Consider the following 530,243-nt stretch of genomic DNA (forward strand, 5'->3'; position numbering starts at 1 on the left):
GGTCGGTCAAAACTATCCCAAGTGGAGCGAAGACGCAGGATGTCTGAGCGGCTGTGTCTTTACTGCTCAGAGGGGGCTCATAGAGTACGTAATTGCCCTAACAAGCCGGGAAACGCTATCGCTTAGGAGTTGTAGGGGGTAGCACCCTAGGCACGCAGCTTTTACCCCTAGAAGATAAACGGTTACTCCTTCCCTGTACAGTCACATGGGAAGATAAAACTGAGATTTCTGAGGCTTTTATTGATTCTGGCTCTGCAGCTAATTTTATGGATTTTGAATTTGCAAAGAGATTGGGTATTCCGTTCACCCCAGTAAAACCACCCATTCAGGTTACGGCAGTAGATGATTCCCCCCTGCAAAGTGATCATCCGCAGTCCCAGACACCAGAGGTGGAAGTCACTATAGGGGTGTTACATAAGGAGAGACTACAGTTTTTTGTGTTACACATGACCACCTCCACAGTCATCCATGGCATGCCATGGCTACACTTACACTCTCCACAGATTAATTGGGCTACCGGTCAGCTAACTAGTTGGTCAGCTCACTGTTTTCAGCAGTGTTTAGGGAGAGTGACACTGGGCCAGACCAGGATCCAGTTGGAGGGGATACCAGTACAATATTCCGAGTATTCTGATGTGTACTGTCCCAAGGCTGCAGACAAATTACCTCCACATTGCCCCTTTGATTGCCTCATCGATCTCCGATCGGGTTGTATGCCCCCTAGGGGCCATCTTTACAATTTGTCTGGTCCAGAGAAGGTGGCCATGCAGGAATACATTAGTGAAAATTTAGCCATGGGGTTCATTCGCCCTTCCCGGTCACCTGCTGGCGCAGGTTTCTTTTTTGTTAAGAAAAAAGACGGAGGTCTGCGGCCTTGCATTGATTACCGGGCCTGAATAAAATCACAGTAAAGAATCGCTACCCTTTTCCCTTGATAGATGACTTGTTTGCACAGATAACCGACGCTAAGATCTTTTCAAAGTTGGATTTACGGGGTGCATACAACCTGGTGCGAATCAGAAAGGGCGATGAATGGAAGTCGGCCTTTAACACGCCCGACGGGCATTACGAGTACCTGGTGATGCCCTTCGGGCTGTGTAACGCCCCGACCGTCTTTCAGGAACTGATCAATGAGGTATTCAGGGAGGTATTGGGCAAGTTTGTGTTGGTATACCTAGATGATATACTTATCTTTTCTAACAACCTCTCTGAGCACAGGGCACATGTCAAGTTTGTATTGGATAAACTGAGACAAAACATGCTTTACGCCAAATTGGAGAAATGTATTTTCGAAGTAACATCTGTCACCTTTTTAGGGTACATTATTTCCACCTCGGGCCTGTCTATGGATCCTGCCAAGGTTTCTGCTGTGTTGGAATGGCCTCAACCAGTGGGGTTAAAATCTCTTCAGAGATTTCTAGGCTTTGCCAATTACTATAGAAAGTTCATAAAGGGGTACTCCACTGTTATTACACCCCTCACCTGTCTCACTAAGAAAGGGGCAGATACTACCCACTGGTCCCCAGAGGCTCTGCATGCATTCTCCACTTTGAAAGATTTGTTTTGCTCTGCACCCATCCTGAGACACGTTGATACTTCCTATCCCTTTATTGTTGAGGTGGACGCCTCAGAGGTCGGGGTAGCGGCTGTGCTGTCCCAGCGGTCAGGGTTGCAGGGCAGATTACACCCATGTGCCTACTTTTCTCGTAGGTTCTCTCTGGCAGAGAGAAACTACGATATAGGTAACAGGGAGCTTCTGGCCATCAAATTGGCCTTTGAAGAATGGCGTCATTGGTTGGAAGGAGCAGAACATACGATTACAGTTTACACTGACCACAAAAATTTGGAATACATCGAGGGAGCCAAAAGATTAAGCCCCCGTCAGGCTCGATGGTCATTGTTCTTCTCGAGATTCAGATTTATAATTACGTACACCCCAGGGAGCAAAAACATTAAGGCAGATGCCCTGTCTAGATGCTTTGAGCCAGAAACAGCACAGCCCTCCCCCCCCCCCCCCCCCCCAGAGACCATTGTCCCCCAGAAACTGGTACTAGCTACAACTGAGACTTGGGAAGATTGGACAGAGACTTTAGGTCCTTTTCAGCAGGACATCCCGGAAGGGAAGCCCAAAGGGGTTATGTTCATCCCACTGCCATTTCGCCTTCAGATTTTGCAGATGTTCCATTCACACAGGAATGCGGGACACCCTGGGGCCTCCAGAACACAGGACCATGTAGCCAGATGCGCTTGGTGGCCATCTCTAGCAGCCGATTGCAAAGAGTTTGTTAGAGAGTGTGCGGTATGTGCGAGGAGTAAGCCCTCCCGACTGGCATCTGTGGGAAGATTGCAGCCCTTGCCCACCCCGAGTGAGCCATGGACCCACTTGTCCATGGATTTTGTGGGTGAGCTCCCCAAGTCTGAGGGCATGTCGGTCATTTGGGTGGTAGTCGACCGTTTTAGTAAAATGGCCCATTTTGTGCCCTTGAAAGGACTCCCCTCGGCCCAGGAATTGGCCGATTTGTTCATCATCCACATTTTCCGATTGCATGGCATTCCGGAAAACATCGTGTCAGATAGGGGAGTCCAATTTGTTTCCAGATTTTGGAGGGCATTCTGTCACCAAATGGGCATGGAACTGTCATTTTCGTCGGGCTACCGCCCACAGACCAATGGTCAGACGGAAAGAGTCAACCAATCATTGGAACAGTTTTTAAGGTGTTACGTTGCAGAAGCGCAAAATGATTGGGTCAAGTTTTTACCCTTCGCAGAATTTGTGCACAATAATTTAAAAAGTTCCTCTTCAGGATTTTGTCCATTCCAGGTAGTGACCGGGAAATTGCCTAAATTCTCCCCATTGCCAGTCCCCTCCCCTCCATTTCCAGCTCTGGAGGCCTGGCAAAGGTCATTTGAAGATATATGGTGGATTGTGAAAAATAATTTGGAGAAGGCGTTTCAAAGTCAAAAAGGTCAAGCTGACAAGAGACGTTCATTGGAGTGGAGGTTTTTGCCAGGAGATTTAGTCTGGGTGTCCACACGTCACTTGACCTTGAAACAGCCCTCGGCTAAGTTGGGGCCCAGGTATGTGGGTCCATTCCCAGTGGCTAGAAAGATCAACGATGTCACTTATGCCATTGACCTCCCTGCCAGTATGCGCGGCGTGAGATCTTTTCACGTGTCCCTGCTTAAGCCAGCAGTTCATGTAGGTCCCACTCCTCCTCCTCCGGTGATGATAGATGACCAACCTGAGTACGAAGTAGAGAAGATTTTAGACTCTCGAAAAGTTCAGAACTCAGTATAATATCTGGTTCATTGGAAAGGGTATGGTGTTGAGGAGAGATCATGTGTACCTGAGTGTCGCATGCATGCTGACAAATTGAGAAGGGAGTTCCATGCGTTGCATCCTGAGAAGCCTGGTAGGAGCTGTCCGGAGTCCACTCCTCGGGGGGGGGGGGGTACTGTGAGGAAACGTGGAAAAGCCGCCGCAAGGGCTCAGAGTGAGGCGGCTGTTTCCGCGTCTAACATGGCGGCACAACGCAGAGAAACCGCCGCATGCCGCATGGACAGAGCGGTGGAGTCCGCGTTGGAGGCGGCAGATTGCACGCATGGCAGAGCAGCTGACAGTGCGGCCGGACGCGGGGAAACCGCTGCTCGCTTAGAGAGCGGGGCGGCGGTCCCCGCGCTTGAATCAAGGCTTACATTGCAAGACATGTCTGGTTTGGCTGGGACTGCTAGTCCACACAGATTCAGAAGGACGCGCGCGCTGAGAGGCAGAGCTTATATGACAGCCAGAAAAGGGTCAGCTGACATTTTCACCACTTGCCATTGGTCCAGCACTTCAGGGAGGCGCTGGAGAGCGCTTTACTATATATACTGGGTGCTGGGCATTCTCTGGTTGTCTGCCGTTGCGATCACAACATGGTAGTACTCAGACCTTGTCTGTATCTGTGTTCTAGCATAGTTTCCAAAGGTGTTGACATCAAGGCGTTCACACCATAGCATTAGGAACATTGTATTGCATTATTTGTTATGACCTTCTGCCTGCCTGACTATTTCTCTGAACTCTGATCTTGTACCTTGCTATTTCTGATATCCTGTTGCCAAACTTTGCTCGTTCCTGGACTCTGTATTTGCATCCTGATTCTGTACCTTATCTGTCTGTGTGTTTACGACCTGGCTTGCCGACCTCGAGAACTGGCCTTACTGTTAGAGGCAGTTCCCAGACCTGTTAGTGACACCCTCCCTCTCGGGTGTCACTCACGCTCTGACCTTCCTACCCTCAGGCTAGCTCCTCCCTCCTGGAGAGTCTAGGCCATAGGAAGGAACATACTTCTGGAGAAGTACTCAAAGTATACTGTTGCATCTAAACACTCACTTGTTCTCTCTGGTGTCCAGAGGTTAGTAGATATATCTGATTATCGGTGATACTGCAGATCACCAATAATCGGGTATATTCTGTATTCCTGGTGAGACTGCAGTTCACCAGTAATCAGATCCTCTCTGTGTTACACCGATCGTTACAGCGACACAATAATCTCAAATATATAACGTAATTTTATTGAAGCTCAAACCAATCATAAAAACAATTAAAACTTATAAAATACTCCCAGATATATCCAATTGTAATTGAATCACTCCCCCTCTAGTAGAAATTAATATTATCTTGCATATAGAACAAATGCCCGAGTATAAGTAAATACAATCACTTTTATCACCAGAAATAAGGAAGACACAAATTGAATTGTGTGCCAAACAGACTGCGTCTCTGTCCCATCATAAAGTGCCCTGTGCTATACTAGGTTTGTGTGCATGCCAACGCCCCCACCAGCCAAGGGAGCGGGCGTGTGCATGCACACGAGTGTGCAAAACGTGCAACAAACAATCAAAAAACGATCAAAAAAACAGCTGAAAATACAACTCCTGAAAATCAATAAATGCAGCGATCCGAAGTGTGCATGCCCAAGCCCACCGATAAAACCGTGGGCATGCCCATGCACACTTACAGCCACCGAACAAACTGCGTCCTCCTAGGCTCCCCACTCCTCACATCCCAGAGGTAAGCGGACATAATTTCTTTATAGGTCTGGAGTATATTGCGGGCTACACTCACAAGGGCACGTCGCTTTTTGTATATCAATTTTAGTGTTCATTCATCTCATTAGTGCACTTTATATGTGTGATTTAATTCATGTGTAGGTTGTTTACTCACAGTTTGTTTGGCGGCTGTATGTGTGCATGGGCATGCCCACGGTTTTATCGGTGGGCTTGGGCATGCACACTTCGGATCGCTGCATTTATTGATTTTCAGGAGTTGTATTTTCAGCTGTTTTTGATCGTTTTTTGATTGTTTTTTGCACGTTTTGCACACTCGTGTGCATGCACACGCCCGCTCCCTTGGCTGGTGGGGGCGTTGGCATGCACACGAACCTAGTATAGCACAGGGCACTTTATGATGGGACAGAGACACAGTCTGTTTGGCACACAATTCACTTTGTGTCTTCCTTATTTCTGGTGATAAAAGTGATTGTATTTACTTATACTCGGGCATTTGTTCTATATGCAAGATAATATTAATTTCTACTAGAGGGGGAGTGATTCAATTACAATTGGATATATCTGGGAGTATTTTATAAGTTTTAATTGTTTTTATGATTGGTTTGAGCTTCAATAAAATTACGTTATATATTTGAGATTATTGTGTCGCTATGCATTTACTCTATTCATAGAGTTTTTTAAACAAGATGTGGCTTTTGTTCTTTTCTTTGGGGTTTATGGTCATAACAACAATAGCCATAGGATCTTTCAAAGATGCACTTAGGTGCATAAATTCTATAGTGCTCAGTTGTTTGGTGGTATTGCTCACAATCACCAATCCAGTAAAGCATCACCGGTGGGAGTAATATGTAGCACTTCAGAGAAATGCAACTCCAATCAATAAATGATGTTACCTTACGTAGCTTCTGCACCAGCCCATTTCAAATTTCAACAGCTACTTTATCAAGCATGTAATATATGAGGGAGCGGCAATAAAATAAATATATATCAACAAGGAGTCAAAGAAAAAAAGAACCAATGTAATTACTATGATGTCCAATTCTATAGTTTGTACCAATGTCTATATATCGTGTATACCACTCAGGCCCAGATTTACATCGCTGGAGCCTATAGGCACAGCTGTCCTGGCACCCTAGATTTCGCCTTCCATGAAATTACAAACCCCCACCAAACCGCACCGCAAGTGTGCTGGCTGTCCCAGCTGTCACTTCTGTCTTACTTTCCTTACCCATCATTGCTACAGGTGTCCCTTAGCATTAGATAGCCAGAGGTACCCTCAGTATTAAATAGCTAGTGGTGTCCCCAACTGAAGGGAAATCTTGTCAGTGTAATGCTGAGAGGTGGGTTACCTCTCGTTTACACTCTGCTCAGGACTCTGCATAGGGAAGGAAGGAGAGAGGCACTAGGGGAGAGGAGTGAGACACCTTTCCATCATCAGGCGCCTGTAGGCACGTGCCTACAGTGCCTTATGGTAAATCCGGCCCTGATACCACTGTCTGTATTACCATGTACACTGTGTTTGTTTCTTACTCTGTGCCACACCACAGAATATGTTGGCACTTTATAAAATAAAAAATGTCAGCAAGAACAGCAAGAAGAAGTAATAATCACCGAAAAGGTGAAAAAAACATAGCCAGAAAAAAGAAAGAAAAGATTCTGGTAAAAGACAAAGTAAGGATGTGGAACTATGAAAGTAGAGCATAAAACTAAATCTTACATATTATTGTGGGAATACAATATGAATTAAAGTGGCTGCAAGAAAAAAATGTGCATAAGGCATAGCCAAGCATTTCTATCTAGACTCCACATATTGTCATAACTTATAAGAAACTTGTCATAACTTATAGGAACACTCATATTACATCTACTTAACATGGGGAGGTGAAATTAGTCATAAAAGTACATAGATTGCACAACCATATAAAAAGCAAACTGTTGGCTAACCCAGCCTATTAATTATAATTGCAGTAGACCACTGTAAAGGATGCTAGCAAAAATCCCATTGATATAGAGCCACCCACCATTAAAATAATTATGAAAACAGTATCAAAGCCAATATTGCAATAGAATGTGGTGCACATGATGTCAGAGATAGGGAGCAGTAAGGACAGTGTATAAATATATGCTAGTCAGACACACACAGATGGGAAGCATGTGCATATATACAGAAATGGTGCCAGAATAGCATCATAATGTAACGCAGCGTGCAAGGGCAGGACCACTGCGGGTCCTGTAATCTACTTTTACATAGCATTTGTAGAGACGTCCAAGAACTTGTGGCCTTGGAAATGATACTCAGGAGAAGCCAAGGCAATGAGCATGAGGTGAGAAGCATGTCATCAAAACAGAGGAACATACATTGATAGGTATAATTTGGGGGCGGTAATTAACCAATAAATATTTGGAACCATTGCAATGGGAAATGCTTGTACAGGGGACATACACTCAAAGTAGAGAAACATGCAAAGGGGAATGTAATGCTAAGGACTGAGTGCTTAATAGAATGTGGAGCCATGGTAAAGGGAAGCATTGGAGTCATGGCCAGTGAGCTCAAAACGTCAAAAGGACAGACACTACTAAGAAAAGTTGTGTGCTTTAAAGACCATAACAAAACGTAAATGAGAGGCCAGTAGTGGGAGAGTATGTGCACACCATCGAATGGTGTATGGACCATCTGTGTATACTAACAATCAGAGATCACCAATGATAGACAATAGTATGACAAACAGGTAGGCAGAAATTAACAAACCATGGCCCATAGGCTTACCAATCAATACTGGATCTTTGGGGACAATCAGAATTACCAAACCCTGTTGGCCCCAAGATCTCCCAAGACATACAATTGCCAGTTGTAAACGGTTACAGGAGCCAACCACGATAGCAAGTCTCAGGATCCCCCAGATTGCACAGAAACTCCATGACATCAAAAAAAAAAAGAAGTGGCATTACATAAATAAACACTGGATAGTGTAAAGGCTAACGGTGGCCACACACGATACAATAAAATGATCCGATTTTACAGTAATTCAATAAAAATGATCATATCTCTCTAAAAAATCAAAAGCTTTTTTTCATTCAACTGAAAAATCCGATCCAATTTCCCGTTTTTTTCGATTTAAATCGATCCGGAATGCCAGATATTTCTCTTCAATTTCTACTAAAGATTATATGGTGTGTGTTGGATTGTTAATTTATTAATATACACACCCTAGCAATTTTCTCTGAGTTTCCAATCATTTTTATCATAATTGAGGCAAAAATTTAACATAGGTGTGTGGTACATTGGTCATATTTTTGAAATGTTACAATCGGTCAGAAAAATTGATTGCAATTCTTAAATTGAACAGATATTTAAAAAATTGTATGGTGTGTGGCCACCTTAAGGGCTCTGACTCTGACATAGGAGACCCGGGTTCAAATCTCAGCTCTTCCTAATTCAGTAAGCCAGCACCTATTCAGTAGGAAGCTGTATGACCACACACCATACAATTTTTTAAATATCTGTTCAATCTTAAGGTGGCCACACACCATACAATTTTTTAAATATCTGTTCAATTTAAGAATTGCAATCAATTTTTCTGACTGATTGTAACATTTCAAAAATATGACCAATGTACCACACACGTATGTTCAATTTTTCCCCAATTATGATAAAAATGATTGGAAACTCTGACAAAATTGCTAGGTTGTGTATATTAATAAATTCACAATCTAACACACACCATACAATCTTTAGAAAGATTGAAAAAAAAATCTGGCATTCCGGATCGATTAAAATCGAAGAAAACAGGAAATCCGATCGGATTTCTCAGTCGAATGAAAAAAAAGTTTTTGATTTTTTCGGGAGATCGGATCATTTGTATCGAATTTCCATAAAATCGGATCGTTTTATTGTATCGTGTGTGGCCACCTTAACACTGCTGCTGTCTACTGAGTGCACTCTAGTGGCTGCCTCGCTAACGTTTGGAGTCCAAAAGGAGAAAAACACTATTCAAATACTGGAATTATTATTATTGCCTAAAAAAAATATATCTGGCTTTCCGGATCGATAAAAATCGAAGAAACTGTGAAATCTGATCCGATTTTTCAGTCGAATGAAAAAAAAAAAGCTTTAGATTTTTTCGGGAGATCCGATCATTTTTATCGAATTACTGTAAAATTTTATTGTATCGTGTGTGGCCACCTTAAGAATTGCAATCAATTTTTCTGATTGTAACATTTCAAAAATATGACCAATGTACCACACACGTATGTTTTAATTTTCCCCCAATTATGATAAAAATTATTGGAAACTCTGAGAAAATTGCTAGGGTGTGTATATTAATAAACTGACAATCTAACACACACCATACAATCTTTAGAAAGATAGAAGAAAAATATCTGGCATTCCGGATCGATTAAAATAGAAGAAAACGGGAAATCCGATCGGATTTCTCAGTCGAATGAAAAAAAGTTTTCGATTTTTTTGGGAGATCCAATCATTTTTATTGAATTTTCGTAAAATCGGATCGTTTTATTGTATCGTGTGTGGCCACCGTAACACTGCTGCTGTCTACTGAGTGCACTCTAGTGGCTGCCTCGCTAACGTTTTGAGTCCAAAAGGAGAAAAACACTATTCAAATACTGGAATTATTATTATTGCCTATGGCTTACAAACCACTGACATTTTCTTTGTTCATACTTACTGGTAATTGGCATACACGTTGAAGGAATTGTACCCAGTATGCCTCATGTCTGTATCTTTTGAGGAGAACCTTTTTATTGCCCCTCTACCTTCTTATCTAAGTGTGTTCACTACATCCAATCCTAAAAACTTGAGGTGTTATGGGGCATGTCCAACTTCTCTGTAGTGGGAAGCCACTTGTGAATCCTCATATGGGGTTTATATAAAATATTTACGGTATGTTCTAATATGCCTTCTTTAACTTTTCTAGTGGTGTCCACCCTCCATAAAATTTGTCACAAGGACATTTGATGGAGTGCACCACAAGCGAGAATCAACAAGTGGCCCCTACCTTCAATGGGATTGGAGTGCCCTTCACTAGTTGGTGGCTAAAAGATGATCACCATACTAAAATCTTGAATGTGGAATTTGTTTTTAGGCTCTACTTTCGTTGTTTCAAATCCTAGATTTGTTTTTTTCTAGAGGCTTTCCTTTTTCTTTTATGTTTATGTTTTACTTCACCTTATTGGTGATTACTCATTCTTTTTACTGGCTTTTCTTATACACATTGGTGGTTCTTTTTTCTTGACTCCTTTTTGATATTCATTTATTTACTTTTATTTTAACAGTGGTGCCGTTGCTACATAACCTAACACTGCCCTTTAGGATTAAACTTGAAGGAAGATTTAAGAATCAGGGCAATAGAAACACTTTAGTCTACTCAAGACCCCAGACTACAATGACTACAATATAAAATATTAAAGGGATGGCACATTATACCTGCCTCCCAATTTTCTGCAAATAAAATATGTTGTAGATGGTGGGTTCTTTTGTGCACATCTGGTGCTCATGCCTTAGAATTGCTAGCTTTTGGCAGAGGCTGCAAACCGTCTTGAAAGTAAAACTTGAACCTAGCACCGGCATCCTTGGGGTTTCCAAGAATAGAAACAACAAAGGTATGGAATAATAATATATATTGGTACACTTATGGCAAAATCCTTGATAGCAAAAAGATGGCAAATATGGTGATACCCGCATTTACAGATTGGATAGCTGCTATGAATTATTGTTCTAATAGCAAGGTTGTATGACTAATTATGATGCAAGAACAGAGCTCTGGTTCCAAATAATGGCTAACACCTAAGGCTTTAAATGCATATAAAGCAAATCTGAAGTAAAAATAAAAAAACAGATACTCCCCTAACAAGAGGGAAGGCTCTGGGTCCTATAGAGCCTTCCTGTTCTCCTGTTCTCCTCATCTCCTCAAAGTCTCCCGCCGCGGGAGACTTTGGAAGTCTTCAGAAGCACTCGAGCTCTTGAAGAACGGCGCCTCTGTATTGAGCAATCGTGAGTGCTAGAGAGAGGGTGCTCACACGTGCACAGTACGGTGCGGCCAGTGTTCCGAAGCCCGAGTGCTTCTGAAGGCTCCTGAAGATCACCCAACATGGAAGAGAGAAGTCAACGACCCATGGGACGTAGACTGCTAACAGGGAGCCTGCGGGGGAGTGTGGGGACCTTGAGGAGACTGGGAAGGCTCTATAAGACCCAGTGTCTTCCCTCTCCTTAGGTGAATATCTGTATTTTTTTTTTTTTTACTTCAGTCTCAATATCTACACTCACCCTCTTTTTTTATTCTGGATTTCCTCTACCTTCTCTTCCCTACTTTACTTTTTTTCTCCCTACTTTTGGTATATTTATCTCCACCTTCTTTCTACAACAATACTACTCAATCCACTCTGTAGTTGCTTAACTATTCAGTGAATTTAATAAATTAGTAGCAAAAAATGTTTTTCATCAGAAGAATGGGGTATATTATCACAAGTCTTACCGCATGATGAGTAGTGTAATGCAATACATGACATGCAAAGCATTATGCTCTACTCATCGTGCATTAGACTTTACACACATTATGCTTAATGCAGTTTAGTGAATATATACCCCAATGTGTCTTATTTGGATATTCTATTAAAGACAGGAATTTGGTTTGGAGACTTAGTCCCTGTTCAACAGTCTTGCCAATCCATCTCTGTAAAAAAAACCTGTTGTGCTCCTTTTCACTCTATTCCACATTTCTTGCCCCCATATTTTACTGTAGGTCTTTTCCCCTATTCTAAAGTCCACAGTCACCCGCTTCCCCAGAATCATCCTCCATATTGTTTGCCTACTTCCCTATTCCATAATATCCACTGAATGTCTGCTCTGCCCTTCTCCACCGTCAGACAGGTGTTGTACTTAGTGAGCTCACTTATGCTAGTCATTTTAAAGAGGAGCTGTCAGACATACTATCTCAGAAAAAAAAACACACACACATATATATATATATATATATATATATATATAGATAGATAGATAGATAGATAGATAGATAGATAGATAGATAGATAGATAGATAGATAGATAGATAAATACTTGCTCTACTTACATAACATACAGGGGCGTAGAAATAGGGGATGCAGAAGTTGCGAGCACATCAGGGCCCTTGGGCCAGAGGGGCCCCGAGGGGCCCTCCCTCAACTGCAGCATAAGCTCTTTATTGGCCCTGGGCTCATAATAATCACTTCTATAGATGCCCTGAATAGTAGCAATCATTAACAAACTGTTCCCCATCCCCTTCTTGCACCTCTGACACTGTGGTTGTCCCTTGCAAGTTTTGGTGCGCCATATCAATTGTTATGTATTGAGTGCTTGGGGGGCCCAATGTAAAACTTGCATCGGGCCCACAGCTCCTTAGCTACGCCACTGATAACATATGTATTGCACTGTCCACATTTTGATTAGAGTGATTTTTCTATAGTAAAAAAAGAGAAAATCCTTCTTCCATTTTATAATCTTCCAAAATCTCCTTCCATTTTAACTGTGTCCATCTTGAAGCCAATCCAGATGTCATTTCCTGCCTTACTCTCCTCTGCCTGATTGTGTATGCATTGCCTGCCCTGCTACCAGTCTTCAGGCACTCCCACCTAGCTCTGCAATAGAAAGTGCATTGTCTCAGCATGAGAAATATTGGCCAATCAGAGAGGAACAGAGATGTAGGAGGGGAAAACAGGAGGGAAAGAGGCTGCAGCCTGAAATGAAAGGAGGGAAAATATTTTTACTTTCTTGGGGCTTCCTCCAGCACCCTGTAGTCCTTCTGTTCCCCTGTTTTAATTCTGATCCCCTCCATTTTGGCGCTCTGAGGCCCACGATCCAGCTGGGTTGTAGGCCACTGTGCATGTGCAGTCCCAGTCACGCACCCAATCTAACTGCGCACCTGTGCCTAGGAGTTACAAGCGCAGTTACAGTCTTAACACATTGCGCATGCATAGAATGCTCCCGGCTATGGGAGCATGACTGGGTGGTGCGCAGTAGTTCAAGACTTTACAGGAGATAGGGCCCGTTCACACTTAAAACCGCAGAACGCCGGCGATTACTGCCGGCGTTCTGCGGGAGTGATTTTCCCGCGATCAGCGCGGAAAAATCACTGGACACTGCGGCGGGTTTGGAGCGATCGCGATTAGCATGCTATGCACGCTAATCACAATCGCAAATCGCGGAACGCTCGTCGCCGGCAAACCGCTGCATGCAGCGCGGTTGCGGTTATCGCTAACCGCAACCGCGGCAGTGAGAACACTGCCACTCGCTACATTGTGTAGCGGTTCTTGCAGAACCGCTAGCGGTTTGCCGTGAGCGGGAATCGTGCGATTCCCGCTCAGGTGTGAATGGGCCCTTAGGGCTGGTTCAGACGGACGCTTGCGGAGCTTTTACCGCAAGCGTTCGGAACGTCGCGGTAAATGCTCCCATTCAAGTGAATGGGAGCGTTTACACTGAGCTTTTGCGCGCGTTTACAAAATCGTGGCGTTCAGGTCACGATTTTCGCTAGCCCTCGAGCTGCCCCTGGAAGAAACATGTAGCTTCCAGGGGGCGGCCAACCGCAACAGCTAATGTAGGGAAAGAAAAAACGCGACCGCAGCGAAATGCGCCGCGAAGGCTACTGAAAGCCTGACCGCCGCAATGCTCCCAAATGTGACGCCACGCAGACGTCCGTCTGAACCAACCCTTACAGTGGTGCATCCAAGTGGACCGGGAGGATGGTGACAGTGCAGATGGGCTGCTGGGGACTGGAAGAAGCCCCAGGTAAGTAGAAAACTTCTAATGTTTTCTTCACAGGTATATTCTAACCTGCTGTATGTTCATCAATGGAAAAACTCCCCACTTCTTCTTTTTGGTCAGTAGATGGCGTAAATTAATGTGAGTCTATGCTACATCTCCTTGAAAATAAACTATGTTTGCTGGCTGTGATATCTGTTCATTCTTCGGTCACTTCCAGCATGGGATCCATTATTCAAGCTAAGTACATAAAAAACGTATGCTAGCGAATATAGTTTGGGTACATTTATCTTCACTTGGGATATAGAAAGTTTTCTTTCCCCACTTTAGTCATCTTGGCAGCTACATGACTCTGCAGGCAGAGAAGCAGAGATTTAGGTGTAACCAATTAGGCGTGGTGTGCTGGGAAAGTTGCTACGCATGCCCAGACTTTTCTCTTAGTCAGTAGACAAGTTGTCTTTCTCTGTGATTTTAAGTTCCAGGCCTGATCTGTTTAATGCTGGGTACACACTATGAGATTTTTTTAGCCGATTTACTGTCAGATCGTTTATTTCCAACATGTTCAATTTGCTTTCCGATCCATTTCCTAGCATTTTCTGATTTATTTCCTACTAAAGTTAACGGAAATCGATCAGAAAGCAAATCGAACATGTTGGAAATAATCGATCTGACAGTAAATCGACCATACAATCTCATAGTGTGTACCCTGGATTAGGCAAGCAAATGTGAAAGAGAACCCGAGGTGGGATTTAATTATGTTAGTGCGGCACAGAGGCTGGTTGTGCACGCTAAGACCAGCCTCTGTTGCCCCATGGTGTGCCTCCAGGACCCCCCTACGCGCCGCCATACCCCCGCAGTGCTAGCGACACACAGCGTGTTGCCAGCACAATGTTTACCTCTGCCTGTCTGTTAGCGCCACTCCCCCGCCTCCTCCGCATCGGCGCTACCCGCCCGTGTCCCTTCCCTCCCGCTGATGGGAGGGAAGTGACGCGGGCGGGTAGCACCGATGCGGAAGCGGGGGAGCGGCGCTGACAGACAGCGCATAGGTAAACATTGTGCTGGTGACGCGCTGCGTGTCGCCAGCACTGCGGGGGGTATAGCGGCACACAGGGGGGACATGGAGGCACACCATGGGGCAAGAGAGGCTGGTGTTAGTGTGCACAACCAGCCTCTGTGCCCCAGTAACATAAGTAAATCCCACCTCGAGTTCTCTTTAAGGCATTTTGAGCATCAGTCAAGCATAGCTTGAGGAGATGAATAGAGTCCTGAGCTGTGTGAACTTCATGTACCAGCCTATAATAACAAGCAAAATCAGAGCTCATGTTTCCTATTAGTATCCGGGCTTTCAATTAGAAAGACAATTAGGTAATCCTGAGCATAGTAATTAGTTTATATGCAGCAAGCTATGTTGGCACTGTGTTAAATAACATGTAATAGGCGCTGTATTTTTCAATAGAACAAAAGAACATATGGTCTGCAGAAAGGATTTTTTTGAAGTCTTGTTCAGTTGCAGATTTCGCACAGGGCTGGCCTGTGACCTGCACCTGCAGGATGCACCCTGAGTGCTGCCCCCATGCACTCCCCTTCCCGCCACACTGAGATGTTACTCGGCTTACAGCCACCAGCTGCTCGCCCAGTCTCCATCTCAGTGTCCTGCTCACCCAGGTGTAACTTCTCATGTGACCTGGTGACACATATGGCATGCCACATAAGGAGCAACGATGCTGTGGCGATATAGGGGACGTTGGACGTGCGGCTGATAAAAAGCCTACACTGTTGGACACTGAGAGGTTAGTAACCTCTAATGCTCTGCCTTTGCTTGTGACTCTGCATGGGTGGAGGACGGGGGCTGGTTGATCTGTCATCTATACTTGGGCATCAATTTAATGAAGGCTATCTATCCTGAGGGGGCTACCTAATTCTGGGGTATAGGGGGCACATCTGCTATCTATACTGAGGGGGCTACCTCATACTGTGGTACTGGGGCACATCTGGCTACTAGTACTGGGTGGCTACATAATTATGCTGGCACATCTGACTACCTATACCAGGAGGGACTACCTAATGCGGAGGGCACATCTGACTACCTAAGACTGTTGGGGGCACAATTGACTAACACTTATATCTAGGAGCATATTTGGCTATAACACCTGGCACTACCAAGAACACAGTGTTCTCAGTGCTTAGTGGCAGCAGTGTAATCTTTAGCAGCAATGGCGGTTGAAACCTGTGTGTGTGTCTGGGGGGCGGGAGGGGGAGAGGGGCACCAAATGTAGTTTCGCTTAGGGCCCTGATTTCAACCAATATTATCTTGCTCTCCCTGTACAATTCAGTACAACGAACATTAAATTCTGTATCAGCATGGTACCATGCAAAATACATTAAAGGGACACTATAGCAAATATTTTAAAATGTAAAATACCGTACTTATCTACACATATTTAAAAGAAATACATTTAGTAATTTATCATGCATGATACATATTTTAATTATAATTCCAATATTTATATAGCACTTGCGAAGAAGCCCCTAGAGCTCACTCAGTAGGCAGTAGCAGTGTTAGGGAGACTTGTCCAAGAACTCCTTACCGAATAGGTGCTGGCTTACTATGTCAAAGACAGAGCTCTTGACCATTACATTACCCAGCCACTTTACTTCTTGTGTAGCTGTGTCACCTACAGTAGGCATTATAATCCACCAACTCTGAACCTCTTACTAACAGGTTTTTGACTAGTACTACTACTATCTACTCATGGGGATTCTTTGTATTTTTTTTCTCCTAGAATGAGAGTGGTACAGTCCGAATGCCAGAACAGTGTGCATGTGAGTTGGCATCTTTGTGTAGATCCTTCACTCCTCCCTTCCTTGCGGAAGTAGTTCAGCTCTCTGGGATCTTCTTCCATCTTCTTCCTCCTTGGCGACCATATCATTGGTAACAGCGTCACCTGTGATGACATAAGAGCATGCCATCACAGGGGGCGCTGTACCAATGCAACAGACAGAAGGAGGAAGAAGTTATGCAGCGTGTGGATCTCGGAGAGGTGAGCTACTGCTCCCTGCATCTGCCTGTGCCTCCCTTCCACCCCGCTGCTGCACCTCCCCCTGCTTCTGCACCCCAAGTGGGAACCTACTCCACCCGTCCCTAAAAATGGTGCTGTGTATACATCTGTATGGTAAACTGTTCCAGTGTGGCAGACTAGTTTGTGTACCAGATTGTAAACAGCTGAGAAGTGTGCTCTGAATCCTAGCCTACCAATCCATGTAGTAAATTCCTGTCTGAACTTCATCAGCTCCTGTGCTTTAGTGCAGATACTACTGTGAGTGGTGGTGTTGGATTTAAGTGCTGTACATACTTGCCCAAAGCATGTCTGGAACACAGAAAATGAGGCAGCTTACTGACATTCAAACAGGGTCCTTTTCAATGGAAGCAGAAGAGCTTGTGTTTTGTTTTTTTATCCTATCGCCTATTAGGGAGCAACAACAAGGCTACAGTACAGACAGACAGGTTTCTTACACACTTCAAATTAAATATATTGCACAGGCTGTCATAATTATAGTAAAGGATCACTGTCACCTTTCACACAGGGACCATGATTCACACCTTTCTATAAAATATATTGCATCTCCCAGCAGTCAAAGAGGTACACAAAACAAGTTGCCACGCATTCACTAAAACATAACAATATTTTTATTAACTATTTTTTAGTATTCTTGTACTTGTAGGAACTGTAGGTATTTCATGGATAAGGCATGAAAACAATTTCTGGGAGAAATATATAAAAAAGGAAAGAGAGAAAGCCCACAACGACAGCACCACTCAAAAATAATGAGCAATATTTATTGATTAATAATTTCAAAATATAGTACATAGGACATTTAATGAATATTCAAATAATTAAAAACACTAAAAACAGACCACATGATCCCATACTTAACAGCTGCTATCAATCCTGCCCAAAACGAACCTATACAATTGGATGCATACATATATATATATATATATATATATATATGTGTGTGTACAATACTCAATCACATTAATGTATAGGTCAAACTGGATGAAATAAATAAATTAATACACCTTGATGGGCATCAAGAAGAGCCCATCAATGGTTGAACCCGGGTTCAGTAAAGTGCAATAGTGAAAAACATACATCAGATAAAAATGAGAACCACAAAACCTACATATATCTCACAAAAGTGCAATGCAAAGGTAATTGAGTGATACAATAAAGTAATTGCAAAGGACTGCTAAATAATAACCGACTAGGAGCAGCCTATATCTAAAGTGCATAAGAGGAGTGTGCAAAGGAAGATACTTAGCCCAGGGAGCAATGGAGAAAGACCAGGCAACGCAGCTGAAGAAAGGAAGAGGTTCCCCTCAGAACATTCCCAGCAGCTTCGCGGGCGTCACCCCGCTTTAGAAGGAGGAGAGGACCTGTGACAGCGGGGGAGAGGAATCAGTGATTGGGCTCCATAGCCCGATATACATTGATTCCTGGGCTACCGAATCCGCGGCCGGGAGTGCGCGTGCACGCGCGCGATCGGCCGCGGTAGCGCGCATGTCCTCCTTGACGTTTTTATACGTCAAGGAGGACAAAGTGGTTAAAGAGGCAGAGTGAAAACCATATGTTTGCCAATATATTGTTGCATGCACCGGACTGGCGTCCGCAAGCACGGTGTCCTTTCCTCCTTTCAAAGCGGGGTGACGCCCGCGAACCTGGTGGAACGTCTGAGGGGACCCCAGTCTTCTCCAGCTGTTTGATTTATCTTCATCCTGGGCTAAGTATCTTCATATTTTTTTCGCTCTCACTCTGAGCCTCTTTATGCACTTCACTCAATAGGCTGCTCCTATTAATTGTTCAGGTTTGTGCAGTCTAGAGTATTAATTGTATATCACTATTAGCACTTAGCACTTTATTTTGGTTTTCATATTTGTATTTGGTCATATAGTTTTTGCACAAATATAGGTACAGAACCCGGGTTCGACCGCTGGTGGGCTCTTATTTGATGCCCACCAAGCTGGCATAGATTATCATTGAATTTATTATATCTATTTATTTATGCCTGAGTAATACATGAATTATCGCAGCTGGATGTTCTAGGACTATGGTGTCTTTTTAATTGTTTTTATGTACGTATAGAACTCCTATATGTGTCATTTATTATCATATGTGAATAAAACTTCTTGTATCATTATTTATGCATCTGAGTGGTGCTATTATATGGGCTTTCTTTTTCTATGCATTTATAAACCAATTCAATAATGATATTCAAATTGGTTGGTCAATTGGCCACCAAAGTCACCTGATGTATGCACACCTTAACACAGACAGTTTGTCAACTATGACACAAGTAACACCGGAAGGTTAGCTAAAAGGCTGTCACAAAGCATATGGTAATACAGAATGAGATAACTTATGCTCAATTTTTTGTATAGTCATTAACTTATCAACATTATTAGGCCTATAATTAACAAAAAGTTTCTTCTGGATGCCTAATGTTAGTGAACTCAACAATGTATTAAATACGAGATAAAACAGATATTACCCACTTCCTGCAAAATGGACATTTATAAACGTGCTATTTGTGCAGCTTTAGTGCAAATAGGACATTTATGTTTATATAAATGTCCGTTCTGCTGAAGTGCATGCACTCCATGGGAGCATACATGGCTTTTCGCCGCCCGTCATTTTGGCGCAAGGTGAGCAGGGCCGGATTTGAACTCTTTACCGCCCAAGGCCACCAGCTGCCCCCCTTCAGTATAGGTAACCAGATGACCCCTCCCCCTTTCCCTCTAGTATAGGTAGCCTGATGGCACCTCCCCCTCACATATAGGTAGCTCGATGATACCTTTAATCCCTCCCTTTCCCGGCCACAATGTCAACGTGCACAGAGAGCAGGACGGCTGCTGCACAGGTGCTGGCCGCAGAGTACCGCGGTGAGGCACTCGTCTGTTCCCCCTGCACTGCAGCATTTGCAAGCTTGCAAATGCTGCACCAGTCTAGCCTGCTACTTTGGTACCCTTGCTCCTGTGGTGCCCTAGGCCATGGCGAGTCATAGCGACTTGGAGAGAGAAGTAATTCATGATCTGGCGATCGCGGTCACCCGAATTACAGTATTGCGCAGCCATATTCATAACAACATTAGTTCTGTCGTGGTGCCCAGATCAGACGCAGCACAGGGAAGAGCGCGCTGCAAAATGACCTGCTTCGTCCGCGGGAGCAAGTCTGCACATGTGCACACATTTTTACCCTTCAGCCCATGCCGTGAAGTGGTTAAAGGCCGAATAGATAGTCTAATAAACAACCCCATAATGAGTTATGTACCCACCTGGCGATTTTCCTGACGATTTTCACGATGACCAGCGATATCTACATGACGTGGCCAGGTGGGTACAGAACCATGAACGTCACTTAGCGTCGCCCTGAGGACTACAGACAGACATGGCGAATTGAACCTTTAAGATCCCTGAGGACACCTCGCAAAGTACTGCGACCACTGGAAGTCTCGCTCGCGCCACCGTGTACGTCGCATGACCTCGCGCTTAACCCGCTGACAGGAAGAAGCGTCGCTGAAGACCGTCATCAAAGGGACGTCCCCGGAGACGTCGGGCGGTGAGTATGCAGCTTTAATGTATGAAAAAAGTTTTGCACAGCTAGTGTGTGAAAGAGCCATTTAAAAACCAAAGTGTTACAAAGAAGAGACAATAAGGAAGCAGAACACCACTGTCCATATACACATTTCATCATTCTGGCTCACAATTCTGATTTTTCATACAAAAATGTCAAAATGACATCAGTGCCTGCTGTAGATAAGCGGCAGCTGCAGGGGAACAGGATTTCTACTATGGAACTCTAGGTTCATTATTCAGCTGAGTAGGGTCAGACAGTCACATCACACCCTAGCAAATTATGCTGAATATTTAAAACATTCAAGCAGCAGTATGAAAACTGCAATAATGGTAGAGTTCAAAAGGAAGCCACTTACAATTACCATGACATACTTGTACCATCAGTCATACATTCATTTTATTGTATAAATATCTTCTAGTAATAATCACGGGAACTATCAGGGCTGTCTTCCACTACAAATTGCAAAGCGCAATCATGATTTTGATGCAATTTTGTTGCGATTTTACAATGCAATTTTGATATGATCCCCCCCCCCCCAATTTTTGCTGGATGCTAGGAACACAAGGAGAAAATGCTGTGATTTATGCTGCAGTAACCTTATTCAGAGCCTTTCACACCTGCTTTATCTTATATGTTTTGTCTTTGTGGACTTAACTTTCTCCTTAGATTCCCTAATGTTAATGTTAAATGAGAAATAAACATTGCATAATCTGTGCCTAATTAGCCCCATAAATGATGACATATGTACATAATTGCCTATAAATGACCTCTTCCTGCCACAAAAAAGAAGAGATGATTCGTTAAGCAAGATGAGGAGACTTCTCAAGGAAGATGACATGAGGTGATTCTTCGAGCAAGATGCCAGAAGATTTCAAGCAACGCTAGATAGAGTGCAGCTATTATCAGGCTCAGGAGAGGCTTCAGTCAAGATGACAAAAAAAGAAGTTGGATACAGGGGTAAACAAATAAGTTAACAAATACTACAATATTTAATAATCGCCTTCCTCTGGATTAACAGGGATACGTGAGGGAGCAGGCTGGTGTTGTACTTTGTTTTCCGGTTGAACTCGATGGACGGATGTCTTTTATCAACCCAAATAACTATGGAACTATGTGTATTAGATATATCTACAGTAAATAAAGATAAGTCCGGCACCATCCAGTAATATGCTCTTTTAGTTTTATTGAAGCATAACTGACATATAACGACGTTTTGGAGGGCTAACCTCCTTTATCAAGCTCAGTCAGCATCTACAAACATATCCAGCATGTTGCTACTTATATAGTACATACATCACATCATAGCCAATCAGCTCTGCAGTGTCGCATCTTAGCGACCAATCCCCTTCCGTCCACCACACGGACCTAATGGGGAACTACTTCTTACTATGCAGCGAGCTGCCGCTCCAATCAGAGAGCTATGGGAGCGGCTATCAACACGTCACCAGGGAGGCGGATCCCACAACGTTACCCGCAGCGGCGCCGACCAATTGGGAGCCAGCCTCCTGATGTCAATCCGTCAGGTCACGCCCCAAGCTTGGAGCGGGCCTGACGGGAGACTGCATCCCGTAAGGCGGAAAGTTCCGCCTATGGACAGCGTCATATGACAGCAAAGGAGGGGGCAAACCACGTCATGGCATGCCCCCACCACCGTCGCTAGGCAACGAGTAGGACGCCTACTCCCAGTGCGTGCAGTGCCGCATATCAAACACAGGAACCTGCAGCGGAGAAACAAGAAAAAAACCATAAAATAAATAAATAAATAAGCTCCTAATTGTAATGGAGTGCGGAGATTCCGCCGCACGGTCTGACAGCGAGGCGGCTGGTGCCGCGTTCAGATCGGCGGTTTCTCTGCAGCAACATGCGCTTGGGTTGTCTGAGTCTAGTAGTGCACACAGATGGAGAGCTACGCGCGCACGCACTAACAGGCAAGCCCTTCATGCCAATAGAAGAGGGATTGTAACGGAGTCCAGAGACACCGCCGCGCGGTCTGACAATGAGGCGGCTGGTGCCGCGTTCAGACCGGCGGTTTCTCCGCAACAACATGCGCCTGGTTTGTCTAAACCTAGTAGTGCACACAGATGGAGAGCTACGCGCACGCGCGCTAACAGGCAAGCCCTTTATGCCAATAGGAGAAGGATCAGCGGGTGATTGGCTGACTGGGACTGGGTGGTGCTGAGGAGCACCTTGCTATATATACTTCCTTCCTGTCAGTTGCCAGTTGTCTGCCGTTGCGAATGCTTATGTGTTAGCACTCAGACCTTAATCAGAGATCCTCCAGTGTGGTGGAACCAGGTGGACCTGGGAATCCACACTTAGCCAGAATTCTGTGTTATTATTGTGTTATACTTAAGACAAGTTCCAGGGTGTTGAGACCACGGACCTCACACCCAAGACTAGGGATACTGTATCATCATTGTGTATATCTTAGACCAGTCCCTGGGAGTTGAGACCACGGACCTCACACTCTAGACTAGGCATCTGTTTGATATCTGTTATGACCTATTGCTCTCCTGACCTTCCTTCTGCTCTCTGATTCGGTACCTACGCCTATCTGATTACTTGTTGCCAACCCTGTCTGTCCCTGGTTACCGAATCAGCCTTCTGTCTCTGTACCTAATCTGCTCGTGTGTTGCCGACCCGGCCTGGCCGACCTCTCTAACTGATACCCCCTCCTGGGGTGTCCAGTAGCTGCAGAGACTCCCTATCTCCCAAAGGGACCTCTCTGCAATGCAGTCAGGGACTCTATCTCAAAGGAGTCCTTTGACTGCAGTAGAGTCTGATTCCCAACAGTCAGGGAATCACTGGCTCATTTACTGTCGCAGCAAACACTTACACTTGTCAGGAGTTCAGAGGTTAGTTATACTTGTATTATTGGTGATTCTGCAGATCATTAATAATCGGATATATATCTGTATTCTTGGTGATACTGCAGATCACCAATAATCAGATTCTCTCTGTGTGTTGACACCGATCGTTACACTAATGACCATACATCAAGGGCATCATACGCAGCAATGGAAACACTATCACATAGTCAGATTAATGGCAACATATCATACTCCCTATTCATACCCCTCGGTTCCAATGTATCTAGCCTATGCATCCAAACTGCCTCTCTATATAACAATCTTTTAACCCTATCTCCCCCACGTCTAAGGGGTAGTATCTGCTCTAAGATCTGAAAACGCAATTGGCTCACACTGTGACCAGCATTAGCAAAATGTGAGGAGACTGCCAACTCCGTGGCATTATTTCTGATCGTGCTCTTATGCGATGACAATCTGAATTTCATAGGCTGTGTGGTCTGTCCTATATAGAGCAGACCACACGGACATTTGAGCGCATATATGACATAACGGGAATTACAATCAAACTGTCCCCTGATTCTAAACTTTGTACCTAAATGAGGATGAAAAACACTATCTCCCTTAATAACACTGTGACAGTGTACACAATTTAAACATGGATAGGTGCCGTTGGGACAAGCAGACTGGACCCCCCCAAATTTCCGGGTGCCCATGTCGGCTCGCACCAATTTATCTCGCAACGTTGGTGTGCGTTTATAGGACATAAGGGGGGAATTTTGAAATTCCTCAATATGAGGGAAAGCTGTCTTTAACATGTTCCAGTTGCTGCGTATGATGCCCGCTATGGCCCCACTGTATACATTGAACTGACTCACAAATGGTATTCTTTTATGACTAGTGGATCTATGATGTATCTGTTTTCCCTTATATGTTCTTGCATTGATCCTAGCCTTATTCAGCAATTCTTGGGGGTACTGCCTTTGACTGAATTTATCCTGCATTTCATTTGAACGAAGCTCTCTAAGCTGTACATCTTCAACTATTCTAGTCACTCTTTGGAACTGTCTTGCTGGAATACAACGTTTTGTGGATATCGAGTGGAAGCTGTCATAACACAACGTCGAGTTGGTGTCTGTAGTCTTAATATAAAGGCCTGTGAACAGCCTACCCCCAGACACCCTTACCATTGTGTCAAGAAAGCTCACCGCCCGACAATCACTATGAATGGTAAGGCGTATTGCAGGACATTGGATATATAAAGTATCCACAAATTGTTGTAGGCTTGAAAGAGTGACTAGAATAGTTGAAGATGAACAGCTTAGAGAGCTTTGTTTAAATGAAATGCAGGATAAATTCAGTCAAAGGCAGTACCCCCAAGAATTGCTGAATAAGGCTAGGATCAATGCTAGAACATATAAGGGAAACCGGATACATCATAGACCCACTAGTCATAAAAGAATACCATTTGTGAGTCAGTTCAATGTATACAGAGGGGCCATAGCGGGCATCATACGCAGCAATTGGAACATGTTAAAGACAGCTTTCCCTCATATTGAGGAATTTCAAACCCCCCCTCCCTTATGTCCTATAAACGCACACCAACGTTGCGAGATAAATTGGTGCGAGCCGACATGGGCACCCGGAAATTTGGGGGGGGTCCAGTCGGCTCGTCCCAATGGCACCTATCCATGTTTAAATTGTGTACACTGTCTTAGTGTTATTAAAGATAGTGTTTTTCATCCTCATTTAGGTACAAAGTTTAGAATCAGGGGACAGTTTGATTGTAATTCCTGTTATGTCATATATGCGCTCAAATGTCTGTGTGGTCTGCTCTATATAGGACAGACCACACAGCCTATGAAAGTCAGATTGTCATCGCATAAGAGCACGATTAGAAATCATGCCACGGAGTTGGCAGTTTCCTCACATTTTGCTAATGCTGGTCACAGTGTGAGCCAATTGCGTTTTCAGATCCTAGAGCAGATACCACCCCTTAGACGTGGGGGAGATAGGGTTAAAAGATTGTTATATAGAGAGGCAGTTTGGATGCATAGGCTAGATACATTGGAACCGAGGGGTATGAATAGGGAGTATGATATGTTGCCATTAATCTGACTATGTGATAGTGTTTCCATTGCTGCGTATGATGCCCTTGATGTATGGTCATTAGGAGCTTATTTATTTATTTCTTTTATGTTTTTTTTCTTGTTTCTCCGCTGTAGGTTCCTGTGTTTGATATGCGGCACTGCACGCACTGGGAGTAGGCGTCCTACTCGTTGCCTAGCGACGCTGGTGGGGGCATGCCATGACGTGGTTTGCCCCCTCCTTTGCTGTCATATGACGCTGTCCATAGGCGGAACTTTCTGCCTTACGGGATGCAGTCTCCCGTCAGGTCCGCTTCAAGCTTGGGGCGTGACCTGACGGATTGACATCAGGAGGCTGGCTCCCAATTGGTCGGCGCCGCTGCGGGTAACGTTGTGGGATTCACCTCCCTGGTGATGTGTTGATAGCCGCTCCCATAGCTCTCTGATTGGAGCGGCAGCTCGCTGCATAGTAAGAAGTAGTTCCCCATTAGGTCCGTGTGGTGGACGGAAGGGGATTGGTCGCTAAGATGCGACATTGCAGAGCTGTTTGGCTATGATGTGATGTATGTACTATATAAGTAGCAACATGCTGGATATGTTTGTAGATGCTGACCGAACTTGATAAAGGAGGTTAGCCCTCCGAAACGTCGTTATATGTCAGTTATGCTTCAATAAAACTAAAAGAGCATATTACTGGATGGTGCCGGACTTATCTCAAGCTGTCAGTTCCTGGATCCTGGCACATCCCTACCCTGTTTGGAGCTGGTGGTGCGAACAATATCTACTCTACAAATTAGATATACTGTATCTACAGTTGTGGCCAATGGGTAGAGGGTCTACAAAAAGGCTTACTTTTCTTGTCCAAGCCAGGGGTGAGTACTTGATCGCCATTATTGGATCACTTAGACAGCACTGGAAACTTTAAACCTCTATTAAATTGTTATCCTTACTGGGCCAGGGGCTCTGCAAGGGGAGGATATGCAACTGTCCCCTCTCTCCACCCCCTTGCAGAACAGCCAAGCCTCTGTTGACAGACCCAGGGCAGCTAGTAATAAAGTAAGAAGACCTGCATGCTCTCTGAGTTTCCCCCGTTCATAACCAGCCCAGATGTCTGGGGATTAGAAGCGGAGAGTTAAAATGACTCCCAACATTTTTTATATGCTTTCTTCAGTGCAGAAGACATTAATTTCCTCGGAAAGCTTCTGTTCTGGAACACTTTTCTTACTTTTGAAGGTTTTTGGCATGTGCTGACTGAGCCAAGAAACTCAGATGGCTCCATCAGGTAATGAGCAGTACAGAGTGTGATAACCCTGGCTCACACGTCCAGTATGATGTGATAGTGGGAATTAATGTGCAGATTACAGCATTCTAACTGAACATCAGCGCATCCAGCTGACACTGAGCATGGCTTTTGCCAGCACTACTGCACAGAAAAAAATTATATCTTATTAACTTTTTTATAGCAAATAGAGGGATGTCTGCTTGAAGTACTGTTTAGTACAGGGCCATTGTAATGTACAGTATTTCTTTTGCACTGGCTGAGTGCACGTGACTGATACTTGTATCCGCCAGCTAAGTGACATATGTAAATGCATTATATCCAAATGAATGCTAACAGGGATTTGTTTTTATAGTTAAAGTCAGAAAAGATTATCCATAGACAGTAATTACAACATTGACATCTGCAGGGAGGAAGAAGGTACTACATAAAGTGATTAGTTGCAAATATAAAACAAGTGTTAGTAGTGATCACTTAGCAGCCTTTTTGAATTAAAGGACAACTGTAGTGAACAGAATATGGAGGCTGCCATATTTATTTCCTTTTAAACAATACTAGTTACCTGGCAGCCCTGCTGATCTATTTGGCTGCAGCAGTGTCTGATTAAAACCAGGAACAAGCATGCAGCTAATTTTATCATATCTGACAATAATGTCAGAAACAACTTAACAACTTAAAAAGAATAAGAGGCAGGGCATGAGCAGGATAGCCAGTCAACTGGTATTGTTTAAATAGAAATAAGTATGGCAACCTCCATATCCCTCTCGCTCAGTTGTCCTTTTAGTTTAAATTTAAGTAAAAATGTAATAATTGCAGATGTATAGGGCTTGATTCACTAAGACAAATAGCACGTCTTATCAAAGTTAACACTCCTTATCAAAGTTAACACGCCTTATCAGAGTAGCATAGCGGGCGCTATGAACCCGCAGGGGCTCAGGGCAGGACGAGTGGAGCTCTCATCATTGCCAATTAGCAGGCATAAGTTTGCTATGTTACTCTGATAAGGCATGTTAACTCTGATAAGGCGTGCTAACTTTGATAAAGCATGCTATTTGTCTTAATGAATCAAGTTCATAGACTGAAAAACTATAGGCACATTGCAAGAATTAAAAAAAAAAAAGTTTCTACAAAAAAAGGAAAACTATAGTTTATAAAAAGCGTACCCCAAGTTAAATCAATTATTGCAATTTATCTTTTCAATATAATTTTCTCTTGCTTTTACAGTTTGCTGAGAACAGCATTTCTGCTACTCAAACAATATGTACGAAGTGAATGGATAGAATTTGCATTTGCAGCTCCTGCTCTGTTATGAATGAGAACTAGTCTCAGACAGGATCCAGTCATTTGCATTAGCTTTGAAGATAACTCAATTGTCCTTGTAGCTTTCAAATAATTTGTTTCTCCATATATCCAGACTCACTTAAATGAGTGCCCATACATTACTCAATTTGCAGCATTAATATCTGGAAGATTCAATCATAATGATCAAATCAGCCAGGGAATGATGCCAAACGTGGCCACCTAATTATAATTTAGATCGCTTTTTCCCCGAAATTGATTAAAACAATTGACCCAGCATGCTGGAAAGATATCTCTTGAAAGGACTTGGTTGCATGCATGGCAGTTGCGGTGTTCGATTTCCCAATGAGTGACGGAACCCCTGCCATTCTCCCATGTGTGCTCCCCGGGCTTGTGGTGAGTGTGGAAGCGGTGCTTAGCTCACCTGTCCACTGATGCCTCCTCCAGTGTTCCACGTCTTTTCTACTTTGTTGCCGGACACTTGTACCAGGTGGCTTGACGGCATGTAGGTGGTAACGCATGTGCTGTCGGGTCAAGATAGAGAGAAGGCATGGAACAGGGACACTGAAGGAGGTGTGCCAGCGGACAGGTGACCACACTCACCATGGGCCCAAGGGGCACACAACACATGGAGGAGACCTGGGGGGGGGGCACAACTTGAGGTAGTTGCTCAGATTTATAATAGATTTTATGCTGAAATCTGCTGGAAATCTGTATGCACTACACTGGCAGCAATAGATTCCTCTCTGATCAGGTAGGGATCTATCTGATGGTTACATCTGCTGGACATCTGCCAGTGTATGGGTACCTCTAGAGAGTTGGCTTGAATGGCAGAGCCCAGCCAGTGGCCTACAAACGGGGGAGAGCCCATGTAATAAATAACCCTGTACCTGCTTGACATCCTTTAAAATGTTAGTGAAATCTCTTTTTAAACCTATTAAAGCTGTACAGTATTATACTATATGAGACTTTTTATTTGAGCAAGGACAGCTCATTTTATATTGTGACACTGGAGACATCTATGGAGGAAGGCTGTAGAAGTTAATCCTGCATGTGTGGGGGGAATGTGGAGGAAGCCAGGGAGGTGGGGGACGACCCTTGAACAGTCCCAATGTCCTATTAGACCTCTGCAGGTCTAAGAGGACGATGACTCTCACACAACGGGTGTGGAGGCAGCTGTCCTATCAGTAGCAAAGTGACAGGATTTTAATCAATATTCCTTGCTGACAAGTTTCGACTGCATACTGAATATTGGACAATTTGAAGTGATTGTGTGGCGCCACCCTCTTCTCTCTTTGTATATCATTTTTGTATAAGAACCAACAGCAGTAAGTAATTGGATACAATGCAGTGCATGCTTGTGTTTGTTAATTTACCTACAGATTATCTAGTAAAATAAGCGGCCATTAAAGAGGGTTCTGCACCTCCAAACCTTAACTTACAGAACAATGCAGATAATGTGTACAGGAAAATAAATGAATGCAACACGGGAGTCAAAACTGGCTCATACTTCCAAAATTGTACTAAAAAGGTGTTGCAAATCTCGACCTCTTAGTCTTTTGCGTCTTCACAGACTTGATTATATTTATATTTATTTATTAAAATACAATAAAATGACAACCTGATACTAGGACTGTTTGCCCAGGCGGGTGTCTTTGCCTATCCCCCCCACAGTTCACTCACAAGTGTGGCAGTAGACGTACAGACAGCTATGTGTCTGGCCGCACACTCCGTGTTGCAGACTTCCTTAACTGGTGTCCTGTTTTTTGGTCTGTCAATGGATATTTGTTTTGTTTAGCCATGCTCAAATTCATACTACGGTCTGTTGTTCCATAGGCACCGTATTGTCTTTTGAGTGTTACCTTTACTTGTTGCCTATACTATTTGTATTTGTATATTGGCTATACACTATTGTAGTTTACAGTGGGTACATACTGTATATATATATATATATGTGTATATATATATATATATATATATATATATATATATATGTAATATTGCATTACTATCAAACTTCGCAGCCCTATGTTTTATTTATTCATTTTCTTTTTTGACTTCTAGGCTTTGCTTTTTTATTTATGCTTTTTGTATCCACACATTTTCTTTCTGTGTAGCATCATTTGCCTGCATTGGCTTGGTTCCCGCTCATTACTGTATATTATTCTGCATTTTTGTAAGATATATATTGCCGTATAGCGTTAGATTCTCATTGTGGAGAATGGTTTTGCGGTTGTATATTTGCTAAGACTTTAGACAAGGTGAATACCGCTCATCCCACCACTCCTCTGACAGTGCTCGACCTGGCCCGCAAAACCAAGAAATCAAAGTGAAGGAAGAAGGGTCCGCACTTGTCACGAGAAGCGAACTTTATTGAAGGACGTATCCATGAACAGCCAAGGCAACATCTATGCAGCTAACATGTTTCGGACAACGTGTCCTTAATCATAGCTAACATGATTATGGCTAAGTGGCAAGATAAGTAGGAGTCCCAATGCATTGTAGACGCCCATCACTCCGCCTAAAAGAAAGAGGGAGGAGTGAAACAATGAAGATGGGCAAGTGCACTGGGATAACCAACAGTCATGCCAGATCAGCATATGTAAAAATATACAAATATACAAAAAATACAAAATTATTTTACATAAAATATATAAAATATGTAAGATCACAAAATACATAAGGAACACATGTAATCCCATGAGCATAGACAGAAGTAACACTGTACCTGATTGACAACAAAGAATGGTGGCTCTCAAAATAAGTGACATCGCACGGAGATGGGACATGATAAGAGAATGGACGAGGGGGGGGGGGGGGGAGAAAGAGATGGGAGAGGGGGGGAATGGGGGGGTTGGGAAAGACAGAAGGGGGGGGGGGAGGGGGGGGAAGAGGAGGGGAAGGAAGGCAAAAGGAGGGGAAAGGGAGTGCAAGGGAGAAAGGGAAAGGGGGGGGGGGAAAGAAGGAGAAGAAAAGTAACCAAGGAATGAATATCCTACTTATATAATAGCTGCCAAGTCCCATCTAGCATTCATGCCATGTGGGGCCCTGGTGTTCATTTGAAAAATCCATAGAGCTTCCTTCCGTAGCAACTTTTTATATAAGTCACCCCCCCCTTTTTGTAATAACCACCCTCTCAATCCCACAAAATGAAAAACTCGTCATGTCCCCCTTGTGAACCTCTCGAAAATGTTTAGCCACATTCGTAATGTTAGAAGTGTGCCAGGCAGCGCCCAGGTAGTGTTCAGCTATTCTCTGTCTCAAAGGCCGGGTCGTGCACCCCACATACTGTAACGAACAAGCTCCACAAGTAATGAGGTACACAACATAGCAAGTACCACAATTGATAAATTGTCTGATTTTGAACCCCCGGCCATTTGAGACAGAGACAGCGGTTTTGGAAGTCCTATGGGCATGACAATATCTACAAGTGGAAATGCCACATTTGTAGGAACCCACTGTGGACAACCAAGTTTTCCTCGGAGACCCTGAGCAAAATAAGCTAGGAGATAGCAGTCGCCCTAAGGTACGGGCACGTCTACTAGCAAACTTGACACCACCCCCCAAAACTTGTGAGAGGTCACCGTCTACCTGTAAAATCGGAAGATATTTTTTCATGATATCGGTTACTTGTTTATATTCCATGGAATATGAGGTAACAAATGTGAGTCTAGAAGACTCCTGTAGGTCTGAGTGAGGGGAAGAATTGATTAGCTCTGATCTAGATTTTCTAGCAACTCTTGACCTGCCTTGTTTAACACACCATCCGGGATATCCCCTAGCTTTCAATCGATTTTCTACGATATTCAGTTCTTGAGGCAAACTACTCCTGTCAGAACAATTACGTTTGGCTCGTGTGAATTCGCCCAGAGGAATACCACGGATGGTGTGTGCTGGATGACAGCTGTCTGCTCTCAAGACAGTATTTCCACTACAGGGTTTTCTATACGTGGATGTAAGGATGTTCCCTTGGCTATCATCCCCCCTCAACACAAGATCCAAATAGCTAATCGAATCCTGGCCAACCTGATAAGTGAACTGGAGGTTCAAGTTGTTGCTGTTGAAATAATCCAACAACAAGTCAACCTCATGAACGCCACCCCTCCAAATCAATAACAGGTCGTCGATGTACCTCCCGTACCACACGATATTCCCTAACAGACGGCAGCCTCCCCAAAAAATATAGCGCTCCTCCCACCACCCCATGTAGAGATTAGCCAGGGATGGTGAGAATTTGGCACCCATAGAGGCACCTCGCCTCTGAAGGAAGAAGCTGCCGTCAAACATAAAATAATTGTGGGTCAGGAGGTACTCGACGGCCATCAGGATAAATGTACGAACATCCACCGGGTAGTCAGAATAATTTGCGAGATGAAAATCCAGGGCCTCTAAAGCCTGTGCATGAGGGATGCAAGAATACAATGACTTGACATCTATAGTGACCCATAGATAATCACCCCGCCAATGAAAATCCTCCAGACTAGCCAGAAGGTGCTTGGTGTCCCTCAAATAACCCGGCAGCCGTCTTACCAGAGGCTGTAGGAGGGAATCAACCCAACACCCCAGGCGCTCCCCCAGAGAACCAATGCCGGCCACAATGGGCCTGCCCTCTGGGGGAGAGCCCGGTTTGTGGATTTTAGGCAGATGGTGAAAAATGGGCACCACAGGGGCTTTTACCTCCAAATAAGCTGCCATTTTATGGTCAAAAATGCCTATACTTACTCCACAAGACAAAAGACTTGACAATTTCCCCAAAAATGCTTGTGTGGGATCTGCCTTTAAAGCTAGATAAGTGTCCCTATCCTTGAGTTGTCGTAAAGCTTCCTCCCTATAGGCCTCCCTATCCATCACCACAACCGATCCACCCTTATCGGCATTTTTAATAACAATTTTGTCATTTGATTGTAAATTCTTAATGGCGGCACGCTCGGGTGCGGTGATGTTAGGTATACCCGCCTGGATCGGACTCCCAGCCAATTTAATCAGCTCTTTTTCCACCAACTCCTGAAAATTCTCAATATGAGACGTTCTTTCGGAGAATAGGTAGAAGTCGGGGTTCTTCACCTGAATCTGCTTGGCGTCCTCTAAGGTCACCAAACCTGTATTGGCAGACATCAACTTATCTAAAGTCCACCTAGCATGAGTATCAGCAAAATTACCAATATTATGTATGTTAAAGCCATGTGAAGAACCCTCTAGCTGTTGGGCCTTCTGTTCACGATCAAAGTGCTTCCTAAGTAATAAAGTTCGAACAAATCGATTAACATCAAGAATGGTGTCAAAAAGATTGAAATGACAGGTGGGTGCAAACGACAAACCCTTTGAAAGAATCTTTATTTCTGTTTCACTTAAAACATATTTGGACAGGTTCACAACATTATTATTGTGGTCACCCACGTCTCCATTCGGCTGACAGGTTTTACGGTTTTTTACACCTGCTCGTCGTGTTTTCTTGCCCTGCCCCCTTTCTTTTTGAAATGTTTCTGTCTTTTGTAATAAGCTGGCTGGTGTTGTGAGTTTTTTTCAACAACAGCTTGCCCTATATGCACCCCTTGAGCCTGTGATCTGTTCTGTGACTGATCACGGCCACCACTAACCTGTTTTGGAATGACAGCAGTGCCAGATGGTGCACGGCTGTCAATAATCTCTGGTGAACTGAAACTGACCCTGCGTCCTCGTTTGTCTCTCGATCGTGATCTGTTCCGATATGGCCTGGGCGATCTATGGGTGCTCTCCCAACGACCCCACTCATATACAACATTCTTAGAATAATCCTCAGTATCTCTAATGTACTTGGTACGTTTTATATCGGTGATCATGATCTCTAGTTTCATAATATTGTCTAACATTTTCTAACATTTTCTGATTCAAATCATTGTACATTTCTACATTATGAGATTTACAAATAGTGCTTTTGATTTCATCAACTTTCAATTTCAAATCAACAAGCTTATTTTCCTCATAAGAGATGATAAGACGCATCAACCGTAACGAACAGTCTGTAAGTATCTCATTCCATTCTACCACAAATTGGTCCGAATAAATAGTGGTAGGGACTTTTTTAATCCGCAAGCCCCGGTGAACAATTTTCTCAGCCACATATTGTTTTAGGCTTGACAAATCCCACCACACTTTAGTCTCTTTGGCTAAAACGTCCTAAAAAACGCTGGAAAGTCTGTTAGGGAATATCGTGTGGTACGGGAGGTACATCGACGACCTGTTATTGATTTGGAGGGGTGGCGTTCATGAGGTTGACTTGTTGTTGGATTATTTCAACAGCAACAACTTGAACCTCCAGTTCACTTATCAGGTTGGCCAGGATTCGATTAGCTATTTGGATCTTGTGTTGAGGGGGGATGATAGCCAAGGGAACATCCTTACATCCACGTATAGAAAACCCTGTAGTGGAAATACTGTCTTGAAAGCAGACAGCTGTCATCCAGCACACACCATCCGTGGTATTCCTCTGGGCGAATTCACACGAGCCAAACGTAATTGTTCTGACAGGAGTAGTTTGCCTCAAGAACTGAATATCGTAGAAAATCGATTGAAAGCTAGGGGATATCCCGGATGGTGTGTTAAACAAGGCAGGTCAAGAGTTGCTAGAAAATCTAGATCAGAGCTAATCAATTCTTCCCCTCACTCAGACCTACAGGAGTCTTCTAGACTCACATTTGTTACCTCATATTCCATGGAATATAAACAAGTAACCGATATCATGAAAAAATATCTTCCGATTTTACAGGTAGACGGTGACCTCTCACAAGTTTTGGGGGGTGGTGTCAAGTTTGCTAGTAGACGTGCCCCTACCTTAGGGCGACTATGTTGTGTACCTCATCACTTGTGGAGCTTGTTCGTTACAGTATGTGGGGTGCACGACCCGGCCTTTGAGACAGAGAATAGCTGAACACTACCTGGGCGCTGCCTGGCACACTTCTAACATTACGAATGTGGCTAAACATTTTCGAGAGGTTCACAAGGGGGACATGACGAGTTTTTCATTTTGTGGGATTGAGAGGGTGGTTATTACAAAAAGGGGGGGTGACTTATATAAAAAGTTGCTACGGAAGGAAGCTCTATGGATTTTTCAAATGAACACCAGGGCCCCACATGGCATGAATGCTAGATGGGACTTGGCAGCTATTATATAAGTAGGATATTCATTCCTTGGTTACTTTTCTTCTCCTTCTTCCCCCCCCCCTTTCCCTTTCTCCCTTGCACTCCCTTTCCCCTCCTTTTGCCTTCCTTCCCCTCCTCTTCCCCCCCCTCCCCCCCCTCCCCCCCCTTCTGTCTTTCCCAACCCCCCCATCCCCCCCTCCCCCTCTCCCATCTCTTTCTCCCCCCCCCCCCTCGTCCATTCTCTTATCATGTCCCATCTCCGTGCGATGTCACTTATTTTGAGAGCCACCATTCTTTGTTGTCAATCAGGTACAGTGTTACTTCTGTCTATGCTCATGGGATTACATGTGTTCCTTATGTATTTTGTGATCTTACATATTTTATATATTTTATGTAAAATAATTTTGTATTTTTTGTATATTTGTATATTTTTACATATGCTGATCTGGCATGACTGTTGGTTATCCCAGTGCACTTGCCCATCTTCATTGTTTCACTCCTCCCTCTTTCTTTTAGGCGGACCCTTCTTCCTTCACTTTGTATATTTGCTAATAAGAAATATTTTGTGTAATGTAATTGGTGTGTGCGGTCTATATTATATGTTTGATTTGGATACAGACTGACACAGTTATGTTAATACACCAAAATAAACGTACATGGCGTGCAGGGTGTCTCATGTCCACTAATTTTGCAAAAGATGTAGCCCATATTTTTTGGAGCAAGCATGCAATAGTGATTTAGTAGCTGGCATACTCTGAGGCACTCCAGGCCGTAGAGGGGGAATCGGTGCAGACAGCACTCCATCTGCTCTCACCATCTGGGAGCACCACCTGCAACTGCACCCTAATAAGTCAGGTGCTGCTTGGTTGCAATTATCTTCTCCCCATAAAATTTGCATAAATCAACTTACCTGATACTACAATTTGGAGTATGGGAGGGTGTTCCACTATTTCTTCCATTGTAAATTAAAGAAGACCTTTAACCCAGGGTTAACTTCATCCCAATCAGTAGCTGATACCCCCATTCTCACAAACAAAATCTTTACATTTTCTTAAATAGATCATCAGGAACATCTGTATGGCTGATATTATGGTGAAACCCCTCCTACAGTGTGATGTCATGACCATGGTCCTGACAGTTTGCTGTCTGTGAACCTCATTGCATTGTGGGAAATAACAAATGTTACCAAATGCCAAACAAATAATATCTCCCTCTGTGTATAGAACTCTTGGTAACAAACACCCCGGCAGAACTAAAGATGTCACCACAAGTGATAAATTTCCAAATGTAAATCAGGCAGAGGAAAGATTTTACAATGGGCAAACAATGACTAAATAATTTATAAATATTGTAAAATAAATAAGCAATTGTATTAAATACGTTATTTTAACTACAGTTACTCTTTAATTTGTCTTAAGGCTGCCTAAAGTGCTCATTAAATATGCATTCATATTTTCATCATGTGATTTTGAATTTTTGAAATGCGCTTGTGTGCGTTTTAAAGTGAACCAGAGACGAAGCACCCTCATGTATTTTACCATATATATCAGTGGGAACATTAGAGAAAACACCTACCCTGCTCTCTGTTTCATTCTTCACTGTTTATCTTGCTTCTTATGAGCCCTGATATAATCCCCGACTGAGCATTCAGTCTGGCTTTACTCAGGAATCATTATAGCTGAGTCATTATAGCAGAGCCACAAGGGGGCAGGCTTGGGCTGGAAAAGACATCAGAGAAGGCAGATTCAGCTATAATGATTCCTGAGCAAAGTCAGACTGAATGCTCAGTCGGGGATTTTATCAGGGCTGATAAGAAGCAAGCTGAACAGTGAAGAATAAAACAGAAGGCAGGTAGGTGTTTTCTCTAATGTTCCCACTGATATATATGGTAAAATACATGCGGGTGCTTCCTCTTTGGTTCACTTTAAGGCACAGCATACATTGATTTCAAAAATCTTACTGCATGTTGAAAAATAGAAATTCAAACATACGCAAAATAATTTCTAAATTGTGGGCCCATAGCAATACATTAATTCTTCTTGATAGCAGGAAATTTGTTACACATTTATAATTGTGCCTTATGTATTCCTACATTTTTGGCCTTAGGACTTTTTTTTATTGTTATACCACTTTTTCTTCATTTTGAAAATCTCTGGAGTTATTGATCATTTGGAGGTGGAGCTTCCTCTGTATTTTTTTTTTCTTTTCTCATCAAAGGCCTTGATTCATAAAGCATTACCGCATGCGCTAATGCTGAAAACAGCTGACTTAACTGAGCACTTGAGAAAATGTCAATTCATAAAAGCTATTACCGCATGAAAACCTGAAATTCCCGAACAGCGTTAATTACCTCAACACATATCAGTAAATGTCAATTCATAAAGATTAGAACACTCAGTAATGGCACGGAACAATACCGCCTGCTTTGAAACGGTGATAACAGAGCAATAAGGGCGTGGGACTGTGTGACTTACAAGCAGAAGCAGTGAGATCTCCCCCCAGGCAGCAGCAGTTAGAGCGGAACAAACAAGGCTTCGCCTGAATACCTTAGGCTGTGTGTTTAACTTCCTGGGTTCCTGTTTTTCAGAGGTGCATTTGCTTGAGGCGAACATCACAAAGCCTGGCATGTGTAAAGTTTCTTGAAGTTCTTCTAAACTTTGGCAATTCGATTGTTTAGAAAGACTAATAGACTCAGAGCAGATTCAGGGCAAGCAGAGGCAGTATAACAAAATATGCACATCTAAATTGAAGTTGGGATGCCTCTTTTATTGTAATGCTGACTCTGCACGGAGAACAGCAAATGTAACAACTCAGCCAGCTACTCTTCTCATGTTACCGCATTTCTATCACAGCTGTGAAAATGTTCATGAATTAGCACACAAAAGTCTAAAATACCGAATGCGGTATTTTCCCGAACCACATTTTTTTTTACCACACAGCCGTTTATGAATTGACCCCATAGTCTCAGTTTTTATTGCCTAGTTTTGTAAGAACTGTGCCTAATTAACATTATCGTAAAAAAATAATAATGCCTTGCTTAATTTTAGTAGGCTAGGCATCAAAAAGAAAGATGTGTCATTAGACAGCAAAATGTGGCATTCAAAAACTAACACTGATGTCAGTGATAAAATAATTCAGATAAATTCAGATATCTATTCTGTAAGGAGACGTGTGTGACACTTTTTTCACTATTGCATTTGTACATTGCTGCTTCTAGAACCATCACTATGGATAAAAGCTCATCCACATTGCAACTCACAAGCTTGGATGCGATCGCGATTTTCACTAGTTTACTAGCGCGTATTTGGCCACAACTACAAAAGTCGTGGGAAATTTTTCAAATGGTAGATCACAAAGCAAATTGCATAGCACTGTGATGCACAGAAAAAGGCAGCAGGCACTGCATTTGCGATTGGGTGTAAAACAGATCAGGCTTCTTTGTACAGGGCACCGCAATTACTATGTTATTCACAGAACCCTTGTGATTGGCAAAGCACATGCGCCTGAAACATCAGATCCCGTGTGGAAGGGCCCTACTAACCTAACACCCTGGACTGACTTCAAAAGTATTAGTGAGGAAGAGATCTCAGACATCCTCCGTCGCCTCCGCCAGACAACCTGCGACCTGGACCCTGGACCAACTAAACATATGCTGAAATGCCCTGACCTGCTTGGTCCAGCATTTCACAAAATAGTATATTGCTCTCTACAAGCAGGGAGGTTTCCTACCTCTCTAAAAGAAGGAATCATCAAGCCCCTTCTTAAAAAACCTTCCATGGATCCAGATGCTATGAGCAGCTACAGACCTGTCTCCAACCTCCCCTTCTTAGGTAAAGTTATAGAAAAGGCTGTCTATCTGCAACTTGAAACCTGGCTGTCAGTAAACAACATCCTGGACCCTCTACAATCTGGCTTTAAGAAACACCACAGCTGTGAAACAGCCCTCATCCAAGTCTGCAACGATCTGCTCATGGCAAGGGACAGAGGGGAATGCTCCATCCTAATCCTGTTGGATCTCTCAGCGGCTTTTGATACAGTTGACCATGAAATCCTGCTTAACAGACTGCAGGAGTACTGTGGCATCAGTGGATCAGTCCTCCAGTGGTTCAGATCATTCCTGACTGACAGAACACAGAGAGTATCCCTAGGACCCATAATGTCCAAACCTGCACCTCTACAATTCGGAGTGCCACAAGGATCAATCCTATCCCCTCTGCTGTTTGCAATCTACATGTTGCCACTCGGCACACTTATCCAACGACATGGCCTGACGTACCACTGCTACGCCGATGACACACAGCTATACCTGTCCTTCAAACCTGGTGGAACAGATCCTACCCCAAAAATAAACTCTTGCTTAGCTGAGCTACAGGCATGGATGAATGATAACTGGTTGAAACTGAATGCTGACAAAACTGAGGTCCTGTTTGTCCAAAGCCAGTGCCCGCCATCAAAACAGCTCTATCCTAAAGCAACACCAATCAGGATTGGGAATTCAGACATAAACAGCTCCAACTTTGTGCGCAGCCTTGGCGTACTAATCGATGGGGAATTAAGTTTCAGAAACCAAATTTCATCTGTAGTTAAATCCTCCTTCTTTCATCTGAAGAACATTGCAAAGATTAAACATCTGATTCCCCCAGAGGATCTTCCAACCCTAGTCCACGCCTTCATCACATCACGTCTGGACTACTGCAATGCCCTTTATGTTGGCCTCCCCAAAAAGGACCTGCGTCGCCTGCAATTAGTGCAGAATTCTGCTGCCAGATTGCTAACAAACCAGCCTCGTCACTGTCATATTACACCGATCCTTCGCTCACTGCACTGGCTACCAGTAGAATGGAGAATACTCTTCAAGATTGGACTGCTGACATTCAAATCCCTGCACAGTCTAGGCCCTGGATACATGAAGGATTTGCTGAAGCTGCACCACACCTCTCACAACCTCAGATCAGCAAGTTCTGTAAACTTGGTCACTCCCAGAGTACACCTCAAAAAATCTGGAGATAGAGCCTTCTGCCATGCTGCCCCTACTCTCTGGAACTCCCTACCACACCCAGTAAAGACAGCACCATCCCTGGAGCCAGGGCCGGGCCGAGGCAGAGGCTGGAGAGGCTCCAGCCTCAGGGCGCAGTGTAGGAGGGGGCACACAATTCATTCAGTTGTCATTCCCAATTGTGTTTGAAGCAGAAAGAAATAGGAAAAGGGGATACATGGCAGTGACTGCAAGTCAGATAACTAGAGATTAAGGTATTGGGGAGGTTGGGGGCCCTGGGGCGCCTCTTAGTCTAGTAGCAATCAGTGTGTGACGGCTGGGGCGGAGGGATGGAGGGGCGCACTTTGGTGTCTCAGCCTTGGGTGCTGAAGGACCTTGTCCCAGCTCTGCCTGGAGCTATTCAAATCCAGACTGAAAAGCCACCTGTTTAGCCTGGCATTTCCAGATTTATAAAATGTCTTCCTCTGTACTACGATGGTCTGAGCCATGCTTATGCGCTTTGAGTCCCACGGGAGAAAAGCGCTTTACAAATGTTATTTGTTGTTGTTGTTGTTGTTGTACTAACCACTTTCTGGAGTTAAAATAGCTGTCAGAAGGCACCCCATACAAATGTAGACAGCTGGGAAGCAGTGTGAAATAAAAAACTTACGGTACCTCAGAAGAGGAAGGGTAGTAAAATAGGCCTTAGATGCTTCTTCAGGTCAAAAGATAGTGACTGTAACTCAAGCACCTCAGACGTGGAGCATCTTCTTCTTGAGTCATGCAGTTTATCCCAGCTGATAGGCTCTGTTCGGGTCATATGGGGTGATCAGTATAGGAGAGTCGACAGTTCCCTGAACAGTGATATTGGAAAGACAGGATAAATACCTGTTACAGTAAACAACTAATAGTGACAATTTTGTGATGACGTTTTTTAATTAATTCAAATACGCGTTCATTCTTCTGGGAGAGAGACACACACACACACACACACACACACACACACACACACACACACACACACACACACACACACACACACACACACACACACACACACACACACACACACACACACACACACACACACACACACACACACACACACACACACACACACACACACATATATATCTACAGTATAATTGCATGTTAACTAATATGAACTTGAGATTAGCCTACTGCTCTAGGGAATATCCCTGTTATAATTACTAACTTTGACCACATCACTTTGCCATTGATGTAAATCGCTTGGGGCTGTCAGCTTATTTAATCACTGACTATAAACAAAACACACTTCCCTGTTTCCTGTGAGGAGGTTAGGTTTCAGACCTTTTCATGTACTGCGCAGTCACAGCTTGGTGGTATCTGACAGTATTATATGAAGGATCATCATAAGCTGCAAAGGGAAAAACAATCTATAGGATCTTCTACAACTACTTTTATGCTTATGACTTTGCCCTGAGCATGTATGCACTATACTAATGTGTCCAATTCACTCTGCAAACGAACCTTACATTATAAAAGAAAGGAATTTACTACACTAAATAAGGAAAATAATTAAAGGAATCCAAGCAGCTTTTTTTCCTGCAGTTTGCTCTGGTGTCTAATACCTGTAGGATCTGCCACCCCCCACCCTTCAATCTGCCCTTATTTATCCAGGGGAAGATGTGAATGTGACTCTTTAAACTGTTTGAAGTACAGTGTGCTATCACCACCCTCCCCTGCTGATGAAAGCTTTTGTTTGCTCATTGCTACTGCTAACTACAGCAGTCCATATGTGCCTGCTCTTTCTGTGGACGGCAGGCTGCAGGATTAGAGCAATAGAAGCCTCTAACAAACATTTAAATGTAAAATGAAGAGGTAAGATGGCATTGAGATGCCCTCGGTGCTAAAAATGGTTCTTGGTTTAAGTGGAGAGCTAAATAAAAATTAGAAAGTATCTCAGCATATACCAAGATAACTGCGAGAGTAACTTTTAAAAGGAAATTCTGTTTTTGTACGAAAATTGCTACATTTACAACATGGGACACTGCTACAGAAGTATTGTAGTAATTTAATGTTAATCAAAAAAATTCCATTTACATTTTCAGCCAGCAATAAATGTGCTAAAATGAGAGTAAATATAAATTGCCCTGCTTTTCAAGTATAGAAACAGTATTGCTGTTTCATTATGACTATTGTTAATTTATAACCCACCATCAACATATTATACAGGGCTGTAAAATACATACGGTTGCAAATGAAAACCCCCAAAACAAAACTACAAACTACTATTTACAAAATATGACACAGGAGGAGAAGTGGACTCTACCCAACCTAGCTTACAATCTAAGCGGGGGGAACATAGTATATTATTATTGTATATAGTGCCAACATCTTTACATCTGGACCGTTACATTAACAAACACATTTTCAAGCATTTATTTTAACAATACGTAAAACTTTATTTCAATTTAATTTTGAAGATCCACATGTGGCTGCAGATTGAAATAAAACAATAGTTTTAATTGCATTAAAGGACACTTGAAGTGAGAGGAATATGGAGGCTGTCATTTTTATTTCCTTTTAAACAATACCAATTGCTTGGAGTCCTGCTAACCTTTCTAACATCAGTAGTGTGTGGATCACACACCTGAAACAAGCATATAGCTAATCCAGTCAAACATCTGATCTGCATGCTTATTCAGGGGCTGTGGCTAAAAAGTATTAAAGGCAGATGATAAGCAGGACAACTAGGCAACTGGCATTGCTGAAAAGGAAATAAAAATGGCAGCCTCCATAATCTTCATAGTTCAGGTGTCCTTAAAATTGCAGAAAGACTTGTGCAGCACCGATTTATGTTTGTAGAAATTATCTAGTTATTTAAATGAAATTGGAATTTAAATTTCATGGTGTTTTAAGTTAACACCCGTCTGAACAGTATTAAGGGCCCATTAGCAGGTACATTTTTAGAAAGTTCTCATTTAACCACTTTTTTGTTTTTTCACCTTATGCATCCAAGCAATTTACACATTTTAGCGCTCCTCCTATTCATTTGCCAATAACTGTATCACTACTCCTCACATCTAAATGATCTATATCTTGTTTTTTTCACCCCCAACTAGACTTTTTGGGGGTGGTATTTGTTTTCCGTAATTACTTTATTTTCTACGCATTTTAAAAGGAAAAATGAGGGGAAAAAATACACTATTTCTCAATTTCCATCCACTATGGATGCAAAATAAACAACACTACCGTACATAAAACCCACACATTTTATTTGCACATTTGTCCTGGAAATCCCAACATTTAAATAATATCTCTAGTGCAATGTATGGGGATAATATATTATTTGGAAGTAAAGGTGTATTTCTTTCTGTGTTGTTTCTTGTTTTCACATTGCACCCTAGCAATAACTACAAGCCCTCATTGGCAAAAATAACAGTAATATACCCTCATGGCACACATATTAAAAAAGCTTAGTTCTTAAGGTGACATTTTATGCATTCTGTTTTAATTTCAACAAACTTGTATTGGGCACTGGAGTGCCAAGGATGCAAGGATAGAAAAACATAGTAACAGTGTACAAAAAGTCTGTATCAGCCCAACATGGGCTACAGACATCTGAAGATACATAAAGTTTAGAAAACAATTACGCTCTCAATATGATAACAGATCAAGCATATGTGACAATATAAGATAGAGACACAGAGCATAATTGTGAGGGGAATCACGGCCGGGTCCACCGGGAGGTTACAGATGGTTATATCTAGCATTTTGAAGTCTTTTAATGCGGTTATTATGGGTTTGGGGATGTTAACAGAAGAGGAATAATGGGAGTGAGCTGGTCAGTTTATGGCTATATTATAAGAGCCTATTCAAGTAGGGGAATTAAGGCCTAGGTGTGTTTGAGTCCCTTTAGATAACTTGCAAGATGCCCAAGGTTCCCACACCTTCTGGAACTGCGGTAATCTATCGTTAATGATGGTGTTAATACGCTCACAAGTCATTATATGGTTTATTCTCTCAAGTATTTGTAGGTATGCAAGGTGGGGTGAATTCCAGTTGGCAGCAACATGCGTCTTTGTTGCAGAGATTATGAATTGGGCTAATTTGTGCTGGGCATGCTTCAGTGATTTTGGTTTATAGCCTAGAAGGAAAATTCTCGGATCAAGTGTGATAGGCTTAGAAATTATTTTGCTAAGAAGATGACGGATCCTTCCCCAGAGGTGGGAGACCCTTGGGCATGAAAACCATATATGATACATAGTACCCGTGACTTTACAGCCTCTAAAACAAAGAGGGCTCTTTGTAGGGTCAATTTGGTGTAATCTATGAGGTACTAGATACGTGCGGTGAAGCAGGCGTAAGGAGACTTCCATGTTTGTGGCTTGCAGGCTTCCCCTGGATAGGGTCTCCAGGCATTGGGACCATTCATCATCATCGAGTTGGGTGTGAAGATCAGACTCCCATTGTTTTTGATACTGGTGCGTATAATTAGATGGTGGGGCATTAAGCATAGAGTAAAGGTATGAAAGCACACTTTTCTGCATCGGGTCGTGCATACATACAGTATGCTTTCAAAACGCGTAGGTTGGATGAAAGAGCCCGGCTTAGCTAACTTCGAAAGGAAGTGGTATAATTGTCGTACATTGAGCCAGGCTGAAGTCCTAGGCTTCGTGATGTCTATCAATTGGTTCCATGTGGGGATCATTCCCCTAGCTAAGTAGGCCCTAATTGTGGGGTTAGATTCTGTAGACCACCACGAAAATGACGATGCCTGGAGGCCTTCAGGGAAGTCAGGGTTAGATTTAATTTCAGTTAATATGGAAGGGGTAGATTGGATAGGGATCTGGAGTCTAATTGATCTCCATGGTTTCAGTGTGTTATAGGTTATAATGGAATTATCTCGCACTGAATTTATATCTTTAGTATAGGACTATAGTAGGCCTTTCCATGTGAAGGGGGTGATAAGGAGGTTTTCTAAGAAAACCCATCTGGAGGCGTGGTCTTCATTATAAATGGTTGGGAGGATTGCGAGTTCAGCTGCTTTGTAGTATAATTGGAGGTTAGGTACAGATAGGCCTCCTTCCCTCTTATGCCAGCAAAGTATCTTACGAGAAATTCGAGGCTTTTTATCAGCCCATATGAATTTGACTATCTCTTTCTGGAGTAGCAATAGGTCAGGTTTTTGATTGGGGTTGGGAGGACCCTAAAGTAGTATAAGATTTTGGGAAGGAGGGTCATTTTCACACTCGCAATCCTTCCTGACCATGAGATGTTAAACTTATTCCATGACCTGAGCAAGGCGACCAGATCCCTATATAGGGGCACATAGTTCTTAGTGTATAGCTGAGTATAGTCATTAGTGAGTTTAATTCCTAAATATTGTGTATAATGTTCGCGATGTTGAAAGTTGTGCTGATTGGAGATAGCTAGGGCCTGGGCTTTTGTGTAGTTACAGTACATTGCCTCTGATTTTTCGTAATTAAGTTTTAAACCAGAGAACCCTTTGAAGAATTTTAATGCTTTCATTAGGTTGGGGATTGAAATATGGGGGTTAGTGATTGTAAGAAGTACGTCATCCGCAAACAGACTAAGTTTAAATTCTTCACCTGAAATTTTATAGCCCTGGATTGAAGTATTTTGTCTAAGATAGGATGCTAGGGGTTCTATGATAATTGCAAAGATGGCTGGAGATAAGGGGCACCCTTGCCTTGTCCCTCTTTGTATTGAGATTGGGGCGTTGGGGGATCCGGGTAATTTGAGGGTTGCGTGTGGGGAGGAGTATATTTGAGTGAGCCAATGTTTATAGGGGTCTGGTAGGCCTAAATATGATAGTACATCAAACATGTAGGGCCAAGAGATCGTATCGAAGGCTTTTTCGATGTCTAACGTCAAAGTCATAAGCGGTCTTTTAGTTCTATTTTCGTGAGTGATTAAAACGAAATTTTTCCTGATGCTGTCTGTGGCTTGTCTAAAAGGGATGAAGCCAACTTGGTCATTTTTGACAACGGAGGGTAGGATACTGTTTATTCTACGGGCCAAAATAGCGGTGAAAATTTTATAATCTATATTAAGAAGAGAAATGAGTCTGTAATTCTTGGGTTGAAGGGGGTCTCTGTTGGGCTTCGGGATTAAGGTGATGAAGGCGTCCAAGAACTCTGGGTGAGTTAGCTCTGATTCCCTCATAGCATTTAAAAAGGCTTGTAGGTGTGGGCAGAGTAGACCTTGAAACTTTTTATAGTAGATAGCCGCTAGGCTGTCAGGGCCTGGGGCTTTTCGACTTTTGAGTTTTCCAATAACAGCGTATATTTCTTCAGAGGTTATAGGGGCACTCAGTATGCTCCTGGGGGCCTCCGCCAGCCTAGGGAAATGTATTTGGTGCAGAAAGTTGGAAACTTTCTGATGTTGGGGTGGGGTGGTATCGGAGTATAGGGATTTATAGAAGTGACGGAAGGTCTGCACAATTTTGTTTGGGTTGCTAGTGACTTGGCCTTGATTAGTTCTAAGCTTGTAGATTGTGTTGGTCTTGTGGGAGTTTCTTAATTTTGCTGCTAGCCAACTTTCAGGTTTGTTCGCATATTTGTAATAACTGGCTTTTGTCCAGACTAGAGCCTTTTCAACTTTATCTGATAGGAGGATGTGCATCTGTAACTCAACATCTTTTATTTGTTTCAATATAAAGTTAGAGTGCTCTATTTGATGCAGGGATCTAAAACGCTGTAATTTGTATGAGAGGTTTGCTATATCCTCAGACCTTTTCCTTTTCTTTTGAGCCCCTATTTGGATAAATTTGCCCCTTATGACGGCTTTGTGTGCCATCCAAAGCGTGGCTGGGGAGGTATCAGGCTGGTCATTTTCAGAGAAATATTGTTGAAGACAAGATATTATTTCTGACCGTGATTTAGCATTAGTGAGTAAAGATTCATTTAGGCGCCATGCTCGAGGTTTGGCAACATCATCGTGTAGATCAAAACAAGCTAGGAGTATATCATGATCGGAGAGAGGGGTGGTTATGTGCCTAAGGTAGGTTAGATGTGGGACCGTTGATGTAGTCACCAGAAAGTGATCAATTTTGGCGTAGGTGCAATGAGCTGCAGAGAAGTGAGTGTAGCCCTTTTTGTCGCCATGAAGTTCCCTCCAGGCGTCTACTAGGAAGTTATTTTCCATAAGGGTTTGAAGGCGTTTCCTTTGTGTTTTAGATTGTTTGTCTGGGGATGGTTTGGACTTGTCCAACTTTTCATTTAGTGTGAGGTTAAAATCGCCACACCAGATGAAGAGCGTGTTAGGTTGGATAGAAATTTTCTTTCGAATGAGTTGGAAGGTCTTAAGAGCCTGGTCGGGAGGTGCATAAGAACTGATGAGGTGAATGCGCCAGGATAACAGCATACCAGTCAAAATTACGTATCTACCTGCGGTATCAGTTTCTATGTTAGCTATTTCTAGAGGAAGGTTTTTGTGTATTCGGATCATTACTCCTCTGTGTTTTTTAGGAGCATTAGCTATGAATTTAGCTGTGTAATTTTTGTGAAAATAAGTTGGGCATGAGGTTGTGGAAAAGTGTGTTTCCTGTATACAGTACATACTATGTCAGGGTGGTGCCTGCTCAGGTCGTGGAACAGCTTCCTCCTCTTTTGCGGGGAGTTAAGGCCCCGTGCGTTAAACGATAATACCTTTAGAAAAACTTTGTTAGTCGAAGGTATCGGTATAATAAAAGAACAATGCTAAACAGTGAATACATGTTATGTTAGTTACAAGTTGTGGGGCCGGCCGTGTGTGGGGAATGGAGTACGAAAACGTAATCTCTAGGATTGATGGTACAATCCTATTGGGGTCAGGATGAGAGAGGATAGGCTTATTAGTGCCTTCCTCTGACATACCACAGAGTGAGGGTTGTTTTTTATTGCTGCAAGTAGGGCTATTAGAACTGTAGGACTCTAAAACTAGTAAACATTCTTAACACTTTGTTGTCTAACTCGGAGTGTGGGTTCCACCTTCTTTTGTCCCGTGAGAGCCCCAGGGCTCGTCCATGTGCGGGGAAACGAGAAGCAGTAGGAGAGAAATATATATATATATAACAGTTGAGGGTTAAGTTCTTCAGTATAGTTGCTCATAGGGGGCAAACCACCCTCCCAGGAGGCCCCTGTGCAAGTTTCCTCAGCTCGAGAGGCACACCTGGGCCACCACCCCCCGTAGAAAAGGGTGGGGAGGTAAATAAGTGGCCCAGGTGGGCCCCCCGGGCCTCAACCTAAAGGCACAGGTGACCAAGCCAGTCAGGAGATCCGCCCCAAAATATGTTAAGTTATTTAGAAGGTAGTGAGAATAACAGTTTAAGCAAATGAAAGTGCATTATGCGCATATCCTCCGGACTTTTAACCAGTGCACTTAGTACTCAGTTGCGTTGTCTGCAGGAGCTCCTGCCTAGAGCATTATTGGGGGCAAAAAACAAAGGCTGAGGTGTGATGAGAACACTCTGGCAGTATAACGGCCCAAAACTCGGGGGCCTGTGAGTGCCGAGTACCAGGTATAAAAATAAGAAAAGGCAAGGGGAAGAAAAAAGGGCTGTTCTCAGGTTCAAGCAGTGTCAAAGATGGCCTCTAACTGGGCATTACGAGCAACCTGGGGCTCAGACGGGGATAGTCATTATAGAATATGTTTCTGGGAACTCACGGACTTCGAACGGAGGAGTCCTGGGAGGACGAAGGGCCCGCTCCTGCAGGTCTTCTTCTGTGTATTGTGTTCCATTCTCTCTCCGGTCTTGAGAGACTTTGAGGGGGAGGCTGAAGATGTTGTTGCAGTGTGAGATCCGGGGTCTCCACCCTTATGTCCGCTTTTTCTAATATCAGCCTTCCTTCCTCTAGGGATTTTGCATGATGAGAGATGCCATTTATTTGAAATTGCAAACCGAACGGAAAAGTCCATCTATATCTGATGTTCTCTCTGGTAAGGGACTGTGCAATCAGTCGCATGGTTTTCCACTTTTGCAGGGTGAGTGAAGACAGGTCCGCATAAAGGCGCACTGATTGCGGAACTCCTGGTGGGTTAGTGAGGTTCCGTGCGGCATTCATAACTCTTTCCTTGACATCAAAGTAATGGAATTTCAGGATAACATCCCTAGGGAGGTCAGGATTGCGCGGCCTACCAAGCGCCCTATGGATTCTGTCGAGCGGGATCAGTTTGTGGAAGAAGAGTTGTAAAGAGAATTAGGGCTGCTTCCTTGATGTCCACTACACTCTCCGGCAGGCCTCGGATACAGATATTTGAGCGCCTCGCTCTGTTTTCATAGTCTTCAAGGCGTGCTTCTAAGAGGGCTATTTTGGCATCCTGGTTGTCGAGCCTGGTGTTATCAGACTTTAGAGCGTCAGCACAGGCATCCACCCTTTGTTCCAGGTCATTTACTCGGCCCCCGATCTCGTGTATCTGGGTTGAGACTCCAGCATTAGCCGTTGCCAGTTCATTGCGCAGTATGATTTGGAACTCAGCGAGGAGCTCCGCATTAGATCCCCGTACGATTTGGGGTGTTGTCATATGTTCCTGTGGCTGGATGGGGGGTGTAGTAAGTCTCTGGGGTACTGCTGCGGGCGGGTGCTTGCAGGCGGAGACGCCGGTGCCTGGTTGCGGTCTGACGGGGATGCCGACTGGGGTTGTTGCTCCAGTGTGAGAGCGAGGGGAGACCTCCGTACGAAGTTGGAGATTGGTGGGGACCCTTGCGAGGGGGGAGAGGCGGTGGGTGACTCACGTGGTGCCGGTGAGCTACGGTCTGAGGCCTGGCTGGAGGCGGGTGACGCGGCCATCTTGTCTCTTTCCTTCCGCTGCTTCTTATTAAGAAGCTCAGCAATGGATGGTTGTGCGGTGGATTCTCCGGCTTTCTCCGCTTTCTTTGCCCTCCTGGACATGACGGTAAGTGGTCCTCAGCAATGTAGCGGCTTGTGGGGCCCTTTGGATAATGATTTATTGCCCTTTTCTGCTGTTCAGGCACGGAGCTCACACGGAGTACATCTACTTCCGTTGGCGCCGCGCATGCGCCCATGCATTCTGTTTTAAATTCTGTCACTGTGTTTTATTTTTACAAGCTTTTTATTTTGGTACTAAATATATGAAAACAAAAAAAAATATTGCCTTTGATTCAGTTTGTTACTAAAAGTAATTCACAAGACACAGGCCTCAACCTAAAAACCCCTAAAATCTATTCTACAACTTGTCAGGATTAAAAGGATACCCCATATTTGTCATCTGATAACTATCTGGGCATCTAGCATGCCATTAACTACAAAGTGTCCGTGTGGCTTTGTACAGGCCAATTTTTTCCACCAAGTATTTTAGGACCATACTTTGTTTGCATAGCCCCAGAAGAGTGGGGAAAGCAGAAAAAGTCCACAAATGTCATCATTATGGAAAGCTAACAACCAGGGCTATTCAAAAGTGGGTGTTTTGTAAGTTACCGACTCGTGTAATTTTGCTGAAACTTTCCCAAGTTTGATCATAACTTTAAAAAATGACGTTTTTTTCTCATAATGGATTGAGTTTGTTGCTACCTATTTTCTATATGACAGGGGGTCAAGCTATAAGACACATCAAAATGTATTCTACCACTCATTATGATTGAAATGAGTTCACATATACATCATATGATAACAAACTGGATGCACAGCAATCCATTATTCTCAAGGTGTGCATATCGCTTTATTGCAAGCCATTTTTTTTTGCACTTTGTTACAGGTCATTCTCTATTTGCATTGCAAGGACATCAAAAAAAAGGCCACAAATGTCACTATTATGGAAAGCTAACAACCAGGGCTATTCAAAATATGGGTATTTTGTAAGCAACTGACTTGTGCAGTTTTGCTGAAACTTTCCCAAGTTTGATCATTATTTTGAAAATTATATATTATTTTTCATGACGAATTGAGTTTGTCCCTATCTATTTTTTATGTGACATTGGCCCAAGCTATAAAACACATCAAAATGTATTCTACAACTCATTAGGATTAAAAGGAGGTCACATATAGGTCATTTGATAACAAACTGGATGAACAGCAATTCATTATTCTCAAGGTGCACCCACGGCTTTTTTTTGCAGTTCTTTTAGATAGGGACTGGTTAGTGTTAGGAATAGGTGGTGGGTGGTTAGGGTTAGGAGTAATTAAGGGGTGGTTAGGGCAGTGCTGGGCCGAAATTACGCATTAGCGTAATTACGCATCGTAATTCACTACAAATGCACCGTAAGCGTTACGTGTAATGTTACGGTATTACACGTAATTAATTACGCGTAGACCATAGGTTACGTTTTTACGCGTAACAAATTACGGGTAAGACAGTAAACTCCTATTGAAATTACACAGTCTGCCGTAATCGCGTAATATTACGCTCCCGTATAATATAAAAAAGCCGCCGACTGTAAGGGTTAATAGCAAAGCCCCCTTAAGTGCTAAGAGCCTCAAATTTGGAGAATATATTAAGGAGATCAGAAGGAATAAGAGGAAACAAATTTTTTCAAAAAGACCTTATAGTTTTTGAGAAAATCGATGTTGAAGTTTCAAAGGAAAAATATATACATTTAAAAACCCGCCGACTTTAACGGTTAATAGCAAAGCCTGCTAAAAAATTTAGGAACACCAAATTCCCAGGGTATATTAAGGGGATCAGTGGGAATAAGAGGAAACATTTTTTTTTCAAAAAGACCTTATAGTTTTTGAGAAAATCGATTTTTAAGTTTCAAGGGCAAAATGTCTTTTAAATGCGGAAAATGTCCGTTTTTTTTGCACAGGTAACAATAGTGTTTTATTTTCATAGATTCCCCCAAGTGGGAAGAGTTTTACTTACTTCGTTCTGAGTGTGGGAAATATAAAAAAAAACGACGTGGGGTCCCCCCTCCCAGACCTCTTTAACTCCTTGTCCCCCATGCAGGCTGGGATAGCCAGAATGCGGAGCACCGGCCGTGTGGGGCTCCGCACCCTGACTATACCAGCCCGCATGGTCCATGGATTGGGGGGTCTCAGAAGGGGAGGGGCAGCCAAGCTTTCCCCTCCCCCTCCGAGCCCTTGTCCAATCCAAGGACAAGGGGCTCTTCTCCACCTCCGATGGGCGGTGGAGGTGGAGGCCGCGATTTCCTGGGGGGGGGGGGGGTTCATGGTGGCATCTGGGAGTCCCCTTTAAAAAGGGGTCCCCCAGATGCCCACCCCCCCTCCCAGGAGAAATGAGTATAGGGGTACTTGTACCCCTTACCCATTTCCTTTAAGAGTTAAAAGTAAATAAACACACAAACACTTAGAAAAAGTATTTTAATTGAACAAAAAACATAACCACGAAAAAAGTCCTTTAATATTCTTAATTAACCATTAATACTTACCTGTCCCTTTAAAAGCCAGTTCCCACGCAATATCCTCGGAAATGTTCTATCAGTTACAATGTAACAAAGTTATTACAATGTAACAACTTTGTTACATTGTAACTACGCCGCACCCGACGTCACTCGCCGCTCAGCCGCCCCAACACTTACGCGTCCTTGCAGGACGCTAAGTCCCCGCCGGCTCCCGCTGTCCACCCCGCCCACATCTGTCACCCACATGTGGGTGACACGTGGGAGAGGCAGGGAGGGCAGCGAGAGCCGGCGGGACTTAGCGTCCTGCACGGACCCGACAGAGCTCTGAGCTATATAGCTCAGAGCTCTCTAAGCATCTTTGAATTTGGGCTCCAAGGAGCCCCATTGGTCCTTAGCAGACCAATGGGGTTCCTTCTGATTTGAAGGAACCCCATTGGTCTGCTAAGGACCAATGGGGCTCCTTGGAGCCCAAATTCAAAGATGCTTAGAGAGCTCTGAGCTATATAGCTCAGAGCTCTGTCGTGTCCGTGCAGGGCGCTAAGTCCCGCCGGCTCTCGCTGCCCTCCCCGCCTCTCCTACATGTCACCTATATACATGCTGGCACCCATGGGTGCCAGCATGTATATGGGTGACAGGTGTGGGCGGAGTGGACGGCGGGAGCCGGCAGGGACTTAGTGTAAGTGTATGCGGCGGCCGGCGGGTGAGCGGCGAGAGACGTCGGGTGCGGTGGAGTTACAAAGTAACAAAGTTGTTACATTGTAATAACTTTGTTACATTGTAACTGATTAGCCAATTTCCGAGGATATTGCGTGGGAACTGGCTTTTAAAGGGACAGGTAAGTATTAATGGTTAATTAAGAATATTAAAGGACTTTTTTCGTGGTTATGTTTTTTGTTCAATTAAAATACTTTTTCCAAGTGTTTGTGTGTTTATTTACCTTTAACTCTTAAAGGAAATGGGTAAGGGGTACAAGTACCCCTATACTCATTTCTCCTGGGGGGGGGGGTGGGCATCTGGGGGACCCCTTTTTAAAGGGGACTCCCAGATGCCACCATGAACCCCCCCCCCAGGAAATCGCGGCCTCCACCTCCACCGCCCATCGGAGGTGGAGAAGAGCCCCTTATCCTTGGATTGGACAAGGGCTCGGAGGGGGAGGGGAAAGCTTGGCTGCCCCTCCCCTTCCGAGACCCCCCAATCCATGGACCATGCGGGCTGGTATAGTCAGGGTGCGGAGCCCAACGCGGCCGGTGCTCCGCATTCTGGCTATCCCAGCCTGCATGGGGGACAAGCGGTTAAAGAGGTCTGGGAGGGGGGACCCCACGTCGTTTTTTTTTATATTTCCCACACTCAGAACGAAGTAAGTAAAACTCTTCGCACTTGGGGGAATCTATGAAAATAAAACACTATTGTTACCTGTGCAAAAAAAACTGACATTTTCCGCATTTAAAAGACATTTTTGCCCTTGAAACTTAAAAATCGATTTTCTCAAAAACTATAAGGTCTTTTTGAAAAAAAATGTTTTCCTCTTATTCCCACTGATCCCCTTAATATACCCTGGGAATTTGGTGTTCCTAAATTTTAAGCAGGCTTTGCTATTAACCGTTAAAGTCGGCGGGTTTTTAAATGTATATATTTTTCCTTTGAAACTTTAACATCGATTTTCTCAAAAACTATAACGTCTTTTTGAAAAAAAAAATTTTCCTCTTATTCCTTTTGATCTCCTTAATATATTCTCCAAATTTGAGGCTCTCAGCAATTAAGGGGGCTTTGCTATTAACCCTTAAAGTCGGCGGCTACCTAACATTGATCCATGCATCAACTTTTCCGCTTGGGAGCATTGCCTTACGCATTAATTGCTAGTAGGAAATTATGCGTAAGGCAATAACGTAACAACCTGCATTACGGTATTCTTACGCGTAATTGCGTAAGGGCTATGCGTAATTACAGACATGAACCGTAGATAAATATCTACGCCGTAAGCATAATTCCGTAATGCGTAATAGCGTAAAATTACGCGTAATGATCCGTAAGCGTGTTTTTTTCCATTACGCCCAGCACTGGGTTAGGGTAAGGCTTAGTTAGCAGAGGGTTCAGGTGAGAGTTAGGGTACAATGGGTGATAGCATAATATCGGTTAAATTATCGATATTCTACTATAGTGGATAATAGAATATCCAACTGGGATACAGTTGGGGACATCAAACTTGGAGAAGGACTTAGTAGTACTCATCGACAACAAGTTAAATAATCGTACTCAATGCCAAGCCGCTGCAGCTAAAGCGAACAAAATTTTGGGATGCATTAAAAGGGAAATAAAAACTCGAGATGCTAGCATAATATTGCCCCTGTTTAACTCTCTAGTAAGGCCACATCTGGAATATGGAATTCAGTTCTGGGCACCACATTACAAAAAAGATATTGCAGTTTTAGAGCAGGTGCAGAGACGAGCTACAAAATTGATACGTGGGATGGAAGGTCTCGCTTACCAAGAAAGGTTAGATAAACTGGGCTTATTTAGTCTAGAGAAAAGACGCCTTAGAGGAGATCTAATTAACATGTATAAATACATCAGAGGGCACTATAATAGCTTGGCGGATGAGCTTTTTGTCCCTAGGCCTTCTCAAAGGACTAGAGGACATGATCTGCGCATGGAGGAAAAACGTTTTAGCCATTTATTTAGGAAAGGGTTCTTTACAGTAAGAGTAATTAAGATGTGGAATGCATTGCCACAGGAAGTCGTTATGGCAAACTCTATACCTGCATTTAAAGGGGGCTTAGATGCTTTCCTTGCGTTGAAAGACATCCATGGCTACAATTACTAGGTTATGCCTAATGATGTTGATCCAGGGATTTTATCTGATTGCCATCTGGAGTCAGGAAGGAATTTTTCCCTTTTGGGGCTAATTGGACCATGCCTTGTGGGGGTTTTTACGCCTTCCTCTGGACCAACAGGGATATGTGAGGGAGCAGGCTGGAGTTGTACTTTGTACTGGTTGAACTCAATGGACGTATGTCTTTTTCAACCAAAATAACTATGTAACTATGTAACTATGCCCATTACGTAATTATTGCGCCGATTTTTCCACAGTGTGCAATTATAGATATGTCTTGTTTAAGCTTAACACATGGCGGCACCCAAATTTATCAGTGCGGACTGCACCCAAATTTAGGGGACCCCTCACAGCAGTTCCTGCCACCTCAGAACACAGATGTGAGGTAACAGATAACTGCTGTGAGAGAGATACAGTAAAGGGGCCCATACACCTAACGATTTTCCCGCCGATATACGGCCGATTGGATCACAGTGATTGAATCGGCTGTGAAATTGCCGCGCACACTGCTGACAGAATGATCGCTTTCCGTCCGAAATCAATCGTACCCGTCGATTCCCGACGATCCGTCCGTGCGGAAGATTTTTCTCGATCGCCGGTGGGTCGATAGCGGCGTTCGAATGCGCGACGACCGACGCAATACAGCGGGTATACATTACCTGTTCCGGCCGGCGCACGTCCCCGCTGTCACTGCTGTCTTCTCCGCTCTGGTCTGGTCTCCAGGATGCTTCACTTCTTCCTGCCCGGCAGGAAGATTAAACAGTAGAGGGTGCTCTCTACTGTTTAAACTTCCTGCCGGGCAGGAAGAAGTAAAGCATGCCGAAGACCAGACCAGAGCGGAGAAGAAGACAGCAGAGACCTGGGGAGTCGCGCCGGCGGAGCAGGTGTATGCGGGGGGGGGGGGGGGCGGAAGCACCACCACCACAGATTGTGAACGGTTTCAGGCTGAAATCACTTCACAATCTGTTTGCAGTAAAGGTGGCCATACGATCCCTCTCTGATCAGATTCGATCAGAGAAGGATCTATTTGTTGGTCGAATCTGATGGCAAATCGACCAGTGTATGGCCACCTTAAGAAAGAGGCCACACTTGTGCCTGCTGAAAACACTGTCATTTTCCTGCGGTCATTTTTTTACGTCCTTTTCACGATGTTGCGCATGCGTCATCCACCATAGACTGTCGGCACCTGCTAGCAGTCCATGGGAAATGAACGTACGTTTCGATTTCATGCGGCCGGGAATCACTTTTTTTACTTGTGCGAATTGCAGCCCCGAAAACAAACGTGCGCGCGCGTAGCCATTTAAAAGCATTATGTGCGATTTTGCATTGTGCAAAATCGCACGTGTTTTTCAACAAATCTTTACTATTTACCTAACATTGTTATTTGTTTTTATGAATGATGACTGTTATTACTGACTGTAACAGTCGTCATTCAAATATAAGCTAACTATCAATGTGAAGATGGATCAGGGGTCAGCGGTGAACAGCGATCGTTAAAGGGGTTCTGTGGTATTGTAAAAATCAAACAAGCTGACACTTACCTGAGGCTTCTATGGGCCCCCCTGCAGCTGTCAAGTCCCACGCCGTCCTCCTCCGATCACCCGTTCCCTGCCGGTCCCTGTCTAATATTCGTCTAAACAGACGAATAATGCTCAATCCCGCTTGCGTCATCGGAAGCTTACTGCGCAGATGCAGTACAATGTTTTCTTGTACTGCGCCTGCGCAGTAAGCTCCCGATGACGCGCGCGGGAGCGAGCACGCGTGCAGCCACAGTGTAATCACTCGCGTGATTACACCGGGACCGGTGGCAGGGAACAGCACATCGGAATAGGATGGCGTGAGACATTACCGCTGCAGGGGGCTCATAGAAGCCGTAGGTAAGTGTCAGCTCGTTTGATTTTTACAATACCACAGAACCCCTTTAACCAATCCATCTTCACTACCATGGTAACAAAGGTGCAAACGATCGTTTAATTGCAATAAAATTATTACGCCAGGCAACGGGGATCTAAACGATCAGTGGATCAGTGATCCGTCATGGCGGTCGCAAATGCCGCACATCGCTAAACATCATTTAATTTTTGTTAAAACGATATTATGCGATATCGCGAAAACAATCGTTTGTGAAAAAGTTGCCCGTCGCAAAAAAAGTCACGGGAAACATTGCATCATGGGTACGGACCTTCAGGCACACTGATTGGTTCATGGGCCACATGATCCCTTGCACCAATCATTGCCTTGGGGGACATGAACACTTTTTTTATTTTAATTATTATTTTTGAAACACTTTATTTTATTTATTTTTTTGTACCACTTTAAAAAAAATGTTTTACTTTTTTTTTTTTTAATCAATGAACACTCACTCTAGCAGAGACAGTGTTTATTGAGGGCTGAGAGGACACTGATTGGCCAAGGAATCACATGATTCCTTGGACCAATTACTGCAGACACAAGGATCAAGGGATCACATGATCCCTTTAACTAATCAGTGGTGCAGGTCTACGGTCATGTGCACGCGGCTTCATTGCGGCTTTAGGGGGAGGCGATCGGGTAGAGGGACCACCTGGTTCCTTGCCCCGATCGGTAGTGTGGCGGACATGCGCGTGCACATGTGCGTACACAAGCGCCATCGAGAAGGACGTAGCTCCTACGTCGTGTCGTCCCTAGCAACAGCCATTTATGACCTAGGAGCTACGTCTTTTCTTCATAAGTGGTTAAGATATCTACAAATGTCTAGACCTTCAGTAACATGATTTGCTTATTTGACCTACGGTATACAGCTTGTGTGTTATGATTTCATATCTTTAGTCTCCCTCTTGCCTGTTTTCTAACCTCTAATGTTTTAGTGCGGTTTTCATTGTGCTACTAAATCTGTACATAATTTTTGGTCAAAGCATGGGTTCGTATGGATTTTTTTAGCGCTTTAGTTAATACTAAGAAAATCTATCTTTTTGTTTTTTTTATAGTTTCTGGGAATACAGTAGTTCATTGACATGATTGCTTATTTCTATACTTCTTAGCATCAGATTTGGGTCTACTTTGGTCAATGGGTGGTACTAACCCCTTATTTCTTGTAAAAACCTAAAACCTATCTTAATGTTAAATAGCAATTTATAATAACTACAAAAAAATAATTTTAAATATACACATCACAGTTAACATGAACTTGTAAGTTTAAAAATTACTATTTTAATTTTTAAAATTACAAGTTCAAGTTAACAGTAGTTGTAATCAAAATTATTCAACCCCCAATGCTGTAAAGGGTTTTAGGGAATTTAGTGTACATTTGTAATTGTGTTCAGATTTGAAATCTTACAAGGACTTTTTAACGAACCAAATGCAACTAAAATGACATCAATTGTTTTTGTAATCCAGTATTAAATGTGTTTTTTTTTGTAATTTCTTCATTGACAAAATTATTCAACCCCTTAAAGACTACCACTCTTAACAGAGGTTCATTCAAGTGTATTGAAAACACCTGTGGATGTTAATGAGCAGCAATCAAGCAAATATAAGCACTAATTAGACAGATTTAAAATGACTGTGACACTCAGCTCCTTCTAGACATTTACTGGTGTTTTTACAAACATGGTGAAGTCAAGAGAATCAGCAAAAGCTCGGTGTACAGAGGCGCCAGAGTAGAGTAAAACGTTTTAAAAACTGTTTAAAAACAGAGGGGAATGTTAGGGTGGACTTACCTCCCTCTTACAAAAAAGAAAACTCACTTGAGTCTCGATAAAACAGAATTGACAAATAATTTATTCAACTCCACAAATGCAACGCGTTTCGCACAACTCAGTGGGTCAAGCAGTAGGTTTGAGCGCCTACTGCTTGACCCACTGAGTTGTGCTCCCATTTTTGCCAGAGGAAGCGGAGTCACGCCCGCGAAACGCGTTGCATTTGTCGAGTTGAATAAATTATTTGTCAATTCTATTTTATCGAGACTCAAGTTAGTTTTCTTTTTTGTAAGAGGGAGGTAAATCCACCCTAACATCCCCCTCTGTTTTTAAAACGTTTTACTCTACTCTGGCGCCCTGTACACCGAGATTTTGCTAATCTTCTAGTCCACCCTGGGTGGAGGGGTGCATCCCAATCTACTATCTACAGAGAGCGACTTCTTAACCTGAGTGGGGTCAGGTCCTAATGCTCCCCACCTGCATTTAAAGTGGTTGCCTATGGGTAACCCGTGTTTGTGAGTATATACACATAAAATTGTATTGAACTCTTCATTTTACCTGACAATACTGCACCATATTGGGCTCTCGATTCTTTTCTTGTTTTTAAGCAAGTCAAGAGAATGGTCCAGGAAGACAAGAGAAGAGGTGATTTCTCTGCACAGGAAGGGCAACACTACCTGGTCGTGGCAGAAAGAAGATGCTGACTTCAACTGCTGTGCGCTACCTGAAGCACAAAGTGGAGAAAAGTCTCCGTGTGACTGCTGAGGAACTGAAAAAAGATTTGTCAGATGCGGGTACTGAAGTTTTAGCTCAGACAATAAGGCACACACTGCATAATGAAGGCCTCCATGCAAGAACTCCCAGGCGCACACCCTTGCTGTCTCCAAAGAATAAGAAGAGTCGACTGAAGTATGCCAAAAGTCATGTAGACAAACCACAAAAGTTTGGGGATAGTGTTCTGTGGACTGATGAAACAAAATTAGAACTGTTTGGGCCCATGGATCAACGCTATGTTTGGAGGAGGAAGATCAAGGCCTATGAAGAAAATAACACCTTGCCTACTGTGAAGCATGGCGGGGGGTCAATCATGCTTTGGGGCAGTTTTGCTTCTGCAGGTACAGGGAAGCTTCAGCATGTGCAAGGTACCATGAATTATCTTCAGTACCAGGAGATATTGGATGAAAATGTGATGCAGTCTGTCACAAACCTGAGGCTTGGGAGATGTTCGACCTTTCAACAGGACAATGATCCCAAGTATATCTCCAAGTCCACTAAAGCATGGTTGCAGATTAAAGGCTGGAATATTTTGGAGAGGCCATCGCAGTCACTAGATTTAAATCCGATTGAGAACCTCTGGTGGGAAAGCAGTTGCATCGCGCAAGCCTATGAATGTGACTGAACTGGAGGCTTTTGCCCATGAAGGATGGGCTAAGATACCCGTAGATCGCTGCAAGACACTTGTGTCAAGCTATGCTTCACGTTTAAAAGCTGTTATACTGTAACTGGAAAATGATGTTGTACTAAGTACTAAGAATGAATGTCACTTGGGGGTTGAATAAAACTGATAATGATGTGAGCACAAAAAAGACATTTGTGGTTATTTCATTATAAATGTTATATTTTTCTGACTTACAAGTGCCTCTTTGATTTAATTGTAAACAAGATGACTGCAATGATCAAAATCAATGTCAAACTGGCCAAAACACTCAATTTCAGTGGGGGTTGAATAATTTTGAACACAACTGTAAATACCTATATAGAGGAAAGCTTCTGGATGGCCCATGTCCTCCTCGACCCCACTGCAGGAAGCTGGGACCAGGGTTGTAACTATAGTTGGTTGGGCCCTCCCATATATGTCGGCGGGCCAGGAGCTAGGGTTGCTTGGTCTTGTAACTAATATCATTATGTAGCATGCGAAGCAGCAGCCTAATTATACATTGCCCGCTCTCGGCAATCGCCACGTCTCCTCCACTTCCTGGTTATTAAGCAAGTACCGTGCACCAAGCCAGTCACCATGTGGGAACTGAAGCTTTGTGGTGATTGGTTGGCTGCATGGCACTTGCTAACTAACCAAGAAGTGGAGGAGACGTGGCGATCACCAGGAGTGGACAATTCTGCATATTATGTACAGGACCACCCCCAGGACTGCCTCCAGGCCCCCCAGCTATAGCTACGCCACTGGCTAGAACCCTCTTCTTCTTCATGGCTGCACTCCCCTCCATGAACGAGTGGCTTTGGCTTACTGCACAGTCATGGCCGTACCACGCATGCACAGTACAGCCACATCCAAACACAGAGGTATGTGCGGCCATGGGACATATCCAATAAGGACCATACAGAGGCTTCCCTCTTCAGTAAGTATCTAACTTCTTTCTTTAACTACTTAAGGACCTTAATTATTGAAATCTACGCCCTGTTTTGATGGCTACCTGGCTGCCAGGGTGTAGATTTCAATCCACCGACGCTGCGCGATCTCAATGCTTTCGCTCCCGACGATCTCGCCGCTGTCTCCCCACCGCAGCTCACTCGCTCTGCCTCCTCTATAATGGCAGAGCCCTGTGAACGGGTCAGGAGCCAATTTCATTGGTTCCTGACCCTGTCTATCAACGTAAGTGGCTCCCATTGGCTTACATTGATAAGCAGGGTCAGGAGCCAATGAAAGCGGCTTACAGGAGCTATGCAGTCATAGAGACAGCAGAGTGGGTGGCTGAGGTTCCCGAAGTGCGGCGGTGACGGTGATTGCGGCGAGTATGTGCGGCAATTGATCGGTATTCGTTGCTATTCCGCCGATTCTTGTACCAGCAGTCTCCGGTCTTAAGGGGGCAGAGACCGCTGGTACTTAAGTGGTTACAACTTGTAGGTTACCTTAAAAAAACAAAAATTACAGGTTCTCAGTGATGTTTAGCCTAGGCTGTTTAACTATGCAGAATTCAGCAGAGCTGCACCTAACAATCTTGACACCTGTGATGAATTTCAAAATGTAAATTAGGGTGAGGAAAGGGTGATGAACGTTTTTACAATAGGCAAACACTGACTAAATACATTTATAAATGATAGCAATTTTATCCATTACATTATTTTCACTATAGTTCCTCTTTAAAGTTTATTTTTGATAATAATAATAATAAAGTTTGTTTTTTATAATAATTAAGGCACATCCAACTCAGCACCAATCTTTATAAAACAGCAGAAATAAAAGTATTTTGGTGCTTAAGACAAAATTATTATTGTGTGAAGGACACAATTCTTTATTCATAACACTCCTAAATTCCCAACAGAATGAACAGTTTATTTTTTGCACAGCGTAATGCATATAATCAAGGTCATGCTTTTCATGTTGCAATGTATTATGATTTGAAAAGAAAGGACAGCCCATATGAATATGAGCTGTCTAAGGAATGTAGGTTCATTTATAACTGATGTCAACACAAGCAGATTCCTTTTTAAATTGAAATATTAAGAAAAATTAGGTCAAATTTACAGACATTTCTGTCTCCCGGCAAACAAGAATTTCTAGACATGAACTTACTTGCTGACTGATGCAGACACACAGTTTTGAATCCTTAATGTAAAGCTGTTATGATAATAGCAAGACATCTGGAGTTAACAGTCTAAATAAAGCTAAACTCTCTTTGGTCAAACTGTCTTGAGATTATTTCACTTCCAACCACCATGAATAGGGTTATTGTTACAGGAAGTGAGAAGTAATGTAATCAGTGGGGATGCCTTAAGGTTCGTACACACGTGCAACTATTCCACCCACCCAACTATCGTCTAAACTTGGTGTGGTGGAAGATAGTTGGGTGTGTGTACCTTGGCAAACAACAAGACGTGCAACTGATAACAGGCGGTTTGCCCGATCCAACCGGCAGATTAACCTGCCCTACTATCTTGCAGGTTGGCCACATGTGTACAAGTCGTTTGAACAACTTGTTGTTTTTGAATGCGGACATGTTAGTGCACGAGCAGTATTTAAAGAAGTTGGTTGTGTAATTGATCAGCGTGTGTGTATGTATTTGTTGTGTAAGAAACAAGTCGTGCGGCTGATCATGTGTGGTTGGTTATGCATTAGGTTACACATGTGTATGAGCCTTTAAACCAGAGGTGATGGTTTTATTGTAGGGTGGAGAGATAGGTTACTTTTTTGGCTTCTATTGCCATCTGAGTCCACATTAAAGAGAACCCAAAGCAGATTTAAACACAAAAACAAGATCCTTATCTAAGAAGAGGTAAGTCTCTGAATCTTCCAGAGGCTTCCCACATCCTCCTGGAAACCAGTAGTATCAAATCATTACTGCAAACACATGAGTTCACTGAATGTAGGGGCTTAGCCACACACTATGTCCACAGCAATGCAACTACACAAAGGTAGAGCCAAAAAGTCAATAAAGCTGCAATGTATAATAAAAACAATAAAAATAGAGATAAAAATCCATATAGCACATAAGTACCTCACTCGCAAGTAGAAATGAACAAAATACAGTTTATTTGAGATCAATTCAAAACAATAAAACCTATCAAAACAAATTGGTTAATTGGGTTTATTGTTTTGAATTGAACTCATAAACTCAAACTTTATTTTGTAAATTTCTACTTGGGAGGGGGGTACATTATGTGCTATATGGATTCGTTTTTTTTCTGTATTTTCACAGCAATGCAACCAACAGAAGGGTCCGGACACTGTCTTGAGGAGGGTGTGCAAATTCCACGCAAAAAGTGACATTAACAAGGGTTATTTGTGTATCAACTATATGAGAGGTGCAAATCATGCACAGAGACTGAGCCATGAAGTTGGTCCATAGCATCTTCATGTACCTATTGTCAGAGATGGATTAAGGTAAAATGGGGCCCAAGGAAAGTAACAATTTTGGGCCTTAGGCCCACCCTTTGTGGCTACCTGGCTTTTTTGGTATGATTTGGTTGGAGCTCCCGTCAACCAGATGCCTAGTTTCTCCCCAGGCCCTAGGCAACGGCTAAGTTGGCTTGTGGATGATCATGTTCTGCCTGTTTTATGTATGTTTCACTCTACATAGGTTTAGATTATAAGGAATGAAGTGTGATTGTATTTTCCATTTTTGTATTTTAGCTACAAATATAAAAGCTGTTTTGCTGAAGCCTGCATTAAGGGTTTTTATGATAGTAATGTGAGCTTTTTCTCGTGTACAGACAAGTGCTTTATGACAAAGCACTATTTATTATGTGTAGTGACCGGTGGAATTTTCCTGTTCAGTAACTACAGCATGAGAAGCTTCCCATGGTGCTTAATGTGTCCAGTTCCTTTGCAAAAGGGCTTGGCACCCGTACTGATGCAATCCAATTCCAATTGTATCCAAATCCTATTCCATTGCACAGCTATGGGGATTCAAATGCAATGCCCAAAGAAATGCTACAGGCATTTTTTCTCCGCATGCAAATCGGAAGCAGCCTATTGATTTCAATAGGCCGCAATTCTGCTTCCAAATTTGAGTGCGGTGAAACATTGCAAATCGGAGTAAGTGGAAACATAGCCTTAATGTAAACTGCAGGGCTGAAAACGGCATGTGGCCGCACACCCCTCCCTCGGCAGCTAGTAAATGGAGGGTGTGTGAATAAACCTATTATTTAGAAGAGTTTCAGTCATGAGATGTTCAGGAGGTGCAAAGGGTAAGGGCCCATTCACAATAGAGTGTTTTGCTGGTGATTTCGGCAAAACGTTCAAGCGCTAGCGCTATGATACCCTATGAACCCATTCTTACTTGGGCGATTTGCGTTAATTGCTGGCGATTAACGCAAATCGCCAAATGCAAATGTGTAGTCTGCATCATTTTCAGGCGATTTCCCAGCGATCGCTTTTCAGTGCCATAGAAGCGCTAAACGCGATCGCAGAAAAATCGCTGCAGTGTCCAGTGATTTTTCCACGTGTAATCGCGGAAAAATCACTCCCGCAAAATGCCGGCAATAATCGCCGGCGTTTTTGCGCTTTTAAGTGTGAATGGGGCCTAAGGGCATTGCAATAATCTGTGGAGCGTTAGAGTATTGCACAATACTGGCTATCAGTTGAGGCAGAAAGTTTAGAATTAGGATTATACCATTTTATTGGCTGACTTTAAAAGATTCAAAGAGATCTTTCTACATCTTAACAACATTGATTGATATTAGCAAAAAAAAAAAAAAAAAAATCTATGTGTTTCCATAGTACTCTACTGCTTTTTCCATAGTACATAAGTTTTTCCACATGTACATAAATTGTTCTTCCTAAGATTTTGTTCAGTACACAGGATGAGAGTCTGAAGAAGATATTACTATATACTGAAGGTTTACACTTTGAACTTTTTCAAGTTAGACAATGAATGATATCATCCCGATCCAAAATACATTGTGGAGATGGGCTTTAACTTGTTGCTAGGAGGTGCTATTCAAGGAAGTAGTACAAGACATTCCTGAGGCATCACTAAATTACGTTTCTATAAGCAAGTATGATTCTTCTTCCAGGTCGACTTTGAACTTCTAGGGAAAAAAAACAACAGAATTCCAGTAGTAAGTTATTTTACTGCCTGAGGCAATCAGTTATACAAAGACCTCTGTATTCACTAGAAGCAGCAAACCTGAAGGAGTTCTATACTGGTGTATTCACAGCATTCATTGAACAGACTGCATAGAAAGAGCAGCTACAAATCTGGCCTACCTTGGTGGGCTGGGAAAGAAACATTAATTTAATGTTTCCTGTTAAGCACAGAAATCAACTTAGCTCATTTGCAACAGTTCAAAGGGAAGGCAAGGCCATGAATTATGATTATGATGTGTGTGCTCACCTTTTTAACCTGAGGCGGAAAGAAAATAAAAAAGATATATATAGCACTACCTGAACCAGGTCTTCTCCCTGAGTTCAGCGATCTACTACTCGCCGCCCTGCATTGCTTCGTGGGGTCTCAGGGAAGTTTCCCTCTGTTTCAAGATGGCCGAAACCCCAGAGGTCTCACGAAGAGCCGTGCTGTGGCACATGGAGGTGGGGAAGGGGTGGAGAGGCAGGGCAGGGCTCAGAGAAGGGGAGGAGAGAGGCAGGAAAGGGGCAGAGAAATGCAGAAAAAGGGGCAATACTAACGCCAGAGTGGGCATTCTGAAGGACTGCCCTTCCTGCAAAGGATGCCCCTCCCCATTAGGATGCCAACAAGCTGCTTGTCAGCAATTTCAGGGGGGCACCGCAGAGGGAAGGGGAACAGAAAGCAGCACATGGAGGACACAGAGGCATGTCACTGAGCAAGTAAAATGCCTCTGTGTACATTTGTAATATAACATGCACCTCAGGCAGGGGCACCCTAGCCCCAAAGATCAGTGGCACGTGACCCAGATCTATTCTGGGGTGCCCCAGATGTCCCCCAGGCAGATTCAGCTGTGCTGCCTCAATGGCAGGCATGCTGGGAACTGTGGTGCACCAATCGGGGGTATGCTGGTTGCTGTAGTGCCTCCATGTGGGCATACTGGGTGCTGTGGTGCCATGCTGGCCACTGTGATGCTTTTATTGGGGGGCATGCAGGGAGCTGTAGTTCTTCTATAAGGACATGCTGGGAGTTGTGGTGCCTCAACGGGAATCCTCTGGGAGCATGGGAGGGGTCCATTACAAGTGTCAGGAAATGATATGGGGGGACAGCCAGACAACCTATCAGCAGGCCAGCCCACCCAGCAGTAAGCCAGGCCAGTCAACATAGAAGCCAGGTAACTCTGGCTAGTTATGTTTAAAGAGACACTGAAGCGAAAAAAATATATATGATATAATGAATTGGTTGTGTACTATGAATAATTACTAGAAGATTAGCAGCAAAGAAAATATCCTCATATTTTTATTTTCAGGTATATAGTGTTTTTTTCTAACATTGCATCATTCTCTAATATGTGCAGATTACACAACACTCAGCATTCAAAATGATTCTTTCAGAGCAGTCTGTGAACTAATGACCTCTCATCTGGCAGAGAAAAGGTAAATAGTTAAAGAACAGTTGAGATAATAAAAGTCAGAAAACAGCCCTCTCCACGACTTTGAAAGTCGTAGAGATTAATGGCTTTTTTGTATAGAGATAACAACTGGAGTTTCTTAACTCTTCCTGTACTGGAAACAATTAGACTGATGTATCTGATCTTAATGTTTTATTTCTTAGCTGTACTATACATACAAATCAGAATATCATAATTTTTTTTTCGCTTCAGTGTCTCTTTAAGCGACATGGCTGACTTATGTGATATGCTGCATTTTTTTTTTGTATTAATGCAGAGGGGGCTTCATCCAACATTTTGCACGGCAAGCCTACTTAGATCGCTGTTAAGTTCATGTAAATTTGGCTCCACTCATGACCACACCCGCATTCTGGATGCCTGGTCCCCCCCATTTTCCGTCTGGAATGCCCAAAAGTGCCCCGGATCTCTTAGCATCCTACCAACGCCCCTGACCTCGGGTACACTTTAAGTCTTTATTGCTGAAAAGAATGCCACTTTTGGTGCAGGCAAAATATAAAAATAATAACTTGGGGTGGGTGAGGGTGAGGAATATGAAAAAGAGGGTGTCCTTAGGTTCTTTTCTATGATAACACCACAGAAAATAAGGAAACCTCTCCAACTGGGACACCAAAAGCAACAACATAGGATTGGCAGCGGTTGATCTTTTCACAATCCACTGAAAAAGCTGTGTACCAGCTGGAGATATATCGCCCTTTCTTGTCATCACTGAAAAGCAACCTTGCCATAAGTGATTGAGACCATTCCAAAGGTGGCCAGACATGATACAATAAAAAGATCAGTTTTTACATCCATTCGATAAAAATGATTGGTTGTACAGAAAAGTCAAAAGCTTTTTTTTTTTCATTTGAAAGAGAAATCTGATTTGATCAGATACCGTAATACTTGTTCAGGAGTGGTGACATTTTCTGTACAATTTTTCAGAAGATTGAATGGTATAGGATAGATTGTCAATTTTTTAATGTACAGACTCGAGCATTTTTTTCAGATTTTTCATAATAGGGGAAAAATGTAACACAGGTGTGTAATACATTAAGGAGTATTTTCAAATGTTACAATCATTCAGAAAAATTGTTAGTAGTTCTCAGATTGAATATATATATATATATATATATATATATATATATATATATATATATATATATATATACCAGGGGATGAGCAGCACAAACCAAATTTTATGTAATACTATGCAAAGCATGCTCGCAGCACTGGAGAACCCCAATCTCCATAAGAAATATATAAATACAGAGGGTGCTGCAGCACACAACAGGAAAACAGTGACAGGGGCTCTTGGTTACGCTTTAACGCATTTAAGCTCACCAACTGCACCAAAGTGTCCCCAATCTGGCGAGTCCTACTCTAACCAGGCAAAAATGCTAGTTTTTATCAGCGTTCTAGTGTGAACCATGCCAAAAGCCCAGGGGTCAGCTAAATGGGAGAAAGGAAATTAAAAACACCTCACCTTCTACTAGCTACTGACTGAACTATGAGCTCCGCTCATTTATATGCTTAACTTTGCTAGAGGTGGGCGTGGTTATGCACGCTCACAGGGGAAAAATAAAATATACCAGGGGATGAGCAGCGCAAACCTAATTTTATGCAATACTATGCAAAGCATGCACGCAGCACTGGAGATCCCCAGTCCCCATAAGAAATATATAAATACAGAGGGGCTGCAGCACACAACAGGAAAACAGTGACAGGGGCTCTTGGTTACGCTTTAATGCAGAGCTCATAGTTTAGTCATTAGCTAGTAGAAGGTGAGGTGTTTTTAATTTCCTTTCTCCCATTTAGTTGACCATTGGGCTTTTGGCATGGTTCCCACTAGAACGCTGATAAAAACTAGCATTTTTGCCTGGTTAGAGTAGGACTCACCAGATTGGGGACACTTTGGCATAGTTGGTGAGCGTTAAAGCGTACCCAAGAGCCCCTGTCGGCTGTCGCTGTTTTCCTGTTGTGTGCTGCAGCCTCTCTGTATGTATGTATGTATGTATGTATGTATATATATATATATATATATATATATATATATATATATACACACACACACACACACACACACACACACACACACACACACACACACACTACAAAAAATTGCATTGTGTGTGTGGCCACCTGTATGCGCTTACACTTCCGCTCAGGTACATATTTATAGTGTGAAGAATTTATTTGGACTTGCATTGGTCTGGACAAATGGCAACTGCAACATACCATGCTGCTCCTTTTGATAGTATTCTAGGTATTTTATCTGATAAACATAAATAGGATGCAGTATGTGGGCAGGGCTTACAACTCAAATACAGATTTAGTTATTATTGTTTAGGCCCCTTTCACATTTGCCAAGTTTTCTTGCGTCGTGGTACTCTCCCCTGTCACAGTTCGTCAGGAGAGCCATGTAAGTCTATGGGGACGTACATATTATGATGATGGGGTGCGACGGAAGTAGCAAAAGTGACGCAAGGCCGATGCAAACTTTGCAGTGCGTTGCCACATGATCTATGCCTATTGCACAGATTATGCAGCAATGCAAGTCTATGCAACGCAGTAAGTGTGAATGCATGATCATGGTTGCAGCGTGCAGGCGCAGATCGATGATGCTTCAAGGATGTAGTTCCTGTCCAGGAGGGAGCAGTCACTGTCTGAGGGCAGAGATATGCATTTAACTCTGTCAGCGCTGTCTGAAGTGGTGTGGTGCGATTGTCCTGCCCAGGGCTCTCCTTCCGCAGGACAATCGCACCGCACCATGTGTAAAAACAGCCTTAATTAGGGCCCTTTTCCACTAGCAATTGCGATCACACATCAAACGCCAGCGATTGCGATTTTTCAATTATTCTGTTATGCGATTGCGATTTTTCATTTGCATTGCATCATCACTCTAAAAATCGTTCCAGAAAGCGAGTGTGATTGGCGATTTCCAAATTGAATCACTATAGTGGAAAATACTTCTCATGATTTCTATGATAAAGTAACAACCATAGCGATTTAAAAATCACTAGCGATTTGCGATTTTGCGATTCAGCTGTGTAGTGGAAAAAGGCCCTTAAAGCGAAGATCCAAGAATGCTCCAGACCACATGAGGGATCAGGAGCGGCGTTCGTGCAGTCGCAGAAGATGCCGACCTGACAAGGTTTGGTGACGGATGCCACCGGAGCTGCGGCGAGACAGATAGGCTGCCAGGCGCTGGAGGAAGCCCTGGGTAAGTAGAACTTCATATTTTTTTCTCGGATCTTCCCTTTAAAGAGGAACTGTCGGGTATAAAATTCAACAATCAATTCTTTCTTTTTATCTGGTAAACAAGTAATAAGGATGCTAGCCAAGCAATCCAAAAGTTAAAAATCACGCTTACTTTTTTTCTCCATAATACATAATTCCCCAGTTTCCCTGGCTCTTATTTGGTACATCTGCCGCACAAAGGAAGTTGCAGGGCATGCTGGGTTTTCTTTTTTTCTGGATAGAAGTAGAGAATAATATTTTCCAGTGCTGATGCTGTATAAACGGCTTTTTTGGAGTAAGCAAACTCTCCAACTGGGTGGTTTCAGGAAAATCTATAAAAAGTAAAAAGGAGAGGGAACGATCCAATAGTGCATTAAAACTAAGGATAAGAATGCGTGTAGTAGGCCGCCCACAGCTCATGTCTCTATCCAAAGGTCTGGCCAGGACCCGGGATTTCTCCTGTGGGTAGATCTGTCTCCTTAAATCTACAGTTAGTCATTAAAGGTACTACCTAAACAACTTCTGTTGTTATGGCTTTGGATTTTTTCCATGACTAACACTGGACCACATACAACTGAATTTGAAGAAAATGTTTTAAATTTTTTTGTATAGTTTGAGTAAGAGACATAAACAGACAACAGTGTTAAAGGTTTAAGGAGGAGAGGTAAACATAGGTACATATAACAATAACAACAATAACAATAACAATAATATTTATATAGCGCTTTTCTCCCTGGGGACTCAAAGCGCTGCGACCCTGCATTATGCAGTCTCAAAGGCTCGGGAAAAGAGGTGAGTTTTTAGCCTTTTTTTAAAGCTGTCCAGAGAAGTAGCCTCTCGTACTGATTGTGGAAGTGAGTTCCATAGAGTAGGGGCTGCGTAGGAAAAGGCCCGAGCACCAAATGTTAAGTGTATCCTGGGAATAACCAGCTTCATCTTGTTGGCAGAGCGGAGGGTGCGTGAAGGGGCATAAAGTTCCAATAGATCCGCTATGTATTTGGGTCCCATGTGGTGTAGAGCCTTGAATGTCAGCAGGCAGATCTTAAAATTGATTCTCCATTTTACTGGCAACCAGTGAAGAGTTTGCAGTACTGGGGTGATGTGTGAGCTGCGGGGGGCATTGGCTAGGAGTCTGGCTGCAGCATTCTGTACTAGCTGTAAGGGCCTTATCTGTAGATCCGATGAACAGGGCGTTGCAGTAGTCTAGGCGGGAGGATACAAATGCATGAACCAGGGCAGGTAGGTCTTCAGCTGGGATAAGGTGTTTGATTTTCGCTATATTTCTTAGATGGAAGAAGGAAGACTTGACGACAGCTGATACCTGCTGTCTGAGTTTTAGATTTCCATCCAGGATCACCCCAAGGTTTCGCACAGAGTCTTTATACTGTACAGTATCTCCCCCAATTGCTAGTTTGAGGTGGTGAGCGTTTTGAACTTTATCCATCATGTGTGGACCACCTACCACCAACACCTCTGTTTTGTCAGAGTTCAGCCTCAGCCAGCTGGTGTTCATCCAATTTTGTAAATCCACTAGACACGCATTTATGGATGCTGATGGGTCTTGGGTGCCAGGCTTGAAGGACAGATACAGTTGTGTGTCATCTGCATAACAATGGTATCCTAGGCCATAGTTCTGGATTATTTTGCCCAGTGGGAGCATGTAGGCTGCAAAGAGTAATGGTGATAGTACAGAACCCTGTGGAACTCCATAGGCAAGTGGCACTGGATTAGAGTAGTGTGTGCCCAGACATACTTGCTGTGTCCTGCCAGATAGGAAGGTCTGAAACCATCTAAGAACAGTACCCCTTAGGCCACAGTAATTCTTCAGTCGCTGGATAAGAATTTCATGATCCACAGTATCAAATGCTGCTGACAAGTCAAGAAGAATCAGAACTGAGCAATCACCCTTGTCCCTTGCAGTAAGTAGATCATTCATTACTCGGACTAATGCTGTTTCAGTGCTGTGCCTTTTCCTGAATCCTGACTGAAAAGTATCAAAGATGTTATCTGTAAGCCTGGCTTCTAGCTGGTTGGCGACTGCTTTCTCGATAACTTTTGATAGGAATGGTAAGTTCGCCACAGGTCTGTAGTTGGTTACAGAATCAGGATCTAGTGATGGTTTCTTCAGGAGGGGTTTTATGATTGCTTTCTTTAGTTCTTCTGGGAAAAGACCACTTTGCAAGGAGCACTGAGTGATTTTGTGAAGTGCTGGCCTGATCAGCTCTGGGCACTGCATTAAGGATCCAGTTGGGCCAGGATCCAGGTCGCAGGTAGTGGGGCGGAGACTTTGAATGAGAATTCCAAAATCTTCTACACTCAGAGTGTCAAAGACTTGCCATGGTGGTACGGTAGTAGGCATATGCAACGTCCAGTGGTCAATTGATGTAGTTGGTGTAATGCTGGCACGGATGGTAGACACCTTGTTTGTGAAGAAGGCAGAGAATTCTTCACACCTTTCCCTGGAGTATGTGGTTGGGGCTTTTAGGCAGGAAGGATTGCAGAGTGATTCCACTGTGTGGAAGAGTTGAGCAGCTCTGTTGTTGGCTGTAGATATTTTGTGCGAGATAAAGTCTGATTTTTTTCTTGGTTATTGCTTGTTGGTATTGTCTGAGGTGTTGAACTAGGCTAGATTTGTGCTCCTCAGACCCTGATTTACGCCACTGTCTTTCTAGTCTGCGCCCTTTCTTTTTTAGATCCATGATGGTTTTGTCAAACCAATTAGCTTTCTGCTTTTTGGTTGCTGATTTGGTGCGCCATGGGGCAATACTGTCAAGTGTTTCATATATTGTGGTGTTGTACTGGGTTACTAGAGTGTTTGGGTCCATTTGACTGTGGAGCAGATTTGTAAAATCCAGGTTGGCAGTTATCCTCTCCGGTGTTAATTTACTCAGGGGACGGGTTTTGATTGTTTCTTTAGGGAGCTGCTTGATAGGGTGATGTTCAATAGTAAACTGTATTATGTGATGGTCTGACCACACCACTGGGGTTACTGTTATGTTACTAATGTCCATTCCAAGGTGGAACAGTAAGTCTAGCGTATGCCCTCCTCTGTGGGTAGCTGATTTTACAACTTGTGTGAAGCCTAGTCCACCCATGAGATTTATTAGTTCATTTGCATCTTGTGATTGAGTGTTATCAGCCCGGACGTTGAAGTCACCAAGGATGATCCATCTCGGATAAGACAGAGTCAGCATGGCCAGAAGTTCTGGGAATTCCTGTAGGAAAGGGTCAGCATCTCCGGGGGGACGATAAACCACTAAAATTTTGAAGCCTTTACCAGCTGAGATCTGGGCACCTATACATTCAAAGGACTTTGTTGAGCCAACATTCAGGGCTCTGAGCTGCAGAGTTGTTTTGCCACAAATTGCTACACCCCCTCCTCTGCGGTCTCGTCTTCCCTCACTTAGGACTGAGTAATTGTATGGGATGGTTGCTTCCAATGTGGGGCCCGCATTGGCATCAATCCAGGTTTCTGTGATGCATGAAAAATCGCATGTCTGAATAAGGTCCGCAATAATGGCTGTCTTATTGTTTATAGAGCGGGCATTGCAGAGCAATGCAGTGACTGCATGGGGCTTAGCAATGGCGACTGGGTTCACTGCCGGGGTGTTACTGCATCTCTGACTAGGGACATGGTAACTTCTGCTACTTTCAGCCTCTGATTTCCAGTAAACATCACTGGAGATCGCTGGAAAGATCTTTCCCTTGAATGGACCTGGGTCCCTGAAGTTGGACTGAGTCTGAGTGTGGCACTTTTTATGGGCCTGGCCGCCTTTTTTACCTCTGTGCGTTTTATTTAAAATCCCTAGAGATTGCAGCAAATTAGCTTGTTTTTTCCTAATGCGAGATGCAGCTCTCAATGGCCTGAGAGATAGTAAGAAGCTGGCTGTATAGATTAACATTGCTCTTTGTGAAGGAATGGGTTAAGTAAGCTCTTCCTTTGATTGTTGTTGTTTATCAGTGGGGGGTAGACAAAAGCAAATGCTGGCCTTGTGAATCTAATAGGAGAGGTGTGAAAAGTCCATTGATATGCGGAAGCATGGGGCCTACTAAGGTTTACTTAGAAAGGCAATGGAGTCAATATAATTTCAGCCTCTGAATGCATTTCAAGTATTTGTACAGTCTGCAAAAACGGATTGCCAGCTGAAGGATATTACTGCTGTTTGAGGAAGGAGGATGAATTCCGTTACCTTGGGAAGAGGACTTGGGAAGGTAGGAGATCTGCTTGCTGTGTTGCATGGACATGCTTTTTGATGTGTTTGCTTGTTTGAAGCTGCTGACGTCATGAGTATCCAGGTGGAGAAATCCTATTCCATTGTGTGTCCTTGTAGGAGTAGAGAAGGCTTTTGTTTGTTTGTGTGGATTGTCAGCTTCCCAATCCCATGCAGGACTCCAAAACCAAGGTCAGCTACACATGACTTTCATGGTGAGTACAATCCAGCTTGTAACTTAGTACTTAGTACTAAGTCCTACTTAGTACTAGTCCTACATAGAAATTATCATTTTTTTCTATTTTCCTGAACTACAAGTGTTTAAAAAAACTAGTGCTGTTATCTATGTCAAATGCAGCACACTATCCTAAAAAAAAGTAAACAGAAGGTAAAACACTTCAATTTGGCTAAGGAAACACTGCTGATAACATTTTAAAACTGTAAAGTTCATTACTTCTGCTTGTTTTTCAGTTAAATGGACCAGATTTTACATTAAACCGTCATGGCTCTGGTCTTAAAAAAATGAGACTTGTTCTATTTATTATTAGTACTACACATACAATTAATTATCTCATAGGACTTTTTTTTTCAATTCAAGTTTTCTTTAACTTCTAGCAGACTTGATATAATTATTGATTTGCTATTCTAATAATGTATTTCTTTTACTTGAACAAAAGTAAAAGACTTATGAAGAAAGACTGTGCTGCCTCTGGATTTAGTTTGCTCCGTAGACACATAACCTCTGTTATGTAGTTAGAGCAGTGCTGGACAAACTACAGCGTGCAGGCCATACCAGGCTCATTCGAGCTTTGAATATGGCCCGCTGCTGGAAGAGTCTCCTCCCTCCGTGAGGAGTTGTAAGCATTGCGGTAATCAAAGGGTTCACTAACCTAATGGCAGTTCCCAGCACCGATCTCCATGGAAACAGCGGTGTCATATGACCTGCCATCAGTACATGCCAGCATGTCACATGATGCCGCTCTGGCCATGGAGATTGCTGGAAGCTGTGCTTGGGTACATTTACCCTGTCATTACAACATTGCTCACAACTCTTAGGGTGAGGGGGTGGTAGGAAGAGAGGAGAGTAGAGGAATGTGTAATCTCCCTTGACATACACTAACTATATTTTAGCTGGTGCACAACTCTGCAGGCAATGAGGCACATCAAAATAATATCCTCTTTTCAGGAAGCCCATTTACGTAATCAACTTTTAGCCCATTACCAATCTGTAATTACGGATTTAGAAATCAGCAACATATTCCGTGGAGCTGTACAGAGTAACTAACAGTGGTACATAATAATACGGGTATAATGGTATGTACAAAATATCAACATTGGTACATAATACAGAATTGGTAAGCATATTAATCACAGTGACAAATGTAAGATGATGATAAAAATGCATAGCAAATTCCAAGACACAAATGGGTGAGAGAGCTCTGTCCTTGTGAGCATACAATCTAAATTTAACATTAACATGCAGTTTCCCCACTTGTGCTCATTGCACTGGGAGCCTACGTACGTGTTTGGTTCCCCATAGACCTTTCTCAGGCTCCACCCCCACCCCCACATTTCCCTTTTACTGGGAAGCCTGGCCTGAAGAAAGAGTGTGAGCACAACCCCCTGGCCTACCTACAGCTCTTATTCACGGACGTGGTTGTTAAAAAGATAGTGGAGGATACTAACCGTTATGCCACCCAACAACTGGCTGCTCCACAAAGGCGCTTTTTTCAAAGGAGCAGGACATGGGAGCCGGTGTGACGCTCACACAGTTTCCAAGAAAACCACGTGTGTGCCATTTAAGTCACAAACGCAAATTTCATTGCAAGTAACCAAAATGACATTTTTTTAAATCAACTTTTTTCCCTACTCCCTGGCTCTGCCAGCAATCACTGATAGCTTTCAATTATGGAACCTTTCACGTAGGTGTGAAAGCTGTTCCCAAGCCTTCCTGGAAAGTTTATATGGCCCATCCATCAGATAAAGTCAGATATGTGCTTGACATAAATTGTAAAACCCAAGCTTCTGGGAGAATGGGGTCTGCATTTTCGACACCTTCGTCCAGAGCAGCCAAACAGCACTACCTCAGAGTTCCGTACATGAAAAGAGCAGCAAAACGCTAACCACAGGGGGTCCTGCTAGCATCCTGCAGAAGCCACTTAGAGAAAACAGCTGGCCTTTTCACTGACCTAGGAAACCTTCCCGTGACCTCACAAATATGAAATCAATCTTTTGTCATAAATATGACTTTCCAAATGGGCATCGGCCTTTAGAACCCGTTTATTATTAAATTCGGAACAAACTACACGATTGGATGTTTTCGAATTCACTGTAAGCCCTGCCAAAGCAGAGATATGCATTTTGGGGTCACAATTCACCCCTGACCCCTCATGTTTAGTATCAGGAGATTCATAAAATGAAGCGGATTGTGAATACTCATTCTTTTTCTTGATGTGACTTATGGGCACGGAGAAAGCGGGCAAAACAGGAATTGGGCCAAAATCTCTCCCTGTCCAACAAGGCACTGCCCCTATTCAAATTTCACAAGGCAGGACTTGAACATGTCATAACCCCTCCCATCTACAGCGAGGATTAAAACCACAATGACACTGGGCCCAGCTGTCCAAAGTCCTTCATCCTAAATCTGTGTCGAGTTGCCGTCAACCAACAGCCAGCTGGACACCGGCAAAATCACTTGGATTATTTCCTACAACGGCCTCTGGCCGCATGGCAATCGCCATCTTGGACTTTCCACCAAAGACTTGTGATTGCCGCATGGACTACCAATAACGGTATTTGAACTGTACATTAAGACATTCTGTTTCTTTTCCTCTGTACCCTTTTTCTATTAACTCAATCTGTTCTGCCGGACAGGTATATTTATCTGTGGGTTAAAGTATACTGTGTGTATGTAGTTTTAGAATAAAACTAACGATTTTATCGTTCAGTTTTGTGCCTGTTCTGGTCATCTGATTGTTGCTACAGTGAACTTGCCCTCTGAAAATTCATTCTATCGTATTGTTTTATTATGTGGTTATAAATTGTCGTTTTGCTAGTTAGGTTGTAAATAATCGTTTTCTTCCTTTTAGGAATAGCTAGCAGGAGTCTCTCTCCTCCCTACCACGAGAGAGTGGTGGCAGTGAAATTACCCGATTTCCAGCGTGAAATCGATATTTTTAGTTTACGGATTGTACATGTATGGACACCTCCAACCATTCTTAACCGTTTACTACGCACACAGTGAATCTGCCTCCAGAAGTCTCTAGTGCATGAGACCTGCATGGCAACAGTGGCCTAGTAACACGGTGAGAGGTTGTCAAATTACATTTTGTTGGCAGTTTTGCGACCAATCTATCTTTATTGTCAGTCTGCCAACCGTACTTCCTGTGATCGGGTGCGACTATTCCCCAAATGCTAACGGGAGCAGAGTACACGGAATTGGCACGCTCTGTCACATTACTACCTTCTGACGATCCAGCAACCAGTCTTTTAACGTCATTTAGATGAGAACGCGGGCTGGATTGTCACAGCTGGTCACCATACAGGACATTTGGTAGTTTTGGGGCCTAATTATTCTGCAGGGAGTGGTGGGGAAGCCCCTGCAGAAATGGTACTGAACCACCAATAAGATCATAGCAACCCCTTTCTTTGGAACGGTGATGTCCGAATAATAACGCTTCAGTTTGATTATGAAGTGTTTACATTTCTTCAACAACGACACCTTCGAGGCATCCACCCACCCTGCGCCAAAGCTAAAAAAAATCTGGGAAGTCTCTCAGATGGTGGTTGAGAACTTCTGGACCACTTATGTACCCCACAGAGGGACATAAGCGTGGATGAGAGTCTGATGGCCTATAAGGGGAGGCTGAGTTGGCTCCAATACATAGCATTCAAGCGGGCCCGCTTTGGCATAAAGTCATACATGCTATGTGAGTTGGCAACCGGATACATTTGGAACACTATTTTGCATACCAAGTTTAGCCCCAGGTTCAGCAACTACTGAGTGGTGACATCCTTTTGTTGAGCCTTTACTGGACAAAGGCTATTGTGTCACCATGGAGAATTTCTACAGCTCCCCTGAACTGTCTGAGTTTCTGATCAAGCATAAGACTGATGCCTACGGCACCGTTAGGCCTAACAGGCGGGAGATGCCACCAGCATTTGCCAAGCAGAAGCTGAAAACTGGGGACATAGTTGCTTGGCAAAAGGGGAAATGTTAGCTCTCCACTGGCGGGACAAAAAAGATGTGTGTCTCCTCAGCACATTCCACGACACCTCAACTGTCACCGCCAGAACAAGAGGAGGAAAAGTAATTTAAAAACCTCATGTCATGGTGGACTACAACAGCACCATAGGTGGTGTGGGCAGAGTTGACCAGGCGGTGACTTTTTATCCTGCAGTAAGAAAGTAAAAAAAAAAAGAATTATAAAAAGATTTTCCGCCATCTCCTGGAGCAAAGCATCTGGAACGCCTACATCCTCTGAAAGCAGCGAAGTGACAGGCCAGTAACGCACGCTGACTTCATCTGGAAGCTGTGCAAATGCATCTGCCTGAAGTACCAGACTGCAGCAGATGCCAGAGTTTGGCGCCATGCCTCCTATGTAGTAAACCCATAGCGCCTCACTGGCCGTCACTTCAAAGAATACATTCCAGCAATAGAGTGGGGCCGAACCTCCGATTTTACTTCCGCGTAAGGTTCGGTTAGCGTAAAAGTTCGCGAACCACAATAGACTTCAATGGGGATGCGTACTTTGGAGAAAAAAAAATTATGCTGGCCACAAAAGCGATGGAAAAGATTTTCAAGGGGTCTAACACCTGGACCTCCACGTGGAGGAGTGGGATACATGCCAAAAGTCCCCGGAAAAAATCTGGATTTGACGCAAAGCAGCGTTTTAAGGGCAGAAATCACATTGAATGCTAAATGACAGGCCTAAAGTGCTTTAAAACATCTTGCATGTGTATACATCAATCAGGTAGTGTAATTAAGGTACTGCTTCACACTGACACACCAAACTCACCGTGTAACGCACCGCAAACAGCTGTTTGTGTAGTGACGGCCGTGCTGGACTGGTGCGCACCATGGCGAGAGTGCAGGTTTTGGTGACTTTACAGCCCATATGGTCGCCTGGCTGATGTAGCTGAATGACAGAACAGTGACTGTCCAGCTGATCAAATTTGGTCTGACCACAATGAGGCAACGACCTTATTATCGTGGGTGTGCCCCCCGAGACACTCATCTAGGCGCCAGTCATTGCTTCATTGTGATACGCAAGCCCCTTCACCACGGCGGGTTCACTGAACACAACAGGTATGCAGTGGCGGGTTCACTGAACAAGAATACAGTGGCGGGTTCACTGAACAGAACAGGTATACAGTGGCGGGTTCACAGAACAGGTATGCAGTGGCAGGTTCACTGAACAGGTATACAGTGGCGGGTTCACTGAACAGAACAGGTATACAGTGGTGGGTTCACTGAACAGAACAGGTATACAGTGGCGGGTTCACTGAACAGAACAGTTATGCAGTGGCAGGTTCACTGAACAGGTATGCAGTGGTGGGTTCACTGAACAGGTATGCAGTGGTGGGTTCACTGAACAGGTATGCAGTGGTGGGTTCACAGAACAGGTATGCAGTGGCGGGTTCACAGAACAGGTATGCAGTGGCAGGTTCACTGAACAGGTATGCAGTGGCAGGTTCACTGAACAGGTATGCAGTGGTGGGTTCACAGTACAGGTATACAGTGGTGGGTTCACTGAACAGGTATGTAGTGGTGGGTTCACTGAACAGGTATGCAGTGGTGGGTTCACAGAACAGGTATGCAGTGGTGGGTTCACAGAACAGGTATGCAGTGGCAGGTTCACTGAACAGGTATGCAGTGGTGGGTTCACAGTACAGGTATGCAGTGGTGGGTTCCCTGAACAGGTATGCAGTGGTGGGTTCACAGAACAGGTATGCAGTGGTGGGTTCACAGAACAGGTATGCAGTGGCAGGTTCACTGAACAGGTATGCAGTGGTGGGTTCACAGTACAGGTATGCAGTGGTGGGTTCACTGAACAGGTATGCAGTGGTGGGTTCACTGAACAGGTATGCAGTGGTGGGTTCGCAGAACAGGTATGCAGTGGCAGGTTCACTGAACAGGTATGCAGTGGTGGGTTCACTGAACAGGTATGCAGTGGTGGGTTCACAGTACAGGTATGCAGTGGTGGGTTCACAGAACAGGTATGCAGTGGCAGGTTCACTGAACAGGTATGCAGGTATCCAGTGGGCTCACGGAACAGAACAGGTATGCAGCCAGGAACAAGCTAAGCCTAACTAATCTTTCCCTATGAAAGACAGTCTGCAGCAGCTCGCCCTACTCTCACTAACGCAGGCACACGAGTGAGCGTAATGGCCGCCGCTGCCTGCCTTTTATTAGGGGGGAATGGCTCCAGGGGCTAGTGTAGCCTAATTGGCTACACTGGGCCTGCTGACTGTGATGTAGAGGGTCAAAGTTGACCCTCATGGTGCATTATGGGGCGAACCGAACTTCCCATATGGTCGCCTGGCTGATGTAGCTGAATGACAGAACAGTGACTGTCCAGCTGATCAAATTTGGTCTGACCACAATGAGGCAACGACCTTATTATCGTGGGTGTGCCCCCCGAGACACTCATCTAGGCGCCAGTCATTGCTTCATTGTGATACGCAAGCCCCTTCACCACGGCGGGTTCACTGAACACAACAGGTATGCAGTGGCGGGTTCACTGAACAAGAATACAGTGGCGGGTTCACTGAACAGAACAGGTATACAGTGGCGGGTTCACAGAACAGGTATGCAGTGGCAGGTTCACTGAACAGGTATACAGTGGCGGGTTCACTGAACAGAACAGGTATACAGTGGTGGGTTCACTGAACAGAACAGGTATACAGTGGCGGGTTCACTGAACAGAACAGTTATGCAGTGGCAGGTTCACTGAACAGGTATGCAGTGGTGGGTTCACTGAACAGGTATGCAGTGGTGGGTTCACTGAACAGGTATGCAGTGGTGGGTTCACAGAACAGGTATGCAGTGGCGGGTTCACAGAACAGGTATGCAGTGGCAGGTTCACTGAACAGGTATGCAGTGGCAGGTTCACTGAACAGGTATGCAGTGGTGGGTTCACAGTACAGGTATACAGTGGTGGGTTCACTGAACAGGTATGTAGTGGTGGGTTCACTGAACAGGTATGCAGTGGTGGGTTCACAGAACAGGTATGCAGTGGTGGGTTCACAGAACAGGTATGCAGTGGCAGGTTCACTGAACAGGTATGCAGTGGTGGGTTCACAGTACAGGTATGCAGTGGTGGGTTCCCTGAACAGGTATGCAGTGGTGGGTTCACAGAACAGGTATGCAGTGGTGGGTTCACAGAACAGGTATGCAGTGGCAGGTTCACTGAACAGGTATGCAGTGGTGGGTTCACAGTACAGGTATGCAGTGGTGGGTTCACTGAACAGGTATGCAGTGGTGGGTTCACTGAACAGGTATGCAGTGGTGGGTTCGCAGAACAGGTATGCAGTGGCAGGTTCACTGAACAGGTATGCAGTGGTGGGTTCACTGAACAGGTATGCAGTGGTGGGTTCACAGTACAGGTATGCAGTGGTGGGTTCACAGAACAGGTATGCAGTGGCAGGTTCACTGAACAGGTATGCAGGTATCCAGTGGGCTCACTGAACAGAACAGGTATGCAGCCAGGAACAAGCTAAGCCTAACTAATCTTTCCCTATGAGAGACAGTCTGCAGCAGCTCGCCCTACTCTCACTAACGCAGGCACACGAGTGAGCGTAATGGCCGCCGCTGCCTGCCTTTTATTAGGGGGGAATGGCTCCAGGGGCTAGTGTAGCCTAATTGGCTACACTGGGCCTGCTGACTGTGATGTAGAGGGTCAAAGTTGACCCTCATGGTGCATTATGGGGCGAACCGAACTTCCGCAAAAGTTCGCCTGCGGGACGCGAACGCGAACCACTGAAGTTCGCATGGAACCGTTCGCAGGCGAACCGTTCGGCCCAACTCTATCCAGCAACTCTCTAAAACATGCCCCAACCAGGACCTGCTGTGTGCTGCAGCAAGACTGATGAGAAGGGGGAAAAAAAATCAGAAAAGAATTCCTATTCTACTGCACCGATTGTGATGCCACCCTGTATGCCATTCCCTGTTTTAAAATATACCACACACGGTAGGTGTATTAGGTGTATATATGTACATACTGCATAATCTGCTGCCTTATTTGTACAGTTTTGCTATTCTTTCAGTTTATTGATACATTTAACTATTTCAACAATTTTGTGTTCCAGTCTTTTATTTATATGCAGAATGTCTACCAGGCCTTTATTCTGATATATTTTGGTTAGTTAAGACTTAAGAATTGGAGGCCTAAAATTCATGAAAAAATGTACCGCTTTTGACTCATAATTCCAAACAGAAATGCACCACCAGGGAGGTTAATTTATCATCAATCAGTACACCCAAGCAGCACACAAAGTCAGTGCTATTCAGGTCTGAGCTACCTACCTAACCCTGATAACAAGAAACTCAGTTTTGTAATTATTTAGTTTAAGCCATTTGCCATTCTTTCACTCCTGAAACTCGGTTAAGTATGCATATATTTTTGGAGAGTTTGTCATGCCAGATTTTAATGATAAACATAGCTGGGTGTCATCAGCATATCAGTGATTGGTAACATTGTCTTTTCGGATGATTTTTCCAAGTGGCAGAGTGTATATGGTAAACAGCAAATGAGAAAGTATTAAGCCCTGGGCACATCATATTTTAGTGGTACAGGTTTGGATAAGAAAGGCCCCAAGGAAACCTTTTGTTTTCTGTCTGCCAGGAAGGAGTTGAGGCACTGAAGAAATAGACCATCAATGCCATAGTATTCTTGTAGCCTTTTAAACAAAATTTCATGTCATAAACAACTATATCAAAAGCTGCTGAGAGTTCAAATAGAATCAGCCTCTGTTTCTTGCCAAGATCAGATCTTTGCAGATCTGGATGAGGGCTGTTTAGTAGCTGTGGAGTTTCTTGAAGCCACGTTGTAGAGGGTCAACGATCTAATTTCCCAAAAGCCTGTCTTCAAGATAGACAACCTTTTCAATAACTTTCCCCAGAAAGATGAAGTTGGAGACAGGTCTGTAGCTGCTCATAGCATCTGGATCTGAGGATGGTTTCTTAAATAGCAGTCTGATGATAGCTTCCTTCAGACATATGGAAAACTTCCCTGCATGTAAGGAACAATTGACTGTTTTGTGAAATGGTGGTCTAAACAGGTCAGGGCATTTTAACCACTTCAGCCCTCAGTCGTTTTCACTTTATGCATCCGAGCAATGTTCACCTCCCATTCATTAGCCTATAACTTTATCACTACTTATCACAATGAACTGATCTACATCTTGGTTTTTCAGCCACCAATTAGGCTTTCTTTGGGTGGTACATTTTGCTAAGAGCTACCTTACGGTAAATGCATTTTAACAGTAAGAATAAGAAAAAAACTGAAAAAAGTCATTATTTCTCAGTTTTCTGTCATTATAGTTTTAAAAGAATACATGCCTCCATAATTAAAACTCATGTATTGTATTTGCCCATTTGTCCTGGTTATTACACCGTTTAAATGATGTCCCTATCACAATGTATGGCGACAATATTTTATTTGGAAATGAAAGTGCATTCTTTCCGTTTTGCATCCATCACTATTTACAAGCTTATAATAAAAAAAAATTGAAATATTTCATCCTTACATAGATATTTGAAAAGTTTAGACCCTTAGGTAAATATTTATGTGTTTTTTTTTTATTGTAATTTTTTTTAATTATTATTAAACATTTTATTTGGGTATTTTTGGGAGGGTGGTATGTAAATAGTATTTTTTTTAATGTAAATATATGTTTAGTTTTTTTTATGTAGATGTAGTTTCACTTTTTGGCCACAAGATGGCAACCTTAGGTTTGTTTACATGACGTCACCCTAAGCGTAACATGTACGCTTAGAGGGACGTAGGAGGCAGAAAAAGCAAGGCTTCCGAGAGAAGCTGTCACTTTTTCTGCGGGGGAGAGGAATCAGTGATCGGCACCATGGCCCGATTCATTGATTCCTGGGCTAAGGATCCACGGCCGGGAGCGTGCGTGCACACATGCAATCGGCCGCGGGAGCGCGTGGGAGCACGCATGGCCTCCTGGACGTAGAGCTACGTCCAGGAGGCCATGCGTGCTCCCGTGTGCTCTCTCAGGAGAGAGTGGTTAAGAGAAGAGAAGGGAAATAGTGTGATAGGGAAACAGCCTCTGTCTTGCAAAAGTAAGAGTGTTTATTCTAAATTCTTCATAGGGCATATACTGTATATTTGAGCTCCCTGCCATTTAACCATTTCAGCCCGCAGGTATTTGTCACCTTATGCATCAGAGCAATTTTCAGCTCCCATTCATTCGCCAATAACTTTATCACAATGAATTGATCTACAGTATATTTTGTTTTTTCCGCCACCAATTAGGCTTTCTTTGGGTGGTACATTTTGCTAAGAATTTTTTTTTTCTAAATGCATTTTCACAGGAATATTAAGAAAAAATTGAAAAATGCATTATTTCTCAGTTTTCATCCATTATAGCTTTAACCCTCCTGGCGGTTTATCAAAATCCGCCAGGGGGCAGCAGAGCCGTTTAAAAAAAAAAAATTTCATGTAGCGAGACAAGGTCTCGCTACATGATAGCCGCTGCTCAGTGGCTTCCCCCCAGCCCCTCCTATCGCCTCCGGCGATCGGAGATCATGGCGACGGGCGGGATGACGTCATCGACGTCGTGACGTCAAAGGGGACTCCGATCCACCCCACAGCGCTGCCTGGCACTGATTGGCCAGGCAGCGCACGGGGTCTGGGTGGGGGGGCTGCGGCACGACGGATAGCGGCGGCGATCGTCATGCACACGCAGCTAGCAAAGTGCTAGCTGCGTGTAGCAAAGAGAAAATTATGCAAATCGGCCCAGCGGGGCCTGAGCGGTGCCTTCCGGCGGCATAGCCCGTGCTCAGCACGGGCTTACCGCCAGGGAGGTTAAAATAATATATGCTATTATAATAAAAACCCACGTATTGTATTTGCCCATTTGTCCCGGTTATTACACCATTTAAAATTATGTCCCTATCACAATGTATGGCACCAATATTTTATTTGGAAATAAAGCTGCATTTTGCAGTTTTGCATCCATCACTATTTACAAGCTTATAATTTAAAAAAATGTTCGTAATATACCATCTTCACATGCGTATTAAAAACGTTCCGTTTTTTTCCATTAAAAATGTTATTTAGGGGTTGGAGGTAAACCGTTAATGTTAAATGTAATAATGTGAGTTTCACATTATTTCATTGAAAAATGTATGTAGATGTAGTTTTACTATTTGGCCACAGTCAAAACATTTTTTTTTTGGCCTGGAAGCGAACGCTCTCACTTCCAGGGAGCATTAGGAGGACGGGAAACATTTTTTTTCATGAGAAAGATGGCGGTTTCTGATAAGAAGCCGTCTGTCTTTCTACCGGGGACTTAGATCAATGAATGGGAACTATGTTCCCATTCATTGATCTCTGGGATAATGGGGGAGAAAACGTGCATGTGCGGGCGGGAGCGCGCAGGAGCCTGCAGCAGTGCTACAGCAGCCGCCTGGGCGTGACAATCACATGCATGCGGCATAAATGGTTAATGTACATACAAAATAAAAATTCAAAGATTTTCAATAATGCCTAATTTGACTTACCTTATTTGACCATCCCAGTCCATCACAAACGAAAAATCAAGCCCATATTTTGTTGCAGGTTCAGGTGGTTCCATTTCCCTGTTTACAGCACGAATAAAAATAAAATGATTAAAACCAGTTTAAAAAAAAGGAGGCAAGTGTTCTAGATAGAGGAGCTCATGGGCACTGTATTGTCACCCGCAGGGACTAAAGGTACATACATGTCTGATTTTTTCGAATGACTTGTCGTTCAAACCGGTTGTTTGAACGACAGTTGGACATGTGTATGTTCGATCGCTACACTGATTGCAGCAGCTTTGACTGATCCACTTGGCGGATCCGTTGGACTAACTGTCATTCAAGCGACAGTTAGGTCAGTACGTGTGTAGAAACGACTGGGAGTCGTTTGTACATGTAATGACCATTCAAACATAAAGTCTTTAGATCAGTCGTTTGATCTGGTCCATTGTTCTATCCAGTCCATTGACCAGTCAAACGATATGTAAATTAGCTGACATTAGCATAACAGCCGTTTTGTCAGTCTGTGTGTACAAGACGTTTGAACGACTTGTTGTTTGAATGACAAGTCATTCAAACATCCGGTTTGAACAGCAATTGGGCGTAAAATCAGACGTGTGTACGCACCTTATGACTCAATGCTGCAGGTGACAATTTAGGGCAGAGTGCCATACAGACCTTTTGCGAGGGAACGGCGTGGCAGATAATGAAGGGGCTTCTGGCGGGCAGGATAAGAAAGGGAATAATGCACTCATTTAAGACAATTCGGTACCATGGATCTTATGCCAACACATCAGAGCAGCTGTACACATGCTAGACTCTCAGCGGAGGGGGCCCCAACTGCTTGGACTCTATAGCGCGTGTCCTGGACTTAAGTGTATTTACCCAGCTTTAGTCTTTAGGGAACTAACGATACATAGAAAGGGTGATTTCTCAAGAATGCTGCAGGTCTCCTTTGCAGTTACTATGCTGACTTGTGACATTCACCGATACCTAAATGTCTTTTAACCCAGTGCAGCAACACCTGTCTGCTTCATTAAGGCCCCTTTCACACTGTCAACTGACAGACGGTGAATTCACACACGTTGAGTTCCTCCATTGCCCTGTAACACCACTGCATGTTAACACTTGACATGCGTGGTGTTACTTCCACTGCATTTAAATTGCACCAGAATTGTACTGGAGGGCGGCAGACCAGAGACTGAAGTGCTCGGCAAGCGGACAGTTCAGCCTCCAGTCTGAAAGAGGCCTATGAAGCAGGGAAGCATTGCAGCAGCTCTGGAATGCAACATACTGTGGCTGGAACTACACTACTTCTCACTTCACCTCTACTCTGTGAGATAGGCTGGCTCAGTGGCACAGGTAGAAGTAGAGTACTCTTCAGGACACACTATGTGGCACCTCTCACCCACAGATGACTCAATCTCTGAGCAGTCTTTGCAATGGCAGAAAACTGCCATAGCAGTTTTTTATAAAGGGGATGTGGTTAACCACCCAAACCTGGATTTTATAGCACAAGTGATCAGTTTTTCAGACATTTTTCCTGCCACTCTGCTGCCTCTATGTGGGTTTAATTTATAAATCGGAGGTCCGCTTTAAGGAAATGATACAGGCTTGTTTCACGCTGGCAGCTAAAGTTGGTGAATTCCCACCCAGTCAGCTGCTCCCGTGCTTTGGCTGGGTGCTTTCTACTTCTTGGCACAGACAGTGGAGTGCATTCAGTTGCATTCTGTCATGTCTGAGTGCAACAGGGGTACACTCAGACACCACACAAGGTAGTTTATTTTTGCCAGGTTGCAAATGCTGCCATTCATTTGCATTAAATTGCAAATGGAAAGCTATTGTTGGTAAGCAGATGAGAGGTTACAAGCTCAACAAGTGCGGAGTTCTGTGAAAATGGCCTCATAGTTAGCTACAGATGTTTACTAGCATGCTCAAATTAGATGTATCACTTGCATATAACAAATGACATCTGGTAGCAACATCTACTGTATGATTATCACAAACAAATTTAGATCCTGGCTGGCTATTGTAGTAATTGCTACAGGCAGTAAACACATTTTGTTTTAGTGTATCTCATTTTACATAATTTCTTTTATGTTTTGCATATGCAAAGTTTATGTTTTGCATATACAAAGTTCTATAAAAATGTATGGAACCACAGTATAATTAGACAGCATCCCTAAACACGCCTCATAATACACTGAGGTATTTTATTACAATTATTGAGTATCAATATAGAGCTCACATCTTCTGCAGCACTTTAAAAGAGGTATACAGTCATATCACTAGCTGTCCCTCAGAGGAGTTTACAATCTAATCCCTACCATAGTTATTCCTTGTCTTACGTTCTTATTATAGTCTAAGGAGATTTTTTTTTTCTAATAAACTTTTCAGTAGACATTGCAATGACTCGCCTTTAAAGGGAACCTCATTGATTTCCTTTTAAACAATACCAGTTGCCTGGGAGTACTTCGCTTTGGCTGCAGTAGTGTCCGAATCACACACCTGAAACAAGCATGCAGCTAATCCAGTCAGACTTCAGTCAAGCTCGGGCCCCCTGGAGCATTTTTGGACACAATTTGCGCTTTCAACAAATCACTGGTGATTCCCAAAGAGCTAATGAAAGGTTATGGCTGTTATTCCACTACTGCGATTGTGACTGATCTTCTCCTCACTCAAATGCTGGGCTCCAGGGACTGGACAGTCATGTCTGAACTGTTTTCCAGCATAATGGTCATGCTCCTGTAGCACCATATGTATCAAGCTGGAAAAAAGATCAGACACAGAGTTAAGGAGCCAGAGTGCGTGGGAAAGGGCATTTAATTACAATGCTTATAAGCTCTGTCAGTCAGTCACTGCAAGGGGAGAGGGCAGGACTCCTGGGGTCACTGTGCTATAATAATGGGCACCATAACTGGAGGTACACAAAATGGGAAGTACTTTAAACTGGATAAAATATAATGGAAGGCTCTATATAAGATAAGACACAGAACATTTATATTGCGCTTTTCTCCTGGCAGACTCAAAGTGCCAGAGCTGCAGCCACTACGGTGCACTCTACAAGCCTGGGGCCCCCAAACATTTTCGGTCAAGGGCCGGGTCAACATACTTCAAACTAATGGGGGGCCGGAAAATACATAATATGATGTAGAAAACATTACATTGAACCTAGGTAGTGTAAACTGTACCTGCTAAGACGTGCAGTTCTTTTGTCTCCCATTTAAAGGAGTCATCAAGCAAGTAATGCTTGTACTACTTATCTGGGGCTTTCTCCAGCCCCTGGCAGCCGATTTGTTCCTCGCCGCAGCTCCTCTCTTAGCTGCTGGTCCCTGGCGGTGCAGACCTCGCCAGGTCGTCCTCTACTGCACGAGCACTAATGTCAATCACCTCCACGTGATCCTGAGTGTACTGCGCAATCGCAGTAGTTCTGAGCCTGCGCAGTACGTTCCGGACCATGTGGAAGTGACTGACAGCTGCGCTCGCACAGGCGGAGTAGAGGACACCTAACAAGGCATTGTCGGAGACCGGGAGCCAGTGGCGGAGAGTGGACCTGTGGCGAGAGACACTGCGGCTGTCAGGGGCTGGAGAAAGCCCCAGGTAAGTAGTACTCTGGGTAGCATTACTTGCTTGATGACTCCTTTAACCAAACCAAATATTATGCCCCCAACACAGCATGTGCAAATATTATGCTCCCAACACAGCATGTGCAAATATTATGCTCCCAACACAGCATGTGCAGATAGTAGAAAACCTCTTTGCACCAGACAGTGAAGCATACCCGGGGACAACCTGTCATCCAATTGGACAGCAGTGTCACCTGATGCACAATTGGATTGGAAGCCAGCGAATGACTGCTCGTCGGCTTCCCTGTGGATTGGTGGTGCCAGCACTGCTATTCTATATGTGATTTAGTAAAGGAATAGGAGTAGTGTGGCACTTCCCCTTTAAATGTGACTGAGTATTACAGAAGGTATCACTAGTGGCCTAACAATCCTCTGCAGTGCCTCCCTGGGCCTGATGCAATGTCTTAGGCGTGTGCATCCGCAAATATTGGTAGAAGGAAGGATGAAAATCTTTGATGGGGAGAACAGAGAAAGCGTGCACCATCCGTTTGTTATTGGTATTTAATTCCAAAAAGCATCATACAAAGGCAACCAGTATATAACATCAAGTATTGGCATACCTATGTTGTGTGTGGCATTGTTGCAGGTGGTGGAGGTGGGAGTAGGGAAGACGGTGGGCCTAGCCTAGCCACCTCCACCACCTGCAACGATACACACACAGCATAGGTATGCCAAATACTTGATGTTATATACTGGTTGCCTTTGTATGATGCTTTTTGGAATTAAATACCAATAACGGACGGATGGTGCACGTATTCTATATGTGAGCCACCGATATTTTAAGATACAGTGGACCGAATCTATAAGTATAACATGTTGTGAGTGGAGGGCCGGTGAAAAAGCCTCAGGGGGCGGCATTCGGCCTGTGTGCCTTAGTTTGAGGACCACTGCTATAGGCAGTAGCAGTGTTAGGGAGTCTTGCCCAAGGTCTTCTCACTGAATAGGTGTTGGCTTACTGAACAGGAAGATCTGAGATTTGAACCCAGGTCTCCTGTGTCAGAGGCAGAGCCCTTAACCAATACATAATACAGTACACATGGGAAGTGTTATAATAGGGGGCCAAACAACTATGGGTAATAGTATAATGGAGAGCACCATAACAAGGGGCACTATAATAGAGGGCACTATAGCTGGGGCACTGTAATAGGAGTACTATAACAGATGGCCTTATATCAAAGACACTGTAACAGAGGCACATTCATGGAGGACAGTGTTACTGGAGGTACTGGAATTGTGGCACTATAATGGAGAATACTGTAATGAAGGACCCTATAGCAGAGGGCACTATAAGGGTGGGCACTACAATGAATAGAGCTATAATGGTGGACACTTTAACGGGGGACACTGTGATAGAGGGCACAAAAACTGGGGGCACTAAAATGGATAAACTATAACCAGGGAGACTGTAATGGATGGGATAATAACTGGGGACATTACAATGGATACAACTACAATGATGGGCACTTTAACTGGGGAGTCTGTATTGGATAGTATATTACATGGGGATATAATGGAAATAATTGTAATGGAGGGAACCATAAAATGTATTCTTGGAGTCGGATTTTACATTTCTTGAAGCCAACGTATTTACAAACAGAAAGTCTACATTAATTACTAATGACTATATAAAAAAAGAGTCATTATTCCATTTCTTGTTCTGCATTATGGGTGAATAGCTCAATGGCATGTTTTATTGAAACAGACAAAGCCTTCATTTAAGACTGTAACGAGTCAAAAGCTGCAACATCGTAACACAATGTTCTACCGGGAAAGATCCCAACACTTTTCTTTTGTTTCCTTGCAACAAAGCATTTTCTAAATTCCATATGATGACTCTTTCAAATGACATTACTTTCTGCAAAGTCAAGAATTTACAAACATTAAGTGTTCATTTTTTTTCTTAAGCTGTTTGTGACATTTCCAAAGAAAAAAGTCCAGTGTTTCTGTCCACATTGCCCACTATTTGTCACCATGGGTGTAGTGAGAATCTCTCGCCAACATTTTAGAGAGCTTATACTTGATAAAGGAATGCAGAATGCAGACCTGATCACCCTCCAGGCTTTGGACTTGTGTGGCAAATGATCAGGAGGGAGGTGTTTGTCGCTGCTTACAAGAGCAGGTTGAGTGGGCGCGTGCACACACACACACACGTGTCTAGAGGTCCTCCTCCCTCCCCTAAACAGTTCGCACATGTCTAATGCCACCTCCCTCCCCATATTGTTCTCTGGTGTTTAGTGGTCATCCCTCCTTCCCCTATACAGTTTAATGATGTTTAGTGGACCCACTTCCTCCCCATTACAACTCCCTGGTGTCTAGTTGCCCCCCTCCCTCCCCTATACAGTTCCCTGGTGTCTAGTGCTTCCCCCTCCCCCCTTATGGCTTCCCTGGTGATCTAGGGCTTATTCTCCAATATAGCTTCCCTGGTGGTCTAGAGTGGGCCAAACATAATGAAAAGTGGGGAAACCACTTGTGGACCAAATTTGATTGACAGCCAGAGGGATTCAGATGGGTCCCTGCATAACAAGTGCCGGCATTGAGTCTCAGAATCATGCCGACACAAGTGGACACTAAGGCCTTGTTCACAGTATACGTGTTGCTGACTATGCGCATTTCAGCAACTTTGTATGGTGTGCTGACACGCAGGACCATCAGAAATGCACAGTCTGCACGGTCTAATGTTCACACTATGGGCTTGATTCACTACAACAAATAGCATGCCTTATCTGAGTTAACATTCCTTATCAGAGATAACATGCCTTATCAAAGTTAATGCGCCTTATCAGAGTAGCATAGCGAGTGCTACGAACCCGCAGGGGCTCAGGGCAGGACGAGTGGATTGCCACTTAGCAGGCATAAGTTCATAGAGCTCGATATGCTACTCTGATAAGGCGTGTTATTTCTGATAAGGCGTGTTAACTTGGATAAGGCATGCTATTTGTCTTAGTGAATCAAGCCCTATATGCGCTGCGCACCAGTGAGATGTGCTATCGCATTGCTGCACACATTTTCCTACAAAGCGCTGCACTGATCCATTTACTGTAGTGAATGGGATCAGCAGCGCAGTTGCCATGTGATCGCACGTGTTGCGTTCCGATTACATGGCTATCTGGGCTTCACAAGGTGACAAAGTCCTTAAAGAGAGCCTGAGGTGCGCTCATAAAATTAAAAAAAAAGTAAGCTACCTGATCCGGGGGGGGGGGGGGGGGTCCTCAGCAGATCAGGTAGCCGAAAAAACCGCCAAGACTGTCTCTTGTTCACAGCGTGCAGGGAGGCGGGGAGCAGCAGGGGGCGCAGCCAGGGAGAGAGAGCTGCCCAATGGCAGCTCTGGAAACCCTGCAGGAACGCCCCTGGCGGGCATTTTGAACAGGGAATCTCTCTCCCCTGTGTTTACCTCCGAGATGGTGACATATTATGTCGCCAATCTCGGGGTGCTATAGTGGTGGTGAGGGGGGGGGGGGGGCGACAGAGAGCGGTGGGTGTGGGGACACAGAGGCATTTCAGGAGGCAGAGAACATGCCTCTGTGTCCCATCTGCCCCCCAAAACCCACCTCGGGTTCTCTTTAAAGGATATCTTAGTCCTGAAGATATTAAAAAAATGATGCCCTGCGTGTGTATGGGGAGAAGTGCAGAAGCTTACCGCACCTCCCTTTCCCCGGCGTCAGCCTCCGTTTAGCTGTAAAATGGCCGTTCCCAAAGTCCTGGTCAGCGGGGTTGGCGCATGCGCAGTGTATCTGCACAGTACGCACGACACTCCTGCAGGAAGATGTACCCGGCGGGTGTCACTTTACAGCTAAACAGAGGCAGACGCCGGAGCTAGGGAGGTACACTAAGCTTCTGTACTACTTCCCCTATACATACACAGGGCGTCATTTTTGCAATATTTTAAGGACTTGGGTATTTTTAAACACACACAATATTTATCTGCAGATGACTGGCCAATTTTACCATTTCCATGAAGTAGGAGAGCATACCTACACAGTCTATTCATAGTTTTCAAAATCGGTTGGTCCTCATACTACATGGCAGTGGTAAAATTGGCCAGTCATCTGCAGATTAAAATTAGATGTTTATACAGAGCCTAAGCCTCAATGAAAATTTAAGGACCTTTCACACTTATGTGCAGTTATCACGCACTGCGCAAAATAGCAGAATGGGGTGCATTTTATTTAACCACTTAATTACCACTGGTCTCTGCCTCCTTAAGGAGGCATAGACCAGTGGTAGCATAGACCAGTGGTACTTAAGTGGTTACATTTTAAGATTTTGGCGATGGTTCCTCTTTAAGGACCAGAGACTACTGGTACAAGAAACCGCTGAATTGCCGCACATACCCACCGCAACTGCTGTCCACGTCGCACGCTGGGAACCACAGGCCACCAACTCTGCCGTCTCTATGATGGCAGAGTCCTGTAAACGGGTCAGGAGCTGCTTTCATTGGCTTATGACTGTGTCTATCAATGTAAGCCAATGAGAGTTACTTACGTTGATAAACAGGGTCAGGAGCCAATGATTTCAGCTCCTAAAATCGGCTCCTGACCCGCTCACAGGGCTCTGCCGTTAAAGAGATGGCAGAGCGAGTGAGCTGCAGCGGGGAGTTGAGAACACACGGCGTCGGTGAGTTGAAATCTATGCCATGGCAGCCCCATCAGCATCAAAACAGAGTATATATTTTAATTAGCGTTGTCCTAAAAGAGACAATGAAACGGAAAAAAAATTATGATATAATGAATTGGTTGTGTAGTACGGATAATTACTAGAACATTAGTAGCAAAAAAAATTCTCATATTTTTATTTTCAGTTATACAGCTTTTTTTTATAACAATGCATCATTCTCTAATATTTGCAGTTTACACACTACTCAGCAGTGAACTTTTGACCTGTCCTGAACTGTTCTCTGCAAAAGAAAAAACAATAGTTAAGATAACAGCCTTCAGAACACAGCTCTCTACCACTTTGAAAGTCGAAGAGCTCAATGGCAATTTGCATAGATAACTGGAGTTTAACTCTTCCTGTACTGGAGATAAATATTAGACTTATGTCTCTGCTGCTAATGCTTTATTTCATAGCTGTACTAGACATACAAATCATTATAGCATTTTTTTTTCGCTTCAGTGTCTTTAAATGGTTAACTCTAAAACTTCCTCCAATCCATGCAGAATGTGTGTTTGGGTTCTGAATCATGTGCTGCTAAATTCAAATACCAACACTATTGCTGTTTACTTCCTGAGGGCTCGTTTCCACTGTTGCGGTGCGGAATCGCCTGGATTCCACCGCGGACGAAATCGCATGCGGATGCGTTTCCGCATGCGGATTTCCCCGCGATTTCGCATGGCAAGGAGCCAGGCGAATTTAACCATGTCACTGCCTGTGCAAAGTTCCATTGCATTTCATGCGAAATTGCATGCGAAATCGCTGGGAAATCCGCATGACAAAGCCGCGATTTCCCTATTAAAAGCATTGCGGGCGATTCGCCCGCATTCCTGCCACATGCGAAATCTGACGGCTCTGCTGTGCAGATTTCCCCCGCACGCCAAAACGCACCCGCACGACGCACAAGTGATAACTATCCCATCCACTTGTATTGACTATGCGAATCTGCATGCGGTGCCTGCATGCGGATTCGCTATAGTGGAAACGAGCCCTAAATCTAGAATACCAGCAAAAGAACTCTGCTGGGAGTGGAGGGGGGCTGGGGAGACAGAAGCATTGTGCTGCTTTTATTCTGACCTGGACTAAGGGCTGACTGGCTATACAGCTTATATCTTCCTGTTCTGATCTCCCTCTCATTCCAGGCCATGCACAGCCATGGGAAGGAGGGGGGAGGGCTGCTCTCACACACAGAAGTGCACAGAAGCTGCTGTCAGCTTTCTCCATTCTTCTAATAATCGCTGACAGAGGGGAAACTCGTGCAAAATAAACCTGACGATCTCATATACATACAGTACTATAATTCTCCTCCTACACTCTGCACTCAGCACAGAGCAGAGCACAGACTCTGAATGCAGAAGACTTCCTGAGAGTGAGGAGAGGCGTGGAACGCACGGATCCCGGAAGTGTTTTGGATCACACGCTGTCATGGCTGATATACCAGAAAATGCTCCACAACGTCAGTAATATATAAGAAAGAGCTAGTTCTATACTGTTATTAATTCTGTATTTATCTGATGACATTAATGAGCTGTTATCTGTTGTGTTTGCAGACTGTCCCGGCACAGGCAGCAGCGAGGCTGGGAAGAGCTCCTCTTGTCAGGGATGTCCCAATCAGTCACTATGTGCCTCTGGGGCAGCGGCAGGACCAGACCCTGGTAATATACATCATCCCGTCCAGCGCACAACACACTGGCTGCTGTAGGAAATGCTAGTACTACATACGTTACATTTTCTCTAGCAATATACTTCCTTCAACTTTTCATTTTGTTACACTAATGTTACCTGCTTGGAAAGATGACTTGAGGGTGGTTCAGCTTTATTTTAAAAGAAGGATTTGGCAATGATAATAATAAGGGCAATTCACAGGGCCGGCCCTAGACTTTTTGCCGCCTGAGGCAAAAAATTTTTTTCCACCGCCACCCCCCGGGGGGGCGCTACGGGGGGCCGCCGAGCTGGAGGGGTAGCTGGCAGGACGGGGGTATTGGGCCTGGCGGCGGGGAGGGGGTCGTACCCCCCCCTCCCTCGCCTGGGTCCCCCGAACTGCGCTCCCCTCCAGCCTTACATAGAAGAAGCAGCCGCTATTTGTAAGACGCACGGGCGGGGAGGACTCACCTCTTCCCAGCGTGCGCTCCACTGACATCACTTCCTGCAGCGTTGCAGGAAGTGACGTCAGTGGAGCGCACGCTGGATCGAGGAAGAGGCGAGTCCTCCCCGCCCGTGCCTCTTACAAATAGCGGCTGCTTCTATGTAAGGCTGGAGGGGAGAGGAGGACAGGGGACCCAGGCGAGGGAGGGGGGGGGGTCCGATCCCCCCTCCCCGCCGCTAGGCCCAATACCCCCGTCCTGCCAGCTATCCCTCCAGCTCGGCGGCCGGCTCCCCGCACGGACGGGCGGATGCCGCCCCTGGAAATTTGCCGCCTGAGGCAAAAGTTTCACCCCGCCTCATGAGCGGGCCGGCCCTGGCAATTCAGCACTTAAAACAGGCATGGTAAAGGCGCCTGGAAATTTGGGCACCTAGTAATGCCGATAGTAAAATATTGGTATTAAATATCGATATTCTACTATAAAAGTGTAAAATATTGATATTAATTACTGATATGTTACTATGGTCAAACCTAACCTTACTCTCATACAGAAACCTAACCCATAACCCTCCCTCCCCCGCACAACACACACACACCCTCCCTAATGCCTAAACCCCCCCCTGCACACATTACCTACCTATCCCCACCCCCAATAACCGCATTGCATCCGAAGGTGCCTGATATATTTACCAGGCACCAAAATTTCCACTCCGGCGCCTTAATGCCTCTATTTTCAATTGGTGCCTATGGCGGCGCTTTATTCGTCCACTTGCTGCATGCACTGTTTTGTACTGCTTCGCTTAAAACTATTAGGCCCGGTTCACATTAGCGTTCCAGGTCTGGCTTCCCCGGACCCGGAACGCTCCGTACACAGCGGATGGTGAATGGATACATTGTTAATTAATGTATCCATTCACACTCGTGCGACCGGATCCGATCCGGGAACGCAGCTCCGGGACGATCCGGCTTTTTTCCAACATGCTCCATCTTTGCCGTCCGGCCCGGTTCGGCTGCGGACCCGGGCCGGATCCTGACCCGAACATGCGGCCATGCTGTGCAATGAGAAACGGATGTTCTCATCACACTGGCAATAGGACTGGATGCTTCCAGCACCGGTCCTATGCCACTTGGGGGGCCCGGACTACACGCCGGTATCCCCCATGCTTGCGGTGCCTTTCTGCAATGTATCTAGTTCTGGCTACTTTATTGTAGCCGGAACTGATACATTCCGGATCCGCAACTTGTGGCCACCGCAGAGACCCGTACGGTCTCTTTGCGGCCCCCGGACCCCTGGACACTTGCGGACTCGAACCGCAAGTGTGAACGGGGCCTTAGCAGTAATCTTGACATGGAACTGCAAATCATGGGGCATAATATCAGGATTATGCTGGAGACTCCATCTCTAGGCACACTTTAGCAACAGCAGCACCCTCCCCCATGGATATGAGTGGATGTGAGTGCGAAAAGTGTATGGAAGCAGATAGTTGCCCCTAACGATAGCAGAACCTGAAGGAAAACTGTCAGCGTGTCTCCCAGTGTGTGACCAGTGTCTACTCCTAGAAGGGAATAGCTTCATATTATTTCATTCCGGCTGGGAAGCACTAGAGTGATTTTGGCCCTTTTCAAAAACACTTTGCCAGTGAAAGTGAATGGTGGTGACCCCATTAGAGCGATTGTGATTAGAGCTAATCACAATTACAGAAATTAATGCATTTTGGGTGCATTTGCACTCTAATGCAAATAATGGGCTGTAAAAAGCATTTAGTGCCCCTGAAGTAGCTCTGCGCACAATAATGGCCACACAGAGCTACTGCATTCACAGCCCCGCTCAGTGCGCGTACACTGCTGTGCGCCTGTATTTGTGTGCGGTGCGATGATAACGTCGCACCCGCTGCCCCTTAAATGTAGCATCCGTTGCAACAATAACGGCACATCGGGTGCCCCCAAAGCAGCGCATTGATGCAACGTTTAAGTGGCAGTGGGTGCGCACAAATACAAGCGCACCCGCGCTGCACGCAGTGAGCGGGTCTGAGAGTGATGTGTGGGCGCAAACTACTTAGTGCCGTGGTTTGCGCCCACTTATTGAATCGGTTAGTGAATCAAGCCCAATGAGTGCTGCTAAATTGCTTTTGAATCACTTTTCAAAGCAATTTGGGGGTTTGATTTTTTTTTTTTTAAATAAAGTTTAATATACTCATTGGGTGTCCCAATGTCCGGCAACCATCCGTAGCCCTGCCCCCTAGCAGAAGAGGTCAAAGGCGCATCTCTGATTGGAGCTATAACAGCACCAATGACCTCTTCTGCTAAAAGGCGGGGCTACGGGCGGAAGCCAGACAGCATGACTTCTGGTAATTATAATAAAATGTACTTATACACAACAACAACAAAAAACGTGGATTGAAAGCCCTGTACAGTTTACTTTCGCTTAAAAATGCTGGGAATCGCAGTCGGTATTGCTCTAGGAATTGCTGCACAAAGCACTGGCATGATTTCAAAGCACTGTAGTGATTCCTAGTGGGTCCCTGCCCTAAGAGTGTGTAGGAGATATGCTGGAAGTTTTGAATCAGGATACCATTTATTGCAACAAAAGAAAATCAGCACCAATGGTGTGATATGAAGACCACAGCTAGAAGAGAAGGTGTATATTCCAACACCAATTAAAGGAAAAAGGCTTAGCAGCTGCAACCCACATTATAAGGTTGTATGAAAGGTTCCAGATCCAAGGAAAGCTGCATAGGTCCTCCAGACTCAGAATTATGGTGTCATCATCTGGTCAGTAACAATGAAGTACAGGAGGTGTACCATAAAGAAAAACAGTAAGCTGCAATACTCAGTGTAGACTGCTTTATTCCAAATCAAGTAAAATATCTAAAAGCCATATACAGGGCCAAGACCATGGGTACCCCGAAATAAGAATGTGCATGTGTGCTGGCCTGCAATAGGTTAAAAAGATTAGAGGTGTCGTCCATCTCTTTCCCAACTGGTTTTGCAAACTTGTGTCATCGGGGATAACTAGTGATGTAGTCTTTGTCTAACTAGGGAGAGACAGTGCTCTATCCCCCTAAATACATTGTGCCTTGACTCCTCACAGTTATTGCAGTTTTGAGCTGGATGATCACTCTGATTGCTTCTCCATACATCCTGATAGCACACTGCCACAGCATTCTCCCGCTTTACATGTCTCACTGACTTTTCTCCATGCAGGGATATAGATAGATAGATAGATAGACAGACAGACAGACAGACAGACAGACATAGTGTGTTAGACCAGTGTTTCTTAACATTTTATCGGTATGTACCCCTTTTAAAATACTGTACTCCCCTAGTACCCCCTAGCAAAGAAAACATTGACACAAGTACCCCTTGACAAATATACAGTATATTTAATCGTAGTACAATTTCCAAGCATTTACTATTGCTTTTAGTTAGCTAAAATACTAATTTGGTGTTTAAATAAGATTCATCAATTCCTAAAACTCTGAATTTGTTATTCCTGGTTAAGTATAACAATCCCGAGTACCCCCTGAAACCATCAGAAGTATCGCCTGGGGTGTGCGTACCACACGTTGAGAAACCTAGGTGTTAGGCTTCTCCCACCTATGCATTACACCCACTTGGATGGGCTTCATTATGGTGTGGCTCTACTTATGTGATTACCTACTGATATCCACAATGCACACCTCCCTTACCCCCTGCCTGGACCATGCTCCTGAGTTAAAGTACAAGTGACTGCTGTTCGTAGGATGACAAAGGGCAGGTTAGGGAGAAACTGTGCCCTCACTTTCTCCTGATTTCCCATCTATTTGTTCAGTTTGTGTCATTGAATCAAAAATCATTTTGCTGTGCAATTTTTGCTAGAGGTAGTCTCTGATCATGTACTTCATCTTTACGCTCTCCATTTCTTTTGCTCTAAATTATCTCAGAGTGATGTTACGTATACCTGTAGGGGGGAAAAGTGCCCCAAACGGGTACTTGCCTAAATACGATTGAAGTTCTGGATAATCCAGAGGATTCCTCCGTCCTCCTCCACTGACCCATTCTAGCTCTGTCCCCTCCGCAAAACCGTTGATAAGCCCTTTTTGACAACTCGCGCACGGGCAGTAGCACGGACCTGATCGGGCTACACGGACCTGATGGGGCTCAGCTTTTTCTGCTGAAACCTGAGTGGTCCGTGGTACTGCGAGAGCCTGTGCAGCAGCATGGACCCGATCAGGCTCGGCTTTTTCTGATGAAGCCTGAGCAGGTCTGTGCTGCTTCACAGGTGCAGTGCAGCAAGCTTCAGGAGGACAGAGCGCTGGAGGGAGCAGGGAGAAGCCTCTGGAGGATCCATCGGTTTCCCTCTCCAACGGTAGGTATCTGTCTCATTCATTTTCAAACCTCACATAAACTTTAAAGCAAAAAGGATACCTACCTCCTCCTCCAGAGGCTTCCTCCATCCCTCTCCACCTCATCATTCCAGCACTGGGACACCCAAACTCGCGATAGCACTGCGCAGGCCCAGGCGGCTCGCACTTGGGCAATAGCAAGGAGCCACTTTCATAGGAAAAAGCAGAGCCCTTTTGGCTCTGTGCTACTGTGCAGATGCGAAATGCCTCCGCAATGTAGCCGAGCTTTGTCAACGGACTTTGGTAGATCCAAGCGCTGGAGCCTATCGAGCCTCTGCCTCGACCTGTTCTGCGCGTTGGTCTGACCTAAACTACATCTTGTGCGCATTGGCTGGTCTGTAATTCAAACAGCAAAGCTATCTGGTACCATGGGACCTACAGGCCAAGGTGGGATTTTCTGGAAGAGGCACTGTACAATGGACTTTCTGAGGAACTGTGTATTTATCATATTGTTTTGAGTACTTAGAATCACCAACTACTACAATACTAACTTTTGTAAGGGAATATTCTCCCTGGGGCGATTGCCCAGCAAGCTCATGGTGAACCAGAACACTCCACATGCTCACTCCAACCTGAATAGTCACCAATGCCTTCTGTTTTGAGAAGAAAAAATTCTGTTTTGCATTAAGGTTTCCTTTAACCCATTAGCATCCACATATAGCAAACATAGCCACATATGGTTCCTGATCGTGGTACGGAACTTAGCTATTGACAGCTGAGTTTAGTGCCGGCGGGGATGCGTAACCATTTCCTGTGCAAGGGAACCATTGTAGTAAGCTATAGAACACATCAGGCGTAAGCAGCCAAAAGTGCAACATAAGGTTTTGCTATGGGCAATCCCAAAGTGGTTAAGGGTTATTAATGCAGAAATTCAGATCATTCATCATAATAATAATAATTTTTGTGCAACTGGTTTTCTGTTTCCAAACTGGCATATTTTTATCTAGACAGTATATAATGTTTGCAGTAATTGCCAATTTCACGTAGACTTTGCTGCTGCTGCTTCTTATCTCTGTGTTATTGATATTCTAGCAATAGAAGAGATCAAAGAAAAGCTGTCTACAGTGAAGCACAAGATATTGGTACTTTCGGGAAAGGGAGGAGTGGGAAAGAGCACATTTAGCGCTCACTTAGCACATAGTCTGGCTGAAGAAGAAGACAGACAGGTAAGTCTGGTATTACGCTTTTCACTTAAAGGACCACTATAGTGAAATTTGTGTTGTGAGACTCCATTGGAAAAATGTTACAGCAGGGTAGTAAAGCCTTTAACCTTTCTGGCGGTAAGCCCGAGCTGAGCTTGGGCTATGCCGCGCAGGAAGATAACTCAGCCCCTGGTGGAGCGATTTTGCCCATTTAAAGTGCTGTGCGCGCGGCTAGCACTTGGCTAGCCGCGCCCACAGCTTGATCTGCACGCAGCGGCGGAACAGGCCCCCCCGCCAGAGCCCTGCGCTGCCCGGACCAATTAGTTCCCGGCAGCGCTATGGCCTGGATCGGAGGCGTCTGACGTCCATGACGTCATTCCGATCGTCGCCATGGCTACAGGAGAAGCCAAACTGGGGAACGCGTTATGTACGCGTTCCCCTGTTTGCTATTGATGCTGGTGACGATCGCACTAGAGGGACACATGCGCCCTCTAGTGGTGTAGCTTTACATGAAACAAAAAAAAAAAATTTAAAAAATGGATTTCTGCCTATTTGGAAGAAAAAATAAACCGCCAGGAAGGTTAATATACTTTGGTTTATATGCAATTCACTTTATCTCCTGAGTTATCTCCTAGGTGATATTTTCACACCTTGCCATAAAATGCGTTTTAAAGGATCTATCCGGCAATCTAAAAAATACGTTTCTCTCGGCTCTCGTGATCGCACGCCTATTGCCGAGAGCGCTCTGAGTTTGCTCGGCTCAATTCTCTCTGAACTGCGCAGAGCAATGACGGGAGCGCAATCACGAGAGACGTGCCCGCACATGCCCAGAAGATCCCGACCCAGCTGCGGGTTGCGATCTTGCAGTGGGGAGAGCGGAGGCCTGGCTCAGAACGGAGTTGCGCCGTGGGACCTAATAGACTTCTAGGTGAGTGAAACGGTTAATTTTTAGATTGCCGGATGTATTCTTTAAACCACCAGCAAGAAAAAAAATCCTCAAAGTAATTTTGGTAGTACTTTTTCACTGACATTTGGGTACTCTTTCAAGTGTAAAATGCTTAAAAGTTATTTTAACCACTTAAGCCTAACTGGACGAAAATTTTCGTCCAGTTAGGCTGCGCGCACTCCCGCGGGACCCCCCCCCCCCCCCCCCCCCCCCGTGCGCGCCCCCCGCTGCAGGCCGCTAGCCCACCGATCAGTGAAAGGGATTATAAATCCCTTTCGCTGATCGAACCCCCCCGGAGAAAAGCCGACTGCGTCTCTTCAGACGCTGCAGCTTTTCTGAGCTCTGGTCTCCTTTCTTCTGCCTGGGAGCGAGATCGATCGCTCCCAGGACTTTTTGATTGTGGCCATCTTGTGGCCAAATAGCTAACTACACCAAAAACGCTTAACACTGAATAAAATACATTTACAAACATTTACAATTCCCTGTTCCTCCCACACCAAAAAATACCCACATACAAGTTTAAATAAAAAAAAAAATAAAAAAATTACAATAATAAAAAAAAAAAAAACATAAATAGTTACCGTACCTAAGGGTCTGAACTTTTTAAATATGCATGTCAAAGGAGTATATCAATATGATTTAATAAATTATGGGCTTCTAAATAGTGATGGACGCAAATTGAAAAAATGCACCTTTATTTCCAAATAAAATATTGTCGCCATACATTGTGATAGGGACATAATTTTAACGGTGTAATACCCGGGGCATATGGGCAAATACAATACGTGAGTTTTAATTATGGAGGCATGTATTATTTTAAAACTATAATGGCTGTAAACTGAGAAATAATGATTTTTACCCGTTTTTTTTTCTTATTCTTCCTGTTAAAATGCATTTACAGTAAAGTGGCTCTTAGCAAAATGTACCACCCACAGAAAGCCTAATTGGTGGCGGAAAAAACAAGATATAGATCAATTCATTGTGATGAGTAGTGATAAAGTTATTGGCAAATGAATGGGAGGTGAAAGTTGCTCGGATGTAAAAAAATTTCAACCCTGTGGGCTTAAGTGGTTAAACATATGAAAATCATCCTCTAAGAGATAACTGCAGCAGTCACGTGCTGTACCACGCACAGTTGGGCGGGAGAGGCTGCACATAGATTTATCCACTCTGGTCTTCCCTTACTGGTGTACCCTGGGATGATGGACCTTTTCACAGGGCGACACCATCAGTGTCTTCTCGGGATGCTGTTCTGCATGTACATTTCACAAATCGCACACAGCACGGTAATCTTATGTGTTGTGTCCTGTACTACACTTGTTACATGATTCATTTATGGTGTTCACCAAAATACAATTAGTTTGAGGGCTCGTTTCCACTGTTGCGGTGCGGAATCGCCTGGATTCCACTGCGGACGAAATCGCATGCGGATGGCTAAGAAGCAGGCGAATTTAACCATGTCACTGCCTGTGTAAATTTCCATAACATTACATGTGAAATCGCGGGGAAATCCGCATGACAAAGCGGCATGCAATTTCCCTATCAAAAGCATTGCGGGTGATTCGCCCGCATTCCAGCCGCACGCGAAATCTGACGGCTCTGCCGTGCAGATTTCCCCCGCACACCAAAACGCACCCGCACGACGCACAAGTGAAAACAATCCCATCCACTTGTATTGTCCGCATGCGGATTCGCTATAGTGGAAACGAGCCCTGATAGTTGTCCTTTAATTTGGACTGTTGCAGACATAACTCAAGAAAGAGAACACACTTCGCGCTGACCACAAATGTTGTGCACTGGATCGCCCCTCTGGAGATCAAAGATAAACTATAGCAATGCCAGAGGTAGGCGCTCACAGTGCCAGCAAAGTGTCTGGCTTTCGCCTGCCCAATTCTAAGGTGCGGATGGAAATTAATCTATATGTCTAGGCATAGTCATCAACAGCATGAATAAACAAACAAATGTTCCAGGTTGCGGGGACAATGCTCCCAAATTGCACACAGTTCCAATCCAGGAGTCAAGGATCTATACACATAGCATCACTCGCTCCACGATATTTTCAAGCATGTATGCTATCAGCAGCACAGTGAGTTCAAGTCCTTTAAGTGGCTATAAGTCTCCTCTCAGGAACAGATGAAAAGCCGTCACCACACCCCTGTGAGATACTTCATGGAAATTGTAAGTGCAACTGATTTTTAAAGGTTTTATTAAAGTAACAGTATTACGCTATGTGGAGTTTTTCTTATTGAGGTTTTAAGGCTGAGGAAGATTAAAGTACATTAAGGCCGTTTGGACTTGGACTAAGGTTTTCCGATGTGGTGAGGGACGACCCGGTGACTGTCCCAAGGCTTCCTATGACCTATGAGTAGGTCCTTATATCTGGTGAGTGTATCTCACAGGGGTGTGGTGACGGCTTTTCATCTGTTCCTGAGAGGAGACTTATAGCCACTTAAAGGACTTGAACTCACTGTGCTGCTGATAGCATACATGCTTGAAAATATCGTGGAGCGAGTGATCCTATGTGTATAGATCCTTGACTCCTGGATTGGAACTGTGTGCAATTTGGGAGCATTGTCCCCGCAACCTGGAACATTTGTTTGTTTATACATGCTGTTGATGACTATGCCTAGACATATAGATTAATTTCCATCCGCACCTTAGAATTGGGCAGGCGAAAGCCAGACACTTTGCTGGCACTGTGAGCGCCTACCTCTGGCATTGCTATTGCAGACATAACTCAGGCCAGATTATTTCAGTGCTAATGATCTTGACTATCAGTTCTCTACGCAGAGTGAATGCTTTTGTCGCCAGCACTTTGTCTATCAGTAAGATAAGTAAGGGTGCGTACACAAACTTGTGGCCATTCACTGACCAATTTAATCACCTCCATGTAGCATGAGGGCCAACAGATTTTGAATACTATGAGCAAATTGTGTAGGTAAACCTTTATACTTTATACTAAGTGGTAAAATTGGCCAACTATTGGCCATTCAAAATTGCATGTGTGTACCTAACTTAAAGTACAACGGAAACGAGAGGGATAGGGAGGCTGCCATATTTATTTCCTTTTAAGCAATACCAGTTGCCTGGTGTACTGCTGATCCTCTGCCTCTAATACCTTTACCCATAGACCCCGAACAAGCATGCAGCAGATCGGGTGTTTGTGACATTATTAGCTGCATGATTGTTTCTGGTGCTATTCAGACACTACTGCAGCCAAATAGATCAGCAGGGCTACCAGGCAACTGGTATTGTTTAAAGGGAAATATGGCAACCTCCATGTTCTTCAAACTTCAGTTGTCCTTTAAGGCTTTTCAAAGGTTAAGGCTGCATTTCCACTTGTGCGGTGCGAATCGCCTCGGTAAAAATTTGCATGCAGATGCGAATTTCGCATGCGGGTCTATGCGAATTTTCATGCGAATTCGCATGGATGACAATGTATGCGAATTTAACCATGGCAGTGCTGGTGTGCTTTTTCCATTGTTTCTATGCGAATTCGCATACCCAAACCTCATGCAAATTTCCTATTAAATACATTATATGCGATTCGCATAGCGGTATGCGAATTCTGATGGCTCTGCCATGCGAATTTTTTCTGCACAGAAAAACGCAAAGGAATCCTGACAAGTGGAAACAGTCCCATTCACTTGTATTGCTATGCGCATTTGCATGCGAAAAACGCATGCGAATTCGCGATAGTGGAAATGGGCCCTTAGCCTGGTCCAAATTTCCAATTTGAGCGGCCAATAACTGACCATTTTTTTTACCTCCATGTAGTATGTGGGTCAACAGATAATTAAAACTATGAGCAGATTGTGTAGGTCAACTCTCATACTACATGGAAGTGGTCAAATTGGTCTGTGAGGGGCCAATCATAATTGAAAGTGTGTACCAGGCTTTAGTGCTAATATAGTTATGACAACTGAGTACCTCCTGTGTTTCAGAGGGAGGTTTTTTTTACACCTGTAAAGCAGCTGTTAATTACCAAGTCCTAAATTAAAGAATATTACAGAATCCACATTCCAATGTCTTTTTTCTTGTTCCAGTTTATTGCTGAAGGTGAATATGTCTGAAATAAGCTTACATATCAGTTATTGTTGGAATGAATAGGAAAGTTTTTGATTTATTTCAGTGACATGGAAATTCTGGTCCGTTAATTGAACTATGAGTAGCACAGTATTGCCAGTGTGTCATTGTGGAGACACATAACCCTTTCTGTCAGGATTTACTGTGCAGCTGAAAGACATTTTTGAACCCAGACATGTAGACGTATTGGCCCAGTCTCAGCTGGTTCACACTTTACCATATAAGCTAGTTTTATTCTTGCGTCCTTCCGTCTGCTCACATCTAACTTGGTCTCTTTTTTTGTGTGTCTGGAAAGTTTTGAGGCCCCCGTCCAGGTTATGAGTTTAGCATTTTCCTAAGTCGTGAACAAAAGATTAGTGGGTGACATTGGGAGCATGTTTCAGACGGTATCCTGTTTCCTGACACTATGAAATGCTTCTCTGATATTTGTCTGTTTGTAAAACAATTCTGAAGTCAAATTCTGAGAATCTGAAGAATAGGACATAACATACATAGTGGCTAGTCTGCGTCACTATGGCGCACATTATCTTTCCACTTCTCTGGAAAGCCAAAATGGCTGCCAAATTGCAGTCATGTGGGATTACAATGAAGATAGCTAGCACTTCCTGTGATAAATACTCAGGAAATTTCAAGAACTATCATTATAAATAAGCTACGTGTTTCATGCGCTCTCAAAATAGTGTTTTCTCTAAGGCCCCATTTACACTTGCGGTTCGAGCCTGCAAGTGTCCGGGGGCCGGGTCCGGGGGCCGCAAAGAGACCGTACAGGTCTCTGTGGTGGCCACAAGTTGCCACCAGTTGCAGATCCGGAATATATCAGTTCCGGCTACAATAAAGTAGCCGGAACTAGATGCATTGCAGTGCCAGAAAGGCACCGCAAGCATGGGGGATACCGGCGTGTAGTCCGGTCCCCCCAAGTGGCATTGGACCGGTGCTGGGAGCATACGGTCCTATTGCCAGTGTGATGAGAAACATCCGTTTCTCATTGCACAGCATGGCCGCATGTTCGGGTCAGGATCCGGCCCGGGTCCGCAGCCGCACCGGGACAGACTGAAAGATAGAGCATGTTGGAAAAAAAGCCGGATCGTCCCGGAGCTGCGTTCCCGGATCGGCCCCGGACGGTCACACGAGTGTGAATGAATACATTGATTAACAATGTATCCATTCACTATCCGCTGTGTACGGAGCGTTCCAGGTCCGGGGAAGCCGGACCTGGAACGCTAATGTGAACCGGGCCTAAATGGCAACGTTTTCTTCATCCAGCGTATAGTTGTTTGTCAGGGCAGTTTCCTTATGTAAAAAGTCATACATTTCTCATATCTGTAAATAGTACTTGAGATGTAGGTATGTATGTGTGTGTGTGTGTGTGTGTGTGTGTGTGTGTGTGTGTGTGTGTATATATATATATATATATATATATATATATATATATATATATATATATATATATATATATATATATATATATATATATATATATATATATATATATATATATATATATATATATATTATACCACACAAGCCCGCTGCCTGGGTGTCACCCTGGACTCTGCCCTCTCCTTCACCTCCCACATCCAAACCGTAGTTAGGGCCTGCTATTTCCACCTACGCAACATCTCCAAGATCCGGCCTTTCCTGACCCCAGACACTGCCAAACTCCTTGTCCATGCCCTCATCATCTCCCGCCTGGACTACTGCAACTCACTCCTGTCCGGCCTCCCTTTAAAACCGCATAGCCTGCCTCTACAATCCATCATAAACGCAGCAGCCAGACTCATCTACTCCTCCCACCGCTCTGTCTCCACAACTCCCCTACGCAAATCCCTTCATTGGCTTCCAATTCACTTCAGAATTAGCTTCAAGGTCCCATGTTTGGCCTACAAATCCTTACAGTCCTGCCCAAGCTACATCTCTGACCTGGTCAGCAGATATACACCTGGCTGCCCACTTCGCTCCTCCAACAACCTCCTCTTAACCACCCCACGCATCTCGCACTCCCATGCACGACTGTAGGACTTCACTAGAGCTGCCCCCATCTTGTGGAACTCTCTCCCACTGCCCATCAGGCTCGCTCCCACCTTCAACACCTTCAAAAAAGCACTCAAAACTCACTTCTTCAAGGAGGCCTACATCAAATCAGCACTGCCCTAATCCTTTCTGCCAATAACTTCTTGCTGCACCCCCTCCTTTTGTGTCACCAACCCCTCCCTCTAGATTGTAAGCCTTTGGCAGGGCCCTCTCCCCTTGTGTCTCATACATGACTGTGTGCACTTTACCCAGAATTTGGAACTTGTTACCACTACCACTCCAGTTTATGATCTGGCATTGTACTACTGTCTGCATTGTGTTGTGTATCTTTTTTCTATTACCTGTAATGTCCTAATGCGTCATTTGGAGCACAAATGAATAGAAGACCCTGTCTTATTTTCGGGGGAAACACAGTGTGCGTTTTGTGACTTGGCCTAATATCAGTTTTATTCAAAAGAGAATTAGAAGAAGAAGCCGCAGCCCACTTCCTGCAAAGTACTGTTCTGTTCATTTATTTTAGGGCTGACTTATAATGAGGGGGAAACGCAGTCAGCACTGTACAGTGGAACCTTGGCTTGTAAGCATAATTCATTCTGGAAACATGTTTGTAATTCAAAGTACTCTTATATAAAAGCAAATTTCCCCATAAGGATTAACGGAAACCCAGTTTATTCGTTCCACAATAAAAAAACAGTTATAATAATAATGGCAGTATTTGTATAGCGCCTTTCTCCTGTCGGACTCAAAGCGCTTGCGAGGCAGCCACTAGAGCGCACTCAGTAGGCAGTAGCAGTGTTAGGGAGACTTGCCCAAGAAACTCCTTACTGAATAGGTACTGGCTTACTGAACAGGCAGAGCCGAGATTTGAACCCAGGTCTCCTGCGTCAGAGGCAGAGCCCTTAACCATTACACTATCCAGCCACTGTCGTTATAATAAAATATTATAGAAACAAAATGTAAACAAGATTTTCACCGCTCGCCCCAACCCTTTTTTTTTTTTTCTTTTCCTGTTGCTTTAACAAGGGACTCGTCCAATGACCGCTGCTTTTGAGGATTTCATGGAAATGTGACTTTGCACAGTCCCTACACTCAGATTAAGTACAATTAAGCACAATCCTGCAGTGCCAAAGGGAGAAGAACCGTTGGCTCAGTTGTGATGACATGACGCACATATATGTATTTTGCTTGTATATCAAGATATTGCTTGTACATCAAGTCAAAATTTCACAACATTTTTTGCTTGTGTTGCAAAGTGCTCTTAAACCAAGCTACTCTCAATCCAAGATTTTACTGTACTTTCTTCTTTGTCGGGAGCTGAGCCCACTTAAAGAGACTCTGTAACAAAAATGTCTTCCTTTTTTCTACCATCCTACAAGTTCCTAAACCTATTCTAATGTGCTCTGGCTTACTGCAGCACTTCCTACTATCACCCTCTCTGTAATAAATCAATGTATCTTTCCCCTGTCTGACTTGTCGCCCTGTGTCTGGAAGGCTGCCAACTCTTCCGTGCTGATCTGTTATGCACACCTCTCTCCAGGCCCCTCTATGCACACTCCAGTGTGTGTGTTATTTACATAAGCCAGCAGCGTTTTTGCTCTCTTATCAGTGAAAGAGAGCTGGATAAAAATCCTCCTCTGTTAGGCTGTGAAAGGAGCTGGTTGACACATACTGAGGAATTACAGGCACAGGCAGAGCTGTCTGCAGGAAGCCTGTCACTCTTCAGTGCATGAGGGCTGCAGAGGACAGAAGGTAAACACACAAATGATCTCTTGAGATTCAAAAGGAAGGCTGTATACAGCCTGCTTGTGTATGAATGTATTTTCTATGTGTGGACATACTGTACATCAACCTACTTCCTGTTTTGGTGGCCATTTTGTTTGTTTATAAACAAACTTTTTAAGGTCCTGTACACACTGCTGCGCTTGCTTTGCGCTTTTCAAATTGCATGCGCTTTTTTATTTGCAAGGTCTTTTGAAAAATAATGAAAATCGTGGCATCATCATCAGTACACACTGGTGCGATGCGCTTTTCTCATGAAGGCTTGCGATTTAAAAATCGCATGCGATTTTAAAAGCGCAGCAGTGTGTACAGGCCCTAAAACTGTTTTTGACTACTTTTAATGCGGTGGGGAGCGGCGAAATTGTGACAGAGGGTAATAGGAGATGTCCCCTAATGCACTGGTATGTTTACTTTTGTGCGATTTTTAACAATACAGATTCTCTTTAAAGAGAGTCCAAAGCCTTTTTTTAAATCTTTTTATTGCACAGTTAGCTTCAGCATTAAGATCCAAGCTAATTTGTCGCACCAGAATTGTTCTTTATTAAGGGTATTTATCCCCTTGAAATCCTGGGGAAAAATTCTGTGATTGTAGAATTTTGCTTCCTGGTAGAGGCAGAGCTGTGCGCAGTAGCTCTGCCTCTTCTCCAGTTAATCTCCGCTGATCTCCGCCTCTCCCTGCCCCTCTCAGTCTACTCACTCCGGGAGAGGCTGAGATCAGCGGAGACTGACTGGATTAGAGGCAGAGCTACTGCACACAGCTCTGCCTCTCCTGGGCAGCAAAACCTGGGACTTTAAAAGTTGTGGAATTTTGCCCTCGGATTTCAGGGGTGAAGATACCTCATTCTGCCACAGGGATCTGCGAATCAGTTTGGATCTTAATGCTGAAGCTAACTGCACAATAAAAAGAGATTAAAATAAGGCTTCAGACTCTCTTTAAAGAATAACTAAAGTGAGAAGAATATGGAGGCTGCCATATTTATTTCCTGTTAAACAATACCAGTTGCCTGGCAGACCAATTGATAGTCAGCCCAGCCCCTCTATTTATAGAGGAGGTGTTTTTATGTCCATAGCTCTTTGGGCTTCTGCACTCATATTTTCTCTGGAGTGCGACCGGTAGATTGAAGATTTCAAGAATCTGAGTGAGGAAAGGTCTTCCTCATCCGCTTTCCCATAGCTCCCAAGGGTCCCTGTTATGGAGGGACTGGCCCTCTTTGGGAACCCTGTCCCTCTGTCCCTCTTTCCTCCTCATTTGTCCATCTTTCTATGTAAATGTTGGCATTTCTCTACTGAAAAATGTCTTTGAGTGACTCTAAACTTTATTCCCATCCTTTAAATTGATATATTTCTCATTTTCAAAAGTTAATATGAAGGAAAATGAACCAGGATAGAAAGCACCAGAAAGCACCAGTGTCGTTTGAGTTATAAAACCACACATTTTTCTTATGAAATCTTCATGGTATGCGTGACTAGAGGTGTGTTGGGATTGTGATCAGGGGTTTGGCAGGGGCATGGCTTATGTGTCCCCCTTTCTCATCTCAAAATGTTGGGAGGTATGGCTTTTATACTGTGGTTGCTGGCTTTGCAACCCACCTTTGTGAGTACCTATCCACATTTTGTTTCATTTTGTCTGGTTTCCCTGACATACTACACTATAAGGGGTGTCTGGTGTCCATGGCTCCCCTTTTTGTTTCCTTTGGAAGGTATTCAGATCCCTTTGGTTACCACACCCCTTTGAATCTTTTGTACTGATTCTCTAGTAAAAAAAACAAACATCAAAATAACAAAAAACAATGCATTTAACATGCATGCAGTACACTCCTATAACGTCTGTGAACTAGTGTATGCTGCAGTACACATAAGGCAGCTTGCAGAAGCAGACGTTTGTGCGTGCATGCAGTACACTCCTATAACTTCTGTGAACTAGTGTATGCTGCAGCACACATAAGGCAGCTTTCAGAAGCAGACGTTTGTGTGTGCATGCAGTACACTCCTATAACGTCTGTGAACTAGTGTATGCTGCAGCACACATAAGGCAGCTTGCCGAAGCAGATGTTTGTGTGTGCATGCAGTACATTCCTATAACGTCTGTGAACTAGTGTATGCTGCAGTACACATAAGGCAGCTTGCAGAAGCAGACGTTTGTGCGTGCATGCAGTACACTCCTATAACTTCTGTGAACTAGTGTATGCTGCAGCACACATAAGGCAGCTTTCAGAAGCAGACGTTTGTGCGTGCATGCAGTACACTCCTATAACGTCTGTGAACTAGTGTATGCTGCAGCACACATAAGGCAGCTTGCCGAAGCAGATGTTTGTGTGTGCATGCAGTACATTCCTATAACGTCTGTGAACTAGTGTATGCTGCAGTACACATAAGGCAGCTTGCAGAAGCAGACGTTTGTGCGTGCATGCAGTACACTCCTATAACTTCTGTGAACTAGTGTATGCTGCAGTACACTTAAGACAGCTTGCCGTAGCAGACGTTTGTGCGTGCATGCAGTACACTCCTATAACGTCTGTGAACTAGTGTATGCTGCAGTACACATAAGGCAGCTTGCAGAAGCAGATGTTTGTGGAGCCAGGGCCACCTTCAGAAATTTCAGGGCCCCATACTGGGAAAACCTACCGGGCCCCCCTCATGCCAGATCACAATCTGCAGAAAAGCGCTCTTTAAATGCCTGAACACACGGGCGCTCTTGTGCCCGCCTTATTATCTTTCATCTGTAAGGTCTGGGGAACACTAGAGCGATTTTTTTTTTTTTTTTGTTTTAACAATTTTGGAGTTTTGATAATCGCCGGCGCTTGTAAAACAGCTTTACTAATGCCAAGCTATGGTGTTGAGCCCACTCGAGTGATTGCGATTTTGGAAATCGTAATCGCAGGACATGCAGCATTTTGTGAGTGTTTGTACTCATATACATAGTATATGACTTAGCTTAATCGCCCGAAAATGCAGCTGCAATCATCTACAAAGTGCTTACACAAGCGCTAACGATTCGCAATCTCTAGTGTGTCCCAGGACTTATATTGACGTATGTGTGTGTGTGTATATGCATATATATATGCATATAGATAGATAGATAGATAGATAGATAGATAGATAGATAGATAGATATAGATATAGAGATATGTAGAGATATGTTTTTCTTTTGTTTTTCTTCAGCCATTCAGAGGTGTATTTGCTGGTGTGTTTTGGGTCATTGTCCTGCTGCAGCACCCAAGATCGCCTCAGCTTGAGTTGACTAACAGATGGCCGGACATTCTCCTTCAGGATTTTTTGGTAGACAGTAGAATTCATGGTTCCATCTATCACAGCAAGCCTTCCAGGTCCTGAAGCAGCAAAACAACCCCAGACCATCACACTACCACCACCATATTTTACTGTTGATATGATGTTCTTTTGCTGAAATGCTGTGTTACTTCTACGCCAGATGTAACGGGACACGCACCTTCCAAAAAGTTCAACTTTTGTCTTGTCAGTCCACAAGGTATTTTCCCAAAAGTCTTGGCAATCATTGAGATGTTTTTTAGCAAAATTGAGACGAGCCTTAATGTTCTTTTTGCTTAAAAGTGGTTTGCGCCTTGGATATTTGCCATGCAGGTCGTTTTTGCCCAGTCTCTTTCTTATGGTGGAGTCGTGAACACTGACCTTAATTGAGGCAAGTGAGGCCTGCAGTTCTTTAGATGTTGTCCTGGAGTCTTTTGTGGCCTCTCGGATGAGTTTTCTCTGCGCTCTTGGGGTAATTTTAGTCGGCCGGCCACTCCTGGGAAGGTTCATCACTGTTCCATATTTTTGCCATTTGTGGATAATGGCTCTCACTGTGGTTCGCTGGAGTCCCAAAGCTTTAGAAATGGCTTTATAACCTTTACCAGACTGATAGATCTGAATTACAGTACTTTTGTTCTCATTTGTTCCTGAATTTCTTTTGATCTTGGCATGATGTCTAGCTTTTGAGGTGCTTTTGGTTTACTTCTCTGTGTCAGATAGCTCCTATTTAAGCAATTTCTTGATTGAAACAGGTGTGGCAGTAATCAGGCCTGGGGGTGACTACAGAAATTTAACTCAGGTGTGATAAACCACAATTAAGTTATTTTTTTAACAAGGGGGGCAATCACTTTTTCACACAGGGCCATGTAGATTTGGAGTTTTTTTTTCTCACTAAATAATAAAAACCATCATTTAAAACTGCATTTTGTGTTCAATTATGTTATCTTTGACTAATAGTTAATGTTTTTTGATGAGCAGAAACATTTAAGTGTGACAAACATGCAAAAGAATAAGAAATCAGGAAGGGGGCAAATAGTTTTTCACACCACTGTATATATAATTACATTTTTTTTTTTTTTTTTACGATAAAAAATGTCAGTTAAATATATCATATAGGAGACACACACAGTGATCTTTGAGAAGTGTAATTAAGGTTATTGGATTTACAGAAAGTGTGCAATAATTGTTTAACTACTTTGGCCTCCTGGACGTACTAGCTACGCCCAGGAGGCCATGTGCGCGTCCGCGCGCTCCCGGCCGCGGATCGTTAGCCCACGAATCAGTGAATCGGGCTATGGTGCCCGATCACTGATTCCTCTCCCCCGCAGAAAAAGTGACAGCTTCTCTCAGAAGCTTCGCTTTTTCTTGCTGTTGCGTCCCCCATGCGTCCCTCTAAGCGTATGTTCCGCTTAGAGTGATGTCATGTAAACAAACTCATGGCCGCCATCTTGTGGCCAAAAAGTAAAACTACAACTAAAAGTAAAGAAAATGAAACTCAACACACATTTACATTATAAAAGTACTGTTTACATCCCACCCTCCCAAAAAATACTCAAATAAAATGTTTAATATATAAAAAAAAAAAATTACAATAATAAAAAAAAAAACCTGTAAATATTTACCTAAGGGTCTAAACTTTTTAAATATTGTAAAGATGAAATATCTCTATATTTTTTTTTTTTATTTTAAACTTGTGAATCGTGATGGATGCAAAACAGAAAAAATGCACCTTTATTTCCAAATAAAATATTGTTGCCATACATTGTTATAGGGACTTAATTTTAACGGTGTAATAACTGGGACATATGGGCAAATACAATACGTGAGTTTTAATTATGGAGGCATGTATTATTTTTAAACTATAATGGCTGAAAAGTGAGAAAAAATGATTTTTTCTTCCTGTTAAAATGCATTTACAGTAAAGTGGCTCTTAGCAAAATGTACCCCCCAAAGAAAGCCTAATTGGTGGTGGAAAAAACAAGATATAGATCAGTTCATTGTGATAAAGTTATAGGCTAATGAATGGGAGGTGAACATTGCTCGGATGCACAAAGTGAAAACGACTGAAGGCTGAAGTGGTTAAACAAAATTAGGCAGGTGCATAAATTTGGGCACCACAAAAAAAATTGAAATCAATATTTAGTGGATCCTCCTTTTGCAGAATTTACAGCCTCTAAACGCTTCCTGTAGGTTCCAATTCTGATGAAGGTAACTCACACCACAGATTTTCAATTATATTCAGGTCTGGGGACTGAGATGGCCATTCCAGAACGTTGTACTTGTTCCTCTGCATGAATGCCTTTGTGGATTTTGAGCAGTGTTTAAGGTCGCTGTCTTGTTGAAAGATCCAGCCCCGGTGTAGCTTAAGCTTTGTCACTGATTCCTGGATATTGGTCTCCAGAATCTGCTGATACGGAGTGGAATCCATGCGTCCCTCAACTTTGACAAGATTCCCAGTCCCTGCACTAGCCTCACAGCATGATGGAACCACCACCATATTTTACTGTAGGGAGCAGGTGTTTTTCTTGGAATGCTGTGAAGTTTTTCCTCCATGCATAATGCCCCTTTTTATGCCCAAATAACTCCGTTAGTTTCATCAGTCCACAGCACCTTATTCCAAAATGAAGCTGGCTTGTCCAAATGGGCTTTAGCATACCTCAAGCGGTTCAGTTTGTGCTGTGGGCGGAGAAAAGGATTTCTCTATATCACTCTCGCATACAGCATCTCCTTGTGTAAAAAGCGCTGAATGGTTGAACTATGCACTGTGACTCCATCTGCAGCAAGATGATGTTGTAAGTCATTGGTGCTGGTCTGTGGGTTGACTCTGACTGTTCTCAACATTCGTCACTTCTGTCTATCCGAGATATTTTCTTGGTCTGCCACTTCGAGCCTTAACTTGAACTGAGCCTGTGGTCTTCCATTTCCTCAATATGGTCCTAACTGTGGAAACAGACAGCTGAAATCTTTGAGACAGCTTTCTGTATCCTTCCCCTAAACCGTGATGGTGAACAGTCTTTGTCTTCAGGTCATTTGAGAGTTGTTTTGAGACCCCCATGTTGGTACTCTTCAAAGAAAATTAAAAGAGGGAAACTTACAATTGACCCCCTTAAATACTGTTTCTCATAATTTGATTCACCTGTGTGTGTAGGGTATGTAGGTCAGGGGTCACTGAGCTTACCAAGGCAATTTGAGTTCCAATAATTAGTTCTAAATATTTTGGAATCAATAAAATGACAACAGTGCCCAAATTTATGCACCTGCCTAATTTTATTTAAACCATTATTGCACACTTTCTGTAAATCAAATAAACTTTATTTCACTTCTCAAATATGAGTGTGTGTGTCTCCTATATTATATATTTAACTGACATTTTTTATCGTAACAACCAACGATTTATACAGGAAAATCATGACCATTAACAAGGTTGCCCAAACTTTTGCATCCCACTGTACACACGCGCGCGCTAACTTTCATGTACTTCACATGCTCTGTGATGTGCATGGACATATGAAGCTTTCATATAAACAAGCATTTCTATCCTCTGCATTACCATACGACAGGATGCATTTTTACAGATGACATGCTAATCTCGTGTTTCTGGGCTGAGGAGCTGGGACAGTGCCAAAACACCTGAGGAACAATCACTGGCGTAACAATAGGGGAAGCAGGGGGGGGGGGGGAGGGGGGTTTATCGGGACACGCTCATGGCCTTTTTGAAGGGGCAGGAGGGGTCGCAGGATGAGGGGAGAGCTTTGCACATCAGCTTTGCACATCTCCCTCACCTCGGGCTCTCCTCTTTGGGTTTTCCCCTCTGCGCTCCCCCTCCTGCATCTATCTGTCAGCAGCGGTGGCGGCAGCAGCTATGATTACCTCCATTCACCACGGAGGTTGCCGATCTGCAAGGACTTCACATTACTTCCTGTTAAAACATGAAGTAATATGAAGCCCTTGCAGATCGGAGACCTCCGGTGGTGAATGGAGGTAATTATAGCTGCTGCTGCCGCTGCTGACACTTAGATATATGCAGGAGGGGAGCGCAGAGGGGAGAGCCTGAGGTGAGGGGGGGGGCTGTCCCCCCTCCCCGCTGACGTGCAAAGCTCTCCCCTCATGCTGCGACCCCTCCTGCCCCCCCCCAAAAAAACGTCCATGACCGGGCCCCAGGTTGGGGGCCCTCTCAAATTCTTGCAGAGGGGCCCGGGGACTTCTAGTTACGCTCCTGGGAACAAAGCATTCACATGGGCATAAGTGTGCATGAGCTCTCAGATCCAAAACAAACACAACCATCTGTACATACTGTCTAGGCTAGAGCACACTAAATACAAAGACATACTACATGCATACCTCACACACAGGCAGTATTCCTCACTGTCTCTCTGTCCTGACAATTCTTTGTAGCATAACCCTGGTTTACTGTAAACAGATAGCAAGGAGATCAGTTGCAGCTTTCTCTGCTCTGGTTAGCTTGGTCTCCATTATCAATACATACACAATAGTAGAATCCCATGTACAAATGTTACAGATTGCCCAGCAAGGTTGTGGTTAACCAGAACTCTTAGGAGTGTATAAGGGGCTGAAAGAGACCAAAAAAAACTCCATACAAAGATATTCAAGTTTCCTGACAATAAACTGCCTGTCCAGTATAAAAAACAGGACAAACAGAAGTGGCAAATCAGCTTCGTCTCATACTAGAGTTTTACATCACCAGCCAATACTACTCTGCAGCATCAGTTCTATTCTATTCTATCTAATGTTTATCAGTCTAGATAGAGTTTGGCAGCATCTTTGTGTAAATATGGGATTTCTGGCAGTTTTTTTTTTTTTAAATAAAATTTGGACCTTATTATAATTTTACAAATTGAAGACTCCTTTCGGAATGTACTGCAGAAAATGTATTTTCATTGTGTGTGTATATGTGGAAAATTCTCTTCAGTTAGACGCTCACCACACAATGTAAACCACCTCCCTTCCAAGCAGCAGCTATTGTTTCTCTTGTGTTATTGCCGAGAGCACATGAGAAGTCTTGGACGTGGGAATGAAGAAAGCAGTCTGGAAAAAAGTAACCTTAGTGAAGCTAAACTCAGAACTTCCTCTCTACTCTAAAAGATTAGCCTCAGCATGATGACCTTTGTGGGGGAAAATAATCTTCATTACATTTATGGAAATCCAAAAAAAGTTTCACTTTTGCCAAAGGCACTTAAAGGGACCCTTTAGCAGTAAAAAAAAAAAAAAAAAAATTAAACTGGTACTTACCTGGGGCTTTCTCCAGCCCATCGTAGGCTGCGAGGTCCTCCGGAGTCCTCCCGGCTCCTCTCAAGGTCCCGCTGGCGGCTCTGTTACCGGCAACTTTTGGGCTGAAGGTTGGCACGTCGTCGCACTGGCTGGCGTGACAGTCCTTGGCATGCACGATTTTCTATCTCTCAACCACGCAAGCGCCCATGGAGGCACACCTGAGCACGGCTGCAGCATTGTTGCTGTTTTCTGCTGTGCAGTAACATGACCGCATATCAAGCGCTGAGATACTTGTTATAAACTTTGCCATTCAGCTGCATTTAAATTACAATGGCGCTAATGGGCTCAACAAGTGCGCAGTTCAGCCGTCTGCCTGAAAAAGGTGTAGATGGAATTGTGAACTGGCACTTCAGGGTAATGATGGTTGGCGATCCAACCATTAAGCGTATTTTGGTGAATCCAACTGGTAAAAAGTAAAACCTTTTGAGCAGTATGATTTCAAGCCCACCCACCACGTCACGGTAGACTCTTTTCGGACAGGTCTTACTATACACTACGCTAGCCTACTCTAATTGGTGCTAGTCACCCTAATAATAATAATAGTCACCCTACGCTACTGTTGGATTCATGTTTGCGGTATGTGTGCCCTACTCAAACCCTGCATCTCCTGCTCTGAGTGGTGCCGACCACCAATGTGCCCTGTTCTAAAGTTGTGTGTTTGCAAGCACGGGGATAGGCCTAATCTAATCATAATCTCATATATGTGGTTAGCCCTACGCTACAGTCAGTCTATGGGGTGGGGTGTTTAAAGTGCTTATACACCTATGGATTTTATGTTGCCTGTTGGGATCGGGACCCGATCCCCTTGGGCGACATCGCTGTACAGACGCATGTCAGCTATGTAGCTGACAACGTGTTCTGTTTCTATGTGTGGGGGGTGGGTGGAGGGAGGATGGAGCATCGCATGCGTGATGCCACGCGGTGGGTGGGGGAGCGGCACAAATAATGCAATTGGCTGTCACAGGGGTGAGTTGATCCAACTGGCGGATCGCTTGGGGGTCTGCGGGTGCTGTTCACACGCCTGACTATTGACTCATGCAGTCGCTGGCTGTCTTAGTAAAGCGGGTACTTATCATTGAAGGTGACATTCATTGCAGGGGATGACAATCACTGCAGGAGATTAGTTGAAGGAGGCGTACACTGCAGGGGATGATAGTCACTGCAGAGGATGACAAACACGAGAAGACAGGACCTGCAGGGGTTATCAGCTGGAGGAGATGGTAGGAGCTGGAGATGGTGATTGCAGGAGTTGCAGATGGTGATCAGAGCTGCTTGAAATGAACCACAATGGATGGGAAGGAGGAGGAGCTAGGAGCTGCATGAGAGGGCTGGAGCTGCTGTAGATGATACAAGCTGGAACACGTGAGAGGATGCAGGAGGTAACAGTCACTGCAGATATTTACAGTCAGTAGAGAATATGGCAGGAGCCAGGGCTGGCCTTAGGTTTCACAATGCCCTGAGCGAAGGTAGACTTTGGCTGCCTCCACCCCTCCCTTGCCCCTAAAGATCGCAACGCCAATACCAAGAACATCTATAGCCGCGATTTTTCTAACGGCTGGCCCCAGCACCTGATATTTTATTTCTTTTAATAGCCTGCTATTAACATGAGTGCCTACGGTACAAAACTCAATTTACCTTCTACTTTTGGCAGAATTCGCCCAGACTATGGAGCAACTAAGCATCCGCTCCGATGTGAAACAGCTGCTGTTTGCTCCTTCTAGCCGAACTCGGGTGCCTTTTTTGCCTCTCTTGTAGCGCCTATCCTGACAATCTTTAGCACCCAACTAGAACTGTCGATGTTCTGAAGCAGGATAACCTGATTCTGCATTTACAGTGTAATATTAGGGAAAAAAACAATTAAACATTCCTAACCTGCAGTGTGAAGTATGTGCTGCCAGGTTAACTGTTTCAGAGTCACTTCCACCTATACTGTCTCTTTTATACAAAGACCCAGTTTACAGTGAACTTTCTTTTGCCTGTGAAGTAGTTTACACTAGGTGGGAAGGTGGGGTCCCCTTCCTGAAGAAGAATTGGCAATAACATTCTAGGAAGTTCAAGGGAACGTTGCCAGAGTTATAGAGAAAAATGACGAGGATATCCTAAAGCTGCTTGCATCTAGCTTGGAAATGTAGAGCTAGAACATAAACAGAAACAAACTTGTCTTCTCACGTGTAAATCACCATTAGAATAACAGTCTTGCTGCCAAAGTGCACTTATAACGTATTGCTTTAAGTATTGGAACAGCAATAAAGTACAAGAAAACTGCTAAATCACTGGCAGCATTATTATCGAAATATGCAGTGTTTTCACGAGGCTGACCGAAAACTCAGGACCACAGTTTCTGTGATTTAGAGGCTGCTTCTCACTGGTGCCGATTTTATGAAATTAGGAGAAAAGACGAGAGCTGTTGCCCTTGAAATTTGCTAGCTTTCATCTTTCAAATGAACACTAAAACTAATTCTTTTTGGGGCATCATCTGAGTTTTACTGTATGCATATGCGTATTTTTTCCTCTCTGTTGGTAAGTTATATGATTTATATTTTATTGACCTGTAAGACATGTTGGAAATAACTCTATTACTGACATTAACATGAGAAAATCTAAACTTCTAAAAAATATTATGTGAGTTTCTCAACAGAAGTTTGTCTTTTCCTTAGGCATACTGTCAGGGCTTTGTTGATCTTGGCACCGATGACTGGTGCGTGGAGTCTAAGTGATCATGGGTCTTCACCAGAGCACCCTGCAAGGAATAATGGGCTGTCACCCCTATTGGACAATGTACTACTTTGCTGCCTAGTGCCCACCAGGTCACAACACCTAAGACTGCCCCAGAGGCGATGAGAAGAACAGGAGGGGTGAACACAGCAGTGAGGGGAGAAAGATGACAGGGCTGATGGGACTGGTGGGACAGAATAAACTGACTGGCATGACTGGACCGGTATGACAGGATAGACTGACTGGACTGGTGTGACAGGACAGACTGATATGACAGGACAGACTGGCTAACTAATATGACAGGACAGACTGGCAGAACTGATATGACAGGACAAACTGGCTAGACTGATATGAGAGGATGAATTGGCGAGACTGACATGACAGGACAGTCTGGCGGGACTGATAGTCACAGAAGAATGGCATGCATACACACTGCGGCTGCACAAATACTTTAAAGAGGAGCTGTTAGCCATACTATCTCCGAAAAAACAAAAACCACATACAGTGCTGCCCATAATTATTCATACCCCTAGAAAATGTAACTTAAAGTTACTTTTATTCTACCAGCCGGTCATTTTTTGCCAGGAAATGACATGTCTCCCAAAAGATAATGAGACAATGTACCAGAGGCATTATTGTGGGGAAAACAAATTCTCTGCTTTTATTTACATTTGAGCAAAAAGTGTCCAGTCCAAAATCAATAGAAAAACCTTTATTGGCGATTACTGCTATCAAACGCTTCCTATAATTGCAGACTAGCTTTTTGCATGTCTCCACAGGTATTTTTGCCCATTCATCTTTAGCAATAAGCTCCAAATCCATCACCCTGATCTTTAGCTCCCTCCACAGATTCTCAATTGGATTCAAGTCAAAACTCTGGCTGGGCCACTCCTAAACGTTAATGCTGTTGTCTGCTAACCATTTCTTCACCACTTTTGCTGTGTACTTTGGGTCATTGTCATGCTGAAATGTCCACTGGTGCCCAAGGCCAAGCTTCTCTGCACGAGCACGCTGAATCCAGTGCTGGAGATTTGGGCGCAGCAGCGCAGGAGATTTGGGCGCAGCCGGCGCCACCATAGGCCATAATAGGAACTACGGCTATAGCAGCCACAGGGAGTAACTTCAGCGCCGTCAGAAGACTGTGCTGAAGTTGCTTTTAACCTGCCTGGCGTTCTATTAAGATCGCCAGGCAGGCTGCGGGAGGGTTTTTTTTTAATAAAAAAAAAACTATTTCATGCAGCCAACTGAAAGTTGGCTGCATGAAAGCCCACTAGAGGGCGCTCCGGAGGCGATCTTCCGATCGCCTCCGGCGCCCAGAATAAACAAGGAAGGCCGCAATGAGCGGCCTTCCTTGTTTTGCTTATATCGTCGCCATAGCGACGAGCGGAGTGACGTCATCGACGTCAGCCGACGTCGTGACGTCAGCCGCCTCCGATCCAGCCCTTAGCGCTGGCCGGAACTTTTTGTTCCGGCTGCGCAGGGCTCAGGCGGCTAGGGGGGCCCTCTTTCGCCGCTGCTCGCGGCGAATCGCCGCAGAGCGGCGGCGATCAGGCAGCACACGCGGCTGGCAAAGTGCCGGCTGCGTGTGCTGCTTTTTATTTCAGCCAAATCGGCCCAGCAGGGCCTGAACGGCAGCCTCCGGCGGTACTGGACGAGCTGTGCTCGTCCAGACCGCCCAGCAGGTTAAAACAATAATTCGGCTTCCAGCAATTGCAATTTTTTTCATGGTGCTGTTTACTGTGATTAGGTTCCCTGGTCCATTGGCTGAAAAACACCCCCAAAGCATTAGGTTCCCACCACGTTTGACAGTGTGAATGGTGTTCTTTGGGTTGACTGCTTCTCCTTTTTTATACCAAATGAAGGAAACCTCATTGTGACCAAACAATTCAATTTTTGTTTCATCTGACCAGAAGTCTTCTTCTTTGTCCAGATGAACATTTGCAAAGGTCAAGCAAGCTTTTGTGTGCCTTATCTGGTGAAGTGGCGTCCTCCTTCTCTGTAACCGTGGAACTCAGCAGTGTGCAGTGTCTGTTGGATTGTCTGCCTTGAGACATTGCCATCAGTAGAGCCCAGATTCACCTGGATGGCCTTGGTGGTGATCCTTGGATTCTTTTTCATCTTTCTCACTATCCTCCTGGACAGCACAGGTGTCACTTTTGGCTTCCGAACACCACTTCCTCTGAGATTTTCCACAGTGCTGAACATCTTGTAATTTTTTAATAATACTTTGCACTGTTGCCACTGGAACTTGAAAACATTTAGAAATGGCCTTGTAGCCCTTTCCTGACTAGTGAGCAGCCACAATGCGCAGCCGCAGGTCCTCACTGAGCTCCTTTTTCTTAGCCATGACTGTCCACAAACCAACTGCAGACAGCTGCTGGGTTTCACCTGTTCAGTTGATTAAAACAACTCTTCCCAATTAATCAGGGTAATTGGGATGCTTTAGAACAGCTTGAACTATTTGGAATGGTATAGAACTTTGGATTTTCCCAAAGACTTTGACAGTTTGTGAAGGGTATGAATAATTTTGCACTTGACACTTTTTTTTCTCAAATGTAAATAAAAGCTGAGAAATGTTTTTTTTCCCTCAATAATGCCTCTTATACATCGTCTTATTATCTTTTGGGAGACACCTATGTCATTTCCCGTCAAGACATTACTTGCTGGTTGAATAAAATAAACTTTAAGTCAAAATTTGCCAGAGGTATGAATAATTATGGGCAGCACTGTATATAAGTAGATAAATACTTGCTCTACTTACATAACATATGTATTGCACGTATTGATTTTAGTGATTTTTCTATAGTTAAAAAAAAAAAAAAAGAGAAAATCCTTCTTTGGATTCTCCATTTTAACTGTGTCTATCTTGAAGCCAATCCTGATGTAATTTCCTCTCTAATGCTGGGCATACACTGCACGTTTTATATTATCAATCGAGCCGCTGATGGCTCCATTGATAATATTCAACCTGTCCGATACCCCGCTGGATCGATACTGCGCTCGATACTGGCGGGGAGAACAATGGGAAGAAACGAGCGGCTGATTAGCAGTGCCTGCGGGGATGAGCGGCAATCGATCTGCGCGCATGCGCTGACGTGCCGGCATCGAGCCGCTGGCTCGATACTGGCGCACTATCTGTTAGATAGTATGCCGTGTATGCCCAGCATTACTCTCCTCTGCCTGATTGTGTATGCATTGCCTGCCCTTCTACCAGTCTTCAGGCACTCCCACCCAGCTCTGCAATAGAAAGTGCATTATCTCAGCATGAGAAATATTGGCCAATCAGAGAGGAACAGAGGTGTGGCAGGGGAAAACTTATTTGATGTCCTAACTAGAGGCGATGTGCCTGGAGATATGTTTTTCTTTTCTTCATACTTTGTATTAGGGACATAATTAAAATCTTGTGATAACCAGATTTTAACCAAGACTAAATAAATTAAAAATAGACAAGGCACCTGGCCCGGATGGCATGCATCCTCGGGTCCTAAGGGAATTAAGTTCAGTTATAGATAAACCCCTTTATCTTATCTTTTGTGACTCTCTTTCAACTGGCAGAGTCCCAGTGGATTGGCGTACAGCCCACGTTTTCCCATTATTTAAGAAGGGCAAAAAATCAGATCCAGGAAATTATAGACCTGTAAGCTTAACATCAGTTGTATGCAAACTATTTGAGGGGTTACTAAGAGATACTATACATGACTTTATAGTAGAAAATAATCTTATTTCTCAGCATCAACATGGGTTTACTAAAGACAGGTCATGTTTGACTAACATGCTCAGCTTTTATGAGGTAGTGAATGCTAATATGGATATTGGGAATGCTGTAGATGATACTTGGACTTTGCTAAGGCCTTCGACACTGTTCCCCACAAAAGTCTGGTGCAAAAGTTGAGGATGCAAGGACTGGGGAAGAGTCTGTGTGCTTGGATAGGGAACTGGCTAATGGACAGAAAACAAAGAGTTGTGGTCAATGGATCATACTCAAAATGGGAGACTGTTAGCAGTGGGGTCCCACAGGGGTCTGTACTGGGTCCAGTGCTCTTCAATTTATTTATTAATGACCTAGTGGATGCAGTAGTGAGCAATGTTGCTATTTTTGCAGATGATACAAAATTGTGCAGAATCATCAACTCTCAGGAAGATAGTGTCATATTGCAACAGGATCTGGATAGGATGGCTATATGGGCACATACATGGCAGATGAAATTCAATGTTGAAAAATGTAAAGTCATGCATTTTGGTCGTACCAATGGTCTAGCGCCATACAAAATAAATGGGAGACAGTTGGGGACATCAAACTTGGAGAAGGACTTAGGAGTACTCATCGACAACAAGTTAAATAATCGTACTCAATGCCAAGCCGCTGCAGCTAAAGCTAACAAAATTTTGGGATGCATTAAAAGGGAAATAAAAACTCGAGATGCGAGTATAATATTGCCCCTGTTTAACTCTCTAGTAAGGCCACATCTGGAATATGGAATTCAGTTCTGGGCACCACATTACAAAAAAGATATTGCAGTTTTAGAGCAGGTGCAGAGACGAGCAACAAAATTGATACATGGGATGGAAGGTCTCACTTACCAAGAAAGGTTAGATAAACTGGGTTTATTTAGTCTAGAGAAAAGACGCCTTAGAGGAGATCTAATTAACATGTATAAATACATCAGAGGGCAATATAATAGCTTGGCGGATGAGCTTTTTGTCCCTAGGCCTTCTCAAAGGACTAGAGGACATGATCTGCGCATGGAGGAAAAAACGTTTTAGCGACTTATTTAGGAAAGGGTTCTTTACAGTAAGAGTAATTAAGATGTGGAATGCATTGCCACAGGAAGTCGTTATGGCAAACTCTATACCTGCATTTAAAGGGGGCTTAGATGCTTTCCTTGGGTTGAATGACATCCATGGCTACAATTACTAGGTAAGGCCTAATGATGTTGATCCAGGGATTTTATCTGATTGCCATCTGGAGTCGGGAAGGAATTTTTCCCTTTTGGGGCCAATTGGACCATGCCTTGTAAGGGTTTTTTCGCCTTCCTCTGGATCAACAGGGATATGTGAGGGAGCAGGCTGGAGTTGTACTTTGTACTGGTTGAACTCGATGGACGTATGTCTTTTTTTCAACCAAAATAACTATGTAACTATGTAATAACCAGTACAAATGGGCTGATACAATGTGTGGGTTTTATGTACAGTAGTAGTGTTTATATTAAAACTATAGGGGATGAAATTGGAGATATGGTGTATTTTTTCATTTTTTCCTTGTTTTTCCCTTTTAAAATGCATAGAAATCAAAGTAATTACTGAAAACAAATATCAACCCCCAAAAGCCTAATTGGTGGTGAAAAAAACAAGATATAGATCATTTCAGTGTGATTAGTAGTGGTTAAGCTATTGGCAAATTACAGGGATGAGCACTGAAAAGTGAAAATTGCTCTTGTTGGTTAGGGTAAAAACCCCTTTGGGGTGAAGTGGATAAACTCAATTCAAAATTATACAGCAAAACAAATGTAACTTCAAAAGAAAGCAAACAGATATAAATGTGAGCAAGGTACATGTTCACGGCACATAATAATAATAATAATAATTGCAGTATTTGTATAGGGCTTTTCTCCTGTCGGACTCAAATCGCTTGCGAGGCAGCCACTAGAGCACAGTAGGCAGCAGCAGTGTTAGGGAATCTCGCCCAAAGAACTCCTTACTGAATAGGTGCTGGCTTACTGAACAGGCAGAGCCGAGATTCGAACCCAGGTCTCCTAGTGGGATTTTGCATTTTGATATGTTAACAGTATGTTTTGCTCAATTGAAAGCTTTGCTGTTTTCTGAGTATTTGTCCAGGAGCATTATGGGGAAGTGATGTCGTGAGGTAACATGTAAACTGTGTATAGTTTCAGGAAGCATAGACACATGCATGGCGCATATCACCAGCTGAAGGAAGATAATGCAAGCCCTATGGGTATGACTGCCCCCATGCTTGAGAGTTACCAAATGGAATTTTGGTGTTTAAAAGCAGCGTTGGGAACTTTTTGATGGACAGTTTATAGTTTTTGTAAGTGTGGTGGTTTTTTTTCCCCTTTTTTTTTTGTAAATTGTTTTTTAATAGGTCCTCTTAAAGTTTTTTTTTTTTTTTTTTTTTTTTTTTCCCCCATCAATATGTGTTCTTGGCTAGGATTTTCCCTTGTTAGAATTCTGGTATTTGTAGTGAAACAATCTAGACATTACGTAGCTGCAGGAGGTGACATTTGTGGCTACTTTGATGTCATTTGATGCTGTGGAAGGCAATTAGAATACTTTTTAATGTAACTTTTTGTATACCTTTTGATGCTGAATACTGCAGAGGATTTGGTAGAACTATTAAAGTCAATAACATTGCTGAATAGCGCAGACATTATCAATGAAGTCATTCCTGTCAGTTAAAAGATACATTTTACATTCTATAGTGAAGACACTGCAGTGATTGCCTTTGATCTCTTTCCTTCTGTCAGCTAATCCATCTTTTTTTTTTTTTCTCTCTAAACCCTTAAAAATTTCCAGGAACAGTTTCCTCAAGCAAGGCATAATATAATCTTTCATAACTCACTGATTCAAACCGGTTTCATTTAGAAAATCTGAAATAAAGTAGAAGAAACAGAATCAGGTGCCAAAGATGCAAGATACTTTAAGCCCTTTTACATTATAGTGTTGCGGTAAGCAATTTAACCGCAAGAGGCTGCTAAGTCACAAAGTCTATGGAGACTTTCATACTTGACGTGCTGCGATGGAAGTAGTTGCCGCATACCCACTGCAAAATTATCCATGCATTACCGCATGATCTGTGCTTCTGCACTCATTATGCAATAATGCAAGTCTATGGGGACACAGTAAGTGTAAGCAACCGGGAACACCTTGGGCATGCACACAACGTAGTGGTGATGTCAGGAGCATGCGCAGAGTGCTCCTGGCTGTGGGCAAGCGATCAAGGATGCTCACAGCCAGGTCATCGCCTGCGCACTAATGCCTAACCTAGCCGACCAGGAAATGGCTGCAGGGGGCATTTGCACAGGAAAGAAGGGGGACGGAGGAGAACAGGGGCAGCGATGGGCATGAGGACTACATCCTATACATGCCTGCTCCCCATTGTTACTTTTTATTTCAGCTCTGGTATTCTTTAAGCGGGCGGGCCCTGGTCTGGACAATGTGAGTACTCACGAAACGGAACCTCCGCCGCACGCCGTGGATCTTCTGGGGACTCCTTACGCGGTGCACCAGCTTCAAGCTGCGGGGTGACGGAGACGTCGGGCAATTGGATGTGCCCTGAGCGATGCTCCCCCGCGAAGACGAGCAGAGAATCCTGGCGGCAGTAGCGTAAGTGAGAGCACGAATTCCCCATACAATCACACACTCCACAGGCTGCATACCTGGTTGCCGCTTTGCCGGTGGCGGTGGACCTGAACTTCCAAACTGCGCAAGTTAAAGTTGAAATATCCAGCATGAAGTAACACTGGTGAAGAGCTACTGGAATTACACACATTGTGGAAAGCTGGGACATTATTGGGATAGCACGGGCCCACGGACACATGGGAGCTGAGGAACTGCAGATACCAGCGGGGCGGCAGGATGCAGGGTAGATGGCCATTTAGGAGAGTGTGAGAGGAGGCCTCATGGTGTGCCTCGGTGGTGGGCCCACAATTGTCAGACTGTGATCGGTGGACCATATTGATCTGCATAGGCTGTGCTGGGCGATCGATATTGGGCAGTTACCGTCACGGCGACAGTGGGGGTATAAACAATATGAGTACCGCAATTGTCATTTTATAGACCAGAGGTGGTTTTATAGGTTTTTAACAGGAGGGTTCAGAACCACCCCTGCTGAGTATTTTTGTATGCAGCTAATAAAGTATTTTTGTACAAGCACATGAAGAGATTAAGGTTCCTTTTTTGTGGTTACTAGAGTCTGATGTTTTACCTTGATCTCTCCTCAGTTTGAGTGGTGCTACAATCAATCGTTGGCCACCCGATTATATATTCTTTAAGAATGATCAGTTAGTTGCATTTGAGTAATGTGATCATTTTATAAAATGGCAGAGCTGAAACATTGTGATCGTGTGGGCTTTGAGCTCTGTGCATAGTTAAAGGAGGAGTGGGAACTGGGGGTAGTGTAAGGCATCCTATGAGTGGAGGTTAGGCTCATCTAGTTGCAGAAGATACTAGGCACACAAAAAAACAGTAACTGTGTTAGTTGGTGCCAATGCTGTTCACAAACCATGCCAAAAACTTACTGTCTATATGCAAAAACTGATACATGACTGACTCACTATTTGTCTCCTTGGTTGCTTGTCTGTCTTTTACTCCTTGACCCATCACTTACTGCGCCAATTAACTATGATAGATTCGCATTTGTTTTCATGCACCCATAATGGATTTTTTCCATCCTAAACCCACACATGGGCCCTTATTTAATTTTTCTCCAAGGAGATAATTTTTCATCTTCTGTTTAGTTTCAAACTTTTTTTATTAGGTAGCTAAAAGGTCAGTACAAAAAATGCAACATAGTAGGCCCAGGAGGCCAGGCAAAAATGTTTCAGGTGACAGAGAATGCTTTGCAAGATCCATAAATAGATAGTGTGCAATTACAACAACAGAAATAACACTACTGTTGCGACTTTAAAAAAGGTTTAAACTACCATATGTCATAACGGAAAGTTGGAGAACAGCTGAAATCATAAGAATCTAGTAATAGAACAAAACAATATCATGACAATGATCACCTGTGCTGCACTAAATAAGTGAAAAAAAAAAGTAGAAGGGTTTGTCCACAACAACAACACAAGGGCATGTTAAAAAAAGGAAAGATCAAGGAGTAGCTCAGACGTTTTCTAGGGCATCTTGTACACCTAACGAAGTGGTCTGCTCTCAGGCGAGCCACACTTTCTCAAAATGATCTGCTCTCTCCACCAGATTTGCTTTTATTTTTTCGTTGAGCATAGTGGTGTGTACTCGAGAGAACACATTGGTATGCTAGAGCTGGGCGGAGCCATTGGGAAGCTATGTAAGTTTTGGCGGCATTCATGGTAAATTGGATAAGCTTGTGTTTTGCGTATGGTAATTTCTCAGGTTGAAAACCAAGTACCATGCGCAGCACGGTGGCGTAGTGGTTAGTGCTCTTGCCTTGCAAGCGCTGGGTTCGAATCCCAGCCAGGTCAACATCTGCAAGGAGTTTGTATGTTCTCCCCGTGTCTGTGTGGGTTTTCTCAAGGTACTCCGGTTTCCTCCCACATCCCCAAAAACATACAGATAGGTTAATTGGCTTCCCCCAAAATTGGCCCTAGACTACGGTACATACACGACACTAGACATATGACTATGGTAGGGATTAGCTTGTGAGCCCCTCTGAGAGACAGTTAGTGACAAGACAATATACTCTGTACAGCACTGCGGAAGATGTCGGCGCTAAATAAATACTGAATAATAATAAAGTAAAGGGTGGGCCATTTATATGGATACACCTTAATAACATGGGAATGGGTGGTGATATTAACTTCCTGTTTGTGGCACATTAGTATTTGTGAGGGGGGAAACTTTTCAAGATGGGGAGTGACAATGGCGGCCATTTTGAAGTTGGCCATTTTGAATCCAACTTTTTTTTTTTCAGTAGGAAAAGGGTCATGTGACACATCAAACTTATTGGGAATTTTACAAGAAAAACAATGGTGTGTTTAGATGGAGGACAAGTATTTAATTCACTTTATGGATTACGTTGCTCCACATTTTTTGCTACAACAGGGCAAGACCACCATATATGATACAAGGATCCGTAGTGGGGCATCCCCTGAAGCAGAGTTCAGACTTATCTGGATAACATCAGTGAATTTTTTCAGGAACCGTGTAAGATCTTTGCAGAAGTCGCAGAGACACTTCAGTATCTGTCACATATAAGCTACCTTTGGAGAGCGTATTGAAACATTGCATCCATATCAGGGATCTGATATGCAGGTTATTTTCAAAGTGGGAGACCTAACTTCCTGTCCTACTTTAGCAAGTGATAATATATAATGATAAAGTTGATGGACCTGAAATAATTCAGATATTGGAACATTCATCTTCTGTTTAAAATAACTTTTCAGCACTTGGCAACTGAAAATGTACTAAAAAGCATGATAAAAGTACTGAGAGTAGAGTATTGTCTTGCTTGCTGGTGGCGTAAAATACATTTTATTTATAAGGTATAAAAATATCACTAGGCAGAAGACTTAGGAGAAAAAGTACGGTAAATTGAATAAGGACCATGTTCTTCAGTGGACTACACCTTGGGGAGCCTTGGAACACCAGTTCCATTGTGTCTTTATACCCAGGGATGGGTTTGGAAATCCTTATACAAAAGTGAAAAAGAACTCTTAAATGTGGATATTTGACACTGTTTGTTCTTCTTCTATAACACAAGCAGAGTAATGAAAGACCAAACCTCAGCACTCTCCCAGCATCCTCTCTGCTTGTTTTCTAGTGAGAGAAAGGCAAGTTGAGGCCAAGCTAATTACTGCAGTAATGACATTCACTTAGGGCTCCTTCGGAAATGAACTGCTGTAATTCACAGTTGATGAAGTATGACAACAGGTGTTTCACTGTGTTGGACTAAAGCAATTATGTAAGCGATTTACCTTTTACAAAAGGCGGAATTTTGGCAAATGGTAAAAGTTCATCCGGAATCAATTTTAACTAATGAGATTTCAGTATGGAAAGTCTTTTATTTGCTTCCCTTCTGTCCCTCGCTGCGTGTATTGAGCAGTATAAAGCAGCTGTCACATGGACAGGGGACTTTCAGCCAACACTGGGATGAAACAGGCAGATAAGGCTTTATATATGCACAGGAATGGCTTATGAGGGTTTTTGTATACAGTGTAAATTCCTTCAGCTTACAATAAAAATCTGCATTCTGTTCTATTCATGGTGTTGCAACATCTCCACCACCCACACGCAAACTGTTCCGATTGTTCTTTTAGGAAAATAAATGAGGCAGATGAGTAATCTGTTTATTTGAAGATTACTTGATGCCATAAGATCTTTTATGGGTTGCAAACTGCAGTGCCAGCTTATCTGTAAAAGCATAAATGATTGAAAAAAACATAAAAACCTCTTATGGCTATAAAATGGCTCATCTAGTGTAGTTAAAGAGGCACTGTAGTGACATTCAGCTTGATGCATGAACCTGCACTAAATATAAAGCGCAATCACATTGTGAGTTAATATTATACTGCGTGCGATTACACACACATAAGTGCCGTGCGATGTGCTTGTAGGTCGACCACAGTACTCCGTAGTAGCAGCCACGCTAGTGGAGTACTGTGGTTGTGCTATGAGAGCATTGTGTGGCACTTACTTATGCACATGCTACGCTAATATAACTGCGTGCTGTGTGCCCGCGGTAATATTAAGAATAATTGCCATTTCCTCCCTGCCCATATTCAACATTCTAGTCAGTCGAAGATTTGGCTGATTAGAATGGGAACCCCTGGGGGCACTGAAATGAGAGAACGGTGCTGTGACATAAGTCACAGCACCATTCAAACAAGGGCATCTATATCAAACAAAGCCCCTCTCGGTTCAGGGGTGCTTAAAAGAGATACTTAAGGACCCGTTTCCACTACATGTGGTGCAATGTGGCTACATATTAACAAGCAAACTGCGCCTGCCCCAAGTTCAAGTTCAATTATCCACACTAATCCCAGTCAGAGTGTTCACTATCAAAAAAGTCCAGGCAAGTTCATATATAAATGATGAATGACAGCGCTCCTCTTCTCTAGCTCTTTCACTATCTGCAAAAAGTAAACATACTACACATAGTGCATTATTGTATTAAACACATCTCCACTCTCCCCCAGAAAAAAAAGTGCTGCACATGTGATTAAACCAGTGTAGAAACACCCATCCGGAACTCCAGTATCATTAACCGATCACCGGATAGTTTCCACCTCACATCCAGGTGGATCTAGCGTTTATGGTCAACCAATGACTAGGCACCAAACCGTTCCATCTCAAGTAATAAAAGTTTTTAATCCAGATTCCATGTAAAAGCATAAGGAATAAAATTATTGATAGCGTAACTTGATAAAAAACTGGTATGCAGCCTGCGCTATACAGCGCACTTACTCCATATGGCGCATATATGCGCATATGCGCATATATGGCGCATATCGGGCTGATCAGCCCAGCGGTTATCACCCCCTCGTGTGGCGTCGGCGTCCCGTTCCTCCACCGCAGTGTGCCCGCTAAGTTCAATGCAGTTCCCAGGGGCTGATGAGTCCATAGGGCGAAATGCGTAGGGCGGAGTCAGGTGCAACTGACGTCACCAGGTTGCGGAAGCGCTCGCCGGCCGGCTGGAAACTGCATTGAACTTAGCGGGCACACCGCGGTGGAGGAACGGGACGCCTCCATTCACTTCCAGATCAGAAAATGCGGAAGTGATGTGAATGAGAGTGGAAGTGATGCGATGCAGCTAGTTAGCCGCACTCGCATAACTTTGCAAATGGAAAAGGGCCCCAAGTCAGGAAAAAAAATACAGTTTCACTTACATGGGGCTTCTACCGGCCGCCTGCAGTCGGCCTGTGCCCACGCCAGTACTCTAGGATCCTCCAGTCCCCCGCCATGATCCTAGAGTACTGGCTTGGGCTAAGGCCAACTGCAGGGGGCCGGTACAAGCCCCAGGTAAGTAAAACTGCATTTTTAAAAAAAAAAATTTTAACCTAACTTAAGATTCCCTTTAATATATCAATAATGCAGAGAAAAGAAATGAATAATTTTATCCCTAAATGGTGGTGTGGGAAAACTATAGAGTTCCTTTGCTTGCACATAGCTGCAGGACATGATCTTGTCTACACTCTGTCGGTTCAAAGTAAACTCACACCCCTGGAACCTATCCATAGATTATTATTTATTTATTTGGTTTTAGATAGTAGAGTACACATGGCTCACAACCCTTGACAATTTGTTATTCTATTTGTGCTCCTGATGAGGAGAAATCCATTTGCTTCCAGTCTCTGTGATACAGAGGGCTGACATTTGAGCTCATGGTGTTGCAAAGGAAGGAAATGAGCATCAGCCAAAAAGAAAGAAACGTAACAAATCCTATCTCTTCCCCACTCCACCAAAAACCTTTTCTTCAGTGCTGTCCATCTCCATTGATGAGATTTACCTGTCTGGAAAGGAAGTGATAGCAAGTGAGGATATTTCTCCCCACTGGAGACCTTGGCCTAAAGCTAAACTACATTTTGGAAGCAACTGGGTTTTAACAATTTATTTTTGTGTAATATTAAGGGATTGTCACTATGCATTGTGTGCTCATATGTTTTTTTTTCTTTCCAGGTTGCTTTACTTGATATTGATATCTGTGGACCATCTATTCCAAGGATTATGGGTCTAGAAGGAGAACAGGCAAGTCATGCATTTCTTGAGATGTGTTCTTATTGACTGTTGCATATTCATTTGTATACCTTGATTGTATTCTTGATAACTATTTTTGCCTTCACCATTATGTAGCATGTTTCTTTATTATGTAATTTGTTATACCTGAACACATATAATGGAGGTGTGTGGGAAAACATGTGGACTTCCTCTAATTTAAAAGCAAAATATAGTGGGAAGTGGTAACCTTCCCTGACGTGCTGATAATAATCTAAACCACAGTGTCCAAACTTTTTAGGCCAAAGGACATATTGCCATTCTTGAGTGCTAGGGGGCCAAACTAGTGAAATGAAACGCAGGTTTTGCTGATTGCCATTAGGTACACTGTGCCTGTAGCGTATTGTCAAATAAAACATTTCCACAGGTAATAACCCACATATTGTGTGTAGTTAGCACAGTGGCAGCTGCTAAAGAATGGCTCAGCCACACTATAAGCACTTTTCTGAGCGCTTGTGATTGATTAGTGCTTTCTAAACGCTTTTTAAAAATCGCTCCCATTTACTTTCATTAAAATCACGGTAAAAATCGCATATGCGATTGCAGCGATTTTTACATGATTTTTATCCAAATTTTAATGAAAGTGAATGGGAGCGATTTTTAAAAAGCGCTCAGAAAGCGCTAATCAATCACAAGCGCTCAGAAAAGTGCTTCTAGAGTGGCTGAGCCCTTACTGCTGCTGGAACAGTGGTGGCTTTTTATTAGTGGCTGCTACTGCTAGAGTGGTGGCTGATAACCTACAGGCGAACAAAGGGGGAGGCGACACAGGGTGATCCCTGCAGATCACATGAGATGAACAACTGTAGAGAATTTTGGGTGCCACCAGAAAAGGTGCGGTGGGCTGCATTTAGCCCCCGGGCCAGACTTTGGACATGCCTGATCAAAGGAATTAGGACTAGAAATAAGAACTAAAAACATTTCATTTAGCACTGTGTTTTTAGGATATGGGAGGAAACTCCACCCCCTGAGGAAACCAACATAGTTATGTGGAGAACATTAATTCTTATTGCAGATAGTGTCCTGGTTGCGAAACGACTTGCAATTAGTACTATATGGTGAATGGTAAGAAAGTACAGCACAGCCTTATTTTTAGTCAGCTCTGTGCCATGTTTGACACGTGGTCAGTGTGAGGAAGTAAACTTGCACAGACAGCAACTCTATGATTAGGTTCTCACAGTGCCAGTCATTTCTTCTGTGCTTTGGAGTTAGTATTTGGCAGAGGATATGGTTACTTCTATGACGGCTTAATCATGCATTCTGCTGAGCAGGCAGTGCTCCTGGTAATGGGAATGGTGCATTGGTGAGCTGAATCGCACAATAAAACCTAGGCAGAATGCTGGATTACTCTCCCTCATTATTCAAAGGTATAACTACCCCAGCAAGCTCATGGTGAACCAGAACTCCTTGGAGTGGGTAAGGGGCTGAAAAGGACTAACAAGCCCTCTAACTAGAACGCTTTGCAAAACAGAAATTTGCCTTCTTCAGACAGAAGGTATTTGTAATTATTCAGGTTGGAGTGAGCATATGATGTCTCCCACAAAGCATCACTGCTGAATATGCAAATCATCTCCTATTGTCCCTGATAGCTAAATACACCTACAGAACCACTGGAATGCAATGATGTGTCAGCTTGTTATTTGTACAGAGCCACAATAATCCAACATGCATACAGACTGTTTCAGACTGGTTGGTCCTTATCGGTACATGGCATGGATTAACCTCCCTAGCGTTCAGTTTCCCCTGGATTTCTGTGCAAAAGTGATCCAATTAATTTTCATAACCCTTTTTTTCCTGTAACTTGCCAAAAGTAAGGGTCTAGCATACAGTGCAGGAGAGTATTGACGTGTATGCACATCAATACTGTTCACAGCATGTTTTGTATGGACGTGTATAACCGCCAATACCGCTAGGTAGGTTAATGCGGTGTGTTTCAAGTCCTACCACAGAGACCCACATTAATCCATGCCATGTACTGATGAGGACCAACCAGTCTGAAACAGTCTGTATGCATGTTGGATAATTGTGGCTCTGTACAATTAACAAGCTGACACATCATTGCATTCCGTGATTCTGGAGGTGTGTTTAGCTTTCAAAGGACACTAAAAGGGTTAAACCCAGAGGCGTATCTAGAGGGGTGCAGGCATGTCCCGTGCCATGGGCGCCACAGCAACTTGGGCGCTACACCCGCTCCTGTGCTGCACCCCCTGCCTGTCCCGTGCTTCCCTGTCACTCAGACCTCAGATCAGGTTAATTCTGTTATCTAGGAAACATGGCTACTTAATTTATATATGTAGGGCGCACTTGACTTAGTGTTAGAAAAGAGGACAGAGAGGAAATAAGAAGAGATATTTCCAAAAAAGTAACTTAAGCAATATCCTGAGCCAAAAATGCAGGCAACCACATGTATGCGAGAAACAATGCTGTTGTTAGAGGGGAAGGGGGCTCTGAATGGGATGGGGGGCGCAATTTCAGTGTTTGCCATAGGCTCTATAGTACCCAGATACGCCCCTGGTTAAGCCTCAGCGTTTATGTATGAGGAGACAGTTATCAGAGATCCCGGCAGAGCTCCTGCTTTGTATTCACAGCTACTGATAAGAATTTTGATCTGGCTGAGTACTGTGGCTAAGTTGTGCTTCATTGCACATGCATGGCCTGGCCGAGCACACTCCCCCATTGTTCTCCCATGGCCGGGAGTGTTCTGGGCCTGTGCAGTAGTCACTGTACAGGCACAAAATGCTCCCGGCCGTGGGAGTGCAATGGGGGAGCGCACGCTGCCAGGCCATGCATGTACAATGAAGCACAACTCGGCCACAGTACTGGTCTGTCCAGTGGGAGACAGGGGCGGCCCAGGAAGACGGTGAAGGACCGAGCCGTCTCAAGTGAGCTGGCGGAAGGGCCAGGTAAATATAAAGCCTGACACCTATGCGTCAGCTGGCTGCCTTGGCAGAGCAGCTAAATTGTAAACACAGGATGTTAACCCTATGTCTGCTTCCATGAAAGCAGGAAGTAGACCCACTGCAGATTTATAGAAGGATTTGTATCAGCTACTACAAAGAAATGTTTTCTTTGAAGGTTATTATGCTGTTGCTTATCTTTTAGAGCAGAGGAGAAGTTCTGAGTTAAGATCCGCTTTAAACCTTTATAAATTGTTCAATGCCGAGAAGGGTCTTCCACTCTGGCTTACTTCTCAGATGTCTTTTTTCAGGTTCATCAAAGCGGCTCTGGCTGGTCCCCAGTTGTAAGTTCTGAATTCTTTTTTTTTTTTATTTATTTATTTATTTTTGCGGTTGCTGTTTGTGGCCTCAATTCACGGAGCATTATCAAACGTTTATCAAACACTTTATCAAACGTTTGATAATTTACCTCATGGGTAAAATCTCACTAAGGTGTTATATATTTGTTGAACGTTTTATCGTTAAAACAATCGATAAATATATAACACCTTAGTGAATTCAAAATTAGATTTTACCCATGAGGTAATTTATCAAACGTTTATCAAACGTTTGATAAAGTGTTTGATAAAACTCCGTGAATTGAGGCCTGTGTATTTTAATTATGAACAGAGCGTTTTCCGTGCTTCCTTTTCAGTACGTAGAAGACAATCTTGCTGTGATGTCTGTTGGGTTCTTGCTTGCCAGTCCAGATGATGCAGTTATATGGAGGGGTCCTAAAAAGAATGGTTTGTATCATTCCACTATGTTTTTCTAAATTCGTTTCAATATAAATATATCATGACATGAGTTTACATTTTACAGTTTGTTTTGTAGTTGTGTTGCTCAGGCCACTCTTGATTGATGAAGTGAATACTAGTAATAGTGCATGCAAAAAAGTCTCAGACTGCTCCCCATAACCTTAAATATTATAACAGTTTATTGATCCCACTAAATACATTAATAATTTCTAACCCTGGAACACCCTAAAACAACATCTCCGCACACCACCAAACACACCTTCACTCACAAAACCACACTCCCTCTTCCCTGGGAGTAATTCTGTGTTGATGGACAGGTGAGCTCAGTATAGTGCTTTTTGAAGTCCATGGGTTATTTGTCATTTTTTTGAAATGCAAGATCTCCAAAACAACAACACTTATGCCACCATTGCTGTCAATAACCATATCTAGCGTATCGCAGCACTGACCTGCAGAATAGCATATAGTACATCTGGAAAGTATTCACTTCGCATCACTTTTTCCACATTTTGTTATGTTACATCCTTATTCCAAAATGGATTTGATTGATTTTTTCCTCTCTGAGTTCTACACACAACACCCATAATGACATGGTGAAAAAACTTTCATTGAGATTTTTGCAAATGTATTAAATATATTGAGAAAGCACATGTACATAAGTATTCACAGCCTTTGCAATGAAGCTCAAATTTGAGCTCAGATGTGTCCTGTTACCCCTGGTCAGGGGCGGCGCCAGTGGGGTGCTGAAGCACCGCCTAAATGTGTCCAAGCACCCTATTAGCACCCCCTAAAAAAACAGGTGCTGATTTTAATTTAAAATTTTTTTTTTTTCATAGCAACAGCTGGCGCCGCTCTGTTGCTTTAATTTGACCCAGCCCTGCTGCCAGTCACTAGCCCTGTAGCCCAGCCCCGTCTCCATGGCACTCACGCGCTGTCCCCCTTGCTGTGTTCGGCCGACATCAGACATTCCGTGCACAGCGCACGCTGATGTGACCTCACTTGGCCAGGCAGCATAAAACTGCGCACGCCGCGTGTGTTGGAGCCGTGAGGGCCGAGCCGAGAGGAGGAGACGAGACGGAGTGTGAGTCAATCTCAGTCCTCCCAGCCAGGTCAGTGTGGGCATCGGGGAAGGGGGGGGGGCTTGGGACTGGGCTGGGCCTGGGGTCTTTCATTGCCTGCCGCCCGGCTGCCGCTACATGGGCCAGCCAGACAGTGCCTGCCTCTGATTACTGTGGGGCCGCTGTGGGAATCGGGATGGGCCGGGTGTGTGTGTAGGCTCTGGCCTGGCCGCTGGCACCATTTTGATTGCACAGACAGATCTGACTGTGCAGTGAAAATGGCGCCAGCGGCGAGGCCAGAGCCTAACACAACACCACCCGACCCGGCCAGAGAGAGACACACAGACTGCCTGGACTGCAGTGCCTGAATTTATAGTGGTGCAGCACTGAGACTGAGTGAGTCTGTGATGGTGGGGGGGCAGGGGGAGCGATTTGTCTGGCGCCATTTTGTGAGTCTGTAGGTGGGGGGCAGGGAGCCGGGAAGAGGGGTGTGGTGGTGGTGTACTACTGTTGTAGGCTGTGTGATGCCATTTTGACAGCCCTTGGCTAAACTGGCCCTACTTTTCACCTGCTGGCTGGTCCTGCTGTCTGTTTCAGCAGCTGAGCAGCAGCACTGCACTGCCCGCCTGACTGACTGTATGTGAGGAGGAGTGTGTGGAATGTGGATTGTCTCTGGCCTGGACTCTGTCTGTGGCTGGGTGAGCACTGAGCTGGGAGCCTGGGGCCTTATCTGAGACTGTGACTGACTGTGGGGGCTGGGGGCACACAGTATGCTGTGTGTTCACTGCCCAGGAAATAGGCATTAATGCATTTTCTTTTTTTTTAATAGGGGGGGGGGGGGGGGGTTGGGTTGCAGTTGAGTTTGGCCTGCTCATCTTTCCTCATTTTTTGTTTTCACTGTGCTCTGCCGGCATTCTCTAGTGGATGGTGTTGATTGTGAATAATGCCAGTCAGACAGGCCACATTTAAATCATGTTGTGTTTGATATGAAGAAAAGTTTTATACATGATACAGGGTCTTCCTCCAACCCCAATGTTTCTTAATTAGATTGCAGAGATTGTAGGCGGCGATGATAGAGCCACCTACTGTGTCTCTGCAATCTTATTTGGCCAGTATACATACATACCTGGTGTTTCCTCCTCCTGTCTCCCATGTAGGCTTTTTGCTTTCTCGCTGTCCTCCTGAGCAGCCTAGATATTCTGCTTGCTGGCTGGTAATTCCTCTAGTTGGGGGGGGGGGGGGGGAGTATGGACGTATACGCAGTCCACTGCATGCTCACCCTCATCATCATACAGCATGCCCTAACTGAAGGACTTAATGGACAGGCTAGTGGAGGATCTAGGCAGCCTGGGGGGGGGGGGGGGGCAGAGAGGGAGCAAACAGCCTAAAGAGGGGCTGGAGGATGCCTGAGGTATGTAAAGTTTTTTTTCTTGCTTTTAGTCTCAGGTTTCCTTAAAGTGATGATGAACTTCACTGCATGGGATTGGATGAGTTACTCTGTGCTGCCTGTATCTGTTTGACAGACCTCTTTTGATGGCCTAGTCGCCTAGCCCCCCCTGCAAAATGATCCAGCACCTGCGAAAAACGAGTGAACAGACATGTCCCTCTGCTACAGCTGAGCTACATGTACTTTTGCTATGGGAGACAACGGCATGCCGCTTAATGACCACTTTGATGATTATAATGAAGAACAGGGTTAAAGAATTTTAACCAGTATGTTTGCTCCTTGCTGTAAAGGTGCGTGCAAATGCACAATTACGGTCGTCCATGAGGATTGGGACTCTGTGGGCAACAGTTTGAAGCCGAGTTCTTTACAAATGCAACGCTAGCCTACAGGCTGGAGATGTGTTCTGTTACTATGGAGGGGGGAAGTAGTGATGATGGACAGTGCATGATGGAGCAAGAGGGGTAAGAAGGAGGACAGTACCCTCAGCCGACACTTAGACAAGATAATCTTTAAACGGCAAATTGTGTGATACTTCTAGACACAGTGGATTCTTGGCTGAGATGGCGACAAATGGCCACCTCTTCCTGAGTTCATTCTACTCTGTGTACGAGGCTTCAGCATGGTGTCAAAATTATGCTTAGAGTGTAAATATTTTGTGGTCCACCATTATTTTGCAGCACTGCCTTAACCCTCTTAGGCATAGAGTTCTCCTCTTCCACTCCTCCATGATGACATTACGAGACTGGTGGATGTTATCCTGCACTCCTCCACCTTCAGTTTGAGGATGCCCCATTCTGGGCATGTGCACTTTAGAAGTGCCGCTTATCTCAGATATGTTGCAAGTTTGAAAAATTGGGAGCTAATATGAGCATTCGGATACATAGCTATTTGGACAGATTCCCTGACCACATTGGCAAAGAACAGTGAGAAAGGGTTCACCAGGATATCAGCATAGTGGCAGAAATATACCAAGGACAGTGGAACATCTGATGGTTGACTACTGTTGGGCCTTGCAAAGGGATTATTCTAAATAGAAACAAGTGTTTTTTTACTTTATTTAATATTTTTTGTACTTTTTTGTCATTGTCAGTAAATTTACCTTATCTCAAAAACTAGAGCAAGTCCAGCAAATATCATAGAAATATCCTCAGCGCTTGCTATAGAAGGGAGCCTACCCAGATGTCTGCTTCTTTGTACCAACAGACCTGCAGTCACCCACTGCTCAGAGATGTGACAACGATGACAGTCACCACACATAGTCAGTAGTGTTTCATACTATTAAAAAATGTTTTTTGCTGAAAAGACAGTAGCCAGTTTAACAAAGTTGACAAAGCAGATATAGTGCATATATAGTGTAAATATAGGATTTCAGCAGAGACAATGCCCAATCTCCAATACCGTCTAGTTTCGTCCTTGCGTTGTCGTCTGCTGATGGGATGGGATTAGCGTCTTTCTATAGCAAAAGCCAAGGATATTTCTGTGATTCTGCATTACCAATGTGGAGTAGGAGCCTCTGGCAGCTGCATTGACTACAAAGAGTTAACCGTGCTAGAAAGCCCTTGTATGATCCAGCACTTCCAATACAGCAAATATGAGATTATTATCGTATTCAACAGACTGAAATGATTCTAAATTAGTTCTGACACCCCGTGCTGCAGAATCACGGTCTCCCTGTGTAATTAATCCTTATAGCTGCTTTGTTACAATTGAAATGTGTCACAGTAAATTAGGGAAGTTGTTAATTGACTTAGGCTTTAAAGTTACTGTGTAATAAGGGAGGCTTCTACCTCTACCACCTGTATATGAACTATATTGATAGTAGTACTTTTATTGAATACATATGATTGGATTAACAGGTGTTTTTTATGCTTTCCAGGAGGTAATCTTAAGTGTGGTGGTGTGAGAATAGGCTCTGGCCGCAGGTCTCCTTATATTGCTAGACCTCTGCTGTTTGGCGGAGGAAGTGCAGTACTCAGTCTGGAGGCTCTGATTCTTTCCTACAGACCTTGGCATATTATACAATGGAGTTCAGCACCAGAAATCTGCTGCATAGCAGCTCTCATGATCATTATGCTGGACTGCCAACACTGTCATTCTGTCCAAGTGGTCTGGCAGGAACATTGATGGCTGTCTGTGGTTATGAAGAGTTGGCATTTTTCTTTGCTTTGTCGGGCGTTTTGTCAATGTTTGTATAACTTGTTTAAAAATAAATATAAAATCAAAAATGTAAATGTAATGCTCCTGGGAAAATAGGAGGAGCTAAAATACAAACATACGCCTAACTGTGTGAGCTTGTTTTCCGAGGTTTTACAGTACTGGTTTAAACATGCAAATAAATGTGGACCAATTTATAAAAATATCAATTTAATATCGAATAAATATTACAATATCAAAACAATATAATATTGCGCTTTTGATATAAAACAAAACTCATAAGGTCATTCTTATAATAAGCAATGAGCTGGATAATAATTTCAGTAAAACATCAAAATGTTATTATACTTATTCACCAATACAAAAGGCTTAAACCAATTAGCAGTCAACTCAAATACAGTGCAGAGTTATGACTCATCAAATATGGCCGTCGGCCCTGTTACTCAATTTACCACAGGGTCTCTGGAGACAAAATGGATGAATTGAACGACAACAAAATGGCTGTTATCAAAATCAAAATGGCTGCTATCAAAAACAAAATGGTGGCTATCAAAAACAAAATGGTGGCTATCAAAAACAAAATGGTGGCTATCAAAAATCAAAATTGCGCAGTCCAAAATCAAAAATGCGCTATCCAAAATAAACTGGCTGATGTCAGCTATACCATTCAATATAACAAATTTAGGATGACTCAGTGGATCTGACGACTGGGCGTTGCCCCACAATCGCTATGCAATCAACTATAAATGACAGGAATTTTCCCACTGTCTATACTTTAACCTCCGCTGGCCTGTGATACTACACAGAGCAAGCGGGTAAAATACATATAATTTTGGAATAAGATATCTATTGAGTCGTCCTAAATTTGGCTAGGTGTGGCTTGCACATGCTGCGGCAAAGTATCAAAATATCTAGAGGAGGTAGCTTGAAAGGTCTAGCTTTTATCCAAAAAGAAAAATAAGTTATGGATTTCACAGTCAGCGATTCTTGAACGATTGATTGTGTCAATCTAAAGAAAAATATACCCACTGAATGGGTTTTATCAAATATGCGGAATGAGTAATTCCTGTGCACTGGAAGAACGCACTCCCTTTGGCTATAAATGACTATAAACTTAAGAAAGACAATCGTCAATAAATCAAAAGTTCAGATATTCGTGCTGTGATAAGCCATATGACTAAAAAGAAAAATCAGAACTGGGTTCAAGTATAGTCACCAAGATGGCCTCTGGGCGTGTTCCTCTTAGGCGTGGCTGTGTTCAGATGGCATGAATCCTCTATGTCCTGGTCTGCTCAGATCTCCTGATGGTCTGATCCTCCTCATTGAATGACCCCTCTCATCTTATTCCCCTCACTACCTATGGTCCTGCCCAGGAGATTAAGTCTTCTAGCCTATCACTGGGCAGTGGGAGTGACCAATGGGAGCTTTCTGTGACTAATCTTTAACCCAAGTGTAATACTGGCTTTCACCCTTTGTAGGTGCTGTTGGCTAACTAATCAGACTTACTGGGATATTTGGCAAACTAAAAACAAAAATCATGTTTTATTATAACCCAACAGTGAATAAATCAATGTTATAAAAATTCATATCTTATGGATAGCTGATCTGGATGGGATCATTGGTTATTATTTATTATACAGTGACCTTTTCTACCATATTTAAGATAGATTGGATTTGATCCAAAAATCATTGGCATGCTTAAAACCACCATGGATCTCTCATTATAACACATTGTGCTGTCTGCAGAGTTTTATATCTCTAACATTATTGTTTAACATACAACACTGGTAACCATATAACATTTCTATACCATTCTGGATATATTCATTCAGGGAATCTTTATATTAACACGTATACATTTTCAATAACATTTTCATATTGTTACTGGTTTGCCCAGCTATAAGAAAAATAAAGGTATTTCCTAAGCCTTGTGTTTGTGTCTGGACTTTGGAAACACAAATATTGCATAGAAACCTTGCATGGGTTTTGGTTTCACATTCAATGTAGCCAGGTTTGAGCCATTGTATACAGATATTAGTCCATTTTTAAACACACTATTGTCACTCAGACTCCTCTTGTTTGCTATCTTGTCAAGTGTTTTGACCTAAAACAAAGAATGGTCTGATATCATTGTTCCCAGTAAGGTGAATGGGATTACCCATTGCAAATAGCACATCAGCTGACTGCCTGTTGTTCAACATCTGACCTTCCTTTAGAGACACATACAAGTCAGCCTTGCATGGCAATATTACATCGCCATATTAAAATATGCTCTGCCTTTCTCAATGATCAATGTATATGTTAACCTATAATCACCCTACATTAAGAAGTCTTTGTCTTCTGTAACCTAAGGAAAGGAAATTATTAGGTCTATGTGTATCTGATCATACACAGTTCAGTTTATTGGAAAAATGATATCCCGCCATATGGAAATCTCGACACATCCCCCTTTTCTTTTGGAATGTTCCAGGGTGTGACCATTTCAAAAGAACAACAAGGATTATTAAACGTTTTTTCGTTTGCTTCATTCCCGTGGGAACGCGTTGTGAATAAACTTTATGTTTTGTATTGGTAATCCAAGTATGAAAGGGAAAAATGGACTTTAAAACATTGTCTTCATCACATTGAAGTTCATGTTTCACGCTTCAAGAAAAATAAACTTGGCAAATGATACTCCGGATGTAAACAAACAGGTTTCCTCTTGTTGCAAAGGTAGCAAACAGCGATTGTAAAAGCGATGAACTGCTTTGGTCTTCGGCTTAAACAAAAGGATTTTCCGGATCTGCTTCAAGATTTGAACAACTCACTCCTGTGAGTATCTGGCGTGCAACAGGTATCAGACTTGCATCTCCATCAAATGGACCTCGGATACATCAGCTCGTCATTCAACGACACATCGCGGGTTTAGGCTCATCTGGACCCTCTAGGATAGGAACATCTATCTGGTCATGATGAACTCCGCTGTATCCGGTAACATCACGGATGCTGGATCTGGCACCACACTTGGCTCGGCACTCTTCCCCAAGATTAGGACTGCGTAAAGGATGGCAATCGTCAGGTGGGGCATCTTTGCGCCGGATTGGAATCTTTGTGTCTAGTGAAGATTAAATATATCATTAGGTATACCTGTCAGGAGAAAAATTATCTGTTAACACACATTTCCAGATTGTTCAATTCTCCGTAGCTGTGAGCTAGGGTGACATATACGCAACTGATTAATATGCACCCATTTTTCAACAAAATCATCCCCCTTAGGGATTTTAACCTTGTAAACCACAGGAGACAATTTATCGGTGATTGGATATGGACCTTTCCATGAAGGGAGGAACTTCTTTTCCTTTACCTGGTCTCTGGCAAAATTATACAGATAAACCTTATCGTCAACCTGATACTCCTTTTGCGTAGTTTTGAGGTCATAGTACGTTTTCGTACTGACTGCGGCTTTTTCGATGTTTCTTTGAGCAAATGCAAAGGCATGCTGGAGGTGTTTGCGTAAGTTCTCCACGTATTGATGTGCGGTAGTTGCATTCATCAAGTTATGATCTGTGGTTTTGTAAAGCAAATGCTGGGGTAACACCATCTTTCTACCAGTGAGCATCTCAAATGGGGAAAGTTTGGTTGCTGCGCTTGGAGTAGCTCTAATAGCCATAAGAACTAGTGGCAGCTTGACATCCCAGTCTTTACCTGATTCGCTAACAAATTTTTTCAGGATATTTACAATAGATTGATTGTAACGCTCCACTCCACCACTAGAGGCTGGTCGGTAAGCTATGTGTAGCTTCCGTTTTACCCCTAGGATTTCCCACATTTTGGTCATTACTTCACTGGTGAAGTGACTTCCGCGATCGGATTCGATGCGCTGGGGAAGACCAAATCGGGAAAATATGTGGTTAATGAGCAGTGATGCGCACACACTGGAACTGCATGTTTTACTTGGTAGACATTCTACCCATTTAGTGAACAGGCATGTTACGGTTAACATATACCGGTTTCCTTTTGAGGACGTTGTTACTGGACCAATAAAATCGATCTGGATGTCTGGCCATGGCATAGCTATGCCTCTTTTCATCAGCGGTGCCCTGTGAGTGGGACCTTGTGGCTGGAATTGAGGGCATATCAAGCACCCTTGACAATATGTCCTGACATCCTGTAACATGTGTGGCCAGTAAGCGTAGTCTCTTAATAACTCATACGTTATTTTCTCTCCTCGATGACCAGCTGTCGGGGCATCATGAGCATGTTGCAACATCAAACCCCGATATGCTGCGGGTACTACCCACTGCGTAATACCATTTTTCGAGGTTCGTATCAGCAATCCATCCTGTAATGAAAATTGTGACACACCTTTCATCAGAATACGTAATTCTTCGTTGTCACTGCAGTCTTCCACGGTGATGGGATAATCATGTGGACTTCCAATATGTTTATAAAACAAACCAATAACGGGATCCCCCTTTTGGCTCGCAATGAGATCCTCATTAGGAGAATCTTGACACCACATTGCCACACTGGGTTAAGACTCCTTTTGGGCCTGCCCCCTAGTGGTGACATTTACTTCGATAGTTCCCATGAGGTCATTGATATCGAAGATTTCACCATCAATGGCTGCTTTCTTAGCGAGGGAATCTGCTAGATCGTTCCCATCTTTATCAGCGCCAGGGTGTTTTGAATGACCCCTTACCTTTTTCCAATAAATGGTAAGACCGTGGGTATTAACAAGCTCATCGATTTTACAGAACAGTTTACCATGTTTGACTGGCTTTTTGTTACTCCTTGTCATGCTAGTTCTTTTCCAACTGGGAAAATATTCCACAAAACTGTTCCGAACATACTCAGAATCTGTTATCAAAACAAACTCCTTAAGGTCATGTTCGATAGCCATTTGTATAGCTTTATACACAGCAGCAAGTTCTGCGACCTGGCTACTTTTGGGACCAATTTTGTATCCCGCAGATATCTCTGGAAATATATTATTCCATACGATACCGATACCTGCAACCAGCATCTTTTCATCACCTTCTGTGTGAAAAGAACAGCCATCAACATATGCACATGGTAGTGACTTGCAGTACTCCTCTTCATAGGATTTATATGGAGATAAAGATTGCTCTTCCAGAAAATCGTTTTCTGGTGGCTCATCTTTATGTTCCACATGAGAGCAATCATGGAGTTCAGCTAATCCTTGAGCAACTGGATTTTTAGTATCCTGTTTATATTTGATTTCCAGTGGCCATCCCATAAGGGACATTGTCCATGCCGTTATCCTACTGTTTGACAGGTTACCTTCTTTTATTTGGTTACTTTGCAAATATTGTAGTGATTGGTGTGCAGTTTCTACAATGATCTTTTCCCCTTGAATAAAACTTCTGAAATATTGCAAAGCCCACACAGTTGCTAATAATGCCTTCTCACAATTATTAAATTTGATTTCAACTGGTGATAGTGATTTACTGGCATAAGCAATTATTTTATTCAGTCTTTCTTGTTTTTGGAAAAGAACTGCACTTACACTCTTGTCGGTAAAACCTGTTTCAACATAGAAGGGTTTACCACCTTCTGGATAAGCAAGGCATGGGGCCTGTATGAGTTTTGTTTTAAGCTCAGATACAGCTTGTTCATGGCACTCATTCCATTCCCATTGTACTCCTTTCTTTAGCAGCTGCAATAGCGGCTTTGTAATCTCAGCATAGTTATCTATGAACTTGCGAGAATAATTCATCATCCCCAGGAATGATCTCAGTTCCTTGAGATTTGTGGGGGACTTCGTATTTTTGATTGCTTCCACTTTCTTTTTCTGTGGATTAATTCCTTCTGCAGTAATTTCATGTCCTAGGAAATTTACCTTAGATCGGCACCATTGAGCTTTCTGTAAGGAAAGTTTAACACCTGCTTCTCTTAGTTGATTCAATACATATCTCAACTCTGAAATATGTTCCTCAAAGATTGTACTTTTGATAAGGACATCATCGACATAAGTTAGGGTACCTCGTTCAGCTGCATCAGGCATTGCTTTGTGCATGAACACAGCAAATTCGTGGCCTGCGTTGATGTATCCGAAAGGCGTACGGGTCCACGCAAATTGTCTATTACCGAATGTGAAGGCTAGTTTGTATTGATCCCTTTCATCCACTTTAATTGTCCAATATCCTTGTGCGCAGTCAAGGGCTGTGAATATTTTAGACCCTTGGATTTGCGCCAAGCATTGGTCAATGTATGGTACGGGCCAACCAGACATGTAGACACGTTTGTTTAGTTGTCTCAAGTCTGAGCATAAACGGAACTGACCATTCGGTTTGAGGACTCCGAGTACTGGATGATTGAAGGAACTGTGTACTGGTCGGATAATACCTTTCTTTTCCAGGTTCTTAACAATTTCCGATAATGACTCATAGGCTGCTAGCGGGAGCCGATATTGTTTGATAAACACAGGGGGTGCATCTGGATCAGTCAGGATTCTCGTAACATGCAGGTTAGTTTCCCCACAGTCATAAGAGTCCTTGGCAAACATGTCCTGGAAATCCCAGAATAGTTGCCTTAGCTGCTGTCGTTCTGATTCATTAGAACATCCATCAGCTATAGAGAGCTGTTCTTCCACCCGTTCCTGAAATTCTGGGAAAATCTCAGGTTGACCTACCTCATAAGCTTCTTCAAGCCTATTAGTTAAGTCATTTGGGGTGTAACATGCTTGATCCTTACCCTGCTGGAGTGTTTGATACTCACTTTCATTGATCTCATGGTTAAAAATCAATGATGTTTCCTCGACATGACATGTACCTTCCTCAGGACTGAAAGGATAAACAGAGTGTATGCTGAATAATCCTTCAGGTGATGAGAAATATTGTTGGTCCACTATTTGTTCTTCTGTCAAATATTCATCAGGTATTAATCCAATGACTTCATTTTGGAATCCAAAAGTGTAATATTCTGAGTCAATGGCTAAGCCAATCATTGTATCCTCCTGTAACGTGATACTATGAGGGCTCATGTTTTGTGTGACCATGTATAATGGTTCCTGATGAATATTTATTAGGGGAATTGGTTTTACCTTCAACCCTAATTGTTGCATCCGATTGGATAAACAAATCAATGCATCTGCATTTCTCATCTTTTGACCCTTCTTTACTCGAATGGGTAAAAGAAATGATTTGCAACCTTCAGGGATTTTTACTTTTTCAGCGACAGTGATATCCACTGCATATGGTATTCGCTGTCCCCATCTCAAGGCTTGTTCTCTATCCTGGAATTCCTCTGGGTTTCCGGATAATTTGGACCACAGAACATTATTAACCAGATCAACCTGTATGGCAAATCGGTGAATAATGTCGTTTCCTAAGTACATTTGGTACTGTGGTTCCTTTAACACACTGAAGACATGTTTTGTAGATTTGTTTCCCAGAGACACAGATAAGATGCATTTTGCAATTACATTATGACTCTGGTTATCGTTATCCAGATCGTGGATCCATTCCTGAGTGGAGATAAATTTGATTACCTGAGAGTCGGTAACCTGCTTCAGCAGTCCTAGGCTTATGTAGCTGGCCTCAGATTTGAGGTCCAACTTGGCATATTTTACCCGAGCAATATCATCTACCTGCACGGGAACCAGCACAGTATCATTGATTTTCTCGATTTCAACCAATGCCTGTGTATGCTTGGTTATGCCTGCCACTTCCTGGTTTCCCCCTTTAAAGGAAATAGTTAACACATCCTCTTCAAGGACTATCTTTTCAATCTTATCCTTTCGGATATTTATGATGTGAAAAGCAGTGTTAGCATTTTCCTCGGGTTTACCGTTTTTCAGGATCGTGACTTCTGGTATCTGACTGTTCCGGAAATGGATTTCAACAGAGTTAGGCCTTTCCTCAATCATATGGCAGCTGCGTTGCGACTGTGCATTGCTGGAGCGCTCAAAATCAATTGGAGTATTGACTTGAGCCCATATTGCTTCATTAATGAAGTCAATTATGGAATTTAGTCGCTTGAGCAGATCAATTCCAATGATCAATCTATCATATGGAAGATCAACAATCAAAGTTGGATGTTTAATGACCTTTTTACCGATCTTATATGTCAGCCAGGATGTGCCTTTTACTTGTAAACTATTACCACCAACGCTTATCAGCGCACCGTCAAAGGCTTTTAATCTTGGCTTCCTTTGTGATGAATTCAAGATCTGCTGGTAATAGTTAAAAGACAGAATAGTAACCTGGGAACCGGTATCCAGTAAACCTGGGATCGGTCCGATACATCCATCTTGTAGATGGGTATCGATAAAATACCGGCCATCTACCTGTTCAAGATTGCAAAGAAAATTGGAATGTTTTTCCATTTGTTGCTTCAGAGAATGATCTCTCTGCAGCGTCAGGGTATTAGGAACTTGTTCCTCCTGATTCTGCCTGCAAGGCATTTGGGTTCCCATGGATTCTACCAATGGGACAATCTGAACAGAGGGTACTTCACGCTCTGGCTCAAATGACATAATATCACCCATTTGTGGTGAAATATCAAGAACATTAGACTTCCCTTCCTCGACCTGGGGTAGGTCGGTACATTGCACATCATTTTCATTACTCGTATTTAGTATTGCCATATCCATTTCCGTATAGTGATTTGTCTCGGTTTCCTTTAATTGGCAGAGCTGGGCCCTGCCTCCCCAGCTAAAAAATCCTCATGCTGTCTTCCTGCAGATCCCTGAGCCAACTTACCCATCATGTCACTCAATTTGTTCACTTGATCAACAAGCTGATCAAACCTATTAGGTCGGCGAGGGTTCTGGTTCCTGGGATCATATCTGTTCCCTGCGGGTGATCCACTCCTAGGTGAGTTAGGTGGTGATCTACCCCTAGGTGAATTAGGTGGGTGCTGTCTCCTTTTCCACTGCTGCCTGGGTCGGTTATCCCATTGTCTATATCTTTGGGGTCGTCTGTACCCCTGGGGTTCTCTATATCCCTGGTAACCTCTATACCTTTTACTACCCTGGTTTCCTTGGTAACCCTGGTATCCTTGATACCTGCGATTGAACCGAGGACGGTAGACCTGGTTCTCAGAACCTGAGCTATCCCTATCTGACCCTTTAGGATTTTGTGGTCTGTTTTGATTAGGGTTTTGTTGCTGTCTTTGGCCCTGCTGGATAGGTACTTTTGCAGGAGGTATTTTCTTCTGTTGGGATTCAAGGTTTAGGTTCGCTTTCACTTTGGTTTCTTCTACTCTGTGCTCTGGGTACTTTCTGGTGTTCCTCCCGCTTACGTTGGAACTCCCACTGATGTTGAACAGCAGTGTCGCTGAGGTAACCATTTTCTCTAGGGAGTTTCCGAAGTCTAACTCATTGGCCATGCTTAACTTTATTTGGGTAGGCAATGCATCATAATATGCCTGTTTAAAATCAAGAGACTCCCAGTTAGGATTCCGATATGCCAAACTGTAAGAGTTTTTTAGCACAGAAAGGAATTCTCGGGGGCTCTGATCGGGTCGACAAGTAAGTCGATACACATCTCGTTTTGCTTCTGAGATAGTGCGATACGGCCCAAACTCCAGCTTCACTTCGTGTGAAACTGCTTGCCATCTAATGATACCTCGCTCCTTAAATGAGGTGAAATAGTGGCGGTATCTGTCATCAAAAACCCATGGGAGAAATCTGATTTTGTCTGCTTCAGACAGATTTAAAGAGTCCATAGTGGATTCATACAACTCCATGTGGGATGCTATTTGCGCTGAACCCTTTTTAGTGAACTTTGGCACAGCGGTGTTTAAGAATTTTATGATGCTGGCCGAGCTCTGTTTTTCTTGGGGGTACTGATTATTTCCCCTATTTGACTCCCCCCTATACGTACCTTTCCCCCTTCTTGGGATAGGGCTGGATTCTCGCTTTCTCTCATCAGCCTCCAATTCATCTGAATCAATATCAGCAAGGGAGTCGTGACCTTTATGGGAATCATCATACCTAGGGGCCCTCATTTGCATATCTCTCTCTGGAGAGGAATCCAAATGTTGATCTTTAGGGACCCTTGTACTGTCATCGATTATGGTATTCATAGTCTTACATACCGTCTCCATACGATCCAACATGCCTTGCCATTTTAGGTCATATGGAGTGAGTACTGGCGGGCAAGGGCTGGATGATCTATCGAGTCTACCTGCCTGTTGGATTTTGAAGTACTGCTGTTGTAGTTCTTCAAAATCCTGTTTAAGTCTGCGATGCGCTTCACGATTCCGTTCGGCGTCTCTTTCCAGACTTTTGATCGCTACCTCCCTGTCTGAAATATCAATCATTAATTGGTCTCTATCAGCCCTTATAATTTGAAGATCTGATTCCACATCCCGTAACTGGGAGTTCAATGATTGGACGTTTCCCTCTGTTCCTTGCAATTGGGATCTCAACTGTACAATCTCTTTTTTTCTAGACTGTGCAAGGATATCTACCTCTAATAACCCATATAGAACAGAGGGTAGGGCGCCTAACAACCTCTTCTTCAGTTCGGAATCCGAGGTTATTGTGGTCATACATGAAAGATAATGATCCACCAGACCCTTAGATTGAAATATATGATCAGCTTCCTGTTTTATACTTTTCCTCATTCTGCTTATCCATTCATCTACTTCCTCATTATATTTCAGTTGTATAAATATAAATTCCACAATTTTTCGGAACGTCTGTTCCAAATGCAGTTCTGAATCACTACCTGTAGCACTCATGATTCAATAGCCAATGCAATAAAACCAGCTCAATAAAACGTTTTTACACTGTTTAAACCAGTAATGGAAAGTAAACGGATCTCACTAGGGCCTCCAATCTTATGTCGGGCGTTTTGTCAATGTTTGTATAACTTGTTTAAAAATAAATATAAAATCAAAAATGTAAATGTAATGCTCCTGGGAAAATAGGAGGAGCTAAAATACAAACATACGCCTAACTGTGTGAGCTTGTTTTCCGAGGTTTTACAGTACTGGTTTAAACATGCAAATAAATGTGGACCAATTTATAAAAATATCAATTTAATATCGAATAAATATTACAATATCAAAACAATATAATATTGCGCTTTTGATATAAAACAAAACTCATAAGGTCATTCTTATAATAAGCAATGAGCTGGATAATAATTTCAGTAAAACATCAAAATGTTATTATACTTATTCACCAATACAAAAGGCTTAAACCAATTAGCAGTCAACTCAAATACAGTGCAGAGTTATGACTCATCAAATATGGCCGTCGGCCCTGTTACTCAATTTACCACAGGGTCTCTGGAGACAAAATGGATGAATTGAACGACAACAAAATGGCTGTTATCAAAATCAAAATGGCTGCTATCAAAAACAAAATGGTGGCTATCAAAAACAAAATGGTGGCTATCAAAAACAAAATGGTGGCTATCAAAAATCAAAATTGCGCAGTCCAAAATCAAAAATGCGCTATCCAAAATAAACTGGCTGATGTCAGCTATACCATTCAATATAACAAATTTAGGATGACTCAGTGGATCTGACGACTGGGCGTTGCCCCACAATCGCTATGCAATCAACTATAAATGACAGGAATTTTCCCACTGTCTATACTTTAACCTCCGCTGGCCTGTGATACTACACAGAGCAAGCGGGTAAAATACATATAATTTTGGAATAAGATATCTATTGAGTCGTCCTAAATTTGGCTAGGTGTGGCTTGCACATGCTGCGGCAAAGTATCAAAATATCTAGAGGAGGTAGCTTGAAAGGTCTAGCTTTTATCCAAAAAGAAAAATAAGTTATGGATTTCACAGTCAGCGATTCTTGAACGATTGATTGTGTCAATCTAAAGAAAAATATACCCACTGAATGGGTTTTATCAAATATGCGGAATGAGTAATTCCTGTGCACTGGAAGAACGCACTCCCTTTGGCTATAAATGACTATAAACTTAAGAAAGACAATCGTCAATAAATCAAAAGTTCAGATATTCGTGCTGTGATAAGCCATATGACTAAAAAGAAAAATCAGAACTGGGTTCAAGTATAGTCACCAAGATGGCCTCTGGGCGTGTTCCTCTTAGGCGTGGCTGTGTTCAGATGGCATGAATCCTCTATGTCCTGGTCTGCTCAGATCTCCTGATGGTCTGATCCTCCTCATTGAATGACCCCTCTCATCTTATTCCCCTCACTACCTATGGTCCTGCCCAGGAGATTAAGTCTTCTAGCCTATCACTGGGCAGTGGGAGTGACCAATGGGAGCTTTCTGTGACTAATCTTTAACCCAAGTGTAATACTGGCTTTCACCCTTTGTAGGTGCTGTTGGCTAACTAATCAGACTTACTGGGATATTTGGCAAACTAAAAACAAAAATCATGTTTTATTATAACCCAACAGTGAATAAATCAATGTTATAAAAATTCATATCTTATGGATAGCTGATCTGGATGGGATCATTGGTTATTATTTATTATACAGTGACCTTTTCTACCATATTTAAGATAGATTGGATTTGATCCAAAAATCATTGGCATGCTTAAAACCACCATGGATCTCTCATTATAACACATTGTGCTGTCTGCAGAGTTTTATATCTCTAACATTATTGTTTAACATACAACACTGGTAACCATATAACATTTCTATACCATTCTGGATATATTCATTCAGGGAATCTTTATATTAACACGTATACATTTTCAATAACATTTTCATATTGTTACTGGTTTGCCCAGCTATAAGAAAAATAAAGGTATTTCCTAAGCCTTGTGTTTGTGTCTGGACTTTGGAAACACAAATATTGCATAGAAACCTTGCATGGGTTTTGGTTTCACATTCAATGTAGCCAGGTTTGAGCCATTGTATACAGATATTAGTCCATTTTTAAACACACTATTGTCACTCAGACTCCTCTTGTTTGCTATCTTGTCAAGTGTTTTGACCTAAAACAAAGAATGGTCTGATATCATTGTTCCCAGTAAGGTGAATGGGATTACCCATTGCAAATAGCACATCAGCTGACTGCCTGTTGTTCAACATCTGACCTTCCTTTAGAGACACATACAAGTCAGCCTTGCATGGCAATATTACATCGCCATATTAAAATATGCTCTGCCTTTCTCAATGATCAATGTATATGTTAACCTATAATCACCCTACATTAAGAAGTCTTTGTCTTCTGTAACCTAAGGAAAGGAAATTATTAGGTCTATGTGTATCTGATCATACACAGTTCAGTTTATTGGAAAAATGATATCCCGCCATATGGAAATCTCGACAGCTTTGAGCTTTACTTGTTGCTGTGAGTGGAACCACATGCATACAGTATATATACTACATTCAGGGCAGTTTCTAGGTGAAATTGTTCACAGGGCGAGGGTTTAAAAATTGGCCCTTAATATTAGGTAGCCAGCACGTATCCCCTTAGTATAAGCCCCCTCCCCTTAGGATTTGTGGTCCGATGTGCCCCAGTATAGGTAGCCAGGGACAGGCTGGAATTACAGTGCAGGAGGGGAGAGCAATGGGCACACTGACACAGCCGCGAGGAGGGGGCCGACTCCTCCCACGTACATGTAAAAAGGGTGCAGGAAAAGAAGTTTGTGTTATTGTTTGTTACTTCATATATCTGTATCTTCCTATTTTCTACATCTTCTTTATTCATATCATAAATTACCATTTGAAACAAAACAATTTGGAGCTGCCAAGCAATTATCGCTATAACTTTTAACCCATTAGCAGCCATGAATGAGTTCTCTTGTGTACAATAACTTGGGACTGGGCTGCTGCAGCAGTCTATACCAGGCTAATAGTAGAGCCAATCCTGCGTCCAGATCAGGTAAATATTAAGCACCCCCCTCGCCACTCTGCATTAGGCTGCGGGCTGCATACTGGCAGGCTGGGGAGGCACAAAATAACGTGGTGCCGCACCGCATGTAAAAAAGAAAATGGCTGGCAAAAGGTAAAAGTGTTTAGTTGTGGCAACGGCAAGCCCACAGAACTGTATAGCTTAGAGGAAGGTGAATTGCATTATTGGACAGGACTATGTTATGGAAATTTGGGCGCTGCACATAATGGCAAACCAACGTAACTCTATTGCTAATGGAGGGACAGGCCTATTATGGAACTGGGCAGGACTCTAGTGAAAACAAAAAATTTTCCACAATGCTGCACAACTCTTGCTAATGGGGGACAGGTATATAGTGGCATTGGACAGGATTCTTATGGAAACTTGAGCGCTGAACATAATGGCAAGCTCACACCACTCTATTGCTAATGGGGGTCAGGTGAATTGCGGCATTGGACAGGACTTTTATGGTAACTTGGATGCTGGACAAACAGTAACAGGATGGGGACAGGTCAGTTGCGAAATTAATTAGGACTCTTATGGGGAAAAAAAGTTCCCAAAAGACCACACCACTCTATTGCTAATGGGGGGGGGGGGGTGTCACGTGAATTGTGGCATTGGACAGGACTCTAAGGCTAGGTCCACACTTGTCCCCTGCAAAACCGATCCGTTTTGTAAACCTTTTTTTGTTCCTCTCCATTTTGAGATAAATTGCTTTTTTTGGACGACTCCAGCCCTGGCCGTGGGTTGGGGGGCCGCCATGCTGACGGGGAGAGCAGGCAGGAAGGGGGTAGCCCCTCCCACTTGGGTACCCCCTTCCCTGCTCCCCCTCCAGCTAGTTTCAACAATTTAAAATCAATATAATGTAGCAGGCGGCGAGCGGGGAACTTGCTTCCTTGAACGTCACCGCTGCCACGTCACTTCCTGTAATGCCATCTAATGAACATCAGAAGACAGCATTACAGGAAGTGACCCGGCAGCGGTGGGACGCAAGGAAGTAAGTTCCCCGCTCGCCGCCTGCTACATTATATTGATTATAAATTATTTTTAAATGTGAAACTAGCTGGAGGGGTAGCGGGAATGGGGGACTCAGGTGAGGGGGAGGGGCAACCCCGCTGCCCACTGCCAACCCTAGTCCTGCCAGCTATACCCCTCCAGCATGGCGGCCCCCTCTTTCCCCACAGGCTGTGACACAGAAACAGATCCGTTTTTGTGTCCAAAACGGCCTGTGTAAAGGGGGGTCCGTTTTCCCATTGCTTGCCATTACCCCTCCTTGTATCTGTGGTCCGTGAAAATGCAGCAAATCCAGACCATCCGTTCAGGTTTTGAAAACGGGTCCCCGCAAATGCAGGCGGATCTGTTTTTTTTCTTGGGTGAAGACGGCTGCTATTTTTAACATTGCTATCCGCGGCTCCGGTATTGATCCGGGCTGAAAAACTGAGCCACAGATACGTTTCCGGACCTAGTGTGAACTAGGCCTTATGGAAAATGTGGGTGCTGAACATAACTGCAAGCTTACACAACTCTATTGCTAATGGGAGACAGGACTCTTATGGAAACATGGGCGCTGGACATAATGGCAAGCCCACAAAACTTTATTGCTAAAGGAGGACAGGTCTATTGCGGTATTTGACAGGACTCAAAGGGAAACTTCTCTTGGGCACTGCACATGACAGCAAGCCCATAGAGTTCCATAATTCCATAAGAGTCCCAATTTCACAAGACTTGTCCCCCACTAGCAATAGAGTCCAGTGAGCTTGCTTTTATGTCCAGTGCCCATGTTTCCATAAGTGTCTTGTCCGATTCCGCAATTCACTTGACCCCCATTAGCAATAGAGTTGTGTGGACTTGAGGAAAAATTGTTTCCATAAGAGTCCTGTCCAATTCCACAATCAACCAGTCCCCCATTAACAAGAGTCCAGTGGGCTTGCTGTTATGTTCAGCATCCAAGTTTCCATTAGAGTCCTGTCCAATGCCGCCGTTTTCCTGACCCCCATTAGCAATGGAGTTTTCTGTTTTTTTGGGAAGATTTTTGTTTTCATTGAGATAAAAATTGCATTGCCTAAGAGATAAAAATAGAAATTCATAATTAATAACATAGCGGACTCCCAAATTTCTTTTTTGTCGCTATTTACATTGTAAGTGATGAGGTGCCTTTTTTTCCAAGGTAGCATATGCACCCAAATTACCTGCTTCGCTCCTCCATCCCTCCCTTCACCTCAGGCCCCCCATTCTGTGCTTCCCTTTCTATTGCAGAGCTTCATCGCAGCGGGCAGCTCTTCTGGGCTCCATGTGATAGAGGTCCATGTGCATTCGGCCTTCTCTGTCTCCAATGCTGTTACTCCACTTCTGCTAAGCAGGAAGTAGAGTGAGGGCCCAAGGAGAGGGAGGAGTCTGGCCCCCCTCCCCACAGCTGTATAACAGTGTGCCCCCTGATACACTCCCTTCACCCCCCCCCCTCCCCACACACACTGTGCCCTGGGCAGGCACCCAACACGCCCACCTCTAGAAAAAGGACTGGCTACAGTCTTATGTTTTTCCAATCGCTTATAGTTAAGAAAAATATTATTTCAACCATCTAGGCATGATCAAACAATTCCTGCGAGACGTGGACTGGGGGGATGTGGACTTCCTAATTGTGGATACACCTCCAGGGACTTCTGATGAACACCTCTCTGTGGTGCAGTATCTTAATGCAGCTGGCATTGATGGTGCAGTGATCATCACTACTCCTCAGGTAAGCACCCTATAGTTACTATGCCCCTTATATCACTAGCACCTAAATGGTTACACATTGCCTTTTTCCTTTTAAAGAGAACCCGAGGTGTGTTTAAAGAATGTTATCTGCATACAGCGGCTGGGTCTGCTTATATTGCCCAGCCTCTGTTGCTATCCCAAACCCCCCTAAGGCCCCCCTGCACTCTGCAATCCCTCATAAATCACAGCCGCGCTGTGCGGGCTGTGTTTACATCTGTAGTGTCAGTCTGCTGCTCTCCCCGCCTTCTGCATAGCTCCAGTCCCTGCCCCCGTCCCTTCCCTCCAATCAGCGGGGAGGGAAGGGATGCAGGCGGGGACTGGAGTTCTGCAGGAGGCGGGGAGAGCAGCAGACTGACACTATAGAGATAAACACAGCCAGCTCTGACAAGCTGTTTGTCAGCAGCGTGGCTGTGATTTATGAGGGATTGCAGAGTGCAGGGGACCTTAGGGGGGTTTGGGATAGCAACAGAGGCTGGGCTGTATAGGCAGATCCAGCCTCTGTAGGCAGATAACATTCTTCAAACCCACCTCGGGTTCTCTTTAATATTATGTTACATAGCTCCACCATCTTTTGTCACTGTACAGATAAATACTATACAAACGAATTACATGGACAAAAAGAAAGACAACACACAGTTGCATAGCACACCTTGGGGTTGATTCATTACTGGTAACGCTGGGAAATAGCGCGAGTAAACTCCATTAATTATCGTAGTAGCAGCCGCGCTAGTGAAGTATCGTGGTATCAATACACCGCTACCGCGTGGCAAGATAAAGCACCGGCCGTTGCTGAGTAACGCACATTACGCTGCCACTAGCTTGCGCAGCATGCACAGAGATCAGTAAGTCGCGCTTATTTATTAGTGCAAGGAACAAGAGATTACTCACACTATTTCCTAGCATTACCAATAATGAATCAACCCCCTTGTGCCGGATGCACTTGTGGTAATATTGTTGTGCACAGACAGTATTACCCTTACTTCTGGCAGCGTGTACCACGAGTTACGATATTAGCGCGGCCTGTGATACTCAAGTAGCGCGACTGTTGATACGCTAACGCGCATTACCAAATAAGTGCTACGGTTAATAACGCGCATTGCGTTGCAGTTGCGCTATTTGAGTTCTGCAGGTCATGCTATTAGCGTAACTTGCAGTACACGATACCAAAAGTAAGGGTAATATTGCTATGCGCTGTCTGTGCATGGCAATACTACCGCAAATTAGTACATCAGGCCCCTTGTGCTAAGTATACAGAGATAGAACATTTTTAAGCTACATTTATATGAAAGCTGGAGTGCAGTTTATGAAAGCTAATAATTCTCTCATTACAAGCATTGCTTCTTTTTTTCCTTGTCTCTTCAACAGGAGGTGTCTCTGCAGGATGTAAGGAAAGAAATCAACTTCTGCCGCAAAGTGAAATTGCCAATAATAGGAGTGGTGGAGAATATGAGTGGTTTTATTTGTCCAAAATGCAAGGTTAGCTTCCTGGGAACTCACACTTCCAATGTTAAAATGAAAGGATACATGAGCTGACAGCTACATGTACAAATGTTCTCACCTTGGGCTCCTTCCAGCCCCTAGAAGTCTCTGTGTCCTTCTCCACAGTTCCAATGTGCTTCACTCTCCAGCTGTCCTCTCCATAATGATGGGTGACCTGGCTGTGTCAGCATCTGCGGTCGTGCTCCCTCTTCCGGGACTGCACCGTGCGGGGAGCCCAGATCGGCAGCAGAGAGCGCAGTGGTCAGCGTGGGACAGTCAGCTGCAAGGGGCTGGAGCAAGCCCCAGGTGAGTAACGCTGATTTTTTATTTTTTGCCTGATGATTCCTTTAAGGTGGCCGTACACTCATCGATTTTATAAATGTCAGATCAATCAATTTTTGATCCATTTTAAACAAAAATCGATTGAAAGAATCGATCGGGCAGGATAAAAAATTACAACAATTGGAGGCATGGCAAGAGCATTGGCTGATCGATGGCCTATAGCTTTGCACTGCATTGGACAGTGCAACTCTGCAGTTCGATTGATTTTCAATCGATTCCCTGCTGGAATCTATTGGAAATTGATGTGCAGTGTATGGTAGGAATCGATTATTTTTGAATCGATTCTTTTCAGAAAGGAATAGATCGTTTTGGAACATTGGGTAGTAATCTATGCATGTATGGCCAGCTTTATAGTAAACTCCAAGGGACCGGGAAAATTGGTTTACTATAACAGAAATTGTCATACTCAAGCACATAAACGAGTACTGGATCTTAATTTAGTCAATAATTGGGAGTCTTTTTTTTTTCTTTTCAATGCTTCAGCAAGCAAAGCACAGCACAGTGTCTAAGCTAGATAAAAATACTCAAAGTGCTCAACACGCAGGTATTTACATGCGATAGTAATAGCTTGCACAGGAAGTCTAGATCTCACTAGTTAATGTAGGTACAGTACTGATGGTGTGGTCCTCTATCCACATTTCTGTGAAGCCTGGATGATACTGTAGCGTTGCAGCCATGCACAAGCAAGTCACAAATGACAGGCCATTCCCTCAGTAATCAGGCAGCAGCTTACACAGGAAGCATAGGTCTCACCAGCGGGTGCTTTTGGAGTAATCCATGCAGGCCCAGAGTAGTGTGCAGATAGCGAGCAGGCTACAGTGGCCGTCAGCCCAACTCGGCTCATAGGTCTCTGACTGGCATATGAAGCATGCACACGCCACTTTCCACTATAGCTGATAGATAAAGAATACCAGAGGGGCCAAAAAACAAGTTTATTATAACAGAAGTTTTATTATATCAGATTTTACTATACCAGACGTTACTCCCATATTTATTTATTGTATTTATAAAGCGCCAACATATTACGCAGCGCTGGACAATAAATAGGGGAGCTGGACAATATATATATATATATTTATTGTCCCATATACTTTTAATGGTGCTTGGCCAGGACCTTAACACAGTTTACTATACCAGAATGTTTATTATAATAAGATTATACTGTATTGTAAAAATAAGCTATTTTATTAATTACTTGTGTTGGTGCTTGAATCCGGCATAGCGAATCCGTAATACCCAGATACACCCGATAGATGCTGCTCAGCACTGAACAAGCAGACTGGGTCAGGAGGAGTTGACCGATTGCGTTTCACTTGACTCCGATTCTTCCGGTTTGGTGACACGCAATGAGACCGGCAAGTCAGTGAACTCCTCCTGAACCTGTTTGCTTGTTCAGTGCTGAACAGCGGTAATCAGGAGTATCCGGCAAGGATGGGGTTACCGGGGGTGAGGGATCTCGGTAGTTATCTCTGTGGTCACTCCGGCAGCAGAGCAGCTTTGGCGGCAACTTGGTTCCTGGGTCTCTGACAGCAACACAGCTGCAGCATTGGCAGCAGCTTAGTGTTCAGCTGGGTCTATGGCTCTGTCTCTGGCAGCAGCTATGGTGGCAGCATGCAGGCACCTTGTGAGGCTCAAGCAGCAACAGGTCTATTGCTCTGGCAGCTCAGTCTATCTTGTGAAGAGAAGGTTGCTCTCGTGAGGTGCAGGGACTCTGTCGCAGGGTCAGAATTCATTTGATTTGCATTGCGTAAATGACACAAAGATTTCAATCCACGAATCTCGAGTCTTTATCAAGATTCGAGGGGTTTGTGGATTTGTCATGCTACCTTTTAATATACAGTATATAGATAAGGAAACAAGTGCCCATGCTTCACTTTTTCATTTTAGCTATATTATGCAGATGATCACAGAGGTTCCAGATAGTCTCATGGTTAGTTGGATCTCTTTTCACCATCGCCATTAGTGAGACATCAACCACCACAAAATTGTGAGGTAGACAGAGAAGTTGATTGTAACAAAATAGCTTTAGATCGGTGAATGTGAAAAGTTAAGTTATAATTTATTTTTGTACCCTTTCTTTAGAATGAATCACAGATATTCCCACCAACGACGGGTGGAGCAGAAAAAATGTGCAACGACCTTAACATTCCCCTGCTCGGAAAGGTGCCTTTAGACCCAAGTATAGGTAAGTCATATGCTGTCTACCTTGACTGCTACAGGACAGGAGAAACACTGTATTGTAGATTAGCAGACATGCTGATCTTTCACTGTTTGTTTATTGCTACACTTTATATATATATGTATATATATATATATATATATATATATATATATATATATATATATATATATATATATATATATATATATATATATTTTAGATTATAGAACACTGACTTTTTTCAAGGGGGGGGGGGGGCTTATTTATGTGATTTAATGCTATAAAAAAAAGTCCAGTCCACAGAGTCATAATGTAAGCTTTTTAAAGCAAATAAAGTGGGTACCTGTATCAAATTCAAAGCACAAACGCAACCTCAAAAAGGCAAAAAGCCTAAAACACAAATGCAACCTGCAAAACAAAAATAGATTCTGGGAGAGCTGCACTTGCAATCTTTGAACCAGGAGAGCTGTGGTGGTAGATAGATGAGGGAGAGAGGCTAATATAATTAGACCAGGGGTGTTACTCAAATACTAATTAAGCTGAAATTGAACACTGGGGTCAAGTTTTCAGGCCAACCTCAATGTTTAGTAGCCACATGCCTCCCTTATAAAGTTATCTGGTGTCTCAATGGCCCCATCCCTCCCTTATACAGCTTCCTGGTGTCTAGTGTCTCACCCCCCCCCCCCCTCTTTATACAGTTCTCTGGTGTCTGGTGCCCATATCCTCCCTCCCCTAAAAAGTTCCCTGGTGTGTAATACCTCCTCCCTTCCCTATTCAGTTTTGATATGAATGTATTAGAGGGTGATAGGAGAGGGAGAAGGAACATAAAACAATTGGGGGGGCCATGACTATTTAATATATGTGAGAAGATCATTAGTGATGACCCCATATTTTATCTCTGATCCAATTTAAAGCTGCGTTTTGGTCCCTCAGAATCCAGGCAGTTTCAGAGTGAAAGGAGACAAATTTAAAGCATTACAATTTATGTTACACAGATTCCCTTTTCAAATGGGTGTTATAGATGTTCCCTATTACGCCAGAATAGCAGATAAGGCTGGCTGTCATAACTGCCAGAGCAGTGCTGTGTTATTCCTCCTCCTCATCCACACATATCTGATTACCACAGACTGCTTCATCACCCCATAGTGAACTGTTTACAGGTGGAATATGGTGAGGGAATGAGAAAATCTACTGCACAGCTTACATGTGAATGTAATGTAAGACTGCTTATACAATTCACCCAGCTTTATTTGATATCTATACATTAAAACATAGCTATTACCAGTAATATCCTCGACATGTAAATTAGTCCCTACATGTAAAATAGCACCTTATTGCAATAATAAAGATACAGTGGGATGCGAAAGTTTGGGCAACCTTGTTCATTTTCATGATTTTCCTGTATAAATCTTTGAATACAATACAATAACATTTGTAAAGCACTTTTCTCCCATAGGACTCAAAGCGCATAGTTGTGTCTCAGATCAATACAGGGTTGCAGGCTGGACTGTGTTACAGAGGAGATAGTCAGGTGTTCATAAATGCCAGACTGAAGAGGTGGGTTTTCAGTTTAGACTTAAAGGGAACCTGAACTGAGTAAAATTATTTAATATAAACACATAATGTAGCTGCAAATTAATATTACATATACTTACCTTACCATCAGGTCCTCTCAGAAGCTCACCATTTTCTTCTTACAGTGATCCCTTCCACTTCTGACAAGATTTTGTCAGAACTGAAATATACCAGTTGCTGTCAGTTATATATCAGCTGCTGTCAGTTACAACTGAATGTGCAAGGTAATGTCCATGTTTCCCTATGGCTCAAGTGGGCGATATAACAGTTTAACAGTGTGCTGACCAGGAAGCTATTATGAGGTAATGGCCATTTTCAAAATGGAGGACAGAGAATTCCATCAATCACAGTGGACAAACAGGACGCAGGAGAGGAGAAAGAGATTGATGAGCAGACTACATGGGAGGTAAGTATCACCTGTGTATGTTTATTTTGACTTTTTATTTTCAGTTCAGGTTCTCTTTAAATGCCTCCAGGAATGGTGCTATCCTGATTGCGTGTGGCAGGGAGTTCCAAAGTCTAGGGGCAGCATGACAGAAGGCTCTGTCTCCAAAGGTTTTGAGGTGGACTCTGGGGGTGACCAAGGTGTTACATCCTTTTGATCTAAGATTGTGAGGGGTGTGATGCAGTTTCAGCAAGTCCTTCAAGTATCCAGGGCCCAGATTGTGCAAGGATTTGAATGTCCATAAGCCAATCTTAAACAAAATTCTCCATTTTATCGGTAGCCAGTGGAGTAAACACAGGGTTGGTGTTATGTGGTAATGGCGGGGTTGGCTCGTTAACAGCCTTGCGGCAGCATTCTGTGCAAATTGCAAGCGGCGTAGGTCTTTCTTTCAAAGGCCTATGTAGAGAACATTGCAGTAGTCCAACCTTGATGTGATGAAGACATGAACTAGGGTTGGAAGATCCTCTGAAGGAATGAGGTGTTTAATCCTTGCAATATTCCTTAGGTGAAAGAAGGAATGTTTCACAACAGCTGAGATTTGATTCCTGAAGCTTAATTTCCCATCAATCAGTATTCCCAGGCTGTGCACGCAGTCTGAGTTGTTCAGGTATGAGCTCCCTATCCTTAGGTGTTGGTTGAGACTGGGGCTGCTTTGCTGTTGAGCCCTGACCTTCGATAACAAGAACCTCAGTTTTGTCAGCATTAAGTTTTAGCCAGTTATTATTCATCGACGCCTGAAGCTCAGCTAAACATAGCGTTTATTTGTGAAGTAGGGTTTGTGACGCCAGGTTTGAATGACAAATATAGCTGGGTGTCATCAGTGTAGCAATGATATGTTAGGCCATGTTTTTGTATGATTTCTCCAAGTGGCAGCATATATATGGTGAAAAGTAAGGGGATAATATCGCGATAAACGATACAAAAATGTCAGTTAAATATATCATATAGGAGACACACACAGTGATATTTGAGAAGTGAAATGAAGTTTATTGGATTTACAGAAAGTGTACAATAATTGTTTAAATGAAATTAGGCAGGTGCATAAATTTGGGCACTGTTGTCATTTTATTGATTCCAAAACCTTTAGAACTAATTATTGGAACTCAAATTGGCTTGGTTAGCTCAGTGACCCCTGACCTACATACACAGATGAATCCAATTATGAGAAAGAGTATTTAAGGGGGTCAATTGTAAGTTTCCCTTCTCTTTTAATTTTCTCTGAAGAGTAGCAACATGGGGGTCTCAAAACAACTCTCAAATGACCTGAAGACAAAGATTGTTCGCCATCATGGTTTAGGGGAAGGGTACAGAAAGCTGTCTCAGAGATTTCAGCTGTCTGTTTCCACAGTTAGGAACATATTGAGGAAATGGAAGACCACAGGCTCAGTTCAAGTTAAGGCTCAAGGTGGCAGACCAAGAAAAATCTCAGATAGACATAAGCGACGAATGGTGAGAACAGTCGGTCAACCCACAGACCAGCACCAAAGACCTACAACATCATCTTGCTTCAAATGGGAGTCACTGTGCATCGTTCAACCACACACTTTACACAAGGAGATGCTGTATGCAAGAGTGATGCAGAGGAAGCCTCTTCTTCACCCATAGCACAAACAGAGCTGCTTGAGGTACGCTAAAGCACATTTGGACAAGCCAGCTTCATTTTGGAATAAGGTGTTGTGGACTGATTAAACTAAAATTTAGTTATTTTAGCATAACAAGGGGTGTTATGCATGGAGGAAAAAGAACACAGCATTCCAAGAAAAACACCTGCTACCTACAGTAAAATATGGTGGGGTTTCCATCATGCTGTGGGGCTGTGTGGCCAGTGCAGAGACTGGGAATCATGTCAAAGTTGAGGGACGCATGGTTCCACCCAGTATCAGCAGACTCTGGAGTCCAATGTCCAGGAATCCGTGACAAAGCTGAAACTGTGCCGGGGCTGCATCTTTCAACAAGACAACGACACTAAACACTGCTCAAAATCCACTAAGGCATTCATGCAGAGGAACAAGTACAGCGTTCTGGAATGGCCATCTCCGTCCCCAGACCGCAATATAATTTAAAATCTGTGGTGTGATTTAAAGAGAGCTGTCCATGCTCGGATGCCATCAAACCTGAATGTACTAGAGATGTTTAGTAAAGAGGAATGGTCCAAAATACCTTCAACCAGGATCCAGACTCTCATTAGAACCTACAGGAACCGTTTAGAGGCAGTAATTTCTGCAAAAGGAGGATCTACTAAATATTGATTTCATTTCTTTTTTGTGGTGCCCAAATTTATGCACCTGCCTAATTTTGTTTAAACAATTATTGCACACTTTCTGTAAATTCAATAAACTTCATTTCACTTCTCAAATATTGTGTTCACTTCTCAAATATCCTATGGATCTGAATGAGCTCGACTGGCCTAATCTCCATAAGGTGTTGTGGACTGATGAAACTAAAATTTAGTTATTTGAGCATAACAAGGGGTGTTATGCATGGAGGAAAAAGAACACAGCATTCCAAGAAAAACACCTGCTACCTACAGTAAAATATGGTAGCGTTTCCATCATGCTGTGGGGCTGTGTGGCCAGTGCAGAGACTGGGAATCATGTCAAAGTTGAGGGACGCATGGTTCCACCCAGTATCAGCAGACTCTGGAGACCAATGTCCAGGAATCAGTGACAAAGCTGAAGCTGTGCCGAGGCTGCATCTTTCAACAAGACAACAACACTAAACACTGCTCAAAATCCACTAAGGCATTCATGCAGAGGAACAAGTACAACATTCTGGAATGGCCATCTCAGTCCCCAGACCTGAATATAATTGAAAATCTGTGGTGTGATTAAAAGAGAGCTGTCCATGCTTGGAAGCCATCAAACCTGAATGAACTAGAGATGTTTTGTAAAGAGGAATGGTCCAAAATACCTTCAACCAGGATCCAGACTCTCATTGGAACCTACAAGAACCGTTTAGAGGCAGTCATTTCTGCAAAAGGAGGATCTACTAAATATAGATTTTTCTTTTTTGTGGTGCCCAAATTTATGTACCTATCTAATTTTGTTTAAACAATTATTGCACACTTTCTGTAAATTCAATAAACTTCATTTCACTTCTCAAATATCACTGTGTGTGTCTCCTGTATGATATATTTACCTGACATTTTTTTATCCTAACAACCAACGATTTATACAGGAAAATCATGACGATTAACAAGGTTGCCCAATCTTCCGCATCCCACTGTATAAACCACTTAGTTTACTATGTATTCATACATGTTTGGAAAGGTCTGTTTCCATGATTTCTGCAATGACAAGACAAGACACAATGCTTTTCTCTTGACGGACTCAAAGCCCCAGGGCTGCAGCCATTAGGGCACCCTCTAGAGGCAGTAGCAGTGTTAGGAAGTCTAGCCCAAAGTTCAGCTTACTGAATAGGTGCTGGCTTACAGAACAGGAAGAGCCAAGATTCAAACCCTGCTCTCCTGTCTCACACTTTTCATATGTAAACCTCACTGTTATCATATTCACAGGTAACAGCAGTAAGCTTTTTTTGTTGTAATTTTGAAAAAATAATTAAGTGTAAGAGGACCACATGCACACAGATATGCAAATATTTTGTTCTCTGTTATTTATACAGTATTGACTTGGGAGGGCAAACTCTGCAAACTGGTTATATTTGTGCCCAATGTAGTCATGTTTGTCTATTTAGTTTACTGTGTTACTCACACATGTATGGATGCAGTGCATTTGTGAGATGCAAAACTGTGTCATTAACCAGGTCACCACTGAGGGTTTTTTTCCCTTATGGACAAGAGCAATTTTCATCTTTCATTGGCCAATAACTTTATAGCTACTTATCACAACAAAATGCCAATTTTTCGCCACCAATTAGGCTTTCTTTTGGTGGTACGTATTGCTAAAGGTGGCCACTAACGGTCCAATTTCTAGCGAAAAATCGTTTGAGCAATCAGAAATTCTGATCGGACGAAAAATCGTTCACTACACCATCAACTAACCAATCATTGCTTCCCATCGATCACGACCACCAAGAAAATCCAAATTTTCGTTGGACGAAAATTCATTCGGGCGACATTTTTTTCACTCGTTCATAATGGATTGTGTCCACCAATGGAGATTATTTACAACCAATCCGATCAGACTTTCTGATCGCTCGAACGATTTTTCGCTAGAAATTGGACCGTTAGTGGCCAGCTTAAGAATTATTTTATGTTAAATGCATTTTAACGGGAATAATAGGAATAAAAAAAAAACTTAATTATTTTTCAGTGTTTGGCCATTAGTTTTAAAATAATACATGCTACCATAATTAAAACCCACATATTTTATTTGCCCATTTGTTCAGTTTATTACACCATTTAAATATGTCCCTATCACAATGTATGGAGACAATATTTTATTTGGAAAAAAGGTGTATTTTTTTTTTAGTTTTACATCCACCACTAATTATAAGCCTTCTTTTTTAATTGCAAAACTAACAGTAATATACCCTTATGACATACATATTAGAAAAGCTGAGTCCCTAAAGTAACTATTTATGCAATTTTTTTTAATGTAATTTTTTTTTTAAATTGAAGTGTTTTATTTTGGTAACTATTGGAGGGGAGGTAAGGGGTTAATTATTGGGTGTTTTATTTCATGGGATGTGTATGTAGGTGTAATTTTACTATTTGGCTACTAGATGTCCCCCCAGTTTATTTTGATCGTGTGTGTTTTACTGCATACACGTGTTACCATAAGTAACACGTGTATGCTTTCACTTACTGTTCTAGTCAATGAAAACGGAATGTCCTTGATGCTGGTTTTATTGATTACGGGCAGTTAGATCAATGGATGGGAACCGCATTCCCATTCACTGATCTACGGGCTAATGGGTGGCGATATGAACAACCGAGCAGGAGCGCCCGCAGCGTCTATACATATATCTATGCCCCTGGAGCTAAGATGACGTCTCTGGGGGCGTATATATATTGTACATAATACGGTAACTGGTTAAACCTACAACTGCCACAACTTAAAATCATTACTCAAAAGAAGCTATGTTTTACAGTATTTTTCTTGCTTTCCACCTAGTTTTCTAACCTAGTTGACCTTTGCTATGAAGTTGGCTGCATGTTTTATCATTTCCCATTAAATGGATTGGTACCACCTCTGGTGCCATTGATGATCCCCCTAGCCTCTGAGACGCAAGCCCTGGTTCTTGGATCACACTGTGTAGCGCTGATGTCCTTAGCATGAACATGTGGTTGATGTTGTCAGCCAATAAAGCCCTTTGCCCTTACTAAAAGAGTGGTACACAGTTAGCAAGCAGCTCATACTCAAAGGGCAGAAAACTTCTAAAAAGTGTCTCTGGCTGTCTATAGTGGACAACTGTGTTCACCAGACTGGCGTGATCCCTGCATCCAGTTTCTGTGTCTGTATGCGATCACTATGCGCATAGTTTGGGGACCCCAGTGCTGTACAGATACATTGCTAGGGAACAGCCTAGTGATGCATCTGTACAGCAGTGGGTCCCTGAACCGTCACCCAAGATGGTTAAGCAGCAATCATTCACTTTATAACTGTTGAACACACGTGCCGTAACGACAGGGGCGTGCATGTGTGTGTGTGTGGGGGGGGGGGGGGGGGGGCGCAGCATGTGTGGGGACTCTAGTATGTGAGAGTCCCCACACATGTGAGAGTCTTGACTGAGACAAATTAGGACAAGAGTCATGTCAAATAATCTGAAGTGATTAAAACTACCGATATCATACCAACGACTACCGCTCGCACCAAACTCATTAGCGTGAAAAGTAAATGTACGCCAGATGGCTACTTTACACTACTAAAAACCATGTGTAGGAATGAGTATTGGCTCACTAGTGATACCCACTTCTGGTTTATCGTAATTGTATCCTCTTCTCAAGTGAAGCCACATCCTCGAATTCACTGCTGAACTTAGGAATGAACGTTGTTCCGGTATGTACAGATCTGATGTACATCACACTGTTCATAAATGTTTGTTGGGAATCATTCACACTCACAGCTTTTATCTAGCATAAAGACATAGCTTTACACATTTCGAAACTGGGATCCAGCTGAAATTGTTATGCATGTACAATAATCAGACATGACTGTATATCTGTAGAGTACCTGTTATGTCTGCTGCATTAAATGACCATTGCATTTGCAAGAATATATTTATTTGTGCTTCACTTTTATAGGAAAGAGCTGTGACAGTGGCAAGTCATTTTTCACTGAGATTCCAGATTCACCGGCAGCCGTGTCCTATAGAACAATAGTACAGAGTAAGTACCATGAAATTGGTCATGGATCATTCATATCTGTAGTTGTATTGCTAACACGTTAGACCAGATGAGCAAGATGTAGAACTAGTTACTGTTCTAGAATAACCTTTTTAGTGTGGTGTTCTCATTGTCAGTGTGTTTATCTCATATAAAATTAGCCTTTTTTTCATGGGTAATTTGTAACTCTGGGTGCTTCAAGTCCTACCTCATTTCACTCTGGCCTACCCCCCTCACAGCTCTAAACCTGCAGCTCCACTCGTGTCCCCTACCTTTCGTGTCCCTACCTCTCCCTCTAGATTGTAAGCCTTCAGGAAGGATCCTCCACTTTGTGTCTCCTATCCGTTCATGCACCTCCATTACTGTACACCTATCCTATGGATCTGAGTGAACTCGACTGGCCTAATCTCCATGCCTTCCTCCAGTGACTGACTAAGCATTACCTTGTACTCATACTGTGCTGCGTGATCTGGTTTCATGTATACCTGTATTGTCATATTGCTGTATGTCACCCCTAAATATTGTCTGTAACCTTAACTAATGTCCAGCGCTGCGTAATATGTTGGCGATTTATAAATACTTTTTGTTGGACAGCGAGGAGAGGGCCAGCGCATACCACAAAGGCTGCATCTGAAATGACAACCAGCTCATGTGTGCAGCACCTCTAATAGGCTTTCTGCACACTTTGCATTCAATTCACATGCAAATCATATGCAAAACTGCTACTACTTATCATGCAAACAGGAAACTCAGGAGGAGGGGCTGGGAGCAGCTAACCTGATAGTTATATACTTACAGAGTTAAGAAAAAGTGGGGGGAAGGCTGCGCATCCCTAAACACATTCTGCAATTGAATGGTTAATCGCATAGGCATAAACCGCCTCTATTAGACTGAAAAATGCATGCCCTGAAGGGTGTGTTTAGGGATGCGCAGCCTCTCCCCCCCCCCCCCCCCCCCCCCCCCCACACACACACACACACTTTCTCTTAACTCTGCAGATTTATAAATACTGTACAATAAATAAATAAAATAGAGCCACATTAATCCATCCCACGCACTGATGAGGATCAACCAATCTGAAACAGTCTCTATGCATGTTGGATTATTGTGGCTCTGTACAATTAACAAGTTGACACATCATTCCAGCCGTTCTGGAGGTGTGGTTAGCTATCAGGGACAACAAAGGATGATTTGCATATTCAGCAGTGATGCATCATGGGAGACATCATATGCTCACTTTAATCTGAATTATCACAAATACCATCTGTTTTAAGAAGGCAAACTTTTGTTCTGTTTTTTTTTCACGTATTTTTCTCAGCTCTGATTTTCTAAGCTATCCTTTTTATACATAGCTGGTGTTACTGGCCGTAATGAGACACATGATCTGCAGTAGTTATGCTGATGGTGCAGAGAAGCTGAAATGAGAAGGAACAATCCAGAAAAGGCCCCATTAACTCTGAGACCTGCACATACCTGGTTGTAAAGAAAACGCATAGCTTAAAACATTTTGCCAATTAAAATACCAAGTAGGAAATATATTTACAAAAAAATGCTTTTCAGCTAAGAATGGATATGATTTAATACATTATTTCTACGTGCAGACAATTGGCGCTGTCCTGCAGTAGCTTAACGTCACTGCAAAATGATGTATGAAATGTAACCTTAAAAATGAATAACACCTTAAAGGGGAACTTCAGCCTAAACAAACATACTGTCATCAAGTTACATTAGTTATGTTAATTAGAATAGATAGGTAATATAATCTCTTACCCAACCTGTTTTAAAAGAACAGGCAAATGTTTGTGATTCATGGGGGCTGCCATCTTTGTCATGGGGGCACCCATCTTTTTGGTTGAAAGGAGATGACAGGGAGCATGAGACAGTTCCAACTGTCCTGTGTCCTGATTACCCCTCCCAGCTGCGCATGCTAGGCTTCAAATGTCAAATTCAAAATGTAAAAAAAAAAAAAATTGCACTAAAACAGCAGAACGAGAACAACAACATCAGAAATCCCATCATGCTTTGCACAGCATCAGGGGAAAAAAGCCCGGGCAGTTTTCTTCTGTGCAGCTAAAAATGAGGCTTGTATAAGAGAAACAAAGTTCTGATGCTGTTAAACTGTTAAAGAAACACCAGGCCTTTTCAGTGCTGCCGAGTCGATTTTTAGTCCGGAGGTTCACCTTAATGTCTATTTTGGAATTAATTTTGCAGGAAAGCTTTTATGAGGCCTGAACTGCTTTTTGTCTTATTTATTCTCTCTGGCAGTATGATTTCTTCCGGATTTCAGGGTCTAAAAGTGGTGCAATTTTTTCACAAGCTTTAAGACCCTAAAAGCAGGAAAAAATCATACCGCTGGATAGATCTGTGGCAGCTCCTGTACTTACTCATCTTGCCTGGATCCAGCGCAGCAATTCTCCCTTCGTCCACCAGGTCTACTGTCTCTCTGTCCACCTCTATAGTGAGATCGCCAGGACCAGAAGAAGAATGGCTGCCAGCACCTGGATCCAGTGGGGAGGCGAGCTGCAAATGCCAGCTGCACACAGACTCTGCATATGCCTCCCGCCGGCTACCACGAGTTAGGCTTAGGGTTGCTCTGAGCTGCGGCTTTCTGTCCCCAGCCTGACTCGGGATTACCGCTAAGAAGGTTAAAGCAAACCTGGGAAGAGTGCATTGCCAGAATACAGATACTTAACTCCGTAAGTAAAAGTATCTGGATTCTGGAGAGGCTTTTTCCCTGTGCACCATCTCAATCCAGCGCTGAAACCACCGAAGTTCGGCCACACTGCACTTGCGTAGTAGCACTGACCAACTTGGGCTCCAGTGGAAAAAGCAGAGCCTGATCAAGTCAGTGCTACTGTGCAGGAGCAGACAACTTGTGCATGTCCAGTAGCACGGACCCGATCGGGCTTTGCTTTTTCCACAGGAGTCCGAGCAGGCCTCTGCTAGTGTGCATGTGTGATCTGTCGATAAGTAATCTTTCAGTGGTTCCAGAGCTGGAAAGGGCTGGTGGAGGAGGATGGGGTAGCCTCTCTAGGATCCAGAGGCTTCCCCATCCCGAGGTGAGTACCCCATAGGGCAGGCATGGGCAAACTTGGCCCTCCAGCTGTTAAGGAACTACAAATTCCACAATGCATTTGCCTTTATGAGTCATGACTGTGGCTGTCAGACTCCTGCAATGCATTGTGGGACTTGTAGTTCCTCAACAGCTGGAGAGCCAAGTTTGCCCATACCTGCCATAGGGGCACTTTTTCCTCTCTAGGTACACTTTAAATTAACCTTTGTCCAAATGCTAATGGAGTGAGATTCTAGCCTCGTATATTTAGGTCCACTGCTCCCACTGGCTGTCTGGCAACAATACTGGTGATAGGAATAGTGGACAGTAATCTAGTGAAAGTTGGCTAATGGGAGCATATTAGTGAAAAAGGAAGGGGCGAGCACAATTTACAACTGAATAAATAATTGCACACAGGTTCACTTCAACTTTTTTTTCTCTATTCAGCTTCTTTTCAGACTTAAAGGAAACCACTGAAAGCTATATGAATGTAACAAGAATTTAATTTAAAGAGACACTGAAGCGAAAAAAAAATTGTGATATTATGATTTGTATGTGTAGCACAGCTAAGAAATAAAACATTAAGATCAGATACATTAGTCGAATTGTTTCCAGTACAGGAAGAGTTAAGAAACTCCAGTTGTTATCTCTATGCAAAAAAAGCCATTAAGCTCTACGACTTTCAAAGTCGTGGAGAGGGCTGTTATCTGACTTTTATTATCTCAACTATAAGTGAACAGTTTTCTTTTTCTCTGCCAGAGAAGAGGTCATTAGTTCAGACTGCTCTGAAAGAATCATTTTGAATGCTGAGTGTTGTGTAATCTGCACATATTAGAGAATGATGCAATGTTAGAAAAAACACTATATACCTGAAAATAAAAATATGAGAATATTTTCTTTGCTGCTAATCTTCTAGTAATTATTCATAGTACACAACCAATTCATTATATCATGGTTTTTTTTTCGCTTAAGTGTCTCTTTAATGCTAAACAATTAACATACTGGAGTTAACATATGTTCAAATTTTAGACAAACCTTATGGTGCCCATACATGGTACAATTTTTTCTTTTTTTTTTCGATTAGATAAATTCGATCGAAAAAATTGCATAGTTGTTTTCGAGGTACCATACACGAACGTTCGATTAGGCTGAAACTCCGGGGGAAATGATTGAATATGCCGAAAAATCAAATTGAGAAAAAAGATAGAGATAAAAAATAAAGTATTCGATTGAATGGTTTATTCGAAGTGAATCGAGTTTATCGGAAGTGACTTTTTTTTCAACTGAAATCTCTTCTTTTTTTTTTTTTTTTTTTTTAGCTCAAGCTGTATTTTACCTCAGATACTTAACACAGATGGCAGTTGTAGCTCAAAGCGTCTATTGAGCTGTATTTTTCCTCTGAGTGGTTCAATTTATTTATTGTGAAGTTAATATTACCCCAGAGCAACTATATAGGTGTGTTTTACCTCACCGGGGTTTTTTTTTTTCGTGCTGAGGGAATTTTTACCACAAATGGCTCAATTAACTTGATGAGGGCAAACTTACTTTACTTTAGTAAAATAAAATATGATTACAATAAAATGATAATCACACACATACTTAAATATTTAATCTTTAAACTTCTTATGAAGACAATGGAAATAAAGATTACAGTCTTTGAAACAATTCTTACAATTAGGATCTAAAAGATCTTTTCATTCTATTCAACATACATGATACAATTACAACACACAATCATCAACATTTTTCCAACATGTCCGATCAGATTTTTCTCAAAAAAACGGGATAATCGTTAACATTTCTGGATCAAAAAATATATATGTTTTCGACTTTAACCACTTAAAGGACTTACAAGGCCAATTTTAGACAAAAAAAAAAAAGTTAGTTACCTGCATCAGTTTGTAAGGCACAGAGGACGCCGTCCGCGCCCTCCGCGCCGTTTCGCCGGGTCCCCGCCGCTCAATAGCCCCCCGTACGGCCCGGGTCGGGCTCTCCAGCCTGCACAAAGATGGCCGCCGAAGCTGGCCACGGCTGCGCAGTCCGCATAGCCGCGAGTGCGGCTGTGCAGTCCGCATAGCCGCGAGTGCGGCTGCGCAGTCTGCATGGCCGCGAGTGTGGCTGCACAGCTATAGGGCCAACCCCCCCCGATCCACGTAACAGGCTGTTTCCTGTAGACTTTCCTGTTTCCAGACTGCGCAGCCGCACTCGCAGCTATGTGGACCGCGCAGCCGCGGCCAGCTCCAGCGGCCATCTTTGTGCAGGCTGGAGTGCCCGACCCGGGCCGTTCGGGGGGCTATTGAGTGGTGGGGACTCGGCGGAACGGCGTGGACGGCGTCCTCCGTGCCTTACAAACTGATGCAGGTATCTAACTTTTTTTTCTTTCTAAAATTGGCCTCGTAAGTCCTTTAAGGACCAGGCTATGCTGCGCGGATCTGTGCTGCGTGGGCTCTCCAGCCCACAGCACAGATCGTGTAATAGCCAGGGCGACCAGACGACTTCCCCCCTTTTTTCCCCACTAGGGGGATGTCCTGCTGGGCGGGTCTGATCGCCGCCGGCTATTTGCGTGTTGCAGGGGCTCCTCAAAACCCCCCTCCGCAGCGATATTGGGCCTCCCTCTCTTTCCCTCCCTCCCCTCCTTCCCCTGGGCGGCACAGGACGGCGATGCGTCCTGCGCCGCCTCTGATAGGCTTCAGCCTATCAGATGCCGGCGATCCCCGGCCAAGCAGAGGCCGGGGATCGCCGATCTCCTTTACGGCGCTGCTGCGCAGAAGCGCTGTATGATGTAAACAGCGGGGATGTCTTCCGCGATTGGAGGCTCGCAGGCTGTTCACGGAGACACCCTCCGTGAACTGACATGGAAAGTTTGCATGGGAAACCCCTTGCGACCTGCAGACGCCTATCGGCGTTAGGCGGTCGTTAAGTAGTTAATTCGGTTCGATCGTTTAGATCGAATGAATAGGAAATTCGAATGTTTTTATTGTACCATGTATGGGCACCATTATTCCTTTTTTGTAGTAATGTGCCTTTACATTTTCAGAAAATGGCCATATGTAGACTCTGTACTGATTCAGTCATCTCTAATTAATCTTAACAAACTTTTACAGGGAGTGACTGCTTTAATAACAATTTAGCTGACAGGTTACGGTTTAGTACAGAGGGTTTAATGCACACAAGTCCCAGTATTGTTACACAACAAAGTGGCTCCTTTGCACTCTGTGCATCAACAGTCATTTGAAAAAAAAAAAGTGCAGTCAATTAAGCATTAGAATTTTGTATCCAGTCTTCATAAAATATCCAGTATTGGATAAAAAATTTAATTAATGCACTCAAAATGTACCCAAGATAGATCTAAAAGATTCCACTTCTTCGATAAGTACGGTATGTGTGTCTTCACCCGAGCTTTGGCTCGAGTTTGCTTTAATCAGTCACTAAACAGATACTGTGAGGTACAATGAGATGTACAAGATGTTTCACACTGTTTATCATCAATATCTGCCATCATGTTTAGTAAGTAATAAAGCTAATGAGGTTACTTTTGCACCTTCTATCCAACACTAGATAGTTTTAATGAAGGCTGAATGAAAAGTGAATGTGCTTCTCTTTTTTTCTGGAACACTCCCAAGGGGTTATGCTGGGCATACATGGGTCGATCCGGCGGCCGATTAGCTGCCGGATCGACCCTCGCCGCGTCTCCGCGCGTGCGCAAGGATCGATTCCCGCTTGTCCCCGCCGGCGCTCCTTATCAGCCGCTCGATTCCCCGCTATTGTCCGGCGGCGGGGATCGAGCGGCTAATCTATCCGGCAGGTCATCGGACCTGTCGGATATTATCAATCGAGCCATCAGCGGCTCGATTGATAAGAGGAATCTGGGCCGTGTATGCCCAGCATTCGCCTGTGCTAATCTAAGGAACGGTCAGCTTACAACCTTAGCCAATAAAGCTAGCTTTTAGCTTTAGTCAGTCATATGGAGCCAACTGCATTCAGGACTGAGAGGATTTCAGAAGGTAATGTATTTTGAGGATAGCGCCATGCTGATCAGGGATAAATTATAACTTATTATACAATTATGATACTGCCTTCCCTTGGAGGAGTTCCTTAAAGTGTACCAGAAGTAATAAAGAAAGTTTTGATACTTAACCGGGACCTCCTCCAGCCCCATAAGCACCGCTGAGTCCTCTGCCGTTTTCCCGAGTGCCTCTGTTCAGCTGCAATAAGCCCCAGTAACTGGCTCAGTCATGTCAGTCGGTGCCTTCTGCGCATGCGTGGGAGGTCCGTGCATGCGCCGAAGACCCGACTTTTGCGACTTGGCCAGTTATCCGGGCTGACTGCGGCTGAACGGAGGCACACGGGAGGACGGCAAGGGACTCAGCTCTGCTTATGGGGCAGGAGGAAGCCCCAGGTAAGTATCGATTCTTTCTTTATTAACATTTCTAGTTTTCTTTCAAGTACTCTTGTTGTTAGAGAGCTATGGAAGCTGCTATCTTCAGCTCTTAAAGTAAACAGAGCACCATTTTTAGCATCCAGGGCATCTCAATAGCACATTAAAAATGCATGCCAACAAAATGTCTTATTATTTAAAAAAACAACAACTTCAATTTAACCATTTTATTAGCCTACTTCAGCAGGCCTGCCCGTCCGACCCGTCTGCAGATTTCAGGCATCTAATGACTCAAGTACTGTATATTCTGGTGTATAAGGTGACTGGGCGTATAAGACGACCCCTCAACTATTCCAGTTAAAATATACATTTTGTGATATACTCGCCGTATAAGACTACCCCTCTTGACTGTTGGACATTTGTATACTGTACTGTATGTACTGGTGCTATACTGTATTAACAGGTACAGATACTGGTGCTGTACTGTATGTGGTACCCAGTATACAACAACCAACCAATCACGGCAAGCGATGTACCTTACCGGCGATCAGCTGGTTGTTGAATACAAAGCCTTCCCAGTGAGGTGCCCCCTCATCTCGTCATCGGGGGACTGCTTTAAGTCACTTCTTTCCAGGAAGCCTGATGAGTGGATTTTCTTCTACCATACTTGTTGTTTGCTTGCTGCTTAGAAACGGTGGCACATAGGGTGGGGATGCATGCAGCGGACGTTTTTGAGATTTCCCCCACCGTATGCAGCAACCACAGATTCTCCAGTCCGGCTCAGAAGTTTCAGCACCCGCCCTATAAGATGTCCCCCAGCGTATAACACGACCCCCGATTAAACAGTAGTCTTATACACCAGAATATACTGTAATTGTTTTATTAAACTTATTACCAAAAAGTCAACAATACCTTTTCATTAACAGAGGGGGTGGGTAATTAGGACAACTGCTTTAAAGAGGTTATCCAGAGGGAATGTGTTAAGGTAGCATTTTTGACTTCTATAAATAAGGACAGTGAGAAGGGGAGGGGGGGGGACATGGCAGCTCCTATAGCCATTAAAATTCCCGGGAAAGAAAGGGTGCTTAGTTCCCTTTAAAATGTTGTTTTTTTGGCTGTAATACTGATCCTCTGGCAATAGTAATTCCTAAAACACAAACTTGCAGCCAGTATACAGATCCTGTTCGTTGGATGGGATTCGAAGGATGAACTCCAGGAGCCAGAAAGAAAAAAGAACAGAGAACACCAGGAGTGCCAATATAGTGCAGTACTTCCAGGCAAAGAGATACAAGGTCACAAAAATGATTACTTACAAAGCTTGGTTGCTAACAGGCAACCACAGTAATAGGGATATGGAGAATTATGTCTCCATGCGGATAGGGAACCACCTTCACGATTTGGTAGGTTGTACTCTGAGAAATGCACACAAAAAAAGTGGAAGAATATATGCTAGTAGCGTGATCGTTACAATGGTAACATGCACATTAACCGTAAGTAGAAGTCACACTATTATCGTATCTCGTGGTACTCCACGCATAACTGCAGGTAACATTGCTGTGCGTGCACAGTAATATTACCACGCAATGATGAATCAACCTCATGGCAATTAAGGCAGCATGAACTTGCGCATTGAGAACATTTTTTACTATACTTTTAGTTGTGGGTTTCTTGAAAATCTCCATCTATCTCTGCTTATAAGGACCAAAATATTTTTATTCAAGCCAGCTAATCAGTGTCCCATACCTTTCAATTGTACTGCTGTGCGCTCCACTCCTGTAATAGAAAACACACTCCACATAGGGCAGTATTGTTCAAACTCCGTGATCCCAAGTGTCACCAGTGTCTTGTGCTCCCCCGGTGTCACACAAATATATCCCTCGTCCCCTCTCACTAGATGCTCACCAGATTAATACCACCTCAGCTCTCAGGTGGGTCTTAAGCATGTCATTATATTCACTTGTTCCTATAAAACAGAAATAGCTCCACATAGAGTAGTACAGTTCAAATGAGGCAATTCAAGTACTGCAAATACTCCAGCTGTGTAACACCACCCGTTCACCGTGCCACTGCACCACATTACATGCCACACTGCTCACCAGATGTATCCCATTGACTGTTGATTGTGAAAAGACTGGTAATCACTGTATGAACTTTGGCGCGGTATTTTATAATCTGATGAGTGTCCCATACCTCCCAACATTTTGAGGTAAGAAAGAGGGACATTTAGGCCACACCCCTAATCATGCCTCCGACACACCCCTAGTCAGCCATACCATAAAGATTTTATAGGAAAAATATGTTTTTATAATTCAAACCATATTGGTCCTTTCCATCATGGTTCATTTTCCTTCATAGTAACATTTAAAAATAAGAAATATATCAATTTAAAGGATGGGAAAAATGAAGGAGAAAGAGGGATTGGGTTCCCAAAGAGGGACAGTTCCTCCAAAAGAGGGACAGTTGGGAACTATGGACTGTCCGCCTATTTATGAAGCTGTAGAGGAAGGTTAATAGCAGCACCTTCTCTTCTTATTTTCCTGTGCACAGTAGGTGGTGTCAATGTTAGGTTCCTGTCTTATTTGCTAATATAGTTTATAGACATGGCCTGCAGCATTCATGTTTATCAGTACATGTCTGGCAGGAAGCTGCAGTCACTGTGCCTGTTAATGTGCAGATAAAAAGATAACCAGGTGTCATTCTGGCTAATATACTCAGGGACACTTGCAGGCTATTTTGTTTAATAAGCTAGTGCTAGTGCAAACATTAATATAAATCTGACAAGTCTGGCAACCAGGAACAGCCTGCCAGTTACTCTAAATGGGCTATTCCATCCAGTAACAGGCACACAGAAAGCCAGCAGGTAAATGAGCCCATTCTATAAAAAAAAAAAAAAAAAGACTGGGAAATCAATGTTTTTTACTGCGACAGTAACATAGGAGAATAGAAATTTATAGTGCATTTTAATCTGAGAGAAATGTACTTATAAATATTTGTATGCATGTATTTTAATTTTTTTGCGATAGTCCTTTCAAGTAAGCCTTTGAGGATTTAAAAGCAAAAAATCTGATAATTACTTTGGGAGAGGGAAGCATCTGGGTCCTCCATAGGCATCCCCATCCTCCTTCGTTAGGCCATTCCAGTGCTGACACCCACAATGCTCATGGGCGTGCGACAGCACTGCGTCTGCGCAGTATCACGGACTGATTGGGCTTTGGCAGAAAAGCCAGGCCGGGCTACTGTGTATGTGTGAGCCATCAACAGGGGCTTAGTGATGGTCCTTTGGGGGATGCAGCATTGGACCGGCTCGGTGGGGGAGGACAGGGAAAGCCTCTGGATTTTCCAGCACCTCCCCTCCATTGAGGCGAGTACTCCTTTTGGGGCATTTTTTTCCTTACAGGTAAACCTTAAAGCTAAATTCTAGGAATTCAGCATATCCACTTGATCTACCATTCCTCTTCGATTGTGCTCTTCTCTGACCTGTCATGTTCTGTAGTGAACCAGAGCCTTATGGGAGGTGATGGCAAAGCTGTGGTCACATGACCACATGGATGGGGATCCTGAATTTCTGGAAGGTAGCTTTATCAGTACACCATAACAAACTTCTTACAAGGAAGTGGCTAAACTTCTTACAAGGGGTTTTGTTTGCCTCTGAAAGCCCTTTCAGAGAGTATACAAAAAGTCAAATGTATCTGATATGGCTGACGACAAAATGCCATCCACGTAGGGGTTATAACGTGCAAATATACTGGATAAGTGGAAATAGACTAGCCTTAGTGAAAATATAACCTTTTCTGTTTTGTCTTTCAGAAATTCAAGAGTTTTGTACAGGAAGACACTGAGTGACGATCTGATTTGTTACACAGAGTGCTGCATTAGCATGTTGGGGCTCATGTCGGTACAGCCATCTCTGGACTATACAGCTGCAGAATTACCCTCATTCAGTAATATGAGAGGAACACTGAATACGTCTCCGGAGATTCTGCAAAGTTAAATTCAAAAATTAAAAAAAAAAAAATGACCACTTATTATTCGTTTAACTTTGTGATATTTAACATTTTCTGATGAACTGAATGCACCACAAGCTTTATTTCTTCATCACTTGGGTACAAATACATCAGGAGCATCCACTTACTCCTGCTCTGCTCTCTAGAATATGGGATTTTCAAGGACCTGACCAGACTCTCTGCTCCTACTTCCATATCTTTGGACAGAAGATCATTGAGCAGCACAGGTGGTCCTGCAAGACTGGCCTGAGTTCTGAGGCCCAGTCAGGCTGGATGTTCTTACAAATACATACAGCTGAAACTCCAAAAATTAGACTATAGTGCAAAAATATAGTGAAAAATTTGAATATCGTGCAAAAGTCTATTTATCTCAGTAATGCACCTTAAAAGGTGAAACTAATATATGAAATAGGAACCCTTTGCACGTGTTTTTTTGATGAAATAGCTGATTGGAGTGCGTCACTTTGGGCCTGGAATATTGAACATTTTCACAATATTCTAATGCACTGAGATTTTGATTTTGGGGTTCTAAGCTGTCAGCCATAATCATCAAACTTATAACAAATAAAGGCCTGAAAGATCTTGCTGTGTATGTAATTAGTCTATTTCATATGTTAATGTCACCCTATAAGTTGATTTGTGGTGTGATGCAGCTTGAAAAAGGGTTACTAACAGGGCTGGATTTAGGCCAAGGTCGCTTAGGCCATGGCCTAGGGCACCACAGGAGCAAGGGCACCAAAGCAGCAGGCTGAACTTATGCAGCATTTGCAAACGCTGCAATGCAGGGAGATGAGCTGAGAAATGAGTGACACTGATGGCTGCTGTGGTGTGAAGGCAAGCTGGCTACCTATACTGAAAGGGGGGAGTGGAAAAAGGAGGGATTAAGGCAGTCATCTGGCTACCTATACTAGAGGGAAAGGGGGGAGGAGTCATCTGGCTACCTATACTGGAGGGGGGGGGGGGGTCAGCAGGTTACCTATACTAGAGGGAAGAGGGGAGGACTCTTTTGGCTACCTATACTGAAGGGGGGCGGCTGGTGACAGCGGCCTTGGGCGGTAAAGAGTACAAATCCGGCCCTGGTTACTAACCATTGTAATTCTTTTTTTCTTTTTTTTTTACTGGGGTAGCCACTAGGGCATTTTTACTTTTTAGGCTTATAATATAGATGTTACTGTTAATCTGTTATTAGGCATAATAAACTGATATTTTGAAAAATAACCAATATGAGTGGGGTTAACCTTCCTGGCCGTAACCCCGAACGTAGTAGGTTTTCTCAGGCCCTGCTGGGCCAATTTGCATAATTTTGTTTTGCTATGCATACCGATCGCCGCCGCTCCACGCCGATTAGCCGCCCCGCGCCGCCCAACCCCCTGCCCCCAAGCACTTCCTGGCCAATCAGTGCCAGGCAGCACTGAGGGGTGGATCGGTACTCCCAGTGACGCCATGGCGACGGGGGAAGCCCTCCAGGAAATCCCGTTCTGATTGCAGATCGCCGGAGGCGATCGAAGCGGGTGGGAGGATGCCGCTGCACAGCGGCTATCATGTAGCGAGCCCTAGGCTTGCTACATGATTTTAAAAAAAAAATACAAAAAAACTGCTGCGCTGCACCCTGGCGGATTTTAATAGACCGCCAGGAGGGTTAATGTGATAAGATATGAAATTCATTATTTAACCGGTAATTTTACATAACAATTAATACTTCTTGGCTGAAGTGATCAATTATATATTTTTTTAACTTATCACTGCACTATTTTACATCTTATTCTTAAAAGCATTCATTTTAAATGAGCCTCTGTGGTAAAATGACAAGTGTGCATATCAGGATGACACAACACATCTGCACAAACACTGGGCCTGGACTGTAGCATGAGCTTGCGGTCAGATGCCATTTGTCTGTGTCCCCCGATAGCCTCTTTTGTTGATAATTATTAGTATTAAGTGTTCAGCTCCTTATTTATAAAGCAACAATCAGCTGCTTTGAAAGTTGGGAATGCTATTTACTTCTGTGAGGCAGAGTGATGAACAGGGCGTTGAAAAGTTAGTGCAGTACTGTGCTTGCAGTTAGTTGTGGACTCATGGTGAGAGTTTTGTAACCCAAAACAGCCAGGATTTATTTAACATAGTTCTCACCAATAGAGATCTGATACAGATCTACCAATAACTGCATGGTTTTTATTAACACAGATGCCAGTATGTAACTTCTGCTAATCCTTCCTGGGGTAGTCTAAGTCTTCTTCACATACATAACACACCATGTCCTGAATTGCATATCTGGTGTTAACAAAAGCTTGTTTACCTGAGTATGTATAATGGCAACACCACGTGAGTTGGGCGCTGGGTGGTTCCACTACTAAAAAATATTGGCATTTTACAATAACAATATTTTACTATTCACTACACGGCACCCATTCTCACTTAAAGAGAGACTCTGAAGCGAGAATAAATCTCGCTTCAGAGCTCATAGTTAGCAGGGGCATGTGTGCCCCTGCTAAACCGCCGCTATTGCGCCGCTAAACGGGGGTCCCCCCACTGCAACACTTGGTCGCAGACTTGGTCGCTCCTGGAGGCAGGGCTAACGGCTGCAGCCCTGCCTCCAGTCGCGTCTATCAGCGGCGCATCGCCGCCTCTCCTTCCCCCCTCTCTCAGTGAAGGAAGATTGAGAGGGGCGGGGGGAGAGGCGGAGATACTCGCTGACAGACGCGCGTGGGGCAGGGCTGCGGCAGTTAGCCCTGCCCCAACCAGGAAGCGCTCCCCGGCTGTACGGAGGAGATTTGGGGGATCAGGGACCCCCGTTAAGCCGCGGGATAGCGGCGTTTTAGCAGGGGCACACATACCCCTGCTATCTGAGGTCTGAAGCGAAATTTATTCTCGCTTCAGACTCTCTTTAAATCCTCTCCTCCTAGTGCCTGAAACAAATCCCACCCCACCTAATGCCTAACCCCCCTCTAAGTACCCCACCTAACAGCCTAAAACAAACCTCCACCCAACAGCTAATGCCTAATCCCCCCTGTAAGTGCCTAAAACAAACCTCCTAACCCCAGTGCCCAAACCACTGCAAGTTGTCTACCACTATTAATTCCTATGCCGTAGCCTATTGGCCACATTGGGCACCCATCTCACCACTTGGGTAGCCTGAATACTGATTATTGACACAGACATCCTCATACCCAAATGACCTACTCTGGTTTGCCTTATCAGTCTAAAATTAATTCATCATCATCAGGCTTGTGTCCATTGAGTTTTTTTTTTTTTTTTTTTATCACCACAGTAATGTAGTCTTTGTTTTTTGGTTTTGTTTTTGTTTCTTTTTTTTGCAAAAGCTTATGCACTCTTAGCAATATCTGCTAGTTCTGAGATATATTTATTTCTCAATAAATGATTCTGCCTTACTTCATAGTTATCAACCATTTTCCTTGACATCAGCTTTCACAACAGACCCGTAGTTGTTTGGTATCTGAAGGACTGGAAGACCACCACTTTCGAGTGTTATTAAACATGTCCAACCAATGGTTTGAAAAAAAACCTTCCTACAATAACCTCTTATGCCAACTCGGCTGTGGGTTACTACCTGTTCCAAAGCACATTCACCTTCCTGGTGCTCAGTAGCCAGCACAGAAAGACACATCTAGGGTCACCACCGAGCCAGGGGCCCCTATTCAGTTAGCTTTTTCTCCTGAGTTTTCTCCTTGGTTATATTTGCACAACTTGCCAATAAGATGCCCTTCAAACTACCAGCAGGCAAGAAAATACTCTAAAATAATTTTGATAGTACTTCTTCACATACTTTTTGTTACTTTTTCAATTGCAACTTGCTGAAAGTTATTTTAATGAGAAAAATGATGTCCTAGGAGGAAACTCAGAAGAAACAGGGCTCGTTTCCATGCAGTGCAGAGCTCCATGGCTCTGCACAGCATGTCACTCGTGGGGGCTGGGGGGGGTCTTGCAATCCCATTCATTATACTGAATGGGATCATGGGCTGAAGCAACCCAAAATGCAGGGAACCATGCGTGCCGATTCAGTGGAGAATTGCAGCGCATGAATGAAAATGGCGGACAGTGCAGTCTATGCACTGTCTGCTGTCCCTGCGATCGCATTTTGAGATACAAAAGTGACATGAATGTCTGATTGATAAGAGATTACTGTTTACGGTATATATGTTAGCTTCTTTTAGTACTGGATGTTCTATGATAGTTCATTACAACACTGGTGGTTATTTTAATTCAAAATAACATTTTTTTTTTCATTCTCATGGCCAACTGACCATGAGAATGTTGCCATCTACAACACTATTCAAAATATGAGATGCTGTGCAAAGTTCTCACATAAGCAACAATAGTCAGATGTGTTCTGTGACGTTTCTAAAGTATGTTGTGATCACACAGTCATGTGTCTTGTCTGCACAGGCGCACTGATACAAGCACATTGTGATCACACACCCTTGTCTGCACAGGCACATTGATGAAACATGTTCTACGCCTGCGCAGTTATTGAATTCTGTCTATATAAAAGAGGGAAAATACTTTCGAGTTGGGACTCTCGAAGGACAAGCAGACATGCCGTCGCCACGTATTTCCCCTCCGAGGTCGCTGAGGTCCCCTGATCTTCTCTGGGTGATGCTGCAATACTGGGTAAGAAATAATATTGATGCTCACTAATTACTCAAATACAATGTAACTATGATTCTGCAAGCCTAGATAATTATTATAACAGGATTGTAGCTCAATAAATATTACTACGGAACCTTTCCTCATGTTTTGCTGTTATTCATTTTACCCACTACGGTGGTGAGCGTAGTGAGAGGGTTTAAAAACCCTTCCCGTGAGGCAAAACACATTTCCATAAACTATAGGGAAACGAGCTTTTGACTGAATAATGGTCCTAGGCCCATATGCAATTCACTTTTTATCCTCCGTTTTCTCCTAAGTGATATTCTCATACTGTGTCATAAAATGCCTTTTAAACCTCCAGCAAGCAGAAAAATACTCAAAATAATTTTGATAGTACTTTTTCACCTACTTTTAGGTAATTTTCAATTGTAAAATGATGAAACGTTATTTTAAAAGAGAGATTGAAAATTATCACCTAGGACATAACTCAGAAAAATGTAATTGCATACGGGCCCTAGATTCTTAGGGTGCATTCACACTGCATTTGTTTTATTGCAGAATAATTCTGCATGTCAACGCACTGTCCGTACAATTTTATGGATCTGTTTACTTCTCTGTTGTAACGGATCGTGTTATTCTAAATCGCTGCATGCTGGCTTTGAATTTACAATGTATGTACAACACACCATGTCCATTGCAATTCACACACATATAATGCATGTGTTATGAAACAAGCACAGTATGAATCAACCAGTCCCATTGATCTTTCTGATCAGTAGTGTCTGAATGACACACCTGAACCAAGCATGTAGCTAATCTTGTCAAAAACATCTGATCTGCAGGGTCTATAGTATTGGAGCCAGTGGAGCAGCAGCACAGCCATACAATGTGCATTGCTTAAAAGGAAATATGTAAGCCTCACCTTGGGTTCTTTTTAAGGTGAAGGACCTCAACTCAGGATCGAGTGTCTTTTGGTTATTGATATGCCATAACTTGGATCATAAAGCTGAAATATGGCCATGGTAATGAAATGGACTGAAATGGGGGGGGGGGGGGATACATTACTATATGTGCAAAATGGGGGAGCTTATGCTTAATGATGACCCCATCTATGTATACCTTGATTATTCAACAAAAGTCTGGGAACAACCACCTTCCTTCTTCTCAAAAAGCAAACTGGGTCACTTGACACCAAACAGTACAACCCACAAGGATAGAGTATGACAAATTCATTTCTAAATTGGACTGGTTGATGTGTCAAGGGGGTTATGTGCCACATGGAAGGAGATAAACTAGAGTAGATGTTCTCCTCATTGGCTATGTTAGGCAGTCAGGATCCTGAAATGTTCCTTTACTGCCTTTTATACCTTAGCATTTCTTGCTCTTATACACAAATATGCTTCACTTTGAGCTTGGCTAAATTTAGTACTCAGCTTACCAAAACAATCCTTATGAAATGATGTAGTTTTAATAGAATGAGGCACATATTGATATAATCTATCTACCTAAATAGATCACATTTGCCTGTAAGGAAAAAAACATGCAGTACATACAGTATATAGTATTGTTTTTTGGAGTCTGTTTTGCTGTTTAACCACAAGAGGTCACTCTTGTAATATGATTGCATATTTATACAAGGTAATCATACTGTTTGTGTTTGCATAGAGTTTTTCAGTGTATATACAGTAGTTTACAATCACTTCTGTGGATACAAAAGGAGCAAGTTATTATTCTGGACTTCACAACTGATTAATGGATGTCTGATGATCACATTTTTGTGTCTCTCGAGTTTGTGAGTTCCCTATTCCACAAGAAAGTGCAGTATTTATAATCATTTTCAGCAAGTTTCGACTATGAATTAAACTATTAGTATATGAAACGTTTGCCTGCACTTTAAGCCTACCTGAGGCAATGTGACATGATGAGATAAACATCCACTCCAGAATCAGATTCAAGCAACTGTGTCTGACCTACAAATCCGTCCACAAAACCTGTCCAATCTACATTTACGATCATAGGCCTAGTGCACACCAGAGCGGTTCTGCTGCGGTTTGCGATCCGCTTGCGGGTGCGGATCCGCTAGGGTAATGTATTTCAATGGGCTGGTGCACACCAGAGCGGGAGGCGTTTTGCAGAAACGCATACTCCCGGACTGCTGCAGATTTTGGATTGCGGATGCGTTTCTGCCTCAAAGTATAGGAAAAACGCAAACCGCTCTGAAAAACGGCACTTCAGAGCGGTTTGCCAGGCGGTTTTTGTTACAGTAGCTGTTCAGTAACAGCTTTACTGTAACAATACATGAAATCTACTACACCAAAAATGCTTCACAAAACCGCAAAATGCTAGCTGAAACGCTACAAAAAAAAGAAAAAGCGTTTAAAAATCTGCTAGCATTTTGCGGATCTGCTAGTGGTTTTTGGTGTGCACCAGGCCTTACTCAGGTACACACCTAGACGCTCACTCCGCTCCTCTAATGAACTTCGCCTGACCGCCCCCTGCATCACCCAGTCCCATGCACGCCTCCAGGACTTCTCAAGAGCTGCTCCAACACTATGGAACTCCCTACCAACAACCATTAGGGCAGCCCCCTCCAACATCTTCAAGAAGGCCCTCAAAACTCACCTTTTCACTCTGGCCTACCACCCCTCACAAGTGCTCCAAAACCACAGCTGAACTCTGGACCCCTAACTTTCGTGTCCAACCTCTCCCTCTACATTGTAAGCCTTTGGGCAGGGTCCTCCTCCTTTGGTGTTCTATCTGATTATGCACCTCCATTACTGTGCACCCATGCTATTCATTTGAGTGAACCAAACTTGCCTAATCTCCATGCTCCTATCCCATGACTGACTAAGCATTACCTTGTACTCATACTGTGCTGCTTGATCTGGTTTTTCTTGTATTCCTGTATTGTCATATTGCTGTATGTCACCCCTGAATATTGTCTGTAACCTAAACTAATGTCCAGCGCTGCGTAATATGTTGGCGCTTTATAAATACAATACATAAAATAAATACATTTGTAAGGTAAAGGAGGAGGAGCATAATGGGATACCCAACAATGCTGGCTCAATAGCTCAAGGGGGGGGGGGGGGGGGGGCATTGCTAGGGGGACCCCCAAGTTACATTTGCCCTGGGCCCCCATGCTCCCTCCCACCAGGGGTCTACTTTTTATGGAGAGCAACCATCAGGGTCGACTGACTATCTCCCACTCTAGAAGGTCTCAACAAGGTGTGCCTGCCAAAAGCTGGAAATGGTGTAGATAGTCACACCTGATGAAACATAGAGCGTAATGATATTGCATTTCATTGAACTCAAGTTTGAGCCAGTGGTGTGCCTTCTTCTTTTATAAAGTCAGTAGATAGCAGGGATGGGCTCACATTCGAATTCTGGTGAATCCGGATAGTTGCTATCCGGATTTCACCCAGTTACCTGTGCGGGATGGGCAGGGGGGTCAAGCTTACCTATCTGACGTCTTCTTCGGTCCGTCCCTCGGCGCCTCCCACTATGCAGTCCACGCGGCGGTCTTATGATTACAGATACTTCCTCCTTCCGGGTTGAAGGAGGAAGTGTTTGTACTCACGTGACGCGCGTGGACCGCATCGTGGGAGGCGCCGAGGGACGGACCGAAGAAGACGTCAGATAGGTAAGCTTGACCCCCTGCCCATCCCGCACAGGTAACTGGGTGAAATCCGGATAGCAACAATCCGGATTCACCAGAATTCGATTTTGAGCCCATCCCTGGTAGATAGTGTTGGGCAGGAGTGGTGTACCTGCTTGGAGGAGTGCAATGGCAGCAGCTCTACTGCACAGAATTGACCTTTATTGAGGTCCATGGAGAACACGTTGCAGTTGACTATCAAGCTACACAAATGGACAACGAACAGTTTACAAACAAATTTGGCCCTCACTGTTCTTGGGACCCTTGCAGTTGCTATTAGTACCCCACCTTTGATCAGGTTCGTAACTACATAGAAGCCCTTGCGATCGCAGGTGGATCCAGAGCTGTAGGAGGCCCAAACTACTACTTCCCTCCCCCCAATAAAGGGGTGCATCCTTCAGATCAGGTGTTTTTGTGGCTGCACTTGTCATGTGTGTTCAGATCATGATGTCCACCATTTTTTTTACCCTTGCAAGATGGGCCCCCAGGCTGTAAGGGGCACCAGTGATAGGCAGGGGAAAGGTTGGCAACTTTGGGGGGGCTCCATCAAAGCTTTTTAGGGGGGCCCCCTTGATTTTTAGTTATGCCCTTGCCTCCGCACCTGTAAATTATGACTGATTCCCCAATTACAGCAACCTTCTCATCTGATATAGCATATGTGAGATTCTGGACATCCGCTACCGCACCGCACAGGTACATTGTTTTATTAACACCAACCAAACAGAAGTATATTTGTGAATGGTTGCATTTTTGATGCTCCTGCGAGCTCCGAACGCTCCCGCTTGTCAAAGAAATGAGCAGCAATCCAGCAAGCCTTTTTCTCAGGAGTATGCACACTCTGCTGACATATGGACAAATAGCAGCATAGGGGGCGATATACAGGCTGGGAACGCGAACAATCACTCGCGTTCCCATGCCTATCGGCCGGTGACGGCGAAACCGGAAGTCGTCGCCGGCGGGTCCAGAAGCATCGGACCGGAGCTGCGAGGGGGCTGAGGGAAGCCCCAGGTGAGTTAATCTCTTTTTTTTTTTTGCTTTAGGTTATCTTTAAAAGTTCAAAGAAAAAAAAACGATACATTTAAAGGGACTCCGAGCTCATCTAAAAAATAAAAGTTGTACTCACCCGGGGCTTTTTCCAGCCCAGTGCTGGTCGGGAGGTCCCACGACGGCGTCCTGGCTCCTCTCCTACTCCCCGCTCCGGAATGGCTGACAGGCCGCAGCCCGGGCGACACTCGGCTTAGTGTCGGGCTGCTCCTTCCGCGTATGAGGCGGCTGATGTCACACGCCGGCCGCCTCGCGTCATCACGGCGGCCGGCGTGAAAGTACCGCGCATGCGCGATTAAAGCGGAAGGAGCAGCCCGACACTCAGCCGAGTGTCGCCCGGGCTGCGGCCTGTCAGCCATTCCGGAGCGGGGAGTAGGAGAGGAGCCAGGACGCCGTCGTGGGACCTCCCGACCAGCACTGGGCTGGAAAAAGCCCCGGGTGAGTACAACTTTTATTTTTTAGATGAGCTCGGAGTCCTTTTAAATGCCGGTCAATGACAGATCGTAGGAAATATTTTCCAGCAGTTAATAGCAAAGGTCCCTTACATACTAGCAACACCAAATTTGCAGGATATCTTAAAAAGATAGTGGGAAACAATATTTAAAAAAGAAATTATTTTTTTATTTTTGGGGAATGTTCTGAGTGAGGGAAATCTGAAAAAAAAAATGGAGTGGGGTCCCCCCTCCCGAGCCTCTGTAATCCCTTGTCCCCCATGCAGGCTGGGATAGCCAGAATGCGGAGCCCCGGGCGACTGGGGCTTCGCACCCTGAGCTATACCAGCCCGCATGGTCCATGGTATGGGGGGGGGGGGGCAAGGGGCAGCCAAGCCTTCCCCCCCCCCCTCCCCCAGAGCCCTTGTCCAATCCATGGACAAGGGGCTCTTCCCCACCTCCGGAAGAGCCTCTTGTCTTTGGATTGGACAAGGGCTCCGGGGGGGGGGGCACCCCTCCCCCCAGGGCCCCACATACCATGGACCATGCGGGCTGGTATAGCTCAGGGTGCGAAGCTCAGAACATTACCCAAAAATACAAATTTTATTTTATTTTTTTAAATATTGTTTCCCACTATCTTTTTAACATATCCTGCAAATTTGGTGTTGCTAGCATGTAAGGGGCCTGTGCTATTAACTGCTAAAGTCGGTGGGTGATAAATCAACCAGAGTTACGGGGGTGCAAACCTGCTGAATTTTGCCATTGGCTTTCATTGGGCTTCCTATTTCACTTTCCAAAATCTCACATGGCTCAGCAGTGGCAAATTTTCTAGCATTGTAGGGGCTCAGGACTGGTGAGTTTGGGGCCCCTAGGCCAAAGAGGTCATAGCCTAGGGTCACAAATGTTTATTTTTGCAATGGTACTGGTGGCGATTCTGACGAACATAAATCGCAGCCATGGCCGTTAGCAAAGTCTGAATCTCACAACATATCTCGTGCAGGTAGAAGGCATATTGTAGTACTTGCACTCCAATTTTGGGTTCCCTTCATCTCTGCAAACCAAAGTTACGGGGGTGCAAAAGTGCTAGAATCCCCCATAGGCTTTCATTGGGGCCTAGGTTTTGAGGGTACAAAAGCGCAGGTTTCTGCCGAACGTTAAGGTAAGGGCCCAAAGCTCACCAGCCCTGAGCCCCCTTAAACTCCCTACAAAGCCTGAAAATTTGGGGCTGCTCAACCGTACCATTCGGAAGAAACCTGCGCTTTTGTACCCTCAAAACCTAGGCCCCAATGAAAGCCTATGGGGGATTTTAGCATTTTTGGTACTGGGAGTGGTGACAAACATAAATCGCAGCCATGGCCGTTAGCAAAGTCTGAATCTCACGACATGTCTCATGCAGGTAGAAGGCATATTGTTGTACTTGCACTCCAATTTTGGGTTCCCTACATCTCTGCAAACTAAAGTTAAGGGAGTGCAAAAGTGCTAAAATCCCATATAGGCTTTCATTGGGCCTCCTACTTCGCTTTCCAAAATCTCACATTTTTTCAAATGACGATGGCTCAGCAGTGGCACATTTTCTAGCATTGTAGGGACTCTTAGGGGGCTCATGACTGGTGAGTTTCGGGTCCCTAGGCCATTGAGGTCATAATGGTGGCGATTCTGACGAACATAAATCGCAGCCATGGCCATTAGCAAAGTCTGAATCTCACCACATGTCTCATGCAGGTAGAAGGCATATTGTTGTACTTGCACTCCAATTTTGGGTTCCCTACATCTCTGCAAACCAAAGTTATGGGGTGCAAAAGTGTTAAAATCCCCCATAGGCTTTCATTGGGGCCTAGGTTTTGAGGGTACAACAGCGCAGGTTTCTTCAGAATGGTATGGCTGAGCAGCCCCACATTTTCAGGCTTTGTAGGCAGTTCGGCAGAAACCTGCGCTTTCGTACCTTCAAAACCTAGGCGCCAATGAAAGCCTATGGGGGATTTTAGCACTTTTGCACCCCTGTAACTTTGGTTTGCAGAGATGTAGGGAACCCAAAATTGGAGTGCAAGTACAACAATATGGCTTCTACAAGTATGCCAAATGTCGTGAGCTTTAGACTTTGCTAACGGCCCTGGTGGTGATTTACGTTCGTCACCAGCATCAGTGCCAAAAAACAAGCTTTTGTGACCCTACGCTATGACCTCTTTGGCCTAGGGTCCCGAAACTCACCAGTCATGAGCCCCCTAAGAGTCCCTACAATGCTTGAAAATTTGCCTCTGCTGAGCCATCGCCCATTGAAAAAATTTGAGATTTTGGAAAGTGAAATAGGAGGCCCAATGAAAGCCTAAGGGGGATTTTAGCACCTCCGTAACTTTAGTTTGCAGAGATGAAGGGAACCCAAAATTGGAGTGCAAGTACTACAATATGCCTTCTACCTGCATGAGACATGTCGTGAGATTCCGATTTTGCTAACGGCCATGGCTGCGATTTATGTTCATCAGAATCGCCACCAGTACCATTGCAAAAATAAACAGGTTTTTGTGACCATAGGCTATGATCTATTTGGGTTAGGAGCCCAAAACTCACCAGTCCTGAGCCCCCTGAGAGTCCCTACAATGCTAGAAAATTTGCCACTGCTGAGCCATCGTCCTTTGAAAAAAATGTGAGATTTTGGAGAGTGAAATAGGATGCTGTCAACGAGAAGTATTCTTCACTGTACCTGTTAAGGCACACATTTAGTGGTACAGCAACGCTACTGCCGCACTGTAAACGTTGCATAGGTGGTGCATTGCTGTGCAACGTGACCATTATGCAACACACCACTGTGAATGAGGGCAAAGCTCATACTTCAACATCCTGCAATGATTTTATGTTGATGTAGCTGGATAGAGCAGGACAAGAAGCTTTTCTAGAAGATTAATAAAGTAAAAACACAAACCTTGGCATAGAAACCAAGCTATTTAATGATTATGTATAAATAAAAGGCTCTTGGGTTAAGAAAAAACAATAAGGCACAATATTTTACACATCTGCCAGAAATAAGTCTTTCCTTGTTAAGGTAATGATGACGCAGCCATGATGGCGTACTGCAGATCAGAGCGTCTGAAAAATAAAAAATATATACATTAAAGTTCACATCTTCAAATGAAGCTCAAGTCTTTCAGTAAACCAGTACTGCAAATACAAAAACACTTGGGCCCATATGCAATTAACTTTTTCTCTTGAGTTTTCTTCTAGGAGATAACCTTTCATCTTTGATTTAGATAACTTTTTAGCACTTTGCAATGGAAAAAATACCAAAAATAAGGTGAAAAAGTACTACCAAAATAATTTTGAGTATTTGTTTGCTTGCTGATGGTGTAAAGGGCATTTTATTAGCAAGTTGTGAAATCATCACCTGGGAGAAAACCGAGGTGAAAAAGTGAATTGCATATGGCCCTTGGTGTGAAAAGATTTAAAAGTGCGTGTGTGTGTGTGTTCGTGTGTGTGTGTGTTCTTCATTCATGTCAAAGGTCTCTTGAATTTAGGCTGTGCATTGTTCATTTGGTTTTCACCATGAAAATCCTCAAACTTCAAACACAGAGGGCTCAAACCCACTGAGCGTTTAGGGAGCGATTTAAAACGCTAGCGATTTCCCTAAATGCTCAGCTAATGTTAATGGATGAGCTAAATTCCACTGGAGAGATTGCGATTACCAAAATCGCAAATGCAGGACATGCGACATTTTTAGTGTTTAGCGATTAGCGTTTCTGCAATGTAAAGTATATAAACGTTGGCATAATCGCTCGTCAAAATCTACACAGAGCGATTTTGCTAGCGTTTTTACATTACTGCACCAGTGTTCTCCCCAGGCTTTTTTAGCCGGGTCCTCCACCCGGCTAGTTTTGGTGACCACCCGGCTGTCATCTGCTCACCTCCTCCTATGCTGTAAGCAGAGTTGCTCACAGAAGCATCGGCCCTGCATTCTCTCATCAGGTCCCACCCGGCTGGAAAAAAAAATCTGGGGAGAACACTGCTGCACACTGTAAAAAAATTAAAATTGAAAGGACCAATCAGATATAAAAATGCTAATCGCTAAACAATCGCTGGCAAAATGACACTTTTTAACAACACTACCAAAATCGCCAGCAATTGCTCATGAAATCGCTTACAAACCGCTCGATTAGCTTACAACACTCGATTAGCGGTAGCGTTTTGTAGTGGGTTCCAGGCCAAATACACATTTTGCACAGAGATGATCAATGAGATGCAATTTGTTACATAATTATGCAAATTTTAATGCAAATGTATGCAGTTTGAAAATGGACCAATCAATTTAAACCCAGGTTTAAACTGATAGGTCCTTTAGCTGCATATATTTGCATAAAAATGTGCATATCTGTGATCATCCCCAATTTTGCATCCTGGGAGCCCATAAACTGTGGTGTTATATGTTAAGGCCCCTTTCACATGAGAAGCTGGACAGCTGACACCAAGCGCCTTCCTGCTGCAATATAATGCATCCAAATGTAGAGTTTTTAACCCCATACATGTCAGTATATGAACAGATGGTACAATTACCAGGCTGCAAAGAACAATCTCATGTTACGGCTGTAGCTGCACTCAGATGCAAGACCGTGCAACAGGCACTTCCCCACTCCCCATGCCAAATGCTGGCAAATGTTCAAATGATGCATGGGAGCAGCTGACAGGCAGTGAATGCAGCACCTTCAGCTGCTAGTGTAAGAGAGGCCTAAAGTAGCCATTCTAAAGCTACGCTATGTCATGCCCTGCTCTAAGCCTGCAGTCAGTGAGGCTGCACTTCACAGGGCCCTTTCCCAAGAAAAATCAGGCCACATTTAGACTATGATGTACACATGACTATGGTAACCTGACAAAGAGGTGGAGCCTTGAAATGCGTACTAGGTGGCCCAGCTGCACAGAGAGTCAGTGAACTATGAGAACCATCCCATCTTCCCTGGAACTTTTCGGTCATTCTAACAGCTTTTTGAGCAATGATCTGCTTTGTCCAGTACACAGGTTACATCTGTTTTCTGCTGGAGATTTAGATACAGCAATGTTTAGCAGCAGCGATCTCTGAAACAACAAACTCACCCGCTGGAAAAGCTGCTGAGAGAGAAACCTGGAAGCTGCCCTTCCTACATTTTGTTGGCCTCCCGTCTTACAATGGATATAGCCGTAGAGGTTTGCAGATTGGAGAGAGATGCCAGCAATAACAAGTGCCTGTATTTACAGAACGCAGCCAAAAGAAGAAATTCATTTTAACAAATTGCAAAAAGGAAACAGAATATTACAATTTAAAATAGAACTAGCTTAAAATGGCTTAGGATCTTTTCACAATTAATTCATTGTTTTCCGTCGTAACAGACAATATCATCACATCCCAACTAATATTTCAATGGCACGTCCACTCCAGGTGCGGAAGGTCACGTCTAAGTAATGCACAGCATGCTGTGCATTTAACAGACAACGTCCACATTTACAGGGGCAGTAAAGCATACTTTCATTGTACAGTATGCTTCACCATGTACAGTGGTTTGCAAAAGTATTTGGCCCCCTTGACGGTTTCCACATTTTGTCATATTACTGCCACAAACATGAATCAATTTTATTAGAATTCCATGTGAAAGACCAATACAAAGTGTTAAAAACAAGAAACACCAAGAGCCCCAATAGTGTAATATGTACTGGTAAATGGTTACTAGATAGAGTAAATATTAATACTCACAAACCAGGGTTACCATTAGGCAACCACTGTAAAGGCAGGTGGGGAGATTTTCCTGACCTCACTCAGGAATAAGAAGTCGCTCTCTGTAGATGAGAAAAAGGGGGTTCAACCCTCCACCCAGGGTGGACTCAATATTATGCAGGAGAACAGAGGCGCCAAAAGGATAAAAGGAAGCTAAATAACAATAACAATAACAACGGAGCAATAGCATATGTGGTCAGTAGACAGAGGTGCCTGGCTCTTCTACTGACCACATATGCTATTGCTCCGTTGTTATTGCCTGATGAAGCGGGATCAAACCTGCGAAACGCATTGCATATTTGGAGTTCATAAATAAAATATATTGACTGTGTTTACTATAGTCGTTGTGTGTCTACTTGGAGGTAAGTCCACCACTACCTCCTATTTACCAAGAATTTGGTTTTTAAGCTCATTTAGCTTCCTTTTATCCTTTTGGCGCCTCTGTTCTCCTGCACAATACAAAGTGTTGTACATGTGAGAAGTTGAATGATTCCAAACATTTTTTTTTACAAATAAATAACTGCAAAGTGGGGTGTGTGAGTAATTATTCAGCCCCCTTTGGTCTGAGTGCAGTCAGTTGCCCATAGACATTGCCTGATGAGTGCTAATGACTAAATAGAGTGCACCTGTGTGTAATCTAATGTCAGTACAAATACAGCTGCTCTGTGACGGCCTCAGAGGTTGTCTAAGAGAATATTGGGAGCAACAACACCATGAAGTCCAAAGAACACACCAGACAGGTCAGGGATAAAGTTATTGAGAAATTTAAAGCAGGCTTAGGCTGCAAAAAGATTTCCAAAGCCTTGAACATCCCACGGAGCACTGTTCAAGCGATCATTCAGAAGTGGAAGGAGTATGGCACAGCTGTAAACCTACCAAGACAAGGCCGTCCACCTAAACTCACAGGCCGAACAAGGAGAGCGATGATCAGAAATGCAGTCAAGAGGCCCATGGTGACTCTGGACGAGCTGCAGAGATCTACAGGTCAGGTGGGGAAATCTGTCCATAGGACAACTATTAGTCGTGCACTGCACAAAGTTGGCCTTTATGGAAGAGTGGCAAAAAGAAAGCCATTGTTAACAGAAAAGCATAAGAAGTCCCATTTTCAGTTTGCCACAAGCCATGTGGAGGACACAGCAAACATGTGGAAGAAGGTGCTCTGGTCAGATGAGACCAAAATTGAACTTTTTGTCCAAAATGCAAAACACTATGTGTGGTGACAAACTAACACTGCACATCACTCTGAACACACCATCCCCACTGTCAAATATGGTGGTGGCAGCATCATGCTCTGGTGGTGCTTTCGCTTCAGCAGGGACAGGGAAGCTGCTCAGAGTTGATGGGAAGATGGATGGAGCCAAATACAGGTCAATCTTGGAAGAAAACCTCTTGGAGTCTGCAAAAGACTTGAGACTGGGGCGGAGGTTCACCTTCCAGCAGGACAATGACCCTAAACATAAAGCCAGGGCAACAATGGAATGGTTTAAAACAAAACATATCCATGTGTTAGAATGGCCCAGTCAAAGCCCAGATCTAAATCCAATCGAGAATCTGTGGCAAGATTTGAAAACTGATGTTCACAAACGCTGTCCATCTAATCTGACTGAGCTGGAGTGGTTTTGCAAAGAAGAATGGGCAAGGATTTCAGTCTCTAGATGTGCAAAGCTGGTAGAGACATACCCTAAAAGACTGGCAGCTGTAATTGCAGCAAAAGGTGGTTCTACAAAGTATTGACTCAGGGGGCTGAATAATTACGCACACCCCACTTTGCAGTTATTTATTTGTAAAAAATGTTTGGAATCATGTATGATTTTCAGTCCACTTCTCACATGTACACCACTTTGTGTTGGTCTTTCACGTGGAATTCCAATAAAATTGATTCATGTTTGTGGCAGTAATGTGACAAAATGTGGAAAACTTCAAGGGGGCCGAATACTTTTGCAAACCACTGTAGTTGCACCGCATCTTAACGCGTGATGTGACTTTTTAGCACTGTTGCAGGCACTGTGTACATTGTGGAAACCCTTACTCTTACTTATTACAATTGTTAGGGCTGTTTTATACTAGACAAGACTTTGCTGCACTTTCCAATCACATGAAAACCACAGGAGCCCTTTTACACTAGTGCAATGCGATTGCAATGCGGTTTTGCCTGATCGCAATAGAAGAGGACTATTGAGTGAAAAATGGAGCAGGTAATTTAGGTGCGAGGTTCAGCAGGTGTCTAATAGACACCTGTGTTAATTATCAGGAATTAGGTGGTGGTGGTGGTGGGTTCGGTTTAGGCACTTGTGAAGGGGGGGGGGTGTCAGTTTAAGTACTTGCGAAAGGGGGATTAATAAAGTTAATAGGGAGGGGTTGATTTAGGCATTTACAGGGGGAAGACGTGTCTAACAACCACCCTTACCCTGTTACGTTTAGGGAGGGTTCAAGTGAGAATGGGTGCTGGGTAGTGAATTTAAAATATTGGCAAACTAAATTACCTATACTTTACTACTAGCTACACCACCTGGTACCCAACTGAAGCAGTGCAGCCGCAATACAAACTAGGAAAAAGAAAAAAAAATGTGGCTATTAGTGAATCCAACTGGCACTGAAAGATACTGGCTGCACTTGTCAGTTACCCAATCTAAGGCTAGGTTTCCACTTGTGTGTCGGTGATGCCGGCACAAAGAGCTTGCCTCTCGCAGCCGAATCCCTCTAGCCGCGCTATGCACGGCTATGGGATTCAGACAGTCCCGCACAGAATTATGCTGCAAGGCCTCAGATTTTTCCTCGGCCATGAATTCAGATGGCTTACATAGACTTCTATAGGCTGCTAAAAATCGAACCGGATTCGCAGCAATGGAAACCTAGCCGAATACTTTTCACTGCAGCCACAGGTCCCGTCTCTGTTCTGCCTCAAACTAATGGAATTAAGGTGGCCATACATCAGGCGACTTGGCAGCAGATCGACTATCCAATTCGATTATTATAATCAAATTGGATGAAAATTGTTTCTGCCAAGCGCATGCCCGACCAACAAAGCGACCAATTTTGGGACAGCAATTGGTCGCTTTGTCCATTGCGCATGCTGCAACATGTCGTCCCGAAGTTGCTTGGTCGGGTGCGTGGCGGTTCATCGGCGACTTCAGAAACGAGCGGCGATATCTCCGCTACAGTGTATGAATGTGCCCCCCTTGTGCATTTATACGTTAACTGTCCTGTTGCAGCCTCCGCGCAGTGTCCCGTAACCTCCGGGAGGCTATCCGTACACGTTACTGGCGCCTAGCGTCTGACGTTATGCTCCGACGTCAGACACTATGCACCAGTAGCGTGTACGGATAGACGCCCGGAGGTTATGGGACACCGTGCGGAGGCTACAACAGGACAGGTAACTGTAAATGCACACTTCGGGGGTAGTATATTTATACATTTGGGGCCAGCGGCGGTGCGGACGCGGTAGGCTCAGACAATTCCCTGAAGATTTCATGCTGAAATCAGACGGGAATCAGCCTGTAGTATATGGGCAGAATCCACAAGAGACAAATTTATCTCTAATCAGATTCAATTAGAGATTAATTTGTCTCTTTGTCGATTCTGCCCATAATCGTCAGGTGTATGGCTACCTTTACAATACTGTTCCCACAGCAGCAATTATACCTGGTGTTTGGTTGCGCACAGATATACTGTAGCAGAAGGTCAGAGCGGAGGCAGCAAAGAGGGGCATTGCATTTACAAATGGCCACCTTATTTGTTCTTATTCAGATCAGGTTCAATGTAAGTGCTTAGGCAAGAATATCAGACAAAAATAATCCTACAGTTTACACTTTTATATCACTATAAATTACTTACCAGCCATTTTAGCTTCAAAGAAAACAATGTGCTGAAAAAGAAGATTGTCCAGATCAAAGGGCAAATAATTAAGCCTAACCAGAAGATCCGGGCTTCAACTTCTGTTGCTGTAGAGTTATTGGGTGAAACCTGAAAATATAAAATGTTATTTACTTCAAGTAACTTAAAGAAACCCTCCAATCAAAAAGTAGTTTTACTCTGTCCATGTCTTTCTGTACACACGGTCTACATGTTATTATTATTTATTGTATTTATAAAGCGCCAACATATTACGCAGCGCTGAGATGTTCAGATTATGTATCTGTGCTGTCCATGGTGACATTATGGGCCTAATGCAATTAAAAGTGATAAGTAGCTTGCAGATGGGAGCCAATGATCACCTTGACACCACACAAGGATTACCGATAAATCCCATTGTTTCATTTGCGCAATGGCCAATTGATAGAGCATTAAGGCTCGTACACACGCTTGATAGGCTGGAACGACGGGTCTGTCACACCCTCCCGCTGGGCGGGCGTTCCTGCGACAAAACAGCGTGTGTAGTCTGTCTGCAGACTGATAAGGCTGTTTCTGAACGCTCCGCTGCGCGGATCGGGGGGGGGGGGGGGGGGAGAAGGGGGCGCGTGGGTGGACCACGCGCCCCCTTCTCCTTAGGTGGGTGGACCAACGTGAAATTCTGGGAGATATCTTTATAAAACTAAGTTCAAAATGCAGCGACGGTAGATGTGCATGGAGCGTTAGCTTAGCCCTGCAAAAAGCAGGTCTAAGCTAACGCTCATGCCTGAAAAGCATTGCCTCCCAGCAACATGAAAAGTGCAATAGGATAGGGCAGGCTTTCTCAACCAGGGTTCCTTGAGCACTCTGCAGGGGTTCCTTGGCATTTTCCCCTATCGTGGGGGAAGTATAATAGAGCACATTATAATAGGTGGTACTGTAACAAGAAGCACTAAATTGGGGGCTCAGGAGACAGTATGAGTGGCAGTGTAATGGGAGTAGTGAAATAAACAGCCACACATACTTTTAAAGACCATGCCTCCTCCAAAATAAATGCAGGGGTTCCTCGAGATCAAAAAATTGTTTACAGGGGTGACAATTGCACCAGACTCTATGGCCCGTATTCAATTCACTTTTTCTCCAAACATTTTCTCCTAGGAGATAATTTTTCATCTGGTTTAAAAAAAAAAAAAAAAAAAAAAAAAAAATTTTCAGCACTTTGCAATTGAAAAAGCACCAAAAAGTAAGTGGAAAAGGCATTTTATTGAGAAGGTGTGAAAATATGGCCTAAGAGAAAAACCATATTGAATAAGGGCCTATGGGCTTGATTCACAAAGGGCCCGTTTTCACTAGTGCACTGAGCGGGTGGGCGCGATCGCAGGCAAATCCCATGAGCGAATTCTGCGGGAGGTTCCGGACGAATCGCTCCGGCAAGCGATTCTGCCACGGCCCCGTCATCCCCTATGGCAGAGTTTCCCCGTGCAAATCATGTGCGGGGAAACTCTGCAGAATCACCGGCGAAATCGCCGTAGTGGAAACGGGCTCAAAGCCGTGAAAAGCCTTTAGTGCTCCTTAAGTAGCGTGCAGAGCTACTTCGCGCAAAGCCCTGCTTAGTGCGCACAGCGTGGGTGCGCCTGTATTAGTGCGCGGTGAGACGATAATGTTGCACCTTAAAACGATAACGGCGCATCGGGTGCCCCTGAAGCGGCGCATCAAAGCGCTGCTGAACGGGCACCTAATGCGCCATTTTCGTTTAAGGGGCAGCGGGTGCGACGTTATCGTCGCACTGCGCATTATTACCCGCGATGCGTGCGCACTGAGCGAGGCTGTATCCAATGTGTGGGCGCAAACCACCTAACTCCGTGGTTTGCGCACACTAAGTCTTAAGGCACACTAACCGGCTTAGCGCCGGTTAGTGAATCAAGCCCTATATCTCTTGCAGTCACTGGCCTCGATTCACTAACCGGCGCTAAGCCGGTTAGGAGGCCTTAAGAGCTAGTGGGCGCAAACCACAGCATTAGGTGGTTTGCGCGCACAGGACCACCCATATCACGCGCAGCGTGGCGGGACAGTACTAGTGCGCGGTGCAACATTATCGTCACACCCGCTGCACAAACGACGTATCGGGTGCCCTCGAAACGGCGCAGCAATGCGCCTTTTCAAGGGCACCCAAAGCACCATTTTCGTTGCACCGGGTGCGCCATTTACAGGGCAACGGGTGCGACGATAACGCGCACTATTACTGTCCCGTCGCGATGCGCGATATGGGTGGTCCTGTGCGCGAAGTAGCTCTGCGCAGCCGTTAGTGCGCGCAGAGCTACTTAAGGGGCACTAAAGGCATTTCACAGCAGTGCTAACACTTAGCGCCGCTTTGTGAATCAAGCCCACTGTGATCAAATCTGCTAGGAAATCATAGTACAACATCCCACATTGACTGTAAATGCAATCAATTTTTGCAGAAAATCGATAGAATTTATCGATCAGGAGGAGAATCTCGATTGATCGGTGGTGACAGTAGATTGATGGCCTGTAGTGGTGCATTCCATCTAACAATGCAGTGCTGCATTTCAATGGATTTTCAAGTGAATTCATTCTGAAATGTATTGAAAATCTAGGTGCAGTGTGTGGAAGGATTCAATTCTCTCTCTGATCAGATCAGAGAAGGATTGATCTGTTTGCCACATTGGGTAGAAATCTATGTGTGTATGGTCACCTTTACCCTCCCATCAAACTACTTCCTATCTCCTGTCAAAAAACACTTGCCCTCCAATAACAGGGGTTGTATTGTCACCATGTATCTGCAGCAAGAACACTTAGGCTTTGTTCACATCTAAAATCGAAATCGCTGCCGCCAGCAATTTTCATTTTTTTTGCACATTTTCCCCCCCTCCCGGTGCTCCACTGCGCACTACGCTTTTGTACAAAGCGCCTCTGTAAGCTCTTTTGCAGAGCGATTCCGTTTTTTCACTTTCTGACGTCAGTCAGGAAGTGAACTCTCTCACACGGAAATTAAAAAATACAATGCATTTATTCATGAAAGCGCAAACGCAATCACCCCATAAAGCGATTTTGGAAGCATTTAGCACTCTTCCTATACTTTCCATTAGAGCAAAATAGCCCCAAAAATGGTACAGAAACAGACAAAATACTCTGATATGAGCCTTCTCATAGAGAATCATTGCACAAGCGTTTTGAGGGCGACTGCGCTTGAAAAAAGGCCAAAAACACCCTTAGTGTGAACAAGCCCTTAGTGTCTGTCAAGTAATCCTTTTTCTTTTCAAACCAAAAGCTTATTTTTTCTCTTAAATTGTATCCAGACAAATTATCAAATATAGTTATCCAATCTGCCTTCGACCCCACAGTAATGTAGTCTGCATAAAAATCTTAATTTCCCCCGGTCACATTCAGCTAGAGTGACAGCTGCCATATTACATAACAGTTCATCATCAGGGAGCAATAAATTAAACCACTCACACCATTATACAGTATAAATGTGAGCCCCTCTGAGGGACAGTTAGTGACAAGACAAATACTCTGTACAGTACTGCGTAATATGCTGGCGCTAGATGAATACTTAAATAAATAAAATAAATAAATGAGCTGTACCCATGGTAAAAGTGTGTAGAAAGCTTGAATGAATGATATAATGGAACCATGCAATGGCATTTTCCAGTACTGCTGTACTCTGAGCTGTGGGGACTTGTTATTTTCATACAGATAGCTTTACTGTGGGAGAAAATCAAATAGAATATCTGTGAAGGCAATAAAAAGTGAGCAAATATGTTGTTTACTGTAGGTCATGTCAGATTGTAATTCCACTACTAAAGTAATATGTGAAGTTTGCCTTTTCATGTAAGAGTCAAGTTTGGCCCCTGTGTTGTACGGCTCTGTCTCTCATACAGGTTCCTTGACTAAAGTGAAATTCGGGGGCTCAAATAACACCACTGTATTCCTTTATTTTAGCAAAGTAACCTCTAAATATTTGATTTTTATCACATGCCCACACTCTTGCCCTTGCTTGTGAGCTTCTACTAAACAAAATGATTCTAATTCCTATATAAGTTCATTGGTACAGGGCTCACCTGTACCTATAACATTCTTTATACTACGTTATTGCTCTTATAGAAGACAAGATTCTGGGCTATATGCAATTCACTTTTTCTCCTAAGTTTTCTCCTAAATGAAAATGTAACACCTTAGTCAGAAAAGGGCTTTTATGCCACCAGCAAGCAAGAAAATGGTCTGAATAATTCTCACTATACGTTTTCAATCAACCTTTACTACTTTTTCAATAGCAGATAGATGAAAAGTAAGTTCAAACAGAAGATGAGAAATTTTCCTTCAGGAGAAAACTTTGGAGATAAGTGAATTGCATATAGCCCTCTGTTTGTTAAATGATATACCTTTTTGGCTTCAAAAATCCAGTGACTTTTCCCATCTTCATCGATGTGATTCCACCAACGTAAGCCAACCAAAAGTCTGCCAGTCACATTCTAACAGTAAGAAGTATTGGATCAGTATATGTTATACAAGTCATATTATCAAACAATGTAGAGCTCTATTGCACAAATGTACAGAAGCTATAGAAGAATGAGTAAGAAACATGTCGTTTGGTACTTTTTTTTTTTAATTAGTCAATAGCAAATAATGGAAGACTAGAAATTCTAATGGCCCATACTCACGGGCAACCAAAACTGCATGTCGCTAGCACACGGGAGCGTGTGTGTGACAGTTCGGCGACAGCTTGTCACCATGTCCCTCCGCATACACACTGCGGAAGAGGGACTAGTGGCGCAACGGAAGCTGTTGCCGACGTTCCTCCTCCCCGCCGGAAACTCAGTGCGCCGGTTATGGGGTTGCTGTCGCTAGTCCGCATACACACGCGGACTAGCGACAGTTGCGGCGAAGTTGACCGGTTCAATCGCCTGGCGACATCAGCGACGAGCGATGGTTCGGGGTGCGCGCCCGTGCAACGCCTCATACTCACGGGCGACCTGAATTGTAGCCCGTGAGTATGGGCCATAACTGCTTCTGTTTTCCTGCAACACAATGGCAATCTGTAGTTTATATTTCAATGTTTCCAGATATCCAAGACTTCCTCAGGATGTGCTAAAAATATTTTATAAGCCTGACTGCAATGGAGAAATACACTACACTCGTGTATTAGATAATGGTGTAATCTATACAGGACACTCCAAGCACTTGTTGAAAATTTCCTTTAAGTTTCATTCATCCAATTATTTTTAACTGACACACAATGTCCTATGTGATTTATTTGCAAGAGTTTACATCTTAATCACTTGACGACCATAGGCTTACACCCCCCTAAAGACCAGGCTACAGGGCTGTGCAGCTTGGTCTGAAACAAGCACAAACAAACATGATTTTTTCCTCCTTTTAGTGTCTTTAATTGGAGGTCTCTGATCGCTGCTGCTATTTTTTTTTAATAAGAAAGGGGAGGCTTTTTCCTCTCTCCTTCCTCCCTTCCCCGTGTCATCCTAATCGCCATAGGGAGGCGATCGGCAATTATCCCCGCCTCTTATAAGCATCAGCCTATGAGAGGGCTCCATCCATTAGCCAATCCGGGGGACAGCAGAGTGTCAGCCATACAGCGCTGCAGGAGATCGCAGCACTGTACAAAGGTAAAAAAAAAAGGGGGAATTACTTCCCCTTTCAGCGAAAAACGGCCTGCTAGCCGCAATCGTGTTCCCTGCCAAACTGCAGCTCCAGGACTTGACACCAATCGGCGTTAGGGGGGTGGTCCTGGGGCTGCCATCTCAGTCACGTCCATTGGCCTGATGCGGTCGTTAGCTAGATAAAGAGGCACTGCAGTGAAAATAACAATGAAAAAAGTACTTAACTTTTACCATAATTATTTATAAATTATTTAGTCAGTGTTTGCCCATTGTATAATCTTTCCTCTCCCTGATTTACATTCTGACATTTATCACAGGAGACATCTTTATTCCTGGCAGATGAGGTCTGTGGAAGGAGATGCTGCTTTTTTAGCTGTTAGAAACAGCTGTTATTTCCCACAATGCAACAAGGCTCCCACAGTGTGGTGTCAGTACCTAGGTGCTGACATCGCACTGTGGGCGGGGTTTCAATGCAATATCAGTCATACAAAGTCCCCTGATAATCCGTCTAATGGTGGCCATACATGGTACAATTTTTTCATCCAATCTTACCATTTCTATGTAATATAAGGGAACTGCCTAAATTATCCTCTCAGTATATTCACTTAATTTACCCTTATACTAAATAGAAATAGTAAGATTGGATGAAAAAATTGTACCATGTATGGTCACCATAAGAAAAGGTAAATATTTCTCATGGGAAAGGGAGTATCAGCTACTGATTGGGATGAAGTTCAATCCTTGGTTACAGTTCCTCTTTAATCTATTAAGGAGGTTTGTGTAAATAATAGGAAGTCCATTGTAACATATCATTCACTTGCAAGCCAGTATGACGGCTGTATGCTTAGTTTTCTCTTGTCCTGTAGTCATAGTGATTATCCATATTCTATGGGTTTGCCACACAGAGCCATTATGAGGTCTACAGTGATGAAACAGGAACCATCATGAGTAATGCAACATTTGCACAACACCATGAACTCTACTTATATTTAGAGTGAAATTCTTATATTTTAGTGAAGTTCTTTTCAGATGTTTTCTATTTTATTACGATGTTGAAAAATTGTAAAAATGTCAAGCCCCTCAGTTTTGCTGGCCTCCTCTTTGTCATGCTGGCGTCTCACCTCTTTAAAAAGCTGTGACTGGGGTCAGTCCCAGCCACAGTGTCTGCTCTGCCCCTTCCAGGCCTTCCCACAGTGTCTGCACTGCCCACTCAAGGCCTTCCCGCACTGTCTGCTCTGCCCCCTCCAGGCCTTCCCACACTGTCTGCTCTTCCCTGTCCAGGCCTCCCAAAAATGTCTGCTCTGCCCTATTTGGGCCTCCCCACAGTGTCTGCTCTGCCCTGTCCAGGCCTTCCCACTGTGTCTTCTCTACCCTGTCCGGGCCTTCTTACACTGTCTGCTCTGCTCCCTCCAGGCCTTCCCACAGTGTCTTCTCTGCCCTGTCCAGGCCTTCCCACTGTGTCTGCTCTGCCCTGTCCGGGCCTTCCCACTGTGTCTTCTCTGCCCTGTCCAGGCCTCCCCATAGTGTCTGCTCTGCCCTGTCTGGGCCTTCCCACTGTGTCTTCTCTGCCCTGTCCAGGCCTCCCCATAGTGTCTGCTCTGCCCTGTCCGGTCCTTCCCACATTGTCTGCTCTGCCCCCTCCGGGCCTTCCCACAGTGTCTGCTTTGCCCTGTCAAGGTCTTCCCACAGTGGCTGCTCTGCCGTCTGAGCCTCCCCACAGTGTCTGTTCTGCCAAGGCCTTCCCACAGTGTCTGCTCTGCCCTGTCCGGGCCTCCCCATAGTATCTGCTCTGCCCTGCCTGGGCCTCCCCATAGTGTCTGCTCTGCCCTGTCTATGCCTCCCCACAGTGCCTGCACTGCCCGGGCCTTCTCACAGTGTCTGCTCTGCCCTGTCTGGCCCTCCTCAAAGTGTCTGCTCTGCCAGTGCCTTCTCACAGTGTAGTGTCTGCTCTGCCAGTGCCTTCTCACAGTGTCTGCTCTGCCCTATCTGGGCATTCTCACAGTGTCTGCTCTGCCAGAGCATTCTCATAGTGTCTGCTTTGCCAGGGCCTTCTCACAGTGTCTGCTCTGCCAGGGCCTTCTCACAGTGTCCGCTCTGCCCTGTCTGGGCCTCCCCTTTGATCACGCTCCCAATTGGCTGTGCACAACAGTTGTGGGTTGGGAGCATTCTGCACATATGCAGTAACAATTGTTTCCAAATAACACATGCAAAGAATAGAGATGGGAAGTTCGGATCTTTTCAATGATTCGGATGAGTCAAATCGGATCATTGAAAAGATCCGGATCTTTGATCCGAATCTCGGATCATTTTACTAGGGAAGCATTTGGGGGTGAAATGACTAGCAGGACAGGATTTTCCCTTCGGTGGACAGAGATTTTTGAAATGGGCAAACTTGCCACACGGAGGAGAATCTTTAAGTAGTTGTTTCCGTTTGTTTTTTTAATATATTGATTTATTTTTACCCGGGTTGAATATACCCCTCATGTAATGAAAAAAAAAAAGCAGCCACCACAAGACAAGTTCTTGTCGTCTTTCAAGAGTCGTTTGTGTGAAGGATTCTTTACCAGATGCAGTGCACACGTTATACCACATCCCCCACCTATTCTGCTATTATCCTGCACAGATCTCAGGTAATTGTATTACAATTACATCAAAACTATAAAAGGACAAACAGAGAAGGGGAGAAGATGGTCAGAGACGGGCAGGGAGTGGACAGAGAAGGGAGGAGGGACGAGCAGAGAGCAGAAATCCATCTCTGCTCTGCTTCCAGGACCCCGCTGCCAGCTGAGAGAGGGGCGTGCCGCTCCTGGCCCCGCCCCCTTTGCGAACCGAATCACTCATTTTGATGATTCGGATGATTTGACTCACAAAAGAGATTCGGATCAAAGATTCGAATCGTTCATGATCCGGACAACACTAGCAAAGAACACTCCTGACTACGGGTGCTGTTCACAGTCATTTTGGAGCACTATCAAAAAAAAGCGCACAGGCAGGTCAGAGAGTAGCACAACGGAAGGGAAGCCAGAGAAACTGAGGAGCCATGAAGACAGGTATGGTCACTCCATTTTATTTTCAGTTCAGGAGTGCTTCAAAATTACCCGTTTAAACATACATATACAAATGTAATTTTTTTTCCAGAATAAGATGCTCTAAAAATGTATAATTAGTATTAGTCTGAGAACTCTGAAATATTTTGGACAAGTCCAGCTCCCCATGGGGATTCTAAGGATTGCCTTTATATTCAAAAGCCTTCCCTGGACAGCAGTGGCAGTCCATAGCCAGAACAGTACACAGGAAGTAGACAGGCTGGCCGGCATTTTTGTATAGATCCTTTCCAGGGAGTGCTTTTGAAAAGAATCAAGGAAACTTTGACAAACCCCCATTAAGGCCCATTTCACACTGGCGCGTCGTGTTACCCAGTTTTGCTGCAGGGTAGCGCTACACCAATATGTGGCATTTCATACCTGGCGCAGTGCGATGCGCCGTAAGTCTGAAATTTGACACACCGCAACAGCGCATTAGGCGCTAGCATGCGCGGTGACCGGAAGTCATGCAAGTCTATGACGATGCAGCTTTTTAAAATTGTTTGGCACTTGTGTTGCGGCGAAATTCTAATTTCGGCAACAGGAAGTGAGCGCTAGAGAGCCTCACTTCCTGCTTGGCCTACAGCCAGAAGGGAGATTATCGCGCATTGCCACAGTAGTCTCTGAAGGCTATTTTTAGCATTGCGATCATCAGACCACAGCGCAGCTATAATACCTGTTAGTAGTCTGAAACCGGTCCTAGAGAAGTACTAGACCAAAACCTGGGGCAGCTACAATAATGGCAATCACTGACCTGCTAGTCTATAACAAAACAATCACTGGTCTTTGTTCACAGGGGTCACGCTGTCACGCTAGAGCCTGATGTGATCAGACTTAAAATAAATAAATAAATTAAATAAAAATAAAAAATAAAAAAAGCAATGGTTGATCTTAAGATTTCTAGAGCTCTGGGGGCATGAAAGCATTTGTGAACTTTACTGTAAATGAACACTATACAGTCTTAAATAACAACTAAAGTGAGTGGGATGTGATGGCTGCCATATTTACCGTATATTCCAGCGTATAAGACGACTGGGCGTATAAGACGACCCCCCAACTTTTCCAGTTAAAATATAGCATTTGAGATATACTCGCCGTATAAGACTACCCCTCTTCCAAAACACACCAAATAAAAATAAAAAAATCATGTACTGGTGCTATGTATGAACAGATACTGGTGCTGTACTGTATGTGTTACCCAGTATAGAACAGTATATAGTCAATTGACTTGTTGCATTGGTCAACTCTCCTTAAGTAGACTGGTCAGCTCTCCTTGTCTACCTGTTTATCAAAGCGGTATGGAAGAATAGATTGCGCTCCCTTAGCAGGGAGATCTGAGAGGCGGTAACCGGATAGGGCGTGTCACCCGGCATCAATGACACCCGGCGTATGAGACGACCCCCAACTTTTCGGAAGATTTTCAAGGGTTAAAAAGTAGTCTTATACGCAGGAATATACAGTATTTCCTTTTAAACAATATCAGTTGCCTGACAGCCTTGCTGATCTTTCACTCATCAGTAGCATCTAAATCAAACAAGCCTGCGCCAAACACAGTCAACAAGAGGAACTCCAGTGAAAATAATGTAATAAAAAAAGTGCTTCATTTTTACAATAATGATGTATAAATGATTTAGTCAGTGTTTGCCCATTGTAAAATATTTTAAATCCCTGATTTATATTCTGACATTTATCACATGGCGACATTTTTACTGCTGGCAAGTGATGTAGCTGCTGATTGCTGTTTTGGCAGTTGGAAACAGCTGTAAACAGCTATTTCCCACAATGCAACAGGGTTCACAGACAGGAAACTGCCAAGAGTACGTACTGAGAATTTCTTTGTGGGAGGGGTTTCACCACAATATCAGCCATACAGCGCCCCCTGATTGTCTGTTTGTGAAAAGGAATAGATTTCTCATGTAAAAGGGCGTATCAGCTACTGATTGGGATAAAGTTCAAGTCTTGGTCGGAGTTTCTCTTTAAGTCAACATCTGCTCTGCATGCTTTTTCAGGGTCTTATTAGTAACAGAGGATCAGCAGAAGAGCCAGGCAATTGGCATTGTTTAAAAGGAAATAAATATGGCAGCCTTCATATTCCTCTCGCTTCAGTTCCCCTTTAACGTGACCTGATGGATCCTTATTTCTACCAGAGCAGTGATGACCAAGGCAGATCAGGACAGCCATGGAGAGAAGAGTTTGTTTAGAGAAAAGCAATGTACATTATGCCTACACCATACATAGCTGAAGTCTATAAGTTTCTATCGTTGTGCAGTAACATCTCACACTATAACTGCTTTATTTGGATAGGGCAAAAAACAAAATATCACATGCAAAAGTCACACATGATTTATGATAAGTAGAAAGGTGAAACAGAAGCTACAGAGCTGAATTAGGAACACATCACTATATGTGCAGTGAGGCAGGGGTGTGTGACTCACAAGAAACAAAAGTATGACAGATCTGGAGGTAAAACACTTCACATATACATTTTACAAATGTTCATCCCCCAATGTTCTTAAAGAGAACCAGAGATGAAGCACCCTCTTGTATTTTACCTTATAAATCAGTGGGAACATGACAGTAAACACCTAATCTGCCCTTTGTTTCATTGTTCTCTGTGTAATCTGACTGTTATTACCTCTGATAAGAATCCCCGACTGAACAGTCAGGCTGCTCCGTCTAGCTTTGCTACAGAAAGATTATAGCTAAGTCTGTCTTCTGTAGTGTTATTTCAAGCCCAAGCCTGCCCCCTTGTGGCTTTGCTATAATGACTCAGCAATAATCATTCCCAGCAAAGCCAGATTTAATTGCTCAGTCTGGGATTCTTGTGACTGCTGTTAACAGACACTTTTAGCAGTGAGGGTGAAACAGACAGCATGGTAAGTGTTTTCTCTAATGTTCTTACTGATATACATGGTAAAATACACAAGGGTGCTTCGTCTCTGGTTCCCTTTAAAGAATAAAAATGTATTCAGCAGGGTTAGAAAGTGTGACTGAAAGAATTGTAATTCGTTAAGTGACAGGGCCTTACCTTGACAGACCAAAAGTCAAAAGACAGAAGGAGCAGGATAGTGACAAAACATGTGACAAAGCTTTTGCTGAACCAGTCACAGAACAAATAAGCAACAATAGCACCAATTCGAAAAAACAGATGAAAGAACGTAGCCAAAGGATGCCTATGGAAAGAACCAAGGACATTAAGAAACACATGAGGTAATTATGGCACACTGATAATATCTTCTAGCCCCCCCCCCATATTATAGCTGCTTCTAAAATATCTGTCTGCAAGGGTGTGTCCACCAAGTGCTTCTGGGATTAGATCACTTCCTAAGATGAGGCAGAGAATTTGACAAAGACCTACACAGAAGTACATACAGATGTTAAATGACTATCGTTCATTCTGTTGTTTGGGACTCCCAGGAGATTGAATGGTTTGTCGTTTATCGTATAGGTTGGATTTTTTGTTCAGATGACAGCCTGTTTTCCCCCAAAGGCAGCAATAGCTGTGGGGATAGTTGCTACACACATGGAACAAAACGGAACTGACATGCCCATTTGTCTCTGTTTGAATAGAAAGATCAATTGGAATGCTCATCTTTTGCCCCGGGAACAAGAACGTAGCCCTCCACCCTTGCAAAGTTTTATTTAATGCCTTCTTACCCATGCAGGCTGGTATAGCCAGGTTGGCTAAGTCAACCTGCGCAGAGCTCTGCTATAATAAGCCATACCCACATATGATACGGGAGCTCTGTAAAGGAGGTGAGATAAAGCCTCCCCCTCTCCTATAGATCCATCCTCTATACCATGCATAAGGGGCTCATCTCTGCCTCCAGTGCCCAGAAGGAGGAAAGAGGATCCTCATAAAATCCCAAATGCTCCCAGAACGATCCTTCCAGGTAACAGCTATTTGACGTGTGATGGACCTTTACAGTGTCATAGAAGCACCACTTGCAAGATAAGCCCTGCCTCTAGCCTACTAGTAACCTTACTTAGATTATGGGGGCTATTACGTTTTCGCATTTGGAAATATCGGTGTCAGATACTATTGTTCCTCAGTTAAATAATGGCAGTGTATCAGTTAGGTCTCTTTTGGTGCACCATTAACGGTACAATTTGTCACTAAATGCGATCTTTCTATGTGATTAGAACAATCGCAACTAATTGAAAGGCAATTATTGATTGTTCACATTTACTGAAAGATCCCTTTTACAGTGCGATCATAAAATCGATTTTATCCTATTTAGCAATCGACCAAAGAATCGTTCCTTATTGATCACCCTCATAAACAGCGAATTTTCTATACAATTCGATCATAAAAATCGCATGGAAGTATCGCATTTGGTGAAAAAATCGTACCGTTAATGGGCACCTTTAGGGCCCTTTTCCACCAGCGCGTTTGCGCTGGCTGAATCGCAAAACCGCAAACCGCTAGCGATTTTACAATCGCTACGGTTTGCTTTTTAACATAGGAATCGCGGTAGGTCATTTCCACTACTGCGATTCGCTTTTGTCGGGAACGCGAACGCGCGGCGGAGCGATAATTGCCGCGATTTTGCTATGCAGTGCATAGCATAGCAAAATCGCGGCCGCAAACGTCGGGGGAATCGCCGGTTTTGCGATTCAGCAATCGCTAGCGTTCAGCGTGAACGCTAGCGATTGCAGGTGGAAAAGGGCCCTTACACAGTATGCTGAAAATGGATGCCTTTTAACTGATCAGTTGTTCCATAGCAGTCAAAGCATTGTGAAAAAGCTTCAGGTTTTCAGCATGCAGTATGACAGAGGCCATAGGGAAACATAGACATTACCTCATAAGTTGTCCTTTCAGTTATAACTGAAAACAATTGTTCTATAGAACTAAGTTGTAGTTATGCAGGGTGTGGACATACTGAGGCCAGTTGACAGTTAAACAGTTGACAGTTAAACTGCAGTTAGCCAGAAGCAACTATTCATTTAAAGTGAACCTGAACTGAGGAAAAGTATCCTATATAATAATCCCTAAGTGTCCCTGCGTCATCCTGTCCCTGTGTGCTACTACGCATGTGAAGCTCAGACAGCCATTGGGACAGGAGGGGGCCAGGGAGTCGGGTGTGTGCGCGGCAGAGGGGTGCGCGCATGCGCACTGACATGCGGCAGTGGCGGCGGTGTGACAGAGACCTAGAGCCCGTTTTTAAACAGGCTTAGGTCTACTAGTTTAAAATAAACGCACGATGTACTTGCAAATGAATATTACATACTTACCTCGCTGTCAGTTCCTCTCAGAAGCTCACCATTTTCTTCTTGTATTGATTCTTTCCAGTTCTGAGAAGATTTTGTCAGAGCTGAAATATATCTGTAGATGACAGTTATATATCAGATGCTATCAGTTATAACTGACAACTGATGAGCAAGGTAATGTCCATGTTTCCCTATGGCCTGAGTGGGCAATACTACAGTTTAACAGTGTGCTGACCAGGAAGCGGTTATGGGGTAATGGCCATTTTCAAAATGGAGGACGGAAAATTCCATTGATCACGGTGGACAAACAGGATGCAGGAAAGGAGAAAGAGATAGGTAGACTACACAGGAGGTGACTTTTAATTTTCAGTTCAGGTTTGCCAGGAATCCTATATACTAAATGAAGGTTGTAAGTATGCATGAACTGTGGGCGGTGGCTCAGTGTGGGCAGCACAGTTGTGGGCGGAGGCTAAGTGTAGGTGGCAGCTTAGTGCAGCAGTTGTGGTTTACGAGCACAGGCTTCAGGTGGTGGTGGTGGCGGGCGCTTAGTTAAGAGCGGTCTGCAGAAGAATCAGATACTTACTGGTTCAGTAAAAAAGTACCCTTAGAGCCCGTTTTCACAGGGTTTCCCCTCATGTGATTCGAACGAGGTAGCACAGTCTATTGAACTCAATAATGCATAGAGTGGGAGATATGGTTACTCCCCTTGGTGCGATTTGGCCACCGTAATTGTCACTCAGCCTGCCCTCGCCAATAAACAAAAAGAAGGGCATTCTAAGGAACTGCAGAAAGATCGGAGACCGCTGCAGTCACAGGAGGAAGTGACGTCTTCAGTGTATACTCGCTACCATAGAGACCAGGACCCAGCTTAGATTATGTGCGGAGTGCGCCCAGGAACGGCGCTAAATGAAAATATTAAAATGCCACTACGGTGGCTGGGGTGCTAATAAAATGCACAGGGGGTAAGGAAATATAACATTTATTTAAAAAAACAGACAACGCGTTTCACTGAGGTCCGTCCTCCATTTTTTTAAGCCTATAATCACTTCCTCCTGTGACGCCGACGCTCCCAAGTGACTGCAGCGGTCTTCCGGAGAGCTCGGTCCCCGGCTCTGCTAAGAGGGACGCAGGCGATATAGTGTGGATTTGAACAGATTTGAACTGGACTCCCAGTTCAAATCTACCACCACGGGAGTCTTCGGGAGCCCGAGTGCTCCCAAAGATGGGCAGCTCCGTACTACGCATGTGCGAGATGGCCATTTTTTTTGTTTCAATACAGCCTGCCAGCTCCGATCACGGCTGGCAGGCTGTTAAAGGATCCCCGCTCTGCTTACAGCCAGGGACGCGTGCTCGAGCAAGCGTGCGTTCCCAGCTAATCCCCGCCCACCACACTTGACGCCAATCGGCGTTAGGCGGTCCCAGGAGAGCCACTCTGCGGCCGCCAATCGGGGTTAGGCGGTTGCATAGTGGTTAAACGCAACATTTTTAACTGTAGGGTGAACAAGCCCTAAGCTAGAAATTTGCTTTAGGCTATTCAGATTCCAGGACTGAATGACTGATTAACTGACAGTCTGAGTTTATGAAGTTGCCAGTTATTCAATTATGTACTACCTGAACCTGATTAGCTCCATACAAAGCTCCGGATTAGCCTTATATTATTTCAGTAACTGTAGAGAAAAAAAACTGACGTCAGATTTTACTTCACATCTCTGCAGCTTTGTGGCCAGGAGCTCAGATGCTTGGTTTCTGTGTGCAGCTTTTCTGTAGCTAAAATTGAGTCTTGAATGGTACCGGAGATGGCAAAATCAAAAGATGTTATACTCACCCAGAGCTTCCTCCAGCCCCCTGAGCACCAATGCATCCTTGCCATATTCCAGGGTGCCTCCATTTGGCTGCAAAAAGGCCCGATAATCTGGCTCAGTAACGCTAGTTGGCTCTTCTGCCCATGCGCGGCCCCTTCGCCCATGCGTGGAAGAGCCGACTGGCACAGCTGAGACAGATTGCTGGGGTTGATTGCAGCCGAACGGAGGCAGCCAGGAAGATGGCGAGGGGAGGAAGCCCTGGGTGAGTATAACATCTTTTAATTTTGCCATCACAGGTTTACTTTAAAGTAAGTCCGAGATGGGCAAAAAGTTAAAATATATACGTACCTGGAGCTTCCTCCAGCCTTCTCCAGGCTCATCGCTCCCTCGCCGTCCTTCAAATGCCGCCTAGATCGTTCGCAATTGGCCCCGTAAAGTCCTCCAGTCTGGGGTGTTCTGTGCATGTGTGGCCCGGCCGCCCGCAAGCCCCAGTCATTGTGAGCATTCAAGCACAGAATGTTCCCAGTAATGGGAGCGCACGCAGGTGGAATGCGCCTACAGCGGCTGGAGGACTTTCCGGGGCCAACTGTGGAGGATGCAGGCGGCAGCGGAGAACAGCAAGGGAGCGATCAGGCTGAAGGAAGCCTCAGGTATGTATATATGATTTCTTTTTGCCCATCTCAGGTACGCTTTAAAAACTGATCACATGACCAAAAGCAGCAGCTGACTAGAGGGACTTAAAGAGAACCCAAGGCGGATTAAAATAAAAAAAAACCAGATACTCACCTAAGAAGAGGGAAGCCACTGGATCCTCCTGGAGACTGCCACTGTCCCCCACCCTCTTTAAGATCGCAACTGTGCTCCCCTTTGTGTAGGAGTGCAGCTATGGCGCATGTGTGAGTACAACTGCACCTGCACAGCAGCACGGAGCCGCTTCTGTACTAGTGATCTCAGCTCTGCTGTCCCGGGCCGGGCCATTACTTGGCATTCCTGCTGTCACAGAGAATGCAACCCAACCACCTCTGTGAACGTGGCTTCAAATATTGGGCAGCATTGCCCTGTGTGATATCTTGAGTTTTATAAAATGTTATTAATCATTTTAAGGATCACTACTTCTTGTGTAAAATGCTATAAGATCTGATTGTGCACAATGAATGAGACTGTATTATGCATCTATATCATATACATCATATTTACACCTTATTTTTGCTTTTCTTAACGCCAATTCTTCCTCATTCCCCAAATCAAGGGATACATCCTCAGTGTCATCCACAGGCACCTGAAATACATAACATCCACATGGCCTTTATTATACATGTAATAGTAGTAGTGTGATCGCTGTGAACACAGTCAGCAGAGTCCTGCATTGTACCTGCTTCATCTTCCAGCTGCATCCAGTCACGGTCAGCCACCTGCTCCTCGCTCTGTTGCTATGTGGGATCCTGCCTGGGCGGGACGATGTTGCTATGAAGCGCGTCCTGTGATAGGCTGTGGTAGTAAAAACTAGGCAAGCAATTTGTGAAGGTTTGCCATGCTTACAAGCCAGTTGAGAAGCTGCCGCCGCCATATTTGAAAAGGGCAAGCACTTGAATTTCGCTGTTGAATATGTTATTTATCGACAAAAGGCGTAGACATGCCTATATTCGTAAAATGAAGCCAGGCTACGTGTAGCTAAAATATTCTAGTCTACATATTTAAGCTGGCATTGTCAAATACGTGTAAGTTGTGTATATAGTGCTAATCTGCAGCACACATTTGACTGTATAAACAAATTATCCGTAACAAAATTTCTGATGACATTATGACAAGCGCATTAGGAAACCGATCATAACAATAATCAGACGCATTTAGGCTCTAGTCTAGGGCATTTTCATTCGTTTGTATACAAAGTGTTTTAGCTCCCTCTGCTGGTAAAAAGTGGAAAAGCTTCAAGGAAGGCATCACCAGTATCCTTATTCTACATATTCTAGTGTATCCGAAAGATAAAGGAGAGTACAAACGTTATCAGGTGACAGTTTAGGGGCCTCACTCTACTAAAGCTGCAGCAGAGTAAGGGGAAGAGAGTTGGGATAATTCACTTTGCATGATGGTGTGGCGAGCTTGGAGTTGCTATAATTAAATGTGGACCTGAACTCAGAACTTTCTGCTCTAAAAGATATGCAACAGTATAATAACGTCGAGTCCGTTTTCACACTGCAAAGTGCTGGTGGGTGGTAGCTGCACGCCACAAACGCATTGCACTGCCAAAAACACACCGTGTTAGTACACGGTGTTCCCTGTCTGCCACCAGCCAAGCAGGAAGTGATGCGTGTTTGCGGTCACTTCCTGCTTTAGGTATGCGAAAGCGTATTGTAAAAATACGCTTCCACGCATGCGCGCTGGGACGCCAACTTTTTTTAAAACCCTGCATCGCCATAGACTAACATGACCTCTGGGCCGACGCAGATCGCCGAACTTTAAATAAATATCAATTGGCTATACCTGGGGATTCTTCAATGCCCCCTTAACCTCCTTAGCGGTAACCCCGTGCTGGACACGGGGTAAGCCACCGGAGGGTGCCGTTCAGGCCCTGCTGGGCAGATTTACATATTTTTTTTTCAAACACGCAGCTAGCACTTTGCTAGCTGCGTGTTTGGTCTGATCGCCGCTGCCCGCCGCCGATTCACCGCTATCTGCCGCGCCGCGTCGCCTTTCCCCCCCCCCCCCAGACCCCTTGCGCTGCCTGGCTAATCAGTGCCAGGCAGCGCTGAGGGGTGGATCGGAGCACCCGCCGACGTCGGTGACGTCATCGCGATCGTCGCCATGGCGACGGGGAAGCCCATACAGGGAATCCCATTCAGAACAGGATTCCCTGCAGGGCAAAAGCGCCGGCGGCGATCGGAGGGGTGGGAGGGATAGCGAAGGGAGGGGGGAAGCATGTAGCTAGCGCTAGGCTAGCTACATGCTTTTAAAGGACTTACGAGGCGAAAAAGACCTAAAAAGTTAAATACCTGCATGTAATAGCAATGCACGGAGGGCGCCGTCCGCGCCCTCCGTGCCGTTCCGCCTGGTCCCCGCAGCTCAATGTGCCCCCCGGCCGGTCCCGACCCCCCAGCCCGGGTCGGGCTCTTCCTCCTCCACAAAGATGGCCGCCGGAGCTGGCCGCCGCTGCGCAGTCCGCATATGCGCGAGTGCGGCTGCGCAGCTCTAGGGCCTCCCCCCGATCCACGCTACTGTTGCGTGGATCAGGGGGGGAGGCCCTAGAGCTGCGCAGCTGCACTCGCGCATATGCGGACTGCGCAGCGGCGGCCAGCTCCGGCGGCCATCTTTGTGGAGGAGGAAGGGCACATTGAGCTGCGGGGACCCGGCGGAACAGCACGGAGGGCGCGGACGGCGCCCTCCGTGCATTGCTATTACATGCAGGTATTTAACTTTTTAGGTCTTTTTCGACTCGTAAGTCCTTTAAAAAAAAAAATTTTAAAAAAAGGTGCTGCGCTGCCCCCTGGCGGATTTTTTGTACCGCCATGGAGGTTAAGCTTGTTGTCCCCTCGCTCTGACTTACATGAAGGACGCATTATCCCACGCTTGTTAAAAGACAACTGTGAGTGAGAGGGATATGGAGGCTGCCATGTTTATTTCCTTTTAACCACTTAAAGACAAGTAGGCGTATTAAAACGTCCTGCTGGAGCCTCTTAACGGTTCCAGGACGTTTTTATAAGTTAAGCTGTGCGTGCGAGTGCACAATAGAGTTGGGCCGAACCTCCGATTTTAGGTTCGCGAACCGGGTTCGCGAACTTTCGCGAAAGGTTCGGTTCGTGTTAAAGTTCGCGAACCGCAATAGACTTCAATGGGGATGCGAACTTTAAAAAAAAAATAATTATGCTGGCCACAAAAGTGATGGAAAAGATGTTTCAAGGGGTCTAACACCTGGAGGGGGGCATGGCGGAGTGGGATACACGCCAAAAGTCCCCGGGAAAAATCTGGATTTGACGCAAAGCAGCGTTTTAAGGGCAGAAATCACATTGAATGCTAAATGACAGGCCTAAAGTGCTTTAAAACATCTTGCATGTGTATACATCAATCAGGTAGTGTAATTAAGGTACTGCTTCACACTGACACACCAAACTCACCGTGTAACGCACCGCAAACAGCTGTTTGTGTAGTAACGGCCGTGCTGGACTGGTGCGCACCATGGCGAGAGTGCAGGTTTTGGTGGCTTTACAGCCCATATGGTCGCCTGGCTGATGAACAGAACAGGTATGCAGTGGCGGGTTCACTGAACAGAACAGGTATGCAGTGGTGGGTTCACTGAACAGTACAGGTATACAGTGGCGGGTTCACAGAACAGGTATGCAGTGGCAGGTTCACTGAACACAACAGGTATGCAGTGGCGGGTTCACTAAACAGGTATACAGTGGCGGGTCCACTGAACAGAACAGGTATGGCGGGTTCACTGAACACAACAGGTATGCAGTGGTGGGTTCACTGAACAGGTATGCAGTGGTGGGTTCACAGAACAGTACAGGTATACAGTGGCAGGTTCACTGAACAGAACAGGTATGCAGTGGCGGGTTCACTGAACAGAACAGGTATGCAGTGGCGGGTTCACTGAACAGTACAGGTATACAGTGGCGGGTTCACTGAACACAACAGGTATGCAGTGGCGGGTTCACTGAACACAACAGGTATGCAGTGGCGGGTTCACTGAACACAACAGGTATGCAGTGGCGGGTTCACTGAACAGGTATGCAGTGGTGGGTTCACTGAACAGGTATGCAGTGGTGGGTTCACAGCACAGGTATGCAGTGGCAGGTTCACAGAACAGGTATGCAGTGATGGGTTCACAGCACAGGTATGCAGTGGCAGGTTCACTGAACAGGTATGCAGTGATGGGTTCACAGCACAGGTATGCAGTGGTGGGTTCACAGAACAGGTATGCAGTGGTGGGTTCACAGCACAGGTATGCAGTGGCGGGTTCACAGAACAGGTATGCAGTGATGGGTTCACAGCACAGGTATGCAGTGGCAGGTTCACTGAACAGGTATGCAGTGATGGGTTCACAGAACAGGTATGCAGTGGTGGGTTCACAGCACAGGTATGCAGTGGCAGGTTCACTGAACAGGTATGCAGTGATGGGTTCACAGAACAGGTATGCAGTGGTGGGTTCACAGTACAGGTATGCAGTGGTGGGTTCACAGAACAGGTATGCAGTGGTGGGTTCACTGAACAGGTATGCAGTGGTGGGTTCACAGCACAGGTATGCAGTGGTGGGTTCACAGAACAGGTATGCAGCCAGCCAGGAACAAGTTAAGCCTAACTAATCTTTCCCTGAGAGACAGTCTGCAGCAGCTCGCCCTACTCTCACTAACGCAGGCAGCACACGAGTGACCGTAATGGCCGCCACTGCCTGCCTTATATAAGGGGGGGTGGGGCTCCAGGGGCTAGTGTAGCCTAATTGGCTACACTGTGCCAGCTGACTGTGATGTAGAGGGTCAAAGTTGACCCTCAAGGTGCATTATGGGGCGAACCGAACTTCCGCAAAGGTTCGCCAGCGGGACGCGAACGCGAACCACCGAAGTTCGCGTGGAACCATTCGCCGGCGAACCGTTCGGCCCATCTCTAGTGCACAACACAACATAGACAAAATACACCTTTATTTCCAAATAATATATTGTCACCATACTTTGTACTAGGAACACAATTCAAATCTTGTGATAACCAGGACAAATAGGCTGATACAATGTTTGGGTTTTATGTACAGTAGCAGTGTTTATATTAAAACTATAGGGGATAAAATCGGAGAAATCGTGTATTTTTTCATTCTTTTCCATGTTTTTCCCTTTAAAATGCATAGAAAATAAAGTAATTACTGAAAACAAATATCAACCCCAAAACGCCTAATTGGTGGTGAAAAAAACAAGTTATAGATCATTTTATTGTGATTAGTAGTGATTAAGCTATTGGCAATGAAAGGCATGAGCACTGAAAGGTGAAAATCACTCTTGTCCGTTAGGGTAAAATCCCCTTTGGGGTGAAGTGGTTAAGCTAGAGTGACCAGACGCAGGGCCGGCCTTAGGTTTCACAGCGCCCTGAGCGAAACCTGATTTTTGTGCCCCCCTTCATCCTCTTCCCGTGTGCGCACACACGCATGCGCACACACACACAGGCCCATATGCAATTCATCTTCCCTCCTGAGATATCTCCTAGGACAGTGGTTCCCAACCTTTTTGATGTTGTGACACATCACACCAAAAGCTCAGATCTCTGTTACACGTCACATATGTATAATAGAAAAATACTATTAACCACTTCACCACTGAGGGGTTTTACCCCCTGACCACCAGAGCAATTTTCACCTTTCAGCGCTCCTTCCATTCATTCGTCTATAACTTTATTATCACTTATCCCAATGAAATGAACTATATCTTGTTTTTTTCGCCACCAATTAAGCTTTCTTTAGGTGGGACATTATGCCAAGAATTATTTTATTCTAAATGTGTTTTAATGGGGAAATAGGAAAAAATGTGGGGAAAAATTATTATTTTTCAGTTTTCGGCCATTATAGTTTTTAAATAAAGCATGCTACTGTAATTAAAACCCATGAAATGTATTAACCCATTTGTCCCGGTTATAAAACCATTTAAATTATGTCCCTATCACAATGTTTGGCGACAATATTTTATTTGGAAATAAAGGTGCATTTTTTTCAGTTTTGCATCCATCCCTAATTACAAGCCCGCAGTTTATAAAGTAACAGTGTTATACCCTCTTGACATAAATATTTAAGTTCAGTCCCTAAGGTAACTGGTTATGTTTTTTTTTTTTATTGTATTTTTTTTTTTTTTTAATTACAAAAAAAAAATAAAAATTGGGGAGTGTGGGAGGTAATGAGTTAATTTATTGTGTAAATGTAATGTTTGTATATGTAAAATGCTTTTAGGGTGTAGTTTACTATTTGGCCACAAGATGGCCACAGAGTGTTTGTTTACATGCGACCTGTAAGCGTCCGGAAGGACGCTTACAGGAAGCAGTAGGAGGCTGGGAGACTCACAATGATCTCGCTGTTTCTGAAAGAAGCAGCAGATCATTGCGGGGGCTAGATCAACGAATGGGAATGGATTTTCCCGTTCATTGATCTCCGGGCGAGCGGGCGGCGGCGTGCACGAGCGGCGGGTGCGCGCGCACGAGCGGCGGGAGCGCAGACAGCGGCGGTAGTGCGGAAGGTACGGATTTCTCCGTCCCTGGTTTTTTAGGGGGGAAAAAAGGGACGGAGAAATTCGTACCGCCGGGGGTAAAGTGGTTAATACCCACGAATGGATGGAAAGAGTGCATTATCCTGAATACACTTAAAAATGAAGGCTAGAACCTTTCAGGAATATTACTAAAAACAATCAGTGGGACAGTTAGCCGCCCTCCCCCCCTCCCCCTATTTAGAATGCACAGCAACGACAATTTGCACCACGCGTTATAGCCGCAGTGCGCCCCCCCCCCCCCCCCCAAAAAAAAGCCTTCAGACTCAGTATAGGTAGGTAGCCAGGTATAGGTGCCCCCAGTATAGGATCTCATGTGTAGGTGCCCTCCATATAGGTTACCAAGCATAGGTGCCCCAAGTATAGGAAGTCAGTTGAAGGTCTCCATCCCCCCCCCATAGGTAGCCAGGCGTAGGTGCCTCCAGTATAGGTAGCCAGATGTTGGTGCCCTCATTAAAGGTAGCCAGATGTTGGTGCCCTTAGTAAAGGTAGGCAGATATAGGTGCCTCCAGTATAGGAAGTCATGTGTTGGTGCCCTCAGTATAGGCAACCAGCTATAGGCGCCCCCTTGGAAGCTGCCGCCCTGAGCGACCGCTCTGGTCGCTCAGGGCAAAGGCTGGCTATGACCAGACGTCCCGGATTGCCCGGGACGTGTCCCGGATTCGGGGTCCGCTGTCCCAGGCTGCATGAGGTCCCGGGAAACGTCCCGCTTTCAGCAGCGGGACGTCCCGAGACTCTGGCCACTCTATCCTCATGAACTGGCAGCGGCGTCTATAGACACCGTGCCAGTTCATTGCCTCGCTCCAGCCTCCTTCTTCCGGTGTCAGTTCCGACACCGGCAGGCGAGCAGGGCTACGGCAAGATGGCTGCCGAAGCCCTGTACTGGAGACTATTTGTGTCTCCAGTACAGGGCTTTGGGCGCCATCTTGCCGTAGCCCTGTCAGCGCTGGAGATGAGCAGGAGGAAGGTGGTCCCGGGAGCAGCGCGCCAGAGGCCGGAGACTTCTGCCAGGTGAGTAAATGCTTTCTTTTCCAGGTGAAATGTCTGCCCGCATTGCGTTTATTTTCTGGTGAAATGTTTGCCCGCATTGCGTTTCTTTTCTGGTGAAATGTTTGCCCGCATTGCGTTTCTTTTCTGGGGAAATGTTTGCCCGCATTGCGTTTCTTTTCTGGTGAAAGGTTTGCCCGCATTGCTTTTCTTTTCTGGGGAAATGTTTGCCCGCATTGCGTTTCTTTTCTGGGGAAATGTTTGCCTGCATTGCGTTTCTTTTCTGGGGAAATGTTTGCCCGCATTGCGTTTCTTTTCTGGTGAAATGTTTGCCCGCATTGCGTTTCTTTTCTGGTGAAATGTTTGCCCGCATTGCGTTTCTTTTCTGGTGTAATGTTTGCCCGCATTGCGTTTATTTTCTGGTGAAATGTTTGCCCGCATTGCATTTACTTTCTAGTGAAATGTTTGCCCGCATTTCGTTTCTTTTCTGGTGAAATGTTTGCCCGCATTGCGTTTACTTTCTAGTGAAATGTTTGCCCGCATTGCGTTTCTTTTCTGGGGAAATGTTTGCCCGCATTGCGTTTCTTTTCTGGGGAAATGTTTGCCCGCATTGCGTTAATTTTCTGGGGAAATGTTTGCCCGCATTGCAGTAATTTTCTGGTGAAATGTTTGCCTGCATTGCATTAATTTTCTGGTGAAAGGTTTGCCCGCATTGCGTTTATTTTGTACTGACATGTTGCCCGCATTGCGTTTATTTTGTACTGACATGTTGCCCGCATTGCGTTTATTTTGTACTGACATGTTTGCCCGCATTGCATTTATTTTGTACTGACATGTTGCCCGCATTGCGTTTATTTTGTACTGACATGTTGCCCGTATTGCGTTTATTTTGTACTGACATGTTGCCCACATTGCGTTTATTTTGTACTGACATGTTTGCCCGCATTGCGTTTATTTTGTACTGACATGTTGCCCGCATTGCATTTATTTTATACTGACATGTTGCCGCATTGCGTTTATTTTGTGCTGACATGTTGCCCATTGCGTTTATTTTCTGGTGTCCGGGGTAACTGCTGATCCTCTGCCTCTAATACTTTTAGCCATAGCCCCTGAAGAAGCTGCATGCTCAGATCAGATGTTTCTGACATTATTGTCAGATCTGACAAGATTAGCTGCATGCTTGTTTCTGGTGTGATTCAGACACTACTGTAGCCAAATAGACCAACACGGCTGCCAGGGAACTAGTATTGGTTAAAAGGAAATACATATGGCAGCTTCAATATTCCTTTAACTTTAGTTCCCCTTTAACTGGAGCCTCAGCCAGGAGCATCCTGCGCATGCACGGTTCCAAATGTGTCTGAACCACATATACCCAGAATGCTCCTATTGAGCACAGCTATTCAAGAGGGTGATTGAACGGGGCAGGTGGAGAAGACAGGGCATGTGCCCTTGCTTCACCAGGGTTCAGTAAGAGCTTTGAACGGGGGGCGGGCAAGAAGACAGAGTGTAGGCCAGATAAGCTGAGGGGACACCAATGATTTGGGGAGACTGAAGAAACCCCGGGTATGGCCAGCTCTGATATTTATTTTTAGTTCAGTTGTGCTTTTATGCTAACCATGTCAGAAAACACAGCATGCTATGTACAGGGTTGTGTAGCCGCAGTTAGTGTGTCCATGCTGGCCATGTCCATCACCAAATGGGAATATGAGAGTCAGAATTAGATGATGGGAGCCAGCAGGAAAGTATCCTGGCGTGTTGAATCACTGTTTTATTTTGGCTCCCAAGTTCTCTAGCTCACTGCCCAGCAGAAGTCACATGCACACATTCCAATACAAGTGAATAGGGAGTAGGTCTCTGACTGAGCCACGTGGAAACCGTTGTCGGTGAGTGTCTCTGAAGAGTATTCCACCGCACTGTGCTCTGCATTCAAAGAGGTTTTTTTTTTTAAACAAGGAAAACACTTTAGGGTACATATTTTATGGGTGAGAAACTGTGATAGCGATGTTGCTGTTGGGATTTATTAGGCTTTAGAAGGGTCTAGATAAGCATTACCAAGAACTCAGTCCAAAGCAAGGCTTTACGTAGAATAATGCAGGTCATGCAGTAGGGGAGAGGGTGCCTATGCACCAATCTGTGCATCCCAATTCAGGATATACCGGTAGTGAAAATAAATAATAGGATGTTGGATTTTAATTTAGCTACGTATAGCAAAACTGTCCTATTTCTGGAACCAAATATACACATTGAGTTCAGCCATGGGAAAGTTGTTTAAAAGCTTGTTTGTCAATACAGTGATCTCAGGGCAGCAACAGGAAATGAGTCATGAGTCTTCTTAGTAAAGGAAATAAAGGGAAAAGAACAGGGGTGAGTGGACTCATCCCAAAAACCTGTGTGGTGCGCCAAAAAATGGGCGTGGTCAAGCATAACATTGGCATGGTCATGGGTGGGGCCAAATATACATGACCTTAGCAGTGATGTAAAAGGTCTGCCGAGGAAGTTTGAGCTCTGCCGTAGTGTAGCCCCCAAACATAGATGTAATCTGACAGCATTTCACCAAAAAGACACGTAATCTGGTAGAAGTTCCTCCAAAATACAGATAATATGGCAGTGGTTCCCCCAAAATAGACAATGTGGCAGCAGCAGGTCCTCCAACATACACATAATCTGGAAGCAGTTCCCCAAAATACATGAAACCTGGCAGCGGATCACCCAAAATAAACGTAACACCCAAAATATATGTAATCTGGCAGCAGTGGTCCCCCAAACATACACAATCTGGCAGCAGTTCCTCAAAATACACGTAATCTGGCAGCAGCCGTTCACCTAACATACACATAGGGCTTGATTCACAAAGCGGTGATAACCCAGTTATCACGCCTAAAAGACTTTAGGCGTGATAACCATTGCACCACGCTGGTAAAAAGCCCCTTATCACGCCTAAACTCAGTTTAGGCGTGATAAGTTTAGGTGTGATAAGTTTAGGCGTGATAAGTTTAGATAAGTTTAGATCGCACGCAAAGTCCTGCGCGCAAAGCAGCGCCATTAAACTCTATGCGACGTTTCGCGCGCACCAGACTTTGCTAGCGCAAAACTTTTGATCAGCTGTGCACTGCGGTGCTAACCCAGTTGGTGCTATAGTTATCACGCCTAAACTTATAACACCTAAACTTATCACGCCTAAACTGAGTTTAGGCGTGATAAGGGGCTTTTCACCAGCGTGCTAACTGTTAGCACGCTTTTGTGAATCAAGCCCATCATCTGGCAGCTGTTCCCCAAAATACACTTAGGCTCGGTTCACATTGGAGCGCACAGAATAGGTGGCCAGGTGTATATGTTCCATAAGTAGCCAGGTGTATAGTAGTCCCCAGTATATGTAGCCAGGTGTATAGCTGTCCCCAGTATATGTAGTCAGGGGTATTTTAGTCCCCAGTATATTTAGCCAGAGGTATATGTCCCCAGTATATGTAGCCAGGGGTATATGTCTCCAGGTTATGTAGTCAGGGGTATAGTAGTCCCCAGAATATGTAGCCAGAGGTATATGTCCCCAGTATATGTAGTCAGGGGTATAGTAGTCCCCAGTATATGTAGCCAGAGGTATATGTCCCCAGTATATGTAGTCAGGGGTATATGTCCCCAGTATATGTAGTCAGGGGTATATGTGCCCAGTATATGTAGCCAGGTGTATAGTAGTCCCCAGTATATGTAGTCAGGGGTATATGTCCCTAGTATATGTAGTCAGGGGTATATGTGCCCAGTACATGTAGCCAGGGGTATATGTGCCCAGTATATGTAGCCACTAGCCAGGGTTATATGTCCCCAATATATGTACTCAGGGGTATATGTCCCCAGTATATATAGCCAGGGTTATATGTCCCCAGTATATGTAGGCAGGGGTATAGTTGTTTCCAGTATATGTAGCCAGGGGTATATGTGCCCAGTATATGTAGTCAGGGGTATATGTGCCCAGTATATGTAGTCGGGTATATGTCCCCAGTATATGTAGCCAGGGGTATATGTGCCCATTATATGTAGCCAGAGGTATATGTCCCCAGAATATGTAGTCAGGGGTATATGTTCCCAGTATATGTAGTCAGGGGTATATGTCCCCAGTATATGTAGTCAGGGGTATATGTCCCCAGTTTATGTAGGCAGGGGTATATGTCCCCAGAATAGGTAGCCAGGTGTCCCCAGTATATGTAGTCAGGGGTATATGTCCCCAGTATATATAGCCGGAGGTATATGTCCCCAGTATCTGTAGTCAGGGGTATATGTCCCCAGTATATGTAGTCAGGGGTATATGTGCCCAGTATATGTAGCCAGGTGTATAGTAGTCCCCAGTATATGTAGTCAGGGGTATATGTCCCCAGTATATGTAGTCAGGGGTATATGTCCCCAGTATATGTAGTCAGGGGTATATGTCCCCAGTATATGTAGTTAGGGGTATATGTCCCCAGTATATGTAGTCAGGGGTATATGTGCCCAGTATGTGTAGCCAGGTGTATAGTAGTCCCCAGTATATGTAGTCAGGGGTATATGTCCCCAGTATATGTAGTCAGCGGTATATGTGCCCAGTATATGTAGCCAGGGGTATATGTGCCCAGTATATGTAGCCACTAGCCAGGGTTATATGTCCCCAGTATATGTAGTCAGGGGTATATGTCCCCAGTATATATAGCCAGGGTTATAGGTCCCCAGTATATGTAGGCAGGGTTATATGTCCCCAGAATAGGTAGCCAGGGGTATAGGTGTTCCCAGTATATGTAGCCAGGGGTATATGTGCCCAGTATATGTAGTCAGGGTATATGTGCGCAGTATATGTAGTCGGGTATATGTGCCCAGTATATGTAGTCAAGGGTATATGTCCCCAGTATATGTAGCCAGGGGTATATGTGCCCATTACATGTAGCCAGATGAATATGTCCCCAGTATATGTAGTCAGGGGTATATGTCCCCAGTATATGTAGTCAGGGGTATATGTCCCCAGTTTATGTAGGCAGGGGGGTATATGTCCCCAGAATATGTAGCCAGGTGTCCCCAGTATATGTAGTCAGGGGTATATGTCCCCAGTATATGTAGCCAGAGGTTTATGTCCCCAGTATATGTAGTCAGGGGTATATGTCCCCAATATATGTAGTCAGGGATATATGTCCCCAATATATGTAGTCAGGGGTATATGTGCCCAGTATATGTAGCCAGGTGTATATGTCCCCAGAATATGTAGCCAGGTGTCCCCAGTATATGTAGTCAGGGGTATATGTCCCCAGTATATGTAGCCAGAGGTTTATGTCCCCAGTATATGTAGTCAGGGGTATATGTCCCCAATATATGTAGTCAGGGATATATGTCCCCAGTATATGTAGTCAGGGGTAATTGTCCCCAGTATATGTAGTCAGGGGTATATGTGCCCAGTATATGTAGCCAGGGGTATATGTGCCCAGTAGGTGTCACTTCCCCCCAGTTTCAGGGGTGGTAGGACATTCCATGTTTCCCTTTTGAAGCCTGCCGTTCATGTAGATGCTACTCCTCCTCCCCCTGTGGTGATTAACGGAGAACCAGAGTATGAAATAGAGAAGATTTTGGATTCTCGAAGAGTACGTAGGCCTTTACAGTATCTGGTCCACTGGCGAAGGTATGGTCCTGAGGAGAGATCCTGGGTACCACTCTCTCGCATGCATGCAGAAGAACTCAGGATGGAGTTCCATAGATTGCATCCAAATAGGCCGGGTGGTGCGTGTCCGGAGTCCACGCCTAGAGGGGGGGGGGTACTGTGAGAAACGAGGCAGCTGCGGCGAACAGCACCGCCGCCGCAGCTGCCTCCATGTGGCCATCCGTACGCTCGGCGTCCAGGACGACGAGGACGTAACGCTTCTCTGGGCAGGGGGTCACCGTAGCGCGCGGGCGCGTGCACAGACGGGACCTTTATGCGTGGAGGAAGCCCGTCAGCTGACCGCTTGGTCGGCTGACGTCAGAGGAGTCCCACGGCGCCCAGGATTGGCTGAATCGGAGGGGCGTGCCAGTGGGGTCTCCTCTGCTTCATAAGCCTCCGGGCTTCAGTTAGGATTGTCTGTTGTCGTGAATACTTGCGTGTTAGCGCTCAGACCTTAGGCTAGTTCCCTAGTGTTGAGGCTACGGATTTCACACCAAGACTAGGATATTGTTATCTGTTATTGTTATTTGTTAGACTAGTTCCCTGGTGTTGATGCTACGGATTTCACACCCAGACTAGGATATTGCTTACTGTTTGATCTCCTGTGTATGACTCTTAGCTATTTCCTCTTACTCTGATCCTGCCTTCTGATCCTGTACTTTCGCCTATCTGCCTACCTGTTGCTGAACCTCTGCCTGATTACCGTTTGCTCTCTTGTCTCACGATTCTGTACCGATACTTACCTCCCTGTTGCAGAACCTTGCCTGTCTGACCCTTCTACTCGCCAGTGGGCCCTCGCCACTGGTGAGGTGTTACTGTGCCAGCTCTGCTGGTTTAGCAGCTCTGCTAGGCTATAGTTTAGCCTTAATTACCTGCTCATTAGGTACCTGACATTTTAGTATTACTGTGTCTCGTAGGCTGCAGTACAGTCTGACTCACCCGCACCTCGGGTAGTCATTTATCTGCAGTATAGTCTGAATCACCTGCCCCTCCGGAGATTAAGCCTCTTCAGTATTGTCTCTCCAGCTTGCTGGAGGTTGTCCGTTAGTACACACTCTGTGTACTGTTTATACCTCACCAGCCCCTCTGGTGAGGCCTCATTAAAGCTTTGAAGTACGGTTGCACCCAAACACTTACACTTTATTAGGTGTCCAGAGGTTAGCCATACTTGTATTATTGGTGATTCTGCAGATCACTAATAATCAGGTATACATCTGTATTGTTGGTGATACTGCAGATCATCAATAATCAGATACTCTCTGTGTGCTGACACCGACCGTTACAATGATCTAATCTTCTCTCTTCTGTCGGCTCTGGCTGGAATGTGTGGAATGTGCTGCACTGCTTGTCATTGGCAGAAGCTATACACACCCTCTCCAGGCCCCCTGCACACTCTCTATGACTCACACACTAAGCTACTCTCAGCATATCAAATTTCTATGCCTTTTGTTTGTAAACACTGCATAAAAATGGCAATTACAAGCCAAGATTGCAGCAGGTAGAGGCAGAAACAGCACAGAGGGGCCCAGGAGAACATAATGAATAGAATGGTATACTTTTTATTGTAAGAATTTTACAGTACAGATTCTCTTTAATGGAGAACTCTGCTCACACCATCACCTGGCCTTAATATTATCCAAAACCCCCTCCATCCTAACTCATGAGAGTAACCAAGCAGCTCAGGGTGACCCAAACTACTAGTGTTGTCCGGATCATGAACGATTCGGATCTTTGATCCGAATCTATTTTGTGAGTCGAATCATCCGAATCATCAAAATGAGTGATTCGGATCGAAAAAGGGGCGGGGCAAGGAGCGACACGCCCCCCTCTCAGCGGGCAGCGGGGTCCTGGAAGCAGAGCAGGGATGGATCGCTGAGTTGGAGGGGAGCCAGCCTTGCAGGGAAACAGGTAAATGAGAGAGGGGACATCGGTGCCACTGCCAGATATGTGTAGAGCACACATACTGGCTGAAATGTGCTGCCCATTATAGGCTGTCTGTTCCGTAGTTGTGCACAGTGATCACATTGGAAACTTTTGGCTCAGCACAGCTCAGTAACTTTGCAGGCACTGTGACTGCTGTGCAATATGATCCTCCTGCACTCGGCACTAAACAGCTGCACTTCACTTCGGGGAATGCTTTCTTTCACTGCGACGTTTGCTTTCAAAGTACACAGATGAACATGTAGGTGAAATACATGTAAAGCATATGATTGCAGCATGTGGATATTGTGTGCAAACAAACATTTCTGCTCTCTGCTCGTCCCTCCTCCCATCTCTGTCCACTCCCTGCCCTCTGTCCATCTTCTCCCCTTCTCTGTGTGTCCACCCCCTCCCCTTCTCCTGTCCACAGCAGGGAAAGACCTGTCCTGCTATTCATTTCACCCCTGAATGCTTCGGTAGTAAAATGATCCGAGATTCGGATCAAAGATCCGGATCTCTTCAATGATCCGATTCAAATCATCCGGATCATTGAAAAGATCCGAACTTCCCATCTCTACAAACTACTAGGAATGTATAGGGGGATAAAAGGAACCAAAAAGCCCTCCTACTAAAAAAGCAAAGCTTGGTGTAATTTGCCTTCTTAAAACAGAAGGAAATTTGCAATAATTCAGTTATAAGTGAACATTTGTGGTTACCCACAATGCTCTACTGAATATGCAAATTATCCCTTTTCGCCCTTGTTAAGCCAAGCAAGCATCCAGAACCGCTGGTGTATAGCAAGCTTATAGCTTTAAGTTTTACACAGCCTTATCAAACCCACATGTAGACAGCCTGTTTCGGACTTTTGGCCCACATCAGTACATGGCAGGGATTGATAAAGCCAGGGGCGTCGCTAGCCCTGTTTTAGGGGGGCACGTGCCCCCAATCTTTCCTGGGGTGCCACGGATCTCCCGGCCGCCGCTGCCCCCTCTGTCAGCGGCTCCCTCCAGCCGCCGCCGCCGCGTCTCAGACCTCAGGATCAGGCGGCGAGCCGGCGACCAATCGTGCGGGCGCTAGGACCCAGCGCCCGCACTGATATGCGGAAGTGACATCACTTCCGCATATCGAGCGGGTGCGTCCAGCGCCCGCTCATACATCTGGTCGGGTCGCCGCTGATCCTGAGGTCTGCTGAGAGGTAGGGGGGGAGCGGCGGCGGCTAGAGACGGGCCTCCCTGTCACTCACTCACTCACTCACTCACTAAAGGGGCTCCCTGGCACTCACTCACTCCCTAAAGGGGCTCCCTGGCACTCACTCACTCCCTAAAGGGGCTCCCTGGCACTCACTCACTCCCTAAAGGGGCTCCCTGGCACTCACTCACTCCCTAAAGGGGCTCCCTGTCACTCACTCACTCCCTAAAGGGGCTACCTGTCACTCACTCACTCCCTAAAGGGGCTACCTGTCACTCACTCACTCCCTAAAGGGGCTCCCTGTCACTCACTCACTCCCTAAAGGGGCTCCCTGTCACTCACTCACTCACTCCCTAAAGGGGCTCCCTGTCACTCACTCACTCCCTAAAGGGGCTCCCTGGCACGCACTCACTCCCTAAAGGGGCTCCCTCGCACTCACTCACTCCCTAAAGGGGCTCCCTGTCACTCACTCACTCCCTAAAGGGGCTCCCTGTCACTCACTCACTCCCTAAAGGGGCTCCCTGTCACTCACTCACTCCCTAAAGGGGCTCCCTGGCACGCACTCACTCCCTAAAGGGGCTCCCTGGCACTCACTCACTCCCTAAAGGGGCTCCCTGGCACTCACTCACTCCCTAAAGGGGCTCCCTGGCACTCACTCACTCCCTAAAGGGGCTCCCTGTCACTCACTCACTCCCTAAAGGGGCTCCCTGTCACTCACTCACTCCCTAAAGGGGCTCCCTGGCACTCACTCACTCCCTAAAGGGGCTCCCCTGGCACTCACTCACTCCCTAAAGGGGCTCCCCTGGCACTCACTCACTCCCTAAAGGGGCTCCCCTGGCACTCACTCACTCCCTAAAGGGGCTCCCCTGGCACTCACTCACTCCCTACAGGGGCTCCCCTGGCACGCACCCACTCCCTAAAGGGGCTCCCTGGCACGCACCCACTCCCTAAAGGGGCTCCCTGGCACGCTCCCACTCCCTAAAGGGGCTCCCTGGCACGCTCCCACTCCCTAAAGGGGCTCCCTGTCACTCACTCACTCCCTAAAGGGGCTCCCTGTCACTCACTCACTCCCTAAAGGGGCTCCCTGTCACTCACTCACTCCCTAAAGGGGCTCCCCTGGCACTCACTCACTCCCTAAAGGGGCTCCCCTGGCACTCACTCACTCCCTAAAGGGGCTCCCCTGGCACGCACCCACTCCCTAAAGGGGCTCCCTGGCACGCACCCACTCCCTAAAGGGGCTCCCTGGCACGCACTCACTAAAGGGGCTCCCTGGCACGCACTCACTCACTAAAGGGGCTCCCTGGCACGCACTAACTCACTAAAGGGGCTCCCTGGCACGCACTCACTCCCTAAAGGGGCTCCCTGTCACTCACTCACTCCCTAAAGGGGCTCCCTGTCACTCACTCACTCCCTAAAGGGGCTCCCCTGGCACTCACTCACTCCCTAAAGGGCCTCCCTGGCACTCACTCACTCCCTAAAGGGGCTACCTGTCACTCACTCACTCCCTAAAGGGGCTCCCTGTCACTCACTCACTCCCTAAAGGGGCTCCCCTGGCACTCACTCACTCCCTAAAGGGGCTCCCCTGGCACTCACTCACTCCCTAAAGGGGCTCCCCTGGCACTCACTCACTCCCTAAAGGGGCTCCCCTGGCACGCACCCACTCCCTAAAGGGGCTCTCTGGCACGCACTCACTAAAGGGGCTCCCTGGCACGCACTCACTCACTAAAGGGGCTCCCTGGCACGCACTCACTCACTAAAGGGGCTCCCTGGCACGCACTCACTCACTAAAGGGGCTCCCTGTCACTCACTCACTCCCTAAAGGGCCTCCCTGTCACTCACTCACTCCCTAAAGGGGCTCCCTGTCACTCACTCACTCCCTAAAGGGGCTCCCTGTCACTCACTCACTGCCTAAAGGGGCTCCCTGTCACTCACTCACTGCCTAAAGGGGCTCCCTGTCACTCACTCACTGCCTAAAGGGGCTCCCTGTCACTCACTCACTGCCTAAAGGGGCTTCCTGTCACTCACTCACTGCCTAAAGGGGCTTCCTGTCACTCACTCACTGCCTAAAGGGGCTCCCTGGCACTCACTCACTGCCTAAAGGGGCTTCCTGGCACTCACTCACTGCCTAAAGGGGCTTCCTGGCACTCACTCACTGCCTAAAGGGGCTTCCTGGCACTCACTCACTGCCTAAAGGGGCTCCCTGGCACTCACTCACTACCTAAAGGTGCTCCCTGTCACTCACTATCGGGGTCCCTGTCACTCACTACCTAACTGGAGGCGCCTGTCACTCACTAGCTAACCTGGGGGTCCCTGTCACTCACTACCTAACTTGGGGGGGCTACCATATTAAGGGGGCATTCTGCCTATTTATGTGAAATGCTGTCTATTTATGTGCCTCATGACTGCTGAATGTGTCTTGTTGGGAGCCTTATGATTTGTTGGGGGCCTCATGATTGCTGAATTTGTCTTGTTGGGGGCCTCATGATTTGTTCGAGGCCTCATGATTGCTGAATTTGTCTTGTTGGGGGCCTCATGATTGCTGAATTTGTCTTGTTGGGGGCCTCATGATTTGTTGGAGGCCTCATGATTGCTGAATTTGTCTTGTTGGGGGCCTCCTGATTTGTTGGGGGCCTCATGATTGCTGAATATGTCTTGTTGGGGGTCACATGATTGCTAACTGCGAGACTATGGGAAAAGCTGAATCCTTATCATATGAGACAATAGCATTAAACCTACTTTTTTAGCGTTTTAAAACAGAAAATAAAACTGGGAGGTTCTAAAAAATTGAATACATTTTTCAGGAGTAGGATGGATGAAATTGTTTATCTTCACAGTTTATTTTCAACTTGGATTTTCCATAATGTTCATGTATGAGTTAAAACGTTTGTACAGTATTTAGTTTAAATTGCTGTTGCCACTTTGCGATAGATACCGGTAAGTGACTTTTGGGTTGCAGTTTGGGCACTCGGCCTCCAAAAGGTTCGCCACCACTGTCCTAATCTGATGTCCCACCATTGCTAGGTTCATGTAAATTTGTCTCCACCCGTTACCACACCTATATTCTGGTCCATGGCCCACCCATTTTTTGGTGCGGCGCGATAAGCACGCCACACAACGTGATCGTCATATTTTTGGCACGCTAGCTGCAGTGTGCTGAATTCTGCTGCCTACAGTATGTACAGTATACGCTGTTCTCTAGTGCTTGCACTGTGTGCTGATTTACCTCCAGTGTGTACAGTGTAAGGTGTTACTCTGTGCCTTTATTGATTGTAAACCAGCTGTATTGTATGCTGATCCCTGCTACTTTCAGTATGTACAGTATTAGCTGTAAAGCCTGGTACACACATACAATTTTGATTAGCCAATTTTAGCTCTGTTCATAAAATTCATTGTCTGTTGGCCCACTTACTGCACGGGGGTGGGAAATTGGGGGTCAGTGATTGACCAATCAAAATTGTATGTGCGTATACATCTTTGATCTATGCCTATACTGATTGTAAATGATCGAAATAAAGGACAGGGGGCTCCGTCCAATATTTCGATGGGCAGGCCCGTTATCCGTAGCTTACACCGCTGCTAAGTTCATGTACATTTGGCCCCACCCATGGCCACGCCCACTCACCGCATGGCCACGCCCATTTACCTCCCCTCCTGGTGCCCACAGGTGCCACTGATCTCCAGGGACCCTAGAAACGCCCCTGGATAAAGCTGTATGAAATAGGGAAATAGTAACCAAGCAGCTCAGGGTGACCCAAACTACTAGGAATGTATAGGGGGATAAAATGAACCAAATGTATAGGGGGATAAAAGGAACCAAAAAGCCCTCCTAACTCATGGGGGTACTTAACGTCATAGGAGGTATTCCAGCACACCCCATCGCTGCATTTCACCTCCCATCTATAGGGGAGAATAGGATAAAGGCTGAGTAAACAACATTTAGTTTAATGACCACAGCATTATACAGAACAGATTTTGGGCCCAATTTTCTCAAATACTCTACACACAAAATAACCAACACCATTCAGGGGCATAACTAGAAATCAATGGGCCCCCCTGCGAAACCTTGGATGGGCCTCCCCCCCCCCTCCCCCCGCCCTCTCGCTTTCTGCACAGGTAAACTGAGAAGCAATGTTATTCAGTTGGCTAGTACACACTTGAATGTGTTTTCCCCATGAGGATAAAAATAGACAGCAGTGAACCACTGCAGTGCAGGCATTTTCTCTATCAGTTACATTGTCTTCTGTGATAAAACATGCATGTTTTCACACACATAGACACACATGGTATGCAGAAAACATATACAGAAAACATAGACGTGTGTGCTCCCAGCCTCAGCTTATTACACTCACTCTGTCCATCTCTGATGGAGCAGAACTGGCTCTGCAGACTCCTCCAGCATCGCTATAGAACACAGTTGGGGAGGGCTGCAGAGGTTGGGGGCTGGGCTCTGTACACAAGAGCCTGCTGCACACTCAATATAGACTGTCTACAAATCTTTGTCTACAAAACTTTGTACGATTCCTTATCAGTGGCTGAGCAGATGCAGTCATTAGCAAAATTGTGCAGAAAGCAGAAAGCTTTTTCTCTTCACACCCTTATTTGTCAGTCTCTCAGGACAGAGAAAATAACCTTCTCCCCCTACGGGCCCCCATGCGGCTTCTGGGCCCCCTTGCGGCTGCATCCCTTGCAGGGTCTATTGTTACGCCCCTGACACCATTATATATACAAAAAACACAACCTCTACATATTTTGGAAGACGCTGTATTGACTAATAGGGATGGTTGAAAATGCAGATCTCCCGATTCTGCAGAAATTCAGATTTCTGTAAGTACTAATAACCGATTTTGCGGATTTCCAATTTCTGAGGAATCTTTTTTTGGTCATTCTTTGCTATCTTTGATTGCCCAAATACTTCTGAGTTGACTTTGTATTCTCTGATTTGTCTAATGCTCAGTGGCGTAGCTAAGGAGCTGTGGGCCCCGATGCAAGTTTTACAATGGGCCCCCCAAGCACTCCATACATAACAATTGGTACAGCGCACCAAAACCTGCCAAAGGCAACTACAATGTCAGAGGTGTAAGAAGGGGATGGGGAGAAGTTTGTTAATGATTAGCACTATTCAAAGTATCTATAGAAGTGATTATTATGAGGACAGGACCAATAGAGAGCTAATACTGTAATTGAGGGAGGGCCCTTCGGGGCCCCTTCGGCCCAAGGGCCCCGATGCGGTGGCTACCTCTGCACCCCCTATTGCTACGCCTCTGCTAATTCTTCTGAGTGAATGGAATAAAATAACCAAGTTGCAGTAATGCGGTATTTCCACAGAAATCCAATTTCTGTGGAAATACTAACCAAATGGTTGTCATGGCAGCCGAGTGGTCACCATGTCAATGGAATGGTTGCCGTTGTACCAAGTGGTTGCCATGGCAACCGAGTGGTCACCAGGCAGCTGAATATATTTACCATAGCAACCAAGTGGTCACCATGGGAACAGTCACCATGGTAACCTAGTGGTCACCGTAACAACCAAGTGGTCGCCACGGCAACTAAGTGGCTGCTAGGGCAAGTCGCCATGCACCATGGCAACCAAATGGCCACCATGGCAATCAAGTGGTTGTAATGGCAACAGTCACCATGGAAAATAAGTGCTTGTCATGGCAACCGTCGCCATAGCAATCGAGTGCTCGCCATGGCAACAGTCGCCTCGGCAACCAAGTGGTCATTATGGCAACCAAGTGGTAGTCATGACAACGGTCGCCTATGGCAATCTAGTGCTTTTTATGGGAACCATTGATTAGCAAGAGAACGGTCACCATGGCAACTGAGTGTCATCATAGAAACAAAACTGTTGCCATGGCAACCTAGTGGTCGCTAATGCAATGAAATGATTGCCATGGCAACCTCATTGTCATCATAGCAATGCAATGGTCTCCATGACAACCAAGTGATTGATTGCAATGGCAATGTTTAGTTTCCAAAGCAACCAAGGGGTCACCATGGCAATGAGAGGTTGTCATGGTAACCGACTGATCACTAATATGTCAACTTAATGTTCGCATAAAAGGAACAAGGATAATAGCGACAAAATGTACTGTATATATATCATGTTCATGGAGAAGCTTTAAGCCAGGTGTTGAAAACAGAAATGAGTACCAGTACGCATCAACAGCAGCAGCTACTGCCCAACATACAACAAGATGGACTTTGCAAATGGATGGCAGCAGGAGACCATCAAGATTGCCTTTAGTATCACAGAAAAATATGAAAAGATGCCTGTTGTGATCCCTTGCCACCGTGCTTCATCGGTATCAAATTGTTTGAGGAACATCAATTTAGAGTATAACCTGCTTCCATGGCTAGCTCAGTCCCCTGACCTCTATTGTACTGAGCATTTGTGGGACAAAGTTGAAATATCATTTCAAAGCTTGGAAACGCCACCATCCAATCTGACTAGGTGGCCACACACCATACAATTAAAAGATCCAATTTTTCACCAATTCGATCATTTTGATTTGTTGTCCCAAAAAATTGAGAGCTTTTCTTTATTTTCGATTGACGAATTTGATCGAATTTCCTGTTCTTTTCAATATTTGGAGATTGAACATGTTGGAAATTTCAGACCATTTTTTATCAAGCATTGTATGGTGTGTGATGGATTGTCAATTACTTGATGTACAGTTCCAATCATTTTTTTCTGAGCTTTCAATTATTTTATTCATGATTAGGGAAACATTGAACATAGGTGGGTGGTGCATTGAACAGATTTTTGAATTGCTACAATCAATCAGAAAAATTGATTGCTATTCTTGAATTGAACAGATATTTAAAAATTGTACGGTGTGTGGCCACCTAAGCTTACAGCCACCATTGTGTCAGCATGGGTCATTCCTCAGCAAGGGTATCATCATGTTATTGACTCCATGCTAAGAAGAATATTGGCTGTGATCACAGCTAAAGGTGCATCAGCTAGTTATTAGAGGGTGTTTCTAATATTTAGGCCACTTCGTGTATACTATATATATATATATATATATATATATATATATATATATATATATATATATATATATATATATATATATATATATATATATATATATATATATATATATATACATATATATATATATATACATATATATATATATATATATATATATATATATATATATATATATATATACATACAGAGAGAGAGAGAGAGAGAGAGAGAGAGAACTACCAGAAGCCTGACATTTGCTTTCATTTTCTACTTTGGAATACTGCTTGATAAGCATGGAGACGGGGATTTTTCTGTCATATTAAATTATATATTACAGAGCATCAAAACCATCTTCAGTTCCAGTTTGTGAAGATTTAACTCAGAAACAAACGGACAGAGAATTCTTACGAGATATACTTCAGGCATCTGAAAAGACAGGAATACGAATTAAGCTTTCTCACTGAAGTGAAAAGGTATGTATGCTTAGGTTTAATACTGCAGAATTGTTATATCACAGTTGTATAATAATAACAATAACAATGATAATAATACATGCCATAACATTATCAACTTACAAAGCTTTGAATTCAAAGGGAAAAGGAAGATAATTTATATTGTTATAAAAAAATAATGATTCAGGCTAGGTTCCCAGAGAGACATTGCTTTGTGATGCGATGTTAAAGTCGCAATGCAAAATTACAGCACAACAAAAAAGTCGCAATGCACCTTAACGCTGCATTATCGTTGCATACAGTAGATACAGGGAAGCATACAGGCAATGAAAAGTATGCTTCCCTGTATCTGTTACCTTCTGTGTTTAGAGGTAACGCACTGCAGCAGTGTGTTACCACAACCCAACATTTACAATGGTAACATCGCACTGTGAATGTCGCATAGGCTTAACATTCCAGTGCAGTAATCTATATTATAAAACTTATATTAACGCAGGACAATAACGTCTCACTGTGAATGTAGCCTCAAACAAAAAGTACTGTGTACATGAATGTATAAGGTTCTATGTATGTGCAATAACACATACTGGCGTTCATAGACGGGCTATTTCATTACCACTGCTGAATGAGTTACTATCCAGTTATTCAGTGGAATGAAAAACAAAAGTTTGCTTTCCTAAAACAGAAAGAATTTGCGATAAATTAGGTTGGAGTGAGCTTGAGATGTCTCCCAGAGCAACACTGCTGAATATATGCAAATTAACCATTGTACCCTTAGAAGCTAAACACACCTCCAGAACCGCTGGAATGCATATCAGTGGAATGATTATTATAATAATATTGTTTAAACAATCAAAAAATTAAGTGTTTGATATAGTGATATTAAATGAACTGTACTCAGATTGATCCTCTTCATTGTATCAACACGATACAGGTAGAAAATTACAACCACTTGATCAGATTGTTCTGTTATTGTCAAGTTGGTTGTGATTTAATTAATACTGGTCAAATTGGTAAGGCTAGATTCACAGTAGGACGTTGCGTTTTGATGTGACGTTAAAGTCACAACGCAACATTACAATGCAACGCATCAAAACATTTGCAATGCACCTTAAAGCTTATTTACCACCGCATACAGTAGATACGGTAGAGTATACAGGCAATGAAAAGTATGCTTCCCTATATCTGTTAACATCTGTGTTTAGTGTCTGTAACACTGCAGCAATGCGTCACAATAAACGCAACATTTACAACGCGAATTTAATGTCGCACTGTAAACATCACATAGGGTTAACATTGCAGTGCGGTAACCTGCGTTATGCGAATTTATAAATGCAGGACAATAACGTCCCACTGTGAATCTAGCCTCAAGCAAACCTGACTTGTAAATAAACTTATAATAAATGTAGATAATACATTTTATGTGTAGAAGTATTAGTAAATAGAATTATCCTGGAGTCTCATATTTTTGACTTTCTGTTTAAAGTCATTGGGAACCGCTTGATAAAAAAATAAACCAGATACTTACCATTGGAGAGGGAAAGCTCCGGGTCCTAATGAGCCTTCCCTCTCCTCTCCCGGTGGCCTCGGTGCAGCGCTGTCCCCGGGAGCAGTATTTGACTAAATTGGTCAAATACTGCTCCTTCCGCCGGCGAAGGTGATTTCGAAAAATCTTCGGGAGCCTGAGTACTCCCATACTGTGCATGCGCGAGCGCCCTCTATCGCGCAATCGCGCATGCACAGTAAGGAGCCGCTTGTCTTCAGGAGAACTCGGCTATTGAAGACTTCCGAAGTCCCCCGCGGCGAGGGATTTGAATGGGGGAGCCAGCACTGCACCGAGGGCACTGGCAGAGGAGAGGGAAGGCTCATTAGGACCCAGAACCTTTTCTCTCCTTAGGTAAGTATCTGGTTTCGTTCTTTATTACGCAGATCCCAATGACTTTAAGGGCTACATTTCTAAGACTGAATTCTAAACTGCAGCCATGACAGCCTGATGTAAAAGCTGCTTCATTTAGCTGCAAAACTAAAGAAATATCGGTTGTTCGAACTTTACAGCCCTGTCTTGCTATAAGTAGTGTTGAGCTTGAATTTCGCATAATTGTAATTTCCCATTCAAATTCGCAATCAGGAAGGTAAAATGTAATGCAAAATTTATGGCAAATTCTTAACTAACTTAGTGCATGACTATAATTACGTTCTGTAATTTTGCAATTACTCAAAAATGTGACATTTGATTCTGTGGGAACAAGTCAAAATATTTTTTTTCAAAAACAACTTGTAGTTTTTGAGAAAATCCATTTAAACAAATTCAAAGAAAAATATATATATATATTTTTTTAAACTCGTTAAAATAACATTTTGCTACAGTATACTCTACTATATACTGAGTTCCGAGTTCTGCATACACATTTTATAAATTTTAAAGCTAACCTGTGATCTAGTGCTGGCACTCTATGGAAGTTCGCAGCCACGCTCCCATCTGTGAACGAGCGGGGCCACACTGCTTTTTCTGCTGAACCCAAGCAGCTCCCTACCACCGCACAGGCACAAGGCAGCATGCGCCTGTGCAGTGCAGCCAGGCTTGTTCATGAATGGGAGTGTGGTAGCAAACGTCCAGAGGGTCCCAGTGCTGGATTGGTAGTCTCGAGGAATACATGGGATGCCTGGAGAATCCAGAGACTTTCCTCTACGGAGGTAAGTATGTGACTTTCTCTCTTTTATAGTTACAGGTTTGCTTTAACATTTATAAAATTTGTATGCAAACCTCGATATATATTAAATTGTACCACAGCAAAACGTCATTTGTCCAAGTTTAAAAAACATTTTTTCCTTGACTTTTTTTTAAATACGATTTTCTCAAAAACCACAAGGTCTTTTGGACATTTTTGGGGGGCTTGTTCTCACTTGTTTCTGGTTTGCAATAACATGTTTTTGAAATTTCTGCATAAAAAGAATTTACAACGGCCGCATTTGTAATTTTGCAAAAACATGCAAAATTTACAAATGAATTACCCAAACTCAGTTCAGGCTAGGTTCACAGTAGGACGTTATTTTCCTGCGTTAACAAAGTTATATAACACAGGTTACTGCACTGCAATGTTAAACCTATGCAACATTCACAGTGCAATGTTAAAGTCGCGTTGTAAATGTTGTGTTTATTGTAACGCACTGCTGCAGTGTGTTACCTCTCAATGTTATGTTAACAGATACAGGGAAGCATACTTTTCATTGCCTGTATGTGTAGGCATATTGTGACTTTTTGGTGCGTTGCGTTTTAATGTTGTGTTATGACTTTAAAGTGTACCAGAGCTGATGCAAGGTAAAAGTTTTATACATACCTGGGGCTTCCTCCAGCCCCATAAGCTTGGATCGTCACCGTCCTCCGCTGTCTGCAGCTCCAGTACTGGGTCCCGTCACTTACGTCAGTCGCGGCCAGTCTGCGCAAGAGAAGTGCACCCTCTATGTATCACTCTAGTGGCTGCTGGAGAGATACGTAAAGCGCGCACTTCTCTAACATCAGACTGGCCACGACTAGCTGAAGCTATGGGACCCGGTACCGGAGCTGCAGACAGCAGAGGACGGTGGCGTGGGAGCGTTCCAAGCTTATGGGGCTGGAGGAAGCCCCAGGTATGGATAAAACGTTTACTTTGCATCAGCTCTGATTTCCTTTAATGTCGCATTGCAATGCAATGTCCTACTGTGAATTTAGCCTCAATTTTGAAATTGTAATTATTTAAAATTGAATTTGTGAAATTTTACGTTAAATTTGGCGTAAGTAGTTATAAGCAGTATTTCCTCAGCCCAAAAAATTGTGGATTTTCTGTATATCTGGTATTTTTCATGCAATAGGAATATAGATTTTATACAAGCTGACAGTCTTTACCAGTAAACTGTACTTTCACTTGTTGATTGGATTGTACAGATTGTATTAGATTGTATCCAGATTAGATTGTATCCAGATTAGATTGTATCCTACAAATGATAGAGGATATAAGGCACTATTTGGAGCTAGGTAACATTCTCAAGTGGTGTGTGCTAAAGTTGTGTTGGTGTAGTTGCTATTAGGTTTCCTGCACTCTGTGGTTGGGCATTTAAGACTTTGCAGTGAACTTCACTCTGTACTGTTGTGCCTCAAATTTACCTACATTTTCTACAATGTGTTAATATTAAAACAGTGTTGAACTTATTTTATAGCAGTTTGCCATGGAGTAAATGGCATGTAGAATGTTAATACTCAGGGGGGTGGCTAGGCTCCTAAGAGATGCGGGGAACTCCAGCCAGAATATGGGTGTGGCCATGCACAAAAATGTGGATGTGGTTATGGGTGGAGCCACATTTAAAAGAACTTGATAGCGTTCTAAGTAGACCTGCCCAGTAAAATGTTGGATGAAGCCCCATCTCCATTAAGGCCTCTTTCACACCAGGACGTTGCGTTTTAGGGGACGTTAAGGTCGCATAACGTGCCCCTAACGCAACGCGTGGTGGTGTTGAAGTTGGACATCAGATTGAGCCGCGTTATGCGGCTCTCAAAGCAGCCGCTCCAGGATAGTGATGGGAAGTCCAGATCTTTTTAAGGATTCGGATCATTCGAATTGGATCATTGAAAAGATCCGGATCTTTGAAACGAATCATTTCAATCATTTTACTAGGGAAGCAGACTGGGGGTGAAATGACTAGCAGGACAGGACTTTCCCTGCAGTGTACATTCTGTATGTTCCTGTTTCTTCCAGACAGACATCCACTGTGAACCGAATCTTTCATTGCGATGATCCGGATGATTCGACTCACAAAAAAGATCTGGATCAAATTAACGATTCGTTCATGATCCGGACAACACTAGGAGTCCCACCAGTAATTAGCCATGTGGCTAGTCACTGAGCATGTGCATGTGTGCTAGTCACTGAGCATCTAACGCAGTTCTATTGGGGTATAACATACAGCATGCTGCACTTTCATTTAACGTGCAGCGTTATACCCTAACGTAACATGTGCACTGTGAACAGCACATTGATTTTACAGTGCTGTGAGTTAGGCTGCGTTACTGGCTGCTGTAACGTTGGACTTTAACGTCCCACTGTGAAACCAGCCTAATACAAAAAAACAAAATTGCAGCATATCACATAAATAGGCAGAGTCACTTAAACATAACTAGGCAGAGTGAGGGCTGATGCATACCAGAGCGATTCATTTTTCCCCCAAACGCAAACTCAGGTCCTGCAGCATTTTTGCTGATTTCTGAGGCGATTCTGCCTCAATGTAAAGTATAGGAAAATGGAAAATTGCTCTGAAAAGCGATAGATCAGAGCGATTTTCCAAGCATTATTGTTACAGTAGCTGTTCAGTTACAGCTCTACTGTAACAAAATATAAACAACGCTACGCAAACACGTTTCGAAAAATGCTAGGCATGTTTAGAGATTGGCCTTGCATATGTCTAAAATCGCTCTGTAAAGCCGCTTTAAAAAAACGCTAAGCGTTTGCGGTTCCGCTAGCGGTTTTTGGTGTGCACTGACCCTTACCTGGCTTTTGCGCTGGCTGGTCTAGCTTTCTGCTGGGCTGGCTTACCTGCTTCTCATTGAGGCACCACAACTCTCAGCATGCCTCCACAGAAGAACCACAACTCCCTGCATGCCCCTATAAAGGCACCACAGCACTCATTATGGCCACATTGATACACCACAGCTCCCAGCATGCCCACCATTGTGGCAGTACAGCTGACCCGGCCTGGGGGACATCTGGGGCACCCCAGAATAGATCCGGGGCACGTGCCACTGATCTTTGGGGCTAGCAATGCCCCTGTTAATACTGATACAGAGTGTTTAGCTATGGAATTGTACTCAATTTTGCTTTTGAGAAATTGCCTTATATTTGTTACAGAGTGTTTAACCCTTTATACAGGTACTGTACCTCAATTATGCTTCAGTGCCTAAATTGCGTTTATGTTGCTATAGAGTGATTAGATTACAGGTACTTTTCCCGTTGAGTTCCGTTGCAACAATTGCAGTTTGCATTTGTATGCGTCAAGGTAACGTGCAGCATGCTGTGTGTTTACTGGACGACATGCACAATTACAGTTGCAGTAAAACATACTTCTATGAACTTTACTGTATGTGTTGCATCGCACTTCGTTGTGATCCTATTTTCAAGCTTGTGCAACGCAATGGGCTTGATTCACAAAGCCGTGCAAACTGTTTAACACAGGTGTGCAAAACAGTTAACATGTGAAGTGCCGTTCGCGAACTTTTGCGTGCGCAAAGTGCCGCGATTCGCGCGATCGTGGACTTTTGCGCGGCGACCGGAGGGGTTGGAGGGAGGCCGCAGGGAGGGCTAGGCTAGCTACATAATAAACAAAAAATAGGCTTAAAAAACCTCCCGTGACCGCGCAGCCACAGAACAATTGACCGCCAGGAGGGTTAAAGAGACACTGTAACATCAAAAACATCCCCTGGGGGGTACTCACCTCGGGTGGGGGAAGCCTCGGGATCCTAATGAGGCTTCCCACGCCGTCCTCTGTCCCACGGGGGTCTCGCTGCAGCCCTCCGAACAGCCTGCGACAGACCCGACTGTCAATTCAATATTTACCTTTGCTGGCACCAGCGGGGGCGCTGTGGCTGCTTTCGGCTCCGAAGTAGACAGAAATACCCGATCTCAGTCGGGTCTGCTCTACTGCGCAGGCGCCGGAGACTTGCGCCTGTGCAGTAGAGCAGACCCGACAGCGATTGGGTATTTCCGCCTACTTCGGAGCCAACAGCCGTCAGAGCGCCTGCGCAAGAGCCGGGAAGGTAAATATTGACGTCACTGCTGTACGGAGGGCTGCAGTGAGACCCCTGAGGGACGGAGGACGGCGTGGGAAGCCTCATTAGGATCCTGAGGCTTCCCCCACACGAGGTGAGTACCCCCCAGGAGACGTTTTGACGTTACAGATTCTCTTTAAAGGATAACTGAAGCAAGAGGGGTGTGGAGGCTGCCATATTTATTTCATAGTTACATAGTTACATAGTTATTTTGGTTGAAAAAAGACATACGTCCATCGAGTTCAACCAGTATAAAGTACAACACCAGCCTGCTCCCTCACATATCCCTGTTGATCCAGAGGAAGGCGAAAAAACCCTTACAAGGCATGGTCCAATTAGCCCCTAAAGGGAAAAATTCCTTCCCGACTCCAGATGGCAATCAGATAAAATCCCTGGATCAACATCATTAGGCATTACCTAGTAATTGTAGCCATGAATGTCTTTCAACGCAAGGAAAGCATCTAAGCCCCCTTTAAATGCAGGTATAGAGTTTGCCATAACGACTTCCTGTGGCAATGCATTCCACATCTTAATCACTCTAACTGTAAAGAACCCTTTCCTAAATAAATGGCTAAAACGTTTTTCCTCCATGCGCAGATCATGTCCTCTAGTCCTTTGAGAAGGCCTAGGGACAAAAAGATCATCCGCCAAGGTATTATATTGCCCTCTGATGTATTTATACATGTTAATTAGATCCCCTCTAAGGCGTCTTTTCTCTAGACTAAATAAACCCAGTTTATCTAACCTTTCTCGATAAGTGAGACCTTCCATCCCACGCATCAATTTTGTTGCTCGTCTCTGCACCTGCTCTAAAACTGCAATATCTTTTTTGTAATGTGGTGCCCAGAACTGAATTCCATATTCCAGATGTGGCCTTACTAGAGAGTTGAACAGGGGCAATATTATGCTAGCATCTCGACTTTTTATTTCCCTTTTAATGCATCCCAAAATTTTGTTAGCTTTAGCTGCAGCTGCTTGGCATTGAGTACGATTATTTAACTTGTTGTCAATGAGTACTCCTAAGTCCTTCTCCAAGTGTGATGTCCCCAACTGTATCCCATTTATTTTGTATGGTGCTAGACCATTAGTACGTCCAAAATGCATGACCTTACATTTGTCAACATTGAATTTCATCTGCCATGTATTTGCCCATATAGCCATCCTATCCAGATCCTGTTGCAATATGACACTATCTTCCTGAGAGTTGATGATTATGCACAATTTTGTATCATCTGCAAAAATAGCAACATTGCTCACTACTGCATCTACTAGGTCATTAATAAATAAATTGAAGAGCACTGGACCCAGAACAGACCCCTGTGGGACCCCACTGCTAACAGTCTCCCATTTTGAGTACGATCCATTGACCACAACTCTTTGTTTTCTGTCCATTAGCCAGTTCCCTATCCATGAACACAGACTCTTCCCCAGTCCTTGCATCCTCAACTTTTGCACCAGACTTTTGTGGGGAACAGTGTCGAAGGCCTTTGCAAAGTCCAAGTATATCACATCTACAGCATTCCCAATATCCATATTAGCATTCACTACCTCATAAAAGCTGAGCATGTTAGTCAAACAGGACCTGTCTTTAGTAAACCCATGTTGATGCTGAGAAAAAAGATTATTTTCTACTATGAAGTCATGTATAGTATCTCTTAGTAACCCCTCAAATAGTTTGCATACAACTGATGTTAAACTTACAGGTCTATAATTTCCTGGATCAGATTTTTTGCCCTTCTTAAATAATGTGAAAACGTGGGCTGTACGCCAATCCACTGGGACTCTGCCAGTTGCAAGAGAGTCACAAAAGATAAGATAACGGAAAATTGTTACTTACCTATCCGTAATTTTCCTTTCCCGATGCCTTAATGTCATCACACACTAATGGGTAGAAGCCCCGCCCGCTCTACCTCATAGGACGTTTGATAGATAAATTAACCACAGTTCCGCCCATGCCCCAGTCTCGTCAACCTCGGAAACACCGAAGCCAACAAGAAGGGTGGGCATTGTGTGATGACATTAAGGCATCGGGAAAGGAAAATTACGGATAGGTAAGTAACTATTTTCCGTTTTCCCAATGCCTATGTCATCACACACTAATGGGATTTAACTAGGAAATGAAGGGAGGGTCATTATGCTGTCACACAAAGTAATTTTTAATTGTATATTCACACAGTAACAGAATTTAGTACTGATCTACCAAATGTCACAGTGGATTGAGCGGCCAGGTCAAGGCGGTAGTGTCTCATGAATGTATTTATGCTTGACCAGTTAGCAGCTTGGCAGACTTTATCTGCCGGCACTCTGTTCATGGCTGCCCATGAGGTTGACACACTACGGGTAGAGTGTGCTTTGATTTGTTCAGGTGGCTTTAGTCCCATCTTTCTGTAAGTCGCTTGGATAGTTTTTACTATCCATGATGCTACTGTTCTGGTTGAGGCTGGTTGGCCTCTTCTGTAGCCTGATGGGATTACCCATAGTCTTTCAGACGTACGAAAGTCTTTCGTGGCTTCCAGATAATATTTTAAGGAACTTGCAATGTCCAGTGGATGTATGGACTGGGAGTCTTCCTGTAGGAAAACTGGAAGCGTCCAATCCTGGTTCAGATGGTAAACAGTCGTTACTTTTGGGATGAATCTTTGAATTGGTCTCAACAGAACTCTATCAGGAAAGAATATAAGATACGGCTCCTCATGACCTAGTGCTTGGATCTCGGACACCCTACGGGCTGATGATATGGCTACGAGAAATATTGTTCTCAGTGTCAAATTCCAAAGTGAACATTTTTCTAATGGAAAAAACGGTTCCTTTGTCAAAGCTTGTAGCACTAAAGGTAAATCCCACTTGGGGAATAAGTTCTTCCTGGGAGGTTTCAGTTTCAATACTCCTTTTACGAATTGTTTAAGTAACGAATGGTTTGCCCATGATGTTCCTGTTAGAGCTGAAATTGCAGAGATGTGACTTTTGATAGTGTAATATCCTAGACCTTTATCTAATCCTTTCTGGAGGAAGGCTAGTAGTTGGTGTGGCTGTGGTACTAGTGGGTCGAATTGCTCCTCTTGTGCAAAGACCACGAATCTGTCCCAGACCCTCTTATATGTTGAGTTTGTTGTGGCTTTTCTGGCTTTTAACATGGTGTCTATTACTGAGGGATTGCATCCCAAAGATTCTAGCCTCTTCCCCTCAATACCCAAGCCATTAGGTTCAATCTGTCGGGATTCGGGTGATTGATTACTCCCTGTTGCAGTAGGTCGTTCCTGATCGGAAGGGGCAGAGGAGATCGTAATTTCAGCTCCCAGAGGAGAGGGAACCAAGGACGGTTCGGCCAGTTGGGTATGATCGCAATTAGGGTTACCCTCTCTCTCAGTAGTCTCGTGAGAAGATGGGGAATCATCGGAGTCGGAGGGAAGACGTAACCGATGCTGAATTTCCATGGGGCCGTAATAGCATCTATTGCAATGGCTTGGCTGCATGGGTGTCTGGCCATGAAGGTCTTGCATTTTGCGTTGGCTTGAGAGGCCATAAGATCTATCTGGGGATAACCAAGCTGGCTGCACACCCAGAGGAAGACTGTCTCGCACAGGCTCCATTCGCAATTGTCCAATGTGTGTCGACTGAGATAGTCTGCTGTCACATTCTCTGACCCTGGGATGTAAAGTGCTTTGATATTCCAGAGGTTTGCTTCTGAAAATTGGAAGATCTCCTCCGTTTCTAATAGCAATTTTCGACTCCTCGTCCCTCCTTGCCGTCTGATGTAGGATACCGCTGTACGATTGTCCATTCTGATCAGAACTATTTTCCCTTGTATCAAGTCTTGAAAGGCTAGTAGTGACTGGTATGCTGCCCTCAGTTCGAGGATATTTGCCGGTGTCGATGTTTGAGGTGTAGTCCATAACCCCTGAGCTGTGCGTTGCTGACAAAACGCTCCCCATCCTTTCATGCTGGCATCGGATGTAATCATGATCTGCTGGTTGCACTGGATGAGATGGCCCCTCCTTAGATTGGAGTCTATCAACCACCACTGTAGACCTTGCTTCATTGTGATTGTTATCGAAATTAGTTGATTCATGCTCTCCTTGTTCCACTGTTTGAGGAATCCAAACTGAAATGATCGGATGTGCCATTGAGCCCATCTGACCATAGGTATGGTCGAGGTTAAGTATCCGATTAGGCTCAGACACTGTCTTGCTGGAATCGAGTCTGCCCGTTGTACTTGATGTATCCTTGCTTTCAATAAGGTTACTTTGCTGTCGGGTAACATTATGATGTTCTCCTGAGTCTTGATTAAGGCTCCGAGAAAAATCATCTGCTGTGTTGGTTCCATCTGACTTTTGGTGAGATTGATTTTCCAACCAAAGTTCTGGAGTGTATCCAATAATATTTGTTTGTGTCGCAGTAGAGTGGGAACGTCCTGTGACAATAGGAGTAGGTCGTCCAGGTATTGATAAAGCCGTAGGTCTCTCAATCTCAACAGTGCGACCACGGTCAGTAGTATCTTCGAGAACGTGCGTGGTGCTGTGCAGATCCCGAATGGGAGGCACGTGAATTGGTAGTGTGCCTGGCCTACCGCGAAACGGAGGAATTTCTGGTATTTTGTATGGATGGGCACGTGTAAATACGCATCCTCTAAGTCCACTGATAACATCCAGTCCGACTTCATTACTGACGCCATTATCGTCTGCAGTTTCTCCATCTTGAATCTTCCTAACGAGATCCGTTCGTTCAATTTCCTTAAGTCGAGCACCGGTCGCCAATCCCCAGTCTTTTTGAGGACGAGAAATAATGGGGAATAAAATCCTCTGCCTCTCGATTCTTTGGGGACATGTATTATTGCTTTCTTTAATACCAGGGTCTCTATGTATTGTGTCAGCACTGACCGTTTTTCCATAGATGACGGGATCTTGGTTGGAGTGAAAGTATCTCTTGGTGGACCCTTTGAGAATTTCCATTTGTGGCCTTGAGTGATAGTCTTTATCACCCAAGGGTTTGATATGTTGTCCGCCCATACTTGTCCAAACAGACAAAGTCTTCCTCCCACCGGACAAGTCTGGGCGGAGACACCATCAAAAAGACTTCTGTGTCTGATTAGTGGACGTAGTGCGTAGTCTATTTGTTTTTGGTACGGACGTCTGGGGGTTTTGCCAGTTTCTACGGTATTCTCTACCAGGTCTGTATGTACGATTGATTCTGTACTTAGCCTGCTGGAATCTACTTTGTTGGGGAGCCTGTTTTCTTGGTTTACGGTCCTGTGGGATTAATCCTGATCTGCCTCCGGTTACTCTCTGAATTGCAGTGTCCATCTCTTTACCAAAAAGGTTCTCCCCATCATAGGGAATTTTGCACCAATCCTGGCGTGAGGCAGGGTCGGCTGACCAGGCCTTCAACCAGAGTGCTCTCTTCGCCACTACTGAATGTACCATTGATCTTGCGGAACATCTTATGACATCCACCGCGGCTTCTCCCATGAAGTCCGCGGTGAGTTTTAGTTCATCCAGAGTTGCTATTATTGTTTCCTTATCTACGTCATTCCTTAGATCTTCCTCTATATTAAGAATCCAGGTTTTTAATGCCTTTGCGATGGACGTCAGCGCTACTGCTGGCTTGGTTGCTCCTCCTGAGGAAACGTATATCTTTTTTAGTTCTGAATCCATTTTACGTTCCAAAGCGTCTCTAAATGAAGCAGCATTCTCTCTGGGTAATGTCGTCGGTTTTGCCAATCTTATAACCGAAGCATCTACTATCGGGGGGTTATCCAGCTGTTTAGCTTGATCCTCCTTCATCGGGTACAACTTAACTAGGCGATTCGCTAATGGCGCTTTCTTCTCTATTTTTTCCCATTCTTCTTTTATCAATTCTGCGATCTCGTCCATAAGCGGAAACGGGGTCACCTTCTTCTTTAGATGGGAGTAATATTCCCTCTGTTTCTTCGGTTTCTCTGTACCTTCATCCTCTTCAATATCTTCCCACTGTATGGCCTCTCTAACAGAACATACGAAAGGTTCCACTAATGCAAAATCGAAGCCTGCGGCAGTGAGATCATCTTCGACCGTTAAGGGCTGTTGTGGAGGCTCAGCAGAGGTTGAAGGTTGTGCCGGAAGAGCTTCTATGTACTCCTTCATTGAATCTTGAACAGCCTGTTTAATTAGTTCTGAAACGTCCATCTGTGGCTGTTGAGGTTCCGTAGCCATTTCCGTAAAGCATTGACTGCACACGGTTTTCCCAGGCATAACCGGTCTATTACAAGCCCAGCATCCTCTTCTCTCTCTGCTGCGTGATCTTCTATGTCTCCTAGGAGATCTACTCCTTTCACGGTAATGATGATGATGGGAAGGGCTCCGTCTACGTGATCTCGATCGACTTCTTGACTTCTTGCTTTTATGTTGTCTCCTAGGACTGACAAAATATACTGTTGTCAGTAAAGCACTCAGCGTTGTGGGCTGTAACTTACCTAAGAAGAGGTTCCCCTACCTTTTAGCCCGTGGCTGGTTTGATTGGTGCGCAGAGTTTTCCCTAGTTGCAGCAGAAGAAGCTGCAGAAAAAGAGAGAGAGAGTGTAAAAATATGGGTAGCCTATGGAGAATCATCGTAGAGAACATACAAGGTTACAGTGTACCTGTGAATGAGTGAGGTGCACTCATAGAAGGCTGCTCCGAAATCGCTCTCCGACGCTCCATAGTGTAGCCAGCGTGATGTACGCTGACATCTCCATTTAAATTTTGTTCCCCCATGGCAACTCCGCCTATGCTCCGCAATGAGCCAATGCGGAATGCGGAATCGTACGGCGTCATGTTACTCCGCCTACAATCCAGTCCGGGCCAATGCGTAACGCGGATTTACACGCGACGTCACCTCCGGCGGAAGTGACGTCGCCGGCCCCCGGAGCTGAGACGCAGATGCGGAAGAGGAAGGAAAGAGGACTCGTGGAGCGCAGCCGGCGCGTTTAGAAGGTATAATCTCTTCCCGCCATATGAATCTTCAGCCCCAGTCCCAGACTATTAGTCTGTTAAGGACGTAGCCAGCCTGAGCAAACCAGCAAACCAACAGGCGCCCCCAAACTATGTTATAGTATACAGGGGAAGCTGGCCGAGGCCACCAGCAATAGCTGTAATTAACAGCAGGTAGGGGAACAGAATAACATATCTTCCAATTCATAACATTAAAAAGAAAACCTGTTGTCCTGAGGTGAGCTTCCGAGGAAAAAAGACTGGGGCATGGGCGGAACTGTGGTTAATTTATCTATCAAACGTCCTATGAGGTAGAGCGGGCGGGGCTTCTACCCATTAGTGTGTGATGACATAGGCATTGGGAAAAAGGGGTTTATCTATAACTGAACTTAATTCCCTTAGGACCCGAGGATGCATGCCATCCGGGCCAGGTGCCTTGTCTATTTTTAATTTATTTAGTCTTGCCTTCACTTCTTCCTGCGTTAAGTATTTAATATTACAGTTAGAAGATTGAGACTCTTCCGCCTCTGTAGTTTGCAACAGTGCTGTTTCTTTTGTGAAGACAGAAGCAAAGAAAGCATTTAATAACTCTGCCTTACCTTGGTCATCCACCATTGAGTTCCCATCCTCATCCTTTAGGAGTCCTATACAGTCAACCTTTCTTTTTTTAGAGTTAATGTACTTGTAAAACTTTTTTGGGTTAGATTTGATATCCTTAGCGATTTGTTTTTCAGCTTCAATCTTTGCCTGCCTAATTTCTTTTTTACAATTTTTATTGCACTCCTTATAATTGCTTAGTGCAGCCTCGGTCCCCTCCTGTTTTAAGACCTTATAGGCATTCTTTTTCCTCTTCATTTTATCTTTAACCTTTCTATTCATCCATAGAGGCCTTTTTTTATTCCTAGACATTTTGTTTCCATATGGGATATACATACTACAGTATTGATTGAGTATAAGTTTAAAAGCTTGCCATTTCCCTTCAGTGTCTTCCCCTTGTAGTACATTATCCCAGTTCACCAAACTTAGTGCCTGCCTAATTTGAGTGAACTTTGCTTTTCTAAAATTCATAGTTTTAGTGGTCCCGCTGCCCCGTGGCCTATCAGTCACCAGCTCAAACGTTATCATGTTGTGATCACTATTTCCCAAATGTTCTTGAACCTGCACATTTGATACATTATCTGGTCTATTAGAAATGATCAGATCCAGTAACGCATTCCCCCTAGTTGGTTCAGTTACCATTTGTGTCAAGTAATTGTCCTGTAGTGCTGCCAGAAATCTGCTGCTTTTACCAGAATGGGTAGCCTCAATAATTTCCTTTTGAGCAATACCAGTTGCCTGGCTGCCAATCCTACCAATCCTTTGCCTCTAATACTTTTAGCCATAGACCCTGAACAAGCATATGCTGATCAGGTGTTTCTGACATTATTGGCAGATCTGACAAAATTAACTGCATGCTTGTTTCTGGTGTGATTCAGACACTTCAGCATCCAAACAGATCAGCAGGGATGCCGGGTGACTGGTTTTGTTTAGAAGGAAATAAATATGGCAGCCTCCATATCCCTCTCATTACTAAAGACAATAATATCTGCGCCAAATACAGTCAAATACTATACTTTTTATTTTCTAGTTAAAACCGATAAATTAAAATCAATTGGTTAATTATAACAACCTCCGCCTGATAGACAATAAAGGAAGAATGACACCCTTGTGCGAATTAATATCATAACCCCACCACCCTAAACCTCCTTTATGATTCCGCACTCTGGCGTTTTCTATCCACCTAAACTAAATCTATCAGGGCAATCGCTTGATTAGTTCTTATCAGGGACAAAAACTTCCTGTTGGTGTATCCAAATGTATACTTCGCCAGATAATATACCCAGCTTTCAAAGTCATTAATAGACGTTTTCCACTTTATTCCATGGAAGTTGCAGTAAATGTTCTCAGCAATAATTGCAGAGGTGCACCTCGTTTCAACTCACTTTTGATGTATCGATCCAAAAAGGAAAGGGGAGGGTCTCAGATACCTCGTAATTTAGAGATAGTATAGTTCCTTTTTACTCTTCTCAGCAGTGGGTCCGTCGCTTCTTATACTCTCTCCTTCTCTCCACCTCTAGATGAAGAGGGACCCAGCGAAGGAGAGAGTATAAGAAGCGACGGACCCAATGAAGAGTAGCCCTGAGGAAGGTAGGCGTGCCTACTGAAACATGTCGGCTTATTGGCCTTGAGAGTGGTGACGTCACCCGAATATCCGGTAGAGTACGCCGGAGGTTCTGCCAATTTGTTGGGTCCGGAACACGGAATACAGCGAGAGCGTTTGTTTGAACGACGCGTGGGTGAGCCTTCGGCCGAGACACCCCACTGCTGAGAAGAGTAAAAAGGAACTATACTATCTCTAAATTACGAGGTATCTGAGACCCTCCCCTTTCCTTTTTGGATCGATACATCAAAAGTGAGTTGAAACGAGGTGCACCTCTGCAATTATTGCTGATAACATTTACTGCAACTTCCATGGAATAAAGTGGAAAACGTCTATTAATGACTTTGAAAGCTGGGTATATTATCTGGCGAAGTATACATTTGGATACACCAACAGGAAGTTTTTGTCCCTGATAAGAACTAATCAAGCGATTGCCCTGATAGATTTAGTTTAGGTGGATAGAAAACGCCAGAGTGCGGAATCATAAAGGAGGTTTATGGTGGTGGGGTTATGATATTAATTCGCACAAGGGTGTCATTCTTCCTTTATTGTCTATCAGGCGGAGGTTGTTATAATTAACCAATTGATTTTAATTTATCGGTTTTAACTAGAAAATAAAAAGTATAGTATTTGACTGTATTTGGCGCAGATATTATTGTCTTTTGTATTTTTTAAACGTAGGGGTGGAGAGCTCAACCCCTTTTATATCTTGCAGCCTGACTAGGTAATTCATTTTGAAGCGCTGCAACTGTCATTTTGTTCTTCCCTCTCATTACTGTTGTCCTTTAAAGCACACCTGAACTGTAAAAAAAATAAATTCTCTTAGATGAGGCTTCTTCCAGCCCCTGTAGACTTCATGGTCCGTTAGTGTTCTCAGGGTTCCCTCCATTGTGCTGCTGTCCCCCAGTCAGATTTTACACTTCAATTGAGGTGACAGCGGCACAACGAAAAAGACATTGAGGGACCTCAAAGACTACGGAGGGCTGGAAGACGTCCCAGCTATGTAAAAATCAACCTTTGCACAATTCACGTTTGCTGTCCAAAGTTAACGCTTATTTTACTTTATCTACCTGTGTAAATCTGTCAGCAGCTTTGGATAAAGGTCAGCTAAGGGTTGTCATTGTTCATTTGGACTTCTTGTTCATTTGGTGTTATAAATACTGTATGGGAAAGAGTGAACTCATCATAGCGTTGTATCGGCCATTATTTGGGAGAGAAAGGACTCTACATTTCTGTATCTGTCAGAGGCTAGAGCTAAATACTTACCACCCGATGTCCCCCAGATTACAAGTGTACCACGATCCATCTTCCGTGCCAGCGGGTACGTGCGATGTCACACGACAGGCGCGAACGGGAAGTCAATTGATCACTATATCTTGCACCACTTACCTACTCCTTCTACTTCCTCCTTTGGTCCATGATCTGGTTCTTTTTAATGAATCGATTCAAATGAATCGATTCATTGAAAAGAGCCAAACTTCCCATCACTATGCATCACTAGGCCTACATATACCTCAGAGGGCGACATTGCAGGCAGTGGCTCATAGTGATGGGAAGTTTGGCTCTTTTCAATGAATCGATTCATTCGAATCGATTCATTGAAAAAAACGGATCGTGAACTGAAGGAGTAGGTAAGCTCCCCGCTCCCTGCTGTACATTGTAACAAGTTTTGCAGAAACTAGCTGGAGGGGTAGCGGGGACGGGGACCTAGCTGAGGGAGGGGAGGGGACGTTCCCCCTCCCCACTGACCGCTGCCACGCCCGTCCTTCCTGCTATCACCCTCCAGCATGCGGCCCCCTCTCCCACCCCCCAGGCTGTGACACAGAAACGGATCCGTTTCTGTGTCAAAATTTGCCCATGTAGAGGGAAATTCGTTTTCCCATTGCCTGCCACTACCCCTGCGTGTATCAGGGACCAGATCCGTTGCATGAAAATGCAGCAGATCCGGGCCTTCCATTTAGGTTTTGAAAACGGGTCCCTGCAAACGCAGACAGATCTGTTTTTTTCTTGGGTGAAGATGGCTGCTATTTTTAACATTGCTATCCGCGGCTCCGTTTTTAATCAGGGCTGAAAAACTGAGCCTCGGATACGTTTCCAGACCTAGTGTTAACCAGCTCGAAAACTAATGTGGTCGCAGCTGTCGCAGTGGACTATTTATTTGTTCTTATTGTTCATTCGTATACCAAATTTCTCATTTATTGAGAAATCCGTAGCTTCACAAATAAAAGGGGAATCCCTAAACTCACTTTTCCACTGAAATAAACATTGAGAAAAACACTGCAGAGAATTTCACTGTTTGTTGTGAAATGATTGGAAATCCCCGGTGAAATCATATTCCATAATCATTGTCTCTTTACAACATTACCACTGAAACGGGCACACGCCTATAAACAGAAACAGTGTTATATCATAGGCACGTCTTATGACCTATGATTGTGTACTGTTTATTACAATATGCTTATCAACATATGAGATAATGTTTTGCCTAAAGTGAGAAGAGGGAGACTGAGTTAAAGGGACAGTAAGATTAAGTTATAAATATATTGTTTTGAAAACAGATATATGAAGAATCCGCTCTGTGTAAAACTCCTACTATATACTGTAGTTTTAATTTTATAATGTCACATAAGAAGAGCTCAGTACCAGAGCTTTATGATTCCAGAAGATCAAGTAACCCTGGATATCAAGGAAAAAAAATGTGCAGTACAATATCTGAAAAATATGGGCGCGGTCATAACAATTTATGGCCGGCCATATGTACATGAACCTAGGTTGATGTACATGAACCTACATGAACATGATACAAGGCTGTATCCCAAAGTTAGCAGGCCTGTGTAATGAAATTGAAAATTTGGATGAAATAAAATATACAGATAATATGCTGATTATATTTACCACAGCAACTTCTTCATAAATTATAACTAAGCAGGCATACAACAATTAGGCAGAATGTTCTCCAAAAGCATAAGATATTTTTCATACTATATGCACTTTTTGTGGGGGAGAAAGTCAGTGCGTCTTATAGTCTGAATGTACTTTTTTTTTTTACTTTTCCCCAATGACTGAAGTGGCACCCTTTGTCCCATGTCTCCTTCCTGTGTCCCCCTCAGCCGCTGCTGTGTCCCCCTGGATGAAGGCAGTCTCCTTTTGAAATTACTCACACGGCAGCTCTGGGGAATTGGCTGAAGGCAGCCTCCTTACAGCTCCCGGACTGAGGGTGAGTGATCCCGGTCAGCACAGGGGGACACATTTTAAAGGGGGAGCAGAAAGGACACAGCAGGGACTGAGGGGGACACTAGGACTGAGGTGGACACAGCAAGGACATAGGAGGACACAAGGGGACAAGGGTGGTCACATGGGGACACAGTAAGGACAAAGGAGGACACAAGGGGACAGAGGTGGACAAAGGAGGACACAAGAGAACAGAGGTGGACAAGGGGACACAGCAAGGACATATGAGGACACAAGGGAAACGAGGTGGACTCGGGGACACAGCAAGGACAAAGGAGGACACATGGGAACAGAGGAGGACACAGGAAGTATAATGGGACATAAAAGGGGCACATAATAATTAAGGGGGGGATCCACAAGATGCCCCTGCACCATGGATGCACCAGGATTAGTATATATTTTTTCAGGTTGTTGTCCTCATAACCTAGGTGCATTTTATGGTCCTAGTCCTGCGCCTTAGGGTCTTATGGTCTGAAAAATACGGTAATTTATCAGCGTGTTCCCAAAACAATATAATTAGCGGTGTGCCCCCGTAAGAACGTAATTAGATGGAGTGTCAACCCCAAAACAACATCATTAGGCAACTTGTCACATGAAACAACAAAATCATGCATCGTGTCCCTCAATTAAATACTCAAATAAATGCTCACTCTGGAATCCAACTTTGTAAATATTTTATCAGGCACATGTCTGGGAACGTGCCATAGTATATAAAGGATTTTGGAGAAAAGTATCATTTAAAACATGCACACCCCTCTGTATTAATCGGGAGACTAGCCCAGGAACACACCTTGACCTGAACCTCCTGCACAAGAGGGGTAAAATTCAGAACTAAATACTCAGAAGAAATTGTAAACACTTGTATTATTATTATTATATATATAGCGCCAACATATTACACAGCGCTGTACAGAGTACATATTTGTCGTGTCACTTAATTGTCCCTCAGAGGGGCTCACAATCTAATCCCTACCATAGTAATATGTCTATGTATATATCGCAGTGTGTACACCTAGATATGTAATCCTATCTGTCCACTATAAGGGGGAAGAAGCTTCTTCACAAGAGAAAAGTGGATAGTCTTTAACATGTGCTGTGTGATAAGGGGAAGGGTCGGTTAGCCATTTCCCATAAAAGTCAAGGTCACAAAGAGATACCGCTACTCAATGGAGTCAATGGATTTGGCAGTGTCCCTACACCATCAATGCTTAGCTTTCAAATTTATATACAGCCTTCTAAGGTTAGGGTCTTACATGTCTCAGGGATACAGACAAGATAAATAACATTTATATCACTCTTTTCTCCTGGCGGACTCAAAGCACTGGAGCTGCAGCCACTAGGAAGCGCTTTATAGGCAGTAGCAGTGTTAGGGAGTCTTCTTGCTACGAGTATGGAGACTGTTGAGTATGTAGCTCCTGATAAAAAGATTAGAAGCAGCGGAGTATATACATAGGATAGATAACGTGCACCTGAGGAGGTTGTAACTTCAGAGATAACCTGCAGGGGGCGAGATTCCCAAGACCAGTGGAGATGAAGAAGTTGAAAATAGTTGTTAAAGCAGTAAAGTAGAAAAAGGAATAAGAGAAATGCCAAAGTATTGCAGAGAAATGCCAAAGTATTGCAAAATGCATGCAAACAGAAGAAATGGCATGCTATCAGACAATACTTCCCATTTTTTCAATTATGTTGATTACACAGAACTAATATATATCCTCTTTTATGTAGAGGAAAGGCAAATCTCTGCACACAATCAAGAATCCGCAATAAAAAAAAAAAAAAAACAAGAGAAACTCATAAGCATAAGCAGGTGAAACAAGGTTCAAAGAAAAAGTCCTCAAGATATGCTATATGCAGAAAGATGAGCCAAGCACACCTATATTAATTCTTCACTTTTGTTCAAAGATTGCTTCCATAAAATCCCAAACTACAGAACTACAGTAGTGTAGTTCCAATCCACTCTGGCATCATAGAGCAAGTGCAAACAATTGTATACAATGAGTACATATCGAATAGTCAGGACTCGTGATAATCTCTACAGAAAATATACAATGTTTATGAAATCCACCCACAAGGTACAAATGAGGCTTTGTAGGTACAGGAAAGATACAAGCATCCTGTACGCAGTGTAAGGTATCTGGCTATTCATTTTTCTGAAGAGGGCAAAGTGGAAGTGCAAGAAGATTGTTTATAAATAAAACAGTTAATTGTTTCCCTGGCATTACAATGCCATCTTGCTAATGCTGCCCATACACAGTACAATAAAAATATTCGATTTTCCCATTTACCAAAACGATCAAATTGAATGAAAGTCAAAAAGAATCTTTTTTTTTTTTTTTTTTGGATCAAGATAAACTAACAATTATCCTGTTTTTCGATAAAAATCAAATCGAACAAGTTGGAAAAATCTTTATATTCTATCTAACGGAATAATCGAACCCAATTATCTGATCAAAGAAAATGAATAAATTGTACCATGTATGGGCACCATAACAGATTTTTAGGTGTACACCTAAGCAACACATTGGTGAAGCATTTTGAAAGATGTATGGAAAAACATGCATGAACTCAAATGAATAAATGCATTTTAATTCTAATGTAATGTGCTTCAACCACATTGCACAAGGACATGCACAGAAATTCTACCGATAAAGTCCTGAAAGATCACAAACACATATTCATGAATGCAGAAAATACTAAGTCAAGTGTTCCGAAACCTCTAAGTCTTTACCAGCTAAATTCCTGCCTGCCATTTTATTTGCAATCCTTTCCTGAAAATCAGCTCAGATACAAAATGTATGCTTTTTAAGTGTTTTTGTGATGATCCGCTCAGCTGGCTGCACAGGCAGACAGCTGTTTGTCCATTCCTCTAGTCTGTGGGCTGCAGGTCTCTGGAACAGAGACCTGTCTTTTCATTGCAAGTTTCTGTTCTGTTCTCTTGCTGGGGAATTTGCATACATTCGTTATGCAAATCCCCTACCTGCCTTCTTTGATGACTGGCACTATAAGAGCTTTATGTTTCCCAGAATGCTTGGCTGGTCATTTCCCTTCCATGCTCAGTTCCTGATGGACACTGCTGGAGTGTCAGCCATTGCTATCTAGTATAAGGGAAAATTGTATACTTACCTACCGGTAATTTTCCTTTCCCCGTGCATCCATGGCAACACAGCGGGTATTAGCCCCGCCCCCCTAATACCCCATAGGACGTATAGATTATAAGTGTTTTGTGAGTCCACCCACCCGCTGTCCAGTAACTAGTGCATCACCGAACAGTGGGAGGGCCGCTGTGTTGCCATGGATGCACGGGGAAAGGAAAATTACCGGTAGGTAAGTATACAATTTTCCCTTTTCCCCATGCCTCCATGGCAACACACCGGGAACTAACTAGCTACCACAAATTTACGGGAGGGAAACTGTTGCAGGTGTGACACAAATCAAACATTTATTTTTAACAATGTACAGCTGATGAACCAGATACTAATACCGCTTTCCCGAATTCTAGGGAAGTAGCGGTTGCAGTGTCCACTTTATAATGGTTAACAAACGTGCTTATATTAGTCCAATTTGCCGCTTGGCATATTTTCTGAGGTGTAACCTTTGCTTGTGAGGCCCATGAAGCGGCTACCCCTCTAGTCGAGTGGGCTCTCAGTTCTTTCGGTGGTTCCTTCCCGGTCGCTTTATAAGCGTTCTGAATGACTTTGACCAACCAAGAAGCAATGGTTCTGCTCGAGGCTGCCTGACCTTTCCTGTAACCGACATTTATGACAAACAGTCTGTCTGTCTTTCTAATGTCCTTAGTATTCTGTATATACGCCTTTAGTGTTCTAGAGACATCCAATGAATGAAGAGTGGATGAGTCCTGCTGAGTGAAATTCGGAAGTGACCACTCCTGGCTGAGATGATAGCTCGATGTTACCTTCGGAAGAAAACCTTGTACTGGTTTGAGCTGCACTCTATCAGGGTAGAATGTGAGGTAGGGCTCTAGACAGCTTAGAGCTTGTAATTCCGAAACTCTGCGGGCCGAGGAGATGGCCACTAAAAAGATTGCTTTTAGAGTCAAATTTGGCAAAGAACATTGTTCTATAGGCTCAAAGGGTGAGTTAGTGAGGTAGTCCAACACCAGTGGTAAATCCCAGGAGGCAAAAGTTGGCTTTGTAGGCGGTCGAATCTTCATTACTGCTGCTACAAATTGTCTTATTAGCGGGTTGTCGGCCCATTTTTGGCTGGTTAAAGCCGATAAGGCAGAAATTTGCATTTTGATAGTGTGGAAACTCAATCCCTTTTCTACCCCTGTCTGAAGAAATGCTAATATTTCATTGACCAATGGTTTGAGTGGGTCACAGTTGTGAGCCTTTGAGAACTCTATGAAGATTTTCCAAACCCTTTGATAGGAGGTGTTCGTGGAAAGCTTTCTAGCTTTCTGTAGGGTTGAGATTACCGATTCCGAACATCCGAGGTTCCTTAATTTCCTCCTCTCAACTTCCAGGCCGTCAGTTTCAACCGAGCTGGATCTGGATGATAGATTGGGCCTTGAGACAGTAACTCTTTGCTGACAGGAAGCTGAAGAGGTTGTGATACTGTCATCTGAAGAGCTATAGGAAACCAAGGCCTTTTGGGCCAATATGGAAGAATCGCTATTAATGTTACCGACTCGGACCTGAGTTTTCTTAGCAGATGCATGATTAGAGGAACTGGTGGGAATACATATGCCAACTGGAACGTCCAAGGTGCCGACAGTGCATCCACTCCCTCTGCATAAGGGTCCGGATAACGACTGAAGAACCTCCTGCACTTGCTGTTGGTCCTGGTGGCCATTAGGTCTAGCTCCGGGTTGCCCATTTGTGAACATATCCAGTGAAACACTGTACTCTGCAGCTCCCACTCGTTGTTGGAAAACTCCACTCTGCTGAGGTAGTCTGGGATAACGTTCAGAATGCCAGGAACATGCGTCGCTGTCAGAGAGACTAGATGAGTAATTGCATAATCGAATATCCGTCTCGTCTCCTCCAAAAGCGTCAGACTCCGAGTACCGCCTTGATTCCTGATATACGCCACTGCTGTCGTATTGTCCATCCTTAGTATCACTGGCCTGTGCCTTATCAGGTGGTGAAAAGCTTTCAGGGCACAATAAGCTGCTCTTAATTCCAGTCTGTTTGCCGGCCAACTGTTCATGGTCTGAGGCCAAAGTCCTTGCGCTATCTCCATTGCGCAGGTTGCTCCCCATCCTGATGTACTCGCATCCGTCTGCACTATGACTGATGTTTCTTGTCTCAGCCGTACTCTGTTCAGCAGATTGCTGTCCGTCAACCACCAGTGTAGATCTGTCTTCATGAACTTTGTTATTAGGATATATTGTTTCAGGTCCAGACCATTCCATTGTTGCAGAAAACCCTGCTGAAAGCTCCTCAGGTGCCAGTGCGCCCACGGTACCATGGGTAAGGTTGAGGACATCGTCCCTAAGACTCTTAGACACTGATCTGCTCGAGTGTGGCTTGACAGAAGGACCTGTAGCACCCTTTGCTTGATAATCGGTACCTTCTGGTGTGGCAAACCTACCGCGTTCTCTGCCGTTAGAAATCTTGCTCCGAGATATATGAGGTCTTTCGTTGGTGACAGTTGACTTTTTTGGAAGTTTATCAACCACCCGAACTTCATGAGTGTTTCGATCAGTCGTTCTTTGTGAGTATTTATTTCTGTTTCTGAATCCGCTAGCAGCAGTATGTCGTCGAGGTAGTGATGACAACGTAATCCCTCCAGTCTTAGAAGCGCAATTATCTCTACGAGGACTTTTGAAAATGTCCGTGGTGCGGTGCAAATCCCGAATGGGAGGCAAGCAAACTGAAAATGTTGGCTTCCTACTGCAAAACGGAGGTATTTTTGAAAAGATTCCTGTATTGGCACATGCAAGTAGGCATCTTCTAGATCCACCGACAGTAAGTAGTCGTCCGGCTTCACTGCCGCTATTATTGTATTCAATGACTCCATCTTGAATCTTTCTAGATGAATATATGAATTTAGGTGTTTGAGGTCTAGCACTGGCCTCCAATCTCCCGACTTTTTTTGCACAAAGAATAGGGTCGAGTAAAACCCCCGCCTCCTTTGCTGATCTGGGACTGGTACTATTGCCTGTTTTTGAACCAGGCCTTGTAGGTAAGTATCTAATATCAGCCTCTTGTCTGACGAGGTAGGAATCCTTGTTTCTTTGAAATGATCGAGTGGCGGAGCTTTTGTGAATTTCCAGAAATGTCCTGATGTTACGGTTCTCAGTACCCAAGGGGAGTGTATATGATGCTTCCAAACCTGAGCGTAATACTTTAGCCTTGCTCCTACTGGACATTCCTGGATTTGTTGATTGTCAAAAGGACTTCTTTGGTGCCCCCGTAGGTGTCGCCTTTTGTTTATTCGCTCTGCCATAACTGGTCTGGGTCACCTGCCAGCTCCTTCTATAATTTTTCCCCGGCTTATAATTTCTTGCGTTTCTGTATCTTGAGGTTTGTTGTTGCGTCTGTGTAGCTGAAAACTGCCTCATAGGCCTTCTGTCCTGCGGTATAAGACCCGATTTACCCCCCGTTACCCTGGTGATGGCTGAGTCCATCTTATCTCCAAATAAGGACTTGCCATCAAAAGGTATTTTGCACCAGAGCAACCGGGAAGCCGGATCCGCTACCCAGGACCTAAGCCAGAGGGCTCTCTTTGCCGTCACCGAGACTAGCATAGATCTGGCAGACGAACGGATCACGTCGATAGCCGCTTCTCCCACAAAGTCTCCCGTGACTTTAAGGTCTTCTAGCGCCGCTATCAACTCTTCTTTGTCTGCGTCCTCTTTAATTCTTTGTTCAAGGTTGTCCGTCCATGCTCTAATGGCTTTGGCCACCGATGTAAGGGCAATTGCAGGCTTGCATGCCCCACCGCAACCTGTATAGATTTTTTTGAGGTCTAGATCCAGTTTCTTGTCCAAGGGGTCCTTGAATGCGATGGAATCCTCTATTGGTAGCGTGACGTGCTTTGCAAGCCGGACAACCGATGCGTCAACTGTGGGTGCGTTTTCTAAGGATTTTATCTCTTCTTCCGGTAGAGGGTACAATTTCGATAGCCTATTGGCTAATGGCGTTTTCTTTTCAATCTTTTGCCATTCTTCATGAATCAATTCCTGGATTTCCTCCATGATCGGAAAAGTAGTTCTAGTTTTATTCAAATGTGTATAATATTTTTTCGGTTTTTTTGAGCCTTCTTCCTCCGTCTCTGGATCCACCCAGCCAATTGCTTCCCGCACTGCTTTCGCATATGGTTCCACAAGGGCAAAGTCAAATCCTATCTCTAATTCACTTTCTGCGGTAGCCATAGATTATGTTGAAGGTTGGTCTGAAGGATAAGCCAGTTGTACAGTCTGTGCCGGTAATTTTGCTATGTAATCCTGCATTGATTCTTGCACCGCTTTTTGTATTACTTCTGTCACATCCACAGGTTCCGTTGTGCTGTCCTTTGCCATTTCGCGGAAACAATCCGCGCAAACCACCTTCCCGGGAACAACCGGCTGTGTACAAGCCCAGCATTGCTTGTCTTGTTCTTGGTAAATCGGCGATCTTGATCTTGACTTGGATTTTCTATGCGACTTTTTTGACTTTCTGTGATGCGATCTTTCTCTAGACCTTGATCTTTCTTTTTGCCTGTTCCGCGGTGGTGATTTTGATGAACGTCTCTTGTTGCGAGACCTTGCACTGCAGAAAAAAAAACATTGCAGTCATGAGCACTCCTATCCTCTTCAAAGATCCATTCATAAGCTTACCTTGTAACCCCCTTACCTCTGATTGCGGTGCTGGTCTGTGTGAGGCCTGTAGGCATCCATGGATAGGCAGCAAATGCAGCTGCAAAGAGGAAAGATAGAACACAGAATGAGTGGACTGTTCAGATAACAGCTCCAATCATGAAAGAGCAATCTTCCCCTCTGCATTACCTGATAAGGGTCCAGAGCGCTGTATACAGCAATTGCTGAATGTTATACTTCGGCAGCTTCCACTGCTTCTTCCTGAAATTGCGCGCACAGTCTCCAGACACTTTTCCCAGCCTGCCACTGCTTTAAATAGACTGTGCGCGCTAAATTCCGCATCACTTCCGGTTTCCGCGTTCCAGCGCTTAATCCACCAATCCGGATGCGGCGGAAATGACGCTACGCGACCTGGGTATCCGGATTCCGACTCGTGCGCTCCACTCTTTCACCCGGAAGTTATAAGACAGTGGAGCGCACGCCGCCCATGCCACGCACAAGGCTCTGAATGCGACCCGCAGAGGGAAAGAGGAAAGGATGCCGGCCAGACCACCCATTTAGAGCGGTAAATAAATAAATAAGGAGCATACCAGCTTTACTGTAAGACACTATTAGTGTCTATTATACTGGCCAGACTACTGACCCCCAAGACCAGCAGAACGGGGTCACCATATATAAGCCCATTTAGAGCTTGTTACAATGGTTAAGTCACAGGGGAGGCAGCCTGTGCTAAGGTCACATGATGCGACCGGTAAGGGGGAAAAAATAAAAATGTTTTGCAGGAACAACCTGCCGTCCTGTGAGGTGAGGGACCAGGAAAAAAGACAGCGGGTGGGTGGACTCACAAAACACTTATAATCTATACGTCCTATGGGGTATTAGGGGGGCGGGGCTAATACCCGGTGTGTTGCCATGGAGGCATGGGGAAAGTTAATTCCTGGGGGTTGCTTTAGGCTCCCCTTCTAGCCCAGTCAGGTTGTATTATCTGTATTGCCTGTTCTGTCTTGTCTTGCCTGTTTGCCATTGTCCTGTCCCTATGGTGGTTGACAGGAAATGGTTCCGATCTATGTTCTTGGAGTATAGGTGGTGCAGCGGTTGCTACCAGCTATCTCTTCTGTTCTGTCTTCTGGGATCGCGCTAGCTACTTTGTGCTAGCGCTGGGGATCCTTCTGTTCTGTTTCCTGGGATCGCGCTAGCTACTTTGTGCGAGCGCTGGGGATCCTTCTGTTCTGTCTTGTCGGTCGCGATTGCGCTGTCACCAACGGCGGTTGATAGCGAATCGTTCTGTCTTGCTGAGATCGCACTAGCCGCTAGCGTTAGCGGCTGTGGATCTTTCTGATCTGTGTTCCTGCTTGGATCACACTTGCTCTGGCGGAAGAGCGGTGGATCCTTCCTGCCTAGTTCTTGTTTTTCGTGTGTCTGTCTTGTCCGCTGCGCTTGCTACAGGCTCGGTGAGGTAACCGTTAAGCAAGCGCTCGCATCCCCTGTTTCATGTTTGTCTGTTTATGGTTAGTTAGGCGTGCTTGTCTCTATTGTGCTTATCACGTGGAGATCGCGCATAACCGCGTGCACTGTTGCGAATGAGTGCGGTGTTCGCGGTTAGCTAGCGGTTGTTATTTTCCGTATCTCCTTATTGTATTTGCTGTGCCTTTGCTACCCTCGTATTCTATTCTGTTCTGCCTTGTGTCACGTCTGGCGATCGCACCTCTCGCGATCGTGTTCCTATTTCGTATCTGCTGTTGTGTGTGCGCGGTCGCGGAGTGGCGACTGGATTGGCGCACACACATACAACCTATCCCTTTTGCTCCATCTCATTCGCAATCGCCTCTCTTGCGATTGCGTTCTGCGCTTCGTACAATTCCTGTCTGGCACTTGTGGAGGTACAGAGGATTGGTTCCTCTGCACTCCCCAGCGCCATCTGCCGACAGGAATTTCCCTCTACAGGTGCATAGCACCTTTTGTTGGGTTCCTGCAAATTATACGCTTGTGGAGGATCTCCGCCGTGTCAGCGCACGCGTTGTGCGCTGATCACGGGGAAAGTTCCACAATCGTGACAGTTTTACTTGCATTTAAAGCTAAAGGTGTGATTATAAGGTGTGATTTTATTGTGTTTATTCTTCTGATGTATCCTTGGATCAACTGGTAAGTCAAACCTGTTTGTCAAGGAAACGCTTCATAAAAAAATGGATTAAATAGGCTGCCTGGCTGCATATAAAATTCCATATCTAGAAAAACCATTTACTTGTAGACTGCAGGAAACATGTTTAACATGACACCAAACTATATATTAAAGAGTGAATTATTAGATTGCAGTGCTATAAGGTCCATGGTCGTAAATTATAGGAAAAATATTAGACTGACTAATAATACTAAATAAATGATACAAGCAGACTTATCCACCATTGTGTTGCAGACTGACAGCAATTAAAAAAACTGGAACTCCATCCACTTATTATACCGGTAGTTAGGGGAAATGTACATGAAAAATGAAGGTGATTCTACCCTGTATATTGTACTATTCTACAGTACTCATATGATTTCCTCCAGATACAAAAGTAATATTTCACTTTATTTGAATTAGATCAGAACAACAATAAACATAATATACTGTATATAATACACTGGTTGTTACAATAAATGTAGAAGCTCTATACAGAATTATTCCTGACAAAGATGGAATTGCAACATGTAGTGCTACAGGAGTCTAAATCAGCTTCTGTAAAGACTCCTGTATTCCTTCCAAGTCATTCAAAGTACAGTATATCCGAACAACAAACCATGGTTTTCCAACAAGCTGCAACAACTGTGAAAGTGTAAAGAACTGACATGGGAACTAAAAGCCACCAAAAGGGAGTACGCTAATAGGATGAGACACAACCTCTGTCACAATGACCCCTGGGCTGTCTGATAAAGGCTTAAAGTGTACCAGAGACCAGAGAACAGAAAGAATCAATGCTTACCCAGGGCTTCGTCCAGCCCCATAAGCACGTCTGCGTCCCTCGCTGTCCTCCCGCGGTCTGCCGCTCAGCCGCAATTTGGCCCGGTAACTTGTTCAGTCACATCAGTCGGGGTCTTCTGCGCATGCGCGGACCTCCTGCACATGCGCAGAAGACCCCGAATGACGCGACTGAACCAGTTACCGGGGCTGATTGTGGCTGAACGGCAGACCACGGGAGGACAGCAAGGGACGCAGACGTGCTTATGGGGCTGGAGGAAGCCCCGGGTAAGTATCAATTATTTCTAGTTTCCCTTGATGCCTTCGACGTGGTAAATTGGGATTTTTTATGGGGAACCATGCATAAGTTTGGCATTGGTGCTAAATTTGTACAATGGATCAGAGTGCTTTACACCACGCCGAGGGCCTTAGTACGTACTGGGCTAAATATCTTTTCCCCTTTTGTGCTTTCAAGGGGAACGAGACAGGGCTGCCCGTTATCACCAACACTGTTCGCTATTGCAATTGAACCGCTAGCTATTATGATTAGGGCCAACACGCAAATTCGGGGGTTACAATATGGGTCTTGCTCAGAAAAAATTTCTCTTTACGCAGACGATATACTACTATATTTAACGGATTCCGGCCCCTCTTTAGCAGCCGCACTCTCCTCCATAAAAACATACGGATCCTACTCTGGCTTTAAAGTCAATTGGGACAAATCGGTGATACTGCCACTAGACACACAAGTCATACCTCCTCTTCCCGTAAACCCTCTTAGATGGGTGTCGGAGATTACCTATTTAGGGATCAAAATTACGAGAACCCCACAAGACTACACCTGCTTAAACCTCCACCCTGCTCTGACCAAACTCAAACAGAAATGCCAAGCCTGGAAATCCCTACCCCTGACACTACTAGGACGGGCAAACGCCATAAAAATGAACATGCTACCTAAATTTCTTTACTACTTTAGAAACTGTCCAGTGTTGCTTCCCAAAAAGTTCTTCATAGAAATAAATAAAAATATCTCCGCCCTACTGTGGTACCCCAAAAAACCCCGTATCGCACTTTCAGCTCTGCAGCTCAATCAAACCCAGGGAGGCATTGGCCTTCCTGACTTTGAATACTATTATTGGGCCTCCAGCTTAGTTAGCATACGTTGGTGGTTTGCTCAATCCCCACTAAACCCTGCTACTGTTCTGGAGGCTTAAATCATGGGCTCATTTAACGCCCTTACCAGTCTCCCATTCAGAGGCAGTAAACAAATTCCGCGCGCAACCACAAACATGCTTAATACAGTACGAGTATGGGAGACAATAAATAGTCTCATGTCCTGCCCTGGGCAAATTTCTCCGTTCACACCGCTCTGGGCTAACCATACCCTACCCCACTTCTTAACGGTTCCAGACCCTAAAATCTGGGCGGACCACGGCATTACCAAGCTAGCGGACATTACAGACAATAGCTCCCTCAAATCGTTTACAACACTGAAACGGGAGTTTAGCATACCCCCCTTTATGTACTTTCGATACATACAGCTAAGGCATGCATTTAAAGCACAATTTCACCCCACAGACGGCCCTCTGCTGATACAGTCACACCCTATTGAGGCAGAAATTATCAAGGAACATCTTGAACATGTCGTATCCACCTTTTACAAATTATTTCCTCCAAGGGGTAGAGGAATCGCTGTGGATCTCCTCAAAAAATGGCAATCTGATATCCCGGACCTAACCACAGAGAGATTGGAGACTATCCTCAGCTACTTCTTTACGACCACTATTGCATCCAGAGACAGGTTAGTTGCCCTCAAATTCATCCACAGATGCTATCTATCTCCAGCAAGACTACTTAGAATCTATCCAAATTCAATGGGAGCATGCAATAGATGCGCGCAGGCCAAAGCAGACTCTTTCCACGTTTTCTGGCAATGCACTCACATAGCACCATATTGGAAACATATCCACGCAGAACTTCAGAGAATATTTAGCATCCTTATACCATTTACCCCCGAGGCTTTATTGCTGGGTAGTATTGAGGATAGCCTTTTATCCACTCACAAGCTGACAGCATACAGGACACTGGTAGCTTATGCACGAAAGATGATAGTGTTAAAATGGAACCAAGAAACCCCCCCACGTATGAAGCACTGGAAAGCGTATGTCCACAAGGACTTAATATATATTAAACGAGTATATACTAAGAGGAAATGTCCTAAGAAATTCGCTAAAACATGGAACAAGTGGCTTTCGTATTATGATTTAGAGTTAATTGATTAATATCTAGTTTACTAACCTAACTGCTGATATTACGGTACTCTGGAGAGGCATGCGACCGGACCAGACCCCCCCCCCCCCCTCTTCTGAGATTACAGAACACCATCATACCGAGCAATATTCTCCCCCTTTCCCTTCTGGACTGTATTGTACCAATGTTACAATGTTGAATTTGTTATGCTGTAGTGGCGCTGTTGCCACTTAAAACTCAATAAAAGTATTCGTTCAAAAAAAAAAAAAACAATTCTTTCTATTCCTTGATCTCTCGTTTACTTTAAGGCTGCCACCAGGAAATGTATTTTAATTTCCCTGGGCGCCTCTTTTCCCTTATCAGAACCCTGCACACAGTAAACCCCAAACCCTGTCTAAACTAATCTGACTAATTAAAATATAGGCAGACTTGAGAGAAGGTAGGTAGGCACTCAGTGCAACTGCAGATGGAAAAGGTCTCGCTGAAAGGCAGTGTGTAGAACTTCAGCAGAAGCTACGTGCTCACGACAAAAAGGATTCAAACATAGTGACCATTTCATGTAAAAAAGAAAACAGAAGATGTCTGGCACTGCAGCTTTAATGCATGACAGCAGGTGTACAGTGAAAATGGCATACAGTATACACAAGGACAATGTCCGTGGAGGTGGTAGTACTTATCGTGCTCTGCTGCAGGTGGAGAGGCGACTGTGGGCGCCAGTGGGTGCACGGCCTTACAGCCGTTTCGCAATGGGGTGAGCCTTGCTTCTTCGGAGGCTTCTCGTGCGCAAAGTGCTGGAGGGAAGCGGCCATTAAATCGCCTACTTCCGTGTAGGTCCCGCCTATCTGTAGGAAATGACATGGGGCTGTGCCATTGGCCAGTAAGGGCGCGTCATCATGAGCGGCGCGCAAGCGTCACACAGGACGGGGGCGCAAGCGCGTCACCGCGTGCAGATGAAGCGTACATGTAGGGCTTGGGCTTACTGCCCCGGCAACCTGAACCGCCCTGACCCGCAAAGATGGGCGGCAACCGACACTGCCAGCCAATGAGCGGGGGGGGGGGGCGGGTGCGAGGACGCACAACAGCGCTGCCCGGTAGCAAACAGTAAACAACCCGATGTTCCGTCCACAATAGGGATAGGATATATTATCCATATTCCTGGGCTTAATTAGCTAGATCTAGTGGAAGGGGCTTGACAATGCTTCAAGATGCCACATACTGGATACAACCATGAACAGCCCAATGCCAAGGGTGGACAGGGGGGGGGGGGGGGGGGGGGGAAAGAACGGGGGAGTGAGGAAAGTGTGGGTGAGGATAAGTGAGGATAGAAGGGCAGTGAGGCGAGGCACAAGTCCTAGGTAACGAGGCCCCTAGGGAAGAGAGAGGTGGGAGGAAGCACAGAACGGAAAGACCACTCCATACAGGTGAGAGCCTGAAATAAGTGTATAAACACCCATTCGCCACATAGACCGGCTACAATATATAAATATATATAATAAATATTGTGGAATTACAAATTTGGAAAAGGACAGGCTATAGATTAAATATAAAATATAAAAAACGGTCAAAATGTGGCGATAAGAGAATGGGGAACAAGGGGAAGAGGAGAGGGCATGCATCAGAGGATAAAGAGAAGAGCCATCCTACGGAGAGGAGATCTCAAGGGTCAAGAAAACAGGCTAAGTCCAAGTGGTCATTGAGACCAAGGGGGCCCATAGCGTCCGTCATAATTCTCTTATCGCCACATTTTGACCGTTTTTTATATTTTATATTTAATCTATAGCCTGTCCTTTTCCAAATTTGTAATTCCACAATATTTATTATATATATTTATATATTGTAGCCGGTCTATGTGGCGAATGGGTGTTTATACACTTATTTCAGGCTCTCACCTGTATGGAGTGGTCTTTCCGTTCTGTGCTTCCTCCCACCTCTCTCTTCCCTAGGGGCCTCGTTACCTAGGACTTGTGCCTCGCCTCACTGCCCTTCTATCCTCACTTATCCTCACCCACACTTTCCTCACTCCCCCGTTCTTTCCCCCCCCCCCCCCCCCCCCCTGTCCACCCTTGGCATTGGGCTGTTCATGGTTGTATCCAGTATGTGGCATCTTGAAGCATTGTCAAGCCCCTTCCACTAGATCTAGCTAATTAAGCCCAGGAATATGGATAATATATCCTATCCCTATTGTGGACGGAACATCGGGTTGTTTACTGTTTGCTACCGGGCAGCGCTGTTGTGCGTCCTCGCACCCGCCCCTCCCCCCGCTCATTGGCTGGCAGTGTCGGTTGCCGCCCATCTTTGCGGGTCAGGGCGGTTCAGGTTGCCGGGGCAGTAAGCCCAAGCCCTACATGAACGCTTCATCTGCACGCGGTGACGCTCTTGCGCCCCCGTCCTGTGTGACGCTTGCGCGCCGCTCATGATGACGCGCCCTTACTGGCCAATGGCACAGCCCCATGTCATTTCCTACAGATAGGCGGGACCTACACGGAAGTAGGCGATTTAATGGCCGCTTCCCTCCAGCACTTTGCGCACGAGAAGCCTCCGAAGAAGCAAGGCTCACCCCATTGCGAAACGGCTGTAAGGCCGTGCACCCACTGGCGCCCACAGTCGCCTCTCCACCTGCAGCAGAGCACGATAAGTACTACCACCTCCACGGACATTGTCCTTGTGTATACTGTATGCCATTTTCACTGTACACCTGCTGTCATGCATTAAAGCTGCAGTGCCAGACATCTTCTGTTTTCTTTTTTACATGAAATGGTCACTATGTTTGAATCCTTTTTGTCGTGAGCACGTAGCTTCTGCTGAAGTTCTACACACTGCCTTTCAGCGAGACCTTTTCCATCTGCAGTTGCACTGAGTGCCTACCTACCTTCTCTCAAGTCTGCCTATTGAACTGTTTTTTCTTTTGGTATTGAGCACCAGTAGTGTTGGGCGAACAGTGTTCGCCACTGTTCGGGTTCTGCAGAACATCACCCTGTTCGGGTGATGTTCGAGTTCGGCCGAACACCTGACGGTGCTCGGCCAAACCGTTCGGCCATATGGCCGAACTAAGAGCGCATGGCCGAACGTTCCCCGAACGTTCGGCTAGCGCTGTGATTGGCCGAACGGGTCACGTGGTTCGGACCCGAACGCGCTCTGATTGGCCGAACGGTCACGTGGTTCGGGTAAATAAATACCCGAACCACGTCATATCTCCGCCATTTGTCTGTGGGTTTAGCTTTGGGTAGGCAGGCAGGGTAGTTCGCGCTCCAGCCACGCTAGCCAGGGTCCCCCCTGTCATTGTGTCACTGCTGGGAACAGTAGTACACCGCTTGCTCAGCCACACTATATAGCATTCTGTTTACTGCCACTCTGTGTACCTCGCTCAGCCACACTATATAGCATTCTGTTTACTGCCACTCTGTGTCTGCTGGGAATAGTAGTACACCGCTTGCTCAGCCACACTATATAGCATTCTGTTTACTGCCACTCTGTGTACCTCGCTCAGCCACACTATATAGCATTCTGTTTACTGCCACTCTGTGTCTGCTGGGAATAGTGGTACACCGCTCGCTCAGCCACACTATATAGCATTCTGTTCACTGTTCTGTGTCTGCTTGGAATAGTGGTACACCGCTCGCTCAGCCACACTATATAGCATTCTGTTTACTGTTCTGTGTCTGCTGGGAATAGTGGTACACCGCTCGCTCAGCCACACTATATAGCATTCTGTTTACTGTTCTGTGTCTGCTGGGAATAGTGGTACACCGCTCGCTCAGCCACACTATATAGCATTCTGTTCACTGTTCTGTGTCTGCTGGGAATAGTGGTACACCGCTCGCTCAGCCACACTATATAGCATTCTGTTCACTGTTCTGTGTCTGCTGGGAATAGTGGTACACCGCTCGCTCAGCCACACTATATAGCATTCTGTTTACTGTTCTGTGTCTGCTGGGAATAGTGGTACACCGCTCGCTCATCCACACTATATAGCATTCTGTTCACTGTTCTGTGTCTGCTGGGAATAGTGGTACACCGCTCGCTCAGCCACACTATATAGCATTCTGTTCACTGTTCTGTGTCTGCTGGGAATAGTGGTACACCGCTCGCTCAGCCACACTATATAGCATTCTGTTCACTGTTCTGTGTCTGCTGGGAATAGTGGTACACCGCTCGCTCAGCCACACTATATAGCATTCTGTTTACTGTTCTGTGTCTGCTGGGAATAGTGGTACACCGCTCGCTCAGCCACACTATATAGCATTCTGTTTACTGTTCTGTGTCTGCTGGGAATAGTGGTACACCGCTCGCTCAGCCACACTATATAGCATTCTGTTTACTGTTCTGTGTCTGCTGGGAACAGTAGTACACCGCTCGCTCAGCCAGAGTATATAGCATTGTGTTTACTGCCACTCTGTGTACACCGCTCAGCCAGACTATATACCATTGTTTACTGACACTCTGTGTACACCGCTCAGCCAGACTATATACCATTGTTTACTGACACTCTGTGTACACCGCTCAGCCAGACTATATACCATTGTTTACTGCCACTCTGATTCTGCTGGGAACAGTAGTACACCGCTCGCTCAGCCAGACTATATAGCATTGTGTTTACTGCCACTCTGTGTACACCGCTCAGCCAGACTATATACCATTGTTTACTGACACTCTGTGTACACCGCTCAGCCAGACTATATACCATTGTTTACTGAAACTCTGTGTACACCGCTCAGCCAGACTATATACCATTGTTTACTGCCACTCTGATTCTGCTGGGAACAGTAGTACACCGCTCGCTCAGCCAGACTATATACCATTGTTTACTGACACTATATAGCAGACTATATAGCATTGTGTGTACACCGCTCAGCCAGACTATATACCATTGTTTACTGACACTCTGTGTACACTGCTCAGCCAGACTATATACCATTGTTTACTGCCACTCTGATTCTGCTGGGAACAGTAGTACACCGCTCGCTCAGCCAGACTATATACCATTGTTTACTGACACTCTGTGTACACCGCTCAGCCAGACTATATACCATTGTTTACTGCCACTCTGATTCTGCTGGGAACAGTAGTACACCGCTCGCTCAGCCAGACTATATACCATTGTTTACTGACACTATATAGCAGACTATATAGCATTGTGTGTACACCGCTCAGCCAGACTATATACCATTGTTTACTGACACTCTGTGTACACCGCTCAGCCAGACTATATACCATTGTTTACTGCCACTCTGATTCTGCTGGGAACAGTAGTACACCGCTCGCTCAGCCAGACTATATACCATTGTTTACTGACACTCTGTGTACACCGCTCAGCCAGACTATATACCATTGTTTACTGCCACTCTGATTCTGCTGGGAACAGTAGTACACCGCTCGCTCAGCCAGACTATATACCATTGTTTACTGACACTATATAGCAGACTATATAGCATTGTGTGTACACCGCTCAGCCAGACTATATACCATTGTTTACTGACACTCTGTGTACACCGCTCAGCCAGACTATATACCATTGTTTACTGCCACTCTGATTCTGCTGGGAACAGTAGTACACCGCTCGCTCAGCCAGACTATATACCATTGTTTACTGACACTCTGTGTACACCGCTCAGCCAGACTATATACCATTGTTTACTGCCACTCTGATTCTGCTGGGAACAGTAGTACACCGCTCGCTCAGCCAGACTATATAGCATTGTGTTTACTGCCACTCTGTGTACACCGCTCAGCCACACTATATAGCATTGCGTACTCTGCCAGTCAGTGTGTATATTGCTGGGATCAGTAATACTCCACTCACCGTCAACCACTATATGAGCTCAACATGAGTTCCCCAGAGACCTCCGCTGTGAGCAGCACTCCCAACAACAGCAACAGCCAACGCCCCACGCAAGCTATAACATCCACCCCAGCAGCCAGTGGTCAGCAGCAGCCCTCCCCGGAGGAGAACGTTGTGTCCATCAGTCCGTCGCCAGAGCGATTAATGAGGGCTGCCATTGAGGAGATGATGGGGCCTGATGTGGAGGAGGAGGTCTGGCTCAGGCCAGCATCCCAAGTTAATGTTGAGGACGATGAGGGGTCTGTGTCTGGGGATGTTGGGGTGGCAGAGGTGGTGGGTGGGTCAGACTCAGGAGAAGAGTTGTATGATGAGGATGATGATCGGGACCATCTGTATGTGCCTCAGAGTCCGACCCCGGAAAACATGTTGTATCGTGTGTTTAGGTACTAAAATCTGCGTTCCCTCCCAGTAGTGTTGGGCGAACAGTGTTTGCCACTGTTCGGGTTCTGCAGAACATCACCCTGTTCGGGGTGACTATATAGCAGACTATATAGCATTGTGTTTAATGCCACTCTGTGTACACGGCTCAGCCACACTATATAGCATTGTGTTTACTTCCACTCTGTGTCTGCTGGGAACAGTAGTACACCGCTCACCCGCCACTGTATAGCATTGTGCTCTGTGTCACTGCTGACAATAGTGGTACACCGCTCACCCACCACTGTATAGCATTTCTGTACTGCCACTGTACTGCTGCCAGTCAGCGTGTACTTTAAGGATAAGTGAAATGAGGAAGAAATCCGGTGAAAGAGGGAGGGGCAAGGGAAGAGGTGTTTCCCCTGATGGTTCACGTACAGGCCACAGGGGAGCACCCAAGAAAACCCACTCAATACTGCCCATGTTGTCCAGGACAACAACCCTCACAGATCCAAAAGAACAGGACCAGATAATTACTTGGATGACCTCTCAAGCGTCCAGCAGTGGGTTAAGCAGCACCAGCACATCACGCACGAGGTCCGAGTCCTCAGCCAGTTAAAGTCTGGGCTTTCTTTGAAGACTGCACTGAGGATGTTACCATGGCGATTTGCAAGGTGTGCAAGACCCGCCTGAGCAGGGGGAAAAGTATTAACAACCTCTCCACCACCAGCATGAGCCGCCACATTCTATCCAAACATCCCACTCTGTGGGCAAACGCGGCAGGACAGGGTACCACCAGCAACACTGCCTCCCTTGGGTTCACCAGACTCACCACCAGACCCGCCTCAGCAGCAGCAGTAGCCCAGCCATTGCGTGGTTCACAACATTCACAAACATCAGACGATGCTGACACTGTCACTTTCCGGACTAGTGCTCTTGAGGTCTCCCAGTGTTCATCAAACACAACAACCAACAGCCCTTCGGTGTGCAGAGCTACGGTTGAGTTGTCTGTCTCTGAGATGTTTGAGCACAAGAGGAAATTGCCAGCAAATGACCCCCGGGCCGTGGCAGTAACAGCCAGCCAGCATAGCCAAGCTTCTGGCCTGCGAAATGCTGCCATATCGAGTGGTGGAGACAAACAGCTTCAAGGGCATGATGTCAGTGGCCATCCCACGTTACGTGGTTCCCAGCCGCTACCACTTTGCGCGCTCTGCAGTGCCTGAGTTGCATGAGCACGTGGTCAGCTAAATAACCCGAAGCTTGAAGAATGCCGTTGCCTGCAAGGTTCACCTCACCACTGACACCTGGACGAGTGCGTTCGGCCAGGGTCGATACATCTCCCTTACCGCGCACTGGGTGAACCTTGTGGAGCCTGGCAGCGATTCCTCACCTGCTACGGCGCGGGTGTTGCCCACGCCGCAAACAGCTGGATAACAACAGCAGCACCTACCTCTCTGACTCCTTCTCCTCCAACGCATCTCAAAGCTGTACCTCATCCGGAAATGCTAACCCAGCACCAGCAGCAGTAGGATCGTGGAAGCAGTGCAGCACAGCTGTTGGCATGCGTCAGCAAGCGTTGCTGAAGCTGATCTGCCTTGGGGATAAGCAGCACACAGGGGAGGAAATTTGGAGGGGAATAAAGGAACAGACGGATTTGTGGCTGGCACCGCTGGACCTGAAACCGGGCATGAAGCTAGACACCTGGCACGAACTGGCAATGTACGCAATAGAGGTGCTGGCTTGCCTGGCAGCCAGCGTTATGTCGGAACGCTGTTTCAGTGCTGCCGGAGGCATCATCACAGATCGGCGTATCCGCCTCTCCACAGAAAATGCAGACCGTCTGACTCAAATTAAAATGAATCAATCCTGGATTGGAAACGACTACGCAACACTCCTGGACCCCAACCAAGTAACATGACCGATGAACATCTGGGATGGTTTAGCGTTTCCGGTCCCTGTTTATTGAACCTCTCATCTGTATTACATTTATGACTGCATGGCGGCAAAAAGCATTGCTGCTATATCCGCACGCTTTTTGTCCTCATGCAAGGCCTGGGTTGTTGTGTCTCACAAAGCGTGGCCTTCTCCTCCTGCGCCTCCTCCTGTTCCATCACGTGTGCTGCTGCTGCTGCTGCTGGGTTACCGTTGCCGGTCCCTGTTTATGGAACCTCTTATCTTTATTACATTTATGACTACATGGCGGTACAAAGCATGCTATCCGCACGCTTTTTGTCCTCATGCAAGGCCTGGGTTGTTGTGTCTCACAAAGCGTGGCCTTCTCCTCCTGCGCCTCCTCCTGTTCCATCACGTGTGCTGCTGCTGCTGCTGCTGGGTTACCGTTGCCGGTCCCTGTTTATGGAACCTCTTATCTTTATTACATTTATGACTACATGGCGGTACAAAGCATGCTATCCGCACGCTTTTTGTCCTCATGCAAGGCCTGGGTTGTTGTGTCTCACAAAGCGTGGCCTTCTCCTCCTGCGCCTCCTCCTGTTCCATCACGTGTGCTGCTGCTGCTGCTGCTGGGTTACCGTTGCCGGTCCCTGTTTATGGAACCTCTTATCTTTATTACATTTATGACTACATGGCGGTACAAAGCATGCTATCCGCACGCTTTTTGTCCTCATGCAAGGCCTGGGTTGTTGTGTCTCACAAAGCGTGGCCTTCTCCTCCTGCGCCTCCTCCTGTTCCATCACGTGTGCTGCTGCTGCTGCTGCTGCTGGGTTAGCGTTGCCGCGTGGTCCCTGTTTATTGAACCTCTTATCTTTATTACATTTATGACTACATGGCGGTACAAAGCATGCTATCCGCACGCTTTTTGTCCTCATGCAAGGCCTGGGTTGTTGTGTCTCACAAAGCGTGGCCTTCTCCTCCTGCGCCTCCTCCTGTTCCATCACGTGTGCTGCTGCTGGGTTAGCGTTGCTGCGTGGTCCCTGTTTATTGAACCACTTATCTTTATTACATTTATGACTGCATGGTGGTACAAAGCATGCTATCCGCACGCTTCTTGTCCTCATGCAAGGCCTGGGTTGTTGTGTCTCAAAGCGTGGCCTTCTCCTCCTGCGCCACCCTCCTCCTGTTCCATCACGTGTGCTGCTGCTGGGTTAGCATTACCGGTCCCTTTTCCTGGAACCTCTTATATGTATTACATTTATGACTGCATGCCGACAAAAAGCATGTTACCTGTGCAAAGAAAACAGACATTTCCCGCATTTAAAAGACAGTTTTCCCTTTGAAACTTTAAAATCGATTTTCTCAAAAACTATAAGCTCTTTTTGCTAAATTTTTTTTCCTCTTGTACCCACTCCCAAGGTGCACATACCCTGTAAATTTGGGGTATGTAGCATGTAAGGAGGCTTTACAAACCACAAAAGTTCGGGTCCCCATTGACTTCCATTATGTTCGGAGTTCGGGTCGAACACCCGAACATCGCGGCCATGTTCGGCCTGTTCGGCCCGAACCCGAACATCTAGATGTTCGCCCAACACTAAGCACCAGTAATGTCTAATTTAGACGAAGATCTTTCTCTAGAAGAGTCAGATTCAGCAGATGAGGCTGAAAAAGTGCAAGGTGATAACGTCACCGCGGGGAGGTCGGACCTGTCTGGTTTCTTCACTTATACCAGTGGTCCCAATTGTTCAAATTCTACTGTGGGCGCCAAGGTGCTGGAGCAAAACCTAGAGAGGCTCTGTGAGAGAGAGGTGGGAGTATTCTGGACGGTAACCACCCTTGAGAAGTACAAGGGAGAGGATTTAGTGGCCAGAGGCTTCAGGAGATATCAAGAGCCTTCTGAGTATAGACAGGACCCCAAATTCCTGGAGACTTGGAAGCAGGAGTACTTGGAACACTCTGCACGCCTGCAAAACATAGTACTGGAGAGGAGCAAAGTGGAGTTGGGCTTAATTACATCTGCCATCTCTGAGAGCAAGCTGGAGTATAAAAAACTGGTATCCGAAAGTTCCTACAAAGCTACGCTTGATAAAATTGATAAAAAATTAGTACCATTGCAAGATAGTATCAAGGGACGGAAGTTGAAGAAGTATTTGCGTGATAGGGAGGACTACAAATTTGGCAGAATTTTCACCTGGGGGACCTTTGTGCACCCAGGGCCGAGAGGAAAACCCCGTCCTCCTAGGAAGCCCAAGGGCTACTGGACAACAGAATCCGAGTCCAGCGGAGAGGATCTCCCCAATACGACGCCAAGATCAAAACCACGCAAGCCTCAGAAACCATCCAAACCATACAACCCAAAAAAATCCCCGACAGAAGAACGACAGGTCCCTTTAGGAAAAGGATCCGGCGAGGAAGAGGAAAGAGCAGAAGGAAAACAGGTTTCTTGGGAGGACAAAAAGAGAAGGAGCAAAAAGAGGAAGACGAGACAGTAACTATGCCCACCAATAATAAAACGAACTTGGTCAATTTGACCTCTGAGTTGCTACCAGAGGGAGTGGAGGACCTCCTGAATAAGGGCCTGAACTTTTCCCTGTCCGCACAATTCGATTATCCCAACTTTAAAGCAGATCTTTATAGAGGAGTTAGGAAGTTGAATATTAGACACCACTTTGAGAAAAAGAGACTGGAAGATCCTAACGTAGATAGTATTGTTCAGCCGGCAGGAAAGCCAACAATAGGAACCCTGGGTTTCAGCGTATCAAAAGGCTGGGATGACAGGGACTTGGAAGCTATCTCAACCCTGAACGAACTGCTTAATGAGTCAGTTCCGGCTGAAGTGCCGTTACATGACGCTGGGAAGTTTCAACCTTGTAGGTCTACTATGCCTTTTCCTACACAGGCTGGGTCTGTTATTGATGTCTTTGAACAACAAGTGGACAGGGAGGTGAAGGCCCTGCTCTACCCCAAGTCGCAACCAAATCTCACCTCCACTGAATCTAGAGCCCTTCATTGGCTCAAAAACCGCCCTGATCTAACGATCAGGAAAGCAGATAAAGGGGGTGCGGTGGTCATACTGACCACTGCAGCCTATAAAAAAGAAGCATTACGACAACTTTCTGATGCTTCCACTTACAAACCTTTGAAAAGCGATCCTACTGTAGGATATTTATCTGCCTTGAGATCTTTGTTGCGACAGGGGGTGGAGTTGGGCTTCCTTACTCCCAGATTGGCTAAGGACCTCTTACCTGACTTTCCGGTTAAACCGGTATGGTACCACCTGCCTAAGATACACAAATCCCTGACCGACCCCCCTGTCCACCCTTGGCATTGGGCTGTTCATGGTTGTATCCAGTATGTGGCATCTTGAAGCATTGTCAAGCCCCTTCCACTAGATCTAGCTAATTAAGCCCAGGAATATGGATAATATATCCTATCCCTATTGTGGACGGAACATCGGGTTGTTTACTGTTTGCTACCGGGCAGCGCTGTTGTGCGTCCTCGCACCCGCCCCTCCCCCCGCTCATTGGCTGGCAGTGTCGGTTGCCGCCCATCTTTGCGGGTCAGGGCGGTTCAGGTTGCCGGGGCAGTAAGCCCAAGCCCTACATGTACGCTTCATCTGCACGCGGTGACGCGCTTGCGCCCCCGTCCTGTGTGACGCTTGCGCGCCGCTCATGATGACGCGCCCTTACTGGCCAATGGCACAGACCCATGTCATTTCCTACAGATAGGCGGGACCTACACGGAAGTAGGCGATTTAATGGCCGCTTCCCTCCAGCACTTTGCGCACGAGAAGCCTCCGAAGAAGCAAGGCTCACCCCATTGCGAAACGGCTGTAAGGCCGTGCACCCACTGGCGCCCACAGTCGCCTCTCCACCTGCAGCAGAGCACGATAAGTACTACCACCTCCACGGACATTGTCCTTGTGTATACTGTATGCCATTTTCACTGTACACCTGCTGTCATGCATTAAAGCTGCAGTGCCAGACATCTTCTGTTTTCTTTTTTACATGAAATAATTAAAATATAGACAGGATAATATACAATCAGGCACATTACATAAGGCAGCAGGCAATTGGATAGTCATACAACCCGAGATCAGATACCAGGATGTCAGGCAATACAATCGATAAGCAGAGAATGGTCAGGCAATGAGAATGTCATACACCAAGGAGTCAAGCAATCGGGAATCAGGTAACAGGTTACAGGTAACAGGTTACAGGTAGCAGGTAACAGATATCAGGTAGCAGGTAACAGATATCAGGTAGCAGGTAATAGGTATCAAGGAACAATGACCAGAACACAGGCTCTAGGGCTATCTTCACCAATGAACTAGCAAGGATGTACTGCTGGAGCTGAACTTATATACTGTGCTGGATGGTCATGTGACATCTTCCAAGGCTGCAGACACACCGTTATTGAATACAGAGACCGCTACTGGAGGGCAGAGAGAACTTCATTATGACTGCAAAATGTTCTTGTAGACAGAGGGGACATCTACTGGTGGACAGAGGAAGTCCATGTAAGTACTTCACAAATGTCACCAGCAGGAACAGATCGTGACATCGGCACTGCGTGGGTGGACCGACAGGGAGCACTGGGGGTCTCTTTAATAATGAAGTCTCTCAGATGCATCGGTGGAAGACGTGTGTTAGCGTGTTTAGACCTGCTTTTTGCAGACCTAAGTGTCAGAAAGCGCGGAAGAGCCGCCGCCATGAGTCAGCGGCAGGCGGCTCTTTCCGCGCATAGAGTACCTACACACGGAGAGGCAGCCGCCTCCTCTCAGTATGAGGCGGCTGTCTCCGTGCAGGATATTGCGGAGCGCGGAGAAACCGCCGCGTTGGACGCGGCGGTTAGCGCGCATGTCCCCGCTGCGGAGACACCGCAGAGCGGGGCTGCTGTGGCTGGGACTCGTAGTCCCTCGAGACTTAGAGTGACGCGCGCGCGCGCACTCAGGAAGTAATATATGACAGACTAAGGAAGTCAGCTGACCTGGCTGGTCAGCTGACTCTGGCTCCACTTCCCATTGGTCCAGCGCTTGGGGTGGAGCTGGAGAGTGGTCTGTGTATATATACTGCTGGCTGATCATTCCTCCGGTGTCTGGCGTTGCGATCACACATGTGGGAGCACCCAGATCCGTAGTCAGATCCTTAAGTGTGTCGGGACCAGCTGGAGCTGTAATCCTACACTTAGCTAGATTCTGTTGATAGCTAAAGTACAAATTTGATTGTGATTATCTGTTATGACTCCTTGCCTGCCTGACTATCCTCCTGAACTCTGACCTTGTACCTCGATATTTCTGATACTCTGTTGCCGAACCTCGGCTCGTCCTTAGACTCTGTTTCTGCCTCCTGATCTTGTACCTCGATATTTCTGATACCCTGTTGCCGAACCCTGCCTGTACTTTAGACTCCGCCTCCGCCTACTGATATTGTACCTTATCTGTCCGTGTGTTAACGACTGGGCTTGTCCGACCTCGAGAGCCAACCTCACTGTTGGAGGCGGTTCCCCATCCTGTTAGTGACACTTCCTCCAGTGTGTCACTTTCAGACTATCCTTCCTACTGTCAGCCTTGGAGAGGTCAGGTCTTCGGAAGATTTCCGTGCAGTACTCCTCACTGCACTGAGGCCTAGTCCTCTAAGTGTTACTGTTACACCAAACACTACTCTCTACTCAGGTGAACAGAGGTTAGCTGGTATATCGGATTATCGGTGATACTGCAGATCACTTATAATCTGGTATACATCTGTATTCCCCGTGATACTGCAGATCACCGGTAATCAGATCCTCTCTGTGCTTCACCGATCGTTACACTAAGCTAATGCTCATGTCTGACAGGAAGCATTGCTTCCTAGCAGCAGGAACAGTACAATAGGATAGGGTGTAAAGAATTTTATGGTTGATAAGATCACCCAAGCTAGTTTTCTACCAGCCTGCCTAGGGCTAAGTGCAATTGAATCAGGTGGCGTTATCATTGCCTGATTATTGGCCTCACCAGTGTTTAATGCTGGCGAGTCTGACAATTGCATCAATCCCAATGTCTTTAATTTACGGATTGATTGCTAATGTTAAGGTTTCAATGCCTAAATTAAGAAGTTTTGAATCAGGATATAATTTATTGGCTAACTTAAAAGAGTAAGAGGAAACGTTTCGGCTTCTAAGACAGGATGTTAATTAACAGAGAGGAATGTAAGTGATAACAACTCTAAAGAGTTATCATATGACCTCAGCTCTCAAGTGGAGTGTTACTGGACACTACAATGTACAGTGGAATATTCTTTCTGAGCTGTCTGTCTACTTTATTTTTTAGTATTTTATGCAGAAAGGGACTCTGTATAGAGAAAAATATACACACATAGAAGAAGGAAGATAGAGACATCAAGTGAAAAATATACACACAGAGAAGAAGGAAGATGTATGTATGTATATACACCCAAACCCACACAAAGAGATACACACACACAGCCACACAAAGATACAGCCACGCACAGCCACAGCCACATACAGTCACAGCCTCTCTCTCTCTCTCTTTCTCTCCTTCCCTGGCTGCCATACACAGGATTGGTGCAGGATAGCTGTATTCTTCCTGCCAGGGGCAGCAGGAGGTGTGGAGCTACATTCTGCCTGTGAGTGCTTCTCCCCTCCCTCTATACTGTATCCTACCTAATAAAAGACTCATAATCTATGTCTATGGGCTGCATCTATGTCATGTGAGGAGTACGCTGTGACTGTGGCCAGGCACGCTGGTGGCTGTGGGCAAGTGGGTGGATTTGGGCCTGTGGAGGGTGTGGGAGAGCAGGCAGACTCAGGCGCATGTACGAAGGCAGGTGGCTATGGTCATTCTTTTGCACGTGCGTACATGTGCACGCCGCTGACTGTCAATCTAACCCCAATTTTTTAAACGTGCCTAATTGACTAGTATTAGAATAACTACAGAAGTGATAACTTAAGGACTGTTATCATAAAATTTAAAAAAAAGTAGGTTACCTGATCAGGTAGTGGATCAGGTAGCCACAAAAAACGCTGCATCCCGCTGCTTCTGTGGCCCACTTTCACTTTTGTGACCTCTGGGTCAGGACGCTGGAATGAGAGACTATCTCTCATTCCCAGCGTGCAGGGAGGCGAGGGAGCGGCAGGGGAAGTGGCCAGGGAGAGAGAAACCCTGCAGGAATTCCCCTGGCGGACATTTTAAACAGGGAATCCCTCTCCCCTATGTTTACCTCCGAGATAGTGACAAATATTGTCACTAATCTTGGGGGGCTATAGCGCCGTGGATGTGGGGACACAGAGGCATGTCATGAGGCAGAGAACATGCCTCTGTGTCCCATCTGCCTCCCATGGAACCGCCTTGGGTTCTCTTTAAGCCACTAGAATGCAAAAAATTATTTGGCAATCCCTTTTCACTAACTTTTTGATACTTTTTCAATGTCAAAAAGCTTGAAAGGTATTATCAAAAGAAGATTAAAAATGTTTGCCAAGGAGAAAACTCAGGAGAAAAAGTTAATTGCATATGGGCCTCACCTTCTAAGGCAAGCTTCTTTAGTGAATTAACACTTAAAATACCAATCAATATGTGTGGTGATAAGTTTTTACTTACCTTATTATCACTAGCATGATTTTAGTGAATTGTGGCCAATGTTTCTCAAAATTCTTATAAGTGTACCTCTTTATTAAATACCCCATTTGTCAAATCCCCCTATTGTGGGTTATATCATCTTAAGTAGTCTTTGATTAATAACACTTGTTAGGTATATTTCATAATTGGATTAAAATGGTTTAAAAACATTCCATTATGCTTTTTAATAACTAAAATACCTATTCAAGTTTGTTTATATATTGTTTATCCTTTATTTTATCTCAAAACGTACATTAATGGATTTTGCCATGTCCCCAACTGAAGTATTCCCTTGGGGTATGCATAAAACAGGTTGAGAACCTAGGATGTCCACAGAACCTAGGAGTCCACAGCCTCTTTCGTAATCCTCAAGCAGAAATAGTCTGGCACTGCTTAGAGTCTTAGGGCTGCTAAAGTTGACCAGTCCTTGGTTTGTTGCTGTTAATGAGAGACCATGGATAGGTACTGGGATTGCAAAGTAACATGGTAAGATGCAATTCTACAGGAAGAAGACGTTTTTCTCTTTGAAAAAACAAAACAAAAAAATAACCCACCATTTTCCATTAAAGTATTACATGGCAAAGTGAACAACAGTTTTTGCAAATGTTCACATACTTGCAAAATTGAAACCTATTTTGTTTTTCATGATCATCCCTATCTGTATTGCTTCAGTAAGGGGGCTCTTAGGCCCGGTTCACATTAGCGTTCCAGGTCCGGCTTCCCCGGACCCGGAACGCTCCATACACAGCGGATGGTGAATGGATACATTGGTAATCAATGTATCCATTCACACTCGTGCGTGCGACTGTCCGGATCTGAATCCGATCCGGGAACGCAGCTCCGGGACGATCCGGATTTTTTCCAACATGCTCTATTTTTCAGTCCGTCCCGGTGCGGCTGCGGACCTGGGCCGGATCCTGACCCGAACATGCAGCCATGCTATGCAATGAGAAACGGATGTTTCTCATCACACTGGCAATAGGACCGGATGCTTCCAGCACCGGTCCTATGCCACTTGGAGGGCCCAGACTACACGCCGGTATTACCCATGCTTGCGGTGCCTTTCTGGCACTGCAATGTATCTAGTTCCGGCTACTTTATTGTAGCCGGAACTGATACATTCTGGATCCGCAACTGGTGGCAACTTGTGGCCACCACAGAGACCCGTACGGTCTCTTTGCGGCCCCCGGACCCCCGGACACTTGCGGACTCGAACCGCAAGTGTGAACGGGGCCTTAGTTACCTTTGACTCCCTTACAAATAAAAAGCAAATTGCACTTCCTGTTAGAACTTGTCTGCATGTACAATACAATTCAGATTTCTCTTTATAAGTTTCACTGCAATTAAGCATTGAGGGATGTATACATCATTGAATTATGTTCTATTTTAATACAGCTTCACATGGGTTTATTTCCCCGGGAAATAGGCAGCATAATTACTGAGACTCTGACCCACAAATAACAATAGGTAGGGGATCTCACTGATAAAGTTACAGTCCTTGATAACAAGGTTGACAGCAATGGTATGCAGCAATCTCTAGCAGTAACCGTACAGTAGGGCAAGCTCAAAACAAAACTGGTGGTTTTGCTAAAGATTATTGCTGTTTTCGAAGTGAGATTACTAAAAGATGCATTTGCTGATAGGAAGTTACTGCACCAGTTTACTGTGTGTTATGTTCACTACAGAGCAATGCAGGAGTCTGGCTTATGTTGTCTTAAATCTTTGCAAGGTTTCAAGACATGAGCAGGACTGATTTGTATCAACAAAACAAAAGTTTCACTTTGAAGAGAAAAATCTTCCACTTCATTCTACACTATTTCCTTTAACATGTTGCAATTTACTTTTTCTTCTAAGTTTTCTCCTAGGAGATAATTTTTCATCTTTAACTAACTATTCAGCACTCTGCAATTAAAAAGTACAAAACAGTAGATGAAAAAGTACTTTTAAAATAATATTGTTGTTTGCTGGTGGCTTGAAAGACATTCTTTTAATAAGGTGTTAAAATATCACCTAGGAGAAAACTTAGGTGAAAAGGTTAATTGAATGTAGTTAGTGAATGTTATTGAAATGACCGGTCTCTTTTGGACTGCAGTCAGCTATATCTTTCTAAATCTGCCAAATCTTTTACATTATAGTGTCCTGTAACCGCGGTAACAGCCCACTGCTGGGCGGACAGGTCTTTCCAAGATTCTCATTTCTCTGTTTAGAAGTGGCTTCGTAGTTTTGGAAAAGTCAGCACAAAGTATGAAGTAACATTTCAGAGAACTTGGTGCGGGCCCGTGAGCTATGCAGCAATGATTCTTATATTATCATAGGCAATAGAAGTATTCTTCTAAAAGGATATCGGAGATAGGTTAGTATATGAGATAAGTGTATGTATTTATACTCACAAGTGTAGGTTGAAACCTGCAACCACCGCCTGAGCCTGCAGGAAAATAAACCGGTATCCTAGGTCTGTTGCTCAGATGCTGGTTGGTCTCTCTACCTGGATAGTTTAGAGGCTAAAAAGGTCCTCGTGACTTGAACCCCAAAGCGTATAAACTATACTTGTGGAGGTGCCCTTGATGAATAATAACAACTATATGCTGAGGTATAAATGAGAAGTGTATGTTTTACTTACGGACAAGGACCAGTGAAACATGTTGTCTTTAATGTGCATGAAACAAATGTTTGTTTCAATTTTACTGAAAAGTTAAGACATACACTTCTCATTTATACCTCAGCATATAGTTGTTATTATTCATCAAGGGCACCTCCACCACTGCCACTAATTACTCCCTTTTAGAGGCATAAGAAAACTCCATAGAGGTGGTTTTTAGAGGTGCTTGGTTCTTCTACTGACCCTATGTGCTATTACTCTATTGTTATTGCCTGATGAAGTGGGATTAAACCTACAAAACTTATTTCACTTTTGGAGTATTGTGAATAAATTGTTGTTTACTATAAACCAACAATTTTCGGCAGGCTTGGACTGACCCACCGAACTGCCGATAATTCCATCAGTGGGCCCCGCCTCCTGGGGGCCCCAGGGGGCCCCAGAGCCGGCACAGCGCAGGAAGGGGGGAAACTGGGCACACAGAGCGGCGGGGAGGGGGGAAGCTTCCCCCCTCTCTCACCTAGGGGCCCCCCCTGCCGCACTCCGCCTTCCGCACTCCCCCTCCCTCCAAAATTTCAGCCAGCGGCAGCAAGCGGGGAATAGCTTTACTGGCATGATGACATCAGTCATCAGAGGAGGTCCACCGCTCTGCGTGCCGCTGGCTGGTCTCCGTCTCTCCTGCAATGCACTGACCAATCACGCTCTCACAGGAAGTACTGTGAGAGCGTGATTGGTCAGTGCATTGCAGGAGAGACGGAGACCAGCCAGCGGCACGCAGAGCGATGGATCTCCCCTGATGACTGATGTCATCATGCCGGTAAAGCTATTCCCCGCTCGCTGCCGCTGGCTGCAATTTTGGAGGGAGGGGGAGTGGGGAAGGGGGAGCGCGGAAGGGGGGGCCCCTAGGAGAGCGAGGGGGGGGGAATCTTCCCCCCTCCCCGCAGCTCTGTGTGCCCACTGCTCCCCTTCCTGCGCTGTGGGACACCTGTGACCTGCGCCTGTGGCCTGCCTACCTAAACTGGGGGGGGGGGCTCCAGGTGAGGGAGGGGGGGAAGCTTCCCCCCCTCCCCGCCGCTCTCTGTGCCCACTGCCCCCCCACCAAGCTGGGGGGGAACTTAGACCTACCTAACTGGGGACACCTGTGACCTGCCTACCTGAACTGGGGGGGGGGCCTCCAGGTGAGGGAGGGGGGAGGCTTCCCCCCCTCCCCGCCGCTCTGTGCCCACTGCACCCCCTTCCAGCATGGGGGCCCCCACTAACAGGGGACCTGTCTTTGTGGGGATAGCTGCCGCCAATCTAATTGTATTTTGTGGGGATATCTGCTGCCAATCTAATTGTATTTTGTGGGGATATCTGCTGCCAATCTAATTGCATTTTGTGGGGATATCTGCTGCCAATTTGATTGCATTTTGTGGGGATATCTGACGCCAATCTGTTTGCATTTTGTGTGGATATCTGCCGCCAATCTGTTTGCATTTTGTGGGGATATCTCCCGCCAATTTGATTGCATTTTGTGGGGATATCTGCCGCCAATTTGATTGCATTTTGTGGGGATATCTGCCGTCAATCTATTTGCATTTTGTGGCAATATCTGCTGCCAATTTGATTGCATTTTGTGGGGATATCTGCCACCAATCTGATTGTATTTTGTTGGGAAATCTGCCGCCAATTTGATTGCATTTTGTGGGGATATCTGCCGCCAATATATTTGCATTTTGTGGGGATATCTGCTGCCAATCTGATTGCATTTTGCCAGAAAATCTGCTGCCATTTGACTACTTGATGAATTATCATGAGGCATGTAACTACTTGATTATTTTATCTAAAATGTATCTGGTCAGACCTAATCTCTGTGAATAACACCGCTACTTATTTTGTGTGTTTTATTTTTTTTTTAAGTCTGCCCATGACCCATCATGACCACGCCCATATTCCAGTGCGTGGCGACACTCATTAATTCTTGCTGCATGTGGACATATCCCTATTGGACACTGTCCTCAGAAGTGTTTATAATCTATTCCCTACCATAAAATTATGCAAAATTTCTAGAGTACATGTATATGTGAGCTCAAAATGGGATGGGGAGGGGGGGGGGGGGGGGGCAGGGGCGGGGGGCCCAGGCTGAAACTTCCTCGGTGGGCCCTTAGTGTCCCAGTCCGACCCTGATTTTCGGTGTCCTCTTGGAGGAGATAAGTCCACCACTACCTCCTCTTTTTAAACAGTTTTTAAATGTTTTTATACTACGTTGGTGCCTCTATTATACATCCTAGTACACTCTCTTTTCGTGCTTCCTTTCATGAGAATGTGCCGATAACGGTTTTCTTCTCAGTGAAAGAGGAGTTCCACTAAAGCTTTAAAAAGCTGTCTTGTTTAGGATTTACACCTAAAGCAGTTATTTCATCATCATCTAAAAACTCAAGTGGTTGCCTTGTATACAGTTCTGCAAACCCCAACAAATTCTCAGGATACATACTAATACTGAAAGGAGAAGTTTTTTTTTTTGTTTTTTTTTAATAAAACCATAAAAGGAAGCTGTTGCTTCTTATTTATCTGTCTCGCAGTGCAGCATAGCAGATGGTTCATACAGTATGTCTGCCTTCACCACCATCCCTATTAATACACACTAATAAGTCTGATGTACTATAGTTCTGTGAACACTGGAGATAGATGAAGAATATATGTGATCTTGCAAACATTGCAACTCTTGCTCAAATCATTTTGGAGCATGGTGAGAGCTGTAGAAAGGTGGGGCAAATAGCGCTTGCACTATTGCAGTCATGTGCTTGCAGCTGCAACAACACCTTTTTAAAGATAAATAAATCCAACTTAATTCAAAAAGTTCTTGCGGTTGGTGTCTGCAGCAGCATAAACGCTCCTAACCTATCACTATGGACCGTTATGCTGACACACATTGTAGCTACAGTTAGCAAATGCAAATCATCAATGCCTTCAGTTAACTGTTGTAAATACATCTACATCAATATAATCTTACCTAATCTAAGCTACAGTTTTAAAGGACCACTATCGCGAAAAAAGTAGGCAGTTAAAAAATGTGACAGATGACAGGTTTTGGGCCAGTCCATCTTTTTAAGGGGGATTCTCAGGGCTTTTTTTGTTTTCAACAGCATTTCCTGAACAACAGTTGCAAAATCTAACTGACATAATAGTGTGTAAGTGATTAGGGAGGCCGGCTGGTATCTTGCTATTTTGGCAGTTAAACTGCTGTTCAGTAAACGCTGTTGAAAACAAAGAAAGCCCTGAGAATCCCCCTTAAAAAGATGGACTGGCCCAAAACCTGTCATCTGTCACATTGTTTCGCGATAGTGGTCCTTTAATGCACTGAACTCAAACCCGTTTTTCTCTTGGTTTTATAGAGATAACCAGTCTTGTCTCTGCGCAGGTGTAATTAAACCTGAGGTGAAAATAAACTTTTGAGAAAATAGATTGTGGCCCATATGCAATTCACTTTTTCACCTGGGTTTTCTCCAAGGTGATATTTTCAAACTTGTCAATAAAATGCCCTTTAAAACACCAGCAAAAAAAAAAAAAATACTCAAAATAATTTTGATAGTACTTTGTTGTTTACTTTTTTGGTACTTTTTCCATTGTAATGTCCTGAAAAATTAATCTAAATTAGCTGATGGCCCGGCATTGCCCGTGTATGTATTTGGCTGGTGCTGGCTTCTCCCACTTTTTCTAACCCTAAGGCCCCGTACAGACTATGTGCATTCCTAAGCGTTTTTACAGAACGCATACAGGCAGACTTTGCATATAGAAATGGCTACTAATGTTTTCTAATAGCCTCGTTCACATGTATGTGTATGAAACGCATACGTTTCTCATCCGCATTGCTGCACGCCGTTCTGTGCGTTACGCACAGAAACGGACGCAATGAAAGTCTATAGATGCATATAAAAAATGTGTACTACTGCGTTTTTAGCGTACATTTCCCTCTGCATTTCCTATAATTCTTTTCTGTTTCCTGTGTGACGTGTGTGTGCAAAACGCAATAGAAAATGCATTTGAACGCAAGAAAAACGCATACAAACGCATGCGTTTTTCAACATGCGTTTCTTTTAATTTCTATGCGTTCTGTAAACGCTGACAGTATGAACAGGGCCTAACACATGATTACTCAATTACTCAATGAGCTTTGTGAGCTTTGCGGTCTTTAGCATCAATAATTTGCATTGAAATGAAACAAATCAGATTGGCTGTGGCTCCACCCCTTTTTCTGAATTTGAACCCCAGTCACCCAATGACCAACTGTACTAGGTTTGAGGCTTGTGCCATTAACAGTGCAAGAATGGCAGCAATTAACCACTTTACCCCCGCGCGTACGTATTTCTCCGCCCCTTTTTCCATCCTTTAACAACCAGGGACGGAGAAATACGTACTTTCCGCGTTCCCGACGCTGTCCGCGCTCCCGCTCGTAAACACGCCGCCCGCCGCTAGTAAACACGCCGCCGCCCGCTCGCCCAGAGATCAATGAACGGGAAAATCCATTCCCGTTCGTTGATCTAAGCCCCGCAATGATCCGCTGCTCTCCTATGGGCAGCGCGATCATTGTGAGAAAAAACTCACGTGTCCAGCCTCCTTATACTTCCTCCAAGCTTCCGGAAGGAAGCTTGGAGGTCGCATTAAAACAAAAAGTTACTGTGGCCATCTTGTGGCCAAATAGTAAACTACACCCTACACATTTTTCACATACAAATAAATGACTTTTACACATAAAATTAACTCATTACCTCCCACACTCCCCATTTTTTTTTTTTTGTAATTAAAAAAAAATTAAAAAATTTACAATTAAAAAAAATACATAAATAGTTACCTTAGGGACTGAACTTTTTAAATATTTATGTCAAGAGGGTATAACACTGTTACTTTATAAACTATGGGCTTGTAATTAGGGATGGACGCAAAAATGAAAAAAATGCACCTTTATTTCCAAATAAAATATTGGCGCCAAACATTGTGATAGGGACATAATTTAAATGGTTTTATAACCGGGACAAAAGGGCAAATACATTTCATGGGTTTTAATTACAGTAGCATGCATTATTTAAAAACTATAATGGCCGAAAACTGAAAAATAATTATTTTTTTCCCCACATTTTTCCTATTTTCCCATTAAAACACATTTAGAAAAAAATAATTCTTGGCATAATGTCCCACCTAAAGAAAGCCTAATTGGTGGCGGAAAAAACAAGATATAGTTCATTTCATTGCGATAAGTAATGATAAAGTTATAGACGAATGAATGGAAGGAGCGCTGAAAGGTGAAAATTGCTCTGGTGCTCAGGGGGTAAAACCCCTAAGTGGTGAAGTGGTTAAATATTCCCCTTGAAAATCAATAGGTGAATTTTGATTGGCTTTTGTAGGCTCTTATCTGAATATTAATCCCAGTCACCCAGTGACCAACTGTGCAAAGTTTGAGAACCCTACCATTAACAGTGTAAGAAAGGCAACTGATTACATTTTCCCAGTGAAGTTATTCCAGGTAATATACTGTGTGTGTGACAAATTTCATTCAAATCCGTTCTGCCATTGTTGCGTGATGAGTAACAAACATCCAAAATTTCGCATTTATATTAGTGAGATTGAAGATGAAAAATTATGTCATAGAGGAAACCTCAGGAGAAAAAGTTGTACAACTCTTTATGTAAATTATGGATGATAAATAGAACATTAGCAGTATAAAAAAACTGTACTTTTATTTTCAGTTTTATAGCCTTATTTTTAAAATTGCATCGGACTGTGATAGTTAAAGTGCGTACACACGCACTATTGTAACAAATGACGGGTCTGTCAGACCCTCCCGCAGCGTGGTCGTTCTGTTGACAGTAGTACATGAGTACAGGCTGTCGGCAGGCTGATAAGACTGCTTTTGACTGATCCGCCTGGCTACTGTCAGCAGAACGACTGCGCCGCGGCCAGGTCTGATGGACTCGTCGTTTGTTTCAATAGTGCGTGTGCACACAGACACCTTTACCGCTTAGAATCTGCCTTGTAAGATCAAGAAAAAGCAGACCCTTTGCACATTAAGTAAAATCTTCTTATTTGTCAACAGATATCAGCCTTTTAGCTTCTCTTTAACTTTTCATGAAACTGGACTGAGTTTGACAAGCTCTTTGACAAGCTTAGACAGGCTCGTTTGCATAGATAACAACTGAAGGTTTGCATGCTTATTCAGGATATATGGCTAAAGTATTATGCCTAGTATACACCATACAATTTTCTGTTAGATAATTTCCAACATGTTGGAAATGATCTATCTAACCATCTTCTGCCTAGCAATTAGGCATTGTTCTACTCAGCAGGAGATGACCAGAAGACAATGCACCAGAGATAATGACCAATCTCTACCAGTACTTAATAGAAAATAATCTAACAGAAAATTGTATGGTGTGTTCTAGGCATAATTCCTGGGAATACACAGTTCGTTTCTGGCAATCGATTCTCTGCTTGATAGTTTTTGCCGCTCGATTCTGCAGTCGATTCTCTTATCTTCCGCTCGTTTTTCTTATCTTTTTCCATTCACTTCTATTAGAAATTGAGCAGCAAACGATCGAACAAGAGATTGGACATGTCAGAAATTATCTATCGGGCCATCTAAATGACTCAAAAAGTGTATTCCCAGCATTAGAGGTAGAGGATTAGCAGGACAGCCAGGTAATGTTTATTGTTTAAAGGGACTCCGAGCTAAAAAAAAAGAATGAAAATGGAACTCACCGTGGGCTTTCTGCAGCCCAGTGTAGGTCGGGAGGTCCCACGACAGCTCTTCTCCCAGAGATGGCTGCCCAGCGGCTTCCGGGCGGCTCTAGACGACACTGGCCCGAGTGTCGGGCTCTCTCTTCCGCATATGTCACAGCTGACTTCATCACGCCGGCCGCCGTGAAGACGCGAGGCGGCCAGCGTGATGAAGTCAGCCGTGACATATGCGGAAGAGAGAGCCCGACACTCGTGCCAGTGTCGTCTGGTGCTGCCCGGAAACCGCCGGGCAGCCATCCCCAGAGAAGACCTGGGAGAAGAGCCAGGACGCCGTCGTGGGACCTCCCGACCTACACTGGGCTGCAGAATGCCCCAGGTGAGTACCATTTTCATTTTTTTTTAGCTCGGAGTTCCTTTAAAGGGGAACTGAAGAGAGAGGTATATGGAGGCTGTCATGTTTATTTCCTTTTAATCAATACCAGTTGCCTGGCAGCCCTGCTGGTCTATTTCTCTGCAGTAGTATCTGATTAAAACCAGAAACAAGCATGCAGCTAGTCTTGTCAGATCAGACTTATAAGTCTGAACCACTGAAACACCTGATCTGCTGCATGCTTGTTCAGGGGCTATGGCTAATAGTATTAGAGGCAGAGGATCAGCAGGGCTGCCAGGCAACTGGTATGGTCTAAAAGGAAATAAACATGACAGCCTCCATATACCTCTCTCTTCAGTTCCCCTTTAAAGGGAAATAAACATGGCAGCCTCCATATACATTTTACTTCAAGTGTACTTTAAAGCAAAGTTACTATCAAATGCAATAAAATGTGAGGCTGCTTTGAAGCATTATGTCATTTTTTAAACCTCATATGTTTTACATACATCGAACATATGCTGAAATGCTAGGCATCACATTCACTTACATATCCTTAGCAGATTGTTCTGTGCTCCCTTCCAAACCAATTATTATTTAATGAGCCACTGTGATAGGGATAGATCAGCAGGTTAATCGTGGATTGTCTCCAAGTTAAATATGCTGTTTACCCAAGAGGTTACTTTGCTCCAGGAAATACAGTAAAATAAAATAGTTCAGTGTGCAGCAGGCTGTTGTCACTAAGGTAAAGTTAAGTTATTGATTGTTTACATGCTTACTGCAGACTTTTTCCATCACAAGGCAATATATGCAGACAGGGCCGGGACAAGGTCTATCACCAACAGAGGCTGAGCTGCCCAAGTGCGCCCCCCCCCCTTTCATCGGCCACATCTCAGTTATTGTTCCTCTTTACAGGCTGGTGTATATAGTGATCTGCTCCACAGGACTGCATTTGGCACGCATACAGTAATCATCACAGTACTGGAGATCACTTGAAGTCTTTTTTTGCTATGAGTTTTAGGTAGCCAGGTATAGGTGCCCCATGGTTAGATAGCCAGGTACAGGTATAGGGGCCCCCCAGTATTACTCCAGGTATAGGTTCCCCCAATATAAGAAGCCAGGTATAAGTGCCCCCAGATTTCATTCAGATACTTGATATTCTTCTACATCTTCAAAATATACTGGTACAAAAACATACAAGTCAACTGGTTTCCCCCAAACAATCCTATAGTGAAAATATTAGTATGTGACTATGGGATTAGATTGTGAGCTCCTCTGAGGACAGTCAGTGACATGACTATGTACTCTCTACAGTGCTGCAGAAGATGTCAGTGCTATATACTGTAAATACATAATAGAAATATTGTAGGGTATTAGACTAGGACTATGGTAGGGATTAGATTGTGAGCTCCTCTGAGGACAGTTAGTGACAGGACTATGTACTCTGTAAAGTGCTGCAGAAGATGCCAGTGCTATAAAAATACATAATATTAATATGGTAGGACATTAGACTATAAGTATGGTAGGATTAGATAGTGAGCTTATCAGAGGACAGTCAGTGACACGACTATGTACTTTGTAAAGTGGTGCGAGTGATGGATGCGACAAAACCCCTGGTGCTGTTCCCCCAAATGTACCCCCATGTGTGCATTTATACATTACCTGTCCTGTGTCGTTTACCACACGGTGCCCATCTGTCTTCAGCTTCTTCCTGTTCCATTTGTGGCTCACATGCCACCAGCATATAGTATGTAACGCATGTGTGATGTCACGTGTGCTAAATGCCAGCGGTGTGTGAAGCGCAAATGTAGGAGCAGAAGACGTATGGGCACAGCACGGTGGGCAACACAGGACAGGTTATGTATAAATACACACTGGGGTCACATTTATACACTAGGGGGTGGCGGCGGATGCAGCAGAAGCAGGGGACTCGTCTGATTCCCAAGAGATGTCATGTTAAAATCGATGGTGAATCGGTCTGAGGTATGTGGGCACCTGACAGATCTCTCTTTAATCAAATTGGATAAGAGAGAGATTTGTCTCTTAGTGAAATCTGCTTATCATCGCTAGATGTATGGCTGCCTTTACTGTAGCATGGCAGCATTAGGACACTGCAGTGTCATTTCTGTAAGTTCAGGTCCTTTTCAGTACTAGTAGGAGTGAAGGGGGGTAGGGAGAAGCACAGAAGCCTTTACAGCCTACAGTCTCCCATACTTCCAGAGTACAGGTTCAGGAAGGGCTTCTCTCTCACATACAGGGGCGTAACTAGAAATCACTGGGCCCCCCTGCGAATATTTGGATGGGGCCCCCCCCATAGGTGCCAAATAATCGTAATGGGGCAGCGTTTCACTGTAAATTAATTGTAAAGTGGGCAGCATTTTACCAGACAATCGTAATGTGGGCCAGAAAATCGTAATGTGGGCAGAGTTCACCAGAAAATCGTAATGTGGGCCTTTAGAAAATCATAATGTGGGCAGAGTTCACCAGAAAATCGTAATGTGGGCACCAGTCACCAGAAAATAGTAACGTGAGCAGCAGTCACCAGAAAATTGTAACGTGGGCAGCATTTACCAGACAATCGTAATGTGGGCAGCGTTCACCAGAATATCGTAATGTGGGACAGAAAATCGTAATGTGGGCAGAGTTCACCAGAAAATTGTAACATGGACAGCATTCACCAGACAATCGTAACTTGGGCAGTGTTCACCAGAAAATCGTAATGTGGGCCAGAAAATCGTAATGTGGGCAGCGTTCACCAGAAAATCGTAACGTGGACAGCATTCACCAGACAATCGTAACGTGGGCAGTGTTCACCAGAAAATCGTAATGTGGGCCAGAAAATCGCAATGTGGGCAGCAGTCACCAGAAAATCGCCATGTGGGCAGCAAGCACCAGAAAATTGCAATGTGGGCATCAGTCACCAGAAAATCCTAATGTGGGCAGCAGTCACCAGAATATCGTAATGTGGGCAGCAGTCACCAGAAAATCCTAATGTGGGCAGCAGTCAGTCACCAGAATGTCGTAATGTGGGCAGCAGACACCAGAAAATCCTAATGTGGGCAGCAGTCACCAGAAAATCGCAATGTGGGCAGCAGTCACCAGAAAATCGCAATGTGGGCAGCAGTCACCAGAAAATTGCAATGTGGGCAGCAGTCACCAGAAAATCGTAATGTGGGCAGCATACACCAGAAAATCGTAATGTGGGCAGCAGACACCAGAAAATCGCAATGTGGGCAGCAGACACCTGAAAATCGCAATGTGGGCAGCAGACACCTGAAAATCGCAATGTGGGCAGCAGACACCTGAAAATCGTAATGTGGGCAGCAGACACCTGAAAATCGTAATGTGGGCAGCAGACACCTGAAAATCGTAATGAGGGCAGCAGACACCTGAAAATCGTAATGAGGGCAGCAGACATCTGAAAATCGTAATGTGGGCAGCAGACATCTGAAAATCGTAATGTGGGCAGCAGACACCTGAAAATCGTAATGTGGGCAGCAGACACCAGAAAATCATGATGTGGGCAGCAGACACCAGAAAATCGCAATGTGGGCAGCAGTGACCAGAAAATCGCAATGTGGGCAGCAGTGACCAGAAAATCGTAATGTGGGCAGCAGACACCAGAAAATCGCAATGTGGGCAGCAGTGACCAGAAAATCGTAATGTGGGCAGCAGACAGAAAATCATAATGTGGGCAGCAGACACCTGAAAATCACAATGTGGGCAGCAGTGACCAGAAAATCGCAATGTGGGCAGCAGACACCAGAAAATCGTAATGTGGGCAGCAGACACCTGAAAATCACAATGTGGGCAGCAGACACCTGAAAATCGTAATATGCCCCCCCCCCCCCTGGGGCCCGCTCGGAGTTTTGTGGGTGCTGGAGGGGTGGCAGCATGAGGGGAAAGCCTTGCCCACAGTCGGCGGGGAGAGGGGTAGTTCCCCCCTCTCCCTCACCTCGGGGCTCTCCCCTCTGTGCTCCCCTCCAGCTCGTAAGTGTCTGTGGGGCTGTGGTGGGCAGCGAGCGGCGGGCAGATACATACCTGCTTCCGTGCGTTCCATCGGAGACTTCTCCCTCTAGCGGCTGACGTCACTTCCAATCTTACTGTCTAAACTATGTATGACTCCTTATTAGGTGCACTCTTTCAGAACAACTGTGCAAAGAACTTTTTATCTCCACTCCATTAGCTGTGTCTCGCAGGACAGTGGAAAAAAAACTTTTTTTTCCTTAACTGTCTGAGGATTGGAATGTCTTTGAAAGCGCCCCATTCTGACCTGATGACCTGCCGCTCAGAGGCTCCAGCCTCTCCGGCCAGGGGCGTAACTAGAAATCACTGGGCCCCCCTGCAAAACTTTGGATGGGGCCCCTAACATCTCCAACCCCCCCCCCCCCCCCCCCCCCCCCCACACACACACTTTCAGCACAGGTAAACTGAAAACCAATGCAGGGTTAAACTGAGATGTAGTCATTAGAACAATTGTGCAGAGAACAGAAACCTTTTTCTCTCTGTGCCCAGACTCCTCAAGCATCACTATAGGACACAGCACTTGGGGAGGGGTAGAAAGGCTCGGGGTAGAACCGTGCTATATACAAGACCCTGCTGAACACTGAATAGGGACTGTCCACAAATCTTTGTCTGCAAAACTTTGTATGATTCCTTGTCAGTGGCTGAGCAGATGCAGTCATTAGAACAATTGCAGAAAGTTTTTTCTCTCCCGGCCTTTAGTTGTCAGTCTCTCAGGATGGGGCCCCCTGTGGCTTCTGGGCCCCCCTGCGGCTGCATCCCTTGCAGGGTCTATTGTTACGCCCCTGTCTCCGGCCTCTGTGTTGTCCGGGCCCTGTATGCAGATACCAATGCTGTATACTGCTCCCCACTGGCATATCAATTACAAATTGTTGTGTGTCTAAAACCCCGCTCCCACTTGCTTCCGCATCATGTGTGGCCAGCAGTAACAGACAGTGTAGTGTGTGCTCCAATGGTCCGCTGTGGTCTGGCTGGAGCCCGGGGTAGATGCCATGTCCATTCTCCGCTCTAGTGGGAACTGAGCCTCAGTCTGGATACTCACTGGAAGTTGTTTATAAAGCACCTGGATCAGTTCTCATATTATGCAGCTGCCAAATGATTAATAAAGCAGTTTGGCAATTCTCCCAGTTACAGGAAGGAAAGGGGAGAACTGCATTACTAACTGCTCTGAAACTGCTTTTGAACCACTGAGCTCTACATTCCCATTTACTTTAATGGGTTACGTTGATTTGTGGCAGATTAGTTGCTGTTTGTAAAACATTGCATGCAGTGTGTGAGCAGAGCCTCAGCACTGAGCCATTTCTTTGTATAGTTCAGCTGCTTATCAGCCATAGCCATCAGTGCGCAACAAATCTTGAAATGTCACTGGAACTAATTTCAGAACTGATATTGTGGAAAGCATTCCATAGAGAGGAAAAATAGCTGTAATAGCCACTGTTTTCACTGATGCTGCCTCTCACCATTTCTGAGATGTAGAAGTGCTTCAGTAAATAGGACTTTCTCCAACCCAGGGTAGGAGAGTTCAGAGAAGTTCTTTTGCATAAACTAAGCTGTAGGGAAGCTCCCGGTCGTCTCCTGTGGCCGACCCGACCTGGCCAGGCCCGGCTGCCAGGTCGGGCTCTTCTGCGCTCCAATCTGCGCCTCACGAAGGCGCGCTGACGTCATCGGACGTCCTCCGGGCTGTACTGCGCAGGCTCAGTAGTTCTGCGCCTGCGCAGTACAGCCCAGAGGACGTCCGATGACGTCAGCGCGCCTGCGTGGAACGCAGAAGAGCCCGTCGTTGGAGAGCAGAAGAGCCTGAACTGGCAGCCGGCCTGGCCAGGTCGAGTCGGCCACCGGAGATAACCGGGAGCCTGCGGAGAGTCGGCGAAGGCACCTCCTGCCTGCCACGGGCTGGAGGAAGCCCCAGGTAAGTGGATATGGATTTTTATTTTTTTTCCCACTCCCTGAGCCTTCCCTTTAATAAATATCCATTGTGTTCACAAAGTTCTCGTTATTGAGGTAAGCGACCTCACATTTTTCCATTATATTTGTTTGCAAAAGTTTAATATATACCAGGGCTCATTTCCCAATTGTATTGTAATGTGGCAGTTATGCCACAGTGCAACGCACCTCTGTAAACATAGCATTACAAGCACGGTTTGCTCTTTACTCTATGATCACAATCACTTTAACTCCACAGTTCTGGTATAAGTATTTTTCTTATACAACAAGTTCTGTAAATAATATCCTTGACTTACCTTGTTTAAGATCGTTCAATTACACAGTAAAATAAAAAATGATGATGTGAAAATAGCAAGTTAAGGGACTACAGCGAAAAAAAATTGTGATAATTTTTTTTTTAATAAGCTAACAAATAAATGTATCTTTCTCACTGAGTAAAATACACTATAAATTACCTTTTTCCTATGTCGCTGTCACTTACAGTAGATACTGAAAATCTGACAGATCTGACTAGTCCATCTGAACTGCAGTTGCTCAGCCTAACCATCAAAATACAATGCAAACAAGTAGGGAAGCTGGCATCTTTGTGTAGATCCTTTTTCAGGGAGTCCTTTTATAAAGAATAGAGGTGATACTGAGAATTGCTCATGGGGAGATGGACTGGTCCAAAATGTGTTGACTTTATAACTACTATAACTGATAGAAATACAGGGGAAGAAAGTAATTTCTAGTGCATTTTACTCTGGGAGAAATGTACATTTTATTTGTACTGTATTTTAAATTTTACATTTTTTTTGTGTGATAGTGTTTCTTTAAAGGGGTTCTGAAGGGGAACCTGAGGATAAAAACCGCCACTTACCTGTGGCTTCTATCTGCCCCATGTAGCATTAATGTCCCACGCCGTCCTTCTCGGATCCGCTGTTCCCCGCCGCCGGCATCGTGCATTATTCGTCTGGCATAGCCGATGTGCGCTGCCGTTCGTGTCGCGGGCGGGAGCAAGCAGGCCACAGCTACGGCCGCACAGCCGCAGTTGGACAGCGGGACACGCTAGACCGGGGCCGGCGGCGGGGAACGGCGGATCAGAGGAGGACGGCGTGGGACATTACTGCTACATGGGGCAGATAGAAGCCCCAGGTAAGTGGCGGTTTTTATCCCTAGGTTCCCCCACAGAACCCCTTTAAGAACCAATCACATTTCACTGCAGACAATTTTACTAAAAACTTTATTCCTGAGAATAACATCATTTTGCACATTCATTTTTTCTGCATGAGAAAAGTTTTAACAAAATATTAATTACCATCGATATCATATACTGTGATAGCTGTAAGTCATAGACATTTTATCAGTAGTATATTTTTTATATTTTTATTGCCCTTATAACAGAACATAGTACAATAACATGTCACAGCCAGTACATACCACAAGCTTTACTGTAGCATAGGGGAATTCCATCAAATAACTTTATGACCCACATATTTTCAAGGTTAAATATGCTTGCGCTGTAGAATTAAATGATCAATGCATATATGTATTTCTGAAAACTCCTATTGTACAGTAAAGGTGCCAATACATTGCTCGATTTCCCATAAATACATTAACCATTTCAGCCCACGGGGATTTTTCACCTTATGCATCAGAGCAATTTTCACCTCCCATTCATTCTCTAATAACTTTATCACTACTTATCACAATTTATTGATCTATATCTTGTTTTTTCCGCCACTAATTAGGCTTTCTTTCGGTGGAACATTTTGCTAAGAATTATTTTTTTTATAAATGCATTTTAACAGGATTAATAAGAAAAAAATGGAAAAAATTCATTATTTCTCAGTTTTCTGCCATTATAGCTTTAAAATAATCCATGCTACCATAATTAAAACCTATGTATTTTATTTGCCCATTTGTCTCGGGTTATGACACCATTTAAATTTTGTCCCTATCACAATGTATGGCGCCAATATTTTATTTGGAAATAAAGGTGCATTTTTTCCATTTTGCGTCCATCACTATTTACAAGCTTATAATTTAAAAAATGTTCGTGGTATACCCCTTCAAATGCATATTTAAAAAGTTCAGACCCTTAAATAACTATTTATGTCTTTTTTTTTATTGTTATTTTTTTTTGCCATTAAAAATTTTATTTGGGTAATATTGTGGTGTGGGAAATAAACAGTTAATTTTAATGTTATTATATGTGTAAATTGTAATGTAAAAAATATGTAGATGTAGTTTTACTATTTGTCCACAAGATGGCCACCTTGAGTTCTTTTTTCCCTCCTTGTGCTTTTCGCAAGCACAAGGGGATGCGGAAATTTTTACCTGCAGAAAGACTGAACCCTCTTGAAAGAGCGCTTTGGTTTTTCTGCAGGAGCACGCGAAGCGCGGCACCGCAGCAGAGCAGCCACCAGGACGTGAGCTTCACGTCCGGGCGGCAGAAATGGTTAAGCGAATGACTATTGGGTAAGGGAGATCCTATGAGATTAATCAAGCTGAACTATGTTGTGCCTCCATGCTCTGAAACTAAATATCGAGTCTGTATCGCTAAAAAACATTTGAACAGTAGCCGATTCCTTTGCAAGCCGATTCCTTTGCACCATTGTTTGCGCATGGTTGTGGCGCAAACAATGGTGCACTTTCAATGTGGCACTGGGGATCATCTAGTGATGCAGTTATTCAACTCAAAACCACACTCAAGTCGGATATCTGTTTCTATGCGTGATCATGATCATGAGTCAATTCGTAAGTGGGCGAAGTCAAATTCGTGATCACTCAAATTCGTGATTGGGGGTATCCGAGTATCACTGCTGATGATTTTCAAAAAGACAGACAGTAGGACAACCGAGAGTCATTCTAGTGTAGTATGTAGTAAATCAGAACTGTAGAAGAGAACATGCAAAAAGTGGTTACTCACAAATACAGGTGGCCAACAAGACAACCATTGAGAATATTGACCTTTTCCTTACTTGAATACATGTGGTCTCGCTCTCACAATATTACGGTAAGCCTCATACACGTGTACAAGGAAGGACTGTTGCTTGCCGGGGAAGCTGGGCCCGATGCTGTACAGAAGTGACACTATGTGAAGTGCAAGACAGAAGGGTTTTTTAAGGGTGAAGTGAGTGGTCTACCAAAGGTTTGGCATGCCAGATTTGTAGGTGACATCAAGTAGCTGCTGTATACACAGTAGTTTTAACCAGTATCTAGCATTGTGTTTATGAGCCACCCCAGCCAAGTTTAATCTAATGTGTTTACATAGCTTTGCAATCCAACATAAGATTATGTAATTGTAAAATATTAACCTCACTACAATGGTAATAATCTGGATCAGGGGTGTCAAACTGAAATACTAAGTGGGCCAAAAATGAACACTGGGACAAATTTGCAGGTCAACCTGAATGTCTAATGATCACCTCCCTCCCTTATAAAGTTCCCTGGTTTCTACTGGCTCCTGTCCCTTCCCTTTACAGTTCCCTAGGGTCTAGTGGTACCCTTCCCTCCCCCATACAGTTGCCTGGTGTCTAGTGGTCCTCCCTGCCTCTCCTATACAGTTTCCTGTTGTCTATTGGTCCTACCTCCCTCCCCTATACAACCTGGTGTCTATTGGCCTCCACCCTGCCCTATACGGTTCCCTGGCTAGTTTTGGACTAAACGGTGTCTCCTACTCCACTTGTTTTTTCACCAAAGTAATTACTTGCTATGCTCATAACATTCTGCTGTTTACATTATATGCAGAATACAGTCAGACAAAATGACATGACAGCACTTACACAGATCCAATTTTGTATACAGAAGTATCTCATTCCCTGTAAACAGTGATTACAAAAGGGGTCTGTAGGTAACTTTCTTTTTTGGTATTAGATAATTCAGTGCCGTGGATGTCGTATACGCTGTCACCATCAATGTGATGCAAAACATGTTCACATGTCTGTTGCATCTGAAATGGCATAGTAGCAATAGCAGGGGTCTAGTCCTGGAAAGAGAAGTGTAGGCGTAGCGCGGCGCACCGAAAAATGGGCTTGATTAAGCATAGCGTGGGCGTGGTCATGGGTGGGGCCAAATATACATGGCCTTAGCAGTGGTATAAAAGGTCTGCCAGGGGAAGTTTGAGCTCTGTCGTAGTGTATCCCCAAAAAGTAGATGTAATCTGACAGCATTTCACCAAAAATACACATAATCTGGCAGAGGTTCCTCCAAAATACAGATAATATGGCAGTGGTTCCCCCAAAATAGACAATCTGGCAGCAGCAGTTCCCCTAACATACACATAATCTGGAAGCAGTTCCCCAAAATACGTGAAACCTGGTAGTGGATCACCCAAAATACACGTAAAATACATGTAATCTGGCAGCAGTGGTCCCCCAACATACACAACCTGGCAGCGGTTCTCCAAAATACACGTAATCTGGCATCAGCGGTTCCCCAAAAATACATATCTGACAGCAGTTCTCCCAAAATAGGTACCCCCAGTATAGCTAGCCAGGTCTATAGGTGTCCCCAGTATAAGTAGCCATGTGTATAGTTGTCCCCAGAATAGGTGGCCAAGTGTATAGATGTCCCCAGAATAGGTAGCCAGGTCTATAGGTGTCCCCAGTATAGCCAGGTGTCCCCAGTATATGTAACCAGGTGTATAGGTGTCCCCAGTATAGCCAGGTGTATAAGTGTCCCCAGTATATGTAGCCAGGTGTATAATGGCCCCAGTATATGTAGCCAGGTGTATAGTGGCCCCAGTATATGTAGCCAGGTGTATAGTGGCCCCAGTATATGTAGCCAGGTGTATAGTGGCCCCAGTATATATAGCCAGGTGTATAGTGGCCCCAGTATATGTAGCCAGGTGTATAGTGGCCCCAGTATATGTAGCCAGGTGTATAGTGGCCCCAGTATATGTAGCCAGGTGTATAGTGGCCCCAGTATATGTAGCCAGGTGTATAGTGGCCCCAGTATATGTAGCCAGGTGTATAGGTGCCCCCCAGTATATGTAGCCACTTGTATAGGTGCCCCCCCAGCTGGAGGGGTGCAGCGCAGCAGAGAGGAGCATTGGGCAGAGCAGCGGGGAAGGGCAGACGTTCCCTCCCCCCCCTCCCTCACCTTAGGGCTCCTCTCCCTGGCTCTCCCTTCCATAACATTGAGGCTGTGGCTGGCGGCGGTGGCTGGAAGCGGCGGCGGTGGGTGGGACTTACCTTCTCCAGTGCTCCGGCGAGTGGACACTGTGCCTATCATGACCAATTCCGATTACAGAGATATGTGTATGGATCTCTTGGGGGATGGGCGATGTTACATGAGGGTACCCATGTCGAGGGCCACCAGATGCCAGGGTGACCTTGAGGCCCTTATTGACGATGCAGTACATCGCAATGTGATCAATGAGGAGACTAGTCAATTCTTAAAGGTATCGAGACCTATTACCCCTACATTTTATGCCTTACCTAAGGTACATAAACGGTTGATCAAACCCCCTGGACGCCCAATAGTATCGGGTAGGGGCTCACTCACGGAAAAAATCAGCATTTATCTGGACAGGCATCTGCAACCGCATGTACAAACTTTGCCATCATATGTTAGAGACACTTTACATCTATTCCAAATTGTTAACGGTCTGCAGGTCCCTGCTGGTACACTACTGGTGGCCCTCGACGTGGAGGCCCTCTATTCGAGCATCCCCCATGATCGAGGCATTAATGCCGCCGGCACTTTTCTTAGTGAATTGAGCATCTCGCGTGCGGCTCACAACGGTTTTTTGTTATCATTGTTGGAATTTTTGCTTTCTAACAACATCTTCGTCTTTGAGGGGACCCACTACCTCCAGGTGCAGGGTGCGGCGATGGGGACCACTTGTGCCCCGTCGTACGCTAACCTATACCTGGGGGTGTGGGAGCGGGAGATCTTCTCTGATGAGTCCATGTCGATGTACGTGTGCCACATTGAGTCGTGGCACAGGTACATCGACGACATCTTGCTTTTCTGGACAGGTGGGCGCGATCTGCTGGTCGAATTTGTATGTCGTCTCAACAATAATGATTACAATCTACGATTTACGTTCCAGGATGATACCATGTCTATCCCCTTCCTTGATCTGAGGATCTCCATCGATGCCAATGGCTACGTCTCCACTTCCCTTTATAGGAAGGAGACGGCCACCAATTCATTGTTGAGAGCTGATAGCTTCCACCCCTCGCATACTGTCAGGGGGGTTCCCACCGGACAGTATCTGAGGGTGCGTAGGAATTGTTCAGAGGAAGCAACATTTGAAACTGAGGCCAGGGATCTACGCTGTAGATTTAGGGAAAGGGGATATCGTGATGTCCACCTGAGACGAGCATATCAGCGTGCAGCGCACGCCGACCGCGATGCCCTAATAGGGGCACAACAACATTCTAAACGCTCTAATAACGAGGTACGTTTTTGTACCAGATTCACCGTCCAGCATGGCTTGATAATAGATGCTTTGAAGCGTCATTGGTACATCTTAAAGAATGATCCCAAATTAGGTCCCCTGGTCCCGGACTCTCCGTTGGTCTCCTGTAGGAGGGCTCCGTCCTTGAGAGACCTACTTGTTAATAGCCACTTCTCAGGCATCACGGAGACCGCCAGACACTGTAAGGTTACTGGAACCTACAGATGTGGAGGGTGCACTATCTGTCAGTTCATGCAGGTTGGAAGAGTGGTACAACTGCCTGATGGCAGGTCCTGGACCCTTTCCCACTTTGTGAATTGTGATACTATCCTGGTTGTTTACCTCTTGGTCTGCCCGTGTGGGGCGTTCTACGTGGGCAAGACCAAGAGGGAACTTAGGAGACGTATCAATGAGCATATCACTAAAATTAAAAGTAAAAAACTAGAAGCTCTTACACCAGTGGCATCCCACTTTAAGACTGTCCATGGGGGTAGATATAAAGACCTGAGAGTAATCGGTCTGGATCGGATTCACACCAACATACGTGGTGGGGATTTTGACCGATTGGCCCTCCAGCGTGAGGCACGCTGGATATTTGATTTAAAGGCTACTGTTCCTCCGGGACTGAATGACTCACAGAGCTATGCCTCCTTCCTGCCTCAGTAATTTGCTGTTTTGGTCCCTTGCGCTCTGCGTCATGTGGCATTCCCCTCCGTTAAGTCGGCGGGGTGCCACCTTTGAGCTGTGCCCTTTTCCCCCTGTGGGACTGCAGCTTGACCCCTTCCTTCCCCCCCCTCCTTTTCATCTTTGGCATTGTGGCCCCACATGCATCATTTGGCCTCTGTTTTTATATATTGAGTGTTCATTTACATAGTTGCAGGGTATTTTCCCTGGAGGTGACATGAACGCTTGTCTTTATGTCGCCCTTACTTTTCTTTTGAATAAACACTTTCCCCATTCTCCTGTACTTGGGTTTAATGGAATTTTGTAGGCCCTATCCACCTTTTCATTATTGACACTTTGTTTATTTATATGATGTGCCGCCCAGTGCTGTTGGCCGCCCACCCATTCCTGCTTGCACGGCATTTGCTGTTTGCGGGCGTATGGGCGGGATGACCGATAGAAGCTGATTGGCCAAATACTTGTATAAATGGGAAGTGTGCACCCATGGATGTGTATGACTGACACGCCCCCTTGAGAAAGCCGGAAGTCTACCGGCGAAACATGTCGGGTTCTTGGCGTTTTGGTACGGCCTGCCTGGAGTAGCTGTCTTCTGCCACCGCAGCCGCCTGACACCTTCACCGCATCCTCTCTCATACCCCGCAGTGCGGATTCCTGACTCCATCTCCCGCACGGCGTGCACCCCCCACCGTGCATACTCGGATCTGCACTGGTCGGACTCATACAGCTTTCAAGCCATAGCACGGCGAATCCCGGTCCCAGCACCATCAGCCAGGAGGCATTTCACTGGCAGTTTCACAGCGGCTCTACTTGGCTCGTCTGGAGTATACACGCTTGTGCTAAGCTGGAACATTTTCATGACGCTGACACCGAGGAGCCGGTAGAGTATGTTTACAACCTCTATGCATGCATCATGCCGCTTATGCTGTTATCTTGAACTGGCTTGCGAGTGGAGCCTGCTTCCTTTCTCCTTCTTCTGCTACATCGCTTGGATTGCCATTGCTTGATTAACCATTGCTGGGGCCATGCTTACCTATGAGGAACATCATTTGATTTTTGTTGAGAGGAACTGAAGGTGTAGTGAGTTTTTACACAGGAATTCCTGTTTTTTCAACTGAGTGATCACTCTAACTCATTACCCCCTGGGCGCGTGAATGGATGTGTGGTGTGTGCGGTGGGTTTGAAGGTCGGCCGACCTCATTGCAGGCATTGTACCTTTTAGTGGAATTCATTTCCTTTTAAACTGTGAAATGTAACAATAAAATTTATATGTTTATAATTTAGTTAGCACACTTGCTTTCTTTGGAGTGTACTCCTCCTCCAGTTTATCCTTAATGATCCTTTGATTCTTATCTTTGGAGGAGACACCCCAATATGTGATTACCTGTGACCAGCGCTTTGTCCCCGCTAGGATATATACCCAGCTGTTTAGGGTTAAACTGGACACACAGTCCTGGGGACCAATAGCCTGTCCTTTTAGTGGAGTGGTGCATTTATATTGGATCAGGCTACAATGCTACGGTGGGATGCTCTGGTCTCGCAGGTGGAGAGGGACTGTTCTAAGACGCAGAGCTCAAGGGATGGACAGCAATTAATAAACAGTGGTTTTCGTAAACTCACCAAACTGTACGAGAAAAAGTCCAGGATTTGGTGGAATATCCGTTATAATAAACTCTATCTAAGTGATCATTTTGCACCTTTGTGGCTTAGGTTCCAGGTGTTCCCCCATAGAAAAAATTTAAACGACGAGTTTAAAAAGAGGTGGGAACAAAATTTTGAGGCCTGTGCCGAAACCTGCCTAACGCTCATGAATGAGCTTGACGAATCAGATCTGGAATCTACGGAAAGTGAAATAGTGCGCATTTCCGAGTCCCTCAAGGATCTAAGTGCAGATCCGTTGTACAAAAAACGTAGCTCTGATTTGGAGAGCCATATTAGCAAGTTTAACAAGGAGTAAGTTGTCGCTCGCGATCAAAAAGTTTTGAGGGACAGGACGGCGTACAAAATTGGGACTGCTTACAGGTGGGGGATCAAACGCCCTTTTCCTGGTAGACCTAAGCCATCGGGTGCTAAAGATCCAGTACAACCACCAGCGGTAGAGGAATCTGATTCCTCGGTGAGTGGGTCAAGCAGGGCGGAGTCACAAAGTTCAGGCTCGGCCAAAAATAGTGCAGGGCGATATAATACTAGATCTAGATCGAAAGAAAGGAAAGAGAAGAAAAAGAAGCCTGTACAACAGGCTAGCAGGAGGAGACATAGTCAGTCATGCACTTCACCGGAGGAAGAGGAGCCGGGTGTTTCGGGGGGTTCCCGAAGATCTGGCGCTGGTTGTGGGGACTCTGCATCGTCCTCTGTTATTCCTTTTTTAGGACAGACTCACCCGGGGATATGAAAACGGATTATGATTTAAATGATGTTTCTGCCCAGGAATTGAATCCTTTACAGGTTATCAATCTAACAGGTACCCAACTACCTACGACGGTGGTCGCACTTCTGTCCAGGGGGTTGGGCTTTTGCCCGACCCATAATATGGACAGATTTGAGGTTATCACCGATTTTCACATCTTTGGCAGAAAGATCCTTCTACAGTCCTTGTTTGCTAACAAGGAAATGAATCGCACAGTGGTTCCCCCGGGTGAGGTCTGGACGGACGACGATTTACGAGCCCTCGCCATCCTCGAGGAATTGGAGATGAATCCTGAAAGTCGCACGTTACCTGGTGTGGAAACGATGGAGGGGGCACGTTTGGCTCCTCCCGTCTATTTGCCACACTTGGCGGACGTGGGTCTGAGGAATAGATCTGCCAAGTTTCCCCCCTTCTCATTAAATCCAAGTCTGAAGACATTTATGCAGGTTGTTGAGGAGGATCTGTTGAAGATCAGAGTGGGGACACCCCTTAAGACGAATCTGTCTGAACAGGAAGCTGCGGCACTTGATATGCTTAGAGAGCAAAAGGAGTGGATAATCAAACCCTCCGATAAGGGGGGGAATGTGGTTATCATGACCAATTCCGATTACAGAGATATGTGTATGGATCTCTTGGGGGATGGGCGATGTTACATGAGGGTACCCATGTCGAGGGCCACCAGATGCCAGGGTGACCTTGAGGCCCTTATTGACGATGCAGTACATCGCAATGTGATCAATGAGGAGACTAGTCAATTCTTAAAGGTATCGAGACCTATTACCCCTACATTTTATGCCTTACCTAAGGTACATAAACGGTTGATCAAACCCCCTGGACGCCCAATAGTATCGGGTAGGGGCTCACTCACGGAAAAAATCAGCATTTATCTGGACAGGCATCTGCAACCGCATGTACAAACTTTGCCATCATATGTTAGAGACACTTTACATCTACTCCAAATTGTTAACGGTCTGCAGGTCCCTGCTGGTACACTACTGGTGGCCCTCGACGTGGAGGCCCTCTATTCGAGCATCCCCCATGATCGAGGCATTAATGCCGCCGGCACTTTTCTTAGTGAATTGAGCATCTCGCGTGCGGCTCACAACGGTTTTTTGTTATCATTGTTGGAATTTTTGCTTTCTAACAACATCTTCGTCTTTGAGGGGACCCACTACCTCCAGGTGCAGGGTGCGGCGATGGGGACCACTTGTGCCCCGTCGTACGCTAACCTATACCTGGGGGTGTGGGAGCGGGAGATCTTCTCTGATGAGTCCATGTCGATGTACGTGTGCCACATTGAGTCGTGGCACAGGTACATCGACGACATCTTGCTTTTCTGGACAGGTGGGCGCGATCTGCTGGTCGAATTTGTATGTCGTCTCAACAATAATGATTACAATCTACGATTTACGTTCCAGGATGATACCATGTCTATCCCCTTCCTTGATCTGAGGATCTCCATCGATGCCAATGGCTACGTCTCCACTTCCCTTTATAGGAAGGAGACGGCCACCAATTCATTGTTGAGAGCTGATAGCTTCCACCCCTCGCATACTGTCAGGGGGGTTCCCACCGGACAGTATCTGAGGGTGCATAGGAATTGTTCAGAGGAAGCAACATTTGAAACTGAGGCCAGGGATCTACGCTGTAGATTTAGGGAAAGGGGATATCGTGATGTCCACCTGAGACGAGCATATCAGCGTGCAGCGCACGCCGACCGCGATGCCCTAATAGGGGCACAACAACATTCTAAACGCTCTAATAACGAGGTACGTTTTTGTACCAGATTCACCGTCCAGCATGGCTTGATAATAGATGCTTTGAAGCGTCATTGGTACATCTTAAAGAATGATCCCAAATTAGGTCCCCTGGTCCCGGACTCTCCGTTGGTCTCCTGTAGGAGGGCTCCGTCCTTGAGAGACCTACTTGTTAATAGCCACTTCTCAGGCATCACGGAGACCGCCAGACACTGTAAGGTTACTGGAACCTACAGATGTGGAGGGTGCACTATCTGTCAGTTCATGCAGGTTGGAAGAGTGGTACAACTGCCTGATGGCAGGTCCTGGACCCTTTCCCACTTTGTGAATTGTGATACTATCCTGGTTGTTTACCTCTTGGTCTGCCCGTGTGGGGCGTTCTACGTGGGCAAGACCAAGAGGGAACTTAGGAGACGTATCAATGAGCATGTCACTAAAATTAAAAGTAAAAAACTAGAAGCTCTTACACCAGTGGCATCCCACTTTAAGACCGTCCATGGGGGTAGATATAAAGACCTGAGAGTAATCGGTCTGGATCGGATTCACACCAACATACGTGGTGGGGATTTTGACCGATTGGCCCTCCAGCGTGAGGCACGCTGGATATTTGATTTAAAGGCTACTGTTCCTCCGGGACTGAATGACTCACAGAGCTATGCCTCCTTCCTGCCTCAGTAATTTGCTGTTTTGGTCCCTTGCGCTCTGCGTCATGTGGCATTCCCCTCCGTTAAGTCGGCGGGGTGCCACCTTTGAGCTGTGCCCTTTTCCCCCTGTGGGACTGCAGCTTGACCCCTTCCTTCCCCCCCCTCCTTTTCATCTTTGGCATTGTGGCCCCACATGCATCATTTGGCCTCTGTTTTTATATATTGAGTGTTCATTTACATAGTTGCAGGGTATTTTCCCTGGAGGTGACATGAACGCTTGTCTTTATGTCGCCCTTACTTTTCTTTTGAATAAACACTTTCCCCATTCTCCTGTACTTGGGTTTAATGGAATTTTGTAGGCCCTATCCACCTTTTCATTATTGACACTTTGTTTATTTATATGATGTGCCGCCCAGTGCTGTTGGCCGCCCACCCATTCCTGCTTGCACGGCATTTGCTGTTTGCGGGCGTATGGGCGGGATGACCGATAGAAGCTGATTGGCCGAATACTTGTATAAATGGGAAGTGTGCACCCATGGATGTGTATGACTGACACGCCCCCTTGAGAAAGCCGGAAGTCTACCGGCGAAACATGTCGGGTTCTTGGCGTTTTGGTACGGCCTGCCTGGAGTAGCTGTCTTCTGCCACCGCAGCCGCCTGACACCTTCACCGCATCCTCTCTCATACCCCGCAGTGCGGATTCCTGACTCCATCTCCCGCACGGCGTGCACCCCCCACCGTGCATACTCGGATCTGCACTGGTCGGACTCATACAGCTTTCAAGCCATAGCACGGCGAATCCCGGTCTCAGCACCATCAGCCAGGAGGCATTTCACTGGCAGTTTCACAGCGGCTCTACTTGGCTCGTCTGGAGTATACACGCTTGTGCTAAGCTGGAACATTTTCATGACGCTGACACCGAGGAGCCGGTAGAGTATGTTTACAACCTCTATGCATGCATCATGCCGCTTATGCTGTTATCTTGAACTGGCTTGCGAGTGGAGCCTGCTTCCTTTCTCCTTCTTCTGCTACATCGTTTGGATTGCCATTGCTTGATTAACCATTGCTGGGGCCATGCTTACCTATGAGGAACATCATTTGATTTTTGTTGAGAGGAACTGAAGGTGTAGTGAGTTTTTACACAGGAATTCCTGTTTTTTCAACTGAGTGATCACTCTAACTCATTACCCCCTGGGCGCGTGAATGGATGTGTGGTGTGTGCGGTGGGTTTGAAGGTCGGCCGACCTCATTGCAGGCATTGTACCTTTTAGTGGAATTCATTTCCTTTTAAACTGTGGAATGTAACAATAAAATTTATATGTTTATAATTTAGTTAGCACACTTGCTTTCTTTGGAGTGTACTCCTCCTCCAGTTTATCCTTAATGATCCTATGCGTGCAGCTAGTCTGGTCTAGTGAAGACCAGACTAGCTGCACGCACGCACGCACAGCGTCCACTCGCCGGAACACTGGAGGAGGTAACTCCCGCCCACCGCCGCCGCTGCCAGCCACCGCCGCCAGTCACAGCCTCAATGTTATGGAGGGGAGAGCCAGGGAGAGGAGCCCTAAGGTGAGGGAGGGGGGGGGGGAACGTCCGCCCTTCCCCGCTGCTCTGCCCAATGCTCCTCTCTGCTGCGCTGCTCCCCTCCAGGGTGCTAGGGGGGACTGCGTCCACTCTGCAATAATAGTAAGTGGACGTCATCCCCCCGCGTTCACGCAGGACTCGACCCCTGCTATTATGACATGACTGACTTTTATCCGTTGTCTGAAAAAGTCATCACAAGGGACACAACAGGACACAAGGGGCATGTGTGAATGGATCCAATAGTTACCATAGAATCTTTTTAGATGTATATTGTGTTCTGGTGCAGAAAACTGACCGTTTTTGCTCATATTGGGCCTGATGCACATAACTGCCCTGCTATTAGCACAGCCCGCAGTACTCGAGTAGAGCAACCATTGCTATGGAAACGTGCCTTACTAACAAGCATTACCGTTAGTAATGTGCATTTCCGTAGCAGCAGTTGCACTACTTGAGTACTGCAGGTGGCGCTTATAGCGTAACTCCTGATACTGCTGGCAGAAATAATGGTATTATTGCCATTGAGTCGTGGCACAGGTACATCGACGACATCTTGCTTTTCTGGACAGGTGGGCGCGATCTGCTGGTCGAATTTGTATGTCGTCTCAACAATAATGATTACAATCTACGATTTACGTTCCAGGATGATACCATGTCTATCCCCTTCCTTGATCTGAGGATCTCCATCGATGCCAATGGCTACGTCTCCACTTCCCTTTATAGGAAGGAGACGGCCACCAATTCATTGTTGAGAGCTGATAGCTTCCACCCCTCGCATACTGTCAGGGGGGTTCCCACCGGACAGTATCTGAGGGTGCATAGGAATTGTTCAGAGGAAGCAACATTTGAAACTGAGGCCAGGGATCTACGCTGTAGATTTAGGGAAAGGGGATATCGTGATGTCCACCTGAGACGAGCATATCAGCGTGCAGCGCACGCCGACCGCGATGCCCTAATAGGGGCACAACAACATTCTAAACGCTCTAATAACGAGGTACGTTTTTGTACCAGATTCACCGTCCAGCATGGCTTGATAATAGATGCTTTGAAGCGTCATTGGTACATCTTAAAGAATGATCCCAAATTAGGTCCCCTGGTCCCGGACTCTCCGTTGGTCTCCTGTAGGAGGGCTCCGTCCTTGAGAGACCTACTTGTTAATAGCCACTTCTCAGGCATCACGGAGACCGCCAGACACTGTAAGGTTACTGGAACCTACAGATGTGGAGGGTGCACTATCTGTCAGTTCATGCAGGTTGGAAGAGTGGTACAACTGCCTGATGGCAGGTCCTGGACCCTTTCCCACTTTGTGAATTGTGATACTATCCTGGTTGTTTACCTCTTGGTCTGCCCGTGTGGGGCGTTCTACGTGGGCAAGACCAAGAGGGAACTTAGGAGACGTATCAATGAGCATGTCACTAAAATTAAAAGTAAAAAACTAGAAGCTCTTACACCAGTGGCATCCCACTTTAAGACCGTCCATGGGGGTAGATATAAAGACCTGAGAGTAATCGGTCTGGATCGGATTCACACCAACATACGTGGTGGGGATTTTGACCGATTGGCCCTCCAGCGTGAGGCACGCTGGATATTTGATTTAAAGGCTACTGTTCCTCCGGGACTGAATGACTCACAGAGCTATGCCTCCTTCCTGCCTCAGTAATTTGCTGTTTTGGTCCCTTGCGCTCTGCGTCATGTGGCATTCCCCTCCGTTAAGTCGGCGGGGTGCCACCTTTGAGCTGTGCCCTTTTCCCCCTGTGGGACTGCAGCTTGACCCCTTCCTTCCCCCCCCTCCTTTTCATCTTTGGCATTGTGGCCCCACATGCATCATTTGGCCTCTGTTTTTATATATTGAGTGTTCATTTACATAGTTGCAGGGTATTTTCCCTGGAGGTGACATGAACGCTTGTCTTTATGTCGCCCTTACTTTTCTTTTGAATAAACACTTTCCCCATTCTCCTGTACTTGGGTTTAATGGAATTTTGTAGGCCCTATCCACCTTTTCATTATTGACACTTTGTTTATTTATATGATGTGCCGCCCAGTGCTGTTGGCCGCCCACCCATTCCTGCTTGCACGGCATTTGCTGTTTGCGGGCGTATGGGCGGGATGACCGATAGAAGCTGATTGGCCGAATACTTGTATAAATGGGAAGTGTGCACCCATGGATGTGTATGACTGACACGCCCCCTTGAGAAAGCCGGAAGTCTACCGGCGAAACATGTCGGGTTCTTGGCGTTTTGGTACGGCCTGCCTGGAGTAGCTGTCTTCTGCCACCGCAGCCGCCTGACACCTTCACCGCATCCTCTCTCATACCCCGCAGTGCGGATTCCTGACTCCATCTCCCGCACGGCGTGCACCCCCCACCGTGCATACTCGGATCTGCACTGGTCGGACTCATACAGCTTTCAAGCCATAGCACGGCGAATCCCGGTCTCAGCACCATCAGCCAGGAGGCATTTCACTGGCAGTTTCACAGCGGCTCTACTTGGCTCGTCTGGAGTATACACGCTTGTGCTAAGCTGGAACATTTTCATGACGCTGACACCGAGGAGCCGGTAGAGTATGTTTACAACCTCTATGCATGCATCATGCCGCTTATGCTGTTATCTTGAACTGGCTTGCGAGTGGAGCCTGCTTCCTTTCTCCTTCTTCTGCTACATCGTTTGGATTGCCATTGCTTGATTAACCATTGCTGGGGCCATGCTTACCTATGAGGAACATCATTTGATTTTTGTTGAGAGGAACTGAAGGTGTAGTGAGTTTTTACACAGGAATTCCTGTTTTTTCAACTGAGTGATCACTCTAACTCATTACCCCCTGGGCGCGTGAATGGATGTGTGGTGTGTGCGGTGGGTTTGAAGGTCGGCCGACCTCATTGCAGGCATTGTACCTTTTAGTGGAATTCATTTCCTTTTAAACTGTGGAATGTAACAATAAAATTTATATGTTTATAATTTAGTTAGCACACTTGCTTTCTTTGGAGTGTACTCCTCCTCCAGTTTATCCTTAATGATCCTATGCGTGCAGCTAGTCTGGTCTAGTGAAGACCAGACTAGCTGCACGCACGCACGCACAGCGTCCACTCGCCGGAACACTGGAGGAGGTAACTCCCGCCCACCGCCGCCGCTGCCAGCCACCGCCGCCAGTCACAGCCTCAATGTTATGGAGGGGAGAGCCAGGGAGAGGAGCCCTAAGGTGAGGGAGGGGGGGGGGAACGTCCGCCCTTCCCCGCTGCTCTGCCCAATGCTCCTCTCTGCTGCGCTGCTCCCCTCCAGGGTGCTAGGGGGGACTGCGTCCACTCTGCAATAATAGTAAGTGGACGTCATCCCCCCGCGTTCACGCAGGACTCGACCCCTGCTATTATGACATGACTGACTTTTATCCGTTGTCTGAAAAAGTCATCACAAGGGACACAACAGGACACAAGGGGCATGTGTGAATGGATCCAATAGTTACCATAGAATCTTTTTAGATGTATATTGTGTTCTGGTGCAGAAAACTGACCGTTTTTGCTCATATTGGGCCTGATGCACATAACTGCCCTGCTATTAGCACAGCCCGCAGTACTCGAGTAGAGCAACCATTGCTATGGAAACGTGCCTTACTAACAAGCATTACCGTTAGTAATGTGCATTTCCGTAGCAGCAGTTGCACTACTTGAGTACTGCAGGTGGCGCTTATAGCGTAACTCCTGATACTGCTGGCAGAAATAATGGTATTATTGCCATGTGCTGTCTGTGCATGCAATATTACTGCAGCTACATGCGTCAGGACCATTGTGAGCCAAGCCTTAATCCGATGGGAATTTGTTTTTACATGCTTAATGAAAAACAGATCACTATTTATAATTATGAATATAATTTTGCATTCTTAAAACAGAAGGTCTTTGCAATAATTCAGCTTGAGGTGTGTAAGTATGGTTTCCCATGATGCATCACTCCCAACTATGCAGATCATCTCTTTATGCCATTAGAAAGCAAGGCTGCTCATCCAGAACCTCTGCTGTATAGTGAGCCTATAGCTTAAACATTTTGCAGACATACATATCACTGTTTTGGACTTTCTGGTTCTCATCAGTGCATGGCAGCGATTGATATAGCTCTGTGGGATAGGGCTTGAACTAAGGAATACCCAGATAGCTTTTTATTTTAATAATTTTTTAAGCCATAATTGTCAGCAATAAATATATGAATTTTGTGAGGGAAATTCACCTTAACCACACCCAGGACCAAGATTGAAGAACAATGTTTAATTTTTCATACAAGGAGACACACAAAATACAAGTGGTTATTGATTGTCTCACGTCTATATGCAAAGCTTAAGCTTATATACATTTCCTCAAATACAGATAGCCCCGCACAAGTGATGGGCTAATCTCCTTTATTGTGTCCGAGGTAATAACCATCTGTTCTTCACTATCTACTTTTTCACTAGAAGTGGAATAACGTACATTTTGTTTGTCTGGTACAGGATATGTGTGGGGTCAACAAACTGAAAAATGAGACATGCTGATTACACTGTATGAAAATGAAGCATTAACATATATTTCCTTACATATAGGCATTAAATGATTATAACACAAGTCAATTTCTCTGACATACTCCTCCCTGCCTTATACTCAGTGGCGTAGCTACAAACCTCTGGGCCCTGATGCGGAATCTGGATGTGGGCCCCCCTCCCAGCAACACTCGACGCACACAAATCCCTATAGCCAGCTATAGGTCCCTTCAGTATAGGTAGCCAGGCATAGGTAAGCCAGTATAGTTGCCCCCGGTATAGGTTAGCCAGGTAGGTGCCTCCAGCATAGGTAGCCAGTATAGTTGCCCCCAGTATAGGTAAGATAGGCAGGCACCCCCGGTATAAGTTAGATTGGTAGGTGCCCCCAGTACAGGTTAGCTAGGTGGGTGCCTCTAATATAGGTAGCCAGAATAGTTGCCCCCATCATAGGTTAGATAGGTAGATGCCCCCAGTATAGATTAGTTAGGTAGGTGCCTCCAATATAGGTAGCCAGTATAGTTGCCACCTGTATAGGCTAACTAGGTAGGTAGGTGCCCCCAATACAGGTTAGATAAGTAAGTGCCCCCAGTATAGGTTAGATAGGTAGCTGCCCCCCAGTATAGGTTAGATAGGTAGCTGCCCTCCAGTATAGGTTAGATAGGTAGGTGCCCCCCAGTATAGGTTAGATAGGTAGGTGCCCCCCAGTATAGGTTAGATTAGGTAGCTGCCCTCCAGTAAAGGTTAGATTAGATAGCTGCCCCCCAGTATAGGTTAGATTAGGTAGCTGCCCCCCAGTATAGGTTAGATTAGGTAGCTGCCCCCAGTATATAGTTAGATTAGGTAGCTGCCCCCAGTATATAGTTAGATTAGGTAGCTGCCCCCCAGTATTGGTTAGATTAGGTAGCTGCCCCCCAGTATAGGTTAGATTAGGTAGCTGCCCCCAGTATAGGTTAGATTAGGTAGCTGCCCCCAGTATAGGTTAGATAAGGTAGCTGCCCCCAGTATAGGTTAGATAAGGTAGCTGCCCCCCAGGATAGGTTAGATTAGGTAGCTGCCCCCCAGGATAGGTTAGATTAGGTAGCTGCCCCCCAGGATAGATTAGATTAGGTAGCTGCCCCCCAGGATAGGTTAGATTAGGTAGCTGCCCCCCAGGATAGGTTAGATAGCTGCCCCCCAGGATAGGATAGGTAGGTGCCCCCCAGGATAGGATAGGTAGGTGCCCCTTAGGATAGGTTAGATTAGGTAGCTGCCCCCCAGTATAGGTTAGATTAGGTAGCTGCCTCCCAGTATAGGTTAGATTAGGTAGCTACCCCCCAGGATAGGTTAGGTAGCTGCCCCCCAGGATAGGTTAGGTAGCTGCCACCCAGGATAGGTTAGGAAGCTGCCCCCCAGGATAGGTTAGGTAGATGCCCCCCACGATAGGTTAGGTAGCTGCCCCCCCACGATAGGTTAGGTAGCTGCCCCCCACGATAGGTTAGGTAGCTGCCCCCCAGGATAGGTTAGGTAGCTGCCCCCCAGGATAGAATAGGTAGGTGCCCCCCAGGATAGGTAGCTGCCCGCCAGGTTAGGTCAGGTTAGGTAGGTGCCCCCACCCCAATAATGGAGGGGGGAGCCGGAGCCGCGGGGAGGGAAGCCCGACCTCTCCCTCCCTTCCTCTCCCCGGGCTCCCCCCTCGAAATTCTGAGTGAGCGTGCAGGGTAGCGGCGCTATACTAAACTACTCACCTCCGTCCCAGGTTCCAATCGTCGCTGACTCGCTGGTCTCCTCACGCTCCGCATAGATGCTGATACACACGCTGCTGCGTCAGCGTGTACGCAGCGTGTGTATCAGCATCTATGTGGACTGGAGCGGGAGGAGACCAGCGACGATTGGAACCTGGGACGGAGGTGAGTAGTTTAGTATAGCGCCGCTACCCTGCACGCTCACTCAGAATTTCGAGGGGGGAGCCCGGGGAGAGGAAGGGAGTGAGAGGTCGGGCTTCCCTCCCCGCGGCTTCGGCTCCCCCCTCCAATACAGCGCACACCAACAGGGCAGCGAGCGGCACAGGCAGCACGGGTATGGGCCCCCCGGGCCCCTCCCCCGCCTCTTCAGGAGCCGGGCCCGGTCGCGAAGGCGACTGCTGCGACCCCAGGCCCTACGCCCATGCTTATACTCATTTTATGTCAGCCTATGACAGTTTTTTCCAGTTTCCATGGGCTTCTCTTTTTCCAGTTTCCCTGGGCTTCTCTTTTTCCAGTTTCCCTGGGCTTCTCTTTTTCCAGTTTCCCTGGGCTTCTCTTTTTCCAGTTTTCCTGGGCTTTTCTTTTTCCAGTTTCCCTGGGCTTCTCTTTTTCCCAGAGACCATCATTCGGTCACACTTGATCATCTTCTACGTTATCCAAGTTTAAACTCAGTTCACCAATGTCCTTTTGAACCAGCATTGTTTTAGTCAGTGCAGTGTTGAATAGCCATTGGAGGAGTCCTCGGACACAAGGTATACAACAACATCTGAACAAGGTAAGGAGACCTGTTGCGGCTACAAAGGTAAAAAATAAATCATGCTAGGTCACCACACTTACCGAACCATTGTTCAAACAGTCCAGCTAGGGGATTCTCGATATCAGAGTTCTCAGCCAATTCCTCTCACAGCATCTGCAGTCCTTGCAGGGCCCACGTAATGCTGCTGTCTGGAGCTGTGTTGTTAGGGATAAAAGTGCAACAAAAGGTTCCAAACATCTTGTACACCCCACCCTTTTCTGCCAACAACATGTCCAAAGCTATACGATTCTGCCAAGCTGTCAAAGAGGTGGCGTCTAGCTGTTCAACAATACCCTTTAAGGAATCTCTGGTAGAGTTCACAAACCTTTGTGGGTTGTATTAGATGTAATTAATCCAGTCCACATTCTTGTTAGTTTGAACCCAAATGAAGATCAAAGCATAGCCAGCAGCTATTTGGTCTTGTGCTTTGTATTCATCCGGGACTCCTCGTGGAACTTTAATGGCATCTAAGTAGATTCTCTTGTCGAATTATTGCAGCAGGGCATCCCTTGTCCTTGCATAGTGAGGTCTCCCAGGCTGGGGAATCTGGAAACCTGTGGAAACTGGGATGACGTAGAAAGGGAGAAGTAAGTGTGCTAGGGCACAACTGCCCTTCCATCTGGCTGGTAACCTACTTCACAGCTTAAGGTCACCGCACAGTCACCAGACATTAGTTATTTTTTTGTCTTGCTTTTTTTTGGGGGGGGGGGGGGGCGGGTTCTGAAACCACTGTTTCTGATATGGGGGTGAGATGTCTGGATAGTCACTGAACAGTAATTTTCCCCAATTCTTGCACATCCAACATCCACCCCATCACTATCACTAAGTTTGTAGCATGTACAATTTCCTGGAAGGGCAGAAACTGATGGGGGAATGCTTTGCATCTTAGTTTCAGGGCAAGCCTTTCTCTCATTCTTACATTCAGACCTTGGGGTACTGTTTGTGAATAGAATTACCATACAGGTCAGATTAGTTTCTTCTTTAAAAAAAGGGAACTGTTGCTAGATATGGTTGGGGATTAGCACAGAAGATACAATCACCTTTACCTTTACTTTTAGTTGTGTACCTGACCCATGTTTTTGTAAAGTATCCTTGGTCTAACAGCTGTCTTTCCCTAGGCTTATTTATCTCCCCTATAAGCCCATATTTTGCCATTTATTTTAGGCTAATCTTTTTCAATTCTCCTAAGCAAAACTTTCCACTGTATGTTCCTCTTTTTCCTAGACACAGCTTTTAGAACATACAACCTTAAAGAGAATCTGTATTGTTAAAATCGCACAAAAGTAAACATACCAGTGTGTTAGGGGACATCTCCTATTACCCTCTGACACAATTTCGCCGCTCCTCGCCGCATTAAAAGTGGTTAAAAACAGTTTTAAAAAGTTTGTTTATAAACAAACAAAATGGCCACCAAAACAGGAAGTAGGTTGATGTACGGTATGTCCACACATAGAAAATACATCCATACACAAGCAGGCTGTATACAGCCTTCCTTTTGAATCTCAAGAGATCATTTGTGTGTTTCTTTCCCCCTGCAGCTCTCATCCACTGAAGTTTCAGGCTGCTTGTTTCTTCCTGCAAACCGCTTTGCCCTTGTCTGTAATTCTTCAGTATGTGAAAGCCCAGCCAGCTCAGAGGACGATTTATCCAGCTTGTAAAAGATAAGAGAGAAGAGAGAAGCTGCTCTAATCCTAAATAACACACAGGCAGTGTGCATAGAGGGGCCTGGAAGGGGGAGTTCATAGCAGAACCACAACACTGAAGAACTTGGCAGCCTTCCAGACACAGGCCGATAAGTCTGACAGGGGAAAGATACATTGATTTATTACAGAGACAGTGATAGTATAAAGTGCTGCAGTAAGCCAGAACACATTAGAATAGCTTTTTGACCTTGTAGGATGATAAAAAACAGGATGCAATTTTTGTTATGGAGTCTCTTTAAGGTACTTGTTGAGTTTTAGTAACAAATAACTGTTAGTACATTTAAAGCTTAGTTACTCAAACTCCTGCTATATCTCCTTCTCTCTGTTTGTTAGGTGAAATACAAGAACGCTTCCCCTAACTCAAATGTACCGGTCCGTAAACTCAATATAGTGCGCTGTGGAACTGCTCTTGCCTTAGAGAGACGTCTGACTTGTTTCTGGTTATCTTAAGCTACTTCTGGACCAGAGTGATTGTGACCTGTAAGGCCTGCTAGATCCCTACCTTCGAATCAGTCTCTATGCCCCAATGTAACGCCACAGTCTTCACCTACCTTAGGTGGCGCGTCCCCGCTTGAACAGGAGACAAAGTAGCATCTACCTGACTTCACTTACACCCAGGCCTTAATGCACAGGGTATAGAGACTGACAAATGAAGGCTGAGAAACCAACAGAGCCCACAACGAATTTAGCACTGTCACTCTGGAGGCTTTAGCGTTCATCCCACCCAACTGTCCTGAACCCTTTCTATTCTAGCCAGGGACGTGATGGATATAACTATCTTTTAAAATATTGTGGGTTTTGCACTAAAGGAATCTCAGTAACTGTTCCTTTATATGACCCTAATCCTTTTAACAGTGTGAGGTCTATCCAAGATATTATTCCTGCTAATTTTACCTGGTACGGACCTTCCCACCTGGGGTCAGATACATATAAGAGAACATTTTTAATTTTTGAGTAATTTGTAAATCCATATGTCGTAAACACTCTATTATTTGGACCATCCCCCTTTTGAGACATGGCTTTGCCCATGGCTCAATAATGTAGCATATCCAAATAATGAGGTGGGCAGTATAGGTTTCTCTTCTGTGGGTGTGTGTAGTTTTTTTTTTTTTTTTTTAATGTGCAGTACATTTACATAAACCTTGGCTGGTAGTTGTACACAGTCCCGCAACTTTAGGATAGTATCTCTATGGAAATTGGTTTGGGAAATTGTGGTGGTTACCACTCTTCAGTTTTTTTAATTGTTGCTTAAAAATATGTATTGTAAAAAAACACATCGACTATCTGCATAGATGGTGATCATTTTGCCTTTTTCCTGGGTGCATGCACTGCCCAACGCTATCAGTTCTGCTTGTTGGGCAGAGCAGAAGCCTGGCAATGATTTTTCTTCTGTTACCTCATCCTGTGTGATTAAAGAATAACCATAGAGGTTGCCCCCCCCCCCCATCCTTTCTGTATGACCCATCCACATAATAAGTAATGTCTGCATAATGGGACATCTGTCAGGTACTTTCTTGGGAAGACCTTCTTTTCTATGTCAGATAGGCAGGTGCAGGTTTCCCCTTAATTTCAGGGGGTGGAACAACACTACATGGACTGAGGAGTTTATGGCCAGTGCAGCACCCACTACTACTTGTACACCATGTGGGAGGCTTCTGGCTATTGAGTCTAGTAGAAAAAGAGAGAAAAACTTGCGCACAGACAATTTTAACACTGGCCCTTTAAAATGCACTCGGTGCTGCTCTCATAGACTGGATGGTGCCAGTGACTGAAAAACACAAAGGGTGGGGAGACAAGAGAGCGCTCCGTAGTGCATTAAATGGGGTTTACTGGATTAATAAAAAATAAATCATCACACTCACATTTGGTAAAATCATGCGTGTCTGTGCCTTTTGCTCGTCCTGCGGGTCACCTCGTACCATAAGTAGCCTGGCCTGGGCCAATGGTGTAGATGGAATATCAGAGGAGCGTCCGACTGGGGCAAGCGGCGCACAGACTCTGCCGTCTGACGTCACTACCGGTCTCGGCGTAAGTCCACGCCTTCCTCAGGTCTGAGTCTGTGCGCCGCTTGCCCCAGTCGGACGCTCCTCTGATATTCCATCTACACCATTGGCCCTGGCCAGGCTACTTATGGTACGAGGCGACCCGCAGGACGAGCAAAAGGCACAGACACGCATGATTTTACCAAATGTGAGTGTGATGATTTATTTTTTATTAATCCAGTAAACCTCATTTAATGCACTACGGAGCGCTCTCTTGTCTCCCCACCCTTTGGGCTATTGAATCTAGTCTGGTAAAGTAAGAAGCTATAGGCGTATGCTTATCAGCATATACCTGTGTCAGCACCGATGTCATATACTGTAAACTTGTTTGCAATCAACAGTCTGGAAAAACCTTTCCTTAAAATTTGGTTGGCCCAACACTGTAGATTGTACAATGAACTGTTTAACCCTGCAAATATCATCCTCAATTTCTGGAGTCCAGGTCAGCTTATCTAAAGCTGACAAGGGTGCCCCATAGATGAGTGAGGTCAGTGCTCCCACTTATGTTCTGTTATTAATGGTTCAACCCCTGCCTCGGTTTCCTTTTTTAGCGCATATAGTTTCTAATGGGGCCTCACGGTACTCTTTGGGTTCGATTTGTACTTCACTGGCAGTCTTTTCCTTTTGACCATAGTTAGGAAGGAATTTCTGCAAGGGCTTCCTCCTCCTCCTTGGGTATAAGGATTTATTTCAACCTCAGGCCTCCAGAGAAGACCCTACAACTAGGGTACACTGTGTAACCCAGTTCAGTACCTGTCTCTGGATCCCTTGTTTTCTTAGTTGGTTCAGAGACATTTCCACCCATAACACCATCAAGTCACACAATTCATATCATACTACTTTTAGGGTTACAAGTGACTGACACATGCAGGATTACTTGCGATCTGTACACTCAAATACATCACCACTAAGGATACACACTGTTCCCAATACAGATTTTCCAAGTAATCTTATCCCCTCTATATCCCCTCTATATCTCATCCACTTCATTTTATAATAGGTATCTGGCCCCAGTGAATGTTTGAAAAATCAAAAGATCACATAAAAATACATCAATTATTATTGCTTATACAACCATCTTGTAAAGTATAAAACTTTTGACTTTAGACTGGGAATTTCTGATTATATTCTTATACTTCTATAATAAAAAGGTCATCAAATCAAATTGTTCTTACCTTGACCTGAAGTGACCTGAAGTGTAGTCGTTCGCCAATTCGGAATCCGTTACCTGGGGTAGTCCAGTTGGTGAACGGCCTCTTTTTTTTACACCAATTCAGGAGGAGTACTTTGGATTTTAAGAGTCCTATGTGGTTTAGGACTCCCCCTATATACGATAACGGTCACCTGTGGGTCTGGCCTTTCCTTAGGATCTTGGATTCTGGCTCGAAGGACCAGTTTTGTGAGGGAAATTCACCTTAACCACACCCAGGACCAAGACTGAAGAACAATGTTTAATTTCTCGTATGAGGAGACAAACAAAATGCAAGTGGTTATTGATTGTCTCACGTCTATATGCAAAGCTTAAGCTTATATACATTTCCTCAAATACAGGTAGCCCCGTACTCTGACAAGTGATGGGCTAATCTCCTTTATTGTGTCAGAGATAAGAACCATCTTTACTTCACATTCTACTTTTTCACTAGAAGTGGAACAACGTACATTTTGTATATACAGTTCATTAGAAGAAACAGTTCGGCACTCGCATTAACGTGTCTTAGTAAAGCTTTAATGGATCCGGCTTGCCAATAAAATCACAGTGCATACAACATGATCGGATCCTACCCGATCCTTGTCTGGCTGTGGGGTGAAGTGGGAGCGGTGTTAAGCCTGGCGACAGTTTTGTTCCGTTGAGCGTCCTCGGAGGCTTAGAGCACACATCATAGACGTGGCTATACCCAATCCAACTCTCCAGACATCTATGGAAATCACTCCACCCTGAATGCACTAGCGATTGTAGTGCCTGTTGCTGTTTCTCACTACACCACAACGTACATTTTGCGGTTTGTCTGGTAGAGGTCAGCAAACTGAAAAATGAGACATGCTAATTATACTTCTGAAAATGAAGCATTAACATATATTTCCTTACATATTGGCAGTCAATGATTATAACACAAATACATTTCTCTGACAAATTTCTTTTTTTTGTAAAAGATGTCACAGTTTTAAAAAATCATCATTTTCTTCCTTTTTTTAACTTCCAGATTCATTACATTTCCCCTCTTTTCTGGTGCAGATTGCATGCATGATTTTGCTGTAAAGTGCAGTTCCTGTTTCACATCTCTGCATTGAAATCTTTCAATATCATTATAGAAAATGCACTAGTGAGCTTGCAATACTGTTACTGACCCCTAACGGACTCTCCAAGACAGTACCTGGAAAATGCACTTTAGCAAGCAGAGTCAGGAAACTGAACAAATATGGCATGATGAAATAAACATCTGTATGTACAATATAATTCCTGCATATGACTAGGCCATGTCCATTTTTTTATTTTCCTCGCTGAAAGGGTTAAACATTCAGGTATGTAAATAAATAGCAGTTACCTAGTAAACTTCACTGATAACTGATTCCAACCATAAAATGTTGTCTGGCAGAGAGCAGCTTCTGAGTGCAGGAAATAGATAAAAAAGGTCAATAATTCATAGATTGTATCCCTTGGACACTTGTACATTGTGTCATTCAGCTGAAACAATAAAACATTAAGGGCTCGTTTCCACTGTAGCGGTGCGGAATCGCCTGGATTCCACCGCTGAAGAAATCGCATGCGGCTGCGTTTCCCCATGCGGATTTACCCGCGATTTCGCATGCGATTTTGCATGGCAAGGAGCCAGGCGAATTTAACCATGTCACTGCCTGTGTAAAGTTCCATTGCCTTTCATGCAAAATCGCCTGCGAAATCGCGGGGAAATCCGCATGACAAAGCCGCATGCGATTTCCCTATTGAATGCATTAGCGGCGATTCGCCCGCATTCCTGCCGCACGCGAAATCTGACGACCCTGTCGTGCAGATTTTTCCCGCACCGAAAAACGCCGCTGCCGCCGCACACGTGGAAAAAGCCCCGTCCACTAACATTGAGTATGCGAATCCGCATGCAGTGCCCGCATGCGGATTCGCTATAGTGGAAACGAGCCCTAAACCTATTTTTTTAGCTTCCAAACAGAGAATAAAACTGGTATTCTAAAAACGTATCTTTTATTAGTTGGAGGATAGATGCTTATCTCAAACACATTTAGTATATCTTTGCTTATCTCAAACACATTTAGAGCAAAAATATCCATTGAACTAGTAACTAGGATGGGGCAGTGCTGGCACTGCATGCACAGGTGGGATTACACTAGAGGCCAGAGTAAGTGACCAATGATCATTTATAAGGGCAGGGGCGTCTCACCCACCAGGCAAGTATAGGCGGTTGCCTGGGGCGCCATGAGGTGGTGAGGCGCCATGAGGTGGTGAGGCGCATTCCCCCGCCGCTGCTACCGTGACCATGTTTTTTTAATATTATATTACCTCCCGACTCAGTCCCCGGTGTTCGGCACGCTACCATGTGCTCAGCAGTGCCTCCACCTCCACTTCTCCCCAGCCAATAGAGCAATCAATACTGCTCTTCTCTGCCAGGCTCCTTCTTTAAAGCCGTGCCCCTTCTTCTCAGTAGCCACACAGGTAAAGTGTTTACCTCGTGTGGCCTAGCCTTTAACTCCGCCCCACGCCAGTCAAACCAGGAGCCAGCGGCCAGCCAGCTTATGCCCCCGACAGTCTGACCCCCCACCCGTGTCACTGGCTGCACACAGACACTGGAGCGAGACAGCCAGGGGACAGATGCAGTCACAGAGAGAAGAATGTGATGTGTCCGTGTTGGAGCCTCGCCCCCGCACAAGACAGCAACACAGCCCGGGAGAAGGGAAGTTTCTGCTCCAGAGTAGTGATGGGAATTCCGTCTCTTTTTAGAGAATCGGCTCTTCTGAATCGGCTCCCATTAAAGAGCCGGCTCTTACGGCTCTGAATCGGCTCTTCATTAAATATCACTAAACACCACTCAGAATCGGAGTAAAAGCCCCGCCCCGTCTCCATGACAATTCCAGACTGCTTCTCTGACTGGGGCAATGCCTCCTGCTACTGCTCTGCTCTGCCCCATACACTCCTACAAGCTGCAAGAGGAGGACTACATCTCCCAACATGCCTCAGCGGCCTTTATTGCAGAGCAAAGCAGAGCTCTGTGGGGCGGCTGAGGCATCGGCTTTTTCAAAACTGAGAACCGGCTCTTGTCGTTTGCAGCAAAGAGCCGGCTCGTTCGCGAACGACCCATCACTACTCCAGAGATGATAAGCTGCATGCACAGGCAGAAGAGAATGTATGCAGGCAGGCTGCTAAGAACACTTCCTGTCCTGTGTGCAGACTCCCAGTACTGTTATAACTGCTAGAATGTGCCCTGCTCTTTTGATACTAGAGTTTTCTTTGAAAGCTGGTTAGGCTGTAGGCTGGTAAAGCTGTAAACCTGTGCTTTAGTGCTGTGCTGTCTCTCCCTCTCCCCTCTCTGTTCCTCTGCCCCCTCTTCCATCTTATGCTGTCTCTACCCCTCTCTGTTCCTCTGCAGTCTCTTCCATTTTATGCTCGGCTTTATGTTTGTTTACGTGTACTTTTTGGTGAAACGCTTCCACATTACGATTATTTTCTGACAACGCTGCCCCATTACGATTATTTTCTGGTGAAACGCTGCTGCCCTATGATTAATTTCTGGTGAAATGCTGCTGCAATAAGTGTATTTTCTGGTGAAATGCTGCCACCTTACGAATATTTTCCGGTGAACTGCTGCTGCAATAAGTGTATTTTCTGGTGAAACACTGCCACATTACGATTATTTTCTGGTGAATTACGATTCTGAATTACGATAATTACTATTATTTTCTGATGAAACACTGCCGCATTATGATTATTTTCTGGTGAAACGATGCTGCATTATGATTATTTTCCTGGGGGGGAGAGGCTTGGGGGGGGGGGGGGCGCCACAGGTTTTCTCGCCTGGAGTGACAAAATGACTAGAGGCACCCCTGTATAAGGGAATCCCGGTGAAAGAGTTTCAGCGTCATTTGGCTGGCTTATTTGATGCTACTTGCCTGCCCAGATTTATTTATATGTACCTAATAACGATCCTGCCTTGTGAAAATACCAATGAAAAGTATTATTTTTGACTGCATGATATATTATTATCTACTTTGAGATGCTGCTAATTGTGTCATAATGAACCTTCCCTTTGGATATTTTTCATTGTAGTGGCTGAATAATGTACTGGTTAACTGCTGGGAATACACGGCTCGATTCTGAGCCATTTAGATGGCTCGATAGATAATTTCCGACATGTCTGATCTCCCGCCCGATCGTTTCCGTGCTCGATTCTGCATGGAGGACAATGGTAAAAGATAAGAAAAACGAGTGGAAGATAAGAGAATCGCCTGCAGAATCGAGCGCGGGAAAACAATCGGGTGCGGAATCGAGCGGCAAGATGGAGCCATGTATGCCCAGCATTAGGCATGGGAGACCAGAGATTGAATCCTGGCTAGGGTCACAGTACCTATTCAGTAAGAAGTATTTGGACAAGACTTTCTAACAGTGCAGGGTGGCCTCTTGAGCGCGTCCCAGTGGCTGCAGCTCTGGAGCGCTTTCAGTCCAACAGGAGAAAAGCGCTATACAAATGTTAGGACTAGCATTGTTATTATGTTTTTAAAAGGATTTCAGACTTCTACCGGTATCTTCAATTAAGTATTTATATGACAGTTTAAGCTAGTGTCATCAATTACCCTAAGAGTAATCACTTTCCTTTTTGAGTAATATAAAAATTGTTTATCACATCAGTTTATTTTAATTTCAGGTTTGCTTTAAAGTGGATCTGAGATAAACTTTTACACATTTCACAATTGTGCCCCTTACATATATTTTATAGGGCATTCCTCAAGCCAAATACTATTTTTTTTAATTCCCTATAAACTAAAAAAGCTGCACCCACAGCTCCTCCAGCGCCTAGGCATTCTGAGTCCCATATAGCAAGTGCTCATGGGAGCTCAGTCTGGGGAGGAGGAGGCTTTTCCAGAAGGAGGAGGCTTTTCCCGAAGGAGGAGGCGTTACCATCCGGGAGCTTCTGAGATTTCAGAGGCAAGGGGGACGGAAAGGAGGGGAGGTGAGGGGAGTGGAGTTTTCACAGGCTGAGGGGTGGAGATGCAGAGCAGCTTGCCTGTGTAATGATCACAAGCAGAATATGGCTGCTTTCATTTGATTATAGAAAGAAATACTCATATATTGTTGAATATATTGTTGAAGCTGTTTGCAGCTAGATTTACTCTGTAAATCATCTAAACTTTAGATAAGATATATAGACAAGTTACTTGCTATAGTTAGTTTTTCATCTCAGATCCGCTTTAAGCAATTGTACTGACATCTACTCCTACTTGCATGGATCTCGCCATTTCAACTTTAATTAAACTCTACCAGCACAGCTGCAATGTTCCTATTCATAGTTTGTTTTCTGCTTTAGCAAAGAACTACACCCTAAATTGAAGAATCTGTTTTAAGGAGAGGAAGTGGAGCTTTATTCCAAGTAAAACACTTCTCTTAAATTAAAACTGAGATGTCAGCGCCACACTTTAGAGAACACTTGAAGATCTACTTTTCTGATAACTTAAAGCATAAGGACTTCTATTAACCTTTGAACTTAGATTGCCTGAAATGATCATACATAATCATTTCAGACACCATTTCAAAGTTTGCACATGTGTCTCCTGATGCCTTTTATTTATTTGGTGCCTTTTTATTATTTAACGGATTGTGTCATAGCTTCCTCTTTCTGAAGAAAAACCCCTGAATTATAATTATCCTCAGGCCAAGGGCCGGTTCTAGACTTTTTGCTGCCTGAGGCAAACTTTTGAGGCTGCTCCCCTACCCTCCGATTTGGCATGGTCGCACAGCACTCAACAATTGACCCTGCTCTGCAGCTCAACACAATAGCACACTGTCCAGTCCACAAAAGAAGTTGCGATCACAATCCTGACCTCCCAGTAGAAGTATAGAATTTCCCAGATTCTTTCTTGTGCTTTATACATATAAGCCCTCCATCCCGGGCAGCAACAGTTAAAAACCTTCAGATATAAAACGGAACTCGCATAGTGTAAAAAACTTTTAAGATTTATTGCTAAAATGCATAAAAGATCTGCATACCAGATTTCCAATCATAAGCGTTTCTCTATGTGTGCCAGGACCGACGCGGTTGGATCTCCGCTGCACGCCACAGTCCCCGCTCTGATTACTTCCTCCTTCCGTCCTACGTGACTCCTTAGCTCCGCCCTACGTGTTTCGTCATTTGACTCATCAGGGGCATCTTGACTCTGATGAGTCAAATGACGAAACGCGTAGGGCGGAGCTAAGTAGTCACGTTGGACAGAAGGAGGAAGTAATCAGAGCGGGGACTGTGGCGTGCAGCGGAGATCCAACCGCGTCGGTGCTGGCACACATAGAGAAACGCTTATGATTGGAAATCTGGTACGCAGATCTTTTATGCATTTTAGCAATAAATCTTAAAAGTTTTTTACACTATGCGAGTTCCGTTTTATATCTGAAGGTTTTTAACTGTTGCTGCCCGGGATGGAGGGCTTATATGCATAAAGCACAAGAAAGAATCTGGGAAATTCTATACTCCTACTGGGAGGTCAGGATTGTGATCGCAACTTCTTTTGTGGACTGGATCGTTGCTGGAGGGTGTGTGTACTCGAGTGAAGTCTGCAGATCCCCAATATAAACTGGTGACATTGGTGTTAGATTTATATAGTACTTAAGTGCTGTGGAGCGCAGTCCTTTCTCCTCTTTGGAGCGATATTGGTTTTTTGACAATAGCAAACTGGCTGGCTGTGAGACTTCTCACCCTCAGCCACTCTATTCCTCCTCGAGAAGGTGCAAACAGTACAAAAATGCTGCCCCTGAAATCACTTCGCCTGATGCAAATGTTTCACCTTGCTTCATGAGAGAATCGGCCCTGCTCAGGCCTTTTGAGATGTACTCATTTCAGGCCTTCCTTGAGATGAGTACTATAATCAGGGGATTTGCACTGATGATCCACAACCACAGGTGGGACTACAACAATCACATACTCCCTAATCTACCATTAATGCATAATCTAGGCCTATACCAATCATACAAACAGCTTAGTATGTAAAGAATAGAAATCTGTGACGTAGGAAGGCATCACATTAGTTTATGATAAAGCAGTTTATGGCATTTTACTGAGATTCTACTGGATTAGGTGCCTATGTGGAAAAAAATGATTTCCGACACTGTGTATGTTTCAGGAACTTCTGCACCATTAATCAGGATGTCCTCAAATCTAGAAGCATGTGAGTGTTACTTAGGACACCAATGTTCTTGCTACAATTGTTGCGACCACTTGGCTATGGTAAGGGACATCTATCTGATGGTTTACTTATGGATAGTCAGCAGCATCTCATTTGTTGTGGGGTTCTTCCCTCCAGCCTTATTAAAGAGGAGCTGTTAGGTATAAGGTCTCAGAGAAAATAAACACATATATCAGTAGCTAAAGATTGGCTGTACTTACATTACATATGCATTTCACTGTCCACGTTTGTACTTCACTGAATTTTTATATAGTATTTGCAGAGATTGATGCTCCTGACAGCTCATAGCAGGTTCCATGTTTTTCTGTCAAATGTGTCGTCATGTCCTGCCTGCTTCCTGATCACAGAAAAGCTCCTACTGAATAACACAGTGTGCAGTGAATATTAATGAGCCATGTGGCTAGGAACAATAGCTGACTCCTGCAGTGTACCCGGCCCGGAGATTTATCAGTGCTATGCGCTGGACTGATTACAAGCTGCTGTAACGTCTCATTAGCAGCCGAGGGGAGGGCCCCAGAATGCTTTGCAGTATAGTATGCGGCTTGCGTCCTCTTAGGTCTAACAGCTTTTCTGATAAGCACACATCAAAGGTAAGAGAGATTTTTATCTTCACTAATGGCTTTTTGGCTTCCTTCTAAACTGTTTAACACAGGAGAATAGAGGTTTAAATTAGCTTCTGCAGCCTGACAGTTACTCTTTAAAGGAGAACTGTAGTGATATATGGTTGCCTATAGTAAATGATTCGGTATACCCACTTTTACGTAAATTTTCCTAGTTTTAGCATCAGAAACATTTCCTATAACTATATATTCTGTAAACTGGTATGTAGCCCCATCCTTCCAGTGATGTTTGGCCTAGGCTGTTTAGTTATTTGGAAACCTCCTCCCAGAGCATTCTGGGAGACCATCTGACTTTGAAATAAACAAAGTAAACAAACATTCCGCATTGATGCACTTACCAGCAGTAAAGATTTTGAGGGATCCAGTAGGCCCATAAACTTTACCACTTATTACCTGGCACTTGACCAAGCCAAGTGTGTACAAAGAGATCTGTCCTCATTGGCACACGGCTTTTTAGAAGGAGGAGGCTATGATGTCCCTCTTGCCAAGATGCTTGAATAAGTAAAAATGGTCTTTAACTGATCCTATGTATAGAATGAGTAGAAAAAACCCACAATGACACAAAGAAGAAGTTTTTCATAAAACGCACAAAGCTGTTTGTAAAAAAAGTAATTTATTAAAGACTAACAACATAACTCATGTCTTATCTGATTTTCAAATACTTTATGTTCTCTCCTTTATTTGTGTTTTTTTCTTTATCTGTTATACTGTATTCTACATCCATTAAAGAAAAAGTGAACCAATGACTACTGTCGACCTATTCCCCATTGCAACTTACTAGGAACCAGCATATTTAAATTTCCTTACAAGCTTCATAGATGACAATGTCATGTCAAATATACTGGTTCCTTGTTAGTTTGAATTGCAAAGAGTGTAGATGATAGCTCAGTGGTTTTTCAATTCATAAACAATGTTACAAAAGAACACAAGAAAACATATGAATACAAATTGATTAATAGTTTGAAAAATAGACGGATGGATTACATTACTGGATTTTATTTTTTTACAGGTTTATCTATTAACTTTATAGTAAACTAGTTTCCATGATGTAACATGAAGGGTGCACTAAGTGCCAGAATGGGTGAGGGTGATAGGTGTGGGGGGGACAGCGGGAGCTGGCGGCAAAGCATCCACATAGGACGCGTTCTCAGCTATACTTAATATAGCTGAGAGCAAAAGCATCTTTAAATTTCCCTCCAAGGCTCCACATTGGTTGCTTACCCGACCAATGGGGATTCTCCTGATGAACCCCCCCCCCCTCCCCAGGGATTATGCAAAGGCTGAACAGATAACACCATCTTCTCTAAACTAGAAGGAGACCTTCAGTTTCACATAATAATACAATTACGTGGTAGCAGGGGCTTCCAGTCTTCAAGAAAACTCATACCCCGCAGTGTCGCCAGCAGGATCAAGCTCAATCTTGACTGACAACTTTTTATTAAATAGCTGTCAGGTACTATATTAATTAGTTCCAAAATCTATACAAAGACTTTTGCCCAACAAAAATCACCTGTCAAGTCGAATGTCAGGCTCATCTGTAGACAAAACCCACCTGACAGCTCTAATCTGAACTCAAGTTTTCTCTTTACACTGTCAAAACCTTAATCCTTCCCCTTCCCACCCTGCACTGTGTTTTTGTCATATTTCTCTTTCAGTGGTCTTGCTGCCACTTGCTCTCTGCGCCCCTCTCCTATTTCAGTAACCTGAAAATCAATATTTAAATATTCCATTTGTCCCCAAACAGTTATATTATGCCAGTTATTATTATTATGCTTTTGTGTGTTTTCTGCTCTAGCTGTGGCTATTTTAAGCAACAAGAAATGTATATTACACTTTGTATTCCACTTCCCAGATACTTGAAAGCTTGGAACATTTTTCAGCCATTCAGACCCTGTAACATTTCCAGCAGGATGCGCTCCACAGGCACATGTTTGCTCTCAGTAAAAGACAGTTCACATGGGGGGCTAAACTATTCAGGCTACCTAGCAGTCGTTGTTCTATTTTCTCAGTTGGTGAACGTGCAACCTGAGTTACTGGTTGCTGGGCACAGTATGCAGGTTGAAAACCTCCACAGGCTACCTCTGTCAGTGGTTGCCATCGTCATAGACAGGGCTACACTGGTACAGTGCTGAGGTAACAGTTCTGTTAAGTGGTATACCATTGCCACCTCCAGCAATTCACACATGTCACAAACCACCTGTGACCCTAGCCTAAGCGTTACCACTTCCTTTTTTGTTATGACAGACAGTGTAACTTTAAGTCTTATTTCTATATTTAAACAAGTATGCATTTTGTGCTATTTTAGGTATATGGTAAATACTTTTGCTTTATTTAGATGTCTGAGGAAAATGTGGACCATTTTGGAAAAGGCAGTCCTAAAGTCATGGCCTTCAAAGAGGTAGATCTGACTAGATGAAACTGATCTACTGTTCTGTACATTAGGTCCTCATTGCCTATGTCTATATTATTATTATTATTCATTTATAAAGCATTAACATATTAAACAGCACTGGTATGCCTCTCAGATCAAAAAAACTACAGCATGACCATGCACAGGTAAAACAGGCCATCAGACAAGACAATTCTGTTCCTTACAAGACCAGTCTTTGCTGGATCAATTCACTTAAATTCCAATTTCTGTATTCTATTTGTAAGAGTTGAAAAGAAAGGGCGGGATTAGAGGCTTTGGCGGAGAGGTGGGAGGAGCTGTCTGTATACCATTTCCCTTTTCCCAGGCCCTCCATAAAGTTTTGTAGCTTTAATATAAAGCTGTTGTTCCCAACGACAGGAAATTAGGGACAGCAATAAAAACTAGTCACGTATTCTAACTCTTCCCCCTGCAACAAACCACTGGGAGAGACGTTTCCACCTCCTGTGTGGATGGGAATTGATAAAAAATTATTATAGATGGGGATATTAAATGTCCAAAAGACATGGTAACTCTAACTGTGCTATTTAAAACTAAAACAGAATATGAACATGTGCAAATACCGTATAGATATTATTATAAAACGGTGCACATTTGCAGATTCTGACTATTTCCGTTTTTATGGCCGGGGGCATACACAGAATCTGTATGTTTCTTGTGCATGTGGTTCACTGAGCAAATATACTGCAAGCTATAATATATGTCTGTTATGGTGCACCAAATACTTAAAGAGAAACTCCAACCAAGATTTGAACTTTATCCCAATCAGTAGCTGATACCCCCTTTTACATGAGAAATCTATTCCTTTTTGCAAACAGACCATCAGGGGGCGCAGTATGGCTGATATTGTGGTGAAACCCCTCCCACAAGAAACAAGAAAAGTACATACTCTTGGCAGTTTCCTGTCTGTGAACCTTGCTGCATTGTGGGAAATAGCTGTTTACAGCTGTTTCCAACTGCCAAAAAAACATGCAGCAGCTACATCACCTGCCAACAGTAAAAATGTCACCATATAATAAATGTCACAATGTAAATCAGGGATTTACAAGATTTTACAATGGGCAAACACTGACTAAATCATTTATACATAATTATTTTAAACATGAAGCACTTTTTTATTACATTATTTTCACTGGAGTTCTCCTAATGTGTTTGTTGTAATTGTGATCAACAGAAACTGGGCATATAACAAAAAAATAATAAAAAAGTAAAGTGTGGTCAAAGGTAAAGCAAAAGTAAGGAGAAATGAGCCTTTTTGTCTCTCTGTTGGTCAGGAAGACTAAGCGACTTCTGCTGGAAAGGTATGAATTATGCAGGCTACTTTTCTCTACCAGTAATGACCATTTAGACATGCATTTTTCTCTATAAGTAGAGTCTTATTAACCATATTTGTGGAAGGTGTAATTTTAGGCACTATGGGGCAAATTTATCAAAACCAGTGCAAGGAGAATTGGAGCAGATCTGGAGCAAAACAGGGGCAGAGGTGTAGCATCTGATCAAAGCAGCCAATCAGAATTCTTGCTCTGGACATCTGTCACCAGAGGTATATAATAGCCATAGCAGGCATAGCATATTCTATGTGGATCTAGAGCAGAGGGAGCCCAGGTGGTCAGCTAATGGGAATTTAAAAAAAAAAAATCAACCAGATTTTTACTTAAGGAGAGGGAAGGCTCCGGGTCTTATAGAGCCTTGCCGCTCCTCTCACAGTCCCATTCGTTAAGAGCTGGCTCCCCCATTTGAATCCTCTGCCATGGGAGGCTTTGGAAGTCTTCAGGAACCCGAATGCTCGTCTTCGGAAGCACTCCTCCGAAGCCTTTTTCGGTGGCAGAGAGAGCAGTCTTTGAGCAACTTGGAGCCAGCGCTGGAATGCAGGGACTGTGAAAGGAGCTGGAAGGCTCTATAGGACTCAGAGCCTTCACTCTTTTTCGGTAAGTATCTGGTTGATTTTTTTTTTTTTTAGGTTCCCACTCACTATAATTGTTCACTATCCTTTTATTGTTCTGTATTACTCCACTGTTTGTGTGTTTTTTTTTTCCTTTTTGGGAGTGGGGGGGGGGGGGGGTGTGTTATGTACAGTACTTTGTTTTCCATGTCCACTCATATCTGTGGGGTTAGTATCATTGCTTAAATGTGCTTAGGTGGTCTTGGGGTACTGTAAAGATTTTACTATGAGGCTACCTGATTTCTAGTTATGCCACTGACTGTCACCATTTGTAGTCATGTAATTTTGGTGACATATTCAATTAACCCTGGTCTTCAATTAAAGCCCCACTGAACCCAAAACTAAATAAAACAGCAGGCAAGTCCATATTATCTTTCACTGGGCCTGATCCAATTCACTTTTCTGCTATATTTCCTCTTAGGAGATAATTTTTCACCTTTTGCAATTGAAAACGTACCAAAATGTTGGTGTAAACGACTTGTCAAAAATGATGGTGTGGTATGTCCTCCTTGCCCTGTTGGGAACTAACAGATTATGTAAAATCCTATTTTTGATACAGGTTTGCTGTAAAAGGATGCAAGGCGGTTAAGATGCCCCCAGCAAACAGTATTGCTTAATTGTGTTAGAGCAGTAGCATGTACACCTTTATCAATGACTGAACTGGCAAAGTACCCCTTGTGGCAACCATGATTTCAGATACCCCTTGACACACAGTATATTTCTAAGAAATACTCCACAATTGTGCATAAATGCTTTACAAACATTGCTTTATCTTTTACTTAAAGCGGGACTATAGTGACATATAGTAGAACGCAGTCAATTATTCAGTATACCTACTTGTATGTTAATTTTCCTGCTTTCATCATCAGAAACACTTCCTATCTCTATATATTGCTGTTTGTTGGTATGTTACGCCACCCTGCCAGTGATGTTTAGCCTAGAATGTTTAACTATGCAGAATTCTCCTCCCAGAGCGTTCTAAGAGACTAGGGGCTTGATTCACAAAGCGGTGCTAACTGTTAGCACGCCTGTGAAAACCCCCTTAGCACGTCTAAACGAGCTTTTCGCGCGCACTGCACAGAGCGCAGGGCGCTCCGCGCGAAGTGCCCATTAAAGCCTATGGGACTTAGCGCGCATAGGACTTTGCGCGCGCAAAGTTGATGTGTGATCTGATTGAGAAATCCGGTGCTAACCTACTTAGCACCCTGGTTAGCACGTCTAAAGACTTTAGACGTGCTAAGTAGGTTAGAGACGCTTTGTGAATCAAGCCCTAGGTATATTTTGTACTGGCTTCGGAACTCTCCAGAAACAAATATTACACAGAGCTGTTGTACCTGACAGGACTAAATATGTCGCCATCTGTGATAAATTTTAGAATGATCATCAGAGACAGTAAGGATTTTACATTGGGCAAACACTGACTAAATAATTTATTATGTTTATTTATTCATTTTATTAATTACAGTACCTTATTTTCCCTATCGTTCATCTTTATCTATAAATATTTATTCAGGTGTATTTCTGTATGAGCTATAATCTTTTTTTATCTTAAAACTTACGGTAAAGGATTGACTGCTATCAGTTCAAGTACCCTGAGACTAACAAAAGTATCCCCAGGGGTTCGTGTACCATGCAAAAAAAAATTAAGAAGAAATAGGGCACTAGGCAAGGTAGCAGTTTTTGCCAGCCACTGATGATCACCTGGCATTTTTAATAAGATTTGGTGGGGATAGCCTCCACCAGGCCCCCAGACTCTCTCCAGGCACTAGACAACTGCCTAGGTTTGACTTGTTGATGATCTGGCTCTGGTACCAGAGTATGACTAACAAAAGACATAACTAAAGGGCATCCAAATTTATTTTGAGAAAACATTTAAACTAAAAGCAATATTGTTAGAAGGATTCCTTAGAGACACTTTAACCACTTAACCCCCCCAGTGCTAACTTTCTCCGTCCCTCTGGGCACCGTTTCACCCCCAGGGACGGAGAAAGGCGCACTTGTTTGTTTACTGGCTGGGAGTGGGCGGGGACCTCGCGAGCACACTCCAGCCAGCCCGCACAGCAGGTGACTAATTGGACTTTAGGAACAAGCGTTCCTAAATCCAATTAGACTCGCCAATTGCGAATAAAATGAAATCGGCTTCTGTTTGAAGCCGTCTTCATTCATAACAAAGTAACGTAAACAAAAGTGCAGCGCGCCCGGGCTCTGCAGTTCAATGATTGGTTATGGGGACCCCAGTCCCCAATAACCAATCACATTACAGTAATAAGGAAATGGAAGCAGCGCTGAAAGGTAAACATCGCGCTGGTGTTTCAGGGGTAAAACCCCTCAGTTGTGAAGTGGTTAAGAAGGTGTTGTTCTTCCTGATCTGTATTGTCCCATAACACATTTTTATTCATTTGCATGTTCTAAAAATTCAGATGGGTTTTTAAGGAAGCTGTTGCCAGAGTAGTTTTCCCCTTACACAAATGTAATAATAGCCTTACAGTGCAAGCAGTATTTACCTGTAAGCAACGTTGTTACTTCTGACTTTATATCTAGAGCAAGGTACATCGTAAACTATATTTTCCCAAGTACTATATTAGGTAGGTCTTCTACATACTTGGATTTGAGTCCTATTGGCTTCTGTTCAGATTTTTCAAAGACCCTTTTCCAAATCACAGCCAATGGAGGCTTTGCAACGAGCTTGTGGCCATCTGCTTATATCTACTTATACTGCAAGAATCTGCTAAACATCTGAATTGTATCTCCAGACTAACTGTATCTAATATGGCTCTACATATGGAAATTAGATGAAAGTCTGTCATTTATATACTGTCAAAAAGCTGGGCAAGTCAAAGTGATCCCATTGCCAACGGGCGGAAGTCTGATAGCAAAGGCACAGATACAACAGGTATGCTCTAAGGAGATGTTGCTAAAATGTAGAGGGTTGGTGCCATGAACAGACAGATAGCTTTACGGTCACTCTAAAAGTGGCCAATAACGGTCCAATTTCTAGCAAAAAATCGTTTGAGCGATCAGAAATTCTGATCGGATTGATTGAAAATAATCTCAGTTGATGGGCACAATTGATTATGAACGATTATAAAAAATAGTCGTCTGCTTGGATTTTTTTCAAACCAAAATTTGGATTTTCTTGATTGGTTGTGATAGATAGGAAGCGAAGATTGGTTCGTTGATGGTGAAGTGAATGATTTTTCTTCCAATCAGAATTTCTGATCGCTCGAAAGATCTTTCGCTAGAAATTGGACCATTAGTGGCCACCTTCATAGTGATGTCATCTTTGAAAGCTTCTGAACCAACAATCTTATGGCAGCAAATCACTCTTCCCCATTCTCCTACAATGGTTGGAACCCTGCCACACTCTAACCACTTAAAGAGACTCTGAAGCGAGAATAAATCTCGCTTCAGAGCTCATAGTTAGAAGGGGCACGTGTGCCCCTGCTAAACCGCCGCAATAGCGCCGCTAAACGGGGGTCCCTTGACCCCCAAACCCCCCACTGCGACACTTGGTCGCAGACTTGGTCGCTCCTGGAGGCAGGGCTAACGGCTGCAGCCCTGCCTCCAGTCGCGTCTGTCAGCGGCGCATCGCCGCCTCTCCCCTGCCCCTCTCAGTGAAGGAAGACTGAGAGGGGCGGGTAGAGGCGGAGATACGCGCTGACAGACGCGCGTGGGGCAGGGCTGCGGTGGTTAGCCCTGCCCCAACCAGGAAGCGCTCCCCCGCATTATGGAGAGGATTTGGGGGATCAGGGACCCCCGTTAAGCCGCGGGATAGCGGCGGTTTAGCAGGGGCACACATGCCCCTGCTAACTCTGAGGTCTGAAGCGAGATTTATTCTCGCTTCAGACTCTCTTTAAAGAGCAATTGTAGTGAAAATAACTTAATAAATACATTTACTTTACAATAATAATTTATTATTTAGTCAGTGTTTGCCCATTGTTATATCTTTCCTCTCCCTGATTTACGTTCTGGTATTTATCACAGGAGACATCTTTAGCCATGTAAGGTAAACTCTGCAAATTGTTTGTTTACTGAGTGTTCTAAAGCCAGAGAGACAGAAAAGAAAGAACTACTTACTTCAAATTCATGAAAATCCCCATCTAAGTGTACCCGAGGAAACATGTGACATTATGAGATAAACAAGTGTATGTACAGTGCAAAACATATTAATAACCAGGCTGTTTTATTTGCGTTATTTTGCTGCCTCAAAGAGTTAATTTATATGCATGGAAGTGACAGCTTCTGCCTTCTCGGTACCTTGTCGGGAATATAGTAAACATCACTGATAAACAGATTAGAGCCATAAAAGTTTTCCTGGCAGAAACTTCTACCACCTTTGGAATCACCTTAACCCTTAGATTTTATATAACCAAAAATGATGCTCTCTCCTTACAGAAGCATGAAGATAGGACCAGTTACATATTCCCATGCCAGGAGGATGGTATAAAATTACTCTGCAGGTATAACATCACAACATCACACAAGTTAGATAACCGTGCTCTAGTGGCTAATCTATAACGTAACGCAAATGTAGTTTTTGTTAAATAAAGATGTTTACTATCGTGATCTGTGTTTCACGGTCCGTCATTATTATTTGGTTGCTTTGACCTTCAACAAATAAACCACACTTTTACTTTAAATCTGACTATATATAACCTATGCATCTCTAACTGAAAACAAACGTTCCCGTAATGTATATTAAATATTGGATACAGTCCAATAACCGGTTTTACCTGTGCTGTAGGAATGCACCTATTACCAAATGGGTTGTGGCGGCAGCAAGTTGTCAAGAAAAATAAAACCTGCGTCTTGTGTGGTAATAAAGCCACAGGAGAAATATGTGACCAGATAAACAGATAGGCCTATGAGGCATTGTACAGCACAATAGTACGTCTTATCTGCAGAATAAACGGTTACCCAACCAGCTGTTGCTGCTTGTGGGGTGAAAAAGAGTGTTGTGGAACACTCATCTCTCCATGTTCCCAGCTATGGTCAAATCTGAAATGGAGTTAGTGTTCCCCAACCCTGTCCTCAAGGCCCACCAACAGTGCATGGTTTGTGGAAATCCACAGAGGTAGTTAATCAATTCTGCTGAGATGCTAATTACCCCACCTGTGCATGTTTGTGGTTTTCTGCAAAACATGTTCTGTTGGTGGGCCTTGAGGGCAGGGTTGGGGAACTCTGCCCTACAGAATAACTAAATATGTTGCAAGATTTCAGAGAGTGTAATTCCAGCATTGTGTTGTAGAGAGTGAAAGATATAATACAATAAAATACAATAACATTTGTAAAGCGCTGTTCTCCCAAAGGACTCAACACGCATAGATATGTCTCAGTTCAATACAAGGTTGCAGGTTGAACTGTGTTACAGAGGAACTAGTCAGGTGTTCATAAATGCCAGACTAAACAGGTGGCTTTTCAGTTTGGACCTGGTGCTCGTTTCTATGTTTTCCAGTCCATGCACTGTCTGCTGCCCTGCGATCGTGTTTCCATAAGCGCGCATGAAAGTGCACTATAACAAGCCCTTAAATGTGTCCAGGGATGGAGATGTCCTGATTGGATGTGGCAGGGAGCTCCAAAGTGTAGGTGCAGCATAAGAGAAGGCTCTGTCTCCAAAGATTTTGAGGCGGACTCTGGGGGTGACCAAGTTATTAGACCCTTGTGATCTAAGATGGGGGGGGGGTAAGTGTGATGGAGTTACAACAAGTCCTTGAGGTATCCAGGGCCCAGATTGTGCAAGTATTTGAATGTCAATAAGCCAATCTTAAACAGAATTCTCCATTTTATCGGTAACCAGTGGAGTGAGCGATGGGTTGGTGTTATGTGGCAATGGCGAGGTTGGCTAGGCCTTTGTTTGGAAGACCTGTATAGAGAGCATTGCAAATCAGGCGTGTGTACAGACTATCGTTCGCTTGATAAGAGTGAGTTTGAGCGATCCGCCCGGCGGACGATAGTCCGTACACACGCCCGATTTAGCGGGCGAACGACGGGACATTCAAACGACCCGTCGTTCGCGGAAATCCGACGTGTGTATGGGCCTTTAGGTGAAGTAAGGAATGTTTCACAAAAGCTGAAATCCCAGTAGTCCCAGGCTGCGCACAAAGTCTGAGTTGTTCAGGTCTAAGCTTCCTATCCTTAGTGGTGCTGGTTAAGACTGGAGCTGCTTTGCTGTCGAGCACTGACCTCCAATAACAAGGACTAACAGTTTTGGCAGCATTTAGTTTTAGCCAGTTAGCCTAACTTAGCCTAACTTGATTCAGATGAATGTAGTCAGCTACTGAGAGGAAGAGGTTATTGGGTGTACATATTCCCTACCCGTATACATTATTGCAGAAAACCAGGGAATGGAAAAAGTTTATTTCTCATTTCCTTAGACAATCATTCAATATTCAATCCGCTCACTTAATGGTGAACTGTTGGCGAGATTGCAAAAAAAAGCATCATTCGGCATGTTAAAGGGGAACTTCAGCCTAAACAAACATACTGTCATTAAGTTACATTAGTTATGTTAATTAGAATAGATAGGTAATATAATTTTTTACCCACCCTGTTTTAAAAGAACAGGCAAATGTTTGTGATTCATGGGGGCTGCCATCTTTGTCATGGGGGCAGCCATCTTTTTGGTTGAAAGCAGGTGACAAGGAGCAGGAAACACAGTTCCAAATGTCCTGTGTCCTGATTACCCCTCCCAGCTGCACACGCTAGGCTTTAAATGTCAAATTCAAAATGTAAAAAAAGAAAAATTTGCACCAAAACAGCAGAATGAGAGCAACAACATCAGAAATCCCATCATGCTTTGCACAGCATCAGGGGAAAAAAGCCCGGGCAGTTTTCTTCTATGCAGCTAAAAATGAGGCTTGGATAAGAGAAACAAAGTTCTGATGCTGTGAAACTGTTAAAGAAACACCAGGCCTTTTCAGTGCTGCTGAGTCGATTTTTAGTCCGGACGTTCACTTTAAGAAAAACAAACCTGGCTTCAGACCAAAAGGAATGGTAATTTTTCTGTAATACAAAAAAATACATTTATGAGATGTGCTATATTATTTCGTTTCAAGAATGTGAATTATGCTTTAAAGGGATACTGTAGGGGGGTCGGGGGAAAATGAGTTGAACTTACCCGGGGCTTCTAACGGTCCCCCGCAGACATCCTGTACCCGCGCAGCACTCACCGATGCTCCGACCCGCCTCCGGTTCACTTCTGGAATTTCAGACTTTAAAGTCTGAAAACCACTGCGCCTGCGTTGCCATGTCCTCAATCCTGCTGATAGCACCAGGAGCGTACTGACACAGACCATACTGGGCCTGCGCAGTATGCTCCTGGGGACATCAGCAGTGGCTGCGCGGGCACAGGATATCTGCGGGGGACCATCAAAAGCCCCGGGTAAGTTCAACTCATTTTCCCCCAACCCCCCTACAGTGTCTCTTTAAAGCAGATCATTTTATATATATATATATATATATATATATATATATATATATATATATATATATATATATATATCATACAAATCATAGGATACTATGGTCATGAAGTTAGCGCTTTGAGTCCACCAGGAGAAAAGCGCAATATAGTTTATATTTAACTTGTCTTAAAGCACTAAAGTAAGGTAATGCTGCTGTGTGCAAGAAGCTCACCGCAATTTTACCATTACTAGCGCAGGGGGAATACCGACTGTTAACCCATTAGCGACATGCATGTTACCGGGTTAAGGTGCACATTGCTATCCTAATGTGAAGGATAACACATGTTACCGCAGCAACATACGTGTTACCGTGGTAAACTGATGAGTTAATTCCTCCCCTCTGCGCTAGTAATAGTAAAATTGTTGTGTGTTCCCTACACTTGGCAACTTTACCTTAATTTTGTTGCATCAGGCCCTAAATCCCATCCTAACATTTGTTTAGGCCACGTTCACAGTGGTGCATTACGATGTGGCATAAGGTCCGCTTTCTAACGTGGTTTGCCGCATGGTAATGCACTACCTATGCAACATTTACAGTGCCGCGGTGTTTTATATTGGCGTGCAGCATCGTGCATTACCGCAAAACATGCGTATTACCATACTTTTAATTGATTTATGCTTCACTGTATTCAACGCAATGCGTGGGTAACATTAATTAGGCTACATTTCCTCTAGGTTGTGGCATCCATTTCCCAAACAGACATTGCACAATTGCATCAGAATCCAATAGTGATAGTTTCAGATTCGATATCTGAAAAAAAGGCTGCAGGAATTATCTCTCCCCCCCATGTAATTTCAATTGGCTGTAGTTTCACATCTGAATTTGTGTGTGAGGAAACTGATGGAATTTTCCTAAATGGAAACTTAGTCTAACTTGTATTTAATGATTAAACTGCACATACGTAACCGCTGCTGGATCTTTCTTTGCTAGTCCCAGATTCACACAAGTTCCAGAATGCTGGTAGCATGGAACATGCCGCCTCCTTCCAGGCACTGTGGAGGGCTTATGCTGTGCTGCATCATTAACTTCATACCAGGTGTGTGTGTGTGTGTGTGTGTGTGTGTGTGTGTGTGTGTGTGTATGTGTGTGTGTGTCTGTGTGTGTTGTGTGTGTGTGTGTGTGTGTGTGTGTGTGTGTGTGTGTGTGTGTGTGTGTGTGTGTGTGTGTGTCTGTGTGTGTGTGTGTGTGTGTGTGTGTGTGTCTGTGTGTGTGTGTCTGTGTGTGTGTGTGTCTGTGTGTGTGTGTGTGTCTGTGTCTGTGTGTGTGTGTGTGTGTGTGTGTGTGTGTGTGTGTGTGTGTGTCTGTGTGTGTGTGTGTGTGTGTGTGTGTGTGTGTCTGTGTCTGTGTGTGTCTGTGTCTGTGTCTGTGTGTGTGTCTCTGTGTGTGTGTGTCTGTGTGTGTGTGTGTGTGTGTGTTGTGCCTGTGTGTGTGTCTGTGTGTGTGTGTGTGTCTGTGTCTGTGTGTGTGTGTGTGTGTGTGTGTCTGTGTCTGTGTGTGTGTGTGTGTGTGTGTGTGTCTGTGTGTGTGTGTGTGTGTGTCTGTGTGTGTGTGTGTGTGTGTGTGTGTGTGTGTGTGTGTGTGTGTGTGTTCAATAGTGCTTATGTAAAAACAACAACAATACAAGAAAGGAATTTAATAGCAAAGCCCTATTCTTAGTTTAATGCTTGTGGATAGGGGCAGTAGACCAGATTTGGTACGGGCCTGGAATTTTGATTTACTGCAAGTTATAACACAATAGCTTGTGTTTTTGAAACTTACAGGACACCCAAGGCGAAAATAAACTAATGAAATAAACGATTGTATCTATCTTTCGTCTCCTAAAAACGACTTTCTTCTCCTAAAAATGTTTAAAATATTCCACAGGTTTTTTTTGTTCAAATCTACTTTTTAAGATTTAACTGTTTTATTGTTTTTGCTCAGTGACACATTCATTGAAGTAGGCCAGAGCTAAAATTTATGAACTCTTTTTATCTCTTTCCTGCTCTCAGAAGCAATTTCTGCTAGGTAAGTGTGTTATAGTTGGAATTTCTTATCAGTGAGGGTCACATTGTAGTCACCTCCTGTCTGAGTCAGGACTGAGTCAGCCACTTACAGGATCTTCTCAAAAAATTAGCATATTGTGATAAAGTTCATTATTTTCTGTAATGTACTGATAAACATTAGACTTTCATATATTTTAGATTTAAATACACACAACTGAAGTAGTCCAAGCCTTTTACTGTTTTAATATTGATGATTTTGGCATACAGCTCATGAAAACCCAAATTTCCTATCTCAAAAAATTAGCATATTTCATCCGACCAATAAAAGAAAAGTGTTTTTAACTACTTCCCGACCGCCGTATAGACAAATGGCGGCCGGGAAGTAGACGCCGCAAGGACCGCCGTATTGACAAAATGCGGCGGTCCTTGTTTGGGCATGGGCGGAGCGATCGCGTCATCCGTGACGCGATCCCCCGCCTCCGCCTGTCGCCGCTCACTCGCCGCAACATCCCGCCGGCCATACGGAAGCGCCGGCGGGATGTTAACCCGACGATCGCCGCATACAAAGTGTATAATACACTTTGTAATGTTTACAAAGTGTATTATACAGGCTGCCTCCTGCCCTGGTGGTCCCAGTGTCCGAGGGACCACCAGGGCAGGCTGCAGCCACCCTAGTCTGCACCAAGCACACTGATTTTCTCCCCCCCCCTGCCCCAGATCGCTCACAGCACCCATCAGACCCCCCCCCTGCCCACCCCCCAGACCCCTGTTTGCACCCAATCACCCCCCTAATCACCCATCAATCACTCCCTGTCACTATCTGTCAACGCTATTTTTTTTTTATACCCTCCCCCCTGCCCCCTGCTCCCTCCTGATCACCCCCCCACCCCTTAGATTCTCCCCAGACCCCCCCTCCCCAGACACCCCCCCCCCCCCATGTACTGTATGCATCTATCCCCCCTGATCACCTGTCGATCACCTGTCAATCACCTGTCAATCACCCATCAATCACCCCCTGTCACTGCCACCCATCAATCAGCCCCTAACCTGCCCCTTGCGGGCAATCTGATCACCCCCCCCCCACACCAATAGATCGCCCGCAGATCCGACATCAGATCACCTCCCAAATCCATTGTTTACATCTATTCTCTCCTCTAAACACCCACTAATTACCCATCAATCACCCATCAATCACCCCCTATCACCACCTGTCACTTTTACCTATCAGATCAGACCCTAATCTGCCCCTTGCGGGCACCCAATCACCCGCCCACACGCTCAGATTGCCCTCAGACCCCCCCCCTATCAATTCACCAGTGCATTCATTACATCTGTTCTTTCCTGTAATAACCCACTGATCACCTGTCAATCACCTGCCAATCACCTATCAAACATCAATCACCCCCTGTCACCCCCTGTCACTGCCACCCATCAATCAGCCCCTAACCTGCCCCTTGCGGGCAATCTGATCACCCACCCACACCATTAGATCGCCCGCAAACCCGCCGTCAGATTACCTCCCAAATGTATTGTTTACATCTGTTATCTTCTCTAAACACCCACTAATTACCCATCAATCACCCATCAATCACCCCCTATCACTGTTACCTATCAGATCAGACCCTAATCTGCCCCTTGCGGGCACCCAATCACCCGCCTACACGCTCAGATTACCCTCAGACCCCCCCCCTTATCAATTCGCCAGGGCATTATTTACATCTATCCTTCCCTGTAATAACCCACTTATCACCTGTCAATCACCTGCCAATCACCTATCACCCATCAATCACCCCCTGTCACTGCCACCCAACAATCAGCCCCTAACCTGCCCCTTGCGGGCAATCTGATTACCCACCCACACCAATAGATCGCCCGCAGATCCGACATCAGATCACCACCCAAGCGCAGCGTTTACATCTATTCTCTCCTCTAAACACCCACTAATTACCCATCAATCACCCATCAATCACCCCCTATCACCACCTGTCACTGTTACCCATCAGATCAGACCCTAATCTGCCCCTTGCGGGCACCCAATCACCCGCCTACACGCTCAGATTGCCCTCAGACCCCTCCTTATCAATTCGCCAGTGCAATATTTACATCTGTTCTCCCCTGTAATAACCCACTGATTACCTGTCAATCACCTGTCAATCACCTATCAATCACCCATCAATCACCCCCTGTCACTGCCACCCATCAATCACCCCCTGTCACTGCCACCCATCAATCACCCGCTGTCACTGCCACCCATTAATCAGCCCCTAACCTGCCCCTTGCGGGCAATCTGATCACCCACCCACACCAATAGATCGCCCGCAGATCCGACGTCCGATCACCTCCCAAGTGCAGTGTTTACATCTGTACTCTACCCTAAACACCCACTAATTACCCATCAATCACCCCCTGTCACTGCTACCTATCAGATTAGACCCCTATCTGCCCCTAGGGCACTCAATCACCCGCCCACACCCTCAGAATGCCCTCAGACCCCAGCCCTGATCACCTCGCCAGTGCATTGCTTGCATCTATTCCCCCCTCTAATCACACCTTGAGACACCCATCAATCACTTCCTGTCACCCCCTAGCACACCTACCCATCAGATCAGGCCCTAATTTGCCCCGTGTGGGCTCCTGATCACTCGGCCAAACCCTCAGATACCCCTCAGACCCCCTTCCGATCACCTCCCCAGTGCATTGATTGCATCTATTTTCCCCTCTAACCACCCCCTGAGACACCCATCAATCACCTCCTGTCACCCCCCTAGCACTCCTATCCATCAGATCAGGCCCAATACAACCTGTCATCTAAAAGGCCACCCTGCTTATGACCGGTTCCACAAAATTCGCCCCCTCATAGACCACCTGTCATCAAAATTTGCAGATGCTTATACCCCTGAACAGTCATTTTGAGACATTTGGTTTCCAGACTACTCACGGTTTTGGGCCCGTAAAATGCCAGGGCGGTATAGGAACCCCACAAGTGTCCCCATTTTAGAAAAAAAGACACCCCAAGGTATTCTGTTAGGTGTATGACGAGTTCATAGAAGATTTTATTTTTTGTCAAAAGTTAGCGGAAATTGATTTTTATTGGTTTTTTTCCACAAAGTGTCACTTTCCGCTAACTTTTGACAAAAAATAAAACCTTCTATGAACTCGTCATACACCTAACAGAATACCTTGGGGTGTCTTCTTTCTAAAATGGGGTCACTTGTGGGGTTCCTATACTGCCCTGGCATTTTAGGGGCCCTAAACCGCGAGGAGTAGTCTAGAAAACAAATGCCTCAAAATGACCTGTGAATAGGACGTTGGGCCCCTTAGCGCACCTAGGCTGCAAAAAAGTGTCACACATGTGGTATCGCCGTACTCAGGAGAAGTAGTATAATGTGTTTTGGGGTGTATTTTTACACATACCCATGCTGGGTGGGAGAAATCTCTCTGTAAATGGACAATTGTGTGTAAAAAAAATCAAAAGATTGTCATTTACAGAGATATTTCTTCCACCCAGCATGGGTATGTGTAAAAATACACCCCAAAACACATTATACTACTTCTCCTGAGTACGGCGGTACCACATGTGTGGCACTTTTTTACACCCTAAGTGCGCTAAGGGGCCCAAAGTCCAATGAGTACCTTTAGGATTTCACAGGTCATTTTGCGACATTTGCTTTCAAGACTACTCCTCACGGTTTTTGGGCCCCTAAAATGCCAGGGCAGTATAGGAACCCCACAAATGACCCCATTTTAGAAAGAAGACACCCCAAGGTATTCTGTTAGGACTATGGTGAGTTCATAGAAGATTTTATTTTTTGTCACAAGTTAGCGGAAAATGACACTTTGTGAAAAAAAACAATACAAATCAATTTCCGCTAACTTGTGACAAAAAATAAAATCTTCTATGAACTCACCATACTCCTAACGGAATACCTTGGGGTGTCTTCTTTCTAAAATGGGGTCATTTGTGGGGTTCCTATACTGCCCTGGCATTTTAGGGGCCCTAAACCGTGAGGAGTCGTCTTGAAAGCAAATGTCGCAAAATGACCTGTGAGATCCTAAAGGTACTCATTGGACTTTGGGCCCCTTAGCGCGGTTAGGGTGCAAAAAAGTGCCACACATGTGGTATCGCCGTACTCAGAAGAAATAGTATAATGTGTTTTGGGGTGTATTTTTACACATACCCATGCTGAGTGGGAGAAATCTCTCTGTAAATGGACAATTGTGTGTAAAAAAAATTAACAAATTGTCATTTACAGAGATATTTCTCCCACCCAGCATGGGTATGTGTAAAAATACACCCCCAAAACACATTATACTACTTCTCCTGAGTACGGCAATACCACATGTGTGGCACTTTTTTGCAGCCTAACTGCGCTAAGGGGTCCAAAGTCCAATGAGCACCTTTAGGCTTTACAGGGGTGCTTACAATTTAGCACCCCCCAAAATGTCAGGACAGTAAACACACCCCACAAATGACCCCATTTTGGAAAGTAGACACTTCAAGGTATTCAGAGAGGGGCATGGTGAGTCCGTGGCAGATTTCATTTTTTTTTGTCGCAAGATAGAATAAATGGAAACTTTTTTTTTGTTGTTGTCACAAAGTGTCATTTTCCGCTTACTTGTGACAAAAAATAATATCTTCTATGAACTCACTATGCCTCTCAGTGAATACTTTGGGATGTCTTCTTTCCAAAATGGGTTCATTTGGGGGGTATTTATACTATCCTGGAATTCTAGCCCCTCATGAAACATGACAGGGGGGTCAGAAAAGTCATAGATGCTTAAAAATGGGAAAATTCACTTTTTGCACCATAGTTTGTAAACGCTATAACTTTTACCCAAACCAATAAATATACACTGAATGGGTTTTTTTTTATCCAAAACATGTTTGTCCACATTTTTCGCGCTGCATGTATACATAAATTTTACTTTATTTGAAAAATGTCAGCACAGAAAGTTAAAAAAATCATTTTTTTGCCAAAATTCATGTCTTTTTTGATGAATATAATAAAAAGTAAAAATCGCAGGAGCAATCAAATAGCACCAAAAGAAAGCTTTATTAGTGACAAGAAAAGGAGCCAAAATTCATTTAGGTGGTAGGTTGTATGAGCGAGCAATAAACCGTGAAAGCTGCAGTGGTCTGAATGGAAAAAAAGTGGCCGGTCCTTAAGGGGTAGAAAGCCCTAGGTCCTCAAGTGGTTAAAACAAAAAAAGTCAACCTTCAAATAATTATGTTCAGTTATGCACTCAATACTTGGTCGGGAATCCTTTTGCAGAAATGACTACTTCAATGCGGCGTGGCATGGAGGCAATCAGCTTGTGGCACTGCTCAGGTGTTATGGAGGCCCAGGATGCTTCAATAGCGGCCTTAAGCTCATCCAGAGTGTTGGGTCTTGCGTCTCTCAACTTTCTCTTCACAAAATCCAACAGATTCTCTATAGGGTTCAGGTCAGGAAAGTTGGCAGGCCAATTGAGCACAGTAATGCCATGGTCAGTAAACCATTTACCAGTGGTTTTGGCACTGTGAGCAGGTGCCAGGTCGTGCTGAAAAATGAAATCTTCATCTCCATAAAGCTTTTCAGCAGATGGAAGCATGAACCCACTTTTGAACCAGAAACAGCGGCAGAAGCACCTGACCTGGGCTACAGAGAAGCAGCACTGTACTGGTGCTCAGTGGTCCAAAGTACTTTTTTCTGATGAAAGCAACTTTTACATGTCATTCGGAAATCAAGGTACCAGAGCCTGGAGGAAGACTTCGGAGAGGGAAATGCCAAAATGCCTGAAGTCCAGTGTCAAGTACCCACAGTCAGTGATGGTCTGGGGTGCCATGTCAGCTGCTGGTGTTGGTCCATTGTGTTTTATCAAGGGCAGGGTCAATGCAGCTAGCTATCAGGAGATTTTGGAGCACTACATGCTTCCATCTGCTGAAAAGCTTTATGGAGATGAAGATTTCATTTTTCAGCATGACCTGGCACCTGCTCCCAGTGCCAAAACCACTGGTAAATGGTTTATTATTACTGTGCTCAATAGGCCTGCCAACTCTCCTGACCTGAACCCCATAGATAATCTGTGGGATATTGTGAAGAGAAAGTTGAGAGACGCAAGACCCAACACTGTGGATGAGCTTAAGGCCGCTATTGAAGCATCCTGGGCCTCCATACCACCTGAGCAGTGCCACAGGCTGATTGCCTCCATGCCACGCCGCATTGAAGCAGTCATTTCTGCAAAAGGATTCCCGACCAAGTATTGAGTGCATAACGAAACATAATTATTTGAAGGTTGACTTTTTTTGTTTTAGAAACACTTTTCTTTTATTGGTCGGATGAAATATGCTAATTTTTTGAGATAGGAAATTTGGGTTTTCATGAGCTGTATGCCAAAATCATCAATATTAAACCAATAAAAGACTTGAACTACTTCAGTTGTGTGTATTTGAATCTAAAATATATGAAAGTCTAATGTTTATCAGTACATAACAGAAAATAATGAACTTTATCACAATATGCTAATTTTTTGAGAAGATCCTGTACATCCCTGATATTTAACTCTTCCACAATTCACATAACCTGATTAATATTTAGAAAACACAAGAATAATTCCTATCTGGAGTGTGTACATTATAAAATATAACTTTTATTAATATAATTAAAATAAATTCATATGCCTAATTGACCTAACTGAGGTAGGTTACAAAATCAATGATCAGATATTAATCATTTGTAAACATACATCTGATCAACCTATTCCTCACTAAGATTGCTAAAGTGCTATAAAGAAACCCCCCACCACCAATCCGACATGTTTCAGCTCCCCATTTGGAGCCGTCGTCAGGGAATAAAGTGCTAAGTGCTAGGGTGCAAGGTGCATATCTTATAAATTAACAATCATGACATATAGAAAACAATAAATGAGAGCTGTGCTCTCTAGCTCAGTCAGGCAATGCACAGCTCTCATTTATTGCTGAAACATGGCGGATTGGTGGTGGGGGGTTTCTTTATAGCACTTTAGCAATCTTAGTGAGGAATAGGTTGATCAGATGTATGTTTACAAATGATTAATATCTGATTATTGATTTTGTAGGCATATGAATTTATTTTAATTATATTAATAAAAGTTATATTTTATAATGTACACACTCCAGATAGGAATTATTCTTGTGTTTTTTATTTAACTCTTTCAGGCAGAGAAATAAAAAAGGAACACAGCATAGATATTTGTGTGCTTGGCACTGTATATACCCATGTCGTCACATGTCACCTTGAGTATCCTTTAAAGTGTACCTGAACTGACTTGTAACAAGGGGCCTGATGCATCAAAGTCAATTTGCCCAGGTATTCTTTACTTTGCCTTGGCATTCTATACCATACCTAAAGGGGAACCAGACAAAGTTATATAATAAGAAAAAGTGAACTGTTTATTAATTTAATAATTGATTGTAATAGTACTGTTTATGCTGCATTGAATGCTTATTCCCTGCTCAAGCATTAAAAATGTTTTCCCTGGCAAAACATTAAAATCAGGTTTCTTAAAAAATACATGTTCCCAGAAGTGGCCCTGATAAACCTAGCAAAGTTGGTGACAAGCGTATGTAGGGGGGGGAAGTTGCAATAAGCCCCCAAAAGTCAGCAAAAGCCAAAAGTCAAACCAAAACCTGGAAGTCAGCCCGGAACAGAATTCCACCCCCAATTTCTATGATTCTGCACATCTCCAAAGGTTAAATGCTTAGTGCCTGTTTCCACTAAGTACGAAATCGCAATGCGATTATTCACATTGTAACCAATGCATGTCAATGAAGTCATTTCCACTGAATGTGAATTTTCAAATGTGCGATGCAGAAAAAAATATGGACTGCAGGCTGAAGATTTCTGCACCACGCGTCTGTTTCCCATGTAATGATTTCTAGACGCATAAGACAATTCACAATTAAAATTCACATTAAGAATGAGAAAATTTGCATACGGAAAAACGTGTGCGAAATGTAATAGCCCAGAGGAAATGGGCCCTTAAAGATTATCTGTGAGGGAAAAAAACCCTCTGGGGGATACTTACTTTGGGAGTGGGAAGCCTCTGGATCCTAATGAGGCTTCCCCCATCCTCCTAAGACTCAGGGATCCAGCGCTGGAAGACCCCAAACCACAGCCCACATGGATGTGGGCTTCAGGACTGGGCTGAGGCAGAGGCGAGAGAGACTCCAGCCTCAGGGATCAGTGTAGAAGGGGCGCACAACTCACTCAGCTATCATTCCCCTATTGTGTTTGAAGCAGAGAGAAATAAGAAAAGGGGATACATGGCAGTGACTGCAAGCCAGATAACTAGAGATTAAGGTGTTGGGGGGGGGGGGGGGTTAGGGGCCGGGGAGTGTGTGACGGCCGGGGAGGGAGGGATGGAGGGGCGCATTTTGGTGTCTCAGCCTTGGGTGCTGGAGGACCTTGTCCCAGTTCTGGTGGGCTGTAGCAATATTTACCCTCCCCAGCTTCAGCACAAGCGCAGTAGCGGCTTTCCAATCGGGCCCAGGCGGAAATAGCTGAGCCGGATCGGGTCTGCTCCGCTGGGCAGGCGGGAGTCTAAATATTTGCTTCCCCGGTGTTCGGGGGCTTCTAGCGCTGGATCGCCGAGGCTTAGAAGAACGGGGGAAGCCTCATTAGGATCCAGAGGCTCCCTCCTCCCAAGGTTAGTATGCCCCAGAGGGTTTCTTTCTTACAAATTTTCTTCATTCATTCTCACATACAGTAATAAATTACATTATCGCAAACACATTTGTAAAATTTAAAGTACATGTGTAAGCTTTCATATAAGATGTACATTTGTCCGAGCAAAATTAACCACAAATTACTTTTCTCCTATATTGCTGCCACATACAGTAAGTAGTACAAATCTGACAGCTCTCTAACAGGTTTTGGACTAATCTATCTCCTCATGGGGGACTCCATTAGAAATACCTTTATTTTCAAATGTACCCCCTGGACAGCACAGACCTAGTCCTGCCATCAGAATAGTGAGCATGATAGACCACTATTGAACAATAGCCAACAAATATATAATATCACCATGATAAGTGCCCTCATGGATGAAAATATAACAATATAACATGATTCTATAGAGAAAAGACATCCATCTTGTAAATAATCAACTTTGAATACCACCATCACTTGCAATTATAACAAATCTTTATTGAGAAAACCAAAACAATAAAAGCAGTTAAAAAAGCTGTGAAGGCTGACAAAGAAAAAGTAAGGCGGGCAATAATCACAATAATGTACACTTCATAGGTACATGCTATGATAAGCAAAACACCGCATACCCCCTATATATCCAATTAGCCAGAGCCATAAACGTATAGATTTGCAGCAGATTCGACCATCAGATAGATTCCTGTCAGATGCCTGTCAAGTTGAATCTAACAGGAATCTGATGTGTGCCACACACTAGGAACAGATTTCCCATAGATTTCAGATTGAAATCTATTGAAAATCGATCAAAATGCATTATTGCACCATTCGATCAAATGCAACTCTACGGGCCAACTCTGCCAGCAGCCGATCGACCTAGATTTTCCATCCGGAAGCAAATTGATCGAAATTGACCGGAAATTGATCGATCGGCTGATCGATCATGCTTCCTGCTGCATCGATTTCTAGCCGATTCGATCAGAGCGGTCGTATCAGCTGTCGATCGTTAGTTGAAATCGACTAGTGTATGGGCCCCAATTACATATGAGCTGACAAGCCTCTGATTGTGTTAACAAATCCTTAAAGCGGACCTGAACTCAGAACTTCCTCTCTGCTCTAAAAGATACACAACAGCATAACAACCTTTAAAGAGAAACATTTTTTTTATACAGCTGATACAAATCCTGCAATACATCTGCAGTATTTCTACTTCCTACTTTCATGGAAGCAGACATATTGTTTACATCATTTGTATATAAATTAGCAGTTCTGCCATGGCAGAGAAGATTCCTCAGCTGACATGGCTTAGAGATCAAATTGCATTGGTGATTAGTGACAGATGAGGGGGGATTAAACAGGCTTAACTCTCCAAATTCATACAGGATTTCTCTCTGTTTTCCTTCTGTCCAGTGCAAGAGTTCAGGTCCACTTCAATCTAGCATTCACGCTACTGAAATAAAGTGCACAGATCAGATAAAGTAGTTACCTGGATCCTCCAAACAGCCGCACAGCCGCTCTAACGCACTCCGTCACACGTACCGCGGCAACACTGCTTCTCCAGGTATTCTGCTTATCCAGAACATTTTAAACATGTATTTTAAATTTTACTTTTTTTGTGATAGTGGTCCTTTAGGGTAAACAACAACAACAACAAATAACATTTGTAAAGCGCTTTTCTCCTGTGGGACTCAAAGTATGTATTTTGCTCGCCACTCACGCCAGCAATAAAAAATTACCAAACTATTCAGTGCAGTCTTGGAGCAGAAGTTATTGTTAGTAAACAGTTTCACTTCTCTTTGGCAGCATTCTTTGGTTCTGTGCAAGTTTCTGTTTTCAACCTCTTGTAGTAATAAAGAAAACATGCACAATCTCTTTATCCTAGATTTAGATATGAATGAATGTCTTCTAACACAAGCTCAAAAATATCATATCATTAATAGCATGAAGAATACATTAAGTGTAATAAAGTAGGCCTGCATTTACTTCACCACCTCAGTACCGACATTCTAAACTCCTTTCTTACCAGAACAGTTTGCTCAATCCAAACAAATCTGTATGATTTTTTTTTTTGTCCGAGACAAATTGGGCTTTCTTGTGGTACCAAATAATTCTATAGATTGTAGGATGTTTCCTGTGTTTTTAATACAAAATATGCTTAAAATATATATACAATGTATATACAATATACATATACTGTATATATATATGTATATATGTGGATTTTTTTTAAACTAAATTATAGAGATGTCAAAAACATTTACTGTATTTTTTGGACTATAAGACTAACTTTTTCTCCCCTAAAAGTGGGTGAAAAAAGTCACTGCGTCTTATAGTCCAAGTGCAGGGAGTTCCTGACTTGTGAACGCCTGCCAATATAAACCTCCAACCTGCTGCAATGTGGGGGACTCCCTGTACTGTGCCCATGCAGAGGAGGACACAGGGGGACAAACGGAGGACACAGAGGTACACAAAAGGGCATAGAGGAAGACACAAGGTAGAAACAAAGGGGCATAGAGGAGGACACAAGGAGGACAGAGGCGGACACAGGAGGACACAAGGGGGACAGTGGAGGACACAGGGAGACACAAGAGGTACAAGGGGCATGAGGTACAATGGGGGCATAATCCACAAGATGCCCCTTCACCATGGATGCACCAGGTTTAGTATATATCTTTTCCCCTGGTTTTTGTCCTCTAAATCTAGGTGCATCTTATGGTCAGGAGCATCTTATAGTCCGAAAAATATGTTAATTTTTTTTGTTAAGTGCATTGCAGGGACCATGAAATGACCTAAAACACAACTGGCAGTGCTACATTTTTGAACTGTTAAAACTTCTACTGAAGTTCTGACATACTAAAAGTAAAAATCCTGCATAAAGACCCCATAAGATATTTAACAAATGGTTTATGGAATATTTTGGTTGCATGGATTTTTAATGGAGTTTGATGAAACATGACAAAAAAGATTTTTTTCCCCTCAGCTTGATCAGTTCTTCAGTCATTTCTCAGACTTGGGGGGTTGATTCACAATATTGTGCTCACACGTCAATTTTACCGACACTTATGCACGCCACATAACATGCGCTGCACACATAGCACAGCTCAGGTTATGTACACAACTCATGGGTTGTTATTGGTATTTTATACTTTACACAAATAGTGCATGTAAAGTTACTTGTGTAAGGCCCTGTGAAATTGATGTGAGCATGTCTGTTTTACCAGCACTTCATGAATTAAACCCAAGGTGTGGAGTATTGTAGAAAATGACTCCTCAAAAATGATTCTGTTTCTTTTAAATAAAGCAATATTTAAATAAAGCAATATATAAACCCATATTTGTGGGTAGTTTGTTTGTATGAAACAGCAGGGACTGCAGAGGAAGTATGTTACCTATGGGGTCTGGCCAGTCCATGGTGGCCACTAATGATCCAATCTTTTTTGTCCAGTCTTACCAAATCTATGTAGTAAAAGGGTAAACTGAGTGCACGTATTGAATGGATACTTTAGGCAGTCCCTTATAGTACATAGAAATGGTACAATGGGACAAAAAAGATTGGATCATTAGTGGGCACCAATGCAGCTGCTCAATTTCCTTTGCCTCGGTTCTGGTTTTCTGCATATTGCATGATGAATGACTTGAAACAGTATGATGAATGACAGTGTTTGGTAAAAGGAGGAGAGATGCTTGAGTAGGTAAGACAATAACCTCTCTTCTGCCCTACTCTGCATTAAGGGGATCACATGGTTAACAAAATAGTTGTGGGGAGGGAAGGTTGTGGGGGAAGGTAAGGGGGAGACTGAGGTCCACATATTATGTTGAGGAATGAATGTTGGCTGCCCGTGTTGGGGGAATGGGATGAATACACTGTATCATTTAATGGGGGAACATTATATTATTGCCTTTAAAAAATGACATTTCGGATTTGGCCCCCAAACCACAGTATTTTTCCACTATTACAGCTTTCTCAAAGCTGATTACTGTTGCCTGTGTTAACCTGACATGTATACCTGACATTTTGTGTATATTTTATGTGTGTATCGACAACATGTCATTTGGTTTTATATTGGTTTAGTAAGGAACGTTTATATTGTTTGGTTTTAGACACTGTTCTCTTAATCTGAATAAGTGGACCGGGTTCCGTGAAATGCGTTATCCTACTTGTGTCTGAGTTCTAATGAATATTTTTACCTCAAACAGCTTAGTCCATTTTTAGAGGTAGAGGTAGGGTTTTTATGCCAATAATTTTGGATCACCTCCTCCTCCTCCTGTTATAGCAACTTACAGCCCCCAGCTCATGCGGGTTGTTTTTGTTTTAGTTCTTTGAACTACAGCAATATCAATTTTCTTGGAGTGCGACCTTGCTGACCCACAACTGGCCAACCCGAGTGAGGACGGGACTTCGTCACATGCCTTCATACTGTGGTTGCTGATCTCGCAACCCTCATTTGTGACTTTTATTCTACTGCTCTTATTCTTCTCTCTTTCCTTTGCCTGTCTCCTAGGAAGGTCTTAGGATCCCTGAAGAGCACAACAATGCAATTAACCTGACATGAGTGCTGCCATCTTGCTTTTTCTCTGTGCAGTAATCCTGTATTGTAATCTGCAATGTTGTCTAGTGACAGAGAAATTAATTCTTAACACTTCAGTGTTTGCAGAAGTGAAGTGACATGAAGCATGAGGAGATAAAATCTATCTATCTATCTATCTATCTATCTATCTATTACTACCCTACATAGAACATTCTTGTTTTCGCTTTTTTCTTATTTGTGAACTAAGTGATAATAATTTAGTGCTACTAATCCCAGTCTCTTTGCTGCTGGATGATATTCTTGAAAAAAGGATGGGACATTATAAATAGAAAGTTGCTGTATAAGAGGCAAAAAAAGTTTTAGAAACAGGTTAGCAATCAAAAGTGAATCAAGCAATGTATTGCTTTCACTCAAAGTTTTTTAAAGAAGCAAAGACCGCAACTGGGTTTGTGCACAGCACATTCATACCATTTAAGGATCAACATTTCAGTATTTAATGAACTTTGTTTAATAACAATAGGCTACGAGATTCCTCCCTAGTTACATGTAAATCAATACTGACTTATTTATGTGTGCAGAAGTACAATTTACCTCCCTCTACCTCGCCTGGCCAGCGTGACCCGATCAATTTGATGGGCACACATTTTCTTATACTTATTTGCCAGCAACAGTCAAATGTGTAGCATAAAAGTGACTAATTGTGTACTGTGTTCACTCTATATAAGAAACTCTACTATGTACAGTATTGTTGGCATGTAATTGCCCGTTTAGCATAATCATTATGAACAGGATAAACCCAACAACACTTTGTGCATAAAAAAAAACAAAAAAGGAGACACATAATTTATCATACTAAGCACTGGATTTGTATTACTTTCTCTAACATTTAAATTGCAGATCATAATAGACTACAGTGGGCAGAGGAGGGACAAGGTCCTCCAGCACCCAAGGCTGAGACACCAAAGTGCGCCCCTCCATCCCTCCCACCCCAGCCGTCACACACTGATTGCTATTAGACTAATAGGTGCCCCAGGGCCCCCAACCTCCACAACACCTTAATCTCTAGTTATCTGGCTTGCAGTCACTGCTATGTATCCCCTTTTCTTATTTCTTTCTGCTTCAAACACAATTAGGAATGATAGCTGAATGAATTGTGCGCCCCCTCCTACACTGCGCCCCGAGGCTGGAGCCTCTCTCACCTCTGCCTCGGCCCGGCCCTGACAGTGGGTGATTGAAGTGGCTTCTGTTGTTGAAACAACATCCTGCTTTTGATTGCTGCTTTCACAGACCACACACAAAATTGAGAAGCAGCACTTTTATTTTAGATTTATGTTCCCTATGTTTTGGGAGTTTTGTTCCCCACAGTAGAGTTGTGACTATTGGCTGCTTAAAAAGGAAGTTCATTATGGAGAAATCGTCTTGCTCTGCTGTCCCTCTCTATAAAATATTAACTTGACTAAGCTCAGATAAATATTTACTGTTTCTGAACAGGTATGAATTCATTCAAGGAGATCTTGCCTTTTGTAAGGCATGCTGTTCTGGGCAACATGAACTCCAACTACAATTACCATCTCAGATGCTTGTTTGACATGGGAGTAATATCCTTGGAGTATTATCAAAGCTTGCTTGGTGAAAATGACACTGAAGACCTGTGTAGGAAAATTGCTTTATCCATTGTGGGAAAGCCTGAAGCATTCCACATGCTTATCTCATCTCACTGTGAAAAGCCAGATGAAGAAACATGTAAGTTCATCATCAAGTATATCACATGATATTGTATATGTACCTGGTGGCCAACACATTTTTATTGTGTATGTTTTTCTGAGTTCTCTCTGCATGGTCTTTTTCCCTCATGCAAGTCCACCACTCACCACATTTATGCAAAGTAGTAAACAGTTGTCTGCGAATGGTCTGCTGTTGTTAGTCTTGAAAGACACCTGAAACATGCAAAGTGCAGTAAGGGCTAGTTCACACTTGCTTTAAAAACGTATCCGTAGCTACGTTTTTGTCCCTGACAAAAAACTGAGCCACGGATACCAATGTTAAAAACAGGAACAGTACACACTCAAGTTAAAAACGTATCCGCGTGCGATCCGCGGAATACGTTTTTAAACCCGGAACGCAGAGTCCGGACTTGCAGCATTTTTCACGGACCCGTATACACATACGGGTAGAGAAAATCAATGGAGAAACGGGCCTCCCTCTTCACTGACATTTTGGGACACTGGAAACGGATCAGTTTCCAGTGTCCCTTGGTGAAGGATGGGGCCGCCATGCTGGAGGGGGTAGCAGCCAGGACGGGGGTCTGCGGGGAAAGCGGCAGCCAGGGGGGTCACACCCCCCCTTGCTCACCTGGGTGCCCCCCGCTCCCCCTCGCACATAATGTAATAAATTGTACCTAAGGAGGTTCGGCGAGCCGGGCACTTCCGCCCACACCGCTCGAGTCACTTCCTGCGATGCCGCCCACTGAAATACAGAGGGCGGCATTGCAGGAAGTGACGGCGAGCGGTGTGGGCGGAAGTGCCTGGCTCGCCGAACCTCCTTAGGTACAATTTATTACATTATGTGCGAGGGGGAGCGGGGACGGAGGGCACCCAGGTGAGCAAGGGGGGGTGTGACCCCCCTGGCAGCCGCTTTGCCCGTAGCCCCCTATTGTGGCTACTACCCCCTCTAGCAAAAAAACCCCAAAAAAACACGCAAACGGTTCCAGAACGTGTGCTGCAAAAAAAGGCAGCACGGATCCGTTTGCGTTCCGGTTTTTGACAATTGGAGCCCGGACCGCGGATGCGTCCCGCACCCGGAGCTAGTGTGGCCCTAGCCTAACTGTGAAATAACTGGAACTGCATAATCACTAAACCACACACATGTCCATCAACCACATTACAAGCACATTCACAAGCTATTTCTATGTAAGCTTATTGTGGCAGTCTAGCCAAAGAACTGCTTGTCAGTCTCTGCTTATTGCATTTCATCAGCCAGCATAGTTGATTATAGGACAAATGAACTGAGAGGTACAGGGTCGGCCGAGGCAGAGGCGAGAGAGGCTCCAGCCTCAGGGAGCAGTGTAGGAGGGGACATACAACTCACTCAGCTAACATTCCCCTATTGTGCTAAAAGCAGAGAGAAATAAGAAAAATTGATACATGGCAGTGACTGCAAGCCAAATAACAAGAGATTAGGTGTTTGGGGGGGGGGGGGGTTGGGGGCCCTGAGGCACCTCCTATTTTAATAGCAATCAGTGTGTGACGGCTGGGTGGGAGGGATAGAGGGGCACACTTTGGTGTTTTATGCTGGGTACACACGATGAGATTTCCCGTTCGATTCCCGGATCAATTCGATTAAATCAAACACGTTCGATTGGATTTCGATCGTTTTTTCCGTCGATTTTGCATACCTATCATGAAAAAATCGATCGAAATCCAATCGAACATGTTTGATTTAATCGAATCGATCCGGGAATCGAACGGGAAATCTCATCGTGTGTACCCAGCATTAGCCTTGGGTGCTGGAGGACCTTGTCCTAGTTCTGGAGAAGTATATGGATGCTGTCATATTTATTTCCTTCTAAGGAATACCAGTTCCCTTGCAGTAGCACTCTGCAGATCTCCCTTTCAGGTAGATCTCTTGCAGGTATCCCTTTCAGGTCAGTTGTCCTTTCACCAGTTCACCACTAAGTGGTTTTTACCCTTATGGACCAGAGCAATTTTTATCTGTCAATGCTCCTCCCTTATATTCACCAATAACTTAATCACAACTTATCACACCAAAATTATCTATACTTTTTTTTTTTCGCTACAAACTAGGCTTTTGGGTGGTGATATTTGTTTTAAGTAATTACTCTACTTTCTATCTTGTATCTGGTCAATAATTACAAGTCTTTATTTGCAAAAAATCCAGTAATATACCCTCATGACTTATATAGTAAAAAAAAGCCAAGTCCTTAACGTAACTATTTATGTATTTTTTTTTAAATGCTGTGACTTTTTTTTCTTTTGTAAGTATTTTATATTGGTAAATATGGGGGGCTAGGGAGGGGGAAGGATGGTTTGATTTATTTAATTATTATAGTGTAAAATGTAATGTAAAATGTGTATTTTTTTACCACTAGATGCCCCCAAACACACTATTCTGTGTGCTCTGGACAGAGTACAAAGCTCATAGGCAGTGTTGTTACAGTAAAGATCATTGGCTTCTTGTTGAAGCCATGATCTTTCCCTTACAGATGGTTTGATTGGCTCAGAGAACACATGTTCCTGTTCACCAATCAAAGATGTGTCAGTCTCAGCAGGAGCGCGCACATGCACGGGGGCAACGTGTTAAACTGTCCATTTGCCATTAACAGGGGCAAACAGGCCATTTTAATACTAACAGCAGTCCTGTAGTGGATATTTCCTCTTTATAACAACCATTTAAATGCCCTCAGTTGCTTACATGTATGGTATAGGTGGTATCTGTGGATCCAGAGCCGGTTCTAGACAGGCACATAATAGGCAGTCAGAAATGTAAAGGGAGCGTCATGTTTGAGCACATTTTTTCTAGATACGGGCGAAAAAATGGTAAGTAAATGCACATAATGGCAGACAGCCTTTCACCAGTAAATTCATGTAATGAGAGACAGTGTTTCACCAGTAAATGCACATAAGAGACGGCGTTTCACCAGTAAATGCATATAATGACAGACAGCCTTTCACCAGTAAATGCACATAATGACAGACAGCCAGTGTCCCCAGTATATGTAGCCAGATCTACAGGTGTCCTCAGTATATGTAGCCAGGTGTATAGCTGTCCCCAGTATATGTAGCTATGTAGCTGGGTGTATAGATGTCCCCAGTATATGTAGCCAGGTGTATAGCTGTCCCCAATATACATATACTGGGGACAGCTATACACCTGGCTATAGATGTCCCCAGTATAGGTAGCCAGGACTTAACGTGTTCACCAGTATAGCTGGGTGTATAGATATACCCAGTATATGTAGCCAGGTGGATAGCTGCCCCAGTATATGTAGCCAGGACTTACCATATCCCCAGTATAGCCAGGTGTATAGATGTCCCCAGGAGGGGTGGCAGTGCAGAGAAGAGGGAGCGGGGGGGAGGGGGGCGTCTCCCCCCCTTCCCTCACCTTGGGCTCCCCCTTCCTCCCTCCCTCCTCCAGATTTGAGCGGCTGGCAGTGGGTGGCGGCAGAACACTTCCTATTCCCGGCGTGAAGGAGATCTGTGCGCCGCTACTCTGATCTAGATGACGTGCCGTCTCCTCGCCTCGCTGGCTCTGCGTTTCAGAACCAGGAAACAGGCGGAGGCGGCAGGCGGAGGCAGCCAGGCTAATTCCCTTTGAGCGCCTCAAAGTTTGAGAGAGCAAAGTATTTATTTGAGGGGGTGATGCCCCCTTTTGCCCCAGCGTATAGCTGGCTCTGTGTGGATCAATGGTTGCTGGGCACTCAAATACTTGGTATCAGCATGGTGCAATCATGCAAAAATTGTTTAAAGAGAATCTGTATTGTTAAAATCGCACAAAAGTAAACATACCAGTGCGTTAGGGGACATCTCCTATTACCCTCTGTCACAATTTCGCTGCTCCTCGCCGCATTGAAAGTGGTTAAAAACAGTTTTAAAAAGTTTGTTTACAAACAAACAAAATGGCCACCAAAACAGGAAGTAGGTTGATGTACAGTATGTCCACACATAGAAAATACATCCATACACAAGCAGGCTGTATACAGCCTTCCTTTTTAATCTCAAGAGATCATTTGTGTGTTTCTTTCCCCCTGCAGCTATCTTCCACTGGAGTGTCAGGCTGTTTCTTCCTGCAGAGTGCAGACAGCTCTGCCTGTATGTAATTCCTCAGTATGTGAAAGCCCAGCCAGCTCAGAGGAGGATTTATCCAGCTTGTAAAAGATAAGAGAGAAGAGAAGCTGCCCTAATCTAAATAATACACAGGCAGTGTGCAGAGAGGGGCCTGGAGGGGGGAGATGCATCACAGAACCACAACATTGAAGAACTTGGCAGCCTTCCAGACACAGGCTGACAAGTCTGACAAGAGAGAGATAAGTTGATTTATTACAGAGATGGTGATAGTAGAACATGCTGCAGTAAGCCAGAACACATTAGAATAGCTTTTGGAACTTGTAGGATGATAAAAAACAGGATGCAATTTTTGTTACGGAGTCTCTTTAAAGCAATGAAGTATGTTGGAAAACCATTTAGTGTGATAGCTAACGCCCGTTCTCTGTTACTTACCAACCTTGCCAGTCAAGCCAACATTTGAAGCTCTAAACAAACATTACATTTTAATTTGCAATGTTTAATCATATTCCTGATGAAACTTTTTCTTTATACTAAGCATAACAAATAAATAAAACAAAGCCTGGAAAATCCGTCTATGTTCTCTATGTTTGTATCTAATTAAAATCTTCTACGCACTAATGTACCTGCAATCATTAATTGACCATTAACCATTTCTAAGCATGTTGGCTTTGTTTCAAACCTTGGGACTAGAGTTGGTAAGTGGGGACAGTGTTGAGAACCCCTGGCCTAATCTATCCTTGGACTAATCTGGTCCCTCTTTAGAGGTATTGGTATGGATTGCTAACTATTTAGCAGGATGCTACTGACATCTGATACTTAACTTATTTATAGCAACAACTGTGCCACCATGAATTCATTATCTGCAGGAGGATCAAATAGATGTAAAGGAGAAGGGTGAACATCAGGAGACTCAGGGCCAATTCAAATATATACATTATGCTAATCCAACTTAAACATGTTTTGCGGTGTCCAATCAGGTTAGGCTGTAGAGGTGTACCATTAATGAACTGAGTAGCAACTCACCCATTGTCTGGAATAATCTACCTGGGTTGCTATGCACCACAGAGCATAGAACTGCAATGGACATGTACAAAAGGATCCATGAGAATGCATAGATCTATTGCACCTGCCCAGTGGTGGCTGAGATACAATGCAACACAATGGGTGCAAGTAAATTTGAGGTTGCTATGGGGAAAGTTTATAATGTGCAAGATTATGTTACGTTTCACAAATCAATTGTAACTTACAGTAGGGTCACGGTTATCTGGAACTAATCAGCGGTCTCAAACAACTGGCACAAATCGCTGGCAGTACTCGCGGTGGTGAACGTCAATTATAGGCCTTATTCAGATCAATTAGCGCAGATGGATGTGTGATTGGAACGCCATCTGCGCTTCTATGCGCTGTTGATCCCATGCACTACAGTGAATGGGATCAGCGCCGTGATTTTTGAAAAATGCATGCAGTAGTGCAATAGCACATCTCACTGCTGCACAGCGCATATGATGGGAACGGTAGAAGTGCTGTCTATACCGTTCTTGCATGTTGCACACTATACGGACTGCCGAAATGCGCATGGCAGCATGTATAGTGGGAATGAGGCCTAAGGCTGTTTTTGGGCTCTGCTGTGCTTAAAGTTAAACCCGGAGCCGAAGCTTGGGATCAAAACCTATGATACCTTAAAAGAGGTCTCTACTTTAATAGATACCTTAAAAGAGGAAAGCCTCAAAATCCTATTGAGGCTTCCCTCGCTCCTGTAAAGACCCCCGTTGCAGAGTGCGGCCCCCTTCACATTGGGGTGCCACACAACGTCCATGCAATAGCCACGTGAGTCTGGGGCTCCAGCTTACTGCAATTGCACAGGCAGGCTGGGTTGGCTATTGCGTGGCCACCCTGGAGCAGGAAGATCTGCGCTGCCCCATCAGGATTAGCATCAATGCATTGTCACTAATTTTCGAGGAGGGGGCCTCGCTCAGCAACGGGGGACAACACAGCAGGGAGGAAAGCCTCAATAGGATCCTGAAATCCTGAAGCTTCCCTCTCTTTAGGTAAGTATCTAATTCTGTGTACTCGAGCTTCGGCTCGGGTACTCTTTAAAATGGTATTGTCTCCATAAAAATCCAATTTCAACAGCAACTGGTCTGGGTGTATTACCCACTTCCCAACTGAGGGGTTTTACCCCTTGACCACCAGAGCAATTTTCACCTTTAAACGCTCCTTCCATTCATTCGTCTATAACTTTATCATTACTTATCACAATGAAATGAACTATATCTTGTTTTTTTCGCCACCAATTAGGCTTTCTTTAGGTGGGACATTATGCCAAGAATTATTTTATTCTAAATGTGTTTTAATGGGAAAATAGGAAAAAGTGTGGGAAAAAAATTATTATTTTTCAGTTTTCGGCCTTTATAGTTTTTAAATAATGCATGCTACTGTAATTAAAACCCATGAAATGTATTTGCCCATTTGTCCCGGTTATAAAACTGTTTAAATTATGTCCCTATCACAATGTTTGGCGCCAATATTTTAATTGGAAATAAAGGTGCATTTTTTTCAGTTTTGCGTCTATCCCTAATTACAAGCCCATAGTTTATAAAGTAACAGTGTTATACCCTCTTGACATAAATATTTAAAAAGTTCAGTCCCTAAGGTAACAATGTATGTATTTTTTTTAATTGTAATTTTTTTTTTAATTAAAAAATAAATAAATTGGGGAGTGTGGGAGGTAAGGAGTTAGTTTTTTGTGTAAAACTAATTTATTTGTATGTGAAAAATGCTTTAGGGTGTAGTTTTACTATTTGGCCACAAGATGGCAACAGTAACTTTTTGTTTAATGCGACCTGCAAGCGTCCTTCCGGACGCTTGCAGGAAGTACTAGGAGGCTGTGAAAGTTTTTTTTTTCACAATGATCGCGCTGCTTATCGGAGAAGCAGCGGATCATTGCAGGGCTTAGATCAACGAACGGGAATGGATTTTCCCGTTCATTGATCTCCGGGTGAGCGGCCGGCGGCGTGTTTACAAGCGGGAGTGCACGCTAGAGCGAGCGGGAGCACAGGCAGCGGCGGGAGCGCGGAAAGTACGGATTTCTCCGTCCCTGGTGGTGAAAGGATGGAAAAAGGGACGGAGAAATTCGTACGCGTGGGGGTAAAGTGGTTAAGGGATAATGATGCTAATCCTGCATTCAAAACGTTTTCTGCTGTTATGGTTTGGAGTTATCACATACCTTAGGAGCACTAGCCCTTTAATAGCCATTGCCATTCAATTGCATGCTGAGGGTTCTTTTTATCTATAATATATTCCTCCTCTTCCCTTTATTTCCCTGCCTAGCTGCACCATGATATTTTCCTCACTTGTGTGTACAAGCAAGGCTGAGGTGACTCAGTGATTGGAGGAGAAAAGAAAAAATATTTAAGGGAAGAAATGACATCAGTATTTAGCCTCAAACTGTGGGCAAAAGACATGGTTCCCACCAGGAACATAATTATTTTCATTTAATATATGAAATTCACTGAAATCAAAACGTGGACAGTACAATACATGTGTTATGTAAGAAGATCAAGTATTTATCTACTTATATATATGTGTGTTCTTTTTCCCTGGCATAGTATGGCTAAGGCCCCGTTCACACTTGCGTTTTGGCATGCGAACGGACTGGATCCGGATCGTATCAGGACCTGATCCGGATTGGAACCGTACGGTTCCGATCCGGATCCGATCCGGATCCGGTCCGTTTGCATCAGGACTGCTTCAGGCTGCCATCCGGATCCGTGGGGGAGAAAAAAAATAACAAAATACCTTAAAATTTGTTGGGGTCTGCAGAAGGTGCACCTGGTGCACCTGTAGAATCAGGTCCTCCGCTGTAGGCCTCACCTCCAGCTCCAGCACGTGTGTCACTGCTGCTCCACTCCAGATATGCTGGGCCCATGTGTCCCCATCCGAAATGGTCGCTATGATACGCATAGGAAGTGGGGTAGAACGTCAGGTGTTTGTCACCAGTGTGTTCTGTGCTTTCCGTTCCCCATAGGTTTCTATATCCGGATGGTGCAGTCAGGATCCGGTCCGGGTGCGTGGGCCGGATGATCCAGACCCAAAAAATAGCGCATGTTCGAAAAGCCTCCGGAGTCCGGATCCGATCCGGCTCCGTTCTGTACGGAACGTACGCGTGTGAACATCCGCATAGACTTTGCATTGCTATGCGGAACGTACGTTCCGTTTGCACAGTATACGGTCCGGATCCGATCAGGCGGATTCGGACAGGGAACGCTAATGTGAACCAGGCCTAATCCTACTGCTTTAAAGACTGGGTTCCACAGCTCCCCCAAGGTTAATATATTTCAATCACTGTGTTTTTACATTTGATAGAGAGTACATGGTATTTATAAAGAGTAGAGTGTAGTGCTGTATTAGATGGGCCTATTTTTAACATTGAGTCTCAAGCAATCAGAAAGAACACTTACCGTGCATCAGACGATTCCCGTTGGTGCTGGATAACCGTTACTCTACTGTATTTAGCCTCATTTCAAATTGAGGGATGTAAAACATGCACCCCGACTTATGTAAGAATTGTCTTATTCTATACATGAAGTAGCCTCAATATCTGGGCTTTTTTATTATTTAGATGTGTTAAATTAAAAAAAAGTTTTCAAGTGTTTCATGATGGGAACACAAAATAATTGCTATTTACCTATTAGGCATTTTGGATATCCTTTTAGGCCATTTAAAAGGCAACTGAAATGAGAGGGATATGGAGGCTGCCATATTTATTTCCTTTTAAGGAATACCAATTGCCTGACTATCCTGCTGATCCTCTTCCTTGAACAAGCATGCAGCAGATCAGGTGTTTCTGACATTATTGTCAGATCTGACAAGATTAGCTGCATGCTTGTTTCTAGTGTGATTCAGACACTACTGCAGTAAAATAGACCAGCAGGACTGCCAGGCAACTGGTACAGTTTAACCAGCTAACCACTAAGGGGTTTTTCCCCTTAAAGGACTTACGAGGCCAAAATATTAAAAAAAAAGTTAAAAAAAGTTAAGTACCTGCATCTCTTTAAAAGACACGGAGGGCGCCATCTGCGCCCTCCGTGTCGTTCCGCCGGGTCCCCACCACTCCATAGCCCCCCCGGCCGCACGGCCCGGGTCGGGCTCCCCTGCCTCTGCCAATATGGCCGCCGGAGCTGGCCGCGGCTGCGCAGTTCGCACAGCCGTGAGTGTGGCTGCGCAGCTCTAGGGCCAACCCCACGATCCACGCTAGTGTAGCATGGATCGGGGGGTTTGCTCTAGAGCTGCACAGCCGCTGCCAGCTCCGGCGGCCATATTGGCAGAGGCAGGAGAGCCCGACCCGGGCCATGCGGCCGTGACCGGCCGGGGGGCTATGGAGCGGCGGGGACCCGGCGGAAAAACACGGAGGGCGCGGATGGTGTCCTCCGTGTCTTTTAAAGAGATGCAGGTACTTAACTTTTTTTACTTTTTTTTATGTTTTGGCCTCGTAACTCCTTTAACCGCTTCTATACCATGAAATTTTGTGCTGATCTGTGCTGCGTGGGCTCTCCAGCCCACAGCACAGATCAGGTTGCAGCCAGGCCGATCAGACTTCCCCCCTTTTTCCCCACTAGGGGGATGTCCTGCTGGGGGGGTCTGATCGCCGCCGGCTGCTTGCGCTTGCGGGGGGGGGGCTCTTCAAAGCCCCCCTCCGCAGCGCTTCCTGGCCTCCTTCCCCTTCCCTCCCTCCCCCTGTGAGCGGCGCAGGACGGATTTCCGTCCTGCGCCTGATGGGATAGGCTTTAGCCTATCAGATGCCGGCGATCCCCGGCCAATCAGAGGCCGGGGATCACCGATCTCCTCTACGGCGCTGCTGCGCAGCAGCGCCGTATACATGTAAACACCGGGGAAGATCTTCCCCGTGTGTTTACATCGGCGGCTCGCAGGGTGTTCACGGAGACACCCTCCGTGAACTGACATGGAACGGCCGCTCATATGAACGGCCGTTTCCATGGAATACACTTCAGGATTCAGGGGCGTACATATACGCACCGAGAATCCGGAAGTGGTTAAAGGGAACCTAAACTGAGAAGGATATGAATTTTTCCTTTTAAAATAATACCAGTTGCCTGACTCTCCTGCTGATCCTGTGTCTCTAATACTTTTAGCCACAGCCCCTCAACAAGCATGCAGATCAGGTACTTTGCCTGAAGTCAGACTGGATTACCTGCATGCTTGTTTCACGTCTGTGATTCAGCCACTACTGCTGCCAAAGAGATCAGCAGGACTGACATGCAACTGGTATTGTTTGAAAGGAAACATCCATATTCTTCTCAGCTAAGGTTCCCTTTAAGGACCAGAGCAATTTTCACATTTTGGCGCTCCTCCCTTTCATTTTCCAATAACTTCATCACTACTTATCACAACTAAATTATCTATATTGTATTTGTTTGTTTTTTTTCCACCAATTAGGCTTTCTTTGGGTGGTACATTTTGCTAAAAATGATTTTATTATTTTATTCTAAATGCATTTTATTGGGGATAATAAGAAAAAAATTGAATAAGATTCAGCCATTATAGTTTTAAAATACTACATGCCACTGTGTTTAAAACCCACATATTTTATTTGCCCATTTGTCCTGGTTATTACAATGCTTAAATTATGTCCCTATTACAATGTATGTTGACAATATTTTATTTGGAAATAAAGGTGTATTTTTTACGTTCCGTCGCTAATTACAAGTCCTTATTAGTAAAAATCACAGTGAGGGCTAGTGCACACCGAGCGGCTTTTTGGGCGTTTTCAGATCCGCTTGCGGCTGCGGATCTGCTTGGTCAATGTATCTCAATGGGGTGGTGCACACCAGAGCGGCAGGCGTTTTGCAGAAACGAAAAATGCCTGGGTGAGGCATTTTTTGGATTTCGGATGCGTTTCTGCCCCAATGTTAAGTATAGGAAAAACGCAAACCGCTCTGAAAAACGCCTGTTTAGAGCGGTTTTGCAGGCGTTTTTGTTACAGAAGCTGTTCAGTAACAGCTTTACTGTAACAATATATGAAATCTACTATACTGAAAACCGCAGCAGCAATCCGCAAAACGCTAGCAAAACGCCTCATAAAAATAAAAAAAAGCGTTTAAAAATCTGCTAGCGTTTTGCGGATCTGCTAGCGGGTTTTGGTGTGCACCAGCCCTAACAGAACGTCTTAAAGGGAACCTTAACTGAGAGGGATATGGATGTTTCCTTATAAACAATACTAGTTGCTTGGCAGTCGTGCTGATCTCATTGATCAAAGTAGTGGCTGAATCACAGACCTTAAACAAGCATGCAGTTAATCCAGTCTGACTTCAGTCAGAGCACCTGATCTGCATGCTTGTTGAGGGGCTATGGCTGAAAGTATCTGAGACACAGGATCAGCAGGAGAGTCAGGCAACTGGTATTATTTTAAGAGGAAAAATCCATATGCTTCTCAGTTTAGGTTCCCTTTAACATACATATTAAAACAAGCCCCTAAGGTAACTATTTATTTATTTTTAAATGTCACCTTTTTTTATAAAAGTGTTTTATTTTGGTAACTATGGGATGCATCGGCGTGCGTGAACTCCTGCAATACACGCCCCCCCCAGGACTTCACGCCAATTGGCATTGAGCGGTCCTGGGGGAGTCGCAGTGTTCACGCCAATTGGTAAAATAGTTAAAGCATTAAATAAATTAAGTTAAAGCATTAAATCCTTACTGATCTCTTTTGGTGGGATTTTTGGATTCATGACAATGTTATATCTAATGTCATCAGTATTTTTATGCTATAACTAATCTAACTTCTTTTTTCCACTGGACTACATTTTGTTTTCAATTACGATTAGTACTTTTCTATTTGTATTTTTACTAATAAGGATTGGAAAAATGTTTTTACAACTTACCCTTTGCACCCTGTCTCAGAGAGCTTATAGCATCCATTTCTCCAGTTTTGATTTTATTATCTACTGAACGTTTATAATCTACCCAGCACAGAATACATTTTTTCAACAACTTCCTTGTTCCAACTTCAGAGATATTAATTATTTGGAGAACATGGCTCCTGGCCATTCTCAATGTTCTTCTACCTTTAGATGCGTTATTATGCACTGAGTGTGATGATCTCCCCTGTGGTGTTCGTTCTGCTTTCAGACACTACTGCAGCTAGGCAATGCTGACTGCTGTTTGCATGGCTTTTCTGGCATTCACAGTGAGTGTTCAGTCCATTTGCAATTACTCCGCATTCCATTATAGTTTGGCCTGCTATTCTGAATCCAAATGTTATGCTGTTTGCATAATTATGCATGAGTTTATGAGATGCAGTTCTTGCTCTCAGTCTGCAGTCAGCGGGCTGAGTGAATGCAGATTGCTTCTTTGGCTTTTTGCATGTTTGTTTCTGATTGTTGCTTGCATGTATAAATGTCACTTCCTAATGCTACGTACACACATGCGACAACGATCGTTCGTTGTCAACGACGAACGATCTTTTAATTGACGAAAGAACGACCGAAGTAAAGTTAGTTGTAAAAAGTATGTAACGATCACATCGTTAGAACGAACGTTACACCACGTAAAAGCACTTAATGCGCCTGCGCATAAAATTGTAAAGTTCCTTGGAGAATAAGTGAAATGCGCATGTCCAGCCTGGTACGAACGATCGTTTCCAACGATGTGCCACTTTTGCTAACGATCGTCGGTGGTAAAAATCCGCCAAGACAGAACTTTGTTTTGTAGCGATTTGCCTCGTTCGTCGTTTGCCTTAATAGTCGTTGGTTCGTTTTTTGTAACGATCGTCGTTGGTAAAGATCGGGGAACGATCGTTACAAACGACTATAGTCGCATGTGTGTACGCACCTTGAGTCTGCTTCGTTGCCCGACATACTGTCAGTCCAGCTTGGATTGTAGTCCCGGGTCCTTGACACCCACAATACTTATATATTGGTAAGGCCAATATATAAGTACTGGAGAATATTGTATTGTGATTTATATTTCTTTGTCTTGTCTTGTACTCTACGATTGCACTGGTCTCCTGCATTGTGTGACAGTGAATCTTCTAGTCTAGTTCCTTGTGGATCGCATTCGCCCTAGCGTTAGAGGCGGTGGATCCTGCTGGCCTGTGTTCTTGGAGTGTAATCCATAGCAGCGGTTGATACTGGTTACCTCACCTGTCTGTCTTGTCTTGTATGGACACTAGCTGTCGCTGTGGTAAAGCGTTCCGTCCGTCCGTCAGTCTATGTTTATCTTAGTTAGTTTTCTTTGTACGCTCGAAGTGGCAGGACCCCAGGGACTCGTACACAATAGTTAGGACCTACAGCACACATTTGTTGTTTTGCTGGTACTTCCGTCATATATTGGTTCTACATCGATATATGTGTATTCTAGCGCCTTTTGTTATTTTCTTGTATTCGAATTGTGGCGATATATCAATACGTTGGTATACGCTCATTCGGACTGTTGTATTTCTGTGTATCTTCTTACTCACTCCTGCTCTGCCAGTTTTGTCTATTGGATGTCAACCTCCCAGCGCTGGGCAGGCGAATCCATATTGTCTTGCTTTGCGAAGTGAGCATCACTGCGGTTGTGATTTGCTACATCGCTCTATCTGCTGTGTATGTGAATGTCTGTCCTTGCAAGGCCTACGATCAGATTGACAGACATTCATTTAATCTGTTTCCATTCTACTCTGTTTCTATGCTGCTTTAGTATCGCTCATTGCTGCACTCGCACTGAGCGATTTCTGTCTCACTTCTGTGGGACATTCAGAGGAATTGACCCTCTGTGCTCCACAGCTCCTCCTGCTGGTTGGTCTGTGCCTGCACAGGTGCATTTGCACCATAACTGGGGTCCTCTGTCTGAGCGCTTGTGGGAGATTTCCTCAGTGTCAGCGTACATGTTGTGTGCTGACCGTGGAGATTATCCCCCAATCGTTACACTGAGCAGGGAGCAGCAGAACAGTTGTGCTGCAGTGGGAGAAGGATTGCCAAATCAAGCCTTTAATTACTGGCAAGTCTAAACAATGCAGGTTCTGGGGCTACTTAATAAACTTAATGAATCGGTTGGTCGATCGGCTGCAAAATCGCTAGATGTACGGCCACCTTAAGGCTAACATTACACTGCTAATAGTGACAGTGTCAAGAATGAAAATAATAATGCTAAAAAAGAATACCGTATATACATTACTGTGTTACTATGCACTTAGCTGTAACTTTTTTTTTTTTTGCATGGTATTTCCAACAGAACAGCAAAAAAATTAAATAAATAAATATATATATATATATATATATATATATATATATACATCAAGCATGAATGTTGGTGTAAATTACATGATAGAGACCCGTGTCTTAATTCTCAATGGCATTGGCATCATCAGCAATGGACGTTATGGGAAAACGCTGGTATCTAACACAAGCGAGAACCAAGCCTAATAGTTCACTTGAGGTCCACATATATTAGACGATGTACGGGCAGATCAACCAAGAGACAGATCTCTCTTTGATTGAATCTGATTGGTTCCCAGTCAATTTCAGCATGGAATCTTTTGAGAGTCTGCCTAGTGACGCCACCTCGTCACTTGGTGCTGTCCCCCCTAGTGTATAATGTACCCTCGGTGCCCGTGCATCAATGCTTTACCTAAAGCAATACTGTACAAATAGAATGCTAAACATATCTTTATCCATGTCTCTGGACAAAACGCACATGATCAACAACAAGAAAAAGCGTCCATGACACTACAAATCATTAGATAACCAACTCCATAGCAGTCATATGAAATGCTTTATTGAGGGTAACAAAAGTAAAATCAATTAAAATCAATCAGCGGTGGGTCTATACGTAAGGGGTACTCACAATAAAATAAATAAATAAAGACCTGTGTCACAATAATACATCATAAGGCAAGCAGCCGTATTGCAACAATTTAGGTAGCAGAAATGCAATCAATCACCTAGCAGCACTGTATAACAAGTAATAACACAAATACAATGGCCATGCTGCCTGCACCTATAATTATATATGTGATGCACATGTATAGTCGGCCATGCACTTACCCACTGAGAGAGTCCCCAAACGACAAGACCCCAACGCTATGCGCAATCTCACGCGTTCCGGACCCCTGTCCTTCGTTGGAGATAGCTGCGCATTGATTCAAAAACCCCTTATAACTCCCGAGAGCCGCCGAGTTCCGGTAGGCGTGGCCACACCCACCCACTTACGTAAAGACCCGCCGTTGATTGATTTTAATTGATTTTACTTTTGTTAGCCTCAATAAAGCATTTCAAATAACCGCTATGGAGTTGGTTATCTAATGATTTGTAGTGTCATGGACGCTTTTTCTTGTTGCTGTTGATCAATGCTTTACCTGTCCGTTCTCTTCCTCACACACACGCACCTCAAGTGGTTACCGGCATATATATGGGCTTGTGTGTGTCATCACACACGCATCCACTTTATGCAGGCAATCACCTGGGGCGCGCGTGTGTGAGGAAGAGGACAGACAGTGGTGGACACCAACAGGTAAAGTATTCATGCACAGGGCACCAGGAAGGTGGGAGGGGTTGGGTTGTACATTTTACACTAGGGGGGACAGGGCTGGGACTTCTGTCATGTTTGCCGCTCATCCCAATATCGCACGCCATTACAGCCGCGCATGCAATCGAGCATGTCGGTCCAACATCTTACATTATGTCCGATGGGTACTTGCAACCAAATTTGGGGCAAAACTGGTCACATCGTTGATCATGCATGTTCTTGGAAGCACTGATTTTCATCCAATTCAATCATATTAACCACTTCCCGACCGCCGTATATACAATTGGCGGCCGGGAAGTGGACCCCGCAGGGACCGCCGTATTGACAAATGGCGGCGGTCCTTGTAGGGGCATGGGCGGAGCGATCGCGTCATCAGTGACGCGATCCTCCGCCTGGCGCCACTCACCCGCCGCAACATCGCAAACTCCAACATCGCAAAAACATCCGCCTGGCGCCGCTCACCCGCCGCAACCCCACAAATGACTCTATTTCTAAAATGGAGTCATTTGTGGGGTTCCTATACTGTCCTGGCATTTTAGGGGCCCTAAACCGTGAGGAGTAGTCTTGAAACAAAATTTCTCAAAATGACCTGTGAAATCCTAAAGGTACTCATTGGACTTTGGGCCCCTTAGCGCAGTTAGGGTGCAAAAAAGTGCCACACATGTGGTATCGCCGTACTCAGGAGAAGTAGTATAATGTGTTTTGGGATGTATTTTTACACATACCCATGCTGAGTGGGAGAAAGATCTCTGTAAATGGACAATTGTGTGTAAAAAAAATTAAAAAATTGTCATTTACAGAGATATTTCTCCCACCCAGCATCGGTATGTGTAAAAATACACCCCAAAACACATTATACTACTTCTCCTGAGTACGGCAATACCACATGTGTGGCACTTTTTTGCAGCCTAACTGCTCTAAGGGGCCCAAAGTCCAATGAGCACCTTTAGGCTTTACAGGGGTGCTTACAAATTAGCACCCCCCAAAATGCGAGGACAGTAAACACACCCCACAAATGACCCCATTTTGGAAAGTAGACACTTCAAGGTATTCAGAGAGGGGCATGGTGAGTCCGTGGCAGATTTCATTTTTTTTGTCGCAAGTTAGAAGAAATGGAAACTTTTTTTTTTTTTTTGTCACAAAGTGTCATTTTCCGCTTACTTGTGACAAAAATTAATATCTTCTATGAACTCACTATGCCTCTCAGTGAATACTTTGGGATGTCTTCTTTCCAAAATGGTGTCATTTGGTCAGTATTTATACTATCCTGGAATTCTAGCCCCTCATGAAACATGTCAGGTGGTCAGAAAAGTCAGAGATGCTTGAAAATGGGAAAATTCACTTTTTGCACCAGAGTTTGTAAACGCTATAACTTTTACCCAAACCAATAAATATACACTGAATGTTTTTGTTTTTTTTATCAAAAACATGTTTGTCCACATTTTTCGCGCTGCATGTATACAGAAATTTTACTTTATTTGAAAAATGTCAGCACAGAAAGTTAAAAAAATCATTTTTTTGCCAAAATTCATGTCTTTTTTGATGAATATAATAAAAAGTAAAAATCGCAGGAGTAATCAAATAGCACCAAAAGAAAGCTTTATTAGTGACAAGAAAAGGAGCCAAAATTCATTTAGGTGGTAGGTTGTATGAGCGAGCAATAAACCGTGAAGGCTGCAGTGGTCTGAATGGAAAAAAAGTGGCCGGTCCTTAAGGGGGGTAAAGCCCTAGGTCCTCAAGTGGTTAAACAAATTGGATGGTTGATTGGCCGTCAAGTCACCTGATGTCTGGCCACCATTCAAATGACAAGGTTAAAATATTGGAGACCAAACTTTGCATTGGAAGTTATGACAACAGTCTATGATAACTATAAAAACTAAGGCGGCTACATTGTATACAAGGAAGTACTGTATTTGCATACTGATAGCTACCTACCACAAATAGAGAACCTTATTATGTACTTAGCATATATAAATAAACATTCTGCTCATCATTCGGTTGCTATTAGTATTGTTTCTTGAAAAAAGACTAAGTCAACACAACACTTTTGGTTACACAAGGGTTTATTTACTAAAACAGAAATGCAGTTTAGAGCAGTCATGATTTACTCTGTTGACTTCAAACAGACATTTTTACATTAGCTTTGAACAGTGTAGACAGGTGGGTTAATATTTAGAGGTTATTATTGTTGTGTGTATTCCTACTGTAGGGATTTCCTTATTTTTTGGGACATCTATAGAACTTCAGTAGGCATCGGCAGGGTTCTGGTCTTTTTCCACTAGTTCTGCATCAGTTTTTCTGGATCCAGATGTCCGGATGTGGCGATGTGGATATTAAAGCATCCACTGTTGTCAGTTTTTCTGCATCCAGAATCTGTGTGTAGAGGACAGGCAAGGGTTAGATATAGCATCGGCCGGGAGGGAGGTGGGTTAGGGTAAGTCATTGGCGGGGGTTGTTGTTAGGGTTAGGCTTTGAATGGGGTAAGGTTCTGTGTGAGAGTAGGGTAAGGTTTATCTGTGGTTAAATATGGGTAACATTTACCAATATTTTGCTATCCGAAATTACCACTGTAAAATAGTAGGATATTGATAAATGTTACCAATATTCTACTATTGGCTATTTACCAGCACCCCCAAGTTCCTGGTGCCTTTATTTAGCGATCTGGCATTGTTAGTTTTCGCAGCAGTGAAAATTTGCTGCAGCTTTTAACTTTTCCTCACTCTGCAAAAATGTTTTCTTTTTTTGCCCCAAAAAATTGTAACTCTTATGGTGCTCTTATAGTTTTTTTCATTTTTTTTCCGATTAGATAATTAGATAATTTCGTTCGATTATTCCGTTAGATCGAATATAAAGATTTTTCCAACATGTCCGATTGGATTTTTATACAAAAAAAATTGGATAATCATTCCTTTTTCTTGATCTAAAAAAATTATATTTTTTAGTTTCATTCGGTTCGATCGGTTTGGTCAAATAAATGGGAAAATCAAAAGTTTTTATTGTACCGTTTATGGCCACCATTAGAGAGGTATTCCATTTCCTGATTGCACATATTTAGGAGTAAAGGGCAGCAATAAAAATACATGTAAAGGTCTAGCCCAGGCATGGGCAAACTTGGCCCTCCAGCTGTTACCTAACTACAAGTCCCACAATGCATTTGCCTTTATGAGTCATGACTGTGGGTGTCAGACTCCTGCAATGCATTGTGGGACTTGTAGTTCCGTAACAGCTGGAGGGACAAGTTTGCCAATGCCTGGTCTAGCCCCTTTCCAGACTATACAGAATTAATACTTTTCTCCCAGGAGTTGAGCTTTTACTCCCAGGAGGTGGGTTTGGGCCACAGCCCTGGTCCTCCTCGTTGTCCTGCTGGCCGCTCGTAATGACAGCGACTTCGCCGGCGGGTCAGCTTTCCTGCAGTATGCGCCAGATGATGTGGATGCGCTGGCACACGGCTCTTCTGGGTACTCTTCTGGGCACCGCAGAAGAGCCGTCATGATCATTACAAGTGGCTAGCGGGACACCGTGGAGGACCGGGGCTGCGGAGAGGGACTGAGATGGCTGCTAGGGGCTAGACGAGCCCCAGGTGAGTCAAATCTGTTTAATCCCCTTCGCATCGGAAGTCCTTTAAAGGACATAGAAAATTCTATTGCAAACACTTGAGTCCTGTTGAAAGTACTGCTCTGGGTGATATCAGCCCAGAAACACAACAATGCCACATTGTTTCCCTTTCCCAAGCTGCTAGGGAAAGAAATACATTCTGTGATGATGTATCCGCTTAACTATTGTATATACTAGGATTCTTAAAGTGGTATGAAACTCAGCATTTCTTTTTTGCACTTAAAGATTATTCACAGCATACTGTATAATATACTACCACAACATTTTTTACAAGCAGAACAGAATTCAAACAGTTAAACACAGGACTTACTTTTTCACTGGAAAGCTCTTTCAGCTTGTGATCTCATCGGAAGAGCGGATAACATTATCTTTTGTTTACATTCCTCTCTTGCTACAATTCAAGGTGGCCATTCACTCATTAGATTTGCAGCAGATTCGACCATAAGATAGATTTCTGTAAGATGCCTATCAAGTCGAATCTGACAGGAATCTATCTGATGTGTGCTACACACTAGGAACAGATTTCCTATAGATTTCAGAATGAAATCTATTTGAAATCTATTGGAAATTCAATCTAAATGCATTATTGGACCATTAGATCCAATGCAACTCTATGGGCCATCGATTTTCAATCCAATCAGATTGATCAAATAGATCAAAATTGATCGAATGCACCGCAAATCGATCGATCGGCTGAATCGATAGAAACAACTTCCAATCAATTCAATAAAATTGAGCGATTGATCAATGGCTGAAATCGACCAGTGTATGGGCCCCTTAAGTATACATTCCTGGCAGTTCGGAAACTCCTTCTATGTGCAGATAAGAGAGAGCTCAGAAGAAATCGCTGGGTACATTACTATAATATACATACAGCAGCTATGAATAACATGCAATGGCAGCTTTCAGAGTAAATAAACTGTACATTGGGAACTTGTTATTTGTAAATGATTAATAATACTTGTGCACAAAAGCAAATATATCTGTATGGACTATGAAATGAAGGCGAACACATTTTATTGAGTATTATGTCAGAGTTTATTATCACTTTAAATTGGTCATCAAAGTCCAGAGAAAGCTTTGCCAGTTCTGAAAACATAGTGCAGAATGGGGATCTCTTTATTTTCTACTCAAGCAAGTAGAGAAGGTTTGTGATAATATTTTAAGCTCAGTGTTTTCTGAGCTCTGTGATTACTGAGCAATCAAATAAAAATGTAAGGCATTACCTGTTGCTAGTGCATTGGAGTTCTCTTGCTTTGATCTCTTTGCTTTGCAGTGTCTCAGACACTGTACAATTGATAATCTCTGCCCTGAATTTTGAAAAACGGGACTCAAAATGGACAGGTTAATGGCTGCAAATAATTATATGGGGCAGTTCACATTTATTTGTTCCATTTTTAGTCCACTGGGGAAAAGTCCTACTTTTTCCAGCAGTGGAACAGAATCAGATATACCATAAAGTCAATAACTTGAGGATGTGCCTTTGGGTTCATTTTAAAGCGGTATTGTCACCATAAAAATCAAATTTCAACAGCAACTGGTCTGAGTGTATTAAGTGATAAAGATGCTAATCCTGCATTCAAAACTTGCAAAACTTTTTCTGCTGTTATGGTTTGTAATTATCACATACTTTAGGAGCACTGGCCCTAGTGCCAAACAGTGCCAAAGAGTTAAATGCTGGAAGTTCTTTTTATCTATAATATATTCATCCTCTTCCATTTATTTCCCTGCCTAGCTGCTTATCAGAAACACCCTCTGATTACTTGTGTTTACAAGCAAGGCTGAGGTGACTCAGTGATTGGAAATGTAAATGAATAAAAAAGACAGTGCAGTTGTTAGTATACACCTCAGTGGGAGTGTCTGAAGACTCTGGGAGGAGGGCAGCTAATGAATACACAACGAGCAAGAGAAGGGAGGGGGGAAAACAAGAGTCAGGGAGGATATGATGTCAGCATTAGCTTGGCAAGATGGCCACTGCCTAGAATAGGATTTTCTGCTTTTCCTTTATAAAATTCACAGGAATCATTACGTGGATAGCACAATACATCTGTTATGTAAGTAGAAGTAGTATTTATCTACTTATATATGTGTTTTTTATATCTAGGTTAGCATGGGTGTCGCTTGTTCTTTAACCAGTTTACCCCCGCCCGTACGAATTTCTCCGTCCCTTTTTCCATCCTTTAACCCCCAGGGACGGAGAAATCCGTATTTTCCACGCTCCCGTCGCTGCCTGCGCTCCCGCTCGCTCTAGCGCGCACTCCCGCGGGTAAACACGCCGCCCGCCGCTCGCCCGGAGATCAATGAACGGGAAAATCCATTCCCGTTCGCTGATCTAAGCCCCGCAATGATCCGCTGCTTCTCCGCTAAGCAGCGCGATCATTGTGAAAAAAAAAAACCTACCCAGCCTCCTAGTACTTCCTCCAAGCGTCCGTAAGGACGCTTGGAGGTCGCATTAAACAAAAAGTTTAAAAAGTCTTGTGGCCAAATAGTAAAACTACACCCTAAACATTTTTCACATACAAATGAATTACTTATACACAAAAAAATTAACTCATTACCTCCCACACTCCCTCAATTTTTTTTTTTTGTAATTAAAATTTTTTTTAAAAAAAATATACAATTAAAAAAAATACATAAATAGTTACCTTAGGGACTGTACTTTTTAAATATTTATGTCAGGAGGGTACAACACTGTTACTTTATAAACTATGGGCTTGTAATTAGGGATGGACGCAAAACTGAAAAAATGCACCTTTATTTCCAAATAAAATATTGGCGCCAAACATTGTGATAGGGACATAATATAAGCGGTTTTATAACCGGGACAAAAGAGCAAATAAATTTCATGGGTTTTAATTACAGTAGCATGCATTATTTAAAAACTATAATGGCCGAAAACTGAAAAATTATTAATTTTTTCCCACATTTTTCCTATCTTCCCATTAAAACATATTTAGAATAAAATAATTCTTGGCATAATGTCCCACCTAAAGAAAGCCCAATTGGTGGCGGAAAAAACAAGATATAGTTCATTTCATTGTGATAAGTAATGATAAAGTTATAGACGAATGAATGGAAGGAGCACTGAAAGGTGAAAATTGCTCTGGTGCTCAGGGGGTAAAACCCCTCAGTGGTGAAGTGGTTAAAGAGCAGCAGATGGTGAAGTTTCTCTCAGAAACGTCCTATATATCACAGATGCCGTTCAATTATTTACAGTATTTATTTATTTTAGTATATATATATATATATATAGCGCCGACATATTACGCAGCGCTGTACAGAGTATATTGTCTCGTCACTAACTGTCCCTCAGAGAGGCTCATAATCTAGTCCCTACCATAGCCATATGAATGTCTATATATGTATTGTGTAGTGCATGTATCAAAGTCTACGAACAATTTAGGGGGAAGCCAATTAACTTATTTGTATGTTTTTGGGATGTGGGAGGAAACCAGAATGCCCGGAGAAAAAGCACACAGACACAGGGAGAACATACAAACTCCTTGCTAATGTTGAACTGGCTGAGATTCAAACCAGGGACCCAGCGCTGCAAAGCGAGATTGCTAACCACTACACCAGTGATCTTGCTAACTTGGCTCTCCAGCTGTTAAGGAACTACAAGTCCCACAATGCATTGCATGAGTCTGACAGCAACAGTCATGATTCATAAAGGCAAATGCATTGTGGGACTTGTTGTTCCTTAACAGCTGGAGGGCCAAGTTTGCAGATCACTGCACTACACCACAAGGAGGAGAGACAGAGAGAAGCATGCCATGCAGCACTGCTGTATCATACCAGGCTGCATTTCTCAAAAATGTCCACCAGGAAGTTATTTTATGTGGAAGACTTAAAGACTGCAGACATTCTCAGAGTTGTGTGACAAAGCTGAACCAAACTATAAAAACACCACCCACACATGCCAAAATGCTCACAAAAACCACCTGATCCAACAACACACTACTGTACATACTGATTTTTAAAGCCCATAAGGAGACTGTCACGATTGTGGAACTTTCCCCGTGATCAGCGCACAACGCGTGCGCTGACACGGCGGAGATCCTCCACAAGCGTATAATTTGCAGGAACCCAGCAAAAGGTGCTACGCACCTGTAGAGGGAAATTCCTGTCGGCAGATGGCGCTGGGGAGTGCAGAGGAACCAATCCTCTGTACCTCCACAAGTGCCAGACAGGAATTGTACGAAGCGCAGAACGCAATCGCAAGAGAGGCGATTGCGAATGAGATTGAGCAAAAGGGATAGGTTGTATGTGTGTGCGCCAATCCAGTCGCCACTCCGCGACCGCGCACACACAACAGCAGATACGAAATAGGAACGCGATCGCGAGAGGTGCGATCGCGAGACGTGACACAAGGCAGAACAGAATAGAATACGAGGGTAGCAAAGGCACAGCAAATACAATAAGGAGATATGGAAAATAACAACGCTAGCTAACCGCGAACACCGCACTCATTCGCAACAGTGCACGAGGTTATGCGCGATCTCCACGTGATAAGCACAATAGAGACAAGCACGCCTAACTAACCATAAACAGACAAACATGAAACAGGGGACGCGAGCGTTTGCTTAACGGTTACCTCACCGAGCCTGTAGCAAGCGCAGCGGACAAGACAGACACACGAAAAACAAGAACTAGGCAGGAAGGATCCACCGCTCTTCCGCCAGAGCAAGTGTGATCCAAGCAGGAACACAGATCAGAAAGATCCACAGCCGCTAACGCTAGCGGCTAGTGCGATCTCAGCAAGACAGAACGATTCGCTATCAACCGCCGCTGGTGACAGCGCAATCGCGACCGACAAGACAGAACAAAAGGATCCCCAGCGCTCGCACAAAGTAGCTAGCGCGATCCCAGAAGACAGAACAGAAGAGATAGCTGGTAGCAACCGCTGCACCAGCTATACTCCAAGAACATAGATCAGAACCATTTCCTGTCAACCACCATAGGGACAGGACAATGGCAAACAGGCAAGACAAGACAGAACAGGCAATACAGATAATACAACCTGACTGGGCTAGAAGGGGAGCCTAAAGCAACCCCCAGGAATTAACTATACTAGATAGCAATGGCTGACACTCCAGCAGTGTCCATCAGGAACTGAGCATGGAAGGGAAATGACCAGCGAAGCATTCTGGGAAACATAAAGCTCTTATAGTGCCAGTCATCAAAGAAGGCAGGTAGGGGATTTGCATAACGAATGTATGCAAATTCCCCAGCAAGAGAACAGAACAGAAACTTGCAATGGAAAGACAGGTCTCTGTTCCAGAGACCTGCAGCCCACAGACTAGAGGAATGGACAAACAGCTGTCTGCCTGTGCAGCCAGCTGAGCGGATCATCACAGTACCCCCCCTTCTAGGGATGGATTCCAGACATCCCTCAAGACTGGTAACATCACAAAACTCTAACTGAAGACTCATGAAGGTCAGGACAGCCCGACAAGGCCCAATTCCAGAGTCAGTCCATCCGAAACCGACCTCATCAGAAGCAGAAGCCACCGAAACATGCCCATCAGCACTGCAAGTCTCAGCGTAACACCCATCAGGACTGTGGACACCAGAGAAGAAGCCATCGGCACCCTCCAGACAATACCCACCACCTTCCAAGGAGCGTCCAAGAATACCAAACCTGCCGCAATACCTGTTCGAAGTGTCCCTTACAACACCAAAGCCATTGCTGATCGCATTCAAGGCACCAAGCAAAACCTTTCCCGGAATCTCCCAGAACGCCTTGAAGCTCCGCAGAGATCCCAAGAAGCCAGAACGCTCACCAGGCTCACATGGAGAACCACCAAGAACCCCTATGGAACCTATGATCATTCCAGACTCAAAATTAGCAGGACACCCATCAAGATAAGGACTTTCAGGGACCACTTCTGGGCATGCAAGCAGGCAGGCTATATCAGAACATGTCTCCACTGAGGAAGCATCTGAGTACGCTGGTAACCGAGGCACACTTGGGCTTTCTGGGTCACAGAGCACATCGGGGTACACTAGTACAGGAGAAACCTCAGGACATGTCGGGGAACTGCCAACCTCAGAGTCCGACACGACAAGACCAAAACCAGTACCGGGCAGAAAATCATCACGAGTAAAGATCACAGGTACTGGTCTTTCAAAAGAAGACTCGGACTCAAATTCAGAATTTTCTGTAACTGTAATATCATCATTGACTACACATGAATGAAGCTCCACAAGAGCTGCAAAAGTAGTCAGCAAGGCAGCAATGCCTACTGAAGTGGGCAACACCTCAGAAGGACCTGGGGGGCAGGAGACATCTCCTACAAGTTCTGCACCCTTTGGGAGGAACTCGGAGACCTTTAGATCATCAAACAAGACCTCAGGAACATCATTTTTCAAGTTGTCTAAGAAGGATTCTGTACTATCCATGTTACAGGGCAAAACTGGAACTTTATTTTGAGAACAGGGCAGATGTCCCAGGGAAGGTTCCACCATAAACTGAGACTGAATTTCATCATCATGAGTGGAACGTACAGGAATATTCACTGGACCACACACTGACTCCCTAACTTTAATCTCGCTGCACCCAGAACTCTGCGTAGTAGTCAAACTAGCTTGCAATTCCAAAACTGCAGAAAGACAGGTAAAAATAGCAGCAATACCTAGACGAGCCTCTAGGGGCAGAGCAGGAGATATAGTACAAGGCAATATTGACTCATCCAGAGTACTGGGTGGAGAGTCAATACTTTCTTCAGAATCAGACTCGCAAATGTCAATGCAAGTGGACATCATGCCTTCATTCATGGTACAGGGCAGGTTCAGAGAAAGCTTCTCTGGACAAGGCAAAGAAGCTTCAGCATCAGATTCGCAAAACCGAAGCGCTGTCTCACTCTTAGATTCGGCTAACAATGTCGAATCCGAGGAGTCAGAACGCAAAATTTGCGGATCCAAGATCGCTTTAGGTTGCGAAACTGACGCTTCCATATCGCAAACTTCCGCGATCTGCGGAGCAGACTGCAAGGCATCTAGGACAGAAACACTGGAGCAACTGTCATCAGGCAACAGGCCTGCACAGGTGTGAACAGGGTGAGACAGAGACTCATTTGCAGAAGAAATGGCTACATCAACAGGATAAACTTTATTAGGCATAATAATTTTACTTTTGACGCTGCATAGTCGAGAAATTTTCCCCATAGCAGGGTCACAGACGGAAGATCTCAAAGATCTGTTTCTAAATGACAAAGGATCCCACACATCCTTGAGGAAACCGGCAGACTCATGCCGATCACAATCTGCAGGAACATCCGAGAAACAGGCATCAGATCGCACAGATTCAAACTGCACACTGTCAGGAGCGAATCCTTCAGGATTCGCACAGGAATCAACCACAGCGGCACACTCATTCATTTCAGATTGCACAAAGTCAAGACTCACATGCTTTACCCCAGAAAGGCAGGAACAATCATCCAACAACGATGTCTCTTTATTGGAATCAATTGGTTGGTGTGTGTGCAACTCATCCAAAATAGTTTGCCATACATAGATCACCAGATCCACATCATCCTTGTCACATTCATCGGAATCAATCAGAAGGTACATAGAGTCAAGACAAGCACTCAAGACATCTTCGCTTTTTGCGATGTAAAAATCGCAAAAGGCTTTCCAATCCAAATCGAATTCCTCCAGCAAGGCCCCAACATCCCAGGAAGCAAATGGGGGTTCAAACAGGCCAGTATCCAAATAATCTCCATAGGGGTGGAGTTCAGGAACAAGAACAGATTTTTTAACTGCTTTAATGTAGTGTGCGATCCTACCTATAGCAGGATCCACATAAGCTTTGGATTGGGGCAAAAAACCTGGAAACTGATCAACAGATGCATTATAAACATCATTATCATACTGCATGGTTTTGCCCATTTCAGACTTGACAGAAATAACCTCTTTATTTGTGGTTGCTAGGGGCAACGGATCTTTCCGCTGGGAAGCCTTCCTAGATCTTTTACGTTTAGACTTAGAGGCTTTGGATGGCTGCTTTGTGGATGAAAGAGTAGATGGAACAGCTGATTGAGCTGCTGACAACAACTCATTAAGGGGGTATGGTAATTGAGGTAATCTCAGCCAATTGTGAATTAAAAAGGCCAAGAATTACAGGGGTCTTTGACTCAGGGTGGTATGATTTAACACATCATAACCCCACATTGACATTTCGCCCCCCAACAGAATGTAGACCATTTGGGGGGCCCAGGTAGACACTGGGGTGCATTGGAATTCAGGGTTCGCTAACAGTTTCGTACACTCAGACAAAAATTCGTCTGCTGATTCAGGTTCAAGTTTTTTAAATCTCTTAAAGGTACAAGAGCCATATTCGACAAAATCGTACAAATCGGAAATTCCGTCTACACTGGGGTTTTGGGTTGGGCTGGTCATTCTGTCACGATTGTGGAACTTTCCCCGTGATCAGCGCACAACGCGTGCGCTGACACGGCGGAGATCCTCCACAAGCGTATAATTTGCAGGAACCCAGCAAAAGGTGCTACGCACCTGTAGAGGGAAATTCCTGTCGGCAGATGGTGCTGGGGAGTGCAGAGGAACCAATCCTCTGTACCTCCACAAGTGCCAGACAGGAATTGTACGAAGCGCAGAACGCAATCGCAAGAGAGGCGAATACATTTATAGTGCATTTTACTCTGCAATTTTTTGCAATAGTGGTCCTTTAACCACTTCAGCATTCAGTGTCTTGTTTTTTTTCTCCTTAAAGGACTTACGAGGGCAACATATACATTTTTTTTTTTAAAAAGTTAAGTACCTGCATCTCTTTAAAAGACACGGAGGACGCCATCCGCACCCTCCGTGTCATTCCACCGGGTCCCCGCCGCTCAATAGCACTCCGTCGGTCACGACCGCACGGCCCGGGTCGGGCTCTCCTGCCTCTGCCAATATGGCCGCCGGAGCTGGCCGCTGCTGCGTAGTCCGCACAGCTGCGAGTGCGGCTGCGCAGCTCTAGGGCCAACCCCCCGATTCACGCTACAGGAGCGTGGATCGGGGGGTTGGCCCTAGAGCTGTGCAGCCGCACTCGTGGCTGTGCGGACTGTGCAGCCGCGGCCAACTCCAGCAGCCATATTGACAGAGGCAGGAGAGCCCGACCCGGGCCGTGCGGTCGTGACCTGCCGGGGGGGCTATTGAGCGGCAGGGACCCGGCGCAGCGACACGGAGGGCGGCTGTGCGGACTGTGCAGTCGCGGCCAGCTCCGGCGGCCATATTGGCAGAGGCAGGAGAGCCCGACCCGGGCCGTGCGGTCGTGACCGGCCGGGGGAGCTATTGAGCGGTGGGGACCCGGCGGAACGACACGGAGGGTGCGGATGGCGTCCTCCGTGTCTTTTAAAGAGATGCAGGTACTTAACTTTTTAAACTTTTTTTTTATATGTTAGCCTCGTAAGTCCTTTAAAGAAAACCAGAGATGTTGCATTACAAAGATGTTTTACTTACCCGGGGCTTCCTCCAGCCACATAAGCATGGAGACGTCCCTCGCCGTCCTCCCGTTGTCCTCCGTTCGTCCCCCATCAGCCCTGGTAACTGGCTCAGTTGGCTCCAGTCTGGATCAGCCAGGGTCAACTGCGCATGTGCAGACCTCCTGGGCATGCGCAGAAGACCCAGGCTGATGTCACTGAGCCAGATACCAGTGCTGAGTGCCGCTAATCGGAGGACTGCGGGAGGACGGTGATGGACGCAAGTGTACCAGAGATGTTGCATTACAAAGTTTTTTTTACTTACCAGGGGCTTCCTCCAGCCCCATTAACACGGATGCGTCCCTCGCGGTCTTTCCGCAATCCTCCGTTTAGCGGCAATCAGCCCCAGTATCTGGCTCAGTGACGTCAGCTGGGTTCTTCTGCCCATGCGCAGGAGTTCCGGGCATGTGCAGAAGACCCTGGCTGACCCAGACTGGAGCCGACTGAGCCAGTTACCGGGACTGATGGTGGACGAACGGAGAACAATGGGAGGACGGCGAGGGACACCTCCATGCTTATGGGCTGGAGGAAGCCCTAGGTAATTCATTGGCCAATAACTTTACCACTATTTGTCACACCTAAATGATCTATATCTTGTTTGTTTGTTTTTTTGAGCACATTAAGCTTTTTGGAGGTGATTTTTTTTTAGTAATTATTGTATCCTCTATCCATTTTACAAGAGAGGAAGAAAAAATATACTATTTCTCCATTTCCATCCACTATAGTTTTAAAATAAACATACTTTTTTTTGCATAGCCTCAGAAGAGTCAGGAGATCAGAAAAAAAGCCACAAATGTCACCATTATGGAAAGCTAACAACCAGGGCTATTAAAATGTGAGGGTTTTGTATTCTACCGACTCGTGTAGTTTTGCTAAAATTTTCCTAAGTTTAATCATCATTTTAAACATGACATTTTTAATGATGTATTGAGTTTATACTTACCTAATTTTTTTGTGACTGTGTCCAAGCTATAAGACATATTACAAAGTATTCTTCAACTCATTATAATTAAAATGAGGTCACATATATGTCATTTGATAGAATGCACAGCAATCCATTATTCTCAATATGCTCCTATGCCTTTTTTTTTGCAGTTCATTGAGATAGGGGCTGTGATGGAGCAGAGTGGTCTGTACACACAGATAGGCACCCTGTATAACAAGTTATAACTCTTTACTGAAGAGAAACGTGAAGAGATAAAACATACACCACCATCAGAAAGTGCAGCGTATTTAGAACAGAGAGGAACACACAGAATGTATACAAGAAAACACAATACCATAGAGATCATCACTTCACTTTACAGACATTGACATCTTTATAAGGGAGGAAGGTGGCCAAGTAGACATTGAGGTTGGCCCGCGACTAGGTCCCAGTGTACAATTTCAGCCCACTTTGCATTTGAGTTTGACACCTGTGGCCTAGTTAGTGGAGGGTTCAAATTAGAGTTAGGGTACAGTGGGTGATAGAAGAATATCAGTTAACCACTTCACCACTGAGGGGTTTTACCCCCTGACCACCAGAGCAATTTTCACCTTTCAGCGCTCCTTCCATTCATTCGTCTATAACTTTATTATTACTTATCCCAATGAAATGAACTATATCTTGTTTTTTTCGCCACCAATTAGGCTTTCTTTAGGTAGGACATTATGCCAAGAATTATTTTATTCTAAATGTGTTTTAATGGGGAAATAGGAAAAAATGTGGGAAAAAATTATTATTTTTCAGTTTTCGGCCATTATAGTTTTTAAATAAAGCATGCTACTGTAATTAAAACCCATGAAATGTATTAACCCATTTGTCCCGGTTATAAAACCATTTAAATTATGTCCCTATCACAATGTTTGGCGACAATATTTTATTTGGAAATAAAGGTGCATTTTTTTCAGTTTTGCATCCATCCCTAATTACAAGCCCATAGTTTATAAAGTAACAGTGTTATACCCTCTTGACATAAATATTTAAAAAGTTCAGTCCCTAAGCTAACTATTTATGTTTTTTTTTTTTATTGTATGTTTTTTTTTTTTTAATTACAAAAAAAAAAAAAAAAATTGGGGAGTGTGGGAGGTTATAAGTTAATTTATTGTGTAAATGTAATGTTTGAATATGTAAAATGCTTTTAGGGTGTAGTTTACTATTTGGCCACAAGATGGCCACAGAGTGTTTGTTTACATGCGACCTGTAAGCGTCCGGAAGGACGCTTACAGGAAGCAGTAGGAGGCTGGGAGACTCACAATGATCTCGCTGTTTCTGAAAGAAGCAGCAGATCATTGCGGGGGCTAGATCAACGAACGGGAATGGATTTTCCCGTTCATTGATCTCCGGGCGAGCGGGCGGCGGCGTGCACGAGTGGCGGGTGCGCGCGCACGAGCGGCGGGAGCGCGGACAGCGGCGGTAGCGCGGAAGGTACGGATTTCTCCGTCCCTGGTTTTTTAGGGGGGAAAAAAGGGGCAGAGAAATTCGTACCGCTGGGGGTAAAGTGGTTAAGCTACCCATATTCGACTATACTAAGTTATTGGGGAATGAATGGGAAGGGAATGAATGGGAATGGGAAATGGGAAAATTCCTCTGTTCCATAAGGTGAAAACAACCTGCAGTGGTTAAAATGTGTATTCAAAACTCAGAACTCACTATATAATATAGTGTACCACAGCAAAATGTCATTTTACTGATTTATTTATTTTTTGTAAATAGTTTTTATCAAAAACTACAAGGTATTTTTGACTTTTTTTAACTTGTTCCCATTTTCATGCTGTTCATATCGGCAGGTTGTTTGTAAGTCAGGCGTCTGTAAGTCGGGGACTACCTGTATATTGCAACTGCCCTGGAATTTCTGTGAAGTTGCTGGTGGGGACCTCAAGCCTCTAGTCAGACCTTCAGACTTAAAGGATACCTGAAGTGACATGTGACATGATGAGATAGACATGGGTATGAACAATGCCTAGCACACAAATAACTAGGCTGTGTTCCTTTTTTTCTTTCTCTGCCTAAAAAAGTTAAATATCAAGTATGTTAGTGGCTGACTCAGTCCTGACTCTGACAGGAAGTGACTACAGTGTGACCCTCACTGATAAGAAATTCCTACTATTAAACACTTTCCTAGCAGAAAATGGCTTCTGAGAGCAAGAAAGAGATAAAAAGGGGATTTTTTTTAATTAGTGAGGGTCACACTGTAGTCACTTCCTGTCTGAGTCAGGACTGAGTCAGCCACTTACATACCTGATATTTAACTCTTTCAGGCAGAGAAAGAAAAAAAGGAATACAGCATAGTTATTTGTGTGCTAGGCACTGTACATACCCATGTCTCATCATGTCACATGTATCCTTTAATCCTTTCAGGTATCCTTTAATGCAGAGAAAAGTCCAATTTGTTTTTTTGCTGCTGTTCCAAGATCCAGTCTTAAAAGGGTAAGAGGCAAGCCTCTTTTAAGGAAAAAGTGGTACAGCATGCTTGTTACTTATTGCAGCCTACAATCCGCTGGCCACCAAGCACCTTCCAGCTGCAATTTAATGCAGCCAAATGGTAGCATGTGTCTCCCCATAATTGTTAGTGGTTGACAAGTGGTGAAGTTCCTGAGAAGCAATAAATTGCCTTATGTCCATCCTGAATGCGGCTGTAGCTCTGCTCAGATGTGACTCCAAGTGCCAAGTGCTGGCAAGTGTCCATCCGGCACGGAGCAGCTGAAAGGATGTGTATGCAGTACCTTAAAGGAGTTGTCAGGCAATTTTAAATAAAATAAACGCTACTTACCGGAGGCTTCCTCTAGCCCCAAGCTCCCAGGACCTCCCTCGCCGCATCTCTGCAAGCAGCCGTTTCCCGGAGCTCCGACCCGGTCCCCGGCGATGACGTCAGAGTGACCTGGAGGTCGCTCTGTACTGCGCCTGCGCGATCGGCGCTGTCAATCACCGCCACGTGGGCCGGAGCGGACTGCGCAGGTCGCTCTGACGTCATCGCCGGGAACCGGGTCGGAGCTCCGGCAAACGGCTGCTTGCAGAGATGCGGCGAGGGAGGTCCTGGGAGCTTGGGGCTGGAGGAAGACCCCGGTAAGTAGCGTTTATTTTATTTAAAATTGCCTGACAACTCCTTTAAGGTGCACATTAATAATACAATCTTGAGTGTACAATCTTACAAAGTCTATGTAGTAGAAGGGTAAACTGAGTAAATACACATTGAATAAATATTTCGGTAGTCCCTCATATTACATAGAAGTGGTAAAATTATACAATCAAGATTGTATTATGAATGGGCATGTTTAGGGCTAGTTCACAAGGCCAGCTGCCGGTGTCTCATTTAGCCAATGCAAAAGCTTTTCTGTATTCAATAAGGGCTTGTCAAATATGTTCACGCAGTCACGCTCCTGTCCATGTGCAAGTGCGACTGCAATGTACAGATGCAAGTATGGCCTGTGCCTGTCCAGTAGCACGGACCGCTCATGCCCAGAGGAAACAGGCTGGCGGGTACTGCGCCGCCGTGGGCCATACTTGCACCTGCGCACTGCAGTTGTGCCTGTACACAGATGGGAGCACAGCCACTAAGAAATAGAGGGTCCCAGCGAGCAGTGGTGGGGTGGAGGGTCAAGGAAGCTTCTGAATCATCCAGAGGCTTCCATCTTATGAGAAAAGTAACTTTACATTCATTCCCCCACAGGTTTGCATTAAAGAGAATGTAAAAAAAAAAAAGAAGTCCCTGAGGGTACTTACCTCAGGAGGGGGAAGCCTCTGGATCCTAAGGAGGCTTCCCCTGTCCTCTTCATCCTCCGGGATCCAACGTGGGCAGCCAGGGCCGGGCCGAGGCAGAGGTGAGAGAGGCTCCAGCCTCAGGGCGCAGTGTAGGAGGAGGCACAAAACTCACTCAGCTATCATTCCCCTATTGTGTTTGAAGCAGAGAGGAATAAGAAAAGGGGATACATGGCAGTGACTGCAAGCCAGATAAATAGAGGCTAAGGTGTTGGGGGCCCTGGGGTGCCTCTTAGTCTAATAGCAATCAGTGTGTGTCGGCTGGGGTGGGAGGTACGGAGGGGCGCACTTTGGTGTCTCAGCCTTGGGTGCTGGAGGACCTTGTCCCGGCTCTGTGGGCAGCCACGAACAGCAGCAATGTAAATATTTCCCTTCCCCGCTCCAGCGCAGTCCCGGCTCTCCAATAAGCTCCGGCAGAAATATCCCTAGCAGGATTGGATCCACTCTACTACTTAGGCGACTCGCAGGTTATTTCCGCCAGAGCCCATTGGAAACCCACTACTGGAAAGCCACTACTGCGCCTGCGCTGGAGCCAGGAACTAGTCATCAGACTTGTTGGCTGTACTTTCAGAGGCTGCCAGCATTGGATCCCAGAGGGGGAAGAAAGCGGGAAGCCTCATTAGCATCTAGAGGCTTCCCCCTCTGTAGGTGAGTATCCCCCAAGGGGTGTTTTTTGTTGTTGCAGATTCTCTTTAAAATAAGTGATGGTTTATACTTGCCACAGAGAGAGCAAGGTGGGAAATAGGGTGGGAAACAATATGATCTTCTACTTGTCACACAGGAGAGCATGCATTGGGTAGAGATGGCCGAACGGTTCGCCGGCGAACAGGAACCGGCGAACTTCCGTGGTTCGCCATCGTGGAGAACCGCAAACTTTTCCGGAAGTTCAGTTCGCCCCCATAGTGCATCATGAGGGTCAACTTTGACCCTCTATATCACAGTCAGCAGGCACATTGTAGCAAATTAGGCTACACTCCCTCCTGGAGCCCCCCCCCCCCCCCCCCTCCCCTTATAAAAGGCAGGCAGCATCAGGCATTGGACTCATTTGTGTGCCAACAGTAATTAGAGAAGGGATAGCTGCTGCAGACTCTCATAGGGAAAGCTTAGTTAGGCTCTTGTAGGCTTGTTAGCTTGCTCCTGGCTGATTGTTATTGCTAAAAAAGCATCCCTCAACACCTCTTTTGAGAGCTAATCTTGTTCTTGTGATCTATTTTTTGTTTGTTTGTGTGTGTCCCACTGACCTTGTGTTGCATCGACAGCCTTGGTAATTCCTACTGTGTGTGCCACTGCCAGGCCCAGCACATTCAGTGACTACCTGTGTGTGTGACAGGTGCACATTGTAATACCCATCACTGCATATACCTTCTACCTGTTTTTCACTTCAGTGCACCCACCTACCTACGTGAGCGCACGCAGTGTCACTGAGCCTGTCAGGTACCTGTCTGTGTGTGACAGGTGCACATTGTAATACCCATCACTGCATATACCTACTACCTGTTGTTCACTTCAGTGCACCCACCTACCTACGTGAGCGCACGCAGTGTCACTGTGCCTGTTCGGTACCTGTCTGTGTGTGACAGGTGCACATTATAATACCCATCACTGCATATACCTACTACCTGTTGTTCACTTCAGTGCACCCACCTACCTACGTGAGCGCACGCAGTGTCACTGTGCCTGTTCGGTACCTGTCTGTGTGTGACAGGTGCACATTATAATACCCATCACTGCATATACCTACGTGACAGTCTCTGTTGTTCTTTCATTGAGCTACCATAGCCCGGCGACCATATGGGCTTGAAAACCGCCTCGGCCTGCACTCTGGCCATGGTGCGCACCAGTCCAGCACAGCTGTTACTACACAAGCAGTTGTTTGTGGTGCGTTACACAGCGAGTTTGGTGTGTCAGTGTGAAGCAGTACTCTTATTACACTTCCTGATTGATGTATACACATGCAAGATGTTTTAAAGCACTGGGCTTGAAAACCACGGTCTGCACTCTGGCCATGGTGCGCACCAGTCCAGCACGACCGTCACTACACAAACAGCTGTTTGCGGTGCGTTACACAGGGAGTTTGGTGTGTCATTGTGAAGCAGTACTCTAATTACACTCACTGATTGATGTATACATATGCAAGATGTTTTAAAGCACTTTAGGCCTGTAATTTAGCATTCAATGTGATTTCTGCCCTTAAAACGCTGCTTTGTGTCAAATCCAGTTTTTTCCCCCGGAAGTTTTGGCATCTATCCCACTCCGCCATGCCCCCCTCCAGGTGTTAGACCCCGTGAAACATCTTTTCCATCACTTTTCTGGCCAGCATAACTGTTTCTAGTTTTCAAAGTTCGCCACTCCATTGAAGTCAATTGCGGTTCGCGAAAGTTCGCGCGAACCGAACTTTTCGCGAACCGAAAATCGGAGGTTTGGGCCATCTCTAGCATTGGGCTCATAGGGGGAACAGTAATATATTCTACTTGTCACACAGCAGAGCATGCATTAGGCTCATAGGGGGGACGGTACTGTTTTCTACTTGCCATAGAGCAAAGCGCCCAGTGGAGGTCTCCGCTCTGTGTACTGTGCAGCGCGCACGTGTGGCATAACCCGGCCCCCTATGCGCGGTGCTTTCCCGAGATGTGACTCTATCCCCTGTGCTGAGCGGGGCGCGGTGCTGAGATACATGCGCTGCTCAACTATGAAAGGTGAGTGAAGAGAATGTGCGCTTCACAGGCTGATGACTCCGTGCATGTTGTGTATTGCAAGAACAGCTGTGTGTTACTGTACGTCTGCAAAGCATGAGACAGGGCTGCAGACTGTACAGAGAACACTAGTATTCGGGACTGTCCTGCTCGTCCACCTGAGCTCAGCGCAGGTAAGGTCTTTTCCGCTCGTCTGCTAAAATGTAGAATCAGTCTGTGTATTGTGATCAGAAGGAATCTGTGTATTGTGATCAGAAGGAATCCGTGTATTGTGATCAGAAGGAATCTGTGTATTGTGATCAGAAGGAATCTGTGTATTGTGATCAGTAGGAATCTGTGTATTGTGATCAGAAGGAATCTGTGTATTGTGATCAGAAGGAATCTGTGTATTGTGATCAGAAGGAATCTGTGTCTGTGTATTGTGATTAGAAGGAATCTGTGTATTGTGATTAGAAGGAATCTGTGTATTGTGATCAGAAGGAATCTGTGTATTGTGATCAGTAGGAATCTGTGTATTGTGATCAGAAGGAATAGGATGGACGATATGCATATGAATCAGTCCTGTGGCTGAGTTGTTGGTTTCACTTCACTTCACTGTTTTATCTGAAAGTCACATTGTGTAGGTTTTGTGACCACGGCAAAAAGGTTGTGTAGTTGGATGGATTTAATTTTAAGACTAGAGGAATAGGACTAATGGAAATACTCAGTTCACACTACAGTACAATCTCGTTATAGTAAACTCTGATATAGTAAGGCCCTGTTCACAGTGGTCAGTTGCGTTGCAGAAAAATTCTGCATGTTAAAGGTGGCCATACACTGGTCGATTTACCATCAGATCGACCAACAGATAGATCCCTCTCTGATCGAATCTGATCAGAGAGGGATCGTATGGCTGCCTCAGCATGAAATCGATTCACCGTCTGTGAAGCTGCAAAACTCCTGCCCTCCCCCCCCCCCCCCTACCTGCATACATTACCTGATCCGGCCGGTGCGAGTCCCCCGGTCTCCGCTGTCTTCTCCGCTCTGGGCTCTAGGGCTCCAGCTTCACTTTACTTCCTGTCCGGGGAAGTTTAAACAGTAGAGGGCGCTCGGAGCCCTGCTGAGAAGGAGCAGCAGGGACAGAGGGGATACGCGCCGGCCAGATCAGGTAATGTATTGCCGCTAGCGTTGGTCGTCGGACGTTCGAATGCCGCTATCGATGCACTCCTGACCCGCCGGTGATCGAGCGAAATTTTCCACCTGGATAGATTGACGGGCCCGATCGATTTCGGACGGAAATTGAACGTTCGGTCAGCGTTTGCGCAACGATTTCACAGCAGATTCGATCACAGTGATCGAATCTGCTGTATATCGGCAGGAAATAGTATAAGTGTATGGGACTTTCTGAAGTCTTTAGACATTTGCCACATCCGCTATATCAACAAGAATCCACGCTTTGTTAAAACTAAGTATGTGTTCATAGATCTGTACACATAGACACAATGCAATTTTTACATCAGATCGATGAGACATTTCCTGTTGGTTGATCATTTCCAACTTGTCCGATCCGCCTGCGATTGAGAACAGGCTCAATTTTGTGCAGTACTGATCTCAAAACCAATTCCTTTCTCAAACGGAAACAGATCGGACGTGTTGGAAATGATGGAACAACAGGAAATTTCCCATTGATCTGATGGGAAAATTGCATAGTGTGTACTAGGTGACAGTCTGATGGCGTGTTTCCTTGTGCATGTACATCAGTGAGCCTTGGAGTTCCTCTGTTAGACGTCTGTATATACAGTATTTGGTTTGTTGTCATAGGCTACTGCACAACACATTGCACTGAAGGAGTGCTTTGTAGTTCTGTGCTTTTTGTTTTATTAATTGTGCTGTTTCTATTTGCCCTAGCAGATGAATGCAGGAAGCTGAAATCATTCTATACATTTCCTCCAGTGGTTTTATGCAGCATTTATAACATTTTGTATATACAGTGTATCAAAAGATTGCTTTCTGTTACAAATACACTAGCAAACCCTTTGTGCCCATGTGGTTTCCTGACGACCTTCAGTTTCTTGCAGTTAGTACTTTATACCTTTGCATTCACTTTATATACATCTCTGTGTAGCAGATAAAGAATATGAATAGGCTTTGTGGGCTTGGCACTTTGTGTGAAGGTCTACTATCTATGATTTGCTTTGTGCTTCTGTATCTTTGGCATGTGGCCATGTGAAAGTGAAAGTAGCATGCTAGACGCAGCAGTCTGGGCTGCTGTCCAAGGAGACTTGCATAGGGAGTTTCCAAAGACTTGGCGCTGTTGTTTAGTTTCCCAGAAATGGCCTGACTTACAGTTGTGTGCAGGCAGGTATACTGTATATTCCAGGGTGTGATGTTTTGTATACAGTTATGTCTTTATCAATATAATTAAAGTACAATTCCAGGTTTTTGTTTCAGCTTTTGGATTATATTGTAAGGGGTTAGAATCTTTTTTCATTAGTTCTGTTATTTGTTTCCCCACTGATAAGATTCCAACCTCCAAGTCCCAAAGGGGACCCATGTCGATTTTGCCAGGGACGCATTGGAGCTAGAACCATCCCTGACTGCAGGACTGCACTGATTAATCTGGAGGTGGGCTAAAATATGAATATCCTCCCACAAGCCTTTTTTACACTGCCGAAATAGGGGCACTGACATTTTAGCATGTAAGAAAAGGAGTATAATTATAGAGAGTAATTATAGTGGCATGACCTGGGCATAACTAAGCCAATAAGGATGTTAGCTGGATGCAATTAAACGGTTCCTTAGGCCTGGTTCACACTGGCAATAAAAAGCGGTCGGGTCAAGGATCATAACAGAACGGATCGTAACAAATGCATACGTATCCAATGTTAACCTATGGATTCGTCACATTGGTCTGTTTGAAAAGATCTGTTCCACACACTCTGCTGGAACGGACCGCAAGTTTGGAGCTGCATTGATTTTTCCGGACAACGGGGCCCAGGGGAACAGGAACAGACACTGAAGTACTGCATTGGGGCAATGAGAAATGGATTGTGGCTAAAAACGGACTGTTCTAGCCAGCAATCTACTTTGGTGACGGGGTCAGGGGGGGGGGGGGGGGGGGGGAGAGATATGGGAAAACGGAACTGAACCAACTGAACGGAATGGAAGTGGATTCCTTCAAAGCTAAATCGGATCAGTTTTCAGAGATCCATCTACCAGGTAAGTGCCAGTGTGAACCGGCCCTTAGTCACATGATTGTATCCTCAGTTTATCCTCAGTTTATAGCAGAATTGCTGCACCAAAACAGCTAACTAGGTCAGGAAACTGATACTTCACAATTCCACTTTTACTTTATGTTAAAAAAAGTATTTTCGGACTATAAGACGCTCCTGACTATAAGACCTGGATTTAGAGGACAAAACCAGGAGAAAAAAATAAATACTTAACATGGTGCATCCATGATGAAGGGGCATCTTGTGGATTATGCCCCCTTTGTACCTCATGCCCCCTTGTACCTCTTGTGTCTCCCTTTATTTTCCTCTGTCCCCCTTGTGTTCGCCTCTGTGCTCCTTATGTCCTCCTCTATGCCCCTTTGTGTCCCTATTTGTTCTCCGTTTTCCCCCCTGTGTCCTCCTCTGCATGGCCACAGTACAGGGAGTGTCCGACATTGCAGCAGGTTGGAGGTTCGTATTGGCAGGCGTTCACAAGTCAGGAACTCCCTGCATTTGGACTATAAGACGTAGTGACTTTTCCCCCCACTTTTGGGAGAGAGAAAGTGAGTTTTTATAGTCCAAAAAATACAGTAAACAGAATAGCAATCTAGGGCATTAAAATTGCCAATAAAACAATGGCCAAATGCAATTTATTCCAAATACTCAGAAATGCACACTTTATAAATGTGTGACATGAACAGTTAGGCTACTTTCCCACCAAGACGTTGCGTTTTAGGGGACGTTATGGTTGTATAACGTGCCCCTAACGCAACGCATGGTGGTGTTGATGTTATACGTCAGATTGAGCTGCGTTATGCAGCTCTCAAAGCAGCCGATCCAGGATAGTGATAGGAAGTCCGGATCTTTTTAAGGATTCAGATCATTTGAATCAGATCATTGAAAAGATCCGGATCTTTGAACCAAATCATTTGAATCATTTTACGAGGGAAGCAGACTGGCTGAAATGATTAGCAGGACAGGACTTTCCCTGCACTGTACATTCTGTATGTTCCTGTTTCTTCCAGACAGACATCCACTGTGAACCAAATCTTTCATTGTAATGATCCGGATGATTCGACTCAGAAAAAAGATCCGGATCAAATGAACGATTGGTTCATGATCCGGGCAACACTACAGTCCTACCATGAGTCACCACAGTGCAGTGAATATTAATTAGCCATGTGGCTGGCCGCGGAGGAGGAGGGGAGACCTCCTCCTCCAACATTACTGAGCATGTGCAAGCAGTCTAACGCTGCTTAGCCCAGTATATCGTACAGCATGCAGCACTTTGTTTAAACGTGCTGCGTTACTATGTAACGCAACGTGGGCACTGTGAACAGCCCATTGATTAATCCTTGCTGTGAGTTAGGCTGCGTTACAGGCTGCTGTAACGTGGGACTTTAACGTCCCACTGTGAAACCAGCCTTAAGGGTGCCTAAAACAAGAGGTATATGGAAGCTGCCATATTTATTTCCTTTTAAACGTTACCAGTTGCCTGCCTGTCCTGCTGATCATGCTGACATCAGTGTCTGAAACCTACACCTGAAACAAGCATGTAGCTAATCTTGTCAGATTTTTGTCAGAAACGTGATCTGCATGCTTTTTCAGGGTCTATGGAAAAAGTATAGGCTATGTTCACAGTGTCTGTTGCATTCCCTGTAACAGCAGGAATTCAATGCAACGGAACAGGAAAGTGGCAGCTCTGGATGCACAACTCATACTGGGCCCAATCCAATTCACTATTTCTCCTGAGTTTTCTCCTACGTGATATTTTCACATTATATATAAAATGCCTTATAAGCCACCAACAAGCAAGAAAATACTCAGAATAATTTTTATATTCCTTTTTACCTACTTCTTGGTACTTTTTCACTTGCGATGCAAATTCATTTATACTTACCCGGGGCTTCCTCCAACCCCATAAGCATGTCCCTCACCGTCCTCCTGCGTGCCTCCGTTCAGCCGCAATCAGCCCCGGTAACTGGCTAAGTCGCGTCAGTCGGGGTCTTCTGCGCATGCGCGGGGGTCTACACATGTGCAGAGGACCCCGACCGATGCAACTTAGCCAGTTACCGGGGCTGAATGGAGGCACACGGGAGGCTGGCGAGGGACTCAGTGGACCTTATGGAACTGGAGGAAGCCCCGGGAAAGTATAAAATCTTTACTTTTTAACGTCTCTGGTACACTTTAAATGTATTAGGAGTCAGAATCTGAGCATTTTTTTTACCACTTTGATTCCATGTACCCAAAAATTACTCTGACTTCTCGACTCCCACTCCATTGTCCTGACCACAGCAATGCAAATTCATAATACTAACACCACAGGACAGCAATGCAAATTCACACCACTAACACCACAGCAATGCAAATTCACACCACTAACACCACAGCAATGCAAATTCACACCATTAACACCACAGCAATGCCACTTCACACCACTAAAACCGCAGCAATGCAAATTCACACCACCACGACTATTTTTAAACAAGACATTTTATACTGTTTTTAGCTTTGGTAAAGTTTATCTATACTGTAATATTTACTTGTCATATCTGGATTTTTCTTTTGCTGTTTATCACTTAAAATTGGTGGTAAATTCCCATTGTTATTTAAAAATAATAATGTATACAAATTCGCTCCACGGCAATACAAATTCACATCAAAGCAATACACATTCACACCACAGAAAATGCCAATTCACTGTATAGACAGGGGCTAGTCTAATTTAAGGGATCCAGGAGGAAACCTCATAGGGAACAGCGCTCCAATCACTGCACCCTCTTCCAGCACAAAGCGTTTGGCGAAATAGTGTGGGCGTAGTTTACTTCAACCTATTGGAAACCTAGCAGTTTGAGAGGATGCCATCCAACCAATCACGTTAGCTGAATTTCCCTATGAGGTTTCTTGCTGAGTCCCCTGAAGTAGTCTAACGCCCAAATTTACACCACAGCCTTGTAAATTCACACCACAGCTTTGCAAATTCACCCCACAGCAATGTTGCTACAAAATGGCCGATGCCAACTTTAAAAAATCAGAATAGATACCGCGACTCAAGAATTACATGGAAAAAACCCCTGTAGCTGTAACATCTCTTGAATGGTTTGCATGTGTATTGTGCTTATTTCATGAGCAGGAAAGAATGGTGTTTTCCAAGACAAAGAAGCTGTAAAGCAGTGAAACAAATACTAGAGATCACATGCTAAACCAGCTTTTCATATCAAGTTCTCTTGAACCATGACTATGTTTATAGAAAAAATTCAAATCAGATGCATCTGAGACACACCGTTGTAACGTTATTTCCTCTTAAAGGTTATTTAAAAACCAGTACCACCCTTGAAACCAGTACCACCCCTGCATCTCAGGGTCTCCAGAGAGTTGCTGCAGCGTGTAAACATTCAGTGAGACCAGACAGAGTAGGAAGTTGTTGTTTTATTTTTTTTTTTGTGGGGAGGGGTGAATTATACGTTTACTTACTAGTTGCAGGTGTCAGGTTTAGTAAGCTAAGGTGCCGGAAAATGTGGGCGCAGGGTAAAGCCGAAAAACGGCTCACCCTGCTCCTGCAATAGCCCTGGCTAATTACTGTTCCCTCTCCAGGTCGCCGCCCAGCTATTCCTGGAGGTCGAATTACACTGTTTTTATAGTAATTTGGGCTTTTTACAAATTATAAAGCAGGTGGTTACGGCGCCAAAATCACGCGTCCCATAGCAGAAATGTTATGCCACGCGGGCCGCATAATGGTAATTGGGGGCTCAGGTGGTTGCTGGACCTCCGAGTTGCGGCAACTCATAAGGGGAATAGTATTCAATGCCACCAAGGAGTTTTGACTCACCGGTGAGTGCCATTACTTTACTGCAATAAGCCTATAAAATCTTGTATACATACAAATAGTATATAAAAGTACTAATGTCTGGACAGCACATGACAAATTAGAATTTTTGAAACTTGCAATTTCTTCTTGTTGACCCACTTCAGCTGACATTGTAATACAGGGACTTGGAGCTCCAGGTAAACAACTAAATGCACAACCACATACATATACTGTAGGTGAACTATTTTACCTGCCGAAAGAGTAACTTTTGTAAATTCCTTTTAGTTTTCTAGTTTTCTTACTGCTAGTTCATGGTCTGGTGAGAAGGAAGGTCACGCCAAAAGCTACAAGACTGAAATATGAAACAATGTTATCACCTGGCCATCTATACAATATAATCTGGTTATGTGAAGGGTCAGAAGAGAAGGGGGTTAAAATACACAAAGCATACTTAGGGCCTTTTTCCACTAGCCTGCGATTTGCTTCTGATCGCAAATCGCAAGGTACATTGAACTAATGGAAACTGCAGCAGCAATTTCCATTAGTGCGATCCGATTGCGATGCGATTTTGGTCAAAGCGCAATCGTCGTCCTGCCGCGTTTTGTATGCGATTGAGCTGGACTATAATGAGTATAGTAGCTCAATCGCAATCGCATGGTGGAAATTGAAATGCGATTGCGATCGCGATCGGAATCGCGATTGCAATCGCGATCGCATTTCATAGTGGAAAAGAGCCCTAAACAAGTTTGTTCTTTTCTAGGGTCCTTTCACATTGCATCAATTGCATTTCTTTACAACGGACAACATAATTGCCTCCAGAGATGGTAAAGATTCCCCAGCTCCAGAGGCAGAAATTCCAAAGCGCCCCCCATAGCTGAATCCTGCCTGACCCAGAATAGGTAGCAGACATGGCTGCTATGTGTGACAACTGCTGATCAAAACAGTATTATGCTATGTCCTGTTTACTGTCATTGCAAGTCCTAACGAGGTGAATGAAAAGAGAGTGGTGACCCCTAATCAAGGCTCTTTTGCTGGTCTGTGGCTGGCTCGGCCATACTGTCTAGTGAGCGCAATCTATTATTGGCCTAATAGAGGTGTTGGTCATGGCACGTTTGAAGGTGGTGGAGATTGTATTGTTTTACAGAACTTCACTATTTTTGCGTTTTATATTTTCTCTTCCGAGGTACTGATTATGTATAAAGATTGGAAGGAACCCTTTGGGATGAAGATCTGCATACAGGACACCCCTAAAGACTGTGTAGTGGACTTGTATGGTGATCTGCTATGATTGACTGTTTAATGTAATCTACCTGTCTGTAGAGCGCTTCTACTTGTTATTCATGTTGAAAGAATCTGTCAAGAGGCTTACCAAATCCTTCTCCAGCCTACTGTTGCAGCAGTGGGTTCCTTTAAACATTTTTGATCCTATGGCTTAAATATGGTTCTTTGGGAGTGCAGCCTTGAATACGGTAAGCGCGCTCACACTGGGCTTGTGCATGTACGATCTGTGACTAATAGAATTAAGTGTTTGTGCACGGAGTAAAAAAATCTGTGCACGGACGGACACATGGATTACAGCGCAGGAGATTTGGGCGCAGCCGGTGACACCATAGGTCATAATAGGAATTACGGCTATAGCGGCGCACAGTAAGTAACTTCGGCGCCGTCAGAAGATGGAGCTAAAGTTTCTTTTTAAAGCACTGTAATTCGGCCGCCAGCATCGGCTGGCAGCTGAATTACATCATTCTCCACCATCCACGTGGACCTGGAGGGGGAATAGTAATTAACGCTGCTGGGACTTGTGCAGGACCAGGGTAAGCCCTATATCGGCTGTATCCTGCGCCTAAGTCTCCCGGCGGCAATTACATTCGTACGCGTGCACAGGTGGCTTTGTTCTACGTGGCATGTGTGGAGCATTCTGGTGCATGCCTAGTGTGGGTGCTCTTGACAACAGCTGCCCTCCCAGACAGAAGGTAAAGAGGGACCCTGTGCTGGAATTGTGAGCTGGAGAAGGATATTTTTTGTGAGTTCAAGATTGCTTCAGGGGCATTGCTAGGGTCCCGGGAGATCCAGGCACCATGTCAGTAATGAGATGCTGTGTTGCAGAGGAGAGAGAAGGTGGGCATAGCTGGCAGAGGAGAGGGACACACACACACATAGGTGCCGGCTCTGCCCCAGCCCTTGGATGTGCCCTGGATGACCCCGGACCCCCCGGCATAGTAGAACAGCGGGCGACAGATTATTCACCTCCTCCGTCCACTTGAGGCATCTTCACTTCCGGACATCTCCCCCTAGCGTCAGACGCTAGGAGCTGTAGCATCTAATTCATTCTCAAACATTAGGGGGAGAAGCCCGTGAAATAAAAATGAACTCGGACACCAAGCACCAGAGGTGAGTACTGTGCTGCCTGCTGCATGATTCTGTCAGGGGGAGTTCGGGGCACCCGAGAATAGATCCGTGGCACATGCTGCGAATCTATGGGGCTAGCGACGCACCTGAGTGCTGGTGAGTGGTAAAATTAGGCTATATCCCTGGCAACACCCCTCCTCGCCACTGCAGGGCTGACAGCTTCTGGACCTTCGCTGCTCTCTGCCAGGACTCTCCTGCACAGGGAGCCCTGGCAAAAGCATCTTTATATTTCCTGCTGGGGCTCCCCACTGGTCCACTAATTAGACTAATAGGACTTTACTGGGTTCCTTGTAGTGCTTCTCTAGTATTAAATTGATGTATATTTATTTCTTCTTCAACTTCATTTTCTTCAATCTTGATTGCAGGGTCACTGCCACTTGCTGCTGTTACCCACCTCTCCATTGTCAGGCTCCCCTGTCACTGCTACCACCTGCCACAGCACTGTAGCTCCATGCCAGGTTCTCTCAGCACCGCTTCTACCCACAGCAGCACTGTCGCCGCTCTGCAGGACTTCATTGGCACTGCCACTACCCAACACAGCACCGCTGCTCATCTGCCAGGCTCTCCCACACTGCCAACACCTCCACCACTCACTGACACCCTAAAGCTGCAATAGTAGAAGGGAACTCCAGCAAAAGCATCTTTGAGTATTTCACTGTGGTTCCCCAAATGTCCAGGCGATGGGGAAATGTCAGATAATTTAAATTCAGACCTTTGGCATTGGCACTGGAAAGCAACAGTACACCACCCACTTCACATAACCTAGCTGTTTATGCTTCAAGTGATTTGACACTCATTTACTTCACCAGTGTTCAGTTGGGCACTGTTAACAACAGGATTTATAAGTTTTAAAAACATTTTTTTCAGGTGGGGATCCTGACTAGTTTTCTGGGCATTAAGCCTCGTACACATGTATCAGAAGTGTCGCTAGCAGGGATTGGCACCAGATCCATGAGGCGACATTGTGGCACAGACACTGTACAGATGCATCACTAACCTGCAGGCTAGCAATGTGTTTAGGGATGATGGAGTGGCATGGAAGTGACGACATGCGGCAAGCAGGTGAGTGGGGAGAACAATGTTCTCGGCTGGCCAAATCGATCCGCCAGGCTGACCACTGGCAGGGGCCGCTGTGCACATGCTAGACTCGTGGCAGAGGCGAATAGAATAGAGATAATAGAATGGACAAGTTATCCAAGGTCCAGTGGCGTAGCTTAGGAGCTGTGGGCCCCGATGCAAGTTTTACATGGGGCCCCCCCAAGCACTCTATTCATATCAATTGATGCGGCGCACCAAAACCTGCCAATGGCAACTACAGTGTCAGAGGTGCAAGAAGGGGATGGGGAACAGGTTGTTAATGATTACCACTATTCAAAGTATCTATAGAAGTGATTATTATGAGCACAGGACCAATAGAGAGCTAATACTGCAGTTCAGGGAGGGCCCTACGGGGCCCCTCTGGCCCAAGGGCCCCGATGCGGTCGCAACCTCTGCACCCCCTATTGCTACTCCCCTGCCAAGGACAATAGAATGGACGGGTTATACAGGGACAATAGAATGGGTAGTTTATGCCTAGAAGGCTTTGTAAACACAGTTGGGTGTGTTGCAATAATTTTGCCAAACCAAGCAGGCTGTTTGCACAATCTTGAAAGTGCATTAGAAGCGAGGGGGAAGTGAATCTTAATAATTGGTATTTGTTTCTGGATAAAGCTGGAACAGTTTGAGCATCAGTCTAGTTTTTATTAAGTTGCTGAAGATACTCATTGTGCCAAGTGCCAAAAGAGTCCTGTGATAATACTAAGATTAAATATCACTGCACTAAATGTAATAACAGTCTTACCAAACTCTCCCTGCTCAAACAAACAGTACTCCAGCAATACTTGCATGCAGAAAGCCTCTTCAGCATCCCTGACATCTAGCAATAGCACTAGAAGCCTCATGTTCTGGTTGTCTATAGTCTGGTGAGGTAGATGTGTAATAAATGACCGCTGTACTTCTCTGGGAACACACTAGGCAGAAGCGCTAGCTTTTTTGCTGCTAACGCAAGTCTATGGGCCACATGTAAAAATGCATATAAGTGCGTTTTACATAGTGTTTTTTTATAACGCACAACTTGCTGTATAATTTTCTAACGTGCAAGTAAAACGCACATAATGTATGTCAATGGAGACGCAGGGGAATGCGTTTTTACATGTTTTTTTTATGCATTTTTTTTTATGACATTGATTATTGAAAATAAAAATGCAAATGCAACAAAAATGCTTAAAAGGCATAAAAACTGCACATGGGGAACGCAAATGCTGATGCATACAAAAACGCATCAAAAAGTGAAAAGCGCACAGCGCAGTAAACGCATAGCTTTCTGCACTGTCTAGTGTGCTCCCAGCCTCACTCTTCTCCATACAGAGGAAATGAAATAGTTGTGCAGACACTTGATGGAGTACTATTGTTGAAGGATTATCTTGCTGCGAGTGATGTGTTTTACCCACTGGAGTTTTTTCTATTTTTCTGTCATAATACCTGCAAGAGAACATTAATTAGCAAGGAGTATCTTCTCACTGGCAATTAATTGATAGAGGCAGAAAGAAAGTTTTTACTCTGGGCTTGTCTAACACATGGTTTGAGGGCCACTAACAGACCCCTGCCCCATTTTTGTTTGCCAGTCTCTGCTCCCTGCTCCTTATTCCACTCACCTTACTCATACAGCACTGGCAGACTGGGAAAGAAGGCATCTGCAAACATGCAGGATCTTTTTGAGATGGGTTGCTAATCTACCAACTTGTAGCTGGGATGCTGGTTAGTCTGCACAGGAAAGTGGGTGGTTCACTTAGGACCTAGGATCTCAACATACGGTATGCATACCCCAGATGGTACATATGTTAGGCTCAGGGTGTACTTGTCATAGTCTATCCATTATCGTGAGTTGTGAGTTGACAAAAAGATAGTTCATGAATGGAAAGAACTCAAACACCTATACTGTATTTTGTTACTTAAAAGCATAAGTGAATGTTTGAAAAATATTGACATTAAAATTTGAAGTACACCTAACAAATATTGCATAAAGGGGTACTTGAGATTATTTTAGCCAATATATGTTTTTTTTTGGCAAGCACCATTTTTCATAAAGGGATACCTGCAGTAATAATGTTGAGTAACACTAAACTTCTGACCGATTGTGAATTTTGTGGCAGCACTTTTGCCATGTGATATACAGTAAGTATCTTTATCTGCCTCCTGTATAATGTCAGAGGTCTCTGCCTCTCCAAGAAGTTTCAAACGCGGGTTGTACATTGTTGTTGTTCACTATTTAGTCAAGTCTTAGGGAGCCCATGGACCAAAGCATGCCAGAACCCTCTATCCTCTACTGCCTCTCGAAGTTGTTGCACATTATAGGACTATAATCGGGTAGAATTCTACAGAAACAGAGATGACCAGTCCTCATAAGGTTATGCTATACCACAAGGCTGGACATCTCGTTTCTGTACTCTTTCCAAAGCAAAAAGAATTTTGGACCAGAGGTCCACTGAAAACTGCTGTAATTGTCTTACAATATCAGGTCTTCCTCAGAACAACTGTAACCCGATTTAAACGTTAGCACCAGGCCCCGTCTGAGGGGAATCCAGCAGACACTGACTCAGATGAAAGTATCAAAGATTTATTTGCGACCTAACGATGGTCACTGTCAGCTTGAATCAACCTGTAACACTTCAACAACCCAGTACACCTCTCTTGCACATCACAGGTCAAAATACACAATCCCCAAGTCTTAACAGCCGGTGCACCGGTAAATGCTCCGAATAAAAAGGTTAAGTTAAATACAAATTATATAAGAAATGTAAGCTACAAAGTTCTCCTTGTACAACAAGCAATCACTTTACAGCATGTTTACATCACAGTACCACTGTTGGGGCGTGGGCTGGGGAAAGGGGATGGTCTACTGAGCAATTTCAGTTCCTAAACAGTTCTCAGTCCCTTGCAACCAAGTCCAAGCTATATTGCTCAGCAAAACCTTAGGGGAACTCGTGACAGTTCATAAGATGGTACTGTATAGTTGCACAGTTCATTGGTTGATCCCAAAAGGATGTTCACCTTGCTCAAAGATATCTTAGACTCTTGACCCTTGATAAGACCTCACTTCAAACCCACTTTACACTTAACACACCTGTCCTGTCTGGATAGGGCCTCCAAAAATAACAAACAAAATAAATCAAATAAACAAAAAGGTTAGGAAAATAAAAGTAAACAAAATAAAATATAAAGTGACCAATGCACCCAGCTATGCCACCCAAATCACTCTCCCACAATATAACTCTCTTTTAGTGCACTTTGACTTTTAGGCTGAATAAACTCTAATTTAGAGTTGATGCAAAACTTGTAATCCAAGTAAGTTAACTCTGTATCTTGGTCAGATGACAGTTCACTTTCCACTGTAGCACACTTTAGTATCACAAGACACAATGCAACTCCTCCTCTTTCACTTATCTTCTTTTAACACTGAAAGGTTGTCTTTACAATCACAGACTCAGTAATTTCCGGTTTCTTTAGGACCGTGTACTTAAGTAATATGCATAAATCACACTTTGGTTCACTTCTTAGATCACTCTTTTTGTCACACTTCAGAACATAACACAGAAGAATACTTGAACTTTAACTCTTGACTTCAAATGGACTTGACAGGTACACTGTCTCTGAATCAGGCCTTAAGCAAGCGGTGGCTGTGTCAGCTCAGCGGGGTACTTAATAGAGGCTGATAATGTCTCTTGTAACAGCAAAGACTTCACACTCAATACACTTCACTTAGTCAGAAGCAGTTTACTTCACTTTAGATGGCAGCAACAACTGTATCATCAACACAATGTCTCGGTATATTAAATGCCTTTTGCACACAGACAGTCTCTGGTAACAGCAATATGAACAGGCCTGGCCTCTCCAGGTTCTGGGTTGCTATATTTCTATCTCAGCAAGCCTCCGCTGGACACTGGCTGCTAACTGAACACACACTGTAACTTGTAGTTGGCTCTAGGGCCCATACTCATCTGACTGACGGATTTTCTTTCTTTCCGGGCTAGCTTGGATTGGCACTGTGTACACTGCCTCTAGTCTCCGGTCACTGTCTGGCCTGGTTGCCGCTGTCTCTCTGCTCTGCTTAGGTAGCTGCGTGGCCGCCAGGTCCCCTCTTACGCTCTGGGGTGACCGCTGCAGACACCCGCCTCGTGGCCTCTTCCCCACTCTCTCCGCTGCCTGCCGACTTCTCTAAGTTCCGCTCTCTTCCCCTCTCTGGCGCGCTCTGGCTAGTCTCAGCCAGTTCCCTCCGGCTACACCCTTCTAGGTCTGCCCCTTCGTGCCTCTGCTGTAGCTTCTGACAGGCCGTGCGGGGCTTCTGGAAAGTTCCACTGCTCTGTGTGCTTTGGTCGCTTAGCAACAGTCTATGCGACCAGTACAGCGCCTCCTCTCCTCCATGCGCCGTTTTGGTTCCACAGGCGAGCATCTAAGGCGAAATTTAGCCTTAGATGCTAAAATTACCTAACACACAGAAATACATTAGCAAAATCTTTGGGACCCTCTTTTAGAGGGTTACACAACATTAGACAGTAACTGAAAAAGGAAGTAAAGGCAGACATGCTTGTTCCCATGTCACATGCTATATCCTTTCTATATGCTTGTTCCCATGTCACATGCTATATACTTTCTATATGCTTGTTCCCATGTCACATGCTATATCCTTTCTATATGCTTGCTCCCATGTCATATGCTATATATTTTGTATCCCTCTGCACGGTTATAACACTTGTTCCAACATGTAACATTTTTTTTTCATTCATTTTATTGTGTCTTTATCTTTATTCAGTGGTTAAAAAATAGCTAGAATGTAGAACATCTGTTGGATCTTGTACGTGTTTGTACTAGTTAATAGAAAGTAGATATTAACAAATTTGCCCCATATGGGCTGCTTCTTATTTTTTTCTCATTTCATTTGTTTTTAGAAATAAAGTGTGCTATTTATAAGTCTGCCTAGTTCTGCATGCATGGAAGCTGAGTTGCGGACTATCTGAATTTTTACATACCTATTTGACACAAAGCAAAAAAAAGGAGAGACTGCCTGCCACCCTTGCTTATTCACACTATGGTCTTTTCGTTTTTTGATAAGTGCTGGCAAATTAAGAAATCGCCCTAAAAGCACTTGTGTAATGATTTTCTATAAGAGTGTGCGCAAAGCGCTGGGAAAAGTGCTTTAAAAAAGCTCAATAATACACTCAGCACTTGTAATAGCGCTGGCGATTTATTATGTGAACAAGGCTTCAATGCGTCTTTTAGGGCTGGTTCACAGCAGACATGAATGGTGCTTTGCATTTTGATGCTTTGCTCATGTCTTTGTTTGAGTCTCTGATACAAGTTCAAAGCATGAATTGGATGGCCACACAGTCTGCTGCCCAGGATAATGCATGCAGCAGGACTTTATGAACTGGCCTATAGAAAATCATTACAGTATTCCACACATCCATTTTCAGTCTCTTCTGCGGCCTGTCAAAATATAGGGCAGTGGACATAGTGTGGCTGATGGCTAGTGTGGTCGACAGCATCCGATCTTTCATGCAAGCGTGTGCAAAGCTTACCAGCACTCTAATGTCTCTGATGTTACAAAAGCAAGATTCTTCCACCTAATTTGTGGCAGTGTCTTAATGATCCTTAAGATGCCCTGAATTGCATAATGCAGCAACTACAGAGGTCTGGGTACTTATTGCAGAATGTGCAGATGTGAAAAATTGACACTGTGCAGTGCTAAGTACCGGTAATGCAATTTATCTATCATTTCTATCATAGAATTTCAAAGAAGGCAATTTTTGTCATATTGCCCAGGATCCAAAGGGTAACATATTTAAAACTGAAATAAGCTGTGTGGCATTATAATTAAGGTGGTGGTGTGTGTGTGTGTGTGTGTGTGTGTGTGGGGGGGGGGTCCTGAAAGGTCTCCCTCAGCCATGCACAGTACAGTATAATATGGCAGGACATCATGATGTAATTTCCGGTCCGACCAACCAAACAACGGGATGGATCAGGATCAGTTTAATTACAGATAATAATGAGGACAGCCGACATTAGTAATGAAGGGGAAAGTGACACCAGGGCACAGAGCTGTGCTCATACCCCACTCTTTTAAGTTCCCCAGAGCTGCTCCATGCTCTGTACACATGCTGCTGCTCCATCCAAAGTCAACTGTAGCAGGGAAAGAAAGGGGGCGGGGCTGTGAGCTGCAGGATACCTGCATATATTCTGGTGTCTCAACTTGTGCCTGTCCCCAGACACTGCACCGGCCCTGGTCTGAGGGGGGATTCTGGGCAGCTGTAATCCCCCCCTGCATTTGCCTATGGATATACAGCCCTTGGTATATTACTAAGTGTATAATATTGAAGTATAATTGATAGTTTATAACAAAATGGCCACCTGTAAGCCATATTGCACACTTCATTTATAATATACATTTATCCTCAGAAATAACAGGTTCTCTTATTCGCAGTTTCAGACAGGCTGATGACATATGAATGTGCAGATGTGGGATTTCGGGTTGGTATCTTGCAGATAAGAGACAACGCAGTGTTTCCCACAAGCTATAACCTTGAGCTACACAGATCTATTGCTGGGAATACACGGTTCGTTTCTGGCGCTCGATTCTCCTCTCGATCGTTTTTGGCGCCCGATTCTGCAGTCGATTCTCTTATCTTCCGCTCATTTTTTTTTATCTTTTTCACTTCTATCAGAAATCGAGCAGTGAAAGGATCAAAAGGGAGATCGGACATGTGGGAAATTATCTATCGAACCATCTAATCACCTCAAAAAGGCACCGTGTATTCCCAGCATATTGTCTACTAAACTATCTATGAGCCAATTCAATGTTTAACAAACGTACCTACTTATATATTCATTAAAACTATATTTAGCTGAAGTGTCCTAGCAATTTGTAATGCATTTCTATGGCTAAGAGCTGAGTTGTTTACAGTTTCTTACATTGTATTAAACCTGAAAAAGTGATTTGACCTCCCAGACCATATTTTCTTAGGATCTAGTGGGGATGCTTATCTTTGTGTCTTAAACACTTATAAAATTAGACTTGAGAAGTTAAATTAAAAATAGAGAAGTCTGTTGCACAAATTAGGAAGTAACATTGTTATTTTTCTTTTGTTATTCTTCCTGCCATCTATTCTAGACGATCCAGCATTGCAGTGGCAAATGTATACGGCATTCTTTATTGGCTCGCTCAATAGCTTTGTAAACAAAGGGAGGATGCTATACCACATAAATCATAAAAAATGTTTTAATCAAGTGCAGTTATGCAAGCAGGCCCCAATACAAATAATTTTTCATAAGTATTTTTCATTTTTATCAGCAGGAAAGCAGGAAGCCAACTTTGTAACCTGCCACCTCCATATATTCAGCCTCCTTTGGGCAAATCCTGCTTGTGACTGTGGAGACCAGACTTGTCACAAACAGGGCTGTGCTCTTCCTACAAGAACAGCAACTCACTGGCCCAGTGAGAAGATTTTCTTCCATAGGAATAACCAGGTGTTCTATAACTATGGAAGCAAAACATCTGTTATTACATGTAAAGGGCCCATATAAGCCCCTAATATTTCATGACATGTCAAAAACTATTCACTAACATGCTGTGAAGGAGTACCAGGAAATCAGTGAAGAAGGTGTACATTTATAAATCCCAAATGTTTATTTTTCAGAGTGACAGTCCCCAGTAGCATACCTAGAGCATTTGACACCAGGGCCCATATGCAATTAAGTTATCCTGCTGAGTTATCTCCTAGGAGGTAATTTTCATCTTCCCTTTAAAATAACTTTTAAGCATTTTACAATTGAAAACGTACCTACTAGTTAGTGAAAAAGTACTATTAACATTATTTTAAATATTTTCTTACTTGCTGGTGGTTTAAAAAGGACATTATAGCAAGGTGTGAAAGTATCACCTAGGAGAAGGCGCAGGTAAAAAAGTGATTTGCATATGCCCCCTCCCCCCTTCCCCGAGTCAAACATATTATTTGGAGGGGTGATGATGTGGCAGACTAAGCATGTTGCGGCAAATGTTGGGGTAAAAAGAAGTGAATTTGGCACACTAAGTGCCCTAAGGCAAAAATAGGCATAGCTATGACAGGATGTGGGCAGAGCTAACCTGTACAATGCAATTCATACAATGGAGCATACAGTCCATAGACTAATGCTTACACTGCAATCATTACAGTGTGCATCAGCCAGTACGGCATCACAAATGCTCCAGTCAGAAAGTGCACTTGAAATATAATTGCTTCAAATTGCAATGTAATTATATTGTCCATTGCACCGTAAAGCAACAGCTATATTGTGAAAGGATTGATCCTGTCCAAATCATTGTCCTGAAAAAGTATACAGATAGGATTTTTATTTTTTATTTAACTGCACTTTGAATGTTTTTACCGCTGTATGTGTTTTATGTGAGTGGCACAAGGAGTATTATAGCCAGAGAATCTTTAGTGCTTTCACTTTTAAGCAATGGATATATCTATTTTTCAAGACTGTCTATGATAACATTATTACCACAACTTTTCTTTGCATTGCTTGGGCTGTATGTATTCATCTAATATTGATACTGCAAGCATATTGCATTGTGCACCTCTGCTACTGAATAAAAAAGAAGAAAAACATTTAATTCCTGTATTTTACCATTGCAGGTGATGATTTACCAACAATGAATTTCAGCGAGCTACTGAACAGTGATTTGGACCAGGCTGATTGCGATGTCAAGGGTATGTAGTTGTTTGCATTATTTGTATAAGGCCCCTTTTATACTTAAAGAGAAAACGTGACCAAGAATTGAACTTCATCCCAATCAGTAGCTGATACCCCCTTTTACATGAGAAGTCTTTTCACAAACGGATCATCAGGGGGCTCTGTATGGCTGATATTGTGGTGAAACCCCTCTCACAGGAAACTGTGAGGACCATGGACCTGGCAGTTTCCTGTCTGTGAACCTGTCTGCATTGTGGGAAATAGCTGTTTACAGCTGTTTCCAGCTGCCAAAAAGGCAAGCAGCAGCTACTTCCACTGACATCACCTGCCAGCATTAAAAATGTCACCATGGGATAAATGTCAGAATATAAATAAGGGAGGAGAAAGATTTTACAATAGGCAAACACTGACTATATCATTTATATATAATTATTGTAAAAATGATGCACGTTTTTATTACATTATTTTCACTGGAGTTCCTCTTTATTCAGTTGCTCTCAGTAATAACTGAGAGGACAACTGAATTTCAAAGTAATGCCCATGTTTTCCTATGGTACAGTTCACACTTAACGCATTTTAATTAAAATCTTTTTCACAATGAGTAGAACGGACCAGAGGCGCCAACAGAATAAAAACAAGCAATAAAATGTTTAAAAATGCTTTGGAGGCAGCGGTGGACTTACCGCCTTCAAGCAGGCACATGAAACTGTCTAGTCAAACAAAAATACATTTATTGGCATACTCCAGGTGGATTGCAATGCGTTTCACAGGATTAGACCTGCTTCTTCAGGCAATAAAATAGGAGCACACAACAGTATATGGTCCGGATAACACCTGGTGCCTCAGTAGAAAGAGCCTCCAAAGCATTTTTAAACATTTTATTGCTTGTTTTTATGCTGTTGGCGCCTCTGGTCCGTTCTACACAGTAATTAATATCCAGCCTTGGTGTACAGAGAGCGACTTCTTAATCCTGGGTGAAGACAGGTTAATCTCCTCACCTGCCTATACAGTGGTTGCCTGGAGGTAACCCTGGTTTGTGAGTATATTTTATACTCTCCTTTATAACCTCATCTTGTTCAAACTTACTACAATTTATTGGGCTCTCGGTTTCTCTTTTTACATACTTTTTCACAATGCACTGCTATGGAAAATAAAAAAAAACTGCATACCAACTGATTAAGTGTAAACTTTAAAGTACCCCTGACCTGGTTCCCTCTCCCCCCTCTTACTTTAATATTGTTTAATTACAGGTACTGTGACTAGCACACAGCACCATCCTCCCCCTCCTGTGCCCCCTGTAGTCCCCGTTCTACTCAGTCTTAATCTTCGACTGAGGCAGACCGTCAGTTATGTGTAGGGGAGGAAGTGACAGTTCTTCCTCCCCACTGTGCGTCCTCCCCGCTGTGTGTTCCCCTTATGATTTACTGCACACAGCGCGCAGGGGAGCTGCGTGCGATCATGTGATATTTGAGGTCGGATATCCTAAATCAAGAGGGGAACAATAGCGGCGGGTGGAGGGGAATGAATTATAGACAAGCAGAGGGGAGGAAGAACTGTCACTTCCTCCCCGCACATATTTTATGTCTGAAAGATGAAAAATTATCTTGTAGAAGGAACTTAGAAGAAAAAGTGAATTGGATCAGGCCCAATGTCTGTTGCATCGTGGTGCAACAGACAGCATAATCGCATTGAAATGTGATGGATTTGTATTTCTCTGGCGCTTACACAATGGCATGGTTTAAGTGCGGTGCGACGCATACCGTCGTGATAATGTATGTAGTGCGCTACCAGGTGCCTATTTGTACCTACTAAATCACAGACTTTCGCATAACTACAGTACATTCTTTAACGCCATGCGCTGCACTTGATTATTATTGGTTTATTAATATTATATATATTTTATTGTACTATATTCATCATATTCATGTAATATATTTATATATTTAGAGATCCAAATTCCTGAGGACTTTGAGCTTCCCTGTGAAATTAAAGGTGAGTTTTTATGAATCTTTCAGTACTTTCTTTTTCCATACCCTGTTGTTATTATTTTGCTGTACAATTTGGGATGTTTTCTGATACATGTAGAGTGAAAGGAACATTCTGTTATATTTTCTCTGGGTAGTAGTAAGCAGATTGCAGAAGCCTTTGCCTTGAAAGGAAATCTTGTAGTCACTAGGTCTGGCACCCACTAGAGACCATTTTTGAGCGTTTAGGGCGCACTAGCGATTTCCCTAAACGCTCTGCCAATGTAAATAAGTGTAACAAACTCCACAGTAGCGATTGCGATTAGCAAAATTGCAATCACAGGACATGCAGCATTTTGGGAGCTTTTGCACTTCAATGTAAAGTATTGAAGCGCTGGCAAATCCCTCATAAAACGCTACACATAGCGATTTGTGTGCGATTTTAAATAACTGCAAACTGTAATAATAATAATAATTTGAAAGGACCAATCAGCATTGCGCAGGCCTAAGCCTGGTACACACTTTAATTACTCATCATCTATGCAAAACATGAAGGTCACCGTGGTGCCAATGGTGTAATGGGTGCTGCTTACCCGACGTTAGTACCGGTATAATTGCCTTGCGCAATCTGCCTTTACCTTTCAGGCATCAGGTCCATTATGTAAGATGGGGATTCACATGTACATGCTTCGTTAAGAAGTATGTGTTTATTTCTGTGGGGAATGATTGCTGAATGATTGCTGTTTTGCTGAATAAGGTTGATCCAGAAGCAAGGCAAGGTTACTGCAGCTATAGAATAATTTTCCAACTGACCACCAGTGTTCAGATCACTTAACTGTTATCTACTGTTTATACATGGTTTTATTCTCGAGGCAGGGCTTCTCGGCACGCAGCACATGCCGCATAACACCTGAGTTTACCGCGGCTATAGAAGCAATACTGTAGGCCTCATCCCGCGTAACGGTAATACAGGGATCCGGCATTTGTCAGGCTCCACATTACTTCTCCCTCCAAGTTGCTACAACTCCGAGGGGAAATTACTATTGGCGTTACTAACGCCACCCAGAATTTCACCCGACTCACCCTGCGCCATTGTGACCTAGCGGCAAACTGCCGTGTACACTTTATCATTGCTGAGGTTGCTCTACCCATTATGTTAAAAGTATGATTCTTTGGTCCCTTTTCCACGGATGGCTGATCTGCACTATTATCAGGCAGTTTTGCCTCCCGACTGCAAGCCACGAACATGCTGAATGACAGCATTTGTAACATCACGTATTTCAACATTTAATATTTTCTTTACTGTCTGGTTGTTGTGCTGATTTTTGCCTTTAGTAGTGTAGAGTAATACACTAGCAGCCAGGCAGCATTTGCTTTGTGTCAGTGACTCAATGCATAAGGCCTATAGGCACGTTGAATTGATGTCGCTCAACGGGAATCAGGACCCGATCCCTCATGCAACATTAATAGGCTGAGGCTGTACAGATGTGGAGTGAGCTGTACTGCTGACAACGCGTTCTGATGTAATGCGAGGAGGGCAAAGGGAGTGACGCAGACGTGACATCACAGTGGGCGGGGCAAGCGGCCTGAACAAAGGTATCAGCCATCGCTCGGCCAAGTTGATCCATCTGGCAGATTGCTTGTCTCGTGACTGCTGTACACACACTGGCTGAACTCTTCTTTTGTTTCTCTTTACATTTTGGTCAGAATAACTAAGGCAAAAAAATAGCTGTAGTTTTTTATACAGATTTATTTTGTACAGATGTGGCTTTTTAAGATATTACAGCATTTTACACCAACTTAATATGCTTAAGTTCAGCTAAAAGAATCGTGAAGGAGTGATGACTGGAAGTGGGTAAGGCAAGGAAGCTGTTCCTTTTTGAACAATTAAAAAAAAATCATGCTAATTAGGGGATGGAGCATACAGCAACAAGTGTCTATGTCTCAGCCTAGTGCGAGACATAGACACTTGCTGCTGTATGCTCCCCTATTGCCTGATGAAGCAGGGCCACACCTGCGAAACACGTTGCCATGACCCTTTGGAGTGTATATATAAATAAATTTGCTTTGATATAATATCAACCTGTTTTTGTGTCTGCTTGGAGGGGGTAAGTCTACCACTGCCTCCCCGTTTTTTTTAAAATGTTTTAGCTACTTTTATCCTTTTGGCGCCTCTGTTCATTTCCACATTGTTCGAGTCCACCAATGGGGGAAGGGTGTTAACCCCTTGTTTCCAGATCTACAGAGAGCGACTTCTTAATCCTGAGTGGGGACAGGTTTAATCTCCCCACCTGCATTTACAGTGCTTGCCTTAGTGGTAACCCATGTTTGTGAGTATAACTTTACATACTTGCCTCTCATCACCCACATCAATCCAGTACATACTGCACTAGATTGGGCTCTCGTGTTCTCTCTTGTTTTCTCATTAGCAGATTTTGTTTGCTTATCATTGGTCTTACAAGAGGTAATTATACTGTTCCTGCAATACAATATTGATCACAGTCTGTACAACTTACATACTTCTTTACAGATTTTGAAGAACTTTTGAATTTTGTGATTGATGAGGAAATTTGTGAAGAAAATGAAGTGGAAAATGTACTGAGTAAGTGAAGATATGAGCGGAACAGTATAACATGGTACTATTACCACTGGATGCAAATTGCAAAGTAGAGATTGCCCCCATATGCAATTACGTTTTTCTCCTGAGTTATCTCCTAGGAGATAATTTTCATCTTCTCTTTAAAATAACGTTTTAACATTTTACAATTGAAAAAGTACCTAAAAGTTGGTCAGAAAGGACCATTAAAGTTATTCTGTGTATTTTCTTGCTTCCTGGTAGTTGAAAAGGTATTTTATGACAAGGGGCTATATGCAGTTACCTTTTTCTCCTGCGTTTTCTCCTAGATGATATTTTCAAACTTGTCAATAAAATGCGTTTTAAACCCCCAGCAAACAAACAAATACTCAAAATAATTTTGATAGCAATTTTTCTCCTAATTTTGGGTACTTTTTCCTTTGCAAATTGCTGAAAACTTATTCTAAATTGAAGATTAAAAATTATCTCTTAGGAGAAAAGTCAGGTGAAAATGTGAATTGCATATGGGCCAAGATGTGAAAATAACACTTAGGGCTCGTTTCCATTAGTGCGTCCATTAGTCTATGAGACGCACGCCGGCACTGTGCGGGATCGCAGGCGAATCCCATGAGCCGTGCCATGCACGGCTATGGGAATCGCAGCCTCCGCCGCAAATTCTGTAGGGGGTTCTGGCCGAATTGCTACTGCAAGCGATTCGGCCGGCGGCGCAGTTATCCCCTATGGCAGAGTTTCCCCGCGCGATTTGCCTGCGGGGAAACTGCGGATTCGCAGCCGTTTCCGCGACAGTGTAAACGGGCCCTTAGGAGAAAAATCAGGAGGAAAAGTGAATTGCATATGGGCCAGTGTGTTTATTTACAAGCATTATGAAGCATTTTGAAAAATGTCAGCTGGGTGAAAAAGGCTATAGCAAAAAGTAGAAGTATTATAAAAAAAAAAAAATAATGAAAAAAAGCTCTAGAATGGCTGTAAAGCAGTAGGAGGTGTTTTAAAGTATTTTCTCAATGTCTGAGTGTGTTCAAGGCCTTAGCTGTCTGTTATTAATATGTATGAATATGTATTATGACTTTTAAATACGTATTGTGGAGGGGGTGGGAAGGGTTAAATGCTTTTTCACACATGCTTGATTACTCTGCTCTGTGTCCCATTAGCAGTAGCAGTACTGTATCGATTGAGCTCCTGGAAGCAGGAAAGTGCAGCTGTTCACAATCACAAAATAGGGTTCAAATTAGAGAGATATTCTGTGAATACAGGGCCAGCCCAATTCTATGTAAAATGGGACCCCTGTGCACAATTAACACTCCCCCCCCCCCCCAGCAGCATTAAAGAGAGTCTGAAGCGAGAATAAATCTCGCTTCAGACCTCATAGATAGCAGGGGCATGTGTGCCCCTGCTAAAACGCCGCTATCCCGCGGCTAAACGGGGGTCCCTGATCCCCCAAATCACCTCCGTGCAGCGGGGGATCTCTTCCGCATTGAGGCAGGGCTAACCGCCGCAGCCCTGCCTCACGCGCGTCTATCAGACGCGTATCTACGCCTCTCCCCCGCCCCTCTCAGTCTTCCTTCACTGAGAGGGGCGGGGGAGAGGCGGCAATGTGCCGCTGATAGACACGACTGGAGGCAGGGCTGCGGCCGTTAACTCTGCCTCCAGGAGGAGCAAAATCCACGACCAAGTTGGTTGTGGATTTTGCAAGGGGGGATTTGGGGGTGAAGGGACCCCCGTTTAGCTGCGGGATAGCGGCGTTTTAGCAGGGGCACACATGCCCCTGTTGAATATGAGCTCTGAAGCAAGATTCATTCTCGCTTCAGAGTCTCTTTAAGGGCCCCCTTTGTTGCTGCCAAATTCACCCGACTACCACCAGATCTCCCGTCCAACTTTATTTTGGTCCCCAGTGTCTCTGCAGTGTAGCTTCTCACCTGATCCGGCCAATGTGTGCTTCTCCATGCTGCTTGGAGTCATGGACATATGGAATAGGTGAGTCGCCACCCTGCAAGGGCCCGAGGGACCACAATAAAGTTGGGGGAGACCTGTGACAATATGCTATCAGGCATCATCATCATTAGATGTATGAAAGAAGAGATATTTAGATCTATTAATAGCATTGCTACAGTCTTGGTAACCAATGATGGAGGCTATGAATAATAAAAATATATTGCACTATTAATTGGCAAGGAAGAATGTAGTGCAGAAAGTAACCTATGTATAAGTGGTTTATGGGTATTTAATAGTTATGTGTTTGGCTAATTATCAATTAAATAAATCAGTTTTTAGGGTGTAAACAGGGCACAATTTCTGTGTGTCAGAAGAACTAGAGTTGTGATGATTGAGGGCCCTTTTAAACTTAATGCGTTGAGTTTTGGCAAAAGGGACGTGACGCTACTCAATGTATCACATTAAGTGCAAAAGGGCCCTAAAGGGTGGAATACAACTACATCTAACTACATGTGTGCTTTTATACAGTGGAAACCAATGGAGAGGTGCAAGAGCCAACAAGAAAATGTGCAAGAAAGAGAAGTGAGAACTTAACTTTTATTTATTATAGCAGTAAGCATAATATTACTATTGTAACTGTGTTTGTTGGTATTAAAGTCATTAACCCTGCAGTGTATGATTGGAGCACAGAGATACCCTCTACAATGTAAGCTTGCAGCCCCCCCAGGGTTTCTTGTCTTTGCAGTACTTGCACTACCAAATGAACTTGTGTCTGTATGGGTGGCTGCTATCATACCATCTTCTCATACCATGCATGCACTATGCATATATTTTGCACTTGTGTTGCCAGATCCTCCATTGCACTGTGTGTGAGATATGTATGTATTATTGAACACAACTATTGTTTGCCTTGTTCTCTGTTCAGAGGGGGAATGCACTTTTTAAATAAAAAATAATGGTTACAATCAAATTTTGCTACTGAATGTAAACTGTAAAAGTCCTAACTGACCTTCACTGCCCTGCCCTAAAACTGACCCCTAAATTTGGCCTTATTGTCTAGCTTTTTAGGCATGATTCATATTTTCATGTTTTACATATCTACTTTCAGGTATATCAAGAAATTTGTCTCACTGTCAAGGCACGCCACCAAAGCGCAGGAAAAGAGGTACATGTTTTCACAGACAACACATCCAGCACAATAAACTTATTCATACTGTATTATGAAATATGCTTACAACTAGTTTTTTCAAGCTAACCATATATTGCTTGCCTGAACATACTTTATGAAAGCAGAACTCTGTGCAAAACTCTGTGAAAAGGTCCTCAGGTGTTGCAGCACTTGTATTAAAGAAATGCTATGGCAAATGAACACAACATCGTCGTTTTTTTTTTTTTTTACAAAAGAATCAGCACTTCCTGTCATGCTGCTTGGCAGATGAAGTATTATGAGAGGTGTCACCTGCAGTTCCTCCACCTTTACTAACATCTTGGGCAGAGTTATTTTTGGAGAAATCTCACCTCAGTCCTTCTCATCTAATGCTAGGTACACACAATGAGATTTTCTGGCAGATTTACTGCCAGATTGATTCTTTCCAACAGGTCCAATCTGATTTCCTGATTGATTTTTCATAAAAGTGAATGGAAAATTGATTGGAAATCAGATCGGACCTGTTGGAAATAATCGATCTGGCAGTAAATGTTCCAGAAAATCTCATTGTGTGTACCAGGCATTAGGCTTGCAGATTTTTGATTAAATAGCATATACAGTTGCTAGAGTGCTTATAAAGAAAACAGAGCTGCATTAACTTTACCTTTGTTAAAGAGACTCCGTAACAAAAATTGCATCCTGTTTTTTATCATCCTACAAGTTCCAAAAGCTATTCTAATGTGTTCTGGCTTACTGCAGCACGTTCTACTATCACCATCTCTGTAATAAATCAACTTATCTCTCTCTTGTCAGACTTGTCAGACTTGTCAGCCTGTGTCTGGAAGGCTGCCAAGTTCTTCAGTGTTGTGGTTCTGTGATGCATCTCCCCCCTCCAGGCCCCTCTCTGCACACTGCCTGTGTATTATTTAGATTAGGGCAGCTTCTCTCTTCTCTCTTATCTTTTACAAGCTGGATAAATTCTCCTCTGAGCTGGCTGGGCTTTCACATACTGATGAATTACACACTGGCAGAGCTGTCTGCACTCTGCAGTAAGAAACAGCCTGACACTTCAGTGGAAGATAGCTGCAGGGGGAAAGAAACACACAAATGATCTCTTGAGATTCAAAAGGAAGGATGTATACAGCCTGCTTGTGTATTAATGTATTTTCTATGTGTGGACATACTGTACATCAACCTACTTCCTGTTTTGGTGGCCATTTTGTTTGTTTATAAACAAACTTTTTAAAACTGTTTTTAACCACTTTTAATGCGGCGAGGAGCGGCGAAATTGTGACAGAGGGTAAAAGGAGATGTCCCCTAACGCACTGGTATGTTTACTTTTGTGCGATTTTAACAATACAGATTCTCTTTAAGTGTTTGATTCATGCTCGTGGCCCTGTGCGGGCATTTTGTTTCTAGCTGGGGACCAGTGGCGTAGCTAAGGAGCTATGGGCCCCGGTGCAAGTTTTACATGGGGCCCCCCAAGCACTCTATACATAATAATTGATATGGCGCACCAAAACCTGCCAAGGATAACTACAGTGTCAGAGATGCAAGAAGGGGATGGGGAACAGTGTGCTAATTATTATTACTATTGAAAGTATCTAAAGAAGTGATTATTATCAGCACAGGACCAATAGAGAGCTAATACTGTTGTTGAGGGAGGGCCCTACGGGGCCCCTCTGGCCCAAGGGCCCTGATGCGGCCGCTACCTCTGCAACCCCTATTGCTACGCCCCTGCTGGGGACCTGTAGCTATAGTTGGACACATTCACACTTGTGGATGTGCATGTAAGTGTTTGAGTATTTATCTCAGGCCTAGATAGGTAGCTAAGACCCCCTGCCCAGAACAGAACATGTGTCTGTCCTCCATGCTAGAATTCTGTTTGATCTACAGTTCTTAGGGCTCTTTTCCACTATGAATCGCGATTGCGATCGCAATCGCGTTTCAATTTCCATCTTGCGATTGAGCTACTATACTCATTATAGTCTAGCTCAATCGCATACAAAACGCAGCAGGACGACGATTGCGCTTTGTCCAAAATCGCATCGCAATCGGATCGCACTAATGGAAATTGCTGCTGATTAGTTGAATGTACCTTGCGATTTGCGATCAGAAGCAAATCGCAAATCGCAGGCTAGTGGAAAAAGGCCCTTAGCTTGATTTGTACTGACCTTCTGCTTGTTTGGATTTATGTTCTCTGCTCATTAGCTAGCTACTGCTCTGCTGACTGCCATGCCCCCTGCTTTGTTAAACTATGGCTGTTGTCTGTCTGCTACCTGACATGACCTCTGCTTGATAACCTATGCCTGCTGCTTGCCACAACCTCTGGTTAGTAAGTTATGTCTCCCGCCTACCATGACCTCAACTTGTTAAACTATGTCTGTTTGCTGCCTGCCACTACCATTGCTTGTTACATTATGTCTGTCTGCGTGCCATGACCTCCTCTTGTTAACCTCTTGAGAACCACAGGCTTACACCCCCCTAGTAACCAGACGATTTTTACAATTCAGCACTGCGCAACTTTAACAGTTTATTGCGTGGCCATGCAACTTATCACCCAAATTAATCTTACCTCCTTTTCTGTTGGTGGGATCTGATTGCTGCTGCAATGTGTCTTTTTTAATCAATTGTAATGATATTTGATCTTGATAAAAAACACAATTACCTTCCTCCCTCTCTCCTTCTGAGATCCACCACTAAAATCACCTATCATAGGCATCAGCCTATGAGAGGGATAAAATTGTGAGCCTCTCCTAGGGACAGCTCAGTGACAGAGCCGTCCCCCGTACAGCCCTGCAGTAGATCGCAGCACTGTAAAAATAATTTCACCCATTTTTTTCTTCAATTTACAGCCTGCCAGTCCCGATTGCGGCTGGCAGGCTGTTCGCGGCCATCTCCTCCGTCCTCCTGCAGGGAACGCACACCCGTGCGAGCGCTCGTTCCCTGATAATTTATTCTAGAGCATCGAGAGATCATACACCAGTGCATGGTGGAGGAACAAGGAAACCATCCTGTGTTAGGCGGTTGCAGAGTGGTTAAACAGCCTCTGTGGTTAAACAGCCTCAGCCCAAATGAGCTCCTGTAATATTTAAATTATGTGGTGCAGCAGCAGCACAATCAGTGTTGGAATTTGATCCCTAGCGGCCGCCATGTTTTTCTGTGTCAGACTATGCCCAACATTGGACCGGAACTGAAAAATGCCAGTCTGACACAGGATGGAAAGGGTGAAAGCATACCTGCCTATTTCAACTATGTCCAGCTGACCCAACATCACCCAGTTGCCTTAAAGTGAACCTCCAGACTAAAAATCTACTCAGCAGCACTGAAAAGGCTTGGTGTTTCTTTAACCGTTTCACAGCATCAGAACTTTGTTTTTCTTACATATGCCTCATTTTTAGCTTTACAAAAGCTAAGCTCCGCCCTATCAAAGAAAACTGCCTGGGCTTTGCTGTGCAAAGCATGATGGGATTTCCTATGTTGTTATTCACGTTTCCTAGCAACTGGGAGAGGTGATCAGCACACAGGACAGTTAGAACTGTGTCTCATGCTCCCTGTCACCTCCTTTCAACCAAAAAGATGGCTGCCATCATGAAGTCAAACATTTGCCTGCTCTTTTAAAACAGTGTGGGTAAGAGATTATATTACCTATCTATTTTAATTAACATAACTAATGTAGCTTAATGACAGTATGTTTGTTTAGGCTGGAGTTCCTCTTTAACCACTTACCGACCGACCGCCCACTGCACAGGGGCGGCCGGAAAGTGGATCCTGCAAGGACCGCCGCATGTACAATCATCCGTGACACGATCCTCCGCCGGGGATCGATGGCCGGGGATTTAGCCTCCAGCTTGCCGGCCACTTAGCAGCGCCGGCGGGCGGAGGAATACAAATCTCCGCCGATCCATGTGTATAATAGGCTTTGTAATGTATACAAAGCCTATTATACAGGCTGCCTCCTGCCCTGGTGGTCCCAGTGTCCGAGGGACCACCAGGGCAGGCTGCAGCCACCCTATGTCGCACCCAAGCACACTGATTCCCCCCCCCACCCCCTGATCGCCCACAGCACCCCTCAGACCCCCCCCTGCCCACCCTCCAGACCCCTGTTTGCACCCAATCACCCCCCTAATCACCCATCAATCACTCCCTGTCACTATCTGTCGACACTATTTTTTTTTTATTCCCTAAACTGCCCCCTGCTCCCTCCTGATCACCCCCACCCCTCAGATTCTCCCCAGACCCCCCCCCCCCTTGTGTACTGTATGCCTCTATCCCCCCTGTAATAACCCACTGATCACCTGTCAATCACCCATCAATCACCCCCTGTCACTGCCACCCATCAATCAGCCCCTAACCTGCCCCTTGCGGGCAATCTGATCACCCACCCACACCAATAGATCACCCGCAGATCCAACGTCAGATCACCTCCCAAGTGCATTGTTTACATCTGTTCTCTACCCTAAACACCCACTAATTACCCATCAATCACCCCCTATCACCACCTGTCACTGTTACCCATCAGATCAGACCCTAATCTGCCCCTTGCGGGCACCCAATCAACCGCCTACACGCTCAGATTGCCCTCAGACCCCACCTTATCAATTCGCCAGTGCATTATTTACATCTGTTCTTCCCTGTAATAACCCACTGATCACCTATCAATCATCTGTCAATCACCCATCAATCACCCCCTGTCACTGCCACCCATCAATCACCCCCTGTCACTGCCACCCATCAATCAGCCCCTAACCTGCCCCTTGCGGGCAATCTGATCACCCACCCACACCAATAGATCGCCCGCAGATCTGACGTCAGATCACTTCCCAAGTGCATTGTTTACATCTGTTCTCTACCCTAAACACCCACTAATTACCCATCAATCACCCCCTGTCACTGCTACCCATCAGATTAGACCCCTATCTGCCCCTAGGGCACTCAATCACCCGCCCACACCCTCAGAACACCCTCAGACCCCAGCCCTGATCACCTCGCCAGTGCATTGCTTGCATCTATTTCCCCCCTCTAATCACACCTTGAGACACCCATCAATCACCTCCTGTCACCCCCTAGCACACCTACCCATCAGATCAGGCCCTAATTTGCCCCGTCCTGATCACTCGGCCAAACCCTCAGATCCCTCTCAGACCTACTTCCGATCACCTCCCCAGTGCATTGATTGCATCTATTTTCCCCTCTAACCACCCCCTGAGACACCCATCAATCACCTCCTGTCACCCTCCTAGCACTCCTATCCATCAGATCAGGCCCAATACAACCTGTCATCTAAAAGGCCACCCTGCTTATGACCGGTTCCACAAAATTCGCCCCCTCATAGACAACCTGTCATCAAAATTTGCAGATGCTTATACCCCTGAACAGTCATTTTGAGACATTTGGTTTCCAGACTACTCACGGTTTTGGGCCCGTAAAATGCCAGGGCGGTATAGGAACCCCACAAGTGACACCATTTTAGAAAAAAGACACCCCAAGGTATTCTGTTAGGTGTATGACGAGTTCATAGAAGATTTTATTTTTTTTCAAAAGTTAGCGGAAATTGATTTTTATTGTTTTTTTTTTCACAAAGTGTCATTTTTCACTAACTTGTGACAAAAAATAAAATCTTCTATGAACTCTCCATACACCTAACGGAATACCTTGGGGTGTCTTCTTTCTAAAATGGGGTCACTTGTGGGGTTCTTATACTGCCCTGGCATTTTAGGGGCCCTAAACCGTGAGGAGTAGTCTCGAAACAAAAATGACCTGTGAAATCCTAAAGGTACTCATTGGACTTTGGGCCCCTTAGCGCAGTTAGGGTGCAAAAAAGTGCCACACATGTGGTATCGCCGTACTCAAAGAAGTAGTATAATGTGTTTTGGGGTGTATTTTTACACATACCCATGCTGAGTGGGAGAAATATCTCTGTAAATGGACAATTGTGTGTAAAAAAAAATCAAACAATTGTGATTTACAGAGATATTTCTCCCACCCAGCATGGATATGTGTAAAAATACACCCCAAAACACATTATACTACTTCTCCTGAGTACGGCAATACCACATGTGTGGCACTTTTTTTCAGCCTAACTGCGCTAAGGGGCCCAAAGTCCAATGAGCACCTTTAGGCTTTACAGGGGTGCTTACAAATTAGCACCCCCAAAATGCGAGGACAGTAAACACACCCCACAAATGACCCCATTTTGGAAAGTAGACACTTCAAGGTATTCAGAGAGGGGCATGGCGAGTCTGTGGCAGATTTCATTTTTTTTTGTCACAAGTTAGCAGAAATGGAAACTTTTTTTTTTTCTTGTCACAAACTGTCATTTTCCGCTAACTTGTGACAAAAAATAATATCTTCTATGAACTCACTATGCCTCTTAGTGAATAATTTGGGATGTCTTATTTCCAAAATGGGGTCATTTGGGGGGTATTTATACTATCCTGGAATTCTAGCCCCTCATGAAACATGACAGGTGCTCAGAAAAATCAGAGATGCTTCAAAATGGGAAAATTCACCTTTTTGCACCATAGTTTGTAAACGCTATAACTTTTACCCAAACTAATAAATATAGGCTGAATGTTGTTTTTTTTAATCAAAAACATGTTTGTCCACATTTTTCGTGCTGCATGTATACAAAAATTTTACTTTATTTGAAAAATGTCTTTTTTGATGAATATAATAAAAAGTAAAAATCGCAGCAGCAATCAAATAGCACCAAAAGAAAGCTTTATTAGTGACAAGAAAAGGAGCCAAAATTCATTTAGGTGGTAGGTTGTATGAGCGAGCAATAAACCGTGAAAGCTGCAGTGGTCTGAATGGAAAAAAAGGGTCTGGTCCTTAAGGGGGGTAAAGCCTACGGTCCTCAAGTGGTTAAGCAGAGGTCGCTCTTGTGTGAATCCCCAGCGTTTTGCCGCAGACAAAAATGCATGCGGAATAGCATAGCATTAAGGGAGGAATCACACTTTTTTACTATAGCCATTGATTTTATGGAAAACCTTATGTGTTGTGTGGGAAAGTAATGCAGGTTGTATCTTTTTTTTAACGCTATAAGGAATCGCATATACCTCTGGAAAACACAGCAGCACCATACACTATCATCATATGCGATTCTGCATACTCAAGTTTCACTCCTGCCTAAAAAAAAAGATACAACCTGCACTACTTTCACAAGGCATGCAGTTTTCAATTTAAATCAATGGCTACTGTAAACTGTTACTGGGAAGCTATATGTGCTCTTAGGGTGCCCATACATGGTACAATTTTTCTTTTTTTTTTTTGATAATTTAGTTTGATTATTCCGTTAGATCGAATATAAAGATTTTTCCAACATGTCTGATTGGATTTTTATAGAAAAAACGGGATAATCCCTCCTTTTTCTTGATAAAAAAAAATCTTTTCAACTTTCATTCGATTCGATCGTTTTGGTTGAAAAAACTGGAAAATCTAATGTTTTTATTATACCATGTATGGGTACCATTAGAATGATTTCTGCAAATTGATGATTCTTGTTCTCTGTTTTGATTTTACCCACATAATAAAGATTGCTGAGGCATTGGCCTTAATTCACTAAGCATTACCGCATTCGGTAATGCAGAAAACAGCTGATTTTACCGATCACTTTGCCAAATGAAATGCCAATTTACTAAACCTTTTACCATACTGAAAAGTAAAATTACCGACTAGTGAGGTAAATTACCGACTTGTGTGGTAAATACCTCAAGAAATGTCTAGAAATTGCAATTCACAAAGATTAAAGCATTCAGTAAATCGAACAAAAGTGTACGGTATTTACTTCCAGCTCTGATCAGACGATAATTACTCTCGCCATGTGGTACCATATTGACAGATATAGCATACAGCCAATAGGGAGAGCTAGGCAGGCAATAGGGGGATCAACACAGCCCTGCTTCTCAACTGATTTGGTCTGATACCCTGGAAGGTGGGACTTCGGCAGAGCAGAGGAAAGAGACATTTTATAAATCTTTTCTGCATCCCTTTAGATGTGAATATCTGTATAATCGTATACAGAAGAGCACCCCCCTAGTGGCTGCAGCACATCTAAAGGGAAGTTGGGGATGCAATGGACATAAATACCCGACTCATACACACAGCTTCCTTTCTGATTGCTGACCTGCTCCACAACTGGTAAGTGAGATTTACCGAGCAGGGCTTAGCGAATTGAAGCTTGTTTGTCAGGTAAATTACCAAACTTCTACCTCATTCATGAAATCTTAGTGAATTTGGAAAAAAAAAAGTGTAAAATACTGTATGCAGTATTTTACCGACCTAAATTATTTTACCAAACTGCCCTTAGTAAATTGAGGCCATTGTTATCTAAATTATTTGATTATTATGACAAATATGAGGTTCCAATAAATGTTTACAGGCATAAATACAGGAATAAATGTTTACAGGCCTTAAAAGGAAGTCATTTTATCATGTTGTTGTAACTAACAAATTATAATTACCGGTATGTTAAGAAAATCATTCATTTCAAGCCAACAAAATACTATAAAAGTTTAGTTGTATTCAATGTTCGCCCCATTGTTAAACAAACTACAATTCTGGCTGTAAGATTGTAAAGGGATCTTTTCTTGTTTTTTTTTTTTTTTTCTTCTACTTGGTATAGTACTATCAATTTTTTTTTGAAGTTTTTAAATAAAGCGTTATTTACGTAGGTTATGATTTTACCATTTTTACCAGGTGCTTTGCAGTCTAGTGGTTTCTCTGATGGAAAAGATAACCCTCTAAATCTTCAATACATACCCTATTTACCAGCCCCTGCAGGATCACTTATACCAGGTATGAACAGCTCCTAGCACTTGGCCAGTTATATGTGATGGAAAAGTGCTGATGATGGTGTTGTTTTTGTTTTTCAGACATGCCAATATTCCACTCTGGCACTATGCCAGTGGCAGTTATACATCCTATCAACTTTCCTATATTATCCATTATCTGCACAGGTAAACATGAGCATAAATATAAAAAAGGCACCTGGAAAAAAGGTCGTGGGGGATTGCCGCTAGTAGAATATCGGTAAAAATACCGATATTCTACCACTTAATTCCAATAGTACAATATTGGTAATCTTTACCGATATTTTACTATGTTTTAACCTAACCCTACTCTCACACTAAAACCCTCCCTCTACCGATGCCTAACCCTAAGACCTCCCTCTACTGATGCACAACCCTAAGACCTCCCTATGCCGATGCCTAACCCTAAGACCTCCCTCTACTGATGCACAACCCTAAGACCTCCTTCTACCGATGCCTAACCGTAACACCTCACTCTACCGATGCCTAACCCTAAGCCCTCCCTCTACCGATGCATAGCACAATGCCTAATCTGCCCCTCTGCCTGAAGTTAGGAACAGGTTGCTCCTGGATCAGCATTAATAGCTTTTAATGTTAGGCCTTTAGTGTGCAGGGACATGATGCCTAACAATCTATGGGAGTGTATCTAGCTAGATGTAGCCAATAGTGACACGGTTCTAGGTCCCGCCAGAGAATAGGGAGAGCAACAGGCAACACACCACCACTACCACAGAGAATCTATGTGTTTGCACATAGGACATCTAGGGCAATGTTCTACTAACCTAGCTGATTTTTTTATTTTTTATTTTTTTTTTACCATGGATGGACTTTAAAAATGATTGATTAATATGTTCATTTTATTGAATAGGAGAATCTCAAAATTTTGATAACATCGGATGTAGTGAGTCATTTTAAAACAATCAAACAATTATTTAATATATTTTGTGAGTGTTTTAAAATGCTGAGTGTATTGAAAGAAAGCTATGCGTGGCCAGCATTAGCGCTAGCTTAGGCAGTGAACAGAAGCAGGGAGACTCAGCTTCCATATGATTGTTCAACAAAATGATCATGGTTTGAGTTGCTTGCTCATCCTGCGTGCGCTGTACAACCACTCAGGTGTCATGTTTTTTTCTCTTTCAGCCTTGCTGCTCCTTATGTCAGCTTACTGCTGATTGGACAGTGACAAGGCTTCATCACTATCCAGTGACCTAGTAGGTGACTAAACCAGTGGGAAGATGTTAGGAGGAGAGGGAAAAAAATGGATGTCTCTGTCATGAAGGAGTCACAGAACTAAACATATTGTTTTGGTGTCTACAGACCCAATAATGTTAGGCCTCGTTTAGTTGGGCTTTCTTAACAAATGTGGTTTATTTTTAAAAAGTTTGTCTGATACAGTATAGTACCACTTTAACTTGAGAAGAGGTCTACATAGAATACATTTCTGCCTATTCTATTCTTCCCTTTTACTTGATGGCTATAGAAAGACCATATGCACCCAATTAGATATTAGGTATGACACATGTAAAAGATTGGATCAGATTGTATAGCTAGAGTTTGTATTATTCCTATAACATTTTGTTTTTCAGGACCTCCAGTTGAAGTGGCTGAGCCGTGTGCAGCAACTACATCTCCCACACCTGGTAAGATTATTTCTATTCAGTATTTAACCTTCTGTGGTTACATAGCAGTATATCAGCAATAAGTAAGTCACAGTGCTGCTGTGCTAGGGAACAACAGCATATATGTCACTAGGAAAGGTGGTCACCAGCAGATACCTTATTAATAATGTATGATTGTTTACATTTTAAAATATATAGCAGATGTGCATTTTTATTTCAAAGCTTTCCATGCTTGATAATTCAAGTCATGTTGAATAAACTAAAAAATGAAATTAACACAAATATTGAAAATGTAATAATAGAATAGATTGTAAAATAAAGGTACATATCTCATACATCTGATTGTTCTGATTTTGGGGCATTTGGATAGTACCATAAATCCCCCCTCCCCTTATTAGTGGGCACCTCACTGGGCCAGATGATATTTAAAAATGGCTTCTTAAATAACCCGAACCCCCCCCCCCCCCCCCCCCCCTCTTTGGTAATGATCTTTAGCTGGTAATGAGAGTAAGGGAAAAATTCCTCTTCCTGTTATCAGCCAGGGGATGGGTCATGCTGTTTTTTTCTCACTTTCCACAGGGCCGGTTCAAGTAACAATTGGGCCCTAGGGCAAAATTAGCTTGGGGGCCCCCCAACAGACACCCTCCAACCAAAAAGCATCATTAGAGGCCCTTTGTTGCAGCCAAATTTCCCTCCTAGGCCCCTGAGCTGGCTGCTGACCCTCCCCCAATCACTTCCCAACTTACCAGACTCTGCAGACTCCCTGGGGAGCAACAGTTAAGATGAGGGAGGGACACCTTGGGGGCCCCTACAGGCTCTGGGGCCTTGGGGCAATTGCCCATTTTTTCCTATGGTAGCTCCGACCCTGACTTTCCACTGAGTTGAATACATTCAGCCCCAGATAGAGATTCCGTGGCTGCGGTAATTGTGTAATTACCAGTACATTTAGCTGACTGTAATATGTAATGAATGGTGCCTAATCATAGCACACCTGCTTGTGTATAAGCCAAAGGTCCCTTTGTCTCATTGAACTAGGAGGGCAGTAATCTATACTACCTGGCAGTAATATATGCAGAGTATCAGATTTTACAATCTTTTTGAATCGATCCCTTTGTAACCTGAAATATTTCTAGTAGGAAAGGCATTATAGAGGTGGACAGGGAGTCTTTTCCTGAAATTCTTAGTATAGCAAATGGTAAAGTCAAAAATACGGTGTATGATTAGTGTACCTTACTGAAATTTTAAATTTACTTTGATGAAAACAGCAAAATTGTGAATATTAGTCTATTATTCAGATGTCACATTTTCCCACAGGTACTTGTACAGTTTCTACAAATACAAGCATCCCGCCATCCCCAGACAGGAAGTGTTCCTCCAGCCCTTTTGCTCCCTCAGAAGTTGATTTGCCGAGTTTGCCAGAACCAGCTTCAATGTTCTCATACCCAGCATCAGGTATTCTCTTTTATTCTGTGTGTGGCTGTTGTTTGTGACGAGAGTTAAAGAGTAACTGTCAGGCTACAAAAGCTAATTTAAACCTCTATTCTCCTGTGTTAAACAGTTTAGAAGGAAGCCAAAAAGGCATTACTGAAGATAAAAATCTCTCTTACATTTGATGTGTGCTTATCAGCAAAGCTGTTATTCCCAAGCTCTAAAGCCCCGTCTACACGGGGAGCTGTTGGGGAGATGTTGTGGCGATCGGCGGCCTCTTGCGCGTCCCCGAGCGTGCCCGCCGCGTCCCCGCTCGCCGCGCGTGCGCCGCATTCGATTCCCCGCTCGTGCCCGCTCGTCCCCACCGGCGCCGCTTATCTCCCGCACGATTCCCTGCCATTGTCCCCTCGTGGGGATCGAGCAGGGAATCGGCGGTGCGGAGATCCGTCCTGTCGGATTTTATCAATCGAGCCGCATGTAGATGCGGCTTTAAGAAGACGCAAGCCGCATGCCATACTGCAAAGTATTCTGGGGCTCTCCCCTCGGCTGCTAATGAGAAGTTACAGGGTCAAGTAACAATAGCATGTAACTCAGTCCAGCGCACAGCACTGATAAATCTCCAGGTAGAGTACACTGCAGGAGTCCGCTATTGTTCCTAGCCACATGGCTCATTAATATTCACTGCACACTAGTGTTATTCAGTATGAGCTTTTCTGTGATCAGGAAGCAGGGAGGACATGACGACACATTTGGCTTCATAGGAGACAGACAAACATGGAACCTGCCATGAGCTGTCAGGAGCATCATTCTCTGCAAATACTATATAAAAATTCTGTGAAATCCAAACGTGGACAGTGAAATGCATATGTAATGTAAGTACAGCCTATATTTAGCTACTGATATATGTGTTTATTTTCTCTGAGACCTTATACCTAACAGCTCCTCTTTAAAGAAAATATTAAATAGGCAAGAAGTAGCTCTGAGATGTCTGTCCCCTTTATCTATAATGTTGTCTACGTGGTGCAAAATAATTGATTCTAGCTTAGTATCTTGCAAACGTATTTTTGTGAATAGGAATAGGCACTTTCATCTTATATGGTAGAGATGGAAACATAGATGAGGGGGTTGGAATTAAGTTGCCTTATATATGCCTTGGAGTTATTTGGCAAAATATCTCTTTTGTAAATTGGCAAAGCAGTTTGTTTCTGTAATGTCCTTTTTATTAACGGCTCAATAAACGTTATTTGTTGAAAAGAAGAAAATATTAAAGATCTGCCTTCTCATGATACTTACTGTATGTGCACAATGCTGTGTTTATAAAGTATTATATTATATACTTACTGTATGTGCACAATGCTGTGTTTATAAAGTATTATATTATATAGGCAGACATTACATGATGTCTCCTCAGTACTAATGAAGTGGGGAATCTCTCGGCCAGTAACAATAAGGCCAACCAAGTGATGGTCACCTGAAAGTGTGAGGAACCCTCACTCTGACAGACTTCTACAGACTTCTTTCTGCAGTGGTAAAATTGTGAATCAGTAAAAAGTCCTCTGGATCATGGCACTAGTTCACCACTATACCAAATCTTTTTAGTAGAATTAAAGTTTCTGCTTTGGAAAAGTGCAGTGATTAGAAATGGAAGTGGATATAGCTGTCCAGAAGAAACCGGATTTCTGCTCCAAGTTAAGGGTCTTAAAAAGATGAAAGTAGCAGTGACTGACAGACAACTACACGTGGTCACAAAGAGTCGGACTCAACTAAACAAATTGGGAAGAGTTAAAGAGATTTAAGATCCACTTTTTTTGTAACAATGGTATTGTCCATAGAATACAGTGCATTGAATCCCATGACACTGGCATGGTCAATGAAAAGTATAACAGTGTGGCAGAAGTAGCCAGGTAGATGATAATAAAGATGAAAAACACAGATAGAGCGTATTAAAATAATCATTCAAACATAAGGCGTAAAGAAACCAATGTACCCTGGGGGAGGGATGGGGGGTCTGGGGGGGGGGGGGGGGGTCCCTAGTGATAAGCACCATCAGGGCGGTTTTAGGGTTAGCTACCATCAGGGGGCATCGGTTAGTGTTAGGCCAGTGTTTCTCAAACCTGTCCTTGTGACTCCCCAACGGTGCATGTTTTGTAGGCAGCCTCACCTAAGCACAGGTGGGGTAATTGATTTCTCAGCTAGGTAGATTCCATGTAGCTGAGACACTAATTACCCCACCTGTGCATAGGGGAGGCTGCCTGCAAAACATGCACCATTGGGAAGTCACGAGTCACGAGGACACTGTGTTAGGCATTGAAAAGGAGGGATAGTGTTAGGATAGGTTAGGTGAAAGTAAATTATCAATTAAGATTACTGATATTTTACTATCGGAATTACCTAGTAAAATATTAGTAATTTTACTGATATTCTACCAGGGGCTATCTCCGGCGCCCTTTTTACCATGGGCCCTTTGTACATATACACCATCAGCACCCATTTTTATTAACTCTAGCATTATGATTTTTACTTTGTGTTAGCTACTAGTCAACTAGCTGCTAGTTACTGCAGCGTATTTGGCATATTTTGCCATTTTTTTTAAATTGCTATTTTCTTTCTAGAAATGGACAGCAGCACTGTGGACAGAAGCACAATATGTGTAACAACAGAGAAGATACAGAACGGTAAGGAAGCAGATTATTTTTTTTTTTAAACCACACACATTCTAATGTAGGTATCGATTGAGCCGCTTATAAATTAATCCTAAACCATTAATTATATACATGAAAAGTCTATATAACTACACTTTATGCCAGTAATAGAGGAGGTCCAATAGTGTAATTATACCATGGACACAGTTATGTTGTTGTGGCAACAGACAATAATTTCAACATTGTACAATTTTTCAAATAGATAGATCACTGTTTTTCTGGTACAAAAGTTTTCATTATTAAAGTGACCCTGTAGTAGTGGATCCTTGCTTATGATTCCGATGTTTTATTCTGTGCGTTTAATAACGGCACAGATTATGTTTCATACCCTAAACATCATTTACTTGCTTTTCCACCCATATTAAAATCCGTCAGTTCTACTACTCAGTAGTCAAGTCACAGCTGAAGTTACTAATTCAATCACTCATTAGTCCACCCTTGTGATGACTCATACTGCCTAGGTAGAGAGCAGACAGCATGAGTCATGGGATGGAAGGGTATGAGGGATGATCATGTAGAAGTCAGCTAGCAAGCCTGAGTGACCTTCTGGATAAACAAAGCTTTAACTTACAATCTGATTTTTTTCCCAGTACAAAATGAAAAATGATAAAAATTAAAAAAACGAAAAAACTTCCGCTGAATATCAGATAACTTAGGCCCTGTTCACATCTGCATTTTTTTGCGGATCGGGTGGTACGGATCTGGCCATCTGGATCCAGGAAAACTGGCTGTTTTTACAGCCAGTGTGTTGTAAAACGTCAGTTTTTATAGGTTCCTATTGTGCTGCAAAACTTTCCTTTTCCGTTCCGCTGAGCGGTCTGGGAAATTAGATCCTGAAGTATTTTTTTGTCCATTTAGCGGAACAGACAAAGGAAACGTACGGCCGCCTCCGCAGCGAAAAACTAATGTGAACTGGGCCTTAGGCTTCCACAAATGCATAAATTGTGATCATAAATTAAATAGTGAAAGCGTTCTCATTGTCTTCCTGGAAGACCTTCAGTAACCATTAGCTTACTTGGGAATTTTTAGGGAGTTGTTAGATAACAGCTTCTTGTTTGTTGTTTGTTCTTTGCAGAACATGTGGACTTGTTTCAAGAATCCCAGAAAAAGCATTACAGAGAAGCCTTCGGCGCAGAGACCGATGCCCTCTATGAAGAGGTTGAGCTTGTGAAAAACAGAGTCAACACCAGGACTGGAAAAGCTGTAAGCAAAACAGCAGATAGAGAATTAAATAATTATGATTTGGATGAAAAGCGAATGGCAAAAGTTGAAATTTCAAACCTGTTTGCTGATATGGAATGGAAACCGTTGGAGACTAAAATCATTGCACTGCTTGGAGACTCGGGCATGGGGAAGACAGTCCTTGTCAAGAAAATCTGCAAAGAATGGTCAGATGGAAATTTTAATCAGTTCAGTTTTGTGTTTTATTTTGAGTGCTGTAATCTAGCAATCAAGCAACACAACCTTAAAGACTTCCTGCTCCAGTCTTCTTCTTGCCCATTGGAGAAAAATATCGACATATATTCGTACATTTTTAGGAACCCTGGAAAAGTTCTCCTCATCTTTGATGGTTTTGATGAATTTCAGGACTCAGAACCTCTTCTGCAAGGTCCCTCTATCCCACCACCTAGCAAAATAAACAAAGTGCAGGAAATATTTACAGGTCTTTTTCAGAAAAGATTGCTACGGGGTTGTACCATGCTGATAACGGCAAGACCGAGAGAAAAACTTAACCAACATTTAGGAAAAGTAGACCAGATCATTGAATTGATGGGTTTTACAGAAAATCAGGTCAGGTGGTACATCAAAGAATACTTCAAGGCCGTACCTAATTTTACCAATGCACTAGAATGGATTAAAGATCACCAGTATTTGTATAGTTACTGTTATATTCCTCTTATATGTAAACTTGTGTGCATGTTTGCAGAAGCCAACTATAACACTGGAAACAGATCTTTACCTTTGTCTTTAGCAGCATTACTTTTTGACTTGGTAAAAAACACACCAAAAGCAATAGGTACGTGTTCTTTCAATATGGTATTGAAATCAAAGTCTAATGTGGATTCTTCAGTCTTGCACTTAGAATGTGACAAAAAGACAAAATGTGCAGTACACAAACTGTCTCCTAATGGTGGTCGTGTTGTGAAAAGCACGCCCTCCTACGGTCTTTTACAAAGTTACTATAAAGCTTGCCATGCACTGGAAAATATGAATGAGAGGAACTTGGTCAGATATGTCTCTCTGGATCTCAAGAGGAGACGTAACCAAGAAATGTGTCCAAATATGGTGCGGAGATTACTTCTCGGACTTTTGCATCATAAAAAGTTCAGTCCCTGTAAGAACTACACGAAGAACAAGGAAAAGACAAAAAAGAACATGTCAGAGTACTTCCAGGAGCTGAAAATAGCTGAGCTTTGCCCACATAGAGTGCTAGAACTTTTCCACTGTGTATACACAACAATTTCTACATCCATTGCTCAACGCCTGGCTTCAACATTCCCCGAACACCTCTCATTTGAGAACAACAGACTCACCCCACCAGATGTGTTTGTGTTAAAGCATTTTCTGAAAAAGTCTAAAGTAAAAATATCTTTGGATCTGAGGAGGACAGGGATAAGTCAGAAAGGACTGCAACAGCTTGTCTGTCTGAAAAGCATTTCATCATTCAGGTCAGTTTCTTTTAATGTAACATTACATATGACCATATCAATGCTAACATTTGTTCTTTTTAACACGCCAGCGAAAAAAGTAAGCAGTTCAAATCTGACAGGACTGACAGGTTTTGGACTAATCCGTCTTCTCAAGGGGTAGTCTCAGGGTTTCCTTTGATTTCAAAAGCATTTCATGAACAGCAGTTGATAAGCTTAACTGCCAAAATAGTGTGCAAGTGAGTAGGGAGGCTGGCTGGTATCTTACTGTTTTGGCAGTTAGACTGCCATTCAGGAAAAGTCTTCTGAAAACAAAGAAAACCCAGAGAATCCCTCATGAGGAGATGGACTACTCCAAAACCTGTCAAATTTTAACTGCTTACTTTCTTCGCTGGGGTGGTCTTTTAAACTCTCGTTTCTTTTATTGATAATGCATTGTTGTGACATTCTTAAAGCGGGATTAAACTCTATACATGAGGAATAAAAAAAAAACACAATATAGTTGAAAATACAACTTCCTCTTTCTCAACTTTGGAGATAAGGGGGGGCAATGATTTATATACATTTTCATCAATGCAGAATCAATTTCTTATTTGAAAAACAAAGTTTAGTCCTGCTGTAACGGCTCTTTCACGGGGTGATAGCCGTACAGTTTATTGCCTGTCAGCTGCTCCTGTTTATCTGCCAGGCACTTCCAGCCAGCTGTAATCATTCAGCACGGGCAGGCCTCTCATGCAGTACATCTTTCAGCTGAGCAGGTGGTTTGCCGTGCATCTGAACGAGCACCAAAGGATCTAATGCTGGGTACACACAATGCGTTTTTTTCCATCGATTTTCCATCCGATCCGATTCCCGATCTATTTCCGATTCGATTCTGTTATCTTTTCTTATCTATTGCCATTTGCATTCAATCTATTCACTTCTATGAGAAATCGATCAGAAAAAAGAATCAAAAATCTAATCGGACATGTCGGAAATTATCTATCGAACCATCTATCTAACACAAAAATTATATACTGTGTACCTAGCATTAAACTCATGGTCATATGTTCACTTATTCTTTTTGCGTCCACCAGTGCTAGAAATGAGTAAATGGCACTCCCCAACCAGGATATTCACTTGCCTTAAGTTAGAGATGGTGTCCTCCAGAACCGCTGCCATTTCCAGGCAAGTGCAGCTGCATGGTGATCAGAGCCTCCATAAGACTTTGCTAAATGGCAGACAGACAAGTGTAACTATAGTTATGGAGATTAAGTTCTTGCTGACCGCTCCACGCCAATTGGCGTGAAAGCGGCGGCAGGCCCAGGACCGCTCCACGCCCATTGGTGTGAACGGCCTTCTATAGGGCTAGCAGGAGAGCGTGTGCGCATCTCCGCTTGATGGCATCGCCGCTCGGAGACTGTTAGATGGCGAATATACCTGTACAGAGCTGCGATCTAAGGCAGTGCTGTACTGGGGACAGCCGTGTGAAACAGCTGTCCCCCTGGGGGACACAGAAGCGATCAGTGGTGATACGCTGAAGCCTATCACAGCCGATCGCAGTGATAGGCTGACTGGGGGAAGGAGGGAAGGAAAATTCAGAAAAAAATATGCATTTTTATAAAAAAAAAAATAAACAAACCTTGGGGGAGCGATCAGACCATACCAACAGAGAGCTCTGTTGGTGAGGAGAAAAGGGGGGTGATCACTTGTGTGCTGAGTTGTGCAGCCCTGCAGCGAGGCCTTAAAGCTGCAGTGGCCCAATTTATGAAAAATGGCCTGGTCTTTAGGGGGTTTACCACCGCGGTCCTCAAGTGGTTAGTGTTGGTTGGGGAGCATGGGGTTTGGAGATAATGATCCTTGGCCATGATCTGAGTTTCAGGCAGGTAGTTCCATTCATTTATTTGAAGCATTTTGCTGTTGAAAGGGTGGGTGAACTTGCAATTGTATAATAGCTTATTCTTTCATTGTTTAAAAGCACACATAAAAAAGCGACAGGCATGTGTTTTAGGACCTTTTTCCACTACACGCAGATTGGATGCAGAAAAACTGACTCCAATGAATGCCTATGGGCCTGTTTCCACTAAACGCGATTTTTTTCATGCAGATTTTCCCATAGGCATTCATTGGAGTCAGTTTTTCTGCATCCAATCTGCGTGAAGTGGAAACAGGCCCACTGCACTGTATGGTGTGAAAGGATTCTAGCTTTATCAACGTACATTTAGACATATCAGTCGAATGCATTTTAATGGGCATTGCTTACATTTACACATATAGAATTAAATTTATCGGTAGCGCATCAGATTGCATTACAATTACATTTTCATAATGGGAACCTGAGGTGAAAGGGATATGGAGGTTGCCATAATTATTTCCTTGTAAACAATACCAGTTACCTAGCAGCCCTGTTGATTCTCTGTGTTGATCTTCTGGCATAAGAAGTGTCTGAGTGAAAACCCTTAAACAAGCATATGGCTAATCCAGTAAAACCAGATCAGCTGAGTCAGAGTACCTCATCTGCTGCATGCTTGTTAAGGGTCTATGGCTAAAAGTATTAGAAACACAGGATCAGAAGGACTGCCAGGCATCTGGTATTGTTTAAAAGGAAATAAATATGGCAGCTTCCATTCTATTCTTCACTCCTATTCCTCTCACTTCCGGTTTCCTTTAAAAGGTCACCTGAAGTAAAGGTACATACACACATCGAATTTTTCCAAACGACCGGTCGTTTGGACGTCTGAACGACCGGTTGTTTGGTCGTCAAATCGGGCATGTGTACAAATGGTCGTTCAGCTGATAAGACTGGATTTGACCGATCCGCCAAGCGGCTCCGTCAAAACCAGCATTATCAGCAGAAGATCAGTAGGGCAGACAGGTAATTTGCATTGTTTAAACGGAAATAAATATGGCACCGTCTATTTCCCTCACACTTTAGGTGTCCTTTAAATAAATTCCCAGGTTGAACTAAAGTCTCTGTGGAGAACCTCGGCATCTTGCTTCTCTGAGTCTTACCAGGAAAGCTGCAATGAAAATTAATTTCATTGTTTAAATGAGTGTATACAATTAGGCAGTTTCAGGAATAGACTACGGATACCCTGATGGGAGCAGTTGGCAATTACAGGCTTGGATTTAGGCGTTCCCAGAATACCAGGTTACCAACAATAGAGGATTATGCAAAGCAGGATAAAGAACAAGTCCTGGGCAGTTAAACGATGTCTCCATTTCAAGTTCTGGTTCTGTAGTATATCGTGAGTTATATGCATATTGTATAGCACATAGCATTATGAGTTATACACGTGCTTTATGTAGAATCATTACTTTTATGATGTAGACAAATGTTGGTATGTATCTTTCAGAGCCTCTCTCAGTGATACTGTAAATCTTTGGAAGAAGTTGCTAGAGGAACAACAATTTGATACACTAAAAAAGTGTGTTAAGAAATTCACAGTGGAGCCATTCCGTGCTGAGAGTCAGAAGGATATTGTTGACCTCGCTACACTTGTAGACATCCAGAGTGACATCTGTAATGGGTAAGAGGGGAAAATTGATTGGGAAAGGACTGCTTACATCTATTCACTAAAGCCTTTTACTAGACATGTAAGGAAGAACACAAGAGGCGCCCATAAAATCAAAATACACTATAGGAGTCAGTAGTAATATAAAATAAATGGTAAGTCTCAGCTTACCTTAAAAGACTCACTGAACACAAGATTCAGACTTTTATTCCGCACAAAAAAATTGACAACATGTTTCACAGCCAAGAGCCGCTTCATCAGGTCAGTAAACAGTGCAATAACCGCAGTGATGTGGAGCTCTGAGCACCTATACCCTACTTAGGTAAAGGTGCTCAGAGACCTACATTACTGCAGATTTTGCACTGTTTACTGACCTGATGAAGCGACTGTTGGCTGTAAAATGCATTGTTATTTTTTGTTCAGAATAAAAGTCTGAATCTTGTGTTCAGTGAGCCTTTTAAGGTAAGCTGATACTTACCATTTATTTTATATTACTACTGACTCCAATTGTATTTTGATTTTATGGGCCATTCTTGTGTTCTTCCTTACATGTCGTTAACCCATTGAGGTTAAGAATTGTATTTTTTTAAAAAACATTTTAAAATTCACCTTTTGAGAGCCGTGACCAGACTTGAGGTCCGAAGGCCAAGTGGGGATGGTACTTCCCCACATATTTTCACTAGTTGTTGCTTAAATAGCAACCCGCCTTTGTGAGTATTAATTCACTGTGTTTACTGTCTGTGGTATAATTCAGGGTTGTGGAGTCGGTACAAAAATCATCCAACTCCAGGTACCCAAAATGGCTCTGACTCCTCGACTCCGAATCTGTAGTCTAATACTTACCAGGGCTGTGGATGTGGTACAAAAATCATCCGACTCCGACTCATCAATTTATGAAGCCACTGACTCCAACTTCAGGTACCCAAAATTGCTCCAACTCCTCAGCCCTGGTATAATACACACAATGAGCTGCACCAGACTACGCTCCTGATGTCCCTGTGTTTTTTTCTACTCTCAGCAGTTGGCTGGATGGTGTAATGGTTAAGGGCTCTGCCTCTGACACAGGAGACCAGGGTTCGAATCTCGGCTCTGCCTGTTCAGTAAGCCAGCACTAATTCAGTAGGAGACCTTTGGCAAGTCTCCCTTACACTGCTACTGCCAATAGAGCGCGCCCTAGTGGCTGCTGCTCTGCTCTGCCGCTTTGAGTCCGCAAGGAGAAAAGCGCAATATAAATGTTATTTGTCTTGTCTTGTCTTGTCTTGTCAAATCATGTTACTAGACATATGGTAAAACACAGAGATTCAAGCAAAAGCCATAGGGGACCCCCTATATATTGTACAGCAAGATGCCTTACAAGCCTGTTAAATGTTTCAGTAAGGCCCTTTGCAGAAGGGCGGCAGAACTGCGAGTTTGCCGCAATTCGTGTGCAGTGCAGTCTAATTGCAGCTGTTGTAACACCACATGTGTCAAACATGGATACGTGGTGGCATTACTGGATGGCGGAGGAACGCAACATGTCGAGTCTGAGTGTGGTTGAGGCAGCGCTTAGATCTCCATCCATGGGGGGCTTCCTGTGCAGCACCTCTACCGGGCGTTAACAAGCACCTGACTAGTGCAGAAGAGCAGCCGACAGGCGGTGACTTCACTTCTTGTCAGCTGCCCGTGTGAAAGGGCCTTAACAGTTATAGGACACCTAAGAACCCATAAGAACCCAAAAATCAGTGGATGAATTGTATACCTGCATACTGAGCTTTGGATTTACTGTAGAATGCTTTAATTTACTGATATTTCCGCATATAAAACTATTGCTTGACGGGCAAATTCCAATGACAAACAACATTAGGCAGATAACCTCCATCAGGGGCGGCGCCAGGGGGGTGCAAGGGGGTGCTCGAGCACCCCCTAGAATTGTCCAAGCACCCCCAAAGCACCCCCTGGAGTGAACTGACTTCAGGCGTCTAAAAGACGCCAAGTCAGTTCACACAGCGGCAGCACGGAGCAGCAGGCAGGGCTACGGTAAGATGGCCGCCCGGAGCCCTGTTCTGCAGACTTCGAGTCTGCAGTGCATGGCTTCGGGCGGCCATTTTCCCGTAGCCCTGCTCTCTGCATGCAGGCAGGAAGTCTCGTCGTGACGTCGGGAAGGAAGAGGATCGTGGGCGCGCGGGCGCTGCGCGCCACAATGAGGTCGGGACTCGGGACAGGAGGTCGGGAAAGAAGGTCTTCTGGCTGTAGGTGAGTAAATGGGTTTTTCTTTTCTTTTTCAGGTGATGCTGATTGTGCATATTGGGGTCATATCTGCTACGAATTGTGCATATTGGGGTCATATCTGCTACGGATTGTGCATATTGGGGTCATATCTGCTACGGATTGTGCATATTGGGGTCATTTCTGCTACCGATTGTGCATATTGGGGTCATTTCTGCTACCGATTGTGCATATTGGGGTCATTTCTGCTACCGATTGTGCATATTGGGGTCATTTCTGCTACCGATTGTGCATATTGGGGTCATTTCTGCTACCGATTGTGCATATTGGGGTCATTTCTGCTACCGATTGTGCATATTGGGGTCATATCTGCTACGGATTGTGCATATTGGAGTCATATCTGCTACCGATTGTGCATATTGGGGTCATATCTGCTACCGATTGTGCATATTGGGGTCATATCTGCTACCGATTGTGCATATTGGGGTCATATCTGCTACGGATTGTGCATATTGGAGTCATATCTGCTACCGATTGTGCATATTGGGGTCATATCTGCTACCGATTGTGCATATTGGGGTCATATCTGCTACCGATTGTGCATATTGGGGTCATATCTGCTACGGATTGTGCATATTGGGGTCATATCTGCTACCGATTGTGCATATTGGGGTCATATCTGCTACCGATTGTGCATATTGGGGTCATATCTGCTACCGATTGTGCATATTGGGGTCATATCTGCTACCGATTGTGCATATTGGGGTCATATCTGCTACCGATTGTGCATATTGGGGTCATATCTGCTACCGATTGTGCATATTGGGGCCATATCTGATAACGATTGTGCATATTGGGACCATATCTGATAACGATTGTGCATATTGGGACCATATCTGCCACCGATTGTGCATATTGGGACCATATCTGCCACCGATTGTGCATATTGGGACCATATCTGCCACCGATTGTGCATATTGGGACCATATCTGCTACCGATTGTGCATGTTGGGACCATATCTGCTACCGATTGTGCATATTGGGACCATATCTGCTACCGATTGTGCATATTGGGACCATATCTGCTACCGATTGTGCATATTGGGGTCATATCTGCTACCGATTGTGCATATTGGGGTCATATCTGCTACCGATTGTGCATATTGGGGTCATATCTGCTACCGATTGTGCATATTGGGGTCATATCTGCTACCGATTGTGCATATTGGGGTCATATCTGCTACCGATTGTGCATATTGGAGCCATATCTGATAACGATTGTGCATATTGGGGTCATTGGACGTGTTTTTTGTTAAAATCTGCTCACATTACGTGTATTTTCTTGAGAAAACCTGCACAATTATGTGAATTTTCTGGGAAAAGGGTCACCAAAACTTGGGCCCTCTGTCTTTGCGTTGCACTTTTAAAGGGAACCCGAGGTGAGAATATTGAGGCTGCCATATTTATCTCCCTTTAAGCAATACCAGTTGCCTGGCTGCCGTGCTGGTCCTCTGCCTCTTATTCTTTCAACCATAGACCCTGAACAAGCATGCAGCAGGTCAGGGGTTTCTGACAATATTGTCAGAACTGACAGGATTAGCTGCATGGCTTGTTTCTGGTGTAATTCAGTTCACTACTACAGCCAAATAGATCAGCAGGGCTGCCAGGCAACTAGTATTGTTTAAAAGGAAATAAATATGGCAGCCACCATATCACTCTCACCCTGGGTTCACTTTAAATTACAGTTAGCCCCGCCCTCATCCGGGCATGACCACGCCCATTTTTTTTCGCTGCGGCGCACTTCGCGCGCCGCAGGTTGTAGCCACACCCATTTTTTGCCACGGCGCGCTTTGCGCGCCGCAGGTCGTCAGCTCCCCCGGAAATTGGTCCAGCACCTGCATAGCACCCCCTAAAAAAAATTCCTGGAGCCGCCACTGACCTCCATTATATCAAAATGATGGTTTTGTTCCCTCCCCCAATAATGTTATTATGCAGTGTGTCACTATAAATAAAATAATTTGGGTGAAGGGCCTCCAAAATTTTATTATTAGGCAGAGTGCCCCTTAAATAGCACAGGTAGGCAGAGTGCCAGCCTCGAAATAACATTTAAGTAGACTTCCACCAAATAGCAATTAGGCAGCCTGAATAACAGTTGGGCAAAGTCTTTTCAAAATGACAGGCAGAGTGTATTACAAATAACAGAGAGCAACCCCCAAGAATTGGTGTTCAGTAGTGCCTGCAGAAAAGATACCATAATTACATAAAAGAGCAGGCCACCTCATCCCTTGCTGCCCCAGCACCTATCCTGCCATGTGTGTGCCTGGCCAGAGCTACATGAAGACCATGGCACAATTACTGACTGGTTGGCATGCAATTCTTTTTAGAACGCTCAGCATTTTTATCCCTTGGTCTGTACAGGCACCTGAACTGTGGTTGTGATGTAAAATATCTTACCACAGGATGTAGTTATGGCATATGCGCATGCATATCTACATTTAAAATGGTCCTAGATACTTTCCTTACATGAAGCGCATCCACAGCTATAATATCCAGTCAAAGAAAAATGTTACCCCTGTAGCTTTTCCTTTCTCTGGTTTAAAGTACAAAGAAGTTTAAAAGGTTGAGGCACACACTAGGCAGAAACGCTAGTGTTGCGGAAACGCAGCAAAAACTTACATAATGCAAGTCAATGGCCGCAAGGAAAAATGCATATACTTGCGTTCTGCAATGTGCATTTTTAAAAACGCTGTTTTTTTTTACATATTTTTCAAAAACGCACATCATGAAAGTCAATGATGAGGTATTGCGTTTTACTCTATTTTGTATGCATTTTGCATGCGTTTTTATATGCATTAAAGAAAAAAAACACGTTTATCCACTTAAGCCTATCTGGACGAACATTCTTGTCCAGATAGGCTGCACGCACTCCCGCGGGCCGCGTGCACTCCCGCCGCCGGCCGTTAGCCCAGCGATCAATAAATGGGATTATAGATCCCATTCATTGATTAAAGCCCCCCGCAGAAAAAGCGACAGCCTCTTATCAGAGGCTGCGGTTTCTCTGAGTTACAAAAAGTTTCCCATCCTCCTAATGCTTCCTAGAAGCGTACAATCTCGCTTCCAGGACTTTTTGACTGTGGCCATCTTGTGGCCAAATAGTAAAACTACACCCACATCTATTTTTTATTAAACAACTACATAATTTTACATTTAAAATTAGCTGTTTACCTTCCACACCACAAATTACCCAAATAACATTTTTAATAAAAAAAAAAATAAAACAAATTACAATTAAAAAAAAAACCAAAACAACATGAACCCAAGGGTCTGAACCTTTTAAATATGCATGTCAAAGGAGTATATTAATATAATTTTTTAAATTATGGGCTTGTAAATAGTGATGGACGCAAATTGAAAAAAATGCACCTTTATTTCCAAATAAAATATTGACGCCATACATTGTGATAGGGACACAATTTAAATGGTGTAATAAGCGGGACAAATGGGCAAATCTTAATATTCCTGTTAAAATGGATTTAGAATAAATTAATTCTTAGCAAAATGTATTACCCAAAGAAAGTCTAATTGGTGGGAAAAAAAAACAAGATATAGATCAATCATTGTGATGAGTAGTGATAAAGTTATTGGCAAATGAATGGGAGGTGAAAGTTGCTTAGATGCAAAAAATAAACAACCCTGGTTAATGATGTGTTTCCGCTTCCTGTTGACTCTCAAGTGATTTGCATAAAATGCATTAAAAATGCATGCAAAACGCATATGCATTTTTATATGTGTACCGCAAATGCATTAAAACGCACACAAAACGCAAAGAAAACGCATGTGCTGGGAAAAAAACCTCAAAAGGCAAACGCACAGAAAACGCAATAAAACCGCATATGCAGCAAAACACTACGTTTCCCGCAATGCCAAGTGTGCACCCAGCCTCATGAAGAGGCGGGAGACTTTTTTTTTTATGTAGATAGTTATGTAGTCATGATTTGAAAACAACATAAAAACATGCACTGCATGTGTCACCTTTGATTAACATCCTGTAGTTTGTGTTTTTTCTTTTATTTACTTTACTGTGGTAATGTTCATTTTTCTTACTGTAATAATCTACATTTTAAAATGCTTGATAATGTCAACCTACCTACAGTTTTACCACTACCAGCAGTTTTCATTAATTTCCAGCATTATTCTTTTCAGCACTCAAGAGTCACCAGATGTCATCAAGGAAATCCCTGCTGTGAAAAACCTTAAAAGTGTTATATTTGGGTGAGTTTCAGAAATGATCAGATGCCATTTGAAGTATTATTATTGCTACACAATTTGTATAGCTCTGACAAGTTTCGTTGCTACCTGAACAGTCAGTAAAGAAGTGTGGCTTAAACTGCCAAATAAATCATTCTACACACTTTATAAATAGGAGAAGAGGATTAATTTCAATCAACTGTGATCAGAGGGTGGGAAAGCAGATTCACAGATATGTGAACAGAATAGATACAGGATCAGTGATGAAGGCACTAACATATCAGAAGGGGAGCTGTTCCTTTGCTCAGCATTATCATGCTGTTTATACTACAAGTAATTGGTGTACACTCTGACCTGTGTGAGATCACTGCCATCTGCTGCAATATATGCAATCTATGCAGCAGGAATTGTCTGGGCTCCCGACCAGGTACTTGTAAAGGAATTAAGCTCTAAAATAGCCCCCATGACCCCCGCAATTGGGGGATGGGGTCTGCTCCTTCTCCCTTTTCCCATCTGCCTGCAGAGTAGTGCAGAGAGCAGTGTAATAATTACCTACTCCAGCGCTGTGGGTCTCCACCATGCTTCACAGTTTAAAACTCTCTGCTGCGGCTCCCAATCACATGACCGATGCAAGTAGTGATTGGGAACCAGAGGGGGACGCCATACATTCTAGTTATGCCCCTGCTTAAGATAATCTAGGAACCTTCATACTGATAAAAACAAGCTCTGCTAAGTAATGTCAACACCATAGTAAACGATTTGTGTTGAAATTAGGTTTTAAGCATGTTGTTTATTAGTAGTATATATAATGTATGAGTGGTTATTTGTTTTAGGCTTGGAAAGAAACACGGACAAGATGGCTTCCTGAAACTTGTTGACATTCTTCCTAAACTCCCTGCACTACAACTTTTAGAGTAAGCAACACAAGTGTTTAACAGAATGATTTTTTTTTTACTAGGACAGAACTATATATAGTAAGATCAGAACTACCCAATTGCAAACTTTGTTATTGCTACTTTACAGAATCCACTGTGATCATAAAGTTAAGTAAAATATATATGAATGCAGTCAACACATCTGATCAGAATGCTTACTGGGTTACTATATTAATAGCAAAGGACCAATCAGATAGCCAGAAGGATTTCAGCAATGGCTGCCTTCGTGTTTCAGATAGCACATACTGTATGTTTTGATGGCATTTCCTTGTACATTATGCATTTTATGTGATTTGTCTTCAAAAGACCAAAGACGACTGTCTGTTAAAGGACAACTGAAGCGAGGCTGCCATATTTATTTCCTTTTAAGCAATACCAGTTGACTGGCTATCCTGCTGCTCCTCTGCCTCTAATACTTTTAGCCATAGACCCTGAACAAGCATATGCAGATCAGTTGTTTCTGACATTATTGTCAGATCTGGCAAAATTGACTACATGCTTGTTTCTCGTTTGATTCAAAGACTACTGCAGCCAAATAGATCACCAGGGCAGCCAGGTAACTGGCATTGTTTAAAAGGAAAAAACACATGTCAGCCTCCATATTGTTCTCACTTAAACAAACAAAACAAACACAGAACATTTATATCGCGCTTTTCTCCTGGCGGACTCAAAGCGCCAGAGCTGCAGCCACTAGGACGCGCTCTATAGGCAGTAGCAGTGTTAGGGAGACTTGCCCAAGGTCCCCTACTGAATAGGTGCTGGCTTACTGAACAGGCAGAGCCAGGATTCGAACCCAGGTCTCCTGTGTTGTCCTTTATTGTTTGCTCTTTGAACATAATGGATGCAATTCATGTATCTGATTGAAATGGTTAATTATTAAAAATGAAGTTACTTATCCTGAAAATGTTGTTTCGTTTTTTAATCAGCTTGAGCAACCTGACAGAAAATCACATTGGTGATAAAGGCATAGAAAAGCTGGTGGAGAAATTCTCTGAGCTGCAGTCTCTTCATACCTTGGAGTAAGTAGAGCAAAATATTTCTCAATATAGAGAAGTTTGCAAAAAATATACAGAGGCTTGGAGATGAACATTTGCCTCAGTCACTGGAATGGAGTGGTGTGTGCCAGTCATGCGAGGCCATGAGAAGCTGTTTCTGCTGGTAACTCTAAGCATTGATATGGTCATATTTTTATGTTGCGTTCCTGTGGCTCTGTTTGCTGTAGCATCACGTATACTGGCACACCCAGGACTACAGCAAAACACTTTGAAAATTACAGTGATCCTGAGCAGCCAGGGATGCAGTGTGATGTAGATAAGGCCTCAGGCCTCGTTCACATCTACTCAGCGCAGATGGCTTTGCGATCAGAACGCTACACGTATGATCGCACGCCATCTGTGCCGCTACTTTCTGCGCTGCTGATCTCATTCATTGACAGTGATGGGATCAGCTCACGTACATGCAAAAAGGGCGTCAGGAAAAAAGGGTGCAAACGATAGGTGGTAATAGCGTTTATAAAAATATTGTGTTGTATTTCGTTTACAAATAAGGTTTTACAAATTTAAAAACATTAAATAATGAGCATGAAATCGCAAATTGTGAAAACGATAAACTTCCCTGTTTCAAAAGTGAAACTTGTAATTCCGTTTGTTAAAAAACTATAATATATGTTTAATCGTTATAATTGTATATTATTGTGAAGAACCTTCATTTATCATTTCTTCATATAACAAAAACTAAAAAAAAAGTTTATAACGATGATAAAAATGTAACTACGTTCGTAATAACTGTTGTAAAACATTAGTAAGTATTACTAAAATTTTACTACAACTAAACCTAATCCTACTCTCACACAGAACCCTCCCTGTACCTATCCCCAACCCTTAGAATAAACCCCCCCTGGTGGTACCTAACCCTAAGACCCCCCTGGTGATGCCTAACTTTAAGACCCCCCCCCCCCCGGTGGTGCCTAACCCTAAATCTCCCCTGGTGGTGCCTAACCCTAAGACCTCCCTGGTGGTGCCTAACCCTAAGACCCCCCTGGCGGTGCCTAACCCTAAATCTCCCCTGGTGATGCCTAACCCTAAGACCCCCTGGTGGTGCCTAACCCTAAATCTACCCTGGTGGTGCCTAAAGGTCCGTACACACGCCGGACTTTAGGCAACGACGGGTCCGTCGTTGCCTCCCGCTGGGTGGGCGTGCCAGCGACAGTCCGGCATGTGTACGCTCTGTCGTCAGACTGATACGGCTGTTTCTGAGCGATCCGCCCGGCGGATCGCTCAGGAACAGCCGTATCAGTCTGACGACAGAGCGTACACACGCCGGACTGTCGCTGGCACGCCCACCCAGCGGGAGGCAACGACGGACCCGTCGTTGCCTAAAGTCCGGCGTGTGTACGGACCTTTACCCTAAGACCCCCCCCCCTGTGGGTGCCTAACCCTAAATCTCCCCTGGTGGTGCCTAACCCTAAGACCCCCCTGGTGGTGCCTAACCCTAAAACCCCCCTTACTGATCACTTTATTGTGTGGATAATAATGCTTTACAATTTGTGACTGTAAAAAATATATTGCAATTCATGTTACATACTGATCGCTTTATTTTGTGAATAATAATAGTAAGGGATAACATTTTAAAAAAATGTTTTAGTTAAATATCATAACTATGTTCAGTATTTTTCTAAACGTTATTCGTCACGGGCGCATTTTGTGAACTTAAATCATCACAAGCACAGTTAAAACATTAAAAATCTCGTCGTTTGTAAACGTTAATAATCTCCGGCGCCCTTTTTTCCTGTTAGGCGCCCATCAAACGATATTTATTATGGGAGTGAATGGCGGCTCCCTTTTTGTCCACTAGCTGCCGGCGCCCTTTTTTCCTGCTTCCATCAGCTCTGCACTTGCGGGAAAAATGCAGGCAGCAGTACGCAAGCGCATCATAGCACATAGTACTGTTGCGCAGCGCAGTAGGGCTGTCTATGCCCCAGTGGCGTACTTAGGGTTTTTGACACGTGGTGCTAAGTATTAAAAGACACCCCCTGCAAAAAAAAATAATAAAGGAGTGAGTGTGGCATGCTAAGTGCGCTAGTTTGCCACAGTATAGGTAGCCTGGAACCGTTGCCCCAATATAGGTAGGGGCAACTATCTCCCCTCCCCGAAGACAAATGTGTCCCAAAACTTAGTTTTGCCGAAGTTCAGGTATCCTAGTACAGGTAACCAGGTATGCCCCGGTATTAGCCCCCCCCCAGCTTAAGTAGCCAAGTGTACCCCCCAGTATTACCAGCCACATCCCCAGCCTGGTGCCCAAATATTATCAGCCTTCTTTACCAGTTAGTAGACAGAAGGGAGAGAAAAAAAAAACAGAGAGAAGAGAGACAGAAGGATGGGAGAGAGAAGAGAGGCAAAAAGACAGGGGATAAAGAGAGGCGGATCGCTCAAGACCAGTCTTATCAGCCGAACGACGGACTGTACACACGCCTGATTTGACGTCCGGACGACTGAACGACGGGATGTTCAAACGACCCGTCGTTTAAAAAAATCAGACGTGTGTATGGGCCTTTACTCACCTCTTAAGGAATCCAGTAAAAAGTCTCACCTGAGGAAAGAAAGAGTGTTTTAACCACTTAAAGAGACACTGAAGCAAAACAATGGCAAATCGAACTGAATCATATCGAATCCCGATCGGACATGTCGGATTTTATCGGATCGTAAATAGAATTGCAATCGAATCGCACAAAGAATCGTATCGTGTAGATGGGGCTTAAGTTTTATTTATTTATTTTTCTATTTATTTTTATTTATTTTCAATTGGTTCTTTTACTTACTACCATATTCTTGGAAAGGACAACCTGGATGAGCTAATCTTTCATAAAATTGAGATTTCCTTCTTGAGACCATTTTTACGGAGCAACTATTCGGTGATATAGGAGACGAGAAAGTAAGGTTTACCGAGCAATATAGCTTAGACTCTAAGCAAAGGTGTTAGAACTGAATTGCTTGGTATAAGCAACCTACTCTTGCATAACAACCTGAGTTAATCACTTATAAATCTCAAGCAGATGCTCAGTAAGGTTTAATGTATATAGAAAAGTGGATATATATAACTTCATGATAGATAGAACTGAAGTGTTACTGTAGGTTGTTTTTGAATTGTTTTCTAACTTATTTTTGGACTTCCAGGTTGCGGAAAGCTCTTGAATGTATTAATCTAACCCACTTGCTTCCTAGCTGCATATACGCCACACCCGGGTGTAAGAAGAGATAGAGTTGCAGAGGATTGTTAAAATATTGTAAGATTTGATGTTATGTATTGTTGGGAATTCTTTGGCATAAGAAAAAGTAAAGAAAGAGAAAACTGAGAAAATTCAAGATGACTTATTTGGTCATAATAAAATTATTACTTCTCAATCAACATTGGTCAGTGTCTGTGGATTCCTCCTAGCGAAGCTATATATACAAAACAGTCTACACAGTCCCATGTCCGACAACTAGTTGGTGCAAGAGGGGCTCCCGACCTGTTCAAATAGCTCTGCTGCTAGGATAATGCAGTGGGGCCAAAATTACATTATCAGGATATCAATAGCTATTTAACCACTTTACCCCCCGCGGTACGAATTTCTCCGTCCCTTTTTTCCCCCCTAAAAAACCAGGGAGGGAGAAATCCGTACCTTGCGCGCTACCGCCGCTGTCTGTGCTCCCGCCGCTCATGCGCGCGCTCTTGCCACTCGTGCACGCCGCCGCCCGCTCGCCCGGAGATCAATGAACGGGAAAATCCATTCCCGTTCGTTGATCTAAGCCCCCGCAATGATCCGCTGCTTCTATTAGAAACAGCGCGATCATTGTGATTTATCCAGCCTCGTACTGCTTCCTGTAAGTGTCCTTCCGGACGCTTACAGGTCGCATGTAAACAAACACACTGTGGCCATCTTGTGGCCAAATAGTAAAACTACACCCTAAAGCATTTTACATATACAAACACATTAGTTTTACACAATAAATTAACTCATTACTTCCCACACTCCCCAATTTTTTTTTTTTTTGTAATAAGAAAAAAAAAATACAATAAAAAAAACATAAATAGTTACCTTAGGGACTGAACTTTTTAAATATTTATGTCAAGAGGGTATAACACTGTTACTTTATGAACTACGGGCTTGTAATTAGGGATGGATGCAAAACTGAAAAAATGCACCTTTATTTCCAAATAAAATATTGGCGCCAAACATTGTGATAGGGACATAATTTAAATGGTTTCATAACCGGGACAAATGGGAAAATACATTTCATGGGTTTTAATTACAGTAGCATGCATTATTTAAAAACTATAATGGCCGAAAACTGAAAAACAATAATTTTTTCCCACATTTTTTCCTATTTTCCCATTAAAACACATTTAGAATAAAATAATTCTTGGCATAATGTCCCACCTAAAGAAAGCCTAATTGGTGGCGAAAAAAACAAGATATAGTTCATTTCATTGCGATAAGTAATAATACAGTTATAGACGAATGAATGAAAGGAGCGCTGAAAGGTGAAAATTGCTCTGGTGTTCAAGGTGTAAAACCCCTCAGTGGTGAAGTGGTTAAGATAATAACATTTTAAAGTATATCCCAGGTGATGGCAAGTGGTTCAGTTTAAGTTACCTGGGGCTTCTACCAGCCTTATTCCGTATACAGGGAAACAAAAAATAATAATATCCTCTCAGGTGTGCCACAACACCTACATAGACTTAATACCAGTAAAATGATATATATAGCAAAAAACTGAAGAAACTTGAAGAATTTATATGCAAAAATACAATTTTTTTAATTGAAGAAAACACTTGGCCATTCTCCTCCAGCTCCTGCCATGTGCGGTTCCCGTGTTTGAAAATTGGATGAGTGGTTATACCTGGCTTCATGTTGTCCAGATGTTTATTAAGAACGTGTGTTAACTATACAGATTTGTCTCTATTTATGGAGGCCTGATGAAGTGTCTATCCCGAAACCAGTCGACGATGTCGCCTCAATGTGTACAACTGCACTAATCTTGATGTTAACAACTGATGCATTTTTGCCATTCTTTGCTATGGAAAATGTTTCCTGAAGGATACTTTTTATGAACATTTTTGCAAAAGTGTTGTCTTCAATAAAAATCTTTTGTATTTTTGCATATAAAGTTTCTTCAGTTTTTTGCTTCCACCAGCCTACCAAAGTATGTCAGGTTCCTCGCTGTGGTTCCAATCCACTCCAGTGTGCGGCTACCCCCTTCCGTAAGGTGTGGGAGTCACACGAAGTCACCCGCGTAACTCCTTGATGGTGCCCCTGTAGCCAAACGCATTCTGCGCATGCACAGTTTAAAGTGAACCTGATGGTTTTATTTCATGTTTAAAAATTTAAAAATAGATTGAATGTTTTATTGTAGCCAGCATGATGGCAGTCTGTTAAGTATCCCAGAGTTGAAATACATGAACTATTGACCTTCTTCTATCTTACCCCTGGCCTTAGGAGTTGTATTCTGCCAGGGAAACTTTTATGGCTGTAATTTGCTTATCAGTGAGGTTTACTATATTCCCGACAAGGTACTAACAAGACAGAAGCTGTCACTTCCATGCCTGAAAAATAACTCTTTCAGGCACCAAAAGAAAAAAAGAAAAACAGCCTAGTTATTAATATGTTTTGCACTGTACATACACATGTTGATCTCATCATGTCACATGTTATGTGGGGTACACGTTAAGACTTTGCAGCTGTGCATGCGCAGGGCCATGCATGCGCAACTTGCAGATCTTTCACAAGAGGCAGCGGCACACTGGAGGGGATCAAAACCACAGATCCAGGCCTGAGAAGTCATAGAACGTCCTTGCAGCAGCAAAACAAGTGTGTCTTTGCCAGAACATAGGATGGCTTTCTTGCAATGTACATGAGTATCTGGCATAGGAATGCTAATTGTATACAGATATGCCACAAGGGAAATATAAAACAACTACACTGTAGAATGTGTCAGTATATTGCAACTATCAAATATATAAATGATGCATTGTAGCCAGCATACATTAATTGCCTTTTATTTGTTTCACACAGCCTAACACAAAATAATATCACTGGAGCAGGGGCGAAGAGGCTAGCAGCTGCTCTTCCATCCCTCCGGTCGCTGCAGACACTAAGGTAAGAGCATAGTGAAGCTGCCAGTCCTGCTGTTTGACCTTCTGATACACTTTCCAAAAGTTCAAGTTCAACCTCATTTATTAAAATGGCACTGTGAATGTTCCTTTTTTTGAGTTGTTAGATTGTTTGTTATACAGATCATGTGACTTTCAGTTATGCCACACAGAACGGTTTGCTTGCAAGCAAAATTTGTTCTCATTTCTATATTCCATTATTAGCTCATGCAAATCACAGTTAGGCCAGCTGCAACAGATGACGGTTTGTCTTGTGACAAAACAAAATGTTGATACATACATTATTTATACCTATTGATATTAGTATTTTACGTTTCTTTAATCTGTGGTGTGATGTGGTGACAGCTTAGGTATTGGAAATTACACTAGGTTTCAGTCTGTGGAAAACAATTGCTTCTATTTACATAGCCTCCTCATGTGCCCAAGGCTTTAACTGAAATATTTCATTTTGGGGGTTTCCACAGTTTGTTGTTTGTTTTCACAAGTTTCCAGCAGTAATTACATAACAGCAATGCTGGTGTGATGGATTATAAATGAGAAGATTTAAGTAGAACTCTAGGTTCATTTGGTACATAACATAAGAGAGCCAGTGCTATGTTTAGCAAACTGCTCTTTTTAAAATGTGTCATTTGACTTCCTCTTTCGAAGTTTGAAATCCCAGCCTTGTGACGCCTTGCTCCAGCTACTGCAGTGAGGTGTCCTTACCCCTGGAAAAGGATGTCATGGGTGCAGTGTGTGACATGCTACACTGTCTAAGTGCCCCAGTCATGGTTAGCAAAGGCATCCATCCACATTTTATACTTCAGAAAAGTGAAATACGATGATAGAAAGGGTGTCTTAATCCCAAAAGAAAAACAATCTAAAAACATGATATTGAGAAATTGGGGGTGTTCTTCTTTAGAAATCTTACTTACCCTAAATAAATACACTAGTGCACGTTATAACTTACAGGGGCCATTATGTCGGATACACACATTAGACAGCCAAAAGTGATCAGCAAGTTTTCCTCTCAGTAGAGTCTGCTGTCAGGTCCACTTAAAGGGCCCTTCCACACCGAGTCCCTTGCATTGGGTCGCGATGCAATGCTATTCTAATGGGGCTTTACACATCGAGTGTGGTATGGTGAGTTCTGACACAGTAACACACAGCACAGTAGTACTTTCCATTACATCAATATGGAGGCAAGGTTATTATTTCTTCTGCAGAGGCCACTGCCACTAATAAGGCTGTGCTGTGCTTTGGTGAGCCTTAGTGTCTGGCTTCACTTCCTGCTTTGGAAGCCCAGAAAACACACATACATGACTGCCACACATGAGGGGATGCCATAGATGAGAGTGTGCTGAGCTCCGCCCCCCAAAAGAAAAACAAATTAGTCCCTTCTCCCCTCTTCCCCAGATCCCTCCCCTTCCCTGGGAGTAAAAAAAAAATTATGTATGTTTAATGGGGTTAATGGTGAAATTCCTGTTGACCATCCCATTTTAGGATTTAGTTGATTCCAAATGGTCAGTGTATTTAGTACTCTGTCCAGCGAGGTTTTAGATAGTCCTCATTTCTCATTAGGAACCCATGGTGCCAATCCCAAAACACTTTCTGCTATCTTATTTTCCAGTCGTCTCACCCGAGACTTTATACCCAGTTTTGTTGCCCAATCTATCATTCTAGTTACTACAGCTGACTTAAAACAGGACCTTTCATCCAGAAGACCTAGGCCACCTCTTTTTTTTCTCTAATTAGATATTTAGGATTCTAGGGCTTCTCTTTTTCTATGCAAACCTTAACAACAGAGTTTTAATTTTATCAAAAAAGCTTTTGGAAATTCTTATGGAGAGCATTTGCATTAGGTACAGTATCCTGGTGAGAAAACACATTTTAATTAAGATAATTTGCCCCAGCCAGCTTCATGGTTTATGAATCCATACTTCCAACTTCCTTCATTTTATCTATTAGTGGTAAAAAAAACTTCCGTCATACAGGTCTCCAGCTTTGTTTGTCAAGAACTCCTAGGTACCTCATCTCTCTCTCTCTCTCCTGTATTGAGAAAGGGAAATCTCCTGGTTCAGCTCATCGAACTTCGCTTTGAGCACTGCTATGTTTTATATTTCAGATTTTTTCATATTTATTTTGAAATGTGTCCATATTTCTCAAGTTCTTTCAATATATTAGTTTTTATAGTGCGTTCCGGTTCACCATGAACTGTGTACTCTGTACAGCACTGGTGAGAGAGCTGGCAGGCACTCGGGTACGCTGTGATGAGCTGGCTTGATACACCCAGTACAACTATGTGCTCAAGACCACAGGCATAGTCTAGGCAAAAATCTCAAAGAGGCAGAAAAGGTCTGGCACTATAGTTTAATTATAGCAAAAGTGGACATCAAGTTGCAGGATCAGTGTACAAATACATAGCAAAAAAAGATTGTGCACCCCTCAGAAGAAGCTTGGCGTTTGCCCTGCGAAACAGTCGTAAGGACCGTGCACCTGCTGCCTCCTCTACACCCAGGTATAGCCACAAACATCTTTTTGTCTACACATCACTGTGACGTTTTTTGATTAAGCACGATCTTTTTTGCTATGTATAATGTACACTGCATCCTGCAACTTGATGTTCACTTTTGCTATAATGAAACTATAGTGCCAGACCTTTTCTGCCTCCTTGAGATTTTTGTACGCTGTACAGCACTCTGTACTCAAACTTATGGGAGAGTGGTTTGATATAGTTATATTTCCTATCTCAGTATTGTTTACTTTAGCTAAATAATAATCATTCACTAAAATACATCTATTCCAGGATAACTTTGACACCTGTGAGTAATATGTGTAATTCCGTTCCAGGGGCCGCTGATCTTTCCAGCTGTCCACCAAGGGTTCTTTTTGTTTGCGAGTTTGTACCCCTAGAAGTATCTAATTCCAGTTTTACTGCCCAGTTCAGTCCCCCCATTGATCAGCATCCCCTCCTCAAAGATGGATAACTCCTTTACCACCCTATTCAGAAGCCACTTTGGAAAGTACACTGAAGCCAGTGTATATATTTGGCCCTTTATCGATGACTTCACAAACATAAAACTCCCTTCTTTATCCTTTTTTTGCCTCTTTAAACTGGAAAGAGCATTCCTCACTGATTGCTATTGCCACACCTTTTTCTTTATTATTGTTGGAATTAGAGAGGAAACATTCACTCATTTTATATATAAGAAATTTAATCCATTCTCCTTCAACTAAATCCACTCGCCTTCAAGAAAAAGTATCTGTAGGTTTGTTTAATCTCACTCCATACTCGTTTCATAGGGGACCTCAATTCTTTAACCTTATATGACACTATTTTAATACTTTCCATACATCCAGGGGCATGACTAGAGGAGAGCAGCCCCTGCAATTGTGCAATGGCAGGAGGGCCCAGAGCTGTAGGAGTTTTGCTAAGTGGGCCAGAGCTATAGGAGTTTCACTGGGGGGCTCCATGAACTGTAGTTACACCACTGCATCAACCTTTTGCTTTCTTGCTACTGATATGGTGGCGAAGGGGTAATTCCTGCCTTTTCCCCACCCCTCTCTTACCTTAGTTCCCTCTCACCCCTATCCCTTCCCCATGCTGCCTTCCCAGCCAGTTCCCCATCCAGAGGAAAAATCACCAGAGACCTCCTCCGAACCCACAGGGAGTGGCCCCTCATTTAATCCATGTTAGATGGTAATGCAGCCTTCAAACTGCAAACTCTTCAGTTCTTTTATTCTCCTCTTATTCTGCAACACAACTGAGTACTGTGAACTAGCCCTTAGAGGACACCCATGCAAACATGGAAAGAACATACAAACTCTAGTCAGATAGTGTTGTGGTGAGGATGGAACCCTGTGACTCTAGTGTTGCAAGACAAGAGTGATAACCACTTAAACAGTGCATCTCCTTATCTTGGCAAGCATTCATTTAGATGACATCTGATCAGTGGTGCCAAAGTCTCTCTTGTATATAAAGTCTGTTTTGCTTCTATGTGATAGCCAAATATAATCATGATGTGTATTTGAAATTTCTAGCTTGTACAACAACAATGTTTGTGACATAGGAGCTGAATATTTGGCGAATGTTCTCCCTAATATGACATCACTGGAGGCGCTGCAGTAAGTATAAAGGAAAAAACATTTCTCTGGTTGGCAGCTGTCTCTTCTCTCATTTTTTTCATGTTTTTCATGTTTGTTGACTTCTGTCATAAAATGATAGACTATTTCAGGACTATATCAGGACTGCTGAGAATGGCAACAAAGAAAAATGGCAGTTCTCAAAGTCAAACTTATTACCTGCAATGTGAGGGGTTTACGGGGTGGGACAGTCAAACGCAGGGAAAAAAAAGGGGTGCCAGCTAAGCACTCATGACACCTCCAATAAAAACAGAGGTTTGCCAGATACACATGCATATGGATGGGGGTTCGGGCGGGGGATAGCCTGTGAGCTGAGCAGGTGTCAATACCTATCTTATTTTGGGGTCCCTATAGTAATGGTGAATGTTAATGCATCTAACACAGACAATGCACATCCAAAGTGGGACAAATACCTGGATGGACAGAAATGTGAGAGTCAGTTTATGGAGGTCACCCAATCCGCTGTAGGCCCAAAACTTCTTGGAGTGCAGCTGGCAACAAGGGGAGCCATCAAACAACCCCACTAAGCTGATCAAAAAAAGAAAAATGTGAACAGACTAATTCAAGTTTATAGCAAAGAAAATAAATTGCTGGATTGCAAAAAAAAATCTCATAACACCTCAATTGCTATGCAATTATCCTGAGCTTCAATACTTTGTATACAAGGTCATTTGCAAGAAAAATGCAGCTGGACCTATGATTGTGATCTGGAAAAATTGTGTGTCAAAGACAGCGCACTTATGGAAACATCCCCAAGCTGTTTCCAAGTCCTAGCGTTTTGTGATCCGCAAGCGATCAGAATCAGATTGCAGACTACTCCTAGTGGAAAAGGACCCTACATGTTTGAGGGCTGGAACCCACTACAGGTTTTTTTTTTAGCATTTAGGAATCACTTTCAATCGCTAGCGATTTCCCTAAATGCTCTGCTAATGTACATGGATGGGACAGGTTCCACTAGAGCAATTGCGATTAGGCAGATCGTAATCGCAGGACATGCAGCATTTCGGGAGCATTTCCATTCTAATGTATTATATAGGAACAGGGAAATCAAGGCCTGAATTTACCTTTCAGGAGCCTATAGGCACAGATGTCCTGGCACCCTAGACTTCGCCCTCCACGAACCTACAAACCCCCGCCAAACTGCACCGCAAGTGTGCCAGTTTTCCCAGCTGTAACTTCTCCCTTATTTCCTTTGCCTGTCATAGGAAGCTATAGGTGCCCCTTAGTATGAGGTAGCCAGAAGCACCATTAATAGTTAGTAGCTAGAGGTGCCCCCAACTATTAGGTAGCTAGAGGAACCTCACTATTAAATAGATAGAGGTACCCTGGCTGAAGTAAGCTCTCATCAGTGGAATGCTGATAGCAGGGTGAGTAACCTCTCATTTGGACTCTCATCAGGACTCTGCATAGGGAAAGAGGGATGGAGGCGCTCGGGGAGAGGAGAGAGACGCCTTTCCATCATCAGGCGCCTGTAGGCACATGCCTACAGTGCCTTATGGTAAATTCGGCACTGGGGAAATCCCTCCCAAAATCGCTAGCTATTGCGCTTTGTAGTGGGTCCCAGGCCTTACAGGAAACCACAAGCATGCATAGGTGGGATAATCAGTGTCTCAGGAGAGCTGATTAACTACATCTGTGGATTTCCACAAAACCTGCACTGATGCTGGGCCTTGAGGATGGGGATTGGGAACACTGGTCTAAGCTGGTTTCAGAAGTCAGCCAAATAACTCATGTTCAGAATATGGGTTTTTCTTTGTGCTAATTGTGCACTGTAGCGATCTCGCAGTGTTCTTATATCATCACCTATTTTTTTTTCGTGTATAGCTTGGATTGTAACAGAATAACATACGTTGGAGCCACAAAACTTGCAGCAAGTCTTCAGAAGTGTCCGCGAATGAAAAGTTTGAGGTATGCACTAAATTTTCTGCACACTGTGTTTGCCAAAACAAAAAAAATATTTTGCCTAAATGCATATATTACACACCTGAAAATAGAAATGTGCAAGCTTGGCACTTAACCTGCCTTTTTTTTCCCCAAGTAGAAAACAGAGGGTATTTAGAGCAAATAGCACCATCTAGAGTTACAATTTCAAACTGCAGGCAACTCACATTGCAGTTTGTGCAGAGGAAGTGACATTTTGTGTATGCATGTCACAGCTGTTACTGATCACTTTTCCTTTTATTGATGAACCGAACAGCAGTCTATAGCTGTCCAGACTCCTCACCCTATCCTATGATCACCCTCAGGAGGAAGTCATGGAGAAGCTAGGAACAAACAGTTTTTCCCTCTGAGCACAGAGTTAACCTTAAGGGGCTGAGCACAGAGTTAACCTTAAGGGGCCCATACACCTAACGATTTTCCCACCGATATACACTTAACCTGCCTTTTTTTTTTAAATCGCCGCGCACACCGCTGACAGAACGGTCGATTTTCGTCCGAAATCGATCGTTCCCGTTGATCCGTCCGTGCGGAAGATTTTCCTCGATCGCCGGCGGGTCGGGAGTGCGTCGATAGCGGCGTTCGAATGCCCGACGACCGACGCAATACAGCGGGTATACATTACCTGTTCCGCCGGCGCGACTCCCCTGGTCCCGGCTGTCTTCTTTCCGCGCTGGTCTCCGGTCCAGCAGCGGCAGCTCCACAGACTGTGATCGGTTTCAGGCTGAAATCGATTCACAATCTGTTTGCACTAAAGGCAGCCATACGATCCCTCTCTGATCAGATTCGATCAGAGAGGGATCTATCTGTTGGTTGAATCTGATGGCAAATCGACCAGTGTATGGCCACCTTAACCCAGCTAATTTCTGTGCTTCACAAGAGGGAGGGGGTAGGTGGGGCAGGTGATGCTCCCATTTGCATGCAACTCTATACTTTGTGTACAGATCTCTGAGTCATGTACCTGACTCTTCCAAAGGGAATTCTCTGGAACAGTTAAATAAAATACTTGCGCATATGCTGGCCTGTGGATAAGCCCCCCATCACCCCCCCCCCCCCCCCCAAACACACACACACACACACACACACACACACACTTTTGGCCTAAAAAATCAGCCAAAAGCTATGACCTACCGATACACCAATCACCAACCCCCCAATGTGCTGCTGTAGTCCCTCTTGCAGAGCTGGCTTTGGCGTGTGCCGGCTGAGAGCATAGATACCTGTCCTCGCACCAGCTTGCAGCCTAACGTCTCCCCCTCAGCTTTTGAACTGGCCTCAGGAGACATGTGACTGCAGATGGAGCGAGGACAGGTAGCAATTCTATTGCCAGTACAATCCAACGCCAGCTCTGAGTGTATGTGTTCTTTGTAGTAATGTGTGTTAAAGCTATACTTTTTGTATACAGCTACTGTACTTTTAAACATCTGCCCCCTCCTGGGCACTTTACAACATAAACCTTGCATGGTACTTTTTTTATAAAATAAAATTTTATTTTATTTATATGTGTTTTATTTTGTTTTGTTTTGTTTCAGAATGTATAGTACAACCATCCCACATGCAGACCTGCTACGTCTACGACACCAAGATTCCAGAATCAGCTGCTTGTCCATCGGCTGACAAGGTGATTTATGTTCCACTACTTAAAATATTGTATGTGCTGTAAAATTCAAATACAATGAGGCATACATATTCAGAGGAAAAATGCAAAGCATTGTGTGAGAAATCCTTGCAGTGGGCAGAACACCAAAGTAATGTTTATGTGACACTGTGATACATGTCTTAAGAAAGGGGTACACTGTTTGACAAAAACAATGGTTGGATTTATTGATGGATGAATAAACGTAAACATCGCTGTGGTATGCTTATCATTGGAAGGATTTCTGTTTGTGAAGGAGATGGTCAACTGCCTCAGGTAAAGAACCCAGTAAGTAGGATTACCGTAACTGTGTGCCAGCATGATCTGTGAAAAGGTGGCCACACACGATACAATAAAATTATCCAATTTTACAGCAATTTGATAAAAACGATTGGTTATACAAAGAAATTAAAAGCACTTTTTTTTTATTATTCATTTGAGAAATCTGATCGAAGTTCCCATTTTTCTTTATATAAGTTGATAGGAATAGCGGATTTTTTCTGATCAACTTTCATGAAAATTGAATGGTGTAGGGTCCATGTTTAGACCTAAGCAATTTTTTTAGTGGTTTCAATCATTTTTTTTTCAGAATTGGGAAATAATTGAACACACGTGTGGTATATTGGTCAGATTTATAAAATGTTACAATCCATCAGAAAAAAAAATGATAGTAATTCTTGAGTTGAAAAGAAATATAAAAAATTCTATAGTGTGTGGCCACCTTAAAGGGATACTGTAGGGGGGTCGGGGGAAAATGAGCTGAACTTACCCGGGGGTTCTAATGGTCCCCCGCAGACATCCTGTGCCCGCGCAGCCGCTCACCGATGCTCCGGCCCCGCCTCCGGTTTACTTCTGGAATTTCTGACTTTAAAGTCAGAAAACCACAGCGTCTGCGTTGCCGTGTCCTCGATCCCGCTGATGTCATCAAGAGCGCACAGCGCAGGCCCAGTATGGTTTGTGTCTGCGCAGTGCACTCCTGGTGACATCAGCGGGAGCGAGCACACGGCAACGCAGGCGCAGTGGTTTTCTGACTTTAAAGTCAGAAATTCCAGAAGTGAACCGGAGGCGGGGCCGGAGCATTGGGGAGTGGCTGCGCCAACACAGGATGTCTGCGGGGGACCATTAGAAGCCCCGGGTAAGTTCAGCTCATTTTCCCCCGACCCCCCTACAGTATCCCTTTAAGGTGAACAAAGTGAACCGAGCACCATTTTTAGCACCCAGGCTATCTCAAGAGCACATTAAATATGTATGCCAACAATGTGACTCAATAATAAAAAATACCTCTTCTTTTTACATTTAAAAGTTTATCAAAGGCATTTATTACCCTACTTCCAAGGCCTGATTGACCTGCAGAAGTTTCAGGCATAAAGGACTGATGTAATTGTTTTATTGCACACATTAGCAGAGAGATAACAGAAGCATAGTGTGCTTTAACCACTTCACAACTGAGGGGTTTTATTTATTTGCTCATTTGTCCCTGTTATTACACCGTTTAAATTATGTCCCTATCACAATGTTTGGCGCCAATATTTTATTTGGAAATAAATGTGCATTTTTTTCAGTTTTGTGTCCATCCCTAATTACAAGCCCATAGTGTGGGAGGTAATGAGTTAATTTATAATGTAATACTATATATTTATATATGAAAAATGTTTTTGGGTGTAGTTTTACTATTTGGCCACAAGATGGCCACAGTAATTTTTTGTGCATGCGTCCTGTTAGCGTAGGAAGTACGCTTACAGGAAGTGCAATGAGGCTGGGAAACTTTTTTTTTTTCACAATGATCGCGCTGCTTCTCATAGAAGCAGCCGATCATTGCTGGGGGGCTTAGATCAACAAACGGGAATGATTTTTTTCCGTTCATTTTCCCGTTCATTGATCTCCGGGCGAGCGGGCGGTGGCATGCACGAGCGCGGGAGGGCGCGCACGAGTGAGCGGGAGCGCGGACAGCGGCGGAAGCGGTGGGGGTGCGTGTATCTACTCTCCTGGTGGGGAAAGGATGTTGAAAGGAGCGTAAATACACGCTACTGCGTGGTAAAGTGGTTAAAGCACTGTGTTCAAAGAGTTCAGAGAAGTCACAGATGCTATCTTCATAACTTCCCTGTGGATAAATAATGGACAGCTAGAAAGGGAGGGGGGAACATGGCAGCTCCTATAGCTATTAAAAACCAGGAAAAGAAAAATGGTACTTGGTTCCCTTTTTAAGGGAACCAAGCACTACTTTTTTTGCCTGGTTACTAATAGCTATAGGAGCTGCCATGTCTCCCCCTCCCTTTCTAGCTGTCCATTATTTATCCTCAGGGAAGGTGTGAAGATAGCATCCGTGACTTCTGTAAACTCTTTGATCTACACACACCCCCTGCTGATTAAAGGCTTTTTTGTTTTCTCTATGCTAATGTGTGCAATAACAGAATTAGTACTCCATATCTGCCTGAAACCTGTGTCGGACGGCAGGCCATGGAAGTAGGAGGAAATTGGGTAATAAAGGCATGTGCTTAACCTTTAAATGCAAAATAAGAGGTAAAATTGTTATGTTTTTTTTAATGAGTAACATTGTTGGCATACATTTTTAATGTGCTATAGAGATGCCCTGGGTACTAAAAATGGTGCTTGGTTCACTTTAACCACTACCAATTGGCGGTGGCAAAGTGGCACCCCCAGGACCGCGTAACGCCGATCGGCGGTGGCATCTGGGAAACTAATTAGCCAGGGATCGCGCGCAGTGATGCACGCTCTTCCGCTGGCATTAGGCTCCGCCCACACGCGACGTCACCCCACCGGCTATTTAGAAGCGCCCGCGGGTTGTTAACCCCCAATCTGCCGCTACAAAGTGTATAATACACTTTGTAATGTATACAAAGTGTATTATACAGGCTGCCTCCTGCCCTGGTGGTCCCAATTATCGAGGGACCACCAGGGCAGGAGGCAGCCCCCCTAGTAAGCACAACAGCACACTGATCCTGCCCCCCCTATCCCCTGATCGCCCACAGCACCCCTCAGACCCCCCCCCCCCCCAATCACCCCCTCAGACCACTGTTTGCACCCAATCACCCATCAATCACCCCCTGTCACTATCTGTCAACGCTATCCTATAGATTAGGTCCTAAACTTCCCCCTGGGGGCTCCGGATCACACCCTCAGATCCTCCCCCGACCCCCCCCAGTGTACTGTATACATCTATTCTCCCCTGTAATCACCTGTCAATCACCCATCAATCACCCCCTGTCACCACCTGTCACTGCCACCCATCAGATCAGACCCTAACCTGCCCCTTGCGGGCACCTGATCACCCGCCCACACCCTCAGATCGCCCGCAGACCCACCCTCAGATCACCTCCCAAGTGAATTGTTTACATCTGTTTTCCCCTCTAATCACCCACTGATCACCCATCAATCACCCCCTGTCACCACCTGTCACTGCTATCCATCAGATCAGACCCTAATCTGCCCCTTGTGGGCACCCACACCCTCAGATCGCCCTCAGACCCCCCCCCCCCCCCCGATCACCTCGCTAGTGCGTTGCTTGCATCTATTCTCCCCTCTAATTACACCCTGATCACCTATCAATCACCCAATCACCCCCCTGTCACCACCTGTCACTGCTACCCATCAGATCAGACCCTAATCTGCCCCTTGTGGGCACACAAATACCCGCCCACACCGTCAGATCGCCCTTAGACAAACCCTCCCCCCCCCCCCCCCGATCACCTCCCCAGTGCATTATTTACATCTGTTATCCCCTCTAATCACCCACTGATCACCCATCAATCACCCATAAATCACCCCCTGTCACTGCTACCCATCATACCCATCAGATCAGACCCTCATCTGCCCCTTGCGGGCACCCAATCACCCGCCCACACCCTCAGATCACCCTCAGACCCCCCCTGATCACCTTGCCAGTGCATTGCTTGCATCTATTCTCCCCTCTAATCACACCCTGATCACCTATTAATCACCCCGTCACCCACTGTCACCACCTGTCACTGCTACCCATCAGATCAGACCCTAATCTGCCCCTTGCAGGCACCCAAACACCCGCACACACCCTCAGATTGCCCTCAATCCCCCCGATCACCTCCCCAGTGCATTATTTACATCTGTTCTCCCCTCTAATCACCCACTGATCACCCATCAATCACCCCCTGTCACCACCTGTCACTGCTACCCATCATACCCATCAGCTCAGACCCTCATCTGCCCCTTGCGGGCACCCAATCACCCGCCCACACCCTCAGATTGCCCTCAGACCCCTCCTGATCACCTCGCCAGTGCATTGCTTGCATCTATTCTCCCCTCTAATCACACCCTGATCACCTATAAATCACCCCGTCACCCCATGTCACCACCTGTCACTGCTACCCATCAGATCAGACCCTAATCTGCCCCTTGCGGGCACCCTAACACCCTCAGATCGCCCTCGCCCCCCCCCCCCCCCCGATCACCTCCCCAGTGCATTATTTACATCTGTTCTCCCCACTAATCACCCACTGTTCACCCATCAATCCACCCCTGTCACTGCTACCCATCAGATCAGACCCTAATCTGCCCCTTGCAGGTACCCAATTACCCGCCCACACCCTCAGACCCTCCCCCGATCACCTCCCCAGTGCATTGCTTACATCTATTCCCCCCTCTAATCACACCCTGAGACACCCATCAATCACCTCCTGTCACCCCTAGCACTCCTACCCATCAGATCAGGTCCTAATTTGCCCCGTGTGGGCTCCTGATCATTCGGCCAAACCCTCAGATTCCCCTCAAACTCCCTTCCGATCACCTCCCCAGTGCATTGATTGCATCTATTCTCCCCTCTAATCACCCCCTGAGACACCCATCAATCACCTCCTGTCACCACCTGTCACCTCCTAGCACTCCTATCCATCAGATCAGGTCCTAATCTGCCCCCTGCGGGCTTCTGATCACCCGGCCAAACCCTCACCCGCCCCAGTGACAGAATTTTTTTTTTCTGATCACTGCTGGTCTCTACGACTTAATTGTGGCTGAGACCAACCGTTATGCCACACAATACGCAACTGCCAATCCAAGAAGCTACCATGCTCAGCCTTTTCGGTGGAAACCACTCCAAGTTTCCGAACGTAACATTTTTTGGGGCCTTCTCCTTAACATGGGTCTAGTCAAAAAGAATGTATTGCGGTCCTTTTGGTCTACACACCAAATACATCACATGCTCATGTTCTCTGCTGCCATGTCCAGGTCACGATTTGAGAACATCCTGCGCTTCCTGCACTTTAGTGCCAATACAACCTGTCATCTAACAGGCCACCCTGCTTATGACCGGTTCCACAGAATTTGGCCCCTCATAGACCATCTTTCATCAAAATTTGCAGATGCTTATACCCCTGAACAGTCATTTTGAGGCATTTGGTTTCTAGACTACTCCTCACGGTTTTGGGCCCCTAAAATGCCAGGGCAGTATAGGAACCTCACAAGTGACCCCATTTTAGAAAGAAGATACCCCAAGGTATTCCGTTAGGTGTATGATGAGCTCATAGAAGATTTTATTTTTTGTCACAAGTTAGTGGAAAATGACACTTTGTGAAAAAATAAAATAAAAATCAATTTCTGCTAACTTGTGACAAAAAAATAAAATCTTCTATGAACTCACCATACTCCTAACAGAATACCTTGGGGTATTGTTGTTGTCTGTTGTCTTTCTAAAATGGGGTCACTTGTGGGATTCCTAAACTGCCCTGGCATTTTAGGGGCCCTAAACCGTGAGGAGTAGTCTGGAAATCAAATGCCTTAAAAGGGAACCAGAGACGCCGTCTTGTAAAAAGAAAAAAGATTTTATACATACCTGGGGCTTCTTCCAGCCCCATAAGCCTGCATCGCTCCCACGCCGCCATCCTCCGCTTCCTGAATCCGCCGGTACTGGGTCCCATCACTTCCGGTGGACGCGGCCAATTGTCAGCATGAGCAGGGGCTCCCTCCATACCCTTACGCGTTTGGCTGCGCAGGGTATGTCGAGAGCCCCTGTGATGCGGACAATTGGCCGCGTGCTGCCGCCGACTGGCCGAAACTACGGGACCCGGTACCGCCGGATACAGGAAGCGGAGGACGGCGGCGTGGGAGCGATCCGTGCATACGGGGCTGGAGGAAGCACCAGGTATGTATAAAATCTTTTTTCTGGGGCCTCTGGTTCCCTTTAAAATGACCTGTGAAATCCTAAAGGTACTCATAGGACTTTGGGCCCCTTAGTGCACCTAGGCTGCAAAAAAGTGTCACACATGTGGTATCGCTGTACTCAGGAGAAGTAGTATAATGTGTTTTGGGGTGTATTTTTACACATACCCATGCTGGGTGGGAGAAATATCTCTGTAAATGAGATTTTTTTACACACAATTGTCCATTTACAGAGATATTTCTCCCACCCACCATGGGTATGTGTAAAATTACACCACAAAACACATTATACTATTTCTCCTGAGTACGGCGATACCACATGTGGGACACTTTTTTGCAGCCTAACTGCGCTAAGGGGCCCAAAGTCCTATGAGCACCTTAAGGCTTTACAGGGGTGCTTACAATTTAGCACCCCCCAAAATGCCAGGACTGTAAACACACCCCACATTTTGGAAAGTAGACACCCCAAAGTATTCAGAGAGAGGCATGGTGAGTCCATGGCAGATTTCATTTTTTTTTGTCACAAGTTAGCAGAAATGGAAACTTTTTTTTTGTGTGTGTCACAAAGTGTGGTATTCCGCTAACTTGTGACAAAAAATAAAATCTTCTATGAACTCACCATGCCTCTTAGTGAATACTTTGGGATGTCTTCTTTCCAAAATGGGGTCATTTGGGGGGTATTTATACTATCCTTGAATTCTAGCCCCTCATGAAACATGACAGGTGGTCAGAAAAGTCAGAGATGCTTCAAAATGGGAAAATTCACTTTTTGCACCACAGTTTTTAAACGTTATAACTTTTACCCAAACCAATAAATATACACTTATTGGATTTTTTTTTTATCAAAGACATGTAGCACAATAAATGTGGGCAAAAATGTATGTAGAAATTTTACTTTATTTGAAAAATGTCAGCACAGAAAGTTAAAAAAAATATTTTTTTTTGACAAAATTCATGTCTATTTTGATGAATATAATAAAAACTAAAAATCATAGCAGCAATCAAATAGCACCAAAAGAAAGCTGTATTAGGGACAAGAAAAGGAGGGAAAATTCATTTAGGTGGTAGGTTGTATGACCGAGCAATAAACCGTTAAAGCTGCAGTGGTCTGAATGGAAAAAAAGTGTCTGTTCCTTAAGGGGTTTTAAGACTGCAATCCTTAACCCTCCTGGCGGTTTATTAAAATCCGCCAGGGGGCAGCAAATCCGTTTAAAAAAAATATGCTCAGCGGCATCCCCTGGAGGGCTTCGTCGACGTCGTGATGTCAAAGGGGACTCCGATCCACCCCACAGCGCTGCCTGGCACTGATTGGCCAGGCAGCGCACGGGGTCTGGGGGGGGGGGGGGGGCTGCGGCACGACGGATAGCGGTGGATCGGCGGGTAGCGGCAGCGATCAGATTGCACACGCAGCTAGCAAAGTGCTAGCTGCGTGTAGCAAAAAGAAAATTATGCAAATCGGCCCAGCTGGGCCTGAGCGGTGCCTTCCGGCGGCATAGCCCGTGCTCAGCATGGGCTTACCGCCAGGGAGGTTAAGTGGTTAAGGGCTTGATTCACTAAACCGTGATAACTCAAATATCACATCTTATCAAAGATATCACACGTTATCAAAGTTAACATGCCTTATCAGAGTAGCATAGCGAGCGCTACGAACTTATGCCTGCTAATTGGCAATGGCACTCGTCCTGCCCTGAGCCCCTGCTGGTTCGTAGAGCTTGCTATACTACTCTGATAAGGCGTGTTAACTTTGATAACGTGTGATATCTTTGATAAGGTGTGATATTTGAGTTATCACAGTTTAGTGAATCAAGCCCCAAGAGTGTAAGAATATAGGATGCAGTCCTATGACATAATTAATGTGTCTGATGGGAAGGAAGGTCAGATGCGGTGACAATTAGGCTGGGTTCCCATTTGGAGCCGGACCACGAAGGCCAGAGGGAGCAGACAGTGTAGTGTCCACTCCGATGGTCCGTTGTGGCCTGGCTGGTGCCCGGAGCAGATGTGTTTCAGCCAAAGGCTATATGGAAAATGCATCCGCCTCTCCGGGAAAATCATGGACAGCACCGAAGTACATGCAGAATGACAAATGTGCACGTTTGCGCTGCAATCCCATCCTTATAATTGAATGGGATTGCAAGCGCATCTTGGAGAATCGCGATGCAGCACAGAGCCGTACATCACCACAGCCACCTGCATTGCACGCAGAGTTGCAGGGGAAATGAGGCCTAAGTGACAGTAGCTGACGATCAGCTACCTAACCCAGTGGCCAACTCATTTTTCCCCCTAAGGGACCTTTTACACTTAATGTGTTGGTATGCGTTTTTTTTCTCCATAGCAGTGCATTGTGAAAAAGCTTCAGTATTTCAGTGTATAGTGTGAAAGAGGCCATAGGGAAACATGGACATTACCTTGCACATCAGTTGTCATCTCAGTTACAACTGTCAGCAACTGATATAGTGTAAAAGGACCCTTGGCTTCAGGGTTTGAGACATTTGTCCATTGAAATAGTTATTGTTTTTGTGATCCATCCATGTAAAATGTTCACTAGGAAGGTTGAAATTAGTAAAGCTTGTTGACTGCAGTGCCAATAATGGAATTAATTTATTATATGATATATTATGCTTATGCTTATTTAACCTGCAGCTACAGCAATACACCTTTTCACTGAACAGTGAACTTACAGTTTCTCTCTTCATAGGTCCCCAGCCCCGAAGGAAGCTTGTATTTCAATTGACAGTATGTGGCTGGATAAACTGTTTGCCAAGCATTGTTGCAGCAGAAAAAGACAAATGTGTTCTATCTGCCACTATGCACCTTACTATTTGCACAAATGTATATTTCTTTATTGCACTAATGCCTTGCTTTTTGGCTGCATTGTACCTTATGAGTGGTGAATACAAACCAAATGAAGACATTTCCTTTACATATCAGCCAAGCTCTCGTCTAATTCTTGGTACTGGAATGAACTTTTCTGGGGCTGAGGAGCATTTGCCTTTAAAGCGAACCTTCAGGAAAACATCTTGATGTACATTCTCATTCGTCGCTTCATGGATGCATTTTTTTTAAAGTGGACTTTTAGCTATAGTGCTACACTACAGTTTGCTTTTTACCCTGCGCCTACATGGTGAGCTTCATGACGTCCATGTAATGCAAATAAGACCAATGCTACACCAGCGTCCCACCTAGAATTAACTATCATGGAGGGATATTTTACTTATGGTTTTAATACTTGGTTGTAATTATTTGTAATACTTTCAGATTTGGTTGCAAGAGGTGCCCAGAGTGATAAAATGACCACATGGTTAAAAATGGGGATTAGATTCCCAAAGGTATGAATGCAAGGGATGATTTGACTTCACTACATGTTTGACAAGACTATTCTGCTTTATCAGGTGTACAAAGTCTGGTATGCTCTGATAAATTACTCACGTAAGCTTATCAAAGAAACCAGGTTTAGTACACATGATCAAGCAGATAGTGCCGAGAAGCACATTGTGAGAATAAAAGTCTGTTCCTCACTTGCATAGTTCCCTTTGGGGAGTTAAAGTACCCCTGGATTGATCGGAGAAATCTTATTTCTTGAAGCCCATGGTGGACTAGAGTACCTGTTCTTGAATTTACTTCTGCCTCTCGTTGTGGTCGGGGGTCCCCCCATTCCCCGTGTCCATCTAAATTTTACAGCCACCTGAAAGTTCCTCCGAGCGGCACAGAGCAATTCTGAACCATGCAGGTACGAGTTTGGGACTGCGGCTGTGCAGTGAAAGAAAGCGCTTGTTAACAAGTACTTGCCTACATTGTGCTCTCACAAGTTAGAACAGCACCTATTTAGTTCTCTATTGTGTAGTGCTACTTGGGAACACCTGCAGATAAAGATAAAGAGGGGGCGACAATTGGCAAGTAACAGGTAATTTAGATAACCCACCATGGGCTTTATTTTATCATTTTTATGTCAGTTCAGTGGTACTGTAGTCCATCCCAATGTTTCATCCTTTATCCATTTTATCATTCTGAGTATCTGTTGCCATAAAGAAAGTGTTGCTAGTCCCTAATCTGTATTCACTGGAATTGGCTACCCATTAGGTGGGACACTAAAGGAAAGTGACCAATTAGGCAAATACCTAGGAGGCAGTACCATTATCTAAAAAAAAAAAATCCTGAAGCATGTACAGTAGGTGGCTGGTGGATGAAAACCACAATCATGAAAGTAGGCTATAGACGTGTCTCTTCAGTAACATAGTTACCAGGACAGGCTACCCTTTCTGTTCTACTCCACCACGTAATAAAAAAAGGATGAGGTTTGCATTGGAAAGTCTTGGTAATCCTCTTGCACTATAAGGTAACTGTAATAGAACTGCTCTTTAGTGCTCTGTGCAGTTCTTCTGATTGCTCGCCTATTTTAAAGCACTGTTTAAATGTTTGATTTTATTATAGCTGCATTTCGAAGGGCCATTCTGTGTTTCCTTTTTATACACCGTTAACATAATTGTTTGTAAGCGTTGCATGAATTATGCATTGTGATGTAAATACTTTTAAATTTTTTTTACTTGTCTGTTTAAAGTCCTTCTGTGCTGCATTGTCCACTTATAATGCAAATTGTTATTTTGTTGAAACACTGGATAACAGTTGATTTTTGTACTCAATTTTTTTGTTTATAGTATAGTGAGCATAAGTTTGTTTGGTACTCAGAGGTTTAAATACACTGTTTTCATCCTGTGTCCATTATAACCGTATGTGTAGCATTCGATTCTAATAGGAGCGATATATACACTGATCTGCCAAAACATTAAAGCATGCCTGAACTGTACCACAAAAGTAGATCTTTACTTACCTGGTGCTTCTTCCAACCCTCCGCAGTCTGTCAGGTCCCTCAGAGTCCTCTGGGTCCCCTCCGTTATGCCGCTGCCTCTTTAAAAGATCTGCGACTAAGGGTACATACACATGGCATACAAATGCTTTTAGCTGTGAGGCAGGAACTAAAGACAGAAGATTGCAGAATGCAGTTTTGACAGACAATTTGCACCAGCAACAATTGTAGACACGCGACAACATACTGAGTGATCTCACAACAGAAGCAGTCTGCCACGGACGTGTAAAGTGAGCATCAGCGTCTGCTTCCAAGCTGTCCACAAGCTGTCCGTCTTTAAGACATTTGTACACACAACACAACAACTCTAAATTGAAAGACGGTTTGCACTACAAAAGTTGTGAGGGATTGAACGGTTTGATCTCTCATGCAAGGGCTTGTCTGCAGGAAGTCTTTGTCACCTGTTGCATACACACGGAGCAATTGCTGCACAAACCATCCTCCGTCGCCTGTCTTAAGAGACATTTGTATGCCGTGTGTATGGGCCTTAAAACTCCAGCAGTTGTTGGCTACTGCCCATGGGCGGTCCCATCCATGTGCCTTCTTGATTTTGCTCCTGTTGTGGGGAGAGTTCTGCGGATACACAGTACAATTCATTTGAGAACCACGCATGTGCAGAATGCTCCTAGCATCAGGCGCGCAGACTGGACCATGTATGCATAGTAGGCAGCAACTGTGGGTTTAGTTGCAGATCTTTCAGAGGGAACAGTGGCACAATGGAAGGGACACGGAGGGATCTGAAAAACTATAGGGAACTGGAAGAAGCCCCAGGTAAGTAAAATCTACTTTTTTGGTTCAACTTGTGTTCTTTAAAGGTATCTAACTATGCAAATATTGTGTGTGTGTCCCTTTTCTGCTAAGACAGCTCTGACTCCTTGCATGGGCTCCACAAGGCCTACAATATCTGCCAACAGGATGATAGCAGCAGATCCATTAAATCCTGTAAATTCTAGGCTTAGCCTCCATGGATTTAACTTGACTTTTTAGCACATTCCACAGATGCTCGATTGGACTCAGATTTGTGGAATTTGGAGATCAGAGGAAGCATGAATCATCAAACCAAACCACCTTCTTCCGGCACTCCATGGTTCAGTTCTGTTACTCGCGTGACCACTGCAGGCTCATTTGACGATGAATTGAGGTTAGGATGGGTATTGGACTTGTTTGTGCTATACAGGAAATTGCTGTGCACTGTGTGTTCTGCTTCCCCTGTCTCATGGCCAGCATTAGTTTTCAGCAATTTGTGCTACATTAGCTCTTGTGTGGGATCTGATCAGGTAGGCAAGCCTTCTCTCCATACAGGCATCAATAAGCTTCAGCACCCATAACTCTGTTCCTGGTTCACCAGTTGCCCTTCCTTGAACAACTAAGCACTGCATACTGTTAACACCACATAAGACCTGCCCTTTTGGGAATGCTTTGACCCAGTCATTTAGCCATCCCAGTTTGGCTCTTGTCAAAGTCACTCAGTCTACCCATTTTTCCTGTTTCCAACACATCACCTTCAAGAAGTCACTTTTCAGTTGCTGCCTAATTTATCCCATCCCTTGACAGGTGCCATTGAAATAATTTAATCACTGATATTCACTTGATTAATCAGTTGGCTTTAAAGTTGTGACTGATGTGTGTATATAATGAAGACACATATGGGCCAGTACAAATTCCAAGTAGGCCACATTTACTAATGCTGTAAATGAGGGGTAAAAGAGCTCTAAACTGGGACCAGGCCTACCTTTCTGGAGCTGTATTTTGTACATATTTTTTTTTACCAATTTATGGACTTCAATGTAATAAACTATATGGACTTTTATGTAGTAAATTACCACAATCACCATATAAATAACATGCAATAAAAAACAACTCCCAGCTTCTTTTTGTTCTTATAGATATTCTATCTGCCTTTGTCAAAGTAATATCAGCTGTGTACCAATCATACCCTCCCCCCCCCCCCCCCCCATATCACAGTGCAGGAAGCAGCCATTGATTGCATGCTTCCCTCATATCCTGTTCTGTCACAGGATCAGGGGTGCAGCTAAGTTTTTGGTGCCCCGAGCAGCCCATAACTAGAGGCCCCCACCCCGCCCATGAACGGAGTGTAGCGCGCACCATGGTTGTGGCCCCACTACCAAATAAAGTGCACTGCATCGAAAAAGTGGGCATGGCCAAGACACGATGTGGGTGAATACTAGCAAAATACAGGTAGTCCCTGGTTAACATATGAAATAGTGTACAGGTGGTTCCCTCAGTATAGGTAGTAAGCTATAGGTGCTGCAGTATAGGTAGCCAGATACATGTGGTGCCCTCAGTATAGGTTAAAGAGTGACTTACGTAACTCCCATTCCAACAGGGACTCCTGTTGCCATGGCCAGGGACAACAGCTGAGTTATGGTGGCCATACATGGTACAATTTTTTCATCCAATCTTACCAATTTTATGTAGTATAAGGGTAAATTAAGTGAATGTAATGAAAGGATAATTTAGGCAGTTCCCTTATATTACATAGAAATGGTAAGATTGGATGAAAAAATTGTACCATGTATGGTCACCATTAGTCCTAGTAATTGGGACATTTCTAGAGGAAGTTGGGTTGTACAGCAGGCTCTTCTCCTCTTGTCATGTCCTATCGCCATGGTTACTTCCGGCAGCGCCTTGATGCCATGAAAGGCGCCGCCGGGTAACCATGAAGACAAGACTCAATCCCAGCGGTGGCAACAGGAGGAGAGAAGGGGCCTCTCTGAGACTTAAGTTACTAGGACCCCGGGGCCACACAGAGGTCGGTAGCCACCAGCAACGAAGCGCGGCCCCCCGTATAGTGAGACCCAAAGCCGGGGCGTGCCGGGCTTGTACTCTGGCGGTGCCCCTGCAGAGTAAGTTGAAAATTAGAAAACAAGGCAGTCTGCTTTTAAAGCCCCATACACACCCTCAACAGCGGCCTTTTATGCTCTCACAACTTTTGTATGTGAAACAAGTTGAAACACCTAAAAAAATATTTTGCTATTGTTCAAAGAGCTGATAAGACTGATAAGAAGTCAATTGACTTCTTATCAGCTCTTTGAACAGTAGCAAAATACTTTTTCTAAGTGTTTCAACTTGTTTCACATACAAAAGTTGTGAAAGCATAAAAGACCGCTGTTGAGCGTGTATATGGGGCGTAAAGCCACATACACACGCTCAACAAAAATCTATCACTAAAAACAACTTTACAAACAACTATGATTGAAAAAAGTTGGAAAGATACGTCTTGGCGCGCAAACAACTATTATACACACAGAACACTTGATGGACAACTTGACGAACAGCTACAAATTTACATATTGTTACTCAACTGGTGAACGACTAATATGTTCTAGTTAGTAATGGAAGTCATTGAAAAGTCATAGCAGACTTCTGTACACATTGCCATGTTGGACACAACTTCTCTCAGTTGTTTGTCAAGTCAATCCAACTTAACCACTTGCCGACCGCCCACTACCTATGGGCGGCGGCAAAATGGCACCCCCAGGACCGCGTAACGCCGATCAGCGGCGGCACCTGGGGGACTAATTAGCTGAGGCTGCCGGCATTAGGCTCCGCCCACCCGCAACATCAACCCGCCGGCTATTTAGAAGCTCCGGCGGGTTGTTAACCCCCGATCTGCCGCTACAAAGTGTATAATACACTTTGTAATGTATAAAAAGTGTATTATACAGGCTGCCTCCTGCCCTGGTGGTCCCAGTGATCAAGGGACCACCAGGGAAGGAGGCAGCCCCCCTAGTATGCACAACAGCACACTGATCCTGCCCCCTGATCGCCAACAGCACCCCTCAGACTCCCCCTTCCTGATCACCCCCTCAGACCACTGTTTGCACCCAATCACCCCCCTAATCACCCCCTGTCACTATCTGTCAATGCTATCCTACAGATTAGGTCCTAAACTGCCCCCGGGAGCTCCTGATCACCCCCCACACCCTCAGATCCTCCCCAGACCCCCCCTCCTTGTACTGTATACATCTATTCTCCCCTGTAATCACCCATTGATCACCTGTCAATCACCCATCAATCACCACCTGTCACTGCCACCCATCAGATCTGATCCTAACCTGCCCCTTGCGGACACCTGATCACCCGCCCACACCCTCAGATCACCCGCAGACCCGCCCTCAGATCACCTCCCAAGTGCATTGTTTACATCTGTTTTCCCCTCTAATCACCCACTGATCACCCATCAATCACCCACCTGTCACTACTGCCCTTCAGATCAGACCCTTATCTGTCCCTTGCAGGCACCCACTTACCCGCCCACACCCTCAGATCGCCCTCAGACCCTCCCTGATCACCTCGCCTGTGCATTGCTTGCATTTACTCTGCCCTCTAATCACACCCTGATCACCTATCAATCACCCCGTCACCACCTGTCACTGCTACCCATCAGATCAGACCTTAATCTGCCCCTTGCGGGCACACAAACACCCGCCCACACCCTCAGATCGCCCTCAGACACCCCCCCCCCTCCGATCACATGTGCATTGCTTACATCTATTCTCCCCTATAATCACACCCTGATCACCTATCAGTCACCCATTAATCACCCCCTGTCACTGCTACCCATCATACCCATCAGATCAGACCCTAATCTGCCCCTTGCGTGCAAACAAACACCCGCCCACACCCTCAGATCGCCCTCAGACCCCCCCCGATCACCTCCCCAGTGCATTATTTACATCTGTTCTCCCCTATAATCACCCACTGATCACCCATCAATCACCCATTAATCACCCCCTGTCACTGCTACCCATCATACCCATCAGATCAGACCCTCATCTGCCCCTTGCAGGCACCCAATCACCCGCCCACACCCTCAGACCCCCCTGATCACCTCGCCAGTGCATTGCTTGCATCTATTCTCCCCTCTAATCACACCCTGATCACCTATCAATCATCCCGTCACCACCTGTCACTGCTACCCATCAGATCAGACCCTAATCTGCCCCTTGCAGGCACCCAAACACCCGCCCACACCCTCAGATCGCCCTCAAACCCCCCCCCTGATCACCTCCCCAATGCATTATTTACATCTGTTCTCCCCTCTAATCAGCCACTGATCATCTATCAATCACCCCCTGTCACCACCTGTCACTGCTACGCATCATACCCATCAGATCAGACCATCATCTGCCCCTTGCGGGCACCCAATCACCCGCCCACACCCTCAGATTGCCCTCAGACCGACACCCCCCCCCCCCCCGATCACCTCACCAGTGCATTGCTTGCATCTATTCTCCCCTCTAATCACACCCTGATCACCTATCAATCACCCCATCTCCCCCTGTCACTGCTACCCATCAGATCAGACCCTAATCTGCCCCTTGTGGGCACCCAAACACCCGGCCCACACCCTCAGATCGCCCTCAGACCTCCCCCGATCACCTCCCCAGTGCATTATTTACATCTGTTCTCCCCTCTAATCACCGACTGATCACCCATCAATCACCCCCTGTCCCCACATGTCACTGCTACCCATCAGATCAGACCCAAATCTGCCCCTTGCGGGTACCCAATTACCCGCCCAAAAAAATCTAAAAATTGTCATTTACAGAGATATTTCTCCCACCCAGCATGGGTATGTGTAAAAATACACCCCAAAACACATTATACTACTTCTCCTGAGTATGGCGATACCACATGTGTGACACTTTTTTGCAGCCTAGGTGCGCTAAGGGGCTCAATGTCCTAGGAGTACCTTTAGGATTTTACAGGTCGTTTTGAGGCATTTGGTTTCTAGACTATTCCTCACGGTTTAGGGCCCTTAAAATGCCAGGGCAGTATAGGAACCCCACAAGTGACCCCATTTTAGAAAGAAGACACCCCAAGGTATTCCGTTAGATGTATGGTGAATTCATAGAAGATTTTCTTTTTTGTCACAAGTTAGTGGAAAATGACACTTTGTGAAAAAAAAACCCAATAAAAATCAATTTCCGCTAACTTGTGACAAAAAATAGAATCTTCTACAAACTCACTATACTCCCAACGGAATACCTTGGGGTGTCTTCTTTCTAAAATGGGGTCACTTGTGGGGTTCCTATACTTCCCTGGCATTTTAGGGGCCTTAAACCGTGAGGAGTAGTCTAGAAACCAAATGCCTCAAAATGACCTGTAAAATCCTAAAGGTACTCATAGGACTTTGGGCCCCTTAGCGCACCTAGGCTGCAAAAAAGTGTCACACATGTGTTATCGCCATACTCAGGAGAAGTAGTATAATGTGTTTTGGGGTGTATTTTTACACATACCCATGCTGGGTGGGAGAAATATCTCCGTAAATGGACAATTGTGTGTTAAAAAATTTAAAAAATCTAATTTACAGAGATATTTCTCCCACCCACCATGGGTATGTGTAAAAATACACCCCAAAACACATTATACTATTTCTCCTGAGTACGGCGATACCACATGTGTGACACTTTTTTGCAGCCTAGGTGCGCTAAGGGGCCCAAAGTCCTATGAACACCTTTAGGCTTTACAGGGCTGCTTACAATTTAGCACCCACAAAATGCCAGGACAGTAAACACACCTCACAAATGACCCCATTTTGGAAAGTAGACACCCCAAAGTATTCAGAGAGGGCTATGGTGAGTCCGTGGCAGATTTCATTTTCTTTTTTTGTCACAAGTTAGCAGAAATGGAAACATTTTTTTAGTTTTTAGTTTTTTGTCACAAAGTGTCGTTTTCCGCTAACTTGTGACAAAAAATAAAATCTTCTATGTACTCACCATGCCTCTTAGTGAATACTTTGGGATTTCTTCTTTCCAAAATGGGGTCATGTGGGGGGTATTTATACTATCCTGGAATTCTAGCACCTCATGAAACATGACAGGTGCTCAGAACAGTCAGAGATGCTTCAAAATGGGAAAATTCACTTTTTTGCACTATAGTTTGTAAACGCTATAACTTTTACCCAAACCAATAAATATACACTTATTGAATTTTTTTTTTTATCAAAATGTGGACAAACATGTATGTAAAAATTTTACTTTATTTGAAAAATGTCAGCACAAAAAGTTAAAAAAATCATTTTTTTTGACAAAATTCATGTCTTTTTTGATGAATATAATAAAAACTAAAAATCACAGGAGCAATCAAATAGCACCAAAAGAAAGCTGTTTTAGTGACAAGAAAAGGAGGTAAAATTAATTTAGGTTCTAGGTTGTATGACCGAGCAATAAACCGTTAAATTTGCAGTGGTCTGAATGGAAAAAAAGTGTCTGGTCCCTAAAGGGAACCTGAAGCGAGGAAAATTATTTAAAATAAACACATGACATAGCTGTAAATGAATATTACGTACTAACCTCACCGTCAGTTCCTCTCAGAAGCTCACCATTTTCTTCTTACAGTGAACCCTTCCAGTTCTGACAATATTTTGTCAGAACTGAAATATACCAGTTGCTGTCAGTTATATATCAGCAGCTGTCAGTTACAACTGAATGTGCAAGGTAATGTCCATGCTTCCCTATGGCTCAAGTGGGAGATGTTACAGTTTAACAGTGTGCTGACCAGGAAGCTGTTATGGGTAATGGCCATTTTCAAAATGGAGCACGGAGAAATCCATTGATCACAGTGGACAAATGGGACGCAGGGGAGGAGAAAGAGACCTGAGTATGGCTATTTTGACTTTTTATTTTTAAGGTGTTTTAAGACTGCAGTCCTTAAGTGGTTAAGCTGAGTCTTATCAGTTGGTTGCCTCTTATCAGTGATAATGCCTTGACAAAAGTTGTCCAACTCTTTCAAGTTGTTTCATAATTGTGCATTTAAAAGACTTTTGTTGAGCATGTGAAGGATAAAGAGAGATACCAGAGATAAGGGCCCGTTTCCACTATAGCGTTGCGGAATCGCCGGCGAATCACCGCAGGCAAATCGCATGCGGGTGCGATTCCGCATGCGTTTTTTGCCGCGATTTTGCATGCGATTTCGCATAGGTAAGGCTGTATGCGAATTTAACCATGTCACTGCCTGTGTAAATTAACATTAATACCTATGCGAAATCGCATGCGAAATCGCGGCAAAAAACGCATGGGGAAAACGCATGCGATTTCCCTATTAAATACATTGCGTGTGATTCGCCTGCATTCCACACGCAGGCGAATTCTGAGGGCCCTACCCTGCAGATTTTTTCTGCACAGAAAAACGTGCGGGGAAACGCACAAGTGGAAACAGTCCCATCCACTTGTACTGACTGTGCGAATCCGCATGCGGGAAACGCATGCGGATTCGCGATAGTGGAAACGGGCCCTAAGACTGCTGTTTTGTTTGCTTTTTCAAGCAGTTTTATCTTCTGCAGTCCATGCATGAAAGAAAAATATTTTGCTCAGCAGGGGTACCTGAATGTGAACAGGTCACCTCATCAACTACCTGATCAAGCTCCAAAAGATATTGAAAGCAACTTCTATGTACATTTTAAAAAAGGATACCTTTCTTAAGGTGGCCATACACTGGTCGATTTGCCATCAGATTCGACCAACAGATAGATCCCTCTCTGATCGAATCTGATCAGAGAGGGATCGTATGGCCACCTTTACTGCAAACAGATTGTGAATCGATTTCAGTCTGAAACCGATCACAATCTGTGGAGCTGCCGCTGCTGTCGCCTCCCCCCGATTGTGAATCGATCTCAGCCTGAAACCGATCACAGTCTGTGGAGCTGCCGCGACTCCCCTGGTCCCCGCTGTCTTCTTCTCCGCTACGGGCTCTGGACTGTTCCTGCAGCTACTGAACTTCCTGTCCAGGGGAAGTTTAAACATTAGAGGGCGCTCAACTGTTTAAACTTCCTGCCGGGACAGGAAGTTCTGTGTAGCTGCAGGAACGGTCCGGAACCCAGCGCGGAAAGAAGACAGCCGGGACCTGGGGAGTCAGGACAGGTAATGTATACTGCTGTATTGCGTCAGTCGTCGGGCATTCAAACGCCGCTATAGACGCACTCCCGACCCGCCGGCGATCGAGGAAAATCTTCCGCACGGACGGATCGGCGGGAATCGGCGCGAACGATCGATTTCGGACGGAAATCGATCGTTCTGTCAGCGGTGTGCGTGGCGATTTCACAGCCGATTCAATCACTGTGATCGAATCGGCTGTATATCGGTGGGAAAATTGTTAGGTGTATGGGCCCCTTTTGTAGTTATTAGCATAGTAGTAGCAGTGGTGTATTGTACCATGTTAACCATCAGTAAAAGAAAAGGTTTAATTCAGGATGATACCATTTATTGGTTAACCTAGAAGAAATGTTCTTCGAAGTTAGCCAATAAATGGTATCATCCTGATTCAAAATGTCTTTCTTTTAGTAGTTATTAGAGATGGATAAAAGTTTTTACTTTGCATTGTATTTACTATTGTGTAAGGGCCATTTGTTTTGTGAAAATAATGACTACTGTATTAGTCAGATTTTTCAAATGTCACAATTAATCAAAAAATTGATTGTAATTCTTGAACTGAAAAGAGATTAAATAAAGTGCATGGTGTGTGTCCACCTATAGTCTTGAACCTAGAGTTGCCAGTGGCATAGCTTAGTAGCTATGCCCAACCAACCAACCGACCCAGCACTCTATATGTGACAACTGGTACAGCAAGCAAAACCTTTCCAAGGACAACCACAGTGTCAGAGGTGCAAGAAGGGGATGAGGAACAGTTTTTATAAAGATTACTACTATTCAAAGCATCTGTTGAAGTGATTACCAGCAAAGGACCAATAGAGAGCCAATACAGCGTTGAGGTGAGCACATTGGGGCCCCTCTGGCCCAAGGGTGGCAACCTCTGCATCCCCTATTGCTGTGCCACTGAGACTTTTAGAATGTGAGTTTCAACCCTGCAGTGCTGATATGTCCATTGTGAAAGTGTACACTGTTACTGAGGAAAGCTATGCAAATACAGTACAGTAAGTACAACTATTCACCCTTCCTGAAATAGAAAGTATTGTGACTCCGTCCACCTGCCATGCTGCGCTCTGAGCCCGCCCCCCAGCTGAATGTACATGCAAGGCCGACTCCGCCCACTGCAGTGCCAGGCGTGTGCTTGATCCAGGGGGAGCTGAGCTGGGTGCTGGGCAGTGGGCGGTGGAGGAGTCAGTGCAGCTGTGCATGTATACTGTGGCTGGCTGCAGGATCTACCCGAGCATAGTAACCCTGCCCCGGTGGCACAGCTGGATTCCCCGGCCCAGACGCTGAATGACACCCCCTATATGTTTTACGTGGGATTGTTCTTTGTCAACGTGCTGATCCTGTACTATGCCTTCCTGATGGAGTACATTGCCCTGAACGTGGGCATGGTGTTCCTCCCCGAGGACATGGACCAGGCGCTGCTGGAGCTGGGGGTGCTGTCAGAGCCCGCCTCCCTGCTGCTCTACGAGTCCGATAGCGAGATGGATGTGCTGGACGGCTACCTGGACTAGCGGCGGGACTGCAGGCTGCTATGCCGGGTGACGGGCTGATCTGCTGCGGACGCTGGCCATCAAGTCAGCGCTTCCCGGGGTCTCACCGGGACTGATCTGCTGCGGACTCCGGCCATGGAGGCGGCACTGAGGAAATCCTCTTCCTCCATAGAAGGCCACCTCTGCCCCTCCAGCACGCCCCGTGTTGTGGCTGCCTGGCCGAGAACCCTACTGACTGATAGTAAGTTCCCCAGCAGCAGCTGCCACTCATCAGTCTTTGTCATATAGAGGCCCGTGTCATTGTCACTCACTTTGTCACCAGGCTCTTGGGCCTAGCATTGTCATTTACCTTTTTATTATCCACTTTACAGACAATCAGTCGGGTTTCCATAGAAATCCAGTTATTCATGTTTGTTGGACAAACAACTATGTAGTGCAATTCTACCTGCACATACTAGATTTTAGTTGGTGTCTCAGGCAAAAAGTAAAGCTAAGTACTTGAAGATGTATCAGGGATCAACCAATGGCATTATCCAATCCATCTTGATCCTGGCAACTATGGCATGGTGGTCAAAGGGAATCTGAACGATCGTCATTTATTAATTGGACATTATGGCTGTGATTGCCGCATGTCCCTAAATATCATTTAACGACTTTTCACCAGTTGCAAAAAAAAAAAAATGACCACAAACATTGCGTTGTGGGTAGGGATTTTAGTGTCGGTACAGTGGCATCATTTTAGCGATCCACAATGCTGGTTCACTGAATGTCCTACACAAGCATGCTGGTTCAGTGAGTGACCAACGCAAATGCTGGTACTAGTCTACTTTAAGGGACCCAGCAGGAAGCCCCGTCGGGAAATTTGGCTAATGTGACTGAGTGGACAGCACCCTCCTGAACTGCCAGGTTTCCCATAGGTTGAAGTAAACTCTGTCCACATTATTTGGCCAATTACAATGCTTTGTGCTGCAAGAGGGTACTGTGATTGGAGAATTGCTCCCTTTGAGGATACCAGCTGGGTCCCCTAAAGTAGTTTAGCACCTAAATGCCAGATCTGTACAGTGATCATTCCTAAACTGTCATCTGCAATTATCACCAGGGGTGTTGCTAGCCCCAAAGATCATTAGCATGTGCCCCGGATGTCCCCCAGGCAGCAGGCAGTAGTACTCCTCTCCAGCTGCTTAGTCTCCAGATTCTGCAGATATCTCTTCTGGGCTTCTCTCCCCTTAAAGTGGCCATACACTGGTCGATTTGCCATCAGATTCGACCAACAGATAGATCCCTCTCTGATCGAATCTGATCAGAGAGGGATCGTATGGCCACCTTCACTGCAAACAGATTGTGAACCGATTTCAGCCTGAAACCGTTCACAATCTGGTGGTGGTGGTGCTGCTGCCGCCGCTCCCCGCCTCGCATACATTACCTGCTCCGCCGGCGCGAGTCCCGTTGTCACTGCTGTCTTCTCCGCTCTGGTCTCCGGCATGCTTCACTTCTTCCTGCCCGGCAGGAAGTTTTAACAGTAGAGCGCCCTCTACTGTTTAAACTTCCTGCCGGGCAGGAAGTGGAGACCAGACCGGACCAGAGCGGAGAAGACAGCAGTGACAGCGGGACTCGCGCCGGCGGAGCAGGTAATGTATACCCGCTGCATTGCATCGGTCGTCGAGGATTCAAACCCGCTATCGACGCACTCCCGACCCGCCGGCGACACCCAGATGCTAGGGGGAGAATTGCCAGCTAGAGAGGATCTCTCCAGACTTGGACAGTGGATGGAGGAGATGAGTAGTTCCTCCTGCTTTGCTACTCTGCTGTGTCACCACAACACCCAGCATGCCCCATAGAGGCACCTAATACACCCCATAGAGGCACCATAGTACCCAGCATGGCACCACACAACACCCAGCATGCATTATATATAGAGAGAGAGAGAGAGGGGAGCTTCATCCAACATTTTGCTAGGCAGGCCTACTTAGACTGCTGTTAACTTGAAGTAAATTTGTCTCCATCAATGACCACACCCACATTCCGGTGTATGGTCACACCCATTTTTGGACGGAGTGCCTAAAAGTGCCCCCGATCTCTTAGGATCCTAGCAACACCCTTGATTATTACTAAGAAGCATTTCGGGAGACAAATATTCAGTGTCTTCATAGATGCAAGAATCTCTGAAGTCTACATTGTTTGTGGGATTAGTTTGTATTTACATGTCTTCATATACTCTATAAAGAGCATTACTTAGCCTTTTTTAAAATCATCAAATTACTTGATAGCAAGTAACATTTCACTTTTTAACATCACACACAGTGAGAAAGATTTAACAATTTGGACACACCACATGGAAGTGTAAATTAGGATTTTGCCACATCGTCTGGAAGTGTAAATTAGGAGCACATAAAAAAATCTGCTATAACTCCACAGACTGTTTTTAAAGTGACTCCGAGCTCATAAAAAAAAATGAAAGTTGTACTCACCTGGGGCTTTCTCCAGCCCAGTGCTGGTCGGGAGGTCCCACGACGGCGTCCTGGCTCTTCTCCTTCTCCTCGCTCCGGAATGGCTGACAGGCCGCAGCCCGGGCGACACTCGCCCGAGTGTCGGGCTGCTCCTTCCGCGTATGACGCGGATTACGTCACACGCCGGCCGGCGTGAAAGTACTGCGCCGTACTGCCACGCCGGCCGCCGTGATGACGCGAGGCGGCCGGCGTGTGACGTAATCCGCGTCATACGCGGAAGGAGCAGCCCGACACTCGGGCGAGTGTCGCCCGGGCTGCGGCCTGTCAGCCATTCCGGAGCGGGGAGAAGGAGAAGAGGCAGGACGCCGTCGTGGGACCTCCCGACCAGCACTGGGCTGGAGAAAGCCCCAAGTGAGTACAACTTTCATTTTTTTTATGAGCTCGGAGTCCCTTTAACACTGCTGGTAAAATCTTAGGGCTCAGACACGCTATAAGCGTTTTTTAGCCATCAGCATTTTCGGAGTGCTTTTTACATTAAAATCGTGATCGCGATAAAATCGCACGATTTTACCGCAATTCTAATGTAAGTCAATGGGAGCATTTTTTTAAAAAACTCTACAAAAGTGCTGATGGCTAAAAAGCGCACAGAAAAGAGCTTATAGTGTGTCTGAGCCCTTAATGTGCCCATTAACGGTACAGTTTTTTCATCAGATGGGATCTTTCAACGCAGTTTTTATGATCGAATTGTACAGAAAACTGCACAATGTGTGGCAAATATCGATGTACTGGCCAATTGGAACAGAAAATGTAATAGATCCAAAAGTTGGATCTGAAGAGAGATAATGCCTTAATTGACCCGTTTATGGAATCAATCATTACCTTACGATTACTTACGATTTTAAAAGTTCATTGAAAGATTGCAGCTAATGAAAAAATTGTACCGTTAATAGGCACCTTAAAGTGTACCTGGGACAAGTACACTAAAGATTTTATACTTACCCAGGGCTTCCTCCAGACCTATAAGCACACCTGAGTCCTTCGCTGTCCTCCTGCGGTCCTCCGTTCATAGACGATCAACTCCGGTAATTGGCTCAGTGACGTCAGCTGGGGTCTTCTGCGCATGCAGAGTGATGACGAGAGTGATAGAGGCAGTTTACCAGCTGTGGGCTCTCAGTTTATAAAGATCTGTAGAACAGACTATAGGTATGTACACACATCAGATTGAATTTGGGCAAAGCAGCTGCTAAAGATTTATAGAGAATATTCAGTGTGTACAGCTACTTTGACCCTCCCAGATGCATTGTTAAAAGAGCCGACTTTCCAGATCATATCGACTAAACTCTGACCTTCATGCCTCTCCCACTCCATGGTGCATTGCTCATCATTACTCTGCACCCGCTCTATAGTAAGTAACCCAGCCTTGGTCTGTACAGCATCAGTCACGAGTGTATCGTCTGAGGGATTGAGCCCTTATCCCTGCTAGGCAACCGAAATTGCATGAGTGTACTTAGTTTATGTCTCTATGCTCTGGAGCCAGTGTCCACCTCTGGAACAAAACACAAGTGTTCTCTGATCATTTGTTCAAAAAGAAAACCTTCCACAGATTATTTAAAAAATGGTAACATTATAGGAAGTCTCCCTGTGACAATGACCAGCCAATCCTGTCGTATTATGCCACAGTTGCTATACAGGTCTCATCCACTAGAAATTTCTGGAGGTGAATCCACTGTGAGCACAGTAACCGGTTAAAATTGGTTGGAGTGCCCATACATGATATAATCTCGATTGTATGTACAGTCTGTAAAAATCGTTTTAGATTTTGCACTGGAAATCAAGGTACTATGCTGCCACCACTCTATTAAAAACGATACCTTTTCACGATTTACATGTTACCGCTGGGAAAACTAATCCAAAAACATGGCCTGACATACCACTGCTATGCAGACGACACTCAACTATATCTTTCCTTCAAGCCTGGTGTGACAGACCCAACTCTAACTATAAACGCCTGCTTACGTGAACTACAGCAATGGATGAATGACAACTGGCTGAAACTAAATGCAGACAAAACTGAAGTCCTTCTGATAGGAGGGCAGAGCATGATAACAAAACAACTTAACTTGCAGTCTTCACCACTGGGAATAGGAGGCACGGATCTGCGCAGCTCTGATCATGTGCGTAGCCTGGGAGTTCTAATTGATTGGGATTTAAACTTCAGAACTCAAATCTCTGCTGTGGTGAAATCATCCTATTTTCACCTGAAGAACATTGCAAAAATCAAGCACCTCATACCCCCAGAAGATCTGCCAACCTTAGTCCACGCCTTCATCACATCCCGACTGGACTACTGCAATGCTCTCTACACTGGCCTTCCAAAAAAGGTCTTGTACCGACTACAGCTGATACAGAATACTGCTGCCAGACTGCTAACCAACCAACCCCGTCACTGCCACATAATGCCAGTCCTGCACTCCCTTCACTGGCTACCTATAGAATGGAGGGTCCTATTCAAGATCGGCCTACTGACATTTAAATCCCTGAATAATCTAGGCCCTGGATACATGAAAGATATGTTACAGCTGCGTAGCAATCCCCGCATTCTCAGATCAACAGGTTCTAATAATCTAGTCATACCCAGAGTACACCTGGAAACTTTTGGTCCCAGAGCCTTCTGTCATGCTGCCCCTACGTTTTGGAACTCCTTACCTCAACAGATCAGGACAGCTCCATCCCTGGACGTGTTTAAATCCAGACTGAAAACCCACCTGTTCAGTTTGGCATTTGCAGAAATATAACTTTTGTTGTGTGAATACTTCATCCTACTAATTACTGAATCTGAGAGAGCCTAAGCGCTTTGAGTCCTATGGGAGAAAAGCGCTATAGAAATGTTATTGTATTGTATTATTGTATTGTATTGAAAGCTAATTATTCCTAAAAGGAAGAAAATGGTTAATTGCAAGCTAACTAGCCAAATCAACAATTTATAAAAATAAGATCATGTGATAGTGTGTCTCCTTTTTTAACCTCCCTGGCGGTAAGCCCGACCTACGCTCGGGCTACCCGCCGGAGAGGATCACATGGCCCCCGGAGGATTTTTTAAAATAAAATTTGATTTATATGCTTAAGGTAGCACGTGGCTAGGTAACATATGCCACCAAGTCCATCCGCTCTCCCCCGATCGCTACCGTTATACGTACCCCCCAGGGATCCCGCGATGGCGTAGCCTCCCAATCAGCTCCAGGCTTCGCTATGGGGAGGATCGGGACTGCGCATTACGTCGATGACGTCAGACGTCATGTCTGATCGTTGCCATAGCGATGACTGAAGCTAAATGGTGAAGCTGCGGCTCTCGCGGGATCCCGGACGGGTAAATATTGCCGGCGCCGATTGGGGGGGATCAGAGCGGTGCCGGGGGACTTGGGGACCATAGTTAGCTTGCAAAGTGCTAACTTAAGCATTTAAATCAAATTTTATTTAAAAAAATCCTCCCGCGGACGCAGCCTCTGAAACGTTCTAGCATAGATCAGAATAATCAGGTAACAAGGGCAAAACTGGAACGATGAAATCGTTGGCTTATTATAAAGCTATACACAAAAATATACATTGGAGCTGGCAAATAAAATGTCTGGCAGCAGAACAGAATGATTGGATAGAATAAGCAAGGGATGAGAAATGAAGTAGAATGTCTGAAAGTTCAAAATACCATGTATGAGTCCAAAAAGTGATAAAGTCTTTGTGCTGAAATAATCCAAAGTATTGCGTGTTGGCCAGTGTCCTGCTGGCCTGTCGATTGATGGAATTCGAGGGCAGATGATGAACAAGGACAATGGACCTAAGTAGGTCTCTGCGTTTTAAAGCGGACCTGAACTCATAACTTCCTTTCTGCTCTAAAATATAAGTAACAGCATAATATCCTTTAAAGAAAAACATTTCTTTGGTACAGCTGATACAAAATACAAATCCTGTAATAAATCTGCTCTGTTTCTACTTCCTGCTTTCATGAAAGCAAACATATTGTTAACATCCTGTGTTTTCAAATGAGCTTATCTACCGTGGCAGTCAGGTGACACGGGAGAGATCAAATAACTTGTGATTAGACACAAATGATGGGTAATTAGACAGGCTAAATACATACAGGGTGCATTTCTCTGTTTTCCTGTCGTGTGTAAGATTTCCTGTCCTGTGAAAAGATTTCAGGTCCACTCTAACCCTGTAACTAGGAGAAGCTATGACACGCAAAAGTCCAGTCTTGTGTAATTGGAACAGGGGGCAGCCCCTTCTCCAGGGAGAAAGATTGTGGCAGAATTCCTGCTTTGCCAATCTCTCCATGTCTGTAGGTCACATCAAGAAATAGATTGCATATCCACATTCAGTAAGGCATTACAAATCCACAGATATGAAATATGAACAAGAAACAATAAAGTATGCCTGAAAATGTTAATATCCCAGGGTGCCTGTGTCCCATTTCTCCAAGAATTTCCTGAAATGGGTATCAGAATAACCTGAATAATTTCTGAAAAGATGGTTAATTTAATATATTCCTAACCCATGAAAATGGTAAACGATTAATTTTTGGGTTACAGTAAGGTCAGCTATTCCTTGTGAAAGCAGCTGGTTGTGCACAACTCGGATCTTTTGAAGCCAGTAGATCTTCTAGAGGTATTAAGACTCCTGGCATTTTGGAGCCGCTCAAGACTAGTGAAAGGGTACTTTTAACCTTGATTTACGAGTTTGTCAGCGGGGGTGCTGTGCTTTCCAGGAAAGTTCTGATACGACCTGAGTACCTATGCAATTTGGCCTGGCATCGCAGCAAACGTTTCTAAAACTTTGTCAAATGATATATATAAATCATTTGATCCCTTTCCCACTTACAAGAATGGAATAGTTTGATATGCTGATGGACTGCATGATGATTGGCTGCACTTTGGAGAGGCTGCATGATTGGCCCAACTGTGAACAGGAAGTTTTGTCTTGCCCAGTTACAGGATGCATGCTGCGATATGTCCAGCCTGGTATTCGTGTTACCTGGCTATGCAGTCCTAAGGTATTCTAGACCTTGTCCATCCACCAAATGTGCATCCTAGCTAAAGAGTAACAGCGGCGCTATTCGTTGCACCCCATTGAGGCATCGGCTCACCTGCCAGTGTGAAGAGAGCATCCGAGATAATTGATATCACACTAACGCATGATGCGTGTGCCACCTACTTTTCACTATATCCAGAGTCAGTGTCGCGTAGGGGCCAAAAAACTAGTGTACTACACCGAATGTTTATTATTCCCATGTTTACTATACCAGGCCTTGCTCCCATAGACTTATAATGGAGATTTCCCGGGACCTGGAGGGGTGGTTTACTATACCTGAGTTTATTGAAACGAGATTATACTGTACTATAAAGATCTGGTAAGATTGCTTCACTACATTGCCACGTGTCGCAATCTTAACAGGCAAACAAAGTGGGATTATGCATCTGTTCCTAGTTCTAGAAGAGTTGCACGTTATGCTGGGAATACACGGGTCGATTATGCACCGGAATAGAGCCAGGGGTGCGTCCCCGCAGCCACCCGGATCGATTCCCGCTCGTCCCCGTGGGCATTTCTCATCTCCCGTACGTTTATTCTTTTGTTCTCCTCGCCGGTATCAAGCGCGTAATCGATCCGGCAGGGTATCGGACAGGTCGGAAATTATCAATCGAGCCATCAGCGGCTCGATTGATAATTTCAAACGAACCATGTATTCCCAGCATTAGACTTGGTTGCTATGAGTCCTGTAATTATTACTGTTTATATATACATCTATCTGTACATCTAATTGCTTTCTTTTTTTTTTTTTTCAGTCTGGGAACTTTATTGGAGCTTCCAAGAACCTTAAATGGGCACTGCAATGACATTGAGAAGAATGTACTCATTTATTCAGGATACCCAATCGTTCCTACTATGTCACGAAGCCCTTCTCCTCCTGGTGCACTCTGGGAGACAAGGTGTCTGCTTACTTTGGAACATACAACAAACAAACATTCTGCAGTGATGCTCCGTGCAAGCAGTAAAGATTTCACCACCTGTGATAAATTTTAGAATGTAAATCGGGTTAAGGAAAAATTTTACAAAGAGCAAACACTGACTAAACAGTTTCTAAAGTAATGTAAAAACTAAGCAATTGTATCCATTAAGTTATATTCAGTTCCTCTTTAACAGAAAACATGGACCAACATCTCAATGAATAATACCTCTGACACATTCAGAGCATGATCTAAATCAGGACGGCATTTATCTTGTGTTGCACATTTTTACTAGCACACATCCTCAATAAACGTGCCATTTTCTTTTGAAGATAAATTATGAAGAAGTCTGCATTGCGCTATGATGGAAATCGCTTTTGTGGTATCTTGATGACAAGGCTCTCTTCACACTTTGTGGTTTTACAGTATGTTCTATTTCCTGAAACAAAGCAATAGGACTCGGGTGGCGGCACGTCCCGCACGGCCCAAGAAACGGGCATGAATAGGAGGTGCAGACAGTGCCTAACAATGCCATGAGGTATTTTTGTATTTCAGAGACTATGGAATAGGGTGCTCCATGTCAAGCATCCACATGGCAGCACAACCCAATGAAGAAGAATGGCAGCTGACTTTGCACTCTAGCACTTACATTTACTAGCTATTCTAGGGCTGGCAATACCCAGGCATTGCAATGAAGGATAATGTAAATTGGAGCTTTTGTGATTGGCTTGTGATGTTGAATGACACATCTTTCCCAGAAACTCACACCTTTCAAATGATCCTTATCTTTCAGGGCTTTAAGAAGCTGTAACTTGTATTTCAATTTCCTTCAGAGCTATTTTTCTGAGATGTTATTGTATGTAAAAATGTAGGGCAAGAAAATGAAATCACACATAATTTCTGACCATTTTACCAAATGCTGTATATTTCCATAGCTGGTCTATGTGGATGTATTGGTGGACATCTGATATACCTGGTTCCCCATGGACATAAGATGATTTCTATATAAAAGGTACTAACATACGATCCAGCTTTTCATTTTCAGGGGGACTAGCAATAGGCGGAGTCTAAAATTTATGTGCAGTTTCAATTTAAAAATAGATCATTTGGTGGTTGAGTTGTGCTGGCACATCCAACCGTTATCTTATCACTGTTAGTTTTTGATGATTTACTGGATTATTTATTATTTAACAAAGCAGCCCAAACCGTGATGATATACCCTATATCACAGTGGAGGCTCGACTTTTTGACACCAAACTTTTCGGTGTAAATTGGTGGGGGGTGGGGGTGTTGGCCTATCCACGGGTGATATACCACGAATAACATGCTGCGGCCCATGTACGCAGAGTGCACTTCAGCATGTATAGCTACCTGTTCTGGCTTCAGCTTACATCATCTAGTGTCCCATGCAGCTTCTGAACTGGCCACTAGAGCTCCAGGCATACTACGGTGTCGTGACTGAGCCTGGAGCTTTAGTGGTCAGTTCACATTTGCACGGGACACTAGATGCAAGCCAAAGCCAGGACAAGTAGCTATACATGCTGAAGCACCCGCCTGCACACTCCAATGCACGCGGTGCATGGGGGGCTATGGTGGCATATTGAGGGTCGGCCAATTGGCGGGTCATAGCTTTTTGGCCTATTTTTTAGGCCGTATTTTGTTATTACTTATCTACGCATATATTTGGTACATATAATGTTGCAGCCACTTAAAGAGACTCTGAAGCGAGAATAAATCTCGCTTCAGAGCTCATAGTTAGCAGGGGCATGTGTGCCCCTGCTAAACCGCCGCTATCGCGCCACTAAACGGGGGTCCCTGCACCCCCAAACCCACCCCCGCAAACGTTAGTCGTGGAATTGGTCGTTCCTGGAGGCAGGGCTAACGGCTGCAGCCCTGCCTCCAGTCGTGTCTATCAGCGGCGCATCGCCGCCTCTCCCCCGCCCCTCTCAGTGAAGGAAGACTGAGAGGGGCGGGGGAGAGGCGGAGATACGCGCTGACAGACGTGCGTGGGGCAGGGCTGCGGCGGTTAGCCCTGCCCCAACCAGGAAGAGATCCCCCGCTGCACCGAGGGGATTTGGGGGTGAAGGGACCCCCGTTAAGCCGCGGGATAGCGGCGTTTTAGCAGGGGCACACATGCCCCTGCTATCTATGAGGTCTGAAGCGAGATTTATTCTCGCTTCAGACTCTCTTTAAGAGCTCAGCCAGAAATCCTCATCAGATGGAATACTCCATACAGCATTTACATACACTTATTCTTGGGCATAAGAGTGACTGAACAATGGCATACTATCATCAGTAATATGCTGCCACCTGCACCACTTGTAAAGGTATTGCCCTGATAGCTGGACTTATCTCTACGTTTAGAGCTTTATTATAATCTACTCCTGGGTATGGTATCACTTCTTCTATTTGTCTCCTCCTTCGTCAATCAATTATATCAAAAGCATTGCACTAAGGGCCCTTTTACACTTGATCAGTTGCTCTCAGTTAAAACGGAAAGAAAACTGATTTTCAAAGTAATGCCCATGTTTTCCTATGGCACCTTTCACACTTAACACGTTTTAACTGAAATCTTCTTCCCAATGCACCGCTATGGAAAAAACGTGTACCAACGTGCACTAACGCATACTGATGCACACTAACTGATTAAGTGTAACGGGCCCTTAGTCTCCTACTGGTGCAGCTACTGTGGCTGTCCTCTACTTACCCAGCTCCGGACCTCACATGCTGCTTGTTCAGCACTCTGTTGCTAAGTTCCGCCTCCCGTGTTTAGCTTCGCCTGATGGAAAGTGATACCATACCTAGTAATGGATTATATTAAAGCAGGATTTTCAGCCATAAAATCAAATTCCATTTGCCCACTGCTCTGTGCTTATTGTGCAGCCTGCAACCTGGCTGCATTGCAAGCACTTCAATCAGAAATGTTTCTGCTGCAATAAATCTTATCTCAGTCAGCCTGGCTCTATTTGGTATATTGCCGACGAAAAGGAAGCTTTTCGTCACCCCTCCCACATTCCTGCTCCTCCTGGCTGAGGGCAGTTCAGTGAGCTGATGAATAACGATCTATGCTGAGCTCACTTGTTTACAAAGCAAGCTAGATATGACAGTGCAGTTTCTAGGAGAAAAAAAACAGCTGTGGAGTCGAGGAGTCAGAGCAATTTCGGGTACTTGGAGTCGGAGTCTGTGTTTTCATAAACAGAGGAGTCGGGAGTCGGATGATTTTTGTACAAAATCCACAGCCCTGGTAAGTATTAGACTAAGGAGTCGAGGAGTCGGAACCATTTTGGGTACCTGGAGTTGGAGGTTTCATAAACCGTTGGAGTCGGATGATTTTTGTCCCGACTCTACAGCCCTGAAAAATAAAAGTAAGGGAGGAAATGACATAAGGATTGGCATAAAAATGCCAAAGCCAGGAGCAGTTTTCTCTTTATTTACTATTTAACATTCACTGAAATCAAAACGTGGACAGTACAGTACATATATTATGTAAGTAGAACAAGTGTTTATTTATGTTTTTTTTCCCCCTAGGATAGTATGGCCGTCCCTCCTGCTTTATAGTGTACCCAAGGTTGTGCGGGGGGGGGGGGGGGGGGATGGGACACAGAGACCATGTTCCCTTCCAGCGTCGTAACCCCAGAGGTGAGGAGATGTGGGCCACAGGAGCGGCGGAGATGGCGGCTACCTAATCCTCCCAGCCTGCCGGATCAGGTAGCAGAGTTGTTTTTTTAATTTTATAACCCCACCTTGGGTTCTCTTTATGTGCTCTGAATGTGAGGGATCAGTCCTGTGGTCCCATCAAGTAAGGGCAATACCCTTACCAGTGGTGCAGATGGCGGCATATTATTGATGATAATATGCCATGAGCAATGTCTCTTATGCCTAGGAATAACTATGCAAATACTGCGGGAGTATTAACATCTGAAGAGGATAAACAGTGTTGAAGGATTTGGCAAGCTTACCTTGATTGACCCACAGGTGGTGGGAGTTTGTTTAGCACACTGGTTCACCCAAGTGGGGGCATATAGTGATGATATACAAAGACCTGTAACTTGGAAAAACCAAACTTATTTCATTTTTCTGTAGTTTGTACAGTAAAATGGTAATTAAAGAAAACCTGAACTTAGATTTACATGGAGGATTCCATATTTGTTTGGCAGGACTGCCAGTTGCTAGGCAGTCCTGCAACAGTACTGTCTGAATCACACACCTGAAACAGGCATGCAGCTAATCTTTGAAACCTCTGATCTGCATGCTTGCTCAGGGTCTGTTGCTAGCAGTATTAGAGGCGTGGGATCAGCAGGACTGCCAGGCAACTGGTATTACATTGTTTAAAAAAATAAATAAATATGGCAGCCTCCATATCCCTCTCACTTCAGGTTCCCTTTTGAGTGCATCTGAGATGAACAGCACTGCAGCATTTATATTTACCTAGGGCGTCTTCCAGCCCAATGCTAGTCATCCCAGGCTTCTACGTTGTCCCATGTTAGGCTTCAGTAATTCTTCCAGTCACACTCCATTGTGCATGCGCAGCCAAGCCCCCCCCCCTCCCTTTCCCCATGCACAATGGAGTGCGACTGGAAGAATTACTGAAGCCCAACATGGGACAACGTAGAAGCCTGGGATGACTAGCATTGGGCTGGAAGACGCCCTACGTAAATATAAATGCTGCAGTGCTGTTTATCTCAAAAAGCCTGGAAGGATAGCTATGGAGCCCTCGGCTTGCTTGGGGCTGGAGGAAGCCTCAGGCAAAGATAAATGCTGCAGTACTGTTCGTCTCAGGTGGGCTTTAAGTTTGGTTGCTATTGATTATTACATCTTTTTTTACTACATATGCCGGTTAGGCTTTTGATTGATCCCTAGGCAGTTTACCAAGAAGTAGCTGGAGAGCTTTCATGCAGGTGACTTCTCCAGCAAGACGATGAGCGCAGAATCACCAACACACAAGCCATCATTCATTGTTCAGTGATTTGACTTCATAAACTGAATCTGGATTGGCTGCTCTGGGTTTTTGCACTTGGCAGACCATAATTCCTCCTAGCATTGCATTATTAAATAAGGCCACAACAGTGACTTGTAACGGCTTATAATAATCGCCTGAATGTAATTTTGTTACTCACTTCTGGTATCTGCATGAGAATAATAGTCCAATATCTCTATTTGCTCATCATAATTAATATAATAAGCTGCTATACCTTAAGGACTCATGCATCCAAGTGCTATAGTTGCAGTATATTGCTGTCTTCAGCTTCCACCACTGATGTGGTTTAATGAATGTGTGAAAGTCCCTACTTCCTTTAGTGGTGAAAGCAGGCTCTACATGCATAGGACGTAAATTGCCAAGACATTGCTGGGTTAGCAGTCTCGGGTGAGCAATAAATAATCCAAACTGGCCCACATTTATTCAAACTAAACTCCAACTTAGTAGTTGTAGGTTATGATCTACATCTGGGTCATATCAGACTAAACTAGGGGTTTCTGAAGTGATGGTTAAATACTACAGTACCTAGTTATATGAGGGGAGGGGCGTTAGAGAAAAAAATTGTGGCCTGGATGCAATTAACTTTTTCACCTGAGTTTTCTCCTAGGAGATAGTTTTTCAACTTCTTTCTAAAATAACTTATCACTTAGTAATGAAAAAGTACCAAAAAGAAGGTGAAAAAGTACCGTAAAAACAATTTTGAGTATTTTCTTCTGGAAGAAGCCCCAGGTAAGTAAAGAGAATGTATTTCTTTGCCTCAGAAGTCCTTTAATTAAATTCATTAAAAAGTCAATGTATGGTTACATTGATGTCTGACAGCAGTGCAGGCAAAACAAAGTGTAAGGGCAGTATTTTTTACCTAATCGAACTGATGCCTACCTTAAAGAGAACCTGTATTGAGTAAAATTATTTGAAATAAACACTCGAGGTAACTTCAAATGAACATTACATAGTTACCTTGCCTTCAGTTCCTCTCAGAAGCTCACCATTTTCTTCTGACAATAATCCTTTCCAGTTCTGACAACATTTTGTCAGAACTGAAATATATCAGTTGCTCTCAGTTATATATCAGTTGCTCTCAGTTACAGCTGAGAGGAGAACTGATGTGTCCATGTTTCCCTATGGCTCAAGTGGGCGATGTTACAGTTTAACAGTGTGCTGACCAGGAAGCGGTTATGGGGTAATGGCTATTTTCAAAATGGAGGACGGAGAATTCCCTTGATCACAGTGGCCAAACAGTACGCAGGAGGTAAGTATGATGTGTGAATGTTTATTTAGACTTTTATTTTCAGTTCAGGTTTTCTTTAAAGGACTTACGAGGCGAAACGCCGAAAAAAAGTTAATCACTTGCCTCATTTGTTAAGGCACGGAGGACGCCGTCCGCGCCCTCTGTGCCGATCCGCCGGGTCCCCCCGCTTATTAGCCCCCCCAGGCCGGCTGCCGGCCCCACGGCCCGGGTCGGGCTCTCTCGCCTCTCCCAAGATGGCCGCATCCTTTGCCACGCTACGTAGCGTGGAACGGAGGGGTTGGCCCTAGAGCTACGCAGCCGCACTCGCGGCTATGTGGACTGCGCAGCCGCGGGCAAAGGATGCGGCCATCTTGGGAGAGGCGAGAGAGCCCGGGCCGTGGGGTCGGCAGCCAGCCCGGGGGGCTAATAAGCGGGGGGACCCAGCGGATCGGCACAGAGGGCGCGGACAGCGTCCTCCGTGCCTTAACAAATGAGGCAAGTGATTAACTTTTTTTCAGCGTTTCGCCTCGTAAGTCCTTTAAGAGCATGGTATATTCCAGTATACTGTGTGCCTGCTGTTATATAACTGCCGAACAGAAACACCAATGTGCATTGGCGATGTTGTCTTGCCAAGGAGACCCCGATGTCCCTGCTGCATAGATACAAATATATACAGTATGTAACCTCTGCTACTACTCCTTGCAGCTATAGAAACGTTTCGGAGGACTCCTAAAAAAAAAGAATCTACACAGCAGATATGCCGGAGTCTCGATGCCAATGCATGCCGGTCTCTCTGTGCCTGTCTGACTATCTTCTGTATAGAGGGAAACAAAAAGAGCAATATTCTCTGAGGTGTGCCACAACACCCAAATAGACTTTATTCCAGTACAAGGATAATGCCTGCGACTATCTCCCACATATAACTTTCTCTACTTGCGGCAGATATATAACAGCAGGTGCTCAGTATACTGGAATATAACATGCACTAAACCTAGGCACCAGGTCGATTAGGTGGAAGAAAAATAAAAAATACTACCCTTACACTTAAATTTGCCTAGAGTGCCGTCAGACATATGAAACCATACATTGACTTTTTAATGAATTTAATTAAAACCATTTTTTTAAAAACTGATTTACATTTTTCTTTCAACCTATTTCATACTGTTAACATCAGCTTTATTTTTTTTTTTAAATAATTTGTGACTGATGTTCTTTAACCACTTGCCGACCGCACGCTTATACCGTGCGTCGGTAAAGTGGCAGCTGCAGGACCAGTGACGCAGTTCTGCGTCGCCGGCTGCAGGCTAATTAATTAGGAAGCAGCCACTCGCGCGAGCGGCTGCTTCCTGTCAATTCACGGCGGGGGGCTCCGTGAATAGCCTGCGGGCCGCCGATGGCGGCTCGCAGGCTAAATGTAAACACAAGCGGAAATAATCCGCTTTGTTTACATTGTACGGCGCTGCTACGCAGCAGCGCCGTAAGGCAGATCGGCAATCCCCGGCCAATCAGCGGGAGGGAGAGGATTTCGCCGCGGAGGGGGGCTTTGAGGTGCCCCCCCCCCCGCAACACCCGGCAGGCAGGAGCGATCAGACCCCCCCAGCACATCATCCCCATAGGGGGGAAAAAAGGGGGGCGATCTGATCGCTCTGCGTGCACCCTGATCTGTGCTTGGGGCTGCAGAGCCCACCCAGCACAGATCACAGAATACAGCGCTGGTCCTTAAGGGGGGGGTAAAGGGTGGGTCCTCAAGTGGTTAATTAACTTGGTTCACACTGCTATATTTGATGTGCTTCCCAACAAAATTCAGCAAAATAGTTCACACAGATAAACTATCGGGCCATTTACACATTCCACGATTAAAAACAGGCTTACAGTAGATTTTTTTTATATGGGCTCTCCTCCTTTATGGTGGCCACTGGAGGGCTATTCTAACATCCAGCCGCTAAACACAGGCTGGTTTGCCAGTTACCACCTGCTCAGCTCGCTGTCACCTGCTGCATTGTCCATGTGCAAGCTCCTTGACACTACCAGGTTTGCCCTACTATTTATATCAGTTCTGACTCATCAGGGGCATCATCTCACCTCTTCCACATGTTGCTCTCATTTGCACTTTCCCTTTCCCATTTGCATGTTTCTCTTCCATAATTCAATATCCAGTTACCCCCTTAGCCAGCAGCCAACCAAGGCCTGGACCTCTGTGGCCTTTCCAGAAATGCGGCCCTGCCTTTATGACTGCCAGCAATGCTGTACATTATAAGATCTATTATGAGTCAGAGCTGTGTCTCAGCATAGGAAGACAACATTTGCTAAACTGTGCTTGCTAAGCTCGTAACCTTATTGCCATGGTTTAACAGAGAATATGAGGAAGCGTTCTGCTTGCCTTAAACAGAACCTGAGGTGAGAGGGATATGGAGGCTACAATATTTATTTCCTTGTGAACAATGCCAGTGACCTGGCAGCCCTGTTAATCTTCTTGCATAAGTAGTGTCTGAATCAAAACCCTGTAACAAACTTGTGGCTAATCCAATAAAACCTGAGTCAGAGTACCTGATCTGCTGCATGCTTGTTCAAGGTCTATGGCTAAAAGTATTAGAGACACTGGATCAATAGGACTGCCAGGCAACTAGTATTGTTTAAAAGTAAATAAAAATGGCAGCCTCCATATCCCTCTTACCTCAAGTTCACTTTAATGGGCATCTGAGTTGTGTGTTCACTTCTGCGCATGAGCTGTTCATCAGGTATGCTCAATATCAACCTCTACAGTCGCTGTAAAATTATGTTGTTTTTTTTTAATACAGTGCATTATAAAGTTGGTGAATTTGATATCCAGGGATGTAACTAGCGGTCTGGGTCTCCAGGTGTTTGTACCTCTGATCTAGGCAAAGTTTATGGAGATTAATGTGTATTTTGTAATTGTTTAAAGCGTGAAGCTTCCAGCTCCTAATGAGCCCGGTGAGAGATTTACTGTGAATAACACTTTGCACATTATTGGATTCTATACAGCCTTTTTAGACTTTTTCCTCATTAAAAATACTGAAACTAAATGATGGTGTCATTTCATTGTTTGCATGTTTTAAGTTATTTCATAATTTTCTCACATTTATGTCCCGTTGTTCCATATTCCAGCTACATACAGTGGCTTGCAAAAGTATTCGGCCCCCTTGAAGTTTTCCACATTTTGTTATATTACTGCCACAAACATGAATACATTTTTTTGGGAATTCCATGTGATAGACCAATACAAAGTGGTGTACATGTGAGAAGTGGAACGAATATCATACATCATTCCAAACATTTTTTACAAATAAATAACTGCAAAGTGGGGTGTGCGTAATTATTCAGCCCCCTGAGTCAATACTTTGTAGAACCACCTTTTGCTGCAATTACAGCTGCCAGTCTTTTAGGGTATGTCTCTACCAGCTTTGCACATCTAGAGACTGAAATCCTTGCCCATTCTTCTTTGCAAAACAGCTCCAGCTCAGTCAGATTAGATGGACAGCGTTTGTGAACAGCAGTTTTCAGATCTTGCCACAGATTCTCGATTGGATTTAGATCTGGACTTTGGCTGGGCCATTCTAACACATGGATATGTTTTTTTTTTAAAACCATTCCATTGTTGCCCTGGCTTTAGGTTTAGGGTCGTTGTCCTGCTGGAAGGTGAACCTCCACCCCAGTCTCAAGTCTTTTTCAGACTCCAAGAGGTTTTCTTCCAAGATTGCCCTGTATTTGGCTCCATCCATCTTTCCATCAACTCTGACCAGCTTCCCTGTCCCTGCTGAAGAGAAGCGCCCCCAGGAGCATGATGCTGCCACCACCATATTTGACAGTGGGGATGGTGTATTCTGAGTGATGTGCAGTGTTAGTTTTCCGCCACACATAGCTTTTTGCATTTTGGCCAAAAAGTTCCATTTTGGTCTCATCTGACCAGAGAGCCTTCTTCCACATGGTTGCTGTGTCCCCCACATGGCTTGTGGCAAACTGCAAACGGGACTTCTTATGCTTTTCTGTTAACAATGGCTTTCTTCTTGCCACTCTTTAATAAAGGCCAACTTTGTGCAGTGCACGACTAATAGTTGTCCTATGGACAGATTCCCCCACCTGAGCTGTAGATCTCTGCAGTTCGTCCAGAGTCACCATGGGCCTCTTGACTGCATTTCTGATCAGCGCTCTCCTTGTTTGGCCTGTGAGATTAGATGGATGGCCTTATCTTTGTAGGTTTACAGTTGTGCCATACTCCTTCCATTTCTTAATGATCGCTTGTACAGTGCTCCGTGGGATGTTCAAGGCTTTGGAAATCTTTTTATAGCCTAAGCCTGCTTTAAATTTCTCAATAACCTTATCCCTGACTTGTCTGGTGTGTTCTTTGGACTTCATGGCGTTGTTGCTCCCAATATTCTCTTAGGGCTCGTTTCCACTATAGCGAATCCGCATGCGGGCACTGCATGCGGATTCGCATACTTAATGTTAGTGGTTGGGGCTGTTTCCACGTGTGCGGCGGCGTTTTTCGGTGCGGGGAAAATCTGCACGATTCACGTGCGGCAGGAATGCGGGCGAATCGCCGCTAATGTATTCAATAGGGAAATCGCATGCGGCTTTGTCATGCGGATTTCCCCGCGATTTCGCATGCGATTTCCCATGAAAGCCAATGGAACTTAACCACCCTGGCGTTCTGATTAAATCGCCAGGGTGGCTGCGGGAGGGTTTTTTTTAAATAAAAAAAAAACTATTTCATGCAGCCAACTGAAAGTTGGCTGCATGAAAGCCCACTAGAGGGCGCTCCGGAGGCGATCTTCCGATCGCCTCCGGCGCCCAGAATAAACAAGGAAGGCCGTAATGAGCGGCCTTCCTTGTTTTGCTTATATCGTCGCCATAGCGACGAGCGGAGTGACGTCATCGACGTCAGCCGACGTCCTGACGTCAGCCGCCTCCGATCCAGCCCTTAGCGCTGGCCGGAACTTTTTGTTCCGGCTACGCTGGGCTCAGGCGGCTAGGGGGGCCCTCTTTCGCCGCTGCTCGCGGCGAATCGCCGCAGAGCGGCGGCGATCAGGCAGCACACGCGGCTGGCAAAGTGCCGGCTGCGTGTGCTGCTTTTTATTTCGTTAAAATCGGCCCAGCAGGGCCTGAGCGGCAGCCGCTGGCGGTGTTGGACGAGCTGAGCTCGTCCAGACCGCTCAGCTGGTTAACACAGGCAGTGACATGGTTAAATTCGCATGGCTCCTTGCCATGCGAAATCGCATGCGAAATCGCGGGTAAATCTGCATGCGGAAACGCAGCCGCATGCGATTTCTTCAGCGGTGGAATCCAGGCGATTCCGCACCGCTACAGTGGAAACGAGCCCTTAGACAACCGCTGAGGCTGTCACAGAGCAGCTGTATTTGTACTGACATTTGATTACACACAGGTGCACTCTATTTAGTCATTAGCACTCATCAGGTAATGTCTATGGGCAACTGACTGCACTCAGACCAAAAGGGGCTGAATAATTATGCACACCCCACTTTGCAGTTATTTATTTGTAAAAAAAAGTTTGGAATCATGTAGGATTTTCATTCCACTTCTTACCTGTACACCACTTTGTATTGGTCTTCCATGTGAAATTCCAATAAAATGGATTCATGTTTGTGGCAGTAATGTGACAAAATGTGGAAAACGTCCAATGCAATACTGTGTGTGGGCTGGTGCACACCAAAACCCGCTAGCAGATCCGCAAAATGCTAGCAGATTTTTAAACGCTTTTTTTTATTTTTATGAGGCGTTTTGCTAGCGTTTTGCGGATTGCTGCTGCGGTTTTCAGTATAGTAGATTTCATATATTGTTACAGTAAAGCTGTTACTGAACAGCTTCTGTAACAAAAACGCCTGCAAAACCGCTCTGAAGTGTCGTTTTTCAGAGCGGTTTGCGTTTTTCCTATACTTAACATTGGGGCAGAAACGCATCCGAAATCCAAAAAATGCCTCACCCAGGCATTTTTCGTTTCTGCAAAACGCCTGCCGCTCTGGTGTGCACCACCCCATTGAGATACATTGACCAAGCAGATCCGCAGCCGCAAGCGGATCTGAAAACGCCCAAAAAGCCGCTCGGTGTGCACCAGCCCTGTGTGTGTGTGTGTGTGTGTGTGTGTGTGTGTGTGTGTGTGTGTGTGTACACATATCTACACACACACACACACAGTGGGATGTGAAAGTTTGGGCAACCTTGTTGTTTTCCTGTATAAATCGTTGGTTGTTTTGATTAAAAAAAAAAAATGTTAAATATATCATATAGGAGTCACAGTGATCTTTGAGAAGTGAAATGAAGTTTATTGGATTTACAGAAAGTGTGCAATAATTGTTTAAACAAACTATATATTTATATACATACTACTATTTTCACAGCCGCGAGCCTCTGACGCCATCCTGCATTGCACTGATCTGATTAATAAATTGCCTGTAATGAATGATCACAGCATTAATAAGATGCCTGTGGTCATTCATAAGATGAAAGTAAAAACACATACACATCACTTTGGCCGGATCCACACTATAAGCACTTTTCTGAGCACTTTGTGATTGATTAGTGCTTTCTGAGCGCTTTTTAAAAATTTCTCCCATTCACTTTCATAAAAATCGAGGCAATTTTTCGTGTTTGCGCAAATGCGAAAAATTGTAGCAATTTTTACCGCGATTTTAATGAAAGTGGGAGAAATTATTAAAAAGCACTCAGAAAGCGCTAATCAATCACAAAGCTCAGAAAAGCGCTTATAGTGTGGACCCGGCCTTCCTGTGTACAGTTCACAGTACACAGGATAAAATGTGGTGACAGTAGACAAAAAATAAAATACATGTAAATTACCTAAAAAAATAAATCTCCCATTAACCCCTTCTACCCCCCCCTCCCCCCCCATAGTAATCAAAATAAAGCACTTAAGGGGGGAAAAAAGGTAAGTATTTTAACCACTTCATTCTATCTGGACGACTATAGTCGTCCTGTTAGAAGCTGTTAAACTCTAACTGGATGCATATTTGCATCCAGTGTTACTGCAGTGTGTGCCAGCTGCTCGTTCCCCATGGCTTTTACAAGCCAGTGATTGGTGAAGGGTAGCAAGCATTCCCCAAGCCAATCACAGTGCCTGTATTAAATGGTCATGACCCCGTTCACAGGCCATGTCCATTCATAATAAGTAAAAAAAAAAAAAAAGAGAGAAAAAGAAACCTGAACATTCCCTGGTAACCCAGGATAGTGTTTCTAGCGCTATCTTAGTGAAACAAAAATAGTTAAAATACATTTTTTAATAATCAATTAATATAATCCCTTCCAAATCTCTGGTTCATCTTTCAGCAGGACAACGACCCCAAGCACACAGCCAAGATATCAAAGGAGCAGCTTCAGTACAACTCTGTGAATGTCCTTGAGTGGCCCAGCCAGAGGCCAGACTTGAATCAGATTAAATGCCTCTGAAAAGATCTTAAAATGGCTGTGCACCGACGCTTCCCATCCAACCTGTTGGAGCTGGAGAGGTGCTGCAAAGAGGAATGGGCAAAACTGGCCAAAGATATGTGTGCCAAGTTTGTGGAATAATACTGTATTCAAAAAGATTTGAGGCTGTAATTGCTGCCAAAGGTGCATTGACAAAGTATTTAGCAGAGCCTGTAAATACTTACGTACATGTGATTTCTTGGTTTTTTTTTAATACATTTTTCAAAATCTTAAAGGAGTCATCAGGCAATGTTTAAGAAAATAAGTGCTACTTACCGTGGGGCTTCCTCCAGCCCCAAACTCCCAGCATGTCCCTCGCCGCAGCTATCCCTTCAGCCGTCATCGCCGGGGACCGGGACGGAGCTGCGGCGAACTCCTTTAAGTAAACTTTTTCCTGTTGTCATTATGGGGTATTGTGTGTATTCTGAGGAAAAAATGAATTTAATCCATTTTGGAATAAGGCTGTGACATAACAAAATGTGGCAAAAGTGATGCACTGTGACAAATATGCAATGTATGACCAATTCTGATATAGTAAACTTCTGATAACGTAAACTACCTTTCCTGGTCCATTGGAGTTTACTATAAAGGGATTCTACTATATACATATTGAGCAAAACATGCTGCTTCCAGGATTGGTTAATCAGGCAGACAACAGCAAAAATTGGATCGAAATGCAGCGGTTGTGCAAACAACGGTAATTGGTGATAAGTGATAGTACCAATTCATCTGAATGAACATTAAACAACAAGTGTTGCAGCCATGGTTTATAATTTCAGAAGCCTAGACACCACTGCTAGAGGCTGCTCTGAGGAGCATCAGTCTGTGCTTAGTCCCTTGCAGTCTGCACAGTAGGATGATGCAATCTAAGCAGCTGCCCCACACACACAGTCTGAAAATAACAGGCTGTTCAATTGAAAAATTTCACTGAAGAGTCCTTACACGAAAAAAGGTAACCTTGGAGATGGGTGTAATATAGTATCATATAAAGATAAATGAATGCAGCTCATTGAGGTTTTATCTCCATTGTTGATTTGGAATGTTGTAAACAAGTAGAGAGTTTAGTGGATTTTGTGCTTTCCCAGCATTTTTGAAGTGTTGCAATCAATTTATCCAGTGTAAAAGTAACTGAAAAAAGTAGAACTAGTTTTCTGGTAAACCTTTACTTCAAATAGATACGCTATCTCTCAACATGGCAAGGACAATATTTGGCCCTAGATTATGATGGACACATGACTAGGGTAGGGATAAGGGATGATTAATGAGATGTAAATTCTTCCAAATGAATGCAAATATTTATGCAAATGTATGCAGCTTGAAAATGGACCAATCAATTTAAACCCAGGTTTAAATTGATTGGTCCATTTTCAAGCTGCATACATTTGCATAAATATTTGCATCAACTTGGAAAAATTTGCATATATTTGATCATACCTAGTGGGGATTAGATTGTTAGTCCCTCTGAGGCATTCTGCAGCGCCACGGAAGAGGTCAATGCTATATAACTACTAAAATAAAATAATAAAAATACTGTTGAGGCGAATTCTAGCTGTCTGAAGCTTCATTTAAAATTTGGAAGCATCCACATAAAGATAGACAAAATTTACTAATATTTTCCAGTATTGTTCCATTTTACAGAGTCAAACATTTTATTGGCTTCTAGGGATAGATAGTAATAGTTGGCATATATGGGGGAATTGGATATTTTTCTCATATTTGTTTGGCAGATCAACCTGGGGCAATCCCCGATATCTCAAGTAAATAATGTGTTTTTTCCTGGGTTTTGAAACTGCCACAATCAGGGCCTCCTTTACTGATTGGGTTAAGTGAGCTCTTCCAAAGGCAGAACGGAGGAGTTCCAAGAGCCTCGGATAGAAGATGTCTTTACTTTTCTGATAGCCCTGTACAGTAGATATGGATTAAGATGCAATGGGGCCCAAGGCAAGGTAGTAGATTTGGGCCCTCATTGTGAACTTTTTGAGAAGCTGAAGTAGCTGGTGGGCTTCTTGACACTCTCCAGGCACCTGCTTAGGTTGCCTGGTGGATGAGCCTGCTTTGCTGTGGAGGGATATTAGTTGAGGTTAGAACTATATTAATTTCCTCTCTAATTCTATTCTGGCCTCTGTGCTTAGCTCAGTACTCTTTAAATCAGTGTTCCCCAACCCTGTCCTCACGGCCCACCAGCGGTGCATGTTTTGTGGAAATCCACAAAGGTAGTTAATCAGCTCTGCTGAGACACTAATTACCTCACCTGTGAATGTTTGTGGTTTACTGCAAAACATGTACTGTTGGTGGGCCTTGGGGATAGGGTTGGGGAACTAGGCTCTAAATGATCATCTAATTCTTGATTGCTTACAATATAAATTGATAGAAGGCATTGAGCATATCATTAGTACTGGTCATACCTGTATCTTATATGATTCTAGGGATTGCTGTATGTGCTGATTGTAACCATAGGAGGTATGGTATTAAAAGGCACAGGGGGACACTGGAAGCACAGTCTTACTGAACTTCATTCCAATCGGTAGCGGATACCCCCTTTCCCAGAAGAAATCTTTACATTTTATCTAATAGATCATCAAGGGGGTCTGTATGGCTGATATTGTGGTGAAACCCCTTCCACAATGTGATGTCATGACAGTTTGCTGTCTGTGAACCTCATTCCATTGTGGGAAAGAACAGCTTTTTTTTACTGACTTTTTGAATCGTTAACGTTTTTTAGGCAGACATTTGCTTCCGTACTGCTGATATGTAAATAGATGCTGTTACACATATTTTGGAGAATATGCTTTGGTGCTTCTTTCTATATAGTACTTTTGGTAATGCTGCTAGTGTTTGGCTTATAATTAATGGCCATTATAACTATATTTTTGGGCTTATACATGTAAAATGCACTGTTATATCATGCGATTAAGAGTGTTTGCCCTCTGGTGGATTATACTATGCATTACAGGTTGACAGCTTCTGTTTCACAGTTCCTCATCAGGTTCTCCATTTGGGTATAGGGTCAACCTTTCTGACAGGAGTTGTTAATTTTGTCTGAAGACTTGACAAAGAATCTTTGGATTCTAAATGCCGTGCATCGTCACAGACCCGGCACTTCTTATGTCTTTTATCATTTTATGAACACTCAATAAAGTATTCTTTTAGACAGTGTGGATCCTTTTGTGAAGGTAATTAAGGTAAATTAATCAGAACCATACACCATCAGCAGATCCCCTCATGTGAACACCTCCTTAACCACCCTGGCGTTCTATTAAGATCGCCAGGGCGGCTGCGGGAGGGTTTTTTTTAAATAAAAAAAACTATTTCATGCAGCCAACTGAAAGTTGGCTGCATGAAAGCCCACTAGATGGCGCTCCGGAGGCGTTCTTCCGATCGCCTCCGGCAGCCAGAAGTAACACGGAAGGCCGCAATGAGCGGCCTTCCGTGTTTGGCTTCTCCTGTCGCCATGGCGACGAGCGGAGTGACGTCATGGACGTCAGCCGACGTCCTGACGTCAGCCGCCTCCGATCCAGCCCTTAGCGCTGGCCGGAACTATTTGTTCCGGCTGCGCAGGGCTCAGGCGGCTGGGGGGACCCTCTTTCGCCGCTGCTCGCGGCGGATCGCCGCTGCTCGCGGCGGATCGCCGCAGAGTGGCGGCGATCGGGCAGCACACGCGGCTGGCAAAGTGCCGGCTGCGTGTGCTGCTCTTTATTTGAGCAAAATCGGCCCAGCAGGGCCTGAGCGGCAGCCATCGGCGGTGATGGACGAGCTGAGCTCGTCCATACCGCTAAGATGGTTAAAGGATACTGTAATAGATAGCGGAGATACCACCGCAGAGGCAAGCAGTATGGCGGCTATCTCCGCGTATCAGCCGGCGGTCTCAGCTGCGGTTACTTGCTGGTGCTCTGCCTGGTCCTTCAATTGCTCATAGACTGAGGGCTACGCACATACCAGGACCTTTATGCGAATAGAAGGGGAGTCAGCTGATCAGTCCAGTCAGCTGACTCCAACAGTACTCTGGATTGGCTGAGTGACTGGGGTGGCACTGTGGAGCGCTCTCAGTATATATAGGACCTGCATGTCAGTTGCTCCTCGTCTGCTGTTGCGAATGCAAACGTGTTAGCGCTCAGACCTTAGTCAGATCCCAAAGTGTGCTAGAACCAGCTGGAGCTGGGGATCCACACTTAGCCAGATTCTGTTGATAGCTTAAAGTACTAATTGCATTGTATTATCTGTTGTGACCTTCTGCTTGCTTTGACTATTCTCCTGCTTACTGATTCTGTGCCTTTGCCTATCTGATTCCTATTGCCGACTCTGCCTGAACATAACTCTGAGTTAGCCTTCTGTCTCTGTACTGTATCTTTCCGTACGTTGCCGAACCTGCCTGTCTGACCATTCTGTCCTCACCAGTGGGCCTAGCCACTGGTGAGGGATTCTTAGTATTTAAACACCTGCTCCTCAGGTGTTCATTAGCTGCAGTACAGTCTTAATCACCTGCTCCTCAGGTGATCACTAGTGACAGTGCAGTCTGTAACACCTGCTCCTCAGGTGTCCCCTAGCTGCAGTACAGTGTTAATCACCTGCTCCTCAGGTGATTCTTGGCTGCTGTACACTCTGAATCACCCGCTCCTCAGGAGACCTTATCTCCAGCTTGCTGGGGCCAGTACTCTTGTGTCCTATAGAGATACCTCTCTCTACCAGCTCCTCTGGGGTAGCGAGTATCTCTATCTCATTACTGTTGCACCAAACACTTATCTCACATTTGGTTGTCCTGTGTCTTGCTATACTAGCATTATTGGCGATTCTGCAGATCACCACATAATCAGGTATAGAATCTGTATTGTTGGTGATACTGCAGATCACCAATAATCAGAAAATCTGTTCTTGCTGACACCAATCGTTACAGATACCTGACCTGAAGCTGCAAAACAACCTAAGGTAAGCCCAGAGGTATGTTCATGCGGGATCCACATATCTGCATTATTCGTTCCTCTTCTCATTTCACTGGTCTCCATAATTGCTCCTTGAAAATTTTGGCTTTGGGCTAAAGTAAATTTTCAGACAGGAAGAGGCAGGCTTGCTGAGATGTTCCCTCCTATCACCCTCCCATTTCCTTCTCTTTTTCTCCCAATTCACACCACTTAAAGGATACCTGAAACGGAGAAAAAAAAATGCTCATAGGGGGTACCTACCTGGGGAGGGGGTGAAACCTCTGGATCATAAAGAGTCTTCCCTCGTCATCTGCCACAGGCTGTTCCAGCACTGGGAGCATAAAACAACTTGTCAACAGGCGCACTAGCAATGTCCCGAACAGACTTATTTAGAAAAATCAGCCCGAATCAGGTACGCACTACTGCGCAGGTGTGAGCCAAATGCACCTGTGTAACAGCAGGGACTTTATTGGGCTCCGCTATTTCCTCCAGAGCTCGAGCAGGATGGTGCTAGCATGCATGTGCAAGGAGATCACTCTTGGGGGGGTCTCAGTGCTGGAAATGGCTGGCATACGAGGATGGGGGAAACCTCTTTAGGATTCAGTGTCTTCTCCCTCCTGAGGTAAGTATCCTTTTATTTCCTTTATAAAAGTCACAGGTTTACTTTAAGGCTGCTTTCAGAGTGTGACGTTACAGGCGCACGTTAGAGCAGCCTGTAATGCAGCACAACTCACAGTAATAAAAATTAATGGGCTGTTTACAGTGCCCACGTTGCGTTACAGTGTAACGCTGGATGTTCAAATACAGTGCAGCATGCTGTGCGTTATATGCGGTTTTAGCTGCGTTAGTCTGTTTGCACATGCTCAGTAATTTGTTTTTTGTGCAGGAGAGGAGGAGGGGAGAGTCCGCTATTGTGGGCAGCCACATGGCTAATTATTATTAGGTAGCTTTGACTCAGGTCAGGTGTGCTTTATCTCAGCTTGAACTTCATATCTTGGGGGTGAATAGCAATCCTCTGAGGTGGATTTTTTTTCAGCCAATTGCTTCTTGCTTGCAGTCTTCTATTACTCCCTTCCTTACTTACTCCTTGGAACACCAGGCACAGCAAGTATTCTACCTAAAAAACCTGTATTTTTCACTTGAGAAAGCAGGAAACATGGTCTTTTAGGCCTCTTTCACAGTGGGACGTTGCGTTTGATGCAACGTTAAAGGTTGCATAACGTGCCCCTAATGCAACGCATTGAAAGACTATAACTTGGACGTTATAGTACATTCTTTAGCCCTGCGTTTGGTGCGCCGTTTTCATCGCACAGTGATGGAATGAAGCTGGCGCATGCGTTACTTTTCTTTCTTTTTTAAAAACTTACTGAGCATGTGCAACACACAACGCAGCAAACGTATTGCTTAACGCACAGCATGCAGCACTTTCTAAATATTGCTACACTTTACACACAACGCAACGTGTGCACTGTGAATGTCGCACAGACTTTGTATTGCTGTGCGCTAGTCTGCATTATAAAATTTTCTAACGTGCGACTTTAACGTCCCACTGTGAAAGAGGCCTTAGTGTCCAATAAATGGTATTTTCCTAATCCCATTCCTCATATTTTAAACTGTTTTTTAAATGTTTTTTACTCCTGAGCTGCCTCCCTCCTCCCACCTGTCCCTAGTTCTAAAGTGGTATAGTGCTCTAGTTCACAGTGCTTAGTTGGGCAGCACGGTGGCGTAGTGGTTAGCTCTCTCGCCTTGCAGTGCTGGGTCCCTGGTTCGAATCCCAGCCAGGGCACTATCTGCAAAGAGTTTGTATGTTCTCTCCGTGTCTGCGTGGGTTTCCTCCGGGCACTCCGGTTTCCTCCAACATTCCAAAAACATACAGATAAGTTAATTAGCTCCCTCTAAAAAAAAAAAAAAAAAAAAAAAAATTGGCCCTAGACTACAGTACTTACACTACATAATATAGACATATGGCAATGGTAGGGATTAGATTGTGAGCTCCTTTGAGGGACAGTTAGTGACATGATATATAATATATATATATGCCAGCATGCCATATATATATGTCTGCATGACAGCTCACTGCCCATACAATCCTATGGGCCAGTTCACAGTACTGTGCTGTAACTGATCACGTTATTCTAACTCACTGCATGCAGGCTTTGTATTAAAGTCTATGTCCAGTCTCCATTGCAGTTCACAGTCATAGCACAAGTGATATGCAACTGACAACTGTGAACCTAGCCTGAAGGTTTTTAAATACTGTAGATTGACAGAGAGAGAGGCCTTAACCTCCTTGGCGGTCTGATTCTTTCCAGATTTTAGGGTCTAAAAGCGGTGCAATTTTTTTTTCACTCTTTCAGACCCTAAAACCTGAAAAAAAATCATTCCGGCAGTGAGATCTGCAGCAAAATAAAAAAAAATGTACCTTCCTGGGCTCCTGTGCTGCAGTTTTCTCTTTGTCCACAAGATGGCGCTAATATACATATAAACGAACTTCTCTATATTTCTCTAATATAGAGAAGTTCGTTTTCAATATTAGCCCCGCCCCCGATGACGTCACGTTGCCACCACCGCTCTGCTGCCACCACCACGGCTGCGCTGCTCCAACTGGCTGCCGGGTCCCCGGAAGAATAGCGGGGACATGGGGGATCCCGGCGGCCAGGGAAAGACCCCACACTGCCGGGGAGAGAGGCTAGAGTCCCGCTGTGCAGCGAGATCGCGCGCGGGACTCCACAACCACAAGTAAGGCTCTGCAATGCATACCCCGACCTGAGCTCGGGATCACCGCTAATAGCTTGTTTTTTCTACCCCGAGCTCAGGTCGGGAAAACCGGCAAGGAGGTTAAAGAGTACGTAAACTGAGAAGGATATTAATTTTTCCTTTTAAAATAATACCAGTTGCCTGACTTCTGTTGATCCTGTGTCTCTAATACTTTTAGGCCCCGTTCACACTGCACCCGTTTCCAGCCGCGTTTTGGAAACGCGTGCAGGTGGCCGACACGCACGACATCAGACATTGCATAGAGTGCAATGTCTGATGTTCACACTGCATGCGTTCCGGACCTGTGCGGTCCGGGAACGCATGCTGCATGCATTTTTTGTAAAAACGCATGGCTGTCCCATTCACTTTTCAGTGATGGGATCAGCCACGCAACGCACACAAACGCGGATGGCGTGCGTTCGTACGCGTTGCGGTCCGCACGCATGGCCATCCGCGTTTGTGATGTGAACGGGGCCTTAGCCACAGACCCTCAACAAGCATGCAGATCAGGTGCTCTGACTGAAATCATACTGAATTACCTGCATGCTTGTTTCAGGTGTGTGATTCAGCCACTGCTGCAGCCAAATAGATTATATATATATATATATATATATGAGAGAGAGAGAGAGTCACAGGTTTACTTTAAGGCTGCTTTCACAGTGGGACGTTACAGGCGCACGTTAGAGCAGCCTGTAATGCAGCCCAACTCACAGTAATGAAAAATCAATGGGCTGTTTACAGTGCCCACGTTGCGTTACAGTGTAATGCTGGATGTTCAAATACAGTGCAGCATGCTGTGCGTTATATGCGATTTTAGCTGCGTTAGTCTGTTTGCACATGCTCAGTAATTTGTTTGTTTTTTGTGCAGGAGAGGAGGAGGGGAGAGTCGCTATTGTGGGCAGCCACATGGCTAATTATTCACTGCACTGTTTACTTCCTTGGAGTGGCCGCTGATTGGCTGGCGGGACCACGTGATGCGGAGTGTTCCGATCATGTGGTCTCCGCAGTCTGTAGGACAAAAAAGGCGCACCCAGAGCCGCAAAAAGCGTCTATATGTAGCATCCTCCTATTACCACCACCATGCGTTGCGTTAGGGGACGTTATGCGACCTTAAAGGGATACTGTAGGGGGGTCGGGGGAAAATGAGTTGAACTTACCCAGGGCTTCTAATGGCCCCCCGCAGACATTCTGTACCCACGGAGCCACTCACCGATGCTCTGGCCCCACCTCCGGTTTACTTCTGAAATTTCAGACTTTAAAGTCTGAAAACCACTGCGTCTGCGCAGCTGCATCCTCACTCCCGCTGATGTCACCAGGAGAGTATTGCACAAGTCCAGTATGGTCTTTGGTCTGCGCAGTATGCTCCTGGTGCCATCAGCGGGAGCGAGGACACGGCAATGCAGGCGCAGTGGTTTTCTGACTTTAACCACTTGAGGACCTAGGCTTTCTACCCCTTAAGGACCGGCCACTTTTTTTCCATTCAGACCACTGCAGCTTTCACGGTTTATTGCTCGCTCATACAACCTACCACCAAAATGAATTTGGCTCCTTTCTTGTCACTAATAAAGCTTTCTTTTGGTGCTATTTGATTGCTCCTGCGATTTTTACTTTTTATTATATTCATCAAAAAGACATGAATTTTGGCAAAAAAATGATTTTTTTAACTTTCTGTGCTGACATTTTTCAAATAAAGTAAAATTTCTGTATACATGCAGCGCGAAAAATGTGGACAAACATGTTTTTGATTAAAAAAAATCCATTCAGTGTATATTTATTGGTTTGGGTAAAAGTTATAGCGTTTACAAACTATGGTGCAAAAAGTGAATTTTCCCATTTTCAAGCATCTATGACTTTTCTGACCCCTTGTCAGGTTTCATGAGGGGCTAGAATTCCAGGATAGTATAAATACCCCCCAAATGACCCCATTTTGGAAAGAAGACATCCCAAAGTATTCACTGAGAGACATAGTGAGTTCATAGAAGATATTATTTTTTGTCACAAGTAAGCGGAAAATGACACTTTGTGACAAAAAAAAAAAAAAAAAAGTTTCCATTTCTTCTAACTTGCGACAAAAAAAAAATGAAATCTGCTACGGACTCACCATGCCCCTCTCTGAATACCTTGAAGGGTCTACTTTCCAAAATGGGGTCATTTGTGGGGTGTGTTTACTGTCCTGACATTTTGGGGGGTGCTAAATTGTAAGCACCCCTGTAAAGCCTAAAGGTGCTCCTTGGACTTTGAACCCCTTAGCGCAGTTAGGCTGCAAAAAAGTGCCACACATGTGGTATTGCCGTACTCAGGAGAAGTAGTATAATGTATTTGGGGTGTATTTTTACACATACCCATGCTGGGTGGGAGAAATATCTCTGTAAATGACAATTTGTTAATTTTTTTTACACACAATTGTCCATTTACAGAGATCTTTCTCCCACTCAGCATGAGTATGTGTACAAATACACCCCAAAACACATTATACTACTTCTCCTGAGTACGGCGATACCACATGTGTGGCACTTTTTTGCACCCTAACTGCGCTAAAGGGCCCAAAGTCCAATGAGTACCTTTAGGATTTCACAGGTCATTTTGAGAAATTTCGTTTCAAGACTACTCCTCACGGTTTAGGGCCCCTAAAATGCCAGGGCAGTATAGGAACCCCACAAATTACCCCATTCTAGAAAGAAGACACCCAAACGTATTTCGTTAGGAGTATGGTGAGTTCATAGAAGATTTTATTTTTTGTCACAAGTTAGCGGAAAATGACACTTTGTGAAAAAACACAATTAAAATCAATTTCCGCTAACTTGTGACAAAAAAATAAAAACTTCTATGAACTTACCATACTCCTAACGGAATACCTTGGGGTGTCTTCTTTCTAAAATGGGGTCATTTGTGGGGTTCCTATACTGCCCTGGCATTTTAGGGGCCCTAAACCGTGAGGAGTAGTCTTGAAACGAAATTTCTCAAAATGACCCGTGAAATCCTAAAGGTACTCATTGGACTTTGGGCCCTTTAGCGCAGTTAGGGTGCAAAAAAGTGCCACACATGTGGTATCGCCGTACTCGGGAGAAGTAGTACAATGTGTTTTGGGGTGTATTTTTACACATACCCATGCTGGGTGGGAGAAACACCTCTGTAAATGACAATCTTTTGATTTTTTTAAACACAATTGTCCATTTACAGCGGTATTTCTCCCATTCAGCATGGGTATGTGTAAAAATACACCCCAAAACACATTGTACTACTTCTCCCGAGTACGGCGATACCACGTGTGGCACTTTTTTTGCACTCTAACTGCGCTAAAGGGCCCAAAGTCCAATGAGTACTTTTAGGATTTCACAGGTCATTTTGTTTCAAGACTACTCCTCACGGTTTAGGGCCCCTAAAATGCCAGGGCAGTATAGGAACCCCATTAATGACCCCATTTTAGAAAGAAGACACCCCAAGGTATTCCGTTAGGAGTATGGTGAGTTCATAGAAGTTTTTATTTTTTGTCACAAGTTAGCGGAAATTGATTTTAATGTTTTTTTTCACAAAGTGTCATTTTCCGCTAACTTGTGACAAAAAATAAAATCTTCTATGAACTCACCATACTCCTAACGAAATACGTTTGGGTGTCTTCTTTCTAGAATGGGGTCATTTGTGGGGTTCCTATACTGCCCTGGCATTTTAGGGGCCCTAAACCGTGAGGAGTAGTCTTGAAACAAAAATGACCTGTGAAATCCTAAAGGTACTCATTGGACTTTGGGCCCCTTAGCGCAGTTAGGCTGCAAAAAAGTGCCAATCATGTGGTATCGCCGTACTCGGGAGATGTAGTATAATGTGTTTTGGGGTGTATTTTTACACATACCCATGCTGGGTGGGAGAAATACCTCTGTAAATAACAATTGTTTGATTTTTTTTTACACACAATTGTCCATTTACAGAGAGATTTCTCCCACCCAGCATGGGTATGTGTAAAAATACACCCCAAAACACATTATACTACTTCTCCTGAGTACGGCGATACCACATGTGTGACACTTTTTGCAGCCTAGGTGCGCTAAGGGGCCCAACGTCCTAATCACAGGTCATTTTGAGGCATTTGTTTTCTAGACTACTCCTCACGGTTTAGGGCCCCTAAAATGCCAGGGCAGTATAGGAACCCCACAAGTGACCCCATTTTAGAAAGAAGAAACTCCAAGGTATTCCGTTAGGTGTATGGCGAGTTCATAGAAGATTTTATTTTTTGTCACAAGTTAGTGAAAAATGCCACTTTGTGAAAAAAAACAAAAATCAATTTCCGCTAACTTTTGACAAAAAATAAAATCTTC

The 530,243-nt window shown here is 44.2% G+C and overlaps 4 protein-coding genes and 2 long non-coding RNA genes across 10 annotated transcripts in view; 3 read left to right on the top strand and 3 right to left on the bottom strand.

The window, feature by feature from the left end:
* Positions 1 to 64,934: 64,934 nt before the first annotated feature.
* On the bottom strand, positions 64,935 to 95,627 carry LOC137524612 (uncharacterized). Its single transcript, XR_011022734.1, has 3 exons — positions 95,542 to 95,627; positions 85,979 to 86,056; positions 64,935 to 65,302 (listed from the first exon to the last, which is right to left on the bottom strand). It is a non-coding gene; the product is annotated as an uncharacterized lncRNA (long non-coding RNA).
* On the top strand, positions 95,562 to 184,601 carry NUBP1 (NUBP iron-sulfur cluster assembly factor 1, cytosolic). The gene is made up of 11 exons (XM_068244682.1): positions 95,562 to 95,707; positions 95,802 to 95,906; positions 101,752 to 101,885; positions 135,307 to 135,375; positions 138,608 to 138,640; positions 138,991 to 139,081; positions 160,123 to 160,277; positions 161,663 to 161,773; positions 164,201 to 164,303; positions 172,505 to 172,588; positions 183,823 to 184,601. Exons 1-11 carry the CDS (start codon positions 95,677 to 95,679, stop codon positions 183,852 to 183,854), a joined length of 948 nt encoding a protein of 315 aa, XP_068100783.1. The 5' UTR covers positions 95,562 to 95,676; the 3' UTR covers positions 183,855 to 184,601.
* Positions 184,602 to 196,678: 12,077 nt separating this feature from the next.
* Positions 196,679 to 220,686, bottom strand: TVP23A (trans-golgi network vesicle protein 23 homolog A). The gene is made up of 7 exons (XM_068246835.1): positions 220,421 to 220,686; positions 220,248 to 220,327; positions 215,064 to 215,208; positions 207,720 to 207,809; positions 203,323 to 203,451; positions 198,834 to 198,962; positions 196,679 to 196,841 (listed from the first exon to the last, which is right to left on the bottom strand). Exons 1-7 carry the CDS (start codon positions 220,613 to 220,615, stop codon positions 196,833 to 196,835), a joined length of 777 nt encoding a protein of 258 aa, XP_068102936.1. The 5' UTR covers positions 220,616 to 220,686; the 3' UTR covers positions 196,679 to 196,832.
* A 22,742-nt stretch (positions 220,687 to 243,428) lies between these two features.
* Positions 243,429 to 485,440, top strand: CIITA (class II major histocompatibility complex transactivator). 5 transcript variants are annotated; one of them, XM_068244683.1, is made up of 22 exons: positions 243,436 to 243,474; positions 368,643 to 368,894; positions 424,125 to 424,199; positions 426,130 to 426,174; positions 428,677 to 428,748; positions 431,200 to 431,253; positions 431,780 to 431,836; positions 440,519 to 440,617; positions 440,695 to 440,778; positions 442,218 to 442,271; positions 443,565 to 443,702; positions 446,291 to 446,353; positions 447,456 to 449,049; positions 452,364 to 452,537; positions 458,931 to 458,999; positions 459,809 to 459,889; positions 460,837 to 460,929; positions 466,965 to 467,048; positions 471,083 to 471,166; positions 473,009 to 473,092; positions 474,655 to 474,743; positions 483,601 to 485,440. In XM_068244683.1, the coding sequence occupies exons 2-21, from the start codon at positions 368,645 to 368,647 to the stop codon at positions 474,737 to 474,739; spliced, it is 3,339 nt and encodes a 1,112-aa protein (XP_068100784.1). In that variant the 5' UTR covers positions 243,436 to 243,474; positions 368,643 to 368,644; the 3' UTR covers positions 474,740 to 474,743; positions 483,601 to 485,440. The 5 variants fall into 5 exon arrangements, with proteins under 5 accessions (XP_068100787.1, XP_068100784.1, XP_068100786.1 ...); XM_068244684.1 differs by lacking the exons at positions 243,436 to 243,474; positions 368,643 to 368,894 and adding an exon at positions 404,950 to 405,009; XM_068244687.1 differs by lacking the exons at positions 243,436 to 243,474; positions 368,643 to 368,894 and adding an exon at positions 405,030 to 405,179.
* A 10,428-nt stretch (positions 485,441 to 495,868) lies between these two features.
* DEXI (Dexi homolog) lies at positions 495,869 to 506,477 on the top strand. Its single transcript, XM_068244689.1, has 2 exons — positions 495,869 to 496,397; positions 504,438 to 506,477. The coding sequence occupies exon 1, from the start codon at positions 495,968 to 495,970 to the stop codon at positions 496,175 to 496,177; it is 210 nt and encodes a 69-aa protein (XP_068100790.1). The 5' UTR covers positions 495,869 to 495,967; the 3' UTR covers positions 496,178 to 496,397; positions 504,438 to 506,477.
* Positions 506,478 to 517,081: 10,604 nt separating this feature from the next.
* LOC137524616 (uncharacterized) overlaps positions 517,082 to 530,243 on the bottom strand; it is a 32,991-nt gene continuing 19,829 nt past the window's right edge. The window contains exons 2-3 of the long non-coding RNA XR_011022736.1: positions 518,537 to 518,684; positions 517,082 to 517,231 (exon numbers count right to left, since the gene is read on the bottom strand). This is a non-coding gene — a long non-coding RNA (uncharacterized lncRNA). The remainder of the gene's footprint in view (positions 517,232 to 518,536; positions 518,685 to 530,243) is intronic.

Source organism: Hyperolius riggenbachi, chromosome 7, assembly GCF_040937935.1.
Source record: "Hyperolius riggenbachi isolate aHypRig1 chromosome 7, aHypRig1.pri, whole genome shotgun sequence".
NCBI lineage: Eukaryota > Metazoa > Chordata > Amphibia > Anura > Hyperoliidae > Hyperolius > Hyperolius riggenbachi.

Coding starts and splice junctions, on each gene's coding strand:
- DEXI (XM_068244689.1), top strand. CDS start 495,968: ATGTTTTACGTGGGATTGTTCTTTGTCAACGTGCTGATCCTGTACTAT.
- CIITA (XM_068244683.1), top strand. CDS start 368,645: ATGAATTCATTCAAGGAGATCTTGCCTTTTGTAAGGCATGCTGTTCTG. Junction 424,200..426,129: donor GGCTGATTGCGATGTCAAGG/GTATGTAGTTGT, acceptor TTATATATTTAG/AGATCCAAATTCCTGAGGAC. Junction 459,000..459,808: donor CTTAAAAGTGTTATATTTGG/GTGAGTTTCAGA, acceptor TATTTGTTTTAG/GCTTGGAAAGAAACACGGAC.
- TVP23A (XM_068246835.1), bottom strand. CDS start 220,615: ATGGCGGCGGCAGCTTCTCAACTGGCTTGTAAGCATGGCAAACCTTCA. Junction 220,328..220,420: donor GCAGCTGGAAGATGAAGCAG/GTACAATGCAGG, acceptor TATGTATTTCAG/GTGCCTGTGGATGACACTGA. Junction 215,209..220,247: donor TTAAGAAAAGCAAAAATAAG/GTGTAAATATGA, acceptor TTCTTTCCATAG/GCATCCTTTGGCTACGTTCT.
- NUBP1 (XM_068244682.1), top strand. CDS start 95,677: ATGGCTGATATACCAGAAAATGCTCCACAAC. Junction 138,641..138,990: donor GCTCTGGCTGGTCCCCAGTT/GTAAGTTCTGAA, acceptor CTTCCTTTTCAG/TACGTAGAAGACAATCTTGC. Junction 164,304..172,504: donor GCCTTTAGACCCAAGTATAG/GTAAGTCATATG, acceptor TCACTTTTATAG/GAAAGAGCTGTGACAGTGGC.